The sequence below is a fragment of the Pelodiscus sinensis genome, chromosome 7, assembly GCF_052426305.1.
Source record: "Pelodiscus sinensis isolate ZL-2025 chromosome 7, ASM5242630v1, whole genome shotgun sequence".
In the NCBI taxonomy this organism is placed as follows: domain Eukaryota; kingdom Metazoa; phylum Chordata; order Testudines; family Trionychidae; genus Pelodiscus; species Pelodiscus sinensis.
Genome location: NC_143058.1, coordinates 73604853 through 74181568, shown reverse-complemented (window position 1 = coordinate 74181568; position 576716 = coordinate 73604853). Strand labels below are relative to the sequence as shown.

General features: G+C 43.1%; 2 protein-coding genes and 1 long non-coding RNA gene across 12 annotated transcripts; 1 reads left to right on the top strand and 2 right to left on the bottom strand.

Moving 5' to 3' along the window:
- Window positions 1-168995: 168995 nt before the first annotated feature.
- LOC112544928 (SUN domain-containing protein 3-like) lies at window positions 168996-198282 on the bottom strand. 2 transcript variants are annotated; one of them, XM_025182045.3, is made up of 12 exons: window positions 196783-198282; window positions 195222-195343; window positions 191166-191299; window positions 189952-190068; window positions 189270-189341; window positions 182766-182829; window positions 177258-177390; window positions 174748-174829; window positions 174363-174466; window positions 170633-170800; window positions 170341-170436; window positions 168996-169151 (listed from the first exon to the last, which is right to left on the bottom strand). In XM_025182045.3, the coding sequence occupies exons 2-12, from the start codon at window positions 195296-195298 to the stop codon at window positions 169038-169040; spliced, it is 1161 nt and encodes a 386-aa protein (XP_025037830.3). In that variant the 5' UTR covers window positions 195299-195343; window positions 196783-198282; the 3' UTR covers window positions 168996-169037. The 2 variants fall into 2 exon arrangements, with proteins under 2 accessions (XP_025037830.3, XP_075790383.2); XM_075934268.2 differs by having other exon boundaries at window positions 189270-189338.
- Window positions 198283-217121: 18839 nt separating this feature from the next.
- LOC112544927 (uncharacterized) lies at window positions 217122-227493 on the top strand. Of its 2 annotated transcripts, none has more exons than XR_003088307.3 (4): window positions 217122-217259; window positions 220601-220728; window positions 221262-221361; window positions 227394-227493. It is a non-coding gene; the product is annotated as an uncharacterized LOC112544927 (long non-coding RNA). The 2 variants fall into 2 exon arrangements; XR_003088306.3 differs by lacking the exon at window positions 217122-217259 and adding an exon at window positions 218167-218214.
- Window positions 227494-253020: 25527 nt separating this feature from the next.
- PLCL1 (phospholipase C like 1 (inactive)) lies at window positions 253021-572461 on the bottom strand. 8 transcript variants are annotated; one of them, XM_075934260.2, is made up of 7 exons: window positions 571846-571972; window positions 414433-414666; window positions 322331-324802; window positions 318553-318756; window positions 302403-302478; window positions 293174-293283; window positions 253021-254755 (listed from the first exon to the last, which is right to left on the bottom strand). In XM_075934260.2, the coding sequence occupies exons 2-7, from the start codon at window positions 414445-414447 to the stop codon at window positions 254573-254575; spliced, it is 3060 nt and encodes a 1019-aa protein (XP_075790375.2). In that variant the 5' UTR covers window positions 414448-414666; window positions 571846-571972; the 3' UTR covers window positions 253021-254572. The 8 variants fall into 8 exon arrangements, 6 of the variants coding, with proteins under 6 accessions (XP_075790375.2, XP_025037827.3, XP_006117986.3 ...); XM_025182042.3 differs by lacking the exon at window positions 571846-571972 and adding an exon at window positions 431470-433192; XM_006117924.5 differs by lacking the exon at window positions 414433-414666 and having other exon boundaries at window positions 571846-572458.
- Between the last annotated feature and the right edge of the window lie 4255 nt (window positions 572462-576716).

Here is a 576716-nt window from a genome sequence, read left to right as displayed (position 1 = left end):
TGCCTAAGCACTAAATGTTTGGGCTCCATCAAAGCAATTCCAGTACATGAGCTAACGAAACACAATATAATCTTCATGTGAGGCAGCTATGGATTTCCTGAAAAGATATTATTTGTATTGCAAAATAAGTACAGATGTCAACTGAGGACCAGGATTTTTGACAGTTTGGCATTTTATCGGGAGTGTATGAGGTGTAAGTAAAATGAAACTTAGATCAAAAGGGCCCAAAACAATTGTTAGGGTCCAACTTCACTGTGGATTTTGAAAATAAATGTAAGCATTTATTTCTCCAGTTACTGACTTTAGGGACCTTTAAAATAGACCATCCAATGAGATGAACAGGAGAAACTTCCTCTCTTCCAAATGAGCGACTGTCCCAAAGAGGTGTGGTGTATATTTTTATCATCCATTGCATTTAATTTGTCCTGCTTTATTGCAGATGGCTTGGAATCAGTCCACCACAAAAATGGTGGTAAGCAGAAGTATGTGAGCAAAAGAGGGAATGTGTGAAAGTCTAGGCAGTCCTCCCTTCACCCTCACTCCCAACAGTTCAGCCAGAAAGTTGACCAGCTCTGTAAGGAAACATCTGCAGTCCTGATGCTGGATTAAGACTGTGCTGGGTCCACAATAACTGTTCTTGTCTCCAGTCTTGTGTTAAAATGACCTAAACTGTTCAGGGGAGGAATTCTGTCTCCCTCTATGTTGGTACAGCACACTGAGCCTGATTTGGCCTCTGAGTGCTAGAAATACCTAATAGTAAAAGACAACTGACTCTGGCCTGTCCCCTTTAGAGATAGTCATAGGGCAGAGGATGAGCAAATCAAAGTATACTAGGGGGTATTTTAAAAAAAATGAGCCCACGGCAGTAGTTTCACTTTGCCGCACCATTTAGTTCCTACACATGGGGGCTACCTCTACACTGCAAGCTTCTTGCACAAGAACTTTTTGTGGAAGAGATCTGCAAAAAGTTCTTGAGCAAGAGCACATCTACACTGCCATGTGCTTTTGCGCAAGAGAGCATCCATACTGCCATGGACTCTTTTGTGCAAGAAAGCTCTGATGGCCGTTCACAGAATGGCCATCAGAGCACCTGTGCTTTTTGCGATAGGGGTTTCTTGTGCAAGAAACCCCTGTTGTCCATCCAAACATGCCTTTTTGCGCAAGAGCTCTTGCACAAAAAGGCTTATTCCTCATAGAAAGAGGAATAACTCTTGCGCAAAAAGCCCTGTCTTCTGATGATCTGTCCTTTTTCGTGTGCAAAAACGTGCTTGTAGTGTGGACGCTCCGCGAGTTTTTGCACAAAAGCTCTGCAGTGTAGACATAGCCAAAATGTAAATGAGAGCATGGTACACTAGGAAACCTTGATGCGGTTAAACCTGGTTAGAATGTTGCTCCTTTATGCGTAACAACCATAGAATAATAAAATAATCTCATGCAGCAGATGATGAGATGGCTGCAGACTTCAAATGCTTTATAGAAAAGGCTTTCCATGAGAGAACAGACAGCGTTAGTTGAACATGCACATGAAAATATTTATGTCCTAAATGACTAGAGACCTCCTTAAATCAAGGGATGCCCATGAGATTAGTAAAGTACCAGCTCTTTTGGTCATGGCTGCTCCATGTAAGAATTCACAATGCACCGAGTTTACAAAGGACTGTCCAGCCTCCAGGGAGACCAGCTTCAGAAGCTGGATGAAGCCTGATGGCTCCCTGCTCTTTTGTTCTTCAAACGATCCAGGCAGGACTCTGGAATCCCAAGCACAGTAAAGAAACCAAGATGAGAAACTAGACTGACTGGACACCCACTGACCCACCCACAGAGGATTTTTCGGCAGCAGGAAGTTGGAATGACTTGCTCAGCTCAAGTAAAAATCAAAAGGTGTAAATGAGAGAATCAGCCCTAGAATAACCTGCACGGAACTTGGTAATGTAATGTCTGCTCTTCCCTGAAGTTTGTCTCTTTCTTTCTCTCCCATTCCACCCCCAACACATACTCGATAATTAGACTCCCAGAAATGTTCTCACCCAGGAAGGCAGCAAACTACAGAATCTGGGCATGTTTTGCCTTTTGCCTTGCATCTTTGTAGGCATTCAGAGTAAATATAAGCACAGCTACCCTGATTTAGTAGCATAGTATTCGTACAGTTCATTAAGTGAATTGCAGTGTGACAGAAAATCAGGCCCCTTTCTGCTTATGGCACTGACAGTTTCTGAGTCAAGTTAGACTTAATCTGGCCCAAACTGCAATTCTCTTCCCATTTCCACTTTCTCTGTCCCTGCAGACAATACCACCATTCTTCTGTCTGCTCAAGACCATATGCTGGGGGTGATCTTTGATAACCATCTTGCCTCAGACAAACAGGCTATGTGTGTCTCCATATAATTTCCAAGATCAAGCCTTTTTTCTCTCCAATCTTTCATAGAATCATAGAATAATAGGACTGGAAGAGACCTCAAGAGGTCATCGAGTCCAGCCCCCTGCCCTCAAGGCAGGACCAAGCTCCGTCTACACCATCCCTGACAGATGTCTATCTAACCTGTTCTTAAATATCTCCAGAGAGGGAGATTCCACCACCTCCCTTGGCAATTTATTCCAATATTTGCCCACCCTGACAGTTAGGAATTTTTTCCTAATGTCCAATCTAAACCTCCCCTGCTGCACTTTAAGCCCATTACTCCTTGTCCTGTCCTCAGAAAGCAAGAGGAACAAATTTTCTCCTTCCTCCTTGTGACACCCTTTCATTCAGGTGTTCCAAATCTCAACATTTCTACCAACCGCGTCTTTTTCTTTGGTCCCTGGGATACACGCACTGCCTGCGTCAGTCCATATGAGGGACATCTCCAGAACTCTGGTCTCTTCCAAGGGTCCGAAAGACTCTGTCGACAGAAGGCGTTATGCCTCGTAAAATGAGGTTTACCAGCGTCGACAAAACTGCTGAGTTCTGTCGACGTTATGTCGACAGAACTCAGCGGTAGTGTAGACGCTGGTATAGTTTTGTCAACAAAAGTCCACTTTTGTCGACCAAACTAGGTAGTCTAGACACACCCTAAGACTAAGACTGTAGTAATCTGAGAACACATACTGCAAAAGGAAATCCATTCTCAGGTAACAATAGCTGAAAATGCCAGAAAGCTTCTCTGCTTGTTGCTGCTGCTGCTCCTCACCATTTATCTGCCATTGTATATCTTCAGATGGTGAGTGGCCATAATTGTTACTCACACAGAGAGCTGTTGGTCAGTGCTAGGCTCCTTGTTTGTCTTGTAAAGCTTCAATAGGACGTGATGAGATATAATCAAATGCTAGTATCTCCGTTCACTGGAATTACTGTAAGCATGTCAAAGCTACTGCCTGTCAAAAGCAGGACTGAGGTTTGTGCTAGCCCAGCTTTATATCGGGGGCGGGAGGGGCGAGGGTTGACAAAGTGACTTGCCCAAATGCCACTGAAGAGACATGACTCAAATCCCTAAGGCCAACTCCCAGGCCTATGATTCCTCTCTGAAGCTGTTTATTCCTTCCTCTAGACTGGCACTTTTTGTTGGAAAAAGGTACACAAATTGCGCTCCACTATTTGTGTACCTTTTTCCAATTGTTTTTTCAGAAGAGGCTTTTCCAAAATTTGGCCCGTCTATACTGGGCCAAATTTCATAAAGCCTCCTCTTTAGGAAGAGCCCTTCTTCCTTGCGAAACAAGGAAGAGAGGGGCTTCTGAAAGACCGCGTCTGCTCTTCCTCAAAAAATGTCAGAAGAGCAGATGCGTTCCCTGGACACTGCAGAGTTTTTCCGGGATAGGTATCCCAGAAAAACTCCATAGTCTAGACATAGCCTGAATGTGGTCACGTTAAGATTTTCCAGATTCGAGTATTCTCTACTTTAAAAAAATCCAAAAGCAACAGGGAACTCTGAAAGTCTGAGATAATGCTTATAAAACAAAGGCAATTTGAAATCTGAAAGGAAATAAAAGCTTTTGAAGGTGAAAGTTTAAAGTGAACCCTGCTGATTATCCAGGACTTTATAGATTCGTCAACAAACAAATAAAAATTGTTTACTGGTCAAAAGTGGTATCTAAGCTTTATTGTTATATAGCCCCTTAACAGCTAGGATCAGCCCGGGATGACAACTGCAGATTTAACTGGTTCCTGTCAGTAAGCAGGAGAGAAGCTAGTGGTGGCTTTGTACAGTATCTTCGCTGGTAAAGAATGCTTTGCAGGATTTCATGTAAGACAGGCAAGTTTGACCTTGGAGTTCTTGGCATATCCAAGTTACTGAGTCATCAGTAGATGAAGATTTTATGAATGCTGATTGCTAGGCATGTGCAGAATTTTGATACACATAAAAATGCTACAAGATCTGATCACAGCTGCTGCACTAGCCTTACGAATCAGTCTTGCTTTCATATATAGAAGAATCAGGAAGGGTCAAGTCCCACAAGGGCTCTCCTAAGAGAATTATTATAGGGGCAGGGCTTAGCAGGTGGCCCAGGAAGAAGTGGCAAACAGGGATGTCTGGTCTAGCGATATCAGCTTTCTGCCTGCTTTCATATATAGGAGAAGGATCGGGAAGGGGCAAGTGAGTGTGTAGCCCAGTGTTTCCCAAATGCTGTTCCATGGAACGCTGGGGTTCCGTGGAGTGAAAATAAGGGTTCCACAAGAAAATTCCATTACAATAACATTTTTTGATTTAAAAAATAATTAATGTTTAAGCATTTATGAATTTTATTGCAGACAACTTTCATTTGTGTTCATTTGTGTTTGCACGATAAGTGTCCTTGTGTAATGCCAGCTTAACCAGAGAGCGGGGACGATGATGTCACTACTCAGCGGTGCAGTCAGTGAGTGGTGTGATCGCCTGTTATATACCACCGTAAGTCCCCGTACTCACTCTCAGGGAGTCTTACAAAGTTAGCTATCGCATATCACTCGCCGGAGAAGCGCACGCAATTAGGGAATCACTCATAAAACCATGCACAAAAGATATTGTAAGGTGTATGTTGGATGAGGAGGCTTGTCAAAAAATTGAGGCTGTGCCTCTATCAAACAATAGTGTCATGTGTCTTATTCACGATCTTGCTGCTGACATTGAGAAGGAGCTTATTTTTTGGCAGCATTTATGTGATGCATATCCATTACAATTAAACGAGGCCTCTGATGTTGCAGTTTTGCTTCTATTTATCCGTTATGATTTTGATAAATCTATTGAATACGACTTGCTTTTATGCAAATTTTTGCAAACCAATACTACTGGTGAGAATATATTCAATTAGCACGTGCTTATCATTATCCTTACTTATTTGTGGTGTACTTTTTCAGCTCCATATATAAGACTGTTATTAGGGGTTCAACGAAATTCTTTCGAGTTTAAAAGGGTTCCGTGGCTAAATAAAATTGGGAAACGCTGGGGTAGCACACTGCTGCCTTTTCTTCCCAGCTGTGAGGAAAAGGGGTAGCCTCCAGGAAGCTGAGGTCACCTCCTGAGCTGCCACAGGGGTGGAAGCAAGAGCGAGAAAGCTTAAAAGCACCTGCACGTCCCATAGCAGAATAGGAATGGTCCCACAGTGGGGTCAAAGAGACCAGTAAAGAGGAGGACTAGATTGTGATGTAGCAACTTGCTCTGGGTGAAGCTGAGCTAGCCTAGCCATGGTCCTGGGACCATGATTGTGAGAGACCCTGCTTTCAGCGTCAGTCCAGTGGAGAAGTAATGTGCTATGACTCTACACCCATAACAGATCATTTCTTCCTCGGCACTGGCCCAGCTCTGCGGCAGGTTCATTGTGAGGTGGGAAGTTCAGTCTCTGTCCATCCACCTGCTCATCAGCCTGCACTTGGCCTTCCCCAGAGACAGATAGCTTGCCTTGCGCCTCCTCCCTACCTCCTGGACAGCAGCAGATGGGCCGCTCACAGTCTGGATCTGAAGAAGCACTGCTGTCAAAAAGTTCACTCATCTGATCCCACTTCCAAAAGAAATCCCTTCTGCCTCCTCGTGGCGCTTGTTGGAAGCTGAATAATCCTGCAGCTCTTTTCACGTCCGGAGCCACCTTTGGTCTTCTGGGCAACAGTCCCTTTCTTAGAAAAACTGGTTACAATGTCCAAAGCCGTGTGTGTGGTATCTCGAAGTGCTTCCGTTTGTCTGTTCATTATTACTCTTTTGGGGGTAGTTGTAGTACCAGGAGCTCCAGTCTGGAATCAGAAACCCCTGGTGGTAGGTGCTGCACAAAAAAACACCTCAAGATCAAAAAACTTAAAATAAATAAAATAAATAAATAAAAATGTTTTGAATCAAATTTTGTCCTGTTTCACAGGGAAACTCAGCATTATGGTGAGTCCCAGACTGGCCCAATGAAAGAATATTTGAAATCCTCCTGTGGAAGCGCAGTCATATTTAAACCTATTGGTATTTTCTGTGAACTTTTGCATGACCTTTTTAAAAAGGGGGAAAAAGCCTCCTGTCAAATTGTCTTTATTTTCTGAAAATGTTAAATTATTTTCCTTTCCTATCAGCTGGTATTTGTTATGTCTCACTCGTTGACTTTGGCCACTGGTAAGTTTCTGGCTATTACTTAGGCATAAAGAGCAGAAAGCTGACCTTCCAAATTACATGCTCTTAAATGACTGAGGAAGAAAAAACAAAATAGGAGACTAAAAAGGTCCTAATATGGAGGTTTATTTTCTGCATATCTGGACTATGTCTCTTTCCAGAAATAAACAGGCTCTTAACTCAAAAGTCTCTGTGGACAGAAACATAATAGATGAAGGAGAAATGTTTGTAACCCTTTGCTTAGTCACTCAGCATGTGGAATGATAATTGTGTTATCAATGAGCTAGAATGTTATTACTTTGCTCTAGTTGGCAAATATATACATGTATTAGCACACACATTTGCTATTAGACATATTGCAGCCCATGATCTCAATACAGTAGCTCAGAGTCTTAGCCGCACCTAAAGAGAACTCACGGCAGCTAAGAAACCATCTTTGTGCTGCCTTGATCTCGAGGCCCATCTGCAATGGGCCAACTCCAGCACAAATTAGAGCAGCCTTTAGGTGTCTTTAACTTCTGTTGTCTGCATATGGCCCTAAGGGGGCCACTGTAGCAGACAGAGATCAATGGGGTTAAGAGCACTGCAGCCACTCAGTATTTAGCAAACAGTACGAAGAACGATGAGGTGAATTTAAATGTGGCTGGTTTCTTTGTCATAACATCTTGCTAAATCAAAAGAGCCCTCTCTGAAGAACTATTCTAGCTATATTTGTTGCTGTCTCGGTGCAGGGCTGAGAGCTGGGGCCTTTCTGAGCTTCCTTCTGAGCCTACATTTCTCTGATTCTGTTTTATTAGTTGCTTGTATGTAGGTATGTCATCTAGTTTGATAACTAAACTGCAGATTCAGTGTGGCCCATACAATAAATGGAGTATAAGTTTTAGGTCTCAATACATTAATCTTTACTCTTGAAAAGTAGCTTTCAAGTGGCAGGAGAGAATTCTTATACAACATCTCCTTCTTAATAAAGATAAATGCCGTATGAGACTCAAGCTACCATGTGTTTCATGTACACAATTTCAAATTCCTCTGTACGGCTCTGAGGCATTTTCTTTTTAACCCAATTAATTTTATTTTGAGATGAAGTAAAGGTGCTGATGTGCACCAATTTCTGAGCTGTTGCATTATAAAACCATCATTTTAACTTGTGGGCTGAAATGTTTTGGTCTAAATTTGATTGCTGGGTTTAGTGTGGGTGTGCTGGTTGGTGTTGGTGACCTGTGATCCACAGACGGTCAGACAAGATGATCTTGTGATTTCTGCTGGCCTTAACCTTAGACTTTAACTCATCACTGAGGGCACATCTACACTGTGGGGGTTTTCTGGGATACTGGAGGTATCCTGAAAAAACTCCACTGTGTCCAAGGAACACGTTTGTTCTTCCGCTTTTTTTTGTGGAAGAGCAAAGACACTCTTTCGGGGAGTCCAATATAACTCATTCTATGAGGAATAAGGGTTCCTCCGAAAGAGGAACTTTTCCACCATTTGGCCTGGTCTAGACTTTTTGGCCCAATCTAGCTATTTCTAATTGCTTTTCTAGAAGAGGCTTTTCCACCATTTGGCCCCGTCTAAACAGGGCCAAATGTCGGAAAAGCGTCTTCCAGAAAAGCAATCGGAAAAAGCTAAACAAATTGCAGAGTGCAATTTGCGTAGCTTTTTTTTTTTAAACCCTATAGTGTAGACATAGCCTAAGTTAACATTTCCACAGCCTCTCTTTTTTGGAAAGCCAATTGTTTACCCCAAAAATACTAAGGTTGTTTAAAGGGAAATATCTTAACATGATGTTTTTGTTCAAAATTTCTCATTCAAACTTTTTGTTCATCAAACTGAAAAATATGTGGGTCTCATAATCTGTTTTGATTTAAAAAAATATGAAACAAACTACCTCAGTGCTGGGACAAAAAAAAATTGGCTTTAAAAGAGAAATTGGAAATTGTTACTGAAACAGAACAATTGTCAGGGACTCAGTGTGTGTCCTTGGGATTTGGTTTCCTTTTTATTTTCGGGAGGCAGAGGCGTTGGGAATTAAAGGTTGAGCATTTTTCATTAAAATGTTCACTCTTGTTGAAAACTCACTTTTATTACCTCCTACCGCAAACCAGTTCCAATGTAAAAGATGTCAATCAGCATGAAAAATAGTCCATCCTTTCCTTTGAAGATACTTTGCCATTCTTATGGTATCTTCCCAACTCACTTTGTGCACAGTGATTATATTTATCATGCCAGACCTGCAGGATGCTGTATTGCAGAAGGGATGAATGATGGTCAAGTTGTGAATTCTTTAGCTTGGGTCTTGAGATGCAAGTTCAATTCTCTGCTATGCCATAAACTTTTCCTGTCACCTTGAGCAAATCCACACAGCAAGCCAGACTTCTTACTCTGACTCCTGTAACCCTCATTTTCCAAGGCATAAGGGAAGTCAAAGGAAGAGTGATCTCATTTGAATTCCTGCTGTGTGGACAGTGCCAAAAGCCAAAGTAAGCTACTTCGACTTCAGCTATGTAATTGACGTAGTTGAAGTTGCGTAGCTTACTTCAACTTTCGCCCTACTGTATAGACGTGCCCCTAGAGAATTACTCAGCCATATTACAGCAACAGCCAAAGACACATCGATTGTGCAGTTGACTGTCCTGGCCACCTTAATGAGATGCTAACTTCAAAGCTTACCTGGTGCCATTTAAATTTTTAATGGTATTACAGGAGCAATCTAGGACACTGCTGTGGTAATACTTTCAGCTCTTTAAGGTATGTCATCACCTGAAATGAAGGTGTGGCTGTAGCAGGAAATGGCATTGCCGTGCAAGTTTTAATCTAGCCAGCACATGTAGCAATAGCAGTGCAGTCAGGGTGGAATGGGCTTTTAACCACGCTGACCAATGCTGGCCAATTAGGGTGCTTTGTGGCTGTGGCAAGGTTGGGACCAGGATATACTTGAGGGCAGGGCTGAGGTGGTGCAAATGAAGAGTTGTACGCTAGCAGTTGGTACAAAGTCCAGGACATCCCTTCTTTCCAGGCCCTCTGGTGCTCTTCATGTACTCTCTGAGCCCCTCATTGATCTGACCCCTAAATTGTGGCCCTCACTGGTTCTTGTGTCCTATGACAATGCAATGCCCCACCCACTTGCCCAAAGTTTGTAGCATTGACATGACCTCCAACTTGTTTCTCATTAGACATTTCCTGTGCTGGCCAAGGACCACGGCTTTGACAGATACATAATGTGGGCATCCCGTTTGACCAAAATCCTCAGTAAGTGTCAGCTGACGGTCAGGGCAGTGTGTGTGTGTGTGCGTGTGTTTCCGAGAAAAGGTTTAACGTCCGTGTCTTTACTGCTAGGACCAGGGTCCCATCGCAGAGGGTGGCCAGCAGGCCAACAGACGCCCCTTATTCATAGGAAGAGCTTATTACACTTTAGATTTTAGCTGCTAGGAACAGGGTTCCTTCACAGAGGGCAGCCTAGGAAAGGCTGAAAGGTGCCCCAACGGACCTGCCACCTGGGAGTGACACAGATCCAAACGCCCAAGCTCTTCCTATGCCTGTCCTTTTATAACCGGCTGAAGTTCTTTTAAATTGTGCTTGGTTCTATTACAGCAACTGAAGGAGTCAGGTAAAAGCTTAAACAGTTACAGGTTTATTAAAGAAGCTTATAAATCATATGGTTACAATGGCTATTGCTCTATTTCTTAAATGCTAGCAAATATATATAGGTCTTAAAAATGGTTACAGGAAAAAGGTAAAGATAGAAAATAGAAATAATGGTACCAAGTGACAGCTTAATCTTTAAAGAGCTCTAACACTATGTATATATATACTTAAACAAAGGACCACATCCAGGTACAATTTTTACCCTCTTCTGTGCCTCTCGACTCCAGCGTGTCAGGCCAGGGTCGGTCCCTCAATTCCTTGGAAAGACGAATACGAGGTGGGCGTCCCCTCTGGAACCTTGGGAGGTCAAAAACCAAACCCGACCAGCAGATAGGTGGTAGATCGACACGAAAGCAAGTGTGCTGCTGGACTCATCTTTATACCCCTGGGGGCCCGTATTCTCTTTCTTATCTTAAGAGGCCAAATTGTACTGGTCCGTTTTTGTGGCGCCAGTTCTTACAAGCAAGTTTCAAGTTAATTTACACTTGTAAGAGAGGAAGATAGCTAAATTAGGAGTGCCGGATGTTCTTTGCTGGGCGGGAGATTCCTCCCCCCGCAGACGGCTGTGTGTTCGTATCAATATGGGTTAAGTCAAGGGCACTATGTGCAGCCTCTTGGTCAGCAATTAGTTTGACCACCCTCTTATCTCTGCTTACAGTTGTCCATGGTCACTGAGCCAGCATATCTGTACCTCCTGCTCCAAAGTTTTCAAAGATCATGCTGTTTTTCTGCTCTGTGTGCCCTGCATGCTTTCAAGCAGACAAAAATGGATATTAAAATGGGGGTTCATGTCTGGCTACAGTAAGGTAGTCACGCTTGTGGGGATTCTCGGGTTTGGCGGGTGCAACTGGGCATTATTTCTGACTGGAGACTCTTTCTATCCATGGGGGTGTGTGACGGGGTGGCGAACCCCCTGCCTGCCACCAGGGCTCACAGGTGCCCGCACTTACCAGGGCGGGCCTGAGGCACTCAGTGGCAAGAGGGCCACCCCTGAATGCAGTCCGTGCAGGACCTGCTCTGCCGTGGCGCCCCACACATGTGCAGAGCCCCAGCTGACGGCTGCATTCCCAGCATCCCCGGAGGGGCAGAGGCGGAGGAAGGGCAGGGCCTGGACAGCGCGGGCAATTCAAAGACCTGAGGCTGAACACCGGGGTGGGGCGGGAGGAGAGGGATTGAGCAGCCGGCGTGCTGGAGGTGCTGGAGCAAGAGACACCAGTTGGAGGAAGTAGCCCAGGACTGGGCAGTCAGAGCCCGCGGGTTGGTGAATTAAGGGGTCACGCCCCACCAAACGGACAGGAACAAGGATTCCTGCCCTTAGGGTCCTGGGCTGGGGCCTGGAGTGAGGGTGGGCCCAGGACCACCTCCCATACTGCCGGAAAAGGCGCTATTCGTGGTGACGAGCCGTAGAAGCTGCAGAGTAATTGACTTGAGAGTTGGTCGGGAGCACAAATACTCTGGGTAAGGGCACAGGGATAAGGGGAAAACGGGGTGTCTTAGTAGGGATAAGAGACGTGGGGGATACGGGTCTGAGCCCAATGATGAGCTCTTTTGTTGGCTGAGGGCGCCATCCCCGTACAGGGGGTTGTTTTGTTTTAAATGTATATTTGTTTACATCTGTTCATCAGTGCTGTAGCTGAACTTCTATGTATGTGCACTCAATACATGTGGAAATGAATATATGGCATTGCAGAGTAAATAAGTGGAATCATAGTCAAGAACTTGTGTGTAGAGAGACCTTTTGAATTTTTAAGAGTTCAGTGAAATAAGAACTTTACTGCATAAGTGCAAACAACTAGAAAATTCCATTTTCAACAAGCACCCAATAAAACTGTATTATTACTTCCTGTGAACAGGAAATCCTTAACTCTGGAATACCATCTACTCTTCAGTGAGACTAAGCTAATAAACAAGTAGATAATTAACAAAGGCAAACCAGAATCTCACTACCAGTGACTCCATAATACAAAACCTTCTGGTTTTAATATTTGCCATGTATACATGAAATAATTTATTGCTCTTTCAAAGCAGTTTCAACTGTTAAACATTTATTGGTTTGCTGAAGGAAATAGGAAAAAAAATTCTTTCATGTGAACATTAGTTCTTAATTTTAACATTTCCTTATTTTCTAAAATGGGATTTGATGTGGCAATAAACGTTAGGGACGTTTCTAAGTGGAAAAATATTGTTAACAGGTGAAGTTTTTTTATAAGATTTCTAAACTATCAGCTACAAATGATATTGTAATTAAGCATCTAGATTAATGACACTGTGTTTATGTAACAGAAGATTTGACCTCTCATCTATTTCAGCTAGGGGAAAACTATGTAGATAGGTGTAGTCTAAACGTACCCATGCAGTCACAGGAAAGCGTTGGCTACACTAGGAAAATTACCCATTACCACCAGCGCATCAGGAACAGGCAGTCGAATCAGTGCTATACACAATTTTAACTGCAAATATAGCTGAAGATAAAAGGTTCAGCACCATTTCAGACTCCTTGCTGCTATTTCAGAAACCATTATTTAAAGATACAGTTTATCCTTGGCTACATTTTCAACACGTGTGTTTAGCTCTTGTTTGCATGCACCTGTTGTTAGCTGTAGGTAGTTTTCTGCTGGTAGAAAATGTAGCTGTGCATGCAAATTATGCACATGTATTTTGTGCACACAATTCATGCTTCCAAAATTCTGAAAATATGAGTCTCAGTATCTCTGGGCTATGTTTACTGATTTTGTGGCAAAGACATATTGTATGATACAGAAGGTGGTAAACAGTAACACCATCAAAATACAAACAACCTAGTTTTCTTTTCAGAAAGCCATGGATGAGACCACGTCATAGTGCACCTTTGCTTTATTTCGGAAGAGAAAAGATGTGTAGGGATGACCCATGTTATGTGAAATACAACCACACAAACAAAGCAACCTGCATAACTGTGCCTTACCACTCTCATTTGCACAGTGAGTTTCAGTTACCATAGTCTGTCAGGTTATAGCATGCAAAAATCATATGCCATCTTGTGACATCATTGCTGCTCTTTGCATATATAATACATTGCTCATTGTAACCATAAGGATTACTGTAACCCATAGTTATATAAATCTCCTTTTACAAGGCCAGGTCTGATTTACAAGGCCAGATCTGAAACTCGTAAGGGGATTTCTCTGATGCATAAATGACTCTAAGTATGAGGAATATACACTTTAATTTGTTTTAAAAATATTTATACCTTAGTTTTCAAATGAAGCCCAAGCACAGTTCTAGAACAATATGAAAGAAGCTTCAACCAAGAAAAACTATTTGATTCTGGAATAATTCTTATGCAGCTCTTTCAGTTAGAACTGTGACTAGGACCTTGTCTGTAGAATTGTCAATCTGCACATGCCATTCCAAGTTTTATTCTATGCTAAAGGCTAACACTGTCTAGATCCCAAAACTGCATTGTCTTCACACCACACACTCCCACTCAGATAATATGTACAGCCCATGTTTACTGTCTTTGTTTTGTGTCTTGTGTTGATATGTTCAGAAAGTTTTCATTTAATGGTGCCATAGAAAAGTGAATACATGGTTTTCTTTCCTAACCTTATTTTATTATTAGTGCGGTGGTATCTATGTATAGAGAGAAAGAGACATAGGGCATGTCTGCACTAGAGCTACATCAATTGCGTAGCTTATTTTGAAATAGTTTATTTCAAAATTGGGAGCATCTATACAGCACTTATTTAGAAACAGAGCATGGCTCCCTCAGATGCTGCTGTGTGGCGCAGGGCATACCAAGCTAGCCTCATGGCACAAGCCCTTTTCCTGTAGCCTGGAGTTGTAAGCTCCACAGAAAGGGAGCAGCAGAGATGACAGGTGTGGTCAGAGTAGCCAGAAGTGCAGCTGTGAGAGGCTTCTGGAGGACAATTATTTTGAATTAGCAGCACTGGGTTGTCTACACTAATGCTATTTTGAAATAACGGTTTTGAAATAAGTGTTGTTCCTCAAGGAAAGCAGGAGTTGTTATTTTGAAATAACCAGCCCAGGCTTAGCAGTGTGGATGCTCTGCTTATAATTTGGAAAGAAGAGGGGTTATTTTGAAATAACTCCCTAGTATAGACCAGGCCACAGAGGCTATGTCTAGACTGCAAGCCTCTTTCGAAAGAGAGCGTCTAGACTGCACGCGGAATTTCGAAAAAGCAAGCCGCTTTTTCGAAAGAAAGCACCCAGTGAGTCTGGATGCTCTCTTTCTAAAAAGCCTGTTTGCTTTCAAGAACGCCTTCTTTCGAAAGAGCACTTTCGAAAGAAGGCGTTCTTCCTCATGGAATTAGGTTTACCACCGTCGAAAGAAAAGCCGCATTCTTTCGATTTAATTTTGAAAGAACGCAGCTGCAGTCTAGACGCAGGTGAAGTTTTTTCAAAAAAAAGGCTACTTTTTTCGAGAAAAACCCTGAGTCTGGACACAGCCAGAGAGAGAGAACTCAGAAAAACTGCAGCATGCCTTTTAATAGAAAATCTAGCCATTTCTGTGCAGTGCATTTAATCTCCTGCCTTTTATCTCATCTTGGATTTCACTATTATTAAGTAAAATTAAAAATTAGTGAGACTGAGGTAAGAATTAATGTTTATAATTTGATTGTCTCTCCCAGGGTTAGGATAAGTTTGATGTCAATTTACAATGAAGACTCCTTCTTGCAGCAATTAGCTTTCCATGAAATACGCCGTAATGAGAAACATTTGCTACATTAAAAAGAATATGGCAAACCATGTGAATATCCACAATTTATGGGATCTTTCTTCTCAGCATTGATGCAGCAGAGTTGCTTTTTGTATATAGTTTCTATTTGACACTTGTATTTATTGCCCTAATTTCCCACCACATAGCATGTGAATGACTACTGGATTCACAGGTCAAAGACACAAGTTTTCGTATACAGGGCAGGGCACAGGAATGTATCACAGCATCTCCTAGGGTGTGTCTGGACTACAGGGTTTTTTTGCAAAAAAGTAAATTGAAAGTAAATCGAAAGAACGCGACAGTGTTTTCGACTGTGGAAAACCTCATTTTATGAAGAACGCCTTTTTTTGAAAGTGCTCTTTCGAAAAAAGGCGCTATGTAATGCAAACTGTGCTTTTTCGAAAGAGAGCATCCAGACTGCCTGGGTGCTCTCTTTCGAAAAAGCAGCTTGCTTTTTCAAAAGTACTGGTTATAGTCTAGTGATAGAAATGTAGCCGTGTTAGTCTGGGGTAGTTGAAGCAAAATGCAGGACAATGTAGCACTTTAAAGACTAACAAGATGGTTTATTAGATGATGAGCTTTCGTGGGCCAGACCCACTTCCTCAGATCAAATAGTGGAAGAAAGTAGTCACAACCATATATACCAAAGGATACAATTAAAAAAAAATGAACAAATATGAAAAGGACAAATCACATTGCAGAACAGAAGGGGGATGCGGGGGGGGGGGGGTGGTTATAGTCTAGACGCTCTTTTTCGAAAGAGGCATTTTCAAAAGTATCTTTCAAAAAAGCCTCTTTTGAAAGAGGCTTGTAGTCTAGATGTAGCCCTAGTGGGCTCCCAAATCTATTTTCCCCTATAGTGGAATAAAACTGTGATCAGTGGATATTATTTTGCAAAGAGCCATTTGAATGCCAAAGAGCAGTTTTTGTTTGATAGTGCCTGAATCCTTTGTCTGATTTTTAAATGAAAATTCACATGGATGAGATTTTGTTTGCACAAACATCTGGGGCAAGGCTGTTTTGGACACAAACAAGAACTTGCATTTCATTAGAGTGTGCTTGTTCTTCTGTTTTAACTTTCCCTCACCTACCCAGATGGCAGAAACAATAACATCTGATTTTAAGTTAACCCTCACACAAGAAATCAGCAATATCAAACAGTTTATATTAATACTTTGTAAAATACAATACATGATCAAATTTCACCTCTTGTGCAACAAGTACTTGTAAATACCAACTATATTTTCATAAATCAGGACTCAGCTGCAAATGATTCATGAAAAGAAAAGTGATACGTTGTCAAATAATTTGTGGACAGTAAGGGTACGTCTAGACTACCGCGTTTTGTCGACGGAAGTTTTGTCGACAGATACTGTCGACAAAACTTCCGTCGACAAAGAGCGTCCAGACACATTGAGTTCTGTCGACAAAGCAAGCTGCTTTGTCGACAGAACTCCGTAGTCTGGACGCAATGTTACAGGCAATAACACCTTCTGTCGACAGAGTTCTGTCGACAGAAGGTGTTATGCCTCATAAAATGAGGTTTACCAGCGTCGACAAAACTGCTGAGTTCTCAGCGGTAGTGTAGACGCTGGTATAGTTTTGTCGACAAAAGTCCACTTTTGTTGACAAAACTAGGTAGTCTAGACACACCCTAAATAACTAAGCCATCTGTTGAGGCTGGGATGCTGGGGGGTGAGAGAGGAGCAGAATTTACCTTTAAGTTTTTCAGCAACCTTAACCTTTAAAAATTTAAAAGAAAGTGCTGCATCCAAGAGGCTGTTTAAAAGGATTGTAACTCCTAGATTCTTCTATCCTTCCATTTTTCAAAACGCATCTTGACTTTTAATGTGCCCAGGAATGCTTTAGGAGATAGGCACTAAACATTTAGGCTACATCTATACTACATGCTTCTTGTGCAAGAGTACATCCACACCTCAAAGCACATAGCAAAAGCAATGTGCTTTTGCGCAAGAGAGCGTCCACACTAAACGGATGCTCTTGTGCAAGAAAGCTCTGAGCACTTGTGCTTTTTCCTCTGGAGCATCCACACTTGCCTTTTTGTGCAAGAACTCTTGTACAAAGGGGAGTTATGCTTCATAAAAGGAGGTTTACCTACAGCAGAAAAAGCCCTCTGTTCTGCCATTTCACTCTTGATTTCCTTGTGCAAAAGCGCATTTGAGGTTTGGATGCTCCATGTTATAGACATAGCCTTAGATAAATGGCATTTCATAGGGTGTGTCTAGACTACCTAGTTTTGTCGACAAAAGTGGACTTTTGTTGACAAAACTATACTAGCGTCTACACTACCGCTGAGTTCTGTCAACATAATGTCGACAGAACTCAGCAGTTTTGTCGACGCTGGTATACCTCATTTTATGAGGCATAACACCTTCTGTCGACAGAGTTCTGTCGACAGAAGGTGTTATTACCTGTAGGGTTGCGTCTAGACTACAGGGTTCTGTCGACAAAGCAGCTTGCTTTGTCGACAGAACTCAATGTGTCTGGACGCTCTTTGTCGACGGAAGTTTTGTCGACAGTATCTGTCGACAAAACTTCCACCGACAAAACGCGGTAGTCTAGACGTACTCATAGTCTTAGCAATTCAGGTGTTCACATTCTGTGCACATCACTCTCGTGCAACGAAACCAAGAAAAGTGAGGAATACTTACATGAGTGGATGAAGCTATATAGGATGCAAATCCCAAACTTCACATTTCATTTCAGCACAAACTCAAAGTGAATGACTCGTGCAAAATCTCATTGCTGTTTCTGTCAATTTAAGTAGAATTCTGATATGTCTGTCGTCATTGGAAATGGCTATTTGTTCATACAATATTTCACCAACTGAAATTAATTTGGTCTACAACAACCCAGTAGTCCTCAATCTTGTCAATTAATTAAGCTGATTAACACCTCAAAGTCATGTTCACTATACATAGGTGAGTCTTTTATTTCATCTAGTCTTATTTTCACCAGGTTGCCTTTTTTAGGAAAGTTCTCTGTTGAGAAGGAAGCAACAAATTCTGCAAGGGGATTGATTGAAAGAAATCAGTCGTATATTCCAAACTCTAAATTGTGGAGTCTCAGTCTTTTTTCTGAGCTGCAAACTGAAAAATACATTGGAGCGGTGTATAATTTTTAAATGAAAATGGTGTGCCTCATCAGCTCATCTGTCTTCATTTTGCTAAAGTTGCAAATATATTTGAAAGGCAATACTAATTGGTCATAATAACATAGAATCATAGAATCATAGAATAATAGGACTGGAAGGGACCTCAAGAGGTCATCGAGTCCAGCCCCCCGCCCTCAAGGCAGGACCAAGCTCCACCTACACCATCCCTGACAGATGTCTATCTAACGTGTTCTTAAATATCTCCAGAGAGGGAGATTCCACCACCTCCCTTGGCAATTTATTCCAATATTTGACCACCCTGACAGTTAGGAATTTTTTCCTAATGTCCAATCTAAACCTCCCTTGCTGCACTTTAAGCCCATTACTCCTTGTCCTGTCCTCAGAAACCAAGAGGAACAAATTTTCTCCTTCCTCCTTGTGACACCCTTTTAGATATTTGAATCTAACATAAAACATAATAATTCTTACTAATAATTCTATGCTAAATATACATTTAAAACACTGTGATATCAACTTCATTTTCTGTAAAATATTCAAAAGCATCCTAGCCACTTAGGATCCTACAATTGATTTTGCCTTCTGTGAGACTGAGGTGCTCATGAAAATGTTGCCTCTCAGAACAATGATAATTATAGATCATTAATACAGGCTAAAGTAATGTAATAGAAGGGAGATGAAGTAATACACTAAGGAGAGCAAGAAGCAAAATTTTTAAAAAAAAAAGATGTAGTAATATGTAATAGAGGCACCTAGTACTGCTGGTGATGGTTGGCAATGTACAGTAGCAGATGGCTTATTGGGTCCTCACATCTAAATATCAAATGATCAATGCTTAGCAACTTGAGTGCAGATATTTGAAATTTGCAAAGCCAATTCATGTAAAGCAGAAGGGTTCTATAGCGCTTCTTGTCCTGGGTCACGTCAGTTTCTGGCATGATGAGGACCATTCATTCAGCTATTCTGGCGTATGAATGAAACCACCAGGAGCCTGGGGGAGTGAGATTCTGACTAGACTGTGGCTCGCTCCCAGGAGTGTAAGAGAAGGGCAGGAAGCTGAAATGAGCTTCTCACACTCCATTGTTGCTTCATGTCTGGCCGTGACTCTGTGGGGGTCCTAGCCCTCCCTTAAGAGTGGATAGTTCTCAAGAGCGAAGGGTGGGGCACAGGCTGCATCCAGCTCCAGAATGGTACATCACGAGCTGCCTCTCTGCTCATGGAAGTGCTGTGCTCCAATTACTCCAGCAGGGAGGTTAAGTGAGCATGCAGCAGCCCTTCCTGCCGTATGTTGAGCCGAAGATTTGGGTAGCCCACATGGAGAAGTTAAGCTTCCTGCCCCTTCCTCCCCTGGGGGGATGCGCAGACCAACTTTCAATTGACCCCTCTCTTAACCAAATCATCACTAACGCCACATTTCAAAAGGCAGGTGTTCTGACCATTATTTTCATACTGCATTGGCTAGCTATAGCCTTAAACAATAGATTAGCCTGGACAAGAGACGAGACATAGGTAGGAACTGTCTGCCCTGAGCCTTTAAAACATTAGCTTCATGCAAGGCCTAAGAAAGGAATGGAAGGGCGACATGGTCAGACTGGTAAGAGAGGAAGATGCATTTGGCAACATTTCTGCAGAGCAGAGAAGGACAGTGCAGCAATGTAGGCAGGAGTCTGCCAAGTTCTAGACAAAGGTTCTGACATAGGAAGGGCAAGGAAGAGATAGAAAAAGAGCAACAGGGTTGTTCGACAGGTTGGTGTGCAGCATACGGGACAGAGATGACAGCAGGGTGACCCCATGCTTGCAAGATAGAATTATGCATCAGGTAGGAGGGGGGAACTGGTGAGGCTTTAGTAAGGAAATATGAGAGGTTTGGTTTCATCACTTGCTGTCTGAGCTGGTGGTAGATCAGCCAGGAGAAGTTCCTTGTGCAACGTCTATAGACGTGTCGTTCAACTGGAGACATTATAGGGAAACAGGTAGATGTGGGAGTCAGTCAATACATGGGGGTTTAAACAATGGGAGCAGGTGAGATCACGCAGAAACAAAGGCTATGGAGAGGAAATGAAAGGGTGCTCAGAGAAGCAGAGTCTCAAAAAGCCAGAGAGGGACAGAGTTGAAGAGATTTGTTGAATGTGGGAAACAAATTGGGGAGAACAAAGATGGAGAAGATGCTCTTAGATTTAGCCAGGAAGAGCTTATTGGTGAGTGGTATTTAGTGGAGGAGGTAGCAGCTAGATGGCAGAGAGTCAAGGGGATGGCAGGTGGTGAGAAAGTCAAGACAATTGGAGTGAAGAATGTGCTCAAGTAGCTCTGACGAGACAGGGACAAGGGAGATTAATTTTGAGTGTTATTTCTCACTCTGATTAACACCCTCTTTTCTTCCCCAAGAAAGTATTTGTACAAAGAAGAAACTTCTGCTTTCTCACTGACCATTTTTTTAAGATAGATAATGCCTATTCCTAACTGGTTGGCAGTAGAAGTCACTGCAACTTACAGATCTTGATAACAGAAATGTACTAAGCACATTGGTAGCATCTCAGTGCATGTGACAATGGGAGATAAGCTAAGCAAGGCAATCTAGACTGGATAGCCCAAGGAAAAAGGCAGATAATACAAAATGTGCCAATAAGGAACAGTATAAAATGAACAGAGAAATACCATCTTTAAGCAGATATTTGAAACTTTAAAGATTAAAAACTCACCTATTTTCCAAAATGTACTTTAATAGTGTCTTTTGAAGCTCATCTCGTCCTATCAAAATATCCTCTGCCTGCCAGCACATGATCCAATTCCCACTGAAGTCAATGTGACTTGAGGTCACCAGAGATCTTGCAAGAGGCACTCACTCAGCACCTTGTAAGATTGAGTCCTATATGAAATTTGGGATGAGTGAGGCAAGACTCATATTCCAAACAATCTGTCCTGGTGGGTTTTTCTTTACAGATTAAGTTTTCTGGCTCACCCTTGATCAATATTTTCAAGTATTTAGCTGCACATTTTTTAAAACAACCAATCCTTCCCACTTCAGTAGATGTTTTGATCTTGATCCCATAGCAATGGCACAGCACACCTCAGAATGGGGGTGCAAGAGTGGCCTTTGCATGCTCCCGGTCTGAGTTAGTCTGTGTGCTGCTTCTCAGTGCCCCATGCTAATTTTTGCCAGCTGTCAACAGCCCCAGAAGGAAATGTCATTTCAAGGGTTAGAGGGAAATAGGAAAGTGCAGGTCATATCTAAATTTTCTTTTTAGCAACATCATTTATGCCTCCCCTCCTGCTACTGGCATCCGAGCCTCTATTTACCCTTTGGCTGTGTCTAGACTGATAAGTTTTTCCGCAAAAGCACCTGCTTTTGCGGAAAAACTTGCCAGCTGTCTACACTGGCCGCTTGAATTTCCGCAAGAACACTGACGATCTCATGTAAGAAATCAGTGCTTCTTGCGGAAATACTATGCTGCTCCCGTTCGGCTTTACAATCCACTGGTAATGCAAAGGGGTCAGTCTACACTTCAAAATCTAAGGTCTCATGCATACCTTTACCTGGGCAGTTACTGCTAAACTAAGAAAGGAGAATAAAACTGTGAAGAAAAAAGGAACAAAAAGCTCTTGTGTATGTTCCTAATGAAAGGTGTCCTAACCTGATAGGCATTAGGTATGCCCCTCTTCTCTTCATGGCACTTCTTCTCTATACACCTGTGCAAGAGAGAGAGGAGAAGAAAAAAAAAATCTTGCTTTGACCTCAATTCAATTTGTTTTGTAACTATCCCTTTTCAAAATATTCATCATGTACTGCAATGGGTGGAGTTTTTGCCAAGTAAGATCTTGTTTCTGAGCACTTGCAACTCACTGAAATCAATGCAGGTGCAGGCTGAAGTCTGCTGTGAAACAGTGCATATTTGATAGTGTGCAGTCTTCTCTTTACAGTAAGCTTTCAGTGCATTAAGTAGTTTAATAGATTAATTAGTATGTTTAAGTCTTTAGACTCACAAATTAGCATCAGAAAAGTCATGTGACTGAATAGACCAACTTTGTGACTTAACTAATGAGAGACACAACTCTATCTGGGTTGAATACCTATTTTATTTGAAAGTGTGCCACGAATATATAGGTTGATTCTTCTCTCACTGAGACTCATTTTACACCACTGAAACCCCACTGAGCTCACCAGGTAAGCAAGAACAGAATCAACCTCGTGTGTTTCTTCAGTGTGACTGTTCACAAAGCTGCAAGTACATTTAATAATCATTTTGTAAGAAAGGGCTGTAAAGAGCCAGAGAATAATTACACATGGTAGGTGAGTATCAACAGCCTGAGTGGATATTTTCTACTCATTCCTTTCTATTAAGAGGTATCTCTGCTGAGGTACATTGTATTTATACAAGACTAATCATGTCACACATACAAAAGAACCCAAAGAAAGAAGCACTTTGCTATCAGTAGATGTGATGTGTAGGAATCATAGAATCATAGAATAATAGGACTGGAAGGGACCTCAAGAGGTCATCGAGTCCAGCCCCCCGCCCTCAAGGCAGGACCAAGCTCCGTCTACACCATCATATTATTCTATGATTCTATAATTCTAAGTAAGGGTATGTCTAGACTACATGGCTCCGTCGATGGAGCCATGTAGATTTGTTTGTTCGGCAAAGGGAAATGAAGCCGCGATTTAAATAATCGTGGCTTCATTTAAATTTAAATGGCTGCCCCGCTCTGCCGATCAGCTGTTTGTCGGCAGATCGGGGCAGTCTGGACGCTCCCCTGTCGACCTGAAAGCCCTTTATCAACCTCCCCGGTAAACCTCATCCTACGAGGCATAACGGGGAAGTCGATAAAGGGCTTTCAGGTCGGCGCAGGAGCATCCAGACTAGCGCACTGAGCCAAGAAACAGCTGATCAGCTGTTTCTCGGCTCAGCGCGGTAGCCATTTAAATGAAACCGCGATTATTTAAATCGCGGCTTCATTTCCCTCTGCCGATCAGCCTAATCTACATGGCTCCATCGACGGAGCCATGTAGTTTAGACACACCCTAAGGGAAAAAGTAAGAAAAAAACCACCATGAAAAACAGACTCAAAACTATAGAACATGTGAAAATTAAAGGCCATCTATAATACATCTTACATGAAATACAAATCAAAACGGGGTGCTAACAGTGTGTATGTGACAGATTATTGAATTGTTTTTTAAGTACAAGAATTCTGTGGTACATTATGGCCTTAAGGTAGAAAGGAGTCCAACTACCATGCAGATTCTTATTTCTTTTGCAGAATGCCATGACAGTACCTGTTTTACAACTTTGTAAATACTGAAAGGTCATTCATCTATGTCTAAGCTAAAATGACATTACATATTTTCTTTGATTTATTAGTAAACTACTAAGTAGCAACATTAAGCTTTTAGGGAAAAGATTAACCGTGTTGTGCAGTAGTAACCTGTCATTTTAATTTAAGTAAAAGCTGTTGAAAATGCTCACGCTTTGTAATGGAACATGCAAAATTCTTTGCTTAATGGATGTGGAAATGGCATTAAATCCCTTTTGCATGAGGACATTAAAAACATGTTATTTGGGGGGCTGGTTTTTTGGCTTTGTATTTTTGTTATGAGAACAAAACAGGAAGTTGTTACTGTTCTTTGTGCTTTTTCCTCGTCTTCTTTGCAATAATAGCTAAAAGCGCAATACACTGATCCACAGCCTGAACCCATGTGAACTGTTAGAGCTGCATTGAAGTCAAGCTGTCCACTGGAGTGGATGGAACTGCATTGATTTGTTGAGGTTCTGAAGCTTTGCTTTTACATGAATTACACATATCCTTTGTCAGAGACTGCAAAGTCCATGCATCTTGTGAAAATGAAGGCGGAATCATAAATTTGATAGTGTCTCTTCCAGTGGGCATCATTGACAACGTACATTAAATATAATGATGAGTGTAAAGCCGCAGTCCTACAAGGCAAATTCCTGTGCCCATTCAAAGACACATGAACACAAGTGAAGTCAATGGGGCACCGTAAAGTCACAAAGATGCACCTGGTGGCAGGGTCAGGGCTGAAGCATTCAACTGGTAATGACACAGTATGTATTCTTCTTCCCAGTCTCTAAAGCGGACTCCATAAATATTTGCTTCACTCATCTTTATTATACCATAAAAGCTGTCATATTTGTATGGCTCATTGGCTCTCAACCTTTCCAACTACTGTGTCCCTTTCAGGAATCCAATTTGTCTTGTGGACCACCACCAAGTGTTACCTCACTTAAAAACGACTTGCTTCCAAACCAAACATAAAAATACAAAAAAAGCCCCACGAGTATCACAGCACACTATTCCTGAAAAACTGCTGACCTTCTCGTTTTACTATTGAATTATCAAAGAAGTCAATTGGAATATAAATATTGTATTTACAATTCAGTGTATAGAGCAGTATTAACAAGTCATTGCATGGGATTTCAGTTTGTATTACTTTACTAATGCTCCTTATCTAGTCTGTTGTAAAACTAGGAAAATATCTAGATGGATTGCTATACCTGTGGAAGACTTCTGCTTATCCCCTGGGGTACACATACCCCTGGTTGAGAACCACTGGTCTAGATAGTGTTTATTTTTCCAAACCACAGCTACCTGTTTCCTAGTATTTGCCAAAGCAGACTTTGTTGTACAATATGAACTTAGATCCCTTCAGAAGACAAAATGAATCCAATACAAATGTTAATATAAATATCCAAGGATTTTCTCTGGAACTGTGAAAAATTACATAAAATTCTTGATCACACTTTCTGCACTGAAGTCATAATCACCTCAGGCCCGAAATGAAGGGATAAACTCTTCTGATTTCCCAGCCTGAGAGCATTGTTTTGCCCTGCACCTTTACTCCAGTGCAAAGTGGATGTGAAAGGCTGCCATTCTCACTTGATAACGTTCGTGCCCATATAACGTTCGTGCCCATTTTGCAGGGGGCTAAATGCCTATGCAAAATGCAGGGCAATGGAGAATCAGCCCAATGGAGTATGTAAGAAGGGCTTGATCTGAAAACAAATGCAATCTCAGACTAAAAGGAATGTTTTCGTGTAAAAGTGAGGTGCATGGACTATACTTCTGGAATCAGCAGTCTCACCATGAAAGAAATAACCAGCTCTTGCTAATTCACCCAATCCAGCCCTTAGAAAACCTGATGTACACTTATAGGTTAAGATGTAAAAATAATCATTCTGTGAAGCCAGAACCCACATCCAAAAAGCAGAATTTATAGGTCACACACACATTGCCCAAGAAAAACAAAAGCAAAGGAAGTACATTGTATATAGATTCTAGCAATATTAGATCTTGATTCAACCCACTATAAATCTATGGGAGATTTTGCATTAACTTTAGTGTCACTTAATGTGGTGATGCTATAAAAAGAGATGTCAATACAACATACAGGGCAGATCATATTTTATGTTGCAGATACGAAATTGTAATGCTTCTTCAGACTAACTGAGCAGTGGAACAGCTGGAAAAATTAATTTATTTAGCTAGAATAGCAGATCTATTTATTGAGCCTCCTTCCAAGAATATGCGCATATCAGCACTGGGATTGGTCTCTAAAATGGAGGGGAGGAGGGAAGAAAGAAGATCTGATGAATTCAAATTGATGCACTACTTATTCCATGATAGATATTCAGTTAATGATTTTATAGACCCTGTGTTGTGTTCTCAGTCAAATGGAATATATAATCAAGCAATTAACTTAGTTTGGCAGTACAGAGCAGCAGAGCCACAAACTCAAGAAAATGCATCGCAAAATCCACATTATACTGTCTGCTGGTGAGAGCAGAGTATTTTGACATAAGGGCTACATCTACACTGCAGGCTTTTTGTGCAAGTACAGCCGTTCTTGCGCAAAAACGTGCAGAGCATCTACACTGCATGCGTGTTCTTGCGCAAGTAAATTTACAGTAAAGCATCAGAAAAGAGGGCTTCTTGCACAAGAGTTATTCCTCTCCCCACGAGGAATAAGTTCTCTTGCACAAGAGCTCTTGCGCAAGAAAGCAGTGTGGACGGGCAACAGGGATTTCTTGCGCAAGAAACCTTCTGGCTAAAATGGCCATCAGAGCTTTCTTGTGCAAGAGAGTGTCCACACTGCCATGGACGCTCTTGCACAAAAGCACATCTCTTGCACAAAAGCACATAGCAGTGTGGACACACGCTTGTGCAAGTCCTTTTGTGCAAGAACTCTTTCGCAAAACAGTTCTTGTGAAAGAAGCCTGCAGTATAGACATAGCCTTGGAGTTTTATTTCCAAGACCAATTTCTCATGACAAGGCCATGTTAGTTGGTGATGATTGTTGGTACTAGCTGCTCAATTGCAAATACACTGTATCTATTACATATTTCTACAGAAAAGGATGCAGAATGGTTTCTATTATAATCCCTTCTTCTCACAACTTTATGAAAAATAAGTCTATGGACTGAAACTTCATAAACTCAGACTTTGTCCAGGTAGAAAGTATGGGCAAGATGCTATCAGTAACATTTGAGTTATGTCAGAATAACAAAACACAGTTCCCCATTTTAAAAAATGGTAATAAAAACATATTTTGCATTCAAAACTAGTGCTTGAAGGTTGATGTGGGTATAAATGCAAACACTGAGGCTGTGTCCAGACTCAGGGTTTTTTTTCGAAAAAAGGCTACTTTTTTCGAAAAAACATCACCTGCGTCTAGACTGCAGCCGCGTTCTTTCGAAATTAAATCGAAAGATCGCGGCTTTTCTTTCAACGGTGGTAAACCTCATTGCACAAGGAAGAACGCCTTTTTTCAAAAGTGCTCTTTCGAAAAAAGGTGTTCTTGAATGCCAACAGGGCTTTTTAGAAAGAGAGCATCCAGACTCACTCGCTGCTTTCTTTCGAAAAAGCGGCTTGCTTTTTCAAAAGTACTGCTTGCAGTCTAGATGCTCTTTTTCTAAAGAGGCTTGCAGTCTAGACATAGCCTTAGGGAGAGGCCTTGCTAGACAGTTGAGTAATTCTAAGGATTTTACTAGTATTACTTGTGTTTACACAAGCCTATACTTACATGATTTGCTGGTTCAGAATTCCAGCTGTCCATGAGGATTACTGCTTCAGTGGATAAAAATGGGTTTGAGTTAGCAAAAGTTGGGATCTTTGGAAAACCGTGCACTGAGCAAGTACAGTTGATGCTGTAAAGCCTTTGGGTAGGCACTCTTGCGTGTGAACATATGTTCAACAAGAAAAAGCACAAATATGTTGTTGCTAGAGGAGAGGGAGTAGTTGCCATAGGAGTGGCAGTAACAGAAGGGAAAAGAACTTCTCTTTTCCTCCACGTACCCTGCTCTCCAGGGTTACAGGGTTTTGTTACTTTTGCCAACCTTCTCAGCCATCCCATATGATCCACATTTTATCATGTAATTTTAAAATATTCAGAGTGAAATCCTACTAAAATCACTTGAGCCAGGATTTCTCTTTAATTCAGTCCTGGATTTTGCCATTGCAATTCTTGAGAGTTCTGCCATATCTCAAATGGGAGTTATACTGCGTGAGAACAGAGAATAATTTGGCCCTGAGCAAAGTTTGACTGTAATTCTATCAACCATTTAATCAGCACACGAGGCATTTGAGCATGAGCAATGAGAATCTGGATACTTTTGTGAACTGATGCTCAGTTTTCATGACCACCGTGCCAAACTCTGTTGTGTCACATACAGTATGCCATCAAGAATTCATTTTGTTAAATACACACATTAATTTTGCTATATACACAAAGGCCAAATTCTCATCTGGTGTAAATTGGCTTAGCTCAATTGAAGTCAATGGTCTACACCAACTAACCCTCTCTGAGGAACTAGCACATGTTGGATCTTTGTACATATGAAATATACCTATATACCCATATATGCTATAAAATACAATATCCTAAGACATAAAGAGTTAGTCACTTAGTCCCCGAAGGTACAAGAAAAAGGTGACGTTTCTTTGTATTGAAACATATATCATTAAAATCCTATGTTTAATTTTCAACCATAAGCATGTGAAGGCACCCTAATTAATTCTGACATAAAACACTCCCTGGGTCACACACAGGATAAGGATACAATGGTCAGTAAGATGACAAGTCGAGAATAAATGTGAGATAAATGCCAACAGCCTTGAGGCATTTATCTCACATTTATTCTCGACTTGTCATCTTACTGACCATTGTGTCCTCTGTATGAGTGTTACTCTGAAGATTTCAAATTCTTGTTTTACTGGGATGAATGATGAGAGCTATCCTTGATTTCAAGGACGATGCACATCCAAAGGACTGAATTTTTACATTACTTTCAGCCTTATAGTGTCCACATTGATAACTACCTTATTGCCACACGGCCTGATTCAAAGACCAGTGAAGTCAATATATCAGATTGCTAATGCACAAGTGCACCTTGGAGCTTAACCTATAAGTGTAAAGAAAGGAAAAATGGTGACTTTGCCAATGTACATGGGACATGGTCATATTAGTGATGTTTACTACTGTGACACATTTGATTATTTTCTTTCTGTGCTTATTATCAAGACAGCAATAGTGTTTGCTTTATTTTGTTCACATAAACCAGACCTTCAATGTCAGTGCCTGAAACGAATTACTGTTTATATTAGAAACTTAGTTTAATAAATTAAGTCTCGTCTATGAACTGTCAAAGTTCTTATAGTCTGCAATTCATATATAACAGATGCCTTTTCCATGACTCTTAACTAGAAGTAGCTAACATGATTGCTTCCTCTTTGCCATTACTACATTCTGTAGGTTTAGTTATCTACTGCCTACAGAGAATTAAAAACAATTTAAAAGGGCATCTGGTGTAAAGCACACTAAGGCACAAAAAATTCTTTCCATATACAATAACTTTCTGTTAGGTCAGAGAATTATTCAATAATTGGCACTTGTTTAAATAGACCATTCAGGTTCAGTTTGGTTTGGTTTTCCAACCGAAGATTGAGTTACAGAACTTTTTCTTTTCAAACAAGCAGTTTTTTAAATCCTTATTTCCAACATATTTGTGGCAACTCTGTGATTAAGACGAAACTAATTTTTGTACACGAAATAAACACATTTTTCAAAAGTGCCATTAATAATTTAGTCACTTTCCCCCCAGATTGTTTATAAATTATAAATTTTAGTTTACTCTGTCCTAGTTTATATAATACTGATAAAAAGGAGAGCTAAAGGCAGTGATTTTAAGAGAAAAATCGGAAGCTGATGTTGGGGTGATAAGGATGAATTGATTAGATTAGATATAGATATAGATATAGATATAGATATAGATATGCCAGCTTCTTAGCAGACATTTAAATATCTAAACCCAATAACCTATGGTAATCTAGATTGTTATAAGACTGCTTCCATTGTTTACATTTAGCAAAGCGTACTTCAGGACCAGTTGCCACATGAAAAGTTAATAATGAAGCGCATCTATAAGGGAAAACATAATGCTCTAGAACATTAATATATCAAAAGTTGTAAATTCGGACATATAGAAATGTCTATTTATTAGACACTGTCTTTGCCATGTTATGTTTTGATATTTTTCCATTTTAAAATGTTTAATCAGAGAACCTTTAAATCGTCTGGTAGGGTGTTTTTGTTTTGTTTGGTCTGTTGTTTTATAAGTGGGTGCACCAAACAAACTTCATTGATAAGGAATGACTCGAAAAGCTGCCCAATGGAATTCTTGTTGTACTACCTACTAATACGGTAAGATTTCAAGAAAGGCTAAGCCTATCAAAGTGGGAAGTGAGGTTCTCCTACATTCCAAAGTGTGTCCTATTCTATTAAATGAAATTGCCAACAGAACAGCAGGAGCTGTAGCTGATCCTGCTGCAGGTATGTTCTCATTTTGACAAAGTTCAGTTAATTAAGGATAGGTGAAAAGAATGGTGACTATGGTATACCCTGTGCAAAGCCTGACATTAAAAACACTCACACGGAGACTTCAGAAATACACATTACTACAGTATCTCATGTATAGTCACTCTACAGTCCATTGGCTATGCTGTGGTCTCTAACCAGTATTTTATGGATGGCTCAGCTTGTAAACCAAATTCATTTCCAAGTATAGAAGTTGCTTCTTATCTAAAACACCAGTGAATGTTACTGCTCTACACAGCAGGGCTTAACTTGAAATAAGCTACGTCAATTGCGTATCTTATTTTGAAATAGCTTATTTTAAAATTGGGAGCATCTACACAGTGCTTATTTCGAAATAGAGCACTCTTCCTCTAACTTCCTCGTACAATGAAGGTTACAGCAGCTGGAGTAAGAAGCCCTCCAGCTTGACAGTATTTCGACAGTGTTGCTGTGTAGACATAGCCAAAATGTCCTTTTAAGACAAGATGGCCGGAGAGCACTAGATATGAAGCATCTCTACATCCATGAGAACTCATCCACAAAGCTACAAGCATTCATGAACCTCTGGGTGGGGCGGCAGCAGAAGAGAAACTTTTGCCATTCAAAGGATGCTTCCTCTCTTTGCAGGATAACTATGAAACATAGGAAAACAGGAAATTTGAAACTAGATCAAACCACCTAATAACCACTGTGCTACCTTGGCCAGTACCAGTTGATCCTGAGAAAAGATTGTGATAGGCTTTCCCAGGAGAAGTTCTTTCCCAACTTCTATTAAGTAGTGGCTGTTTTGTGCCCTGAAGTATGAAAAATTTCTGGAAATTAAAAATGTAATGTCATATGAATGTACCTAATATAAATGTGAATATTTTTATTATTTATATAAAAGTCTAATACCTGATTGAGTTTTGGTAAGATCTTGGCCTCACTACTTTGTGGCAGTCAGTTCTCCTGGCTCATTCCACACTATAAGCTCTATAAGGCAGGAACCATAGCTTGTTACTATATATGTGCTTGTGCAGGAGATGCTTGCATGGCACTTTGATCCAAAAATAACTTAAATGTATAAAATATTCCCTTTAGTCCTGTTTACACATATTGGCTTGTAACATCAGTTAGGTGTCTTGGGTTTAATAAGGATGAAAGATGAGATAAATGGGAGCTCCCTACTTACATTCTCTACATGGTAAAGTAGATTAAGCAGATCATGATACAGTCTGACAGAGATTTGATAATAAGAGACTGCATTTATCAACCAGGAATTCTCTTTTGTTAAAGATTCCAAATATTTATCTTGCCGCTGACAAATCATTTTTACCCGTATGTAGAATACAGGGTATGTCTAGACTACAGGCTTACGTCGACATAAGTTTTGTCGACAGAATCTGTCGACAAAACTTATGTCGACATAGAGCGTCTAGACTACATCCAGTTCTGTCGACAAAGCGGCTTGCTTTGTCGACATAACAGTGTGGACGCAAAGGACAGTGTAGATGCAATAATGCCTTCTATCAACAGAACTCTGTCGACAAAAGGTGTTATTCCTCGTAGAATGAGGTTTACATACGTCGCCAAAACTGCTGAGTTTTGTCGACGTTATGTCGACATAAATCAAAGGCAGTGTGGACGCAGGTATAGTTTTGTCAACAAAAGTCCACTTTTGTCGACAAAACCCTGTAGTCTAGACACACCCCAGGTGTGTCTACAAAGTATTGCACAAACTAAGGAAATACAGCCTAGAAAGAACTAGTATAAGGTGGGGGCATAACTGACTGGAAAATTGTTGTGAGAGAGTGGTGATCTTCTGCTCTACTCTGTGCTGTTAAGGCTTCATCTAAAGTACTGTGTGTAGTTCTGGAGATCACATTTCCGGAAAGATGTGGACAAAATAGGAGAAAGTCCAGAAAAGAGTAAACAAACTGAATAAAGGTCTAGAAAACATGACCTGTGAGGGAAGATTGAAAAAAATGGTTTTGTTTAATCTGGAGAAGAGAAGGAGGGGAATCTTGATAGCAGTTTTCAAGAACACAACAGTTTGATTCAAGGAGGAGGGAGAAAAATTGTTCTCTTTAATCGCTAAGGATAGCACAAGCAGCAATGGGCTCACACAGCAGCAAGAGCCATTTAGTTCGGAAAATAGGAAAAACTTTCTAACTCTCATAGTAGCTTGAACATTGGAATAAATTACTTTGGGAGATTGTGGTATCACTACCGTTGGAGATTTTTAAGAGCAGGTTAGACAAACACCTCTCAAGCACAGTCTAAATAATACTTAGTCCAGTCTTGAGTGCAGGTCCCTCTCAGTCCTCTGATTCTACTATGTAGAGCCATGGTGTCCAACCAGTTCTGAAGCAGTTGCCACTGTACTGGCTACTGCTATAGTAAACTAGCCACACTCAACCAGCCAAATAGCCACCTTATTCAAGCCACACTCAACTGGCCAAATAGCCACATGTGGCTAGTGGTTAGCGTGTAGGACACCACAGATCTAGAACATATCACACCCTCTCTCTCTGGCCATGCGTACACTATACGGAAGATCGACACTGCTGCAGTTGATCTTCCGGGGTTTGAATTAGCAGGTCTAGTAAAGACATACTAGTTCGAACAGAGGGTGTTCCCCTTGGCCCCAGTAGTCCTGCTTCTCGTGAAGAGTAAGGGAAGTTGATGGGAGCATTTGCTCCCATCAACCTCCTGCTCTGTGGATGGCCTGAAAACAAGATTGAAGATACATTGACTCCAGCTCGGTAATTAACTGGACTTACATATCTTAAGTCAACTTTCCCCTTTACTGAAGACCAGGTCTCCCTCTCCCCCTTTCACTCTTCCCATCTCTCTCTTTTAGTGGATTTCGTAATACAAAGGGCACAGCATAAAAATTAGGATTATGAAGTCAGAAATTAGAGGTGAAGTCAATACATAGCTCAAAACTATTTCACTTTACATAAAAGTGCGGTACAAATATTGTATTGACTTTATAGACAAGTAAAATAATTCTTCAACTAGTTAGCACAATGAGCAATCTCTCAGAGCAGCATTATAGTTGTCTCCATTGACTGCAGTATTGCTTCCATTGAGGTTATCAGTAAAATCCCATTTAATAATGTAAGATAAGGCATCATCTGGTAACAGATTTTATTCTTCTACTATTTCTAACAATGCATAATACAAGCATAGAGCTGAGGCTAAGAAAGGCATTGATTCAGCTCATAGTCTCACTGAAGTCAGTGGGTCTGTTCATGTGCAGAAAATGGCATGTGCTTAAGTACTTTGCTGAGTGGGGGCCAGATTTACTAACATTGATTATTGTGCTGTTTCTATAATGAAAGGCCTTCCACCCTCACATAAATCGTTGATAATTAATAGGCTGGTTCCTCTCAATGTGCCAGATGTAAAATGAAATGATCGATTTGAAAGGCTGCTTTCAAAAGCAGGCAGTCCCTTCTAAATATTTTCTCTTACTCGTTCAGAAGACTTATCCACCTTGCAACTACATTTCTCTTTATTTTCCAGAGCTCTATATTTTTCTTGGATTTTTATTTATTAGTCTAAATGTTTCATTTTTTCACTTTTTGTTGGTTCCTTTCTCCTATAAACTCTCTGTTTTGTACTCCTTCCTTCCTTCAGATTGTTCTGTTATCTTTTTAACTTTGTATCTGTAATCCTTTTTAATTATTATTTTCTTATCTGGGTTTTTTTTTTTTTTTGGTCTTTTACCCTTTGCTTGACTATCTTCTTCTCTTCACAATGCTTTAATTAACTCTACTATCTACAGCCATTTTGGAAGCCACTAGCCAGGGCAATTTAAATATGCTTGCACTTGCCAAAATATTCGTGAATAGTCACTGCAATAGAATTACACTGTATTGAACCTAAATCCAACTTTCCGATTATAGGGCTGCCTGTTCTGTACAGAAAAAGCAAGCATCCTTAAAGAGACAGGCTTCCTTTTCTCTTCAGAGGCAGCTGTCATTCTCCTACCGTCCTTTATTTTTTTAATTAGTTTAGTGAAATACTGTCTGTTAATTGCAGTCTTGACATTGATCTTTGCACTCAGTTTCTTACGCTTAAATCCCATAGTCCTTTAAAACCTCAAGATACATTGTCTTGGGTTACTTTCTTTGATTTAACCTATTATATACTTATTAAAAATATTCTTTCAGCTAAATGAAAATAGGTCTTTCCATTGACTTCAGTGGGCTTTGGATCATTGCCGATATACAAACATTCTAAACAGCACAAATGTCTTAGCTAAATTCCCAAAGGATTATCTTTTGAACTGTACGTTTATCTTTCCTATGTACCATCATAAAAGAAAACCTTTTTTATGACATCAGAGTATGTTAACCTTGGGTTGCACTATACTGTACCTCAATACTCTTCCTAGTTTCTAGACATTTCTTCGAGGTTGAAATCAAATGTGCAGAATATTCAGATGTAATAAAAAATTCCAGCCAAACACTCAGACGCTCTGACCATGAATGTTTTAGAAAATGTTAATTGTTTTATCATCTCCAACATTCAGTTATTCATTCACTCCCAAACTATTTTCTTGTGTGTATTGCCTAACATAGTTTTGATTTATCGACAAGGGGCAAATCCTGATGTTGTTACTCAGGTAATATATTAAGTTCCTTCCAGAGAGGGCTAGATTGGGATATATATACTTGTGCTGATTATAACTTTACTCTATGTGCAGTCCCGTTGAAAGCAATGTGTAAAGGTATCAGAATCTGATTAAGTAAGATCTGCAGGCCTGATCCTGAAAACACTTACAAGCAGAACTGTGCAGAATTTTTCATGCACACGCCCTTCTCCTCAAAATGCAGTTTGGGATCTACCAAAACAATGTGCAAATTTGGATCAATTTTGGCAAATTGCCTCAATCAAAAAATTCAGAAATGTCCAAACATTCCATTTCAGCAGTTGTGAAATTAAACTTTTTTACTTTCTTTGAGAAAAACATTTCAATTCAGAATTGCTGGCAATTTAAATAAAAAACATTAAAAACCATTTAAACATGCTCAAAATTGAAACAAAACTAGATTGAATGAAATATTTTGGAAGGCCCCATGATTTCTTTTCTTTGTTTTATTGAAAATGTTTAAGACTTATTTTGGGTCAACTCAAAATGATTTTTTTCTCTCTGGTCAGTGGCTGAACCAAAACACCAATTATTTGCACAGAGCTATGCATAGGTCGCTTTACTGAGTAATTCCACTTGCTTCAAGGTGAAATATTTTCTGGTTCAAGCCAACTAGAATTCATATAGCACTATATACATTAAAATAAGCTCTGTTATACAGCATTTGCTCCTACTAAACTTTGTTCAGTTTTTTATCATGTATATCTTGAAAAACTATTTTGAATACTGACAGATTTTTATTGGCCTGTTTGCTCTTTTTTTCTTTACCCCCAGGTCACTTCTTTAATGAAAAAAGCAAATAACCATCCTCATGTCTTTTTTTCTATTTCTTTTACTTCAACTTGCCTAAGTTTAAGCCTCATTATATGCATAAACAAATTCAACATCAAGTTTGTGTCCTCGAGGTTTTCTCGGTTCACAGAGTTTGGCAAGAGGGCTAAATCTCATATAAGCAGTGATTCATTCAAAGGTACCAGCTACCAAACTGTTGTAAATTGTAAATCTATTCCTGGCTAACACATTTCTTTTCCAGTGGAAAGCAAAATAGCTTAGCACTTAACACAGGCTTAATTGCTCCCCTTGAAGTCAGTACTAAAATTCCTGTTGACTTTAGTGGGAACAGAATTAAGGTTATACTGAGCATTCTAGGCCCAATTCAAAGCAATGCTGCTTCTGAGGTGATGAGCAAGAACAATGACAAAGATGGGAGAAACCCTCAGGTCACTTTTTATAATCTTGCCCACGTGGAGGGAATCCCATTGTTCTCGCTGTGTGAAGGTACCTCCCCAAATGGAATTTGTCACCTGAGTAAGTCTCCTGCCCATGTCCATTTTAGGTTTACAGCAGAATTCCTCAGATATTTATTGGCAACACTTAAGGTCCATTTTTAAAGAAGTCCTGCTATCCTCAGTAGCGACCCCATCACAATAAGTGAGCGACACCTGTTTCTGTCTCTCAGAAGCAAACATTTAAAACACAAGCTCAGAGCCAATATTTATAATGTTGCTTACAAAAATCATACAGGTACATAAATAGTATGAACAGATTCAGCAATGTATCAGCTTTCAATAGACACTTTGGTCCACATTGTACCAAATTTGGGGTAAACACGCAACCATGGGTGCAACAGTGATCTGTGTGTTTCTGTTAAAATACAATAATGTTACAGAAAATGTTTGTTGAGAAAAAAAAAATGCTGGCACGTTTTGTTGTGGGCCCTTTAATTTAAAGCACCAGTCCACTCCTCTGCCATTCCCCACATCCCAGCCACGTGTACGTCGAGCACCAAGCCGGGAAAACAAAATGCCAGGTGGCCCGGATCAAAGCACTGCGGCCCCTTCTCCCCAGAAAGACAGACAAGACCCCACAAGTTGTACACCTCTGGTTTAGACAATTTTCTGGGAAAAATATGAAAGCAGTAAGCTAGAAAAGTATATAGGTGAGTCATTTGCTCACCCTGGTATCCTGAATTTGTGTAGTCAACAGCCAATACCTCTGACAGACCTTAGGCCCAGATTCTCTGAGGGTATGTCTACACTACAAAGTTAATTCGAACTAACAGCCGTTAGTTCGAATTAACTTTGATAGGCGCTACACAGGCAAACCGCTAGTTCGAACTTAATTCGAACTAGCGGAGCGCTTAATTAGAACTAGGGAAACCTCATTCTACAAAGACTAACGCCTAGTTCGAATTAAGTACTCGAATTAAGGGCTGTGCAGCCACTTAATTTGAACTAGTGGGAGGCTAGCCCTCCCCAGCTTGCCCTGGTGGCCGCTCTGGGCACCACCAGGGAAACTCGTCTGCCCCCCTCCCGGCCCCGGAGCCCTTAAAGGGGCACGGTCTGGCTACGGTGCCCTTGCCAGGTGCAAGCCTGCCAGCACCCAGCCAGCAGATCCTGCACCTGGCACGGCACGAGCCAGCCACCCGCTGCCACACAGCCCTCCGCCTCTTCCCAGGACCAGGCAGGCGGCTCCCAGGAGCCTGCCCGGGGCCAAAAGAGGCGGGCGCCCGCCTGGTTTAGTGCAGAGATTGTAGACCTCATTGAGGTTTGGGGGGAAGCCTCCAACATCCAGGACTTCCGCATTAGGCACAGGAAAGTGGCCGTCTAGGGCAGGATAGCTGCCAGCCTGGCTACCCAGGAGCAGGTTTGCATGAAAATCAAGGTGGTTGAGTGAGACCCCGACCCTGAGCCCTCAGCCTAGAACATAAAAACATAAGAACAGCCATACTGGGTCAGACCAAAGGTCCATCTAGCCCAGTAGCCTGTCTGCCGACAGCGGCCAACACTAGGTACCCCGGAGAGGATGGACCGAAGACAATGACCAAACCATTTGTCTTGTGCCATCCATCTCCAGCCTTCCACAAACAGAGGCCAGGGACACCATTTCTACCCCCTGGCTAATACCACTCCATGGACCCAACCTCCATGAATTTATCTACCGTATTTTCCGGCGTATAGGGCGACTGGGCGTATAAGACGACCCCCTATTTTTTTAATTAAAAGATAGGGTTTCATCTTATACCCCAGCGCCCCTCTGCCTCCTTTGCTCCCGGTGTCCCTGGTCTGCTGGAGATGGGCCCCAGCAGACTAGAGGCACCGGGAGCAAAGCCGCAACAGCTTTGAAAGCCTCGGGGGAAGCCGGCGGCGGGGCAACCCAGGCGCGCCTGGGATGCCCCGCCGCCGGCTTCCCCCGAGGCTTTCAAAGCCGCGGAGGGGCTCCGGCGGGGGGGCAGCCCAGGCACGCCTGGGATGCCCCGCCGCCGGCTTCCCCTGAGGCTTTCAAAACCGCGGAGGGGCTCCGGCGGCGGGGCATCCCAGGCGCGCCTGGGATGTATACCCGGCGTACAAGACGACCCCCGATTTTTGGGGGATGTTTTTTAACATCAGAGGTCGTCTTGTACGCCAGAATATACGGTAACTTCTCTTTAAACTCTGTTATAGTTCTAGCCTTCACAGCCTCCTGCAGCAAGGAGTTCCACAGGTTGACTATTTGCTTTGTGAAGAAGAACTTTCTGTTATTAGTTTGAAGCCTGCTACCCATTCATTTCATTTGGTGTCCTTTAGTCCTTCTATTATGGGAAATAATGAAGAACTTTTCTTTATGCACCCTCTCCACACCATTCATGCTTTTATAGACCTCTATCATATCCCCCCTCAGTCTCCTCTTTTCTAAGCTGAAAAGTCCCAGTCTCTTTAGCCTCTCTTCATATGGGACCAGTATCAAACCCCTGATCATTTTAGTTGCCCTTTTCTGAACCTTTTCCAAGGCCAACATATCTTTTCTGGGGTGAGGAGATCACATCTGTACACAGATATGGCGTACCATAGTTTATTTCCCCTCCTCCTTCTTCCCCTGGCTTCCCCCTTCCAGCTCACTCCTCCCAGGTTTCCTACTCCCCTCTCCCACCTTCTGGCTGTGTCTACACTGGGCCACTTATTCTGGAAAAGCAGCCGCTTTTCCGGAATAACTTGCCAGCTGTGTACACTGGCCGCTTGCTTTTACGGAAAAGCAATGACTATCTACTGTAAAATTGTCAGTGTTTTTCCGGAAAAACTATGCTGCTCCTGTTCGGGCAAAAGTCCTTTTCCTTAAAAATGTTCCGGAAAAGGGCCAGTGTAGACAGCACAGTAGTCTTTTCCACAAAAAAGCCCCGATCGCAAAAATGACGATCGGGGCTTTTTTCCGGAAAAGCGCATCTACATTGGCCACAGACGCTTTTCCGGAAAAAGTACTTTTCCGGAAAAGCATCCTGCCAATGTAGACATGCTTTTTCTGGAAATACTTATAACGGAAAACTGTTCCGTTTTAAGCATTTCCGGAAAAGGGTGCCAGTGTAGACGTAGCCTCTCTCTTCCCTTCTCCCACCTCCTTTTCCCAGTCTCCCCGAGTTTTGTTCAATAAAGAGAGTTTCTATTTCTGAACACACCTGTCCTTTATTTTGTACATCAGGAAGGGGGGCTAGAGAGGGGTAAGTGGAAGGAGGAGAGGGAGGAATGGGGTACGAGCCCCCAATGGGGAGTACTGGAGTGGCTCTGTGGGCTTCTCGGGATGGAAGATCTCCTGCAGCCCCCCGATTGACCCCTTCCCCCGGATGGCAGCCTGCGGCAAGTGCAGCCGGGCTGATGGCCGAGTGCTGTGATTTGCCAAGTGTGGGCACTCAGGGCAATCCAAGCCAGGACTGCTTTGCTGTCCCTCATCGAGTTAGACACGTGAGCAGGGAACCCCTGAAAACTGTCTGTCCGGGGTGGGGGTTGGGTCCCTTTAAGCACAGCCCTCGGCTAGCCTGAGACAGCAGCTCCACGCTCTAAGTCTTAATCTGATGCTCTGCCGGCACTGCTTCCGGCCATCCTTGGGTCCACTCAATGTGGACATGCTAGTTCGAATTAGCAAAATGTTAATTCGAACTAGTTTTGAGGTCTAGATGCTCTAATTCGAATTAGCTTAGTTCGAATTAACTAATTCGAATTAAGTTAGTTCGAATTAGTGCTGTAGTGTAGACATACCCTACGAGATTTAGGCCCCTAACTTCCATTGATTTTAGAGAATTAGGGTATGTCTACACTACCCTGCTAGTTCGAACTAGGAGGGTAATGTAGGCAAACCGCAATTGCAAATGAAGCCCGGGATTTGAATTTCCCGGGCTTCATTTGCATAAGCGGGGCGCCGCCATTTTTAAATCCCCGCTCGTTCGAACCCCGTGCCACGCAGCTACACGCGGCACGAACTAGGTAGTTCGAACTAGGCTTCCTAGTTCGAACTACCGTTACTCCTCATTCTACGAGGAGTAACGGTAGTTCGAACTAGGAAGCCTAGTTCGAACTACCTAGTTTGTGCCGCATGTAGCCGCATAGTACGGGGTTCGAACGAGCGGGGATTTAAAAATGGTGGCGCCCCACTTATGCAAATGAAGCCCGGGAAATTCAAATCCCGGGCTTCATTTGCAAGTGCGGTATGCCTACATTACCCTCCTATTTCGAAATAGGAGGGTAGTGTAGACATACCCTTAGGCACCATCAGCCTCCTAATGTCTTTCTCTTTTCAATATATGAGCTATTCTTTTCAAAGTGAATTCATTGTGGCAAATTTAGTATGTTTTTTGTAAGTCTTACAAAAGATGCACTCTCCTCACATCCAGAATCTCCTTGCTTCAGTCAGAGACAGAAGCAGGAGCTATGGGAGCCTGTTCTTTGTGTTGCAGAGTTTGCCGTAAGTTTAGTTACTTATACTACTTAGTTACTTCTCCAAATGAAAATTTCATACTGGGGGGAGAGGGGATTTACCTTTCGTTTCCAACTCACTAAATCAGTGGCTCGAGAGCTATATGTTAGAGTATGTCTACTCTAGCCCCCTAGTTCGAACTAGGGAGGCTAATGTAGGCATTCGAAGTTGCAAATGAAGCCCAGGATTTAAATATCCCGGGCTTCATTTGCATGCTCCCGTCCGGTCGCCATTTTGAAATTCCACTAGCCCAAAGTAACTGCCCGCGGCTACACACAGCAGTGAAACGGCAATTCGAACTAAGTCCTTAGTTCGAATTAACTGTTACTCCTCCTGGAATGTTACTCCTCCTGGAACCGCGGGCAGTTACTTCGGGCTAGTGGAATTTCTAAATGGGGACCGGACGGGAGCATGCAAATAAAGCCCGGGATATTGGGTAATACAATACAATATAAAATAGTCTTCCCTACTAAACAGACATTGTTGACCATTGCTGCCTTTTGTTACTGCTTAGTCATCCCACTAGTTACTACTGTGACTGCGCTCTCCTTCTGCCAAGGGTAACAGGACACACCTGACAGCCTTCTCTATTTTTAAACGATTCTTTCACTTTTTAAAATAATATTACTTTGGAGTTGCACAGATCCTCTTATCTGAGCCTGTTCTTTATTAATTATCCTGTCAGATTCCTAACAACTCCACATACCTAGGTTTGATACTTCTCTTCACCTCCTTTTCTTGGTTTGCAATATTATCTGTCTTGTGGACTATACAGCTTCCAATTATTTCCTACCAACTGTGATCTTTTTTTTTTCTCTTCTATCTTTGCAGTGAATAGGAGTTGGGTCTTTTGCAAAAGGATCTGATGTCTACATTCCTCAATCTTGAGTTCCCTCCTATTTGCTTCAAGGTCTTTAGCTTCAGCACAGCTGTGTCATCTGCAAATCTGAGGTGGCTCAGGTGCTTGAGTCCTTTTCTTTATTCCCAGAAACCTTGAAAGTTTTCTCCAGGCAGAAGGTGAAGAGTCTGTTAATTTCACACTTCAAAATGATCTTTGCACTCTATTTCTCATGCTTAAATATTATTGTGCTATCCACATAGATGTTTTAGGGTACTCAGAAACCATGGGGTTTCTTCTCCTTTCTTATCCAAAGCGCCGACAATGCTTTTATTTCAATGGAGTCAAAGCACTTCTCGTAGTCCCCAAAGCCATACAAAATGACTGGTGTGCTGCTGCCACTCTATTTGCTGTAAGAGAATCAAAGAAATATGTACATATTAAATAAATAAATCTTCACAATGTTACATTAAGTAGAGTAGGATTATGGAACACTATTCTATCTTAATGTCATATAGTGACCTGCCTTGACAAAACCTAAAAAATGTATAGTTAAGGCAGAAACTCCATCCTCCTCACTGTGCACGTTTGTATAAAAGGAAAGGCAAGATCACACATCAAAATCAGGTAAGGGGAGTGTGACAGCCTTCCTTCTAATTTCCCTACTCCTTGCTGTAGCCTTTTTGTTCATGATTTTTTGGTTTTCATAAGTTTAATTTAAAAAAAAACATAGAGGAGGGGGGATAGAAAATCTGTATGATTCCATTTAGAAACTATAATGACTCTTTTGAAATTTCTCCTCAGAGTGAAAGGAAAGCTCAAGCCGGGTCTACACTAGGGATGAAAGTCAACCTAAGATACTCAATTCCAACTACACAAATAGTGTGTCTGGAGTTGACATACCATAGGTTGAGTTTCTGTGGCATCCCCACTGTAGGAAGTGAAGAGGAGAAACTCTCTCATTTACTCCCCTTGACCTGGTGGAGTACTGTTGTCGATGAAGGCGCTCTAGAAGTGGTCAGTTTAGCTGATCCTTACTAAATCAAACCTAAATCTCCACAGTATCCACCTCCTGGTCAGTTGTGCATGATTAAGGCCAGATTTAGCTTTTTCTTCTCTTTTTCTTGTCTGAGTGGAAGATGACAATTTTATAAATCTATTTGTTATCAATGTACATACAATATTGAGGTCTGTGGATCAATCCTTAACCTTGCGTAGAGACATCCAGTATATTCTTCACTCTTGTGTGAAGTTTTTGACCCTACAAATATACTTGTGATTAACTTTATGAAGATAAGGGGTGAAATACTAGCTCCATTAGAGTCAATGTTGTGATCACCTCCAATGGGGTTGGGGTTTTATTCAGAGAGCCTTCTCATGGGCCTAAAGGGATACATGTGTATTTCTGCTGGGTCCTTACTAAGATATATTTAAATTCAAATTAAAAATCCCCCATAAATTGTCATTTAAATGAATCAGTTAAAAGGTATATTTGTGGCCTATATCGGGGTGGGCAGTAATTTCTGAGGGGGGGGCATGCCAAGAATTTGGAAAGTGGTCAACGGCCGCACTCCTCCATGATATTAATGAAGGAGGGAGGACAGAGTATTTGAGTATGTGGAGTAGTGGGGCAGGAGTGGGGGGCAGAGTGTTGGGGAAGGCAGGGACTGGGGTGCCAGAAGCAGGCTCTGGCCAGGAGACTTACCAGCCAGTAGCCATTCCTGAATCAGCCACCCTGCCTTCCAGTGTTCCCTCTAAGCTGCATGGCAGCCCAGCTTCACAGCTGATTAATCAGTCCCAACCAGTCAGTCAGCTCCATGCATGGAACCCTGAGTCTCTGAGTGGGTGAGGATGATGAATCACTTGTGAAGCTGTGTTGCCACGCAGCTTAGAGGGAACACTGCTGCCTGCCCCATCCTGTACAGGCTGCAGCCTTGTGCTCTGGAGCCCCTTGTGCTTTGTGGCTGCCTGTTATTGAAACAGGCAGCACCCATTAGCCAATTTCTGGCCAGAAAGCTTTCCCCTCCTTCCCCTCCGAACTCACAGTTTTTAAAAAAAAAACACCATGCAGCTGCATGCATCAGTGGCATGCAAGAGGGGTGAGGCAAGCAGGGAGCCTGCTTGGGGCTCCCCGCACATCCATGGGCCAGATCCAGTGGTTTGGTGGGCCATATGCAGCCCACAGCCATATTTTGCCCAGGTCTGGCCTAAATAGTAATACAACCAAGTAGATTTTACATAAAATTGTTTAGATTATAATCTGTTATTTAGATTACAAACTCTTCAAGGCCTGGCTTCCCTTTGTGTTTGTAACACATCTAGCACAGCGATCCTTGATGGTGCCCATAGGCTCTGCCAGAGCACTAATACTCAACTATATGTTCTTGTCCTGCTTCCATGTGTAATTGAATATGCACATTCACACATGGTCCCAGTTACAAATGTACTTGACTGATTTATTAAACAACTTGAATGCCAAGATTAGGGCCAAAGAGAAGTTTTTGTGACCATGAGCAAAAGCAGCAACAGAGTGCTCCACCCCAGGCCCTTCTAAAAATTACTGCTGAGTGGGGGAGGATTACAAAGAAGCCTGTCTATGTGCCTCAGTGGGTTACAACTGAGGATGCCAAATTCAAGATGAACTGCTGAGGAATAGAGCAAACTCCCTCCAAACTAGTGGTTGTTCTGCCATAAGATACATCAAGCCAGTAACAAAAGTAAACTTCTGTTTCACCACACTGGTTAAGAAGAAATCAGAAATGCAGACCCCATAGGCATTTCAGCACTCACGCCACTATGGAGACACTGGACTTTATGATAAGTGGTTATTTAAAACCACTTTCATCAACCAAAAGTGTTCATCTAATCCCAAGAGATCAGCCACTCACCCAGGTCAATATGTAACTCAGATCTTTCCCAACAATCACACTGTTGCCAGTCCTGTAGTATCAAATATCTAATGCTTTATTTATCAGAGAAAAGGAAGAGAAGCATGTTAAAATGGTTAGGGAAATCAAATACATACATGAATTCTGCAATGATTGGATCAGGCTTGAAGCAGTGTTGGAATAAACTGCTGGTTTGTAAAGTCTCTGGCAACCTCTAAAATAGTGTATGATCCTCAGTTCTTTGAAAGGAATGCTCCCTTTAGTATAAGTCCACAGATCAGAGCAGGAATGGATTTGCTTCAAGGGTCCTTTATACCCTTTCCTATGTGAAGAGAAAGCTCTGTCTCAATTTGTGGAAAAGTACAGGCACAAGATGGAATCCAGGGTTGCATGAGCAAGTCACGCATCCTATGCACACTTGCATGTTTTGATGACACATAGGAGTAGTCATTACCCATATTTTGGCTAAGGTATCCATAGAAAGGCTTACTGAGTAGCATCTGCTTCTTCTATGACCTACTATAAGAGTTAAGTATTCTTTCATTGGTCATCAACTTGCATCATTCAGGCTGGACAGGATGTAAATTACCATGTGAGTGTTGCCACAGGAGCAAACACATTTGGTACAAAGATGATACGTGTGTACATCCAGGATACTCATACTCAGCAAATCGTAACTTTTCCATTGACACCTTCCATGATATGTTTTGTACCAGATTGTCTAACAGTAGAACTATTACTGATTTAAATGGTCATGTTTCAGCCATACAGCATGACAAGGTCACTCCGTGCTCATTCACCAACAGTAGCTTCTGTCCCATGGAGCTACCCTCAGATTCTCAGTGCAGACTTTGCAACGTGGCAGGCAGAGTTGTAAAGGTTTGGCCTCATTGCCCTTTCATTATGATGGAGGCAGGGCCAGGCCCATTTCACTAAGCACCACTGTGGACCTGCACGCCAGGTCACTGTGTCACTCATTTTCAAAACCCTCCAAAGCAGGGCCTAGGGCAAATGTTTGCACCCTCTCCACTCCCTACCCAACCCCCAGCAGCCCTGGGCAGGGTTCTCTGGCAGGAACGTTTCACTAGCAGGCAGACACAGTGCATACAACCATGTCTCCATATCTTCAGGACCAATGGGCTCCCTGGATTTCTCCCACCCCATCACCTTTGGGTGCTGCTGCCTGCCTCAGTGTTTAATTTGTATCAAAAGAGGTGCCAGAGCTCAGCCCTGGCACAAATTAAGCACTGACAGGGTGAGCTGATATCAGTGTGTGCTAGCCAGACACCCAGGTCTGAAGGCAATACTACCTCCAGGAGTAGCATAGAAACAAGGGTAGACTGTCATATGATGTATTGCTTGTGATACCTAGTGCTTGGCATGTGGATCAAAAGAAGCTTTATGCTGTCACAAGCAGGACTGCATCATGCCAGAATCAATGGCCCTTCTGCAGCCTGACTGCTTCTGGCTCGCGGGGGGTGCCATTTCAGATTTCGGTTGGAAGGGGGAAGCAACGATTTAGCAGGAGTACAAGAGAAACTCGAGGGTTTTTTGTTTTGTTTTTTGTTTGTTTGTTTGTTTTGCAGATAACTTGATTTCACCACTGATCGGCAGAGCGGGGCAGCCATTTAAATTTAAATGAAGCCGCGATTATTTTAATCGTGGCTTCATTTCCCTCTGCCGATCTGGCTGAGTTACATGCCTCCGTCAACGGAGGCATGTAGTTTAGACATACCCATGGGCCATGTCCAGACTCAGGGGTTCTTTCGAAAAAAGTAGCCTTTTTTCGAAAGAACTTCCCTTGCGTCCAGACTCAAGCCGCGTTCTTTCGAAATTATTTCGAAAGAACGCGGCTTTTCTTTCGATGGCGGTAAACCTTGTTTCACGAGGAAGAACGCCTTCCTTCGAAAGTTCCTCTTTCGAAGGAAGGCGTTCTTCAATGTAAAGAGGCCGTCTTCGAAAGAGAGCATCCAGACTCGCTGGGTGCTCTCTTTCAAAAAAGCAGATTTCCTCTATTGAAAGATCCACCTGCTGTCTAGACGCGATCTTTCGAAAGAGGCTCTTTCGAAAGATGCTTTCAAAAGAGCCTCTTTCGAAAGAAGCCTGCAGTCTAGACATAGCCATGGTGAATCATAAATGTACCTAATTTATTTTAATGGTTTAAAAAACCTACCCTTTTGTAATATGGAAAAATGTATCCATTTGGAAATTAATGCTCTTTTTTTTTAAGGGCAAGAGAGAAACTTGCTGCTAAAATGTTTGCAACATGAGTCAATTGATTCAAAACCTTTTGTTCCAAGAGAATCCATGTGCTAAATCAGATCTGATTTGAGGATTCCTCATGTCTGTAACAAAAGTTTTTCACTAGCTGGCAGTGAGATTTGTACTATGTTTTTTAAAAAATATTGATACACCAGTAGAGCACAGTTTAGCAAATCCTAATGTAACCGGGTAAAAGCAGACTGCCTTAATTTTTACTAATAAAACCCACACCATATCCTTGTCAGAAAATAATATGCACTATCCTAGTGGCTGATTGCAGCTTCATGAGCTACAGCACAGGAACCCTTTGTTCAAGAGTAGGCTTGGATCTCTTATTTCCTTGTTCAGTGGGGGTTAAGCACACTTCACGGATGATAACAGCTTTCTGAGTGGCTCTCAAAGAATGGCAGCCACAGTTTTAACTGTATGGAATGAAGCAGACTGCAGCTTCAAAGGAAAATTGGAGGCATTGAAAATAGTGAGGTAGGTCATACAGTCATTGCTTAGGGCCGTGGCCCCCAACGCAGTGCCCGTGGGTGCCATGGTGCCCGCCAGGGTATTTAAGTGCTCCCACCAAGTGACCAGAGCCGGCCTGAGACTTTCTTGCACCCCGGGTGCCCGGCGCATGCGAGGACCCCACCCCAGGCGCCCAGCAGCCCCAAAAGGTTGGGGACCACTGGCTTAGGGAATAACTGGTCATACTAATAACAGAGGCTTTGGTTTGGGCCAGGTATGCAAAGGGACCATCCATATTTATTCAGCGCCCCGCTTCCAATACACTAGACTAACTTTTAGGCTATGTATATTATCCAGGAGAGTAACACGATAACAGCACGCCATTGGCCATGGTTTTCCAGAGCATGCTCAGTGCAAGGGCTGCACATATTGGTCCTACTGCCCTCTCCTGGTACCCAGCATGCGTCCACACTTCCCTCTCCGTTCACTTCTATCTCCAGTTTGTGGATGAGGGGGAAGATAGCACACAACCTCCCTGTAATTACCATACCTCTCTCCGGGTATGTCTACACTACCCCGCTAGTTCGAACTAGGAGGGTAATGTAGGCATACCGCACTTGCAAATGAAGCCCGGGATTTGAATTTCCCGGGCTTCATTTGCATAAGCGGGGCGCCGCCATTTTTAAAACCCCGCTGGTTCGAACCCCGTGCAGTACGGCTACACGGGGCACGAACTAGGTAGTTCGAACTAGGCTTCCTAGTTCGAACTACCATTACTCCTCGTGGAATGAGGAGTAATGGAAGTTCGAACTAGGAAGCCTAGTTCGAACTACCTAGTTCGTGCCCCGTGTAGTCGCGCTGCACGGGGTTTGAACCAGCGGGGTTTTAAAAATGGCGGCGCCCCGCTTATGCAAATGAAGCCCGGGAAATTCAAATCCCGGGCTTCATTTGCAAGTGCGGTATGCCTACATTACCCTCCTAGTTCGAACTAGGAGGGTAGTGTAGACATACCCTCCCTTGCTAGGTGGGAACAGGGCAGGTGAATTTCCATTAAACACAAACTAATCAAAACACAGACCTAGAGCAAAACAGTACTGCTGAAAGCATGACTTGAATCTTCTAAACCAGCCCTCTTAGCCTGGTCTGAATATCAATATCAATGTGTGACCTGATCCTGGAAACACTTAGTACAGTGTGTAAGGGGCTTACTAATATAAGCAGGCCACTGAACTCATGAGGTACATCTACACGGCACTTATACACCCACATCTGACTTGGGCTGCCAGACTCTAAAATTGCTGTATAGATATTCAGGCCTGAGCTAGAGCCCAAGTTGTAAGACCCCACAAAAGAACAGGCTTGGAGAATTCAGGCTACAAGCTCAAATGTAGACACAGCAATTAGCCCCACAGCCCAAGCCCTGCAAGTCCAGCTGACCCAGTCTTGCCATGTGGCAGGTGTTTTATCCCAGAGCAGTTGTAACCAGGGAGACAAGTCCCAGTAGCAAGCACTGGGGTCAGTAGTGTTTGCTGGATTGTGCACACTCCAGGGTGGGGACCTGTCTTATTTACAGTAGACTTCTGATAATCCGGAACCTATGGGACCTAGGTGGTGCCGGATTATCAAATATGCCGGACTATAAGGAGGTACAATAAGATGGTTATATATATACTGCATACATTGTATACTGTATATAAAGTGTTCTTAACCCTTTTTATTGTACATACTGTATACAGTATACTGTAATGTTTTAGTTTTTTTAAGCCTTTTTTACCCTTTTTGCTCAGTTCAGCTGCTGCCACTGTTACCTTGTGACTCATTTTTTGCCGAAGCTCACTCACTAGGCTCTTGCCATTTTGATGCCAGACTGTCAGGAGTGCCGGACTATTGGATGCCGGACTATTGGAGTTTTACTGTAGTAGCTATAAGCCACTGAGCAGAACGTCGGTGCTAAATATGTAGTAAGAGCACTCAACAATTCAATAGCCACCCACTGCATACACACATCAATCCCAAAAGTGGAACAAACGTGACATCACTATCACTTTGTTGTGTCTCGTTGACTGTGTCTACACTGCACCCCTTTTCCGGAAAAGGGATGCTAATGAGACACATCGCAATTGCAAATCTGCGGGGGATTTAAATATCCCCCACGGCATTTGCATTTACATGGCTGCCGCTTTTTTCCGGCTTGGGGATAAGCTGGAGAAAAGCGCCAGTCTAGACGCGATTCTCCGGAAAATAAGCCCTTTTCCGGAGGATCTCTTATTCCTACTTGAAAGGGATGCCAATGTAGACACAGCCGTTGTGTTTTATACCCTTCCTCTTGATCTTACGTCCGTCTTAGCTATTAGATTGTAAGATCTCCGGGACAGGGGCTGTTTAATTCCTACACTGCTTTTACAAAGCACAAAGGGGCTCTGTTCTTAGTTCCCCCCCTTGGCACAACTGTTAAAAACATAATTATGAATAGTTGTAATGAGCCACCGTACAAACGGCATTGCTTTTTCTAAGTGTAAGTGAAGTGCTCCTTTTTATTTCTCATTAACAATTACACAAAAATACATTGTTAAATACAGTTATGAATGCCTAACTGCACTGTGTTTCATTTGAATATGAGCCCTGACTGTATTTGATTTAATTTTTATTCAGGAAAATCTTCTCTGATGTTACATAGCAATGTTTGGAAATCTGAAGCCGATCTATTGATCATTTAGCAGTACTTATTAAACGAAAGCCTTGGTGTTTATTCCTCTATTGCAAGGGGGGGTTTAAAAATGTTTTCCAAATATTATTGTGTGCCATAAGGTCTTTTCCCAGTGCCAGTTGCTTTTCTGGTTCTTGGATGAAAATAATGAATTCCCTGGCATGCGGAATATGGAACAACCGTTTCTCTCTTCTGCCACCCAACAACTGTCCTGTGTTATAAAGGAAGTCGCACAGGGCTTATTTGTCATTGTGGCAGTAGCGCCATCAGGCCCGAGGCAAGATGAGAGAGTCATTGTGGGTACCGCATCTAGCACAATAAGAGACACACCCTAACCTAAAGTGTTCAGTTTACAGTGGGATCAAGTTTACTTTCATCCCATGACGAGTGAAGCTTGTGTCATTTTTCTCATAGGCTGTGTCTACACTGGCATGAATTTCCGGAAATGCTTAAAACGGAATGCTATTCCGTTTTCAGTTTTTCCGGAAAAGGAGCGTCTACATTGGCACGCTGCTTTTCCGGAAAAGTCCTTTTTCCGGAAAAGCATCTGTGGCCAATGTAGACGCGCTTTTCCGGAAAAGAGCCCCGATCGCCATTTTCGCGATCAGGGCTTTTTTCCGGAAAAGACTACTGGGCTGTCTACACTGGCCCTTTTCCGGAACAGTGTTCCGGAATAAGGACTTATGCCCGAGCGGGAGCAGAATAGTTTTTCCCAAATAGCGGCTGATTTTGTACAGTAGAGCGTCGTTGCTTTTCCGGAAATTCAAGGGCCACTGTAGACAGCTCGCAGCTTATTCCGGAAAAGCGGCTGATTTTCCGGAATAAGTGGACCAGTGTAGACACAGCCATATCGTTTACAACCACAATGCTGAATTATGAAAAGGCAGTCATAGAAAATAACCTTTATGTTAAAGGAATTTCTTTTACACGTTCACTTTTTTCCTTCTGCCCCCCACTTTCAATCAGTTGTCATCATTCGAGTCTATGTATAAGGAGGACTAGTCTTTATCTCTTTTCCTTTCCCTAATTCTTTTCAACTCCACTCATGTATTTACTTACCTTCCTACCGCTTCTCATGTTTAATACAATCCTTCTCTTGCTAGGCCATCTCCCACAGCCTTCTCGATATTTCCTGGGTTGATATGAATGTGGGCCATATATGTATTCTGTCCAAAAAAATATAAAGCTTTCCCTTAGATGTGATTTATTAATTCAACAATGAACACTCCACTGTGCTGACTGACTCAATTAGAAATGGCATTAATAGATCTTACCTGTTTTTTCAAATACCAGTGTTGGCAGTGCTCCAGTGACAAAGGATGGATGGTCAACCATTAAGGAGATCTGGGATCATTTGCTAGCTCGGTCTCAGACTTTCTAAGTCAGAGGTCAGCAACCTTTCACAAGTGGTGTACCGAGATTTAACTTATTCACTTCTATATATGGGTCTGCATGTCGTTGATATTTTTTAAAGTCAGTAATAGTCCTACTTAGAGCAGCTTCATTAATAAATACATTAAAAAGCAGATCTTACCATTTTAGTAACACGGTATTTAAAAAATACATTAAGATCAGAGTTTTAGATATCTGTGACACACTAAAAAATCTGTTAAAAGAATCTTTTTATCTCTCTTACCTTAAGCCATTAACACCTATGCACACTTTATTTGAAATGTAATCATGCAATTGTCCTCCTAACACATACATATCCCATGCAGCCTGCTTTCCTCCCCCCACTCCAACCCAGCCACACAGAGAGGACTACAATCTAGATTGCAACAAATGAGTCTGACACCCCAAATAAACTGTCCCCTACTTCCACCTCACTGCACAGATGCCAGCATCCATCCACCCACTCTTTCCCCCAACTACTCCTGTGCAATTTGCTCTCCCCAGCCCATGTGGGGGCTGGGATAAAATCCTGCTTCTCAAAGTAGCAGGCACCAGCAGTCTGTCCTGTCCTAACTCCCAGCTAAAGCACAAACAAATTATCCACCCCTCCCCCACCTCACAGTACAATCAAACTCCCTCCCTGCCTCCACCTCCCCCCAATGCCGACCCCTACCCACTTCCTCTTTCCCCCGTGTAGTCAGCCTCTTACCTCCCCCTTACCAGGAGGCTCAAGTGTGCTGAGTTTCTGCCTCTCTCTTCTGTGCACCGTTTAGCACACTGGTCCACAAATGTTTTGGCCTATGGACCACCTGGCTCAATGCAAATCTTTCCATGGAACACCAGTTGCTAATGGAAACTCACCATTAATTACATAATTATGCTTGAGCCATTTTGCTAGTGCTACAGCCAGGGAGAATGGTTTAATTTAAATTATTAAACAGAGTAAGCATTTTAACTTTCTCATATAAGTTTATCAAACTTCATTTTAAATAAAGAAAATATTAATTTATATGCATCACAAAAGGTTCCCATGTTTTCGTTATTTATGGCAGAGGCAAGAAACTTTTTTGGGGTCAGGGGCCGCTGACCCACAGAAAAATCAATTGGGGACCACACAAGTGAGAAGCATTAAAATAACAGGAACCCTCTCTGATGTGGCCCCCAACTGAGACACATCACTCCTCCGATGCTCCAGCCGCATGGGGTGAGGGGAAGGAACAGGGAGGACTGAGGTTCAGGGCTTCCCATAGGCCAGATTTATTTTTCTGGGGTTCCAGGGTTAGTGGATTTTGAGGACCTCCTTAGGCTCTGGGGTGGAGACAAAAATGAGGGGTTCAGTGTGCAGGACATGACTGCCAGTGAGTGAGATAGAGAAGGGGTGCAGGATCTGGGCAGCAGGTGGGATTCAGGGTCTAGAAGGGAATTTGGTGGCAGGGGAGGATGAGGGGTGGATGTACAAGAGGGAGTATGGTAGTGGGAAGGGGTTGGGGGAATAATGCAGAAAAGGTGAAAGGGTGAGAGTTTTCAGCTGCACATGAAAACCCTTGTGATTGGTTGATTATTGTGCTGCTGTGGAAAAGGAACAAACTTTGGTGCCTTTATGGATTATTATGGAGATTTGTGGCTCCTGTGGCAACTATATGGCTCTGGACCTAAGTAAAAGAAGACTATTGATTCACTTTTATATGTAGATGTTGAAGCAGCTATTTATCTTAAAAGTCCTAAGGCAACAAGCATTCAATATCATGGAGGGGAGAGGTCTCCCTCAGCCCAGCTTGTTTTCTGGCAATCTCAATGAGGTGTTGTCAGTAACTGAGGGGTCAGAACAGGTGCTGAGGAGACTGTTCCATGGTAAAGCGCCGAGCTCCAGATAGTCACAGCTCAGAGTGCTGGGTGAAATAATGAATGAGGGTCTGAGCTGCCCGCAGAAATATGCACTGACCTTAAAAGCAGCTATCTGCTGAGGTGAGTCTACATAGCACCATAGCTCGAAATAAAATACGCAGTTTGAGCTCTGCAAATTGCACGTCTTATTTTGATACTATTTCATAATAGCTTATGTCATCAGTTGGCGCTGTCTACACAAATTTTGAAATAAAGCGCTAATCCAAAACATCCCTTACTCCTCATGGAATGATGTTTACAGGGACATCATAATAGGGAGCCCAAAATAACGGGCTTGCTGTGAAGACATGGGATAGCTATGTTGGGATATTCTGGTATCCCGACATTGCATTACAGTGTAGTTGTACCCCTGGAGATCTGGAGGAGAGCAAATGTCCTAGGTCTAATGCCAAGGGAGCTAGAGATTATTGAACAATGTACAGACCTGCCAGTTTACCGGCAGCACCCGCCAATGGCCTGAAATGGTCACTCACACAGAATGATAAGGTGCAAATAGGATCCTGCTATGATGGGGGAAGGAAGGCAAAAGAGTGGGGAGTAAAGGAAAGTGCAGCTTCTGCAAATGGAACTTGTATCCCTCACTCACACCTTCCCTCTGCTCCAGTCTCACTCCTCTCAGCCCCATGATCCCCCCCTGACTGATCCCCCCATAGTGCAACCTCTGCCCCCTCTGATCCTTCCCCTGCATCCTCCTTCACCCCTCCTACCTCCACATCCCTGTTCCTGCAGTGCACAGACTGGCAGGGCAGCAGTGCTGGGATTCACAGTGCCCAGAAGCAGCACCGGGGTGAGGAGTCACAGAGTCACTTCCCTGCACACCCCAGCCCTTTTCCTGGGGCTTGCCCCTCACCTGCAGGCTGCAGCTCCGGGATTGGGTGGGCAGAGCCTGGAGCTATCCAGGGCTGGTTCCAGCCTGGCCAGGCGCAGCAGGGTGCTGGAGAAGAGGCTCCCCACCCCCGCACACACCTCAAAGGGAGCAGTACAGCACACCCCGGGCCCTGGCACCTCACATGTGGCCAGCTACCCAGCCCTGATCAGTAGAGCAGCCTCAGCCCCGCCCTCTTCTACAGGAGACGGGAGAACCTATAGCACAGGAAGGGGATGTTAACCCCCTAGCTCCTGGGAGGTGCACACCCAGGCTGGGCAGGAGCAGCCCCAGGGACGCGGAGCTCTGTGCAGGGTCCTGCCGGGCGACCCCAGCCTCTACACCATGCCGCACGCACGCCTCTTCTGCCCCCCTCCCAGCTGGAAGCCAAGATTGGTGCTCCAGCCTGCAGCTGTGTGGCAATCCTGAGACTTGAGCCACAGCACGGGCCCCCTGCTACATGTGGGGAGTGAGTGAGGAGCAGGGATGAGCTCCCGCCCCACATGCCATAGAAAATCGGTTTGTGCGCCACTTATGGCACGTGTGCCGTAAGTTGCCAACGCTTGTTCTAAGTGATGTTGGGCACATTTTAATCTCTCTGCGAGATCCCAGCCTGAGATTATCACTTTCTCACCAAGGGGAATGGAGAAAAGAGCAGTAAAGATAATTTAATCAAACAAACATGAGGTGCTCAGCTCCAATGCCCATAAAACTCAGTTTCAGAGAGGCAGCCGAGTTAGTCTGTAACTGGAAAAACTTAAAAAACAACAAATAGTCCTGCAGCACCTTAGAGACTAACAAAACTGGGCACAACCCACTTCTTCAGATGAAAGTTATAAAAATCTCTAATCCCTCAGCGCATGAAGCCAAACTCCATCAATGTGCAACACTTCTGATTGGGTACACGTTGCAGACTTTTTGTTGAGTGTTGTTTATGCAGCACATGTTTGTAGTGGTAGGGATTAAGATAATGATTCCTGCCTCCTAACTCCAGATGTGCTCCTGAAGCATTGTGGGATTCTTCCAGGTTTCCAAATATCTTTCTGCATACTTGATAGCGTTCTGCTCACCCAGCCAAAAGCAAAGCCCACTCAGCTGAGGGGAAAGGGCATTGGTGTGAACTAGATTGGGGACCAAATCCCCGTCAAGCACAGTCCAATGATTTTCATCAAATTGTGGAACCATTTATACCAAAAACTCAGAATACTTCCTGTTCAACTCTCTTCCGTGGGTACTATTGGCAGTCCCATTGCCATCATCTTTGTGCTTCCAGTGATCCCTCACTTCTCCTAAAGTTCTTCATTCATTTACCTCTTTACCAGGATGCCCGTTCTCCTGTTGTATCCTCCAAGGGTACGTCTAAACTACATGCCTCTGTCGGCAGAGGCATGAAGGGATTTTTTTTGGCAAAGGCAAATGAAGCCGCTATTTAAATGATCGCGGCTTCATTTACATTTACATGGCTGCTGCGCTGAGCCAACAAACAGCTGATCAGCTGTTTGTCCGCTCAGCGCGCTAGTCTGGACGCTCCCCTGCCGACATCAAAGCCCTTTGTCGGCAGCCCCGGTAAACCTCATCCCACGAGGAATAACAGGGCTGCCGACAAAGGGCTTTGATGTCGGCAGGGGAGCGTCCAGACTAGCACGCGAGCCGACAAACAGCTGATCAGCTGTTTGTCAGCTCAGCGCGGCAGCCATGTAAATGTAAATGAAGCCGCGATCATTTAAATCGTGGCTTCATTTGCCTTTGCCTATGTGTCTAATCTACATGCCTCTGACGACAGAATTGCTGTCAAGACTGAGAGTCGTACTTGCATCCAACCCCTCCATTCTCATCTAGTTTTCAACAGCTGTCGCTTGTCTTTATTAACCTGTCAGAAGCAATGCTCCCTACTTAACCCACTTCTCCTAGTTTATTTTCTTTGGCCTCATCACCGCTCTTGTGGTTGCTGACAAAGTCTCTTTGCAAATAACCAACAGCCTCTCTGTGTTTCCTCTGGGCTGGTCAGCAAGCTGGGCTATCAGTAATGTGTGTTATTCACCAAAGTAAAATTACATGTGTACCAAAAAAGGGACAGCGTGCAGACAAATTACAGCATGCAGCAAATTGCTTACTTGTATAGGAAACCAAATAAGCTTACAATGTTCCTTCCTGTAGGTGTTGAATTCAACATACAGTATTAAGACTAAGAAATCTTACTATAACTAAGTGGAAGGGGGCGCACGTATATTTGCAAAACGTCAGTAATTATTGTTCCAGATCCTGGGATGTCACACAGCCACTTTGTGCAATATTGCTAAGGGTACGTCTACACTTGCTCCCTAGTTCGAACTAGGGATGCAAATGTAGGTGACCGAAATTGCCAATGAAGCAGCGATTTAAATATCCCACGCTTCATTAGCACATTCTTGCGGGCGCATTACTCTGCTCAACAGCTGTTTCGAAAGTGAAAGTGCACTCCAGGATTTGGTTCGAACTAATGCATCCCAGCACGCACTTTCACTTTCGAAACAGCTGTTGAGCTGAGTAACGCGCTGACGAGATCATTCTAATGAAGCATGGGATATTTAATTCCCCACTTCATTAGCCATTTCGGTCACCTACATCTGCATCCCTAGTTCAAACTAGGGAGGAAGTGTAGACGTACTCTATCAGAATTACACCAGGGACTTGGCATGACTGGCCTTGGATCACACCAGCGAAGGAGGAGCCAACAGAGCAAGCAGCTCTTGTGTTTATCAGTATCCGGTGCATAACAATGTGATGTAACCAAGTGTTTACTACATCTCTCCACTCCTTAGTTGTCATAGCACAGAATCATAGAATCATAGAACACTAGAACTGGAAAGAATCTCGAGAGATCATCAAGTCCAGTCCCCTACACTCATGGCAGGACCAAGCACCATCCAGATCATCCCTGACAGGTGTCTATCCAGCCTGCCCTTAAATATCTCCAGTGATGGTGATTCCACAACCTCCCTACGCAGTTTATTCCAGTGTTTAACCTCCATGATAGAAAGTTTTTTCTAATGTCCAACCTAAATTTCCCTTGCTGTAATTTAAGCCCATTGCTTCTTGTCCTATCATCAGAGGCCAAGGAGAACAATTTTTTTCTGCCTCCTCTGTGTAACACCCTTTTAGATATTTGAAAACTGCTATTATGTCCCCTCTCAGTCTTCCCTTTTCTAAACTAAACAAGCCCAATTCTTTCAGTCTTCCCTCAGAGCTCACGTTTTCCAGACCTTTAATCTCTTCTATGGACCCTCTCCAATTTCTCCACCTCTTTCACCTCTTTCTTGAAATGCGGTGCCCAGAACTGGATACAATACTCCAATTGAGGCCTAATCAGTGCAGAGTAGAGTGGAAGAATGACTTCTCGTGTCTTGCCCAGAGCACATTTGTTAATGCATCCCAGAATGATGATTGCATTTTTTGGAACATTGTCACACTGTTGACTCATATGTAGCTTGTGGCACACTATGACCCCTAGATTCCTTTCTGCCGTACTCCTAGACAGTCGCTTCCCATTCTGTATGTGTGAAACGAATTGTTCCTTCCTAAATGGAGTACTTTGCATTTGTTCTTCTTAAACTCATCCTATTTACCACAGACCATTCCTCTAGTTTGTCCAGATCATTTTGAATGATGACCCTATGCTCCAAAGCACTTGCAACCCTTCCCAGCTTGGTATCATCTGCAAACTTAATAAGCGTACTCTCTATGCCATCATCTAAATCACTGATTGAGATATTGAACAAAACCGGTCCCAGAACAGATCCCGGTGGAACCCCACTTGTTCCACAACCATTAATTGCTCTTTGAGAATGGTTACTCAGCCAGTTATGCACTCACCTTATAGTAGCCCCGTCTGGGTTGTATTTCCATAGTGTATTGATAAAAAGGTCATGTGAGAACGTATCATATGATTTACTACAGTCTAAGTATACCATGTCCACCATTTCTTATCCTTCCTTATCCACAAGACTTGTTATCCTATCAAAGAAAGCTATCAGAATGGTTTGACATGATTTGTTCTTTACAAATCCATGCAGGCTGTTACCTATCATCTTATTACCTTCCAGATGTTTGCAGATGAATGCCTTCATTACTTGCTCCATTATCTTTCCTGGCACAGAAGTTAAACTGACTGGTCTGTAGTTTGCTGGTTTGTTATTATTGCCCTTTTTATAGAGGGGCACTATATTTGCCCTTTTCCAGTCTTCTGGAATCTCTTCCGTCTTCCATGACTTTTCAGAGATTATAGTTAAAGGCTCAGATACCTCCTCTGTCTGCTCCTTGAATATTCTAGGATGCATTTCATCAGGACCTGGTAACTTGAAGACATCTAACTTTTCTTTTCTTTTCTTTTCTTTTCTTTTCTTTTCTTTTCTTTTCTTTTCTTTTCTTACTTGTTATTTTTTTACTTTAACTTCTAAACCTACCCCATTTCCACTACCATTCACTATGTTAGGCATCCCATCACCATCAATCTTCTTGGTGAAGTCCGAAACAAAGAAGCCATTAAACATCTCTGCCATTTGCAAGTTTCCTGTTACTGTTTCTCCCTCTTCACTGAGCAATGGGCCTACCCTGTCCTTGGTCTTCCTCTTGCTCCTAATATATTTGTAGAATGTTTTCTTGTTACCCATTATGTCTCTGTCTAGACTGAGCTCATTTGTGGCTTTTCCTTTCTAATCTTGCCCCTGCATACCTATGGGCCGCATCTAGACTGGCAAGTTTTTCCACAAAAGCAGCTGCTTTTGTGGAAAAATTTGCCAGCTGTCTACACTGGCCGCTTGAATTTCCGCAAGAACACTGACGATCTCATCTAAGATCGTCAGTGTTCTTGTGGAAATACTAAGCTGCTCCCGTTCAGGTAAAAGCCCTCTTGCACAAATGCTTTTGCACAAGAGGGCCAGTGTAGACAACGCGGTATTGTTTTGTACAAAAAAGCCCCAATCGCGAAAATGGCGATCGGGGCTTTCTTGCGCAAAACTGCATCTTGATTGGCACGGATGCTTTTCTGCAAAAAGTGCTTTTCTGTTAAAAACATTTGCGGAAAATCATGCCAGTCTAGACGTAGCTGTAATGTTTGTTTAAATTCATCCTTTGTAATTTGTCCTAGTTTCCACTTTTTATATGACTCCTTTTTTATTTTTACATCATGCAAGATCTCCTGATTATGTCAAGGTGGTCTCTTGCTATACTTTCCTATGCAGTGGAATAGTTAATTTTTGGGCCATTAATAATGTTCGTTTGAAAAACTGCCTACTCTCTTCAGATGTTTTTCCTCTTAGTCTTGCTTCCCATGGGACCTTACCTACCAGCTGTCTGAGTTTACTAAAATCTGCCTTCCTGAAATCCATTGTCTTTATTTTGCTGTTTTCTGTTCTACCATTCCTTAGAATCATGAACTTTATGATTTCATGATCACTTTCACCCAAGCTGCCTTCCACTTTCAAATTCTCAACCAGTTCCTCCTTATTTGTTAAAATCTAATCAAGATCAGCCTCCCCCCAGCAACTTTCTCAACCTTCAGAAATAAAAAAATGGCTCCAATGCAGTCCAAGAATTTACTGGATAATCTGTGCCCTGATGTGTTAATTTCCCAATATATGTCCGGATAGTTGAAGTCCCCCATCATCACCAAATCCTGCGCTTTGTATGATTTTGTTAGTAGTTAAAAAAAACAAATAGTTGGGGTGACTGGAAGCCAGTATACTTTAGATCAGCCCTCCAGTTGTGCTAAATATGCCAGGGGATGAGGTTGCCCAGGAACACCGGCAGGATCACAAGCTCCCTGGTAGCTAAAGACTATTCCAGGAATGCTCAGTAATGCAGATTGAAAATCAAGGAGGGGAAGCAGTTGGGTCAGCAGCTAGCTCGGTGCACACTCCCCCTGCTACGGCATCTGCCCCTCTGGCTCAGATCCTCAGGCAAAAACACACAAGGGAGGAGACGTTCCAGGAGCAGGACTGCATGCACTACGTCATGGAAGAGATGTGGGCAGAGTGTCTGGACTTTCTCGTGGTGCACCAGAAGAGACGATCCACCCAGGAGCAGCAGACGAAACAGCACAAGACCGTGTTCACCTCTCTGACTGCTGTAATGGAGAACATAGCATTGTGTCTGGAGAGAGTCTTGTCTTGTTAAAGCAAAGGCCTCACTTAGTTTACGCGGCTAAACAGGCAGCTTTATTGATCAGTAAAGCCAAGTGAGCCAAACGTGGTCCCAACAGAGCCGAGCCCAGTAAGGCTGCTCATACAATCAATCCTAGTATCTTTATACCCTTAACCAAAAAGTCTGACGTTAGGGCAACCAATTACAGAAATTATTAATTAAATTTGGAAAAACAAAGCTTTATTAGCAAGATGGCGGACAGGTACGAAGGAGTACACCTCCTGTCTTAACCAGCCCAATTAACACATACCAATAGCCCATCCTGTAGGCCTCTTCTCACGAGGTGACAGAAAGTTTACTCTGGTCTACATGCTAAAGAGAAAAGTAGAAATGGTTTCTGTTATACAAGATGGCTTCTAGCTACATATGAAATGGTTTCTACAGTCTCCTCCCAGAACCCTGTCTGCCCCTACGACAACTCCAGTCCTTCCTCCCCCAGCCCTGTTGCTTCCACCCACAGAGTTCCCAGGGACTACTGGGGCCCCAGGACATTGTGGTGGTATTCACGGAGAGCAGGACCCTCCAGGCCCTCAGGAGGCAGAAGACAGTCCCACTCCCATTCCTAAGTCCTCCTTCCCCACTCCCAGGTCCCACTTTGCTCCTTTCCCTGCTGTTTCCCCCCAAATAAAAACACGTTCTTTGAACAACTGTCTCTTTATTGGTTGAACTTCAGGGATGGGATGAGGGATTAAAGAAAAACACAGGGAATGCAAGGGAAACTTGTGTAGAATCATGTGCCAGAGTCTCAAAAGAGGCCTTGCATAAAACTATCCTTCAAGGCATCTCTGATCTGTGCTACCCTTGCTGTGTTCTCCTGATTGCGCAAAGTCTCTGCCAAGGTGCTCTTCCTCAGCCCCCACCCTGCCAAATAAGTTTTCCTCTTGCTCTCACACAGATTATGGAGCACACAGCACGCTGCTACCACAAAGGGAATGTTGCGTTCAGTGGGATCCAACTGAGTCAGGAGACTCCAAAACCTGCTCTTTAAATGTCCAAAGGCCACATTCAACTACCATTCTGCACCAGTTCAACTTGTGGTTGAACTTCTCCCTGCTGGGATCCAGGCTGCCCATGCAAGGCTTCACGAGCCACAGGAGCAAGGGTTAGGCTGAGTCGCCAAGGATCACTATTGGCATTTCTACCTCTCTGACTCTGATTTTCCTGTCTGGGAAAAAGGTGCCACTGTGCATCTTTTGGAAGAGGCAGGAGTTCCTAAAGATGTAGGTTCATGCACCTTTCCCGATCATCCCACATTAATGTCAGCGAAACAGCCCTTGGGATCCACCAGCGCCTGCAGCACCATGGAGAAGTGCCCCTTGTGGTTTATGTACTCCTTGGCAAGGAGGTCGGGGGGCCAAGATGGGGATGTGTGTTCCGCCTATCGCAGTTAGGGAACCCCATCATGGCAAAGCTATCTACTATGGTAACCACGATTCCCAGAGTCACAACCCTCAACTGCAGGATGTTATAGATCACCTTGACTAGTTGTATAACAGCAGCCCTCACTGCAGATTTCCCCACTCCAAATTGATTCACTACTGAGCAGTCGCTGTCTGACATTGCAAACTTCCATAGGGCTATTGCCACATGCGTCTGCATTTGGAAGTTCTGCTAGCACTGCTGATCGCCCCACGTCTGCATCACAATGCAGTTCGACCAGTCTGAGCTTGTCTCACAGCATCAAAACAGGCATTCCACTGTGTCCAGAGGATTGACCAGTGGCTGAGCTAGAATCAGTGCCAGACAGGGCCGGCCTTAGGCCGATTTGTCCAATTCCCCTGAATCAAGCCCCGCGCCTAAAGGGGCCTCGTGCCCTGAACCCAGAAGTGTGCCGGGCAGGAGGTATGAGTTGAGTGCAGGGTTTCCTTGTGCTGCGGGGAGGAGAGGGGTGTTAGCTACCTCCAGGGCTTTGCAGGGGAGGTAGCTGGGGATTTTTTGTGTACCATTGTTTTTTGTTTTGTTTTTTTGCTTAACCAAAATTGCTGTGGGGCCCCATCAAAATTGTTCAAATTGGGCCCCGCACTTCTTAAAACCGGCCCTGGTGCCAGACCTTGCATGAGTAGGGCCTCCATGCCATGCTGAACTTTGTCCTCTTCCTCTTCCTGGAGGAGCGACATGAGCACACTCTTGAGGTAGTGTACCATTATGTCTGCCTTGACACACATCCCATTACAACAGACCTCTGCAAAGCGGGCTCCATGCTAGTGCTGCTACAGAATCTGTGTGGGTGACCAGGGTGCCATAAGGCATGAACATACTGCTTCTCCTTTATCTCACACAAGTGGGGAGGGACTAGATGAGTGCCTTATGAGACTGGCAATATGAGCCCCTTTAACGACCCACTGAAGAGTTTTGGACCCAGCGGGCACTGTGAGAATAGTCAGCATGCAAAGTTGCCCACAGCATCTTCCCTGCAGTGAGGACATAGACCTTTGACTTCACAAAATTGGGTGGTAAGAAATCCACCATATTAAATTCGACCTTATCTCATGGTGCAGATGTGCCTTAAGTGAGCAGACTACCTGCAGTGTGTGCTCCTTTGAGGTTTAAAAGGTTTTAGATTTTCTTTTTTAATTTAACATTTGTTTAACAATTATGTATGTGTCAACTAGTATTGCTACAATGTCCTTGGGATCCAAAGCTAGCCGTTCTGAGAGTTTTACAATTTCCTCTGCCAGGGTTTTGCTAACTAAAGGGGATACGACACATCTAGAATAAGAGTGACTCACCAGAAGCACTCTTGTCCAGACCGTAAGTCTTTGTCAGCAAAAGGGGTGAAAGCAGCTGGCCAATCCCATTGCATAAGGCAGGGGTGTCCAAACTTTTTTCAAAGAGGGCCAGATTTGAAGAAGTGAACATGCGTGAGGGCCGTCCCTGCACTCTCAGCCCCAAGGCGGAGGGCCCGCGGGGTCGGAGGCGGGCGGAGAGCGCAGGGCACGCCGGCCTCACGGCGGCCCGGGGGCAGGGCGAACCCGCAGCCGAGCGGGGGAGCGGGGCTGCGGACGTGCCCTACAGGGCAGGCTCTAGGACCGCGGAGGCCATGGGCGGCGGCGGCGCGGCCGGAAGTGGCGCGCTGGGTGCGCCAGTTCAAAAGAGCACCGGGGAGCCAGGAGAGGGGGAGGAAGCGGGGGCCGTATTAAACCGGAACACGGGCCGCAATTGGCCCGCGGGCCGGACTTTGGACATGCCTGGCATAAGGGAATCAATGGCATAAGATAAAGCAATACTAGCTAGCTGGTGCTTTGCCATACCTGCTCAACTTCCCTGCCCATACAGGAGACAAGCTGGAGCAGAATGCATTAAACATTCCTACATTACAGTACATTAAAGCAGCCCCGAGGCTGCTAAGCAAATCCCAAGGAAAAGAGAGTCCCAAATTGATTTTAATCCACCATTGTTCCACACCTGGGATCCTGTTCTGAGAATGATTTGACATGGATCTGCCTCCCTGTTTTAATCATTCAAGTTGCAAAAGACCCTCACAGCCTCTTCATCTATTTGATTTTGCTCTTCACCATTTTATCAATGTAATCTGGCATCTAATTTATAGATGCTCAAGTTGAACCTTCCTTCATTGTTTGTCTAACCATGTATGTATTTATGTTTGGGGCACATGCATTTCAATACAAAGGCCTTCTATTTTCTGCAAGTGGACCAACCTATTGTTTTTATATGTTACTGAGCTGGTTTGTTGATGGCAGAGCAAAAGTGGCTAATCATGGGCCAGAGGGCAATCGCCTCACTTCAATTTAATAGCATCTTATTCTATAGGTAGGTCCAGTGAACTTCTTGGAGCTATCGGTGGAATAAACTGCTATTCATTATTACAGCAGAATGGTCCAGTGTTGAGGAATTAGCTTGGGGTCCAGTTGCTTTCTCTGGCACAGATTTTTAGATGGTTTGAGCACTTTGTGTCTCCATTCCTGCTCCGGGAAATCGCATTAGTCCTATTTTATGACGTCTTCTGATTGTTTAAATACTGTGATAATGGGAGGCATCTTGGGGCCATAGGTAGAACACAGTATAAGGCTTTGGCCATGTCATTGCCTCATAACATTTTAACTTTGTTTATCACAATCAAACACACAGAATCCATCTCCAGAAATAGGGGTTTTATGTTCCTGAAACAATAAAGAACCCAACATTGGCATTTTTTCTCTTCACGGGGGAAAGGGTGTTTATGCTGCTGAGGTACAATAGAAACAAAGCTCTTTTTCTCATGTTGTAGCCAAGATGTATTGCCATTTATAAAGCATCGTGCAAAGAGCAAGGGTTATTCTATAGTGGTTTATATTTATTTTCATTAAAATTATGGATAGACTGAGGCAGTTCAGAAAACCTTGCATAGCTGAACATTGGGGCATTCATATGCATATCTGAGTATAGACCCAGCATTCCACTGATGGGTCAAGTGGAGCACTTGAGCGAAAACAAAAACCTCACGTAGACGTTAGCGGTGCCATTCATTCTGATGGGAAGACAAGAGATAACAGCTCAGATTTCCAGGAATACTCTTGGAGCACTTTACCAAAACTAATTATTATCACCTCACAACACCCTGGGCACTCTGACTCCCAGTTGTCCACTCTGACCATTTGGACCACATTATATACTTAAAGGGAAAAAAGTCTGAACCTAAAATAACCTTAGTTAAATAACTGACAGAAAGGGTCGCTGTCACTTTTATGCTTTCTGTTGACAATGCTCACTTGTTTTATCTGTAGCAGAAACCTAACAGTGAAGCACACACTATGAACAAAATTTGTGCTGAAAGATGTGATCCTGCTTACTTCAGAAAAGAATAAGAGGGTAGGGTGAAACATAGAGTCCAGTCCTCTTCCCCCGACACTTCCTCTTAACCAAAGTTCAGCCCTTTTCAGGATCTTCCAAAAACCTGACAGCTAGAACTAGCTGGTAAACAAATTTCCCATCCAATGAAAAATACTGAGATGTAGGGGAAAAAGGTCTCAAATTTGCGTCAAAAAGCCACACTTTTGAAATAATTCATTAAACTAAATTCTGAAACATCTTTTTGTTCCAGGTCAATTGAAACATTTCATTGAGATGAATTAGAAAGGTTTTATTTCCATTTTGACCCTTTTTATTTTAGCATATGTTTTAGGTACAGGTTGAACTTCTCTAATCTGAAATCTCAGGACCTGACTGGTTCTGTACAGGAGAATTTTCTGGACCAAGGAAGCTCAATAATGTCTAGCGCTATTACCAACACTTCCACTGTTTACTGTGCTGCTAGAGGACATTTAGGGGTAAATTAAAGATAAATAACAGCACAGAACACTGAGAGCCAGGACTGGTAGTTGTAAACAATCTTTATGGGACCACAGGAAACTTGGCTATACCCATGAAAAGTGGACATCCAGTTAACTGAAATCATTCTGGACAACAGATGTTTCTGGACGAGTTCTAGATTAGTGAGGTTCAACCTATAAAATCAATTTCAAAGTAAAGCCTTTTCATTCCATAAGTGCTGGATCAGGATTTCATTTTGATGCTATCAACACGAAAGTTTGTGGAAATGAAGAGAATTCCATTAAGAATTTTGGCTGGAATAGCATTTTCTGAAGAAATTCTCTACCAGATCTGTAGATGAGAAGTTGCTGATTAAGCCCTCATTGCTAATCTACAGGCTGAGTCTTCAAGATATATTGCCCTCACATCTTAGCCTAAGATCTACATGTTTCAGCATTTGTATGTTCTATATATTCTGGAAGGAGGATAAGAGACTGCACGTGGTATCTATCCTACTCTAGAAAATGTATCATCAACAAGTTTATTTACAATATTCCCTGTATCGCTTAAGGATCTTGTCACCATTTTGTATCCTAGCAGTAACAAACACATTCTGTGACCTTTTCTCCATCTGGCTGATTTTTTAAAAAGAATCTCAAAAAAGGTATGGCTTTTTAGTGTCGTGGAATACATTGTATTCACCCATCCGGCGAATAAAATCATCATTCTGGAAACCACCAGTCATCAAGTATGCAAGTTAGTTGCCGAACAGTCTGACCAAGATTGCACTTGCACATTTACTGTAACTGTGGCATGCACATTTCTTACTACCACATCGAATGGTCCAGTTTACTTTCAGTTAAGTACATCGGCACAGGAGTGTTTACTGAATATGCTAACATTCACAAATCTTAAAGCCAGAAAGGACCATCATGATCCTCTATTCTTTTCACTCAGGTCTTGTGCACCACAGGTTACAGTGAGGGAGGTGATGGAAGACACCTCAGACCCACTTACAGAAGAAGATCCCAGTGGGCACACAGGGAGAGCCAAGTCTGCAGAGCCCAATGGCCAGCACTCTGACCAGCCCGGGATCCCTTGGAGCAGTGGCTAACGAGACTGGGTCTCAGACCATGTGTACACCGTTCAGTTCACACTTTCAAGGGTTTTTTTTTTTTTTTCAAAACAAGGGGGGTAGAAAAAATTTTGTTAAAGGAAAGGTGAGATTCTGATCCCATCAGTGTACCACCTTGCATGGAAACTGGAGAGAGGAGCCGGCATTGCTGAAGGGAAGAATTTGAAGGAGGCACCGAGAGGTTACTAAGTGCATGTGGTTCAGAATGTTAAGCAGCAAGAGGAGCAACTCTGTTAATACTTGCTCTAATAAGGAGCCAGTTTTGTTCAATACAAATGGAATGTTCTCCTGTAACCAATCACACGCTTTCATGCTTATGCCCCTGCCTTAATCCAACCCTAGCTTTGGGTATGTCCAAAATTCACTGTGTTGGAGACCAGTTAAGCATAGTTATAGCAAACATATAGCATGAGTAGCATCTCATTGTAGTCCTTCAAACAGGCACAGGTTTGTGGATGGAGCTGAGAATACCACTCTTTGGGTATGTTTACACTGCAGAGTTTTTCCAGAAAAAGTCTGTTTTTCTAGAAAAACTGCACTTACGTCCACTCTGTAATTGTGTTCCTTCAAAAAGTCAGAAGAACACAGGGGTTTTTCCGACATTGGTAAGTTCTCTCTTGCAAAAAGGTGTGTGTGGACAGGAAAGACGGGATTTTTCAAAAGAAGAGGCATCCAGGAAAAAGCTCAGATGTCCTGGTGGCCACTCCATCCACAGCAATCAGAAAATACATGTGAGATAACGTCCAATGAATGTGGACACTATCTTTCAAAAGAGCACATCGCTTTTTCGTAGTGCTTTTGCTGTGTAGGCGCTCTCTTTCAAAAGAAGTTTTTCCAGAAGATCTCTTCCAGAAAAGCTTCTCCAAAAGAGGACTGCAGTCTAGACATAGCCTCAGGGTCCACATTTATTATTACCTCGTCTTATGTCTGATGCTCTTATTAAGCTTGACCACATATTATAATAAATGAATAACTATAAACACAAAATCCTGAAAGATGCTGTTGTCTTTTAAAGATTTTTCCTTTAGCTTCTTAGGCACACAGATTAAACCATGATTTTTCTTATTAGCTATTGGTATAACTTATCAGATATACATTCCTGAGATTGCTTGTTTTATTGTTGTTGTTGTTGTTGTTTTTTAATGCCTATTTAAAACAGCCAGCTGGGTTGTAAAGGGATACTTTCCTCTCTGTAAAATATTAAATGCAACACTTAATATATCTGCTACGTCTTGTATTTCACTTATCCCTTCCTCCTTATATCAAACAGTAAGCATTAAGCACCTATTCACCCATTGCTGAAATAACATAATGGTTCAAGCACCTTCAAGAACACGTTCACCACCAGGAATAAAAGCATAGCTCTTACAAGGGGCTTGCATAACTGTTTGAAAAATAATTATTGGCGTTTCAACATCTTTGGAAGCTATTGATGTGCAACAAGAAGAGACACTCACTGTATCAGCTACAATGGACTGCATGTCCTTCAAATGATAAAGTGAACGTGAGGAAGCCGAAATGTTGTCTTTGATGTGATCGAGCAATAGGTCTCTGCTTCTCACCTTACTGCTTTCCTGAAAAGGAAAAAAAACCAAACAGATGGATGGCAAATTGAATCATATCAAACCCTTGAATCAGTGAATAAGAAAGTTTTATTGCAAACATTAATACATTTATCCTCACAACACAATTGCTTGAGGTGGCAAAGTTTTCATTAGCCTCGGATCTATGCAATACCTATTTTAATGTGCTACTGTGTAAATGGCTTGGTGGTTAAGTGAATTCATTCCATGGGTGAGCTGAATGTAACAAATGTAGCATTGTCTCTGAGTTTTGTTGGCAGTCTGAAAGAGAGGTGTGATCTCCTCTGTCCCCATTACATGCTAACGCTAAAGCCCAGTGATGACACTTGAAATATTAACATTAACTCTTTTGTTGTTGATCGTTTTACTGTAAGCAGGATTTCCTCATCTAATGGCCTTCACTTTTTCCATTAGGTGCCTTTCAACTGTATTCTTTTAATGGTGGGTTGTGCCCATGAAAGCTCATGATAGTATGTATATATAGAGAGAGAGAGAGAGAGAGATAGGTAGATATAGATAGATATAGATATAGATATTTTGTTAGTCTCTAAGGCTGTGTCCAGACTCAGGGGTTTTTTCGGGAAAAGTAGCCTTTTCCCGAAAAAACTTCCCCTGTGTCCAGACTCAAGCCGCGTTCTTTCGAAATTAATTTGAAACAACGCGGCTTTTCTTTTGATGGCAGTAAACCTCAATTTACGAGGAAGAACGCCTTCTTTCGAAAGTTCCTCTTTCGAAAGAAGGCGTTCTTCAATGTAAATAGGGCTTCTTCGAAAGAGAGCATCCAGACTCACTGGATGCTTTCTTTCCAAAAAGCAAGGCGCTTTTTCGAAATTTCTCCGTGCAGTCTAGATGCTCTCTTTCGAAAGAGGCTCTTTCGAAAGATGCTTTCGAAAGAGCCTCTTTCGAAAGAGGCTTGCAGTCTAGACATAGCCTAAGGGTATGTCTACACTACAGCGCTAATTCGAACTAACTTAGTTCGAATGAGTTAATTCGAACTAAGCTAATTCGAATTAGCGCAGCTAGACTTAAAAACTAGTTCGAATTAGCGTTTTGCTAATTCGAACTAGCATGTCCACACAGAGTGGACCCTGAACAGAGGTTAAGGATGGCCGGAAGCAGTGCCGGCAGGGCATCAGATGAGGACTTAGAGCGTGGAGCTGATGTCTCAGGCTAGCCGAGGGCTGTGCTTAAAGGGACCCGACCCCCACCCCGGACAGACAGTTCTCAGGGTTCCCCGCTTGCAAAGCAGTCCTGACTTGGAGTGCCCTGAGTGCCCACACTCGGCACATCACAGCACTCGGCCATCAACCCGGCTGCACTTGCCACAGGCTGCCATCCAGGGGAAGGGAGCAATAGGGGGGCTGCAGGAGAGCTTCCACCCCCAGAAGCCCGCAGAGCCAGCTCAGTCCTCCCCATCAGGGGCTCGTACCCCATTCCTCCTTCACCTCCTTCCACTTACCCTTCCCTAGCCCCCCTTCCTGATGTACAAAATAAAGAAAAGGTGTGTTCAGAAATAGAATCTTTCTTTATTGAACAAAACTGGGAGAGACTGGGAAAAAGAGGTGGGAGAGGGGAAGAGAGAGGGTGGGAGAGGGGAGGGCAACTAAAATGATCAGGGGTTTGGAACAGGTCCCATATGAAGAGAGGCTAAAGAGACTGGGACTTTTCAGCTTAGAGAAGAGGAGACGGAGGGGGGATATGATAGAGGTCTATAAAAGCAAGAGTGGTATGGAGAGGGTGCATACAGAAAAGTTATTCATTAGTTCCCATAATAGAAGGACTAGAGGACACCAGATGAAAGGAATGGGTAGCAGGCTTCAAACTAGTAACAGAAAGTTGTTCTTCACAAAGCAAAGAGTCAACCTGTGGAACTCCTTGCTTCAGGAGGCTGTGAAGGCTAGAACTAGAACAGAGTTTAAAGAGAAGTTAGTTCAAGTCATGGAGGTTGGGTCCATGGAGTGGTATTAGCCAGGGGGTAGAAATGGTGTCCCTGCCCAAAGTTTGTGGAAGGCTGGAGAGGGACTAGATGGACCTTTGGTCTGACCCAGGACGGCCATTGTAAGCTCAGGGCTCAGGGTCAGGGGTCTCAGTGGACCTCCTTGATTTTCACGCACACCTGCTCCTGGGTGGCCAGGCTGGCAGCTCTCCTGCCCTAGACGGCCACTTTCCTGTGCCTAGTGCGGAGTTCATGGACGAGGTCCACGATGTCTGCACTAGACCAGGCGGGTGCCCGCCTCTTGCGGTCCTGGCCAGGCTCCCGAGAGCCGCCAGCCTGGTCCCGGGAAGAGGGGGAGGGCTGGGGGGCATCGGGTGGCTGGCTCATGGCGTGCCAGGTGCAGGGTCTGCTGGCTGGGTGCTGGCAGGCTTGCACCTGGCATGGGCACCGTAGCCAGCCCGTGCCCCTTTAAGGGCTCCAGGGCCGGGAGGGGGGCAGACGAGTTTCCCTGGTGGTGCCCAGAGTGGCCACCAGGGAAAGCTGGGGAGGGCTAGCCTCCCACTAGTTCGAATTAAAGTGCTACACAGCCCTTAATTCGAACTAGGAAGTTCGAACTAGGCTTAGTCCTCGTACAATGAGGTTTACCTAGTTCGAACTAAGCGCTCCGCTAGTTCAAATTAAGTTCTAACTAGCGGAGCGCTAGTGTAGCGCCTATGAAAGTTAATTCGAACTAACGTCCGTTAGTTCGAATTAACTTTGTAGTGTAGACATACCCTAAGGTGCTACAGGACCACTTGTTTTTTAAGTTTTTTTAAAGTTACAGACAAACATGGCTCTGGTACATCTGTAGATTTTATTTCTTTCTACATGCCTCTCCATGAGGTGTAAGTATCTGCCCAGTTCTATTCTTTCAGCTTTTTCTAGTCTGGAATCATTTTATGTCCCTTCTCTTTCGTTCTTCTCTCTTCCTAGTCCCCTCCTTTTATTCTCCTGTGATTCTCTTATCACCTCATGTCCTACCAAATCTCTGGTTCCAGGGACCAGGCATAAGTTTTTTCATGCCCAGTATAAATTGGGGGGTACAAAATATATGTTTTGGGTCAAAATCAACCTGAAGATAACTCTGTGAAGAAAAATTCTGTTTAGGTGCAGCCTAAGGATAACTATTATTTTCAGCCTTTGTTTTAGTCATCTAACCTATGAATTCCATCACTACCTGAAAGTCTGGCCCCCAGTCCTGTACTTAAAAACTGAACCTGCAAATATTTAAAGCATCTCAGTAGCTTTGCCAACCCAAGTTGCGAAGTGTTTGCAGGACTGGCACATTATTGTGGCAAAGGGAATCTCACTATTGATTTCATTGGGCCCCAGGCTTTAAGTAGAAATATATGGGCCTATATTTTCAAAAGTGACTATGCCCTCAATTTGGAGTGTCTAACCTACAGGCATATTAAAAGGGCCTGATTTTCTAAAAATGCTGGAGAACTCCCCGCTCCCGCTTTTCTGCAGTTTTGGAAAATCCAGACGTGTATTCTTTACAGAAATGAATCATTCAGCTGTGTAAGCTACTAATAACAGCCTAAATTGTACATGTTGTTCAAAGAAAAAGTTCTATGCAATTGATAAAGCATTTTTTTCTCAAATACTTGTCAAAAACTCTTTTAAAAGTAAATCATGAAGCTCGCGTGCTCTCTACATAGCAACCCTTTATACATTCACACACTGAATCAGAATGCAACTGCAAGAGTCCCCAGCAAACTGGAAGATGATGGTGGCTCATGAGTGCCCCCTAAAGTTCTTGCCAAATACAATGCCTTTAGGAGGATGGCAGAGCCAGGCTTACAAGGACATAAATTCAGATAATAATGAAAGAATGGCTGGTGGCCAAACACTAAATATGCCTTGACAATGAAAACTGAATGTAAAGTAGCTTAGAAAATGTCACCAAAGAGGTTTTTAAAAGCAAAGATAAGGAAAGGCAAAATTCTGATGATCATTTAAATGTAAACAAATAAAAAATACACTTCCCCTACCACTGAGGTTACAGCAAATAAAACTTCTACATATGTTTTTCTTCCACTCAATGCATGCTTTATGTAAGGATGAAACAGTTGTCAGTAAAGTCTGATTTAGTCCTCTGACATTCACTGAGTCAATTAAAAAACAGCATGAAAGATATCTATATTTACTAAGAAGGAATAGTCTGCTTTGCATAAAGCAGCCAAACACCTGTGTCTCATGCTATTGGGATAAACATTTTCGATAGGCCATAGTTGCAGATGAGCAAGAATCTGAAGTAAGAAGAATGAAACTCATCTGTGGATCAAAAATTATATTCACATAATGTTAAAATTTAGCATACTGACATTTTTCAGGCTGTCACTCATAGGCATGCTTAGTAACATATCTCTGCACTAACCTTAATATAGTGGCATAAACCTACCAAAGCTGAGGAATTCAGAGGCTAAAATTTTGAGTTGATTGGCATCCATTTTCGCCACCAGGTTGTTATGTGCTATAGTGTTAGAATTCCCTTTTAATTTCACAGTTTGTAACACAATATTAATGGTATTTAACCATGAATTTTTTGTCTGCAGATTTCTTCTCTTTTAATGTTTCATTTTTAAACTGTACATCTTAAATAATAGCCATTATAGTACTCATAGTATCCCAGAAACTGAGGAACACTCCTTTGAAGTAATTTCAGTCCCTCAGATGGTCATGTAAAGACAAATCAATTTTATTCAAACTTCAACTATCCAAAATACTCATTCATTAGAAATGAAATGTACACAGAAATAGAAATCTAGACAGCACCAAATTTCAAAATAACGCACTATTTCGAGACATCCCTTAACCCTCAAAGAACAAGGATTACAGGGATGCTGAAATAACACACCTGTTATTTCAAAAAATATTTTGAAATAACAGGTGGTTTGTAAAAACGTGGGATAGCTATTTCAGGATAGCCATGCAGTGTGGATGTACCCTGTGTGTTTTTATATGTAAAATTAAAATTGTGTATTCTGTTCCAAAAAATGTATCATATGCTGTTGTTCATTATTCTCCTTAAAGCCTAATTATTCTGCTTAGCTAATGCTATATTTTATATATTTCTAATTTAAAACTTGTTTGGAATTTATCCTTTTTATGCTAATTAAGTATTTATTTTGTTCACTTACTAGCATACTGCCTATCCAATAGGATATGTCTCTTTTTGGAATTATTAGCGTCACAGAAACACACATATGTTTTACACTTTATAAAGAGATATCTAACCTGATAGCTAGCAATATTAAGATCTGTGAAAGGGCCAATATGGAGTATCATTTCATTTATTCTATTTCACCTAATAATCACATGCTTGTCAAATATAGTTAGATGCTAAACTACTTAAAATATTTATGCTGCAATATGAGTGTATAATAAAGCACCCTAATACATAAAACAAAGGTTTCAGTAAAATAACCTGTCTGATTATGAGAACTTGAATACATAGAGTAATCCAAATTTTGGAGAGCATTACCTCATATTAAAGAACAGTATTGGGGGGGGAACAAAACAGCATTTTGATAAATCAAAACCTCTCAGTTGGACCTTTTTCTTTGTCAGTCTGTTATGTATCTGAAATATGTAAAGGAGCTAGTTGATAAAACACTATGCCTAGACTGAAATCTTCCATGAAAAATTTCTGTCCAGAGCAAGCTATAAAGGCCAGGTAATAAATTCAGGCTGGGGAAGTCATAGCAAAATGTTAATATTTGTGAAGTACTAACCACTGAGCTGCTATTGATGTCAGTTGGAACTGAGAGTGGTTTTCAGGATTAGACATCCAGGGGCAAATTTTGGCCCTGTTGAAATCAACAGCAAATTTCTGACATCATGTGGGACTGGTGTCACATCTTTAATGACCTGTGCAGTAAAAAAGAATACCTTAAAGAAGCAACTATTTCTGGGTGATGTACATTACAGAAAAGAAAATGATTATCTTTTTTTTTTCTGTGTGAAATATTGCTTAGGTTATTTTGAGTATCCAAACATGTTAACGTACTGAAAAAGCTCACACTTCTTTAATATGCCTCTAATTCCAGTGCTACCTTTTTTTTATTCTCTTATAAAGAAAACTGAAACCACCCCATAAATTAGCAGGAACACCATAAATACTTTCTGTGTTAACCGCAAATGGCTCTTTTCACAAAGAAATAGCTCACATATGTCCTAAATATGTTCAGTTTCATTAGGAAGCAAAGGCACTGTGGATTTGATAGTTTAATCAAAAAGAAAACAAGGTGCACATATGCACAGTGTAAGTTTACAAGAATGGAATAACGGAGACATTTGCAAAACATCTCTTGCAAAAGAGAGATACTTGGGCATGCCAATTAAATGTAGTAACTTCATATATAGTTTTCAGAAGAATTAATAATGCCTCGTTATTGTACAGCTCTTTTCTTCCATAAATTGCACAGGGTTTTGCAAAAAAAAAAAATCAGTATCATTAGTCTCATTTTAAAAATGAAGAAACTGAGATACAGAAGGGTGAAGCAATTTTCCCCAAGTCACTCCCTGCGCTACAGTTAGCCAGATTAATGTAAATTTTTATCTTATCATAGGGTACCCAACTTTCATACAAAGGTAACAATTCCTCCCTTGAGCAAAGGACAGACTAGTACATGTTTTTAAAATAGATCTATTGTTACAGCAGCAACTTTCTGTCAAAGAATGAATTAATAAATAAAATGACTTGAGTCAGCAGATTGCTGCAAAGTGAATGTACACTCAGCACCAAACTGCTTGACTCGCTTTTTATCCACTTTCTATCCACTCTGGTCAAAATTCCTTTCTGAGAAGAGGGATAGTACAAAGCTTATACATCACATCCACATAATACAGCATAGGTGACACTTAAGTGATACATAGCTTGAATAGTCTATCTGTGTAAGTAGGAAAGCTTGTCTTACTGCCAGAAGAGGGTCCAAAAAAAGATATTACCTTACCCACCTTGTCTCTTTGGTATCTGCACCAGTGTCAATTTCAGCCTCTATAAACATGGGATTTCTTCACACAAGCATTTAATGACTGGCTGTTCTTTGTACCAAGGCCTTTCTTTGCATGCAAACAAATGTATTCATCTAAACCGGTCAACCATTATGAAATTTCAATTCCCCTCCCAAAATTGGAGCAGGGGGGATTCAATAAATCTTATTCACATTTTCCCCATTTATAGAGGTTTTTACATGTTTCAATGGTTTGAAAATTCATATTTTTGAATCTCGAGAAAATGGTCACAAAATGTTTGCCCTTTCCTTTGTTCACTATTGATTATATGTTGTTCTTTAAAATGTTTCAGTCATACAAGCAAAAACCATCTAATGTAGATGACACGCCAACTCCACCCTTCAGATATTTTTTAAAAATACCTCTCACCACAGTGCAAAAACCATGTCACAGAGTGTGAGGGGAGTGTATGTCTCAAAACAACCTTTTAATCCACATTAAAACCTATTCTGAGCAAGTTTAATTCTGCCTCATTGAAGTAAATGGGAGTTGTGAGATTGACTTCAGTGGAGTCAGGATTTCACCCATATTCTACAGTTATAGGAAAACTTTTTAGTGAACTGAAATACATTTGCTTTATTTCAATTAAATTAATGGTGGAGGTTGCATTGTTGCTCAATTCCTGTCACTTTTCCTGAAAGAGAAGTAGCATTGAGAAAATTCGTACTGTGATAAATGTTTGATTTTTTACCACATATGCACTAAAGATTTCATTTGAAAATACCCATGTAAACTGCATTTCTGAGCTACATACTATTGGGAATTGGACACATCTACAGATAACAACATTTATACTTGTTTGAAAATTCTAACAATTCCAACTTTTACATTTTTCCCGCTTTACATTTTTTCATATATGTAAACATTGTAAACCTTTTACAATTTTTGTATCTTTCTGGTTCCAGAAAAAAAAAAAAGTTAATGTGGCTTTTGGAGGTACATTCCTCAGCAGAACTGGTATTTCTTTGGCAATTTGTGTGTGGCATCAGAGAACCAATCTGGATCCCACTTCTGAAGTGTGAACACTTCTCAACTCTAAATTGTCTTGCAGTTTATTCCAGGACACATTCCATTTTACTGTTTAAGATGCACTCAGTGTAGGTGATATTGTAAGAAAAAACATACAGCCCACAAAGGAAATAAATACCACAGAGACTTTTAAGTGGGGCCCTCACAGGTCAGTATTTTAAAAGAGACATGCTAAATTGGGCATAATGGAATATCAAGCACATGGGGAAAATTTACGTGGCAAAGTGTCATTTCAGCAATGGAATAAACATTTCTGATTACAGGAAGAAATCGCTTTATGAAAACATTCATATGACAGGTTTTTCATATTATCTGCAGCACAAATCTAACCACAAGTTCCTTATAACAGAGAAGGAAATCCATTTGGAAGAATGAATCATAGGGAAATATGCTGTATGGTTAAAATGTAATCAGTAAAATATAGCAAAGAGTCCTAAACCCCCTGTAGATTTTCATACTGTATTATCACTACATTTTAATAGTGGTTGCTGTAGTGTATAAATACACCTGTTAATCTTAGTCAATTACTACGGTGTTCACACAAAAAAAGCAAGATGTACAACTGTGACAGCCATAATCTTGGCCAATACCAGAGAGTGAACAAAAGACTGTGTGAGTTTCAACACCTTGGGCTAAGCAGGCTCTAACAGCGTCCATAATTCTATAATGAATCCAGCCTCTGCAATTCACTGAATCAAATTCATATGACTGAAGCCACCCCTCACGGTCCACAGGAATGTCAATTTTTTTATTGAAGACATTTATGCTATGAGCAAATAAACCACTACAAAACTAAGGCATAAAATCCTGTCAGCAGTGCTTTTACCTACTTTCTTGGTGGAAAACTTGTTCTCGGTTTTTCCTGGGGCTTAAATTTTCTTTTGTATGGATTTGCAAAGGGTATAGGTCTCCTAACTCTAGATTCATCTGAATCTTCCTGCCTTGAAGATTGCACACACATCACTTGCAACTCTCAGTGACACGCAGAAGGATGAGAGCTGGTTGAATGTTTATCTTTCACTGAAAAAAGCAAGGGAGAATTTAAACATTTTGGTAAAATTGAGGAAGGCTCTTAAAATGTGTTTTTTAAAACCCAGCATTTTAAGCTAATTTCTTATTGTTGCTTAAAACAGTTTTTAAGTCAGTTTTCCCCCAGCTTTGTTTATTCATTTTGGGGAGAAAAGTCCTGAATAACATGATTTTTAAACCAGTTCTGATGAGAACAGTTTGTGATTTGATTCTGGCAGGGAGCAACAGACGGGAAATGTGGGGTACTTTATTTTATGGTTTGTTTCACTTTACCTACTGACTTTTAGTCAGGTGTGATAGAGAAATAGACTTACCAGAAACTAGTGCATGCCGTCACTCTGGCTCATCTGTGGTCATGTTGCAGAATCTGAGGAATGATGTTTGTACTGGTTGCATTGCAGGAAGACATATGCAGGGTATTTGTTGTCTGACTGCATAAAGCCAAACAAAACTTTGGGAGGGCAAGTTGCATAGTTATGTAACGGGGGGATGTACCTGTAGCAGAGCACCTACAGAGCTTGATCCGGAACCCACTGAGGTCATTGGAAAGACTCTTTATTCGCTTCAGTGGGCTTTGGATCAGGCCTGAATGGACGACCTGCCTCTAGCATGCCACTGTTTTCTTCCTGTCTCCCACCAGCCTCATGAGTCACAGAAAATTAAGCGTGTGCGGGCAGACGGAGGTGAGACTAGAAGTGCTGCTGTTATTTCAGCTGGCTTGCAAGTGCCCTTTTTCTTCCTTCACCCTTTTTTAAATCCCCGTACTCATAGCTGAAGACTGGACATTGCCCAATCCTACCAGCTCCATGGTGTTTGGGGAGAGGCAGCCACTTCCCTACTCTTGACAAACACTTTCTATGTCTTCACTATAGCCTTTTTCGCAAAAACATATGTAAATAAAGCGAAGCATGGAATTTCGCTGCCCTCATTTGCATAATTAATGAGGCTCGGGTTTTCCACAAGAATGGCTTTTGCACAAGAGGGGGTTTTTGCACAAAAAGGAGCCGTGCAGATGGCTCCTTTGTGCGCAAAAGCTTCTTGCGCAAAAACAGAGCCTAATTAATTATGCAAATGAGGCACTAGGATATTCCACGCTTCACCTCATTTGCATGTGTTTTTGCGCAAGAGAGGGGCAATGTAGACATGTCTCCAGCCTGAAGGAGAGAAGATCCCTAAATGCTTCTTGTTGGGAAGGAACTCAACCTGCAAGGATTTTAGGTAATGTAAGGGGAATCGTTATTAAAACAATAAACTTCTTTAGTAGATCTTGTTCCAGCATTGACAAACTACATGGGGTTCATAGAACTATCTACTCAGATAGACAATATGTGGAGCCATGTGATCCTTTAATTATCAGTATGGTGCTGCTGATTATTAATCCTAGCACCTATGAAATCCGATATGGAAGATCAGGAATCACATGACATGACTTGTTATGAGCCGCATGTAAAGACCTGTGCCCAAGAACCTGATTATGATGCCCTCGAAGAAGTTCCTTGATCCTACAAAACACAGGAACAACACTGCGTGTTCTTGAGCGCCATCTGCTGGCACAATATCTATTAACTGCTTATGCATGCATTTCTTTTCTAGGGCACAGCTGTAATAGATGTCTGACCCACTCAGGCAACTTGCATGATGGAGTAACAACAGTCCTACTGACAGTAACAACGTACTATGTATGTCATATATAATGTTCTGATTTAAAATTAGTATTGATTTTAAACTCTATGGGGCAGAGACTGCCGTTTTATTACCTGTATGAACAGGGCCGAACACAGTAGGAGCCCCGATCTCCAACTGGAGCCTGGGGGTGTTATCCCACGATACAAATACCATGTCTCCTGCAGGAAAGCAGTTACAAAATCCTATCTAAGGCTAAGTCTACACTGCAGGCAAATGTCGGAAAAAATACACAAATTGCAAACTGCAATTTGCGTATCTTTTTCCACTTTTCTTCCGAACAAGGCTTTTCTGACAATTGGACCGTCTGCACAGGGCCAAATGTTGGCAGAAAACCCTCCTTCAGAACATCTCTTCTTCCTCAGTAGAATGAGGTTTACAGAGATGCTGAAAAAACACATCTGCTTTTCAGAATTTTTTTTCAGAAAAGCAGACGTGTATCTTGCAATCCCGGAAAAGCTCCGCAGCATAGACATAGCCTGAGAGTAAAATCTCTTGTTGTGAAATCAGTAGTGTTTGTATATCCCCTAATGATTACTAATATAATTAACGTCCCCCTGAAATTTATTTGATTAAATTGTTTATTTAAAATAAGCACACAGTGTAATTTACAAAAAAAAAAAAAAAAAAAAAATTAAAAAACCCTTATAGTCCTGCAGCACCTTAGAGACTATAAAAATGAAGATTATATCATGAGCTTTAGTGGGTTCCACCCGCTTCTTCAGATGAATGGAGTTTAAGGGGTCCAAGTTCCAAATAAATAGCAGAAAAAGGGAGGAGAATGGGGGGAAGGAAAGGAGAAAAAAATGGGAAAAGAATAGTCAGGCTACAGCTACACTGCTGGTTTTTTGTGGCAGATGATATGCAAATCGCACTTTTTGTGGAAGATGTTTTGCCACTAAAAAGACCTGTGTAGATGCGGCCATCTGTTGGAAAAAAAAAACAAACCGTTTGCACAAGATCCCTTATTCCTCAAAAAATGAGGTTTACAGGATCTTGTGCAAAAGGTTTTTTTTCTGACTAATGGCCCCGTCTCCATGGGACTTTTTAGCGGTAAAACCTCTTCTGCAAAAAGGATCCGCAGAAGATATGCAAATGAGAGCACAATTTGCACATCTGCTGCTGCAAAAAAAGGCAGTGTAGACATAGTCTTAGGTTAGAGTATCCGTGCTAAATGAAGCTGATAGAGAGGGTTTATGTACCCTTTAAGTTCCTGGTGTTTGGGGTTTTTTTTTATGTCATTAGGCTGTGGAATGTAGCGAGTAATCCAGTTAAGGTCTTTGTTTAAACCTCTGTCCTAGTTATCAAACTTGTAAATGAAATTAAGCTGTGCAGCTTCCCTTTCAAGCTGGCTTTTGTAATTAGCTTGCAGTATTATGGTAACTTTGAGTTCCATTAATGAGTACCTGGGCAAGTTAAAATGTTCCCCATAAGGTTTCTGTACAGTAATATTGTGGTGACATTTTTCTCCAGAGTTTCATCCCTTTTTCAGCCGGTAGAGACTCACCACTAAAGCTAATGCTTCTTCAGTCAACACTGGTGTAGGCAAGTTTTCTCTCCAAAGGCAAAACACCTTTAATAAGGGGGAGAAAGTGGCAGGTTAGCAACAGTGAGGGAAAACATAGGAGCCAGGCCGAGATTCCAGACAAGCAGGAGAAGACTGAGAACAGTGCAGATACAGAGCTGGCCCTGGTATCCAGTGTTACCCTCTGGTTACGTCTATACTATGATCCTCTTCCGCAAGAGGAAATGCAAATGGAGTGCTCATTTGTTAGTGCAGCGGTAGCTGGATTTAATGCTGAATTTAATGCTGTTGAACACATAGAAAGTTGGACGAGGACAGTGCTAAAGCAGCCTGTTTCTCACATGACTTTTACCTCAGGGCTTGAAATGCTATGAATACTGTGGTGGAAGTTTCTACAGAAAGCGCCGATATAGATACATCCTTTCCAAGATATTCCCTTTTAAATATGGCTGCAGTCATAGAAAAAAGGATGCATTATGAGTTCTTCATCATAAAAAGTTGGTTTCATAGCATTTATTTATTTTGAAAATCAGCATTTCAGAGAAATTACAACATCCCAGGGGTTAGCATGAATTGCCTCATTTAAAACACTTATATGGAGCACATTCCTTAGAAATAAAGAAAGCACATTCCAAAAACATACCTAGAATGGTTTTCTAGAAGGTTCTGATGAAAGGGTTTATAAGAAATGAATCCGTTATCATTTACTGCAGGGCTACAGACCAGTTACATTTCAGACAGTTGGAACATTTGTGTTTAAACAGCTGATTTGTGGCAGAAAGGCTGCTGTAAAACAGAAAATCAGATGTACTGTGTAAGTATTCCTTTGCAAGAATGACTAAAGATCAATAGCAATCAGAATATAGACAGCAACTCATTTTTTCTAAAAATCAGACATTATATTAATAATGCTTTTAGATGTGCATTGTTTGTTTCATAATTTTTGTGAAATGAGCATTCTTATCACTGGCAAACAGAGTCTTAAGAAAATTCAATGTCTACTAATAAGAATTCAGGAAGCATGGAGTTAAATAAGTTTGCCTTTTTGTATATCTGAACAATTGGAATCAGCAGTTTGCATTATTTTAAAAATGAATGCTGAGAATCAGCAATTTTCTTTTTCGTTTTTTTAAAGATCTTGAGGGTTTTTTTATTTAAAGTGGAAAACTACATTAAGTGCAAGGCACTCAACAAAGAAGCAGTCATAAAGCCTAAGTATTCTTAGAGTTATAAAATATGTCCGTTGTGGCAATTCTACTGCCAACAATGAAGTTTTAAGCATTAATATGCCTTCATTGCAGTTTTAATGCCTTAATATTGACTCTATAGCTCTTTTGGGTAATTTTGCTTTCTCTGGTACTTGAAAGGTGATGATGTCAGCGTTCTTCTTACTGATTCATATGCAGGTTGATGAAGCTGAGTTATTTATTGAGTTCCATTATATTTTCTATAAACATTAGTTCTCAATAAACAGAGACATTTAGCCGAGGGTTTATTTATTAAATAGGTACTGTACAGATGGTTTTGCCACACATGATGTGCTGCCGAGGATATTACTCAGGAATAATCAGCTGTGTTATAGCTTGGCTAAATTAATAAGATGATAATGATGAAATTGATGCTTTTGAGCTAGGCTTGGTAAATGGTTTTTGCATAAACAAACTGATAAATTTGAGAAGCAATTACTTGCTTGTCAAAGATAAAAACACAACAGGGCCCATTTATAGTTAAGTCCTATTTATTTTTAAAGATTGTACCAGATTTTATGTTTAATACGCTGCAATTAAAAAATAATACTTAAATGAAGAATAATAAAAAAACCTAACTTTCCGAGTTCTCCTTCAAAACTGAAGATGCAGCATTGCTCAGTTAGGCAGCAAGTAAACTTTTCACTGCATTGAGAGAGAAAAATAATTGATTTATGAGAAATACTGTCTTGAGTTGTGCTACACAGACCGTAAAAATGTTTTCTTTACCTATATGTGTTCCAAAAGTAGGCTTTTTTTCATACAACCCTCCACCTCTTATTATGTGTTAATGCAAATGTCATTGTATTGATCGCCTGCATACTTTTCAGACCAGGTCCTAGTAAAGTAATTCCAATTAAATGGGCATGCTGTTTATGAATAGGCAGAGAGATCATTTTACATGTCTCCTGCCAAGGAATACATTTACTATAGCTTTATATACTGGACAGAACTAAACTGGTCCCAAATAAACATGTTCATAAAAAAGCAAGTGAACTAATTAAGCACTAGTCCCAGAAGTTCCCCACTGGAGACAGTAGCCCAAAGGTGTGAAAAAGTTGATTTCCGACAGTGGCTAATAACACCTCACAATTACCGTATGCAGTGGCTTCCATCTTGGGATTTATAAAGCACTATGCAAACATGAATTTAACCTCACAAGATCCCTGTGAGTTTGTCCAAATCTTACAGATGTGAGAGGAAATGAGCCAGAGAGAAGCTAAGCAAGTTAGCCAAGGTTACACAATGAGTCAACAGCAGAACCAGGCACGGGCTCTAGGTCAGTCCCATTTTCTAACCGAAGGTGTGTAAATACTGACCTCAGAGGTGTGACCGCAGCTCACGTAGACATTCCACACAAGCTCTAATGTGCTTAGCCTGAGTAAAAGTAGCAATGCAGAAGCAGCAGCATGGACACCCACGTGTGCTGCCCAAGCCCACCGTGAACCCTGGGTGCATGCTCGAGTTGCTAGCCCCTGCAGGGATCTGTGCCACCGTGCCATCACTGTTTTTGAGCTGCCCTAGCCGGGTTAAAGATCACCCAGGGAGGGCCTGTCTGCCCAGCTGCCAATGCCTCCCTCTGGCTACAGTGGAGATTTGGCCTGAGACATCTACTAAGGAAATTTGTAATTGCCTCTCAGCCTGCGTGCGGCTGCAGTAATCTTCATGTCACAGGCAGGTCACTCCCTGCTTATATTAGTGGGCATTACAATTCTGCAGCAAAGCAGAACAGGCCTCGTGTGAGCTGCACACACTCACGAATGTGGACGTACATGTGCTAAGGAGTTTTCATAGAATCATAGAACACTAGAACTGGAAGGAACCTCAAGAGGTCATTGAGTCCAGTCCCCTGCCCTCATGGCAGGACCAAGTACCATCTAGGTCAGCGGGTTTTTTTGCTCAACAAAAAATCCTTGGTGTTCCTCATAAAAAATATTATTATTTTTATATTGTTATTTTATATTATTAAAATATTATTGTTCCTCGGTCTTAAAAAGTTTAAGAAACTCTGATCTAGATCATCCCTGATAGATGGCTCTCTAATCTGCTCTTAAATATCTCCAAAGATGGGGATTCTACAACCTCCCTAGGCAACTTTCTCCAGTGTTTAACCACCATGATAGAAAGTTTTTCCTAATGTCCAACCTCAACTTTCCTTGCTGCCGTTCAAGCCCATTGCTTCTTGTCCTATCATCAAGGTCAAGGAGAACAATTTTTCTCCCTCCTTCTTGTGACACCCTTTTAGATACTTGAAAAACTTCTATCATGTCTCCTCTCAGTCTTCTCTTTCCTAAACTAAACAAGCCATGTTCTTTCAGTATTCCCCCATAGCTCCTGTTCTCTAGCCCTTTAATCATTCTGGCTGCTCTTCTCTGGATCTTCTCCAATTTCTCCAGATCTTTCTTGAAATGTGGTGCCCAGAACTGGACACAATACTCTAATTGAGGCCTGATCAGCACAGAGTAGAGCAGAAGAATGACTTCACGTGTCTTGCTCAACATTCCTGTTAATGATCCATCCCATTTGGCCGCATTAAAAAGAAGGGCCGGCACCTGAAGGCAGAGATTCTTCCCTGAGCTACAGCAGTCCTGTTCTTCCATTCAGCGCACTGAAAGATGCAAGTATTCAGTGCTTCCAAAGGGCCCAATCCTGCTTAAACTGATTACCGGCACCATGCATACTCTTGGAAGTAATCCTGTGGGCCTGACTGCAATAGAACTATTGATGGCTGTAAGCACTACAGGCGCAGGCCAGCAACGTAGTTAGCCACATGTTTACTTGGAAGCATGTGAGTAGGACCCCTGACATAAATGAGTCTACTTGCATGCTGAAGGATGTGCACATACCTAAGTGAGTTGCTTGATCGGAGGCTCTGCCTATTAGCAAGCACTTGCAGACTCCAATTCCTCAAAGACCTATATGCATCTACCCTGATAATGCAAGCTGTCTCCCTTCACTGTGACTGTTCACCTGTATAAACGTAAACACATGTGTATGTCTTTGCAGAATTGAGGAGCGGAGTGGGGGAGTGCACAATTCATGATGAGGGGAAGGCTTGGATAAGTAAGAATAGATTTGATTTCTCTTCAGCATCTGAGGAAGTGAGCTGTAGATCATGAAATCTTATGCTGTGATCTCCGTATAAATTTGTTAGTCTTTAATGTGCCACCAAACTTGTTGTTTTTGCTGAAACAGACTAACATGGTTTCCTCTCTAAGCCCTGGTCTGCACTAGGGGATACATTCAAATTAAGCTTCATAGCTTCAGCTATGTTAATTGTGTAGCTTAAGTCTAAGTATCTTAACTCGAATTTTGGCACCATTCATGCTGCGGGAGGTCAAAGGGAGCACGCTCTCCCTTCGACTTCCCTTACTTCTCATGGAAACAGGACTACCGGCATCAACAGGCACATCCTCTTGGTTTGAATTAGCATGTCTTCACTAGACCCACTAATTCGAACCCCAGAAGATCAACTGCGGCTGTTTCTCTCTTATCTATAGTGTAGACATGGCCTAAAAGAATAGATCCATTGCCATTGAATTTGTAACATATAATTACTATTATCTTTTGGAAAATCTGGTAGTGAAATATTAGCATTATATTACCGTAATTATCTTGGATGAGTCATTTCTCATCTTTCTCATAGCAATCCTAAAAGAATTTAAAATAATAATACAACGGAACCTCAAACTCACATTATGTGTTTGTTAAGGTGACATAGGTAACTCCCAGTACCCTTTAACAGTTAGACTGTTCAGTGATTTTTTTTACAAAAATCAACAACTTCCCCATGGGATAAATTATAGCCACATCCTGACAAAAGGAATAACTAGGTTTTTGGGTGTCCTGCAAAATTAGAATACAAAGTTCCAGATATTGTTTTCATTACATTAATTGTTGCAGTTGAAATTAATGATGTAGTGAGATTTAATAAAACCATTGTTAGCTTTCTACTAACATCACCTGGGAGAACACCACCGGGGGAAGACTAAGATGCCTTTGGTCATCACCATTGACACGTGTGAGTACTTTGCCTGCACCTGGTGAAATAACAAATAGGAAACACTAGAACTGCCATCCTAGCTAAGACCTATAGCCCATCTAGACCAGTGATCCACCTCTGACAGTATCCAGCACCAGGTGCTTCTGAGGAAATTGCAAGCAATCAGATAGTAGGAACATGTTTCTGATGAGTCTGCCCTTCTGTCTGCCAAGCTGGGGCCTTAGTTACCTCACTATCTTCTACAAGCTAACCTTCATTCATGTATACATTTGATTCATGATGTATCTGCTTCTCTGAAAATTACTGAATGAAATGTATAGACAACAATTTCTGTTGTAACAAGATAAAATTATTTGATGATAATTTTGGCAAATAACATGTATTGATGAACAACTTTTCTTATGTGATTGAAAGCCTACATCTCTCGCCCACCAGGTTTGATCCAGTAAAAGACATTACCTCACCCATCGTAGCTTTCTAATATGGCTACCATTCCACCGCCTGAAATTACTCATGTCTGTGCTTGCAGGGTAAGGTTCTCATGATCAGTAAGTGCTGTATTATGTGTATATGAGACTAAACTAAACTGAAAAATCTCATATTCTTTTGCTTTCTATTGCTTCAGTTTCAAACTTTGGCCTCTCTGTAGGTACTTCTAGCAGAGGAGACAATTATGAATATAAATTCTGTCATGCAAAAAGTCCTCCGCTAGACCACAGCCACCAAACTTATTTCACATCAGCCACCGGGCAGCCATTAGATGGTATCAGGTTCTTGTTAGCACTCAGATGGGTCAGATTAGAGCCATTCTCAGATGGCGCTGCTGGTTCAGAATCCTTGTAACAAATGAAATGGTGTCCCTTCTGTTCCCCACAGCACCTCTTTAGAAAATCACACATTGTTTTTCTGTAGCTGTGGTTTCCTTTTCCTCTCTCTCCTTTTTAACTTCTTGCCATTCATCCATGAGTGGAGTGGTTTTATTGCCTACTGGAGTGGAATGCAGAACAACACTAATTTGATGGAAGAAAGTGAAAGTAAACAGATTCCATTTTCTCCTGCATTTTAGGAAAGAAAGCAGAACTCCTGTGTGTATATGTTCCACTCCAGCAGGCAGAAAAAATATTTCAGACATCAAGGGATCAATGAGTGCTACTTGGGTGGCTAAAATGCGGGATCTGTATGATTAATGGGGACTAGATACCTACTATAGTATCTTCCTAGGATAATTCTGCATCTTCACAAAAGGGTTAAGCAGATACTGAGGGTCATTTTTTGTTCATGTGCAAAACAGTGTATGTATCATTTGAAATCTGAAAATAATAATAATAAATAATAATAATAATACTCTAGCATCTAGAGATGCCAACCATGACCAGGATTCCATTGTGCTAGATATCGTACATTGACATCATAAGAGACAGATCCTGCCCCAAAGCGCTTATAGTCTAAATAGACGGGGGGGGGGGGGGGAAATGGAGCATTATTGTGTGTCTTTTGAATTGAAGCACAGAGATATTAAGTCACTTTCCCACAGTCATACAAGAAGTCTTTGGCAGGACCAGGCATTGAACTCATATCTCCTAGTGTAGTTCATTCCTTAACCATCAGACCAGCCTTCTTGAGTCTGTTTAAATATATAGCTTACAGTTAATGGAGAACCTATTTGTTATTCACAAAAATCATTAGCTACATACTTACATTGGCAATGCACATTTAAGAACATTCAAAAATACTTGTGAAACATGTTTGATGGTTTTGATTAGGTTTGAAAATGTGTAAATACATGAAAGTCCATATTATCATAAAATAACACCTATGGAAGTGCACAATAATTTCCCAAATTAGGAAACTTTGAAAGGGGCTAGCTCCCAAGGACACCATTTATGCTAACTCCTGGGTTTCAAACTCATGGGACAGCTACAGCTTGGGTGGGTCTACAAGCTGGTCTGTGTACCATGTAAGTCCCTGCAGCCTGAGGAAGTGTGTCCGTACCCTTCCCCCAAGCCCAGTCCCCGCTCTGCCCTGTCCACCCCATTGCACCCTTTCCTTTGAACCCCATTCCATGAGAGACGCAGCCTCAAGGAGTACCGGATTATCAAGGCGGCAGCAGGGGTCAACTTCCCTTCCCCTTCACCATGGCAGCAGGCGCTGTGGGCAAGCAGAACAACACAGCAGCCTCTGTTCCACTCCACCCCCATCTCCCAGGACAACTGGGTTACTCTGCTTCACCACTCTGTATACACCTGCCCCAGGCCACAGCCAGAAGCTGCTCTAGCCCCGTTGTGTTGCTGGTGGCGGTGGGAGGGTCTGCCAGGGTGGTTTAAATTGCCTGGAAGTGACAGGTAGGGCTGGAGGATATGCAAGGGGGAAGCGTGCAGGCCAGCAGGTAGGGCCAGGAGACACATGGTGGGGAGTGGGAACGTGCAGAGACCCCCACCTCTCCCTGAGCCCTGCCAGAGTGGGGTGCCTACTGGCCCAGAAGGAGGTTTTGAGAACTGGCACTGGCCCTGAGGTAAATTTAGTTTGAGACCCCTGCACTAATTAGAGTGAATTGCAAAGACATTATTTACAAGAATTCTCTTTAGCAGTGAAGCATTCAGCAACTACACTGTGCTTAACCATGTTGAAATTATTTGTCAAAGTCTGAGTTTTGACCTTTTAGGAGAGGCATAATTGAAAAGCCAAATGGGAGCATTATGCTGAAAACAGTTAGGCACTTCGGAAAATCCCGTTTTTTTATACTTGGCACCATTGTTACGACAGTACAGAAGTTTTCTTAAAGAGAGATTAAAGATAGGTTTTTCCAGAAGTGTTCAGCGGTGGCTTAGTCTGCGCCGATCAAAGTTAATGTTACAACTTCTTTTGGCATCATCAGGAGAACTGGTTTTGCAGGTCACCGACAAAAAACCTGCTCAAAATTAAAGTGCACATGTGGAAATCTGAGTTGGTAACTGTGTCATATTTCTACAGGTTGGATCTCCCTGGTCCAGCACCTTGGGACCTGACCAGAGGAGGGATTTTGCAGGAGCAGGGAAGGTCATATCTGGCCACCCTTGCTACTGCCTCCCTCTAAATCTGGAGTGGCTGCTGCCTCCTGGCTGGGTCCTCTACACCCCCATTGACATCCTTGCTGTCCTGCCAATCTCCACCCTCATCCCTGCTATGCTGGTCAGCCAGGGTGCTGTGCTGGGCTCCTGGTCCTGACAGGCAGCTAAGTTGTATCTGTAGCAACAAGTCTGTTCAAAAAGCAGGTCGGGTTATGCAGATTGTCTGTGCTAGGAAATACACAGTGAGGGCATCCTCGAAATTCCCCGGTCAGGAGTGAGGCATGAGTCTTCACCCAGTCTTCACCCATCAGTCTTCACCCAAGAGAGGCAACCTCTGTGGAGTCAGAATAGTGGGTGTCTTTGCTGAACCACTGAGGAGAAATACAGATGCAGTTGCCCTGAACTGACACAGGCCACTACTGTATCACTTTCGCCTGCACTTCAGAGTGCAGCTGAAAGCCCACCAGAAACTAAGAAACATGATAGGGCGAGAAATGTAAATTTCAAAACCAACTAATGTCAGTCACCCTTACTAAGCAATTATAAAGATGTGAGTGATGCAGTTAGACGAACTTCTCCGGTCTTATTCCTAATACACGCCAGATTGCGTCTTCAGAGCATTTAACATGAAACCAGGAGGCCATCTCGATTGCAACACCGACACTACACCCTACTTTTTTTTCTGTCTATAATACTTATATGGAGCCTATTCCTGGGAAAATACTATTAGCTTCCTTTTATGAATGGGTACAAAGGCACAGAGAGAGTAAGTATTTGTTCAGGGTTATGCATAAAGTGTGTGGGGGAGCAGGGAATAAATTGTTTTCTGAGTCCTAGACCAGAGCTCTAACTGGACTGTCCTGCTGCTGTAGAGGGCCATCAGCTCGAGTCCCTAACTTGCCTGTTGAGTGGTAGAAAGTGTTTCCTTGCCCCGAAACTGATTTTGTTAGTTCTTCAGAAAATATCCAGGCCCTACCTGCCTGAAGACCATGCAAAGCACCAGCGCAGGGACTAAAGGGAGGTGTTCTGCAGCTTTGTACCTCTCCAATTCAGAGGTTGCCATGGTTTGGCTCAATCCCTGGGGGCCACTCCAACTACTTTCAACCTTTGCCCAAGGCAAATGAATAACCGGGCTGGGGTTACTTCTTCCCCCTGCGTACTCCATATGATCTCCTATGTCCCTCTGTGCTGAGGCCCCCATACCTGCCTATTAAGCTGAAACAAAAGAGCTATAGCCCAGCAATGATTCAGCAATGACACCAGTTCCTGAAATCAAAAGTGCACCAGCTTCATGACAAAACCCCGGATGCCTTTTGCTTCTCCCTATATGGGAACAGGCAGCGTGTCTTAACAGTAAAGGTGGAAGGGATTTCTTTCCAGCTATCTATGCAGCACTCCCCCTCCCATAACTTAGGTTCTGTGCCTGGTCTTCTCCTTCAGCGGATGGAATACACTTCCTTTCAAAGACAAAACTGCACACCACAGGGGCTGTTGGGTGTAATTTTTGATGCTTATGTACATTGCCTCAAGTGGAACAATTAGTTGCCACATGAGCATCGCTATGTGCTGAAATGCCTTAAAGCTGGGTGTTGAGCAGAACAGTCACTTGACCTTTGAGGACCAGCACATCACATTTAAGTCATGCTAAGTACAATGTTAACCAAGATTCCTGCCTATCTGAGCCCTTCCAATATATTTAAAAACAGCTCTAAAAACAATCTCATACATTTCTTTCCCAGGACGAATAACTCAGTTAAGTTTTGGTGAAGAAACCAATGTGGGAGGGTCACAAAGAAATGAAACCCTGGAAACCAAAATGTGGGGGTAAAAATTAAGGCAATCGTTAATGGATAGTAAAAATTCAAAGGCAAAGAACTTGCCAGAGAAGAGCCGAGGAGAACCTTCCCTCACAGAGAAAATGAGTAAGTGGAGATTAAAGTTCCCTTGCTTTATTTTGAAAGTTATGAACAAAGCAAAACTTTACTTACTAATAAAAATTAGACTTTCCTGAATAGTAAACAGCTCTGAACTATGCTGCCTCTCACTAGGGGGATATATGTGCCCTCTTGGGATGGTTTATTAGATGATGAGCTTTCGTGGGCCAGACCCACTTCCTTTGATCTGAGGAAGTGGGTCTGGCCCACGAAAGCTCATCATCTAATAAACCATCTTGTTAGTCTTTAAAGTGCTACATTGTCCTGCATTTTGCTTCAGCTACCCCAGACTAACACGGCTACATTTCTATCACTCTTGGGATGGGACACTTGGTTTTGAGCGCAAAACCTTAGTAGACCCTATCAACTTACTTACGAGTTGTTGTTGGACAGTCTGCACAGGGGTGAACGTGACCTGCTAGGAAAGCAATGTAGTGGCATGCAACTTTGCTTTACTAGTCAGATTGCTATATTGTTTTGGCCCTTATATGCCTAGGGCATTATCCTGTGTGCTATCCAAGGTAATATCATTTTTGCCTAGCTAAAGATGAGACGGAGGTTAATATTTGGGAAGAGTTTCTGCAGCCAATATTAAAGCTACAGTTTCTTTGGTTCTTATTTATCATTATGAAAGAGTTTTCCTTTATTCAAAAACCCCCAAAACCACAGATGATTTACTCATTGTACATGCAGTAGTACAGCTCTCTGGTGGTTCTGGAAAGTGCTGGAAGCAGAAATCCTCTGACTGCAAACCTAAAATCGATGATCCAGCAGAAGATACTGCATAACACCAGAATTTCAAAAGCACGCCGGACCAGATTTCCAAGTACTCAGCACCCACAGTTACACACAAAAGAGCTCGGTAGCCAATGTCTAACTGACAGTTGAGCCCTTCTAATAATTCCAGCCATCATGTACCTGTCCAGTTTAGGCGCAGCAATTTTGAATTTCTTTGTAAACAAGCAACTGAATAACAAGGAAGCAGCGTGTGGAGTTATTTCTGCAGCTCATGCTCTAATATGTAATCAGAGCTTTTGTTCCATGGCTTGCACATCCAAATTAATTAGAAATTTATATGACCAGAAGTTCAGTTCAGCCTGCATTTAAGGCAGAGGCCATTATTGTTCATGTATTTGCTCGCTTCATCATGGAACAATTATCCGCCCATTTAGAAAATGCAAAATTTGTTTCTATTTTAATAGATGCTTCAAACCATAAAAATATCAAACTGCTTCTTAGTGTCATCTGCTTGAAAAGCTCCTAGAGGAAAACAAAACACTCCATTCCCCATGCACTTGGAGTGACACTGTTGATTGACTTTCCAGAAGGCTATATGGCAAGCATTAGTGAAAAGTAACAGCCTACAGTCAAGAGAGGCAGGCAAAACTAACATGGTTCTGGAAGTAACAGTATATTTACCTGGGATACAAGGGTTTCGTGTGAGACAATCATAAATAGAGGCAGTGATCCAGGGAACAAGCACAAAAGTAAAAATGGGGCTAAAGATGATGTTCTTTCTTTGTTATTATTCATTTATATTAATATTACTTAGCTATCTTTCCAGTTTTATCAGCTTCCTAAATTCAAAGCCACACAAAGACAATCGAACGGCAGTGGTGGTGAGTTTCTTTATTTCCTACCAGCTCCAATGGAAAGCCCAAGACAAGGTTTTTAATTACACAAGGTCATGGCAGACATAGGGCTTATCAGTGACTGCTGCAGAGGGCAAATTATTTCAATCTCTTTTAATAGGATAGGTCATGCAGAATGGAGCTCAGTCCCTTTGTCAGCTTCCCTTGATGTACCCCACTTCCCAAACATCAGGCAATCTAGCTCTGGACCCCAGCAGCCAAAGTTGGGGGCCCGCCTGCTGTCTGGCAAGCCGGTAAGAGCATGTCATCAGAACAAAGCAGAGCCTCACTGCACAAACGTGTCTGGAGTCAGACCACTGTGAGTCCCCCTCCCCCAGTTTTGAATGTTCTTAATGAAAAAAACAGCAAAATTCCTATTGTCACTGTCACGTGATCTTTAAGGACCACACACCATGTGGCGCCTGGTACAATTTCTTGTGGGAGAAATGATCCGACTGGTGCAAATTCTAGGCCACTAGTTGAGAGTAGGCAGAAAGAGAGAGAGAGAGAGAGCATACCTGTGAGTCACAAATGCTGCCTGGCTTCCTTCTTGCTACCAAGGAGGTAGTAATTTGTTACACTAGTCTGTACCAACAGCAAACTACTGCACATGCACCCGGCCAAGGGGATGGGGATGGAAGAAAGCAAGGAGGCAAGAAACCCTACTCATTTACATGTGCCCAGAGCCAAAGATTGACAGGAGAGGTCCATGGAGGATTTGCTCTCTCCCATATTCCCAAGCATATTGTGGTAGCGTCAGGTCTGAGGGATAGAACAGAGTGCTAGGAGGGAAGTATGTTAGCCCTAGATTAAGTAGGTCCCTGTTCCCTAGGTAAACTGGCAGGGGCTGGCCTGGAACCAGCAGGAACTTTCCAGAAGCAATCTCGACAACAAGGTTCCTAATTAGCTGCAGGGCTATGTCTACATTCCACATTATTGTGCAAGAAGATATGCAAATGAGGAGTGGCGATGAATATTGCCGCACCTCATTTGCATACCTAATGAGCCACCATTTTGAAGAGCTGTTCTGCCTGAAAATAAGCATAGACTGCTCCTTGCACAAAATGGCGGCTCATTAGGTATGCAAATGACTGCCGTGCCTCATTTGCATATCTTCTTGCACAAGAATGCACAATGTAGACATAGCCCTGGAGCTAATTAGGAGCCTTCCAGAGCCAAAGGCATTAGGCTAATCAGGCTACCTGTAGCCAATCAAGAACCAGTTGAGACTGGTTTAAAAGGGCTCCTCTTCTGGTAGTTGAGGGATGCACAGGAAGGAAGAAAAGAGCCAAAGTGCTGAGCGGTGTTTGGGTGAGAGCTGGGAGCTGGAAGAATGTGTTGGAGGAGCAGATACCGGGAGGGATTGTTTTGGGAAGTGACCCAGGGAAGTAGTTGCCAGAGGGGGAGTAGAACAAACCTCGTCTGCTGCTTCTTCCTTAGGGTGCCTGGGCTGGAACCCGGTGTAGTGGTGGGCCTGGGTTCCCCCCAACCCTCCCCACACCACTACAGAGTCGGTCCCTGGATAGGGAGACCAGGACTACGGAGGAGTTTTGCCCCCATATTATGGACTAGTGATGAGTAGGACTCAGCAGGCTGTGAACCCTGCCTCAGGCTGTATGGAGGGAGGCTGAACACTATCTGCCAGAAGCGGCAGGGCCGGGCATAGGCAGAGCTTTGCCACAATTTGTACATTTCTCTCACCTGGCCAAGCAACAGTCTCCACTCCTTAAACTTCTCGTCCCAGTTCCCATCACCTGGCCCAGCAAGTCCTAGTCATGCTCCTCTTCTGCTCTCTTTCTTTCTCCCCAGCACTGGCCTCCAGACCCCACTTCCACATTCTCCATCCTCACTAGCTTCCATTCTGGGAATCGCTGACTCTGGGCTCCACACCTAATCTCAGCATTTCCCTGGCTCCTTTTCCCAGTCTCTTTCTTCAGCCTGTCTCCAGTCAGCCCTTGCATCACCACATACCAGATCTGTGACCCACATTGTTTTACCTTCATGGTAGTAACTTTCAGCCCTAATCTCCTTCTCCAGCCGGTCCCAGTCTTTCCCTGGCTCCTCATCCAACCTCCGTCCTTCCCTTCTGCATCGTCTCCTGGCTTCTTATTCCTCCACTTCCCTCTCTGGTTTACAGTCCTGTCTCCTTTCCCAGTTAATCTCAGTGTCTCCCCTCAAATCCCAGTCATGTCTCCCCCCCCCCCTCCGCATAAGACAGGCTTTTGCCTCCTCTGCAGCTGAATCAGACAGCTTCCTCTTCCCCTGGGGGATAGGTGTGAAAGGATGCATATGGCAGGATTCTTGGACCCTCCCAAGCCAGCCTGCAGCCAGTCATATGCTGAAATTGATGGGAGCTTTGCTCAGTCCCTGTCTGGAACATGTCCCATGTGGACATTGGGAATCTAGCTTTAAAAATCAAAGTCCCTGCACAGTAAGTGGAAACTGTCGTTTTTTCAAAGGCTTATAACTTGGACTAATTTTCACAGGGATGGCAAAAGGCACATCTCGAACACAAAGATCACTCTCCTGCCAAATTTTAGGTCCCTGCTCCAGAGCATGGAAGTGTTGGAGCCTTTGAAAGAAGAGATTGCCATAATTTTTAACATAGGCAAAACAACATATTTTCCCCAGCCTTTTTCTTGGAAGTGCCTGAACTGCTTTGGCAGAAAACTAAAAAAAAAAAAAAAAAATGTTCAGCATGAAGCAGGCACCTGGCATGTAACATTTCAGACCAAATGGTTAAAACTTGGCAAAGTGTAAGCAACTTTAAAAAGGGTCTTAAAATGGGAAGTGTCCGACAGTCTTAATAAGTGGCACTGCTGCAGATAACACATATGGGAAGGCAAAGTAAATCTGTATGAGAGGAAAACAAATTCACGGGCAAATTGAGAAGAAAATGGGGCAGTGGATGAATCTGATCACAAGAAGAGGTGTTGGGACATTAATATAATTTGTATCAGGAAGGAGTTCCAGTCTCCACAGCAAGTGTGAGCCCTAGGTGATCATGTTCGCCATAATATGGGGCCATCAGTCTGCCACAGGACACTGAAGTGCCCTCACCATTGTGAAGAAAAAACACCTCTCTGTGCTGCTTCCTTTAGCTCTTTTGGAGGGATCTGTGAGGCCCAGTTTCACCCGACTGGCTCCTACAGGGTTTGTAAGAAGGAGGCTTCCTCTGGCGGACATGGCAGAGCTGCTGTCATCACTCCAGTGTTCCTGAAGGCTTGAAAATCTTGCCTAGCAACACAGGCAAGTGACCCGTCCCACCCGAAGAGAGAGGGCCTCATTGCACTGTCACCACACCATGAGTGCAGAGAAAACCAATTTCACAGCTTTTGCTCTTGTGTTAACCTTCTGTCAGAGCTCCTTCCAGGCAATCCTGGCTGAACCGACTGAGGGAGAAAATCTGGCGGGGTATATATGTGCCAAACTTGTCTCACAGTAGAAATATTGTTTTACATTGCTCATTTTGGGTCTGGTCCCACAACACATTGTGTTGAGCATTATTATAAATGCTCTTCATCGGAGCTTTTGAGTTTCACATAAATATTAATGTATCCTTGCAACACCCACATCTATCGTTCTGAGGTATTTACATGGTCCACAGCACTGTGCTCTTGGACCACTTCATAATCTTTAATGTATTTATCCTCACAACATCTCTGCAAGGTAGGGATGCATTCTTATCCCTTTTGTCCTGATGGATAAAATGAGTCATAGGTAGACTTTCCCAAGATCTCACTGGAAGTCTCTGGCAGAAAATTTTCCCCCAGATCTTCTGAGTCTCAGCCCAATTCCTTTACTCAGTAATGGGGCTACTCATATGTTCAAGGAATAGTTACTAAAGTAAGGGCTGCAGGATCCAGCTGTTTTGTTCAGGATTTCTGCTAGCTATCTTTTGGTTACCATTTGCCTCTTGTATCAAATGCGCAAACCAGTTAAGACCCTGAACCTCAAACAGTACATGTGAGAGTACGTTAAGTTCATTGGGACTATATACATATGTATGTGTTTACTAGATCACGGCATACTTCTCTAAATTAAATATCCCAATATGCTGTAAAGAAACATGCATTTAAAAAATATTTCTCTTTTTCGGGAACTGGGAATTCCCCAAAAAGCCATTAGAAATGACCAATGCCAGTACCTAATGCTGCAGCTCCAGCATTTGCACGCAGCGTCAGGAAATCACCACTTCCAAGATCAAAGAATTAATAAAATAAGAAGCAAATCTACTTTGTATTATTAAACTTAGAAACTTAACAAAAGGAGACGCCAATACACATTTATTAATATGTAAACAGACCAAGTCAGCAATTAGTGTATGTCATAACTGAATAGAACATATTAATTATGTTGCCATTAATTTAAGGTAAATATTTATGTTCATGTTTTCATTTGTCTTTTATGTGGAATGAGAACATCTTCATGCAGGTTCTAGATCAGAGTATCTAGAAAATTTCAGAATACATGGCCCCACCATCATTAATCTAGATTACATTTCAAGTGAATAAGTCATATTTATCCCTTTCTAGCTGACAGATGTATGGGATTGGAACTGGACAAAGAATCTATTTTAACAATGTAAATCCAACAGGCATACTGTATTCCACATGTAGCCTTGTTAAATTCCTCCATGTGTCCTAATTTATTTAATTCATTCTACTGATCTTAAGCACTATGGATATATGTAATACTTTGGTTTTATAGAGTATGCCTTTATATCTCTCTCTTCTCCCTTACTTCCCTAATTCCCTTCCATTTGTTTTCACCATTTTGAGTCATAGAAACCCCCAGCTCACCAGGTGCCTAGACTATAGAGATGGTTCTCATTTGTATTACTCGGCTCCTTTGACTCTCTTGAACTCCACCCGGCTCCCTCATAGAATCTGCAAGAAATGTTACTATCACCATTGTACATATGAGAGGTGTCTAATCTATGATATTTAGAACTCATGGCAGGTGTAAATATTTAAACTGAACACATCAGTGCTAATCAGTCTAATCTTTGTAGCATTCTGCTTGTCATCTACTTCCCTGACTGCTTCCAGTCACAGGGGCACATGTGCTCTCTGGTATCCAAGTCAGCCCTTTATCCTGCCCGTTAGTACCTTGCCCCCCCCCTCCTAATTCACACACCGTGCTTACTGACCATATAGAATAGTCTTTGTTCTTGTTGATGATTACTGTGCAGACAACACACTCATCTGGCTGTGTAGAGAAATTGCGTTCAAAGGAAGCTATGTGCAGATAAGAAAAATACTTTCGAATTGAGCCTTAGGAAATAGAAGAACATTATTTTAAATTATCTAGAACATAAAAACGAAGTGAAGATTTGGCAACCTTGCAGCAAAAACCTCAAAACCAGTTATTTCTTTTAAATAAAAACAAAAATGAGAAACAGTAACTATTAGAAATCCCACCTGGTGCTTTTTCTCTGTTAATGATGCTTCTTAAATTGCATGTGGGTAAATGGTAATTTTGTCTCACACCATTAAAAACTAATGGAACCCTTGATGATAAGAAATGCCATAGCTAGCTTGTTGGAAAACGTTTAATTAATAAAGTAATAAAATTATTGTTAACTAGTGCAGTTTCCCAGTGAATTCAATGGGATATAAAACAGATAAAACATCCTTGAGAGTTGGTACAATAAATAAATGCTACTATATAAAAAGATACCATATAAAATTAAGCTGGTATGTGTCATATTGAATTAAATTAGCTATTGTACTAATAAAACATCCACAGAATTTTTCCCATTAAAAATCTTGGGAAAATGAATCCAGGAGCATATTTCTATTACGAAAAGAAAAGTAACTTTTGATAGAAGGGAAGTTTGATATTAGTAAGTTTACATGAATTAACATACAGTAAACATACCCCAAAAGATTTATGATTATTATTATTTTATTCAGAGGGACTTTTCCACTCACCTCCAGGAGTTTTCCACTCATCTCCAGGAGTGTTGGCTATCCACAAAGGATATTAATCAAAGCCTCCCAACTGTGGAATGTGGCATTACCTTCCATAACAGAAAAGAATCAGACAAATAAGTGCTGATGTATCTAATACAGGCCATTCCTCCAGCTCTGTTTGCTACAGTAGGTTGTTCTTTATTGCATCCAGTTTAGTTCTAAATTACACTAGGGATGGCCTGGCTTGTATCACAGTCCTCACTATCGCTGCTATTATTACTTAACATTTGTATTGTGGTATTGCCTAGAGGCTCCAATCAGGGAGAGAATCAAATACATAAGGTAGTGTACAAACAGCTAAAAAAGGGGTAGAACCTGCCCCAAAGAGATTATTAATCCAAAATCTAATAGCATTCATTGGGAAGAAATGCGACCTGATAATGCCCTTACATTTTCCACAGTTCCTAACACATCTTCTTATGACCATCCTTGATAGGTCTTCTCCCTTTTCAGGCAGCACACCATTCACATTACCTGTAAACTTGACTTTCAATCACACATTCCATATGTAGTTCCCTTTAGCTCCTTTAAATATAATGAATAAATGTCATTAATCTCGCCAAATGCACACACTTTCCCCTTCTCTTTAATTTGTTGATACCTGGAAAGTATTGATGCACCTTGCACGGAAGACACTAATTTAGATTTGGTCTCATTAGTGCTATATCCAGAGGGCTTATCACTCCCAGGGAGCCAGAGGATTACATTGTGAGTTCTTCGGCCATCATTTTGAATTGTAAACTCATATCTAATTTGCCTCCATTATGGCTCTTTGTTCACTTTCCCAGTATCTCCCTCCCTTTGTTTCAGAGTCTTTTACTCCAGATACATGTTAAATCTATTGTTTCCTACTCCTTACCGCTTTTCCCCTTATCTTATTTCTCAGTCCTCATGCTACCGCCAAAGATATGAGTGTAACTAGCATGCTGCTTACTGCTCTTCTAGATCACTTCTACCCTGTTGATTAAGAACAGGCCTAACAGCGATCTTTGAGGCATTTCCCTTTCCAGTTTCCATTTTTTATTATCCCTTCATTTTTTTAACAAGTGTCCTTAGCTAGATGTCAATCTATGCAACAGTCCTCATACCCCAGACTATTTTAATTTATTTTCCAAGTCAAAAGTCACACAACCTTATGCTTTACAAATGACCACACCCCCACCATTAGCAAGGGAGGAGATGGATGGGGACTGAGAGGTGGCAGAGACATTGTCTGGTCTTGCTGGAGGAAGGGGACCCATTTTTTACAGGGAAAGGGATGGAAAATTAAGGGGGGAAACTGACAGAAGTATCAAGTAATCAATGAACAAACAGGGAGTTGCTGGCACTGTCCACATTTTTCTGCCAGGTAATCCCAGATATTGAATAATAATGTCGAGATTTGATTAAAGCCATATCGAGTCTCCCCTATCCTTCTTTTAGAAAAGCTAGATAATGACTAGCTCCATTTCAGCTCCCCCTCTGTAATTTACTCAAAAATAATCATTTGTTTTCTTGCACGCATGTGTGTGTGTGTATACACACACAAACCCATTATAGTCATATGTTTACATAGATTCATAGAAGTTAAGGCCAGAAAGGATCCTTAGCTCATCTAGAGTGAATCTATTCAACACAAGACCGTGGCATTTCACAAAGCTTCCCCTGCACTGAGCCCCATAATGTGTGTTTAACTAAAGCATATCTTCCTGAACAAACATTTAACAAGTCTGTATTGGAAAGAGATCAGTGTGTTGCTGAATAAAATGTGTGGCAGGAAAAAGGACAGAGAAATTAGCAAAAAAAACCAAAAACCAATACAGATTTCCAGCCATCTAGAAATGGTACCACACAACATTAAGGCAAAAGCCGAATTCATCCATACAGTGACTCCAGTGACTTACAAACTGAAATGAAATGATTCATATGGTAATTGTATTACACATCAATACATCATCTGCATAGCTGGAGCATTAGCATTGTCTCAGATTCCTCATTCCATAACATCATTTATATTGATATGAAGTATATACTGGCCCAAAGTTGTCCATGATGCATATCCACAGAAGTCAATATCCCCTACAATGTGTTTAATGACAATGAGTTCAATGGAATTATTATACTCCATCACTTGATTGGCCCAGTGTGTTCAAAATGCAGATAAAACTAGGACTTTTTTGGAAATAACCCTCCCATGATCAAATTTATAAGTGGAGCATCCACACTATCAAGCCTGTTATTTTAAAACAATGGGCCTCAGAATTTGAACTTTGTACTCCTATTTATCAACAGGAGTAACGCTAATTCTGAAATGGTCATTTCAAAATAACGGTAGTGTGGATACTCCAGTGCCACTATTTTGAAATAATAGGCCTCCGGAGGCCTCTTGCAGCTGCAGCTCTGACCACACCTTCTCCTCTGTGTTCCTCCTCCCACGGAGCTCTGAAAGTCCCAGGAACAGGAGACGGGCTTGTCGCAAGCCCTGTGTGAGAAAGCAGCACAAGTAGACATGAGCAACCCCAACATCCCCTCAGACCCTCCAACAGCTGCCAGCACGTCTGCTGCTCCTACAGCTTCCACTGCCTGGGGACACAGGAGAGTTCTGGCCTGGACTGATGCAGAGATCCTGGACCTCATCAAAGTGTGAGGGGAGGAGTCCAACCTCCTGGATGTCCACACCAAGAAAAGGAACTCCAACATATACAGCTAGATAGCCTCCACTGGCCAAGAAAGACACACCAGGACCTTCAATCAATGTCGAATGAAAATCAAAGAGCTGCAGCAGGCCTACCACAAGGCCAGGGAGCAAAGTGGACACTCTGGGTAGCACTGCACGCCCGCCACAAATACAAGCAGCTCGATGCCATCCTGGAAGAGGCCCAGAGACAGCCTGCAGAAGAGAGGGGTGGCAGAGGAAAACGACGAGGAGAAGGAAAAGGAGTTCACCTTGGAGCTGGTTCCCCCTCCCAGGTCAGCTCCCAAGCTTCTGAGGAACCTAAGGAGGGTATTTAAGATGAGTCCTCTACTTTTCTCTATCTAAAAGAAGGGGCAGGTGACAGGCTGTGGGGCTGTGCGCTCCTCTGTCAGCCTACTCAGCCTGGGGAGTTCTACTACAGCTTGTTCACATGGGGACACATGGAGCACCAGTCTGGAGCTCTCATCTCCATGACACTCGCACACAGAAACCTCTCAGTCCTTCCCTCAAGGTTCCTGGAGTGGTCTGCCTTATTCCAGTGTCCGTGGTGAGCCACCTTCCCATGACAAGCCACTACTAAGGAGGCTGGAGTCATGGAACCACACGTTCTGTGTGGACGTGCTATTTTGGACTAATTCAAACTAATTTCGAGGCTACCCTGTTGTGAGGACGCGCTAGTTTGAATTTGTTAAATTGGAGTAATTAAATCAAATTGAGTAATTTAGAAATCATTTCCTAGTGTAGACATGGCCATAAAGAAGTCTTCTACTTTATCCCTATATCTAATCTACCAAATTTTAGGTCCAATACAATGGGGAGAAGGCAAAATCGGGTTTATAATGAAAATTCAGATGCACTCTTTAAGATGGAGAGACTACCAAGTTCCCGAAATAGTATAAGTAATCCCTAGCAATTATACTATTGCACGAATAGAGGAAATATTATATTCTGCATGTAGAATTGTCGGATTATTTCTGTTCAGATATGATTCTTGGAATTAACGGATGAGCTGTTGACTAAAGGATCAACCAACCAGAGAGAAATAAAAGTAGGACATTAATAAACCATGTGGAATGATACATCAAGTGTTCATTTCAAAGGTTGTATCACTATTGAAAGTTGTTACTTGAATCAGGTGCAAACAAAGGGCTTCATCTCAAGAATGTACTTTTGTGTCTGTCAAAGTTATTTTATAAAAAAATGACATTTTCATTTGGCATATGGGAGCAAGTCTTGGAGAACAAATTTCTAGAGGCAGACAAATTGGCTGCTTGGAAATATGTGGGGGGGGGGGGGAGAGACAGAGACAGAGACAGAGAGAGAGAGAGAGAGAGCTAGTAGAGAGTCAAATGAGACTACAGTACAGCCAGTACCTTTCCTAAAAAGCATTCTCTCCAACCTAGCGTTCAGCCTTCACGGACTGTATAGCTCCTTAGCCTGTGTCTACTGGGTAAGAGCCAAACAACAATTCTGACCTAAGATTAATTTTAGAAATTGTTTTGTCTCCACCTCATGAAATTTCCTTGGTTTTTCCAGCCATGGGATTTTACCAAGGTGGATGCCTTTTCCACTCTCCTCCTGACTGCCAAAAATTCACTTGCCTGTAAATAGAAATGATAATTACACTGTAGCCTCCAATTGATCACATTCTTAATGCTCTTTACAAAGATGGGCAAATATAATTATCCCTCGTGTTGCAGATGGGAAAACAGAAGTGCAGAGCTCTTAAGCGATTTGCCCAGGTCACAGAGTGAAACAAGAATAGCCCACAGATCTCACCTCTGAAGCAATGCCCTATCCCATAGGTGGGCAATAATGTATAAAAGAAATGTCTGAAGTGGCCCTGGGCCACTCTGGAAGGGGCGGGGCCTCAGGAAGAAGGGGCAGGGCCAGGAGACTTCTTGTGCTTCCTCCACACCCTGATTGGCCTGGGGTGGGGGAGCACAAAAAGTCTTCCCCTTCCTTCCTCACCCCACCCCGCCCCACCCCCTAGAGAGAAACACCAGCTGTTTTAAAACAGCTTGCAGTCCCTCTAGGTGCCTAGCAGAAGGAGAGGTCGTGCACTCTTCCTGCCCCCAGGCCAATCAGGGTCTGCAGGCAGGGGAGCGCACAAAGTCTCCTTGCCCCCGCAAGAGTATGCGGCAGCTAGAGAGACACGACAGCAGTTTTAAAACAGCCAGCATGTCTCTCTAGCCCAGGGATGGGCAAAGGGCCCTCTCTGGCCCCGCCTGCAGCCGCCCTGCCACTCCCCCATTCCCAGGCCAATCAGGGCCTGGGGGCGGGGAGCATGTGAAGTCTCTTGCATCCTGTCCCCGCCCTGCTAGTGGCGCGCAGTGGCTAGAGAGACTGTTTTAAAACTGCTGGTGTGTCTCTCTAGCCGCCGCGCACTCTTGAGGGGTGAGGAGACTTCACGTGATCCCCCCACCCCCAGGCCCTGATTGGCCTGGGGGTAGGGAAGTGGCAGAGTGGCCAAGGGTGCAATCCACTGGTTTGGAGGACTGGATCCGGCCCACAGAGGGCCATTTGCCCACCCCTGGCCTGTCCACTGGACAATGCTGCCTGTCTATAGACCTCCCATTATTCCTGATCTGGAGAATAAAGAAAATGCTAGATTCCAATCCCATGTGTACAACAGCCATTTTGAGATTCTAGCTCTGTCAACTCACCTCCAACCCTTAGCAAACAAGGGTAGGCATGGGACAAACTAACAGCGCACAATGGAGCAGGTAGGGCAGCTACTGCCACACTGGAAGGTAAGTGTAAACAGGTGACACATTTTCCTTGTATTGCTAAAATTCAGCAAAAAATCAAATTCAGTGAACATGGTTTGATATGTGACATATTCCAGACGGTGCCAGCAAAATTTCACTTCAGAGATCGTGCCCCATTACCTTCATGACTGAAACAGTCAGTCCGGGGTAAAAAGCAACAAACCAGCTACAGTAGACTTCTAATAATCCGGAACCTTTGGGACCTAGGTGGTGCCGGATTATCGGATATGCCAGACTATCAGCAGGTACTATAAGATGGTTTTATATATATATATATATATAAATATATATATACTGTATACATTATATACTGTATATAAAGTGTTCTTAACCCTTTTTATTGTACATACTGTATACTGTGATATTTTAGTTTTTTTAACCCTTTTTTACCCTTTTCGCTCGGTTCAGCTGCTGCTGCTGTTACCTCGTGACTCGTTTTTTGCTGAAACTCACTCACTAGGCTCTTGCCATTTTGATGCCAGACTATCAGGAGTGCCGTGCAATTGGATGCCGGACTATTGGAGTTTTACTGTAGTTGGTTCCATTTGTGCCATGCCTCACTTCAGGTTGTAATTTCAGAAGAAGAGCTGTGAAGCAACAACAGACAAAGCAATTTCATAGAATCATAGCACGGAAGGAACCTCAAGATGTCATCAAGTCCAGTCCCCTGACCTCACGCTAAGGCCAAGCAATCGCCATCTACATCATCCCTGACAGATGTTTATCTAATCTGCTCTTTAAAAAGTCTTCATCTTCCCTGAACTTGTACAAGGATTCCTGTTATAGGCTGTGTGCCACATTTTAAGACACCAAAGTGGTTTATAGCAACTTACAGAGATACAGAATTAAAATCCTCCTGATACAGCAGTTCTGTATAAATGAGGTGTCTATCTGTATGCATAAATATATAAACTGCCAGGAGATAGTGCAGCATTATTACTGGGTTTTATAGGAGCAGACTTCTTATACACTGGAAATGTCTTCATCTTTATTTGCAGGTCTTAACACCTTCCTTGATAGTCAAAAGGAAAGTGTTGGACACAAAAAATCATTATCTTTTTAGCTTTGGGGGCACCTCTTTGAAATTTTATTTGAGAATTTTTTTCCATATTCCTTTGCATAAAAGAGCTTTAATTGAAAATATATTTTTTTAATCCCTAGAAAATGAAATATAAGTGTTGGAAAATATTCTTCGAAACTGTAAATATGTCTAAGCACACAAATCTTGATTCATGCATGAGTTTGATGCGATGTTTGCCTTAATGGAAAATGGTAACTGGCAGTATTCCAACGCAAACCTCTCAGAATGGAGCAATGAGACAGGAAAAATGCTAGGTTGGCATTTAAAGAGTGACGCGACAAAAGGAGAAGTGCCACCTGGGATAAGAAAGATTAACATAACCTGTCTTACATATTTAAAAAGTTGTGTCATGTTTTAGCTATGCCACTTCCATACATATCATGACTCGCATAGCTAAAACCTCATGTAGTCAGCCTGTCAAAATATACCCTCTCAAACCCTGCAGCAACTATGTGTGTGCACTGTTTTACCTGAGTGAGGCTACGTCTACACCGCATCCCTCGTGCACAAAAACCGATGCAAATGAAGTGCAGATTAGCAGATTGCTGTGCTTCATTTGAATAATTACTTAGGGGCCGGTTTTGCAAAAGAGGCTTCTGCGCAAAAAGGAGCCATCTACACAGCACCTTTCTGCACAAAACATCCTCTTGCACAAGAGTTGTTCTTCCTGAAAAAATGAGGTAGAACGGCTCTTGCGCAAGAGGGTGTTTTTGCACAAAAAGGAGCTGTGTAGACATGTAGAGATGTCTCTTAGAAGAGATTCTCTAGGTTTTAGTCAGGAGGAGAGGATGGAAGAGGATAAAGCATGGGCCAGAGCAGACAAAAAACATTCACATAAAAAAGAATATGACACATCAGAAAAGAGCAGACAAATACACAGTGACAAGTTTTTAAAGTTCTTGTACACAAATTCTAGAAGTCTAAAAAATAAGATGGGTGAACTAGAGTGCCTCGTGTTCAAGGAGGATACTGATATAATAGGCATCACAGAAACCTCGTGGAGTGAGGACAATCAATGGGACACAATCATTCCGGGGTACAGAATATATCAGAAGGATAGAAAAGATCATGCGGGTAGGAGAGTGGCACTATATTTAAAAGAAAATTTAAAATCAAATGAAGTAAAAAAATCTTAAATGAATCAACATGTTCCATAGAATCTCTATGGATAGTAATTCCCTGCTCTAATAAGAATATAACAGTAGGGATCTATTATTGACCACCTGATCAGGACAGTAATAGTGACTATGAAATGCCAAGGGAGATTAGAGAGGCTATCAAAATAAAGAATTCAATAATAGTGGGGGATTTCGACTACCCCATATTGACTGGGTACATGTCACCTCAGGACAAGATGCAGAGACAAAATTTCTTTATACCTTAAACAGCTGCTTCTTGGAGCAGCTGGTACAGGAACCCACAAGGGGAGAGGCAATTCTCATTTTAGTCGTGAGTGGCGTGCAAGATCTGGTCCAAGAAGTAACTATAACAGGACCGCTTGGAAATAGTGACCATAATATAATAACATTTAACATTCCTGTGGTAGGAAGAACACCTCAGGAGACCAACACTGTGGCATTTAATTTCAAAAAGGTGAACTATGCAAAAATGAGGAGGGTAGTTAAACAGAAATTAAAAGGTACAGTGACTAAAGTAAAATCCCTGCAAGCTGCATGGACACATTTCAAAGACACCATAATAGAGGCCCAACTTAAATGTATACTCCAAATTAAAAAACATAGTAGTAGAACTAAAAAAGAGCCACTGTGGCTTAACAACCATGTAAAAGAAGCAGTGAGAGATAAAAAGACATCTTTTCAAAAGTGGAAGTCAGATCCTAGTGAAGTAAATAGAAAGGAGCATAAACACTGCCAAATTATGTGTAAAAATGTAATAAGAAAAGTCAAAAAGGAGTTTGAAGAACAGCTAGCCAAAAAACTCAAAAGGTAATAACAAAATGTTTTTTAAGTACATCAGAAGCAGGAAGCCGCTAAACAACCAGTGAGGCCCCTGGACGATCGAGATACAAAAGTAGCACTTAAAGATGATAAAGTCATTGCGGAGAAACTAAATGAATTCTTTTCTTCAGTCTTCATGGCTGAGGATGTTAGGGAGATTCCCAAACCTGACCCATCTTTTCTAGGTAACAAATCTGAGGACTTGTCACAGATTGAAGTGTCATTAAAGGAGGTTTTGGAATTAATAGATAAACTTAACAGTAACAAGCCACCGGGACCAGATGGCATTCACCCAAGAGTTCTGAAAGAACTCAAATGTGAAATTGCAGAACTATTAACTATGGTTTGTAACCTATCCTTCAAATCAGCTTCTGTACCCAATGACTGGAAGATAGCTAATTTAATACCAATATTTAAAAAGGACTCTAGAGGCGAGCCCAGCAATTACAGACCAGTAAGTCTAACATCAGTACTGGGCAAATTAGTTGAAACAATAGTAAAGAATAAAATTGTCAGACACAGAAGAACATAATTTGTTGTGCAAAGTCAACATGATTTCTGTAAAGGGAAACCATGTTTTACTAATCTGTTAGAGTTCTTTGAAGGGGTCAACAAACATGTGGGCAAGTGGGATCCGGTAGATAAAGTATTTCCAGAAAGCTGTTGAGAAGGTCCCTCACCAAAGGCTCTTAGGTAAATTAAGTTGTCATGGGATAAGAGGAAAGATCCTTTCAAGGACTGAGACCTGTTAAAAGACAGGAAACAAAGGGTAGGAATAAATGATAAATTTTCAGAATGGAGAGGGGTAACTAGCAGTGTTTCCCAAGGGTCAGTCCTAGGACCAATCCTATTCAACTTATTCATAAATGATCTGGAGAAAGGGGTAAACAGTGAGGTGGCAAAGTTTGCAGACGATACTAAACTGCTCGAGGTAGTTAAGACCAAAGCTGACTGTGAAGAACTTCAAAAAGATCTCACAAATCTAAGTGATTGGACAACAAAATGGCAAATGAAATGTAATGTGGATAAATGTAAAGTAATGCACATTGGAAAAAATAATCCCAACTATACATATAATATGATGGGGACTAATTTAGCTACAACTAATCAGGAAAGAGATCTTGGAGTCATCATGGATAGTTCTCTGAAGATGTCCACGCAGTGTGCAGCGGCAGTCAAAAAAGCAAACAGGATGTTAGAAATAATTTAAAAAGGGATAGAGAATAAGATGGACAGTCTCTTATTGCCCTTGTATAAATCCATGGTACGCCCACATCTTGAATACTGCATATAGATGTGGTCTCCTCATCTCAAAAAAGATATACCGGCATTAGAAAAAGTTTAGAGAAGGGCAACTAAAATGATTAGGGGTTTGGAACGGGTCCCATATGAGGAGAGATTAAAGAGACTGGGACTTTTCAGCTTGGAAAAGAGGAGACTAAGGGGGATATGATAGAGGTCTGTAAAATCATGAGTGGTGTGGAGAAAGTGAATAAGGAAAAGTTATTTATTTGTTCCCATAGTATAAGAACTAGGGGCCACTAAATGAAACTAATGGGCAGCAGGTTTAAAATAAATAAAAGGAAGTTCTTCTTCACACAGGGCATAGTCAATCTGTGGAACTCCTTGCCTGAGGAAGTTGTGAAAGTTAGGACAATAACAGGCTTTAAAAGAGAATTAGCTAAATTCATGGAGGTTACGTCCATAAATGGTTATTAGCCAGTATGTGTAAGGAACGGTGTCCCCAGCCTCTGTTTGTCAGAGGGTGGAGATGGATGGCAGGAGAGAGATCGCTTGATCATTACCTCTTCGATTCACTCCCTCTGGGACACCTGGCATTGGCCATTGTCGGCAGACAGGGTAGTGGGCTAGATATACCTTTGGTCTGACCCAGTATGGCCATTCTTATGTTTCTTATGTTCTTAATTATGCAAATGAAGCACAGCAATATGCTAATCTGTGCTTCATTTGCATAGGCTTTTGCACAAGAAGGATGCAGCCTTATATAGACGTAGCCTTATAAGTGTAAAGTCCGTTCCCATGCTGCCAAAGTGTGTTGGAAAAGCAGGTGGACACTGGCTGGTACTCCCCACAGATAACCATGAAAGGCTTCCTTCCTGAAACTTGATGGCCTCAAACAGGCAAGGTCTGCTTTTGGTAAGTGCATTTTGAGCACTCAGACACATATTTCTCCTGCAGTTGGCAGCAAGTGCTAGAGAGTGCTCACCTGTCTGTGCTACACAGTTTTGACGTACCGTCCTTTTTTCTGCTGCTATTGTTGTTTTTCTTTGTAATCTGTCAGGAAAGTGAGTTACACCTCAGACCCCTGAGACACCCCCCCCCCCCCGACCCTGCTTTGCTCCTCTCCACCCCCGTGTGACACACAAAACAAAAAGCACAAAGGCAGATCCTCTATCTGCTCCCAGTTACACCTTAGAACTGAAAGGTGCACCATCACAGTGTTGGATTGCTCTAATTTGTCAGCTGGTAGGAAGAATGAAAAGGAAAATCTGGCATGATGAATAGGCAAAGGGCTTGATCCTACACTCACTGAGGTCAGTGGCAAAACTCCCATGATTGTGCTGGTGCAGGATCAAGCCTGAAAGAGTTGGTGCTCCTTTTTCCCAAAACAAAATGAAAGGAAAGTTCTCGCAGTTCTTCAAGGACTGGTTTTCAGTGGGGCTGAGTGCCAACCACTGCAGTTGAAATCAGTAGGACAGGGTGTTCCCACTACAAATTGCCCCAGTATACATCCATTCCGCATTAAAGTTGTTGACACTTGTAGGAACTGACATGATATAAGTCCTCCCCTTCTCCACTCGTAAGTTGCACACCTCTACCCCCCAGTTTGCACAAATGGAAGTCAGTCATGGGAAAAAAAATTCCCTGCTTTAAGTTGTTTCACTATAAGTCTTAGTTTTTTGGAATGTATTTTAGACTTATAGCGAGGATGGCCTGTAGGTGCAGGTGATAGCCACCTCTGTAGATTAGGCCTACTGAATCTGAGAAATCACCCAGAGGGTGTGAGGGGGTGTGTATCACGGTCTAAGAATCTTGTGACAAACTTTTGGTAAAACTGGCTGTAAAAATAGGTGATGGATGATTAATATTCCTTTTTTACTTAACAAGCAATCTCCTTCCTATACCCAAAATGCTTTACCTTCTCCGATTATGTGTACATTGCTCAACTGTTGTTTCCATAAAATCGCATGGGAATCTTGCACATAGCTAGCCCAAAGAGTCTTACGTTGGCCCTAAGAATCAATTTATTTTGAGATTTTCTCTCACCTTGGGCCTTCAGTGTAAGCCTATAGGAGGGCAGGATTCTAACCATACCACAAATTGTTATAAAGAGATTTTCAAGATACACAGAGTACTTTGTACACAGGAAATACAAGTTATTTGATGACAATATAATTTATTAATCCCCCCTCCCCCCCCCAAAAAAAAGTAAATACCTAATTTTCCTTGTACGGATGGGCTTGTAGATCTGCAGGACCTTGTAATGATGCTACACCCCAAATGAAATTATGGCATTTCTGATCTTCATAAGCCAAGAAATTCAGAATACACTGCCCTCAACTCGTCTTGAGAGTCTACCTATTGCAAGCTATAGAGAGTTACTCTTCTATATTATGGAATTTCACTTTGCTAATGCTGCAATCTACAGATACAGTGATATCAGTTAAGTGGAAAGTAAGACTTCCATTCACTTTTCAAGGTTTAGTAGAAGAATAGTTGCACTTTTATGTCAGATCCTTAATATGATTTGAGTTCTTTTCCCATGTCACTTGACAAACCACATAATACATTCTAGTGAGTGTGTAACATCTGGTGCATCTACTCAGACTGTTTGGCTTTGTCCACTCTTATTCATTTCTGAAAAATGATATCACAAAATCATAGAAGGGAACTCAAGAACTCAGCTAGTCCATCCTCTTGCACAGAAGAATGACTAATTATATATAGACTATCATGCATCAGTGCACTGGATTCTAATTTCCTTTTGAGCCATTTATTTTAGGGCTGTCAAGCAATTAAAAAAATTAATCGCGATTAATCGCGCAATTAAAAAATTTAATTGCGGTAGCTGTCCGGTGTGGTGAGCGTCTATAGGGTGATGACAATGTGCTTCTGTACAAGGAGTGCCCAACTGATCCCCAGCTCCACGTTACAAAACCCCTTTGAAGAGCTGCTTTGCAACAGCGGAGCCGGGGAACAGCTGGGCACTCCGGAGTGGCACTGCAAAGGCGCAGCGCAGCATTAACGCCTGCAATTAATGCGTTAAAAGGATTAACTCGTTAATCCTGTCCTGTGTTAATTGCATGTGTTAACGCAGGTCAATTGACAGCCCTAGTTTATTTCTAGGACATCATCGATATAGCCCTCTGATGAATCTTTATGAAGAACTCCGCAGGGATTTAAAAAACTTCCTCTCCACCATCAACCTTAGCCTGGACCAGTCCACACAATAGATCCACTTCCTTGACACAACAGTACAAGTAAGTGATGGCTTCATTAACACCACCTTATACTGGAAACTTGCCGACCATTGTTCTTACCTACATGCCTCTAGCTTCCATCCAGAACACATCACACTGTCGATTATGAAGAGTAACATTAGCTCAAAGAATGAGGAGTAACGTTAGCTCAAACCAAGGGGTTTGATTCGAACTAACACGTCCCAGAGCACACTTCCTGGTTTGAATCAGCTGGCGAGAGGAATAACGCGCGGGCGAGATTATGCTAATGAAGCGCGGGATATTTAAATACCTGCTTCCTTAGCAATTTCAGTCGGCTACATTTGCATCCCTAGCTCGAACTAGAGAGCAAGTGTATACGTACCCTAAAACCAATCCTGGGAATGATCTCTCACTCTCATTGCCTTGGGAGACAGGCCAATCCTCATTTAGAGATGACCCCCTAACCTGAAGCAAATTCTTTCCAGCAACCACACATTACACCTCAGACTTATTCATCCAGGAACCCACCTCTGCAATAAACCCCATTGCCATCTCTGTCCACACATCTATAAAAATGACATATTCACAAGACCTAACATCAGAGGCTCATACAAATGGCACATCCTTTAATGTGATCTATGCCATCAAGTGCCAGCAATGCCTCTCTGCCATGTATATTGGCCAAACTGGACAGTCTCTATGACAAACAATAAATGGACACAAGTCAGATATCAGAAATGGTAACACACAGAAACCTGTAGAAGCACATTTTATCCTACCTAGGTACTCATTAATTTATCTGATAGTAGCCATTCTTTCACAAAGGAATTTCAAAACCAACTACAGAAAGAAACTGAGGACCTGGCTATCACATGGAAATTTGACACTATCTCACAGGGCCTGAACAAAGACATGAAGAGGATGGACCATTATCTTCAACACCCGATTGACATCAAAAGCTAAGTATGGGGACATTTCTGGCCTACTCAGTTAGCCTCATTAGTACTAGTACTGCAACTGAAATTTTTTTTATCATTCTCCTTGCCCGGCTTTTTCTATTAGGGTATGTCTACACTACAGCATTATTTTGAAATATCTAATTTCGAAATAATTATTTTTGCAATATTTAATTTCAAAATAACACATCTACACACAAAATGCATTTCAAAATAGCTTTTTGCTATTTCGAAATAGTGCATCCACACTGTTCGGACGCTGAATCGCATTTAAAGCCAATCGGAACTGGTTCCGGCAGGGCATCAGGTCAGAAGTTACCTTGTGGCCAGGCAGCCATCAGGGCACCCTGGGAAAGGTTGGAGGCCCCCTATTTTGAAATAAGCGTCTACACAGCGCTTATTTCGAAATAGCAATTTCGAAATTGGTGCTGTTCCTCGTGGAATGAGGTTTACCAATTTCGAAATAAGCCCTCCGCTATTTCGAATTAATTTTGAAATAACAGTTGGCTTGTGTAGAAGCTAGGAAAGTTATTTCGAAATAACGATGCTGTGTAGACATACTCTTAGGGTGTGTCTAGACTACCTAGTTTTGTCGACAAAAGTGGACTTTTGTCGACAAAACTATACCAGCGTCTACACTACCGCTGAGTTCTGTCGACTTAACGTCGACAGAACTCAGCAGTTTTGTCGAAGCTGGTATACCTCATTTTACGAGGCATAACACCTTCTGTCGACAGAACTCTGTCGACAGAAGGTGTTATTGCCTGTAACATTGCGTTCAGACTACGGAGTTCTGTCGACAAAGCAGCTTGCTTTGTCGACAAAACTCAATGTGTCTGGACGCTCTTTGTCGACGGAAGTTTTGTCGACACTATCTGTCGACAAAACTTCCGTCGACAAAACGCGGTAGTCTAGACGTACCCTTATATATTGGAAAGGTCCTGCATTTTTTCTCCATTCTGCTCATCTGAGAAAGTGGGTTTTACCCATGACAGCTCATGATAAAATACATATTTTTGTTAGTCTCTAAGGGTGCATCTACACAGCAGGGCTTACCTCAAAAAAATCTTCACAAACTGAGTTACGTCAATTGCATAGCTTATTTTGAAATAGCTAATTGGAAAGCTATTGTTTATAAAGCCTTTTTAGAAACACACATATGAAAGAATTATGCAGAGGTGCTTGTTAGTACTATATAAATTATTTTGAGAGCTATAAAACACAAGAAACTGAGTTAATTGTTTAAATTTATTTTTATTATGTTGTGCTTTTATTTTGAAGTTCTAAATTTAAGACAAATAGACAGATACTTACAATTTTGTGCATGATAAAATAATTAAATTCTAGTTTTTAGACTGATGAGCAAAGGAGAGAGAGAGAGTTAGGTTATAATAGTACATTTGCTGTAGTTATTTCCTGGTAGGTCAGAGAAGCCTTTTGTTAATTTCCTCATACATGTTTTGAAAATAACAATGAACACTTTTTTAAAAAACATCTGGCATTGAAATAGCTGTACATCTAACCCAACCATTGTACTCTCTATGGAATTCAATACGATACTACTTCAGGTGCAAAGTACAGTCAGCATGGATCCCAGGCTGCCATTAACCTTCAATCCTGGGAACAGTAGATGATGACATCTATCATGTCAGTGCATTCTTGGTGATAGTTATCCATGAATCAGTGACACAATAAAATGCAAGGCTCTTGGAACCATAACATCTCCTTTTCTATTTCTCATACAGGGGCTGAAAGGAATAGAAATTCAGTCCAAAGCTGCTGGTGTGAGAGCGATGGAATTTGGAAACACGAAATAGGAAGCTTATAGAACCAGGGCACAATTGATCTGTGCTGTATCAACCAATGATTATCCACAGAGATTATATTTATAATATTACTAGAGTCACCAGGAATAACACTACAGATAGCCTTAGGCAATTAGATCCTTGAGAAATTCTGGCTGTGAGCTGTGGTGCTATTCTTTTAAGCAGATTTATTTATCAGATTTTTCTCTCTCCTGACTGCTACCAGGCTTCCAAGGGGGTCACCTTTTAGGATATACCTTCACAAAGCAAACAAAAACACTTTGTTGTGTCAGACATATTTTTGAAGTGAATGATAACTGTGAGGATTAACTGAGGCTTTGTCTTCATGGCTAGGAGGAAAGTATGCTTTTTGTCATGGGATAACTAGCATGTATTACCTTCCTTGCTATAAAATCCTACTGGAGACAAGACATAGTTTTGATCATGAGGTAAATTAGGCAAGATCCACCACAAGTGGAGGACATATTGTTGATCTCTCATAGCTATCTTCAGGTAAAAGCTACCGGACATTGAGAGAACTAAAGAATCGAGACTATCATGCAGAATAACTTGTCTTCCAATAATGCACCAATATCCACATGATTTTACATGCATTAAAAGAATCAAGCCTTGTGCCCAATTTGTAGGTGACCGAAGCCCATCCCCTGAGTTGCATGATGTAACAAAAACTCTGCAGTCTCTTGTATTATTTCGAAATAACTTAATCCACATCTATACAGCAGGAAGTTATTTCAAAATGATATTGAAATACTGACAAGCTGGAGGACTTCTTACTCCAACTCCTGTAACCCTCATTGTATGAGGAGTAAGGGAAGTTGGAGGAAGAGTGTTCTATTTCAAAATAAGTGCTGTGTAAATGCTCCCAATTTCAAAATAAGCTATTTCAAAATAAGACACACGATTTACGTAGCTCAATTTGCGTAGCTTATTTGGATTTAAGCCCTGCAGTGTAGATGCACCCTGATAGTTCCACCTCAGTTGAACTGCACATTTCACTATGGCAATGTAAAACCTAAAACGGGAATCTTAACCCAACTGTTATTGACCCAAGAGACTGACACCGCTCTTTAGTTTTAAGTCAATGAAACTTTAAATCATATATTTAGAAGGCATTGTGATGTAACTTTGTTCATTAGCACATAGGGAGACATTAATCACTTATACAGACTAATAAAATGTAACAATTCCTTTGATACCTTCTTATTATCCAGGCCTTTACCACTCAGTTTGACAAGATAAATTGCAAAGCTCTAAAGGAGCTGTTATAGTTTATGGAGTAAGTGCTCATTTGCAAATTAGTAATTCTCAAACTACCAATCAACATGCTAAACCAGAAAGGTGTCTATCTAGTATGATAACATAGATATTTAATTTTAAATACAAAGTTGTACTTCCACATTAGACCAATCAATCTTGTTAATGAGAACTTATTTTTTTAAAATATTTACTATTATATCTGTAATGCACTGAGCATACTCTGCAACCACATGAATTATGAATCCTTATGAAAAAATAGCAACTGCAAGTACAAGTCAGATATGGTGCATTTGACATCTTTTTTCTGTCCTTTTCAACTTGTCTTAAACATTTTTAAAAATATACACAAAGGGACACTGCTCCACAATATTATCAACTAACAGCCTGCAAAAGTGTTAAAACCATCTAAAATCAAAGCTGTTAAATACCAGCACTGTTCCCATGATATCCTAACATTAAAAAGCCTTAAGTATAATTATATTAAATATTATATAGTTGGGAAAAAAAAGAACAATTCCAGTGTAAGTCCTTTCATGCCAAGTACCAGACCAGATCAATTTCTAAGATGATTTTAAAAATAAGGATACTTTAATTATTGTAAAGTAAAAGTCCAGATCTTTGAAACATACCCTGAGCAGAGGTAAATTTATATTTCGATTACATGCACCTAAAATTGTAACATCATAAAAGGCCAGGGGGAAAGAAAACCAGGAATTCTTGTCTACTAGAAAATGCAGTTACCTTCACATTTAAATCAAATAAAATCCCTGTTCCAGTTAGGTTTACTGATGATTTATAAATTCTTATTTGCTTTACTAATCACAGTTTGAAAGCATATTAGAAAATATTATTCTTCATATGATTATATAGAGTATCTCAAATACCCTTAAATCTTATCATTTTTATTAATTTTTTCTTTGTTATATTTTTGACAGAAATTTTCAATATCTTGCTTCCTGACTGTTATTGTATGACTCACTTTAACCTACAATGGGGGCTTATGTTTGGAGGACACTATTTCTACTAGTCTCACCATTGATCAGGATAGTGCACTAGCCCCATGGAATCATCAAAATTATCCCCTGGGGAGCAGTCGTTGTTCCGTTGCTTCAGATTGTGGGAGATACTTAGAGTAGTTTCCTAATTTGATTTTCTTGTACAGTTGAATGATCAATTCCCAATGAATAAGTTGATTAAGTTGCGACTTGTCCACAAACTGATCACCCCACTCTTGAATCAATGTGATGTCTGAAAATATTCTCAAACTTCCAAAGTAAATCATACTTGGCCTACAGATGTTTCATGAAAAGTTAGTTGCAAACATACACAATTCAAAACTCATGTTGTGCTGGTTAGTGATATAAAAAATCCAGTCAGGAAATGAACAAAGCAACATGACTTGTACAATGTAATGCCAATGATAAAGACTTTTTGTAAAAAACAACGAAAGGGATCATTTAGAATAGCTGCTGAATTCAAATGTGCTTCTCGTGAGTATTTCCAGTACGGGAGCTCAAATTGTTAAAGGTGCAGATTGCTCCAGTTTCTTCATTGAATATGGACAGCAAGGTCTGCAGAACAGACACAGCATAACAGAGCTGGTCAAAAAAGTATTGAATGACTAAGCTGGTCAGAAAATCTATTGAACGAAATATAGGAAAAATCATATAATTACTATGATCAATAGTATTTCACCAGCTCTAATTACTATTACAGATGATGCTATCCATCACTTAGTATTGCCTAGTGAAACATTTCCATGTGGACAACATACTAGCTGCATCTACACTTTTTCCTCCAACTTTCCCACCGTTGCACCCACCAAATCAGCTGTGCTGGCAACTCTTACGAGCTAATGAACACAAGATTCTTGCAGCTTTGAGTATTTTTATCAAAAGGGCTACTAGCCCTTTTCAGAGCAGAACTAGGCAACAGGAGAAGCAAAACAACAGCAGCTCCCACTGGTAATATTGTAGCAACACTTGAAAATTTGAGGTAAAGAGTAGCTCACATAAGATCAGAGCCTGTCAAATCCAGCTCCCATTCAAGTTTTACCATTGATGTTAACAGGTTTGGCACAGAGGAAGGTTAAAAAAGACATAGAAGAGCAAAATGCTAGGGTAGAGATTGAATCTCTTAGTGACTGACCATTCCTTACTCTCCACCCATTCTACAGATGACCCACCCACCTTTAGAATCAGCTCTATCAGGACATAAATCCACAGAGTGAGTGTATGTGTGTGTGTATTTGTGTTCCTACGCATACAACAGAATACACACTACACTAGCCCTGTGTTACTACCTAAGAAGTTGGGAGAAAAGTGTAAGTTTCTTTTTTTCACACAATTACAGATGAAAATCCAAATGTATGAACAAAATTTAAATGCATTGAGAAATTAATCCGTACAAAGGTTCGAAAGCTCTATAACAAGTAGCGTATGTTTCTTTTAGAAAAATGTTCTTTATCTCAGAGTGAAGTGAGTGGCATTCAGATGGTAAGTTTTTTACACACCTTCATGAAATACTAAAGAGGAGGGGGGGGGGGAAGCCCATGTCACTTTTCAGTTAGTTTGGTTATGGCTGCTTATGAGCTACCATAACATATGCACTTTCCCTTTTGAAAATGTACCAACGTTGTTATTTTGGAGGTGGTATAAACTCTTATTCATGCATATCTTATGTTTTAAAGCCAAGAATGCCTGAGATTCGACGCTGGATCTGCACTTCAGATGCATAAGTGATTAGTGACAAGTGACACAGAAACAGAAAATGTTCTGTGTTATGATGAATAATAAACACACACAATTTATGCAGAAAGAATCTGGAGATGGTATCATGCACTTTTCCCATCTAAATAAGGTGAATCTGTTAGAAACAGCTCCAGGTTGAAAGGAGAGTTCTTTCAGTAAGTAGGTGTTGCCAGTTATTGGTTGGGGTTATATTATTGATAAAACAACAAAGCAAAGCTGTGATCTAATGAGTTCTTTCTAAACACTCTATCCACTATTTGGGTGTCTCAGTTTTTGTTAGAAAAATAATTGTTATTTTTGCCCCTTTAGATTACATTACAGCCAGCAGAAAATAACAATGACCAGATAGGCTCAGAAATTGTTTCTGACAAAAAGGGCTCTATTTTCAAAATGAAAATATTGCTGAAAATGTTCATTTCTTTCTAAATTTGGGGGTGGGGATGACAAGAAAAACATTTTTAAAAACTATATTTGTTGTGGGGTTTTTTTCTTTAAAAACTGAAAAATATCAAAACAAACTTTTTTTTAAATTAAAACATGTGTTTCAAACTTTTCAAGAAAATACTTACTATTTTCCAACCAGCTCTACTAATAAGATGACAGAATTTGTGCACCAGTGTCCTGTGAGCAACCTCTTACATTTGTAGCCCCTTTGGAAATGGTGCTCCTGGAATAAAAAAAATTGAGGATCTAGGTAATTCAGCCCTGGATTACAGAAGCAATGGCTAGAAAGGTTCAGAATGTGAATTCCCAGAATGCCTAGGGCCATGGTGGAGTCAGAACTGGCTAGCAATACTACCAGGACCAGTCATAGCCAGAACTCTGAGACAAAGGGTAAGATTTTACTTTCAGGTTTGGCAGGGAGCGAATTGCCAAGGAAGACTCTTCTATCCTCCACATTCCTGCCCAAGAGAAGATTTTGAGTTTCAGGATCTCTGAGACATGGAATAGTCTCATCTTAGCAGAGACCAGAAACCCAGGAGTCTGAGGAAAGTTATAGGCTACTGAGAGCCAGCACAACTACACATTGGAATTCAGACTAGAATGCCACAAGGATGAACCTGTCATCCTTGGCGTGGACACTTTCTAAGAACACTCAATTTTTTTATTTTGCTATTTTGTTTTAAGCCACCAACTTCCGCATTACACCAGTCATCAAAGATGGAGCCTAAATCCACTATTTGCCTGGGCAAGCACTGGGTGGGAGCACAGGGTAGCTTTTACTGGACATGAACAGTGAATGGGGAACAATCTCTTTCCAGTGTTATTGTTCTATGGAGTTTTATTGTCTGAAGGAATTTTTCCGGCCCACACAATCTTCTCTAATTTCCCAAATCTGAAGAGAACATTTTTCTGTGGTATCTTCTTGTTATTTGATGTGGGAAATAAATCAATATTTTCACAAATTCAGAGCTAATGGAGCCTACTGAGGGTCCCCAGATCTAGAACCACAGCTAGTCATAGTGCTTCCAAATTTCATCTAGAAGTAAATGGCATTAAAAGCAAAGAGATAGCAACTAGTGGAGCCAATCAGGATCATAATTACATGGAGAAAAGCCTGAGGAAAAACTGAGAAAGTAGCGCAGAATTATGCTCTATAAAATATAATCTATATAACTAGGGTTTTTTGGTATATTAATTTTCCATAAATAATCCATTCTATTCAATGTGACAAGTGTACCCTGAAAAGAAAACATGATATAAATTCCGTAATCTTCCCCACCAACCCATGTCTCCTGATTCTAAGCAGTTTTCTCCCCTCCCCCATTTCTTACAGTACTTAGACTGTACACCATTCAAAGAGAGCATTTCAAGAAACCAATACACACGGATAAAAGTTGAACTAAAAGAAAAATGCATATGCTATCAAAAGTTCATAAAGTGTCTTAAAGATGGAGGTACAAACTTACTAAAACTCCTGCTCTAAGCTATATAAATTGTACTGCGGCAATTACTGAGATCCACAAGATTAATAAACAATTACCATAGTAACGGTACTGTCATATGAAAACTGTGCTCATACATTTTTAAAGGATAAATGGAAATACAAGACAATTGAAAAAGTCTCCTACTTACTTTATTCCTAGAAGACAAGAGAGAGAGATCCATTAAAGAATCCCTTGAAGTAATTTTTTCCTCCACTGGTTTCCACAACCATACTTAGTACATAATATATGCAAGTTGTCCAAGCTAGTAAGGTCCATTATTTAAAGAGTGATTCTACTCCAGAAAACATCTATGCAGAAATTGCACCTTTTTACCCACCACCTTTGTTTCCTATGTGCATTCTGAGTCATGTCACTTTATTATTGTGATAATTTTTCAACTCCTTTTTTTGTTTCAGCAAGCATTGCAGAGTCAATGAGTGAGACGCTATATCTCCCCATGCATCCTCAACAGACCTCTTCTAATTAATTATTCAGTGAAAGAGCTTTGAAGACATTGTTGAGGGGAGAGGTGCAGAATTTGGCTGGTAGACCCTTTTTATTGGCCACAAGGTGTGAGAAAAAAACATCTAGGGTGCATCTGTATAACTATCAGTCTGGGAATTGGGAGAAATCTTATTTGTGTTCTGGATACATTTGAAAGCAGAACTGGAACCCTACCATGCTCTTTTACTTGCCACAGGATTATTTTCTGATACTATTTTGAGCATTTTTATTTCTAAACGTACAGTAGATTCCTGTACTGCTTACAACTATTTCAGTGACTACTGCAACACATTTTCCATTAACATTGACTTGACTTTATCAATGAATTTCTTTCAGTTATCTTCAGATTCCTTTTCCTTTCCACTTTCCATCAACATTAACGTGACTCACCTGTAGTTACACTAATGACCTACATTTTCAACAGTCAGGAGTAATTTTGGGGTAACTATTTATAGGAGCCTAACCCAACACACCTTAACAGGGCCTGATTATCTGAAAGTGCAGAGTGCCAGCCCTCTGAAAATCAGGTCCCTTTAAGGTGGATCTACATGGGCACCAAAAACATTATTCATTTCTGCAAATCAGATTGTAAAGCAAATGTTAATTTCTAGCATGCTTGAGTATTCCAACTAGCCATGATGAATGAGTTGAGAAGTTGACTTAACCCAGGAGAGGGCCCCTTTGGACCCTGACACTGCAGTACTTAATGAGACAGACAAGGATCTGGCTACCTTTTTAAAGCCAGGCTCACACATGCCAAAGCAGTTACCATGAGTCAACAGATGTAGTGATGGCAAAAAATTAGTAAACAACTGATGCAGTTCATATATTCATCAATTATAAATGCAGAAGGGAGTAGTGTAATTATCTAGTCTGACTTCCTGCATTAGACTTCCCTGAATTAATTCCTCTTTGGAGTAGAGTATATCTTGATTTGAGAATTTACCACCATACTTGGTAAGTTGTTTGAAAGATCAATTATTCTCACTGCTAAAAATTTCACCTTATTTTGAGTTGTAATTTGTTTAGCTTCTGCTTCCCTCAATTATGTCTTCTTATACCTTTGTCTGTTAAATTGAAGAGTCCTCTATTATTAAATTTTTGTTGCCGGTGTAGATAGATAGTTTGAGCAAGTATTCCCATCATCTTCTCTTTGTTAAGCCATTGGGTTCCTTGAATCTCTCACTAGAAGGCCCTTAATCATTCTTTTTTTCTTCTCTGAACCCTTTCCAGTTATTCAACAAACTTCATGAATTGTGAACACAAGAACTGGACACAATATTCCAATTGCAGTTACAATGCATTTGGTGGTGCATACATGCTTAATTCAGTTTGAAGTTGCCAATTTCTTACGCTGACCACCTATGGCTTTGTCAGAAAAAAAATGTTTTTCCTTAGTTGTTCCCACTGAAGTGTAAAGTGAACATAATCTTGGATCAATATTTCTATTCTGCATACCAAACTTATCTGTGCATGCAGTGCACACTAAAGCATGCCTTTACTTGTTCTCAAAAGACATCATCCATTGCATGTAATGTATAGAGATATACACTAAACTCATCAAGCAAGAGATAGAGAAATTGTGCACTTCCCACCAGTCTCCATCAGCTCACATTTTTTTCTCACAGGTGAAGATCTGGCTTGAAAGCCTTAATTTTAAGCCTTCATGTAGATCACAACTGCATTAATCAAGTCTTGCAAGTATTCCTAACTTAAAATGAAATCAAAATTCTAAACAACAGTATTACTTATCCACCTGTTGATAATTTTGACAAGAAAACTACTGAAAAGAGGCACTAAGTTAAAAAATAAAGAAATATCTAACATTTGGGGCAATGTTTTAAAATATTAGGGGAGCCCTCTAAGTTAAAGTTTGATCCATTACCTTTTAATAATTTTCATAAACATGAAATAATATTCCCGCTTACACTGAAGCATTCCTAAAAGCACTCTAATACTCAGGAAAGCCATTAAATTCTTGTAGATTGAAGTTAGAAAAATAAATTGTTTGTATTTTAGACCTTGAATGATCTTCCTATGCCAATTTTAGAAAAAAACCTATGAAGAATTCTGCAATTTTAATCTCCTCAGTAGCTTCCTATTACTAAACAAGCAGAACGCCACAGTACAAATGTAGATGTTACATGTCATCTTGATCTGCTGCTTTTTTCTTTCATTAAAGCTTTAATGCAGCAATTATGGCTACGTTGCCCTATAAAAAAAAGGAAGAGGCAGTTTACTTTAAAAAGTGAAATTGCATAGCCTACTATTTAATTATACACAAATGTAAATGGCCTATTTTTCCATAACTGGTTATTACAGCACTGTTTTACTTTCTGAGTTTTCACAATCTCTAAAACCTACAACGCTTCCTGCTATATAATTGTTTTGCTACATTATTGTTTTCATCTTATTTTTTCTTTTAATGCGAGTTCAGCGGGATAAATCTTGGTTTTAAGCCAGCCAGTACTTCATCTACTTAAGCTTTTATAGATGAAGATTGCTGTAATTATCAGAATACCCGCTTATTTCTGAAGTATTATCTTGGCAACCTGCTGGCATTTACAACCAATTAACAAGCTTTGCCCATTAGTTGCATAAGGGGTATCACAGAGTAAACCCATTGTGTGCTAATTTTCTATTTTAGATAATCAGTTTGGCCATCCAAAATGGAAAAGGGAAGAAAAGAAAGGTTGACACTCAGTGGCAGACATGTAGAAATTATTACGTGCCTCCTAGAGACAAAGGTATCCAGCAACTCCATGATTGCTTCACTGTCGTCACCACTGAGCCTTAAGTATTTATTCCCTTTGTCTCTTTGGGAAGATAAAATAGAAAGTACAGCTTCAGCAAAGTAATCATGTCTTCTTTTTATTTTTTAAACAGACCGGCTTTTCCTCTTGTGCCTGTAATTTTGCCAAATTGTACAAGTGTTACACATGATTAAAAAAAAGAACACTGGCCGCTAGTAGAAAAGGTAGCTTTTAATGTCCTCCTTTTGTAATTAAAGAGAATTAATGGGCTGAGCCTCCTCAAAATGTAGCCCCTCTAAGTTATCCTAACCATGCTGCGTTTGGTTAAAGGAATATGTTTTGTGGAGTTTTATTCTTCACTTCAGTATTTTAACCAGTCTATGAAATCCATATGTAGGCATTCTGATTCAATTCTATTCTATGCGTGCTCTTAGGCTGTGCCCATCACCATGGTATCCTGTTACTTCCCAGAAGTGTCTTCAAAAATACAGCTAGCATCTTTCACATGTGTTGCTTTCCTTTCTCCGATCCTCATCCCGGGGGGGGGAAATGTGTGTGACACTTTTTTCTATTTTTATTTGTTGTATTTTATCTTATGGTTCAGAGTTTTGCATTATTTTCCAATGGTAAATATACTTTTTGCAAAATACCAGTTTTTATATGAAAATTTCAACTTCCTGTTGTAAAATTATTCCTAGTTCCACCACTCCTCAGCACTTGCCAGTGTTCTCAGGGCTCTGTGAGTCTTATTGTTGTTATTATTATTATTATTATTAATAATAATCCTCTTTGCTCCTGATGGAGCATAAGACGCCAAAGAATCTTCTCCAGCCTTCACAGTCCTGAGAAAGCCGGCTGACTTCTTCCCAGGTTGTGCCCTTCCTTTTCATGTCCTCCTCCACAGTCCTCCTCCAGGTGCCCAACAGCCTCCCTTTTATACGCTTTCCAGGTGGAATCCATCTGAGTGCCATATGAGGGAGTCTTGTTTCGCTCATCCAAAGGACATGCCCCAGCCATCTCAAGTGTCCTGCTTGATCTCGTTCACAACATTGTTGATGCCAGTGCGTTGGCTTATCTCCTTGTTGGTAACATGCTGTTCCCAACGGACTCTGAGGATATGACGAAGGCACCATCCTTCAAAGCCTCTGAGTCTGCTCTCAATCTTCTTGTTAGTCCTCCAAGTCTCTATGGCATACAGCAGGACTGAGTGCACATTCGACCTATAGATCTTCAGTTTAGTCCTGGTCTGCAACAGTGAAGATTTCCAAATGTTGTTAAGCTTTTGGAAGGCTTGCGCTGCCAGGGCAATTCTAGCGGAGATCTCTTTGTCGATGTTGCTGTCCGCCGAGAAGTAACTGCCGAGATACCTGAAGTCATTTACTTCCTCTAACTCTTCACACATGACTATGGTTTTATCGGTGTTAGTTGTCCTCAGTTTCATCACTTTGGACTTGCCAGGGTGAATTCTGAGCCCAGCGCTTCTGGCTGTCCGGTCAACAATGTCGGTCTTTTCTTGGATGTCCTGCTGATCATGCGCGAGAAGCGCCAGGTCATCTGCAAAGTTGCAGTTCTTAAGCCGAGCAGTCGATCCCCATAGCACTCCCCTTGATCTGCCCTCAGTGGCTCTGCGCATCACCCAGTCGATGACCACAAGGAAGATAATAGGTGAGATTACACAGCCCTGTCTGACCCCTGTCTTCACGTGAAATCAGTCACTCTGCTGTCCTTCATGTCGCACACAGCATTGATTCTCAGCGTACAGGTCCTTCAGGATGTTAATGACCTTCTCAGGGAACCCGTATGCTTGTAGAATCCTCTACGAGTCTTGCCAGCTCATAATTCCTCATATCTAGGCTGCCTAGCTCTCAGCAGCCCAGAAAACCTGATTCCTAGGCTACCTTAGATGCCTGGCTCCTCACCTGGTAGGGGAGCCTGTAGATGTTTTGAAAATAATTTGATGGTAAAGATAAGGTGCATGGTAAAGCAGAGAGCTCCACAGAAGTTAGCAGTGCACCCCAGGTTCTGACTTGTATGGGGTGGAATGGTTCTCTTTGTTCTTGAAATGAGTCCTGAGGGAGAGGAGTGGATGTGAGGACAGCACTAGGGAGGAGTGGTTTGTGGTTTTCTAGTGGGACTCATGGGAGCTCCATGCCCTGGAACTACAGGTGATGACAGCTTATGACAGGTGTAGTCCAGCTGTACTGCACATATTGAGAATGAGGCTATGTTTAGACTGCAGGGTTAACTCAGAAAAAGATACACAAATTGAAAACCGCAATTTGCGTATCTTTTTCCTCTTTTTTTTTTTTTCCAGCAGAGGCTTTTCTGAAATTTGGCCCATCTACACAGGGCCAAATTTTGGTAAAACCTCCTCTTTCAGAACATCCCTTCTTCCTCATACAATGAGGAACACAAGGATGCCAAAAGAACGCGTCTGCTTTTTTGGAAACTGTTCTGAAAAAGCAGACCCATTCCTTTGATGCTGCAGAGCTTTTCCAGGATACTTCCAGTATCCCAGAAAAAATCTGTAGTGTAAACCTAGGCTGAGTCCTCAGGATTAGGACGTTGCTCAAACTTTTAGTAGCTTTAGCCAACTATTGATTCAACAGGCAGGTTCCACCTGACATCTACACGAACTGGTCTGGCTCCCAGGAACTGCTGCTCTAAAATAACCCTTTTTAGTTAACTAAATTTCTATTCCCTTTAATTGAGAGTGGAGGAAGAAAACGGCCATATTTTAGTCTCCGTCCACAATTAAGAAGGAAATATCTCACTGTGATATTACATGAAATGTTTCTGTTCCTTCTTTTGCTACCTGGAAATATTCCCTTGAGCCAGATTTTCCAGCATTGTCTACAAGACTCTTTTCGCAGAGCAGGACAAGGGTTTGTGACAACGCATGTGCAAAATATACTCAGCTCCTGAACATTTGGATTTATCAATTTCATACCCAATCCTTCCCACTGTCCTACCTCAAACATGTCCTTGGTGGCATGCCCCCTGCATCACCCCAACTGATCACTCAGCACAGGGGCGGAATCCCTTCTTCAATCTCCTTCCACCTCATCATCCACCTTCCTCAAATGAGAGGGCATCAGAGATCCATTCCTCTCCCTTTCTCAAACATACCCTTCCACAGCTCCATCAGTGTGGCCAAGTAGATAGGGCACTGCACAAGGAGTCAAGCCCTACTCCAACAATCTCCTGAATGACCCTGGGTGAGACACCTTGCCTCTCTTTTCACCTTTGTCTAATTAGACTGAACACTCTCTGTTACAGATTGTATCGTATGTGTGTGCATTAGCGCACCAGATTATGCCAGAGAGAGTGGGGCTTGCAAATTTACATGTAAATAGCATTAGATATTAGACCTGGCTACTCACTCCGCTGTTTTGTAATCTGGATAGAACCTATTCACAGTTTAAAGGCTTCAGCACAATTCTTAAAGTCTGGTTAGATCCCATCTACTTTGCAGATTGGAATGGATGAATGGTTCCACTGTAAAATGATAGCAAATGTATTTTATACAATGTAGTGAATTGTACAATGACGTGTTTTATTTTCCTCCTGTGGCTAAGATTCATACTTTGCCTTAGCATAAGTTAAACAAAATTAAGCCTATGATTATTCTTAGAGGATGCAGCCATTAAAGGAAAAGACAGAAAATACTGAACTCAAAGTCATAAAGAATTATCAGCTGTGCAATTAGTAAAGATAGAGCATGCACACTGAAGTCTATTAAGTCATAAATGAAGGAGAAAAATGTTGGGGTTGGCAATCTGATGTGTGTATTTGATTTAATTATTTTATATTAATTGCTGTTGGCTACAATCATTAGAAAATGAAAGATTTAAGGTATGGCAATAAACCCACTCCTATAAAACAAATCTGGTTATATTTTTAAACCGTTTAATTATGTAGAGTAACTACGACAAAGGAAGCAGTAATAAGGGTTGCCTAGCAGAACAGTTCAGGAGTGTGAAGACCGATCCAGCCATACCGTGGCTCTCTTCATTCAGAATTAGTGCTAGACCACTCCAATGCGCTGCAAGGAACATTAGTCATATCAGAACATTTGTTAGTGCCGACAGGAAAACACTGCCAGGCTTAGAGGGCGCAAACTTTCTTTCAATAAATCAGTGCAGTGCTGGGTACTTTAACTCCCATTGACTGCCAGGTATCACTTCTCCTTTCTTTCCTCATTTCAAACTATACCAGTGGATCACTGTGTTATGGCATCAGATTTTATAGTACTTTGTCAAGAGCAAAGCAAAATATATCCAGTGAAGATCCATCCATACAAGGCCATTGGTTCCTTCCTTCATTATGGGTAAGAGAAAATTATTGTTGAAATGAGAAGACTCATTATGAGAGTCCTCACTTCCTCATGCCTCCTGTACAGCATATGCACCCCTTGGGAAACTGTGTTTTATCAAAGGGAGAACATTGTTTATGAGAGTCCTTTCTAAAATATTGGCAGCTCACCAGTGCTTCTGTTCACCTACGTGCTGGCCAGAGAGTTCTGTGCACGGAATGGCAGAAGAAACCTGAGAAACCCTTGCCCGCATTGATATTGTAGATATTTTCAGGCCCTCCGTTATGCTTTCTTCCTGTTTGGCTGACCTCTGGAATGAAGCTGCCCACTGCAGAAGATCAACATCAGGTTACATTAGAACATCCTTCTGCACAGACAGTGCGGTGCTTCCCAATGTCGATACCAAAAACCTGATCAATGGTAAGTGGAGTGGGGGAACAAAAAGTCTTTAATGTCATGGGGGAAAAGCTGGGCAGGGGGCCCCATTACACATTCTGCAGCTACTGGAGAGGAGACACTTGAAATAACTCTGTGGCTATTTATTAATCATTATTATTAGGTATTTACCTAACACCATAATTGTATATGGCACTTTAAGAGGATAAAAGACACAGAACCTGCACCAAAAAAGCCTACAACCAACATCACCCCAACAAAGTAATGGAAGATATCAGACAAAAGAAAAGTTCAAGGCTTAAAACAGCCATGTAATGCTAATGACTCTTAAGCCCTGATAGTATTGAAAATTAAGCATTAAGTATGGCGAAAGCAGAAGGTGGTAGTGAAATTCATTTCTGAAAGATCAGGCCTTCAATTGGCTGTGACGGCATATTAGCCCTTCACAATCAGAATATTCATTTGTGAAAGCTTCCCGTTAGCTTTAATCTGAAACAAATGAAATAGCAAAATAGTGGCTATTCCTTTTTTAAAGAGAGAGAAAAAGACTTGTTTAAAGAATCAACTTCTGTTGGTTACTGCACCTTTCTATACTGGACAGATCTGAGAAAGACATCCTAATGCACCAAAAGGATGCAGGTAGAAGCAGAAGCATTGCTATATCTTTCAATGTGGACTAGTGTCAATTTGCTCAATTGCTTAGTTTTATTTACCATTTTCAGAGTACTCTAGATTTTCTCATCAAAAATACACGTCATCAAGGTTTGTTCTGCCTTCAAATTTGCTTTGGATATTGGCCTTTCTGGCTGATACCTGATGGCACAGAAGCAGATAGAGAAGACAGGGGAAATGAAAGCAGCCAACATAAACAAGTCTCAAGTCAACAGAGGAGTGTGTCACTCTCTCAAACAGCCAGAATCGATCAAAAAATTGAGGAACACATTATAGCATCCCACAATTAGCATCAGCCTGCCTGGCTGGATCTTTCTGCAGCAAAACTTACTTGTGGTGTTTTGGCAGCTTTTGTGGAGGTGGGCATGTGTCCCTAAGCACGGTTGGTCAATACATGTCAGTAGATTAACAATTTAGTAATTCTTTCAAAGTTCTTTAATTGTGCTCAATCCTGCAAATAGCTAATGACATGCTTAACTTTCCTCAGACACTTATATGTTCATAAACATGTAAACATTCACTTTTGGCAAACTAGCTGGTTCCTCCTAATGGATTGGGAGAAAGCTAACAGCTGCTATGGTGTGAAGGAAAGAAGGCTTCTTGCTACACTTTATGGAAAAACCTCTATCGAATTTAATATGACTGAAAACAATAAAAATTACTCAAAAACTGGATATAATTCCACAGAGAATGAGAATGATACCCTGTCTGTGGAATTTTGAAACCAATTGAATGTTTAATATAGAACTATGTCCCTGCTATAAGATTCCATAGGCTGGCATTATAACTCTTCAGAAACAAAGTTCCCACTCTCTAGACTCTTCTAGAGGACTTTTCCCCTAAGGAAGTGAGAGGGACATCCAGTTTAGGAGATTGTCAGAGACTCCATTGGCCTTGCCTTTTCCTTTCTGGGATGGCCTCCTCTTTCCTACCTGCCTTCATATACTGCCAGTTCCTGAGCTCTGCCTCAGGTGGCGGGGGAACTTGCAGGCAAGGAGGTGCACGATGCTAGGGAATTCTGAGGTAGGATTGATTTTCGAAGGATTCCTGGCTGTGGGACTAAGGGCAGTTGGCAGAATGAGGGACACGTTCCTTTCAATGATAAGGTATTCTGGGGATTGGCGGATGAGCTAAGCTGGTGGGAGTATCACTATCATCATCACAGGTGCTTAAAAGTTAAAGGCTCTGGGTTGGTCTGCTGGTTCCATCACAAACACAGAGAGGGTGAAGAATGTTAATCATCGAATCATAGAGCTGGAAGAGGATGTCATCAAGTCCAGCCCCCTGCCCAAGGCAGGACCAATCCCAACTAAATCAACCCACCCAGGGCTTTGTCAAGCTGAGACTTAAAAACCTCTAGGGATGGAGATTCCACCACCTCCCTAGGTAACTCATTCCAGTACTTCACCACCCTCCTAGGGAAATAGTTTTTCCTAATATCCAACCTAGACCTCTCCCACTGTAACTTGAGACCTTTGCTCCTTGTTCTGCCATCCATCACTACTGTGAACAGCCTCTCTCCATCTTCTTTGGAACTTCCCTTCAGGAAGTTGAAGATTGCAATCGAATCCCCCCTCACTCTTCTCTTCTGCAGACTAAACAAACCCAAATCCCCCAGTCTTTCCTCATAGGTCATGCACTCCAGCCCCCTAATAATTTTGGTCACACTCCGCTGGACCTTCTCCAATGCGTCCACATCCTTTCTATAGTGGAGGGGCCAGAACTGGACACAATATTTCAGAAGTGGCCTCACCAGAGCCAAACAAAGGGGAATAATCACTTATCTGGATCTGCTGGCAATGCTCCTCCTATTGCACCCTAATATGCCATTAGCCTTCTTGGCTACAAGGGCACACTGTTGACTCATATCCAGCTTCTCATCCACTGTAACCCCCAGGTCCTTTTCTGCAGAACTGCTATTTAGCCAGTCAGTCCCCAGCCTGTAACAATGCTTGGGATTCTTCCATCCCAAGTGCAGGACTCTGCACTTGTCCTTGTTGAACCTCATCAGATTTCTTTTGGCCCAATCCTCTAATCTGTCCAAGTCACTCTGGACCCTATCCCTGCCCTACCCATTGGGCACGACAGTCTAGCCAGCTTTCTATCCATCTTACAATCCACTTATCCCATCCATATTCCCTTAACTTGGTGGAAAGAATATTGTGGGAGACCGTATGAAAAGCTTTGCTAAAATCAAGGTCTACCACATCCACCGACTTTCCCATATCCACAGAGCCAATTACCTCATCATAGAAGCTAATCAGATTGGTCGGGCATGACTTGCCGTTCATGAATCCATGCTGACTATTCCTGATCACTTTCCCCTCTTCCAAGTGCTTCAAAATGGATTCCTTGAGGATCCCCTCCATGATTTTTCCTGGGACTGAGGTAAGGCTGACTGGTCTGTACTTCCCTGGATTGTCCTTCTTATTTTTTGTGGTTCTTTTAAAACTAATCTTTAAAATGTGGAATTATCTTGAACCCTTGCAGCAAACAACAATTTGCCCAGGCCCACACAATAATACCTTTATATACAAAACTCTAAAAGATTATGGTGACACAAACAATGAATCATGCATGATTTGTACAGCTCTCCTATGAATGCAGCATATGTGGTGAAGAGAAGGCAATATATTTCTTATACATATGGGAATTCAGTTACATTAATTTATACAAGATAGCCATTTATTTTATTGTAGACCGTGTGTAGAACTTATGTATAAGGTTCAGGTTAAGCATTCTGTATTAGATACACGCTTATCTCAAAAATGAGTGTTGTAAGACTTAATTAATGTTCGGAAAGTCCTGTCAGATCTACAGAAAAAAGGTGTTATAGAAGCACCAAGTATAGTATACAAAAGAGGAGGTGAAAAGAAATGTTTCCTCCTTACACAAGAAACCACTAACCCCAACACCTGCATTAAAATAAATGTTAAGAAAGAAAAGAATTCTGACCATGAAACTACTTCAGTCTTCATTTGTGCTTTTTCCTCTGATTTCTGGTTGAGTGAAATAATAAACTATTGCATTGCTGTAAACTCTTTGTAAGTAGATTTGACTAAGACAACTGAGTTGAGTGCCAGCAGCTACTCCAATCATTCTTTAAAATGGAAATTTACCGTCTGCTGCTTCACATGGAAAATATACAGAACTATTTTTCACAGCTTGTTCACTGAACAGATTATCACAGGGAAGAAAAAATATAAAGGCTTCATTTTCTACAGATCCCAAACTTTCAGTGAAGAAAATCTTGGCAATTTTCTTTTGAAGTGAGACAGATTTTAGTTTCACATTGATATAGGTCATTTAGCAATTGTATCATCTTCCAAACTAAGGGCCCAATTCTGCAAACAGTTCTGCAGATAAATAGTTTAACTCACATTGGTTCATTTGATTCAAGGAACCTATCGATGGGAGTAAAGCTTAAGCGTTTATAGGCTCTAATCCTAGTATAGAAAACACTTCCTGTTTCATTTAATACAATTTTGAAAGCCACTCATCCATTTAAGTTATATTTCTCCCAAAAGCTACAGATAAAAAGCTCATGATCCTGAACCCATATAAATAATGTTTTTACCAACTATGCCTTTTTGCTAAATGTTACTTTGACATAACTTATATACGGATTTTAGCACAAAACTCCTACATCCTTTCATATCTACCAGATGCCTATAAAATATCCAGGCAACATAGCCTGTGAACAATATTAAACAAGATAGAAAGAAACAATGTATTGAACAAGCCATGTCTCCTCCATACCTCCCTTCAGACAGTTCCTCCTCCTTGACCTTGCATCAGTCCTCAAGTAGAGACGCTTCTTAGCTCTCCTAAAATACAAGAAGCATCACATCTCTCATCCCAACAAAATCTTAATCCAAGCACTCTCAGAGAAGAGAGAGGGAAAATTCAAAGTTCAGGATCCTGCAAATGTTTTGAGCCCAAAAGAAAGTTTAAAAAAAAAAAAGGAAGAAAATGGTTGTGTTCTCCAGCTAAGTTATCTAGGGCTAGGATAGTGCAAAGAAGCACAGTTCTGTGCTGGAGGTATTGCCGAGCTTACTACCTACATAGCCAACCAGGTCCACAGGCTGATAGAAGGGAACAGATCTATGGTCCCACCTCTGCCTCTCCCTTGAGAAAGCAACTAAGGGGATTAGAGAAGTACACCAGACTGCCTGTTTTGAAGGCCCAAGATTGTAGGTCCCATGTGTGGGACAGGTGAGGACTCTGCTCTCACACAACATCAGAGTCCTGACATAAGCAGGTCCTTGCACAGAAACCCTGAATGAATAATGAAGGGAGTTTCCTAGCGAGCACCCTCAAGGTGCTGATTTTAACCACAGTGCCAGAAAGAAATGACAGCATTGGGAAAAAAATCACCGCAGGGTGCAGAAGTAATGACAATAACTGAAGTAGAAAGTCTTATAAAGGAAGCATAGTACGTAATGGCATGATGTATGAGGGAACAAAATTATGCAAAGTATTTTTCCTGAATATCCTTTACAGAACCCCCAGAAGAATGGAATTTAACAAAATAATATGCTGACTTTCAGAAGAGTCATTATAAAAATCTTTTCAAAGTTGGTCTTGACTAGGAAAAGTAGTGGGATTTAGGTCAGACTTAATCAACCGGTGCCAGAAAAGCCCAACTTAAACTCATCTTTTCTCTTAATCTAGATCCAGGGTCATAACTTCAAGTCAATTTTAGCTGGTAGCGTAAGATAGTGTTTTAGCTTACGGTAAAAAATATATATCATGGCACACAAAGGAAAAAGCTGTGGAGTCCAAAAAAAGAACAGGACAACCACAGTAGGCACTGCTGAAGCTTTGCTGTCCTCTGGAGAGGTAGGCAAGCACTCAGCAGAAACAGAGAAGCGGCTGTCCAGGGGGGTCCCTTTAAGCGCATGTCTCTGCAGAGCTCCGGCAACAGCACTCGAAAGCAACTGTTGCCTTAAAGCCCAGCTTGGACTGGTTCCAGGTTGCCTTTTATGCAAGAGAGCATCCAATCAATCTGGACGCTCTCTTTTTGCAAAAGTGCTTCACCTTTTCAATGTGCTTTTGTGTGTGGACGCGCTCTTGCACAAGACGTTTTTTCAGAAGATCTCTTCCGATAAAAGCGTCTTGCGCAAGAAGCCTGCAGTCTAGACATAGCCTCATTGTTGATCTGGGAAACACCACGGAGGAAGAAAGCGCACATTGGTGTTATATAAAGCAAACCCAGTATTTAAAAAATAAAATTCAGGACGCAAAAACAGTCTTCTGATGAAGCTGAGAGGGTTCTTCAAACAGAACATTTAGTTGGTATCACATTTAAACAGAAATCAACATGGGTATGTCTAGACTACAGGGTTTTGTCGACAGAAGTTTTGTCAACAGCTAGGCCGTGTCCACACTCAGGGGTTCTTTCGAAAAAAGTACCCTTTTTTCGAAAGAACTTCCCCTGCGTCCAGACTCAAGCCGCGTTCTTTCGAAATTATTTCGAAAGAACGCGGCTTTTCTTTCGATGGCGGTAAACCTCGTTTCACAAGGAAGAACGCCTTCTTTCGAAAGTTCCTCTTTCGAAAGAAGGCGTTCTACAATGTAAAGAGGCCGTCTTCGAAAGAGAGCATCCAGACTCGCTGGGTGCTCTCTTTCAAAAAAGCGGATTTCCTCTATCGAAAGATCCGCCTGCAGTCTAGACGCGATCTTTCGAAAGAGGCTCTTTAGAAAGATGCTTTCGAAAGAGGCTCTTTCGAAAGAAGCCTGCAGTCTAGACACAGCCCTACTGTCGACAAAGCTTCTGTCGACAAAGAGCATCTAGACTACAGCCAGTTCTGTCGACAAAGCAAGCCGCTTTGTCGACATAACAGTGTGGACGCAAAGGACGGTGTAGATGCACTAATGCTTTCTATCGACAGAACTCTGCTGACAAAAGGCGTTATTCCTCGTAGAATGAGGTTTACATATGTCGACAAAACTGCTGAGTTTTGTCGACGTTATGGCGACATAACTCAAAGGCAGTGTGGACGCAGGTATAGTTTTGTCGACAAAAGTCCACTTTTGTCAACAAAACCCTGTAGTCTAGACACACCCCATGATTTGGAAGGTTAATGAGGAGCATCTAAAGAATCAGCTTGTGTCTTCAGCAAAAGATGGACTAATCTCAGACAAGAAAGATTTTTTTCAGAAGCCGACTTTCCCAACAGTCTTTGGGATTTTTTTTTAGCCCAGAGCAACATCTCGTACACATGACTCTGAGTCTTGGATTCTCTCCAGCAGATAATTACTTTCCAAATTCTATTGCCACCACTACAAGTGAGCTCAGTTTTAGTGACACCATCCCTGCCAACTGAACAAGGATGAAAGGAAAGGCTTCTGTCATTATTTGTCAGAATATTCCTGGGGTAGATTTTCACTTTCCAAGAGATGACTGACAATCTATATATCTATATGTTAGAGTGTGTCTGTCTGCAAGTCAATTTGTTCAAGAACTCCTGCTAAATGATAAGAGCTAGGGCAGGGGTGTCCAAACTTTTTTCAGAGGGGGCCAGATTTGATGAAGTGAACATGCGTGAGGGCCAACCATTTTGCCTGACATTCTTTGAACCATTAAAATTAAACGCAAATTAACTATTTTATGCAAAGTTTATTGCAAACGGCATACTTTTCATTTCGTCACATGGATGACAAATCTAAACAGGTGTTAAATCACTCTGCCTTTCATATCTGAAGGCCAGATGAAAAAAAAATCCAGGAAGCTGAAATATATGTCAAGAACATTACATATTATTGGTAAGAAAGGTTGTCTGTCAACTTTTAAGTTCAAAAAAATGAACAGGAACATAACACCAAGTATACATGTTGTGTCCAAATATATTTATAACTGAGTTAGACCAACTGACATTAACTGAGATTTTACAATGTATTCATCTCAATACATATGGATTCGTTGGGGGCCATAAAAGATAGATATTGCCAAATTACCTGGGGGGTCGTATTAAACCAGAACACGGGCCGCAATTGGCCCGTGGGCCGGACTTTGGACATGCCTGAGCTAGGGCCACCAAATTTGGTCTGCATCTTCCTCTTCTCCTAACTGAAAGCAAGGTTGGGGTTTGGTTGTGCCTAGGACAATCGAAAGCCCGGGGAAAAGGACTGTTTGCCATAGCATGCAAAGGGAGGGGCTGCTGTTTGGAGGGACGTGATACTGAGTGTGGCCATGCCTGAAGGGGAGAGCTATCCTGCAGCGTGTCCCCTGGGGGCAGATGCACCAGCAAGGAAGTGTCGACAGGGCTGTGACGCCACCATCTCATCTGCCAGCACACTAAGCCCTGGTTTACACTAGGGAGTTATTTCAAAATAACCCTCCTTATTTCGACATATTAAGTGGAGCATCCACACTACCAAGCCCATTTCGAAATAACGGGATGTTATTTCAAAATCTATACTCCTGCTTTCCTCGGGGAATAACACTTATTTCAAAATTCTTATTTTGGAATAGTGTTAGTGTGGGTGCTCTGGCCTACAAGAGCCTGTGTACATCTGGGCACGTAAAGCGCCAGTCTGGAGCACTCGGCCCCATGATGCTCTCACTCAGGAACCACTCTCACAAGGTTCCTGGAGAGGCCTGGCTTACTCCGGCCTCCGTGGTGGGATGCCTTCCCACAACAAGCCACTGCTAAGGCGTCTGGGGCCACGGAACCGCACAGCAATGCCACACGTGGCACGGGGTCATGCCTGCACTGGGGCAGCATTCGGTCCCAATCAAGCAGGGTCATGCAGAGGAGAATGATCCCATGCACGGGAGCCAGGGAGTCAGAAGAGGAGGGGAACCCTCCAGGGCCACTGCTAACAGACACTGTTTGGCGGCGGCAGCCCCTGCCCTCTGGAGCCCCTGGGAGCAGATTCTGCTGTGGGAGCAGCCCTGCCTCAGCCCAGCCCTTTAAAGCTGGCTCCCTCCAGCACCAGTGCCTGTTCCCCTCCCCACCTTGTTGTCTCTCATAGAGGCAGCGGGAGGAGTGTAAGTAGTCGATACTCCACCTGACTAAGCTTATGCTTACCAGATAGTCAACTAGTCAGCTACTTGCTACCATCCCTACCGTGGAGTGGGCCACCAGCCACTTCATCCCCATGGCTTTCCCTCCTAGCCCCCTCAGGGCCTGCTGGGCCCAGAACATGAGGCAGTGAGACCTCTTGGGCAACTGAAGCCTCCCAAACAACCAGAGGCAGGCACCAGTTCCAGTCCCCTCCCTCAGCCCGCTCCCCCCTCCTCCTCCCTTCCAGGGTCTTTCTCCAGTCCCTCCCCTGTTGTCTATTTCCTCCCAATAAACAGTCCTGTGTTGCCACAAAAAGGATTTTTTATTTTTGCTCTGCAGAGGTGGGAAGGTGGGAGGAGAGGGGAGGGGCAGAAAGGGTGGGGGAGGAAAGGCCCACAGAAGGTATGCTGCGGCCCTTTGCGGAGAGGCACAGGGCAGAGTCTCACAGTTGATCCTTGGACAAAACTCTTCCTCTGAGATCTCCCTGGTGATCACAGACTCTTAATCTTCTCTCCATATGGCACTGGTGTCCAGCTCCTCATAAGCCATCCGATATTGCTGTTGGTGAAGCATCCCTTGTGATGCACAGTGCTATGGAGAAGTACCCCTTCCTGTTTATGACACGGTGGTCATGGGCTATGATGGGGTTGTATTGTCGTCTAAGGCCCCCCCCACACACAGTTGGAGAAGTCCATGGCAGCAAAACCATACACAATGGTGTCCACATTTCCCAGAGTGACAACCCTCTGTAGCAGCACCTGGCTGATGGCCTTGGCGAACTGCAGGACCTGTAGGGATAACATATTACTGTATTGAAAATTATTCCCCCAAATGGAAGTGACTCCCCATACTTTGTTCCCCACAACTTAAAGTGTTTAGATTTATTATTAATTCTTCTTGTTATTATTATTATTATTTGTTAAGATTGTTAAATGTTTAGATTTATTATTATTATTGCCCCTTTAGAATATAATGTATTAGGTCATGTAACTTAGAACTGTTAAGAATATAATCCTATGTACCCAGAAACAGCCCCCCCCCCCCCTCTGTGCCCCAGGGCATGCTCAAGCTTGTGCAAGGGGCTGCTTGAAATTGACATTGCAGCGATACATTGCAACAATGCATTGTCAAGCCACTAACTCTGCTATGGAAGCCAAGCCCTGTAATTGACTAAGGGCGTTGTTACATAATTAACGCCCGTTCTCTTCAAAGCATTGTAACTTAACTCAGCACTCAGAGAATGTTTTAAGCAATACCACCCAGAAACTTTTGTAACTACAACTTTTTTTATTATACAAAAATATTGTATGGGAAACATTAATTAAGGAATGTATGTAAGAGAGAGAGAGAGTGCTTGGATGATGAGTGAATGGTTCTGAGAGGTGCCAGCCTGAGAATACAGCAACAAAGGGCTGAAGAAGGCGTCAGGTGCCAGTGCAACTAAAAGGTGTCAAGTGGAGAAAACCAAGTACCAGAGATCCACCCGATGAGATCACTGACCAGCACCTGACAGCCACCCTGGACATCAGCATGATGCAGCAATTCCCCTAGACTGCCATAGGAAGAAATTCCTATAAGAACTGAACTAAAAACCTATGGAATCAGAGTCCAAGGTTCTTTTGCCAGCCCACCAGGAGCTTCAGATGCACATCTGATCAGGACTTCGCTCCCCACTCCCATCACTTGTGTACAGAATACCTGGCCAGTATTCTGTCACAAGCAACTTCCAGGCTGGTAACTATACACAGAACTTGAATGAATGGATGTATGAATGAATGTTTATATATATATAAGTGTATAAGGGTTAAGTAGTGATAGGAATAAGTAGTTAAACAACGCTGTTTGCTTCTATCTTTTCTTTATTTTTTTATTATTATCTTTACAATAAATGTGGCTTTTTGCCTTATCCCCCTCATAAGATCTTGCTTGCTTTTATCTGGTATAACAGACCATGGCCCTGACTTTGGATTTCCCCTCTCCCACCTGGTTCCCGATGGAGCAGTAGCTGTCCAGCGTGGCGAGCTTGCAGAGGGTCATGGTGACGTGCTTCTGCATGGGGATGGCAGGTCTCAGTCATGTGTCTTGTCATCTGCAAGCCACTCACAGAGCTCCAGGAAGGTGGCCTTCCATATACAGAAGTTCTGCAGCCACTGCTGATTGTCCCATGGCTATATGACAATGTGGTCCCAACATTTCAAACTGGTCTCCTGCCACCAGAAGCCGTGTTCCACAGTGTGCAGGGGATTGAGGGGCATGTGCAGCAGCAGGAGCACCAGAACCTGAGTGATGAGAGCCTGTGGTCTGGGCTGGTCCTCATTCTGCTGGCGCAGCATGTGGGCAGTGTGGAATTACTGCACCATGAGGTACAGCCCGAGGCCAGGAAGTCTGGCACTGCGTTGCAGCATCTCTGGCTCCATGGTGTGAGTGCTGTGGCGTCCGCAAGGGCAACCAGAGCACCATGCATCCCTTTTGCGTCCCACGAGGGGGAGGCAGTGGAGGAGCGGTGTGTGAGATGCAACCGTAGAGAGCAGCCCCTGAAAGCACGCATCACAGCTTGCCTAACTACGCAGCTGCAGGAAGTGTCCACCCTTCTGGTACCCTCCCCAGAGTGCTTTCAGTGGTTCTAAGTCCAAGGCAGGCTCCAATCAGCGTGGAGGCGCTACTTGGAAATAGTTCTGACTCATTTCAATGCTTCCCCATAGTGCGGACCTGCTATTTCAATTTTGTTAAATCCAGAGTTATTATTTCAAATGCAGTTATTTTGAAATAATTTCCTAGTGTAGACATGCCCGGAGTAAGTAGCTCCCCTGCCCCAAACCTTTTCCCCCAGCCCATGACTGCAGCTCGGGGAGGGAGGGAGGAGAAAGCCCCCTGGTGGCCAAGGGGGCTGAGGGAGAAAAAAGACCCTGGTGGCTGGAAGGTTCTGGAAAGTGAAAAAAAGACCCCTGGTGGCCAGGAATGGGGCTGAGGGAGCAAGGGACAAAAAATGCCCCCGGTGGCTAAGAAGGATGTTGGGCAGGAAGAGAAAAGGCCTGTGCCTGTTCTTCACCCTGAGCCTCTCCTCATTCCCTAACCCTCACTCTCGCACCCTCCTGCCCCCTGCCTCCTGCATCCCCCCCACACACACCACACATCACACATCCCCAAAGCTCTGCCCTGAGTTCTGCACCCCCACACCACCAGCCCCCTGCTCTGAAGAACCCAGGCAACGTCATGCAAGTGTGCTAGTCACGCTGTAAGTATGTCTCAAGGTTTGATTTGGCTCCTTCAGAAACACAGCAAGTCAACAAGTTTAAAGGACCATCAAGATCTCTTCCGAACTCTAAGGTTTAACCTGTTCTGCCATGCATTGGAATTTTGCTAAATGAAAAAGATAACGCTAGTTAGGAGGTTATCCCACCAGTGGTGATGTTTATTGCATGGTCAAAGTGATGTTCTTAAGAGAGCATTTAATTTTTCTTCCTATTTGGTTAGAACATGTGCAGTAAGGAGAAATGAGATGGGGCTACCCTCACAGACTTGTGACTATACATTTGAATATTGCTTTTAAACTGACTTTGCCTATCAAATATTGCATTGCTCCACATCTGGGAATTATTGCATTCAGTAGTTTATCAGCTTCTGTTTCCACAGTTGTCTTGCTTCTTAATGAAATATAATGGTGTGGGAGGGGCGAAATCCATGTTTTAGTCATCCAACACAAAACGGAAATGATTTATATCACCCAAATCAAACAAAGGGGTTTTTTTTCATCCAAAATGTATCAGGGAAAATATTATATAACTATTGAATAGAGTTACATAGGAAAACAGATATTGCACCATCCTCGCAGCAGGATATGTTTGCCTAACTTTTGAAGCATAAGGTTTCAAGAATGTATACATGGAAGCTCTATTTTCTACCAAATACACAGGCAAGGCTACAATCTCAACAATCTATGGGTATGTCTACACTACCCTCCTATTTCGAAATAGGAGGGTAATGTAGGCATACCGCAATTGCAAATGAAGCCCGGGATTTGAATTTTCCGGGCTTCATTTGCATAAGCAGGGCGCCGCCATTTTTAAATCCCCGCTCGTTCGAACCCCGTGCCGCGCGGCTACACGCGGCACGAACTAAGCAGTTCGAACTAGGCTTCCTAGTTCAAACTACCGTTACTCCTCGTGGAATGTGGGATGTGTTAGTCCAAGAGCCTTTTCATGACAAGGTCTGGGAGAAGGTCTAGTCAAAACAACGGCCCTGCCAAAGCATAAGGCCTTACATTGAAGCAGCTGCTGTATGACACCACAATCTTCTGAGCCTCTCCAAAAACACAGACATGAGGGGAACCAGGCTGTTCTGAAAACCAGGCACTTTTGTAAAAATACTTTTGCTTTAGTTAAGGATCTTGGGGCAATTTTTGGATTTCATAGTGTTTGCGTCAGAGTCAGCAGCAGATTCTGAAATCAATGGAGTTACATAGGATTTAATTTGGTAATCTGTAATTGGTCATCTTGGGCAAATTTTGCTGATCACTTTCATTTTCCCAAGTTCCCTTCACCCCCTTAAAATACGATAGCCAGAAATGAATTTATATTATACAAAGGATGCATACCTTATATATGTATTTATTATGATTGTTGCTAATGTCTTCATACGTTGTGGATCTATATATTCTTTCAAGTGGGTCAGAAAACACAGAAACTGGGCTCCTTAGACCTGTGTGTATTTAATCATATGCGTGTACTTTGGTCGCTAGTTGTCTACACACTGATTTTGAAATTCTCATTCATGAAGTGCATATAATGCCTTTGATAGCTTTACATTATCTTATATGTTTGTGCTTCTCAAGAAGCATTCTCTAGCCAATTTTACATTTGTGCATAGTTCCTGAGCACAGATATCAATTGGTCTCTGATCAGGCCTTTTCACATGTTGCTGCTTTTAGCTGGAATGCTGTTTTACATGCTTTCAGGGAAATGCTTTCTTGGTATTTTTAAGAATGTAGGTTTTTTTTCCCATTGAAGATGGCACTTGAGCTCTGCTTTTCTTTAAATGTATTGCTTTTATTATAAGATCTTAGCTAGTAATTTGCCTTATAAATGCTAATGTGCTGGGGGAAAAAAATCCTGATTTGCCCCTTTGTCCTTGGATACTGTATAAGACACAGCAGGGTCCTCCAAGACAGATTGAGTTTCTCTTTATTGTCCACAATAAAAAGTTTCTTGAAAGGGGAAGAAAGAGGTGCAAAAAGAAGTCATGCATGCTTAATGCTGGAGAAAAGCCTGCTTGCACTTGATACACTGGAGACATTTTTCAAGCACACTTCATCCTCATGTAGCCAGTGCCTACACTTCTGCCAAGGTTAGGGAGACCTTGGGTTAGCTGCTCTCTGAATAATCTCTATTAGTATCAGTTTTAACATGGTTTGAGCTGACTGCTTATAAATTATTATTATTATTATTACTATTATTATTATTTTCGGTTGTGAATATGATCCATCTTACTGATTTGGGGCCTGCTTCTAGAGCTGCTCTGTAAATAGATCTCCCGTGTCACACATATCACAGAATACTTGGAGAATTGGGCCTTTTGATGATACCCCATTCCCCAGTCTTTCTTTTTGAGTTATTAATTTACTAGCATGCACCCAAACATTAGATTCTTTACAGAACACAGAGCAATAGAAGGGTTCCTGCCCAAAGAGAACTGACATCTAAGCTAAAATGTGATTTCCAGAGAATGGTGATTGCAGATACAGTCCAGTTGTCCAACCTGACTCACTTTGCATACTCCCTTAAGTTATGTTGACTGCAGTAGGGCTCCTTGGCTGTGTCTAGATTGGCAAGTTTTTCCGCAAAAGCAGCTGCCTACACTGGCCGCTTGAATTTCCGCAAGAACACTGACAATCTCATGTAAGAAACCAGTGCTTCTTGCGGAAATACTGTGCTGCTCCCGTTCGGGCAAAAGTCCTTTTGCACAAAAGCTTTTAAGCAAAAGGGCCAGTGTAGACAGTTCAGATTTGTTTTGCGCAAAAAAGCCCCAATCGCGAAAATGGCAATTGGGGCTTTTTTGCGCAAAAGCGCGTCTAGATTGGCACGGACGCTTTTGCGGAAAAGCTTTTGCGGAAAAGCGTCCGTGCCAATCTAGACGCTCTTTTCCGCAAATGTTTTTAACAGAAAACTTTTCCGTTAAAATCATTCGTGGAAAATCATGCCTGTCTAGACGTAGCCCTTGTGATTTAAGATATTAGTACGAGCAATGAGAGCAAAATATGGCCTTTTTTGTATTCAATGTCTGATGAGATCCAGAAGCCAAGGTAGCTTGTAAGAGAGATGTGCAAGCTATATCATGTTATTTTTAGAAGGAAAAAGTAGGATAAATCTAGAATGCATGGTTTAAAAAAATGCATTTGGCCAGATCCTCAGATGGAGTAAACTAGTGTTGGGGAGCAGTTTACAACAGTGTATAATTGCTGAGGAAGCAATGCCAGTCTGGAACTTGCTAAATATATTTTACTAAGAAAGCCAACACTGAAGACATCACTCTTTCATAGCAGGGTGGAGTCTATCAAATGTGAATGTGGACCAAAAAAAATCTGATTGGGTTCAACAAGCACAAGGGCAGAGTCCTGGGAGTTTGTCCAGGACTTTGTAGGCTGAGCTTCCAAACCTAACACAATCCCATGCAAAATCCAAGAGCTGGCAAGTGATGGTGGTGGCTGAAATTGCTATTGACCCTTTGCGGTCTCACAAGTCTGAAACACAAGGACAAAGTCTGTGAACCAGCCTCCTCTTCATTAGTTGCGTCCTCTTTATTAGTTGCCAATTCCTGTGACTCTTCCTAGTGTGTGTTTTTTAAAGCTTCCTATACTGTAATCAAAAGATTACAAGAAAATGCCATCATTCAGCTGAAAAAAAAAGAGAAAAATAGCAAATTGCTGTCCTCCATGATTACGGAGAAAAGCTGCAGAACATGAAGTATGACGAAAGGCTCAGAAAACAGAAGGCAAATAGAAAGTCGTGATTTTTAAACCAATCTCATGATTTTTTTTATTCCTTGAGATTAGCAATACCGTTAAGGATTTAAAAATGGTTGTGGTTTCTTACAATGAGTTTTTCCTGATGCCTTCCTTAGGGGAGGAGAATTTGAGGGTTTTAGAGGGTGCAGACAGTGTATTGCCCACACCAAAACCAAATGAGCTAACATGGACTTCAGTTCCCATTCCCAGTGTTCTTTTCTTGCAGCCTAAAGGCCCTGTCTCCAATAAAACGATTGCTCCAGAACCACGTCTGCTCCAGCAAATGCCATTGACAGTAGGGCTTGCAATAGGAGCTAATGCTGAATGGAATACTGGAATTCATGGCTTTGTCCGGTAACAGCACATTAGCTTGATGTGAGGAAGTGCGGTTCCCAGACATAATTGTTCCCACCTCTGACACAGCAATGTAGCCCCACATATGGAGCAGAGGAACCTAGCTGGGGTCAAGGAGGGTAACATGGGGCCAAGGCCAATATTTCCAACCAAGAGGCCTAAAGATGGGCATTTAATTCTGTATCGTATTGTATTGCTAATCTACAAAGCAGCACCCAAGAGCTATGAAAACGTGAGATTTGTATAGCTTTCCCTTCTGCTAAATGAAAAGTTACAACTGCAATACCAATCAGTTCTTTCACTATCATATCTACCTCCATACTATATTCATTCCCTTCAGGAAAGGTCCACTTTTAATTTAAGGAATATTTTAATATTGCTTATTTTTCTGTAGATTCCTAACTTTGTTAAGCTTTACCATAAATACATGGCAGTAACTGCTGAACAGGCATTCCAATAACTTTATAGTTTTTAAAAATTCTTTTAGAAAAAGATTTCCCCCCTTCCTATATTTCCTGTTTGAGAGCACCTAATCTAAGTGTTTGATCCAGAACCTATTTATAGCAATAGAAAGATTCATATTGACTTCAGTGGACTTTGGATCAGGTCCTAAAGGAATAGTTAGCATTATCATATTAAACATATGCTAGTTATTTTTAAGACCTCTCTATTTTAAATTTTGTCCTACCTAAATGTTTTTGTTTAGAGAAAAAAGTGCAGAGAAATGGAAACAATTGTATCATAAGAAAGCTTATACAGCAACCAACAATATAACAAGTATGAAAAATACACCTAACTTTTTCACATTTTAGCAAACTTTTCAATTATGATTTCTTCCTGGCTATTTAAATATGTTTAAAGTAATGGTTTCTATAATTTGTACTTTTCCTTTGGAAACATACTATGCTATTGTCAGCTTTAAAAAAGAAGCAATTTTCTGACTTTTGAGATTGAGCAGGTCAGGGGAAAAATTACTACTGTGGGAACCCTATAATTAAATAGAAAAATGCAGCTGCACTTATGAGAAACTAAAATTAAGTTTATTCTATTAATACTTGATTCTGGAATGGTATTTGGATTTTCAGGCAGAGGTTTCATTTAAAGCCCCACCTCACCTGCAACATGTTACCAGCTGCATAACTATTTTCCAAACCAACAATGTGTATGCATGATATAATGCATAAAAAATATTGTTAATTACTTCTGTCCAAGAAAACAAGATTCACTACGACAGGATATTTGTTTACATATATGCTTCTTTTATGTCCGTCCTTATTGATATTGTCACTTCTTTTTTGTTCATTTTAAAGAAAAGAACTTGAACAAGAATAAGATTGAAAAAGAAATACATGTGATGCTAGCAATATTTATAAGTGAACTAGAATACAGTATTTTAACTTTTGGGGAAAAAAAACACTGTATCTGAATCAGATGAAGATTGTTTTCCAGCTTTCAAGAAAACTTGACATGTTGACAAAATTTTATATCATATTACAACCCAAAAATGCTCAGGATGGGTATAAAACAATCATCTAAATCTGTTTTCATGTTTACAGATTAACAGAAACAGATTTTGAACAAAATCCCATTAGAAATATCTAACGAATATTTTCCTGTTCCCCAAATTAGATTAAATTTAAAAATCTAAAATATTTAGAAAGAATGAAACTAGCATAAACAGAAGGGATCGCTTTGAATAATTTGTGAAGCCATTTTATTGACTAGACATCTTAATGAAATACTTTCCAAAACTGGAGATGTCTCCTAGAAAACACATGCCTAAAAATTTAAATAAGATTAATGTACAATTATAAAGAATTGAAAGGTGTCAAAACATTTTAAAAATGCAATATTTATCTTATTTTAATAATTCACTGACTTATTTTTAAAATTGCAGTTGGATAATTAGAATTAAAAATAGTTCTTTAAGTTATTCTCAATTTTGCAGAGGAAATAATGCAATGTACTACAACTTTTCCTACTGCATGATACCACAGAAATTATTTAATACAAATAAACCTTAATGTGCTGTACAGTTATTTGCACATTTATATTTTCCCTAAAGTGTCACAAATTCCTGAATTAGCTTTAAAAAAAATAGGAACTAGATTTTTTGATCCTCTATTAGTGGTCCATTTTAATTTCCCATCTATTACAGAGAAAGTGAGTAAACACACACATTATATCAGACATTAAATAAACATGCATGTATATTATGTGTTATTCATAAAGAAACTATGCTTTAAATGCATACTCAACTCAACCTTAATTAATTGTTTCTGTGGGAATGTGTGTGTATAGATATATTTATTTGTGGATATGTATTTAATTTATCCACATACATTACGAAGAGATTCAAGCAGAAACATCACATAAAATTTGGGAGAGACATTTTTCTTTCGGAAATGAATTGTGAGCTGCGATACAGTGTGGAGAAAGAGACCACTGAAAATGTAGCATCATGTACAGATAAGATACATGCAAGTGAGCTAAAAACTTAGTATAATTATTTTGAATTCACATATACATCTTGTTTCTCGTCTGCTTGTTTGAGCAGTGGGATGCTTTTTTTTTTTTCTGTATGCCGTGGTGCTAGAATTTTATTTTCCAGCTACATTTATGACACAGAGAAAAGGAAAACTGATCCATGAAGTTCCTATTAACATAAAATGCTGGAACATCTGTCACAAGCTTCTTGTTGGGGGAGTTAGGCATCAGGAGATCTTGCAGTCGATCATCTGCTCTTAATAATATTAGATTCTGCTACTGTCAATAGGAACCTATAGAGATTGCCTGGGGAGGCCCAGGGATACATGTGCTCAAAGAAGGAATATTTACTATTGTTATTTGAAATGGGAGATTACTTACCTTGCACTGCCATTCACAAAAAGGTCAGACTGTCCCTGGATCAGCAAATGCACTATTCTGTCCAATATCACTTTCTTTGTACATATGGTTCTTATAAAAGGAATAATGATCAGCCCTCCAGTACATAGCACCTTTTGTTAAACTTCCATTAATGAATAATCTGCCACACTAGAGCTAAGAAACATGTCCCTGCATTGCTAGATCAAATTTTTGTTTCAATTATGGATCGAAGAAAAACAGTAAGAATGGTTTATCTGTGTTTAGAATTGGGAAAACTTTTGTTTTGTTTATATGTATATTACACATGTCTGTACTCATCAGTATCAGGTAGAGCAGCCAATCATTTATACAGAGCGAATATAAACTCAGTGAAATGTAACTTCAAAACCAGAATATTTTAAAACCAGAATTACTAGGTTAGCTCAAGTAAGTGCCATTTTCGGAACCACTAAGTAATACACAAGATTCATATTTCAGTATGATACTTTGCTCCTTTTTATATACCACTTTTATAATGATCTAACTTTGTCTAATTTTAAAAACGTAGAGCATGGGCTACATTCTTTTGTTCTTATTTGGACTAGTGTAAATTAGAAGTAGTTCCTCAGAAATCAAGCCAATCTATCAAGGAAAAGTGTGTGTTTCTTACAAGGCTTTCGTATAATCTATACTATATCGTGAAATTATATGAGTATGACCAGTATACATGAAAGGATAATCTGGATCTATATGTTTACTTATCTAAATATGTCACAAGTATCTTTGAGATGATCTGGTTAGCTCGACCACCAGCATTTACCAGAATTCAGGCTTACTAACAATAACAATATCTATTTATTATTGTCCTGAAATGTACACTGTGCTGACAGCTAACTTGTGGAGACATGCATGCCTATCTGTTACTTTCCCCATCCCTTCTCCGCTCCCTCCATTTGTTGGTTTTGCACACTCAGTGTGTCTGCCGTAATTCCGGGAATGTCTTCCTGTGTGTTTGTGCAGCATCTCAATGAGACCCCAATCCAATTAGGACCTCTGGGTGGTACTGTGACACAAATACAAAACACCAAGAACAACAGAGGTTCTCAAGAAAGTAAAGTTTCTCTGGCGCTGGTTCATCGGCAAGCAGTAATCAGCTAAGATACTACTTTGTAATTTTTTTGTTTCATAAATAATATAGGAGTTTACTAACAGGAAGTTTGTGGGAAGCAACAGTAAACAGTCTAGTGATCCATCTGTTATTATGGAATTCAAGAAAGCTGAATCAGGATCTTTCCAAGTGGACTATTTTAGCTGTTTATGAAATCAAAGATGTTTGGGAAATGAATATTTAAATCATTATTAACACACACAAAAATAAAAGAGGCCTCTATTTCCTTGACTCACTCGTACCATTGTCTGAGATTTTTCTCAGCAGTCTGCATGTTTCAGGGCCTGCAAGAGGGCTTGTAATTAAGCCAAACACAAAAGGCAGTGCCGTTTTAGCACATATTAAATCTTCAAATGAGGATCAGAAAAAGACTCTTCCTTATGAACACTGTAAAGAACTGCTCCTAAATTTAAAAAATCCCTTACCTGTTAGCATATTTCTCAGAGATTCAATGTTTATCAGGGAGTTGAAGGTGGGGATTTTTTGAAAGGAAAAGCATGATGGGGAGAAGATATACTGACAGTGCTTCTGTACCAAAAATAGAATAGTGCCAGGGGAGGTTAAAAAGAAATATCTTTTCCAGGGACAGACCGTTGTTCTGGCATTCTTCTGAAATGCCTTTCTTTCTTCCTTGATATGTTGCTTTGAACAAGAGGCTAGAACAAGAATGGAGACGTGTGTATTCACCATTATTATAAAAGCAAGATTTCTTTTGGGGAGGGATAAAAATTTGATTTCCCACCAAAGATTACTTATCTGTAGAAGTAAAGGTGCATATGGGGAGTAGAAACTTGTTCAAACAAGTTAACTTTTCAAAAGCCAAATATATGGCTGTACCCTTTGTAGAAGAGAAAGCATTGCATTTTTAACACTTTCATAAGAAAATGCAGTTTTTTTATTTTTCAGCCTCTTCTAGCCATTATTAAAATGTACACAGCACTTAGTTTGTGAAAACTTTATGAATGCATTGAAAAATAGCCTCTCATTAAGAAAAATGATTTTAACAGGATATAACTGTAGTACAGTGAATAGAATTGTAGCCTGTAAAGGACTCATTCTATAACAAATAACTAATAGATCTGATCCTATTTTTCTTTTTATTTCACAGTCCTAATTTACCAAGTATTCACCCTGATGCAATTTGAATAAATTTTGAAGAGCAGAATACTCAGGTGGGGACTGATACCAAGACACTTATATACACGAGTAACTTCGGCTTTATTGAGTCTGCTCCTGTGTGTAAGGTGACTCCATTTGCATCTACAGGATAGGGCTCACAGCAGGTAGTTATAATGTTATTGCTGTTCAACCTTCTTCCCAATCTTTGTGCAGTAACTTTGAATTCTTGTTCCCTAGCCCTTACAAGAGTGCCATCTTCTGGGTGTCCATATTAATAACATCCCTGAATTTAACTGAAATCTTGGTTTTACAAGGGTAAAACCGAAAAACAGTAAATCAAAATTTGCTCGTGCTGAAAAAAATCAATTAAAAAATTCAGTAATAGACCAGTAGACCCTGAATCAGGAAAACAACCCAATTCAAGACAGTACTTAAGTGCACGTTTGAGTGCTTTCCTGAACCAGGACCCTCAATTGAATTGTTGCAAGGTTTTTTCTGCAGCCATTGGACTTTGATGCAATGTCTTGACTGTTGTTATGAAAATGCTCAGGGGGTATAAAATTATTCAGCCTCCACTCACTCCAAGACTGCAAAAATTACTGTGGAAAACAACAGTTCTCTTTTTCGTGCAGCGTCCTGTGAGACAATGAGTAAAAAATGGGTTTGCGCCGTCCCAGAACGTTACTTTTAATAGGACTGGCAATGAGGTCCTGTATTTAAACTTTAAAAGCATGAAGCTTAAAGTAATGTAAGAGCACCATCTCAGGGTTCACTTTTCCATTTCTGCCAACTGTTTTCACTAGAAAGGAAGCACATCTTAATGCCATGGAAAGCTGTATGCAGAATGCAATAAACGCAAGTGACAGGACGGTGGCAAATTAAATAATCTTTAAAGTCATATCCAGATGGTGTCCTGATTATCTTTCTATTCCTGATATCCCATTGTGGAGACCAGTGAAGATCTTCCAGCTAGTATGTCCTGGTTTAGCTGGGTGGCTGGCATGGCATGTATCAATCAGGGACCCTCCTATGTAGTACTTTTCCTCCTCCTAAGTCCTGAAAAGCTAGTCTGTTGATCTTTCTGGCACACTGAAAAGCCTATCTGGTAATAAAAGGGAAAATGGTCATGAACATGAGGGAAGATTCATAAAGCCTGCCTTGTAGATGGAGTGAAAAAGCCAGGTTTGTAATTGGTTTCTATTTTGCTGTGTTTGGTTTTTAATGTACATGCACCCGGGGCAAAAGACGTTGTGCCTGTTTTAAAAATGGAAACACGCTGCAGAAATCAACAGTCTTGGTGGATTTAATCAAAACCAGGGCATATGCCAAAACAGGAATCCTACCAACGGACTCTCACATATCCCCATCTGCATGTTCCTCCCTACAGCCTGCTGCTGTGCCACCAATCTTGCTAGCAAAATTTGGCTATCGAGATTGACGATACCAGAGTGATGATTTCCCTTCTTAGCAAGAAGGCTGGGCAGTTGCATGATGGGTCACACGCAAGAATTCCCGAAAGGAAATGTGGCCATTTCTGCTACAGTCCATTTTTAAATGCTAAACAAGTTTGCAACAGGACATATCCTTAAAATAAACCCAAAGTACTTTGCAAAGAGAGCTGGTGCTCTCTGGTGGCTATCTGCAGATATTACCAATCTTTGTTGGGATTTATACCACAATGTATCTCTTACAAAAAATACCACCAAACAGAAAAAGCCACTGAGAAACAGATAAATCCATATGCTTGAACTGCCTCCACCTGTTTTTTTTTTTAAATGATCAGAAAATACACATATTTTAAATGCATCCCTGGGGTTTTGAATGATCCATATAGCATTTCATACCCCAGCTTTGTCTTCTTTTTAAAGTAACCTAGGACACTAGAAGACCCTTGCCCTTAAGTTTCTATGTTTGGGAGAGACTTATTTGGAAAGCATTATACAACCCAAAGGACAAAATGTATTTGTATTGTAATAGCCTATGATAATTAGTCAATTTTTTTATACTACCACTGAGAGATAAAAAGACACAGATACTAAAAGATCGGCCACAAAAATGACAATAAGGTTATGTCTACACTACTGAGTTTTTTTGGGGATACCAGAGGTATCCTGGAAAAACTCCACCATGTCCAAGGAATGCTTCTGCTCTTCCGGAATTTTTTTTGGAAGAGCAGACACACGCTTTCAGAAGCCCAGTATTCCTCGTTTTATGAAGAATAAGGGCTCTTCTGAAAGAGGAGGTTTTGCCAACAGTTGGCCCAGTATAGAAGGGCCAAATGTTAGAAAAACCTCTTCCAAAAAGAATCGGAAAAGGTACACAAATTGCGGTTCGCAATTTGCATACCTTTTTCCGAAAAAAACCCAGCAGTGCAGACATAGCCTAAGACCTAACATATGAGCTTTTGCGGTTTTTCCTAATTTCTTGATAAATGACATAAAGACTGTCTCTGACTATTGTTAAGAATGCACCATAGTAAGACAGTATAATATTGCATTAGTCAAGTACCTCCAAAATTATACATTTTATAGGACAATAGTTCATTAGTGACCAAATGCTTATAAGATGTAGCCATATTATTTCTTCAAGAAATATAGAGGCAGTTTAGAAAAACCTATGAAATACTTTTAACAGCTCAGAGTCTTCCATATAAATGATACATACACAAAGGGGATTTGACTAAGCCATCTTCTAATAATCTGCACTCATTGTTTAGGAGAAAATACTGGAAACATATTTCTGAAACATTTGTGTGTGCTAATCATCTGAATATATAATGTCAACTACTCCTGAGAACCAACTCTCCCCACATACAGTAGAAAAACTGTGTTAAATGACATATGTGCTGGGATTGTAATGTTTACACAAATAGTCTACAAAATGGTCAATGTGGTTAGATATTTTCCCCTATCTGCATTCATAGCCCCACTGAGTGCACTGAGTGATGACTCCACTAGAAAAATTGATCCCTTCCTTTACTTTATTTTGATAGCTGAGAGACCTGGGATTGCTGCCAAAAGTGTAATTTTGTGAATATGTGGTTCAAAGAAGTATGGGGCAACCTTAAAGTGGAGAAAAGAGTTAAAATACTCACTTCATTTTAGTCCCCAAATAGCATTTATTGCCTTTGCCAAGTCTCTAAACCAGAAGACTTTGATCCAGATTCATGTGTGATGTTTTTTTATTTATGTGGGTATTGTTGTTGGCCATTATTTTTGTGTTTTCGGGATGGGGGGCATCTATTTCAATTTCCCATTTACTTGTGTAGCACTATGTATTTATTATAGTACTCAAATGGGTTTACTACCTCCTAAAAAAAACAGTTTATAGTCTCATCTAATTTCATTTTTGTGACGGGGTGGTCCAGGAGGCTTCTGGCCTTGCCACACCCTGTCCCAGAAGAGAAGCCATAGAGAGGTCCTCCAAGGTGGCTAGAATGGCCGCAGAGGAAGCATCCAATCAGGGGCCAGGAAAGCCTATAAAAGGAACTGGGAAAGAGAGCTTAGTAAAATGTCGTGGTGTCCAACATACTAGCCACTAGCCACATGGGGCTATTTGGCTGGTTGAGTGTGGCTAGTTCACTATGGCTGTGTCCAGACTCAGGGTTTTTTTCGAAAAAAGTAGGCTTTTTTCGAAAAAACTTCCCCTGCGTCTAGACTGCAGCCGCGTTCTTTCGAAATTAAATCAAAAGAACGCGGCTTTTCTTTCGACGGCGGTAAACCTCATTGCACGAGGAAGAACGCCTTCTTTCGAAAGTGCCTCTTTCGAAAGAAGGCGTTCTTGAATGTAAATAGGGCTTCTTCGAAAGAGAGCATCCAGACTCACTGGGTGCTTTCTTTCGAAAAAGCAAGCCGCTTTTTTGAAAGTTCCGCGTGCAGTCTAGACGCTCTCTTTTGAAAGAGGCTCTTTCGAAAGCATCTTTCGAAAGAGCCTCTTTCGAAAGAGGCTTGCAGTCTAGACATAGCCTATGGCAGTAGCCACTATAGTGACTACTGCTTCAGAACTGGCTGGACACCATGGCTCTTATGGCATCCAAAGCAGTGAAATGACTGAGAAGCAGAAAGGCCACTGAAAATCATCCCAGCTGAAGTGTGTGTGTGGTGGGATCTCTTGGGAAACATCAGTGTGTTTGAAAACCTCACTCTTACTTCACTCCCTGGAAAAGCCCTTTCTGAATTCAACACGCACCAGAAAACCTGCACGTAGCAGAAATTTGCACTTGATCTGAAATGTAATAAACTCCCTTTCTGTGTAAGGTTGTATTGCAGAGATGTATCACATCCCAAACGGAGCTAGTGCACCCCCAAGTCAGACGCAAATGTCACTCTCTTTTTTCTACCTCAAAATGAATAGCATGTGCTTCTGAACTTATCACTCCAACCACAAGCTAGTAGAGTTCCTCACAAGAACATAAAAATGGCCATATTGGGTCAGACCAAAGGTCCATCTAGCCCAGTATCCTGTCTGCCAACAGTGGCCAATACCAGATGCCCCTGAGGGAGGGATCACAACAGGTAATCCTCACATGATCCCTCTCTTGTCACCCACCTCCAGAGAAACAGAGGCTAGGGAAACCATTATTAAGCCACTGATGGACCTAACCTCCATGAATCTATTTAGCTCTTTTTTGAACCCTGTTAAAGTTCTAGCCTTCACAACATCCTCTGGCAAGAAGTTCCACAGGTTGACTGTGTGCTGCATGAAGAAAAAATTCCTTTTGTTTGTTTTAAACCTCTGCCTGTTAATTTAATTTGGTGATCCCTAGTTCTTTTATTGTGGGAATAAATAAATAACTTTTCCTTATTCACTTTTTCCATACCAGTCCTGATTGTATAGACTTCTATTATATCCCTTCTTAGTCTCCTCTTTTCTAAGCTGAAAAGTCCAAGTCTTTTTAATCTCTCTTCATATGGGACCCGTTCCAAACCCCTCGTCATTTTTGTTGCCCTTTTCTTAATCTTTTCCAATGACAATATATCTTTTTTGTGATGTGGCAACCACATCTGTATGCAGTATTCAAGATGTGGGCGTACCATGGTTTATATAGAGGCAATAAGATATTTTCTGTCTTATTCTCGATTCCTTTTTTAATGACTCCTAACGTTCTATTTGCTTTTTTGACTGCCGCTGCACACTGATTGGATGTTTTCAGAGAGCAATCCACAATAATTCCAAGATCTCTCTCTTGAGTAGTTGTAGCCAAATTAGTCCCCATCATATTGTGTATATATAGTTGGGATTCTTTTTTCCATTACTTTACATTTATCAACATTAAATTTCATTTGCTATTTTGTTACCCAATCACTTAGTTTGGTGAGATCTTTTTTAAGCTCTTCACAGTCTGCTTTGATCTTAACAATCTTGAACAGTTTAGTATCATCTGCAAATTTTGCCACTTCACTATTTACCCCTTTCTCTAGATCACTTATAAATAAGTTGAACAGGACAGACCCTTGGGGGACCCCACTAGTTACCGCTCTCCACTCGGAAAACTTGCCATTTATTCCTACCCTTTGTTTCCTGTCTTTTAACCATTAACAATCCAGGAAAGGACTTTCCCTCTTATCCCATGACAAGTTGCTTTATTTAAGAGCCTTTGGTGAGGGACCTTGTCAAAGGCTTTCTGGAAATCTAAGTATACTATATCCACTGGATCCCTCTTGTCCACATGCTTGTTGACTCCCCTCAGAAAACTTTAGCAGATTAGTAAAGCATTATTTCCCTTTACAGAAACCATGTTGACTTTCCCCCAACAAATTATATTCAGCCATGTGTCTGACAATTTTATTCTTTACTATAGTTTCAACTAATTTGCCTGGTACTGACATTAGACTTACTAGTCTGTAATTGCCAGGGTCACCTCTAGACCCCTTTTTAAATATTGGTGTCACATTAGCTATCTTCCAGTCACTAGGTACGGAAGCTGATTTAAAGGATAGGTTACAAACCACAGTTAATAGTTCCGCAATTTCCTATTTGAGATCCTTCAGAACTCTTGGGTGAATGCCATCTGGTCCTGGTGACGTGTTACTGTTAAGTTTATCAATTTGTTCCAAAACCTCCTCTAAATGACATCTCAATCTGGGACAGTTCCTCAGATTTGTCACCTTAAAAGAATGGCTCAGGTTTGGGAATCTCACCAATATCCTCAGCTGTGAAAACTGAAGCAAAGAATTCATTTAGATTGTCCGCTATGACTTTATCATCTTTGAGTGCTCCTTTAGCATCTCGATCGTCCAAGGGCCCCAGTGGTTGTTTAGCCGGCCTCCTGAATCTGATGTTCTTAAAAAACATTTTACCATTACTTTTTGAAGTTTTGGCTAGCTGTTCTTCAAACTTCTTTTTGGCTTTTCTTATTATATTTTTACATTTAATTTGACAAAGGTTATGATCCTTTCTAGTTTCCTCACTAGGATTTGACTTCCACTTTTTAAAAGATGCCTTTTTATCTCTCACAGCTTCTTTTACCTGGTTGTTAAGCCATGGTGGCACTTTTTTGGTTCTCTTACTGTGTTTTTTAATTTGGGGTATACATTTAAGTTGCGCCTCTATTATAGTGTCTTTGAAAAGTTTCCATGCAGCTTGCAGAGATTTTACATTTGTCACTGTACCTTTTAATTTCTGTTTAACTAACTTCTTCATTTTTCTGTAGCTTCCCTTTCTGAAATTAAATGCCACAGTCTTGGGCTGCTGAGGTGTTTTTCCCACCACAGGGATGTTAAATTGTGTTATATTATGGTCATATTTCCAAGCAGTCCTGTTATATTTACCTCTTGAACCAGATCCTGTGCTCCACTTAGGACTAAATCAAGAATAGCCTCTCCCCTTGTAGGTTCCGGAACCAGCTGTTTCAGGAAGCACTCATTTAAGGTATCCAGAAATTTTCTCTCTCCATCCCATCCTGAGGTGATGTGTACCCAGTCAATATGGGCATGGTTGAAATCCCCCACTATCATCAAGTTTTTAAATTTGATAGACTCTCTAATCTCCCTTAGCATTTCATAGTCACAATCACTGTCCTGATCAGGTGGTCGATAATATATCCCTACTCCTATATTCTTATTATTGGAGCATGGAATTACTATCCATATTCCATGGAACATTTTGGCTCATTTAGGATTTTTACTTCATTTGATTCTATATTTTCTTTCACGTATAGTGCCACTCCCCCACCAGCATGTCCTGTTCTGTCCTTCCAATATATTTTGTACCCTGGTATGACTGTGTCCCGTTGATTGTCCTCATTCCACCAAGTTTCCGTGATGCTTATTATATCAATATCCTCCTTTAAAACTAGGCACTCTAGTTCACCCATTTTACTATTTAGACTTCTATTTAGCACTTTAATAATTTGTCATTATTTATCTGTCTCCCATTTCTTGATGTGTTAGATTCTTTTTCATTAGATTGTGTCTCATCTGATCTGACCCATACTTCCATCCTCTCCTCCTGACTAGACCATAGAGCATCTCTATTAATAGAACCTGTTGTAATAGCTGTCTCTGTCCGATCCATGTGCTCCTCTGCATCCGTCTGCTTTCCCCCAGCCCTTAGTTTAAAAACTGCTCTACAAGCTTTTTAATGTTAAGTGCCAGCAGTCTGGTTCCATTTTGGTTTAGGTGGAACCCATCCTTCCTGTATAAGCTCCCCCTATCCCAAAAGATTCCCCAGTTCCTAATAAATCAAAACCCCTCCTCTCTACGCCATCATCTCATTCACACAATGAATGTGATTCACATTTCTGAAGTTCTGCCTGCCTACCTGGCCCTGCGTGTGGAACTGGAAGCATTTCAAAGAATGCTACCATAGAGGTCCTGGATTTCAATCTCTTTCCTAGCAGCCTAAATTTGGCCTCCTACCCTTTGCTATGTCATTGGTACCTACATGTATCATGACCACCGGCTCCTCCCCAGCACTACACATAAGTTTATCTAGATGTCTCGAGAGATCTGCAATCTTTGAAACCAGGCAGGCAAGTCACCATATGGTTCTTCCGGTCATCACAAACCCAGCTATATATGTTTCTAATGATCGAATCCTCCATTACTAACACCTGCCTTTTCCTAATGACTGGAGTTGCCTCCCCCAGAGATGTACCCTCAGTGCGAGAGAATATCACAACATCTTCTGGAAGGAGGGTTCCAGCTATGAGATCATTTCCCTCTGCTCCAGTTGAATGAATCCTTCCCTGATCCTTTCATCCTCCTTAATAGCACAGGGGCTGTCTGACAGGAGTTGTGACAGTTCTACAGTGTCCCAGAAAGCCTCATCTAGGTACCTGTTGGCCTTCCTTAGCTCCTCCAATTCAGCCACACTGCCCTCCAAAACTCATCCGCGGTCTCTGATGGCATATTCCAAGATCCCACCAGTCCATGACCCTGAAGCATGGTTCCCCTCTGAGACGTCTAGCGTTACAGTGTTGGGAGTGCTGTCCGTAGTGTCTCCGAAACCAATATCTGCAAGAACAAAAATATCCATGACACCAGGCAATGCCCCCCACGATCTCTGCAGGGCACTATGCTCTCAGGCTATGCTAAATATTAGAATCCCTGCTACCATCTTTGAGGATGTGAGAATCAACAAAGTCCCATGTTGTGTAGATAGAATTCTCAGATTTATAACAAAGCAGCATAACAACCTAACCACATTATAGAGGCTGGGCAAGCTGATTAGAGCAAAGCAAGAGGAGGCAGAGCTGTTGCACAAAGACGTCTTCAGAGGCTGAATAAAAGCTTTTAGTTGCCTGGCAGCTTTAGAATGCCAGGGCAGATGGGGATAAATAAGGGTATGTCTACACTACAAAGTTAATTCGAACTAACGGGTGGAACCTCTCCTTCAGGCCCCCAATTGCCCTCTCTCCCCAGATGGCAGCCTGCGGCAAGTGCAGCCGGGCTGATGGCCAAGTGCTGTGATGTGCCCAGTGTGGGTACTCTGGGCAATCGAAGCCAGGACTGCTTTGCAAGCAGGGCACCCCTGAGAACTGTCTGTCCGCGGTGGGGGTCGGGTCCCTTTAAGCACAGTCCTCGGCTAGCCTGAGACAGCAGCTCCACGCTCTAAGTCCTCATCTGATGCCCTGCCGGCACTGCTTCCAGCCATCCTTAACCCCGGTTCAGGGTCCACTTAATGTGGACATGCTAGTTCGAATTAGCAAAATGCTAATTCGAACTAGACATGCTAGTTCGAATTAGCAAAATGCTAATTCGAACTAGTTTTTTAGTCTGGATCCGTTAGTTCGAATTAGCGCTGTAGTGTAGACATACCCTAATCTACTTAGTATGGTGCATTTCAGCCACCTGTCTGATCACTTTTATTCCAGCCCTTCTAAAGATTCTCCAAGAAAACCACAATAATGCATTTGCAATGCACCAAATAGCATTTTCCAAAATGGTTCCCAAAGTGGAGAAGATACACCTTAGGAGACAGGTGCTGCTCTTTGGAGAATCCCTGGTATTTGTAGCCAGACATGCCCATCTGTCCGTCTCCCCCCCCCCCCCTCCGTTGCCCTTTTGCCCTGTCAGCTGCTGTCTAAACAGTTTCCTTTCCCTAGTTTTGTGTCATCTGCGAACTTCCTGATGGTGCAATCCATCCCCACATCCAGGTTATTAATAAAGATGATGAAGGAATCCAGCCCTAGCACCAGTCCTTGGTGTACTCTGCTTGATACTGACCACCAACCAGACATCAAGCTGTTGATCACTGCCCGTTGAGCCCAACAATCTAGCCAGTTTTCTCTCCACCTTACAATCCATTTATCTAATCCATACTTCCTTAACTTGCTGGCAAGAATATTGTGGGAGACCATATCAAAAGCTTTGCTAAAGTCAAGGTATATCACATCCACTGACTTCCCCGTGTCCACAGAGCCAGTTACCTCAGCATAGAAGCTAATCAGGTTGGTCAGGCATGACTTGCCCTTGGTGAATCTATGTTGGCTATTCCTGATCACTTTCCCCTCTTCCAAGTGCTTCAAAATGGATTCCTTGAGGATCCCCTCCATGATTTTTCCAGGGACTGAGGTAAGGCTGACCAGTCTGCAGTTCCCTGGATTGTCCTTCTTCATTTTTTTAAAGATGGGCACTACATTGCCTTTTTCCATCATCCGGGACCTCCCCCTCTTCCTCAAGTCTTAGTGTGAAATGTCTCAGGGATCATGCATTGGCTCTGAAGATGCCCTTGTGCATCACTTTTGTCTCCTCTTGCTTATACCTTACCAGCCTACACAACCTTGGTAATGCAGTAGAGTGTTTATGTTGCCTTGTCACAGATTGTGAGATTCCAGTTAAATGCCCCGGAAACACATCTGAAAAATGTCCAATTTCTGAGTAGGCAACAAGGTGACCTATGTGAATAGTCAGGCCCCTTCTTTTAGAGGCCAAAGGTGGTTGTCTTTACAAATCTGCCTGTACCCAGCTGCAGGCTGGATAATCTGAGGTCCCTGAAAACACAGTGAAATGGAACAGGGGAAAGATGGAGGACTGCAAGGGGTCATGCAAGAGCCTGGCCTCAGATAGAAAGATGTTGCTGAAACCAAGGGTACGTCTAGACTACCGCGTTTTGTCGACGGAAGTTTTGTCGACAGATACTGTCGATAAAACTTCCGTCGACAAAGAGCGTCCAGACACATTGAGTTCTGTCGACAAAGCAAGCTGCTTTGTCGACAGAACTCCGTAGTCTGGATGCAATGTTACAGGCAATAACACCTTCTGTCGACAGAGTTCTGTCGACAGAAGGTGTTATGCCTCGTAAAATGAGGTTTACCAGCTTCGACAAAACTGCTGAGTTCTGTCGACGTTATGTCGACAGAACTCAGCGGTAGTGTAGACGCTGGTATAGTTTTGTCGACAAAAGTCCACTTTTGTCGACAAAACTAGGTAGTCTAGACACACCCTAATACGGGATCAGCTCAAGGTCCCTCTCTCAAATGGGATGTTCTCTTTTAGTTTGCTCCCTCACTACTCCCAGGACTCCTGCTTCCCTCCAGCAATCCCCCCGGGCAGAAAGGGCTTTTCAGCAGAAGCAGGGTCAGGTTGTGCAGCTTACACAGAGGAAAAGTCTGTGGCTCTGTCAATGCCTCTCTGAATTGAACATTGCCCATGGCTCACAGATGGACATCTTGTCTAATAAATAATATCTAAAGACACCCACAAGCCACTTTATAGACATTCACACAAGCCTGTGAATGGCAAATCCTATTTGCATGCATCCGTAAATCTCCCTTTGAAAGGAATGGCGATTATGGGAGCAGAACAACAGCCCTATTCTGGTATTGTGGTACAGTCACCAATGGTATGACGGTAGGTAGATGATACAATATATTGCCTTCAACTCACAACTGGGCCAGTCTAGTTTTACATGGTGCCGATATAACATCCCCATCATGACACAGGAAGCACCAGCCCACATGCTCCAGGGGTCACAGCCTCAGAGGAAACCCAACTCTGAAGGGACGCTTGTCCCTTGACAAAGCAAATTCCCTCCCAGGGGTTTGTTTCCATCAGAACTTGTGGATATAGAGCAATCCAAAGGGGCAGGCCCCCAGGAATCATATCTGAGCTCTTGTAGTCGTATTTCTACCTCCTTATCATAGTTATAGTCCCTTTCCTGACAGTTCATGTCTCCGTGACACTCTGCATCTGGAAGAAGGGAAATAGCTTCCTACCAGGCTCTGACACCAGGCTGCAAACACCACACATGATCAGATTCAGTGTTACAATCAAGAGGAGTACATTCTTGCCAGCCTTTCTCTACATCAAGGTTGGGGAATCTCAGGCCTGAGTGCTGAATGTGGCTATATGAGGAGAATATGAGGCCACATCAGTGAGGGTTTTTTGGGGGGGGGTTTGCTTCTCACTTGTGTACGGCCCCTGACTGATTTTATTGTGGGTCAGTGGCCCCTGACCCAAAAAAGGTTCCCCATCCCCGCTGTACGTTGTGCAACCAGCAAAGCCCAGAGAAATGCATTCAAGCAGGGGCAGGCTCACTTGCAGGCCTTGTCTATACTGGCGTGTTTTGTGGAGAAGAATTGTCTTTGGATGACAAAAACCTACGAACATCCACATTACAGCATGATAAATGTCACAATATATGTCCATATGGAAATGCCAGGCTGGGTCCTTCAGCTTCTGCTGCACTCACCCAATGTCAAACATGCATCCTCTTTTATTAGTCAGTTCTGAGACAGTTGGAAGCTCTAGACAGGAACATTGGCCCTATCTAATACTTCTTTAATGTCTGGAAATGGTGTTTCCCAGGTAGCAATTTTGTACATCGCAACCTTGGATTCATTTCCCATTCACCTTTCTATGAGCTCCTCATCCAGTGCTCTGACTCTTTCATAGTTTTCAGAACTACCCTTTTTCTCAGAAGCCTGTATTCCACCAGGAACATCTAAAAGAGGGGTCAAGCAGGGGTAGGGAAGCTAGTAGTCCAAAAGCTGAGTGTCTGCTTTGTAATGGCCACTCTAGAATTAAGTCACCAGGAAAACAGACCTTTCTAAACCAACCTTTCCCCAGGACAGCAGAGAAGCAGAAGTGTCATTGCTGCAGGGAAATGCTCTGTGATCTGCAAGAGACAGAGTTAGCGATTAAGGGCTTAGGCTAGGTCTATACTTACCCTGAGTAAGCACCCACTAAGTCTACTGCTCATAGCACCCCATCAACTCCAGTACTCCACAGGGTTGTGAGGAGTAAGGAAAGTGGACGAGAGAGATTTGACCTAAGGTACATGACGTCTTCTCATAGCTGGAGCCGCGTATCTTAGGTCGACTTTCCTCACATAGTATAGACTTGGCCTAAGGCCATGGCAGCAAACTGGGGAAAAGAAACCATAGGTATGTCCAGACAATGCTGCAGTTCTTGTCACCTACCCTGTTGCTCAGACTCCTAGCCTCACCTTGGGGACGCTGTTCCAGAGCTGGTTCCATATTGTGTAGGAGTTTCTCTGCTCTTTTCAGGCTCTGGTTTTGTTTTGTTTTAATTCTTCTCACATGGAAGCATCTCCACTCTCAAGGTACAGTAGGAAGGGAAAACTGACTGCCAGCATTTCCTCGTTAGACAGATCTGGGTTGATTTTTCCAATTAGAATGATAGATGAAGTAGTTCTCTCATTCTATATGATTTCATTGGAACACGGTTGACATCCCCAAGTAAGCCTGGGACTCAATTCTAATTCGTCTCAGTGCAGCAGTTCCACCTCTAGAGGGCAGGAGTGTGATAAACTTTCCTAACAAAGACATTTCTGATGCCGACTTCCAAAACAAAGTGAAACTGTATGTTAAAGGTGAAAGGAATAAATTGAAGACAAATAACCAGCCTATTGACACAAAGGTAGACTGATATATTTATTTTAAGGCCCAGGCTCAAATCCTGCACAGATTTATGTGTGAGCATAACTTTGAACTCAAATGGACTATTTAAAGCTAGGTATGTAAGGAACACTTTGCAGGATCGTGACCTAAATTTGACAAAGCAATTTCTCCTTTAATTTCAGGCCAAAAGAATACAGCTGGGATTCCCTCTTTCCCCCTCCTCTCCTTCCCCCGTTATAGTTGATTATATGAGAATAAAACAGAGTGAGAGAAAGAGAGAGAGAGAGAGAGAGAGAGAGAGAGAGCAGCTCTCACACTGAAGGAGCAGAACTGAGAACAGTTTGTACTTTATCATCATAATATTTAAACACTGGATTAACCAATGAAATTGCTAGTATTGACCCAAGTAATACCCAAGTAACTGATTGGAAGAAGGATGGGGTTTGGATTTGGTGTGGTCGTTTGTTTTGTTTTTGTTCTCCAGCTCTCTATCCCTTCCCCCAAAAGATCATTTGTGAACAGGAAAACATAGGAAATTATGAATGCATAAAAAATGAATAAGATACTCCAAAGAAGAGAAACTGTACAGAATATATGAATTGCCTCATTGCCACAGAATCTTTAATCCTGCTGTTTAAGCGGGCACTCAAGTGCCAGAGAATTCCAAAGGGTCCATTTATAAGAATGGTTGGTTATCCTTTCATAGGAAGTAAAAGAAGAAATTCCCAATGAATCTTCACTGCTAAAAGTGAACATCAGCTCTGCTGAGATTGGAAATAGAGAACCTTTTGCCTGAACTGCTTTAATACAGGCCCTACAAGGAGTCAATATAGCACCCCGGCAGGACTATTGAGAATTCTGATGCTTGCTGGCTCGAATTTTCAAAAACGACTTATGATTTTGGATACTCTATCTTCAGAGGATGAGTGCTTACCCTGGGCCCTTTAAGATGTCTCACGCTGAACACCTAAAATTGAAGCCTCCAAAATAACTCTGTCAGAGAGGTAGCCGTATTAGTCTGTTTCAGCAAAAACAACAGAGAGTCCAGTGGCACTTTAAAGATTAATAAATTTATAACCACATCTTTCAAGAAATATGTCAGTTTAGACAAATTTTAGTTCCTATAAATAAATGTATTCCAGTTATAAAGGGTGATGCTAAATAAGCCTCCAGGCCTCTTAAATATAAATGTATACAGTAAAACTCCAATAGTCCGGCATCCAATAGTCCGGCACTCCTGATAGTCCGGCATCAAAATGGCAAGAGCCTAGTGAGTGAGCTTCGGCAAAAAATGAGTAACAAGGTAACAGCAGCAGCAGCTGAACTGAGCAAAAAGGATAAAAAAGGCTTAAAAAAACCTAAAACATTACAGTATACTGTATACAGTATGTACAATAAAAAGGGCTAGGAACACTTTATATACAGTATATAATGTATACGGTGTATATATAACCAGCTTATAGTACCTCCTGATAGTCCGGCATATCTGATAATCCGGCACCACCTAGGTCCCATAGGTTCCGGATTATCGGAAGTCTACTGTATTATATACTGTGAAAATGGACAGCAAAATATATTTTGTAGCATATGAAGTTTATTCGGGTAACGATTTGCCTTGTCTACACACACCAACTCTCCAAAGAGACCAAAGAATTCTTAACAAAAAGCTGTGCTGATCACTGTCTAAGCAATATATCAAATACATCTAATTAGTCCCATTTATCACAAGATACTCAAGAACTTTTAGCCCATTATAAAATGCCACTTTTCAATACTTAAGATCTTTGCCATGGCAACCATCATTAGTGAGCAGTACACTAGTGTGTAATATTAGAAATAATTTCTGGGAGTCTACGACACACCAAACCATTTGAATCAGAAATTCTGTTGCTTTTTATGTTTTTCTCATACATGCATTTCTGGTGTAATCGCTCGGTTTTTCAATGGAATAATAATGACGTACATTTTCTTGATAGGCTATGTAGAGTCAGGCTTTCCTAGTTTATGTTTCAACAAAAGCAACTTTTTTTGTTCTTATGCACGACAGGTTTCAAGGAGTCCACATAAAATTGTGTCTCTTGACAATAAGATCATTTAAAATGGAGACATCCAGAATGATTATATCCGGACCAATACATCTGTGGCACAATCAAGGGAAAACAGTTGCTGGAGTTAGTCATGCAGCAAAACAATCAGGGAAGCAGACCTAGGAACCTGGACATGGGCAGACCTAGACCTCCAGTGACCTAAGAGTAGAGTTTTAAACAGGGTAGCATAGGTCAGCTTCTTAGTCTTGGAAGTTTCACACACATTGAAAGGCCAACAGGGGACATTATGGCTGTCAGATCTGAGCTCGTCCTACATGCTACAGAATTCCAAACAGTGATTCGTGCAGGGGCGGGGGTTATTCGCTCCACTCCATAAGAGAGAGCCTACAGGCCAGTTACAACTGTCCATTATAATCCCGGTGTCTGTAGCTTCGGGGAGGAGTCAGGTTGTATAGCGAATGAGGCTGTTGTCTGTAGGGGCTCTGTATTATTATGTAAGCAGGGGTTGAACTACTGTGGCAGAAGGGTTACAATTAGTTACCAAAGCTGGAAGATGTGTAGGGAATGAGGCAGGTAATAGCAGGAAGCCAGGCATGGCTTCACTGAAAGACATGGTGTAGGAGTGGGTCCTACTCCGGCCTCTGCACAGAGAGCCTATGGCAAATGTGATGCTAAAACCAGGTGGTCTCATTGTACTTTCCTTGGTTTTCAGGTGCACAGCTTTAAACGTGGAGTGGGTCTGATGTGCAGTAGTGCTGAGCACTCCCAGACACACCTGATGGCAGGAGCCTGACATCTGCTCTGAACATATGAAGGGGAACAATGCAAAGTACTCTAAAAATCCAGACCCTAAGTGCCTCCAATTGAGCACTCAAAATTAGAGGACACTAGCGGGACTCAAGGTGGGCCCTGTCATAGCTCTTGGCTGAGCACCAGAATTCAGCCAAGCCCTCGCTTCCTCTTCCAGTTTCTATCTTGTGTCAGTCTAGGGGACCCTTTATGGGTGGACCTATCCCTAATGAGAGAGGCTTATGGAGAGCTTATGGCAAATCCCACCAGCCACCAAACTGCTATCAAGTACCAAAGGATTAAAATGGGTGGCTACTGGGAACTGTCATAACTCTGCCTGCTGAGCATCTACCAGGGCTAGTTGGATACTGAATGGATGACTAATTGCCACACTCACACAGCCCACTGCATACTTACTGCACACAACATACGAGGGGTGCCATCACTCAGACAAGCTTTAAGGTGCTTCACCTGCTCCCAGTCAGCTCTCTTCCAACTGCCTTGAATGAGAGACTTTTTCCAGGGCCCCCAGACACCTCGTCTCACCAGCACAAAATAGGAGCAGGGAGAGGAGCGAGGGTGTGATTGCAACAGTCCAGGAAAGGAGGGGATGAATGAATCTTTCTGACCAGATAAACAAAAAAAAAAAAGCAACTTTGGAGTGAGGATGGGGGAGGAAGAGCAGGAGTGTCTATCTAAGCCTTTAAGTCACACCTCTCCCTAGATGCTCCTAGATGCAAATATGGACCAAGAGAAGAGGTGGATGAGAGGCCCTGTTTGGAATTCCTTTCTATCATGATTGAGTTGCATGGTCCACCACACGCAGGCCTTGCAGTAGTAGACTTTTCCCCCACTATGTGAATCTGTGACTCGAGGGGCACTTTTTAGGACCACCTACAAAGCACAGCTTTCACAAGATGCTAATTCGACGAATTCCTCAAAAAAGCAAACTTCAGACCCATGAGTGTTCAAGCATATTCCAGTCCTTTCTGAGTCTAAGAACAACAGCTTATCCCAGAATGGTAGCAAGTCTTATACAGGTAAAATCTCCTCTGTGAAATCTCAAGCCCCATTTATAGTATGGAGCTGAAATGTAAGTAAGTCTTCCCATTGCTCCAGCCCCCTCTCCTCCCAAATAAAAACACTCAACATTTTTTCTGATTGCTGAGTTACATTTTATTCATCCCAGCTCTTGAAAATGCAGCATCGAGCTCAAATCACTAGCAGTGATTGAATGCATTGTGCTTACAGTGCCTTTAATTAAATCCCAAAGCCTTTCATTTTAAAAGGGCAGCATTTACTTTTGGGTTCCTCACAGCCAGGGGTGGCATTAATGTAGATTCATGGATTCAGCTGCACCCACAAAAATCATAAAACCGAGAATGCTGAACCAGAGTGGCACAGTAGAGCCCATGTACCAGGTCACAATGCCTGTACTGGGCAGCAGGGCCCCGTCCTGAGGACAGGAGCATCATTGTGGGGTGAGTGCAGGGTGAGCTCACTGTCCTATCCCTCCACCTTAGGCTGGGAGCAGGGTTGCAGTGCCAGGGCAGAGGAGGCTGCTGGTGGTCCATGCTCCCCTTGTCTACATCTCAAAATCACGTCCAAAACGAGTGAAGTAGCGTGCACCCACAGAAACAGGTGGCTACATTTGCTTCTGCTTCCCGTGTGCCATGCAATACAGATGAGAAGTGCCTCTCGTATAGCACCATGGGAAAGCACCCAAAAATGAGACGAAAATAGCAGACACCAAGCTGAAAGCAGACCCCAGGCTGAAAGCTGAAAAACTCCATTCTCTCAGAGAGCCTCAGTTAAGCTTAAATCAGTGGTGAGCAAATCTATGAAGGGGGCGAGGGGTAAGAGGAGACGTCCTACAGAGCTTAAACAAATTGATGCTTGGAGGAATACTTACATTATCACAGTATATTAAAATAATCACAAATATCTATCATGATCATTTTCTTTGGGCTTTTCCTTCCATGGATCATAATCACTGGCATTTTGTCATTGACATTAAATGACTAATATTTATTTAGAAAATATATTCTAAATTAGTGAGGTATCACTATAGCCTATATACTGTAATTGACAGGCTGTCTTGCTTATTTGCAGTAACTATGCTATCACCCACAGTGGGAGGGATGTAGTTGTACTAATAAAAGCAGCAAACAATTATTTTCTGAAGAAAATAGTCTTCAGTTTTTTGAAAAAAGAACAGGTATAGCAGGAAGATGTTTAAATCCCTAAAATACAGCAGATTTAACTATGTCCATTTTGATCATTTCAGGACTGTATGAACATTTCTTACCTGTCGAAATGGTAAATCAAAACTGAAATCAGATGCAGTTACAAACATTTTCCCAACTGGCATGATTAGAACAGTTCAAACTCACTTGAAGATGAAAACACCTACATCCTATTAGAGTTTCAAAACACAGAGAATTTTGGCAGCTGTATGGTAACAGTAATTGATATGTGCCATGTTCAATGAAAATATATTAGTTTCCCCTTCAAACATTGAGATTTGCGTTGTACTTTATTTTTTCCAGTAGGGGACCACAGACATCAGGATATGGCAAGAACTGGCAAAGGGCCTATTATAAAATACAGTCGTATGAGATAGTGAGAAGTCCTCCATTACAAAGAGTTACACAGACACTGTTAGGCCACTAACAAATTGTCTCAGCAAGAGTTTAAAGGAACACAATCAAGTTAAACTTGTACCAATAAAAATAAATTTAGAAAACCATAAAACCGATGGGTATGTTTTCACATTTAAAAAAAACCCCACAGTGAAGACACTAGTTGTTAAATCCACATCCGTCTGCAGTGTTTGAAACCCAAACACTGTAGCACTGGAAAGCTAAAAGCAATCCTGACTATAAACATGTCAAAACTTGTATTTGCATTTATCCTCTGCTTTGACACTAAAAAAATAGTAAAGAGTGGATTTCTGAAATTCTTGCGCTTGTTACAATCTAATGCACTATTAGTAACGAGGTATTTTCAATATGTGAGGCTAGATCCTCAGTTGGTGCAAAGGGATGCTGATTTTTACACCTAGGATCTGTCCTACGATTTGTTAATGGGCCCCTTTAAGTCTTGTTTAGATTGTAAATTGTTCAGGGTGGGGAACTTGGATGAAATTCTGGCTCCACTGAAGACAATAATAAAATGCCTATTGACTTCAGTGGAGCCAGAATTTCACCCCTTTGCTTCCTGTCTGGAAAATGACTAGCACACTTGGGGTTGCACTGCATTCATGACATTTAATGAGATGACTGTTCCTTCCAAGCATGCAGAAGTGCGTTTTAATAGCAGATGACTGAGGCTATGTCTAGACTGCAGGCTTCTTTTGGAAGAAGCTTTTCCAGAAGAGCTCTTTCAGAAAAAAGCTTCTTCCTTGTAGAATGAGGATTACCACTGTCAGAAAAACCCCTTTGTTCTTTTTATTTTCTTTCAGACGAACGCAATTGCAGTGTGGGTGTAATTGAATTTTTTTTTTCGGAAAAACGGCCATTTTTCCGAAAAAAACTCGGTAGTGTAGACATATCCAGAATGTTTTTCTTAAGAAGTAGAATCTCTTTTGGGTAGCCAGGACCTGACTGCCTCAGCCCAGCATAGGTGTTTTCTGACTTTGAAAGACACCAGGGTCACAAATGTCTCTAATTCTTTAGGAACAGAGTTTAAAATGTGGTTCTGCTCTGAAAAGTGACCCTACAAATGGTACTCTTGTTGTGGTGCTCTTTTCCCAGATTAAAATTGCAAGGAGAATTATATTTCTACACTAACAGCCAGCCCACTGGAATTTGAAAGTCCAGCTTGGTTCTTTCTGACTACAATGCGTCAGCAACAGTAATGTCCATTCTACAAACAAAGCCTTGTTAACAAGTCAGTGGATGGTATTCAAGCTGGGACAGACTCGGGTTCAGTCTTTCCTAAAAGTATTGGCTCATCAGGACTAATAGGACTTGTTAAAATATATTTTGGCCCATTAAATCTGCAAATTGGATTCAGAATATACTCTGGGAGCAGATCAGTGATGTAAGATGGTGCCATTTTTACAGTGTTGTTTTCTGCCCATGGCCACAATTTAGATTTTAAGAATCAGGTTACATTTCCTTAAACATCTTCCCCAGTCGGGAGTGAGGCAAAAGTAATATAGAGAAACAAGGCAGTTTCTATTGTCTGTTACTAGCCAGACCAACACTATCAAAATGAAAGCATTACCCAGGTGTAATTATTTATTTCATGTGGATTCTTGCTGGTTCATCAGAGCGCTGGGTTCCCATGCACACGAAGCCCATAGATGCACGTATAGTTTTGATGGCCCCAATTGCTCAAGACTCTCAGCTGTAGATATCTGAATTGATCTGCATTTGCATCCTGAGGGAGAGAAGGAAAGAACCAGACCGGTGAAAGATCAATTGTTTGTTCTGTAAGGAGATAGAATCATAGAATCACAGGACAGGAAAGGACCATAAGAAGTCATCTAGTCCAGTCCTCTGCACTCCTGGCAGGACTAAGTATTATCTAGACTATCCCTAACAAGTGTTTATCTAACCTGCTCTCCAAAATCTCCAATGATGGAGATTTCACAATTGCCCTAGGCAATTTATGTTCCACTGCATCCAGTCTCTCCCCCATGAACTCATGTAAATGAGCACAGGATGTAAATGGGTCTGGCTGGAGGAGGGATTGAACACATATCACCCCTCTGCTGCTTTCTCCCTTTGCCCCATCAAACTGCCTCCAACCCCACTCTACCACACAGGTGAAGACAACATAGTGATGAATTCGGAGCTGTCTTGTAATCACACATTGGTACTGTAGTTGGCTTGGTTACTGAGATAGCTTTTGAATGACTATCTTGAGTTGACTCATCAAGGCAGGAAGGAGAAGAATGGCTCCACATCCGTCTCACCAAACACTTATGAGTTGTTAAGGGACAAAGCCAGAACACTCAACTTGGAAGATTCTAGCTCTGGTTCCCACCAGCCTATGAAATAGTCTGATTTAGAAATGACCACGGTGCAAAAATACAAAAGAACAAAAAAGTAGCAGGGTTTAAAAAGGCCCAATCTGGGCAGGGGAACCAGCCCCAATCCCTGAGGCCCACTGAGGTGGAGAGGTCTGGAAAAATGAGGCCTAAGTTGCCATCATTCCATGGTAGTTCTCGAGGGAAGATAGATGTGTGTAGGCTTCGTTTATTAATCCTTTTTTTTTCTAAAGCTTTATTCCTACAGCTAAACAAATACATTTGTTTTAGCAAGGTTGGTCACTATGTACCTCTGGCCATTCCTTCCCAAAGGCCAGAACTGCAGGACCCCAGATTTAGTCATCCCATCCGGGTAATAACAGTTGATCTAAGGTAAAATGTACAGTGTGATAATTGCAAATTCTCACTCAAAGATAGACAAAGGCACAAGGCCTGACACTGGAGTGGGCGCATTCAGAAACCTGTGAGAGGACAGAGGGGTTGCTAGGCCAGTCACCATGACAGATATTTTTCAGCATCATGGTTGGATCAAATGAAGCGATGCAGCCTTCTTCTAGTTGGAACCCCATAGCATACCTCCAGCTTGAATGTTTGGACAGGGAACCCATCCTGATCATAGACAAACTCCCCTAAGAAAGCAGCTCCCTTCTCTCCAAAACCTTCTTTCAGCCCCTAAAAGAGGAAACAGGAAGGAGATGGAATTTCTCATTCCAGGTTCGGAGACACACAACATGCTCACCAAAGGCTACTGCAGTGTGCCACTAATCCCACTGCGTGATCGGCCCACGGTACCAATCAGCTCCGCCGTGTGAGCTAGCAGCAAGCATGCAGCGCTCAGTCTCATTGCAAAGGTGAGAAAGTTACTCACATAAATGGCAAAGTTTTGGGGGGCACTGGAAATCTCTTCTGTCTGAGAATCTTTCTTGGCAATATGATCCAGCGTGACAGCCAGCGGTTGGATAACTCTGGCTAATTTAACCACGACAAAGCCGCGAGATCCACGCAGAGCCCAGCAGTTCCCTGGGGCGTTATCCCGCTGGAACCCAAAAGCAATATAAAATAGTGAACTGCATTTCAGATATGTCTAGATGGACTGCTGGTCCCTTCCAACATTGCACTTTGTGACTCTATGGCTGTAAGACCCCATTAAAGAGCACCATACTCTGGTGCCATAGACATTCCAGGATGACAATGTTCCTAGCAAAATGGGAAACAGAAGCTTTTTTTGATGGAAGGTCACAAATCAGAGTAGATGGGTTGCTGGCATTTCATCGGGTTGATTAGAGTTTTTCTGGGAGCGCAATGTGATTGGATGGTTAAAATGCCAAATCCCCTGCACACTAAAGCTGCCCTCACGGCTAATGCTATTGGATCTGAGTATATGTACACCCCTGAACAACAATGTAAAAAACACATACACAAATGAAGCAAGACACACAGGTAGGCTGTCAATCAAAAAGTGTAATGACCATGAACTGGTTAGCTCAAAACATGGTCAGAGTCCAAACAGCAGATATTTATCAGCAAGCCCTGAATAGCTGCACACACCTAATGGGGTGCACACATACAGAGCCTTAAACAGGAACCGGACCACTGAGTTCAGGAAGAAGGATTCAGGAATAGGAATAAGGAGCAGACTGCAGGAAAGTGAAAGGCACACCAGTTATCACCATTCCCTTCCCTTCTCCACCGAAGTTCAGCAGTCCCTGGGTGATGCCTCTGATTCGCTTCTCCAACCGGCCACACATCATCATCAAACACAGACAATCCTCCCAATCTGTTCCCCTTTCAGGAGGAAGTATGTCTTAGGGTATGTCTGCACTGCCCGGCTATTTTGAAATAAGCTATTCCGGAATAGTTATTCTGAAATAGCTTATTTTGAAATAGCACGTCTACACTGCAGGGAAGCCTCAAAATTAATCTGAGGAAGGCTTCCCTAATGTAGATGTGCTATCTCGATTTAGAGCCTCTGGAGGCACTGGGGAGGAATAACTTAGAATGGCCCTGGTGAGAGGCTATTTCGAAATAGCAGCAGTGGAACATCTACACACACCTTATTTCAAAATAGCTATTTCAGAGTAAGCATTATTCCTCGTAGAATGAGGTTTACCAATTTCGGAATAAGCCGTCCATTATTTCAAAATTATTTTGAAATAATGGAATGGCTGTGTAGACGCTCTCCTTGCTATTTTAGAATATCACTAGCTATCTCGAAATAACGGTACAATGTAAATACACCCTTTGTGATTAACACCCATGGAAAAAGCACTCATTGCCCTTTGTAGCCTGCAGCCAACATCTTGAGTGTCAAAAACGCTTCCTAACCCTCACCTAACTGAGCCTGCCTGTCCAGGACAGAAAGCCTGCAATCTTGCTTAGCTATTCTTGTTTAAAACTTGCAGGTTTGCTCAGCTCAAAAGTCAACTTCAAGGATGGTGAAAAGATGGGATGTACCTTTTCCATCAGCGTAGACAACTTGGTCCTCAGAGGCTGGCTGAAAAGCCGTAGAATGGGGTTTCTCCAACATTTTTATGAGATATATTCCAAATATCATACAAAGCATGTGTTAATGCAGTACCCAGTCAAACATGGCCAGAAAAGAGGCTAGGCAAGAAAGGAGTCTTTTGAGGCCTTGTGAAACTATGACTATGAAGGTGTAACATGAATAAAATTCTATGAGAGACAACAGGGTGAAGCCATACAGTGCAATTGAAGGGTGAGACCCGTCCACTGCAATTCTCCGCTATGGTCTGTCTATGACTACCGGTTCCAAAGGAGCTGAAGGAACAGTTGTACTGGGCTGGTCATTTGCCTAATTCTGGGTGCATCTGGGCATAACAACCGGGACCATTATTACCAATCTTGGGAATTTGTAAAGCAATTTCCTTAGTTCAGACAGAGCCTAAAGCAGTAAATCCATGTCTCCTCACCCATCAGAGACTATCATACAAATTGCCTGAGATGCTCTGTACTGAGATAAGTCCACTATAACATGGAATAATAGTAAGAGTAAGTATTATTGGCCACATTCTTAGAGGGATTAATCAAAGTGGAGTGACATTTAGTGATTTGGCAGGGCAATTTAAGACCCGAGTTCCACTCTTAGATCTGATACTTAATTTTCTATGATTGTCACTGTTTTTTGTTTATTTGGTTGGTTGGTTGTTGCTTTTTTGTTTTGTTTTTAATCCAGCCTCCATAGGAAAGGTAGGCTGTGGTACCTCTATCTTTGTGGATAACTAAACTATTATACTGAATCTGCATCTCTTGCGTAATGTGAATTGATTGGGACAGATCGCTGCAAGAGCCATTATTAGCTTAACCTCAGTCACTCACTATTTTAATTGAATAATACGGATGCCCACTCATCCACTTACCTAAAAAAAGTCTCATTTAATTGTACAAAACAGAACATGAAATATTTATTTTAAAAAGGGATACCCAGCTTCATTCCCAAATCAAAAGACTTCATTTACAAAAACCCATTAAGGTTGCTAAGTAACAACAATGTAGTTTCCTTCCCTTGGCAAAAGTCAAGCATCTAAAAAGCCAGGAAATGCATGACATTGCTGCCCACATAACATTCACATTCGCACCAAACATAAAGAAACATATACTTCATCACAACAACCTTAATTCATACCCATAATAATGGAAGTGTGCCTAGATGATTTCATAATAAGTCAATCTTAAAAACTTTTCTTGTTATGCTACATCTATTAAGTTATTCTACACAAAGACCATGCATTTCTTTGTTCTTGAATCGAATGTGTTACGTGTTTTCTCAGCAAGAGATTTATGATTCTCTGACCTAGAAATCTGCTTGTTTCTCAGCAATTAAATTTTGTTATTGACACAATTGGCAACCATGTTATCACTTTAGCAACCTTAATATATTTTAATGCAGGATTTGTGTTTGCTTGTTTGTTTTGGAATACAGTGAAATAGTCTTCTCAATTATTCTGGCTGTGTTTGGATTTAGCCATGAGCTAGGGTTTAAATTTTGGAATTATGTTAACTTGCTTTTGATCTTTTGAAAGCAAAATATTTGAAGAAAGCCTCGACTGTTCTTCCCTACCCTCCTTCTGCCTTTGCCTTGCTGCCAAGACCCAAGTTTGTGGATTCTGTATTTCCTTGGCAGCTATGAATGGCACTGAACACCCAGCAGTGATATTCGAGGAGAGGAGACTGCTCCGTGACAAAAGCCTCTCTCCTCCTAGAACATCTGGGAATCGGTTTGGAAGGAGAACTCATGCCTTGCCAAGAGGTAATTTCTGTCCCAATCTCGACACAGCTGTGAACCTGAGATTTTGAGAACTTTTTGCTTTTTAGCTTAGTATCCTTTTCTGAAACATCAGCCTTTAGCTTTGCATTCTGCACTGTGATAGCTTATGACCCATTTAGATCTCACAGCAGTCCCTGCTTCATTGACATTGCTGTTGCTAATGAAGACAGCTGATCTTATCTACAGGGGTCAATTCTCTCTGCTGGAGACTCTGCCTTCCCTATATCATCCCAGCTCTGGTGGAGATGGGGGTGGAGAGAGGATTCAAGCCACCAGAAGAGAAGAAACAGAGGTAGTTTTATGGGATTCTTACCTGTAGAATCACATCTGGAGACCGTGAATATTCCCAGCAGAGCCAAAACATACAAATCTGTGCACCTGTCTTGTAGCTTTCACTGTGTTTCACAACAGAGGCACCTGCAGACATTATAGAATGTGTGAGAAAATTTTGCCAGAAGACACAGCAAACACCTGCAGAGTAAGTTACATCTATAACACATGTGCACCAGACAGATATGCAACACAGGGAACAGATTTTGAAATTCAGTCTTGTGATATTACTGTTGGGTATGCTAATGGGATCTAGGCGTGGGCACTTTTCTTCCAGTGTGATATGCAGTTAGCTTCCCCATTTACCCCCCAATTAAGAGCATCCCTCACTGTGGAAGGAGAGCCCATTTTCCTTGAGTTCGGCTTACCCATTGACTTCAGAGCAAAGTCCTCCCTCTGGATGTGGTCACTGTTGCCGTCTATCCAATTGTCCATTGACCCTACTGGATGCTGTGAAGGAAATACCAAGTGAGGGAATGCTGTACAGAAATACCTAGGGCAACGTTTCCCAATTTTATTTGGCCACTAAACCCTTTTAAACTCGGAAGAATTTCGAGGAACCCTTACAGCCGGAGGGGGGGGGGGAGGGGAAGAAATTTGTCAAGAAAAAAAAACCCACCACGGGAACTGGACTAGGGAGACCTCGTGGGGGCCAAAATGTGGTCACGCATGTCCCGAGCGGGCTTTGGAAACGCAGAGTGGCAGCAGGGGAGGTGTCTGAAAGCCGGCGGAAAACCAGAGAAGGAGCTAGCTCCTTTCTGTCTCTTTAAGGGGGGGAGTGATCAAGTTCTCGCGGAGCCCTTACTTTCACTTCACAAAACCGCAGGGTTCTGCGGAGCATGATTTGGGAAACACTGGCCTAGAGGAACCTGGATGGACACATCCCATCTGGGCTGCCTTAGACAGTTATTTTCCGAGGTCTTTGCTCATAAGTCAGCAATGGTGCCTACAAGCCACACACTGCAGCACTGTGCACAAATGTGGGATCCATCAGCCATCCCATTAAAAGGATTCTTTGCCTTAGTCCCAGTGGAGATGTCTCCTAGACACCATAACTACCAGCATAGCCTCCTTGTGAAGAGTTGGAGCTTGGACCTGACTTTCTCTATCCTGTGCTGATTGGATGTTTGTTCCAACCTTCTCCTTCCCCTTCCCTCAATCTCCTCACCTTTGCTTCACTCCACACCTATCCCCCTTAAAACCAGCTCTGCTCCCCTCTTAGCCCTTTCCTTCAATGTCCCTGTACTTGGTTTGCCATTTAACTTATCTGCTCCTAACTAAACTCAGCTCCCCAAAATAAAATACAGTGTGGTGGCAACAGTCACATTATTCACTCTGATTGTGTTTTCTTCCCCTGCCCCTACACTGTGGCCATTTCCTCTCTCTAGACCATAAACTCTTCAGGGAAGGTTCTTCCTGGTACTACTCTCTACAGAACCTGGCACCATGGGACCTATTCTTGAGTGGCCTTAGGGCACCACTGTAATGAACATGATCACTAATTAATAACAACAAAGAGGTACAGGAGTGAATGCGTCATAGGAACTGGACTCCTCTGTCTAAAACAGAGGTGTTCCCCAGCAGAAGGGTGAGTAGGAAGGGCACGGGAGGGGAGGAGGTTGTAGATAGCACTGCCATTGACCAGGCTATAACTCTTCTGTAGAGAAATAAGACTTTAGCCTCCAGGACCTGCCCTCATGCAAAGGCCTTCCAGGAGGCAACCAAGTGAAATCAACATGGTTCTATAGAAGTTTTTCTAAAAACCTGTAACAGTTCGTAAGAAGTTATGCCCTTTCTATTGTTTTGTTTGAGCCACCCTATAGAACTGAATAGCAGGCCTATAATTTACTATTCAATTCTGTAATATGTCTCAAGGCAGTCCTAGCAATCTTAGGCTACGTCTAGACCGGCATGATTTTCCGCAAATGCTTTTAATGGAAAAGTTGTTCCGTTAAAAGCATTTGCGGAAAAGAGCGTCTAGATTGGCACGGACACTTTTCCACAAAAGCACTTTTTGCGGAAAAGCGTCCATGCCAATCTAGACACAGTTTTGCGCAAGAAAGCCCCGATCGCCATTTTCGCGATCGGAGCTTTTTTGCACAAAACAATACCGCGTTGTCTACACTGACCCTCTTGTGCAAAAGCATTTGCGCAGGAGGGCTTTTGCCGAGCGGGAACAGCATAGTATTTCCACAAGAACACTGACAATCTTACATGAGATCGTCAGTGTTCTTGTGGAAATTCAAGCTGCCGGTGTAGACAGCTGGCAAGTTTTTCCACAAAAGCAGCTGCTTTTGCGGAAAAACTTGCCAGTCTAGACGCAGCCTCTGTGTTTTCTAGAAGAATTATATGTAGAGGGGGGTTTGGTACCTTCACTTTTAAAGTAAATGTAACTTAGATGAAAGCCATCATGCAGCAGTAGGTGAAGGAATGACACTAAAACAAAGAAGCTCAAAGCAGTGACGTTTTGGCTGACAAGGATGGGATGGGCTATCACGTCCTCAGACAGTTTCCATATGCCTCAAAGGCATCCTGCCCTCAAAGCCTGTGTAAATGTAATACAAGGCGTCCCAGCCATAAGTCGCCCCAGTATACATCTGTTCTGCACTAAAGTCGTTGACGCTTGTAGGAACTGGTGCATTATAAGTCCTCCCTTTCCCTGCTCTTAAGTCGCACAAAACAATAAGACTTTATGCAAATGGAAGTCAGCCACGGGGGGGGGGGGGGAATCCCCACTTTACGTTGTTTCGCTATTAGTCCAAGTTTTTTGGAACGTATCTTTTTTAGACTTATAGCGAGGACGGCCTCTGGCCACCTGGACTTGGGCCTATCTCCTAAGACTAAAGTAAAAAGCAACTGCACATGGTCTGATCCTCACTTTCTTTGTCTTCCAATGTTGCTGTCCATGCGTCTTCACTAGAGTCGCTACTTGGATCTGCAGCTCAGTGACCTGCTTTTGGAAGTCGTCAATTTCCTGCTGAAGATGTTGCTGAAGAATCACATTCTGGTGTCTTTATAAACAACAACAAGCAGACATCAGGAAATGCCATTTCAAATGAAGCTGTAGCACAGGGAGGCTACGTCTACACTAGGGCTGATTTTACGCCAAAACAATGCAGCAGGACCACACCTCAAGCGTGTTTTTGTGGAAGACAATGTACAGTAGAATGGCAGCACAGAGGGCTTTGTGCGGTGTAGGTCTCCCTCTTTCTATGAAGAATAACTCCTTTTTGTGAAAGAGTTCTTGCGCAAAAAGGCGTGTGTGGACGCTCAACAGGGCTTTCTTGCACAAAAGGAGTCTCGCAGAAAAAGCACAGGTGCTCTGATGATCATTCTGTGAATGGCCATCAGAGCTTTCTTGCTCAAGAGTGTCCATGTAGCCAAAGCCAGAGTTTGTGAGCTCACCCCTCCAGCAACACAGGGAGGGGGCAGGAAGCCGATGCTTTAGCACGTGGGTGGAGGCAGAGAGAAAGGCACGTTTCAAAGGACAGGGTTTCAGGACTGAGCTTTCTTCTTTTATTTTCAATTTATTCCAAGGCATGTGAGCTGGAGTATCCTCTCTGGGCTGTCCATCATGACAGCAGGGATCATAGGCCCAGGGACCCATTCAAAAGAGGGCAGGACAATGGAAAGTCCTCCTTTGCCTCCCAAACCCATCAGGACCACCTTGTGGAAAGAGATGCCCCCGTGAGGGCACTAGGGCAAAGTCCTCAGTCTGTCTCATGGCAGGCAGCACAATGGGCTTGAGTCTCCCTTCTCCATCTGCATGTTAGTACATCCCTTTCCCCCACCTATGGAGCATGCCCTGCATATTGGCACAGCCAGGCCTTGAAGTAGGAAGCCCATGGTCTCTCAGGACAGCAAGGGCAGGTCTACACAGCAGTGTTATTTCGAAATAACAAAGTGAGCGTTGACACAGAAAGCCTGTTCGTTTGAAATCATTTCAAAATACAGGCAGTCCCCGGGTTACATGGATCCGACTTACATCGGATCCCTACTTACAAACGGGGTGAGGTAACCCCGCACTAGCTGCTTCCCCCCAGCAGACCAGGGAGACGCGAAGCTAGCACCCCCCCCCCCCCCCCGAGCAGACCAGGGAGACGTGGAGCGGCTTTTCTCAGCAGACACCTCAGCTTGAGAATAAAGGACTCAAGGAAGTGAGGTGTGGGAGAATAAAACTGAGCTCTGGAGAAATGTTTAGCTAGAGTTTCCCCTACAATATGTACCAGTTCCGACTTACGTACAAATTCAACTTAAGAACAAACCTACAGTCCCTATCTTGTACGTAACCCGGGGACTGCCTGTAACAGGCTTCCGATTCCACATTCTGTAACCCTCCTTTGCTGAGGAAGAACGCCCATTTCAAAAGAGCTATTTCAAAATAGGGGGTGTGTAGGCAGCACAGCTGGAGTTTTTTTCAAAATAAGTGGCCTCCAGGGCTTCCCATGGGAGCCCTGGTCGCCACTCTGTCCACACGCATCATAACTCCATGGTTCCCCTTCCCCTGCAGTCCTTAAAGCTACAGCCCCAGGGGAAAGAGCTTGTAGCACAAAGCAGGCCCAGCTCGCACTGTGCCACATAGCAGAGCCCTGACTGCTATCGCTGCTGCCACAGATCCCCGTGCTGCCGCCGAGCCCCACCCCACCCCACCGCTGCAAAGGAGCAGGCAGCCACCTTCCAAGCCCCAGCCCTGGAGAGAAAGAGGAAGGCGCTCTCATGAACGGACATGGAGATCCTGGATGTCATTGAGATCTGAAGGAACGCTCTACCATCCAAGATCTCCGCACCGAATGGCACAATGCAGCTATATACGACCAGCCTGGTCCAGAGAGAGCACAGCCGCACTCTGCACCAAGTCAGAATGAAGGTGAAGAAGTTCCACCGGACCTATGCCAAGGCCAGAAAAAAAAGTTCCCCATCGGAAGTAGCACCCCAGACCTGCCGCTTCTTCACCCAGCTGGATGGCATCCTGGAAGGGTGGTAGGTCACCTCCCCTCCCTTGTCATCAACTCCTGCCTGTACACACCTCTCATGAGCCTCCCAGAGGGCTATGGAGGAGGAGGAGGAGGTGGCCAGCACAGACAACACGCCCACTAGCCAGGACCTCACCCTGTTGCTGGAACCAGTACCCCTTCCCAGGATGTCACCCAGGACTCGGACAAGGCCGAGGAAGGCTCATCAGGTGAGTGGCATTATTATCCCCGGACATACACGGTGGGAGGCAGAGGGTGGTGAGGGGCTGCACACTCCTTGCCATGCCTTTCAGCCTGGGGATCGCACAGCAGCCTGTGCATGCAGGTGCATAGAGAGCACCAGTCCAGAGCAGACAGCTGCAATGAGGCAGCCACTCAGGAACCTTGAGCTCCTGCTCACAGGGTTTCTGGAGAGGCCTGCCTTATTCCCCACCTCATGGTAGGACACCACCACCAGCCACCACTAGGCATGATGGACACACACACAGCAGTGTCGCACATGGCATACGGGCGTGCCCGCACTCCCAGGGCAGAATGCGCCCCCAGGCCACAGTGTTGAGGGAGAAGACGCAATGAAGGGCAATGGGAAGGAAGTGGAGAGGACGCCAGCAGTGCTCTCTGGCAAGTGGCATTTACTGCCCACACACACGCATCCCCCAACACCTTCTCCCCCTCTCCTCCAGCGGGCAGGGATACAAGCCGTCTCCCTGTGGGACGGTGCCGCTGCCAGACCTACATGTGAATGGCATAGAGGGAAGCCAAGCTGCCCGGTCACCCTCCTCCCGCCCACAGGAGGGCAACTTCCCATACCTGCTTGTCTCTGGAGCAAAGGGGTAGCGAGTTTCCCCCTGGGACATCTCCGTCCCGGCAGAAAAGGGCTCATCGTCTAAGCCACAGATGGCCTTGCTTGAAGCCCATCACCTTCCTCTGACCCGAGACCTTTCGGTGTGGGCTCAGAGAGGAGGGCTAGGCTTCATACACAGTGTCTCCAGGGATGACTGCCCTTCTCACTTCCCTTCACAGCGGGGCCAGCTGCCAGTGGGGCATGAACCACACCTCCCAGACCAGCCTCTCAACCCCACGTGACCCACAGGTGAAGGCAAACTCATGAAGCAGCAGGAGCATATCACCTGCCTGTGTGCTCTGCAGCAGTCTCTGGACCAGCAGGACTGCAGAATGGAGGCGGACCTGGAGCTGCACCGCAACACCTGGCAGGAGCTATTGCATCAGGCCTGGACCATATGTGCAGCTTACACTGCCACCACTGCCCGCCTGTTGACTGCTGCTGCTGCCACTCCCGCTGCAGCTCCCGCCCCTCCAGCTTCTCCCCCAACCCCCTGTGGGCCCCGAGATCCCCACACAAGAGGCGGTGGAATTACTCGAGGCAGGTGCCAATCCCAGCCCCATCCCTCAGACTCTCCTCCCCCTTCCACCTCCCTACCCCCTTCCAGATTCTTTCCCCAGTCCCTCCTCAGCTACATTTACCGCAACCAAACAAAAAATAGTTTATTGGTTCAAAACAAAAGGTCTGGTTCATTTTATCAACAGAGGAAGGGGAGGGAGAAGGGGAGAGAGGAAAAGAGGGCAGGGGAAGGGAAGGGTGGGGGAGAAAAGGAACAGAAGAGCATTGCACAGGCCTCTTGTGGGGAGGCCCAGGGGAGAGTGTCACTGGGGTCCTTGTCTGAAACTCTCCCTCAGGGCCTCCTGAATGCGCACAGGCTCTGCTGAGCCTGGCATTAAAATGTTCCTTGGTAGGGTCCAGGTGTCCAGTGTAGGGCTTCATGAGCCAGGGAAGCAAAGGAAAGGCAGTGTCCTCTCACAGTGCACATGGGCATGTCCACTTCCCCGCCCCTAACGGTGCGGTTGGGGAAAAAAATGCCAGCAAACAGCTTCGGGAAGAGGCTGGAGTTCCTGAAGATGTGGGTATCATGCACCTTCCTCGGTGGTCCACGGCCATAGAAAAGTACCCCTTGTTGTTGATATAACCAGAGGTCTGGTGGTCAGGGGCCCGGAAGGGGATGTGGGTGCTATTAATGCTCCCTCTCTGCACCGCCCCGCCCCCCCGCAGTGAGGGAAGCTCATGGTGGCAAAGCTGGTGACAGTGCGGTTGATGTCACCAAGGAGGAAGAACCTGTGCAGCAGGATGGTGCTGATGCCCTCACCACCTGCAGAAGTAGACAAACAGGGAATCACAGTACTGCCAGGGCCCTCGGGAGTTCCCTGAGCCCACCCCCCTCTCCACATGCCAGGACCAAGCCCCAACTTGCCCCATCCAATGTCAGGACTTTCTTAAGGAGGGACTAAAATACATTCCAGGGAGACTGCTTCCACCACTCCCTCCTCCTTCCCTAGGGATCCCCATTCCAGCAGTTCACTACCCTCCTGGGATGATAGCAAGAGAGAGCCATACCTGCATGAGCTGACGGTTGATTCCCCCCTCCAAGCCAGTTCTCCATGGAGCAATAGCTGTCCAGTGTGGTGAGCTTCCACAGGGCGATGGCGACCCTCTTCTGGAGGGGGATGGCAGGTCTCATGTGGGTGTTCCATCACCAGAAGGCAGGGGTTTGCCACTTGCAGAGCTCCAGGAAGGTGTCCTTCTGCATGTGGAAGTTCTAGAGCCACTGTTTGTCGTCCCACCTCTCCAGGATGATCCAGTCCCACCAGTTGGCACTGGTGTCCCGTTGCCAGAAGTGGTGGTGCACAATGCACAGAGGTGATTAGGAGGGTTGTGCTGCATGAGCCATGAGTGGAGAGAGGAGAGGAGGTGCCCCGCAATGAGCTGGGGGTCCTGTTCCTGCAGGGCCACGAGGGCAGTCTGCAGTAACTACAGCAGGAGGTGTGGCATGGGGTCTAAGAGCCGTCGACTGCTTGGAGGCAGGTGCAGCTCCATGGCTGGAGTGCTGAGGTGTCCACCAGGGCAACCAGAGCACACAGTAAGAAGGCTTTGCTGTCCCTCAGGGAGGTAGGCAAGACAGAAGAGCCTGAGACACGGCTATACAGGAGGTCACTTGAAGCACGAGCCTCAGCCAGCAGCTCCAGGAAGTGACTGCAGTCCTGGTGCCCTGCCCGGAGTGCTTCTGGGGGGCTTTAAGTGCATTTCAGGCTCCAATGAGTGTGGACGCTCTATTTCGAAATTGCTCAGTGCTACTTCGATGGGCGATTGTAGTGTGGATGTGCTATTTTGAAATAAGCTATTTCAAAGTTTTTATTCCAACATAGCTTTTTTTCGAAATAAGCGCATCGTGTAGACATAGCCTAACTGCCTCACACGAGATAAAGAGAGACGTGCCCTGGGTCAAGCAACACAGCAGACGAGAAGAGAGCTGGTCTCAGGGAGAGACCAGTGCTTTACCTCTTTCCACAGAGTCCCAGGCTACGGTGACAAATGCTCACTTCAGAGAATCCTTTTTTACCTGAGCTTCAGCTGCATCTGCCGCTTGCAGATCTTGGCGGGCAAGTGAAAGCCATGCACAAATGCTAGAGAGGAAAGAGCTAAGTTAAGTTTTCTGTGTGCATCAGCAGCTGCGTATACAGGATAGGGTTATATAACTGTACTATAGCACTGTTCATGCTCTAGACAATTTATAAACATTGTAACAACACGAAGAACATACTTCTTTTGTTTTAGATTTATAAAAAGTGCTCTGAAAAGTCTGAATGCACGCAAATTTTGGTGGACAGTATTTTTGCTTTCTTGGGAAAGAAGAGAGGCTAATAACATCAACTTCTAGAATTAATATATTTATTTCTTTAAGCAGAAGTAAAGGATTTGAAGTCAGGAGTAAATGCCAGAGCTGCCCAGAGCAGGTACTTTGGGGACGGTATTGACTAGAAATGGAGCATTCATAGTTTAAGGCCAGAAGGAACAATTCTGAGCATCCACTCCTACATAACATAGGCCATACAATTTCATCTAGTTGTCAAGCTCTTATTTTGTGGCTCAGCAACTGCTAGAAAGGCATCCAGCCTTGATTTAAAGACCTCTAGTGATGGAAATGCCAAAACACACCTTGATAAGTTCTTCTAATGATGAATTACCCTCACTGCTGAAAATCTGTGCCTTATTTCTTGCTTGACTTTATCTGGCTTCAGCTCCCAGCCACTGGATCTTGTTATGCCTTTGTCTGCTAAATTGAAGAGCCTGCTACTCTCAGAAATCTTTTCCCTAGGGCTATGTCTGCACTGGGAAATTATTCTTTGAAAATAACTCCCCAAATAGCTATTTTGAAATAGGCACAAGGCACCATTGAAATAGTGCAGAATTACCATATTTTCCGGCGTATAAGGCTACTGGGCGTATAAGACGACCCCCTAATTTTTTAGTTAAAAGATAGGTTTTCGTCTTATACCCCAGCGCCCCTCTGCCTCCCCGGCTTTGCTCCCGGTGCCTCTGGTCTGCTAGGGACCGTCTCCAGCAGACCAGGGACACCGGGAGCAAAGCCTCTGAGGACGCCCCGGCAGCGGGACAGCCCCGGCGCGCCAGGGCTGCCCCGCCGCCGGAGCCCCTCCGCGGCTTTGCAAAGCCTCAGGGGAAGCCGGCGGCGGGGCATCCCAGGCGTATAAGACGACCCCTGATTTTGGGGGGATGTTTTTTAGCATCAAAAGTCGTCTTATACGCCGGAAAATACGGTATATCAAAATAGCGCGTCCACACTGTTTAGACTCTGAATTGCATTTAAAGTCCCCCAGAAGCACTCCGGGCAGGGCATCAGGAGAACAGTCCCTTCCCATAGCTGCTTCCTGAGGCTGGCTAAGACTCGCGCTTCAAGGGGCTCGCCTCTACAGACACGTCTCACATGCCACTTCTCCACTGATTACCCTAAACTCATGCCCCGGTTGTACTTGCGGATGCTACAGCACTTCCAACATGGAGCAGAGCTGCTGCAAAGCAGCTCCAGGTTCAGGGGCCTCCTGCTGCGCCTCATGGCCCCGTTCATGCAGACTGCCCACGTGGTGCTGCAGGAGGATGATGACCAGCCCAGACTGGGAGACCTCTTGAGCCAGGCCCCGGTGCTCCCCATGCACCAAATTCTGCTTCATCATCCCTGGCCCACCATGCAATGCCACTTCTGGCAGAGGAAGACAAACTCTGACTGGTGGGACCACCTTGTCATGCAGCAGTGGGGCGACCAGCAGTGGCTCCAGAGCTTCCGCATGCGGAAGGCCCCCTTCCTGGAGCTCTGCAAATGGCTAACCCCTGCCCTCAGGTGACAGACCACCCAGATAAGATCTGCCATCCCCCTGCAGAAGAGCGTCGCCATGGCCCTATGGAAACTTGCCACGTTGGACACCTTCTATTCCATCGGGAACCAGTTAGGCATGGGGAAATCCATGGCCAAGGCCATGCTCCTGCAGATTTGACTATTTCATTAGGAGGCTGGTGAAGCACTGGGATGGGTTCCCTAGGGAGGTGGCGGAATCTCCATCCCCAGAGGTTTTTCAGTCCCAGCTTGGCAAAGCCGTGGCTAGGATGGTTTAGTTGGGGTCGGTCCTGCTTTGGGAAGGGGGTTGGATTCAGTTACCTCCTGAGGACTCTTGCAACCCTGTGATTCTATGTTTCTATGATTCTATAGTTGGTCAAGGCCATCAACGCCATCCTGCTCTGAGGGTCATCACTGTGAGCACCATGGACCCCACCGTCACTGGCTTTGCCACCATGAGCTTCAACACATATGGGGGGCCATTGACGGCACCATTCCCATCCTGATCCCCGACCACCGTGCCTCTGACCACATAAATAGAAAGGAGCACTTTTCAATGGTGCTGTAGGCCCTCGTGGACCATGGGGGCCAGTTCACAGACATTTACATTGGGTGGTCAGGGAAGGAGCGCGAGACCCACATCTTCTGGAACTCGAGACTCTTCTGCAGGATGCACACCGGCACTTTTTCTCCAACTGCACCATCAGGATGGGGGGGGGGGGGCATCAACATGCCCATGTGCATCCTGTGTGATGCAGCCTACCCCTTGCCCCCCTGGCTGATAAAGCCCTACACAGGCAGCCTGGACCCCACCAAAGAACTCTTTAACACTAGGCTTAGCAGGTGCCTCATGGTGGTGGAGGGTACCTTCAGACACCTCAAGTGGAGGTTCTGGAGTATCCTCATGTGCCTGGACCTCAGAAACCGGAACATCCCCCAGATGGTGGCAGCCTGCTGTGTGCTTCACAACATATGTGAAAGCAAGGGAGAGACTTTTCTTCCAGGGTTAGGGGCAGAGGCTGAGTGGCTGGCCAAGGCTTTTGAGCAGCCAGGCACTGCTGCCATTCGGCAAGCACATCATGGGAGGCCTTGAGAGAGAGTGTCAGCCAAGGCTACCTGTGAGACTCTCCCCCGGACCTCCCCATAAGGGGCTGCTGTATTGCCCCTGTGTGCTTTTCTTTCCCCATCCCTCCCTTCCCATCTTCCCCCTCCCCAGCAGACCAAATAAAGAAGCCTTTTTTGCTTGTAAAAGTGACGCTGATATTTTCATTTGGGGAATATACAACAGGGGAGAGACTGGATAAAGAATCTGGGAGGGGAAAAGGGGGGGCAAGGAGGGATAGAGGGGCTCAGGGATGGAGCTGGGACTGGGACTGTTGCTTGCCTTGGGTACCTCGTGAGGCTTTGGCTGCCTGGGAGGTCCCACTGCCACATGTTTGTGGGCTCCAGTGGCCCCCTATGCGGCCTAGAAGATGAAGCCAGGAGGGTGGGGGCAGGAGCGGGTGCTGAAAGTTGGGCAGGAAATTGTGGGGGGCAGGGTGGTGGCTGGTGGCCCACTCCATACATGTGACCATGTGCTCCATGACTGACGTTACTGAGGAGCACATGGCCTCATGCTGGTGAAACAGCTGCTCCCACATCATCATCCTCAGCTTCTGGTCAGTCTGCTGCTCCTGTCGCTCCTCCTCAATGTTCCAGCTGTGGGAACAGGGGCAGTCAAGGTGCTCCTGCACCAGGTCCTCACAGGGTCACCTTTGCCTGCTGCTCTTACTGGGTCAGAAAGATGGCGAAGGAGATGGTGGATGCCCCCACACTCGCAGCTGGCCCCACTGTGAAGAAAAGTGACAGGGGCAGCCACCCCCGGACACACTGTGTGTGAAGCCGAGCCCTATTTCTGAGCCTGACACCGAAGGTCTCAGTTTAGACAATGGTGATGTGCTTCACGCAAGGCCATCTGTTGCCTAGACAGTGGGCACTTTTCTGCAGGGGCATGGACATCCCAGGGGAGCATCACTACCCCCTCATCCTGAAGAGCAGCAGGCATGGTAAGGTGCCAGCCAGGCCAGGAGCCTGCAGGCGAGAGGTGGGGACAGGGCCGCTCAGCTTCCTTCCATGTCCCATACATGCTGGGTCCAGTGCTGGTGGCATCCAGCAGACAGAGAACTTCTATCCCTGCCCACTGGAGGAAGGGGGGAGGGTGTTGGGGGAGGTGTGCGTGAGTGGTAAATGCCGCTTTCTGGAGAGAGAGCTACTGAGTTCCCCTCTTCTTCCTCTCCCTGGCAGGTTCCCATGCAGGGGATTGGTATCCTCCGCATCACCACTCTTCACCGGGACTGGATGCTACCCAGTAGTGTGGGCATGAGGCTGGGTGGTGTGTGTGGCACTACTTTGTGTTTCCATGACCCCAGCCTCCTTAGCAGTGGCTTGTCATGGGGAGGTGTCCTACCATGGAGGCCAGAGCAAGGCAGGACTGTATAGGAACCTAGTGAGAAGGCATGAGGGGTTCCTGTGTGAGAACATCATGGAGCTGAGTGCTCCAGACTGGTACCATCGGCTGTTGTGTGAGCCCCAGGCTGAGAAGACCAATCAAGCTGCAAGCAGCCCCTCACCACCCACTGCCTGCCCCCACATGTGTATAGGGAAAGTAATAGAACTCACCTGAAGAGACTTTGCCAGGTTCATCTGAGCCGTGGGAGACATCCTGGGACGGGGAGACTGGCTTCATGCACATGATGATCTCCTGGCTGGTGCGCATGGCTGGCCTGCTCCTCCTCGTCCTCATTGACCTCATTCTCTTCCCCAACCCCATCCATGTAGAGGCTGATGACAGGCATGTCCTGGCCAGAGTCAACAACGACAGGGAGGGAGGTAACCGCCCCACCCTTCCCAGGATAGCATCCAGCTGCTTGTAGTAGTGGCAGGTCTGTGGGGCTACCCCCGAGAGAGTGGGAACTTTTCTCCCTGGCCTTTGTGCAGGACTGCAGGAACTCCTTAATTTTCATCTGCACCGAGTCCAGAGTGCCCCTTCTGGGACAGGCAAGTGGCCATCCAGCTGTGGTCCTCAGCATTTCACCTCCTGGTGCAGAGATCCTGGAGGTTTGTCTCCTTGCCCCAGACCCCGATGAGATCCAGGACCTCTGCACCAGTCCAGGCTGGTGCCCTCTTTCAATGCTGGCCAGGAACTTCCGAGGTGGTTGCAGATGTGCTGGCAGCTGTGGGGGGTGCAGAGGAACTGCTGGGGTCAGACATGTCTCCTCTGATGGCTGCTGTGTGGCACAGAGCTGGCAGAGCTGGTGTGATGCCACAAGCCCTTTCCCTTCTGCCTGCACCTTTAACGCCTACAGGAGAAGGGGAGCATTGGAGTTGTCTGGTGTATGACCAGAGTGGCCACCAGGGCAGCTATTAGTGGTTTCCGGAGGCCAATTATTTTGACGTAACAGCAGCTGAGCATCCACACTAACACCATTTCAAAATAGCAAATTCTAAATAAGTGTTATTCCTGTTCACAAGCAGGAGTTACTGCGAAATAACAAGCCAGTTATTGTGAAATAATTTTGAAACAATGGGCTTGTGTGGACACTCATCTTATTTCAAAATAAGGGGAGTTATTTTGAAATAACTCCCCAGTGTAGACATGCCGTGGGTTGGTACGTACAGGCTGTGAGCAAGTCATGTCCTAACCCTTCACTTTTGATAAGATAAATAGATTGAGATTCCCAAATTCCTCACTGGAAGGCAGGTTTTCTAAACCTTGAATCATGCTTGTAGCTCCTTTCTGCACACCTTCCCACATCCTTTCTGAAGAGTGGACATCAGAACAAGGCAACACTACCATAGTAATGGTCTTGTTAGTGCTGTATATAGTGATAGTGCCATATTCTCTATATATAGCCCACTGTGACCTTCATAAGTCAGATACAAGATTTACAGAAAAAGGAAAGAGAACAGGATTGGTGGAGGGATTATGAGAGTCTTTCATTACTAGTTTGCTCATTTACCTCTAGGTTTGCTCTAGCAATGATCCAAAATGTCTGTCAGCTACTTGGTGGAAGGCCAGCTTCCACATTGACATCACAAATAGCCCTCTCAGCAAGCACTGAACTGGGCTAGGAGACTGAAGTACCCTTGCCCTTACAGGGTACGTCTAGACTTCAGGCTTTTGTCAACAGAAGTTTTGTCGACAGAAGCTTTGTCGACATGACAGTGTAGACGCAAAGGACAGTGTGGATGCAATAACGTCTTCTGTCGACAGAACTCTGTCAACAAAAGGCATTATTCCTCATTATTACCGCCATCAACAAAACTTCTGAGTTCTGTCAACGTTATGTCGACAGAACTCAGCGACAGTGTAGACGCAGATATAGTTTTGTCGACAAAAGTTCACTTCTATCACCAAAACCATGTAGTCTAGACACACCCACAGAGGCAATTCCTTTTGGGTAGAGGAAGAGACATTTTGGAAGGGCAATCTACATTTCAGTGGCTGACTCTACTTATAGGTTAAATGAAAGGATAGATGTTCTCTTCTTTGGAAGAGAACATTTTCCAGGTCTTCCAAATACCGTATAACAAAAATGTTTTGAAAGGTGAGAACCCAAAGGACTCCTGTTTTAAATGGCTTTAGGCCGGTGCTAGATTTTGGCTTTGACTGATAAGAGGAAATCTGAATACAATAAAAAAGTTTAACCCTGAACTCAAACTTTTTCAAATACTCACCAGACAAGATGCCCAAGAGAAATATTATTGCCAGAAAAGCCATCATCTTCATCACTCGCCTGGACTGCTCTGCTGGGAGAGGAAAATAGTCCCACATGGAAACTGGGGCGATGTGTTTTTAGTCATGTTTGCCATTCAAACCAGAAATCTTAAATATCATGGCTGCTGGGCCAATAGAAGAGGGTGATCAGAGTGATCATGCAGGACTCAATGCGGCTTGCTTTGGGGCAGGAGGTCCATCCCTGAGGTTTGTGAGGAACCTGGGGATTCTTTTGGCTTTAGTCTGGCATCTGGGGCAAGGAGAATGGATTTCACAGTTTCTAATGGTGGCACGGTATCATCTGACCGGAGAGTGCGGAAGAGAATCTCGTTCCCTAGTTGCTTTAGTGGCTGCAGAACAGTGTTGTCATGCTGGTGATGCAGCAGATGCAGCCAGACACAAAGGGTAGCTATTATTCCTTGCTTTATAAGGAAAGGACAGCATGCGGGTTTTAGGGCAAGGCTCTGAAGAGGGAAGGGAGAAATACAGCTGTGAAAAGAAGCCAGTAGGTTTAATTGTTAAGCTTTACTGCTCCAACTGGTTCACTCTGAAATTAGGAATAGTCAGTGATTTTGTGAAGGTCCCCTTGAAACAAGAAATATGATACTGGAACTGACCTATGCTCCATCTACACCCACATACCTAGAAGGATCTGCTCTTGGTTGGGGAACGTAGGGCAATCGGTGGTGGTGTCTACCACTGTGCTGGTTTCAGGAAGACATTTGCTAACCCAGCTGCTTCCTTCATGCAACTTTGTACCTGTCAATTAGAGAAAAGTCACTTCAGCATCACTAACACAGGAACTGAGATTGCAAACACCTTTGGGGCAGGGTCCTTGTGCTATCATTCTGCACTCTGAAATACCCAGGGGTATGTCTACACTAGCCCTCTAGTTCGAACTAGGGAGGTTAATGTAGGCATTCGAAGTTGCAAATGAAGCCCAGGATTTAAATATCCCGGGCTTTATTTGCATGTTCCCGTCCGGTCACCATTTTGAAATTCCACTAGCCCGAAGTAACTGTCCGCGGCTAGACGCAGCAGTGAAACGGCAATTCGAACTAAGTCCTTAGTTCAAATTAACTGTTACTCCTCCTGGAATGAGGTGTAACAGTTAATTCAAACTAAGGACTTAGTTCGAATTGCCGTTTCACTGCCTTGTGTAGCCGCGGGCAGTTACTTCGGGCTAGTGGAATTTCAAAATGGCGACCGGATGGGAACATGCAAATACAGCCTGGGATATTTAAATCCCGGGCTTCGTTTGCAACTTTGAATGCCTACATTAGGCTCCCTAGTTCGAACTAGAGGGCTAGTGTAGACATACCGCAGGAGACTTGCAGTGCTACCAAATAAGTAACAGCACTAAAAATAATTAATAACTGGAAAATATAGAATGAGGAAATGTTAAGATGCCTGGGGCTGTTCTGTGCTAGACACAAAACCCTAGAGGCCATGTGAAGAGTTAGAAATGCTAAACCCACTCTACAACTCAAGGATCCATATAGAGCTAGCTAGAACCAGATTTCCAAAGAAGGGCATGGTCCCCTTGAAAGGGCTTTTGCTTGCATCCAACCGCGTCTGAGTTCCAATTCAGGTTGCTCATTAGGGATGTAAAATCTCATTTAAAATGTTAACTGATTAAACTAGATGTTTAACCAGTTAGCTGGCCCACAGCATGACCAGTTGGCTGCCTTGGGTGGGCTGAGCATCAGTTAGCCATTATCCCAGTAAGCATGCTGGTAAGGCAGTGCTTACTGGGTAACCAGTTATCCCTTTACATCCGTATTATGCGTGCTTTTCAGGTGCGCAACACCCTTTGCTCTGGTCCACAAGAGAAACAGAGAGATGTACAAACTAACTACAGGTAGGCTGCTGCCTTGAGTCTTCTGCATCATTCTCACTGTGCGGACAATCATCCTGTTCAGGACTGCAGTCTTGTTTCAATCGGGTAGTACTAGCAGAGTGCTTACTCCTGCACGGTCTTCTGAAAACCCTACGGAAGAGAGGAGACCATGATGACCGGGATCCTTTCCAAGGAAGGTGCAGACTGTGTGGGATCCAGTGAAAAAGTTTGACCTTCTTCTCATTTGGCTCTTTATTCTCTTAGCTGTGGTCTACACTAGGATCTTCTTTTGAAATAATGCTCCCCCCCAAAAAATCAAATTTATAATCAGTGCTTCCACACTACCAAGCCCATTATTTCGATATAACAGGCCACAGAATTCGAACCCTGAACTCCTGCCTTTCATCAAGAGTAACGCTAATTCTGAAATAGTTATTAACGGTATTGTGAACGCTCTGATGCTGCTAATTTGAACAAATTACTCGCTAAAGTAAATTGAACTAATTATTCCACTGTGCCTCTACATTGAGGTAGCATGTCCACATTAATGGAGCCACCTTAGACTAATTTTGAGGCTTCCCCGTAGTGTGGACACACTAGTTCAAATTTGTTAAATTGGGAGTTGAGTTGAATTTAGTAATTTTGAAATAGTTTCCTAGTCTAGATATGGCCTTAAGGAAGACATGGAGCGGAGATCCCATTTAGACAGCTGGCTGTTGCTGAATATTCCTGAGAGTCCGTTTACCTTGATACAGGACTTCTGGATCTATCTCAGCTTATACATCATAACTTTATTGCCTTGAATTTCAGGGGTAGGCTACTTTTCCATTGATCACAATGAGATGTCAATGTACAGTACTAGTCTGTCACATTGGTCTGGCTCATAGGTTGTTTTTGTGCTACCAAATCAAAAGCCTTCAAACCAACATACAGTGAAAACCATTGGCAGGAGTATCTGAGAGGCTACAGTGAACTCCTCATTTAAGCACAAAAACCAGTTGTATCTCTGGTACCACTCAATAGTAACTGTCCTTAGTCAGGCATTCCCAGTGGGTTCTGAAAGGTCTTTTACTGTGTCAATTATGATAAACTTTCAGCTTTGTGTGTGTGTGTGCGCACTCCCCTGTCTACTGCGTTAACCATGCACAATTAGTCGAGACGACAGTCTCTAAGAGAGCCCCTAGAGACCACAAATCAGATAAGGATCGAAAACACCCAGCCAAGTTTATTGCTAAGTGAAGTACAGTAATAGTGACAGACTCACCATTGTGCCACTGTGACTATGTACACTGTGACAATGGACTAACTTATTCAATACTATGGATCCAGCATTGCCCTAGGTCAGCCAATGACCACTCTTCGGGGTACACTTTTATATGCAGATACAAACAGATTTCACATCACTCTTCACGTAACAGGTTGCCATCCTCTGTTGCCTAGTTACAATCCCTTACCTCACACAAGAGGGGTTCAATTATTATCCATCATGCCAGTCCTGAACGTGGGCTGGTATGTATGTTATCTGCAGGATGTGCGCTAGTACCACAACGTTTCTTAACGAGGTGTTCTGTTACAACCCATCTGGAATGTGCTAGTCCCCAGGCCTCATACCGGGCCTGTGATACATGGACTTATGTTTCAGACCCTCATCTTACTACAGTAACCCAGTGAATGTTCACTTTTTACTAACAACCTCTGTAAAATAAATGTAAAATCCTTTCAAATGGTGTAGGGACATTATCAGACTCCTCTTTGCCACATTCAAAAATGGCTTGCACACCAGGGAAAGGGGATAGAGCCCTTGCTAAGAGGAGATTTGTACGCAGTGCTCACACTTAAAACCCATGCTATTTGCCTTAGCTTCACAGCCCTATCAGCAATGTTCCTTAAGGAATCTAGGGAATGCAGTAAACACTAGGTAACATTATCTAAAAGCAAAACAAGATACTATTTTAAGCATAGACCCTTTGGCAGTTGTGAGCAGTAGAATTAAATTAAATTAAATTAATGGAGATTGTCTATCTCCTAGAACTGGAAGGGACCTTGAAAGGTCATCGAGTCCAGTCCCCTGCCTTCCCAGCAGGACCAAGTACCATCCCTGACAAATATTTGCCCCAAATTCCCAGATGGCCTCCGCAATTCTACTAATGATTTTCAGAACAATTCGAAAAACCTGTATATGAGCAAAAACAAGGATAATGCATTGAAGTGTATTTATGGTAGAATCCATTAGAAAGTTAACATTTGAAAACTACTGCTCTTTGGTACAAGGAGAAAATCAGTGGTTAGCTCAGCTAGCGTTCTTCACTCACTGTTGACAACAGCTATCTTCCTGTAATTCAAATTATTTTATGTTTCTAAATTGAGTAGTTTTATTTAGGATTATTCACGATATACTTGTAAATGTGGCTTATTTTGTAAGTACAGTAAAACTCCATTAGTCCGGCATCCAATGCTCTGGGACTCCTGATGGTCCGGCACCATCAGGAACCCGGAAGTGCTGGGGCAGCCGGACAGGCTTCCCCCATTCAGCTGCTGATGAAACTGACCAGCAGCCGAATCGGGGAAGCCGGGAGCAGAGCAGCTGGGGTGCCCCTCGGGGCTGCGGGATCAACCCGGCAGGACCCCAGCTGCTCTGCCCCAGGGGTCCCCGATTCAGCCGCTGCTGAAACAGATCAGTGGCTGATTCCAGGAAGCCCGGGGCAGAGCTGCTCTGCCCCGGGCTTCCTGGAATCAGCCGCTGATCTGTTTCAGCAGCGGCTGAATCGGGGACCCCTGGGGCAGAGCAGCTGGGGTCCTGCCGGGTTGGTCCCGCAGCGCCATCCTTCGGCGCTGTGGGACCAACCCGGCAGCACTCCAGCTGCTCTGCCCCAGGCGTCCCCAAGAGCAGCCGGAGTGCTGCTGGGTTGGTGCCATAGCGCCACCCCTTGGCGCTGCGGGACCAACCCTGCAGCACCCCATCTGCTTTATTGCAGGCATCCCCGATTCAGCTGCTGCTGAAACTGACCAGCAGCGGCTGAATCAGGGACTTCTGGGGCAGAGCCTGACTATCGTAAGGGGGGGCTATGAGGGATCTGGGGTGGCATCCCCTCCCACCACACTCCAGACCCTTCATAGCCCCCTCTTCTGATAATCTGGCATATCTGATAATCCGGCACCCCCTGGGTCCTAAAGGTGCCGGATTATCGGAAGTTTACTGTATAATGGAGTCCTAATTACATGAGACCTCATTATATATTTCTGTTTTTCAGTGGGTGATAGTGCTCTAGCATTTTGTGTGTAGTATATAAAGTACCACATCCAAGGTTAGCTGGCTTAATGATTTAGTGCTTCGCCCTTGACATACTAAGTCAAAGATTATAGGTTCCAGAATATAAGAATGGCCATACTGGATCAACCAAAGGTCCATCTAGCCCAACATCCTGCCTTCTGACACTGGGCAATGCCAGATACCCCAAAGGGAATGAACAGAACAGGGAATCGTCACATGATCCATCCCCTGTTACCTATTCTGACAAACAGAGGCTAGGGACATCATCCCTACTCATCGTGGCTAATAGCCATTGATGGACCTATGCTCCAAGAATTTAACTAGTTCTTTTTTGAACCCTGTTACAGTCTTGGACTTCACAACATCCTCTGGCAAGGAGTTCCACAGGTTGACTCTGCCAAAAGAGAATAATCATTTCACCTCTTCCCCCCCACACACACCTTAATGTACCCCCAGGCTGTCTTTAAAATGTTAGGGTCATGACACTAGAATAGGTGACAATAGGATAGAGAAGAAAATTCTCTTTCATGAATGGGCAAGCGAAGGAAATTTGAATTGTTTCAAATCCTGTGAAAAACCAGGGTCCCAAGAAGTTGACCCCAGTGACTCTCCTTGCACTCTCTGGCTGGCAGGGACTGTCTTCCTAGATGTGTGTGTACTGTGCTGTACACATTTGGTGTGCCTCTGCACTATAAATCAGACATGTGTAGCCTATAGAGAGGTATTGTACAGTGTGTGCAATACCACTGGCATGGACTGAAATACAGTGTGGATATGCTGAACCACAAGGCCCCCTCATACCTCCTCACCCCTGTTTCTCGGTATATACTAGGTTTCTGCTGCTGAAGGCTGGCCAGTCTTCCACTGCGCCTTTCCATTGTGTTTCCTTCACAGAAACTGCTGCCAGGAACTGCTCTGCTCAACTTGGGAGAAAAAGATCAGGACATTTTAATTTGTTCCATTTTCAAAATGATCAATATTAACCAGTTTGGATCAATGAGGCCTGGGGGCGGGGGCCGAGGGAATGTAGGATGACATGAAACATTGTTACATACAATCCAAAAGCCACCGGGCAGGGGATAACAACAGGCCAATTTCAAGTTACAGAATGAATGATAACGCTTCATCTTTACCTAATACATTACAAGGCCCAGGTTAATTGTCGTACTTGTGGGCTGAGGACAGAATCATTAACAGGTAGTGTCGGTAACAGAGTACAGTGCAGCAATGGATACTAACATACCTTTATTTGTAATTCAACGGCTGCACCCTCATCATTGTCTAGATTGTGATCCTACTGAAACTAAGTGAGGGTGACATACTCCATAACTGGTTCCTTTGATTTCATTGGGATTATTCATGTAGGAAAAAGGACATCATAATTTGGCCTTTTGGGGCTAAAATATAATTAAGCAACAGCTATTTTGCCTTTGCAGTGATCTCCAGAGAGTATGTCTACACCAGGACATTCAGGAAAATGAAGCCCAATTAACTAATGACAAACTGCATGAGTTAAAGTGCATTAAGGTCTGTGTGTAAAAGCTCTCATTCAGAAGTAAAGTTACCTTACTTTGCTTTGTCTTAATTCAGTGAACACCCCTGTGTAGACATGCCCAAAGCTTTAAAGATGTTAAGGTATGTCTACATTGCCACCCTAGTTCGAACTAGGGTGGCTAATGTAGGCATTCGAACTTGCAAATGAAGCCCGGGATTTAAATATCCCGGGCTTTATTTGCATGTTCCTGGGCGCCGCCATTTTTAAATGCCCCATGCGGCACGGACTAGGTAGTTCGAATTAAAGCTCCTAATTCGAACTACCGTTACTCCTCATTGCAGGTAGGTAGGAAGACTGAAAGAAACCCTCCGGCTGGGATTTCCAACTGAGACTACGTAAACAGACTGACTGGATATTGTCCTATTGCATCACTCTCCTCAGGATCCTCATGGGGCAGCTTATTTTAACAGCTCCCTGGCAGCAGCTTTGAATGGTGTCTGAAACCTCCTTTTTCCTGCTATCTGCAGGAGAGCTGAAAATCAGGCCTTTTTTATTTAGATGCTTGACTAAGGATTGAACTCTCTCAATTTAGGCCCATGTTCCAAAAGTGTAGGTAGGATGATCAGGAGAGATGCAAGCCCACTGCAGGTTCCCCTTTGGCTTTCATTCCTTGTAACTGTACCCCAGACACTTCACTACCCTCCTTTTCCAAACGGAAGCCGGAGTTTGAGAAATAGTGCTGTTCTTTCACTTCTCCTTCCTGTACTCTCTCACCTCCTCTTTCTTGGTCTTTAGCCCGCTCCTTCCAGTTGTGCATAATTCAGAAAATTAAATAGCTATTTTACATTACAAAAGCTGTAACATTACCTCAGAAGAAGCCTAACTCTGTCCCACCAACAACAGTAGTTAAACTTCCATTGAGTTCAGAGGGACAGGGTCAAGCCCTCAGCCCGTCACAGTTCCCTGAGGGAAATGGCTGCACATACTGCGTGCTGCTGCAGCACACCCTGGTATGTGTCTCTAATTAAATGACTCAACTATGAGAAAAATGAAATGCTTTGTATGATCTGTGACCTCACAAAGACTTACTAGTGTCATGTTAAGCCAGGCATGAGGTCACACAGCAGCTGAGCAAATTCTTGCCCAAAGCACAATAGAAATGAGACTCGGCTAAGAGAAATGACTTAGTGGCTGTGTCTAGACTGGCCAGTTTTTCCGGAAAATCAGCCGCTTTTCTGGAAAAACTTGCCAGCTGTCTACACTGGCCGCTTGAATTTCCGCAAAAGCACTGTCTTCCTACTGTAAGAAATCAGTGCTTTTTGCGGAAATACTATGCTGCTCCCGTTTGGGCAAAAGTCCCTTTTGCGCAAAACTTTTGCGCAAAAGGGCCAGTGTAGAAAGCTGAGATTTGTTTTGCGCAAAAAAGACCCTTTCGCGAAAATGGCGATCAGGGCTTTTCTGCAGAAAAGCATCCGTGGCCAATCTAGATGCTCTTTTCTGAAAATGCTTTTAACGGAAAACTTTTCCGTTAAAAGCATTTCCGGAAAATCATGCCAGTCTAGACATAGCCTATTTGTTTAAAGAGTTTGTTCTGCTTCTGACAACGATATCCTCCTTCCCCACCAAGTCTGTAGCTTATCAAAGGAGACATGTGAATGTGATACGCGTCCATGTCACAAGCTGTGCATATATGTCCTACCTTCTTTCCAACACAATGTCATTAGCACCTTCCACCTTGGATAACCCTCCTGTGATGTTACTGGATTTGAATGTGAGTAGGCAGATCATTGTCGCACTCACTGTTGTGTATTTGCCCCAAATTCTGTGCAAAGTGGGTTATGTGAGGTGTCTAATGAGAGCTTATGCTATGCAGATTCTGTTTGTGTGGCTCATATATATGTATGGGTCCTATAAGTAAAGTTATAAATAGGGACTTTATACTTGTATTTTAAATGTTTTCTGTCTGGGAGGCAGCAGCAGGCATCAACCACCCATTCTGAGGGGCGATTACTCCGTGAATAGTTATGCTGAATGGACAATGTTGCCAATAAACACCTGAGGAATTCTGCTGCAATACCTGCAAACCAGCCGGTACATCATGGCCTCTTGCCTAAAAAGGACATGGTGATCCTATGATCAGCTCCATTTTGGGAGGTACCATTGCTCGGGAGAACAATCGATTTTGCTCCTCATGGACAAGTTTATAAAAGGATTCTGGGGATGCCTCCATGTTGGTCTTTACTCCTGCCCTCCGCTCCAGAGCTTTGAGGAGCAGTGGGTGCTGTCCAGGGTTCTCTGCTTAGTGACCCCGTCCAGTTCCCTTGTTTTAAACCTGTGACCCCGCACCTTGATCCCTTTTGTCCCCAGAAATGAACTGGACCCTGGGTCTAGTCGTCCCCCCCCCCGAAGGGCTGGGGGAAGGACTTTGAAAAGTGGGTGGGTGCAGCCTGCCCACCCCTCCCGTGGTTTCCAAATAGTACCCTCCACTCCAGAAGCACTTTTGCTAACGACAGAGAGCACACAGGGGGGATTTGATAGCAGTGTGATGGGGCAGTCGCACCCCACACTCGCAGAGCGCCTCCCAGAGGAGGAGGGGAGCAGGAGCGACTGTAGAAGGCCACTGGCGGGCCTCCTGGCTCAGCCACAGCGGACAAGCTCTGTGCACCTCACCGGACCACAAAGAACAGACGCCAGCACAGGCGCAGGGCCCAGGCCACTCAGGGCCAGCCGGGACTCTGCTGCCAGGATACCAGATGCTGCACCGAAGGGTGAGGGCGTGCCGGCCAGGGGAGGGAGGTGAGGGATTGGCTGGTGAAGGCAAGCATGGGCCCAAAAGGGGGCACACCAGGGCCAGGGGGCAGGAAGGGAGAGGAGATGCAGAGGATGGCAGAGGAGACGCTGAGGAAGGAAAGAGGAGAGACCCTGATGGAGGAGCCCGGTGAATGAATCCGGGAAGCAGGGATGACCTGGACAGGAGCTCCGACAGTGAGTGAGCTCTGCCAGAGGGGAAGGAAGTGACCCAGGGCAGGGCTAGGGAAGTAAGCCCGCGGACTGGTGAGTTAAGGATAATGCCCCGCCAGGCAGGTCAAGGGGGAGGAGAGACATTTTATGCAGTTATGAATGAATGGGAAGACAGAGATGCCCTTGGCACACGGCTGTAATCTCTTATCCTGCAGAGAGATTTTTTTATTGGCAATGAGACAAGTTGGTTCTCAAGAAATCTGAGTCAAAATACCATCAAATGTTCACTAATTCTCATTAATGACTGGGAAACAGAATGCTGTGACCAAGCAAGTGAAAACAACCGTTGAAATGGTTGACAATACTTTATCATACATTCTGTGCAGTATATTTTATAAAAGCTTTTATAAAAGATTCCTTCCTCAGCTGCAGAGCGTGGCCCTTGCCATTACTACCACCCAAAAAATCCCTTCATCATCACGTTGATGCTCTCAGAGTGTTTTGTAAGCAGTGAAATAACCCAAACAGTTAAGCATGGCAAGCAAAGACTTTTTAGCATTATCTTCAACCCACCCCTCAGAAAAGGCAGCCCAAAACAGCTGTTTAACTGCTCATAGTTGAGTTTCCCAACAGTTCAGAGCAAAATAGAAAGGATAATAATATATGCAATAGAAATCCCAGGAGAGGTTTATTTAGACAAAATGCAAAGCTACACAAGTTGGCTGAGAGAGCTCAGTCAAGGCACCAGGGCTAAATCTCTGGAGAAGAGCCATAGGCTCCTCAGGGATCATAACTTATATTCCATCATAACTGAAAGAATGCTCATATCATGGGAGACAGGAGAGATGCCAGGAGACTGGAAAAGGGCAAATATAGTGCCCATTTATAAAAAGGGAAATAAGAACAACCCAGAAAACTACAAGTAATTAAGGAAATCATCTGTAAACACTTGGAAGGTGGCAAGGTGATAGGGAACAGCCAGCATGGATTTGTAAAGAACAAATCATGTCAAACCAATCTGATAGCTTTCTTTGATAGGAAAACAAGTCTTGTGGATAAGGATGAAGCGGTGGATGTAGTATACCTAGACTTTACTAAGGCATTTGATACGGTCTCGCATGATATTCTTATCAATAAACTAGGCAAATACAACTTAGATGGGGCTACGATAAGGTGGGTGCATAACTGGCTGGATAACCGTTCTGAGAGAGCAGTTATTAATGGTTCACAATCCTGCTGGAAAGGTATAACTAGTGGGGTTCCGCAGGGGTCTGTTTTGGGACCGGCTCTGTTCAATATCTTCATCAACGATTTAGATATGGCATAGAAAGTACGTTTATTAAGTTTGCAGATGATACCAAGCTGAGAGGGGTTGCGACTGCTTTGGAGGATAGAGTCATAATTCAAAATGATCTGGACAAATTGGAGAAATGGTCTGAGGTAAACAGGATGAAGTTTAATAAAGACAAATGCCAAGTGCTCCACTTAGGAAGGAACAATCAGTTTCACCCATACAGAATGGGAAGCGACTGTCTAGGAAGGAGTACGGAAGAAAGGGATCTAGGGGTTATAGTGGACCACAAGCTGAATATGAGTCAGCAGTGTGATGCTGCTGCAAAAAAAGCAAACATGATTCTGGGATACATTAACAGGTGTGTTGTGAGCAAGACACGAGAAGTCATTCTTCCGCTCTACTCTGCGCTGGTTAGGCTTCAGTTGGAGTATTGTGTCCAGTTCTGGGCACCGCATTTCAAGAAAGATGTGGAGAAATTGGAGAAAGTCCAGAGAAGAGCAACAAGAATGATTAAAGGTCTCGAGAACATGACCGATGAAGGAAGGCTGAAAGAATTGGGTTTGTTTAGTTTAAAAAAGAGAAGACTGAGGAGGGACATGATAGCCGTTTTCAGGTATCTAAAAGGGTGTCAGAAGGAGGAGGGAGAAAACTTGTTCATCTTGGCCTCTGAGGATAGAACAAGAAGCAATGGGCTTAAACAGCAGCAAGGGAGGTTTAGGTTGGACATTAGGAAAAAGTTCCTAACTGTCAGGGTAGTCAAACACTGGAATAAGTTGCCCCGGGAGGTTGTGGAATCCCCATCTCTGGAGATATTTAAGAGTAGGTTAGATAAATGTCTATCAGAGATGGTCTAGACAGTAGTTGGTCCTGCCATGAGGACAGGGGACTGGATTCGATGACCTCTCAAGGTCCCTTCCAGTCCTAGTATTCTATGATTCTATGATCAATTATGGCTTTGGGTTTTCAACAAGTTTCCTATCTTTCTTTCAAATGAAATGAACAGGTCAGTTTTGGATGACTGACAGCTGGGAAGGTCAAACACAACCAAGTCAGAAGAAGGCGTCAGAAGCTGCTTTCATGAGCTGACAGGCTAGATCAGAAAGGGAGACTAGTTTGTAGCAAGTTGCCATTTTTCAAGATTTTTCAATCAGAATTTCCCACCTGCTGCATTATAGATCTTCCCACTGGCACCACTAGTCATTTCACTGCTTCAGTGTGTATTTCTACAGCTCCAGGTGCCAACAGAACCCATCATTACTCCACCTGCTGTTATCCAAGTTTCTAAATTGACATGGCAGCTGCTTTCCAGCCATGTGGGTTATGTGTACCATCGATGGCTACTTTTAATGTGCTGCATTTTGTGTTCCACATTGCTCGCACTGAATCAGCGCAAGGAGGACTGTTTGGAGAACTCTAATGCTCTACATAATGAAAGAGCCGTATTTCTCAGATCCCCACACAGCAAGAGCGGAGGATCTCATCCAATGATGCCGTTCTGGATTGAAATAAAGCAAAGGGCATTGTTAAGGGCTGAACACCACTGTATAAGTCTGACCAGGCATCATGCTATTGAGTCTTCCCAGTACTGCCTCTTTTATATCATATTTCTTTGAACCTTCCATGTAATTCTCTAGCTAAAAACAAAAGTGCAGCAATGTTTGAATACAGCCCGGCAAATACTTTAAATTAGATCATTTCAACTACATTTGACCTTATTGCAAAGTAAAGCACAGAACCCTTAAACCCTCCTATGCCTGATTTACACCAATTTATTTGATAGTGGAATCAGGATCAAGCTTACAGATCTGAGTGCTTTTCCAAGCTAAACAAGGAAGTCCAGTGACTTCCTTGATTGTTCATAGCTGATTCTGATTTTGCAATCAAGTGTAGAGCCATGTATGCTCTTAACAGTTGGGAACAACTCCTCCCACCACTGAGCAAAAGTTTTTGACTACTTCACTTTTTGTTAAAATTCATTTCAATGGGTTTATGATCGATAGGAGGAGTGCTGGCCAGCACTCAGTGACTAAGGGGTTAAATTCAGGTAGCTAGCAAGGGTGTTGGCAGGGGGGGCAGAAGAACCAATGGGATACAGTGTTAGAATCTGAATTGCAAAATATATCTTGCCTGCTTTCTTTATGGGAGGAAGTTAAGCCAGGAGTTGAGAGACAGAGAATGATTTAAACCCAGGCAGGACTACCGTGCCTCGAAGGAATTCGGGACTTGGAAGTAGACTGAACCAGGAAGGATTGTGAGTAAATAAAGAGAAAATGTGTATTTAGTCATGATCAGGGCATTTTTCTTTGTTTTGTTTGCTTGGTTAAACTTCTCTGTGTGAATCTATGCCTTCCCTCCCCCATTCACTATCTAAGAAAGTACCCAGAGATGTTCTCTGTGTTGTAATATGTTTTACTTGGTTGCTAGGTGTTACCAAGTACGTTTTATCAAGTATATATTTTTGTTTTGTTAATAAAATCACCATTTTTAAGGCAACATCATCGTACTGGGAAGAACTGAGGAAGGGAAACTTTCCTGTTCTTGTGTCCTGGAAAGAAACGGGTGGTTTCTGTGTGTGTCTGCCTAGTGTGAGAGGTCAGCTATTAGAGATACAGTTTGTTTTCTTTTGTTTCTTTTTTCAGGCTCTCCTATGGCAGAGGAGCATGGGGTACCCCTGAGGAAGAAGTCCAAGTGCTTTCTTCCTGGGTTCAAGAAGAAAGGGGTTTGTTTCACCTGATGGTGGCAGCTACCCCCCAAAGTCAGTAAATCTGTGACTCTGGGGAGTTTTTGTAACTAGAGCCTATACAAGTAGGTTATTTAAGATCTCTTGCAGGACTCCATCTTCTGCACTCCGAGTGCCAGAGTGGGCAACAGCCCTGACCGGGCTCCGTAATGGCTCTGCTCAAAACACCTCACACCTTCTCCTGACTCACAATCTTTTTTTGTCATTTTTCTTTTTCAAGTAAAGCAACAATAAGTTTTTTTACTTGGAAATGTTAGATACCAACTACTCATTCCAGATGGGGAAAAAAATCTACCAAAATAAACACTGCTGATTGAAACCCCAGGTAATCCAATGAGGAGTCATAATAACGTACTGCCAAATTTAAAGCAATCATCTCTTACTGGTATATATGTACAAGTTATGCAGTATTATCCTTTCACGTGTATTACATGAGATCTAAGCAAGGAGTACCTGTAGTTCGAATTAGAGATCCTAATTCGAACTATCTACTCCGTGCCGCGTGTAGCCGTGGGCACAGAGTTCGGACTAAGGGACATTTAAAAATGGCAGCACCCGGGAAGATGCAAATGAAGCCCTGGATATTTAAATCCCGGGCTTCATTTGCAACTTTGAATGCCTACATTAGTTTGAACTAGGGGGCTAGTGTAGACATACTCCAACTTACCTACCATTCTGTAATACAATCTATAATGCGTTCCATTAGTATGTGCGTGCGGGGTCTACATGTAGAAGCTGACAGCATACAAAAAGGAAGAACCGAGGAAGGGAATCTTTGGTAATAAATGGAAGTGGAAAATAATAAATCAGCTGATCTGCTGTACCATCCCCCACCAAGCTACATTTTGAGGTTTTTCTTGATTCCCTCATTCAGTCCTGTCAAGACAGTGGTCCATGTCACCCTTACCAATGGGTAAGGCAGAGCTTACAGTGATCATTAAGCAATTTTGTCTGAAATTTGACAAGGCATTTTGCACCACTTTGACAAGGCATTTGCAAAACACCCTGCGCACACCAAGCAGTTCAAGACTATTCTTGAAGGGCCGCGCTTGTATGTCATGTGACTGATCTCTGGGGAGATACACACTTCCGTCAGAATCTCTTGACACCAGTAGCTTCCGACTTGAATGCAAGCATGATACCTGTCATTTTTAACCTGTTTCTGGCCCCTCAGCCCATTTGTCAAAACTCTGACCAGCCTGGAGAGGTGCCCAGTCTTCTCAAAACTGAGGTGCATGCTTTTGGTGGGAAACGTCAAGCCAGAGGTCACATGGGAGTTCTCCTTAGGTGACTTTATGCCAGTGCTATCGGAGTTGTCAGAGACAGCTGTGTAATTGCCTGCCACTCACGAGAATACACCCAGATTTAAAAGTGCTGTAATGTAATGAGAATGAAAGACATTTCACTCCCCAGGCAGGGAACAGGGAGGCCTTATGCTTCCATTTTGTATTTGGCAGGCAGAGGGCACATTCAGCCTAAGCCTAAAGATAGCACTTCAGTCTGCCTGCATATTATTTATTCTGTCTTATGACACTGGCACACAGAGACTGCATGTAAGCAGTCTGGCAGATGCTGCCTTCCTACAAAAATATACAATCCGTTCCTGAGAAAGTGGCGGTATGTCTAGTGAACCGGCTGTGGGCTTAGGGCTGTAACAGTGCTGTTATCCACTTCCAAACAAGGCAGTTTAGGTATCCCCCCCCAAAAATCACCAACTACACCAACATCATCCTACTGGGAGTTGACATCACTGAGCAGGGAGAGACATCTACAGACCAAATGGTCCAACTTGGTTGCTATCTTGCTAAAGAGAGTTGTCAGTACTGATTCAGATGATGATACCGTGACACCTGGTGACAGTGATCAAAAAGGGAGATATATTTACAAGAGCTTTTTGTTTGCTATGCAAGACCTCCGATGTAGAACCTGGGAGATTGTAGATTGCACACCTATTCTCAGATACTGCTTTCGCTAATTTGCAACCAAAACTCAGCTCTTCCATTCACTGCACTTGCCAACAACTGAATGGTAAAAGAGACAGTGCATATAAAGGACATAGTCTGTCCAACATCACTAAGGGTGCATCTACACATCAGGGCTTAACTCGAAATAAGCTATCCACATGGAGCTACGTCAACTGCAAAGCTATTTCAAAATAGATTATTTCGAAATTGGGAGCATCTATACAGCACTTATTTCGAAACAGAGCATTCTTCCTCCAACTTCCCTTATACCTCATACCATGGAGGTTACAGCAGTCAGAGTAAGAAGTCCTCTGGCTTGACAGTATTTTGACATTATTTGGAAATAACTGCCTGCTGTGTAGACACAGACTAAGTTATTTCAAAATAATATTGCTATGTAGATGTACCCTAAGAGAGGACATTAACAACTCTGCAGCCATTCATTATTTCATCTTCTTTGCACATTACGTGATAAAACTGCTGATCTTCACGGCTACGTCTACACTGGCATGATTTTCCGGAAATGCTTTTAACGGAAAAGTTTTCCATTAAAAGCATTTTCAGAAAAGCGCGTCTAGATTGGTAGAACGCTTTTCTGCAAAAGCACTTTTTGCGAAAAAGCGTCCATAGCCAATCTAGACGCGGTTTTCCGCAAAAAAGCCCTGATCGCCATTTTCGCGATCAGGGCTTTTTTGCGGAAAACAGTACTGTGCTATTAACACTGGCCCTCTTGCACAAATGATTTGCGCAAGAGGGCTTTTGCCCGAACGGGAGCAGCATAGTATTTCTGCAAGAACACTGATGATCTTACATGAGATCGTCAGTGTTCTTGCGGAAATTCAAGTGGCCAGTGTAGACAGCTGGCAAGTTTTTCCGCAAAAGCAGATGATTTAGCAGAAAAACATGCCAGTCTAGACACAGCCCACATGTGTAATTCTGTATAGCAAGATATGGGACATTTTGATGAAAAACAGTTATTTTCTATTTAGAGCCTCTTCTTTGAATAGAATATCTTAGCCTTACTCTCATCTCATGGATTCATCAAAGGAATTTCTTTATACGTTAAATAGGACAATACATGTCTCATTTGATAATTATTTATCAGACAGAATTATAGATCTTGGATTGATTATATTTAACCATTTAATACACAAGTTCTGAGGCCTATTTCTGGTACAAACTTGTATTGGCTACAGTGAAGTTAATATTAGTAAGCATTGTGCATAGCATACTTAAACATGATTGGACGCTGAAGTTGGTATCCAATCAAACTCTTTCTTTCTCTTCCATATGAAATTTTTATTTTAAAAAAATCCACATTATAAAATAAGCTTTTTTTCAATCAAATATATTGATGGAAATTTTCAACCAGCCTTACTTCCATGTAAGACCCCAAAATATTTCTTCAGTGGCAAATAAGTGTTGTACAGGAATGCTGACATAAGCACCCCCCTTTCAATTTTATGATGTTCACTGGTATTCCTGACAGTCAGGGGAATGAAACATCCATTTCACTTGCTGTCTCATGACAGGGCCATAACAAATCCAGATCAGAAGCTATTGCTGGTATGAGTTCTACTGTTCTTTAATATTTTATGTCTGGCACAAACAGTGCATGCAGATTTCCTGATATACTGGTCTAACATAAACTGAGCTATCAGAGAATTTGCTCCATAAATAGCAAACTTTGTCTTTGTGGGCTATTTGACTCCCTGTCTCCTTAGTCCTCAATTGTTGTCATATGTCTGTTTCCTCCTTATGAGCACTTTGAGATTTACCAATCGATATATAAATGAGACTCTCTGGTTTCAGACTGCACAAATCACTCCACTAATGCCTCACTGTTTATTGTGTTGCTGCTAACTGCTCCCTTATGTTTCCTCTGATTGTTGTGACAACCTCCTTTATATGCACAAGATACGCCTGTGGCTTTGAAACATATAGCAATAACATAAACAACAGGCCACTCTGGGTTCATCGAAGGCTCGAGGGATGGCCTTGTGGATAAAGCACACAACTAAGAGCCAGGAGAAAGAGAGTGCAGAGCTCTTTTGCCAAGATTTCCAAAAGCCAAATCTTGGGGACCTCCGGTTTTCGGTGCCCAGCCCGAGGTGCCTTACAATGGGCTGAGTTTTCCTTAAGTGCCCAGCACCTGTTCTCCAAATGTCTTGCCATTTTAAGGGGTCTCAAACTGCACCCCCACAATGGAGCCACCCACCTGTAAGAGTTGCTTTTGGAAATTTTGGCAAGAAAAAAAAAAAAGAATAAAGCACTAAATTGATTCCCAGATCCAAGCTCTGTGGTACCTTGCACATGCCAGGGATGGGCTCAGCTCCAGATTCAGGTTTATAGCAGCCTCAGGACCAGTCTGAACTGCCTGATTGCCAACAGCTACAGTGGGACAACGGTGAGTCAGGCCCTAGCTACGTGACTGCTAAACATGATTAAGAAATATTTTCTTTTTGGTCTAAATGAGGAATAAAATGTGTTTAAAAGCTGCCAGCTCCCTCTTCATTCATGCTCTTCACAATATTAAAAAGCCTTCAGCTTCTCCCCGAAAAGCTCATTGAGAAATCAGGAATACATATGTGGAATTAGTGGCATTAGGAGTATGGACAACTCAGCATTAAACACACAGAACCAAACATCCACACCATAGACCATTAGTCAGCTAGCACCTGAAACCTGCAACTTGTGGGATGAAGCCTTAGCCCCACTTTAACCTGCAGGAGTTTGTCATTGACAGCGGGGGAGGCAGGGGAGGAAAGGGGCAGGATTTCATCCATGCGAGCAGGATGATCAATTTTGATCATTTCCAGAACTATGCCATCAACCACCATTGTACAGGGAAAGAGAGAGAGAATAACTGCTGTAAATGCTGTATAGATTTGACCCTTTACAGAGAAAAATGCAAGAAGTGACTTCTTCATAGAGCTTTTAAGGCTAAAAACTTGACCTTCATTTCCAGGCACATAGCCGTGAACATAATTTTTCTGCAGTTCTTAAATCATAATTCCTAATGTGCTTGCCATTCATGCAAGAAAAATGTGTGTCCAGGTTTGAAAATAAATGGACCATGCAAAGGAGATCATTTGGATAGGGAGTTAAACAGGGACTATTAATCCAGTATATGAAAGAAAAACCTCAGCTAAAAGCACGGGAATATCAATGAGCCAATGGTAAAAACCAATTGTTGTTTGCTCAAGCAAGTTCTCAGTTCTGAATCCATATTTGGAGATGACATGTTATTCCACATGCAATAACTCCATAGGCGCTTGCAAACCATGGTCAGACAGGCGCTTCTGTGTTTGTGTGTGCAATGGAAGAGTCCAGCAGAACAGAAAAAAAAAACCAGGATTTTATAGGCACAAGTGGATGCTTAATAAGATGAACAACTCCATGCTTCAAGGCTCTATTCAGCCCAAATTGACATTCACCATTGCTAGCTTCTTGAGTCTCAGGAGCCTTCCTTGACTGGCATTTGTCAGCCAGCAACTACATTTCAAGGGGTCAAATAGTCTCCGTGCCATTCAGTTCTTAAAGAGAGCTTAGCAAGGGTGTGAAGATTAATCCTAAAACCTGAGTTACCTCTTTGTTCCACAGGCACTAAAAGATGAGGATTCTCTCCTATTGTCCTGTAAACAATGCTCACCAATAGCATCACCCATCAGACTGGTACTACAGAGGCCATGTGAAAGTTCTCCATTCTGCATGGAGAAGGAACTCCTGACTTTGGCCCTCCACCATCCTGAAACCATGAAAGCCTCATCCGGCAGATTCCCAAATGCTGCATATGACAGGGAGGCCTGGGAATGGGGATTTGTGAACATATCAGTGAGGGGTAAAATCAGAGTGTCACTCTTTAAAGGATTATATCCAAAGGAAAGGTGGGGATGGAAGGATGTGCTCTAGATTTCCCTTGTTCATCATGTACAAAGGAGCCCTGAAAGCTTTAGCGATTAGTTTATAATGGTTTCTGTACTTTGGAAGCTCCATGAATATTAGATCTTGCAGTTTCCAGAGTTCTGTTTAGAGCAGACATAGGAGTGAATTGGAAAATAGAATAATAGAATCATAGTCTCCTAGGGATGGAAGAGACCTCAGAAGGTCATCAAGTCCAGCCCTCTGCCCAAAGCAGAACCAACCCCAGCTAAATCATCCCAGCCAGGGCTTTGTCAAGGCGAGACTTAAAAACCTCTAGGGATGGAGATTCCACAAAATTCTCAAGCCTTATTTGAAATATGTGGCTGTTAAATCTTTAACTGAGAGCTGGTTCCCTTTAACACTAATGACAATTACAATCCATCAAGTTTCACTTTCCTTGGTATTTTTGACACAATGATCTGACTATAGCTCCATTCGACCATCACCTTCCAGAAAACATAGAAAAAGGAAACAGGATGTGTAAGAGCCGGTTTTATAGTGCAGCACACAACAGTTGAAAAATAGTCAATTTTCTCTATCTCAATATATATATTTAAAAAAAAAAAAACACGTTTCCTGACGGACAGCACTGATGTCGTCACGTCGTTCCGCATCCCGCCTGTTTCCTCCATCTTTCTCCCTCCTCCCCGACTCGAGCCAGACCTCTCTGCTTCCCCTCGCCACTTGGAATTGCTATTTTAAACCAAACCCCTATTCTCCTTCCTTCACCCCTACCCCACAGCGCTTTCAACCCCAAGAAACATGGCACAGTTGCTGGCAGACCCCCACATCACAGCCGTGACAACCCGGGGTGGGGGGGAGCACTGCTCAGGACAGCAGCCCAGGGACAGGCACTAGGAGCAGGACTCCCAACTGGGCCTATATGCCAGCAGCGGGCTCTTGGGGGCTCCCCCACTGCCAGGTTCTTGGGGAGACGGAGCATGATGCCTGACCACCCAGAGTCAGGCTGCCCTGCAGAGACTCACCCCCTCCCCAGTGGCTGCATTTATCACAGCTGCCAGAGCACCCAGGGAGCCGCTGCACCCACCTGTCTGCTCCTTCCTTTCCAATCCCAGGGGGCAGACAGGCGGCACTGGGCTCCGAGAGCAGGGCTGGGGCTGTGAGCGGCGCAGGAGGGACCCCATGGGGGAAAGGACAGGACAGCACCCTCCACGCTGCTGCTTTCCCCACCTCAGGAGGCTGCAGTGTCAGGAGTGCTGAGTGCACACGGCAATATCTGCACCTCACTGCATGCCACGTGGGGCGGGCAGGCACCTCAGTGCCTCCCCAGCTGCCAGGGTTAGAGCCAGGCCTGGGAGGGGGTAGGTTAGGAGTCGGGGGGGGGGGAGAGAGAAAGGGCCTGAGCTGGCAGGGATAGAGGGAGATGGGACCCAGGCTCATTGTGGAGGGGAGAGAAGAGGCCTAGGCTGGCACAGCAGAAGAGGGAGAAGGGGCCTGGGCTGGTAGTGGGGGAGGGAGAAAGGGCCCAGGATGGCCGGGCAGGGGAGAGCCAGGGTTGCCTACCCCCTGCAAGAGGAGGGTTGGCAAGAGTGGTGAGTAGGGGGCATAGCCCCCTAGTTTTAGTTATTTTGTTAAAAGACACAGAAATTTAAACCTACTAATACAGGATGAAGTTTAATAAAGAGAAATGCAAAGTGCTCCACTTAGGAAGGAACAATCAGTTCCATACATACAAGATGGGAAGCGACTGTCTAGGAAGGAGCATGGCGGAAAGGGATCTAGGGGTCATAGTGGACCACAAGTTGAATATGAGTCAACAGTGTGATGCTGTTGCAAAAAAAGCAAATATGATTCTAGGTTGTATCAACAGGTGTGTTGTAAGCAAAACTCGTGAAGTCATTCTGCCGCTCTACTCTGCACTAGTTAGGCCTCAGCTGGAGTACTGTGTCCAGTTGTGGGCGCCACATTTCAAGAAAGATGTGGAGAAATTGGAAAGGGTACAGAGAAGAGCGACAAGAATGATGAAAGGTTTAGAGAACATGACCTATGAAGCCAGGCTTCATGAACTGGGCTTGTTTAGTTTGGAAAAAAGAAGATTAAGGGGGGACATGATAGCGGTTTTCAAATATCTAAAAGGGTGTCACAAGGAGGAAGGAGAAAATTTGTTCCTCTTGGTTTCTGAGGACAGGACAAGGAGTAATGGGCTTAAAGTGCTGCAGGGGAGGTTTAGATTGGACATTAGGAAAAAATTCCTAACTGTCAGGGTGGTCAAATATTGGAATAAATTGCCAAGGGAGGTGGTGGAATCTCCCTCTCTGGAGATATTTAAGAACAGGTTAGACAGACATCTGTCAGGGATGGTGTAGACGGAGCTTGGTCCTGCCTTGAGGGCGGGGGGCTGGACTCGATGACCTCTTGAGGTCCCTTCCAGTCCTATTATTCTATGATTCTATGATTCTAAGTAACGAAAACCACCCACTTGCCTAGCATGCCTCTTCTCTCTCCTGTCTGCTCAGCCCCAGTCTACATCTGGAGCACAAATGAGAATTTGTTTGAGGAAGGCAAGTCAATACGCCTTGTTTCTTTATGCTGGAGCAAGCACAGGCTGTACCAAGCAGCTCACCTTCCTTGTGGGAAAAAAAAGACAAGGTCTAGGGGGGAAAAAACAAAGGCATAGTCTGTTTCAGCAGTTAAATGTGGCAGGAGCAGAGATATAGCATTCACCCACAGCTTCTAAACATACCAAGGCAATATAAGCCTGTCGACATTTTGACTTGTAATACAATTAGCCTCACATTACTGCAAATGCAAAATGCATTTAAAAAAAACAAAGGCTTTAGAATTAAAAAGATAAAGAAAGGACTCGCTACAGTGTGCTCCCAGTAGCTGGCAATCACAGAAAATGAAGAGGCTAGAAGGTCTGCATGTTGTGAAAGAGTCTGCCACTCTCAGATGTTTCGGTACATAACCGATCATTATGACGCAGTGCTAACGAGAGAACATGTCTTTCGGTTTTGTGGCTCGAGCGGCCCTCAAAATATGGGCGCTCAAACTATTTTTTGATGAAAAAAATATTATTCCAAACACAACTGCCACGTTAGTTTTGTAAATGACGATCATCTCTCTTCTTTTCCAGAGGTGCCACATTCCAACAAAGAAACGGAGGTTTCTGGATCTGGGAAAAAAACTATGCAAAAAGAGAAATGCTTGTGGTTCCCACTGTAAGATGCATAACCTCTCTCAGTAAGCTTGATTAAGTCTAAAGTCTCTCTGAGAACATATCATTTACATAGTAGGCCTGGAACAAAATTAATATTCCTCCCCAAAGCAAAAGGAACCCTGGACACTATTTCAACCATTTGTGCTATTTAATGGTTCAAGGCCTAAGGAACCCAGCACAGTTGTCATAATTGGAGAGCATCAGTGTTTCTTAAACTGTGTTCTGAGAGGCAGTCAGAGGTGTGCTGTGGAGAACAGAGTTCAAAATGGCCGCTTTAAAGGGGCAGGCGACTTTTTTTTTTCTCAACAGCTTCCCCAACCTTTTTTTTTTTTTTTTTTCCCCTCCACAAAAAAGCCTTGGTGTTCCCATTAAAAAAAATTGTTTGGCGTTCCTCAGTCCATATGCTGAGAAGGGGGGACCATCCCATCTCAATTTAACCTATAAACTAGCGAAATTACGTCTGACTGCAAGTGATGAGAAAAGAGGCGCTAATTACACCTTACATAGCAGCAGCCTGGCCTGTCATTTTGTCAGACTGGATTATGAGGTAAAAGATAAGACATCCTCATTCTGTTGTGAAACCCAACAGACTTGCATGACTGACAACAAGGAATACATTTCCTAGTCTATGAGCTGGCAAGCTGTGAATTAATTGGCAGTGTTTTAGTGAGCTAATTGACTTTACAGCACTGCATAACTGGACAGGTTTTTATTTTCTTCTAGGGGAAAAAAACAGCTACAGGGGAGATTTTTCCAAAGGCACAAATGAGAGTTAGAAACCTATTACCCAGTGTGCGTTGTGTGCCTATATCGAAGGTAGCAGGTTTGTTTTTGAGTTTCAACCCACCCATCCATGGCAGTATTTCTATTCATGTAAGAATGCTCCCCTAACTTGAAAGTTCCTATACGCCCATAACTAATAACAGGCCACATCAGATTAACCATGGAGAGAGTCACTGAAATCTATTACTCATTTTAGATATGTAATACTCTATCTCAGCTACTGCTGAGGTAGCCAACCATGTGCGACAGAATCAATCGGTTGAGCTGACCCAGCTCTTCAGTGGTTCTCACAAGCAAACTTGTTTCATGTCAGCTCATGTTTCTGGTCTCCTGTTCCAGGATAAATCATTTCCTAGGTCTGTGTGAATTACCATTTACAAAAAGTTGCTCTTATTTGTGATCGTCTTAATAAGGAGAATGTGGACAATGTGTTATGTGTGGCTCAGTGAAATGCACTGTGATTAGCCTATCCTAAATATATCAGGAAAGAGTTATACAGAATAGCAAGGCAGGGTGTGTGGGAAGATTTCGGCTAGTATCATTCAAAGGACATAGGTGACTTGAAGGTATGATTATCATCTTACTAGTATTAGTTATTACAGTAATGTCTAGAAGCCCTTGTCCAGACCAGGGCCCCATAGTGCTAGACATCACATACACACAGAACTAAAAGCTAGGCACCTAATCCATATTTCAGCCCCTAACATTTTTCCTGATTGTTACCTCTGATCTAGGAGAATACTTAAGCATGTGTTTAAATCGGGGTTGGGCAATAAGGGGCCTACAGGCCAGCTGCGGCTCGCGAAGGTTACAACTTGCCCAAACCATCAGCAAGCTCACATCTCCTGAGGGCCTGTCCTGTGCCCCACCCACTAAGCCATTTCCAGCACTCACAGGCTGTGTCTAGACTGGCATGATTTTCCGGAAATGCTTTTAACAGAAAAGTTTTCCGTTAAAAGCATTTTCGGAAAAGCGCGTCTAGATTGGCACGGACGCTTTTCCGCAAAAGCACTTTTTGTGGAAAAGCATCTGTGCCAATCTAGACGTGCTTTTCTGCAAAAAAGCCCCGATTGCCATTTTCGCGATTGGGGCTTTTTTGCGGAAAACAAATCTGAGCTGTCTACACTGGCCCTTTTGCGCAAAAGGACTTTTGGCCGAACGGGAGCAGCATAGTATTTGCGCAAGAAGCACTGATTTCAGACACTAGGAAGTCAATGCTTTTGCGGATATTCATGCGGCCAGTGTAGACAGCTGGCAAGTTTTTCCGGAAAAGCGGCTGATTTTCTGGAAAAACTGGCCAGTCTAGACACAGCCACAATGTTTCCATGAAATCTTTAAAGGAATAACTCCCATGAGACAGATACCATCACCTGAGCCTCACCGGCAGCCTTCAACACTGCTGCATTTGGCAGTTCAGAGACACCAGGGGTGCGTCTAGACTACATGCCTCTGTCGGCAGAGGCATGTAGATTAGACAGATCAGCAGAGGGAAATGAAGCCGCGATTTAAATAATCGCGGCTTCATTTAAATTTAAATGGCTGCCCCGCTCTGCCAATCAGCTGTTTGTCGGCAGAGCGGGGCAGTCTAGACGTTCCCCTGTCGACAGAAAACCCTTTTGTCGACCGCCCCGGTAAACCTCATCCCACGAGGCATAACGGGGCGGACGACAAAAGGGTTTTCTGTCGACAGGGGAATGTCTAGACTGCCCCGCTCTGCCGACAAACAGCTGATCGGCAGAGCAGGGCAGCCATTTAAATTTAAATGAAGCCGCGATTATTTAAATCGCGGCTTCATTTCCCTCTGCCGATCTGTCTAATCTACATGCCTCTGCCGACAGAGGCATGTAGTCTAGACACAGCCCAGGACATGAAACTGACCAGAAACAGTGAATGACACTGACTAATCCACTCTCACCCTCCAGGATGGGATAAATGCAATGAGCAAACACACAACACCAGCAGGAAACAGTTTTTAAACATCACCAATTTTGAAAAATATCTGGTGTGGTAGAAAGGCGGTGAATGTATTATACATGTTTGGGGACAGATTTAGCAGCAGGCTCTGCCAGTACAAAGCAGCTGCAGACCCAGATTAGCTGGCTGATTGAACTGGGTTTCTGGTACATCTTTCAGTGTAAGAGACAGGAGGGGAGGCGCTGGGCAGTGTACCCAAACCCTGGCTCCCAGATCTGCCATGGCCAGGCAGCCAGTAGGTTCAAGGCATGCCACCAGTCCACAGACCAGTGGTTGGAAACTGCTGATATCGATAATTACCAAGCCCAAGTTCTGGTGCTCCAGGATCTCTGTCCTCCTGCTCCAAATGTCAGTGCTGCTCAAGTCATCCTTGTCCTCTTAAAAGAGCTGAGAGCTCTGGCACAGACAAGTGACTCACAGGTACTCACAGAGGAGGAAGTTGACCAGTGGCTTCCCCCAAAATCTGCACTGGGCAGGACCGTCCCAGCCCCTACATACCGCTAGGGACGAAGTCCCTCTCTACCCCACACTACCTCTGCTCTGCCCTTGGCATAGTCCATGCTACCCTTCTCCAAGCCCCACCTTTGCTCCACCCCACTCTGTCTTTTCCCACACCTTCTCCACCCTCTCCCACCCCCATAGCTTCCGTTTCCAAAAGTCTTGCCCCCGGATTGGCACAACTCAGGGAATAAGTGGGGGGCCTGGCACAGGGGGTCCAGCCCCTGCACTCACCTTGGTGGTAGGAGCCACAGGAACCAGCAGCCTGCTGTGCACTGCTTCCCTGAGCCAGACCATTGACAGAGCGGAGCCAGCCGGGACCGGGTCGCTCTGCTACCCAGCACCACAGTGAAGGGGGACAGCCCCACTGGGAGAAGGCAGTGGAGTGAAGCAGGCTTCTGCATATGTCCCTCCACTTCCCATGGCTCATGCCACTGTGGGGAGTACACAGGGGCCTGACCCCTGCTGCTGGCCCCAGGTAATCCCCCATCTGATCCCCCAGGTCACCCTTGCCCCTGAACACTACCCCCCATATGGGGGACCTTCCCATCCATAGGACAATTGGGGTGGCTGCTGTGGGCCCTCCACCTCTCCAAAGCACAGGCCCTGGAACGGCCATCCTGAACCATCCTATGGCTGGGGCAGCTCTGGTACAGACATGCGCTCTTCAGCGTATTCACTTATAATCTAGAAAATGAGGTGAGTAGGGAGGTGGCGCGGTTTGCAGGGGATATAAAGATATGCACACGTGTTAAGTCCAAAGTAGACTGCAAAGAGCTACAAAGCGATCTCACAAAGCTGGGTGGCTGGGCAAGAAAATGGCAAATGAAATTCAACGTTGAGAAATGTGAATTAATGCTCGGTGGAAAAGATAATCCCAGTTATACCTATACAACAATGGGTTCTAAATTAGCTGCTACCACACCACAAGGATCATGGGCAATTCCCCGAAAGCTTCTACTCCTTGTGCAGCAGCAAGCACAAAGGTGATTGGCGTGTGGGATTATTAGGAAAGAGAGAGGAAATAAAGCAGAAAATCCCATTGTGCCGCTATATACGTCCACAGAATATTCTGTCCAGTCTTGGGTGACACATTTCAAAAAGCAGACTGTAGAACTGGAAAAGATTCACAGAAGGGCAGATGCCTGGTACTAGGGGTCTAAAGAGGCTCTCAGGAACTAGCTGTTTAAATAATTATCATTGATCTGGAAGAAAATATGAAATCGCTGCTGGTGAAATTTGTGGGTGACAAAATATGAGCAGAGTGGTAAATAAGGCTGAGGCCAGGGCAGTGACATTGAGCAATCTGGATCCCTCGGGAAGCTGGACCAGTGTGAACAAAACAGATTTTCACAGAGCCAAATGCAATGCCCTACCCTCACCCCAAAGCATGCAGGCCCTGCCCCCGGGATGAGGAACTGTACCCAGGCAAGCAGTGTCTCGGAGATGGATTTAGGGGTCATGCTGGGCAACAGGAACTCCCAGCCGTGATGCTGGGGTGAATATGGCTAAAGCCATATAAGCAGAGGAATGAGTAGGGCAAGGAGGCTCCTGTGAGACTGAGATTGGATATTGCAGCCTGTTTTAGGGGCCACGTTTTTTAAAAGATGTTGAAAAATTGAAAATGGAGCAGCAAAGAGCCCAATGAGGGCTAAAGAAAGTGGAATGAGTCAGGGGAAACCGCTCAGACATCCAAAGAGGCTAGCCCAGGGTCAGGACCCAGCCTTAAAAGGGAGTGGGTGTGGCAGTGACATCACAAAGGCCTGTTGCAGGATCTCAGCCTATTGGGGGACAGTGGTGGGAAGGCGGTGACCTCATACAGAGATTCTGACATCAGCCAGGCAGGAAAGAGCTGCCAGGCAGGGGCAAACTCAGAGACTCCTGTGGCTTTGCAGCAGCAAGGCTCCTTCTGAAGGTCTCTCTCCTTGAGGACGGAGAACGAGGATTAATGTACGTGAGCACAAGGACGAACCGTGTCAAAGTTTTCTCTTTGCTCGCTACTGATTTGTAGTCCCTGCTTAGAAGGTAAGAATCTCAGAAAGGTTTGGAACCTGTTCAGTCTGAGCCACCTGGTACCAGCTGAATTCTAGGCATAGAAATCAGTACATCAAGGTGATTTGATTTCCTACCAAGGACTTTGTCCCTTAGAATCACTGGGGGCACCAGAGGTTTGTCCTGTTAGGCTTCCCTTTTCCCCCTTCCCTCCCTCTTTCTCTTCTCCTGCTTCTTTTCTCCCTTTTCCTTTCCTCCCAGCCTCCCCCAAGAAGGGGGGTTGCTGTCATAAAGAAGTGGGGCTGGAATAGTGATCGGAGACTGATCTCCTCCAGTGGTGAACGTTCTGCTGAGTCCCCATCCACCTCCCAGCTCCCAAAGTCCCAATGCTGATTGGCCAAGCAGGAGGCTATTGACAGGGAAGACCACACAAGTCACAAGCAATCATCTATTAGATTGTTTGTGCTGCTTCTCTGCAATTATCGTCTCTCGTAGTTCCTGCTTCTCTCTAATATGCCCATTCTTCTCAAATGCTTGCTGAGTCATGCCTATGAACAATTGTCCGTCTGTAGCTCATTTGAGTCACTTTATCCTGATAAATCAATGAGTCCCAAGGAGCTGCTAGGGGCAGGGCATCAGCTTTGCAAGGGAGAGGTAAGTGCAGCAGTGACATCACAAAGGCTTATTGGAGAAAGGTGGTGGGAAGCTGGTGACCTCACAGAGGGACCCTGACATCAGGAGGACAGAGGTGCAATGTCAGAGACACCCCTCATCCTTATGGCTTTGTGGAAGGCCATCTCACAGAGGTGGGGCTGGAATAGTGCTCTGAGACTGATCCTTTCTTGTGATGACCTGGGGCATCTGCTGAGATCTCTCAGCCTCCCATTTCTCAGAGTCTTGAGGCTGATTGGTTGAGCAGGGGGCTATTGACAAGGAGGAGTTGCTGGCAAAGTCTCCAGCCATAAAGAGGCTCTAGTATATCTTGGAGGTGAGTGTGGTCAGGAAGGGCAGGGGGCAGTTTTACTTTAGCACTTGGGAGAACTAGAAAGGAGAGACTGGAAATCCATTTCCCAGCCTGTTCTCCTAGACTGAACCCCAGTGGGCCACCCTTGGTCAGGGCATTTGGGGCAGTGCTATGTTGGGTCCTTCCTCCTTTAGACACGGGGGAAGGAGCTAGAACATCAGTTCAGGGCCCTGGCTGGCTTTGGCAGTGAGAGCCTGAAATCCCCCGCCCCATGCCCAACAGAAGAGTCATAGACTCCTTCCTAGAGAACTAGGCGGCCCAAAGGGAATCAGCTCTTCTCTCTTTCTGGCATGCAGATTCCATGTCCTCACAGTCATTCCCTTCCTCTGACCCAGGGCTTTCAAGCCAACAACAGGCAAGGGGGAGTCTGTCTGCGTCCCGATGAGCTGTTGGTGAATCAGGAGTTCAGAAAGGATGGAACCAGCCCAGACAGTGAACATTGTCCCAGTCCAGAGAGACAAAGACAATCGATGACAATCCCTTTCTCAAGCCCCATGATCAATGAATCAGATCCACCTTAAGCACAATGTCTCAGTCCCAGGGAGGGGCGCAGGCTCATTTCTACAGCATGCACACTGCTCTATTTTTCCTGTCCTGCCGCTTTCCCCAGTTTTTGTCAACGTCTGCATCAGGTCCAGGTGTGCCAGGCTTAGCTACAACTGTCCATCAGGGACCCAGTCAAGGACTGACTGGCTGGCCAGGGAGCGATTTACCAGGTCTACAAAACTGCTGCTATGCCAGAGTGAGAAAATGGGACCCAGTAGAAAAGCCACACTGCAGAAGTCAGGCAACGGGACCCCTGAAGAAACGATCCACCTTCCCTCTGAGACTGTCTGCCATGGGCACCCTCTTGAAACTTTCCAAATACGCTGAGATTGGCCCCAGTTGGAGGACGAGTCTGTTTCTCTCCTCCCCCTCTACACCATTTAGAATCAAGCCCCTTCCCCAGGCACCGAGGATACTTTACCCATTGTAAGGAGCTCTGCTATTCTGTGGGGTCAGAGATGCAACCCAATGGGGATGGAAGAACCCAGCCTCCCAAAACAGACAGAGAAATCTGACAATGAGAAGCTGCTAAGGAACAGCTGTCAGAGGCAAATGAAGGAAATGGAGGCAGGAGCGCCTCCGACATGGGGTGGGGAGTCTGATACTGGTGGTCCCGAGAGGAAGACAAGTCTGTCCCAGGGTGTCCTGGGGGAATCCACGTCTCTGACACACCCTTGTTCCCTTGAGACAGGAGGACAGCAGCGTCCTGCTGATGCACCATCTCCACTTTCCATCTGCCTCCTTTCCTTGCGTGCTACCACCGGCAGTGGCCTTGCCTTCTATGGGGTGTTGTCGGGAATTGGTGGCAGCTAGTCAGGTACTTGGCTTCGGTGGCAACCCCGCCTCCAGCAGCAACGCAGGGGGCATGCAGCATGGTCTGCTACTGACACCCCTCCTTCTGCAGCGCTGCTGGGGGCAGTGCTGCTTTCCACATGGAGGGGCTGGAGAGTGGCTGTTACTGGGAGAAGAGCCAGCTCGGAAGTCAACGCCACTGCCAGCAGCAGCACAGAAGGAAGGGTGGTGTAGTATGGTATCGCCTCTCTTCCAGCTGCACTGCTGCTGGTGGCGGCCTACAGGGACACGAGCCAGTGAGCTGGATCTCACAGGAAGAGGGACCCCTATTTCAGTGAAGTAATTCTTCTGCCCGGCAGCCCTGACTTTTGAATCCCTCAATACTGCCCACCACTGCAGAGAGAAATCTGCCACCATAACAGCTACAGACAGTGTAAAGGCTGCTGCTGTAAAACTCAGCTATTTGGGCTGGAGATATTTTTTTTTCCACTGGCAGCATCTTACTTCCTTAGATGCTCCAAAGGCATGAGAGCTTGTAGGTCATAAATCATCCATTCAGGTTTACTACAGGCTTGTGTGACTGTGGGCTTGGCTTATTCATCAGAATGCCAATTTAACTGCACTCACTAATGCCTTAGTATTTACTGGGCTGAGAACCAATTCCTGGGCAAATTCCTCAGCAGATGCATAGACCCTTTTATAGTGATTGAAACAAATAGTGTCTCATGATTAATCTTGGAAATATTTAAATAGGTTGAGGTTGGCTTGCCTCAAGCCTTGCTCCCTCCATGATCATAATGCATTGTCATAACCACAGCTTGAATTCATCTCCTACCTTGTGAGTTTTAATGATGGATTCAATAGTAATCAAATGGCAGCTGGTGTACCATGAAAATTACACTGCACAAAAACCAAGTGCGGTTTAACCTTCAAAGGGCAATGCAGGACCTACCTACGTGGTGTTAATCTTCAGCTCACGATTAAAGACTTTGCCCGGTAACTTTAATTACAGCGCTTCTCTTGGAAGTGAGGCATTGGACAGCAGCGGTGGCGCAGAGAAGTCTGGTGCTGAAGTGCTACATCACTGTTGATAGAATAAGAACAAAAGCCCTGTTTATGAAAACCACATTACAGTGCAAGGTGAAAATGCAGCTGGGCTCATTCTAGTTTTCTAAAACTAGATGTATCGTGTTTATTACAAGTCCATTAAGAATCATTTGAGAATGCTCAGTACAAAGGCCAGTCCCAGCTCTCAAGTGCAAAGGGGACTCAGCAGGAACCTCAGTTAGCCCTCTGCATCCTCCATAGCACATAGGGGACAGGTGATGGGGAAAACATATCTTTGGGACAGGGACAGGGACAGGGACAGGGACAGGCGATTTCCCTGAGAAAACAAGGAGGATTTAAGCTTGAGGGGGGGCAGGATTTATTGGATCCCTCTACTTGTCACAAGTTGATTAGAGAGGTGGATTCTTTAGAAGGGTGGGGGAGTAGCTCATGGTAGATCATGAGCTCAGAGACTGGTGTGATCTTAGCTCCATCTTGAGAAGAGGCTGGTGACAAGGTCTGGTCTCCCCTGAAGAGCAGGATTTTATGTAACACCAATTAGCACAGGTAGTACAGACCAATACAAGTCCTGCTGCAAGGTGATTGGTCTCCTTCTGGTCCTGCAGGAAACGGAGTCTCTGCCACTAGCTTTGAAACCAGAAGACACCGTACTCGGGACAGCTGCACTTTTCGATGCGCCTCACTGACAACTACGAGGAATTAAAGGTAAACAATGTTTTTTCTGTTAGGACATGAAAAGGGTCATTTCCACATGACAGGACGCAGCAAGTGGGGCTATATCGGTGTAGGGAAAGGATGCATTTTATTATAGAGGATATTAAGAAACTCGTAATAAAGATCAATACAAAGTCTATATAGCACAGGCATGGTGGCAAGCACCTGTGATTCCCACCTACTTGGGAGGCTGAGGCTGGCAGATTGCTCATGGGTTCTGGGCTGCAGTGTGCCGTGTTGATTGAGTGTCGGGTGCCAGAACTGCACGAAGGATGCACTTTGATTGGCACACTCTCTGTGAGGGCTGAGGGACCGATTGGTCTACGTGACAAAGCCTGCACAGACCCAATGTTCCTGCAGGGTTTTGACCTTCTGAAGCTGCAGAGGCTCTCAGGGGATGGGAATCTCTATTACCAGACGAGCAAGCTCTACTGCAGCAGCCTATGCTATGGGTACAGCTCCCAATGGCAGTCTTTCCACTGATGTCAATAGCAGATGCAGTTGACCATATATGCATTGCCAAACTGAGAGAAATTACCAAAAGGAAACAAGAAACATGAGCTGCAAAGAGGAGAATGGGGTTATTTAAATCTTTCCATTTCAAGAATTAGACATGTTAGTATCACAGGGAGAGAAACTATCAGGGTTTTAACATTTTGAAATCAGAACAAAAACCACTCCAGTCTGCCTGTAACCCTTTCCCACGTCATAGAATCATAGAATCCTAGGGATGGAAGAGACCTCAGAAGGTCATCGAGTCCAACCCCCTGCTCTAGGCAGGACCAACCCCAACTAAATCACCCCAGCCAGGGTTTGTCAAGCCAGGACTTAAAAACTTCTAGGGATGGAAATTCCACCACGTCCCTAGGGAACCCATTCCAGTGCTTCACCACCCTTCTGGTGAAATAGTTTTTCCTAATATCCAACCTGGACCTCTCCCACCACAACTTGAGACCATTGCTCCTTGTTCTGCCATCCATCACTACTGAGAACAGTCTTTCTCCATCCTCTTTGGAACCTCCCTTCAGGAAGTTAAAGGCTGCTATCAAATCCCCCCTCCCTCTTCTCTTCTGCAGACTAAACAAGCCCAAATCCTTCACCCACTCATTATAGGTCATGTGCTCCAACCCCCTCATCATTTTTGTTTCCCTTCACTGGACCCTCTCCAATGCATCCATCCACATCCTTTATGTACTGGGGGCCACAGAATTGGATGCAATACTTCAGATGTGGCCTCATCAGTGCCAAATAAAGGGGAATAATCACTTCTCTAGGGCTGTGTCTAGACTGCAGGGTTTTTTTCGAAAAAAGTAGCCTTTTTTCGAAAAAACTTCACCTGCGTCCAGACTACAGTTGCGTTCTTTCGAAATTAAATCGAAAGAACGCGGCTTTTCTTTCGACGGCGGAAAACCTCATTTCACGAGGAAGAACGCCTTTTTTCAAAAGTGCTCTTTCGAAAAAAGGCGTTCTTGAATGCAAACAGGGCTTTTTCAAAAGAGAGCATCCAGACTGCCTGGGTGCTCTCTTTCGAAAAAGCGGCTTGCTTTTTCGAAAGTACTGCTTGCAGTCTAGACACTCTTTTTCGAAAGAAGCTTTTTCGAAAGTATCTTTCGAAAAAGCCTCTTTCGAAAGAGGCTTGCAGTCTAGACATAGCCTAGTTCTCCTAGCAATGTTCATCCTAATTCACCCTAATAATCTATTAGTTTTCTTGGCTACAAGGGCACATTGTTGACTCATATCCAGCATCTCATCCACTGTAATCCCCAAGTCCTTTTCTGCTGAACTGCTACTTAGCCAGTCGGTCCCCAGCCTATAACAATGCTAAGGATCCTTCCATCCCAAGTGCAGGACTCTGTACTTGTCCTTGCTGAATCTTATCAGATTTCTTTTGGCCCAATCCTCCAATTTGTCTAGGTCATTCTGGACCCTATCCCTACCCTACAACATATCTACCTCTCCTTCTACATTAGTCATCCTTGAATTTTCTGAAGGTGCAATCCATCCCTCATCCAGGTCATTCATGAAGATGCTGAACAAAACCAGCCTTAGAACTGATCCTTGGGGCACTCTACTTAATACCAACTACCAATCAGACTCTCAGCCGTTGATCACTACCCGTTGGGCCCGACAATCTAGTCAGCTTTCTACCCACTTTACAGTCCATTCATCCAAGCCATACTTCCTAAACTTAAGGAAAGAATACTGTGGGAGACCATCTCAAAAGCTTTGCTAAAGTCAAGGTTTATCATGTCCACCACCTTCCCCATCTTTGCTCTTGATGAATCCATTTGACTATTCCTGATTACTTTTCTCTCTTCCAACTGCTTCAGGGTGGATTCCTTGAGAATTTCCTCCATGATTTTTCTGGGGACTGAGGTAAGGCTGACTGGTCTGTAGTTCCCTGGATTGTCGTTCTTCCCTTTCATAAAGATGGGCACTACATTTGCCTTTTTCCAATCATCCAGGACCTCCCCCTCTTCCTCAAGTCTTAGTGTGATATTTCCCAGGGATCATGCATTGGCTCTGAAGATGCCCCTGTGCATCACTTTTTCCAGGGACTGAGGTGAGGCTGACTGGTCTACCCTTTTTAAAAAATGCCTTTGCTTGCATTCACTCTCCACACTGTTTTATTAAACCTAACTTTACATGTGTATTTCCTGAAAGTCTAGCCACTTTTGTTCCATTAGCCCTGTGAAGTGGTGGGTTCTGATCTCCCTTTGTCAGTTACACAATTCTCTCTCTCCCCTTCCCTCTCCTGAGCATTTGGGACCCCAGGCAGACTGCCTCTGACACTCTACATGAAAGTGGCTGCTAAATTCCCATTGGAAAGGTGAAAACTCCATTCTGCCAGACGACAGCAGATGCACACAGTCCACTTCTTCCCAATTTCTGCGCTGAGTGCGTAGCTGACACATGGAGCCCTTTTATTTCATAACAGCGTGTATTAATTCTCAAATAATTCGTTTAACAAAAGAACATATTTGCTTTACCACCTAATACCTGTCACCGTCTGCTGATTTATGAGTTGGCTTTCATATGGACAAATGTCTCCACTTGGAGAAATCACATAAGTAAAAACTGTACGTATTAAAAGCCAGGCTCTACAGCCCCAGCCCTGCAAGGGCTACTGTTGAAAGCAGAAGGGGAAAGCATTCAGCACTTTGCAGGACATAGTCCAAACTGAGATGGAGGAGAAGCCAGGAGGAAAAGCGATGCCATTGGCTGGCTGGAGACAGGTTGGCGCATACCCTCCCTTTCAAGGCTTGTACTTTGACAATGCTTGTGTGCAGTGAGGCCAGTTATGGTGTCTATAAGCAGGAAGTTTACTTGGCTGAAGTATCTTGAGAGCAGACAGAAACAGCCTTGGCAGGGATGTTTTGCAACATCCCTCAAGAGAGAGAAGAAGGCCGGGGCTGGCAACTTCAAACCCTGCTGCTTCGCACTAGAGCGCTGAGGAACAAAACGGCAAATGGAGATGAAAGCGAAAGGGTTTCCAGTCACTAAGGATGAAAAGCGCTTGCACTCTGCTTGAGTTCAGCTGAGAACGTAGGCTCAGGCTAGTCTCCTCGGTTCAGTTTAAGTTTGTACACCTGGCAGTGCCCCCCTTTTAGCAAGTCAAGTCTCTGTTACAGGAGCCGCTTGCCACTAAATCACCTTTTCCTGGCAGCTCTGGGGATTAGCTCCTTCCAAGTGCCGCACCCTCCTCTGGTAGTCTCTCAAGCAATCATCCGGGAGCTACAGCTTCCCATTTGGAACTTGGTGGCCAGATTACTCTGGGCCTCTTCTTCAAGGTCAAACTGTCCCAGGCAATCTATTCTCTGCTGCTTGGTCAATGCAGCACCCTAGTTGTTGGTAGAGGAACCCAGGCCCATCCTCTACTCCAGGTTCCAGTTCAGGTACCCTCTCTTCGGCAGCCAAGACTGCACTATCCCATGCTTTGCTGGTTTTCCCCACAGCCTTTCCCTACCATTCCAGCTCTCCCCTGACACTCTGGCTTTGCCAGCCCCAGATCCCTGCTCCCAGCAGGTAACTGGCGGCTATTCACTGCTCTAAACCCAGATACATCTCCCAGGAAGTGAGAGTAAACTACTACCCTGCCCTGCTGGTTCTAGCTGCTCTCAGCTTCATACAGGACCCTCCTGTTCTTGTGCATCTGAGTGCTTGTCTCCACTATAGGTGGATCGACACTGCAGCTTTCGATCCACCGGCCATCCATTCAGCGAGTCTAGTTAAGACCCACTAAATTGACCGCCGATCACTCTCTTGTCAACTCCGGTACTCCAGCAGAACGAGGAGATTAAGGGGAGTCACTGGGAGAGTTTTTTCTGTCAACCCCCACCACACACACACACACACACACGGTGCAGACCCTGTGGTAAGTAGATCTTAGCTACATCTATTTGAGTTATGCTACCAACGTTACTCAAATTTGGTAGATCATATCAACCTGTCTTTGTAGTGTTGACCTGCACTGAGCTCCTCTGATTAATCTCTGCTTCTTGGATCCTCCTCCAGGTGTAGCCTGGGTAGTAAAATTGGTCACCCTAGACACCTTATCCCCTTCCAGTCTTGTGTGGGGTGGACTCCCCATCCAGCTTCCCATATGGGCCAATGCTAGAGCTGGGGAAATTCTGCCAGAAATTATTTCCCAATATTTCATTTATATTCTTATACATTGATAAGGTTGTGTAGCCTGTGAGTTGAGTGAAATTCATGCTCTTGCAGAGGCATCAATTAAGATCTCAACTTTTTACCTGCTATCTGAGTGATTCATTGTAAGGTTTTTGCTGGCAATGTTCACTGGAACAATGACTATCGAGTAAATGTCGCCGCTGTATGGCTGTACACAACCTTTAAATTTATAGCCACAAGTGTTCACACTCTCAACCAGATTGTAAGAGAGACGTTTGTCAAAGAGAAACACCAAATGTCCTCTGCATCCGGACAGAGCAGTTTGACTTTAAAATTGACTATTCAAAGCAACATGCACAGCTAACCAAAGACGAGCACAGTTTGGCATAAAACATTTTAATCGTTTTAAATAGAAATTGAGATCCATTCACAAATTGTAACCAAGACTAGTAGTTCAGAATACATGGTTCAGTATGGATGTGCAAAGCATCAAGCAGCCCATGCAATCATGGCTGTGGGATAAGAGATCAACCCAGGACATGTTTAATGGATGTCCTCTTAACAAAAACAGAAGTAGTTTTAAATCACGAGTCTAGGAGGCCACGGAAGCAACTTCACCTAAGCTGTCCATTTGTGTGCTCCAAGCAGCACAGAATTTTACTCCAGATTTTCAACGGTTCTCAGCTGCCAGCAACTCCACTGATGATACTTATGCTCAGATTTTTAAAAGACGCTTATGTCCAACCTACACAGATCTTCTAAAATCCTGGCCACTGTGCTGGTATCGGACAAGGAGCAGAATTCTTTTTACAATCTCAGACAGATACACTTCTATTAAAATTTCTTGTCAAATATTTTTACAGAAGACGACAGTTCCTGCCTGCTTTCCCTGGAATGAACTGGTAGCAGTAAGTGAACAAAGAACGTGTTGAAAGTTAAGGGCAAACACTTGCTCTCCTCAAGCATTTTACTCACATGAGTAGCGCACCACAAATCTGCAGATGTGGATGTAGGCAGGCCATTTTTGTGGATACGGATGCGGATTTTGTATCTAGAACCCAGCAAATTTTTAGATATCTGCTTTATATCCATGGGTATCCGTATCTGCAGATGTGGATGCTGATATCCGTGGCTCATTTTTGCAGCTACAGAAGCAGATACAAACATTGTATCCGCTCAGGGCTCTAAACACGGGTAATCTCATTGAACTGAATGGGACTCCGGAAGCCACATTCTTTGCGGGATCAGGCCCTAAATAATTTGATTTACTCTGCATCCAGGTTAAAATTTGGCCCATTTTCTCTCATTTTGCCACCCTTCTTTTAAAACCTTTGAGTGAGGTAAAAGCATTATATAAAAGACTAACTGCAAAGAACTCTCTTTCCTTACAGTTTCAAGATGTGAAATGAGAGACTGAGATCTGGCAGCAAGTTCAGAAGAAGCGAAGCATCCACGTTCTTTTCCGGTTTATCTGAACAACGTGACCAGCAACATGCTTTGCTTGTGTTCATTTTCATTTGGCAGGCAAGACAAAAGGGTGCCTGCGTTTTCATCCAAAGCTGTAATGCAGAAATAGCCAGAAAATCAGTGTAAGGAGAAGAAGGGGCAAGCGCCTACTGCCCCCAGGCAAGTCCCAGTTGATGCTTGAAACACGACCATTTCATTTTGCAAAGGATAACTTGGCCAGAGGAAAGCAAGGGAGGAAGCAACACATTTTGCTCTGCTTAAGAGCGTCCCAATGTGCATGCCATGAGGCTTTCTTTTATTTTGTTGTTGTTGTCTTCATTAAGCTGTGGACATCTGTCTGCTTTTTTGCTTTCTGAAACATTTTTAATTCAAACCAGTTGCACGCACACTTGCACGATCCATGAGAGACTACTGGAGAAAATGGAGTTGAACCCTATCAATAAAGACAGCAGGGAGAGAGCAATTAGGGCTCGGAAGCAATTAGTGCCCTGATGTTCTTCAGCAGCAGTAGCACAGAGGTGCTCGGCACAAGTGCATGTCCCTCGTGAAGCTAGCACTCCTTGTTCCCTCATGTCACCTCTCCTGAAGGGACAATTAACAATGCTGTGGTGCCCAGTCAATGCAGGGGCACCCATGGAGAGGCAGGAAATTCAATGCCGACAACAAAATACAAAGACTCATACGTTTATGAGACAAGTTTTCCCCTTAGAATTGGAGAAACGTCTCCGTCCCTTGCTATTGGCCTGTCGTTTTCTTTTAAGTAAGCAAAGCAGCTCTAGCATCGCAAAACAGGCCTGGGAGAACAAGCAGAGGGAAAGTCTTTGGAAACTACTAAAAGGCCAGTGAAGGCGAAAGAACCAAGCCAAGCCAATATGATTTCTGTCTGCAGCTAGTGTAGCTTTATGTTCAGCTCCAGCCACATCCTTCAGCAAAGAAGTGACCGTATTCAATCTGGTATGCCTAGCTCCAGAGCTGCCCCATAGCTACACCCAGGGCCATCTTCAGGACGTATGGGGCCCTACATAATACTATTAAATTGGTGCCCCAATGGCAGCCCAGGAGGGGTGATGAACTTTGAGAGATGTGATTTTATAGTTGTCAGCAACACGCTAATGAAATCGTTTTAAAGCAAATTTCAAACTCAGGTCCTGCAAATTACCACAGTCAATTCAGAGACTGACAGTGTGTGCCTGAGGTTGGCAAATGCCTGTTAAATGGCTTTATTACCACTTGAATGGCCCTTTCCCAGAATCAATGTTCTGCTAAAAGTGAAAAAACCTGCCAGACCTATTAAGTGTACTAGATCCTCTACAGAGGAAGCAGAGCCACAGAACAGGGATAGGAAAAGGTGGATGGATGGACATTAAGACCCAGTGATGTCCCAAATTTTCAGGTGCCCTACCCAACTGCATATTCTGCATATGGGTAAAGACCACTAGAGAGAATACTAGAGAAATCATGTACAAACAGCTGTTTATAGAATACAGGCAGTCTCCGGGTTACGTACAAGATAGGGACTGTAGGTTTGTTCTTAAGTTGAATTTGTATGTAAGTCGGAACTGGTACATATTGTAGGGGAAACTCTAGCCAAACATTTCTCCAGAGCTCAGTTTTATTCTCCCACACCTCACTTCCCCCAGTCCTTTATTCTCAAGCTGAGGTGTCTGCTGAGAAAAGCCGCTCCGCGTCTCCCTGGTCTGCTGGGGGCGGCTCTAGCTTCGTATCTCCCTGGTCTGCTGGGGGGAAGCAGCTAGTGCGGGGTTGCCTCACCCCGTTTGTAAGTAGGGATCCGATGTAAGTCGGATCCATGTAACCCGGGGACTGCCTGTACTAGGGAGAACATGTATAATAGCTCTTTTCTCCATAAACATAGGCAAGCCTTCCATAGCAAGGGGAAACATCTCCTCTCCCCCATCTTTGTTATGTCTGAGAGAGTTTGGTGGCTGCTCAGTTTCATGAGGAAATACGAGAAGACTAACTAGGTTTTTCCATTTTGATGCCTTGCTGCCACTGGGCCAGCAGCACAGCTGGGACAGAAGAGGCCAGGTTCAGGAAGACATCTGTTGGACTTGACTCACACACTAGCTCTTCACACAGATGCAGGACAAGGAGCAAGACAATCTTTAAAACTGTAAAGGCCAGACCAACAGTTACAGTAAATCAGCTTAAGAAGGTGAGACTTAGGTGCTATAACGAGCTTTCAGCTTTGGGAACAAGGAGCATTTGAATCAAACTCCAAGCTGTTACGGCTTATTGCTCATTCAAATGGTCCATAAAGCCAACTGTGATCCAGACTTCTCTTTCCTGTTTCTGTCTTACATTTGCAAAGTCTCTCATCCATTTGACTCCCTGCAGCATACAGTTCAGCATCCCCCTGCAATCCTACTTTTAGCTGAATTCATTGTCCTAATTTGGAGGTGACCGCTGTATTTTTTTTTTTAACATCTGAACTACTGACTCAGTCTGCACACTAAGTGTGTGTCTAGCCTACATCCCTTTTTCAAGAAAGGGATGTAAATTAGGCACGTCGATATTGCAAATGAAGCCGGGATTTGAATTTCCCATGCTTCATTTGCATACTGGCGGCCACCACTTTTTTTTGAAACAGGGCTTTTTCGAAACCCCCCCCTCCCCACACACACACACAGTTTAGACGGGGATCTTTCAAAAATAAAATGCTTTTCTGAAAGATCCTGTAAACCTCATTGTTTGAAAAACCTTTCGGAAAAGGGTTTTATTTTCGAAAGATCCCCATCTAAACTGCTGGGCTTTTTTTTTTCTTTTTCGAAAAGGCCCCGTTTCGAAAAAAGCGGCAGCTGCCATTATGCAAATGAAGTGCAGGAAATTCAAATCCCGGCTTCATTTGCAATATCGACGTGCCTAACTTACATCCCTTTCTCGAAAAAGAGATGTAATCTAGACACATCCTAAGTTCCGTGTCATTTCACCTTCCTTTTCACCTTTAGCCTCGTTCAGCAGAAAACCAGAGAGATTAACTCTGAAATCCCTGTCAGATTCCTTTGTCTCATGCTCATTTCTTGATGCTTTAAAATGTTCTCCCCCCTTTTTTGTTATATGAATGGACAAACCTTTCAGAAGGTTTGTCATGGGCAGAAACTGGGTGTTATTCAAATACTTCTGCCTGGCTCATCTACTACTACTTCTCAGATGTGGTCTAAAAACCAGGCTCTGTGGTGCTGTTATTTCCACAGCATTTCAAAAGAAGGAGGCATCCCTATGCTCAGAAAATCATTTTAACAGATGTGCAGAACAAATTATTGTTTTGCATAGCACATTTTCAGCAGACAAGTCTTTGAGCAGTAAAAAAAATTAGGGGATTCATAATAGCTCAGATTACTCCTACTAATAATTCATTAAAAAGATGTGACAGAGACTTCTGGAAGGCATATTGATCACTTTGAATCAGTAGCCTATCATCCAAGATAATAACCCTGGAACAGCTTGGCTGAAGCTGCTAAGAAAAAGTAATTCTTTCAAATAATCACATTCACAGGGTCAGAGAAGGGTATTTTAGCCTTCACATTTCTGTTGTTTTCCATGTGATTGCTTCCCTCTTGTGAATGCAAATAAGTTTAGATGGGAATAACTATCCTCTCTCCCCAAACAATAGTTAACAGTGCTTCAGATATCACCAATCTCCAAGCACCTACCTAGGTAGTGGTAAATTAACACGAGAGCCAAGGCTGCGTGAGATAATGCTGAAAACAACTTTAAAAAAATGTAGCTCTATACACTACCCCTCTCCAACCAACTGACCCTTTTACTTTGCAGATATCCTGCAATGTCCATCAGACATTCTAAGCAGTTCTTCCAGTCCTCACTAAGTTAGCTGTGACATCCAGATTTCATGCACCACAGGATGCAAAGCTTGTAGTCTTATGTTCAAGGAAGCCCTAGAGCAAGCACGATTTGAAGGCAGAAGGTAGATCAGGGCTTCGGTTCTTTCTTTCATTGCATTAAGATAAGCTGGGCAAAACATTTCCAGCGAGTGGAAAATTTGCCCCAAAAATGCATTTTTCAGAACACTGAAATGATTTGTGACATCAGGTCAAGTTCAGTGAATCATTTCAACGGAAAAAAGAATCCAAGTCAGACCAGTCTGAACAATGTTGATATTTCATTTCAAATCCACATTATCAAAATGAAATATTGCAAAATGACATTTGAAATGTTTCCTGTGGTCCAAATCAATTGTTTGTGTTTCGGTTTCTTGTTCTGTTTTTTTGGGGGTGGTGGCGGGGGGCAGTATCTTTGTCTTGCTGGACCCTCTGTAGATTTGGGTAGGTTTCAGACAGCTCTTTAATGGTTATATTAATTCCTTCCAAACAATAAGATGTCACTCTCTCTGTCTGTCTCTCTGTGGCTATGTCTCCACTACACTTCTTTTTCAGAAAAAGGTCCACAACTTGCTTTTTCCAATTGTTTTTTCAGAAGAGGCTTTTCTGAAATTTGACCCGTCTACACTGGGTCAAATTTTGGAAAAACCTCCTCTTTCGGAAGAGCGCTTCTTCCCTGTGAAATGAGGTTTACAGGGCTTCTGATAGAGCACATCTGCTCTCCTGCAAAAAATGTCAGAAGAGGAGACATGATCCCTAGATGCAGTGGAATTTTTCCGGAAAAACTCCATAGTGTAGATATAGCCACAGGCTATATCTCTTTTGTCTCCTTTGCTCTCCCAGGAAAGGTGGAAACTCCATATGCAATGCCACATACAGAGGGAGAACTGAGTCATGCCTGGGATTTACAAAAATACTGCAGGATATTCCCATTTCATCACACACAGCAACCAGATAATGGATGAGGGAAAATAGAAGAAGAACTCAGGAGCCGTCTATCACAAAAGCAGGAGTTCCACCCACAACCAGCTTTGGAATGACTATGTTAGTCGAAACAGTCAGTAGTTACACAGAGTTGGAGGATGTAGTGGGGTGGTCGTCCCACTCCAGGCATAAAAAGGGTTAAAACAGCCCTGGGAGAGGGCTGTAGCTTGGGGCAATCATGAGAGGACCTGTGGCAGCTAGTCAGAACTCAGGAGAGCTGTAGAAAAGAAGGCTGGCCAGGCTGAGCTCACTCTCGCTCCAGCCCTGGAGGGAGAAGGGTCGAGCTGCCTGCTAGCCAGGGTACCACAGGCAAGGTGAGTCAGGGAGCTCCAGACTGAGCAGTCCCAGGCTAACGCCCAGCGACAGGGGCACTAGGGCTGCAGGGAAGCAGGTCCACACCCCTTGCCTATGATGAGTGAAACTGCAGTTTGCCCTTGAGGCAGGGCCGGCTCAAGCCATTCATGCGCCCCGGGCAGTGGGCACGCAATGCATACGCAGCCCCGCCCCCGCCCCATGCGCGGCACCTGATTGCAGCTCTAAGGGGCGCCGTACGGCTGGGTGCACTGCGCCCCATACAGCTGCCATCAGGTGTCCCCCATAGATTGGCGCCCCAGGCAGCTGCCTGGCTAGCCCCCCCCTTAATCCGGCACTGCCTTGAGAGAAGGGGCTAGATGACGACTGGCAATAGAGTCACTGAGGCAAGGTGGGTATAGGTGGTTGAGAGGGGTTCACTGAGGGGGTGGACCCCAGAGTCTTGGAGCACTGCCGTGGGGCAGTACCCAGAGGGAAGGGTGCTGCGGTCTAGGAGGAATGCGGATCCTAATGTAAGGCAGTGGAGCCGTTAATAGAAAGCAAGTATCAGCAGGTGAGACACGAGCTGGAAGACGGCATTCCAGCATTGAGCAGAGCTAATTCCCAGAGTGAGCAGCAGGAGGCGCCGCAGTGGAGCGTTGCACAGTGTCGGCAGGTTGAAGGAGGATTTCTGTTGTTCTGAACGATACAAAAATTTCCTCATTGTTTTGTAGAAGAGACAGAAAATGAAAAAGGACAGACTATCTTCAGAAAGGGCTGTGTCAGATAGTCTCTGCGACGCAGACGGACCAGAAGGGGAACATTATTCACATTCTGAAATATTCATTTTCTTCAGACTTCAGATGAATTATAAACTGAAATGAGATCCTTGAAATGGGCATGAACAAATGATGAGTTAACTCAACTAATGTAATTCATAATGTAAAAGATGACCCATTATCATGAGGAGATATGCAGAGTCAGTGCATTTTGAAATAGAACCCCAGGAGATAGCAGAAGTTGTACAATTATTTATTCATCTTTGCATCAGAGCACAAGAAAAATGCTTTGATTGAAGGCTGCCTTATTAACTGCGCTTTCTAGCACCCAGAAAAGTTCCACTCTAGAAGATGCTAGGGGCTGAGGTGAAGAATCATCTGTGCTTCCTGGAGAGAAACTGAATACAATTGTAGACATTCTGGCTGGCTACATCTACACTGGCATGATTTTCCGGAAATGCTTTTAACGGAAAAGTTTTCCGTTAAAAGCATTTTCAGAAAAGCGCGTCTAGATTGGCAGGGACGCTTTTCCACAAAAAAGCCCTGATCGCCATTTTCGCGATCGGGGCTTTTTTGCGGAAAATAAATCTCTGCTGTCTACACTGGCCCTCTTGCGCAAAAGTTTTTCGGAAAAAGACTTTTGCCCAAACGGGAGCAGCATAGTATTTCCACAAAAGCAGTGACAATCTTACATGAGATCGTCAATGCTTTTGCGGAAATTCAAGTGGCCAGTGTAGACAGCTGGCAAGTTTTTCCGGAAAAGTGGCTGCTTTTCAGAAAAGGCTTTATTTTCCAAAAGATCCGCGCCTAGGCTGGCGCTTTTTTCTGGCAAAGCTCTGAGGCGGAAAAAAGCGGCAGCCATTTTTATGCTAATGAAGCGGGGGAGATTTAAATCCCCGCTTCATTTGCAATTGCGATATGTCTAATTTGCATCCCTTTTACGAAAAAGGGGTGCAGTCTAGACACAGCCTCTGTGTTCCATTTGGCCTGGTCAAACAAGGGTCTCCCACCACCAGCTCTCCAGCCATCTCGCCTTTTGCTTTACTGGTTACAGGCCATCTCTGACCCAAGGAGATCGGAGGGAGCCAAGCCTGGGGCATGGTATTTAGGGACTTTATTAATATAAAATGTCAAAAATTCATTATAAAATTCAGAATGCCAGTCTTCTAGCCTTTAGAGCAACCTCCACTGGGAAACCAGTTAGCCCAGGACTTAGGGGAATGCAAAGGAGACTTAAAGCTACCTCTGCACCATGCTGCACTGTTCATGCCTCAGCTGCCTCAAAGAATCTGGCCCATAGTGTTTCCTTGTCCTTAGCTGAGGATAGAGCCAGCCGCGAGCCCCAGAGAGCGAAGGAGTTGAATACTGCATTCCCTGAACACATCATTTATTTTTGGCAAGACGATGAAGCCATGAAAGCACCTTGAACATAGGGGAATAATTATGAGATAATTGGTTATAGCTCACATTACCATTCAATTTATTAACACACGAGCTGATTTATGAGCGAAAGAGCGGATGCCTCAGAGTGAGCCCCAGAGTGAATTGTTCAGCAATCATCACTGCTGTATTCCTCCACGCAACACAGCCAAGTCAGTAACAAGCCATAGATGCAAGTTCATTTTTCCAACAGGTTTCTGTTGTTGTGTTTAAAAGAGTGCGTTGTTTGGTCATACTCCGACTTGCTTCCAGAAGGGCCAGGCCTGGCGCAGCCAGCCCTGTGTGTCTCCCAGGCTATGTCTACACTGGCAACTTCCCCCTTTGCCCTCCCTCCCCCAGCAGTGGGCCTGCACAATATACTTTGATTTCTTTAAGGCAGCACTTCTGAAATTTCATTGCCCTTCCCCCGCCTCCTCCGCCCCCACTTTCTGGCAATAAAAATGATCCTGTGGGCCTGAGCCTGAGCACACCCTAGTTTAGACATCCTGGGTAGGGGAGGGAAGGAGGCAAAGCTGAAGCCCAAGGAATTCTGCCCTGGCCAGGAGGAGGCATGTTACCTTACTCCTCTTTCCAGGGCCTTAAAGACCTTAGGCTTTGGCCCTAGGGTTGCCAGATGGTTTAATCAAAAATACCGAACCCCCCCAAAAAAAACACCGGGGGGGGGGCGCAAAGGACCCCGACAGCAGTTATTAAGCAAAAAAATAAAAAATAAATAGAAAATAAAAATCAGCATGGCCCCTTTAAGAAGAGGCTTTTTTGCCGGTGGCCATTTTGTTTTTCTGTTCCAGCCACAAGGCAAGCCCCTGTGGAACCAGGTAAATGGGGGCCTGGTGGGGGATCCGGGGGGTCTGGCGGGGGGCAGGGGCTGGGGCTGGGCCCGGTTGCTGAGTGTGTCGTACGGTTGCCAGGTGTCCGGTATTTTCCGAATACATTTTAGGACATTTTAGGTATCCGGTATTTTCCGAATTTTTTTTACCGGACAGGAGGCGAAAATACCGAACTGTCCGGGTCAATACCGGACACCTGGCAACCCTATCGCCCTGGGCTGTGGGGCTCAGACTTTGGCTTCAGCCTCAGCTCTAGGCCCCTGCAAGTCTAGCACCAGCCTTGTAGACCCCATTAAAACGGGGTTCCACTCTGGGGTTTCAATCCACAGTTGGAGAACGCTGCTATAAGGCATTAGAACCCCCCGTGCAATGATTTAAATGAAGAAGAACAAAAATTAATTAAGCGAAGAGCCAGAGTAATGCTGGGCCAATCTTCTAGGTATCAATAGGTAAGTGTTTAATTACATACCTTGAGAATGAGGGAACTGTCTTCAAGTAGGTATTTCCAGTGGAGTCCTTCCAGGATCAATTCTTGGCCCTATGCTATTTAACATTTTGATCAATGACCCAGAAGAAAATATAAAATCACTGGTCAAGTTTGCTGATGAGACAAAAAAGGGGGGGGACAAGTCCACGAGGAAAAGGACAGAGCTAGGGCTGGATTAAGAAGGGGGCTAAAGAGACTGTAGCCCAGGGCTTCAGGCTAAGGGGGGCCCTAGAAGTACAGATCTTTTTGCCAGGCCCCTTTACCCCAAAGCCCTGGTCTGCAGCCACAAAAGCCCCTACATTCTTTATTTGCCTGCCAGACTCCTGCCCAGACCCTGCACCCTGCACCCCAGCTCCAGCCTGAGCCCCCAGCCACTTCCCTCCTGACTCTGCATCCTGACCCATCTGCTGTTCTGTGTTCCCTTCCACACCCTAGCTCCCTCCCAGACCCTTCACCCCCACACCCAGTTCCTGTTCTGGGCCCCGTCCCTTACCCAAGGCCTTGCCTCAACCCACAGTCCTCTCCTATACTCTGATATTCTCATTTTGGACCCACCCAGGAGTCTGGGGTGGCCCACAAAATCTAATAGTTCTGGGCCCCCAGAAGAGGTAATCTGGCTTGCTCAGAGGAATCTGGATCGCTTCGTGTCTAGGCTGAAGCAAACAACATTTCTATCTTTACATTAAGCTGCACTAAAAGACATCTAGGAGCAAAGTATATGGACCATACTTACAGAATGGGCAGCTCTATCCTGGAAGTAATAACGCTGTTTTGGTGTTTGTGGTAGATAAGCAGCAGAACACGAGTTCTCAGAATGATGCTGTAGCCACAAGAGCTAATGGGATCCTGGGGTGCATAAGCAGGGGTGTTTTCTGTAGGAGCAGAGAGATTATTTTATCTCTGTGTTGGGCACTTGAGTGACCATTGCTGGAATAAAATGTCCAGTTCAGGCGCCCACAATCCAAGAAGGATGCTGATAAATCAGAGGGGGTTCAAAGACGATCTAGGAGAATGATTAAATGAATAGAAGACCTGCCTTTTCATGAAGGCTGAGAGTTTATCATGAAAGCCATGGAGTCCATTGACTTTCCAGGACCTCCAGGATTTCTGCAGTGGCTTGCGCAATCTCAGGCCCTCACATCCTCCCCCAGCAGCAGCAGGCGTTTGAGTGTGGAAGGGAGTTAAGGGGTGGGAGATGGTGAGGCCTCTGGGCGGCACTTACATTGGGGGATTCCCTGTAAGTGGCAACAAGTCTGTCCCTCAGCTCCTAGCTCCTCATGCTGCCTTCACCCGCAGGTACCACTCCCACAGCTCCCATTGACCTTGGCTTCTGGCCAATGGGAGCTGTGGAGCCAACACTGGGGCCAGAGGCAGCACACGGAGCTCATTTAGGAGTTGAGAGAGGGATGTGTTGCTGCTTCCAAAGAGCTGGGTAGGGAGCCTGCCAGCCCCACCAACCCTCCCCCCATCCAGCACCAGTGGGGGTCCCACATGAGCTGCCCCCGGACCCTTCCCCAAGATTTAGTCAGGGGCATATAGTACAAGTCATGGACAGGTGACAGACCATGAATTTTTCTTTACTGCCTGTCATCTGGCCATGACTTTTACTAAAAGTACCAATGACTAAAATGTAGCCTTACTGATAGTGTTTGAGTCTATTAAGCTTAATAAAGAGAAGATTAAGGGGTGACTTGATTGCAGCCTATAAAGCATCTGCACAGGGAACATCTATTTCATAACAGGCTCTGTAATCTAGCAGAGAAAGATCTAACACGCTCCAGTGGTTGAAAGTTGAAGCTAGACAAATTCACACTGGAACTAAGGCATCCATTTTCAACAGGGAGAATATATAACTATTGGAACAATTTACTAAGCATCCCCGGGTGGATTCTCCATCACTGAAAATTGGTAAATCAAAATTGGCTGTTTTCCTACCAGAGCTGCTCTGGGATTATTGTGGGGAATCCGGGCTGTGGCCTTTACTAGGATGCAGGAGGATGGTCCCAGTCATCCCTGCTGGCCTTGGAATCTCTGACTCCCGTCACGTTACAATAATGCCCACTGGCTTTTTGAATGTCAGGTGTAATTAGTCTTCCCCCAGCCACACTTGAAAAGGGTTTTGAATTAAATACAAGGATTTTTTATTTTTTTCCATGTACATGATTTGAAGGATAGGCAGTGGGTTCTCCCCTCTGGCTTCCCCAAACTGTGCAGCCTCAGCAAACAGAGGCCTTTTGCATCAAATGGCAAAACAGAAACCACAAAGCTCTTTAGCTCTGGAGGCATCAATGGTTTTATAAACCAATTTGTTGTGCTTCTTTGCTTCAGCTACTAGGGTCCTTTTGTCCTTGCATAGTCTGATTTGAGAGCTAATGACTAAACGATGAAACGCATAATAATTTATACTTAAAGTTAATGCTTTCAGGGGATTGGCTGAAGCAACCTCTGAAGCAGCCTGACGCTGCTATCTGAATGTGTCTCCTTTGTTATTTCAGCCTGCTTTATTTTGCACAGACTTTGCTAAAGCAACAGGGAACTTTTCCAAGTATTCTATAATGAGTAAGCACAGCAAGCAGCCTTCTTCCACAGCCGGAGCCAGATCCTGCGGTAAAGAATTAGACAGCAATTGGACAGTGATTAGCATGCAAATACTGGGGACGTTCTCTGCACTGTGCAAATAAGGCAACACAGTATGCCAGCGGTGCACCAGCACCTAATAGTTTTTATACTTGTCATTTAATGCAACCACCTTTCTGGTGTCTGGAGGAAATGGGGTGTAAAAACGTGGAAATATATTGCAAAATATTTTACTTTTCTTTACATTTAAGTAGCATTTCCTCTCACCCCTGCTGTTTGATCTAGCTCCAGAGCCTTTAGCTATGCTATCCATACAAATCAGTTCATACATGGCGCCAGTATAGGCCAAACAGCGCAAGATCGACAAAGGAGGAAGGGGTCTCAGCCATATTAGTTTTTTATCAGGAAAAACAACAAGGAGTCCTGTGGCACCTTAGAGTCTAACCGATTTATTAGGGCATAAGCTTTCATGGGTAAAACCCACTTTATCAGGTGACTTGGAGTAGAGTTGAGAGGCAGGAGTATATATGAGGACAACAAAAGAAGAGGGTACTTATGTAAATAAGGCTAATCAAGTCAGGGTGGAAATGGCTCATTCACAGCAGTTGATGTGCAAATCAAAAGAGGGGAAATTGCCTTTGTAGTGTGTTAACCAGCTAAGATTCTTATTCAGTCCTAAGTTGATTGTACTGAACTTAGAAATGAACTCCAGTTCAACTATCTCCCTTTGTAATTGGGTTTTGAAATTCTGTTGTAGAAGGTTGTCTACTTTTAAATCAGGGGTGGGGAACCTCAGGCCCATGGCCCTGGATCCAGCCCCAGAGGCTCCGGGCTCTCCCTGTCCCTCAGGACTGGAGCAAAAAAATCTCCTTGCCTGGGCCTCCCAGGCTCTGGTGTGCGAAGGGAATGTGAGGAATGCCTTTCTACTTCTCAGTCAGGGGCCACATAGGTTGTTTTTTTGGTTTGGTTTTTGGTTTTTTGGTGGGTTTTTTTTTTTTGCTTCTCCCTTGTGTGCAGCCCCTATCTAATTTTCCTGTGGGTCAGCAGACCCTTACTCAAAAAAGGTTCCCCACCCCTATTTTAAATCTAAATGTCTGTTAGCGAGAGAGAAGTTTTCAAGCTTACACTGAGTTTTCCTTTGGGTTTAGAGTTCTTTGTAAGCTCCAAAGCTTGTCTCTGTCATTCACACAAACTGGTATATTGAAGCTATTCCCTCCCCCACTTTATGCCTCTACTCTCATGGGACCAACACAGCTATAACAACACTGCATAGAGTGCAAGATGTATTCTGACACTGCTCTTGTTCTTGGAGCTAAACCGAACGCTTCCATATTTAATTTACTAAATCACCTCTTGGGATATAAAAGCAACTGTGCAAAGTCAGGAATTCTGGCCCACAGAAGTGCTTATGCTAATCAGTGTTTTACGTGGCAAGCCAAAGACACAGAATGTGCATGGATACTCATCACCAATGGGATGGAGAATTTGGTCAAAATTAAGCTGAAGTCCATCCCAGCCAAAGTAGTGAGAGATTTGGGCAGACAGAGAACCATGGTGGAATATTAATGTCATTCACATAAATGTGCTTCCCATCCTGAGAGGCCTCCCTGTTAGTATCCCCCCTTTTATTTTAGGAAATGGAATGAAATTTTGAAAATATTTCCTGAGGCCCAGAGGGCAACCAAGGCTGGCTTTATTTAAACTGCAACTCTCAATCCCGTCTGTCGGTTGCCATTTCCCCGACTTGCAGCTCTATCACACAGTCATTGTTCTTCGCTTGGCCCTCCCAGGGCCCAGAACATCACCGAGGAGCAGGGCGCCATTTCAAATTTTCGTGTGGGGTAGGGAGAGACCTGTGCATGACTTGTTGGGGAGGGGGAGAGAGTGAGAGCATGGGGGACTGAGGAAAGAGGCTTCCGCTGTGTTATTAAGCATGCTCAGTACAAGCCAAGCACCAGATGGGGAAGGAGTGGGAAACAAACCCCATCTTCCATCCCCTACACACACATCATCTCTATCCAGGGGCTACCAAGACACTGGAAAACTCTACTTTTTTTTTTTTTTTTTGGACAAACAACTTAGCAGATAGCTGGCAGGAACACTGTATCTAATTCCTATATAAAAGAAAACCTATGTAAATATTAAACCCACTCAGCTCTAACACTAACATATTCTAACATCTTGTGGCAAAATTACAGTACTTAAAGGACATTGGTTAGCCTTCAAATTTTAATGTATAATTACTTTGTTACTAACTGCTACTGACCCGGTCAGGACTCTTGGGCTCTATCTCAGCTCTGGAGAGGGAGTGGGTTCTAGTGGGTTACAGCAGGGAGCAGATACTTTTCAGCTCTATATAAGAACATCAGACTGGCCATACTGGGGCAGACCAAAGGTTCTTCTAGCCCTGTAGCCTGTCTTCCAACAGTGGCCAATGCCAGGTACTTCAGAAGGAACAGAAGAGGCAGCATCACGATCCATCCCCTGTGGCTCATTCCCAGCTTCTGGCAAACAGAGGCGAGGGCCACCATCTCTGCCCATTCTGGCTAGCAGCCACTGATGGACCTATTCTCCTGGAACTTACGTTGTTCTTATTGGAACCCTGTTGCAGTTTCAGCCTTTCCACTATCTCCTGGCAGAGTTCCACGAGAGGACTGTGAATAATTTGTTTTAAATCTGCTGCCTATAAATTTCATTGGGTGAGCTTCTTGTTTTATGTTAGTGAAGGAGCAGCAAAGGGAAGCCACAAAAACAGTCCTGTCACCGTCCCCAGCAGTGTGTTCTGGCACCCCAGGCAGCCGCAGAGAAGTAAATCAGTGTGTGGCAGAAGGCATGACTGAGAAAGACCCAGCTGGTGGCTCCTACTATGTGCTGGGCTCAGCAGCTAGTCATGGTTGGACTGGGGAGGAAGAGCCTTTCCCTTTCCCTGCCTAGCTTCTGGGGATGAGATAGACCCAATCCTACATTTCTCCCTCAGGTGCAGGAAGTTTGGCAAACTCTCCACTCTCCTTCCTGCACCCTTCACTCCTCAGCTTCAGGGAGAGGGATCCATGGAAAGGGAGCTGTTCCCTCTTCTACCTAACCCCCATGTATCCAGACCCCCTCACACCCAGACACTCCACTGAGCCTCACCTCCCACTCAGAGCCTGAACCCCATGAACCCCACTCCTCCTGCACCTGGACTACCCCAATAAACCACCCACAATTGCATCCCCACCCCACTGTGCCCCAACCATCTTCACACTGGCCCCCCTGCAGAGTCCTATTATCAATGCACCCAGAACCCTCAACAAGCTTCTGTGCACCCATTCCCCCCCCCCCCACACGTAGAGCCCCCACTGAGCTGCCTGCACCCCAATTGCCCTGCACACATGCCTCTCAACCCACACCTGGATCCCTCCCTCTAAGCCCTTCTACATTTGAATCCTGCCTTGCTGAGCCCACCTGGCCAACCCTGGCATGGAAGGGCAGGACTTTGGGGTGTTTCTGGGGTCGGGCCAGTCCTCGCACTGTGTGGAGGGTTGGGACATGCTGGGTGCATCTTGACTGGCAAAATTTTGCACAAAAGCTTGCGCTTTTGAACAAAAACTTGCCGGCTGTCTACACTGGCCGCTTGAATTTGCGCAAGAGCACATGTACTTTGTAATGTACAAAATCAGTGCTGCTTGCTTAAATACTTTCACGCTCCCGCTTGGGAAAAAGTCCTCTTGTACAAGAATACTTGCACAAGAGGGCCCGTGTAGACAGGGAAGAACTGTTTTGTGCAAAAAAGCCTCGCTGGCTAAAATGGCGATCGGGGCTTTCTTGTGCAAAATCGCATCTATACTGGCCACGGATGCTTTTGTGCAAAAGCATCCGTGCCAATCTAGACACGCTTTTGGGGAAATACTTTTAACGGAAAAACGTTTCCGTTAAAAGTACTTCCGCTAAATCATGCCAGGCTAGACGCAGCCGCTGAGTCCCTGACTTGAGGGGGGAGTTGCGCAATGATCTCCCACCTCTGTGGAGTCAGTGGCCTGAGCTTCCCACTGCCATGCTGGAGCCTCCACATTTACTCGCTGTGACGGCCTTGCTCCCTTTCCTGCCCTGGAGGAAGGGGGATGGGAAGCTGCGAGTCTGTCACGACCTGACCTGCCCACGTCGTGCCCGTCCTGGGACGTCAGGTCTTCTATAAGCGAGGTTCTCTAGTCCCTCACCGTTGGGTACTCCTCATCTGGCACGTTCCCCCCCACGCGGAAGGGGGGGAAAAGGGGACCCGGGCCCGCCCTCACTCACGGGCCCCAGCCCAGTCTGGGTCCGGCTGACGGGGGGTGTGCCCCTAAACGCATCAGCCCACGGGATTCCTCACCGCCCTGCCCTGGGCCACTTCCTTTTCCCCCTTCCGTGGTCCTTACCCCAGTGGCGTCGGGTCTCAGCAGGGCAACGGCTTGGGGTATGTCAATGTCCTTCCTGGTGGGTCCAGTCTCTCCATCCAACTCTCTGCTCAGCTGAGCGGCGGCGTCCCTGCTGAGCCGCGGCTTGGGAACAGCCGGCGCATGGCCGGTATCTGCTCCGCGGCTTCTCTGCCAGGGCGCAGAGCCCCTGGCTCTCAGTGCGGGGTCTTGATGCCCCGTCACACTCGCCAAATAATATTTGCAGAATCTTAAAATATTGTGGCCAGAATGTTTACTTTTTTGGAGCAGAATGCCCTCCAGTGTATTATGCAGAGATGTTCCAGCTGGTGGCATTCAGCTTGGACCGCATATCACCACTTCAGATCCCACTGTTAGTGCCAGGGGGCCAGCTTGCTGCACAACAGGAAGCTCCCTTTGCTGCAGAAGGCTCTGATTCGAGCCCCAAAGCAGTGGGCAGATAGCACGAAAGCCTAGAAGTGCATGCTGCTGAGTCGGGCCCAGTTCAGAAAGGTACTCAAGTGTAGGCTTAACTTTTAAAACATGAGCCGCGCCCTGGAAGTCAAGGAGATCATTCAATCCTTATACACTTTGCCCAGACACAGCACGAGAGGGCTTCACATAGAAAAGCTTCCAAAAGAATTGCCCCAAAGCACACAGCACACTGCAAGGACCAGCCGAGTGAGTGCAGCTGTAACATGTTCCCGTCCATATTCCCACTTCATCCGCACGAAGGCGAGGTTCCCAGCACTGTCATAGAGACGAGGCTATTGTAGCAGATCTTGGACCACTCAAATGTTAGGAGCATTTTGTCTTTGGAAAGAGTGTTACACGCCTTCCAGGAGCCAGGTGAAATGCCAACAATTATCTCATGGAGACTAAACTTTGCTTTACTCTACAAGATTCATGAATTTGAAACAGGCACTTTAACTCAGAAGACACACAAAGATCGAGTTGCATCAGCTTCCCTCTCTGAGGAGTTCTGGTGTTAAGCAAGAACACTTTTATATCTTGTTTAAATTCCACAGTCCAGAAATTGTTTTTCAATACGTTACATAAGTTTCATTAGAAAGAAAACATAACAGTCATTAATCAACTTAAGCTTCACATGGCTCTCTTTAGTCTGTTTCCTTTTAAAGGAAAGTGTGAGGTGTGTTTACACCCCATATCAAAACCACCCACTAGAAGTCTAGCTCTAGCTTAGCATTACATTAAAGACTGGGTTTGAAAACTGTACCAAGTTGAGCTGCTTAGGCTGTGGGGGAAGGGTGCTACAGTGGTTCAGGGGTTAACAGGAGTTTTAGGAGACCCAGGGTCAATTTCATGTTCTGTCACAGATTTCCTATATGACCTGGGACAAGTCATTTAATTTCTCTGTCCCTAAGTTCCTCATCTGTAAAATGGGGACAGTAGGACTTCCCTTCTTAAGAATGTTGAGGACAAATTACATTAGCAGATGATGAGGTGCTCAGATACATTTGAACCTTTTTAATCTGGCAACCTTGGGAAATAGGCTATGCTGGATTATAGAATTTTTTTCAGACCACGAGTGTTCCCCTGAGCTGTTTGATTGCCAGATGGGTACCACTTGTTAGCAGGATACCTCAGAATCCTCCCTGCAGTTCAGATGGAAATTTATCACCATATTTAGTACACATGCTCTCCTGGCCCCTGGCATTGCAACATCTGCATTAACTGTGAATCTTACCCTAACCTGGGAAATACAAGGAGTCTGTGGGAAAGAGAACTGCAACCACCACATGTAATGAACGTAGTAGAACTATTTTGGTATGTTTGTTCAATTCACCCAAGCAGGTCACCGGATTAAAGGTGTTAATTTCACAGCGAAGCAGAGTTTCATTATAAAATAATCTCATTTTTAGTTCTGCATGTTCCCATCTTGAGAATCAGAGCAATTTTCACTGTACTACTTAAAAGGGAGCATCGGGGGAGTTCTTGGAAATCGACTAATTATGTTTAGCCTCTCTGGTACACTCCGCATCCCCAGTCAAGGTGACAGCTGCCAGAGCAAGGTGAAAAGTTTGAGTCCTCTGTGTGGTGCATACATACACATGCATCTTACATATATATTCTTCCCACCAGATCAGCGCATTGGAGCCACCTGTGCTATTAAGCAATCCTCTAACTGGCTGAAAATCCAAGAAACCTTGCCATGAGAGAGTCTAAGGAGCACAGCAGATGAACCTTTGATCGCACAAGATCCAGGGGATGTGGCAGGTGCAGCAGCCATAGCACCCCAGTATTGGGGCCAGAGCTGGGGATGTGGCAGCACGGCATCCAGGGAGGGGAGGTAGCTGGAGCTGGCAGTGGGAAGGCCAGTGGTAGGGGACCTCTCCTGGTCTAGCCAATTCCCTTGTTTGGGGCTGATCAGGTTCCAAGGGTGCTGGACCAGAGGTCCAACCTGTATCGGGGCGAGGGAATAACACATCATCACAAGCAGAAGTGGACTTACCTCTGCCTCTCTTGCCTCACTGCACCCCGGCTGTCTCTCCTGGGGAATCAGCTGTATTGCAAGTTCGGGGCTCCAGCCTCTGGTCAGTCCACACCCACAGTCACTAAGTCCACGGACTCGGGCCTATGGTCAGGCTGAGCAAACAGTTAATTATGCCGAGCCTTCACTGTGGACTGGCCACAACAATCCAGCGGATCAGTTATATGATTGGGCCAAGCCAACATTTGCTAGGTCCAGGCCCCGCTCAGGGCAAGGTCACAAACCAAGGGTATGTCTACACTACAGCGCTAATTCGAACTAATGGATCCAGACTAAAAAACTAGTTCGAATTAGCGTTTTGCTAATTCGAACTAGCATGTCCACACAGAGTGGACCCTGAACCGGGGTTAAGGATGGCTGGAAGCAGTGCCGGCAGGGCATCAGATGAGGACTTAGAGCGTGGAGCTGCTGTCTCAGGCTAGCCGTGGGCTGTGCTTAAATGGACCCGACCCCCACCCCGGACAGACAGTTCTCAGGGGTGCCCTGCTTGCAAAGCAGTCCTGGCTTGGATTGCCCGGACTACCCACACTGGGCACATCACAGCACTCGGCCATCAGACCGGCTGCACTTGCCGCAGGCTGCCATCTGGGGAGAGGGGGCAATTGGGGGGCTGCAGGAGAGCTTCCACCCCCAGAAGCCCGCAGAGCCAGCCCAGTCCTCCCCATCAGGGGCGCGTACCCCATTCCTCCCTCACCTCCTTCCACTTACCCTTCCCTAGCCCCCCTTCCTGATGTACAAAATAAAGGACAATTGTGTTCAAAAATAGAATCTCTCTTTATTGAACAAAACTGGGGGAGACTGGGAAAAGGAGGTGGCAGAGGGGAAGAGAGAGGGTGGGAGAGGGGAGGGCAACTACAATGATGAGGGGTTTGGAACAGGTCCCATATGAAGAGAGGCTAAACAGACTGGGACTTTTCAGCTTAGAAAAGAGGAGATGGAGGAGGGATATGATAGAGGTCTATAAAAGCATGAGTGGGGTGGAGAGGGTGCATCAAGAAAAGTTCTTCATTAGTTCCCATAATAGAAGGACTAGAGGACACCAAAGGAAAGGAATGGGTAGCAGGCTTCAAACTAGTAACAGAAAGTTGTTCTTCACAAAGCAAAGAGTCAACCTGTGGAACTCCTTGCTGCAGGAGGCTGTGAAGGCTAGAACTAGAACAGAGTTTAAAGAGAAGTGAGATAAAGTGATGGAGGTTGGGTCCATGGAGCGGTATTAGCCAGGGGGTAGGAGTGGTGTCCCTGCCCAAAGTTTGTGGAAGGCTGGAGAGGGATGGCACGAGACAAATGGCTTGGTCACTGTCTTCGGTCCATCCCCTCCAGGGTCGTTAGGGTTGGCCGCTGTCGGCAGACAGGCTACTGGGCTAGATGGACCTTTGGTCTGACCCAGGACGGCCATTGTAAGCTCAGGGCTCAGGGTCGGGAGTCTCAGTGGACCACCTTGATTTTCATGCAAACCTGCTCCTGGGTGGCCAGGCTGGCAGCTCTCCTGCCCGAGACGGCCACTTTCCTGTGCCTAGTGCGGAGGTCGTGGACAAGGTTAGTTCGAATTAACTTTGTAGTGTAGACACACCCCAACAGAGTTCAGGGGTTAACAGTTGTCCAGCCCAGGCCCTGGTTCAGGGTTGGTTGGCAAACAGAGTTCAGGGATTACCAGACAGTAGGCCCAGGCTCTGGTTCACAGCAGGGCTGCAAACACACGAACAGAGAGGTCTCTCAGCATGGGCAGAGAGCCGTCAAACACAGGCAGTTGGCCTACAGCTACGGAGGGAGGGACTGCCACCCCCGGATTGGATGGCAAGGGGGACACAGGCCCACCCTCTCCACTGCATCCCATCCCAGGGCCCTAGCAGCAGCAGCAGCTCAGTCTTCTCCTGGGTCAGCGGGGATCCTGACTGCAACAGGCTCACAGGCTCTGGTTCGGCCAGACTAAGGTTGGCTGTTCTTCGCCTACTTCAACGCTCCCGCTCTGGGCATACCTAGCTCCAATGCAAGTCCTCTGGTCGTTGGGGGGCTAGAACCTCTGGCAGGGCGGGCTGCTCCTCCGGATCATAGTCTATCGGTGGGCCCAGTGAACTGGGCCAGTCCCCAGCCTCTTTAGGTCCACCTCCACCTTCCAGCTTGGGAGTGTGGGTCAGGCATCTGGCTCCTCAGGCAACTGGGGACTGACTCACCTCTTGGGCTGACCTTTCATAGCTCCTGACTTCTGGTCAAGTGATGTGCTGGGGCCGCCAGGGCTCTGGGATGGGCTCATGCCCCTCTGGGTCAGTGAGCGGCCACTCCGCCTCACTACAGACCTCCGTACAAACAGGAATAATATTTTTTCTCTAATCGCATCCAAATGCTATATATCAAGGACCTTATTTAGCTATATCTTCAGCTGCCATCTGAAAATAATTCTTGATCTGGTATATTCAATGTTCTAAAATCTTGATTACACTCAATTAGGGAAGTAACCCCAGATGATCTGTCAGGGTGAATCCGAGGATTAATGTAAAAATGAGCGGCAGCTCAGTCTTAGAAAGATCATATCTAGATGCACTGTAAGAGTACGTCTAGACTACATGGCTCCGTCGACGGAGCCATGTAGATTTGTTGTTTTGGCAAAGGCAAATGAAGCCGCGATTTAAATGATCGCGGCTTCATTTACATTTACATGGCTGCGGCGCTGAGCCGACAAACAGCTGATCAGCTGTTTGTCGGCTCGCGCGCTAGTCTGGACGTTCCCCCTGTCGACATCAAAGCCCTGATCAGCTGTTTGTCGGCTCGCGCGCTAGTCTGGACGTTCCCCCTGCCGACATCAAAGCCCTGATCAGCTGTTTGTCGGCTCAGCGCGGCAGCCATGTAAATGTAAATGAAGCTGCGATCATTTAAATCCCAGCTTCATTTGCCTTTGCCTATGTGTCTAATCGACATGCCTCTGCCGACAGAGGCATGTAGTCTAGACACAGCCTAAGTGTCTGTAATACGCTGAAGGACTTATTACATTCATTAACTAAGAGCAATTTGTGGACTACAAACGCCAGACTTGAAGTACATGATTAGGTAATGATAGAAATGTAGCCGTGTTAGTCTGGGGTAGTTGAAGCAAAATGCAGGACAATGTAGCACTTTAAAGACTAACAAGATGGTTTATTAGATGATGAGCTTTCGTGGGCCAGACCCACTTTGTGTCTCAACACTGGTCTGCTTTTATTGCCAGACAATCTCACAACGGCCGTCACACCACTGCGGAACACATGGTGGTGCTGTCACATCACTGGGGAAGGAGGAGATGGCTCTATCACAGGAAGGACAAGGGCAACAGGTTATTTCTAGCAGCAGTAAGTGCTCCACCGCTCCTCCCAATCCTCCTGCTGTGGTTCTGGAGAATTGTTATGCTGCCCTGGCTATGAGAGGTGAGGAATCACCCCTCAGGGTGGAGGAAGAGAAGCCATGTACCTCTCGAGCTGAGAGGTCTGCAGCCACCACACCCAGAGGAAACATAGGTTAATAGTGGTTGGACACTTCTGAGGGGGACAGAGTGCCATGAGGACACTATGATACTCTGCAAGGTCTGACTCTCAGCAGATCAGAAGGGACTCCAGGCCTGTGGGAATGTGGGTGAAGGAATTTGGAGTGCAGATGGTGTTCTTATCATACCCCTGCTCTCTCCCCTCGACAGCCATGTTGTTTTGAGTCAGTGTTCTTTGCTGGTCCAGCCAGGGAAAAAACCTTCTGATAACTCTCACCATGGTTAACAGAATACAGAATTGTTCTGGCTCTTCAGAAGAATGACACAGGGAGAGCAGAAGAGGATTCAGCTCACACAACCCTGACCATGGTACCTGTCAAGCTCCTCCTAAACAGAGAAATCAGACTAGCTGTAGATTGATTTGGAGATATAAGCACAGTCCCTCCATTAGAAATGTTTTTCCCCTATCACGTTTTTCTCATTCCTCCTAAGAAATGAAAAGACCTCTAGATGTGAAAGTCCAGTGCCTGAAGTGATTATTCAACCTTTTATCCTCATCCTTTGCTATTGTTCTTTCCCCCTCTATATCTAATTTTAACAAGAAAAAGGCTCAGATATAGTAGTGACACGTTAATTACAATTGTAACATCTTGTGGTGCATCTCTTGTAGAAGTCTGTAGGAGTAACATACGGTACCATCATACATCAATCCTGAAATAAGTACCAGTGAAGAAGGAGCTCTCCTCCCTGACCTCTGCCTTCTGCTTCTTTTATACAACATTTTAGCTTTCAGCATCTTGTGTGATGACATTGTCTATTGCTCTGGGAATGAGATGGATTCCAAGGGAGCTATGACCTAATGTTTTAGTCTGAAGAGATAGACTGAAGAGATGGGTTATTATTCAGGCAAACTCTCTCTGATGACTGCAGTTATCTGATGACTATATTTAGAGAAATGAGACTAAAAAAGGAGGGATATACAGGGATCTGACATTTGCACTGAGATGCATTTGTATTTAGAAGCTGTAAGATTATTTAAAATCGTATAAACACATGAGCAAATAGCAACGAAAAAAGTAACAGCCATGTGACGCTTTCATTAATGTTAACTTGGCCCCATGTGATGAGAGTGCATATTAATTTCCATTGGCTGAGCTCAGGAGTAGGGCTACAGGCATATGACATTTTGTAAAAAAAACATTATTACAAAAGAGAGAGAGAGAGAGAAAGAGAGAGAGAGATGGGCAAGATCAGCACCGGAATGTACTAGCAGATGTGCATCCACTAACAGTTTTGGACAAACTATAATTGGTTTTACACAACAGCCAGAATTAATTGCACATATTGATACATGTTGCACATCACTCTCCTTGGTGTATTAGAGAGACAAGCTGGGTGAGGTCATATCTTTTATTGGGCTTACTTCTGATGGCGAAAGAGACAAGCTTTTTATTATGCTCTGTAGCATGTAAGTTTTTATTATGCTCTGTAGCATGTAAGTTTTTAAGAGGCTGCATTAGTGAGCAGAGGCAAATGAGAGAAGGGCCTGGGCAGGCCTGAAGATGAATCTCTGCTCTGTAGGTCCTATCCCCATGGTAGAGAGACGCATGGATGCTTCACCAGCCATGTGAGGCAGCTTCCCAACTGTTCTCCAGCCTGAAGAGAATTTCTCTGTCCCAGTCCCCTCTGCCTAACACCCAGTCTACTTGAGCTGAATTGAAGATTTGTCCTTTAATTTGCAATTTGATTTATGAACAGTAAAACTGTTATAAAAAGTGGATTAGAGGACTTTCCACTAATCTTCTGTCCCTGCTCCACATGGAGAGAGGGAGTCAAACATTGTTGAATGGTACCTGCTATTGCCAGCTTTAACCTGTTAACCAATCCCTTGTCTGTATTTTGCCACCCATGAAAGTTATAAAACCAGACGATGAGGAAAAACTTCAGCTTTTCAAGAAGTTTCCAATTGAGTTTTTCAAAAGTGAAAATTGATGGTTTTTTCATTTTCAAAGAAAGGGAAGAAGTTCTCTTCCGAAGAAGCACTTCTCTTTACATAGATCATTCCTAAAAGAAGTTGTCTTCATACCTGGAATAAAGTTAGCTTAACAAGTTTTGTTCTAGTTGATACACTAACCACTGAGCTCCAAGTTCTATTTGCCATATACAGGAGTCTTGTTAAAATTGTTAGAACAGAATCTGAGGGAAGAATTAGTCCATGCATGCTATTAACATTAATTTGGGCAGGGTTTTTTATTCCTTGACTAGCACCTATAATGAACCCCTACCTGAAGTCATAGAATCATTGTGTTGGAAGAGACCTCAGGAGGTCATCAAGTCAATTCCCAGCTAAAAGCAAGACCAACCCTAACTAAACCATCCCAGCTAGGGCTTTGTCAAACTGGGATGTAAAACCCCCTAGGGATGGAGACGCCAACACATTCCTAGGTAACCCATTCCAGTGCTTCACCACCCTCCTAGTGAAATAGTTTTTTTTCTAATATCCAATTTAGATCTTTCCCAGTGCAACTAGAGCCCATTGCTCCTTGTTCTATCATCTGTCACCACTGAAAACAGCCTCTCCATGCTCTTTGAAACCCCCCTTCAAGTTTTGATGAGTGCTATCAAATCTCTCCTCATTCTTCTCTTCTGTAGACTAAATAAGCTCAAATCCCTCAGCTGCTCCTAGTAAGTCAAGTGTTCCAGCCCCCTAATAATTTGTGTTGCCTTCCACTTCACCTTCTCCTGTGCAGCCACCCAAATATGACATTAGCCTTCTTGGTTACAAGGGCACACTGTTGACTCATATCCAGCTTTCCAGACACTGTAATCCCCAGGTCGTTTTCTGAAGAACTGCAGCTTAGCCATTCGGGTCTCATCTTGGGATTCTTCCATTCCAAATGCAGGACTCTGCAATTGTTCTTGTTGAACCTCATCAGATTTCTTTTGGCCCAGTCCTCCGATTTGTCTAGGTCACTCTGGTCCCTTATCCCTACCCTCCAACATATCTACCTCTCCCCCTAGCTTAGTATCATCAGCGAATTTGATGAGGGTGCAATCTATCCCCACATGCAAGTCATTAATAAAGATGTTGAACAAAACTGGCCATTTGATCACTACCTGTTGAGCCCAACGAGGTAGCCAGCTTTCTATCCACCGCCTTTCCCATATCCTCGGAACCAGTTACCTCATGATAGAAGACTATCAGGTTGGTCAGCCATGACTTGCCTTTGGTGAGTCCATGTTGACTATTCCTGTTCACTTTCCCCTCTTTCAAGTGCTTCAAAATAGATTTCTTGAGGATCCCCTCCATGATTTTTTAATGGACTGAGGTGAGGCTGACTGGTCTGTTGTTCCCCAGCTTCTCCGTCTCTTTTTTTAAAGATGGGCACTAAATTACCTTTTTCCAATCATCCAGGACCTCCCCCGATCACCACAAGTTTTCAGAGATAATGGCCAATAGCTCTGCAATCACATCAGCCAACTTTCTCACTATCCTCAGATCTATTAAATCTGGCCTTATGGACTTGTGCATGCCCAGCTTTTCTAAATAGTTCTTAACCTGTTCTTTCTCCACTGAGGGGTGCCCACCTCCTTCCCATAATGTGCTGAAAACTGACTTTGTCTGTGAAGATGGAGGGAAAAAAAGCATTGAGTACTTCAGCTTGTCCCACGTTATCTGTCACTAGGTACCCTCCCTCATTCAGTCACACAGGGAAACTATAATACACATATACAGAAATCAAAGACCTAAATGACTAGTTAACAGAGTTGGGGTGGGGCGGGGAAGGATACCTGTTCTTACTATGTATAATCAAGTTTCAGGCATACTTAGTTATAACCCTTTAAATAATGGGATTCAAAACAGAAGAGAACATTATTATGTACAACTCACCCAAATTCTCACAGTTTTTAGTATTTGCCTTCTACGTAAAATCACTTAAAACATGGGCTAAAGTTGTTTCATAGCTTTACTCTCTCAGTAATGTGCAACAAGAACATAATAGTGTTATTAAGAAGTCAAAAATAACTTAACACAGTAACTATATACGATTTTCAGATGGTCAACCTTTCAACATTTAACTGAGTTCAGAAAATGAGCACATTTGTTAATAAAATTAATTTAAAAAATAGCTTTTCAAAATAAAAGCAATCCTTCAAATAAATATAGTCTTTTATATCCAGAGAACACTGAATTTTTGCTAGAGATAACGCAAATAACTACACTTAAGCACAGTAATGAAAAGACCGAAATGAACACCATGAGAATATATGAGCGGAATCTTATTAAGGATGACAGGATGAGGATTCGCTGGTTGTCCATCTCCTCTGCCTACCTTAAATGACAGCACAACAGAGTTAATTCTCAACACTACCATAAGAATTTCTTGCGTAATGACATTTATAATGGCTGCACAAGAATGCTGGCACCCTGTTTTTTTCAGCCATTTCTCTATACTGTATATTTAGCAATTCCGCAGTCTGACTTCAAGTCTCTAGCACAGCATGTTTCTTAAAACTACAGTCAAATCCTGCTTACCTTGTGCAACTGCCCTAAATGGGATCACTGGTATGAATAAGGCAAGAAGAAATTGACCCATTCTCTAAATTTCATATAAGGCTCACAATTTATGAAGTCTATAATCTTCATTCAAATATTGACATTAATAAATATTTCAGAATTACTGAAGATCACTGTCATTTTATTTTATCCTGGATGAATACTCACTATTCTCACTTCATAAGATGGTAGAAGTGGTGTTTATTATTACAGAAATTAAATGAATTTCTGCAAAGATCATAATTGTTCTGTAGAGCAAAAATGTAGTACTGACTTTCTTGAATGAAAGAAGTTAACAATTTCTTACATTACTATGTACTATCTGAATGTATATGTAGAGTGACTAACTAAAATTCAATGAAATGTCCATCTGAAATCTAATAAGGATCTATCTAGAAATTCTGTTCAATATTTCATTTACTTATTTTTAATTGATCATTAAAATGATGTTGAGGATTTATAGCAATCCATTAATTTCACCCTTGCAACAAATGAGTATTTGTTAGTGAAATCTATTTTGTTTAATTTAAACAGAATATATTAAAAGTTGTAAATTAAATGACAAAGGCAGGAAAGTCAAATGGAGCACAAATCTGATACAATAAGTATTCTATTTGTTTTGATCAGAATTAACATGTCTGTTCAAAGAGGACAAAAGAATAAATTAGTAAATGGATAAAGCAACTCTTAAATGGGCTATTCTGGATTCCATACACACATTCTCTCTCTCTCTCTCTCTCTTTCATACTCTCCACCCATTCCTTGAATTTATTAGAAATTTCACTATTAAAGATTTTAACTTAGATAAATTAACTGCATTAAAATACTGACATTGTGAGGGTTTTAATACTTCCAACGCCCGGCGAGAAGGCATTCCCATGTGAATTTTGAAATGCTTTAAAAATATAGCTATTGAAATATATGACAGATATGACAACTCTGCTTTCTCTCACAGTCTGCCATTCTCATCCCCAGTATCCTTCTCCTGTATTGCCTCCAGACATCGTTTTGACTTTGCATCAGTGTTTCCACTTCCAGTTTTGCTCAGTCCACATGACAAGCAGGCCAGCTGGATCTGCTTCATATTCTCTATGGCTTCATTCTTGGCATTCTTCAACAGGTCTCCTTGGCCCTAGGAGTATATACAAACACATTAAGAAGAAAAAAAAAGCACAAATAATATAGAGAGTTAAGAACTTAAAGTGAAGCTGCTGTTCTAATGTCCTTGTTAAAATTATTTTTTATGATGGATCGCAGTTTAAATTCATCCAGCTCTGCTTCGATCCCCCTGTGGGGCCTACTATTAATTTCAGCACAGACAGAAGGGAATGAAATAATCTGGCAGCTTTTTAAATGCACCATACCTTTAGCCAACATAAAAGGCAGCTGGGCCGGGCCAGCAGATTCAAATCTTATAAACTATGAATTAGAGAGACAGGGTGGGTGAAGTAACATGACACTACCTTCTGTTGGGGAGAGAGACTAGCTGTTGAGCTTTCACAGAGCTCTTGCTTCAGGTCTGGCAACAGAGGGTGGTCCCATGAAAGGTATTACATCAGTCATCTTGTCTCCCTAATTTCATGGGTTCAACATGGCTACAACAACAATAAAAAATATTTATTGTCACGAGCGGGATTGTACGGTCACTTATGCCTTTTTCGAACTAGTACACTGTTCTGTGGACAATGTTCCTAACTGGCTGAAGGGTCAATGTATTTAGGTGAACCCTTGGGGAGTGCAGAACCCAAGGGCCCCATCAAACCACAACAGCAGTTTGATAAACTGATCTCAAGGGAGCAGCAGCAAAGGAAAAAGCCTTGTCTTTATTAAGAAAAAAAATTTAATTTGATTTAACAACAACTAGCTAGGAGTTCTTTCACATAGACGGCAAATCAATACATTTTAGTAGTCCTGCCTGTTTACACCCAGGCCAGTGAGAACTTAATTGAATCAACAGAAGGTTGTTCTCTTCAGTTTTGTCACCAATATATGTACTGGAACAGTGATTCTGCAAAACCAGGTCAACCACACTGGCCCTGCAAGTGACTCCACTACTCCAGCCTTTGAAACGTTAGATCTTAAATTAAAAAGTTTAATCATCCCAAATCGTATGGGTGGGATAAACTGGAAAAAGGATTTCATTAGAATTTTAGTACTAATGAAATCCTTCCCACATAGCCCATTAATACTCCTTAGTCATGGCTGGCTAATCCAGTTCTAAGCCTCTCATCAACAAAGGTGTATTGACGAGATTTGCAAAACACATTTCTGTGCACCATGCTGGATATAGTTAACCCGTTTCATGTCTCACTTTCCGGCAGACTACCAGGAACCCAGGATTTGATGCACAAAAAGCTTCTTTTATCCATTTCAAAACACTTTAAAAGTGAAGTCAGATTTTAAACTTCAGAGAAAATGCCAATCTTCAAACAATCAATTGGGTATCTCATTGTTAGTCACAGACACAATTATGAACAATTAAAATTTTTGAAGATTACACACAAAAATAACAACAAAAAGAGGCCACTGAGAAATGATAATTAGAGAAGTTACAACGTAAATTAAGTTTACTCTTTGATCTATACAAGATCATCTGAACATGTAAACTGTGATTTTAAATAAAAATATGAAGCATTATTTAAAAAAAAAAACCAACAATCTTGCTACCAGAATTACACCTTTTGACTGCTTAGTGAACATAATGTGGTCTTCCCTATGAACATTAAAAACTAGTCATCTACCAGGAAGAACACCTGTGCATCTGTATTTCTTTTTTAGTTTTCTTACTACAAATGCATAATGTTGATGCCTATAACATTTGGAAACCATTTAACCCCATCTGAAAGTTTATAAATACAAAATCACAACTTGATAGAGAACAAGGAGAAATACAATTTTAAAAAAAATGATGTTTCAGGAAATAGTGGGAGCATTGAAAGATTCAGTGTTGCTATTTCCGGACACTTCCGTTATCCCAAAATAGTGCTACAGTCTAGACGTACCCTCAGTGTCACACAGTGTAGAACACACACACTTATAATATCCTTGTTTCCTTCAAAATCTGTCCAAAAGGGAGTGGAAAGTTCCAAACATTCTGAAATTAATATTGATATTTTAAATTTTGTGAAGTGACAAGAATGTGAAACTGGCGCTGCAAAAATAAATAAATAAATAAATAAATAAATGCAGGAGATTCTGCTAGATATTAAAATGAAGTGCTGTCACAAGCTTGAGTCGATCTCTTTAATGTCAACATCAAACCAAGTGCAGCTTTAGATACATCATTCCATAGAGCTGTTTATATTTGCATTCAAAGTGAAAAGATTTCCACTTGCTTTTCTTGTAAAACCATTTTATTAGTTACAGTTTCCAAAAATCATTAAGCAGTTATGCCAAATTATAAATGGAAGTTCCTTTAAAATGTAAGTGAACACTGAAAGTGGTAGGATAACATTTATGAGCATGCCCTAGATTGGGACATAATGGTGCTTCAAGCTTCCAATTTTCTAAGTCATCACCCACATAAAGGGCCATATTTTCCACTGTAATTCTGGCATCCTGAAACAGGTGACATTCTGCAGCTCCTGCAGATAGAGGTCTGGATGATTTCTCTGGGGTGAGGGTTAAAGATTGTGGTCCAGGGTCACACTGAAGCTGAGAGGTTTTTGCCGTTGATTTCAATGGGATCAGGATATCACCTCATGAGTTTCAGTGTTCATGCACCTTGAACCAGATCCATCCAGTCATATACAGATTTTCAAATGCAGATTATTACTATTAGGAGTAATTGGCATGGGGAGTAGTCTGGGTCACATGGGAATCGGAATACACTGATGCTGCTTTTTCTGCATTACTGTGTGCCCATGACAAGCTAGTTATGCCATTTTGTAAGCCAAGAATTTAGCCCATTGTACATTACATAATGAACAGCAGGAACAAGAATTGGATGACAAGTTTAAAAGCTGAACAAACTCACCAGGGAATCCTGCCCAGTAAAAAGGAAGCTATACATTTATAAGTGAGCCCTAAACAACGTGCTTTTTCAGCTCCACAGCTCCAATACCATGCACATACCACAGACGCTAGGGGCAGGAGATATTCTAATGAAGATTTAGGGGCACATTTTTAAAGGTGGTTAGAGAACAAATATGCAGATAGGGTTCTACTGGGCTTTTCAAAAGCTCCTAACTCTCTTTGAAATAAGTAGGATTTAGATTTCTAGGCACCTTTGAAAACCTCACTAGTGGACTAGCTGAACCTAAAGTGCCTAAACACCTTTTTTAAATCTGTCCCTAACAGACTCTACATACCATCCCTACACCTACGCAAGCCAATATTTGTATGCCATCTGTATTTTGTGAGTTCTTACAGGACAAATCATATGTAAAATGGCAGTAAACCCTGACCAGAACCCTTCATATGTTCAAAGGGTGACGACCCCAGCACCTCTGTTTGGTATTCAAAAGCACTAGCTAGATATGGGTGACCAACAGGCTGCCAGGCGAGTGAGATATCACAATACTGCAAAGAACTCCACAGCTAACATTGCTCTGCCTGTCCCCTTCTGCAGCACTGTAACAGGCAGGATTTAGCCCACAGTGGTCACCAAGAGCTATCTTTCCTTTCAATGCAGCATGGTACATAACTTTGCACACTGTATTGTTTCAACCCTCGTAAACAAAAGCAAATAAACAATGGTAGCTGGCAGGGTTCAGCGCTGGTAAACAACATTTGGGAAACAATGGCAATTGGAAATGTCATTTTAGGCTAGTGCACGAGGGATTGATTGTCTCATTTCCTGATGACATGGACTTGTCCTGCTTGACAATGCAGGTCACTAAACAGATGTTAAGAATCAGATTTAATAAAAACCCCACAAAATATAGGGACTAAGGAGCTGTGTACTGTGCCTTACGAGGCACTGAGCTACAGAGTAAGAAAGCTCAATCCGACAGTTCTGGGAATATACTGCTGGATAAATTTACAAGATGGGAAGCTGGTGAGCAGCTAAGGTTTAAAGAAGTCAGCAAATAAAGTCTGCACCACAAACGTTTCCAAGAAGTGTGATCACACTTGTATAGGATGAAGACTGATCTTGTGATTAAAGGCACTAGGATTGGGATTCTAGATATCAGGGTTAAGTCCATGACCATGACCCAGACACTCTGCAGAACTGGGGAAAAGTTACTTCATCTGCCTGTGCCTTAGTTACCCCGGCTATGTAAGGGAGTGTGTGGGGCTAAAGTCAGTATTATTAACCGAGCAGAAGGTAAATGCAGTGACTAAACCACATACTGGTAAGTGCCTAAAGAGAAAGAACAGTGGCATCAACTGAGACACAATTTACCGATTTCTGGGTACCTAATAACTATACTAAGGTTCATGTCAGAACATGAACCTAATCTGAGTTTGTTCAGAGTAGCATGAAACATCTGGATACTGTAATTGTTCATGCTACAATGCAGCCCATCTAATGTCTGATACTTGGCTTTATCAGTAATCTGTTACCAATTCGGCCATAATGGTGTCAGTCTGCCTCATCTCACTGCTACATGCCAACACTACAGTTCCCCATGTAACCCTTTTAAATATGTATTGGTGCTTCAACCTTAGCATTTTTATGGTATTTGCATTTGACTATTACAATTTGCCAGTAAGCCCAACCTCAGTTTTAAACAGTGTTTTGAAGGTTATGATTTGATTTATATCTAACGTAATTATGTGGGTATGCACACATACAAAAATATAAACTTGTGTCCAAAATTAATTTAGAGATTTGATTTTTACCACCTTTAAGCTATACTTTTATTCAACATCTGACCTGAGGCTGCTTTTTTTTGAGAGAGAGAGCGAGAGAGAGAGAGAGAGAGAAAAGGGGGGCATCCCAAACTGCTAATTGTTTAGGACCATGTTTTTTTTTTTTTAATAAAATAATTTCCACTCAGTAAGTGAAGTATGTGCTGTTGGCAGCCATCGATGGCAGTAAGAGTTTTGCCACTGACTTGAGTGAGTTCAGGTCCTGTGTCCATGGAAGACTCATAAGCAAATATCCCTAACACAGCAAGTTTTCCATAATGCTTTTCAACATATGAAAAGCCTTTCCTTCACCAGGATTATACTTTGAACTTGCAAAAAATAAATCTGTTTTTATTTCCTAATACATGCTATGGTGAAATTACATGGGCCCTTAGGTCTCACATCTGTTTAAATGACACACATGTAGGTCAACCTTTCCCAAAGGCTTGTCTGGCTGGGAAAAGTGGCATGCCCCTAGAAAGACGTTAGGACCAGGAATCCCCTAATTCAAATCCTGCAATTTCCCAGCCTGCCTTTTGAGTTCAGACTCAGTTCTAATCATCACTGTGGCTCTCCTGTCCGAACAGCTTGCACACTATTGTGCACACAAATATGACAAACAAATATGTAGCTAGCTTGAAATGAGATTGTTCTACAGCACATGGAATCTAAATGATGAGTAAATGTCAACATTAATTTGCAAGATTATTAAAGAATAAAATAACATTCTTGTTTGGGTAGGGAGCTAGGCCCAACCTTAACTGAAAAGAAAATCCTTTAGTTATGAGAGGGAAGATCTCTTACATGCAGTGGTGCCGCAGGGCAGCTTGGGAATGCTGTCCAAGAGATGAACTATCATCCTCTTGCTATCCATTCCAAGATGAAGGGAATTTTCAGCCTGACTGGTGTTATCAGCCCACTAAACCGGTTTACACCTAAAATGCCCAGCCCACTTTTATACAATGTCCCTTGCTGTACCAGTCTTCTGCCCCTTCCCAAGTTATTGCCTGGAGGTCTGAACTGAGTTGGCATCTTTCCCATAAGCTTGACTACCATGGTGATCAAGTTAGGTGGGGTTCAGGCTCCACCTGGGTATTGGTGTTACTTTGTTCCATCTGCGTAAGACTGGAGGTTTTGCAATTCTATGGCCTGTGTAAGGCAGGAGGTCAGACTATGTCGTCATCATAATCCTTTTGGCTTTAAAATGCATGAGTCTAAAACTGGTGTTATGTTAAGCCCATACAAGAATGGAAAACACCATATAGAATAAAGGATAGCCCTGAAGCTGGGGCTGTGTCTTCACATGGGTTTGTTCAGGACCTAGCACAATGAAGCCCCACTCCTGACTGGCCTCTGGGTGTTACCAAAATATAAATGTGAAATAACTATTGTAATTAATAATGGCATGATGCCTGAGTCCTTCTAGCCTGTGCGTTCGTGGAGACAATTTTAGCTGTTTAGTCTTCTGAACCCATATTGAACACAGTTCTGTGTGGGCAGTTACAACAGTTTCCACATGCTGTGAGTGGGGGTGAATCTCTCACATTGAACAGGAGCAGCACAGGACAGATTAAATTCAATAGCTATTAAAAACAAAGCTTAAACTGATAGCCTGTGCTGTCTTTTGGTGTCTTCCTTTTCTTCCCACAGCAAAAGGTGCACATGGACATTTTTCTCACATCTCCCTGTTAATCAGGCCTAGGTTCAAGTCTTCTCTGAAAGGTCCACTCAAGGTATTCTGCTTGGCACTCAATGTATCTATCTTGGAAGGATGGCAGGAGGAGTGAAGCCTGTAGCTGTGGCCCTCTAGGAAGGCCAGATGATAGTTCATGAATTATTAATTATTATTATTATCTATTGCATCATTAAATAATCAGACTGTTACTATTGTTTATGCTTTACAAGTTTATCTTCGGGCAATGCTTCAAAATTTCTTTTGAATCCAAGAGCTAAAATATAATTCCATAAACTGTTTTTGAGATGCTGGAGAGAATCTAATTTTACATTTCTTCTAGAAATGAAATGTACCTACCAAAACTGAGCATATACTGCATTCATGTGTTTACCGATTGATCTATGTCTGAGTTTCCTTGGAATGTTTTTTTTTTTTAATAGCTGGTTAATTTGAGCAAGCCGAAGAAGCAAAAATGATTTTGAATCATCTGTCACAAGAAAATTAATGACAAACTTATCCCTTGTGACAGTGCTGTCATAATTCTAAAGATATCATAAAATATTGCTGTGGGGATTCTCTGTTTGAGAAGCCATCTGTCTGCTTTGAAAAACTGATTGTGAGCATAATCCATTTTTTGAAAAATGTCAGCAAAATTGTGTCAACACCTTAAACTAACTACTAGAAAGAATCTGGAGTAATTTTTAAAATATAATTAAACTGACATGACCTTTACAAATCAAAGTCATTGTCATATGCTCAGTGAACAGTACAGTCCTCTCTACTCTCACAAAAAGAGGAATCATTCTCTCAGGACAAAGAGAAATTGTGTTTGTCCATTTTTGGCATCTATCTCTCTTCATTCAGTTACTGATATCAGCAGTGTCTCTGAAAATAAATATAATAAGTGGGAAAAGGTTAAATTCAACATTTGGGAGGATCCTAAGTAAAGCTAAAAGTGATTAATCAAACCATTTTAGTTGGAAATTTAATCAAGCTTTCTATTTTTTTTCTTCTAGGAATAAAAGTGACAGAATATTAAATATGATGTTTCATATGCCAAACTACAACTATGGAATTCAAATATGGATTAATAATACTGCACAAACAGTACAGTATGTCAAGTTAATAGCTTGAGCCTTTGCTTTGATGGACAAATACTATTTAAAACACAGAAAGATCGTTTTACATAACTTTAAATGTTATTCAGTTTCAATGCCATTGTACAAAAGGCTTCAAGCAGTGTATTAACATGACTAGAAACACCTTCGTAATAACTAGAGATAGGCAAAATTGTGGGTTTCCATTTTTTTAAAACTTTGGCATTCTATAAAGTCAAACTAAATCAGCTGAGGTTCAGATTCTTCAGAATCTGAAGGTATAGTAGGAGGAAGATGTCAAGGTAAATGGTTTCAGTTTGATCAGTTTCTAATAAACACTTGAGTTCCTATTAAATGAATTAACCTTTGACATTTATATAATTGTGCCTTACCATCCTTTAAGCAGCCACTATTACTGACAATTCAGACTCCCACTAACAGATTACAGACCCCCCTGCCGCCCCAGAAACACACATTGTATTGTCAACAAAGAATGATACAATATTCAAGTGGCTTTCTACAATAACCATAAGCAGACTACAAAACAGTCTTTACAGCCCATACATTAATGTATTAAATACTGCACTGAGATTTGAAAGGCAAAGAGATCTTAAGGATGAATTTATTACCATTAAAATGTAAAGTCTTCGACAGCTGCATATTGAGTATTAGGATCTCTATGCCGTACAAAACTGACACTGTTACACAGTAAGCAGGCTAAGCAGCTGGCTGCTAGGGCCATTTTGTGGTCTGTTTATTGTTACAGCAGACGTTCTCCTATATACTGGTGAACGCATTCCTCAACAATGTATTAGGGGGGCTTTATATAATCCATTTCTAAGGGCCTGAGTAAACAAACAATAAGTGATTTGATTTTCCCTCCACTGTCCATCTCGCAGCAAGTTCATACCATAACTTTCACTTTTGCACAATAAGGAGGAAACTAACTACATATTGCTATTTAATCAGACAGTAAAACAGAGGTGGGCAATAATTTTTTGCTGGGGGCCACTTCAGAAATGTTTGAAGAGGTCCCAGGCTGCTCTGGAAGGGGTGGGGTCAAGTTACTTTCAGGCTTCCCCACCCACAGACCATGATTGGTCTGGGGGTGGGGAAGCGCCTTTGCCCCCTCCAGGGTCCCCCTAGGCACCCATGCCCTGGGCGGCGGGAGGAGACTTCACTTGCTCCCCTGCCCCCAGGCCAATCAGGATCTGGGGGCGGGGGAGCATGGGAAGTCTCCTTCCACCCTGCCCGCATGCTCCTCTCAGGGTGAGGGTAGGGTGGAGGAAACTTTGAGCACTCCCCCCCCTCGCTCCAAGGCCAATCAGGGCTTGGGGGCGGAGGAATGCGCAAAATCTCCTCCCACCCTGCCAGGAGCCTGCGGCACACCTAAGTGCTGGGTGCTCCTGGCAGAGTGGAGAAAACTTTGTGCACTTCCCCTCGCACCCAGACTCTAATTGGCCTGGGGGGGTGGGGAAGTGGCAGGGCCTCCACAGACTGGATCAACCCACTTGGCGGGCCGGATCTGGCCCACGGAGGCCCTTTTGCCCACCCCTGCAGTAAAATCATCATCAAAGAACCCAAGATTTTGGCTGAAGAAGCTTCACTGTAAAAGCCCAAGCATGAAAAGACAAATTATCAATAAAGTATTATGTCATTTTAAATTGCCCGATGTACACGGAGAAAGAGTAACACATTTAAAATAATGGTACAGCTTAACTATCAATGGTCAGAGAGCGGAAGGCAAAAAGTCCTATAGAAACTCCTGTGATATTTATAGATTCTGTACAGATGCTGAATTTACAGCAATGGTTCCATTTTCAAAGTGTTGTTCTGAGGATTTAACTGTGTTTAATTAATACTAGGGATGCATAGTTCAATCACCAAACAAGGTTTTGAAAATTTACTCCTAAACAGAAATCACAATTTTCAATGGCTACCAAAAGCCGATATTATTCCACTGCTTTTTTTCACAATCAAAATATGGAAAGCTATTGGTATGAATTTGATTTTAATGAATTCTAATTTTAAAACAGAACATTTCATTTTTTCAAAACTTCTGTGGAGCATTCATAGGTTTGTGTAGATATTCTATTATTATTTTAAACACTTTATTAAGACATTTATTTCTCTCTCTTTGATACAGATTGTGCTGTACTTGTTAAAACACAACAAAAAATCTGGAAGAAGAAAGAACATGTTTGTCTTACAAAGATGTGATGTCTAGAAAAAGGTGGAACATGGATTATTCCTAGGAATAAGGGCTGCAGGATCATAGCCTAGCTGTTTATTTTGTGGTATGTAAGCGTGACTAGGTTCTTGCACAAAATAAAAAGGCAAAAATAAAACGGGGGCAGGCTTGGACAATCACATTGGCTTGTGTACTATTCCGCATGCTAAACTAAGCAGCACTAACTTGCTACATTAGGTTCAGTATGGTATGAAAGGCATAGACCTGTGTCTCAGTATCACAAAGAAGGCCTTTTCAAATATTTGCAAAAATAAAGCTTTGTGATATTAATGACTGGAAGGAGTTTGCAATTTTTTCCAACTATTGCTTGCCTATTTCCTTTCCAATCTTTAAGAGTTGTATAAAATAAGCCATCAGAAGATGGATGTGTACAGCATTGACCAAACCGATTAAAACAAAAATTAAAATCTGAAACAATGCCATATGTATATTTATATAATAATGTGCTCTAATGGTAATCCCCATGCATGGATGGGCTTAATCCATTGAGATAATTACATAAATCAGACAATGTATAGTATAGTCCCACAAAAGAATGAGCCTGTAAAGTTTGTGATAGAGAAAATACAACCAATGAAGGGCAGTTACCATTGTATGAAATGTTATATCTCTGTAAACAAAAGTTGAAAGAGAAACTACACATGGACTATATATGTTTTCCCTGAGGCTGCGTCTAGACTGGCATGTTTGCGCAAAATCTTACCGCCTGTCTACACTGGCCGCAAGTATTTGCGTAAGAACACTGACTTTGTAATGTACAAAATCAGTGGTTCTTGCGCAAATACTCTGATGCTCCCGCTCAGGGATAAGCCCCCTTGGGCAAGTATTCTTGCGCAAAAGGGCCAGTGTAGACAGCAATGTTAATTTCTTGTGCAAGAAAGCCCGATGGTTAAAATGGCCATCAGAGCTTTCTTGCGCAAGAGAGCGTCTACACTGGCACGGATGCTTTTGCACAAAAGCAAATCTTTTGCGCAAAGGCACATGCCAGTATAGATGCTCTCTTGCGCAAATACTTTTAATGGAAAAACTTTTCCATTAAAAGTATTTGCGCAAAATCATGCCAGTCTAGACGCAGCCTGAGGGTTTTGATTGCAGACACCTTGTGAAAGTATGGTCAGCACAAAGGTTTTTAGCACAAATTCACAGAAGGAGTGCCAAGTTATAACCAGAGAACTGAATGGTATAGCAAGCGTGCAAGATGCTATTCCTGGGCATTTTTAAAATGCAACAGTAGTTTCCAGCTCTGTCCTCTGAAAAGATGTAAGAGAAAAGACTGGCATATGAAAAGCATGATTATAACATGGGAGAATTCATATATCACACTTGCACAGGTGATATGCATTAAAAAAAGATAAACTTTGTTTTTAAATACATGGTAGATTGTAGGCAGTGAGATAAATTATGCTACATGCTTCAAAAGGTGGATTTGGGAGTTTTTCAAAAAGTATCAGCATTGCTAATTAGTAAGAGTAGACTACAGAAGGCATGTGAGATGGAAAGTGAGTTAACAATAAGTTTATAATTTCACAAGATGATTATAGGTACAAACTGAAACATTTACATTCTATTTTAATTACATATGGAAATAAATACAACCCAAGTCTCTATTGATGTATATTTCATTCGTTGTCTGATTTCTTAAAGGTACCTCAACAGAGATGAATCTGAAGGAAGCCTAGCAAGAGATCTCTGATTTGATAAGATACAGGCTTTAAGAATGATAATATCCAGATGTGAATTTATTATTTTTTTATTCGGACCTTTTCTCGTTTGTTTGCAGACATGCCACCCGAGAGTGGCGTATTAAGGTACCTGAGAACAACAGTGAGCTACAGGGACTCCTTTCACTTCGCCCCTTTCCCTGATAAACACTGCTCTGCACACCCAGCATGACCAGACCCCGTAACCTCCCCTCCTGCCCACAGGATCATGGCTTGGAAGGCCCCTTCCCATGCATGCTTCTGAACCAACAGTGTGAGTCCAGATGCTCCTGACATCTCTGTGCACCTGCTGTACAGTGGCCACTGTAAAGCATATCTTTGGCCTTGCAGAGAACACATCTCCATTGTCTTTACAGAGACCTTCACTGTATGTTAACAGATTAGGATTAGGTTTTAACACAATGTATCTCCTGTAATGAGTGCCTTTGTAACTTTTCATTACAGGGAGAACAGCAGGCAGCTTGTACCTCTCCTGCTCCAGCAGCTGTCCATCTCACCGATTCGCAGGTGAAAATGGACAAGAGAAGACACGTTTAAGGAGAAAACATGATATGGAGGAATACGTTCCTGGAGGAGACACAGGTGGAGAGGATGGTGGAGATGGAGGAGAGAATGGCAGAGAGGCAGGACAGAATAGCAGAGCAACAGGACAGGAAAGCGTGTAGGGAGCTGTAAGCAAGGCAACAGGACGGCAGTGATGGAGTGCCTGGAGGTTAGCCTGGAGAACAGCCCCCGGCCAGGACTCCCTCCACACAGGCAAAATAACTTTCCCAGTTCCATAGCCTCCACCCCCACATACTCAACCTGCAAGGTGTTGGGAGGCAAAAGGCTGTCCTCACATTTCTGAGCCCTATCCCCCTTCTTGGTTTCCCATCATGGACTTCTTTTCTTTCTCTGCTATCTTCTCGAAATAAAAACACATGATCTCTGAACAACAATTTCTTCTTTGCTTCTACCACAGTGCTGGTGTGGGGGATTCCAAGCAAACACAGCAAATACTGGGCCCCTCATTGAGAGCAACGTGCATGACTTTCAAAACTGATCATTTATAAAACTTTCTTTCAAAGCCTCTCTGATTTGCACTGCCCTGCGCTGTGCTCTCCTTGTCACCCCGGTGTCTGGCTGCTCAAAATCTCTGACTAGGCACTCTGCCTCAACCTCTCTGCCCTGCCAGATAACGTTCCCCTTTGCTCACACAAAAGTTACGGAGCACACAACAGGCTGCCACCACAAAGGGAATGTTACTTTCAGTGTGGTACAACCTAGTCAGCAGAGTCCTGAATTTTCCCTTTAAGGCCCAAAAGCACATTCAACCACCATTCTGCACTTGCTCAGCCTGTAGTTCAACTGTTCCTTACTGCAGTCCAGGCTGCCTGTGTACAGCTTCATGAGCCATGGGAGCAAAGGGTAGGCTGGGTCGCCAAGGATCACTATTGGCATTTCCACATCTCTGATTTTGATTTTTTTTAAAATTCCCATTGGGGAAAACAATTCCAGTGTGCATCTTTCTGAAGAGGCAGGAGTTTCTAAAGATGTGTGTGTCATGCACATTTCTCAGCCATCCAGGAATTACAGACTGGCCAGCCTCACCTCAGTCCCTGGAAAAATCATGGAGGGGATCCTCAAGGAATCCATTTTGAAGCACTTGGAAGAGGGGAAAGTGATCAGGAATAGCCAACATAGATTCACCAAGGGCAAGTAGTGCCTGACCAACCTGATTAGCTTCTATGATGAGGTAACTGGCTCTGTGGACATGGGAAGGCAGAGGATGTGATATACCTTGACAACTGCAAAGCTTTTTATATGGTCTTCCTTAACTTGCTAGTATTCTTGCTAGCAAGTTAAGGAAGTATGGATTGGCTAAATGGACTGTAAGGTGGAGAGAAAACTGGCTAGATGGTCGAGCTCAGTGGATAGTGATCAACGGCTCATTGTCTGGTTGGCGGTTGGTATCAAGGGGAATGCCCGCAGGGTCAGTTCTGGGGCTGGTTTTGTTCAGGTCATTAATAAAGATGTTGAACAAGGGGATGGATTGCATCCTCTGGAATAGCTACTCACAGTGCATCACTCTCAAGGTCGATGGCAGTCTCCCTAATGGAGACACACTACTTGGAACTACGTTGAATTCTTCCCTGCAGGTGGGACACTGACCTTCAACTTTGCAAAATCAGGTAACCAGAAATCGACCTTAATAGATTTAACCTTATATAGTAGTCTAGATGTGGCTTAAGAAAGATATCTTACCGCAGCTCTATTACCTGACATGGTTTTGGGTGGTGGATGCCCACAATATGCATGGAATCTGCATGTATCCAGTAATATGCATGAGAATTCCATGTTCAAAGGTATAAAATGACTTTCAATGCCCAACTACAGTTTAAATGAAACTGAGGAATTTTTGTTAAAATCAAGCCAACCACTTCCACTCAGCCTTTGATTTGCCTAGTATAACCTCCTATTTACTAACTCCTTAATTCACCCAAATTAATTTCTTAGAACAAGGCTGTACAAGGTAGGTTACAACTCTCCGCTCACTGTGTAGTGGGCCCAGCTGGGCTAGAGCAGTCCCCACCCGTGGTACCATAGGCGGGTAGCCGCTCTGACTGGGCTGGGTGCCAGTTAACCAGTTACCCTGGTAAGCATACTGATAAAGCAATGCTTACCAGTAACCAGTTAACTGGTTATCTCTTTGTATTCCTAATAGCTGGATATTCCTCTTATTCATATAAAGGTCTAATATTTCTCAGAGTTCACCAAAGGGAGGGGTGAGCAATAAGTTTTGATCGGGGGCCACTCCAAGATTTTGGTAAGTGGTCAAGGCCACACTTTTCTATGAAGGGGATGCGGGGTCTGGGATGGAGGTTGGGTACAGAAGGGAGCTCTGGGTAGGAGACTGGGGTATAGGAGAGAGAGTGAGGTCTGAGAGGGAGTTTAGGTGAGGGAGGGGATTGTGACCTGGGACAGGGAATGGAGTGCAGGGTCCGGGATAGGGTATGGGTGCAGGAGAGGATTCTGGCCTGGGGGAGAGGTGTAGAAGGTGGTGCAGAGACTGGAAGGGAGTTGTGACCTGGGGGAAGGGAAGTGCAGAGGGTGATAACCTGGGGCAGAGTGCACGAGGGGGTGAGATGCCAGGTGCAGGCTCTGGCCCAGAGGTACTTACCTAGGTGGCCCCCAGCCAGCAGCCCTGCAGGATCCTGCTCCAGCTCCAGACCACTCAAAGCAGCTGGCTCCTCCACATGCCTCTCTGCATCATGTGCAAGAAAGGGTGACTTCCTGCTTTGATCCTGCTCCCAGCACAATCTTTGGAGCGCCCATTGGCCAGTTGTTTCCAATGCTGGATGCAGGGGCAGTGCACAAAGTCCAGTGCAGAGAGGTACCTGGAGCCACCAGCTATTTTGAACAGCCTAGGGTTGCTGCAGGCCTGAGGATCCCAGAGGGCAGGCTATGGGCTGAATCCAAAGACTGGATCTTGCCCACCCCGACTTAAGCTTTGGACCACAAATATATCTTGTGACAATGGTTCCACAGCCTAATCTTTCACTATGTGAAAAAGGAGTTACTTTTATCAGTTTTCAACTTGCCACCTTACAATTTCATTGAATGCTTCCTTATTCTTGTATTATGAGAAAAGTAAAACAAACATATCCCTGCTCCCTTTCTCTATTCACTATTTTGTATGCTTTTATCATGAACAAGCAAGGAAATTCTTGTTTATTTCATGGACTCAAAAGAACTAAAACATTTTATATTTCTTACCATTCAGACTCTTCAGAACTTTAAATAATTAAAACACATTTCAAAATTAAGATTTTTCAAAATATTTAGGTATTGTGGGCAGAATTTTAATAGAGATTCTCCGAAGAGCCAGCTGCCTTCGTACTCATGATCATAAATTTCCCTATTGCATCTACAGCAATTGCCTACTTGGAAAAATAACATTAAGAAAGTCAGTCTGTATTTTTAGCATCTTTTAATGTAATTTATCAAGAAGGAGAAGCAGCTCCCTGTAACCAGCAAGCTGTCTGTGGAGCGCCCAGGAAGGACTTTGCTGACCACAAGTGGTCTTAGACCACAATCTGAGAAATACTTAATTAGTGCAAAATTGTTTCCAGAATGACTTAAAAGGTAAAAATAAATAAAAAATATCTCCTGCTGTAGTACTGCACCACTGATTTTAAAGCCAAACTCTACTGAAATCAGTGGAGAGTTCTTATAAATCAACAGCACTACAAGGCTCCAGATCTGCTCTCTCTCTCTCTCTCTCTCAAGCAGTTTTGTTTTAGGGTTTTTTAAAGATATAATAAAAGTTGGCTTTTTAAAAAATGTCTTTTTTCCTTGTTGGTGTTTAAATTAAATTACCTCATATCAGACTGTCATGAGCAATGAATGTAAACATCTACCATCTGTAAGTGCTATGGCAGGAACTTTCTTTCTGAAATAACAGCATTAATTTGATGTTTTCAATATGCTGTGAAGTTCAGGGGAAGGGGGTTTTGAGAAAGAGAGAGAGAGAGAGAGAGAGAGAGCGAGCGCGGGAGGGAGAGAGAGAGAGAAAGAGGCTATGTCTAGACTGCATTCCTCTCTCAAAAGAGGAATGCAAATGAAGTCGATCAAAAATTCAAATGAAGCGCGGATTTACAAATGTCGCGTTTCATTTGTATAATCACGTTGGAGTACAGCTAGTTCAGATTAGAAGCCTAGTCCGAACTAGCTACTCCGTGCGGCATGGGGTTCGAACTAACCGGGATTTAAAAATGGCGGTGCCCGGCTTATGCAAATGAAGCCCGGGAAATTCAAATCCCGGGCTTCATTTGCAAGTGTGGTATGCCTACATTACCCTCCTACTTCGAAATAGGAGGTTAGTGTAGACATACCCATCTACACCAGTGCAAATTGGGAATAACTCCAAGTCAGTGGGGTTACACCAATGTAAAACCATAGCAAAAGGAAAATCTGGCAGAAAGGGTGGAATTTTCAATATGCTTGCACCTGTCTCTCTGAGCAAGACTACCAATGCAGAAAAGGCAAATATGCATTTGATTGTATTGTAGCTTAAAAAAAAATCCCTGAAAAAATAGCTGACTTTGTAGTCTTTAAAGGTCCCTAGACTTAGCACTTTGGCTTTTTGTTTATTGACTGCACAATTCAGGACTGTAACTCATAAATGAATGTTATTTTGGTAGTATCTTGCTCCCACTGATCTGAATATATCCCTAATATGGAGCAGAAACACCTGCTAAGGAAAACACACAGTGGAGTTTAAAGCTAGTAACTGGATCGGCTTAACTTTAATTGCACAAAACTATGCATATTCTTACTCAGTGTTAGCTGTATGGAAAAGACTATGCAAAGTTACAGCCACCAAACAAAGACTTAATTCCTACTTAGAGTAATGCTTAATTTCATGTGTGTGTGTGTGTGTGAATGTGTGTAGCTGTGCTTACATTTTAGTGAAATAACCTAATTATACTGAAATACAATTACGTCAGCCCGAGTGCTGGTCAAGTAATGAAGCATACTCACACAGTACTTATTCACATGTAAAGTTATGTATATGCTGATTGGGTCTTGGTATCTGGTTTGCATAATTACTGCCGTTATTACTGAATAGCCATACAGTTTGCAAATTGTTGTATTCTGATTGGCTGACAGCCACCATCAACTAATTACAGTGCAAACATTTGCAGAACTACTATTTATAGTGTGAAAGAGTTTTCAGTGACTATGTACTGGCTGTGCAAATCTCCCTTCTCTGGCACACAATCCCTCTGATGTATCTGCTCCCAAGCTCAATTTTCAAAGTATTTCTAATAAGAAACGTATGCTCTTTAGCTGAAGAAAAAAACATCAACATTTACATGAAGGGGAAAAGAAAGAAAAGCCGTTAAACTGCTGGAAAGGCAAATGTTTTAAATAGAGCTGAGAATAAATGACTGAATCATTTCCTTCCTTCACATCAAATCCTATTCCTACTGACTTCAATGGGAGTTTTGCTAATGACCTCAATAGAAGCATCACTGAGCCCTTTTCTCTGGTCACTTTACTTCCTCAGAGTCAGATTACAGTCACTCCCCGAGTTGCGAACTGTCAAGTTACGACTGTTCGCACTTACGACCAAAGCTCCAATGCAGCGGACGTATAGGCGGTCCCCGAGTTACGAACAGCGCAGTCGCATGTAACTCAATGGGGTCCGAGTTACAAACAGATCGAGTTACAGCCAAGTGTTTGGTTTATAACTCGTTCGTAACTCAGAGAGAAGCTGTATTCATAGAAGAGGCTTGTGACCATTAGAGAGGGAGCAATTGAAAGGAAACAGTGAGGGAAGAAGGAAAATGAGAAGGGTCAGAAGTAGACATGGCAGAAGATGAAAACTGAAAATATGGGGATGAAGTAACTAAGGGCACATCTATACAGCAGGGCGAAAGCCGAAATCAGCTATGCCACTTGAGCTACGTCAATTGTGTACCTGAAGTTGAAATAGCTTATTTCGGCTTTTGGCGCTGTCTACACAGCAGGAAGTCCGAGGTAGAGCACTGTTCCTCCGACTTCCCTTACTCCTTGTAAAATGAGGGTTACAAGAGTAGGAGTAAGAAGTCCTCCAGCTTGACATTATTTCAACATTATGTCGAAATAACTGCATGCTGTCTAGATGCGGACTATGTTATTTCAGAATAACATCAGTTATTCCAAAATAACACTGCTGTGTAGACATAGTCTAGTCTAACTGAATGTAGCACACACAAACAACCTGACTCAGGGAGCTCCTATGTTGATTGCATTACCTGTTTCATATTTATTATAATAAAACATAAATTGCTTCGTATAAACTAAGTCAAATTTCTAATCTGCCAGACTGCCACACAAAAAAGGGGGCTTGGCAGTAGTCGCTCAATGTTAATTCAGAATACAAAGGACCTTGTTAATAAACGTTCAAAGTAATTTGTGGGTAGCAGGAATCTTATGTGAACTCCTGAGCTCAATCGTGCTGTACTCATATATGTCAGCTCTGAAATGTGATCAATGCCTTTTCTTATAAGGGACAGAATTATGTGACCTAGTATGCACTAAAAGTATAGTGCCATGCATGTGAAACACTCCTCTTTTGAGAAACTAATGGTGGATGAAAAAGGATCTTCCCTTGCCTTGCATTCTGTAAGAAGAATTTTAAAAGGAAGACTTTATTATCTACTTCTTTGTGAGGTCCATGGAGTTTTTCTGGATTTGTACTCCTGTAACTAAAATATGAATTGGAAATTGGATTATAAATACTTGAAAGTCTCCAAAAAGGAGACAGCAATTGCCTGCCTGAGTATATCTATTTTTCTGATTCTGTAAGGAATAGGTTTCTTTCTTATGTGCTAGTACAATAAAATAATGATGCACAACACCATATCCCATGTCCAAAATATAGAATATAAGACAATATGAAGTGAGAATATTCAGGAAAGTTAAATACAGTTTTCTTCTGTCAATTTGGAGGAAATCACATCAGTTCTGCCTGTCATAGTGGGACTTCTACCCACTTTGGGAAAATATAATTGAAAACTCAGGAAGAGAACAGACTATTGATCCTTACTGCTTGTGCCTTTTAGTTCTGCTCTCACTTGACTCTTTCACACACAGCATATCTGACGTAATCAGTATCACTTTTTTTTTGTGGTCTAAAAATAAACGGCTGCTGCAGGGACAATAGTGCCTCTTTATATAGACTTCTTTTCCACCAAAATACTCACACTGAAAAATGACTTATTAACAAAAGAAATAATTGAGGGGCTCAAGTATGTTCACTCTCATGAACCTTTTTTCACTTGACCTAGTTTAAGGAAAACAGTAGTTGTCAAGGATACAAGTGGAGTTTCCTGCCACTGCTTGTTTTTTTCTGTAAAACACACTTCAAACAGAGAACTGAAATCTTTTGATCAAGTTAGCTACTCTGACACCTCTTGTACAAATTTTCCTAAACAACTCCCATCTTTAAGGCTTAAGAAGCTGTTCTTGTAAAGAGTGGCTCAGGGACAGCAAACGTAAAATAAAAACTTGCTTACTCTGGAACATTCAGAACTTTTTGAAAGCAGAATGTAGATCCCTCTTTCACACAGTAAACTAGTTCTCTTCCTATTTCTACCTGGGGAAACGATCATGCTGCCAGTCATGTGTGGCATGAGTAAGATTTTACTGTTGAGCCACAATCACTGGTCACTCATTATTATTAAATATATGAAGAGTACTATTCTGTTAAGTACCATTATTTAATCCACAGAAGTCAAAGCACGTTACAAATGTGGGTGTGCAGTACCCTACTTTACAAACCAGGTACATGGAACAGGTGAAGTAAAGCAAAATGGACAATGTCAAAGCAAATCATAGAATCACTGGCTCTGATGCAAAATCCAAGGCTCCCAATACTCAGACCAGTACAGAAATAATCCATGAAAAAGGTTTGCTTTGTGAGACTAGGTCTATACTGCAGGGCTGTGTCTACACTGGCCACTTATTCCGGAAAATCAGCCACTTTTCCGGAATAACTTGCCAGCTGTCTACACTGGCCCCTTGAATTTCCGGAAAAGCAATGACGATCTACTGTAAAATCATCAGTGCTTTTCCGGAAAAACTATGCTGCTCCCATTCGGGCAAAAGTCCTTTTCCGGAAAACTGTTCTGGAAAAGGGCCAGTGTAGACAGCACAGATTTCTTTTCTGCAAAAAAGCCCCGATCGCAAAAATGACTTTTCCGGAAAAGCATCCTGCCAATGTAGATGTGTTTTTTCCGGAAATACTTATAACTGTTCCATTTTAAGCATTTCCGGAAAATCATGCCAGTGTAGATGTAGCCCCAGGTGTTTTGCAGAAGAGGAAATGCAAATGGAGTGCTCATTTGCATATCTTCTTCCGATCCTTTTTGCGGAAGAGGTTTTTGCAATAAAAATCCCTGTGCAGACGGGGCCATTTGTTGGATACAAACCCTTTTGAGCAAGAGCCCGTAAACCTCATTTTTTGAGGAATAAGGGATCCTGCGCAAAAGGGTTTTTTTTTTCGACAAATGGCCCTGTCTACACAGGGCTTTTTATTGCAAAAACGTCTTCCAAAAAAAGGATCGGAAGAAGATATGCAAATAAGAGAACGAGATATGCAAATGAACACTCCATTTGCATTTCCTCTTCCGCAAAACACCCGCAGTGTAGACGTAGCCTGAAGCACTAGGCCTTTCCTCTGTCTCTTGATGTCTCCTCTCTAGCCTAGAAGTTTGTCTGTTCTTTTAGTAGCAATTCTATCACCCACTTCTCTGTAAAACTGGAGGTAATTTTTTTTTTGCAATTTTTGCCATTTTGTGTATTGTCCTGCTCTTCAGCTTTTACTTTAATAAAATTCAAAGGAAAAGATTTCTCCCCCCAACAAAAAAAAGGCAAAAATTCACATTCTTCAACTTCTAATTTGGAAGCCACCTTTTTCTCTGAATCAGCCCTTTTGGAGTGAAAAATTTAAAATTTATTAATCCATGTTCAAGTTTGAAATATGAAAAAAATCTTAAATTATGCTGGAAATATCTCCATTAAGCACTTTAGTGATAGTGTTCAGGCATGCATTGATTTCCAGAAATGGACTTTCATCCAGGAGAGGTGAGAATGATTTTGTGCATACAACATTAGATGGGGACTCAGGAGAGTTGGATTTACCGGTAACTCCTAGCTCTACCACAGACTTCCTGTGTGACCTTGGCCAAATCACTTACATTTTCATTAAAGTCAGTACATTTTAACTCTTTGTCCCTTAACTAGAGATAATAAAATGGGGATGATAATATCCCTGACCATGTCTATCTTTAAGGTAGGAACTGCCTATTAAGGTGTGTTTGGTATACCAGCTACCACAATGATGCCCTAGTCTTCATTGGGACCCAAAGGTGATCCTGCAGTATGAATTAGCACAAAATTAAAACGTAGATTCCTACTACAGTATCAATAAATAAAATTGTAATACTTTCAGAAAATAAAAAGGTAACAACAACTACTTGAAAACTTGTGGTGAATTTTAGGCACTTGTTCTGACATGTTCAAAGTGAAATGTGGAAACACTCAGATGATGAGCACGTTATAAACACAAAGTTAGTTAGATGCACATTAATCCTATTCTTTTTAACTGGAGCTGCGCGTGATGCTTTGGAAACAGGTTTGGATGTTATCAAAGACTCTCATGCAATGAGAAATCAAATATGATTTATTTTAGGCAACAACTAATGCTGAAAAAATCCTACAGCTCACAGGTGAGAAACTTGTGAGCTTTCCATTGAGTGACTTCAGTTTTTGTTGTTTTGTTGAGCTGAAGGACTTGTTCCTTCATGGAAGTGAATCCAGTTAGTGATTACTTGTTTCCTACCCTCAGGGACAACTTTATTTTTTAGGCATTGACAGCGTACCTGCATAACAAAGGAGTGGCAGTTAGCCTTGCATAATTTAGAAGAGCTTTTAACTGTACATTAAAATGTACAGAGAAGTTGTGGAATCTCCATTACTGGAGACTTTTAAGAGCAGGGTAGACAGACACCTGTCAGGGTTGATCTAGACAATACTTAGTCCTGCCATGAATGCAGGGGACTGGACTAGCTGATCTTTAGAGGTCCTACAGTTGATTTTATGATTATCTGCTGAAAATGGGAGTGCTTGTAATTAGCATAAAATGTGCAAAAAAAATAAGTTTTCAGAGAATAAACTTTCTGATGGACAGCAGAGCTTCCATTCAGACACCAATGAAGACTGTACTCCAGCAATTCCCTGATAGTATAATTTAAAACATTTGCTGGTATAGTAATGCTACTTGGGTGTGATTTTGTACTGACAAAAGATCTAGTGTAGACAATCTAAAGCAAAGAATATGTCACTCCCTCAATGCCATAAAAGTCTTTTAGCTGGTATTGTATAAACTGTGTTTACACCAGAAAGGTCTGTCAGTGTAGCTACACTGTACCAGTGTATACCTTAGAGAACTCCAGCAGTGCCCCTAACTTATTCTGAGAGTAAATTGAAGCCATTTTTGTCCTAACCTGCATCTCGCACATTGGGCAGAGCTTAGTCATACCTAAACTGGGAGACCTAGAATATTAATTCTACACTGTTAAACTCTTCAGCTCTTCAACAAAGGAGGAGTCAAAAATTCTTCACAGGCTTGTTAATTTCATTTCCATTCAAACCCAAGGAAAGAAACATATGGTAGCTGGGGAAAAACAAAATCAGTAAAGTAAAATATATTTTAGACTAGAAGTGTGTCTAAACTACACCCCTCTTCCAACAGAGGGATATAGATGAGGCACATCATTATTTCAAATGAAGTGGGAATTTAAATATCCCGCACTTCATTAGAATAGAAATGGCCGCTGCTTTTTGCCGATGCAGCACTCTGCCGGCAAAAAGCAGCAGTCTAGATGGGGATCAGTCGACAAGGAAAGCCTTTTCTGACCGATTCTGTAAACCTCGTTGCATGAGGCATAAGGGATTGGTCGGAAAAGGGTTTCCTTGTCAACCAATCCCCATCTAGACTGTCGCTTTTTGCCAACAAAGTGCTGTGTCGGCAAAAAGAGGAGGCCATTTCTATTCAAATGAAGCGCGGGATATTTAAATCTCTGCTTCATTTGCAATAGCAATGTGCCTAATCTACATCCCTCTGTTGGCAGAGGGGTGTAGTTTAGGCACACCCTAAGTGAATATTCTTAATAATGAAGGTTAAAATACATATTAACTCATTTTGAAAATATAATGTATGTTTTCAATAATTAATAACCTTGTGATTAAATATTGCTCTTCATTGAATTTATCAGACAACAAGAATCTTCCAAGTGGTATAAAGGACAATAGGAATTTGATAAGCAATAATCAGTGCCTGGATAGATAATCTGTAAAGGTAAAGCTACATCATAAGTGGTCCTAGAGAAACCACTCTGGATATTGTACTTCAATAACTGCAGAATTTAAAACTGTCACGCATCTTTACTAACACCCACGAAACAAAATCAATCATTGACGGACAAAATTAAAGAAAAAACTGGGACATGGGGGAAGGGAGGCATACCATTTTAAGAAAAGCAACAAGATAGCTTAGAGAAAAAAAGTTCTCTCGTAGTTCCTTGTAGTCTTCTGATGGGCACATGAGCTGCTATACTTCTTTAAGAGGTGCATAAAATACCACCATCAGGCCTCACAATGCCTGGTCAGTTTTGCTGGCCAATGTACAGGAAATTCAGAGCAATGGTTCTAACTACTCTCCACTTCCTTTCTGGTAACTTACTCACAGTAGTTTGTGGGGGGGGACAAGGTGCACTCCTCCTTCACCACTCCATGGTTAGCACCATGAAAGGCTCTGTGGGTAATATACAGAAGGGCTTTCCCTGATACTCACTCCAAAGAATAGCTGTAGACCATTATCATGTAACAGTGTTTGAATCCATTTATATATATTGTAAGTTAATTAGACTCAACTCCCCAGCAGACTGGCACCCCAGACTGCTTTAATATGCAATAGGCTTAAGGGATGTGGCTGGTAATTTGCGGTAGGCCTTTTCTTGGAAGCAGTCCTTCACTGATTTCCCACATTTATAACAATAGCCTAATGATAGTCTTTGTGGGTATGTGACTATTCCTTATGGGAGGGGCTATTCCCCACCACAGTAAAGGTGATGGAACTGTGCCACCTCCAGGTCATGTCCTGGCAACGCACCTCTGCCAAAATGAAGATGGAGAGAATCACTGCTGCTTTGGAAGGAACTGAACAAATTGAAAGGATCATTCATAAGGGCTCCCTGTGTGCAGGATAGCAGACTTGTGGGCTAGTGGAGCTGCTATGCATTTCTATCATCCATTCTCACCCACATGGCAAGGAAAGTGCAAGCAGCATCAAGAGTCTTCTCAACTTAGGCTGGAGAAGGGGCTGTGCTATAACACTTCTGCCACTCCACAGGCTGGGTGGGAAGACAGAGCGGATGATTCCTTCCTCTCGAGAACGTGCCCTGGTTGAAATAGGGCCAGGATTTTAGCTCATTGAAGTTTGTGGTGATATCTTTATGAATCCATACAGAAGGCTGCTCTTTTTCCTTTTCTATATGTTAATACACTTATTAACAGAAAAAAACAAGACCTTGCTGCATCTCATATCATCATTACAACCCTTTAATCTCATTTGGATGAGGTAGTTGATGCCAGATTGGCACAAATATAATTTCTGACTCCCACACTTCCAATCTTCCTTTAATTAATATACTGCAGGTGTACTAGTGCCTTTGATGTCCAAATCCCAGATGAAAATGACACTATTTTAAGAGAGAGTGGTGTGGCAGAAGCTGCTGACATTCTCCTGACACATACAGCTAGTATATTCATAACCTCCTCCGTATGAAAGATGGAAATGACCTAGTTTTTATACTCAAGAAATTTTTTATCACATTATTCCATTCTCTCCTCATTTTCTCTTCCTACTGCTACCAAATTTAAAGTGCAGTTCTCCTCTGTCAACCATGCTCCTTTTTACTCAATAGCTCTGCTCCCTCCATATAGCCAGAACATAGCCAATGATTTTTCAGAAAAAAAATCTTAGTATTTAGTACTAAGAGAGATCCTAGTCCTTAATAGACATGTTACTGCTAGAGTCCACACAGCACTGGGAGAATGAGCTGGGTGCCTCAATACCCTTCCTCACCCTGGCAAAGATGTGCAAGCTGAGTCATCAGCATAACCACCCATCCACAGCTACAACCTAGAACTGAGGGATAGTCTGGGACATATGAAGAAAATGTCCTGGAGAAGTAGGAAGAAAATCTGGGAAGCAACATGGAACTATGGATTGTGGTCTGGTGAATACAATGCACAGAAGAGGGATACAGGAGGACATAGTTTGGGTGTTTCTTTGAGGAAAGGGAAAGAGAAGGTATGATAAAGGGTTCCAGAACCCTTATCTCTGATATGAGAAGACTAATGGCATATTAGGGTGCATTAGGAGGAGCACTGCCAGCAGATCTAGGGTTATTCCCCTTTATTCAGCACTGACGAGGCCACATGAGTACTGCATCCAATTCTGGGCCCTCCATTATAGAAAGGATGTGGACGCACTGAAGAAAGTGCAGCGGAGGGCAATAGAAATGATTAGGAGGCTGGAGCACATGACTTATAATGGTAGGCTGAGGGATTTGGGCTTGTTTAGTCTAAAGAGAAGAGAGGAGTGAGAGGGGATTTGATTTCACCTTTTAACTACCTGAGGGGAGGTTCCAAAGAGGATGGAGAGAGTTTTTTCTCAGTGGCGACAGATGGTTGGATATTAGGAAAAACTATCTTACCAGGAGCATGGTGACTCGATGAGTCCTGAGCTCTTTTCCAGCCCTAGGATTCTATGATTCTGTGATTCTAGAGGTGCATTTTCTATCTGAATTCACTTCCAGCTAGCCATTGAAATGCACTCCAGTTTCAGACAAATCTGTGAACAACTGATTAATAGAGGATAAAGTCTCCCCTTTTTTCTCAAGCTATGCTATATTTTGGTGACCTCAGCCCTCAGCCACATAAGTCATATGTGACCTAACATATCCTTTCGGAATATTAAGATATCATGTGGCAATAGCTTTGAATGTGTGCACCTGTTGCCTGCACAGCAAACATAAATTGTTCCTGTTTTCAACACTCTCTACATGCAGATACCTGAAGTTTTTCATACATATTTTAAATACACGTGAAAATTTAATTTACTCTAAATCTAATTCATGTCTCAAACATTTCCTTGGCTAAAAGAGTAGAAACGTTGCATAAAGCACCACTTGGCTTTAAGACCTCACATTAGGACGATACGTAGATTGACATTCTCCTGCTTGTTAGAAAATGCTGACTACAAGCTCCCTCGAGCAAGGCTCCTGTAAAATGGCTGTTGGCCAGGAGATATAGGACATTTCAGTTGATTACCTGGTACCTTGGAGAGACTGGAACTACAATCATTTTGCCCTCAAATACATTGTTAATGTAACTTTAGAACTTTCCATTGTTAGATACAATTGACTCTAAACCCATTGAGAAAAATATTTTTTAAGTTAATAGACTCCTGCAGAAGTGCTTTCCTATTTTTATTTTTGTAAACTGCAACATTAACGTAGCCAACAACAGAAATGGAGAGCTTATGGAGGCATTTACAAACCTAATCAACAGAAAGCAGTGTACTTTAGAGAATACACTAAGATTCTATTAAGTGAGTAACATTTGTTTTTTGTGATGGTTCTGCATATTCACATATTTATGGGTACAGCACTATTCTGTGTTGTTTCACAGTAGGGGTAGAGCCTTCTCCCAGAAATATTCCTTATAGTGTTCTTGCACCTCCAGACCCTCTTTCAATATCTCCACATGTCCTGATAGCAAGGCTAAATAAGGGACTAACTACCCATTAGTTCTTTCCACCACAATGCTCAAGAACAATAAGGGTGCATCTAGACTACAGGGTTTTGTCGACAAAAGTGGACTTTTGTCGACAAAACTATACCTGCATCCACACTACCGCTGAGTTCTGTCGACATAACGTCGATAGAACTCAGCAGTTTTGTCAACGCTGGTAAACCTCATTTTACGAGGCACAACGCCTTCTGTCGACAGAGTTTCTGTCGACAGAAGATGTTATTGCATGTAAACTGTCCTTTGCGTCCACACTACCATGTCGACAGAACTCAATGTAGTCTAGACGCTCTTTGTCGACAGAAGTTTTGTCGACAGTATCTGTCGACAAAACTTCTGTCGACAGAAGCCTGTAGTCTAGACGTACCCTAAGTGACCAAGACGGACAAACAGGAGAAGATGGGTGAAGAGTATGAAATATGCACAGGCATCTTGAAGAACTCCACTTGTAACTTAAGTAATTTTCATTTCCTCAAGTAGCTCTTCAATCTTACAGGACAGATTGAAAAGCAGTGGTGAAAATAATGTGCCGGAAGGGACAGAATCCTAACTCAACAGAGATTGCAGAACTGTCATACCACATTTCAGCATCTGTTGGAAGGCCAAATCCAAAGCATTGTTAGTGAAAGTGTGGACAGACTTCCAGGTAGCAATTCTGCAAATGTCCAGAGGAATGGTATTTTTAAGGAAAGCAAAAGACTCTAATGGAATGTGGATGTATTGTCCCAGGGACATCGCTTAACCTTAGAAATGGCCTAGGATAAATCGCTTCTTATGCTAAAAAATACACAGGATATACAATCTGGATGATTTATGAAATTTCTGAGTTCAGACTAAATAATGAAGAAAGATCCTCCTTGCATTCAAAGTATGTAAAGCTGGTTCAGGCTTATTAGAATATGGTTTTGGCAGTAGGATAGGGAGAAGAGCAAATTAATTGATCAATTGACATGAAAATCAGAAACCACCTTTGGCAAAAAACCCTGGTCTGGTCGAAGAACCACTTTTTCTTTATGTAATACAAGCAAATTTACCTGAAATTGCCCAATAGTGCCCAAGCAGAGCAGTAGTCCAAATTTCTCCATTTTATCTCTTTTCTTTAAGGTTTATTGAGAAACAATCCTAGTCCAGATTCATCCTAGTTTGCTAGCTCATCTTGTTTTAGTCTCTTTTAACATTCACTAGGTATGTCAATTTTGAGGATTGTACTTGCTTTAGTGATTCTCCCTCTTTTATGATTGGTTTTATGAGAAGCAATGCCATTCCAAGCACATCATGTTTTCTTGCACAACCAAACCCTTGTTTTTAAATTCTGATCAGAGGAAGCTATAGCAGTCCTTGATCAAACAGAAAGACAAACAGATAATCTCTCTAAATATATCGCAGATAGGGAATGGTAGATCAGCTATAATGGTATTTAGCTCAATTGCCCTTCTGGCAGATATTATCGCACCAATAATATCTCGGTTTATTAGATAATGTAAAGAACACTCATGAAAAGGTTCAAAGAGTGATTTCATCTGCGTGGCTAGAACCAAACTGGGACACCAAAGAGGAGTATTGTGGAAAGGGATTTAGGGGCCATAGTGCTGCACAAGATAAATATAATTCTGTGATGTATTAACAGGAATGTTGTAAGCAAGAAATTCTTCTGCTCTACTCTGCTTATTAGATCTCAACTGGAATATTCTGCCCAGTTCTGGAGGCCACATTTCAAAAACGATGTGGACAAATTGAAGAAGGTTGAAATAAGAGCAACAAAAATTATTTAAGTTCTATAAAACATGACCTATAGGGAAGACTGAAATGATTGGGTTTGTTTAGTCTGAAAGTGTGCATCTACACTTCACCCATACCTCAAAATAAACCATGCAATTTGAGCTACACAAATTGTGTAGCTTATTTAGAGTCTATATCAAAATAGCTTATTTTGAAATCTGGTGCTGCACTTATTTTGAAATAAATCACTCATGGAATGAGATTTACAGGGACGTCGGAATAGCGAGTTCATTACATTTCAAAATAACAAGCGCACTCAAAAGATGTGGAATAGCTATTTTGGGATACCTTCAATATCCCAAAATAGTGACGCAGGGTAGACGTAGCCTAAAAGAGAAGACAGAGAGAGCACATGATAAAGAGGAAAGACTTGAAAAAAATCAAATATTCTAGAACACGGTATAGATCGTGAAGCAGGAGAACTGCCCTTCATAGTCATCCAAGTAACAAATCTGGTCCTTTTGGACTTGCAACATTTCTGTGGGTCTGAATGAAGAATCCCCCCATCCTCAGTTCCATCATAATCCAGAACCTACCAAACAAAACAAAACACCCAGCACTAACCAACAAGGAACACGGCATGAGAAAAGACTCCAGATTCAAACACACTGAAGTGTTTCATCTCTGTCCAAGGTTGAGTTTACGTAGTGTAAACCCAGGCACACAGTAGGAAGGAATTGAGGTGGTAGAGGACACTCTGTCCTTTATATAGCATCACTCTCAGGATGTTTGGAGATAGGGCCAAGGAAGCTCTAGCAGGAACTTCTGGGAGAAGGTTCTATCATAAGGCTCCACAAGGCAGTGCAGTACCCATAAGTATTAATACACAAAGCCACTTGAACACATAATTACATGATGAACATAAACCCTGTATCACTTAAAGCAGTTTCCAGACTAGAATACAGGCAGTCCCCGGGTTACGTACAAGATAGGGACTGTAGGTTTGTTCTTAAGTTGAATCTGTATGTAAGTCGGAACTGGTACATATTGTAGGGGAAACTCTAGCCAAACATTTCTCCAGAGCTCAGTTTTATTCTCCCACACCTCACTTCCCTCAGTCCTTTATTCTCAAGCTGAAGTGTCTGCTGAGAAAAGCCGCTCTGCGTCTCCCTGGTCTGCTGGGGGGAAGCAGCTAGTGCGGGGTTGCCTCACCCCGTTTGTAAGTAGGGATCCGATGTAAATCGGATCCATGTAACCCGGGGACTGCCTGTACCTTTTTCAGGAGTCTGACTTGTCTTGCATACCTGCAAATTTCACTTCACTTAAAAACTATTTGCTTACAAAATCAGGCATAACATTTCAAGTACACGACTACTGATTTTTCTTATTTTCTCATTTGTACCATATAATTATAAAATAAATGTATTGCAATATAAATATGTTAGTTACTTTTCAATGTGATATTTGAGCCTGTTTTTCACTTGTCAGCCTTGTCTGAAGCCCGAGCTCCACCAAACAGGGTTCAATCATATAACTTAGCTTCATGTGACATGGGGGTGTGGTGCCCTATGCAATTACCCTTCTGCCACCCCAGACAGACAGTCATGCAGTTGTGACTCCCTCTGAACCCATTGCAATCCCCAGATTGAGAATACGGATCAAGATGAATTGAGTGCCCCCTGGAAGACTTCTGCACATTCCCCCCCCCCCCCCCGGATATGTGTACTCCTGTTTGAGAACCATTGAGTTAAAGCACTCCAAGTCCCTAACCCCAGAAGGAAAAGGAAAGCCTTGAAAAGCACCTCCTAGGCAAAAGCCTGTATGAACAGATGAGCCTTGCATCATGCCCTGAAAGTTGGCAAACAGATTATTAGATTAGACAGCATGAATTCCTGAGTCACAGGTCCTCCAGTGAAAATTAGAGTCCCAAAACTGCACATCTTGGAAAGAATGTGAGAAAAATGAGTCCTTCTGCTCTTCTTCCAAACGCAACACACACAAACGCAGTCATGCACACTGATCAAAACAGACAGACGATCTAAAAACGCACCCCCTTCCTGATGTTTTCCTTAGAATAAAATAGCCAAGTTCAAATAGGTTGGTATTTACAAAAATAGATGGTTTTTGCTTTGCTAGATTTCCTAACTACTATTCTAGCCCTCGCTTCCTACCTGAACTGGTTACAAGGATGAGTCATTCTGACATCCAGTCACAGAGCTGTTAGCTCAAGAACCTTAGCTGATTTCAACTGTCAGTATAGGCCCCAGGGGATGCATCTACACAGCAAAGTTATTTCGGAATAACGGCCCTTATTCAGAAATAACTATGCAAGCGTCTACACAGCACTAGCATTATTTCGAAATAATTTCAAAATAATGGGAGGCCTATTCCGACTTCTGTAAATCTCATTCTATGAAGAATAATACCTATTCTGAAATAGTTATTTTGGAATAGGGGCTGGGTAGACACTCCAGTTCTGCTATTTTGAAATAGCCCCTCACCAAGGCTATTATTTCTCCCCAGTGCCTCCTGGGGCTCTAAATTGAAATAGCACATCCACATTAGGGAAGCCTGCCTCAGACTAATTTTGAGAATTCCTTGCAGTGTAGATGTGCTATTTTGAAATAAGCTATTTCAGAATAACTATTCTGGAACTGCTCATTCCAAACTAAATGTGCCGTGTAGATGTAGCCAAGAAGATTCTAAAAGCCAGGATCAAAAGCACAGACAACTTTACAGATTAAAACCATAGCTTTGAACTGTAACTGGAAACAATGTGGAAGACAAACCAGACTGTAGATAATAGGTGTCATTGATCTCCCTGAAAGAAATGAGCTTCAAGTGGAGCCACAATCATGACACACTGCAGTTACGCAAGGTGGAAGTGGTAAAAATAGGGATAACTGGTGAAGGTCTCATTAAAACAAAAGGTTGAAATCTCTCTGCCAAACAAAGAGTACTTGGCTACTGCTACTGCTGGATTATCCTCCTATCATTAGAAGATTGATTTGCTGTGTAACAAGTTGGCAATTAAGCCAAAGTAGTTTATTTATTTATTTATTTATTTGAGTGGCTTCCGAGGTTGAATGTCTAGGTATCTGAGTTTAAGGGATACTGTTCTAGTGGAAGACAGGAAAGGGTGGCACAGACGGTGCACAAATACTTTAAGGATGGAGATAAAGGATAAATGAATTAGAGGATAAAGATACACTAATATCATGGGGGAAAGCACCTTTGGTGTTGCCAATCAGATAGCTGGCGTTCTTACTTATATTTTAGATTTTGTAAAATATAACCTACATACCTTGGCATCAAAGAGGCGATAAGGGGTAAATCAGGCCTCAATATACTAAAGGTTGCCCTGGCAATATGTTCTGCTTCTTTCCATTGGCCACTCAGCAGCATGCCAAGCAGCACAGCCATGTATGTGTCTTGCCAATCAGTGAAAATCAGATGTGAGGTGGAAATACCAAAAGAAAATCATGCTAGAATCATGGCCAACATATTGATATTTTTTCTACATTTGATAAATCCTAGAGAATTGCTGTAAAATAAATCTTCATTCAGATCAAGATGGTTTTACTACAGTGCAAAATGTCCATTAAAATGCCCACTCTGCATATTATAGGACTCGGAATATGGCTATGAATGGACCTGATTGCTTCACAGGGATCAGTGGGGACTCCCGGTCTGCGGGATGCAGCTATTCATTAGGATACTGCTGCGTCTGAATTATTCAGTAACCCATTGTCAGATATGCCTCTTGTTTCTGAAAGGAAAGTTATACCTCAGAGAGATGCTAAATTTAGTTTAGTTTGAATGCAGGGAGAGGAAGGGCATGGCTGTCTGTGGTGCCAGATTCATTTCAAAATCCTAGCTTTTATCTCTGCAAGTAGCCTGGGACTGCACAGCTGGGTTCTGCCACCAAAGGCAGAAAGCTGGACGCTGCTGTCCTCGCAAGCAATAGAAGGCTGATTACTCAGGGCTCCACTGTCACAGATGATGGAGTATAATTAAGAGAAAGATAATTCATGGGTAACTTTCTTTACACTATCATTTGAGCACTGTTTAATTAAATTAAAAATACTTCACCCAGAAGCTGACATTAATTATTCCCCATAATAAAAGCTTTCCCCCTTCTCCAATACTCACATCACAAAAACATGAACCAGGTACCAACTGAGCAGATTTCTGAGACACAATGGGAAGGCTGCAGATAAGATGCATGCATGTGTGTGTCGGACGAGATGACATCCTGGATTCCTCTCTCGCTGAGAATGAACTTCGTTTGCAATTTAATAATTCTACACCCTCTGTCTTCAATGGTCTCTGTTTAATATGTCTACTCATTTAAATACAGGCTAATTAGTAGATTCACTGTTTAAATGATCCCTAAAAATCTAACCACTCAACGTACCAGCTCCTACTTTGAGAAATACATAAACCAGGAGCACAGGGCAGAGATGTACAAGTTAGTATTGGAAATGTGAATAGGACAGCATAATCTTTTGGCAGCAGCCGTAACATATTAAGGTGGGTGGCTGCATGTGTCTATGAAAATTGAACCATTTTAATGCACAGCTTCTTTTCAAATCATTTGGTTTTTCTTCTGAAAACAAGAGGCAAATGCCACTTTATCTTCATACTGAGAATGCATCATTTACCATATTTGGGTATTTTAAAAAATTGTCTAATTAGCCATCAATAAGCAAGTATTTGATATTTCTGTTATTAGGCTTCATATCAGGAATGGAAACTCTAATAAAGTATGATAAGTAGAGGGAGACAAATACATCCTGGGGATAATTGTTGACTTCGACAGAGATACACTAGGAATGAATGTGGACCAGCAAAAGCAACTTTGAGCTTTGCTATATGACTTAACAACCCCTGTGACCAGCAGCCCTCATCCTGCAGCTCTTATGTGGGTAAAAATCTCACTCAAATTTCTGCTATTTTTGCCTAACTAAGGAGCACAGATTCAGGGGCACAGTTTGCATCAGGCTGCATTAAAAAGGCAATCATACTTTTCTAGAACACACATTACAGGCCTCCTTTTTAAAACATTCTCAAAATTCACAGGTGTGACAACTTAACTATTAATTCTGAGATGCACTCAATCAGCATCAATGAAGCCCCACAGTATTCCCTGGAGAACTACTGGACCAGTACATCAGAGGATACAGTGACAGCAAAAGGAGAGGGCTACTTCAACAGCAACCAAGAGGCCCATAGACAGACAGCAGCTGAATGTATTGATGAAGGCAAGGGGAAGCAATAAAAAGGAGAAACAGAAAATGGCATGGACCAGACTGAAGAAGCAGAGGGACTAAAAGAGCATGTGGTGTGTAAGAACGTTGTGCAGCAATGCCAGTGTGGGAAAATAAAAGGGGAGAATGTCTAGCACCGTGGGAGAACAGCAGCAACACTGGAGGAAGTCTGAAAAGAGAGAAAGAAGCATGAGCACTTTGCGGAAGGAAGCACAAAGCCATATGAAAAATTCCATTAAGAGAATATTACGGGTGAGCAGGGAAGTGCTCAAACATCAGAAAAAATACTGAATAAAAAAGAGAGGTTAGATTAAGAACCTAAGAACAGCTATACTGGGTGAGACCAAAGATCCTCTCCAGTCATCCATGTCCAGACAAAGAGAGACTAGGGACACCATTCCTACCCATCCTGACTAATAACCATTGATGGACTTAACCGGCATGAATTTTTTGAACCCTGTTAAAGTCCTAGTCTTCACAACATCATCTAGCAAGGAGTTCCACAGATTCAAAGGCTGCCTTTGTTATTGGTTACTTTTGTCACCCCGCCCTGAGGTCCGAGTACGGAACCCCGGACTGGTTATTTGATATGTTAATTTCCCCCCCGAGACTGATCCGGATGTAGTGGGTTGAAGTGGCCACCCACTAATCCCGAAGGGGAAGCGCCCCTCCCAGAGCTGACCAGCTTACAGGCTCTCTCTCTCCACTTACTAGGCTGCCACTGGGTTCAATAATCTATTTCTACAAACAATTGTATGTTATAGCAATTAGTTTGTCCTCCCTCAGGGTATTATTAATTTGTAATTAGGCTTGCATAAAGTAAGAAAGAAAATAGTGTTATTATTTTGGTTCATTCTGATTAAATGCCTCCTAGAATTACCCCAGGGATTTTTAAATAAGAAGTATGCCCACAATGGTGATTTTTATAAAATACACTTTCATCTTAAACGCTAACTATTCCATGATTTTGCTAAAGGTGATTTTCTTAATGCATCCCTTTTTCCCTCTTCACATTCAAAGCATACCTATTTCAATAAGAATGTAAATAAATACATTAATTCAATATGTCTTTACCTTACTAGTTTAGGAAAAGGCTGTTAATCATCTGACTTGCACAAAAATTGAACAGTACCAGCTACTGCTCATGGACAACCCATGAAAACACCAGGGAGAGCTGACTATTGCTGAGTATCTATAATGGTTAGACAGATCCTAAGAAGGATCCTTATATTGATGTTTAAACGTACACTGACTAGATCAGCTCATACAATTGAAAGACATTCTGATTTTTTGTTAGATACTGTATAGTATTTTTAAATGACAGACCATCAGGGATGGTCTAGATAGTGCTTGGTCCTGCCGTGAGGGCAGGAGACTGGACTCGATAACCTCTTGAGGTCCCTTCCAGTTCTAGTGTTCTCTGATTCTATGATTATTCATATCTAATCAAATATTGTTTTATGGAATGCAATATTAAGAATAGACAGATGGGATGAGGCTTCTGACTTGGGTGGGGGAGCATTTCTGGTCTCTTCATAAAGGGACCCTTAATGATGCTTTCATGGAGGCATGAAGAAATGAGTCAGTACTGAACAAAAGATGACAGCAGGAAGGAAGGAATAGATTATTTGCAGGGTCACTGATTTCCAGTGCTCAGCAGAAAAAAAATCAAAATAACAATTAAGTGCCTGAAATTTGAAATCTGGTACAGAGCAAAAAATAGCCAAGTCTCCAGGAAATGAATTCATTGCCGAACCTGCCCTATCTCAGAATGAAAAAGGTGTCTCCCACTCATTAGCACCACTGGATATCAGGGTGAATAAAAATCATTAATTTTTTAAAATAAAATAAAACGACGTTTTTTTATTTAAATTTTTTATTTGGATTATTTTTATCTTTAAAATGATCAATCTCATTTAAAAATAACAGTTAAAATTAAATCTTATCAAGAACATGCTACACCTACACTTTCATAACAATGTTCTACTCTGTTCAGCCTAACAACCAGATCTTGCTTCTTGAAAGTTTTGGGCTTTCAATTTCTGATTGTGAGCAGACTAAAGTCACATGTTCAGACAGACACACGCTGGATAGGATTGTTTTTGTTCTGTGCTTATGTGGGCCAAGCAAGGCAGAGGAGTTAGTTAAAACATTGTCTGAAGACAGAGGCAATATATAGAAAAGGTTAGAGACAGCACAGAAAGGAACAGTGGAGTGGACTGGAAAGAAAAAGGGAAGACATTATTCAGCATGCATAGGCTAAGTCTACACTGCCAGAAGAGATGCAAATCACACTCTCATTTTCATATCTTCTTCCGATCCTTTTTGTGAAAGAGGTTTTGACGATTGTTGGAAAAAAAACCTTTTTCGCAAGATCCTGTAAACCTCATTTTTTGAGGAATAAAGGATCTTGTGAAAGACTTTTTTTTCCCCCAACAAATGGCCCCGTCTACACGGGGCTTTTTATTGGCAAAACCTCTTCTGCAAAAAGGATCGGCAGAAGATATGCAAATGAGAGCACAATTTGCATATCTTCTGCCAAAAAAACCCGGAAGCGTAGACATAGTCACAACTTCCTATGTTCCCCTACACTTTTGCCACAGAAAAAATGTCATGGCTTCTGGATGTGAAAGACGATATGGGAATATTTTGAATAAATGTATTCTCTGGGTAGTCAAGGAAAACCTGTCAAGTGTAATCAGTGCAAGAAGAGGATATAGGGCCTAGCAGCAAAAATGAAATATTGTAAGGAGAACTGCTTTTTAGGAAAAAATGATATGGATGAAGATGTGGATATGTCTGAAGAACATTGTGGGTCAACTTTGCAATGTGTCATTCTTCAAGATTCTCTTTATGCTTTTTCATAGAATCATAGAATACTAGGACTGGAGGGGACCTCGAGAGGTCATCAAGTCCAGTCCCCTGCCCTCTTGGCAGGACTTTTTAGCATAAGTGTGATTTAATTAAGTAAATACCCAAGCAGTTTGCTATGTTGGATGCTGCTAGAATAAAAGTTTGGCTTAGTTGCTAGAAAAAAAGTTTAGCTTAGCTATTTCTTATGGCTTGTTAACTAGGTTTAGAATCTATCACCCAAGTATACAGTACCAAAAGTTGCAGTAAGAGAAATCTAAAGTTGCCAGTTGCCACTGAATGTCATTTTTTTTTAAATTACATAATACATGCCCCTTATTTTGGAACATCAGGGTCACAGACCATAAAGCTGATGCCATTAGTCTAGTCCCTATTTTACTTTAGCATAATTCAGCTTTCCCAAAGGAACCCCTATACTTGTTTTCAATGGGTCTTATTTCAAAATTAAATGCACTCTAAACATAGTCAGTCTTCGATCTTTTGGTAACTTGGAATCAAATCTGCATCAAAATGACAGTGGGAGTGCGGAAGGTGAGAGTTAGCTGTAGAAGTTTTAAGGAGACCCTACATTTAGTGTTCTGAGGACTTGCCTGTTAGAGTTAATAAAATATGAACATTTTAAAAAAAGGATTAAGGACAATCAGCAGCTGGATGTTCAAGTAAATAAAACATCTGGGAGCCCACTGAGGGCTAACTCTAAGGAACCGCATCTGTCTTGTGGACCACTTATTGCTCACCCATGATTTAAATACAAGCCCAGAACTAAACCTTAGATCCAAGTACCCTCAAGCTTTGGGTAAATCCATAACTAGATCCAAATTTTGTGTCTTGGATTCATCTCTAGATTTTACATTTGTTTATTTTGTTTTTCAGGCTGGTCAAATCCATTGTTCTTGTTGCTTTATCTGCCTCTTTAGTCCTATACTGTATTGAGAAAGTCAATCCTACTGTAGTAGTCATTACTAGAGCTATGTGACATTTTTCTGATGAATAATTTGTTCAGTGAAAATTTAGTTTTGGTTGACTCAAAACTATTTGTGGATAGAATAGAAAGATTTCAGCCATTTACAATATGGCTGGAGGAGAAGGAGGTAATGGTACTGTTGCCACCCTTTTAAAACCATTAGCCCAATAGTTAGGTCACTCACATGGCAGATGGGAAATTGAAATTCAATCCCCTGATCTGAAACACACCCACAGTAGATAAGACAGTCATCCGCCATCCTGTCTTAAATGACATTCTACCCCCCCTTCTCCCCTCCCCAGTTTTTTGGAACAGCAAATAAGCTGGAAAAATTAGTTATTTGCCCACCTCTCAATGCTACACATTTAATTCCCAAACTCATTTCCTAGATTTAACTTGTGCATTATGCTAAAGAGAACATCTCACCTGTGGTCTCTAAACAACCAAAATGTTTCTTCAAAATATGTTCCCAACATTCCTTTTAACCAGTTAATATGAGAATAGTGAAGGAAACAAATCATTGTTACTGTATCCTGAGATTTTGACTAATCCTACACATCTCTGATGTAACAGAACTGCTGATATTAGTAAAAGTATTATCTAAGCAAGGAATTTGTCCTAATCCACAGTTAAGAATCGGGTCCTTAATCACTTGATATAATTCATTCCTTATTCTCATTCTGATTTAGCATCTTTTAGCATGCCCCTACCATTAACTTTCCAGCTAATTTAAGTACAGGTAAATAACGCCCCTTTAAATCCAATCTTTAATGCTTACCTTCAATACAGTGATATTCCATGCAAAACTTTCAATGGCTTTGCTTAGCTTTCTTCCTTTCAGACCTTCCTTTGACCCAAGGTTATGAAGTTCTTCATGGAATTCCATGCCTAAAACATGGATAGGTACAAGATTCAGTGTGTGATTCAGTTACATTGTGGCTTAATTTTTATTCAAACTATTCACTAAGAATTCCCAGACCTCTCCATTCTGAATTTCTCCTGCTACTTTCTGAATTTTCATTTTATTTCCTCCTAATCCCTGTCTCTTGCGGACCTGATGCCCAGCTTTCAACTGCAGAGGACTATGTACCAAAAAAAAAGTTTTAAAGACCAGTTGAGAAGAATCCTGTTTATTGTTTAATCTTTTCCACCTTTAGGGCTACATGATTGCTTCTTTATTCTTCTATGTTCTGTCATAATCATTGGTAGAGACTAAGAAAGTTATGAACACAAATTTTTCCAGTGACTCTGCCTTTATTCTGCATTACTGGGAAATTAGAGATGGTGCTACCTCTAGGCCAGTGGTTCCCAAGGATGTTCATATTGTGTGATGGTTCCATAGTGCAAGCAAAAGTTAAGGGACAAAATGAAAACAAAACCACCTTAATATATGAGTCTAGCTGCTTTGTTAAAGCCCCTTAATATATACTTGTGGTGCTAATTTCCTCTTAGGACATTTTACATTAATTAGTATAAAATCACCACACAATGCCTGCAGCTCTTACTCTAGTCAATCAAGTTCAATGTGTAGATGTTTGATTAGAGTTCCTGGCCTGCTTTACACTAGGACCCCAGTCCCCTACAGTCGAAATTCTAAGGGATGTGTCCAGCGTTCCCTCTAATTTTTTCCATCCATGTGTGGAATACTTTTTGTTATGTGTACCAAGGCATGTGCAGATATGCACTGCCAATAGAAACATATACTACTGGCTTTGGGCAGCTGTGGGTGATCTGTTAATCAGCTGAGTGGCACCTTATTCTTTCCTGGATGGCCGCCCAAGTGCTAAATTTACAGGGAACACTGGATGTGTCCACACTACCAAGCCTGTTGCACCACCCTTGGGTGCCACAAAAGTCAATTCCTGTACTCCTGCTTTTCACCAGGAATAGTGCTATTCCCAACCATGCCTGGTTGAGTTTACGATATTGTAAACACAGCCTTGCCAAAAATGTGACGCTATTGGCCTATGGAAAGCCCCCACAGCTGTCTGCCCTGACTTCTCTGGCCACAATTTACACTTTGATTGCTCTCTCACTTAGCTCATAAAGCTACGGGAACAGCAGAAAGGCCTGTCCCACATGGCACTGCCAGCGAGAAGAACACCATGGCAAACGGCGACATGAGTTCCAATGTGCCTTTGGACACTCCCAACGGCTGCCACTACTTTTGCTTCCACAGCCTCCACTTCCCAGGGGTGCAGAAGAGCATCAGTCTGGAGTGCACAGGAGATCCGGGATCTCATTGACGTGCGGGGAGATGAGTCCATCCTCCATGAGCTCCAGACCAGTAAGCGGAATGCCGAGATCTATGGCAGTATGTCAACCAGCCTCAGGGCTAACGGATATGCCAGGAATACCCAGCAGTGCAAAGTCAAAATTAGAGAGCACAGGCAGTCTTATCACAAAGCTAAGGAGCAGAGCGAATGCTCTGGAGTGGCACCTCACAACTGCCGATACTATGAGTAGCTGTATGCCATTCGAGGGTGGGAGTGGGGGAGGCTGGAGAGCTCCCCCGCCATGGTTGTGGGAGTCAGAACAAGATACACCTGGCATCAGCCTGCAGGAGAGCAGGGTGGTGGAGGGGCACGGGGAGGAGACTAGTTAGATAACAATGCCCTAAAGCCAGGAGCTAATCATGACTCTGAACTGGACCCATCCTCCCAGGATGTTCCCCAGGCTATCGATGACCCCAGGGAGGGCACTTGTGGGAGTGCACAAACTTTGTCTAACTACAAGTGGGTTCAGGCAATGAGCTATGAGCTGCGGCGCACTCTTTCTTGCCTACACAGTGCGGGGGGGGGGTGCTGAACAGCTTGTTCTTGTGTCTGCAGATGGAATGCAAGTCTTGTCACAATGGGCATCTCTACCTCTCTGATGCTGATGCTCTGGATTGAGGAAAGAGCCGGTGTACATCTTTCAGAAGAGGCGGGAATTCCTAAAGATGTGTGCGTCATGCACCTTTCCCAACCATCCCAGGCTGAAATGGCTCTTGTGATCCCCAGTGTCTGCAGCACCATGGAGAAGTACCTTTTCTAGTAGATGAGTACTCCAAGGCACGGTGCTCGGGGGCCAAGATGGGGATGTGTGTTCTAAATGAGGGGACGTTCTAGACAGGTGTCCACATTGCCCAGTCACCACCCTCCATAGCAGGATGTTGTTGATGGCCTTGGCTATTTGTATGACAGCAGCCCTGACTGTTGATTTCTCCACCCCAACCTGGTTCCCGACTGAGCAGTAGCTGCCTGGCATGGCAAGCTTCCAAAGGGCAATTGCCATGCACCTCTGCATGGTCAGAGCGGATCTCATATAGGTATCCTGTCCCCTCAGGGCAGGGGCAAGCCATCTACAGAGTTCCAGGAATGCAGCCTTCCATATTTAGAAATTCTGCAGCCACTGCAGCTCATCCCATCCCTGCATCACAATGCAGTCCCACTAGTCTGAGCCAGAACTAGTATTGCACGGTGTCCAGGGGACTGGCTAGTGGCTGAGCTAGCATGAATGACATTGCTTGCCTGAGCAGGAGCTCCATGCCACACCGAGCTTCGACTTCGTCCTCTTCCTGGTGGACAAATGTGTGTAGGTTCTCAAAGTACAGTGCCATGAGGCGAACCACGACACCCATGAGGAGGACGATACATTCCAGCACAGCAGGCCCCATGCTCTGTGTTGTTGCATCATGAGTACACTGTGTTACACAACAGTGCGAGTACACTGTGCCCCTTTATCTCACGTGTGGCGGGAGCGACTAGAGGACTGCCTTATGGGATGCTGCCAGCATGAGCCCCTCTTACCACCCACGGCCGAGTTTTGGACCCAGTGGACACCAGAAGCATCAGCCAGACTGCCACACTACCTACGGTGCCTCCTCGCTTTCTGAGCCAACAGCAGACTCCATAATGTGGACACACTACTTCAGAATACATTCAGTTCTTGACCGTAGTGAGGACACAGACTTTTGCCTTCTTAACATCGGGTGCCCAGAAATCAACCAGGCAAGATTCAACCTTATCTCATAGTATAGACGTACCCCCGTGTGTTGCCTATATCTCCAATTTTGGTGTTATTCAACAATTTGAGCTCTGCTGAATTTAAATCAAAGAAACATCCATCAAGAAATGCATAACTTTGCAAGAATGCAAAGAGGGGTCAATTTATTATTTTTAGCAATGAAAAAAAACCAACCCTTTTGAAATCCTGAGAGTCCTGGAATGGGCTTAAGGTAACAGGAAGTATCATTGACAAAAGACTGAAAAATGTTTCCCCCTGTGACTAAAGTGAGTCTGCAGAGCACTAAGAAGGGTTATAGATGATAGTTTTAGAGACTGGTTCTGGGTGGGCAAGGAGACTGGGAGCCACAAGGAAAAGGAAGGAGTACAAGTTGGAGCTAGGAGATCACATTTGGGAGGAATGGACAGAAAAGTCTGTATCCACTAGAGAATGTTCCCCTCCAGAGCCTGGAGAGGAAACCACGATCTCACCATTCCTCTGCTGTAGTACATGTCTGTGAAACCCACTGGCAAAGTGTCTCATTCCCTAGTAGGGATGGTCCACATAGAGCATCACAGCTGCTCTCAGTTAGTCTGTTAGGGTATGTCTACACTACCCCGCTAGTTCGAACTAGCGGGGTAATGTATGCATACCGCACTTGCTAATGAAGCCCGGGATTTGAATTTCCCGGGCTTCATTAGCATAAGCGGGGAGCCGCCATTTTTAAATCCCCGCTGCTTCGAACCCCGTGTAGCGCGGCTACACGGGGCTCGGACCAGGTAGTTCGGACTAGGGTGCCTATTCCGAACTACCGTTACTCCTCGTAGTAATGGTAGTTCGGAATAGGACCCTAGTCCGAACTACCTGGTTCGAGCCCCGTGTAGCCGCGCTACACGGGGTTCGAAGCAGCGGGGATTTAAAAATGGCGGCTCCCCGCTTATGCTAATGAAGCCCGGGAAATTCAAATCCCGGGCTTCATTAGCAAGTGCGGTATGCATACATTACCCCGCTAGTTCGAACTAGCGGGGTAGTGTAGACATACCCTAAGCTGTCTGAGGTGTTGGTAGTAGATCTAAAAGTTCTATTCCAGGTGTGACCAATGTGTTAACATCATGCCAAATGATGCAATTTCTTTTACACAACAAAAAACCCTTGAATAAAATAACATGATTAAGGTCACAAAGTCAAGCATGCAGAAGTTAGGAAGTGCCTATGCAACCTTAATTTGGTCCTCTTCTGTGCATTATGATAGTCTTTACTTATATTTATCATACAGTATTTTCCCTTCTGACTCATTCCGGGCCCAGGATGGACCTACTCTGAGGATGTATTTGGGATTGTGTAGGAGGAGATTTTTCTATAGCACTTATGCTGCAAGGAGTGAAGAATAAGTTGGGGAGCATGTAGTAAAGAAGCAGGCAATTGCAGGAAGACAAAGGATGATCTCATGGTGAAGGCAGTTAAACGATTCCCCACTAATTGGATTTGATACCTACGTGTGCCACAGAGCTTTGTGTCATGCTGGACAAGTCACTGAAACCAAACAAGTCAACAATTGTTGCCCCTAAGAGTGTATTTCTCATTTTCTGGGTGTCTGACTTGAGACCCTGGGGTCTGATTTGCAGAAGTGCTGAGTACTCATAGCTGCTACTGAAATCAATGGGAGCTGTGATTTGAATGTGTATAGTTTATATGTAAACAGGGGCTGAACTACTGCTTGCTATCAGCCAGCTAAAAGGAGAGAGCTGCCCTGGGGGTGGGTATGCTCACTCACATTGTTTAGCTCTGCAAGATAATTAACTGTTAACCACTGATATGTAAATACAGCTCATGCTGGGATGGGGAAGGAATCTGAGGTGTGGTTATGTAAATCCAATTCAGCCAGGGATGATGAAGGATCAGTTGTTAGAATGGAATGTGATGTATTGTAACTAATTTGGGGTGTTGTGGGGGTCACAAATCATGCTGCCCCTAAATGTGGGAACTGAAAATATGACACCAGTGCTTGCAGGAGAGACACCATCATTGTAAGAGGTCTCAGATGAACAAGCCTCCCCCTTCCAGAATTGAGTGGATTCAGTTGAGGAGGGGAGGGGAGTAGGGCTTAAGCCAGCCTACTTCATGCCTGCCAGGTGCGAGCTGTAATACTGGTTCAACCTGCCTCTTTCCCCCTTGTTTTAAGGAGTCTTTTTGCTAGTCCAGGGGGAGCTGGAATCTTTTGCCAGGCTACGTGGTGATTAAAGAGTTGAAATCACTAAAGGCTACATCCACACTGGCACATTCTCACGCAAAAACTCTTTTGCGGAAGAGTCCTTCTGCAAAAACTCTTCCAGAAGAGAGCGTCTACACTGGCATGTGCTTTTGCGCAAGAGATGTGCTTTTGCGCAAGAGCATCTATGCCACTGTAGACACTCTCTTGCACAAGAAAGCTCTGATGGCCATTTTAACCATAGGGCTTTCTTGCGCAAGAAATTCATGTTGCCTGTCTACACTGGCCTCTTCTGGAAGAGCTCTTGTGCAAAAGGGCTTCTTCCTGAGCGGGAGCATCAGAGTTCTCGCGCCAGAAGCCCTGATTTTATACATTAGAACATCAGTATATTTGGGCAAGAATACACGGCCAGTGTAGACAGGCAGCAAGTTTTTGCACAAGAGTGGCCGCTTTTGCGTGAGATCTCACCAGTGTAGACACAGCCTAAGAGCTGAAGTCACTGGTTTGGCCTGGAGCTAGACCCATTGCAGCCAGCGGAGCGGCTGGCGGGAATGACCGGCAGGCGGCCAGTAGGAGCGGCAGCAGAGGGCCAGCAGAGTGGCTGGGGGGAATGACCGGCAAGTGGATGGTAGGAGCAGCGGCAGGTGCCCAGCGGTGCAGCTGGTTGGAGCAACCAGTGGGCTGCAGGGGCAGCACACAGGTGGTATTACATCAGGCTCTATGAGGGAAGTCGTCAGGGTGATGTGTCTGGGTCTGCACTGACTGGACTGAGCTGTAAGTGGGGGTGTTTGAAGCGGGGTTGGACTAAAGACCTCTAGGAAAAAGACTTCACCCTGCAGACCTTGGGGATGGTAGCTTGCTCACAGGTTGTTTGTGTTAGGGGTTTTTCACTCTTTGTGTGGTCTTGTGGGTTGATGCTTGCCTACTGTGATTAAACAGACTTTTCTATGTCTGACTCAGTGCTTGCGAGAGGGGAAGAATTGCCTCTAAAGACACCCAATGGGTAGGTTAGAATTTTCCCAGTTTACTGGGTGGGGGCTAATGCCAGTTTGTCACCTTGTTGAAGGGACCCTCCCCCCCGCAGACATTGAACCTGGCCCTTCTGGTTGCTGACTGGTACCAGCCGAAGGGTTACATATATAATGCTAAGGATTCTGAAAAAACAGATTCAAGGCCTCGGAAACTGGACACCAAATGAGTGGATACTTTTGGCCTTAAAATGCCTAGGCTTCCGTTCCCCAGCAGTGAAACAGGCACAAGATCTGCTCACCTCACAAGGCTTAGAAATGTATGTAATGTTTGTGAATCATTTGGATGAGCACCACAGAAATGCCCATAAGAAAATGAATAATTCCATCTGGAGAGCAAGGTTTGAACGGCGTGCAGTTCATAAAGCCTGGGGCCACACACAGAATGAGAAAAAGTAGCTGCTCATTCAGACTGCACCATACAGTTTGCCTACTGAAAGAGGCAGGAGTCCTGTGGAAAAAACGGCATTGATCATGTAATTAAAGACTGTATAACAATGCATACATGCAGGGGGGAAATCAGAGTTGCGTGGGATGCCCTGGAATAGTGAAAAGGGAACTTAGACTGGGCAGACTTTCAGATCTGTGATACGCAGTAGGAAATAAGGGTCTGACTGAAGTGCAAACAAACACCCGCGGCTGGCTGATTCTAGCTAATGGCGCTCAGGCTAAGGGGTTATTTAATTGCAGTGTATATGTTTTGGCATGGACTGGAGCCCAAGCTCTAGGATCCAAGTTCAAATATATATACTACAATTAAACATCACTTCAGCCCAATCCCGAATCAGTTGACATGGGCCATTTGTACATTTTTAATTGCGATTGGGACATAAGCTAATGGATTAACTCCTCCAGTTTTACACACACAGTTCACAATTATAAACTCATCGCTAACTTCCACATTCTCTCTTTGGTGGGCAAAAATAGCTCCTGCTAACCTCATTTAGTGTAAAACACAGGCACAGAGTGGAAGATGGATCCTAAGGAATAGTAGAGCAGTCAACGCAGAATCATCTCATTAAGCACAACTGATAAATCCAGCAAAAATATTAGCTGTGAGCTATGGAACATTACCTGAAAACAGACCTGCTATGTTCCACTTACTTTTCCACTATTTTTAAAGCTATTTTTTAAGTCTCTGGGCCCCCTTCTGTTTCCAGTTATACTTGTATACAAGTGGAGTAACTTTATAGAAATAGTAAGTAATGGTCTATAGAGTTACTCCAGATCTATATCACTGTGAGAGAGCATCAATTCACACCTGTGACTTTGCTGTTGAGGATTTTATTCTGTGTATATTTCTATGTTACGGAAAATATTCAATCATTATTTTCTTCTGTCTTCTTTATTCTATTTGTCTCTGCTTGAAAGCCCGAGTTAAGTGATTTTGTCTAAAGTATATATTTAAACAAATTTCATGACCATAGGACCGAAGCCACAATTTGTAAAATTCATATCGGGGAGAGGATTTTCTTTATGTTCTATGGAAATAATTAAATGTATATGGTTGCGAAGTTGTTAATGAAAATTAACACTTGTTAGGGACACATTTAAAAAAAGAAGTTTCACTGGTGGGTCTAAATGACTGAAATAGGCTACATGCCGAACATGGCTGGCAACGCTGAGCCTTCTTTCTGGTGACTAACCACAAAAGTACTGAAGAGTGATATGGCGAGGCCTGGAAAGAGTAGTCGGGATTTCATGCAAGGGATAAAAAGCAAAAGCCAATTTCCTCCCTGCTCTGATACTAGGTTTAAAAAAAAAAATCAGTGGAATATTATTGTTAAACCATTCTGTAAACTTTTTCTCTCTTAAAGATGGAGGAATTAAAGGAATGTATTACAGGGAACTAATTGTATTGTTTATTTAAGGAGTGTGTGAAAGACACACATGGCTCCAGCCTCAGTTTACCAATCCACAGGCCTCTTTTTGCAATAATTTACAAAGGATTGTTTACTGCAGTAGTTTCATTTAAGACTATTAATGAAACTCCAACCAAAAGTAAAAACTACATTCTGTAGTCAGTGTTTGTAAGGCTTTATTCATATCAGAAAAGTTGGAATGGTAAACTAAATTCATTTAAAATGTATCTACCTACACCATTGACAAGCTCTAATGTAGACACACATAAGATTTACTTCAATTAGTTTATTTACTTCAATTAGTTTACCATAATACAATAGTGTAACATATTAAGATAAACCAATTTAAGCAAATTTGAATCTGATTTAAGTGTCTACATTAGGAATTTGTACTTATATAACTAGGTAGGTTTTAAACCTATCTAGTTACACTAGCACAACTTTCTAATACAGGCACGCCTAAAAGTTTAGGTGTTGAATCCTCTGGCCTGGATTATGTCCTTAAGTACCTTACTATATTATGACTGTAGTGCTCAGTACCTGTCAGACAGTCTTAATAAAGTTACTGGGTGCAACACTTTGTTAATCCCTTTTAATTAATTTTTCTCATTTCATTTTAGTAACTTTAACTTTAGAGCTACTAAAATAATTGAAGAAAGATTTGTTTTGGGAGCAAATTGAAGAATTTTTTCTAACATAGGGACTCCAACCTATCATTGTCAAAAATATTTTTCAGCATATATAATCTTCCAGTTAAAGACTAATTAAAATGAGCATTTAATCTAAAAGCCAACGATGCTTCTCCCCTTGTGAATGCTGCTCTAAGAAAAATTATGGCACGCTGTTTCCGCCACTTTAAAAATGTGTATGGAGTTACAACAAGGTACAGAGTTACAATGTGTACAGAGAATACAAGGTTACCTGCTTTCTGACACTGAACAATCTTGTCATGAATGGTGTCTGCTGTCTCAATAAGAAACCTGCTCTCCTGTATCATCTGTCAGAAAACAAATGAAAACCAGGTTGCTATTACCAGGCTTTAGTTAAACATCTAGCTCTCAGACAAGTATTAAGAAGGTACAATTTCAAAAGAGCTCTTCTCTGTAAGTAAGACTAAGAAGATTGTATCAGTCATTCATATCAGATCTCCAGTTCTGAGTCAAGGTAAATGACAGTTGCTCAAGAAATGTTTGTCACAGAACAGCTGTTTTACATCAGTTAGACATAATTTAGAGCAACATAAAGGAAACACAAGTAGTGACAACAGAGAACCAAGATAGCAACCACTACCTTAAATCCATGACTGCATTTGAAAATGAAGCCTTTCTGTGTTTATTAGAAACAAAACTCACTTTTTCAGATGAGATGAGCTTGACTGGAGAGGGAAAAAAAGGGAACCCTCACAATAAGAAGGGAGAGGGAGGAAAAAAAGTACCTGTCAATTGTAGTGCGAGGGTTTTTTTTATTTGCATGAAATCAAAGAATTAGAATTATGGCCTTTCAGAATAAATACATAGCAAAAAACATTTCTTTACCCCATAAAAGCCCTGAGTCAGGAAGGAATTCAAACCTATGTATAACTTTAAGACTTGAGTAGTCCACATACACTCACTGTTTGTGTCTTTCTTTGGAGGAATTTTGAGGATAAAGTCCACTGCTCAGGCTCAACCATAGTACTCAAAAACACGGCTACCCCTCTGATACATAGTACTCAAGCGTCAAAAAGATTTAAGAGATAAAAATAATTTACGTCAGTGGACCTACTCATACGTTTAAAGTTATACATGTTTAAGCTCCTTCCTGGATCTGGATGGTAAGAGTTAAATATTTAAACCAACTTCCATCAGTCATGTAGCAAATGCTCTAAGCTTTACTTCTTGCCATCTTCAATGAAACTGCATTTCTTCTTTCATGCTTGCAAACTTTCCAAAAAGTTACAAAAGCCCAGTAAAGCAATAGAGTTGTTTTAAAACTAACTTTTGAAAAATTGTGAGATGTATCTCTGTTACAGGAAGGAAGAACATGTAGAAAGATAAAATACATATGCTTGATTATAATTCTTCTCTTTCTTGTATAAATCAGAAGTAATGCCACTGAAGCCAATGGAGTTAAAACAATATAAAGATGATATAAATGAGATTAGAAACAAGCTGATAATTTCATAGTTTTACTTCCTCCTGTTACATAAATTATGACACGCAAACTAAAAATGCTGCGAATGCTTTTTTTAAAAATTCCTGTGCTCAACTGTGAAATACAAAAGCATGTATGTCCTGACATCAGTTATGTGGACTACTCAAGTCTTAAACTTATACATAGACTTAAATGCCTTCCTGACATCAGTGAGAACCTCTCTCCTGAGGTCAGCAGACAAAGAATCGGGACTTTACAGAGAGAATGAATGACCAAACCTTCCCTGTTCCTCTCATTCTACACTATCCCATGCAGCACAAAATCTCACTTTCACAGTATACATGAAGCATCTGAGCATTCCATGCCTTTTAGAGCTGCACAGACCATTAAGTATACAACCCAGTATATGGGGGTAATTCACAAGTATGATTTAAGGAAGTTGTTTTGTCAAATGAAGCCTGTGGTCAACATGAAACCAAGCACTCTCTAGAGCTGAGAGAATATTACTTGTATATTAAAAATATTTAATTATTTCAAATATGAAAAACAATTGGCCTTACGCTCCTTTAGAATTAATAATATGCTGAATAAGACTAAATATATCATAAAATTTAATATGTATCCCAAAAGCAAGAGACAAAAAGGCTGGGGAAATTGCAGAGTTAAGTTTCTTTTAGAAATAACAAAAAAAAATAATAATAATTCGTACTCCAGTCTCGCCTAAAAGCTTATATCAGGAGGGTGACCAGTTGTGGTAGGCAATGTACAAACACAAAGTATGACAGTCCTTGCCCTGAGCGGTTTATAATCTAATGTAAGAGAAGACACAACGAGTGGGTGTAACCAACAGTAGGAAGCACTTGAGAAAGAGAACACGAGAAACAATAAGAATCCACATTTACATAGGCCAGATACATGCACAGCTAGATTTTGCCAAAAGGGACGCTTGCACCAAATTCATCTTTGACAGTGAGACGATTTTGACCCCAAAGATGTTGAAATACAATATAGCTCATTTCAGCAACAGAAGAATGTTTAAAATTATTTAAAAGATATAAGTAATGTATTATTTGTTAATGTTTCAGTTAGCAGTTGGTCTGAATTAAAATCATGGTGGCCCCAAACTTAACAACTAACTCCTAACTATAATGTGCTGTGCCTAAATCCAGGATGCGCAAGTCCCAATTGTTTGCATTGCGTTGTGATGTATTTGCATAGAGATGTCTAATTCAATATATCTCTGCTTTGACAGACACGAACCAACAAGGAAACAATGCATTACTCCCTGAGGGTATGTCTACACTGCAAAGTTAATTTGAAATAACAGCCGTTATTTGCATTTATACATGCAAACCGCTATTTCAAATTTAATTCGAAATAGTGGAGCGCTTATTTCGAATTTGGTAAACCTCATTCTATGAGGAGTAATGCCAAATTCGAAATAGCTATTTCGAATTAAATGCTGTATAGACACTTAATTCAAAAGGGGGCCTCCAGCCCTTCCCAGGGAGCCCTGGTGGCCACTCTGGGCACAACCAGGAAAACTCTTCTCCTCTCCCCAGGCCTGGAGCCCTTAAAGGGGTAGACTCTGGCCACACACCATATGCCAGAGCCAGGCCTGCCAGCAGCCACAGCCCCTCACCCAGTGGCCGCACAATGCCATCATCCAGTGGCAGCGAGCCATCCCCCGCCCAGTCCCCCAGCACCCAGGGGCCATAGACGGCGCACGCCCTCATGGACTAGTGTGGAGATCGTGGACCTCCTTGAGGTTTGGGAGCAGGCCCCCAATGTCCGTGATCTCTGCACTAGGTGGAGGAACGTGGCTGTCTACGGCCGCATAGCGGCCACCACGGCCAAAAAGGGCCACAGGAGCACCCAAGAGCAGGTGCACCTCAAAGTCAAGGAGCTGCAGAAGGCATGCGACAGGCGTAGGTCAGGGCCACCAGGGGCAGTGCTGCAGCAAGGGCTGACACCTGCCACAACTTCCCCGCCCTTGACTGCATCCTGGGGGGCGGGACAGTCCACACCACCCTGTGGAGCAGCGAGCTAGGACTGGAGGGCCCTGACCTGGGCGTGGCAGAGGGGTCATCGTGGAGGGTGCCAGGCCGGCAGGACCCCCAAGATGTCCCAGCACTGGAGTCAGCAAGGTCGTCCGGAGAAGCCACACCAGGTAAGTGCCATCACCGTCCCTACCCTGAGGGTGCGGTGGGGAGGGAGACCAGGGACTGCGCGCGTGGCCCTTGCCTACCACGTATCACGCAGCAACCTGTGCATGTGCGAGCACGTGCCATGCCACCCTTGGGCAGGTGGCTCCAGCTGTGTGACACCCAGGGCCATAGCCTGATAGGCACACATGTGTGTGAAGAGACCTGACGCACTCTTGACCTCGAGGTGGGACACAGTAGAACGCCCTCCCTTCACACACCCCCTCTACACAGAGGCAGGGGACATCTCCCCCCACCTCAGCCGCACTATACACCGCACAGGGGCATGGGTGCGGTCTCGGGGCACCTCCCACTCCCAAGATTAGCCCAACATTCCAAACATGGCCTCTGTGCCAGCACAACGGCTCTGACGGTGCAGGGCATGGTCATCCTCACCTTGCAGAGGGGGAGCTGGGATTCACCAACTGTGTTCTCTGGGAGAACTGACCACTTCTCTTCTTTCTCCACAGCCGCACCAGCTGCACGTGCAGGCCGCACCACCCCGCCCGGGACATGCTCCCACAGCTGAGGGCTCCACAGGACCACCGCAACACTGCAGGGGTACCATGACCAGCACCTGGCGGCCCTGCAAGCCCAGACCCGCATCATAGAGCAGCAGGCGCAGGAAGAACGGGAGTTCCAGCAGGAGCTGCTTGCCAAGGTCATGCCATCTGTGCCCATCTGCAGACCATGGTGCAGTGTGTGCTGCTCCCATGCCTGCTGCCCCCCCCCCAGCTACTGTTCCTCCTCCCACTCCTTCTCCTGCTCTCACCTCTCCCTCCTCAATTTCCACACACCACACCTCAACCTCCACACCCGCCTCCCCATCCCCCCAGGGACGCCGAGGCCCCCGCACGCACAGTGCTGGAAGACATGTGGCCTGGCAAGACTCCCACCCCTGAACCCTGAGCTTCCCCTCCCCCTTCTTCCCCTTGCTTCCCCCTTCCAGCTCCCTCCTCCCAGTTTTCCCCCTCTCTTCTCCCACCCTCTCTCCTGCCTTCTCCCACCTCCTTTCCCCAGTCTCCCCAGAGGTTCATCCTCCCCCACCCAGTTGTGTTAAATAAAGAATTTATATTTTTGAAAATACGTGTATTTTATTTGACATTAGAAAGGAAGGCTAGCAAGGGGTAAGCGGAAGGACGTGAGGGAGGAATGAGGCACGAGCCCCCAGTGGGGTAAACCGGGGAGACTGTTAGTGCTCTTCGGGGCGGAAGCTCTCCTGCAGGGCCCCCTGGATACTGACAGCCCCCCAATGGACCTCCCGGATGGCAGCCTGCAGAAAGTGCAGCCAGGCTGATGGCAACGCGTCCACAAGACGCACCAGAGTGTCCAGGGGCAGCTCTGTCTCCATGTTGCAGAGTGGTAGAGTGTCCCAAGTGAGGGCAACCAGAACACTCCAAGACACAAATGCTTTGCTGTCCCTCATCAAGGTAGACAAGAAGAGACACCTGAGAACCTGCTGTCCAGGATGGGGGGTAGGGACCCTTTTAAGCATGGACCTCAGATAGCCGCAGGCAGCAGCCCCACACAGGAAGTCCTGACCTGGTGCCCTGCCAGAACTGGTTCCGGCCAGCCTTAACTCCGATTCAGAGTCCACTCAGTGTGGACGTGCTATTTCGAAATAGCAAAATGTTATTTCAAAATGCATTTTCTGTGTATATACGTTAATTCGAATTAACTATTTCAAATTAAGTTAACTCAAATGAACGCTGTAGTGTAGACATACCCATATTCATATAGAAAAAGAAAGCTTCATGAATTCACACTGAGTACAATTATTATTTTTTGATAAAAGATGCCTACTGGATTGAAACTAGATGCAATAGTATCCAATGCCTTTCATTCTATATTACTTGCTTGTTCATGTACTATGTTGATTTTTTTCCCTTCTCTTTTTCTCTTTTCATCTGGGAAAAAAGGATAATTTCTACCAACTCTCTGGCTTTTCCATACCATTGCACACAGTAATCTTGCATTTCTGGGATTCATAGCTGGCAGCAGAATGTGGTTTCAACAATGGAGAGAGCAAAAGTCTTTCAAATAACTTACCACTGGTACAAGATACAAAAGATTTTCAAGTATTTTCATGTATGGCAAAGAAACCTGATAGGAAATCACCAATAATACTCAGCACTTATATAGCCCTCATTCAGGGTGTGTCTAGACTACATGCCTCCTTCGACGGAGGCATGTAGATTAGCCAGATCGGAAGAGGGAAATGAAGCCGCGATTAAAATAATCGCGGCTTCATTTAAATTTAAATGGCTGCCCCGATCTGCCGATCAGCTGTTTGTCGGCAGATCGGGGCAGTCTGGACGCGATGCCCCGACAAAGAAGCCTTTCTTCATCGACACAGGTAAGCCTCGTGAAACCAGGCTTACCTGTGTCGATGAAGAAAGGCTTCTTTGTCGGGGCATCGCGTCCAGACTCCCCCGATCTGCCGACAAACAGCTGATCGGCAGATCGGGGCAGCCATTTAAATTTAAATGAAGCCGCGATTATTTTAATCGCGGCTTCATTTCCCTCTTCCGATCTCGCTAATCTACATGCCTCCGTCGAAGGAGGCATGTAGTCTAGACACACCCTCAGTAAGGTTTAGAGTGCCCTTAGCCCCAACTGATTTCAACACATGAGGTGGAGGATGCTCAGTATCTCACAGGATTGCCAACACGCTGCTTTACAAATGACTGACCTGTCCTCCAACTCTTAGGCTATGTCTACATAGCAGCGTTATTCCGAAATAACATAGTCCGTGTCTACACAACGGGCAATTATTTCGACATAATGTTGAAATATTGTCAAGCTGGAGGACTTCTTACTCTGACTACATAACCCTCATTGTATGAGGAGTAAGGGAAGTCGGAGGAATAGTGCTCTACCTCGGAATTCCTGCTGTGTAGACAGCGCCAAAGGCCAAAATTAGCTATTTCGACTTAAGCTATGCAATTGACGTAGCTCAAATTGTGTTGCTTATTTTGGCTTTAGCCCTGCTGTGTAGATGTGCCCTTACTAACTCTCACCAAAGCCCTATGAGGCAGAATTTAGATTAAGTACTGATATGCCCAATTTAAAATGGGGAAACATCAACATAGAGGCTGAGTGACCCAATCAAGGCAAAAAAAGTCAGTGTCAGAGATAGGCTAAGAAGTCCAGATTTCTTGATGCATGGTTGTGTGCTCTGATCTCTATACTTATTTAGGCCTAACTAGGCCTTCATGTGGCTCAGTATTCTCTACGTGCATACATCTAAGAAGCAAATGAAGCCTCAGAAAATTACATTGATATGAGTGTCCCGCAAACCTTAAATTTCAATATTAAATTATGTAAACTATGAAAATTGATCATCTCCTTTCACAGACTGCACCTCTTCCTAGGAGTTTATAGTAGAGTAAAGCTAAGACTATCCAACATGGATATCAAATAACAATTACTACTGTTTTCACGGGGAAAGCCACAAGGAAAGGTCAACTTTCCTTTCCTGAAATACCACATAGAGCAGTCCCCAGGTGACAGTTGAATCGTGCAGCTATCAACACAAGGATAAAACAATGAAAACAGGATTGCATAGTAGAATCAAGCCTGCTAGCGTTTGCAATCCGGTCTGTAATTTTCATGTAAAATTAAGCAGCCTTTGTCCCAGTGGAACAAACATGACAAGGCAATTTAGATTTAAGTGCTTCCCCAATACACTTGGTAGGAGGCAGTAGTTACTTCCTGGGTTTTGCCCACAAAAACTCATGATATTATGTATAGATACAGATATATAGATATGTGTTAATCTCTATAGTGCTACAGGACTACTCATTTTTTAAAGTTATAGATTAATACGGCTATCTCTCTGAGACTTCTCAAAGCAGTGGTACAGAAGGAATAAACAAATAAATACATAAATTAAATAAAGTGATGTTTCTTTTCAACAGTGATTATATTTTCTGAAAAACAAAGTATAATCCATCAGGATATTTACATGAATGGACCACTTTAAAACGTATTATGTTTGATTTTTTTTAATAAAAAATTTCTTGTGACATACATTACAGACTAACAAGCAACAGTGTCACCGCTGCCCTGTTAACCATTAGTGCCTAACATTTATTCAAATGTGCCTCCTATCTGAGCTGTTCACAAACAGCCTTCCATCATGCAAGAAATCCACAGCATTAGCTTCTGTGCTTGACTGAGGCCTGTCAGTTACATTTGGGCTCTCACCAGCCTTGCTTATACTGGAGGGTAACCCCAGAACAATGCTAGTCTTAGATTTTCACCCAGAAACATATGTCCTGTACGTCTGGCCCTCTCCGACGCACTACAGCTCTCTTGAGTCTGTTATTCCTGTAAGGGACTAATATACACGATGGGTACGTCTAGACTACAGGGTTTTGTCGACAGAAGTTTTGTCGACAGATACTGTCGACAAAGCTTCCGTCGACAAAGAGCGTCTAGACTACATCCAGTTCTGTCGACAAAGCAAGCCGCTTTGTCGACATAACAGTGTGGACGCAAAGGACAGTGTAGATGCAATAATGCCTTCTATCAACAGAACTCTGTCGACAAAAGGCGTTATTCCTCGTAGAATGAGGTTTACATACGTCGACAAAACTGCTGAGTTTTGTCGACGTTATGTCGACCTAACTCAAAGGCAGTGTGGACGCAGGTATAGTTTTGTCGACAAAAGTCCACTTTTGTCGACAAAGCCCTGTAGTCTAGACACACCCATAATGTGGCACCACAAAAGGACTTGCTTGGACACTTGCATCTGAACACAATGACTTAGATAAAACCGTAAAACAAGTTTGTTAACTATAAAGAGACAGTTTTAAGTGAGTACAAGTAATGAAGGATAAAAGTCAGAAAAGATTACAAGGAAAATAAAGAGAAGCTGCTTAGTAACACCTAACTTATCAAACTATATCAGATTCAAGCAGTTTCTCACCACATGCTTTCAGCAGTTTTGCTGACCAAACCCAGGAACTCATGACCACCCCTCTGAAGTCCAGTGCTTTCTCCTCTGTTGCTTTAGGTGCAGTGAATGTGATGGGTAGGCAGCGAAGGAAGCAGGTGTCTTGGAGCGTTGGCCCCTTCTTTTTACAACCCTCCTCCTCCCACCCCTTTCAAAAGCATTTCCAGTTGGGAGCAAAGTAACAAGCAATCTGCATGGAAGGGAACATCCAGTTGCAATGACGGAAAAAGAAAGGCATTTTTTGCAGACATTTAAGACAAGAAACAGCTAGGTAAATAACTGGCAGGGCTAGCTGAGCGATATTTGCTATGTACAATACCCATACTATTACAATGTACAGCACATTCAGTTGTCTATATGTTGCAAATACACACAACACTCTTTGGTATTAAGAATGCCTATCAAGAACGCTGACAGCATTTAGGAGAACGCGATGGACAGGAGTGCTGGCCAGTACCCGGTGACTAAGAGTTTGTCTAGACTACATGGCTCAGTCGCCAGAGCCATGTAGATTAGTTTACTAGACATACCCAAATGAAGCGGCGATTTAAATAATCGCTGCTTCATTTAAATTAAAATGGCTGCCGCGCTGTGCCGATCAGCTGTTTGGTGGCACAGCGCTGTAGTTTGGGTGCTCCACGGTTGACATCAAAGGCATTTGTCGACTTCCCTGGTAAACCTCATCCCACGAGGCATTGTAGACATACCCTGAGTTAAGAGATGGGGGGCGCAGATGCAGTACTCAGAATTGCCATGCCTATGAGAAATATTGGACTTGGGAGTGAACTGGGCCTTGAAGTACAGATCAGCACGGATTAAGGATGTTAAATATCGACTAGTTTACTAATCGAGTAAACAGGTAACAGAATAGTTGAGTAAATGAAAGAATTCTTATCAGGTACTCGACTATTCTACAGTCCCCAGGGGCGGGGGCCAGCAACCAGTGCACTCCAGCCCCATTCCCAGGGAGCCCTTTGCCACCCTGCACTGCTGTCTATCAGAGGCAGCAGCATATGGTGCCAGGTAGGAGCTGGTCTGCAGGGGGAACCAGTTTAAAAACAAGCTTCCTGCGCAGACCAGCTGCCTGCCACCCCGCACTGCTGCCTCTCATATAGACAGCACCGCAGGGTGGCAGCAGACCCTGTCTATGGGGGGTCCGAGCTTCCTGAAAACAAAGGCTGCTCCACATCACTACTGCAAGCCTGATACAGAGGCAGCAAGGGGAGAGGGGGGAAATGTGACTAGCCAACAAGATTAACTGATAAGCCAAGGGTTATTGGTTTATTGTCTAAACTTGGGGGAATTCACAAAGAGAATAGGAACAATTCACTAAGACAACGTCTACACTGCAGAGTATTTCGGGATACTGGAAGTATCTCAAAATAGCTATTCCACATCTTTTGAGCAAGCCTGTTATTTTGAAATATAGCAAGCTTGCTCTTCTGATGGCCCTGTAAACCTTGTTTCATGAGGAGTAAGGGACGTTTCAGAATAGCGCTCTACTTCAAAATTAACTCAAAATAAGCTACACAATTTTCATAGCTCAAATTGCATAGCTTATTTCAAGCTCCACGTGCAGTGTAGATGCACCCTTAGAAGGCAAGTGGCTACATCTAAACCCCACGCCTCCATGCCAAGCATGCTGCAATAGTGAGAGGGAGTCTCACTGTCTCTTTCTCTTTCACACACACACACACACACACACACACACACACACACACACACACACACACACACACACACAGCACAGCCCCAGTGATTTACATCTCCAATACCTCCTCCAGGCACTTGAATCAACCTGCTCAGGATGGGTGCGTCACCGCCCTTGCAGCTTTCTTTTGCGTCTTGTAACAAGAGCCTTGTGGATAAGGGAGAAGCGGTGGATGCCATATACCTAGACTTTAGTAAGGCATTTGATACGGTCTCGCATGATATTCTTATTGATAAACTAGGCAAATATAACTTAGATAGGGCCACGATAAGGTGGGTGCATAATTGGCTGGATAACCGTAGTCAGAGAGTTGTTGTTAACGGTGCTAAATCCTGCTGGAAAGGGATAACAAGTGGAGTTCCGCAAGGGTCTGTTTTGGGACCCGTACTGTTCAATATCTTCATCATCCCCTGCCCTCAGGTGACAGGACACCCACATGCAATCTGCCATCCCCCTCCAGTAGTGGGTTGCCATCACTATTTGGAAGCTCACCAGTATGGGCAGCTAACTGCTCTGTGGGGCACCAGTTCACATAGGAAGATCAACCATTGGGGCCTGCTCATGCAGGTTTGACTCTCTCAGTATTGTCCTAAGAGGATGGTGAACTCCTGGAATAAATTCCCTGGGGAAATGGGGGGTAGACTCTCCCTCCCTGGAGATTTTCCAGTCCTGCCTTCACAAAGTGCTGCCAGGGATGGGGTAAGTTGGGGGCTGCTCCTGGTGTGGGAAGGGGGTTGGGCTCAGGGAACTCCCAAGGGCTCTGGCAACCCTGTGATTCTCTGTTTGTATCCTTCTACAGGTGGTAAAGCCCATCAACACCTGCTATGCATGGTCATCATCCTGGGCGCCGTGAACCCCCATCGTATCTGGCTTTGCCACCATGGGCTTCCCCATCAGTAGGGGGAGAGGAGCATTGATGGCACCCACATCCCCATCTGGGCCCCCAACCAACATGCCTCTGATTACATCAACCAGAAGGGGTACTTTTCAATGGTGCAGAGGCTGAGCGGTTCGCCAGGGCCTTTGAGCAGCCGCACACCACTGCCATCCGTCAGGCTATCAGGGGGCTGTGCACATCCGGAGACCTTGAGAAAGAGTTTCAGACAAGCCAGCTGTAACACTCTCCCTTGAGCCTCTCCACAAGGGGCCCAGCGCCTCTCCGCCTTTCCTCCTTCACCCCTCTTTTACCCTCCTCTCCCCTCCCCTGCAGACCAAATAAACCAGACTTTTTGGTTTGAAACAATTAACTCTTTGTTATTTGTATTTGGGGAATATATAATTGGGGAAGGACTGATGAACGATCCTGGGAGGAGGGGGAGGTGGAACTCAGGGATGGGTCTGGTACCTACCTTGGGTGTGTTGAGAGGCCTTGGCTGCTTGAGAAGTTCCACAGCCTCGTGTGCATGGCTCTCAGCAGCCCCATGGAGGTGGGCTGGGGGAGAAGCCAGAGGGGCAGGGGCAGGTACAAGGGGGACTTGGGAAGGAGCGGGGGGTGGGGAGCTGCTGGCACTCGACAGTGGCAGGAGCGCGCATATGCTCTCGTGCCGCTAGGATAACTGCTGCCAGATGGCAGGCAGCAGCTCCCAGTCAGCATAGCACTCCTCCAAGTCTGCGTCTCACCCCTGCTGCTTCCACTCAAGACACCACTGGAGGGTATGCAGGCACTCAATGTGTTTCCACTCCAGGTCCTCAGAGGTTCATCTGTGCTGGCAGCTCTCATGGAGTTGGGAGGATGACGTGAGAGGTGTTGGACATGCCCCACTCGCAACTGACCCAGCTGTGAACAAAAGTGCAAAGGGCAGTCATCCCAGGAGACAGTGTGCATGAAGCCTGGCCCTCTACTCTGAGCCGACACCGAAAGGTCTCGGTTCAGATGACAGCAAAGTGCTTAGACAGCAAGCACTGTCCTGCAGGGGCACTGACGTCCTAGGGGAACCCTGATACCCCCATGTCCCGAGGACAAGCAGGCATAAGAAGGTGCAGCCCAGGCCAGGAGCCTGCGGGCAGAAGGGAAGAGGGGGACAGGGCAGCTCGCTTTTCCTCTGTGCCATGTACACGTTGGATCTGGCACTGGTGGCATCCTGCAGAGAGAGCTTCTATACCCGCCCGCTGGGAGAGATGGGGATAGGGTGTCGGAGGAGGTGTGTGTGAGTGGCAGATGCTGCTTGCTGGAGACAATGTTACTGGGGGCTCTCCACTTCCTTCCTCTGGGTATGTTCCCATGCAGGGGCTCAGTGTCCTCTGCCTTGCCGTGTTTGACCAGGAGTGGATGCTGCCCCGACAGTGTGTGCCTCCTTCGTGGTAGTTTGTGGTGAGAAGGTCTCCCATCACAGTCTGCAGTCAAGCAGGCCTCTCCAGCAACCTTGCGAGAAAAAGTGACAGGTTCCTGAGTGGCAGCCTCATGGGGCTGTTTGCTGTAGACTGGTGGTCCATGTGCACACGTGTGCACCGGCTGTTGTGCAAGCCCCAGGCCGAGAAGGCCAAGTGAGGGGAGTGCAGCCCCTTGCATCCTGCCACCTCCCCCCACATGTAGATGGGGAAAGGTAGAGGACTCACCTGATGTGCCTTCTCCAGCTTCATCCGAACCCTGGGAGACATCCTCGAAGGCAGGTACCAGGCTCCACGGAGATTATGGCCTCCTGGCTGGCAGGCATCATGTCCTGGCTGGCCTCCTCCCTGTCGTCATCCTCCTCCTTCACAGCCCATACCCCCTGAAGGCTGATGATGAGCATTTCTAGGCCAGAGTCGATGATGAGGGAGGGAAGGGAACAGGATAGGATCTACCTGTTCTTAATAGCAGCAGGTCTGGGGTGCCACTCGGAAGCAGGAACTTCATTCACTGGCCTTGGTATAGGCCTGCCTCAGTTCTTTAATTTTCATGTGCACCTGCGGCCCTTCTGGGCCAGGCTTGAGGCCATCTGGCCATACACTTCAGTGTTCCTGCACCTGGTGTAGAGATGCTGGAGGTTAGCCTCCTCTCCCCAGACCTCTATGAGATCCAGGATCCACGAAGGTGTCCTCTTCAGCTCCCTTGCCAGAGGCTTCAGAGATGGCTGTCAGCCATCATGCTTGCAGCCATGGGGAACTCAGTAGGAGCGCTGGGGTGATTCACTGCAGCAGGGAAGAGCAGTGCGGGGTCCTGCTGTGTGGCACAATGTGATCAGGGCCTGTGTTGTGCCACAAGCACTTTCCCCTCTGCCTACATCTTTAAGGGCTGCAGGGGAAAAGAAACTATAGTTTTGAGGGATGTGGACAGAGTGGCTACCAGGGCAGTTTTGAAAAGCTCTGGAAGCCAGTTATTTCAAAATAGGCACAGCTGCATCATCCACTCTCACCTCATCCACAAGGAGTAACGGTAGTTCGGAATAGGAAGCCTAATCCGAACTACCTAGTCCGTGCCGCATGTAGCCGCAGGCACGGAGTCCGAACTAGCGGGGTTTTAAAAATGGCGGCGCCCGGCAAGATGCAAATGAAGCCCGGGAAATTCAAATCCCGGGCTTCATTTGCAACTTCGGTTGCCTACATTAACCACCCTAGTTCGAACTAGGGTGGTAGTGTAGACATACCCTACGAGATTATTTTCACTCTCTTTATCCCCATCTATGCCGATGATGACATAAGCTAAATAAGACAATGGCTTGCCCCTGAAATAAAGGGGTTAGACTGAGAGACACTGAGGTAAGCAATTAGACAAAGAGTTGCTATTTTTCCCAGACAGGAAGAGATCATTTTCAACCTACCCATACCCAGAAGCGCAGGATCCACTGCGTGAAATCAGGAGCTTGATAACAATGATAACAACAGATTGGGCCAAACTGGAAATAACCAAATCTATGAGTGGACTGGGAAAATTATGCCCCATAATTTTCATATATTTTCAAAATTGATTATCTTTTCTTTTAACATTGAACCTAAATTTCTTGCTTTTCAGTCGATTCCATTCCATTTTCTACTTTGTAGCTCTCTTACACACCATGATTCTTCAGAGGATTCCTTTTCTTCATAAAATGTAGAATTAAAGGGAAGGTTGACAACTAAAACTACTTCAGCGAAGACCACATTTTTAAAATGAAACAAACAATGAAATTCTTCCAGGGGACATAATTTGAAACATCTCATGTGCTTTGTTTCTAGAACTATAACTATTTTTCAAGGCTCTATAATCATTTTAAAAAATATTAATTGTCGAGGAAAAAGCAAACAAACCTCACAAAATGATCTTGATCTAGCATGTCTATTGACAAAAGAACAATCCAGTATAACAGACAGCTAATTGTTTTCAAGATCATTGCTACAGGTCTCAAAGCATCTGCATCTCCATTCCTGTGGAACAGTTGAGCTATCTATGCCCTGTTAAACACACTGACAGAGTTTACCATTTCCATGAAAAAAATATATATATGTTCAGATGGCAGGTTTCCCCACAGAAAAAAATACAACACTTGTAACACTTTTTAAATCAGAAATTCATTTTCATAGTACCTTTTTTTAAATTTCAAATTCATGATGTCTTAAGGGAAAAAATGGTCTCGCTCTCTCTCTGGCTATGTCTACACTGTGGGGTTTTTCCAGGATAAAAACTCTGCCGCATCACGGGAACACGTCTACTCTTCTGCTTTTTTTCCTGTGTGGAAGAGCAGATGCGCTCTTTCGGAAGCCCTGTCTTCCTCCTCCCACGAGAATGAGGGGCTCTTCCTAAGGGGAGGCTTTTCCAGAATTTGGCCCCAGTGTAGACGGGCGAAATTTCGGAAAAGCCTCTTCCTAAAAAACTATGGAAAAAAGATATGCAAATTGTTAGGTATCTGATCATTTTACTTTAGATTTTGAAGTGGGTGCAATTATACATATGTCAATTCTCAGATTTCAAGGCTCTCTATATGTGTCAATATATATTTAAAGCTGAACTTTGACAGTTCTACCATTAAAGCAATAAGAAATACACATCAAACACAAGAGATGTGCAACATGAAGGTATTTAATAGATAACTCAGTGTTAATATGAACCTATTTTTTGTGTATAGCATACAAGGCACCAGCTGAATAAAGACTAGAGTAGTCCTTCGAGGTTAATAGACTACTCAGGTGAGTAAATGAATAGAGCAAGTGTCTCCAGAATCAGTTCCTAAGATTTGAAGTCTTCTCCATTAAAAACTTATAAAGGCAGATGTTTAGCATATCTTTTATTAAAAACATGCACAAAATATTTTACATGGTGTTCTGAGAAAGCCTCCCTTTCTTTTCAGTTTTATATAAATATCAGCCCTTTCGTTTGAGAAGTGTTGGACAACAACAAAGATTGTCCCTGTCTTCTCTATTAATCTCCTTATCTTTTAATCTATCCTCACATGTTCGTTCCATAACTTAGTTAAATCAGAGTTCAGTAAAGCTTTCTAGTTTGGGTTTGCTTTTACTGGCATAAACATACACTGGCTTTAGGGAAATATGTGGATTCAATAACCAATATCCTTTTTTTTATTGATTTCATTCTATCTTTATTGTATGCTTTTAGTTAGTTTTTTTTAGTTGAAGAATTTCTAGACAAAATTTGAATGGTTAATTCTGGTGTTATTTGAAACATACTTTAAAACAAAAAGCACAAGAACAAAATTATTGTCTCGGGGTAGTGGTGTTAGGCTGTAACTTTAAAAACAATGAGTAGTCCTGTAGCACCTTAAAGTCTAAATACATATACATATATAGAATCATAAGCTTTCGTGGGCAAAACCCCAAATCTAAGCTTTCACTAAAAATAATGCGAGTTGTATTAGTCCTTTCCATTGCTAAAGTATTGCTCCTTATAGGCCAGTATCTTGATACCCTCTAGCTTAAGCTTTGCCGAATTTTCTCTCCAGCCATATAATTCACTATGATCAACTGCAGGTAAGTGAATGAAGATAAATCTATTGCAGGATCAAGGGCCAAATCTTGCTTATTTTATGCATATGAATAGCCCCACTAACCTCAAAGGAATGTTTCACAAGAATAACAAAAGCATTAATTGGACCACCATATTTCAAAATTATTTCAACATAGTAATAACAATATAATTTTAAAAGCTCATACCAGATCATATGCAGCCATAAGCTTTTTCTGCACATCAGGCATGGTCCCCAGAGGCTCCAGGTAAGGGAATGCGTCTTTCATATAGATAGTTGCAGAAGGGGTATTGTCACTGTTTATGAGCCGTGAGGACAAAGTCAAGATGCACTGCTTCAGACTGGCAATTGGCGGGAGTCCACAGAGCTCTTTAACGGACACGATTGCATTCTGTGGGGGAAAAATGGCTACATGTTTACTGTAGCTCACCATCGTATTCTGGTTTATAAAAATAGTCAGCTAACGTCTCTTTTAGACATACACCAACCAACTCATATGTCCTTCGCTCTGGTAGGCCAGCTACAGTGTAGCCAGGATTTGGCTCAAAGAATTTTAAATAGTCTGACTAAAAACCTCTTCCCCTCTCAAGTGCTCAGATTTCAATCTCTTACATCACTAGTGCTCTAATTGTCCATTGTTCTACAGCAAACATAATTTGGAAAACACTATTTTTTTATAGGAAAAGCAAGCAAGAGACAAATCATTGTCTTTCAGGCCTGCACTGTGCAACAGAAAAAATAAAAAAGGGCACAAACATTTTTTCTCTTTCATGACTCACCTGTCAGAAAACCAGGTGACCCAGTTGAAAACTAATTAAAACTCCAGAATGTATGCAAAAGTCAGCTATGTGGCTGCCTTGCTCTTGTAATTTACCTTCTTCCAAGTCATATCATTGTTGCCAAAACCCACAAAAGTCCCAGTAAGAGAACACTATAGCAATCAACAGAACACAATTGCTACCGTAACACATTTTAGACCCCTCTGTAAATACAAACATTTGGATCCATATCTAATCTGCTTCAATAATAATGAACATGTGATCCACTCTCCACTTTATATATACATTCACATTCACACCCTGCCTCTCAGATAAAGCCCTCTAAGGATACAAAAATGTGGATCTACAACTGATCTGCAAAGATAGGAATTCATACACCTGCATCAACTGGTGCAGATATCTATGGGTTCAATGTGTACCCGGATTTGCAGGGTTCTACACCTTTTCCTATCAGGTCAGATAGATGTTTAACTACAGTTTGAACCTCTCTAGTCCAGCACCCTCGGGACCTGACTGGTTCCAAATGACAGAATTTTCTGGAACAAGGGAGGTCAATTTTATCTAGCAGCGTTACCAACACTTCCACTGCTTACGGGGCTGTTAGAGGACATTTAGGGGTAAATTAGAGCTAAATAACAGGACAGAACACTGAGAGCCAGGACTCATGGCTGTAAACAAACTTGATGAAAATGTGGGAAACTTGGCCACATCCATGAAAAGTGGACATCTGGCTAATTAAATCATTCCAGACAATGGAAGTTTCTGGACGAGAAGCTTCTGGATTAGAGAGGTTCAACCTGTAATTAACAGAGGATCTTCTGTGATCCAAATGACAGAAAATCATATCTGCATTAGAAAATTAAATCTGTTGTCTGGTTTTCATACAAAGCATCTTAGAGAACAAAATTTAGTTTTTGAGCACATACTAATACTATTTTGGGGTCAGGTTTATAAATTATTTTCTTGTTATACTATTTGGTATATACAGCTGTAATCTTGTATTTATTGTTGCAGAATAAAGGAATGTAAGGGAACAGAAGATGGAGTCAGAGGTTCAAACTAGCTATTTTCAAGGCTTGCAAGGAAGAAAAGCCTGGGAAGAGTTTCCCATTCTTAAAAAATAGGCTTAAGATATTTCTCTGAAAGTGATTTATAACTTATGTCATTTTGTAAACCTTTCCAGCTGTCTGAACTAAATTTACTTTAGACTCTGTCCAGAACTGCAGGGTCAGTGAAGTAATATAAAATGTGTTTTTTTCCTGTTTTCCAGGGACAGACTTTTTTTCTTTGCTTTACCAAGTAAATAGCTATTGTACATTCTTCTACATAAATACAATTCTTATTGTTTAGTCTTATTCAGTTTTGTTTCTCTTTGGCAGTATCTACATCAGAGATCTGATTTTCTCCTAACTGAACCAGTAAGAATGCGTAGAATCAAGCACAAGCAGTGCAAAACAGCCTTGCTGTCTCACATTCTGAACTAGTGTAGTTCCTCCCATTCATTACATGTTTTCAATTGTAAAGCATGGATGATTAGCACACTGTCCCTGACACATCTAGAAGCATTGGATTCTGGCACTGTGGTGCAGTAGCAGGTCTACCATTTCGGCCCAAACAACCCACACTGCATTGAATCAGTTCAGATTAAAACAGCATTTAGCTAAATGCAAAATGTAACCCAAATGGTATTTGGTTGACATGTTAAATGTCTAGAGCAAGGGGGAGGGGAGGAAAAATGTGTTTTAGGCAGGATCACAAAGTTCTTTGAGAACACTTCTCTAATGTAGACAAGCCTTTACTGACTTCTGGGCGTTTTTGTGCATGTGCGCACACACATACACACACACGCTACTAGTTAGCGAGATAAAGATAAACTGACATTCTTAAAATAGGAGACAGGATAGGATGTCTCTCTAGTCCTTTGGCCTTGAGATACAAACTAGACCTCAACTTAAATCTTCCAATTGGCTAAAATCAGTAGAGTGGGTTTTGATTTTAAAATAGTTTTCAGAAATTAAAAAGTTGCTTAGCCTGACACATATATGTTAATTAATTCAAAGTTTTTGCAATTCAATGCTTTCTGTATTTAAATTATAAGTGCTAGATCAGCAGTGGGCAATTATTTTTAATGGGGAGGGGTACTCCAAGATTTTGGTAAGTGACCAAGGGCTGCACTTCTGTTGAGGAGGCGCAGGGTCTGGGACAGCGGGTGGAGTGTAGAAGGGAGCTTGGGATAGAGGATTGGGGTGCAGAAGGGAGTGTGGGGTCTGAGAGGGAGTGTGTGTGAAGGAAGGAGTTATAATCTGGGACAGGCGCTTGGGGTTCAGGGTCTAGGAAGGGTTATGGGTGCAGGAGAGGATTTTGGCTTGGGGGAGTGATGTAGGAGGGGGTGCAGGGTCTGGGAGGGATTTGTGAACTGGGAGAAGGGGGCAAAGGGGATGTAGAGGGTTTGGGTGGTGATGTGGGGCAGGGGAATGGGGTGCAGGGTCAGGGAGGGAATATGGGTGCAGGAAAGGATTCTGGCCTGGAGCAGGGATGCAGGAGGGGGTGCAAGTTCTGGGAGGGAGCTGTGACCTTGAGGAAGTGGGGAGAGGGGATACAAAGGGTTTGGGTGGTGGTCTGGGGTAGGTAGTTGGGTGGAGTGGGGTGCCAGAGGTAGGCTTTGGTTGGGAGGCATTTACCTAGGTGGCTCCCAGACAGTAGCTCTGCAGACTCCCTGCCTGTGTGATGGGTGGACTGCTCCACATGGCTATGCTCCAGCACAGAGAGGGAGGGAGGGAGGAGGCTTCATTCATTGTGCCTGCCTTCAGCAAAATTTCTCTGCTCCTATTGGTCAGAAACTCGCCAATGGGAGCTGGGGAATTTGGTTGGGGACAGAGACAGAGTGTGAAACTTTCTCCTCCCTGACCAGATTACATAGCCATTAGCTGTATAAAGCAGCTGCCCCTGCTCTGTAATAAGGATGCCAAGCAAGGAGGCCGTGGGCCGGATCCAGCAGCTTGGCGGGCCAGATCTGGCCTGCAAGCTGCCTCTTGCCCACCTCTGGGCTAGATACTCCTTTTAGTTACACAGGTAGAATTTTGAAGCAAATCCATTGACTTCAGTGGAGTTACACAGCTGTGATTGAGATCAGAATTTTTACCTATGTGTTCAGTACAAAGTAAAATGAAGTAAAAAGTTTCATACCTGCATGTTTTCCCTCATATCGGTGGCCTCGCGTAATGGATGCACAGCTAGTTTAAAGATGTCATCTATAATCTTAAGGCTTGTGTTCCTCAGCATGGTATATTCACTTCCTTTCTTTCCTATTCTCACCGACAGACTGCGCTTTTGTGCTTTTCCTCCTCCACTTCGATTAGTTATTGCAATGTGAACAAAAAGTGTAACATGTTCCAAGATATCTCCAACAAAGGAGCGCAAAGGTATATGTCGATATCCAGGCTGTAAACATTCAAGTGGTATGGTATACTGGCCTATAAACTCATCACCAATATAGTCATCGTCCAAAACAACAAAACGGATCATTGCAAGTTCTGGTAGGTTTATTTGGAACTCAAAGCTTTCATCAAAAATAGGATTGTCACTATTTTGCTGAACAGTTTTAGTTCTTTGTTCTGCACAGTCTGCAGGAATTCCATGAATTTCTATGCAAACATATGGGTCTATGACTTCCCCTTTTGCACAAGCTCCTTTGGGCTTTGGAAAATTCTGACCACTGATAATTTTGACATGTAAAACTTGAGGAGAGACCCCAGGAAGGATACCCTTTGTATTTGCACTAAAATAAGATACTTCATCACGCATAACAGAAGGTCTAAGGACATATCCACATCCCCCATTCTGTAAAAACCAGCCAGTATGTAGATCCATCATTGGTCCTGGAGTCTGATAGTTCATTGCCACTATTTGACAACCACAATTCCAAAAATCTTGGGGATTTAAGTTACTAGAGTCTATCCTCATGGCACTTGGATATATCCTAGACAAAAATTTCTTGTTGTAGTTGACAAAGTCCTCTGGATATTCATTTGCAATTCTACTGGCCTCTGCCTCACTGAAAGAGCAAATTTCCCAATAATTCTGACTTTTCATAGATACCGTAAAATCTTTGTATTGGACAGATTTGCATATAGATACCAAATCAGACAATTCTCTACACAGCCAGATGAGCCTTGATTCATTCACATAATCTTCAGACATCCTTCGAGATATTTCAGCCTCTTCATCTTCATCAGAGACTTCTCCTTCTAATAAATCCTTGTCAGAGGGAAGTTTCTTCCCTTTCACAATAATCTTCTTTTTCAGTTTCTCGGGTGATGGAAGATAGGCTTCTGATAGCAAAGGTGCTTCTGTGCAGAGTTTGTTTCCAAAAATCTTCTTCATGTGTTGAACCATTACTTTTTGTTGTTGTATTGAGCAGTGGTTACCCAAGCAGAGAATGAGAGGATATTCTGTAGTAATGAAGGCTAACTTGTTTATTACCTCGATAACATTTCGAAAGGCAAGTGGTGATGTCATGCTATTACGGTTACAAATAATGGGCTCGTTATCTGGACCATCACAAACATCAAGTTCAATACTCCTACAGTTCATTTTTAAAGCCCTGACATAGCCATTGATATCAGCTGGTCCTCTAAACTGGTCTTCTATTAGATAGGTATTGTGAGATGCATTGATATAGTAATGTGATAAAGGTTGTGTCATATCCTGGACAACTTTTCGGTGTTCAGGGTCAAAAATATCACATTCTGGGGACATCAAATACTGAGTAAATCCATCAATTGTAAGAAATCCCTTCAATCGTCCTTCTTGAGAAAGTTCATACCTGCGGATAATGTCTAGACACATTTCTTCTGTTATATGAGCAACTCCTTGCTCAGCTTCTAAAAAAAGCATAAGATCATTTGCATCTAAATATTCCTTGTTTTTAGATATCTGCACTAGTAAGAAATAAACTTCTGGTCTTGTGCAAAGTTCGCTGAATGCTTCGCAGAATTCCTCCTTAGTTACTCGAGTTGTTAGTTTTTCTTTGCTTTTCTGGATTTCCTTAAATTTTAACCTAATCTTTGATTCCTTTAAGGTAGGATTAAGCTGTTTGATTAATTCTACAGATGTATCTTCTAGCATTATGCCATTACCATCAACATCTGCAGCTTCAAATACAGTTTTTAGCCATACAAACCGTGGAGTATTTTGGCTGTTTTCCATCAAATCCAGAGGTTGTTTGCCTCGAGAAACCAGGTATCGTAAACCGGACACCCAAATGTTGGCCACATCAGCTGAATTGGCAACCAGGTCAAGAGACTCATAATTCTCCCCATGAATTACAGAGAATGCACAGTCTTCACTAATCTGGTCTGCAAGTCCATTGTTCCTAAATGTTTCAGTGTTCTTCCCTAGTCTTATCTCTTTTACAGCAGAAACATCAAGCTTAGCCTTGTCCAGGTCTTTCTTGGAAGGTTCCCAGCGAAGTGCTTGCAAGTCAGGGTCTAGAGTAAAAAAACGATTATAAATGCGGGAATTTGGACGAACTTTCTTCAGTTCACATCCAGCCTGCATAAAGCTGATACAGTCACTAGCACTGCTTATTTTTTTCTCTGATGGCATGCTGCTGAAGGACACAGTTTTCTTCCTTCCACATTTTTGGTTGGAAGGATCCTGTAAAATAATTTAAAATAATTAAGTATATTTTCTTTGGCCCTTTGACAAGTGTACCTATAATACACAAAGCATAGCTCCCTTATATTTGTTTGATCATCAAAACATAAAAGCACTACCTCGTCCCATAATTCAATTCTCTACCCAGCTATAGAACCAAACTGCACAATGTCTTGCTTGGCTGCAACAAAATGACTGTCATATTTCCACAGAAGTCCCCTCAGCAAGAGGCCGCAGGCATGAGGAGAGGTGGAATGTGATGTTAACCTCACTTGAGAAGCATATTGGGAGAACTGGGGGATGATTCACTGAGCAGTGAGAAGTGTCACAGTTATGGAATTAACCTGGAGGGTTGCTATGGGGATTAAAGGAGTGGGGGAGAGCCAGAAAGAGCTAGGGGGGAGGGGGTCGTGGTAAAATGGAAGGCCTGAGCACGTGGGAGATGGCCCTACCTTCATTCTGACCTGCTTCCCCCACACACACCGCCCCACCTTCAATGTTGCCCTTCTCTCGCCATGTCTGATGTTTCCAGAAAGCCCCAGACGCTCATGTCAGGCCACTCTCAGTGGCCATTGACAAGAAGGTACATTCCCAGCCCTGCAGACACCTAGATTGGGAAGAGGAGCCAAGCAGTCCTTGATGGCTCAGAGACCAGACGGGACAGAGGTCAGGCTAACCTCTCACCACCTGAAGCCAGCCTGGACTTTTGCGGGGCTGAGGTGCCTTCTGGGTTGGCAACACGGCATTCTGTCACAGGCCCCAGCACAGGCTCCAACAGGCCTCCATGTTTGTATGTGCTATTTTGTGCCCACAATGCTTGCCAGGAGAGAGCATAAATGAAATACAGGCATAAAACTGTGGATCCAGTTCTTCAATGTTGCAAGACTATGCCATTAAAACCAGTGACCTAGATTGAAAAGCAGGCCCATATTTCTTGCACTATAGCTCTGACCAGAAAACCAAATCCTCAGTAACATCTCTTAAGGATCCCACCATGAATCTGGATGACTTTACCTATTAGATGAAATCCCAACATACACTACTCTGTAAACAGCATAAAAAGTAAATACCAGTGTTTGTATTCTTGGGATAGCTAACGTGAGAAAGTAGGCCATTGTTAATGTTTTCTGTTTTAGAAGTATTCCTCTGTGCTTTATTGTTCATATACAGAACTCTCCACGTTAGCCCATTCAATAATATTTGAAATGTTATCAAAAAAATATAACAACTGTATTTAAAGCCAACTGGCTCTCCTGGGAACAATTACAAAATCTCTAAACTTTATTATTAAAGGTCTATAGCTAATTTGTTAAGGCAATGAATTAAAACTTTTAATGACAGGCAAAATTACTCTAGCCATTTATTGTAGTATTTAGCATGTTAATTAGGATTAAAATAAGAAGAAAGTCAATGAACCCAGCACATTAGGACAGCTATTTTTTTTTTAATTTCACCAGCATATGTTTATGTTTCTCAGTCATCATACTACAATTTAATATATTGCTGGTATGGAAATCTTTAAGCAATAGTTGCTAATGAGTATAAATGAATGCAACCAATTCTATAGTAGTTTATATAAGAACTTTTTTTTTTTTACCACTTTTTTACTTTTAAAGAAAAAGTTATTTAAATGTAAGACAATACGTTTGTGAGTGTTAGCAATATCTACTTGAAATTTCATATCTAGCTTTCAGTAGAAAAGTGCAGATTCCAAAACCTGGAACTTGAACATACTTCCAATGACTTCAATGAAAGTAGGAACAAACTCATACAGTGGTGCCAATTTCTGCAGTTTTACAGTATTGTGGTATTTGCTATCTTTCACCCAAAGATATCAATAGACAATAGGCTTAAAATGAGCAAAAGGAAGTACTTTTTTTACACAGCACACAGTCAACCTGTGAAACTTGTTGCCAGGGGATGACATGAAGGCCAAAACTATAATTAGATTAAAAAACAAATTCGATAAATTTCATGGAGGATTAAATCCATCAGTGACTATTAACCAAGATGATCAGGGATGCAACTCCATACTCTGAACATCCCTAATACTGGAACTGCCAGATTCTGGGACTGCGCAACAGGGGATAGATCACTTGATGATTACCCTGGTCTGTTTATTGAAGGGGTGGGGAACCTAAGGCCCAGGGGCTACTTTGGATCCGGGCTCCGAGGCTCAGGCCCCACCTCCCAGCATTGGGGAACCCGTGCTGGCACTCCAGCTCCCCCAACACTCCACTGCAGGGCTGGAGCACACAAAATCTACCAGGCTGGACCCCCTACGCTCTGGTGTGTGAGGAGAATGTGGGAAGTGTCCTTTTCCTTCTCAGTAGGGGGCCAAGTCAGTGAGGGTTTGGGGGGGGGGGAGGTTCTTCTCACTTTTGTGTAGTCCCCGACTGATTTTTCTGTGGGTCAATGGCCCCCGGCCCAAAAAAGGTTCCCCACCCCTGGTTTATTTTTTATAAAGCATCTGGCATTGGTCACTGTGGGAAGACAGGATATGAGGCTAAATAGACCATTGCTCAGACCCAATACGGACATTCTTACTTAATGTTCTTAAAGCCCCAACTGTTGTAATCAAAAAAGTGCTTGAGAATCTCAACTCTCAATTAAAATTAAAAAGTTCTAGGCCTCATGGTTGTGTGAGGAAATAGTTGAAAAAGTAACAAATGCACCATAAAGGCTCAGAAGGCAAATGAAAAATACCCAAGGGATGTTTGAAGATTTGAAATTAATATGAGCACTATTCTCAAAGGATTCACATTTAAAGTCTTCTGGAATAAATACAGAATACATTTTTTAACTCTGATTTTACAGTAATCTGTACAATGAAGTGGGTCCTCTGGACCAGATCCTCAGCTGGGGTAAATGGGAGTCCCATTGCCTCAGTGGTGCTACACTGATTACCCTCGCTAAACTTCTATCATATTGTCTTTGCCTAAGAGGGCAGCAAGATTTGTTACACAACATGCTCACCAATTGGCTTCTATAGGGGAAAAACACAAGATGTTACTTTTTAGTTGTGAAATGGCTTCGGTTGTTGATGACAATGAAACATGGAATCAAACTAATTTATTTTAGATGACAAAAATATCGGGTCTTCCTGGGAGTGCTATGCTCCTTCTAATTCTCAATCTTTTGAGTTTATTGCAGAGAGGTTTTAGTTGGTGTTTGTGATGGGGCATTTGCCCTGCACTGGCTCTTTGAGGGTTAAAACCCAGCCCTGGAAAAGGGCTGGAGCAGTAGAGCTGTGGAGCCAGCAGTTGTGGCCAGTCTGAGCCAATTAGGGCCCAGCTGAGGGCAGTATAAATAAAGGCTCCTGGAGAGGTGGAGACAGAGACACACTTGCTGTGAAGCAGGAGGGATCTGGCTGCCAGGGAAGCTAGAGGCTTCCTGACTTAATGCAGGACTAGCGAAAGGCACGCAGGGCTGAGGAAGCAAGGTCTGCAACTAGGGTTGCCAGATACTTTCACAAAAAATCCCGAACATGGTGGGGAAAAAAATGGGAGACCAAACTTGTTGAGAAAAAAAAAAACCAAAAATCACTGCGCCTTTAAATTCCCACACTCCCTGCTCAGTGCCCAGTAGGAGGCGCCTGTGGTGGTGAGGCCTCCTGTGTTACAGTGTCATATAGGCTATTTAAAAATTGTAGAAAAATAGTGTTTCTTCTCCACAAACAACTTTTTTCATATCTGCTTATCAATTTAATCAATAAAATCTAATCCTGGAGACTAATTATATAAAACAAACAGAATTCAGATGCTATTGCAACTGATCTGATTATTTTCATTGGCATTAACTACTAATCATTCTAACCTATAATACAAAACATGGAAAAGAAAACTATGCAATTTGCAACTGTGAAATGATCCGAGAATGAATTCATAATAATCCCCTCTTTCCCCATCTTTCGCATTTTGTCATCATGGTATGAGTACTTAGTAATGCTTTTAAAATGCAGCCTGACCAGTCTGTATATAATTTCAATTTAATAAGACAATTGCCATTTCAAAATGTTATAATAAAAACATATTTATTCAAGCTTTACAAACATTAAATGCTTAAAAAGTGTTCCCTTGAACTATAGCTTTATTTAATCTGAGGGAGAGGACATACTTCCTTCTAGGGACATATGTTTACCTAACATTAAGAAAATAATCTAATTTATACTCTTCAGCATAGGCGTGCGCAGCACATTTCATTAGGGTGTGCACCCAGGTAATTTTTTTTAAAGGCGAACATTTATTGAATTACAAAGGACATTATTTTTATTCATCAAACAAACTAAAGAAACTAAAACTTAACTAATTTTTTTTTAAATTAACAACTAAACTTTACTTAAAAGAGAGTATCACGCGATTAAATTAAAACGCAAGTCCACTTTTTTTTGAGACATTAGGGTGTGCCTGGGCACACCCAGCACACCCCTGCACACACGCCTGTGCTCCTCAGCTAATGGTGGAGTGGGTTTCACTAAAAGCATTTTGGTGAACTATCCATTTTGTGGTTCCATAATTTGTTTATTTAAAATAAAAACAGCAACATTTTCTAATAAATCAGTCTGCTTCCTTCTGTAAGTAAGCATCAAACACAAAGATTCTCCTGATAAGAGGTTATGTCACCCAGCTCAATAAAAGCTATTTAAACAACATAAAAAGCCCAGTTTCTTCTCAAAACAAACCAGACCCTGGCCTCCACCCTGGCACCTTTACACTGCTCACGTGGGGCAACTAAGGATTTTATCAATATGATGTAGTCAGCTCCAAGTCCCACTACAACCCAACCCTAGGGGGATGTTTCAAGATGGTACAATTTAGAGAAGACCTTGGACTGCTCTAAGTTATGCAAGTGCTCAATACAGTCCTGCCTATCTTAGATATTGGAAAAAAGAAAGGGGGGCTTAAAGATAACTTTGTCTTTCATCAGGTCCAATGTTGAGTTAGCTCGGCTAGACCCAAGGATCAGGGCCAATGTAACTACAGGCAGTCCCTGACTTACGCGGATCCGACTTATGTCGGATCCGCAGTTACGAACGGGGCTCGCCCCGGAGGACACGGACTGCGGGACCTCGTGGTCCTGCCGCCCGTGTACTCCGGGGCTTTCTCCGCGTCTCCCTGGTCTGCAGACCAGGAAGACGCGGAGCAAAGACGCGGGGGGGCTCGGGCAGCTGGGCAGCCCAGGCGCACCTGGGCTGCCCTGCTGCCCGAGCCCCCCCACGGCTTTGCAAAGCCTCGGGGGAAGCCGGCAGCGGGACAGCCCAGACGCCCCGCAGCTGTCCCGCTGCTGGCGTCCTCAGAGGCTTTGCTCCCCGTCTCCCTGGAGACCAGCAGACCAGGGAGACTGGGAGCAAAGCCGCGGAGGACCCAGGCGGCGGGACCGCGGTGCGTCTCGGTCCGCCGCCCGCGTCTTCCTGGTCTGCTGGGGTGGGGGGGCGCAGCTAGTACGCCCCCTCCAGCAGACTAGGCTTTTCTCCTGACGCCTGTGGCAGAGTAGCTGGGGCGCTGCCGGTTGGTTCCGCAGCGCCGCTCTGGGCGCTACTGGACCAACGCGGCAGCACCCCAGCTGCTCTGCCCCAGGAGTCCTGATTCAGCCGCTGCTGGTCAGTTTCAGCAGCAGCTGAATCAGGACGCCTGGGGCAGAGCAGATGGGGTGCTGCTGGGTTGGTCCAGTAGCACCGAGGAGCGGCGCTACTGGAGCAACCCAGCAGCACCCCAGCTGCTCTGCCCCAGGCGTCCCCAAGTCAGCCGCTGCTGAAACTGACCAGCGCTGACTACAGGAAGCCCGAGGCAGAGTTGCTCTGCCCCGGGCTTCCTGGAATCAGCTGCTCATCAGTTTCAGCAGCAACTGACTTGGGGACGCTTGGGGTTCTTAAGTTGATTCTGTATGTAAGTCGGAACTGGCGGTCAGTTTCAGCAGCGGCTGAATCTGGACGCCAGTTCCGACTTACATACAGATTCAACTTAAGAACAAACCTACAGTCCCTATCTTGTACGTAACCCGGGGACTGCCTGTAGTTACTTTCTTACTTAGGATCTCTAATATACCCAATTCCTGTTTTATTCTTCTAACAAACAACATTAAACTAAAAATACTTTTATGCTGCAATGTCTCTAGTGACTATAATTCCGGATCAGTGTCACATTTCACTCAGAACTAAATGCAGGAATGATTGGAGATACCTAACAATCTAAAAAATGCCAAGAGCTCATGTGAATGAATAGCAAAAACTGCTTTATTGTGCTAAATGCCAAAGGTATTCACACTGCAGACTACCAGGAAACTTTCCATTATGTTCATCTAGAGAAGAACAAACCACCTCTTTTATTAATCCAAAACACTCAGTTTGAAAGCACAATGTGATATTCCATTGAATCACTGAAATTTAATGTGTATCCTTCTCAGAGACCCTAGATAAAGCAAAAAAGACCTTCACAGACAGTAGGAGCAATAGGACTTCTATTTGCCCCTTTCCTGAACCATCTGAACTGCTGACACTAAATTTATTACGACAAAGAAAGAAGGAAAACAAGAAAAGGATTGCTTAGACAGAAATCCACATTGAAATCTAAGACAAACCAACCACCTTTCTGCCATTCAACTTCACTACTTCAGACCTCAGCCTGAAATTCTAATTCTTCAAAATCAACACCTGATGAAGAAATACTTAATTTCAAACAAGTTCTCTGTCATGATTATGAGGGTAGGCCAGCAGCCTGGGGATTAAGGGGTTAACTACACCTAGCCAGGTGGAGTGACCAGTAGGAATGTAGGTGAGACTTTCAAACTGGGACAAAGGAATTTGGGTCTTTTTGTCCTTTCTCCCTTTTGTGTCTCTGAGAGAGTTCTCTGCAGCTACAGAGAGGGACAAGCATGTCTCTCTCTCTCCAAGACACCATTTTTCATTTTCTGTAAGTAGGGTAAAGTTTAGGTAGTTTCGTTAGGTTTTATTGTTTTAAGGATTGGGTATGGGATCTGAGATCTGGCACTGCTTAAAAGATGTTTTGGCATTTCTTTGTACTAAGTTCTAGGCCCATGGAGTTTCTCCATGAGTATATTTTGTTACCTCCCTATCTAGTCATTATGTTTGCAACAGGAATATTGTAACAATAAAAGTTCTTTCTTTTCTTTTTATTAACCTGGCAGTCGTTAATTGTGTGCCTTGATTTTTATCTTAGGGGTGAGATTTTCCAAATGATCTTCCCCCTGATTTCTTTATCAACATTTGGGTGGTGGCAGCGGAAGTTTTATTCCCAAGATCTAGGTTTTTAAGATTTTGGGGGAAGTTTTATACCAAAGCCTGGTAGATAAGGCTTTGGGGTACACTTTCTGGCCCCCACTTCTGCATTTATCATGCCAGAGTGGGGAAGGAGCCATGACATTCTCAATGATTCCTTTGTAGTCCACTCTATTGGTGAGATTTACCCTAATATGCATAAGGCTCTCAGCACCTCTTAAATCCTGTAGTGGGCTGTACACAGCGGATGCTGCTGGAGGATCTGCTGTGCAAGGCACATCTCTCTTCCACTGTGAAGGGCTCCACTGGGAGCAGGTTAGGGGAGCACAGGATACCCAGTGACCCTAACACACAGACCAGTGACATGGAGAGGCTCTGAACCTTTAGGGTTAGAACAACAGCTAGGGAGGGAACACTGTCCCCTGCTTGGAGACAAATTTCATCCCCAAAGCCCTATACATGGCTCACAGTCAAGTTTTATTAATCAAATGAATGGAACACAAGGAGAGCATAGGAACTGCTCATCTTGAATAAATCTACACTATAAAAGCTTTGTAACAATCAGAATAGCAGTGAACTCCTGCAGTTACTTTTATGTACCAGTGTCAGCCTTTTCCTTCAGACAGTTCCCTGAGTCAAGTTTGACCTATTTCCACAAAGGTCGGTGATAATTCTAGCTTTACCATATCCACCATAACAACAGCATAAAAATCCTGTAACACACAGCTCTGCATGACTTCTCAAAAGAAGGTATCTTTTTCCTAACTATAAGCAAACACTTCCTCTACATTTCTCCCATTATAGATGTAGATGCACCCTAGTCCCACACAAACTCAGCATTCTCCCTTTTTTTATAGGAAAGGCATTACAAAGCTGAGGGGAATCAAATCTTATTCATCTAAGTGTAAGCTGACTTCTGCGGTGTTCAACCAAATCTTTTTTTTTCTTCCCTGTGCACGCTGGACTAGGCAGATGTATTTTGAGAGGGGATTTACAATTTCCTCCAAAGGATCGGGTATTGGCTATTGCCAGAGGAAGATTGATGAGTTTGATGCTCCAGAGATCTGATCCAGTATGCAAACTTCTAAAACACCATGCACAAACAATGAATCCTCATTGAGAGTTTATAAATAATATTAGTTATGCTTGAATGAATTAATCCTTCATAGTTTCATGCTTTCTGAGCTGTTTATCTTGCGTCCCTTTTTGAGAATGTTGTTTCCACAATGTAGTCAGGTTTGAATTTGGTCTATACAGCACTGTGTCTCTAGGAAAATATTTAAGCTAATTGTCTGGGAGCTCAATGGGAACTATAAGACCCACATATTTTTGACAATAGAAATTTTGATTACATCCTTACGTAATGTTTTCTGTCCTGATATATTCTGAAATCAATGAGGAGAATACTGCAAAGCTTCTTTCTATTTAAAACATACAGTCCCAAAGAATTTGAACCAAAACACAAACTGTAAAGGAGCATTTTTACATAGTAATAATAAAACGCTCCATAAATAAATTCAGATCAACTGAACTGATTCATCTTACTTTTCACATTTTGTATAAAAAGAAAAAAAATAACATGGTGATTTCCCATCATAAGAGACTTCATGTAACACAGACAATATAGGTATAAGAAATATTATTTAGGAAAGCTCTCTATTTGTAACTAGTGTGTGTACATCTTACTGAGGGTACAAAGAGAGGGATAGCCTATATTCACTATACAAAGTGCCAACATTTTTCAAAGGTATCCACAGATTTGTGTTCCTCAATTTTTGAGCAATCAAGAACTGGTGCAGTGATAATGATCAGACAATAATCCTTCATATGTTGCTTAGGCTAGAAATGAAATCACATCATCTTTATCTAGTATGTTAATAGCAATGAAGCTTTCTTTACGAAATACAAATACGCAAAAGCATCACTAAAGGACAACACTATGGCTATGTCTAAACTGCCCCTTCTTGCTCAAAAAAATATGCAAATGAGGCAAAGTGTGGAATATTGCCACTCATTTGCATAATTAATGAGACTCCGTTTTTGCACAAGAGGTTTTTGTGCAAAAAGGAGCGGTGTACACAGCTCCTTTTTGCACAAAAACCCCCTCTTGCACAAGAGCTGTTCTTTCTGAAAAAAAAAAAAGAGGAAGAACGGCTCTTGCACAAGAAGGGGTTTTTGCGCAAAAGCCTCTTGTGCAAAAACGGAGCCTCGTTAATTATGCAAATATTCCAAGCTTCACCTCATTTGCATATTTTTGGCGCAAGAGGGGGCAGTCTAGACATAGTCCTAAAGTCTTTATAAGTCTATATGGCCTCTGCAGGGGGAAGCTGAAATATATTGCTAAATGCTAAGAGCTGAACTTGGTAAGTACAGTTAAGACTGTAAATCTACTTACCTCTCTCAGAAACCAGTAACATTTTCACTGAATGATATCATTGTTAAAAGAAAAGCCTCAGTCTAATCTCTCCAACTTCCCAGGAATTTAAGATCTAAAATAATTCAAAACAGTCTCCCCTGGACTTTCATTTATATGGTGATAAACTGAGCCCTCTAAGTCATACATAGGTTGTGATTTATTTAATATACATACCATCTGATTTATTTAATCAGCAGCCTGGTTAAATAATGTCCTTCCACAGGAAGCAAATTACGTCTATTGATATATTAAGGCAAACGAGTACCACGGCAGAGGGATGGTCGTTCTGCTTATTGGGGACTCCTGCAGGTGCTTAAGATACGATTCTGTTCTTCATAATGCTAAGAAGCTTAAGTGACTTGGTTTCTCCCCCAAAGAGCCTTGCACACTTCCGTCCCTCCTCCTCACCAGATGTTGATCAAGAATTTTCAAGGAAGAATCTATGGCAATGTATATATCTGCAAAGAATAAAAGTGCTGCTCAACATGATGATTAGAGTCTCTTTGGAGCTTCAGCATGGTAGAACAGCTCACATTGTACACTCTTCTTTTCCCAATACTTCTGAGTGCTGTGAATGCTTGCAGTGATCATATTCCTTCTTGGCACATCAAGATCCAGGGCATTCTCCTCATTCAATATCCTAAGCGAGTCATGTTGGTCATTTTTCTCACAGAGCACAGGTAGACACACCAGAGATACTAACACGAGTACATGGACTAGAGATAGTTCTACTACCCAAATTCCATTCCAGCACTATGCGTTTCAGAGCTAGGACTGCAACATGGAACTCCTAAATGTCAGTCTTGTGCTTTCCCTTACAAGGAGACGGGGGAGGGAGCCAAAACAGACCAATACTAGTATGTTTAACTTTTGACATTCACAGTGGGAACACATGTGGATTAACAGGGAAGGATTCGTAGGCTGAAACAAAACCATTTCAGCAGGGCCAGAAATGATCTAAGGGTGCTGGACCAGAGAGGTCCAACCTGTATTTGGTCCACAGTTCAACATACTAAGTCCCCTTTTGGCCATGGTGTACTGTCCCATCTAGTGGCACTAGCATTACTTCAAAAGAAAATAAGGAGTCTGCTCTACAACCTTAGCTGCTAGGCACTGGCTTCTAAGCTCATACACTAAGCCCAGAGATCCCAGGTTCAATTCACAGATGACCAAGGTCTGTCAGTGTTACAGTGACACTACACAAAGGTCTCTTTTTCAAAATAGTCTGGCACAAAACGGCATTTCTCTAACATACAAAAAAGATGATGAAGAGTATCAGACGAGCAGACATGCAAAAACACTTGGGGCATATTTTCAAAGATATTTATGTGACTAAAGATGCAAATAGCTGCCCTGTCAGATTTTCAGAAGCATCTTGACACTCAGTTCTCACTGATAGTAAAGAGGAATTAGGTCCCTAGGTTCCTTATGAAAACTGCACTAAGCTGCTATATGTAGCTTTATGTGCCTCAATGCCTTTGAGAATTTGTCCTTTAGCTAATTTAATTGGGATCACAGTTCCACCCAGATTCATTCGTACACTCACAATTTGTGAAAGAGCAAGGACCCTAGGCTTACACTATATTATGTCTGAATGAAGGGGAGAGGAAGAGTGCCTTGCATTTACAGTAAGCTTCTCAGCACACCCAGTGACCAGCTAGACACAAAAGGAGGAAATTCATAGAGGAAGAAGTGTCATCAGGAGCTTAATAATGGTTCTGTAGTGAACATTTCATCAAAAGAGGAGGAAATGTCATTCCCCAGAATGACAACCTTGAAGAAATGGCAGGATGCAGACAATGACCTAACAGTTCTAAGATGCTAAATACTCCCCACTGGAGAAATTCAACAGGAGACAAGATTATAATGGCTTGCCTCACTAAAACCCTTTGAATTTCAGAGCACTAGAATTTAGAATGGGGAGAAAAAAAGAAGGGAGAAAATTGCAAGAGCAAAATATTTGACACAATTTGCTGTGTCAACCTCTCCTTCCCCTAACTCTAATGCCAGCGTTGATCAATATGCCCAGTTCTACCTTGAGGGAAGTTAAAAATATTGTTGGATAAATTATAGAGAAGAAAAAAAAGAGCATCACTTTAAACTTCCAACTGGAAAAGCTTTCTAGAAATGAGGTTTCTATCAGACAAACAGTTTGTTTTCTTGGGTAATATAATAGTAAAAATAATCATTTCATTTAGACCCCGTCCTGGGCTCTAGGCAAGCACAAGGGTCCGGAAAGCTTTCATTTCTATATTTCTTTTGTATGGTTAATAAGTTGGAGCTCCTCATAATAATGACACCATTTAGGGTCTCATTCTGCCACCTATATTAGTAGCACTTGATTCTGCAAGAAGTCTCCTTAAATCCATGGAGTCAATGGTGGAAGGTACTGTTTAGGGTGGCTTAAGGGTAACAGAATCTAGCCCTTACTTATCAAGCAATTAAACAAAGCTCTACAGAGACACAATAGATATAGTTGCTCTGTGTATGCATGCACACACACCCCTGTACAGTCTTACCAAGGGGCTTATATGATGAAAAGGACTTTGCATAGCTCCTCAGATTTTCACCCTGGATTTCCTAGCAGCAGAGTTCCTATTACTTTTATTTAAATAGACTTTTCCTGTGGAAAACACAAATGGTGAAATTCACCTCACTCACAAAGCCTAAAAGAGCAGGCTTGACGGAGAACACTGTATCACTGGGTGAATTAAAATCTACTCTATTAATCCAGGAGAGGGGCCAGGTTGCTGCTCTTCCAGGTAACCCTGTGAAGATTACAGAGATCTGGAGACATGTAGTGGGGGTTCAAGTCTCTCGTTGCAAACCTCCCTTCACAGTTTCCTCAAGAACCTAGAACCTTCTCTTGCAGAACCTTGCTCTCTCACTCACCCACTCTGCCTGGTCAGCAGAGTTGTCAAGTGGTGGAGGGAGCTTTCAGTGGCCCTCCTCTTTTGGGTCTATTTCTCCTTAAAAATGCATGGAACAGAAAGTCTCAGAGGACATCAATGCTCTTCTGATAAAAGTCAGCCTCCAGTTCCCTCCTAATGTCCCTCCACTGAGCCCTACTATTCTAAGTGGTCCATTTGATCCCATCTGGAATTCTTAAAAGTCTCCCAACCAGCTTTTTAGGCCATCCTCTTGATGACTGTAGTCCTAGAAAATGGACCAAATAACTGTAACAGAATATAAAATGAAGAGAAGGTCAGGTCAGGTCACTTTTACTTTCTAAGAGCACGTCTATACTTACCACAAGATTAACACTCTGGAGGTTGATCATCTAGCATTCAATTTAGTAGGTCTAGTATACACCTGTAAATCAAACGCTGAGGGCAGCTTCTGCAGGCATCTGGTACTTTTGTGAGGAGTAAGGGAAGCTGACTGGAGCGCTTGCTCCTGTCAGCCTCTTGCAGTGTGGACACTGCCATGGCTCGGCTTAAGGTAAGCCAACTCTAGGTATGCATTTTGCGTAGCTGGAGTTGCATACCATAAGCTGACCTTCTAGGTCCAGTGTAGACCTGGCCTAAGTGTCCAAGAAAAGCAGTAAAGGGCAGCCATGGAAGTCTGAGACATCTCAGCTCTATTGCTTTCAAGGAGTCCATACCAAAGATTAATAAATTCTTATGTCTTCAGATTTAAACTAAAATAAAAAGGCTCCTCAAAGCCTGAGGGGCCCTGACATTGTTTGCAAGAAGAAATAAAGATAATAATTTAGCAGCCACAAAACTCTGCCCCCTACACAACTCCCACCCCTCAACACAGCCCCACACGCTACCAACTTCACCCCTTGTAAAAGTGCAAGCGAGCAGACGTTCCTTACAGCATGTCCTTAAGGTCAGTTTTTGGAAGGGAGGGCAGAGGGCTGGGCTTGTTTTAGAAGCTGAGGGTTGGGCTTGTTTTAGAAGCTGAGGGCTCTTGGAGAATACTATTTCTCACACACACCCTCTTTCAAATGACAAGGCTTCCAGATCAAGCATCTCCATACCGCACAGAGAGAGAGAGCTGGCCTCTCTTCTTAGAAAGGTCCCAAGGTTCTGAAGACTTTATACATCAAAACAAACACTCTAAATTAAATCTGGAAACTAGTAGAAAACCACAGTAGGTCACAGAACTGGGAAGATAAATTTCCCCCAAAGCAGCATTGTTTAACATGCTAGATACTGCATTATCTTCCTAATTAAGTTTCCAGATTGATTTTAGACATACCATCCAGGTAAAGTACACTGCAGTGACCCATGATTGTGTCATCAAAGACCTGATCATGATAGCAAGTTCTGCATGTTAACAAGTTAGTCAGAATCTGCTAACCAAGCACAAATAATAAGAAGTGTTTCTACTACCACTGGCATAAGGTCATTTAGCAACATTAATCCGAAGTTTATTTATGAAATTGGATAAGGGAATGTTCCCTAAAGCTTAGTGGCCTTAATTCTGGTGCTAGGTTTGCAAGCCAGCATCGCTAGAAACACATTTCTTTTATTAAATGTACTAAGTTCACAAATCTAATCCAAATGAACAGCTGGGTTATTCTTCCTCTAGGCATAATAAACCCTGTATGTTTTGAAATGTGTAGCTCTTCTATTTCACCAATATCTATCTGCTTTCAGAACAGGCATTCAGCAGAAGTATTTTGAACATTTAAACCTTAACAAGTATTCTGAACAGTTCACAGATAAAATAAAGAAGATCAGAGATCAGGAACTGAAAAACACAGAAGAATCAAAGTTCCAGAGCCATTCTGATGACTCAGAACACACCCTGGTTGTGAATGTAAAATATTTTCAGAAAATTGTGCTTACTCACGTGGGTATGTCTGTACTTTGAACTGGGGGAGAGACATCTCCAGGCTAGCTCTGATCAGAGCTGGTGGGCTAAAAATAGAGCATAGCTGCCGCCACATGAACAATGGAAGGAGCTAGCTGGCCCAAATATGATGTACCTGTCTGAGATCTTAAGCATGTACCTGGGGCAGCTAGCCCCTCCTGCCACAGGTGCTACATTCTATTTTTAGCCCACTAGCTCAACCAGAGCTCACTGGTAATGTGTCTTCAAGCTGGAAATCACACCTGAAGAATAGACATACTCTTAGAAGCTTTCAATTATGGTGTTCCCCTTGATATAAAATTATTGGGGGGTAGGGTTGCCAGGTGTCCAGTTTTGAACTGGACAGTCCAGTATCTGAGCTTTCTGTTCGGAAAACAAATTGAGAAAATATAAATATACGGTATTTTCTAAATAAGATGTAATGTAGATTGTGATATAATGTCAAGAGTGTCCGGTATTTTTGTTGAAACCATCTGGCAACCCTATTGGGGGGATGGAAAAACGTGCACTTCAATAAATGCACATTTCAATGTAATTTTATTGCTTTTTTCCCCTTGCTAATCAGAGATCTAAAAATAGGCATAGAGTTCACAAAAGAACACCTCTTGTGATGTCTGGAAAAGAGAGAGACTTGGCAATTTCTCATCATTTGTAATAATTCCCACTATTTGCAATTTTCACTATTTGTAATAAGATTTGGAAGCGGTATGCTACATCAACACTGAATATGCCGTAGAAATATGCTGTAGAACCCTATTTGCAAGGAGTAAAGGATAGTAGTGAAAAAAATGTCATTTGTAATCTACAGGGAAATTTACAGAACTGAAGTGTGAGTACTATAGAGTGGGGGCCCTCATCTTTCCTGATATATAAAAAAGTTTTTCCTGCCAGACGACAGTATGACATCATCACACTCTCAAGCTCTCTGGCCATGAAAGCAAAAGTGGCCAAAGAAAGGGGGTAGGCGAGTGAAGCAAGCACAGGGCGCAGCCCGCTAGTATTTTTTTTTATTCTACTTATGTATTGAAATGCACAAGTTTGTGTTACCTTCACTCTTAGGCAAACAACCATATATAAATGGATTAGATTATGTCCACACCTTTCTTTGTAGCTTTTACCCATAACTACCTTGTTCTTTGAAGCAGAATTTACCCTTCCTTTGCACTCTCCATACGTCCCTTAGAAAATGGTACAATCTCAGGCAATCACTCATGCAGATACGGGGATCCAATCAGATTAAACATTTTCTAAAGGCCTGATCCTGCATTCCTTGTTCAGACAAAGCTGCCACTAAAATTAAAGGGGGTTCTGCCTACATATTGTTTGTGAGAATCTGACCCTATGGTATGAGAGAGGGTTTTTTCCTTCTGATGAGGCCTTCATAAGTATTAAACTGTAAGTATATATAAAAAAAGATTGACATGAACAGCAGTGTTTTGCTTAAAAATTCATGGCACAAAATGTCCTAAAGGAGGTAGGCAACCACTAATACATTCATGTCTGACCTGCAATCTGTTCATGTATGAATACATTCTCTCAGATTAAAGATGATTCAGGGTACTTCACAGGGAGACTTTTACTCCTCCTAAACATAGAATTGGAAAGAAGACTACAATGTTGTTTAAAAAAAATGTTTTACTGGGAAAACAAAAGCACCTCTAAGAATCAATGTATAACAAACAGAAATGGGACGTTCGTAAGAAGTAATGCAAATTAGAAGCTAGGAATTAAAAAAATGTGATCAGAGGAAAAAAAGACAAGAAGAAACTAAACATTAGCAGAGTCAGGGTACGTCTAGACTACGAGGATCTACTGGGAAAAGATACACAAAATGTACTCCACGTTTTGTGTATCTTTTTCTGATACTTTTGTCGGAAGAGGCTTTTCTGAAATTTGGCCCATCTAGACTGGGCCAAATTTCAGAAAAAAACCCTCTTTCAAAAGTCCCCTTCTTCCTCGTGGAATGAGGAATACAGGGGCTTCTGAAAGAGCGCGTTTGCGCTTCCGCAAAAAAAAAAAAAAAAAAAAAAGCAGAACTGCAAACGCGTTCCCTGGACACAGTGGAGTTTTTTCAGGATACCTCTGGAATCCAAAAGGAATTCTAATAACGATATTGGTCCATTATTAGATAGAAATGATAGAGTATCAATAATAATGCAGAAAATGCAGAAGTGTTCATTAAATATTTCTGTTTCATATTTGGGAAAAAATGATACATTCATATCATACCATGATGAAATACATTCCATTCCAACAGTAACACAGAAGGATGTTAAATGTCACTTACTACAGCAAAACATTTTTAAATCAGCAGGCCCAGGGACTGTGTCCAAGAGTTTTAAAAGAGCTGGCTAAGAGCAAGTCTACACTGCGAGATAAGGGTGAGTATACTGTGGAATCCACCTGATTTTGGGAAGGTGAAGGTCTATGTCCTCCCTACAGGCAAAAATCGAATGTAGTCCAAAGTAGCGCAACCCCATTACAGGGCCTGCCATCGACTCAGTGAGCCAGCATGAGTAGCTTGGCAGTCCAGTGTGTGCTGGGTCCAACACTCTGCTGGTTAGTGGGGCTCATGTCATCACAAAGGTTTCTTCTGCTCGATAACCTAGGAAACTAGTAAGTAACTCTGCTTTGCACTTTTCAGATGAAACTGTTTAATATGGTTGCACATGGTGCTTTTGTTGTCATGATACTGTTGATTATTATTCAATTGGGCCTGAAATAAGATGGCCTATTTACTTCTCTTGGATTCTTATAACAATTCCCCATGAGTAAAGCATGTTATCCAATAAAGCTCCCAATCTCCATAGCATATTATTTTAAGTCCTTTTTAATCAATTTAGCATACAAGTGACTAATAAATTAATGTGCTGTGTCAGGTCCTCTACAGCCTTTAAATTTATCAATGATTCAACAAAACCCAGTGAAACTATGTAATCAAAATAATTTGGTAATTCTTATGTCACTTATAATTGAAGAGGAACTGTAAATTATTAAACAGGTTGAAAAACACAACATATAACTTAAAATTAAATATCTGTGAAAGCAAACTTGAACTGTTGTAGCAGATGTATAATATATATATATAAAGTGAAATCTTGCTTCCAGAATAGAATATAAAAAAAATCCCAGATTTCCATCAAAAAAAGAAAACCTTAAATACATCTGATTTCAGAAATTTGAGGCATAAATATGCTTTTAAGAAAATATTTATCAATTTAGGAGCATGCTCTTGAGAATTAGGAGTCTTTATAGGTGGGTGATGCAGACCAGCGTGACACACAGCATCTCCCTGGAAACACATGAATACAGATTGCCCTGCATCACTTATCTGAAGGATTAGCTGTTTTTATGTTTAGCGTGGAGAAGAAAGCCATAATGAGTGAGAGTATGGCTATTCATGTGGAGCATCTGTCAGGATTGGGACTTTACATTTTTCAGGATCCCCAAACCTTTGGCCACTATTGATAAGATTCCTGACAGAAATAGGTTTAGGGAAGGGCTGCTGTTTTCAAATAATAAAAATACATCTGAGGTATTTCCTCTGCATATGAGATTTTTCCTTCTACTATGTGTTCAGTGCATTCAATACATTCAGCTCACTTTTATTTTCAATCACTGTGTTTTTAACCTACTTAGGCTGAAGTGTTATGATAAATTACATACACATTTGTGCCCACCACTTATAATCACAGTACAAAGAGCAGTAAAGGAGTAAAGGAAGCAGTTTTGCATGTCAGGCTTTGAAACACACTAGAGTAATATGAAGGGATCAAACACTAAAACCCCAAGCTCAAAATACAAATGATACAGTGACGGCATAATTCAGTTAAATTTCTCCCCCAATAAGTAATACTCTGAATTTCCTTGTAACAGTGAGCTGAGTTCCCAGAAGTCAGTTGTGGGTAGCCCTCACTAAGAACATGTGTACACTAGGAAATTATTTCAAAATAACTTATTTTAACAGTTATTTCAAAATAACTTATTTTAACAGGGAAGCCTTAAAGGGCATATCTTACCCTGGGGAGTTATTTCTTATTTTGAAATAACAAGGCGAGCATCCACACTACCAAGCCTGTTATTTCAAAATAATGCACTTCGGGAGTTGTTATTTCAAAATAACTTATTTTGAAATAGCCTGGTAATTTTGACATAGCCAAAATTAGGCTAAGGGAGGCTCCCTTAATGTGGACGTACTACCTTGACTTAGAACCCCAGGAAGCACTGGGGAGTAATCACTTTGAATGACTCCGGGGAGTAGATATTTCGAAATTGCAGCAGTAGAGCATCTATACAACAGCTATTTTGAAATAATTCTCTAGTTTAGACCAGGACTAAATGTCAATCTAACAGAGAGGCAGGAATACGCAGAGCTCTTACCAGCATGAGCTCGGGGGGGGCTGCTTTATTCATGATGACCAGCAAAACTGTGAGGGAACATCCACACAGCAGGGCAAAAGTCAAATTAAGCTATGCAAGTTCAGCTACGTCAATTGCGTAGCTGAAGTCAAAATAGCTTAATCTGGCTGTTAGTGCTGGCTACCCAGCAGGAAGTTGAAGGAAGTTGAACACTCTTCCTTCAACTTCCCTTACTCCTCATGAAATGAGGGTTACAGGAGTCAGAGTATGAAGTCCTTCAGCTCACCCTTATTTTGAAACTAGCCAATTAGCCTGTCATAAGATGGGATTTTCAGGTCTCTCCTCCACGTCAGTCTTCTCTCCTGAGCCTCCGGTCTCTCGCTCCGTGTCTCTCTCTCTCCTCCTCCTACTGCCTCCCCCCCACTCAGCTCTCCTCCCCCTCCTGCCTCTCACTTGGGGGACCACAGAGTCCCAATGGCCTTTTGGGCTCAACACTCCCCGTGCTGCATGGGGAGCGTGGAACCCAAACGGCCGCTTCCGCCACTTGCTCCCATGCAGCGGCCCGGCTGAGCGGTGCAGAAGTCAGCCAAGCACCACGGCGGGAGGCAAAGGGGGGCAGGGCAGTGACATTCATGGTCGGGGGTGGGGCCTGGAGCCGCTGTCATGCTGCACATCACCGCCCCGCCCCCCTTCCCCTGCCGCCGTGGCGCTCGGCTGACTTCTGCGCCGCTCAGCCAGGCTGCCACGGGGGAGCAAGCGGCTGATTGGGCCCTGCAATCCCCATGCAGCATGGGCCGCCCAGAGGGAACAGCCAGCATTTCGGCGTTACAGACTCTCAGACACTGGGCTACTATATATATGCTAATGGCCTGCAGTGTAGACGCGCGCTTTGTTATTGTGGAATAATGTCTGTTATTCCGAAATAACACTGTTGTGTAGACATACCCTGAGTGAGTTATGCAGGTTACCCCGAAATGAGTGGCAGTAACCCTTCATGACAAACCACACCTTCTATATCCCATTTTTCTTAAAGAAAAATGATTTTGCAAATGTTTTAGGGAGGTGTAAAAAGAAAGATTGTAACATTTATTTGTATCCATACTCCTGTAAAGCCAGGCTCCCACAGAGGCAACGTGGCCTCAGGGTTAGAGCATTGGTCTAGGACGCTTGAGGCACAGATTCCATTTCTGGCCCTATCATTGAGCTGTTGGTTGGCCCTCAGCAAATTACTTCACTACTCCATGCTTCAGTTTCCCCAGCTATAAATATGTGGATGATAATGCTAACCCTACTTTGCAAAGGTCTTTGAACTCAATGGATGAAAAGCCCTGTATCAGTGGTAGATAGTGCTGGCATCCTGAGTTCAACTGTGCAGGTCTCAGGGAAAGAAAAATGTGTTCAATTTTATAAGACATATACAGGCAGTCCCCGACTTACGCGGATCCGACTTATGTCGGATCCGCACTTACGAACGGGGCTTTTCTCGCCCCGGAGCTCAGGGGCGGCGGGTCGCCACCCGTGTCCTCCGGGGTGAGAAAAGCTTCTCCCAGTCTCCCTGGTCTGCTGGTGGGGGTCCAGCAAACCCGTTTGCCCCGGAGCAAAGCCGCCCAGGCAGTGGGACTCCCGCCGCCTGGGTGGCTTTGCCCCTGTCCCCCTGGTCTGCTGGGGGGGGGTCCAGCAAAGCCGTTGGCCTCCCCCCCCAGCAGACCAGGGACGCCCGAGCAAAGCCGCCCAGGCAGCGGGAGTCCCACTGCCTGGGCGGCTTTGCTCGGTTGCCCCGGAGCAAACCCGCCCAGGCAGCGGGACTCCCGCCGCCTGGGCGGCTTTGCTCCTGTCCCCCTGGTCTGCTGGGGGGGTCCAGCGGCTTTGCTGGACCCCCCCCAGCAGACCAGGGGGACAGGAGCAAAGCCTTGGAGCATGCCCGCAGCGGGACAGCCCAGGCATGCTTGGGCTGTCCCACTGCAGGCATGCTCCAAGGGTTTGCTCCTGTTCCCCTGGTCTGCTGGGGGGGGGGGGGGGGTGTGCAGCTAGTGCCCTCCCCCCCCAGCAGATCAGGCTTTTCTTGCCTACCCCTGGAGTAGAGCAGCTGGGGGCTGCCGGGTTGGTCCCGCAGCGCCACTCCGGACCAACCCGGCAGCACTCCAGCTGCTCTGCCCCAGGCGTCCTGATTCAGCCGCTGCTGGTCAGTTTCAGCAGCGGCTGAATCAGGACACCTGGGACAGAGCAGCCGGGGTGCTGCTGGGTTGCTCCAGTAGCACTGAGGAGCCGCGCTACTGGAGCAACCCAGCAGCACCCCAGCTGCTCCGCCCCAGGCGTCCCCGATTCAGCCGCTGCTGAAACTGACCAGCGGCTGACTACAGGAAGCTGACTTGGGGACGCCTGGGTTTCTTAAGTTGAATCTGTATGTAAGTCAGAACTGGCATCCAGATTCAGCAGTGGTTGAAACTGATCAGTTTCAGCAGCGGCTGACGCCAGTTCCGACTTACATACAGATTCAACTTAAGAACAAACCTACAGTCCCTATCTTGTACGTAACCCGGGGACTGCCTGTAGTGACTGATTACATTGTTAATAGATTCTTTTTCAGTTATATGAATTCATGGTATTACAGGTTTTAATAAGCATAAATACTATCTAAAGTGCAATAACAATGTAATTAGTCTATTATCAAATATAAATGTCACATTAAAATCAAACAACTCTAAAAGCAACTTTAAATACATTTTGTACACATAAAAAACTCTCTTGGTATAACATCCAATATCAGGAAACCTTCTTGGCCTAGAAACAAGTGCAGTGTGCCCTATTGGAAAGTTGGGGCTCTTCCATTCCTAAAAGCCTGCTAGATATCAGATCATAAAGCTTTCAACGAATATTACCTGTGCTGAGCTTTGGAGTGCCTGTAACATCAATGGGCCTTAAGCATGTCCTTAAAGCGCAACCTTGGTATTTATGCTTGTGAGGTTCTCTCAACCAGGATCCATGTTAATCTCTCTAAAAGGTATCTATACGGCAAGTTTCATGGCTCATCAAAAAGAAATGAAAATAAGTAAACAAAGGAAGAGCTAGTGCACAATGGAATCCTGTGATAGTGCACATTACATTCTTATATGCTCCCATCAGCTGGGCCCCTGCATTTGAGTAGCTTCCATCCATTATGCTTGTGTTCACAAATAAATGCTTCAAGGCATTGGACTAAACACTATCATCATTACAGAACTACTCCTTTCTCTTTAACATATGTAGCCAAAGTACGCAGATGTTGAACTGATTATATTAGCCAGAAAAAACTGTGTTATGATGATAGTTATCCACTCGCAGCATATTATTTTCTGTATTTTTGCTCTTTTTCTAGAAGAAATTAGCTACAGATACTCATTTATATTCGTGTCTGGCAATCAGTGTTAAAGGACACTAATAAGCTTTGTTGTTTTCTTTCTCCCTTTTAGATCAGATTAAAACCAGTGAACACAAGCCTACTAGCTAAATTATGGGCCTGATTCAGCCCTCTTTGGATTCAATGCAAAGGCTCCTACTGACAACAGTAAGAGCAGCCCCATGCTTTAAGATTGCAATCCTGCAAAACTCTTACGAAGCTGAATTTTACAAGCATATGTAAGCCTAAACCAGCTGTGGTTAAAAACACGGACAAAATGAGTTATAATGAATTATAAATTATGAATTATAAAGCAAAACAAAGGATACACATGCCAAACAAGCATTACCGTGTATAAATTACTAGGCAACAATGATCAGAGAGGCCATTATTTGCAGGCACAACAGTGGTACTGAAGCAAAGGTGTTTATTAAAAATTGCTTTTTAAATATCATAAACCATTTTTCCACATTAAAAAAAAACAATAAAGAACTCTACCTCCATTTATCAGGCCATTTAAAATACTTTATCATTTGCAACAGCTATATAATTTAGTGATTGCTCATTTAGGCCCCAATCTTGCAAACACACATCACAGGTAGTCCCAACGGGGACCGATTTTTTTTTATTATTATTATTTTTAAAATCAGTGCAGTTTCATGGTTTATTAGAACTTTATTAATATCATGAACGGAAACACTGAAAACCGTGGGCATAGTATAGCAGAGGCTCTCAGGCTACTGCCTGCTTGCCACCGGAGGATGACAGCCCTGAGGGTATGTCTACACTACCACCCTAGATCGAACTAGGGTGGTAATGTAGTCAACCGGAGTTGCAAATGAAGCCCGGGATTTGAATTTCCTGGGCTTCATTTGCACGTTGCCGGGCGCCGCCATTTTTAAATGTCCGCTAGTTCGGACTCCATGCCCCGCGGCTACATGCGGCACGAACTAGGTAGTTCGGACTAGGCTTCCTATTCCGAACTACCTGTACTCCTCGTGCCGCGGGTAGCCACGGGGCACGGAGTCCGAACTAGCGGACATTTAAAAATGGTGGCGCCCGACAAGATGCAAATGAAGCCCGGGAAATTCAAATCCCGGGCTTCATTTGCAACTCCGGTTGACTACATTACCACCCTAGTTCGAACTAGGGTGGTAGTGTAGACATACCCTGACCTCCTAAATCCATCCCAAAAGCACCCTTGGGACTGCAAGCCCAAGGTCAAGAAACACTGATCTAGATGAGCTGAGTACACTCTGGATGGCCTCCAAGTACCCCCTGGAGTACATGTACCCCTGGCTGAGACCCATTGTGCTAAATAACTAGTACAGAACAACAATCAATCAAATGAGCTTCACAAGCATACCATATTGACTGCTTTAAGACAATACTATGCTGACAATATTTTAACCAGAGGCCCCCACAGAAGAAAAAGTTCCTCAACTTGGGATAAAATCTATACCATATGGATGCACATATAGCAGTGTGGAGGAGAACGGGCCTCGCAGATCTATTCGCTTATTTTCCCAATTAAACAATAATGCTCTTTCATAACCAAAGAGGGGAAACAAAACTTGACAAATAAGTGCATTTTAAATTCACATCCTGGAAATGTCTATACTTTGTTCTTGGAAAATGTAAGGAGAGAACATTGAAACAATAGCAGTGTCCAAACTGTAATTTGAAAAAAAGAGAGAGCGAGAGAGAGAGAGAGAGAGAGAGTAAAATAGAGAAAATATCAATATACACTCTTGTATGGGACTGGACATTTTTTAAAAGCACTTGACACTTTATGCAGTCTGGTGCATTCCAAAGGCAAAGAGCCCTCTACCCAGGGGTGGGGAACCTACGGCCCACAGGCCAGATCTGGCCCCCGGCTTGCCTGGATAAGGGCACCCGAGGCTCAGGGCTCCCCCCACCCAGCATCAGGGAGCCAGTGCTGGTGCTCCAGCCCTGTGGCCCTTTTCCGCTTAGACCCCACAACCTTCTCCACTCCTGCATCCTACCTCCTGCCCAGCCCTCCCACCCCCAGCCTGCTCCTGCATCCTACCACAATTCCAGACCCACCAACCCACTCCTGCACCCTCCTACCCAGACACCACACCCCCAAGCCTGTGTCCTGGCAGCCTCCTCCCATATACTGAACTCCTCATATTTGGCCCCACCCCAAAGCATGGGGGGGGGCTACAAAATCTACTAACCAGGGTCCCCCAGGCTCTGGTGTGCAAGGAAAATGTGGAGAATGTCTTTCTGCTTCTTAATCAGTGTTTTTTAGTTGGAATTTTTAGCTACTCACTTTTGTGTGGATCCCAGCTGATCTTTCTGTGGTCAGTGGTCCTTGATTCAAAAAAGGTTCCCCATCCCTACACTACACAAATATTTTCATAAGCTCCAGAGAGAAGTAATTTGCAGTAGGGATGACTATGGGGGAGGAAGGGTGAATTCCATCAGTGTTATGGAACTCAGTTCACCATTCCCTTCAATTTGGTGGTGGAATTATAAAAAAAGAAGTGTGCATGAGCCCTATCCAACATGCTGCTTCTGTAAGGATTAATCAGATGCCATTTTTCTTGAAATTGATATGTGCATTTACACTAGTTCAGTTTGCATGTACAATTTCAGTCCCCTTTCATTTTTCACGCCAAATGATGTCAGATTTTAATTAAAATGTTTTAACTGAAAATTAAAATGCCAATAGTGGTGCACAGATGCTGCTGAACAGATTTATCATGTCACTAGCGTAAATAAAAAACAAAAAAGAAAATGGGAAAAAGCCAAAAGAGCAAAAGTGTCATTTGAATATGCTACTCAGTCATTATCAGTGACCCACCAAAACAATAATGGAATGGAATGGGGTTTGGATCAAGCAGCAGGCACACATCCGTTTTGCACATCACCCCTTACTGCTTAAAATGAGCTTGCAGAATCAAACCTATAATTGGCTGGATCATATAACTCAGCCAGGACAAGGAAATGTAAAATGGGAGAGATTCTAATTGTTGCATGTTGCTATAGCTCTGCTAAATGTTTCTGGAAGAGCCACATGTCTGTCCTCCCCGATTAGATAAAAGGTGGCCTCTTAGCAAAACTGAAACCTTGAATTCTGTATGTACTACTCAGCTGGGTTACTACCTAATGAAAAGATGCTCTTGGCACCAATGCTGTCTTCATTAAGCCTCAAAGGGATCCTCTGATGGATGACACATTGTTTTAGTTGGGCCAGACCCTTGGATGGCTGAAATCAAGCATCTGGTGAATTACATTGTGCTAACTTTTAATGGGCAAATATATTTTCCTGTCCCCTTCTCCTTCTGCACATTTGTTTCCAGCTCCATAAAGAATGAAACCAGGGGTAGTTCGAACTAGGGTGGCTAATGTAGGCATTCGAACTTGCAAATGAAGCCCAGGATTTAAATATCCCAGGCTTCATTTGCATGTTCCCGGGCGGGCGCCATTTTTAAATCCCCTTAGTTCGAACTGACTGCCACGGCTACATGCGGCAGTCAGAAGTTAATCTGAACTAAGTCCTTAGTTCGGATTAACTGTTACACTTTGTTCCACGAGGAGTAACAGTTAATTCAAACTAAGGGCTTAGATCAAATTAACGTTTCACTGCTGCGTATAGCTGCGCGGCGGTGAGTTCAGGCTAGTGAAATTTCAAAATGGCGACCGGACGGAAACATGCAAATAAAGCCCAGGATATTTAAATCCCGGGCTTCATTTGCAACTCCGGTCGCCTCATTTGCCTACCTGGCTCGAATTAACGAGCTAGTGTAGACATACCCCAGGATACTTAAGGGAAGTTCACTATGCTTTACTATCAATAAAACAAAACAAAAAACCTGCTCACAAGAGAGCACCAGCTACTAAAAAATTTTCCTGCTTGTATCTGAGTTCACAGGAAACATGTCACACTACGCACAGAGCCGTTGGGTTCCACCAGCACTTCATGTAAGATTTCCAGTTACTAGCGGAATGTTCTTCTGTGGTCCCAGTAACCAGCTCACAAATGACAAGGAGCAAGGTATGACCATGTTAGTGCTATGTCAATGCTCGCGCATTCTGAGCAATGCTAAGAGCTGGAGGGGCGTGCACTGCACTCTGGCAGCACTGAGGGCTGCTTGGGGGCTGGTGTAGTGCACTTCATGCAGCACACAGAGCTGGGATGCCCCAGCCCCACCCATTCTGCCTGAGGCCCTGCATCTTCCAGTAGCAGGAGCCACCCCTCACACACCTTGCCCAAGGCTGCCCCACTGTTGATAGCTCCATTTAACTTCTCCAAACACCAACTACATAAATCAATCTGCAGACCTCTGCTTCATTCACAGCAACGGCAGCCAGTCTGTCCATTCCGGAGAGTTGGCAACCCTAGCTTCAGCATCAGAAGAGAGAAAGGATAAAATACATAGGAGGGTATCTTAATTTTCAGGAGGCATCCTTCTGCCTGGTCTAGCCCAGTGGTTCCCAAACTTCTTGGCATCACACCCCCCTTTTTGATTTTTTAAAAACCCTCACGCTCCCCCCCTCCCCAAAATAGCAGCAAAACTTGTTGAGCAAAAAAAAAAAAAAAAGGAACTGAACAGGGCAGCAAAACTTGATGCAGGGGGAGGCTGGGTCACCTCACACACACACCCCTGGAATTTCTTCAAGCCCCCCGTTTGGGAACCCATGGTCTAGCCTATTCAAGCTGTAAATTGTTCTCAACAGACTCCAAACTCACTTTCTGCAATTTTGAAGCAAATATCCCTAATACTTGATAACTTTCAGGGGTCATTCCCTAAGCTCAGTTCCGGCCTCATTATCCTCTAACTTACATTATTTTAATCCGTAAGTGGACAGACTCCCCATTCTATGTTAAAAGGCTAGAGGTCATCAGCATGAAGTGAAACAGTTAGCTCCTCTCCTTTAAAGCTAATATTTTTGATGCCTTCAAAATTCTTTCAGTGTGGTTATAAAGGAGTCTGCATGAAAGATACCTCCCATAGACCCAATCCTATGTCATTCTGATCTCTTCCTTCAAATATCCTCTGGAGTCAATTTGTGTTGAGGGAGCTCAACACCTCACAGGATCTGGCTGTATTTATGCTGTTGGTGTTTAAGGAGAAATGCCTTTTCTGGATTCACACTTACAGTATGCTTTGTATTGCTTCCTATGTCAACAAGAGGTTTATTGTTACTTAGCTTTCCAGCTGCACGTTAAGTAAAATAGACCATAACAGTGCAGTACTTGTGAAATTCTGCACTGCTCTACCACACAGTGGTAGTCCTGGAGTAGCCAGAAGAAGACATGACCAGCTACTGAAAAAATTAAATTATACACGATAAGTCAGAATAGAGAGTAAAAAGGACATTTAGACATATAAGCCTAAAAATACAAATAAAGAAAAAGTCATTAAAACCTGGACCATCCAAAGATGAACCTAATGTACAGATATTATATTTCAAAAAGGAACAAACTAAATAGCCTTTGGCCTTAGAGATCCATTTTAACTTGCCCCTTCCTCATAGGAAAGAGCACCTAGAAAGGGAAGCTATCATTCTCCAGCATGTACTTTGAAACATTTCTGGTGGATGAAGGAAGGGTGGCTGACTTTGGGATGTCCTCTGACTTGATGCAGAACTACTGTTCAGGAGCTAATGGCTGAAGCACAATGTCTGATAGTCTGTTTCAGTGTTCTCAATTACTAGACTGATCATACGTGCTGGCATTCCTATGCTATTTTAACATTACTGTACCTGTCAGCTGTTGGGAACCAAAATTATTTCTTGGCAACAAAAAAGAACATGAAAAGAAAAAGAACATTAAATCAGCGCTGTGACAATATGGAAACTCCAAGAAGCTGCACTAGAAAACATTTTTACACAGAGTGACTTGCCTGAAGCAGGACGCTATGGGGAGAATCACTTTGCATCCTTAACCCAAGCCTTGCTGCTACAATATAAAATGGACCAACTATATAAAAGGACTCCGAATGGGAGGGAAACAACCTAATCCCTTCTATTATCTCCAGTATGTTGGCATCTGTCCATTTGCCATCCTAGGCTCTGATGACTGACACATTCTATTCAGTCAGCAGAGCCTGGGAAGACAAATGGACAGATGTCAACCTACTGGGCATATAACAAATTCTGTGGAGCATGGGACTTGATCAGCATCCTCACCTCTAGATGAGGACAGATACCAAACAACAACATGGCTCACCCGGGACACAGAATTTTGCTGCGTGGACTCCAATGAGCTCCAGCCACTTCCCTATAGGCCAGCAGAGTTGCTGGCAACCCTTTGAGGCAGACAGCCAGCAGCACCATGAAAAGGAAGACTGAGAGACCCAACGTGCAGCATCTCACTAGTCATGCCAATATCACCAACAATGTTGAGTCCCAAAATTTAAAAAAAAAAGCCCCTAACAAACCAACCATTTTAAATATTTATATTATAATAGGGCCCTCCTTTACCAGTTTGTTATTCACCCAGTACTGATGTAGTGCAGCGGTGCCAAGTATCTATCTATACACATTCAATGCTACTAAGTGCTCCAACTGGATGTCACTAGCATGATAAACGGCTCGTACAACCATTTCAACATTTCTAACCCATTACACACTCCAGTCTAAATGTGACAATTCGTGCCACAGATTTCAGTTGCCAAAACTTTTAATAGAATTGGGAATGACGCTCCAGTGTGTTTTTAACTGCTTAATAAGCCGCTATTAGATTCCTTGCATTGGCACAAGAAGTTCCAAGGGGATTTTGAGATAGAGAACAAATAGCATGATCACAAACTTCTCATTTAAAATAAAAGTTTGTCATCTGCATTTTTTCTTACCATTAGCATGAGACCTCCTCCTGCATACTACTCAGCACTATGCTTTGCAATTGACATAATTTTATCAGCCAGTCAGCAGACTACTGCTGCCCCTATGCTATAAAACCCTAAACAAATGAGAAAATGTTGGTGACTGTAGCCAAAGGAGAATAGATGATCTTGTGACCTGAGTTACATTCCAGGCTCTACAAAGGATATGTAGAGCCTATTTGACAGAATCACAGAGCTCATCACTGCAGGCAGATGCCTACTGAGGACCCTAGAAATCAACCACAAGACAGAGTGGCTGACAAGGAACCAACTTCGGACTCAGGAGATCAGACTATAAATCCAGCCCTGTCACAGACTTCTTTAGAGATGCTGAACAAAGTCCCATGATCTCTCATTGCCTCCATTCCTCACCTGCAAAACAGGAGTGACATTCCTCCACATCTCAAGGGTGCTGTAAGGATAAATTCACTGATACTATGAAGCGATGGGGGTCCCAAGGACAGAGAGACAGGGCGAGGTTTTCAGATATGCAGAGCACTTTAAACTAATGAAAGCCCATGGGAGCTGTTGGTGTTCAGCATTTCTGAAAACTCAGTCCCTCACAACACATCCACACATGCACCTCTTACAGAGAAGTAACCATGAGCCAGATGTGTCATGGGGAGCTTTGCGCCAGCCCTCCGCACCATGGTAGATTTCATGGTACATGGTTATCTGACTTCTGATTTCCACGGGGATCCTTTCTAGACTGCTCCATTTAACTGGGTGAATGGCACAGTAAATATTGGTGGTTGCACATTCAAAATAATATGCTGACTAACAGACTTGGCACACAACAGACTGAAGTTACCATTTCTGCCTGACCCATTAGAATTCAACCAGCTATGATAGATGTTAAGAGCATGCGCAGTTTCAGCTAAGTGTTACTCCTCATGCATTTCAGAAACTTTGCTGGAAACAGATCACAAACATTTGTGTGTAGGGTGGTCTATGATCTGGCTTCTTAACATTCATCTATTCGCCTTCAAATAATATTACTTTAACTCTGCCTTCCACTCGGGCCTTCATTTTAAATAATTCAGTCACCACTGTAGGTGACCATTTATTCCATTCCTGTTGCAACCAAAAACCCTTTTCTCCAGTTAAGTGTTAAACTCTGGGGGAGTTATTTCCTCTTCTGTGCTTTCTTCATTTCAAGGCACAGAGTAAGGTTTAACAAAGAAAAGACGGAAGACAACTGATCTTGCTTAAGAAAAGCTTTTAGGAAAGGTCAGTTATTCAAAGAGGGCCGGGGCCTGATTCTGATCTAACACAAATTCTCTACTAGTTTAATTTCACTCATTTCACCTGTTACTCTAGATTTACCCCAGTCTGGGGGAGAGAGATGAAACTGACCCAGTCTGAAGAGTGGTTGTGCATTGTTCTTAACAGTAGTAACGTATTACTAAACATGAAAATGTGACAACAGTGTTTTCAGATAAACTTGGCAAATCAGGAAAAGCCATTACAGTTTTATTAGAGGAAACATTTTCCAACTACATTAATTAAATTATGACTAGTGATTTGGGCCGACAGACACAAACCTCTAATCTCATAATCTCTAATGGCCTCCTGAAATAGGAGGGAGGAAGTCTTAGGGACAAGAAAAGAAAAGAAAAGAAAAAACCAAAAAACCCCAAAACACATAGAGTACTGAAGCTTTTTTAATTGGCCTAATTGAACAAGGTAAAACCAATCATGGAAACAAAAAGATTGCTTCAAACAAAGGCTCAATGCGCACATTAAATTGCTTAAACCACCATTTGTTTTAATCGTCCCTTAATCACTGAACTTCTGAAATGCCAGTAAACTTTCAGTCAATTATTTTTAAATCAAGGAACATCTTATGTAAAACCATTATCCAACATTCTTCATAGCCACTAGGAAACTTACTGAAAGCTGAAACTATTCAGCTTATAATCTTCATGAATCAAGCAGTTAGCATTTTGGACCTTCCAATTTATAAGCAGCTTATGAAGAGCCCACAAACCGAGTTATTAACAGTATAGCAATGGCAGCCTAGACAGTGTGACAAGTAGCTGTAGCTGGATAGTCCGTTTTATGATGCTGTATTCAGCTCCAAGGTCTAGAGTGATAATCATATGTCTGTGTCTTCTTCCCCACCTCTTTCTCTGAAGAGGGTACTGGCCTCTCTCCAGAGCACTAGCATATGGAAGAGACAGACCTAGGGATGGGCAGAAGGAAAAAAAATTATTTGAGGAAGTACTAGGGTCTGATTTCCCCTCAACATCTGTGCTCCTAATTGGCTGAGAGAGTCTGTCTTCAGCTGAATGGGTCTACTCCATTGCCAGCTGACAACTCTAGTTTCCAAATGCCAGAGGAATGGCCACTGGACCCTTGCTCAGGATACAATAGGGGAGGGAAAAGCCACTTCCACTCAACTTTTCACTATCTGCCACAGAAACGCTATATTGAACTTAAGATTGATGCAACTCTACATATCAATGCTTACAGGTAGGTCAGCTGCTGTGGGGCACCGTCGACATTAGGGACTTCTGACCATTCATGAGAAGTAGGAGGGCAGATTGTTTTGGGCACATGATCAAAACAATGACAGCAGCAGTGTCCCTCCTCGCAGGTGAAAAGTAGGGTGACCAGATTTCCCTAAGCTGAAAACAGCATTGGCCTGAGACTCTTGGTGTCACCCCTCACCCCTCAAACATTCCTTTGTACCCCCAACTGAACCAAGTAGCGGAGATGGGGACAAAGGGGTAAAGAAATGGGAATGAACTCAGATCTGGGCAGCAAAGCAGGGTTTGGGAGTGCATGAGAGTATTTCTGGGCTCAGAGCTAAGAGATGAAGCTACTGGACTATGATCCAGCTAGTGATGCAATGCCACTTTGGGTGCTGGGATAACAGAGTTGGACAGGATAGAGGCTCCAGGTAGCAGGAGGGACCAAGACGACTTTAGATGTCAACTCTGGGGAGGCAGGGGGAGGCCGGGAGGTGGCAGAAACGGGTGACTGATTGGGCTGCAGAATAAGCATGTGACATCTCCCTGATTGGCGAGGCAAAGTATTGCAGAGACATGTAAGCCAGGCTCCCATGCAGCCAGTTGACTGGGGGTGTCATGAGACTTAGACTTCTGCTACAAAAACAGGAATATATTTATTATCAAAGAACTGATTCAAATGACTGCATGTAAGACTATCAGAAACATGGTTATATGCAAGACAAAATCATAGCATGCTTGCTAAAGACAAATCTTAACTCACAAGAGAAGCCCTGGTTTCTACATGTTAGCTTTAGCCCATGTCCTTTCCACAGCATTTTCAACCATTTTGGCTCAGTTTTCTGTTGTTCTTACAGACTGAAGAAATAACTGGGGGTTCATCTGTTTATGTTTTTAACTATAGCTTCCACTATCAATTGATTAGCATTTTGCTCAGACTGCAAAGGGGCATCCATTGTGAACCATGCATTCTGTAATTTGCCCCTGAACTGCCAGAGTGAAATCAACATCTCTCTCTCCCTGTCTGCCAGGAGTCTGTGGATTATCTTACAGTGACTTGCCTCAACTCAAAGACCCAGCTAACATAATTTTTACTATACAGCCAGTCCCCGAGTTGCAAATGGTCGACTTACGACCGTTCGCAGTTACTGTCGTAAATGGCAGACCCCGAGTTACAAACACAATCCGTGCTTACGAACAGCGCGGTCACATGTAACTCAATGGGGTCCGACTTACGAACGAACTAAGTTACAACCAATTGCTTGGTCCATAACCGGTTCGTAAGTTGGAGAGAGGCTGTACATTTAAAACGTCACATATTTCCCATGCCACAATAATAATAATAACCAGTGTGACGGACTTTCATTAGAGAATTCCCATGACATTCTTTGGTGGACTAGTATATCGATACCAGTTACAGGAGATCTGTGTATCCTTCTGTATCCCTATGCCCTCTGTCAGTTGGCATCAAGAGGTCACAATCCCATTGCACTGGGCATTGTCTGCTTTCAGTTTGTACATTTTCTGTCCTGATGGGCTTTCTGTTGACTGTATTAATAAAGATCATACTTAATAAAAGGAAATCTTTAAGGTCACTCACTATATACATTTCTTTATCAGTTATGTTACCATCAGATAGTAACTATCTGTTAAATATAATTTCAGTGCATTACTGGGACATTTTATATATAACCATTTAATTTAAAATTAAGTATTTATGACAACAGCAGTTTTCTTGTACCCTACCACCAGAAGGATAGTTTATTTGTTTTAGACATTTACAGTCTTGGCCAGGGATCATTTTTGAAATTGAACTACAAAAATAGTTTGGAAAAAGGAGAGTAAATGTGATTGCAAAACTGAGTGTATCAAGACATGTATTACTCTGGCTAATCTTATCAAACTCCATTCAGCTGTAATTTTCCTTGGAAGCAAAGCAAAGCAAAGCACAAAAAAATTATTTATTTAAAGCTCTTTTAAATTTTCCACTCCCATGTATTCTAAACAATGGAGATTTTCCTGAGGTGTGTGTCCCCTGCATTTTCCCATGAACCCACTTTCCTTACACAAACTAGCCTGATGATGATGAACTGTGAGAGTGCAATGTCCTGGCTCACTGGTAACTGCTTCTGTAGCTCAATAGGGATGTGCAGCTGAGAGAGTCTCACAGCAAGCAGCTAACGTGAGGGGGAGGAGTATGTTTGACATTACCATTCTCAGCAGTTTCCATGCACGCTGCACTGCGTTCGTGCTAAATTTAACATCTGTAGTAGATCATCCAGAGACATTTGAAATGGACAGAGACGTGCAACCTTTTATTTAATGCACAAGAGAAAAATATTAACTGAACATACATTTGGTCCTTAGTGTCTGATGACATTCCACATTGTCATTTTAACCCTTTCCAGCACCAGGTAAATGTTTCTGTTTAGATTTAGTGATCAAAACAAGCCTGGTGACACCAAAGCAGCTCTCCCAAGAGAGCAGAATGGCCTCTCCCAATAACTCAGACAGTCTTACGATGGTCTGAGACCCACTGGCATCATATATTCACATGCTGTTGTCCCAAGTAAACGGCTGTATTAATAATGTATTGTGAGTACTTTACCAAGAAATTCCCACTCTTCTTTGCCTGCATGTGTAAACAGATGAATGAGGAGCTGCAGAGTTTATTCCTTTCCCCCCTCATTTAGATAAAAATACCTTCTGAAGATCATAACGAAGGAAGGAGACAGTGGCAGTTATGAGAATACAAATCGAGGGTCCCACCATTCTGAATGCCTTTCCCAGACTGACAGCTGCACACTCTGAGCATATTGGCAACATAACACAGAGTCTGAGGCACGCAACTTTACAGAGGACGTGTGGACTTGAGAGGGAGGCGTGAGATCCGCAGCAGGCCAAAGAACAAACATGCAGTCCAGAAAACCTGGATGATGTAAAAGGAGAATATCACTGCACATGTCCCCCCTCCTCCATGATTAAGGTCAGCCCCTCATGTTGCTGCACAACTAAAGGAGGGCATAAAGAGCCCTGTCTGATGCATGTAAAGGCCAGGCAGAATTACAACCACAGAGCTCTGTGAAGTTCCCACCCCATCTACTGGGGGGCGTGCAGTAACTCAAAGGAAGCAAGAGAAAAGCGGGGCCATCTCTTTATAGCCAGCTAGCAAAGCTGCTACCTAAGCTTACCATGGACTGCGACTAGTTGGCATCATCAAGCTACTGGGTGGGGTTGTGCCTATGAGGAGAATTGCAGAGTGGAAGGCAGCTGGTAGGTCTTACGCTTCACGCTGCTGGCAGCCTTTTGTAGATGAGGCACCTCAGAGATGAACTGGATACACATTTAGCCCCATGTCCTAGTCTGACTTTTCTGTTCCCGCCCACCCTCCACCTCCTTGAGGGAATGACGACTTTACAATCTTCCTATTTAAAGTGGCTTTACTGTAACTTCTGTTTACTGTCTTACAGTAGGTGCCTTCCTTTGATTGCATTCCGTTTGCATTTATTGTAAATTTTGAACACAGAATACTTCTGAACCCTGCTTCCTGCAGAGGAAATGCATCTTTTAGATGTAATCTAGCCTCTTAAGACCTGAACATTAAATACAGCATCAGAACTTGGATAACTAAAAGATCCATTACCACGGAAAGAAACAGCCCATAGAAAGAATCTATAATTGTAATTTAAAAACAGACATGCATTTCTTAATGTTTATTTGTTCCATTAAACATATGCTGTTGGGCATCCACCTTGAAACTGACAAACACAATTTGTTAATGAACATTGTTTAGAAGAGTTTATAAAAAGCTGATTGCAAAGAACTGGTACAGGTATGATACAGTGGAATTTGGCTCACTTTCATTTTGGTTTTACAAAACTCCGCAACTCCAAGGGGGCTGTTTTACAATAAAGGCTACCCCTGGTTTTCTTCTCTTATAAATTTACCTTCCTCTTGTGGATTATATATATCCTGAAGGGCCAGATACCTTCTGTGCCATAGCAGTACTGGATATCTGAGGATTCCCCCTGGGCAGGGGGATATTGGGTGATGTATAGTCACTACATATGCTCTGACGGCATACCTCTTCTAGCACCTATTTCACAGAGCACAGGCAAGGAAACAAAGGTCTGGCCATGCTATCCTTTCACTAAGCTGCTCCGCTGCCGCTCAAATGACTCCTATCAACTGTGAATCACTAGTGCAAGAGAGAGGAGTCTCATCCCTGTCGTTGTCAAGCCTGGCCATAGGATCAGTCAAGCCAAGTTCCTCTCCTCCATGCTTGCACTGAGACCTGTCCCAGTGCTTCTAAATATTCATACAAACACAGAGGATCTTTGCATGAATTTCAATGGGAATGGAAACAGGCTTTCACTGAAGGATCATGTTTCCTTAAGGTTTGGAGTGTGCTGATGAAAAGCCACTCCAGTAATCCTCAATGTTTACTTACAAACCTCAAGTCCTTTGCCTAGAATCTCAAAACTACATATTATATTCTTAAACGAGTTGAGTGGCTCCTTTTCAAAAAAGAAAAGCTGTTGGAATAAAGTAACACAACTTTCTTAGTATTGTACAGTAGAAGCAATTAGAAATAGACTGGGAATACACTGTGGCTCAGTTTGATAAAGTTTAATTGGCAATGTTTAATTGATTTACAACTAGCAAAATAAAGAGGTAGCAAAAAATTTAAAAATTAAAACATTTAAAATAATTAAAACATTTACAAATACTTATAAAATATGTATTTGAAATAAATTATTTGAGGTTTGGGGGAGAACTCCTTTTTTCACCTCCTAATCCTTCATGATTCTCAATTCTTATTTTCAAACAAGCAACCTGGATACAAGGCTGCTCACTGTTCAGAAAAGGGCAATAAAAGGATTAGGGGTTATGAATGGGTCCCCTATGAAGAGCGATTAAAAACACTTGGACTTTTCAGCTTAGAAAAGAGGAGACTAAGGGGGGATATGATAGAGGTCTATAAAATCATCACTGGTATGGAAAAAGCGAATAAGGAAAAGTTATTTACTTGTTCCCATAATATAAGAACTAGGGGTCATCAACTGCAATTAATAGGTAGCAGGTTTAAAACAAACAAAAGGAAGTATTTCTTCACTCAGCGCAAATCAACCTGTGGAACTCCTTGCCAGAGGATGTTGTGAAGACTATGACTTTAACAGGGTTCAAAAAAGATCTAGATAAGTTCATGGAGGTTAGGTCCATCAGTGGCTATTCACCAGGATGGGTAGGAATAGTGTCCCTAGCCTCTGTTTGTCTGGAAGTGCATGACAGGAGAGGGATCACGTGATGATTACCTGCTGTGATCACTCCCACTGTGGCATCTGGCATTAGGCACTGTCAGCAGACAGGATACTGGGCTAGATGGACCTTTGGTCTGACCCAGTTTAGCCGTTCTTATGTTCTTATGTCAATGAAATCTCCAGTGAATTTTATTTCTCTTTAGTTGTCCATTATCACTTTTAATGACTTATATTAAGAACAAGAGACATATTTTCATGTTTAAAGAAAAAAGGCAAGGAATAAATATTTTAGCAACTACATGGCCACTTCTTCCTAACCTGATATATCACAAGACTTCTTGGAGATTCAGAAACCTAAAATCCACTCTTTGAACATTTTTCTAATAAATGGTTTCTTGCTGCTCAGAATAGTGGAGTAGCAACAGGAAAATCTTGAAGAATATCAGATCAAAACAGGAAGAGTTTTACCACAAGCTACCTTACTGCACAAGCTGTTCAAAAATAAAAAAGTGATCAGAAGAACTTCATTTACTTAAGAGAAACACTAATTGCCTACATCAGACATCTGAGTAAACTGAACTCCACAGCAATTTTGGTGAAAAGAGGTTTAATATGCACTGTGGCCAGAGAGCAAATCACAGTAACAAAATATTTTGATAAACTGATTTTCAGCAGATTCTTCTGCCCAAAATTACACTAAGTAAGTTATACTAAGGAGTCACAATTACTCCATAGGCAGTCCCATAATAGGACTAGTCATTTGGCCTAAGAATGCATCTCCCTTTACTGACAACTCCAAAACAATAATACAACATAAGCCTAAAATTCATCACACATCTTGAACCTTCCTAAGATTCCCTTCAAGTGGTGCCCTCTAATCTAGCTGTTTAGCCCCCTCTAGCTCAAAAAGGCCTTCCACTAATTTCTATCACAACTGTAGCTAAGGGACACATTTGTGAACACATCTCAGCTGTCATTGCCATGTATTTTAATGTAGAGTTTTAGCACTTGACCAACTCCATGGAAGAACACTGCCCAGTTCTATACAGTCCTACACAGTTCTGAAGACTGACTCCTTGTTCCAATGACCCTATTGTAGTTTAAAGCATAACAATATGATTATTGTTAAGATGACAAATTCTGTAGTTTCTAACTGAACATATCTGTCCAAGCTCCCTTGCATTATACCTCCACCTAGAGAGAGACAGGCATCTTGATACATGCTCTGCCTTTATACCAAGGCTCCTGCTACGACACAATGACCTGCATACACATTTAAAATATGCCCAGTGAGTTCTCTCTACATCCCTCTCTTTTCTCCCCCATTAAGGGTATGTCTACACTACAGAGTTTTTTAGGAAAAACAGCTGTTTTTCTGGAAAAAAAAAACTTCACGTAGGTCCACGCTGCAATTGCGTTTTTCCAAAAGAAAATCGAAAGAACAGGTAGGTTTTTCTGACACTGGTAATCCTCATTCTACAAGAAAGAAGCCTTTTTCCGAAAGGGCTCTTTTGGAAAAAGGCATGTGTGGATGGGGAAGAAGGAGTTCTTTCGAAAGAAGAGGAAAGAAGAAAAAGCACAGGTGCTCTGGTGACCACTCCTTCCATAGTAATCACAGCTGAAATACAAGATAGTGTCCATTCAGTGTGGACGCTATCTTTTGAAAAAGATCGCTTTTTCGATGCACTTTTGCAGTGTGGATGCTCTTGGAAGAAGCTTTTCCAGAAGATCTTTTCCGGAAAAGCTTCTTCCGAAAGAAGCCTGTAGTGTAGACATAGCCTAAGAGACCCTTTTCCATGTGAGAGGCAGCTAGGCAGTGGTCAGGACCCATGGTTATTGACCATACAAACAAGCAAGGGTGTCCAGATATTACACACGTCTGATCATCATAGAAAATTAGGGTTAGAAGAGACCTCTGGGGGCTATCTAGTGCAAACCCTGCTCAAAGCAGGACCAACCCCAAATAAATCATTTCAGCCAGGGCTTTGTCAATCTTAGCCTTAAAAACTTCTAAGGATGGAGATTCCACCACCTCCCTAGGTAACCCATTCTAGTGCTTTACCACCCATCCTCCCAGTGAAACAGTAGTTCCTAATATCCAACCTAGACTGCCCACACCGCAATTTGAAACCACTGCTTTTTGTTCTGTCATCTGCCACCGCTGAGAAGAGCCTTGCTCCATCCTCTTACTTAGGTAATGAAAGGATGCGATAAAATCCTTCCTTATTCTTCTATTCTGCAGACTAATTAAGCCCAGTTCCCTCCGCCTCTCCCCATAAGTCATGCATCCCAGCCCACTGCCCTCTTCTGGACTGCCTCCAATGTGTCTACATCCTTTCTGTAATGCACGACCCAAAACTGGACACAATCCTCCAGATGTGGCCTCCCCAGTGACGAATAAAGGGAATAATCACTTCCCTTGATCTGCTGGCAGTGCTCCTCCCAATACAACCCAATATGCCATTAGACTTCTTGGCCACAAGGGCACACTGCTGACTCATCCACTTTAATCTGCAGGTCCTTTTCTGCAGAGCTGCTGTTTAGCCAGTCTGTCCCCAGCCTGTAGCATGGGCTTCTTCTGTCCAAAATGCAGGATTCTGTGCTTGGTCTTTGTTGAACTTCGTCAGATTTTTTTTGGCCCAATCTTCCAATTTCTCCAGGTCACTTTGAACCCTATCCCTGCCCTACAACATAATTATCTTTCCCTCCATCTTAATGTCATCCACAAACTTCCTGAGGGTGCAATCCTTCTCCTCATCCAGATCATTAAGGAAGATGTTGAACAAAACTGTCACCAGGACTGACCCCTGGAGCACTGCCAACTAGACATCGAGTTGTTGATTTCTACCCATTGAGCCAATCTAGCCAGCTTTCTATCCACCTTACAGTCCATTCATTCAAGCTATACTTCTTTAACTTGGTGGCAAGGATACTGTGAGAGACTGTATCTAAAGCTCTGCTAAAGTTAAAATATATCACATCCACCGCTTTTCCCATATCTACAGAACCAGTTGTCATCATCAGAGGTTGGTCAGGCATGACTTGCCCTTAGTGAATCCCAGTTGACTATTCCTGATCGCCTTCCTCTCTTCCAGATGTTTCAAAATGAATTCCTTGAGGATCTGCTCCATTAATTTTCCATGAGGATAAATGGTCTGTAGTTCCCCAGATTCTCCTTCTTCCATTTTTTAAAGGTGGGCACTACGTTTTCTTTTTTCCAGTCATCCATGATCTCTCTCTGATTGCCACAAGTTTTCAAAGATAATGGCCAATGGCTCTTGAATCACATCAGCCAACTCCCTCAGCTCCCTCAGATCCGGCCCCGTGGACTTATGCATGTTACATTTTTCTAAATAGTCCTTAACCTGTTCTTTCACTTGTGCTGCCTAGAGCAGCAGTCTGGGAGCTGACCTTGTCTGTGAACTCTGAGGCAAAAAGAGCATTGAGTCCTTAGGTTTTTCCACATCCTCTTTTACTAGGCTACCCTCCCGATTCAGTAAGGGTCCCATACCTTCTCTGATCTTCTTCTCGTTGCTAACATACCTGTAGAACCACTTCTTCTTATCCTTCTCATCCCTGATTACATCCCTGCATGCTCAAACAATATTTGTATATTTCTCCCGAGCCATCGGTTCAAGTTTACACTTCTTGTAAGTTTTCTTTTTGCATTTAAGCTCACCAAAGATTTCTCTGTTAAGCCATCTACCATATTTGCTATTTGTATGGTCATCTATTTGCCATTTTTGCTATTCTTTCTGTACATTGGGATGGTGTGTTCCTGCTCCCTCAATAAGGGTAAGTCTACACTACAACCCTAGTTCAAACTAGGGTGGTTAATGTAGGCAACCGGAGTTGCAAATGAAGCCCGGGATTTGAATTTCCCGGGCTTCATTTGCATGTTGCCAGGCGCCGCCATTTTTAAATGTCCGCTAGTTCGGACTCCATACCCCCGCGGCTACACGCGGCACGAACTAGGTAGTTCGGATTAGGCTTCCTATTCCGAACTACCGTTACTCCTCATGGAACAAGGTGTACCGGTAGTTCAGAATAGGAAGCCTAATCCGAACTACCTAGTTCGTGCCGCGTGTAGCCGCGGGGGTACGGAGTCCGAACTAGCGGACATTTAAAAATGGCGGCGCCCGGCAACGTGCAAATGAAGCCCGGGAAATTCAAATCCCGGGCTTCATTTGCAACTCCAGTTGCCTACATTAACCACCCTAGTTCGAACTAGGGTTGTAGTGTAGACATACCCTAAGGCTTTAATATACAGCCAGCTCTCCTGGACTCCTTTCCCCCTAAATTAGCCTCCCAGACCCTGATGTACACAAGAAAACTGTTTCAGAATACCCCCCTTCTTTCAAAATAACAAGCAGAGCGTCCACACTACCGAGCCTGTAATTTCATAATATCGGGCTGGTTATTTTTAAATCTATACTCCTGCTTTCCTTGGGGAATAAGCTTATTTGGAAATAGTTATTTTTGGAGTTATTATTTTGAATTAGTTATTTTGAAATAATTTCCTAGTGTAGACATGCCCTAGGGGTTCCTGTTCATTAATTTACTGAGAGAGTCAAAGTCTACTTTTCTGAAGTCCAGGGTCTGTGTTCTGCTGCCCTCCTTTCCTCCTTTGGTCAGCATCCTGAACTCAACCATATGATGATTACCGCTTCCCAGGTTGCCACCTACTTCTACTTTCCCTACCAATCACCAGGTACTGAAATTTCCTCATCACCCACAGCACTCATTAGTAATGTGGACTCTCCCTGAAGGCTCTATCACCTGCAGGGAAGCATAACACAAAGCTGGATTGTACTGAGCTTCAGTAGATGTTTTTCAAAAAAACAAATCCAAGCAAAGTGGTGCTATAACCAAGTTATTTATAAGAAGTTGTTTTCCTACAGGAAACATTACAAACAGATTTTTCAGACAGTGGAAATGATCAGACAACTGTTTAGCTCATAAATTCTAATTCCAATTCATGTAAATGGGTGCTATATTAATTAGTACTGCAGGCTCTTATTTTATTATGATATCACCTAAAGCAGTGGCTCTCAAACTTTTTTTCTTGGGACCCAGTTGAAGAAAATTATTGATTCCCATGACCCAGCATAATTATATCTTTTGACTAGAGTGAAGGCTCTAGGGTGGGGCTGCGGGGGTGAGGGGTTTAGAGTGCAGGATGAAGGCTTTGCCTGGGGGATCTGGGTTCTGGGGCGGGGCTAGAGAAGAGGGCCTTGGGGTGCAGGCTAAGGGGAGTGGGGCAGAGGGGTTCAGTATGTAGGCATGGACTTTGGGCTGGGGCATGGAGGGTGCAGGCTATGGGATGGGGCTAGAGATGAGATATTATGGGTGCAGGAGGGGTTTCTGGGTTTGGAGGGGCACAGGGCTGGAACAAGGGATTGTGGGGTCACAGGTTACCTGGACAATGATACAATGGGAGGGTGAGACAGGCTACCTGCCTGTCCTGGCACAGTGGGACGCACTGAACCCTGGAAGTGCCCAGCAGCAGGTCCAGCTCCACAGGCTGCCCCAGCCCCAAACTCTGGCTCCACACACCCATTCGCCAGCTCCTGGTTTGTTGCCAGGCACTGCTGAGCAAAAACGGACGGAGCCCATTGATGGTTTGTTTTGAAATGGGATTGGCTTCATTTTTTGGCTTCTTTTGCTTTTTTATCTTGTGAGAGTTGAGTTGATTACGTGCCTCCAGCTAGTGTTTTTTTTATCTTGTGAGAGTTGATTACGTGCCTCCAGCTAGAAGCCAGACCTGCTGCTGAGCGCTTCCAGGGCTCAGCATGCTCCACAATGCCAGGACAGGCAGCAAGCTGGCCTTAGCACCCCCGCTAGTTACCTGGTCACCCTATAGCCAGGCAACCCAGTAACTGACTTTCTGCAACCCAGTACTGGATCACAACCCACACTTTGAAAACCACTGCCCTAAAGGCCTCTCCTAAACATCGAGCACCCCCCGAATAAGAGGTCTTTGCCCCCAAAGAGTTTGCTAATGAACTAGCTAAACTTATGAGTGAAATCACACAAAAAAGCATTCTACAAGTACTCTGTATTGTGCTGCTTTATAACTGGTATAATGCATAAGAAGAGGAGCAATGATGATCCCTAAATCAACTGTGAGTTATTACTGCTATTAAAGGAGTCAGGTAATGTTATCCACCTTAATATGCAGCAGCACAGAATTTATCCCACAGTCTGAGATCCAGAATCTTTAGCTGTTAGAGAGAGCTGAGAGAGAGCATCTTCATTTTACCCCAGAGTCCCTGTTAAGGGTTTGAAGTCAGGAACTGAATTGGTGCATGCATCTCTAAACCACAAATCTCTTGCTAATTTCACAAACAGGAAATGAAATAAGACAATTAAAATAAATTGTGTTAAGCCTCTGGTCAAAGCACTGGACATTTCTTCCCAGAACCTCTGACCTCCATTTAATATCTCAGGAAATCATGTTTAGGGGAGCTCAGTCCCATAACATCCTCAACCTCTGTGTCACAGAAACTTTCTTAGTGGCCAAAAAAGAAGAGATTTCAATTCCCTCCAAAACTCAGCTGATGATTATCACTCTTATTGCTTTCTACAGTGAGTTAGAATCACAGACTCGTGGGGTTGGAGGAGACCTCAGGAGGTCATCAAATCCAAACCCCTGCTAAAAGCAGGATCAGTCCCAACTAAATCACCCTAGCTAGGGCTTTGTTAAGCCAGGACTTAAGAACCTCTTGGGATGGAGAGTCTACCACCTCCCTAGATAACCTATTCCATTGCTTCACAACCCTTTTAGTAAAATAGTTTGGCTGTGTAGACACTCACGTTATTTCAAAGTAAAGCTAGTTATCTCAAAATAATGGTGCACTGTAGATGCAGTCTTAAAAAAGTTGTTACAAATAATCTTTGTCACACTAGTTTTTATTTCAGGTGCCGTCCTTCACAAACCAGAGCCAATTATTTTCTCTGACCTGGACCCAGCAATGCTTCAGACCTCTCATTAGTTTTTTTCCCCGAATTTTCTTACATATCGTCATAGGGTGGGAAGGAAGTTTCAGAAGACCATCATTGTTTGCTCCCTTCCCCCTTAAATAGAATTTTCTCAGGGCAGGAGTTCTTTGTTCCATCCTCTGCCCTCCGCCCTCATGGAAAAATACAAAATTTAAGATGTAACACCAGATGACATGGTCCCATATCCTTGTAAGACCAATCAGTTAGGGCTTACAGGAAAATCAAAACTATTTACAAATCATTATCTTGAGCACCAGGCCATTAAGTTCCATAAGTACCACTAATGGCTTTCACTAGAAGACCAAAGGTGCATCTACACTGCACTATTTTTCAGGACTAATGGCTGTTATTATGGAAAAGCAGTACTAGCGTCCACACAACTGTTTTATTTCGAAAGAAAATTGAAATAACGGAGGGCTTTTTCTGATGTTGGTAAACCTCATTCCATGAGAAATAACACCTCTTTCAAAAAAACTCTTTTGGAAGAGGGGTGTGTGTGGATGCTCCACTGCTACATGTCAAAATATCTCCTCACCGGGGCCATTTTAAAGGTATTCCTCCCCAGTGCCTCCTGGGGCTCTAAATCGAAGGGGAGCCTGCCTCAGACTAATTTTTTAGGCTTACCTGTAGCGTGAACACTATTTCGAAATAAGCTATTCTAGAAGATATCTTCCGGAATAGCTTTTTTCTGAAATACGCTTGCAGTGTAGATGTACCTGTAGATTAACAGCGTCAGGGGATAGCCAAGTTAGTTTGTACAGGATAAACTTAAAAAGCAACAAATGGTCTGGAAGCACTTTATAGACTAACAAAACATGTAAGTGGTATCATGAGCTTTCGTGGGTACAGCCCACTTCTTCAGATGACTGAAGTTTCTAATAAACAGGTTTACCCTTCATATTTCTAACTTCATATACAAAAATGATACATGCACACAAATAGAATATTCACATTCAGTGAATTACATGCTTTTCAATAGAAGTAACATGCCACATTTTGCATAAAACATATCTGTTATGCATATTCATATTCAAAACATATTTCCATAAACAAAATATGGAGATGTGGCATCACAGTTTTGTCTGAAAGTCAGTCTTAAGAGCCATCCAATCTGAAGTAGCAAGGACTGAACAATGTTCAGAAAGAAGACACCACGCTTATGTCCCAAATGTTTCCCAAGCTTACTTCATTTCATATGATTCTGTTTTTGAATATGCTAGGTATTTCATGGCATCAAATGCTAAAAGAAAATAGCATCTTTAAAACCTTTTACAAACATTTTAACAGAGGTGGATTCTGAGGAATAGAGAAGTTAAAAGACATTTGAAAATTTGGTTGGCTAACCGCATACATCCATATTTGATGTTAATGGGAGTTGTGGGTACTCAGCACCTTTTGAAAAGAAGACCATTTATTTATGAGCTCAATTTTGGTCACTTGAGTTTGAAAATGGTATCACATATATCACTTGCCGAAAACTACGCAATGCATCAGTATCTGAACCAGGATTAGAATTTGGCTCCATTCCGATGCTCACACCTCTAGATCTCACAGCTACTTTCAAGATTCATCTGAAACACATTTGCGACTTCAGGGGAAGTTGTAGATATTTGTAAATTGAAATGAATGAATGAATAGGAATATAGTATCTTACACTCTCATGTGTAAGAATGCTTCACTTAGCAGTATCATTGATGCTTGTGTATGTGACTTTATCCAGCCTTAAACCATTTTATTTTAAATATCATTTGAACATATGCAAGAAGCATTGATTTATTCTAGTTGCAACATGAAGCTGACATTTATGAAATGTCAAAGGACTGAGTTCTACTTTGTGGCTAAGTAAAGACTGCCAATATTTCTTTGTTTTTTCCCATCATTCCTAAATTTTGTCTATCATTTTGAAAGAGTGGGAGTTGTTCCACTCCATAGTAACCCCGTATCTCTAATCCAACAACTGATTTCTGTACAGCACTGATTTTCTGCACTCCTACGCAGGGGAACAAAGATGTTTTAAAACTATGAAAAATCTAGATATAGTTGCAAATTTATTTGGGCCCCAAAACAGAACATGAGCCAAACTTTTGTGTGCAGTCAGGAACTAGTCACTCCACTTCAAAAATATTAACTATATTGTTGACCTAGAATACAGAGCCAAACCAATAACTCTCTCATATTACTCCCTCTTTGGACATGCCAGGGCTACACTTGTTTTTATTCATGGAAAGCAACAGTGACACTCAGCTGAATTACATTTCACTATTGGTGATGGAGGACTATAGTCTAGTGATTAAAGCAGAGGATCAGAATCAGGCCTCCTGGATCTAGTCTCAGCTTTTCTGCTGATTGCATGACCTTGAGACAGGGATTTAAAAACTCTGTTCCCCTCTGTATTATAAACATCCCTATTGGCATCTCAGTACTAATAGGAGTATTTTGTGCCTTCATTAATGTATAACTGCAAGAAGGAGCCTTAGGTTTTATTATTGTGGATTTCCTTTACCAGATGTATGCCACGAATCAAAAAAATCATGCCCTGGCAATCCCTCAGTGCTCTCAGTCTCTCTCTCTCTCCCTCTGTGGAATCTTTTCAAATCCCTTTTAATCAGCCCTTGAAACCGTACATCAGCCCAGAGTCTTCCAATCAATGATATTGTGATTTCTGAGTCTCTGATGGTATCACTCTCACAACAGTAACCTGAAAAGCCAGTTTTTCCTTGAATGGCATGAAGAAATTTACCATGTTAACTAGCCAATGATACTGAGCTTCAACCTACTGCTGAAGCTGCTGGTTTAAAAAAAAAATCTAAACAGAAGGAAGAAGCAGTACCAGGAAATCGTTAAAAGAGTCCATTTTTGTAGTGATTTATTCTTTTGCACTGCTAGCTAAACACGGTTGCTCTTAAAATTCATACTGTTTCAAAATTCAATGCCCGATGTACAGTGCATCTAATTATACGTTCATGTCTAAAAAGGACTCTTTTGTTATACAAGACATTTTTCAACAAAATAATAATGACTGAAGCTTTTGAATGTAATGTTGCCTCCACTTACACTGTGCAACCACACCAAAAAGGAGGGTATAACTCTTGAGCATAAATTGAACCCTAACATTTAGTAATATTCATAAAAATTGTGCCATTTCATCAAAAAATCCATTAATATAAAGGTAAACTTCTAGTCCCATTGAAATCAAGGGGAGTTTTGTCATAGACTTCCAGGAACCAGGATACAGCCTTTAAGTATATAGTAAAAGTAGTGATTCCAGTTCTTCTCTCAACATGTTCCTTTGAACACGTGAGCTCATTAGTCATTGTTTCCATCAATAAACATTCTCTGTCAATAGATATCACTGAGCCTTTACCGCTGGCTATAATGAAGGCAATTGTTCTTTACTGAGCCCAAAGAAAACAGAAGAAAAGAGCAAAAAATGACAGTGTTACCTTGATTGGAATGCCCATTATACCATCAGAAGCCAGGCTGAATCTGATCAAATCTTCATAGGGACTCCAAATAGCAAAATGAGAACAGAAGTGGCAGCAACACTGTCATGCTGCTCAAATCCTCTACGTTTCAAAAATACTGTATGGCCCATTTATAAAAGCATTCATTTTACCCCCAAAACGGAGATAAATAAAGCTAACTCAGTATTCCCTAGTGATAGAAATGTAGCCGTGTTAGCTGGGGTAGTTGAAGCAAAATGCAGGACAATGTAGCACTTTAAAGACTAACAAGATCGTTTATTAGATGATGAGCTTTCTGAGGAAGTGGGTCTGGCCCACGAAAGCTCATCATCTACCATCTTGTTACTTTAAAGTGCTACATTGTCCTGCATTTTGCTTCAGTATTCCCTGTATTTCTCTAAACTTATACCTTGAGTTCGCCATGTACTGATGTTACCTAATTACACATAATTAGCTAACGCACTGCTGTAACATGGCCACCCTTTAATATTACTGCTGTTCTGAGAAATACAACAGTCCCAGGAATTCACAGTGAAGTATATGAAATCTGTCTCAAACCAGCCTAATCTTTCAGAAGAAATGTTTTAAACCCAATCACTGTAGGTCAGCAAGTTAATACCATGCAAACTATCAGACTGACCATGGCTTAAGGCAGGATAAATGCTACCTGTAGTCCCAGAAACAGATAATATACCAAGAGACATGCTGTGACAGCGTGTCAGGGTTTCCCCCAATCCTACACCCCTATAGCAGCCAGAACAGACTCCGCCAGCCCGTAGAAGAGAGAGGGTTTATTGCTTCTCCAGGATACAGCACTGCACAGATGTGATGTGGTTACAGGAGTCAGAGCCAAGATGCCTCAGACCCCTTGGGTTAGGGGGTCCATCGCCCCCTCAACCCTCAGCACTCTGCTTAGTCTGTTCCCTTCATGTTTCCCAGCCAGAAACTGATTCTTCTCCCAACACTCACTGCCTTTGTTCAGTCCATGCCCTCAACAGGTAAGAACCAGTTGGGTCATTGTCTACGTGACCTTAGGCTCCTCAGGCAGCACCCCACCCCCTGCCCCTGCTATGCAGTGCTTCCAGATACAGGCCACCCATAGCCCAAACACAGTGTATGGCCTGCCCACTACATCACACATGTTGAGCTACAATTTCAGTTACATCACAAGTGTTCCCTCCAAGCTGCATGGCAGCCCAGCTTCACGGGTGATGAATCAGCCCCTCCCAGTCATTGCCTCAGGGCTCCATGCACAGAACTGACTAACTTGGCGGGGCTGATTCATTACCTGTGAAGATGGACTGCCGCGCAGCTTAGAGGGAACACTGATCATGACCTGAGGGATGTAGTTCATACGGATCTTCAGAAGAATCAAACCAGTCTTCTCCAAGCACAAAAGCCAAGGGACAAAAGTAGAAGTAATGCCATTCCTGAGGTCTTCTCTGGCACAGGTAATTCAAACTCTTTGCATCAGCAATCCAACAAATTTTTGAATAAATGTCACACACAAAAGGAATCAAATTCTGCCGTACTACTCCTTAGTGTGTTTGTATGGAATACGGGGCTCTATCCACTCTAGGAAAGATCGCCAATTCAGCCATCCGATGTCACCACCATGACAGGTGATGGTCTTGGTTTTCACAAGGAGAAACCACGAGTGGAACTGAGTTAGCTAAGTGCGAGTTATGACGGTTCAGTTCACCCCCCACTATACTGTATGACAGTCTTATGGATACAAATATGCATAACTTGAAAGTGCTTTGGACAAAATACCTCATGTAATCTATCAATTTTAATGTCACAATCTGATCTCTTATTTTGGTGCATGTATCATTCTTGTATGTAAAGTTAGAAATATGATAGGAAATGGTTTATGGTTTTAAATGAGCAAATGAAAGCCATCACAGGTGTTTCCAATGCTGGGACACCTCATTGTATGGGTAATCACCTGCAAACAGCCTCTTTTGTCCTTTGAGTCTAAGCAGTGGTTGGTTTTAAGAAGTCATGTGACTTCCCCAACTCATAGGTGGCTGGCCAGTTTATTTTCCATGTAAGGGGAGAATATGAAACAAAGAATTCTCACTTGAAAGGAAGGCTATTTATGATGCAAAGTCTGCAGGCTCTTCATCGTTCGTGGATATGTCACTCCCAAGAAAATGAACCAGGGACCCCAGGGAAAAAAAAGATCTTTTCTGGCTTGGAGGTTTAGCTGAAATAAGAACAGTTTTAAGATAAGTTTGCACTGAGCTTTTAGTGTGCTAGAAGTAGCTATGCGTTCTCTGTTATTTTAAATTTGTAATCTATTTTGCTCTGCCTGTTTTCACTTGCAGCCACTTAAATCCTACTGTCTGCACTTCATAAAATCACTTTTATTAAAATTACTATCAAGCCCAGTATAAATAATTGTTACCTAGGGGATCAATCAGTGTGCAAATCCTCCTTTCACTGTTAAAAGGGGCTTACCCGAATGACTTATTTGGGGGTTTGATCTCATTTGGGGAGTGAGTTTCCTGGAAGCTGGGCCCAAAATCGCATTTTCCTCAGACCTGAAGAGTTTCAGTGTCTGTATTGCTCCTCGGGGAGGCACTGATCTCAGCTCTGTGCCTTGGCTGTGGGAGTCCAGGAGATCTGGCCCAGCAGGACAGGGTGGTGAGAAGCCCCAGAGAGCAAAGAGGTGAGTGTTAGTGGCTTTGTCAGCACTCCGGGAAGCACCCCCAAAGGATCTTCTGTGACCACATCCCATCACATGGGTATCTACTGGTTGAAACAAGGAACTTTTGTGATCAAAAGGGTGCTGAGGCATGCGAGCAACACAACTCTTTGTTTTTATTACAGGTGTTCCTACAACGGCAATTGGAGTCAAATTCTTTGCCATGGAAACACACAGTTCCCAGTTGAGATTTGAAAACAAATGGAGAGATACAGGATGACTACTCCAGATGCAGAAGATGTACAGAAGAAGGCTCTTACCCTAACAGATGGCATGACTGCACGAAGGAACAGATAAAAAAACCAGTGGTAAATGATTTGAGGGACCAGGGTCTATGGAGATTATTAGAATCATATCTAGATAACATTTAAAAACAAAAGAGGCAATTTTGATCCAGATAGTGGAATGAATGGGAAGCCTACGGTGGCGATCACAGCATAATGTACATTGTTCTTTTTCTAAGAGCAAAACTGTAAAACAAAAGAGTGAAACTGCAGCATTCAGAAGAAGAAAAAGTCTGAGTAGGATTAGAAGTATCCAAATGAAATTTGCTAATTAGAGCTGAGTTGCATTAAGCACAAAGGTGATTTAAAAAGATTAAAAGCATGAGCTTTTCAGTCAGGAGATTCAAAATAATTAAACAACTACTTGTATCATCACATGGTACAGCATGCAATTATAAAGATGGAGTTTCCTGTTATTAAAACACATAACTCTCTGAATATGTACTTTCTTACAATAATATCTACTATATATTTGAGAGATTTTGTGCATCTGTCTGCATGTCCATCTGTCCATGAGTCAATTTGTTCAAGAACTCCTCCTAAACAGTAAGAGCAAGGGCCACCAGATTCAGTACGTCACTTCCTCTTATGATAACTTAAAGCAAGATAAGGGCTTGATTGTGGCAGGATGTGGATGGAATGTGCATGGAATTTGATTGTTTCTCATCAAATGGAAAGGGAGGAGTCTGGTAACAAGGACAGTTATACTCCAGAATGACCACAGGGGGGCAGCAAGCAAGTGTGCCCCAACAGCCTCTGAGAGTGGTGGCTGCATAACCCAGCATACTAGGCTGGTCCTGGAGATTAATGCCACCAACCAGGCATCAAGGCCCCCACCGTCCCAGGCCAGCCTCAGGGAGCAGCCATTGGCTTCCCCACCCGCTGCATTGAGCTTCCCCACCTGCTGCATTGAGCTTTCCCACCCTTCCCAGCCCCTTGCCCTCACTGCTGCACCCCACACATCCCAGTCCCCTGTCCTGAAGGACCTGAGCAATGCCTGGTAAATCTTGTAGTACACTATATTAGCGAGTTGCATTCTATTTATATGACACTGAATACACTCCATCCTTTTCTACAAAACATACTAACAGACAATGAATAATATTCTCACTATCAAGCAAATCCAGCTTTAATCCATTTTTCTTGATGGTTTCACTTAATCTGCCAGAGCACATTCAAAGGTGCAATTATTATCTCATTCCTATGTCAAAACACACACAGTACCACAATGATCAGTCAATGCATTGTAAAGCAGAATTCTAAGGAACCTTGTACTAACTCTATGCTAAAACTCAATGCTAAGTAAAAGTGAATCTCATAATCTGTGCCCATTTTAGTGAATTTCTCACAGTGTTAAAGCTAGCATTGGGATATTATGGACCCAACACTAAAGTTAAAAAGGGAAACTCATGCTTCTTGGCCTGTTCAAGGCTAAGATCAAGTGGAGTATATATACCGTGAAGACACTTCAAGATGACTTTATGATGTGATGTACAAATATATTAGAAGATACAGATTCCAACCCAAGGAGATGGTAATCTGAACTTCAAAGCAGAGTGAGCATGGTCGCAGCACATTAGATTCATGTATTTTGATTAAATAAATGTTTGTACTTGTTTATGTATTTGTTTGATTCCTACATTAAAACAAAATCTGAGCAGGGGCCTTGAAGAACACCTGAAGGTGAAGGGGGGGATGGAGGGTTCCTCTGTCACTAACTCTCCACCAGCCTCACTGGACAGGTTGAGTGGGTTAGAGTGTGGGAGGGTGTGAAAGTTTCAGCAGGGGTTGGGGCTCTGGGATGGGACCAGGAATGACAAGGGTGCAGAAGGGAGCTCAGGGCAGGAATAAGAGGCTGTGCTGGGGGGAGGATGCAGGGCCCAGGAGGGAGATTGGTTGCAGAAGGGGACTCCAGGCTGGGGCACAGAGTTGAGGTACAGAGGGGGTGAGGGCTCTGGGGTGGGGATGAAAGGCTTGGGTTGCATGAGGGGGCTCTGAGCAGAGGTTTGGGTACAGGGGTGAGGGCTGCAGCTGGGGAGTGGGCTCTGGGGTGGGGCCAAGAATGAGGGATTTAGAATGCATGATCAGGGTATGGCTGGGGCAGGGTGTTGGAGTATGAGGAGGAGGGCAGGGGAATACCAGCTGCTTGTGGGAGTGGCGGGTATGCAGGGAGTCTGCCTTTGTCCTGCTGCGTGGCCAGTGAGAAGCTGCCCTATGGAAAGGGTTGGCTGGCAGACCGGATGGAGTACCCTTACAGACCCCCAGAGATCTGCAGATCCCAGTTTGAGAAACACCGATGCAGAGGACTCTTCCGATTGGCAGAAAATATATCTCATGAACAGACCTCCCCTGCTGGCCAGGAGAGAGAGCAGCATCTTATTTAACGTATTCTGAAAATACAATCTCAGGCACATTGCTCGCTTGAATCAGTGATGGTAACCTTCAAATCCCATGAGACTGTTTAGCTTTGTAACGTTACTACTCAGGCTTCCAGACTAAAACGCCTACCATGTTTTTTACCTAATGTTTTTTTTACTCCTAATGAATCTAATATGGACATTACAATTCTTACAGCTGTGAACACAGCTCGTAATCAAAAACAAAACCTGCTTGATAAGCCAAGTCCCCTATATTTGAGATTTGTCGGGGGGGATTATTTATCCAGAGAACGCTGGAATGGAGAATGAATTTAAGCCTATTTGAATTCACTGAACACCTAATGAGAAAATTGCAGCCTGGGTAATAAATGGTAACTTGTTATTACAGATGAAGAAAGCTGTGCTTGTTCTTAACTGCTATTTCAGTTGCTTTGGCCCTGATCTAGAGAACTTGCACGCTATTTATTTAGATGGGAAAATGATGGGATTTGAAAACTCTGCAAGAGAGTAAATGACATGCTTATCCCACTTATTAAAATATAGTGCCAGAGAGGGCAGGATCTTTTTCCCACTGAAGTCAGGGGAAGTTTAGTTATTGGTTTTATTGGGAGCAGAACCCATTAAACCCTATTCTCACCAGGCCTCTTTTAGGCAAAAATGGCAAAAACGATAAAGACTGGAATGTCCCACCCGTTTGCTCTAACAACTGTATGTCCTTTCAAAAAGAAGAAGCACGCTGTCTCTATCGTAGCCTGGGACCAAAACAAATACAACTTTGGAACCAAATGCAAAAAAGCCTTTGGGAAGTGTGGCTACTAGTAGGGAACCATAGTAATGATTCCAAAGTTAGGGTTAAACCCAGGTCCCACTGTAAGCCATAGCCCCTTATATAACCTTATGCTATTGAGTATTCGAGCCAACCAGGCCTCAAAAAGACAACATGAAAGTGATCCTGTTTTCTATTGGGTTTGGAAACCAAAAATGTACTTCATGCCACTGCATCACCCTACTTTAGCACAACTGAATACGAAATAAAGTTTCAATCTCAGAAACACATGACAATACAGGACACCATTCATCCACTAAGGTAATGGAGGAAATTTAGTCATATCAAGCTTCCAAGTTAACTTTTATATGGTTTTTTTTGTCTTTATCTTACTCTATAAAGGCTCATCTAGACTACACAGATGATTCGAAAGAGGATATGCAAATTCCATGGGTGGGGCATTCCTGTGGAATTTGCATATCTTCTTCTGATCTCACTTTTCAAAGCGGCACTTTCGAAAGTGAAAGTAGTCTAGATGAGTTTTTTCGGAACTCCCCTTTTTTTGAAAAGCTGCGTAAACCTCATTTTTTGAGGACAATAATTTAAAATTAAAATTGAAATAGAATCTCCCAAAATAACAACATCAAAATAGTGGGTCCCTGTTATTTCGAAGTAGCGTGTCCACACTGACTGGAGCCTGCCTCGGACTTAAAGCCCCCAGAAGCACTCTGGGGAGGGTACCAGGCGGGTGGACACTTCCTATGGCTGCTTGGTCAGTCAAGCTGTGACATGTGCTTTCAGGGGCTCTCTACGGCTCCGTCTCACACACCGCTCCTCCACTGCCTCTCGTCTTACAGGACACAAAAGGGATGCAGTTTATTCCGGTTGCCCTTGTGGATGCCACAGCACTCACACCATGGAGCTGGAGCTGTTGCAAAGCAATGCCAGGCTCACGGGCTTTGGGCTGCAACTCATGGAACAGGACTTCCACACTGCCCACTTGCTGCGCCAGCAGGACGAGGACCAGCCCGGACTGTAGGCCCTCATCACTCAGATCCTGGAGCTCCTGCTGCTGCAGCTGCCCCTCAATCCCCTGCACTCTGTGATATGCCGCTTCTGGCAGCGGGAGACAAGCTCGTACTGGTGGAACTGCATTGTCATGCAGGGATGGGACGATCAGCAGTAGCTGCACAACTTCTGTATGTGCAAGGCCACAACTTCTGCGAGTGGCTCATCCTTGTCCTTAGGCGACAGGACACCCAATTGAGACCCGCCATCCCCCTGCAGAAGCTCATCGCCATCACCCTAGGGAAGTTTGCCATGCCGGACAACTACCGCTCAGTCAGGAACCAGTTCAGCATGGGGAAATCCAGTCAGAGCCGTGTACATACAAGTAGGCAAGGCCATGACCAGGTGCTGCTACAGAGGGTCATCACTCTGGTGAACGTGGACAGCATCACTGATGCCTTTGCCATCATGGGCTTCCCCAACTGCAGGGAGCCATAGATAGTATGCACATCCCCATCCTGGCTCCCGTCCACCATGCCTCGGACTATATAAACAGGAAGGGTACTTCTCCATGGTGCTGCAGGCCCTCGTGGATCACAAGGGATACTTCACTGACATCAACATCAGCCTGGGGAAGGCACACGACATGCGCATCTTCCAGAACATAAGCCTGTTCCGAAAGATGCACTCTGGCAGTTTCTTCCCCAACTGTACCATCAGCATCGGGGCGCTGGACATGCCCATCTGCATCCTGGGTGATGCAGCCTACCTCTTGCTCCTGTGGCTCTTGAATCCCTACACGGGCAGCCTGGACCCCACGAAGGAGCTCTTCAATGCCAAGCTAAGCAGGTGCTGCGTGGTCAAGGGAGGTTCCGGAGTTTCCTCACCCATCTGGACCTCAGCGAGTGCAACATCCCTTTTGTGGTGGCAGCCTGCTATGTGCTCCACAATCCCTGTGAGAGCAAGGAGGAAACTTTTCTGCCAGGATTGGGGGGGGGGGGGGGGCCAGAGGCTGAATGGCTGGCCAGGGCATACAAGCAGCCAGACACCAGTGCCCTTCAGAGAGCAGATCAAGGGACTGCAGGCAGGCCACCTGCTCCCTTATTAGGTCCTCCCAGGTTCTCTTTCTCCTGTGGATCCTGCAGAATCGGATAGATGGCCTGAGAGGTGAGGGGCGTGCCAAGCTTGTAGCTGCCCCAGGTGTAAGGAGGAGTGACAAGGGCTGTCATCCCAGGAATAACTGTGTATGAAGCCTGGCCCTCATCTCTGAGCCCACACCAAAGGTCTTGGTTCAGATGATGGCCATGTGCTTCGACTAAGGCCAGCTGTTGCCTACACAACAGGCACTTACCAGCAGAGGCACAGACGTCCCAGAGGAGCATTGCTACACCCACAGCCCAGGGACAAGCAGGCATGGGAAGGTACCAGCCAGGCCAGGAGCCTGAGGGTAGGAGGAGGGGAGGGGTTGGGTGGTTCAGTTTGTTTCTGTGTCCCACAAATGTCGGGTCTGGCACTGGCGGCATCCCAAAGAGAGAGCTTCTATCCCTACCCACTGGAGGGGGGGCAGTGTTGGGGGAGGTGTGTGTGAGTGGCAGATGCCCCATTCTGGAGAAGGTGCTAATGGGGTTCCCTTCTCTCCCCCACTTCTCCAGCAGGTTCCGCATTGCTACACTTGACCAGGAGTGGATGCTGCCTGAGTGCTTGCATGACCTTGTGCCATGTACAGTACTGCTATGTGGTTCCATGAACCCAGACTCCTTAGTGGTCACTTGTTGTAGGAAGGTGTCCCACCATGGAGGCCGGAGTAAGGCAGGCCTCTCCAGAAACCTTGTGAGAAGAAGCAAGGGGTTCCTGTGTGAGAGCATCATGGGGCTGGGTGCCCTGGACTTGTGCTCCAAGTGCACCCACATGCACAGGCTTGTCCTGCAGCCCCGAGTTTTAAGCTCTGCAGAAGAAGGGGAGATGGCAGGTGTGGTCAGAGCGGTCACAAGTGCAGCTGAGAGAGGCCTCTGGAGACCAATTAGTTTGATTTGGCAACACTGGATTACCTACACTAACGCTACTTCAAAATAACAATTTCAAAGTAAGTGTTATTCCCCAAGGAAAGCAGGAGAACAGATTTCAAAGTAACCAGCCTGTTATTTCAAAATAACGGGCTTGGTAGAGTGAACGCTCTGCTTATTATTTCAAAATAAGGGAGGTTTAGGGATGTAAGCGACTAGTTGACTATCCAATAAGCTTATGCTTGACTAATCGCTTCTTTTCCCCCCCCCCCCCCCCCCCACCTTGCTGACTCTATCAGAGAGAGGCAGCAAGCGGGAAGCAGGAGCCAATACTAGTGGAAACCATTTTTTAAGCCAGATCCCCTACCACTGTCTCTGGGGGTTAGCAGGAGTGCAGCAGGGAAATGGCACAAGCGGGGACTGAAGCAATTCCCACTTGCACTGGCTCCCACTTCAACACTTCAGCCTTTGAAAAGTACAAGAGTCCCCACAGGGCACTTGTATATTTCAAAGGCTGAAGCGCTGCAGTAGAAACACAGGGCCAGCAGGGACTGGGCGCACGGGACCAGTGGGGAGTGCTCGAGTCCCCGCTGGCCCCATGCTCTCTGAGAGGCAGCAAGAGAGGAAACAGGAGCCAGAGCTGGGGGAGCTGTCTTAAAAGCAGATTCCCCTCAGCACTATCTCTGGGGTGCCACTTCTCCCCCCTCCCCCCCGCTCCCTTTATCAGAGGTAGCGGGTGGGGATGGGGGGACTGCTGGACTCAGCGCATGCTGGCACCAAGCAGTCCCCACTCGTGCTGATCGCTGCGCCTCTGCATTTTAAATGTGTCTCTTACTACATTTAAAATGCAGAGCCACAGCGCAGGTAGCTCCCCCCCTGCACAGTCCCAGCTCGAGCCAGTTCCTGGAGCTACTCCCACTAGCTCTGCAGAGCGAGTCTATCAACTAACATATAGTTCAGTATTTCTCAACCAGTGGTACGAGTACCCTGAGGGCTACTCGAGAGAAGTCTGGGGAGTACATCAACACAACTGAAATTTGGAGAAAAATGATTTTTTTAAGTTTTACAGTGCTTTAATATTTTTGTACTTTTTACACCCAAAAATTTCATCACTTGCCTGGCTACGGTTAAGTTGTTTAAACAAATTTGTTGCAATGGTAGAAAAAAAATGGTGTGTCTGAAACTGTAGGTATTGGGGGTACTTATAATTTTTTTTAAAGGGGTACTTTATAAAAACAAAGGTTGAGAAACACTGATATCGTCAATACAAATTGCACTGACGATACAATTAGCAAGATAACCGCATTTTAACATCCTCTGGGGGGTTATTTTGAAAAAGCTCCCTAGTGTAGACCAGGACTTAAACTAACTCCAGCTGGGGACAATAAGTTAGAATCATGATAGAGTCCCAGGGTTTAGTTCCATCCTTTAGCAAGGCATCCTCTGCATCCAAAAGATGTCTTTCTAATTCATAGAAACTGAACTACAGCTGCTAGGCCTGAAAACATCAGTTTCTTTGGCACAGTGTATACACATTTCATTAACAAAACATAAGTACAAGTAGACTTTCATGTTCTGCCCCAGTTGGTGCTGTGGAATGGAATGTCTTTACATAGTATAATTATAGATGGTCTTCATGGTACCAGGTAGATTACAGAGGAATAAAACACTACCAGTCAAAGGGCCCAAGTAGCTAAATGTCATTAATCACTGACATGCATCCTGACTTTAAATGTATCCCACTGAACTTTTCTGAGCCTTTTACTGTTCAGTTTATTGTAAACAGAGCTTGGCTCTGGAATCTAAGGGCTTTTCTGCACGGCACCAGCAGAGTACACCAGGGGGAAGTGTTTTGTAAAGTAAGCTGTGCTCCAACTGCTGTGTGTAGCCAGCTCCTGCTGGTGTTAACATGCACTAGGTTCTTTTTAGAGTGAGAGTGTAACATGGAGCTCTGTACAAATTACTCTCTACTGGTGAACTTGTGGATATTGTGTAAACAAGCCATAAATAATGCCCTGTGCATGGCTGAAGTTTACAAATTGTCATCTTTAGAAGTTACTGACTTATCTGAATATTCTCTCTCTCTCTTTCATACACTCACTCGTACACACTCTCTCTCTCTCTCTCTTTCTCTATCTCTCTCGTGTTTACTGCCCCAGGAGCTTGGGGCCCTACTGATTGCAGCAGAAGTTAGTTGCCTAAATTACCTTTGAGGATGGAGTCTGTGCTGCATGACACGTGAACAAGTGCTGCTAATGTTAATTCTTGTCCAACAGGGGAGCTTAACTGATAAGTTAGATGCCATCCCTGTATTTCCATGTAGCACAATGATGCTGCTTTACAGTTCTAAACTAAAAGAGAAAATTGTGGTTTTTTTAAATTTTTAGCATGCATGTGGCAAAGCTTTTCATAACAATTGGTCAATGGAGAAGACTTTTTGTTCATCAGTCAACATTATCCCTTAGGTGCGAGGAGCTGTATTTTTCAGCCTGCGCCCCTAGCTGCTGGTCCCACTGACTCCAGCTCTGGCTAGGGTTGCGCTCTTCGTGGCCAGCCCCAGCCTGGCCCCACTGCCTCCAGCCCCAGCTAGGGCTGCGCTTTCTGCCATCAGCCCTGGCCAGGGCTATGCTTCCCACTGTGCCAGCTCCCCTGGAGATGTGCTCCTCACCACCAGCCCAGGCTGGGTTTCACTTCAGAACCTGGCCAGCCCGGGCTCTCTGGCCCAGCAATACCCACCGTCCTCTCAGACCATGGATGCTGCCAGACCAGAAAGTCCTGGATTTTAGATGTTCAGCCTGTACCACTTTAAACAATATCCTACTAATAAACTAACCCCTGGTATAAACAAGACAATTTCGCTGAACTCCCATACTGCCCCTCCCCCAAATGTCTTTTTATCACTATCATCACTTTCTACTGCACATGTGTCTGAGAACCCAAACATTACCAAATTTGGGGATTATTCAGATTTAGAGGCAAATCCAAACTGCAGCACAGGTCCATTTCTAACTATTTTAGTGCTGTATGTGTGCAAGCTGCAAAAGGGCCCTTCCAGGAGAAGCTTACTATGTAAATTAGACATAACCTGCCAAATTCTTCCTAGACGTAAGTCCAATGAAGCCAGTGGAGTCATACTACAGATTAATATCATGATAGGATGCTTCTTATCCTTGCCCATCCCTGTAGCTTTTAGGCATCATGATTCTGATAAAGGCTGGAGAAAAGGACTGTATGTATTACAAAGTCATGGGCTTTGGAGTTTGTTTCCTCCTTTTTTCCAAGAATTGTGAGTTACATCATCAGAATAAACATCCCAAGCATGAATGCTTTGCCTCTGGAGTGGAGATGCTACAGTAAATGCAATTTAAATTCAGCGCTGTTGCCTTGATCAGATGGGATTTTCAAAGAAGTCTAAAGGAGGGAATTTCAGAGGGAACTGGGTCCTAACATGTGGAAGCTCCTAAGAAAATCTTAGCCTTGAAATGTAGGAGGTTTTCTGTTTGTTTGTTTCCAGTAATATTTGTTTGAACGCGTATTCTGGGGTGGGAAGAATATAGCACTTCAAATTAGTACTACATAGACTTCATTGTAGCTCAAACTGGATGCTACCAAGTCACGATGAATACATGGCATGCTTTACACATACAGTATTCACACCAAAAAGTTAATATTGCTAAAGTCAAATGAGTCAGAAAAAAAGAACTAATTTGAAATAAAATTCATGATAATAGATGTTGAACAACATGTTTTATTCATATTGTGGTTTTTTAAAAATCTATTGTTTGTATAAAAAACCTTTAGCATCATATGAGAGGCTATTCAAATTAAGTCAATGGCAGAGCAGTGGGATCTTTATCCGCCCCTCCCCCACCTATTTTAGGATTTTGTAATCCCAGAGCACATACCAAGTACATTCAATAGCAATGGAGAAGTCCTCTGCAGCTTTAGACAAATGGATTTGTTTCTTTGTCCCTCGGTTTACCCAGCAGAAAGATGTGTCTGGGAATGTTTACCTTGAATATATGGTTTCACTGGAGGGAGCGGGGCTCTAGTAGGTGCCACTGGAAGACTGGTGCCATCCAATTGCACATGGTTTCTAAGGTTCAAATCCAACAGAGTGCTCACCCCTATGGTTAATATTTCCATTCAGTGGAGCTACCCTGTCTTAAAGGCAGGCACAGCTTAAGTGCTGTGCTAGATGGAGCATTGTACTTCAAAAATGGGGGCATGGCAAAAGCATACAGTGCTGTAGCCCACAGGGTAGCACACGAAGGCTGACATAACTTAGACAGGCCTCTGGGGCTGTCTAAACTACACTTGTCTCTCCAGCAGACCAGAACAGGTTCAACTCAGAAGGATGCAAAGGCAGCTGAAAGCTACTATAGCACCTCCTCATTAGGCTGAGAATTGTGAAGTGCACTTCTTAGATACTACTGGCTATCATGGGAAAAGGCTAACCTGTATTCCTTACACAACACTCCCACAAAATCCCTGGGAGTTCTGCCTGATTAAGAATTGCAAAGCTGGGATCTTCAATTTTCATATAAAGAATTAAAGATCTCGCTTATGGTAAAAAAAAAAAAAAATGGTACTAGGCATGTCTCTGTTACGCTTCAACAAAATGCCAACTGGTAGAGTAAGTGTCTGTAAAGATCAATCTGCCTCTTCAAGATGCAGAATGTTTACTAAGGCTTGAACTTCAATGCCTGTATTAACAGGCTGTGAAAACATGTCAGCAGAATTTATGCTGGAGTTGCTAAGTATAAAAATAGCACAGCAGTTAAGAATTCGCAAATTTTTTTCTTATAATATAGCAGCCCAAGGCAAAGACACCGATATTAGCATGACAAAAATAGGTTTAGAATGACAGGGAGCTTTAAAAATACCATCATTTTGTTGGTTCCTAGCATTTTGTTCTAATAGCCTTTGTTTCTAAGTTAGAAGAGTCAGCAGGAAAGCCCAAGGCATCAGCCTCTGTTTAGGTAATTTAAATTGCTTAATCAAATGAAGTGCATTTGGTCCCCTACTCACCTAGATTGCTTATAAATTCAACTGCCTGAGGAATCACTCAAATTGTCCAGATTAAAAAACAGTGTCTCTTATAACCTAATTGTTTGTGTGTTAAAAACTGAATTTGCAACTGGATGGCACCAGCTTCCCAGTAATACCTCCCAAGGCATGTCTACAAAGAGATTAAAAATCCCATGGCTGGCCAGGGTCAGCTAACTCAGGCGCACAGGTCCAGAAAACTGCTGGATAGTCATTTGGTTTCAGGCTGGCACTCAAGTCCTGGGATCCTACAACAGTGGAGGGTCTTAGAACCCAGGCTCCAGCCCAAGCTTGAATTGCCCAAGCGATTTTTAGCCCAGCAGCCTGCGCCCCATGGGTCCGAAACAGCTGACTCAAGCCTGTTGCAGCTGTGCCCTGGGTCTTGTATCTCCATGTAGATACACCCACCAAGAAACTCTCTTTAAGAAAACAGCATTTCACTTCACTGGGGGTATGTCTACACTACAGAGGTTTTTTGGAAAAACAGCTGTTTTTCCAAAAAAACTTCAATTACATCCACACTGCAATCGCGTTCTTTTGAAAAAAAATTGAAAGAACAGAGGGGTTTTTCAGGCATTTGGTGAACCTCTTTCTATGAGGAAGAAGCCTTTTTCCGAAAGAGCTCTTTTGGAAAAAGGTGTGTGTGGACTGGGAAGATGGAGTTCTGTCGAAAGATGAGGAAAGAGGAAAAAGAACAGATATGAGGCAGAGACTGCGTGGAAAAAATAGTAAGTGATCATGTAATTAAGGACTGTATCATAATGCATACATACCAGAAAATGAATTAAGGTCGCACAGGCAAACGTAATGCAGGCATTTTCTAACTGTAGAGTACTTGATTTTGCAACCTTGGTGTTCTTTTCATTTGATTTGATGTATGGGGCACATCCATATACACATTTACTGTTCAGCAAACTTTTGTGTAAATGCACAAGAATCCAACATGCCATGCAGTAACCCTGCTACTGCACACTGAAAGTTCCCTAGTATTCACTGTTATACTACAATGCACACCAAGGGTATGTCTACACTGCCACCCTAGTTCGAACTAGGGTGGCTAATGTAGGCATTCGAACTTGCAAATGAAGCACGTTCCTTGCAGGAGGAATAACAGTAGTTCGAATTAGGAGCTTTAATTCGAACTACCTAGTCCATGTCGCGTGTAGCTGCGGGCAGGTAGTTCAAACTACGGGGCATTTAAAAATGGCGGAGCCCAGGAACATGCAAATGAATCCCGGGCTTCATTTTCAAGTTCGAATGCCTACATTAGCCACCCTAGTTCGAACTAGGGTGGCAGTGTAGACATACCCCAAGGCTATGACTATGCTGCAATGCTATTTCGGGATACTGGCGTATCCCAAAATAGCTATCCCGCGTCTTAAGCCTGTTATTTCGGGCTCACTATTCTGAAGTCCCTGTAAACCTCATTCCACGAGGAGTAAAGGACATTTTAGAATAGCAGGTTATTTTGAAATTTGTCACTGTGTAAACAGCGCCAAATTACGAAATAAGCTATTCGAAATAAGATACACAATTTGCATTTCCTAAGAAACTCTTCGTGAACACTAAATATTTGAATAGATATGCCCAGAGTGTTCTCATTCAGCTGTTTTACAATAAGCACGTTTTTTCCTCATCCTCATGCTACCTTTATAAAGAGCCAGCCTAGATCTGATGCTTTGTGAATACTGCTGCTAATTCAGGTCATACATAGACACTCTTTTAGCTAAGCTGTACGAAGCCTTCCTAAAACAGATACAGAAAAAAGGCTACGTTTATGACAGAGGTGATAACAAGAGTAGTTTTCAGGAGCAAGACTTGATAAATGACTGTGGAAATCCAAAATTAGAAGCTTGAAATGAAACAACAGGGATGAATCTGACATAACACCAAAAAACTTCTGAGAAATTCTAAATATAAGACTCTTTAAAAAGTAATTTTCCTATTTTTAATGTCTGGCCAATTTCTTCATTGTCACTTCACAAATGCTGAAACATATATTAAACTGGTCTATCTAATGCAGAGATTTCTGTATAGCTCTATTTCTGAGCATTTTAATACTCATTTATTATTGTTATAAAAGATTCTGTGTCATGATATGGCCTTTAACCATGCCCAAAAGGGTTTAGAACAACATTTTGATTCATGAGTCTGGAGCGATTACAGCAGTTACAAGCTGAAAGAGATTTCAAATATTTGGAAATATTTTTAGACACACATTTTTATGGGATCTTTATGCCACAGATGCCTTTTAACCTAATGTTTCTAAAAATGATGCAGTGTGGAATGCTTGTTAAATGTTTTTTTCAATTGCTTTCTTTTTCTCACAGCATAGCAGGCTAAGCAATGTAACAACAACGTAGCTCTTCATGGTCAAAGAATCACAGAATCGTAGGGATGAAAGGGATCTCGAGTCGTCATTTAGTCCAGTCCCCTGCTCTCATGGCTGGACTAAGTATTATCTAGACCAAAGAAGTTAAAATTTACCAAATTAATCTGCACAGCAGCCTCATCAAGCCTCACTGAAGTCCATGGAAGCCTCTTTGCTGACTGTGGACCAGATTAGTCCTAATAGTTGGTAAGAGTCTTCCCACCCAACCTCCCTCCTCCCATCACGGATGCTGAGACAGAGAATTTACGTGACTGTCTCAAGATGATAGAATGAGTCACAGGTAGAACCAAAATTAAAAAGCACACTATCCCTGATTTCCAGACCTTTATTCAAACCACAAGACCCCATCTCACTAACCTTTGATCACGGAATCTAAGTGTTAATTTTTTAAAAAAGAGGGCTGAGTTTTCTAACTGCTTATACATATGCTGACCTTTAGTATGGAGATAATCTAGCCCTGTTAGGGCTTCTCAAATAGTAAAGGTAAGCACATGCGTAAAAGTATATGCAGAATCAGGTCCCGAGTTAATATAAATTGACTCAGGCCTAAATTGACTTAGGCCTCCATTTTCAAAAGTGACTAGCAATTGTAGGTCTCTCAATTTTAAGGTATGCAGACACCCTAGAAGAAGCTAATTGTGAGTAAATGCCAAGCAGCTGTTCTCTGAAAATCCAGCCTAAGACATGCTAAGTTGGCCAGATGGTTATGACTGGTGCAGGGATCTATTTAGGAATTGCCTGTGCTGAGACATGCACAACTTTGTTGGTAACTTTAATACAATTGATAAAAGATTGTGGCCCTTGTTCTTGTGAATGTATGTGTTACCTCTCTCATCTAAACAGAAAACAGGGGCAGAGCTCAGGGGGGAGAATCCTGATTTGATTCAGTTGGGTTTATGAGGGAAATACTGTCTGACAGTGAAAGCCTTGTAGAAATCCAAGGAAGAGATGTTTTCTGTGTCAGTCCCAATATCCATACCACTTTGGATTCAACCTGCAAATATCCTATTTTACCAACAACTCAAGGGACCAGTCAATTACTAATCCCAGGACTTTTGAATAATGCTAGAGGTAAAGACCTCCAGATTCTGTTTGCTGCCAAGGCTCTGAGGTGATTGGTATTGACCTATGACGCTTCCCTTCATTTTCTATTTGTGTTAGGTATAATGATACACTTCAGCAGTGGTTTGGAGCATGTAGAGATCTTCCAGGGGCTACAACAACTCCTCTAGATCCGTGTTTCTCAGCCTGGGGCTCATGACTTCCCAGGGGTTACAGGACAGGTTTGGGGAGGCCACAACTACAGAGGTGGTGTTAAAAGGTGGCAAACAGGGCAACTGCCTAAGGCTCCTTTCCACAGGTACCTCACAAGGCTAAGTTACATGCTTGAGCCCCGGAAGCCATGGCTCGGGTTTCTGACTCCCTGACAGGGACACAGTCTGGAAAAGTTGCACTAATCACTGCACATATATTTCTACTAGTGGTACACATCAACATATGCTTTAGTGCACATACCTTTAATTCCACACCTGGATGGAAAAATAGAACATTGGGTGCAATTCGGTTGCTAGGCAGTAGGTAAGTAACTGGACCTCTCTGAGGCACTGGAACTTATTACAAAATGACTGAAAAGGGATTGATAGACATTATTAATATTTAATGATCATGGTTAATTATGGACACCCAAAGTGCCACAGGTGGAATAGAGGTAGGCACTGAATACACGTGTGACCTTTGCATATATGAGATTTAAGAGCTCTGTTATAGACTGGTGTCAACTGACCCTGTGGCCTTCAGAGATGCTCCCCTTACTAATTCTTCATCTCTGTATTTTTTCCATTTTTTAGGAGTCTGGATGTAAACAGGGTTTGAATCAATGCTTCTGTTACAGCCAGCTGAAAGGGGAAAGAAATCCTGGGTGTGCTTATGTATATAGAGTCCAGGCAGTGCTATAGGCCTGATAGATAGTGAGTTGTTAGAATGGTATTTTGCTTATTGTAACTAATTTGGTTGTGGTGGGGTCACAAACCATGTTAACCCTAAATGTAGGAATTGTAAAATATGACCACCAATGCTTGCAGTTATTGGGAATGCAGAAAAGCAGACTGTGTTTAACTCAGTGAAAGAAGAGACGTCATTATAAAGAATCTCAGATGGACAAGGCTTTCTCTTCCAGACTCTGTGAAGTCAATTGGGGGAAGGGCAGAGATCTGAACCAGAAGGCTACATGCCCTCTATGTGTGAGCTGCAAGACTGGTTCAACCTATTTCTCTCCCCCACCCCATTCTAATGATAGAACTAAAACAGACTCCACAAGGAATCTCTTTATCATTTTAAGAAGTTATTCCAGTGTACGCTGGAATCTTTTGGCTGGCCTGTGCTGTGGGCCAAGAGCTGAAATCACTGAGAAACTGACAGACCTGAAATCACTTGGATTGGCCTAGAGCCCAATCCATCACAGGGCCAGTGAGGCAGCTGGCAGGAGCAGTGGCAAGTGGCCAGTAGGCAGCCAGTGCAAAGCAACTGCAGAGAGCAGTGAGCAGGTGGATGGCAAGTGACCAGCAGAGCAGGTGAGACACCTCCTATCCCTCCCCCCACTCAGGATGGGAGGTGAACTCTGCAGATCACCTCTGAGCACTGGTCTGCCCCGACCAAGGACAGCAGCTGTGAGTGGGGTGCAGAGAAGGGTTAGGCATGTGACTGGGACACTTGCATATCTGGACTTGTGAGCCTGAGAGCCAAAGGCCATTGCCCAACCTACTTGAGCTGGGACATTTACTCATGGTTTGGTTATGAACTCTGTTTGTGGCATTTTCCCAAGTTAATGCCATATTACTCTCCCTCTTTCATTAAAGGTTTCTTTTCCACGCTCAGACTCTGTGCTTGCGAGCGGGGAACATTACCTCCCAGAGGCGCCCAGGGGTGTGTATCAATTTCCCAGGTTACTGGGTGAGGGCTCGAGCCAGTTCTGGGTTGGACGGATGAAAAGGAACCCCTAGATATTGAACCTGGCCCTGGCTGCTGCTGGCAGAAGGGTTATATAATATGAAATACATTTATTATCCTGGCCCCCCTGGGTACACAATCTGCTTATTTGAATATATCTATGGTTAGAGCACTTCCAAATTCAGTCCCCTTTTAGTCAATTACACAGTCATACAATTTATAAAACAGTCAATTTCATGTTTTCAGATGTTTACAGCTTAAACTTTGCAGAGCTGTGGCCATGGGGGCTGCAAGGCTATGACGGGGAGGCTTGTGGGATTGCCACCTTTATGTCTGCACAGCTGCTGGCAGGAGTGCTGCCTTCAGAGCTCAGTAGCCAGAAAGCTGTGGCTGCTGGCTAACCACTATGTTTTAAAGCCAGTGTCATTGCCTGCAGTGGCAGCACTGACCTGAGAGTCACAGAATCTGGAGGGCAAGGCGTTGGGCTACCACAAGTCCAGGTTTTCCCAGGAGCCTCCCACCTGAATCAGTGACTGGCAGCGGGGGCTGCTGTCTCCCCTTACCGACTGGGGCTGAAAGCCACCCTCATTTCTGTGCTGCCTGCAGAGCTAGTCTCCCAGTCAGCAGCTGTGGAGCTTCCTACAACCAGGGGAGGTTCCCAGAGATGTACCTATCCTCGCTTTGGCAGCGATGCCTGCAGGGGAAGAGAAATTTCTGTCTCTCCTCAGCCTGGGCCAGGATTAGAAGCTGGAGGCTGGCCCACTGTAGAAGCCCAGTTGGGAAACTAACCACCACCCCCCCGCCCCCAGCCTTGCCCCCCTCCTAGGATAGCTAGATTCTGTGGGGGCAGATCAAACTTCATGGTCCATGAAGCGTTTTTCATTACCATGTATTTGGTATGGCCCTTTTTATGCTGTTTATTGATTATAGATTGTATAATAATTTGGCTTCTTTGTCAAGTTATACTTAAAACAAGGAACTCTGTTACCGGTCACTTTAATCCCCAAAAGAGAGAGGAGTTTCTAAGGGAAGCTCACGTGTAGCCCATTTTGGGAAAAGAACTTGTCATTGAGTATTTCTAAAAAACATTCTAAGTGTGACAAAAAAAGTTGTGTCATTATTTGCAGTGCCTAAATTGGAAAAAAACAGATGCTGCCATATCTCAAGCTCTGAAGTATCTACGCAACACACAAAACAGACAGTCATAATACAGAGACCGAGAAATAATCTGTGAAAGAAGATCAGAGGGGAATATGTTTGTGTGTGAGCGCCAAAGGAGAAAGTGTAAATGTTATGTTGAATCTTTGAATCTAAATTTATGCAACAGCAACAGAATTGGAAAGCCTAGAGAAGGAATATCAATAGATTTACTACCTAAAATAGTTTGTTTAAAGAAGTTTATTTGCAAATATTTGAAACACTATTTCCAATGTATTTGTTTTTATCGAATGTGATATAAGAAGCTGCACGGTACGTGCTCTCTCTTGAAGCTGCCTGGGAACTGTTAACTCCTACTTTCAGGGATTTACGTACAATATGCCTGTGGTTTGGCTTTGTGTTATGCTTTCTGAAAAGCCCTGAAAAGAGAATTCTGGCCAGCCAAAGGTGGAACTGAGATGCAGGAAGAATCTGAGTGCAATAGAATTACACAGAAATAGCATATTTATATCCTCAAACCCTATTTCAGATTGAGGAGAAAAGACTGGACAATTTTCAGGGGTCGTTAATGAGGAGGACAAAGGAGATGAGTACTTTGGCAAGCAGTTGCAGGTAACCCTGAGGCAACTGCCCCTCCTTGGTTTTCATTGTAAAATTAGGAAAGACCATTTGACCCAGCCAGAACGGAGGTTTGGTGGGACACCCTACCGATAGCAGCAGCTCCTACGGGCCTTGTGTCTGAAGCAGGCAGTGAGAGTTAAGGATATTAACTGTTAACCGTCTCGGTTATATGCAGCCATGCTATCAGAGACACTTGTGGGGGGACGTGGGAGCTGGCTTTCAATGCAGCTTCCTGCACATGCTATTTCCTCTGGAGCCGCCTGCCCTTCCTTCCTCCCACAGCATCAGAAAAGCAGGGGTGAGGGGGACAGGCGGGAGCTGGTACATCCGGGGAGCCAATTGCTCCCCGCCCTTGCACTGCTGCCTCCAACAAAGGCAGCAGTGCAGGCGGGGGTGCGGCGGGGTGAGCAGGCAGGAGGCGGAGCTTAAAAGCCTGCTCCTTTCAAGCACCAGCTCCCATGGAGCACCCTGGCCCCAATGCTGCCTCTGTATCAGAGACTGCAGCAGGGAGAGGGGAAGAGAAGCAGCAGAGGCAGCAGCACAGGGGGGCAGGTGAGAGCTGGTACGCATGGAGCTGCCCCCACCCCCGCTGCTGTCTGCTAGAGAGACAGCAATGTGGGATGGGGTGGGGTGGGCAGGTGGAAGTCAGTATTCAAGGGGAGCTGACGTTTGCCCTCCATGCTGCTGCTCCTGATACAGAGGCAACAGTGGAGGGGGAGAAGAGGATCAGATGCTCGTGGAGAGCTCGATTAAAAGCCTGCTCCCTACGAGTGCTGACTCCCGCTTTCTCCCCTATGTGTAAACATGTAACCATTAAAGAATTCAGCGGTTACACGTTTACACAAATACACACATTTTAATATCTCTGGTGGGAGGGCAAGGTGGCTACAGTTTCACCCTCTAGTTCTGTGGTGGTCAACCCACCACTGAGAACCCATTGGGTTCTATTTATGGCCCAAGAGACATTTTCTTTACTGTTGCCCAGGCACAGAATGGCTACGTCTAGACAGGCGTGATTTTCCAGAAATGCTTTTAACGCAAAAGTTTTCCGTTAAAAACATTTTCGGAAAAGAGCATCTAGATTGGCACTGACGCTTTTCCGCAAAAGCACTTTTTGCGGAAAAGCGTCCGTGGCCAATCTATACGCGCTTTTGCGCAAAAAAGCCCCGATCGCCATTTTCGCGATCGGGGCTTTTTTGCGCAAAACAAATCTGAGCTGTCTACACTGGCCCTTTTGCGCAAAAGTTTTGCGCAAAAGGGACTTTTGCCCGAACAGGAGCAGCATAGTATTTCCTCAAGAAGCACTGGTTTCTTACAGTAGGAAGTCAGTGCTTTTGCGGAAATTCAAGTGGCCAGTGTAGACAGCTGGCAAGTTTTTCTGGAAAAGCGGCTGATTTTCCAGAAAAACTGGCCAGTCCAGACACAGCCAGTTATAAGATTCTGCTGTTTTTTGTTCACATAGTATCTTCCTACTGGTATTACAAAAGTGACACACACTTAAAGCAGGGGCACATGACGTGATATGTGCGCTGCTGGCACACAACATGGTGAGAGACATGCGCTCTCTCAGCACCCAAAGTGCTGCCAAGGTTCAACCGACACATCCTACAAATTCTAGGTGAGCAAGCACAGTTAGCAAAACTAGCCTATCCTGGGAGATCATCTTGCTTACGACAATCTTGCAGCCCACTGAGATGAAGGAGGGCCACTCATGCAGCCCACTCACTAGCCTAGGCCACCCCTCACTGCTCTAGCATGTCAACTTAGTGCTAGTCAGGGCCATGGGATATGGCCCTGGCCTAACACCTCAAATCTGGGGTGTTTAACACTGTTGCCAGTCCTAGTGTCCCTTCGTCCTGACGCAGACAGAGGTTATGTTTGCCTGACTTCTTCTCAGACACACAATGGAAAAAAGGCTTCTATCACTTTTCTTATTTCCCACTTCTCAGCCAGAGGCAACCCGAGTCTGCGGGGAGAAGAGGGTATGGAGGTGCAGGCAGAGTGAGGGCATCTGGTTTGAGCAATTAAAATCGAGGGAAGCATGTGACCCATCTAGGGGAGTACATGCCACCACATGACTCCTCTCCTCCCCCCATGCCTCAGCTATGCCCCCAGCCATCCTTTGCCACTTACATAGAAAGAATTTGTATAGTGGGGATGCTGACAGCCAGCGAACTAAACTGTAAATCCTACCTATGACTGAAATCACTTCAAGCTAGAGGGGTGCACCTGCATCCCCCAACATCCCTAGTTCCAGCATCCCTGTTTTTCTGCAAACCCTCACAGGGCTGGGCACACTAAAATAAATACCATTGTACAGTGTTTGGGATTCTGTTTGATAACTTCCAGATTTCTGTCAAGTTCTTCTTTTTAAATGGCCCTCTAAACAATAACTATGCAAAGTTCTGAAGCCAGCCTAACAGATGTATGGCCTTTGAATGCTTTTGTGAGTGTAACTTTCAAGGATTTTCAAAACAATGCCTTCTGTCAAAATAGCAAATGAATGAAATTCTCTCTCGACCTCCCAAAGGCTATGGTTGATGTGCTACATTCCAGGAAAGACAGCTCACTGATTGTTATCTACATATTGGCAAACCAAGATTTTTTTTTAATCCCTTTTGTTTAAAAAGAAATCACCACTAGCAAACAGTATTGTTTCTCTATTTATAATATATATCTGAAAAGTAAAAACAATATTAGAAAGAGAAGCGTCATGACAATTTGTCCTGTGCCAAACATTCAACTTTGCCTCTCATTTTTCTGCTAAGCTCCTGCAAGTGTCCTTTGTCCTTTTTTGTGTCAACTACAGTTGCCACCACATCTCTGATAATCTTCCTAATTCATATAAAAATACTCTAAAAAAGCAAATTGTGGTTTGTTCTGATTTTTCCCTGTCTGCTTTCATTATCTGTGCAATATCTAATTGTGAGCCCAACCTTTATTCAGAGAATCATCTCCTTGCAGGCCATGAGATCACTCAGAAGAGTAAGGTATATGACCCCCCAATCCTGTAAACGTAAGCACATAGGCAGAAGTCTTATCCTTTACACGTGTGGGCTGCCTTCAAGACAACATGACTAAACTCATTCAACACATGGAGAAATGTTTGTAATATCATGGTCTGTTTGTGTAAGGACCCCACGACTAAAAAATTAAAGGCAAAGACTTCATTCTCCTACATTTGCAAAAGAAAAGTGCACAACAATGGAATTTTAAAACATTTCTTGCAAATGAGCTACTTTTCTTGAGCCCCAAGAAAATACAGTTTCGATAAAGATACTGTTTATTTTTAGATAAAAATTCTGTTTATTGTTTGAGGACATGTATTAGATCTTAATTTTCCATCATTACATCTTATATGGTATATGTTGAGGAGAATACAATACAGGGCTCAGTTCAAGATCCTGTTTAGCTTTCCAGAACCACAGTAAAAAAGGTTTGTGTATCTTTATCAAAATCAAGAAAACTACACCCTCACTAATATCAAATTCCTTTTATTGGCTAATAGGAACTTAAGGTAAGGAGCCCTGAGTTTCAAGGCCAGCAGATGCCTGCAACTGGACCTGAACCAGCAGGTTTAAAGTTCATATCAGTTGCTAATACAAGTAACTGAATCCTTTCCCTAGAGCAGGGGTAGGCAATAATTTTTGATGAAGGGCCACTCTAAGAATTTGGTACGTGGTCAAGGGCCACAATCTTCCATGATATTAATGGAGGAAGTGAGGGGTGTGAGATAGAGGTTGGGTGCAGAAGGGAGGTTGGGGTAAGGTACTGGAGTGCAGGAGGAAGTGTGGGGTCTGGGAGGGAGTGTGGGTTAAGGAAGCAGTTGTGACTTGGGGAACTGGACTGGAGTGCAGGGGTTTGGGTTGTAACCTAGGACAGGAGATTGGGGTGCTGGATCTGGGAGAGGATATGGGCACAGGAGGGGACAGAGGATTTGGAATGTGGAGTAAGGAGGTAAAAGTTGGAGGGCAGATGGCTGGAGAAGGGAGGAGCTGGGGTGTCAGAAGCAGGCTCTGGCCAGCTGACTTTCCTGGGTGACTCCCGGCCAGCAGCCAACCATGTTTCTCAGTCAGCCGCCCCCGCACAGGCTGCAGGGCCATGTGTGTGTGAATAACTATGAGCCAGAGGGGAGGGAGCATGGTGCTTCGTGGTTGCCTGTTATTCATACAGGCAGCTCCCATTGGCCAGTTTCTAGCCAGAAACCGGCCAATGGGATTGTATTGGGGGCAGGGGACGTGCCTGAAGCCTTCCTGGCCCTCATGCTCACAGTGGAGTAAGAGAAACAGACTGGCAGCCACTTTTCTGAGCATTGTGTGGGTGGGGCAAGGCAAGTAGGGACCCTACCTGGGGAGCCCCTCTGTGTCTGTGGGCTGGATCTGGTGACTTGGCAGGCCAGATCCAGCCTGTAGACCATATTTTGCTCAGGCCTCCCCTAGACAGTCTTTGGCTCATAAGTGGTTATTGGATTAATTTGTCACCTATCAGAGAATGCAACCAGAATGCCTCTCAGTTTGGCACATTTGAAAGGACAGCATTCAATTAATGGCCAAGCCGCCCCCTAAAATAAAGAGATGACAACTTGTTTCACATCCTCAGAGCCTCCCTCAGCAAATACATTATGTCAAGTGTTGCAAGTCTGAGTTGGCAGATCAGAAGCTGACTGCGTCTTACCATCACCAGAGGGGCAAATGGACATGGTATGAAACTCCACTTACATTAATGGAGTTACTCCAGGATTGAATTTGGCTGTTCTGTTCAATGATCTTTATAGTAGTATTGACTAACTCTTGGTTCCTGGGCAGCATATGAAATCACAGCAACAAATCAACCAATACTTCTGTGGACAATTGAACTGTCACTCCGGGTACATCTACACTAGCCCCCTAGATCTATCTAGGGAGGCTAATGAGGGCGACCGAAATTGCAAATCAAGTCCGGGATTTAAATATCCCATGCTTGATTTGCATGTTTCCGGCCAGTCACCATTTTAGAAATTGACTAGCCCGAAGTAACTGCCCGCATCTACACGCGGCAGTGAAACGGGATTCCGATTTAAAGCCATAACTCGAATTAGCTGGTATTCCTCCTGCAATGAGATTCAGCACTATACTTTGAAAGATTTCACTCACCAGCACTATACTTTGCATTAGCTTCCTGCTACACTGTAACTGCATTCATTGCTTCTGTGCTCAACAGGCCTGATTCTCCACTCTGTGCTCTGCTAGGCAAACTCCACAGACACCCATAGTATTACACGATACAAAAGCAGCATGATAGAGTGGTAAATCAGACCTAATGGATTCTTACATCCTCACTAGTTTGTTCACACTCCATGGTGCGGACATATGCTCTTTATTGTCTCACTACACCAACGGCTTTGGAAGTAAAAAAGAATTTTGTGGCAGGTTTGCTCCAGCATACCAATCTAGCATTTCACATCATGAGAAACATTTCTTACCATGTATAAACTAATGCAGTTGGGGTGGAGGATTAAGATATATAATGAAAACTGTCACAAAAGATGTCACCTTTCATGGTCATGGGTAGAAGGAAACTCCAGAATAAACTATTTCACCATAAAACTTTATTTTCAAACATTTTTCCCTTCCACAGACTGTACATGGAGAGAAGTACCATGTAAGCCCAGGTTTCGGCTTTAAGTAAAAAAACACATTGAGACCTTTGTTAAAGTTGTTCACGACGCAATAACTGTCTCATCACTATGTCTTTAAAGCAAAAGTAGAAGGATAAAACAATGTTTACCTAGTCAGCCACTACAGCACTTCCTATTGACACAATGAGTTTTCCTGTAAACTGCGCTGATCCTTACATTGCAATAGCTCATCTGAGGCACATTCAGTCCTCTACACACACACAATTAGGCCTCCTCTGCTAATAGTGGCTGTCATGCCCCCCGTGCTTTATGAACATTGGCTTATGAATATGAATAGTCATAACCTGAAGAAGCAATAGCAAAATGCATCACATGACATATTTTTAAAGTTACAATCTGCTGAATATGTATATTCTATTTCTGTGCATGTATTATTTGAGTATGTGAAGTTAGAATTATGAAGTGTGGATCTGTTTATAATTCTAAATGTGCCAATGAGGGCTATCACTGATAAACTGGAAACTTAATGGCTCAGTCCTCAAGGTAACAATCTATGAATGGGTTTGTTTTTCCTGTAAGCCCAAACTGTGCTTGGTCATGTCAGCACATGTGGCCAGCCCACCTGATGTTGGAACCCATTTTGGATTTAGTACTTTTTCACTCAGGCTGTGTCTACATTGGCACCCCTTTCCGGAAAAGGGATGCTAATGTAGACTTCAGAATTGCAAATTCCACGGGGGATTTAAATATCCCCTGCGGCATTTGCATTTACATGGCTGCCACTTTTTTCCGGCTTGGGGATAAGCCAGAGAAAAGCGCTAGTCTAGACGTGATTCTCCGGAAAATAAGCCCTTTTCCGGAGGATCTCTTATTCTTATTAAGAGATCCTCTGGAAAAGGGCTTATTTTCTGGAGAATCACGTCTAGACTGGCGCTTTTCTCTGGCTTCTCCCCAAGCAGGAAAAAAGCGGCTGCCATGTAAATGCAAATGCCGCGGGGGATATTTAAATCCCCCGCAGATTTGCAATTGCAACTCGTCACATTAGCATCCCTTTTCCGGAAAGGTATGCTAATGTAGACGTAGCCTCAAGGTGAGAAAAATGTGAACTGTGCACAAAGAATTCCTGCCTTAGGCAAAAGGTACATCAAGGGGGAAAACCAAACAATAGAGGAGTGGCCAGATACCAGGAGTCTCCCCCATACTGACTAACCAAGATGCTTGATGGAAAAATCTAAGACTGAACACTGGGAAGGAGTGGGCTCAAGCTAGGATGCTGCCTAGCTTTTGAAAGAGAGAATCACAACAACTGTTAGGCTAAGAATTTGCATGTAACAAAATTCATATTAGATTAGCTGGTGTGTTTTGTTTATTTCAGCTTAGTAACTTACATTGGTCTCTCTGTTTTCCTTACAATCACTGAAGTTTTATATAAAGTCTTTTGTTTATCATCAAGCCCACTGTAAATAATTGATTCACGAGGTGGTGGGGAGGAGCAACCACTGTGCACACCTTTCACTGAAAAAGAGGGTAAAATGTTATGCTTTCTCTGTGTAAAACTTGTATACAGAGTAAGACAGATTTATCTGGGGGTTTGGTCCTCTGTGGAGGTGTGCTCCTAGGTGCTGTCAATGGTCTTACAGCTGAGCCCTTCCAGAGCTGAGCTGGTACAGTGTCTGTGTTCCTCTGCTGAAGGCCTGTACCCCCAACTCTGTGCCTTGCCTGAGGGAGACCAGGGTAGTAGGGTGCTCTGAAAGCAGGTAGGCAGGCTCAGTGACATGACCAGCACACCAGGTGATAACACCAAGAGGACCCCCCTGTGATCCAATCTGTCACAGTGGTTTTGATGGTTATGCACAGTTCTTATATTTCAGTATTATTAATATTTACCAGAAAATACACACACGCTTATACGTACACATAAATATAGTAAAAGTTATACATTGTGTAAACAGTTTTTACAACTACATGTTACAGTACGTTAGATTTTTTTCTTTAATTTTTTTAAAATGTATTGTGGTAAAAACTGTTGACATGATTTCTAGACTGTACTGTGTGTGTGTGTGTGTGTGTGTGTGTGTGTGTGTGTGTGTATTTTCTGGTAAACATTAATAAATAAACACTGTGTACAACAAAGAGGTTTGTATCCCAAACAATTCAAAATTGTTCCATTGTGTTTCAGGTAATTTTTGAACAGTCAGAAAACCATTCTGGGCAATCTGAAATGAAACAGGAGAAACCAGAAGTACAAACACAAATGCAAAGAAAAAGATGCTGATGTAGAACAGAACCTATCTTAGAAGTATACTGGAACATCAGACTGTTAGTAACTACCAAAGCCACTGTGACAGGTTGAATCAGAGGCGTCCCCTTGGGGCTGTCAGCTGGTGTGTTGATCATGGTCACCTAAGTTCCTCCTGAAATTACCTTTGAGAAATGTAATTTTCCCTACTTAACTTGACACAGAGTGTGGGATTGTTGAGCACCGTGTTGTCTTTTCAGAGTCAAATAAAGAAATTGTCATGACAAAGAATTACATTTGAAGTGTTGTTGAATGAAAGATGTCTGAAATTCAGACCATCATCATCATCATCATCCCGTGAGTTAAGAGAGTGACCAGAAATGGGATACTATGCCCAGAGTTGTGTGGTGCTCTATAATCGATGCCCTTGGAGGAATGCTACAGAAAAAAAAATTTTAAATCTCTGTGCATGTCCATTTTCCAGCACTCCCAGGGCCGAAGAGCTGAAACCCTACCCGCATGCTGGTGAGTGCCTATGCCTCGCATTAGCTGTTACCTTTTCAAGCCACCAGTTCCACTCTCCCAATCGGATGAATATTACTCTGTGGGCAGATGCATATGGGCGGAGCTGGCTGTCTTCAGCTGGGAGAGATCTGGTCAGCAATGTCCAAGTGCAGTCAACATGCAGGCACAGAGCTCAGGGGACAGAAGAGAGAAAGTTGTAGGAAGCAGGGGACTATAAAAGAAGGAAAGCTACGGGGGGTGAAGAAGATGCAACATTTTTAAGCAATGGCATCCAGGTGGGAAGTGGCCCTATGTGCCTTCTCACAAAATTGGGGGAGGGCGGAAGCATTCAGAAAAACAACATAAAAGCCATCCCAGGTGTACCCAGAACCATCCATTCAGTGGCTCCCAGACCCCTGGCTTATTTGGAGAAGTATCCTTTGCAAAATTGTTCATACGGGCAACAATATTGAATGGACTATGTTCAGATGGAGGAAATCCAGACTAAAAGCCAAAAGCACATGTGATGTAAGGGGAGCCACTGAAGAAGAGACGGAGAGATTTAACAGGGCCTGCTGTGCCTTATCTTTGCAAAACTCAAGGGTGGGGAAGAGAGATTAGTGGATCCACTGCTGTTAGCCTGACAACATTAACACTGTCAGATGCTGGATCAGTGAAACATAAGAAGAGGGATTTGCTTCTCAGCATTGCTTGATCCATATCTCTGAGGCAGAAATAACATAATGAGCTAAATGGTGTCCTGAGTTACCCTCCATATAACTCCATGGCTATGGCTATATTGGCAAGATTTTGCGCAAATTCTCTTTAACGCAAGAGTTTTTGCGTTAGAGTATTTGAGTAAGAGAGCGTCTACACTGGCATGTGCCTTTGCGCAAAAGATGTGCTTTTGTGCAAGAGCATTCGTGCCAGTGTAGATGCTCTCTTGCGCAAGAAAGCTCCGGTGGCCATTTTAAACATCGGGCTTTCTTGCGCAAGAAATTGATGTTGCCTGTCTACACTGGCCTCTTGCGCAAGAACAGTTGTGCAAAAGGGCTTATCCCTGAGTGGAAGCGTCAGAACATTTGCACAAGAAGCACTGATTTTATACATTAGAACGCCAGTGTTCTTGCGCAAGTACTCGTGGCCAGTGTAGACAGGTGGCAAGACTTGCTAATGTAGACGTAGCCATCATGAGTTTAATATCATTGCACAAGGTGTAAGAGAGCCACATTTGGCCCATTCTATCCACTTTGTGCACGCTCGCAGTACATATTGCTCCAGGACTCTCAAAAAGCCCATCCATGGGCCTACTCTGTTGGGGTATGTCTACACTACCCCGCTAGTTCGAACTAGGAGGGTAATGTAGGCATACCGCACTTGCAAATGAAGCCCGGGATTTGAATTTCCCGGGCTTCATTTGCATAAGCCGGCCGGCGCCATTTTTAAATGCCGGCTTGTTCGAACCCCGTGCCGCGCGGCTACACGCGGCACGGGCTAGATAGTTCGAACTAGCAAGCCATTCCGAACTATCTGTACACCTCATTCCACGAGGCATACAGATAGTTCGAACTAGCAAGCCATTCCGAACTATCTAGCCCGTGCCACGTGTAGCCGCGCGGCACGGGGTTCGAACAAGCCGGCATTTAAAAATGGCGCCGGCCGGCTTATGCAAATGAAGCCCGGGAAATTCAAATCCCAGTCTTCATTTGCAAGTGCGGTATGCCTACATTACCACCCTAGTTCGAACTAGGGTGGGAGTGTAGACATACCCTTGCTGACTTGAATTTAGCACAGGAATGCAAAGGGTAACAGAGATGGCTTTTCTTTCCTATTATGTCAGTGCTGCTGAGTGGTGATCAAATAGTATTATAGTAGCTCAATCCTACTAATGTATTAGTGCCATGACATAGGCAAAGTTAATGTAGCATGTGTGGTTGGTACATTGATGCCCACAGGCACTCAGGCAAAATGTTTATACATTCCAATTCATGCACACACATGCGTACACACAATACATATATAAAACACATAATATATACACCACAGTATGTAAATATGCACTGTCATACGTGAATGTAATTATAAATATATGAGAGAAATTGTGTACTCTTTAGGAAAGGGACTATTTATTTAATACCCAATAGAACGCAGACAGCATGACGACTGGGTCACTAGATGCTATCATTATTTAATAAATAACAGTGATAGTAGTGCTATAGGGAATTATAATATGCAGGGCAAAAAAGCAGAGGGCTCATCAGTGTTCTAACTGAATGATTTGGCCTTTGATTTTTCTAAATGGTGACATTTAAATTAACAATTTCCATGCATCACTTCCTTAAGTCACGGCACCAGCAAGCTGTTTTCTGCATGAGATGGCTTTAACCTGCGAGTCACATATTTATGTCCTACAAAATCATTTGCACACATTAGTCCGCTAACTTTATAGAGTATTTTGAGATACTCAACACTATTTCTGAATAGCTATTACCAAATACTGAATAGCTATGCACTTGCCAAGTCTTAGTTCCATCTGCGTATTATTTTTAACTTAATAATGCATGATTCCTAGCAGAGTAATCCAGACAGGAAACGTTATTTAAATAATATGGAGATACAATAGGGAGTGAGCAATGGCTGGGGCGGTTATAAAATGATACAGCTGTTTACCACCACCTCCCCCCAAAAAAACAAAGAAGTTTCTTTCTAGAGTATCTAACATCTTGGAATTACTAGCTTCAAACACAGAACTGAGTTATACTCCAAAGGCACGTCTAGACTACATGGCTCGGTCGACATTGCCATGTAGATTAGGGTTGTAGGCAAAGGGAAATGAAGCAGCAATTTAAATAATCACTGCTTCATTTAAATTAAAATGGCTGCCGCGCTGTGCGGATCAGCTGTTTGGCGGCACAGCACTGTAGTCTGGATGCTCCGCGGTTGACATCAAAGGCATTTGTTGACCTCCCTATTATGTCTCGTGGGATGAGGTTTACCAGGGAGGTTGATAAATGCCGTTGATGTTGACCGCAGAGTGTCCAGACTACAGCGCTGTGCCGCCAGACAGCTGATCGGCACAGCGTGGCAGCAATTTTAATTTAAATGAAGTGGCGATTATTTAAATCGCCGCTTCAGTTCCCTTTGTCGAGTAAACAAATCTACATGGCTCCGTCGACGCTGTGCAATTTATCAAGGGACAAAATTCATATGTCCTAAATACATTCCAGGTCCCATAAGAGGAACTGGGAAAACAAGATCTGCCCTCCTAAGCTCTCCCATCCCAACTGCTACTTCAAAGCACAGAGTGGGCATTAAGGCCAGTGGGACTGCACCAGTGTTCCCTACAAGCTGAGCGCTTGTGCATGCACCCAAGAGAGATTCAAATGCTGCCCAGCTGATTAGCAGAGCGCCCACAGTGCCCAGAGCCAGCAGCATGTGTTTCTAGTGGTGGTGCACACCTGCACATGTGTTGGTGCACATAACAAAATGTATTCTGCACATGGATAGAAAATCTTAAAGGGAACATTGCTGGGCACCATCACCAATCCTACAGCCTATTCTCCAGAGGTATCCTTTGCACCTATCCAGTATAAATCCTCTCTTCAGGACAAATGCCGGAGCGTGGAGACCCACCATCACCTTGCAGCTACTCATCTGCTAGTTGACACCACAAAGCTTACAGGAGGGCCTTAGGAACTCTGCATAGAACTTGTCCATTTGAACTTGCATCATGCTCACGCAGCTGAAGCATTCCAAATGCTAGCATGGGACTGACCTGCTTGAGAGACAATCCCCTTCCTCCCGCTATGCCATACTTACTGCAACTAATAATTAGCAGGGGCGCTCAACTTGCCACCCCCCCAACCTGAAAGAGAATTGGTGGCAAAACCATTCAGCAGCAGGCTCTCTTTGGAACAAAATCCAAAACAATTCACCATTTGTTGCTCTTCAAGACACCTAGCCCTTTATTTATAACGGAGATTGCCTATCTCCTATAACTGGAGGGGACCTTGAAAGGTCATTGAGTCCAGTCCCCTACCTTCACAGCAGGACCAAGTATCATCCCTGATGAATTTTTGCCCCAAATCAGCTCCATAAGGACTGAACTCACAACTGTGGGTTTAGCAGGCTAATGCTCAAACAGCTGAACTATGCCTCCCCCACTTCTGGGAAGGAGGATTGTCATTCAGGCAATATGATAGGGGAAGGCATATCCCTCCCCCCCTTTCCTCTGCATGCCCCATTCACCCCCCAATTATAAGGCTGGACTAGCAATTGCTATATATGGTTGAGAATGTTGCTGGCCGTTGCCTTTATTGTAATTTATTGTTTTAAATATTTGTTTTAAGGCGCCTGGAGGGTACCATAGTAGCCTTTGTGTAATTTTTCTAGATCTGCAGAAATAAATAAAGTGTCAGACCCATCTTTTGCAGCATGTAAGCAGCAAGACTCCCTCTTGCTCCAGGAAAACTTCTTCTCTCATTCCTACACTATAAGAACAGTGGAGAATATCTAGTTAACTTAAATTGGCAGAATGCAAACCTTGTTCGTTCTTCTCAGCCTTCAACTCACCTACATGATTCAGAATGTTTGTATCTCTCTCACTGACACGCATTTTACAAGCAAGCAGCTATTGGTATTATTAATGTACTTTGTTCCTTCTAACACTTACTGGCTTTTATCCTCACCCGTCCTCTTTATTTTTCTAATGCTTGCTGTCAGGATCCCACTCAAACCCAGGGATGTACAGTAATAAAAATGAACAGCATTTTTTAGTTAATAGGCTAAAATTATGCTCACTTTACTCACATAAACTGTCCCACTGAAGCCAATGGGGACTACTCACATGTCGAAGATAGAGCAGGGTTTAACATACAAACCAATAACACTTATCTATACTCCCAGCAGTCAACAGCTCTTAGACCCCATGCCACACCTCCTGCTGCAGTTACTGCAGGATGCCCTCATGGCTCTGCAGAGACAGGACCTGAAGCCCATTGCAGGGCACATCCTCTCCTCTCTCCATGCGCTACTCAGGGAGGCCTCAGATGGTGTGCTGGAGTCTGCCATGGCAGAGGGTTGGCAGAACAAGGCACTGCTGTGTGGCACAGGAATAACAGAGCCTGCCTTGTGCCACAAGCCCTTTCCCCTGTGGCTGCAGCTTTAAGAGCGACAGGGGAAGAGGAACAATAGAGTTTGAATGAGTATGGACAGAGTAGCCAACAGGGCACCTGTGGGAAGCCCTGGATGCCACTTATTTCAAAATAACTCCAGCTGCACTGCCTTCACACGCCCTATTCCGAAATAACTATTTTGAAACAGGCGTCATTCCTCATAAAATGAGGGTTACAAAAGTCAGAACAAGAAGCCCGTTATTTCTCTATTATTTAAAAATAACACACTTGCTGTGTAAACGCTCACTTTGTTATTTCGAAATAACGCTAGTAACTCTGAAATAACTCTGCTGTGTAGACATGCCCTCAGATGGCTTTTAGTTTATAAGAACTGAAAACATGAAAAATATTTCTAAAAAAAAAATCTACTTTCCAGCTATTGGGTCAGAATTTTAACATATAGGTAATGGAATAATTTTCTCACTACTTCCATTTCATTTATATAACTTCTATGAGATAAATCTAGTGCTTACAAACATAAGAGATTAACAGCACAGTACTGAATGCTAAACTCCTCTATTTAGCTCTAAGCCACAAAAGTTCTACATTTATAACTTTGTTACAATAGTGCATCCCATATGACTTGGAGGCTCTCTTCCTATGTATACTTCAGTCTGGGCCTCTGGCTGTGCTCATGATACCATCTACATGTTTTGTTAGTCTTTAAAGTGCTACCATACTATTTGTTGTTTTTTAAGTTTAAACAATGGAAAGTTGCCCAAATTTGGACAGCTGGATACAGCAAAATATGCCAGACCACTAAAACACTATTCTCATGTGGCCAATTCATTCTGATTATTTTTAATGAACTAAATGTTTCCCTGTCTTAGCTAGATCAGGTTAATTCCTCAAGAAGTGACAGAGCAGTCCACTGGACTGCCCTGATGTCCCTGCTCTGTCTTTCTTGAAAGTAAAATAAGAGGTAAATTTGCTATTAATCTTTTTAACACAGTGCATGTTGTGTTAGTTTAGTCATGACCAGTGCCAGTACACTGTAGAATGAAAAAAACTTTCAAAATAGGAGTTGCTTCATTGTATAATTGATGACACAATTAACACAATTTTTTAACACACTAAACTATTGTTTAAAATGTTTTGACATTTTAAGTAGTTTGTGGTTTTATTTTTTAACTGCGAAATTCAACATTTATTTTAGAGCTTTATTTTTTTCTGCTAACCAGAGATATGTCATATACTTTTCTTAATACAATCATGCTGTCAAATATGGTAATTTAGGTTACATATTTTTATCTTAGAAATTTCCTATTCTTTTAAATTAATATTCTTGTAGCATATTTAAAGCTCTAAATATTGCAGCACAGATTTAATCAGATGTGACTATTTACAGTAATTTATGTAGGAGGTATACAGTAGTTTTACATTTGTAAAAATGACACCTTTCGCTCAAAACCTCCATGAGCTAAACAATTTCAGGCCAGACTGGAGGGGAGGGAGGCCTGCAAAGAGAACACAGCTTACAAGACACAAACACACTGGGAAGTGCTCTCCTGCATTCACCGCACCCTTGCATTCAGAAGCTGCGGTTTATTCCCTGGCAGCTGGGGATTTAGACTGCTAGGTGACCTCTCTCTGCTAGGTTTCTGGGAAGGAGGCAGTGGCATATGGAGGGGAATCTGAGAAAGGACGGCAGATAAATGAAGAAACAAAAGGGCTGAGGAAGAGAAAGGGGCATGGTCTGAAAGTAAAGATACTAGAGACCAGAGCTGAAAAAGATGAGAGGGGAGGTTAATTTGAGCAGGAATTACATGCAGATATTCAAGTTCACATTGAACAATTTGCTTAACATGGAGCTGCATGAAACATAGCAACTATGCTCAGGGTTATCTACTAGTGAAATCAGAAAATACTTTTGACTTAGTTTATCTGAAATAACCGAAAAACAAAACACTGACTAATTAACGTAACATTACCAAGTACCTGATATGAGCAATTTCCTTATACACCAGCAGAGAATTAACAAGACAAGTATCTTCACGAGGTTGATGGATTTCCACTCCATACAGCTAAATGCAGTGCCTTGTATGGTGTCAAGTATCAGAGGGGTAGCCATGTTAGTCTGAATCTGCAAAAGCAACGAGGAGTCCTGTGGCACCTTATAGACTTTAGACTATAAATCCTTATAGATTTATTTGAGCATAAGCTTTCATGGGCAAAGACCTACTTCGTCAGATGCATGTCGATAAGGTGCCGCAGGACTCCTCGTCGCTTTTGCAGATTCAGACTAACACGGCTACCTCTCAAGTATGAGACTCCAAAGGTACATCTACAGAGCAGCATTATTTTGGAATAACTGATGTTATTTCAAAATAAAGTGTGTCTACACAGCAAGCCATTATTTTGAAATGGAGGACTTCTTACTCTGACTCCTGTAATCCTCATTTCATGAGGAGTAAGGGAAGCCAAAGGAAGAGTGTTCTTCCTTCGACTTCCTGCTGCGTAGACAGCGCCAAAAAGCCGAATTAAGCTATTTTGATTTCAGCTACGCAATTAACGTAGCTGAAGTTACGTATCTTAATTCGACTTTTGCCGTGCTGTGTAGACATGCCCTTAAGGAGCTGTCATCCTTTACATTTAGAAAACTATCTGCTCTCATATTTTTTCCCTTCTTCTCTCATTTTCTTTGTTTTGCTGTTGCTGCAAGAAGAAAACAGTCTTGATTACTTAGAATTTTATTTGTTCCTACTGTTTATTTCCCACATGAAGTTATATTCTTTATGTCAACCATTGCCATAGCTATTAAATTTGATGTCATAGTGGTAAATAAATGCTAAAGAAATAGAAGAGCTTGTATTCATGCAAATCTTCCAAATTAAAAAATAAACATGGGAGATGAGCAATACAGAAAATACCAGCAAAAATAAAAAGTTTTGAAAGTGTACCCAGAGGTGTTGATTGGTCTTTTAAAAAACACTGAAGACCAGAATTGTTCCAATCATTTTACATATCCATATAGGACAAAGAAAGATAAACTATTATCTAATATACAAATCACATTATTTAAATCTCAGTTTTTTTAAATTTTAAATTAAAGTAATTAATTCTAGTTTAATTTTAAATGACACATTTACAAGCAGCTACCAAAATCATTTAAATTATTATTTTTTAAATTGTATCAAGTAGTACTTTTGCAGCCAAAGTTTTAAAGAAAGTCAAACCTACGAACTGATGGAAGTAACAGGCTAAGCATGTGGAACCAGATTTTGGTGATGTGCTAAATCAGCTTGTAGCTTTTTCCACTTCTTTAAAGAGACTAATTCTTTTATATTGGTTTATTCAGCAAGTTCAGCTCAATGATTAAATCACTCACAGTTGAGAAACTCATTGGGAGGTTTTTTTTAAAAAAAGCAGGAAAGCATGTGTGTTTTTCTTCAAATCTATCAATAGAAACTAGGTGTGAGAAGATGAGATCTACCACTTCTATAAAATCTGAAGGACAGTAATCAGTTCAATTCACTAATTAGAGATAATACGTCTTTTGTTTAATAAATCACTTAGCACTAATGAAAAACGTGTTTTCAAATTAATTAAAAATTAACTAAACAAAATTTATAATTTTTGTGCATTTTAAACTGAATTGCAATTTCCATCCAAATTCAGAACCCAATAGTAAATAAAAGTATCATCTATCATTTTCTAACATAATAAAGCTATTTAATTGCTCAAATAAAATAAGCACAGATAGGGTACGTCTAGACTACATGGCTCCGTCGACGGAGCCATGTAGATTTGTTTGTTCAGCAAAGGGAAATGAAGCCATGATTTAAATAATCGCGGCTTCATTTACATTTAAATGGCTGCTCCGCTCTGCCGATCAGCTGTTTGTTGGCAGATCGGGGCAGTCTGGACACTCTCCTGTCGACAAGAAAGCCCTTTATCGACATCCCTGGTAAACCTCATCCTACGAGGTATAACGGGGAGGTCGATAAAGGGCTTTCAGGTCGGCGCGGGAGCATCCAGACTAGCATGCTGAGCCGACAAACAGCTGATCAGCTGTTTGTCAGCTCAGCGCAGCAGCCATTTAAATTTAAATGAAGCCACGATTATTTAAATCGCAGCTTCATTTCCCTCGGCCGATCAACCTGATCTACATGGCTCCGTCAATGGAGCCATGTAGTTTAGACACACCCATATAGTATATCTTTGTGGGTAGCAAAAAGAAGCACCAAATTAAACCAAAAATCTGAGTCAGCCTTTCTTTTGTAAAACAATTAAAGTAGCGCATGGAAGGCTAACATTTGGTGGATTTTTACCCCTACTTATCCTGCACTCGTTGATCATATAAAAGCTGCCCAATACACCATTAATATGTTTCATACAATATATGTTTCATTGACTTGAATTAATGCAGCTTTCTCTAAAATCAGTGGATTCTGATGGGTTATAAATTCTATGTATATCAGCTAAGAAAGTTTTCTCTTATCAAAAAATCCTATACTAGAGGAAATAGTTACCCATGCTGAGATTTTTTTTTTTTTAAATCAATGTTCACTAATTCTCTCCACCTGGGAAAAAGTAATTACTGCTTTATATAAAATAAAGCACCCAAAATAACCCAGTTAATACAAAAGTAAAAATAATTACTATTAATCTTATTTTTCTCTCTGACTCAGCTAAAAGATAACCACTTTAATTCAGGTTTGCCAAGCAAGGCACAAAGCAGATATATAGTTTTCTATTGAGCAGTTTATCATTTCTACCATCAGATATCCCTAATCTGACTTTAGTCTAAAGCAGAAACGCAGAATCTGGGACTTTTGTTCAGAACAGGGTCCAAGCTCAAACCACAAGAAGCTAGAATATCTACTTCTTTTCCTCTCAACAGAATAGCAAGAGAATGAAAATGGTCAATTCAGATAAAAATGTGGTTTGCACTTTTTACCATAGTCAGATAACATTTAAATAGGCAGTATTTTCTTCTTAAAGTGTTCTGAATTCACTCAGAAAAAGAAAAGAGACGGGACAAAGCTACTTACAAAACACTCCTTTTCCCCCCACTACATTATATGCACAAAACTTCTTTCAATGCTAAGATAAAAGTACATCTCTTCTCCAACGAGGTAAAAGTGTAGGTGTTCAGATTTTCTCCCAATTATTTTCCATATTTATAGTTATTGTGCTCAGAAAAGTTATCCATTCCATTATCTAACTCTTACAGAAATTTCTTACACTAGATGGCACTGGGTAAGTCATCATCTTATTTACCTCTTTGCTAATACTACTTTCATTGTTTAACAGTTTCCTAATCTGTATAATGGTAATGAAGATACCAGTTTCTTTGATAAAGCTCTTTGAGATCTACTAATAAAAGCACTATATATAAGATCTAGCTGTTGTTATTTCTGTCTATACAGTTATTCAGTGACCTTCCCATAACTGCCTATGCTTTTCCAGCATAATCTTCTTACAAGTCATGTATATGGTTCTCTTCCTCCTTTGCTTTAACTCCTTCCTCATCCAAAACCAGGCACACATTAGCAGTCAATCTCCCACATCCACTAACATTAAAGAGAATATCAACCAATCCATAATCACAGGGTCCAGTTTTTACCTCAACTGGCAATACTGCCAATACTCCTACCATTCACCTCATCAGACCTGTCAAAACACTAAGGCTTTGCCTACACTGCAGGATTTTTGCACAAGGAGCTTTTTGCGGAAGAGATCTTCCACAAATCTTCTTGCACAAAAGTGCATCCATACTTCAAAAGCACATTGCAAAAGTGATATGTTTTTGCACAAGAGAGCATGCATATGTTAATGCTCTTGTGCAAGAAAGCTTTGATTGCCATTAGCAGAATGGCCATCAGAGCACCTGTGCTTTTTCTGATAGGTTCTTTTAGCACAAGAACCTCCTCCGGAGCATTCCCATGTGCCTTTTTGTGCAAGAGCTGTAGCGCAAAAAGGAGTTATTCCTTGTGGGGAGAGGAATAACTCTACCAGCAAAAGCTCTCTGTCCTGTCAATTAACTGTATGCTTAACTCCGCTTGATAACGACCCCCAACCAGACTTCAAGCCGAGACCACTACCATTGAGCCCAGCTCTCTATCTACCTTACAGTCCATTTATCTAATCCATACTTCTTTAACTTACTGGCAAGGATACTGTGGGAGACTGTATCAAAAGCTTTGCTAAAGTCAAGGTATATAACATCCACCACCTCCCCCATACCCACAAAGCCAGTTACCTTGTCATAAAGGCAATCAGGTTGGTCGGGCATGAATTTGCCCTTGGCAAATCCATGTTGACTTTTCCTGATCACTTCCCTCTCCAAATGCTTCAAAAACATTTATTTATTATGTCTCAAAAACACCTCTCTGAGCTAGATATGTATCATCCTGGCTTTTGCGGGCAATTAATCACCCAGAGCTGGCCTGTGGCAGCCAACAGGGCTGGTTCAGGGCCAGTTTAATAGCAATGTAGACATTTCGATTTGGTCTGGAGCCTGGGCTCCAGGCCCCTGTAATGGGAGGGGGTGTGTTTCAGTCCCTTAGCCCAAGACCTGCGGCCCGATATAGGCTGGCATGGCCCAGACACGAGTTTTTAATTGCAGCATAGATATAACCAGTGAGATTAAATAACTTGTCTAACATAACACAGGAAAATGTGTAGCAGCCCCAAGAACAGAACCCAGGTGTTCTGACTCCCCGTCCTATGCTCCCATTTATAGGGGGAGGGACAGCTCAGTGGTTTGAGCATTGGCCTACTAAACCCAGGGTTGTGAGCTCAATCCTTGAGGAAGCTTTTTGGGGCAAAAATCTGTCAGGGATGGTACTTGGTCCTGCTGCAAAGGCAGGGGACTGGACTCAATGACCTTTCAAGGTCCCTTCCAGTTCGAAGAGATAGGCAATCTCCATTAATTTCATGGAGGTTAGGTCCATAAAAGGCCATTAGCCAGGGGATAGAAAGGGTGTCCCTGACCTCTGGTTGTCAGAGGCTGGAGAAGGATGGCAGGAGACAAATTGCTTGATCATTGTCTTTGGTCCATCCTCCACCCCCTCCCGGGGCACCTGGTGCTGGCCACTGTCAGGAGACAGGCTCCTGGGCTAGATGAACCTTTGGTTTGACCCAGTCCGGCCATTCTTATGTTCATTCAGCCTCTAAAGGAAGTAGTGAACTGATTCACATGCTTATGTTCTTCCTGCATAGAGAAGCTTTCCTAAGTTAGGACAAAAGCACAACAGCGTGGGAGTAACCCATTCTGTAAACATCCACAAATAAGTCATTTCATCAGCACCCATATTAACTGGACATATTTTATGGAGATCTATCCTGTGCATATAACAGTACAAAGGAGTTCTAGCCTTCCAGAGAGCTTTTGTCTACACAATAATCTGTTAGCTAAATTCAGCCAGAGAATGCTACCTGTTTCAATAGTCAAATTCAGATTTACATTGACACTAGATTTATCCCATGGATGCCAACAGGAGGCCCAAATCTACCATTCACACACAAAGGGGAAGATTTTTAGGTTTCTAAGATCTTATTGAACTTACCATGACATCGATCATTCCTATATATGATATTTTATTATGCTCTGTCTTTTAAATTATGATGGGTATTTTATGGGCTTCTTGAATACTTCTCTTGAGAAAACTAGATGTTCCATCTGCATCTTCCTTTCCTCCACTAAATTAAAATTTTTGTAGCACAAATTTCAGCATGCACAATCCTCGTCAACAAGGTACATGGTGCAAATGTTTCTGAAAAAAGGCACAGATGGTGGAAGTCTGCAGGAGAGAGAAAGAGATGGTATATGGAAAATTTTACAAAGGCCAACCAACTAGTGATCAAAGAAATTATTTGCTAAAACACTGGATAACATAAAATACACTTAAATAGACAAGTCATGATTATGTGACTGACCTATAGACAAAAGTGTCCACATGTCAACTCAGTACCAAACCCAAGAATGGTCCCAATACAGGGCCAACATGACAACAGAAGCTACTGCTTTCTTATATCAATGAGTGCCACTGAAAGACTTCTCAGACAGGTTTCCAAAAATGATATCACAGTATGAAGATAAAAATCTCTAAATAGCTTGCACTGGTTTTTATGACTCTTTGCCAATAGGGAAAAAAAGCAGCCCGTTTGAAATGTTGAATGACTGACCAGAATACAAGACCTTATTGACGCCTCAATTCTATTAAGAAGCATAGAACTGTGAAGTGGTATTACACAACATTGTAACACAATGAAATCCAGCAACATATTAGAAGATTCAGTTTGAGTCAATTGCTCTGATCAGTCATAAGATGCAACCAAGGAATTCTGGCCAAACCAACATTGAAAAGGATGTATGCTCAAGAGAGAAAGTCAGATTGCTCCCTTACAGGCAGACATAAAAGTTATCTGACAGCTCTGTGGTAAAGACCTAATTCACATTTTTTTAAAGCTTATCTGAAACCTGAACTGAAAATAAGGGAACAGCTAGCAGATGTCTGGTTGTGTATGTGTATTTCCACGAACACAATACTGTTAATGTCTGTATTATGCATCAATATACAGACTCTCACTTTCATAGTTTCACAGATATACTATAATCAGAAAACTCGAAGACTCTGCACACCTTGTGAAGATTTTAAATCGCTAGTGTTTTCCTCTAGCAGGTTAACCAGCCATTGATTATTCCTAACAAAGATATCAAATATGGGCATGATCCAAAGCCAATGGAAAGACTGCCATTTCTTCAATGAGCTTTGGGGTAAGCCCCAGACCAGCATACTTGTTACAATGTAAAGTAGTGGGCCTTTACATTGTGGTATAAACTAAAATCTCACTCTCCCTTTAAGATTAAGATAAACTGTATGCCATGCCATGAGGGAGACAATACCTTTTGCTGATGACCTCACAGCGTGATTTAGAAGGCACCAGACTGCAGATTTATGAATAAAAGTTTAAACATTTAGGAGACCTGTGTATCCAGATCTCACTGTACTTGAAATCCAATTTTATTTCTGATCATTAGTGAATGTTAAAAAAAAAAAAAAATTCAGAGAGCATCATGGGACAGTGTGTGTATTTCAGAGGTATTTTACTTCAGGGGGGAAAATATCATCCCTAAAGAGCAGCAGAGTAATTGCAGCTTAGAAATGAGGTGCATTGGTAAAGATAAGAGTTTGCAAAGCACTTGTCAAAATATTATTTGGTTCTAACCTGTACTTTTAGGTTAAGCAACAGCCCAGCACAAATGTGCATAATGGGACTGATGAAAGCCATTGATCCAAACTATAAACCCCAGTGAGCATGGGGGTGCTGACCTCATTACCATGCGTGCCAGCACCCCTAATGAAAGAGCCTATTACAAAAGAGAATCACAGACAGAGAAGAAGGTGGAGAAAGGTGTCTACCTTTTCATCTATTGAAACTCAACCGTGAGAGAGGGAGCTTGGTTTTCTGATTAATAATCTTTCAAATCTAGAAGAATATAAATATAAAAGCTAACTGTTGTTGACACTATGCCTGCAGGAAGTTTCGTGTTCTACACATGTAATTCAAAGCAGAGATAATGAGGTGGTAAAGCAGATGAATCTGTTATACAGTTGGATGCAACAGAAACTTCTATAGTTGAGGTAGAAGTGGCTTCCTTCAATTTACTTAAAGGCATTATCTATTAAGTGCTTTTTAAATTTACTTTAAAGCTTTCATACAAGCAAAAGTAAATAATACTGCAACAAAAATGTAATCAATTCTTTCTAACAACAACTTAAAAGCCTTGCAAAACATGAACATAAGCGGGAGTGAGGGTGGAAACTATGAAAAAACATCAGGCACCCTATTACACGCCATTAAATTGTTAAGTATGGCAAGTGCTCTGCATTAAAGCTCTTTAAATCAACACGGTGGGATAAATGTTAGTATATTTGTTTTTATGAGACAGTTTAAGATTTATTCCTGAATTACTAGTAATCTTGTTTAATAAAACCTATGGTTAGAAAAGCTTTAATTTAAAGCATAACATTTTTGTGGATTTGAAGCAAGCAGTTTGAGGAAGGTGTTTGTCCATGTGTGCTGTGACAGGGTCAGAACAGAAGGCTATAAAAAAGTAGCGGCTAGGGGATCTCTAAGCCTCTGACTGAGATCTCTGTTTGCAGAGTAACAGGGAGGGGCTGGTTTAGAACCAGCTGAGGCAATCAGGGGCAGTGGAACATCTGGGGCTAATTGACCAGGCCTGCAGAGTCAGGCCAGCCTAAGCTAATTAGGAAGGGGAGGGGGGGCCTTCACAGTTGAATATGAATAAAGCTTGTGATTTGGATCTCTCATTTTCATTACCGACATACTCAATCGATTAAAAAAATTAAATCTGTGTTAAAATTGCTAATGTTTTGTAATACATTAACGTAACACAATCAGAATATTTAATTTTGCACATGATTGAGAAACCTTGTGCATTAGGTGGCATTAGGTAGACCATGATGTTTTAAAATACAGAGTCCTGTAGTTAGTCCTTTGACTTCACCGAAACATCTTGGCACCAGTGCTACATTCTTAGTTCACCTACAACTCACAGGCTGTGTCTACATTGGCATGATCTTGCGCAAATACCCTTTCACACAAAAGTTCTTGCGTTAAAGTATTTGCACAAGAGAGCATCTACACTGGCATGTGCCTTTGCGCAAGAGATGTGCTTTTGCGCAAGAGCATCTGTGCCAGTGTAGACGCTCTCTTGCGCAAGAAAGCTCTGATGGCCATTTTAGCCATCGGACTTTCTTGCGCAATAAATTCATGTTGCCTGCCTACACTGGCCTCTTGTGCAAGAACAGTTGCACAAGAGGGCTTATTCCTGAGCGGGAACATCATAGTTCTTGCGCAAGAAGCCCTGATTTCACACATTAGAACGTCAATGTTCTTGCGCAAGAACTCCCCGCCAGTGGAGACAGGCAGCATGTTTTTGCCGCTTTGGTGCAAGATCATGCCAATGTAGACACAGCCACAGTGATTACAGAGAGAGATTTAGGTATGCAGGGAATCCTCAGCTTCTTTATAAACCTTGGAAAATATTATTGATGTTTAAGCAATCGGCTTGATCCTGCATCACTCAAGTTAACGGGAAGTTCTCCATTGAACAGATCAGACAGAAGTAGGATCAAACCCAAGATGCGTTGGCTAGTGAAAGGCAAGTACTTGCACTGATGCACAAAAGGCCAAATTGTTCAATGGAACTACCAACACACGTTTTGGTCAAGCATGTGTCCCAGTCTCCCCAACCAGAGAAGGGCTGTGGAAAGTGTGTGGGGGGGAGATCAATGTTAGAATAATTTGTTATCCACTATCACTTCAAGGGGCTTGGCCACGTAGCAAGTTAGTGAATAGCCAGCCAGGGTGTGAATCTACACTGCACCAGCTTGTGCCACGGTGGCACTGCTGCCATGAAAGTCCCAGATTGCAGCTTAGCATAAAGAACAAAAAGACTGTCATAGCCTATTATGTTAACTGCTGTGAAGCTCAGGCATCTCTATTTCTCCACTTCAGTTTTCACATGCTCCTAGAACTTAAGCAGCATGATAATCAATAGCGTGCTGTAACAGCTCACTGTGTGTGTCTGAGGCTATGTCTAGACTGCACTCTAAAATTTAAAAATATATATGCAAATTGCGTATTTTTTTAATTTAATTTCAAAAGAGGCTATTTTGAAATTTGGCGTGTCTACACAGCACCAAATTTCGAAATAAAGTGCTCTTTCGAGCCATCCCTTATTCCTCGTAGAATGAGGTTTACAGGGATGGTGAAAGAGAGCGTCCATTATTTTGAAAAAAATTCAAAATATGCGGCATTGCTATTTTGAGATACTTCCGGTATCCCAAAATAGTAATGCAGTCTAGACATACCCTGAGAGACAGATTGATCATTGTGGACAAATCTCTTGTAGTTACTGTTAAGCTCAAAAAGCCTGTTTCTTGAAAAGTTATAAACTGTTTTTTTTAAATCTATAGGTGAAGTTAGTCTATGACCTTGACACTAAGAATAACTAACAGTAATAGCAATTTTATCAAAGTGCCCCACTGAATCACTGGCAATGTCATAAGTAAAGAAGTGTAATACAGGGGGAGGAGGGATTAATCATTAAATAGATCGTAAATCTTTTATATCACTTACTCTCTGAAACTAAAATAAACTGTAGTACAGTTCTGCACAGTCAGAAATGGAATAAAAGATATCCCATTGTCAATTTGCATCTCGAGTATTTCTTTCTGACCCTTGAAAGGATTGTGATTATGTTAAATTCCTAGCAGCATCTTAAGTAACACCAGCAAGATAGTAATGCTGTATTCATTATGTTTGACCCAATCTTGGCTCAGTACTTCAGATGTCTTCCATACTCAAAAATCATTAGGAAACTCAATTAGTATGCCTAATTAGTAGTTCTGGCCTCACTCCACACATTTTAGAAGGAGCAGACCACACAGAGCTTTGCATTTGTATTTTCTCAAACTCTGAACATGCTCTGTACATCTAAGTTCTTGAGAGGGAGCTATAAGCAGGTTCGGACTGTTGCCATTTCTGGGTGCATGACAGACAAATAACAGTTTGTATATTTACCCTTCTATGTACACATCATCCCTTTTTCCTGAAGAAGTGAAATGTTAATTTTGATGCCTGAAATTGTTCTCCATGTGAAAAATTCTCTTTTCTACAGTACCTGAAATTCACTCTGGAACGAGCTCTCTGGCTTTAGTTATGTAACTGTTGAAAGTCAAAATGGAAGATCCTCTGACCTTGAAAGACAATAGCTCAGCAAAGTTATATCCTACAAACTTGGTGATGTATTACTACAGCAATGCAGCTTCGTGCTTATTCATGACTGTTTTCAAGATTTCTTACAAATGGATAGCAATAGGCGCTCGTAATGTCCAAGCCCAAATAGGAAGAGCCACTGTCATTGTGCAGTATAAAGAGAGTTGCTCCCAGATGTTACAGAGAATAAACACCTCTTCTCCCCATAGCTTCCTCCCATCTGCCATGACTTTAACAACCTCCCTTCAGAGGTGCAACAGAGGTGTATCTTTCCAACTGGGAAATGAGATAAAAAGAAAAGGCAATTTAATCTCTACAGTGGAGTCAGATGTCACTATTAACATCCAATATGAAAGGATTTCTGGTTGATATGGCATGGCTTTGGCCTCATGAAGGTGGAGAGGCACACTTCTGTCAATAGCGAGAAATATTGTTATTTGATGATAATGTGACAAAATATTAGGAAAGAACACAGAATGACAATTGTATTTTGTATGGATCAGCTGAGATGTGCTGACAATTCTTCAGCAGTACTTGGGTTGGAATTTTGTTTTAAAAGGAACATGCCACTCAGATGCAGTCCAATGTTACAGGTGAAGCTTTTCCATAGCAAAATAGTTTTGGCAGGTCAAACTCAGAATGAATCCTAGTCTTTAAATATTACTGAGCCATCAGGCTAGTTTCCTTTCAGCTGATTTGGTAATTGATTACATCCTCCCCAAATGGTACATACTTATACACATCAATCCATATCTACCTGAACACTTGCTGAGACCAGATCTGCTTTCTGCTCTCTGTCATGGGCAAGTGCTGAACAGGAAGCCCCATGCTAACAGATTATTTATTTTTAATTATTATTCATATGTTAGATAAACCCAACCCTTTAGCTCCTTTCATTATTGTTTATTTTGATATTTTAACAGTCTCTTGACTTGCTGTACCAATACCGAGTTAGTAAAGAGAGCTGACATTTTAGTACTTATGCTATACTAGGCTCTGTTCCAAAAATAATCTCCCTGTGATTAAACCAAGAAAAGAGGGAGAAAGAGTGTTGCAAACAACTGTTTTATTTTCTCAATACAGGCAGTCCCCGGGTTACGTACAAGATAGGGACTGTAGGTTTGTTCTCAAGTTGAATCTGTATGTAAGTCGGAACTGGCGTCCAGATTCAGCCACTGCTGAAACTGATCAGTTTCAACAGCGGCTGAATCTGGACGCCAGTTCCGACTTACATACAGATTCAACTTAAGAACCCCAGGCATCCCCAAGTCAGCTGCTGCTGAAACTGATCAGCGGGTGATTCCAGGAAGCCCGGGGCAGGGGCTTCCTGTAGTCAGCCGCTGGTCAGTTTCAGCAGCGGCTGACTTGAGGACGCCTGGGGCAGAGCAGCTGGGGTGCTGCTGGGTTGGTCCAGTAGCGCGGCTGCTCCTCGGTGCTACTGGACCAACCCAGCAGCACCCCAGCTGCTCTGCCCCAGGTGTCCTGATTCAGCCGCTGCTGAAACTGATCAGCAGAGGCTGAATCAGGACTCCTAGGGCAGAGCAGCTGGGGTGCTGCCGGGTTGGTCCAGTAGCGCCAAGGAGCGGTGCTGCGGGACCAACCGGCAGCGCCCCACCTGCTCTACCACAGGCCTGGGGCTTTGCTCCACGTCTCCCTAGTCTGCTGGGGGGGCACTAGCTGCATCCCCCCCCCCCAGCAGACCAGGGAGACGCTGAGCAGCTTTTCTCGCCCCGGAGGACGGGGGCGGCGGGACCGGGCGTCTGCCGCTCCCGTCGTCCGGGGCGAGAAAATCCCCGTTCGTATCTGCGGATCCGACGTAAGTCAGATCCGCGTAACTCAGGGACTGCCTGTACATGAAAGCCACACACTATATATATATATATATATATATATATATATATATAAATAATTGAGCGCCCTGAAGTGTACAGAGTGCTGTAGGGAGGGTGACTGTAAATCCTGGCCTTAAAGGTGTGATCAGGCACAGTGCAACAGAAAACATATGCAGAATAGTCTGCAGCCACAAAGGAGAAATATTTCATGGAACAGGAGAGTTTTCAGGATTTTTTTAAGCACGAGGAAGAAGCAGTTTGAGAGATAGTAAATGAAAGACTATCCTCATTCACCTGATGTCCTGACCAACCCCTTCCAAGCCATATTGACATATGCTTAGAACAGACGCAGAGGTGGATTTAAGCAGCAGACTAATTTGGCACTGTGGAAGTTCTGTTTGCTCCCATCTCCCCATTGCAACTATTTAAATGGGTCCCTGATGGAGGCTAAAGGGCTGCTATCCTATAACCCATAACTTGGGGTAGATTCTCTTCTGCCTTCTCTTAGTATTCATCTTGACTGGCCGTTTCCTCTCATCTTCCTCATGATGAGTTCGAACAGAGATCTCAGTGACAGTCTAAGACTTCAGGTCTCCTCATTTCCCATAGGCCCCCAAATCCTCTCTCTCAATTCCAGGTGCTAGCCTGTTGGGCCTTGCCTTCACACTGGACACAAGTCAGGAAGAACTGAACATTCACAAGCTTCAGGGGGTAGCCAAGTTAGTCTGTACAGAATAGTCTTAAAAAACAACGAATAGTCTGGTAGCATTTTAAAGACTAACAAAACATGTAGATGGTATGTGCCCACGAAAGCTCATGATACCACCTACATGTTTTGCTAGTCTTTAAAGTGCTACCAGACTATTTGTTGAATATTCACAGAAATTGGGATATTAATAAGTTTAAGTCCCATGTAACCTAACCATGCCTCCATGATACTGCGAGGAAGGTGAAAAAAAAAATCTATGAAGCCTCTGCCAATTTGACCTTGATAGGAAACAATTCCTTCCTTGACTGCTAAACTGACAATTGATGAGACCCACAGCATCTTAAAGAACACAGCACAACTCTACCACAAAACAGAAAGGGAGGGTGAGGCAGCTAAAACAAAGCTGAAGACTCCAAAGGGCCTGGGCAAGAATTTAAATTAAAGCAGAAGGGAGCAGAGTGAGTTGTCAATCCATTCTAATCTCTCTCTCTGGTTAGTCAATAGTAGGCTGAGAGCTCATGGAAGAGGGGCTATACATCTCTAAGGCATGCCACATTTCATTCCCCTCTCCCTACTATGCAGGTCAGTAACATTTCCTACCTACTTACTCGGTCCGGTGGAGAGGCAGTGTAATTATCAATAGCTAACTGTGGCATTAATATGGAGAATCCTGTTATTTATACTACTACTCTAGCTTCTTGTACTGCACCCATCAACAGAGTATGAACATTAAGAGCGTTGTATGTAGCATCTTATGCACGAATAAGACAGTCCCATCCCGAAGACGTTTACAATAGGTTAAATAAATATCACAGAATAGGAAGAGATGTCAAAATGTAAGGAAATGGAACAAGAGAGCTTACACAGTGTATGGCCATGAGGTTACTTTTTTCATAGGATATTCTGAGTATTATGCTATTTCCTATCTTTAATAGGTTGGCAATAGATTGAGGAACACTCCCATCCTGTTATCTTTACTTATTAGTATGGGGAACACAGTTCCCATTTGAATTTATTTCCTTTTTAACCAGTTTTACAAAAGCTATTTTTAATAAAATATCTTGCTTATTAGTTATTGGAAATCAGAATGAAGAGTTAATCGAACAACAGAGACTTTGTTCATGGCTTTTAACATCTTTTCTCTTTCCAAAATCACTATAGTTTCTAGGACCAGGGAAGAAGAAAAAAGCTGGCACATAGCCATATTACCAACCTACTTGACTTGCTGCATAACTACAAGCTAATTTTATAAATGCTTATATTAACCAAGGGCTCAACTCCTCAACTGTTATCTCACTACCATGATAACTTTATTACAAAAAAAAGTAGTTTATTTACAAGCAGCACAGAGTGGCATTACCATTGTGCAGCACTTTATGATTAACAATCATAAAGCAAATCTAAGAAGGATCTAGCTGATGTAAACGTCACATATAAAATATTAATAATCTTTAAAATATGCAGCATTTAAAGTCTAGTAAGCCTTTCTCAGGGAAAGGGCCGCATTCAGACTTACTATGTAACCCCATCCACTTAAGTTGACTTATGCCAAGGACAAATTTGCTTTATTGTATTTCTACAAAATACTCCCCTGTCCCCTTTTCATTGTCATGGGCATCCACCTTGACCCCAATAGTCAGTCAATGAAAGCCTCTAACATTTAGACTGTGTTAGCCTTTTGGAGCAGGAACCATCATTTCGTTGTGTGTTTGTACAGCACCTGGCACAAGGGACCCTCAATCTGAAAGAGACATCCCTAGATGTTATATAGAGTTATCAACAATTTCAACCTGGATGTATGTGTGTAAAAATATATATGAGTATCCCTCCCATTGACTAACTATTTCCAGGAAATCCATAGGTAAATTAATGTGCCAAGACTACAAAGCCTTTACAAATTATGCCTTCTAGAGAAATTGCCATCGTGCACTGCAAATGCTACCCATCTCTTTGATAAATCTTAACACCTAACTAATAGAAGCTATTTATATGAGGCTACTGGAACAATACAGAGTGTGCCAAAATATGAAATTTCATTATACACATAGGAGTTCAACTACTTTTCCAAGATTTTTCATACAAATAATTCACATCAAGTGTTTCAAAGAAGTTTTCTGCTCAGTTCATAGTTACAGTAGCAAACATGAACTGAACACTGCATTGTTTGGTGCATGCTTTGCAGAGGAGTTAAAGGTGTTGATTTCACCCTATAAAGCTCCAAACAGTTTGGAATCTGTGGAGATGAATGAAAGATAAATGACAAATGAAAATATAGCAGCTTTTGTGTAAGTGTGACCAAGTTCACAAATTTTCTTCACCACCAGTCCATTCTTGTCAGTGCTTAGCAGGCAGTGTATATGTCTCTGTGATCTAAAAAGCCAATCTGTTTTATACCCCACAAATCAACCCACACACAGGAAATTAAGAATGAAGGTCAAAACAGCATCTGTAATTCAGCCAGTGGTGCACATGCAATCCAGCATGGGTCCAGAAGAGAACGTTTCTGAATTTACACAAACATTGCATGTGTAAGAGATAAGGAACAATGATGTTAACTAAAGACTGATGAGTAATGAGCTCCACATATGCAAACGTCCAGTCCTTTTTATGGGATCACAAGATACATGAAGCTGAATACTACTACACCAGCCTAATTAGTACTTACATCAGTCATGGCCTGCATACAAATGTGTGCCCTAGGACTCATCCGCTCCACGGAGCAAGTTATGGATCCTGATTTTCTTCATCCTTATGCTGGGTCATGGAAGTTAACACAACCCCACTGCACAAGGCCACAGGCAATGCCAAAAAGATGAAGGTTGGGTTCTTCACATTAAAGTAAAATTATGAAAATCTTGGAGGGGGAGGGAGAGAACCGGAGCTTGCTGGGAGACATTCCCTCCTACAATGGGATAGGCTCCAAGAATGCAAGAGAAGCATGCTAAGGGAGAAGCACCTCTATTATTGTTTTGATTATAATCTCTACTGTACAGCCCACATGATTATATCTCTACTTCTGCACTCATGGCTCACTCACAGTATCATATTTCTATACAAGGTTACAGCTTGGCCCTATACTTACATGTTGAAACAGGTGCCTCAGTAATCTGAGAACCAGTGAAGTTAATTAAGTTTTCCCTGCTCCTTACATTCTGAACAGGAGAACCAAAAACTCTCTCTACATTGTTTTTAAGTTTTTCTTTAAGGCTTTGATTTAGCAAAGCATTTATGCACCATGCTCAGGTTTCTTTTAAGTGTGAGCATAAATTCATCCCTATTCAGCAAACCACCTAAGAACATGGGATTTAAACAACTACTTAAATGTTCAGTAGAATCAGGGACTACATGCTCATGATTCAGAAAGTTCTAGGGGTCTGCATACCAAAACTATTATATTTCAGTGGGTTACTTAAGCACCACTGACATGCGCTAGAGACACACTCAAACTCAGCGCTATTGCTATTATGGATTGGGGTTATGCACAGCTCTTCTAGATTTTGAAGGATGTATTTGTTCCGAGTAATGGGAAGGTGGAATTTTACAAGCATTCAGTATTGGCTCTCATTGACAGAAGAGGACTTGGCACTCAATGAAGTGGGTCACAAGGTGCAATACATATTTCTAGTTCAAGTTCAAAGACAATAAAAAGCTTTTATGCGTAGCTGTGCCACTCCCTTTGTGTATCTTTTCTGTGCTCTCTAAATTGCAGTAAGTTTTTTTCATGAACTTACAGGCACTGTTCATTTATTACCCATTCTCTTATCTATGAGGCTATGTCTATATTGCAGGCTTCTTTCGGAAGAAGCTTTTTTCGGAAGAGATCTTCTGGAAAAACTTCTTCCGAAAGAGAGCGTCCACACTGCAAAAGTGCATGGAAAGAGCGATCTGCTTTTTCGAAAGAGAGCATCCAGACTGAATGGATGCTCTCTCCCATGTAAGCTGTGATTGCTATGAATGGAATGGCCACCAGGGCACCTGTGCTTTTTCCTCTTTCCATGAAAGAACTCCCTCTTTCCTGTGCACACACGCCTTTTTGTGAAAAAGCTCCTTCGCAAAAAGGCTTCTTCCTCGTAGAATGAGGATTATCAATGCTGGAAAATCCCCTTTGTTCTTTCAATTTTCTTGTGGAAGAATGCAATTGCAGTGTGGACGGTCCTCAAGTTTTGCCGGAAAAACAGCCATTTTTCCAACAAAACTCTGTAGTGTAGACCTACCCCGAGAGAATTCATTCCTGCGAGTGTCCAGATTCATCATCTAAATCCCATGTTAACAGTTTCCAGCTACAGGTCCTAGTAACCCAGTCATTTTACATAACAGTACAATGTCGGATAGAAATGTGTTCACTAACATTTCTACAAAATAAAGAGTTTTTTACTGTAGAAGATTCATCTGAAACTACACTTTTAACCAGACATTTATCCCTCTGACACTCATTTGATTGTGGCTTGGAACACTGTAGTGAGCAGGGTTGGCCACTCATTGACCCCGAGGAGGAAGAACCCCTCCCTGAGCCTAGGTGGGCTGAGATGGAGCCAGCCCCTTTAAGTCCACAGAGACCTAGGGGAGGGGCAGAAAGTATAAAAGCTGAGCCCAGAAGCTTAGTAGGGGGCCAGCTGTCAGAGGGAGCAGAGGCTTATCCTGAAGATGCTGAAGTGGACAACTGGCCCCGGGCCACCATGCCCAGGCCTTGAGGAGGAGACCCTTTTCTCCCTATGCCTAAACTTGGGACTATACAGACCCTGTGAACCAGGTACAAACTGAGAGGGAGTCTGGAAGTGGCCCAGGGGAAGCAGGAGATGGTCAGGTGGACCTGATCACCCTTTAAGGTGTGTTAGCAGGCTTCGGAGCGGATTCCCTGCTGACCCCAGTGGATGCCAAGGCTGCCACCACTAGGGCCCTGGGACAGTATACAGTGCAGTAAGGGGGGCCCGTGTCCCCCCTGCCACCCACATACTGAGTGGCAGTCTCCCCCTTCCCAGTTGTGCTGTGAAAACTGTTTGCTTGCCCCGCCCTGAACCAGGGCTTGGGCCACCATTTGACTTTGAGAGCTGTTTGTTTGCTGACCCACCCTCTGGCCCCTGGTCTTAAAGGGGCTGCCGGGCTAGGAAGTACAGGCCCAAGCACTGAGCAGAGGCTCAGGACTGAGTGAGAACTTTTACAAACACCAATCCCTTTTTAGTATCTGAATTAACTGTCTTGGGGTATGTCTACACTACAACGTTAATTCGAACTAACTTAGTTCGAATTAAGCGACGAGGAGTCCTGTGGCACCTTATAGACTAACTGAAGTGTAGGAGCATAAGCTTTCGTGGGCAAAGACCCACTTCGTCAGATGCATGTCATGCATCTGACGAAGTGGGTCTTTGCCCACGAAAGCTTATGCTCCTACACTTCAGTTAGTCTATAAGGGTATGTCTACACTACCCCGCTAGTTCGAACTAGCGGGGTAATGTATGCATACCGCACTTGCTAATGAAGCCCGGGATTTGAATTTCCCGGGCTTCATTAGCATAAGCGGGGAGCCGCCATTTTTAAATCCCCGCTGCTTCGAACCCCGTGTAGCGCGGCTACACGGGGCTCGAACTAGGTAGTTCGGACTAGGGTCCTATTCCGAACTACCGTTACTCCTCGTGAAACGAGGTGTACCGGTAGTTCGGAATAGGCACCCTAGTCCGAACTACCTAGTTCGAGCCCCGTGTAGCCGCGCTACACGGGGTTCGAAGCAGCGGGGATTTAAAAATGGCGGCTCCCCGCTTATGCTAATGAAGCCCGGGAAATTCAAATCCCGGGCTTCATTAGCAAGTGCGGTATGCATACATTACCCTCCTAGTTCGAACTAGGAGGGTAGTGTAGACATACCCTAAGGTGCCACAGGACTCCTCGTCGCTTTTGCAGATTCAGACTAACACGGCTACCCCTCTGATACTTAGTTCGAATTAGTTAATTCGAACTAAGCTAATTCGAATTAACGGATCCAGACTAAAAAACTAGTTCGAATTAGCGTTTTGCTAATTCGAACTAGCATTCGGGCTTAAGGCTGGCCGGAAGCAGTGCCGGCAGGGCATCAGAGGAGAACTTAAGAGCGTGGATATGCTGTCTCGGGCTAGCCGAGGGCTGTGCTTAAAGGGTCCAGATCCCCACCCCGGACAGTCAGTTCTCAGGGGTGCCCCGCTTGCAAAGCAGTCCTGGCTTGGATTGCCCGGACTACCCACACTGGGCACATCACACCACTCAGCCATCAGCCCGGCTGCACTTGCCGCAGGCTGCCATCTGGGGAGAGAGGGCAATTGGGGGGCTGCAGGAGAGCTTCCACCCCCAGAAGCCCGCAGAGCCAGCCCAGTCCTCCCCATCGGGGGCTCGTGCCCCATTCCTCCCTCACCTCCTTCCACTTACCCTTCCCTAGCCCCTCTTCTTGATGTACAAAATAAAGATAACGTGTCTTCCAAAATGGAATCTGTCTTTATTGAACAAAACTGGGGGAGACTGCGAAAAGTAGGTGGGAGAGGGGAAGAGAGAGGCTGGGAGAGGGGAGGGCAACTAAAATGATCAGGGGTTGGGAACAGGTCCCATATGAAGAGAGGCTAAAGAGACTGGGACTTTTCAGCTTAGAAAAGAGGAGACGGAGGGGGGACAGGATAGAGGTCTCTAAAAGCAGGAGTTGGGTGGAGAGGGTGCATACAGAAAAGTTCTTCATTAGTTCCCATAAAGAAGGACTAGAGGACACCAAAGGAAAGGAATGGGTAGCAGGCTTCAAACTAGTAACAGAAAGTTGTTCTTCACAAAGCAAAGAGTCAATCTGTGGAACTCCTTGCTGCAGGAGGCTGTGAAGGCTAGAACTAGAACAGAGTTTAAAGGGAAGTGAGATCAAGTCATGGAGGCTGGGTCCATGGAGTGGTATTAGCCAGGGGGTAGGAGTGGTGTCCCTGCCCAAGGTTTGTGGAAGGCTGGAGAGGGATGGCACGAGACAAATGGCTTGGTCACTGTCTTCGGTCCATCCCCTCCAGGGTCCCTAGGGTTGGCCGCTGTCGGCAGACAGGCTACTGGGCTAGATGGACTTTTGGTCTGACCCAGGACGGCCATTGTAAGCTCAGGGTCGGGGGTCTCAGTGGACCCCCTTGATTCTCTTGCACACCTGCTCCTGGGTGGCCAGGCTGGCAGCTCTCCTGCCCTAGACGGCCACTTTCCTGTGCCTAGTGCGGAGATCGTGGACAAGGTCCACGATGTCTGCACTAGCCCAGGCAGGTGCCCGCCTCTTGCGGTCCCGGGCAAGCTCCTGGGAGCCGCCAGCCTGGTCCCGGGAAGAGGGGGAGGGCTGGGGGGCATCGGGTGGCTGGCTCGATCCGTGCCAGGTGCAGGGTCTGCTGGCTGGTGCTAGCAGGCTTGCACCTGACATGGGCACCGTAGCCAGCCCGTGCCCCTTTAAGGGGTCCGGGGCCGGGAGGGGGGCAGACGAGTTTCCCTGGTGTTGGCCAGAGTGGCCAGCAGGGAAAGCTGGGGAGGGCTAGCCTCCCACTAGTTCGAATTAAGGGGCTACACACCCCTTAATTCGAACTAGCTAGTTCGAACTAGGCTTAATCCTCGTAAAATGAGGTTTTCCTAGTTCGAACTAAGCGCTCCGCTAATTCGATTTAAATTCCAACTAGCGGGGCGCTAGTGTAGCGCCTATTAAAGTTAATTCGAACTATCGTCCGTTAGTTCGAATTACCTTTGTAGTGTAGACATACCCTTGGGGACTGTATGAAAGCAGAAATAAATACAGCAAATCATCATCATTTACAAGTGTCCCTTCTGAGAGACACTGGAAGGAAATGCAGAATATGTATTGCTTACCATTTTCACTATCGTCAGAAGTTACCTTTTGCAGAACAGAACATTCCTATGCCCCGTGGTGCCTTCCCCTTTCTTCTGCTGCCCTGCCCCCCTCCACTCAGCTCAGCACAAGCTCCTTCCTTTCCTCACCCCCACCTCCTCCTTAGTTCTCCCCCTGCCCCTTCCCTCACCTTCTGACACCTGCACCTGCCGGGTGGGGAAGCATGGCAGACAGCTGCCCTGTGTGCCAGGGCTGGAGCCAGGACTGCAGTGCTATTTTTAGGCTCCAGCTCTGGCAGCTCCAACTCCGGCAGCCGCCATTCAGGCTGTATGGTGACTGCCCGGCTGTTCCTGGGGTGGGCAGTCACCCACCACACGGCTGTGGCCCCCAGCCCACGGAGCAGCTGGAGCTGCAGCTGCATGGCTCTGCTGAGGAGTGGGAGGAATGAAATTCTTGGTGCACGCTCGCAGAGGCAGGCCCCTTACAGGGAACCCTGATCACAAATCTTTCATTCTTCAAAGCTGGTGTAACTCAACTCTGTGGAAAGACTGAGGAATTAAATCCTTCTGCATATTTTATTCATTTATTTTTATTTCCGCACTTAAGCGGTGTCTGAATAACATGGGTGGACAGCAAGCTTCAGCGCTGTAGCACCAAGTTAGCACAGAGTCACTCTCAGATCTGGATTGCTCTCTCTTATGGGTGCTTCCTGCCTGATACTCTGAACAGGAGCCAAGCAGCTGGAGTTACCTGGGGGGTAGGGTTGCCAGATGGTTTCAACAAAAATACCGGACACACTTGACATTACACCTTATTTAGAAAATACCGGACATTTATATTTTCTCAATTTGTTTCCTGAACAGAAAGCTGAAATACTGGACTATGCAGTTCAAAACCGGACACCTGGCAACCCTAGGCTATGTCTAGACTGCAAACCTCTTTCGAAAGAGAGCGTCTAGACTGCACGTTGAACTTTCGAAAAAGCGGCTTGCTTTTTCGAAAGAAAGCATCCAGTGAGTCTGGATGCTCTCTTTCGAAGAAGCCCTATTTACATTGAAGAACGCCTTCTTTCGAAAGAGGAACTTTCGAAAGAAGGCGTTCTTCCTCGTGAAATGAGGTTTACCGCCATCGAAAGAAAAGCCGCGTTCTTTCGATTTAATTTCGAAAGAACGCGGCTTGAGTCTGGACGCAGGGGAAGTTTTTTCGGAAAAAGGCTACTTTTCCCGAAAAAAACCCTGAGTCTGGACACAGCCCTACTGGGGGGAAAGGGAAGGGGACAGAGGAGCCTTATTTTAAAGCAGCCCAACAAAACATGTGGCTGCTGCCAGCAAGAGGGGAGGGGAGAGGACAGGGGACACAGAGCTGCCTGGCCAGCTGCCGAGGCTTTTTTTTTTTTTTTTTTTAAAATAGCTTCCACTCTCCCCCACCAAGCCCACCCACTTACCTTTTTCCACTTCCAGATACAGCTTCAGGAGCACTATGGAAGAACTACCTCATTAGTGCCGGGCTGCAGGCATGCTGCTAACGAGGTGGGCGGGTCTTAAATTCTTCCTGCGTGGCCGTGCAAGCGCTCAGCCTACCGGGAACTATGGAGGCCACACAGAACATGGGGCTCTTACAGGGGTAGCCCAGGCCATAATCTGGCCCTTACTAAAGTTATTTCAAAGAGCTACTATTTCCCCCATGCAAACGCGCCGAGTAGGAAACACAACGGTGTGTGACGGAGTCAGATCCAAAGGTTACATGCAGCAGAGGGGAGGGATGTGAGCTCAGACTGAGGAGATCTGTTTCCATGGTAACAGGGAGGGTCTGGTCTAGAACCCGCACAGGTAATCAGGGGCAGTGGAACACCTGGAGCCAGGCCTAGAGTCAGGCCAGCCTGGGCTGATTAGGACCCCCGGGGTTAATTAGGGAAACCAGTTGAGACCCCTATGAACGGAGGTTGCCTGCAGTTGGTGGAGGATGCAGCTGAGAGGATGAAGGGAAGTGCTGCTGGGAGAAGGAGGAAAACAGGCAGCAAGTGGACACTAGGGGGATGAAGTGAAGAGAAGGAAGGCGCTGGGAAAGGTGTGAGGAAGTAGCCCAGGGGCCTTGGAGCTGTCTTATAGCAGATGTTGGGGACTCACATAGGCTGGAACTCATTTCCAGGGCCCTGGGCTGGAACGCAGGGTAGAGGGTGGGCCCGGGTCCCCCCCAACACCTACCTTCCCATTTCCACTTGGGGCAGAGTCTGTGGAGTTTATTCTCCCCATATATCATATTCTGGCCAGTGATGAAAAGAGCTCAACAATCAGCAAACTAAAGCCCTAAGTGTGATGCCTAAAACTGAGGGGCTGCTGTGAGCCTCTGAGACAAGCAAATCTGCTTGAAAGCAGGACCCACCGAGTTAAAATAGGAACTTTGTGACAACTGAAATAACTGTTTCTAAAGGATGAGCGCTGGCTGTCAACGTTATCGGGCAACATGATGAAGAAACTTGTTTGGAAAAGACTGCACAGACAATCCTCCTCTGTTTTGAAAGCAAGAGATCAGTTTTCTTCAAGTACCAAGATCTACAGCGTATCATAATATTGGACTGGAATGGGGATTTCCATTCACAGGGAGAAAAAAAAGGCACAATGTTTCTCATAGGCCCATTACAGAAGGGCAGCTGGATTAAATCTACAAAGATGCTAACTCTTTGATATACAATTTGAGTAAAATATTTCAACACCCTGCAAGTGAAACTTAGATGCAGCATAAATCATAAAGATAAGAAACTTGAATCAGTCCATTGGGATTTTCTAATCCCAAGTAACAGCATCCTCTAAAAGTGCAATTCCCGACACAGGCTTCAGTCCAGCAAACTAAACACACATCAGACTGTAAATCTGTAATCCCATGTGTTTAAAATGCACATGCTTAAGTACTTGCTGAAACTGGGTTATAACTAGGGCAAATGTCACAGACCATTGAGTTCTCTACTTTTTCAGTACACCCCAACCTCAGAGTTACAAACACCTTTGTAATGGAGATTGTTTGTAACTCTGAAATGTCCGTTTCTCAGAACAAAATGTTATGGTTGTGCTTTCATATTTACAGCTGACTTACCAGAGCTTTAAAACTTTACTATGTAGAAGAAAAGTACTATTTTTAACCATCTTAACCATTTCCTTACCTTATCAAATTTTTATTTAGGAATATCAAACAATTTAAAAATTCAATCACAACTAATTACACTGTTAACAACAGAATACCTTTTTATATAAATATTTTTGGATGTTTTCCACATTTTCATGTATATTGATTTCAGTTACAATTTACAAGTACTATAGTTCAATCTCTTTATCATGAAAGTTGAACTTACAAATATAGAATTAGGTACAAAAATAATTGAATTAAAAAATAAAATAATATAAAACTTGAGAGCCTACAAGTCCCCTTAGTCCTACTTCTTGTTCAGCCAGTCAATCAGACAACAGGTTTGTTCACATTTGCAGGAGATAATACTGCCTGCTTTTTATTTACAACATCACCTGAAACTGAGAACAGGAGATTGCATGGCATTGTTATAGAGTTGCAAGATATTCAGAGTCATAGGTCTACTTGTGCTTCAACCACCATTCCAGAGAACATGCATCCATGCTGATGATTGAGTTGTTTGATCGCTACGTAAAGCAGAGAAGACCCACGCATGTTCATTTTTGGTCAGATGCCACCAGCAAATGGTTGATTTATTTTTTTTTTGGCAGTTCAGGTGTTCCTTTTTTTAAAAGATGTCTGAAAGCATACTCCTCACCCCATCCTGTCTCAGATTTAGAAGGCACTTCAGATTTATAAACCTTGGGTTGAGTGCTATAGCGATCTTTAAAAATTTCACATTGGTACCTTTTTTGTGTTTTGTCAAATCGGCAGTGATAATTTTCTTAAAATAAACAACATGATATGTCATCATCCAAGACTGCTATAACATGAAATAGATGGAAGAATACAGATTAAAATACAGAGCAGAAGACATACAATTCTCCCCCAACGACTTCAGTCACAAATGTAATTAACACATTTTTTAAAATGAGTGTCACCTCATCAACATGGAAGCATGTCCACTGGAATGGTGGCCAAAACATGAAGGGGCATATGACTGTTTAGGCTGACACATAAAGACCTTGTAAAAGCCGCTGGCCCCCTCCACCCCCCCACCCCAGCAGACCAGGGACACCAGAGCAAAGCTGCCGCCTGGGCGGCTTTGCTCGTTTGCCCGGGAGCAAAGCCGCCCAAGCAGCGGCTTTGCTCGGGTGTCCCTGGTCAGCTGGGGGGGTCCAGTGGCTTTGCTAGACCCCCCCCCCCAGCAGATCAGGGGGACAGGAGCAAAGCCGCCCAGGCGGGGGGAGTCCCGCCGCCTGGGCGGCTTTGCTCGGGTGTCCCTGGTCTGCTGGGGGGGTCCAGCAGCTTTATCTGACACAAAGACCTTGTAATGCAGGTTACAAAAGTGCCATTAAAATGTTTAGTGTCATTTTCAGGTGACATTGTAAATAAGAAGCAGACAGCATTATCTCCCCTAAATGTAAACACATTTCTTTCCTTAGCAATTGGCTACACAAGAAGTAAGGTTGAGTGGACTTCTAGGCTCTAAAATTTTACACCGTTTTCTGTTTTGAGCGCAGTTATGTAACTACAAAAAAAATCTACATTTGTAAGTTGTGCTCTCACTATAAAAAGAGAGCATTATGGTACTTCTGAGGGGAACTGAAAAATACTGTTGATTTTGCTTATCATTTTTACAGTGCAAATATTTGTAATAAAATCATGTAAGTGAGCACTGTTCACTTTGAATTCTGTGCTGTGCCTGAACTCAATATATTTGGAAATATAGAAAATTGAGAAGTTTTCACTTACTTCATTTACATGATTGAGGATAAAGAACAGAGCCAAACCCTATCTGCCATTTGCAGGCATAACTCCCACTGACCTCATTTCCATGGAACGATCAGATACTGTTTCTCAGAAACTGACCAGATGACATCCATGCTCTATGGCAATCCCGCATTCAAATCCTATGCTGAAATGTGTCCAGAAAAGTAATTGCTTGATAATGACCAGGTCGAATGGTTAACTGGGGATGAGCTACACATCTTTAAACATTGTATTACAAACAGAATCACAGAAATTACTTTCCCAGTCCACTGACCTGTCAACCTTTAGGCCAGTGATCACCAACCAGTAGATCAGTATCTACCAGTAGATCTTGGATCCTCTGATTGGTGATCCTGATCGGTTTGGCCGGGAAGTATCAAGTGCTGGCACTTCAGTTGCCTCTCAACCTACTGTCATGCTGCTCCTGCCCTCTGCCTTGGAGCTGCCCTTTGGGAGCCTCCTGCTTGCTGTGCAAGGTGTGGGAGGGAGAAGGCGGGGGGGGGGGGAACGCTGATGCCTCCTCCCCCCCACTTCTGTACCCTATCTCCACACGGAGAGAAGAGGATGAAGGTAGCTTGGCAATGCAAATCTCTCTCACTCTCACTCTCATATATCTCCTGACCCAACACGTACATGATGGGTTGTTACTACTTTTATTGCTTGCAAGTTGCTTATTTTGAGTGTTTGACTGGCCTGTGTATGGCCAGGGGCATCAGAAAGTGTTGCGGGAGTGCTGGAAGCCGGTCGGGCGGGGGGGGGGGGGGCAGAGGGAGTGCTCGGGTCAGCCATGGCTTCAACAAAGGGTGCTGTATGGCATGGGGCTAGCAGGACAGTCCTGGTGCCACAAGCCCTTTCCCTTCTGCTACAGCTTTGCAGGAGAAGGAGAACATTGGAGTTCTCAGGTGTGTGACCAGAGCAGCCACAAGTGCAACTGTGAGAGGCCTCCGGAGGCCAATTATTTTGAAATAGCAGCAGCAGCTGAGCATCCATACGAAAGCTATTTCATAATAACAATTTCAAAATAAGCGTTATTCCGCATGATAAATAGGAATTATTATTTCAAAATAACAGGCTTGGTGGTGTGGACACTCCGCTTGTTATTTTGAAATAATCCCCTAGTATAGACCAGATCTTAGAGACTACCAGATTTATTAGGGCATAAAACTTTTTGTGTGTAAAACTCATTTCATTACATGCCTCTCCAGTTCATCAGATGAAGTGGGTTTTACCCACAAAAGCTTATGTCCTAATAAATCCGGTAGCCCCTAAGGTGCCACAGGACTCTAAGCCCTGGTCTACACGAGAGATTTATTTTGAAATTACCCCCACTTAGGTTGAATTCATAAGCAGAGCGTCCACACTACCAAGCCCATTATTTCGAAATAAGGGGCAACTTATTTTGAAATCTGCTGTCCTGCTTTTCTCAGGAAATGTCGCTAATTTCGAAAGTTATTTCAAAATTGAGTTAGTGTGACACTCCAATGATGCTATTGTGAAATAATTACTCCCCGGAGTATTTTGAGCAAATTACTCTCCAGTGCTTCTTGGGGCTCTAAGTCAAAGTAGCACGTCCACACTAACTAATAATTTCCAGGTTTCCCCATAATGGGGACATGCTATTTTGATTTTGTAAAATCGGGAGTTAAGTTGAATTTAGCTATTTTGAAATAATTTCCTAGCATAGACATGGCCTAACATGGCTATCCCTCTGAAACCTGTCTCTAATTAATGTACAGGCAGTCCCCGGGTTACGTACAAGATAGGGACTGTAGGTTTGTTCTTAAGTTGAATCTGTATGTAAGTCGGAACTGGCGTCAGCCGCTGCTGAAACTGATCAGTTTCAACCGCGGCTGAATCTGGATGCCAATTCTGACTTACATACAGATTCAACTTAAGAAACCCAGGCGTCCCCAAGTCAGCTGCTGCTGAAACTGATCAGCGGCTGATTCCAGGAAGCCTGGGGCAGAGCAACTCTGCCTGGGGCTTCCTGTAGTCAGCGCTGGTCAGTTTCAGCAGCAGCTGACTAGGGGACGCCTGGGGCAGAGCAGCTGGGGTGCTGCCGGGTTGGTCCAGAGCGGCGTTGCGGGACCAACCCGGCAGCCCCCAGCTGCTCTACCCCAGGGGTAGGCAAGAAAAGCCTGGTCTGCTGGGGGGGGGCACTAGCTGCACCCCCCCCCCAGCAGACCAGGGGGACAGGAGCAAAGCCGCAGAGCACGCCCGCAGCGGGACAGCCCAAGCGCGCCCAGGCTGTCCCACTGCGGGCGTGCTCCGCGGCTTTGCTCCTGTCCCCCTGGTCTTTTGGGAGGGTCCAGAAAAGCCGCTGGACCCCCCCAGCAGACCAGGGACACCAGAGCAAAGCCGCCGCCTGGGCGGCTTTGCTCGTTTGCCCGGGAGCAAAGCCGCCCAGGCGGCGGCTTTGCTCGGGTGTCCCTGGTCTGCTGGGGGGGTCTAGTGGCTTTGCTGGACCCCCCCCAGCAGACCAGGAGGACAGGAGCAAAGCCACCCAGGCGGGGGGAGTCCCGCTGCCTGGGCGGCTTTGCTCCGGGGCAAACGAGCAAAGCCGCCCAGGCAGCGGGACTCCCGCCGCCTGGGTGGCTTTGCTCGGGTGTCCCTGGTCTGCTGGGGGGGTCCAGCAGGTTTTCTGGACCCCCCCAGCAGACCAGGGAGACCCGGAGAAGCTTTTCTCGCCCCGGGAGGACAAGCTCAGACAGTCCTCCACTCCATGTCTCCAGGCTCTATGCCATTTTCCCAGTAGCTGCAAGGGGAACCCAGACCTTGGGTTCCAATGAGGGTCCCTATACCCAGCAATCAAGAAGAGTACAGTTCTGCTTCTGTTTCCCTCAACTTCTTCCTACCCAAACTCTCTCAGACTTTCCATCCCATAACTTCTCCAGGTTTACTTTGATTTCCAGGGCTAGAATCCCTGGGTTTATTCTCCCCATCAGGTTTTCTCCACATCACCTCTCAGTTCCTAGGGAGAGACTGCAGGCTTCCACCCTACACTCCCCTTCCTGCTCTTACTTCCAGGCTCTAAGCCTAGCCCACCTCCTTGTCCAGTTGGGCTTCATCTGCCATTAGGCCTTTAACAACCCTGGTTCCCCTCCAAGTGCAACAGGTTAGCTGGCCCCTTCTGGCCCTCATTAGCCTTCCCAGGACTCATGGGGGGGATGCACTGCATCATACCATCCTATTGCAGACATTATAATGCAGTGGTGGGCAACCTCTTGCCCATCGGGGTTCTGCGTGCATCCCATGAGACATTTTGCTTATAGCTGTCCATGTGCATGGCTGTCAGATTCCTCTGGTTTCTGTTCAAATAGGGTTTTTCCTCCAGTATTATTAAAGTGATACACACCTAAAGGAAAGGCACATGACGTGACTGTAGAGCCATGTGCTCCCTCTGTGTCCCATCAAAGTGCTGCTCTGGTTCAACTGGCATGCCCGCAAATTCTAGGCATGCAAGCACAGTCAGCAAAACTACCTTATTCTGGGAGTGGTTACAACAATCTCGTGGCCCACTAAATTGATGAAAGGACACTGTTGTGAACGATTCGTTAGCCTGGGGTGCCCATCGTTGCTATTATGTGTAATACGTTAGTATGGTAAACACTGACTTTCTAATGGCAATCACTGTATTAGTTTATCCAAATTCATCACACTACCACTGCTGGATTGCTCCCTACAGCACCACTCTCCAGTATTTATTTAGTTCTAAATGACCCAAGTGATTGATCTGTGACTACTTCCCTACTTAGAGAATTCCAAAATCTAATTGTTCTCAGTGACTAAAAGAAAAGTAAGCTCCATTTCCCCACCCCACCCCCTCAAAAAATGGAACTTGATTTTCCCTTTTAATTTCATCCATTGGTCTTCGTCACAGCCCCATGCAAGCATAAACTGATTATAATCAACACTTTCATGATAAAGACTTTAATCTGTTAGTAAGTAATCTGTGACTATCACATTCAGTTTATTTATGACTAGTCAAGACATCTGATCAGAATTATTCTCGGCTGCTTTTGTTAAAGTCAGACTTGACCCATAGTCTGAAAAGGTCCAATAAATAATACAGCCTCTAGGATTTGGAGGGGTTTTAGGTCTGACCCAATTTACAGTGAATTCCAGCAAGATGATGGGATAGGTGCAGACTAAAATATACTTGAAGACTCATTGACTTCCAGAAAATATTGATGAATTTGAAATGGACCACCTTATTTTAAATTCTCATGTGCTTTCAGAAAACTCCACTGAAACAGGATACTAATCACTCAGATAATCTACCTCTATGAAATATTATCTAAGAAAGTAATATACAGTACATTGTACTTTCTCTAGACCACTACCTCTTCCCAGACTATCAGAGTAATTCTGAAAAGTCCTGAACATAAATGAACAAATTTTGCATTCAGTTACACCCATATAACTCATGACTTTTGTAAGGTTTCACAGATGAAACTGAGGTCAGAATTTGGCCCAATGTATTATTTTGTTACCAGAGCTCCCCCTGCCAGAAGGCAAATTCTGAAATACAATAATGAACTGAGTTCTGTTTTATTTTGGGGTTTTTTTGTTTTGTTTTCTTACAGCACATTTCTTTGGAAACCAACTATGGGAACATAGTACCAGATAAAAGGCCTCATGAAAACTGTAGCCAGGGGAGTTATGATACATTGTGCTGCACGGTGTGACTTACTACAGTCACATGTATCAATTAATAATAAAGTTCACACAATGACTAAAAACATTACAGAGCAATAGAACACGCAAAACAAGCTGCTTTTTCTGTAACTGATGACCAGGGATCAGTTATTACAAGCCAAAGGTTAATTCCCTTTCCATTTAACAATTCTCTAATGAGGGAGTGTGTTAACATTGAATATATATGTAGTAATATACAATTTGTCTCTGCTATTAACTAGAAATGGGCAAAAACTAGAAACAAATTTGAATCATTGCAGATTTCAAAAGTGAAAGATTTGGATTTAATTGCCAGAATCCAAAACCACCCTTGCTCTTCAGATTCCAGTTTGAATTCACTCAGAAAAGAGCTTAGTTTCCCTGTTCAGGTCCAAATGAGCCAAAATCTTGCTTAGAACATTCAGTTGTGCACGATTTCTGTTCTCTCTAAAAGGGCGTCAACACAACCAAAACTGAATCCTAGATCCAGCCTTACCCATTAATTTTAATTAAAACCTCATGCAAATCCAATCTCTTCACCCCATTTCAGTTTATATTGAACCATTTGGGGAATGCAGATTATATGTATAAACATTTATTAGTATGTTATACCAGTTCCTATTCATTCAATCAGTCTGGCTTTTTTATACTGTCCTTGTGGGCTATATTAAAAAAAGCATTTAGAAAGACATATTCCAAACATCAAAGGAGAGTTAGGCACAAAAACTTCCCCCAAAGTCTCATTTCTCTAACCCTTAACCCCTCACCCTGACACACATACACACTGTAAGTGCTATCTAAAGTTGAAAATGACAGAAGACATATGCTACATATGAGATTCACGACTCCCCAGACACAGACCAAGAATACATATGCTGCGTCTCTGGCTTTTATGTGGAAAGGATAACTTAATAAAAGAGATTTCCATGGGTTTAAAAAACAACACCCTTCTGGATCTTTGTTTAATTGTTTTCACAAACATAACAGAACTTCACATAAGGATGGGCAAAGTCTGTTCAAATAACCTTCACTAGATAGAAGCAAATCACAATGGGAGCAGGAAAATGTTAAAAGGAAGCATGCGAAGTTCCCACGTAGTCCAAGGGGTTTGAATTACCTAGAGCTAAGCAGTGGCTTTCCTAGTGGCCTTGTGCAGGCTGTACTACTAATGGCAGATTGCTTCTGCCATCCTCTGATTCCTCCAGACAGTGGGGATTACGGGCACAACTCAGCAGCAAGTCTTCTCCAGCGCAGGCACAGCCTATTTCCCCTGTTGTGCCAGTAAAGCTATTCTAGCTGGTGCACTGGAGGGGACAAAGCCAGCCATTGTTTTTTTTCCCCATCCACACACATAGGCTGGAGAACGCAATGAATAGCTCAGCAGAGTAGAGCCCTGCAAATCCGTGGTTATCTGCTTTATATCTGTGTGTATCCGCATTTGCGGAGGTGGATGTGGATAGCTGCAGCTCATTTTTGCAGATATGGATGCAGATACAAATTTTGTATCTAGAATCCTACAAATCTTCAGATATCCATTTATATATCCACAACCATCCACATAAGCTGACCATTTATTCCTACCCTTTGTTTCCTGTCTTTTAACCGGTTATCAATCCATGAGAGGACTTTCCCTCTCATCCCATGACAACTTAATTTACTTAAGAGCCTTTGGTGAGGGACCTTGTCAAAGGCTTTCTGGAAATCTAAGTATACAATATCCACTAGATCCTCTTTCTCCCCCTTGTTTGTTGACCCCCTCAAAGAACTCTAGTACATTAATAAGGCATGATATCCCTTTACAGAAACCATGCTGACTTTTCCCCAACAAATTATGCTCATCTATGGATGCACTGGAGAAAGTCTAGTGGAGGGCAATGAAAATAATTAGGGGTCTGAAGCACATGACTTAGCAGGAAAGGCTGAGGGATTTGGGCTTATTTAGTCTACAGAACAGAAGAGTGAAGAAGGACTTGATAGCAGCCTTCAAATACCTGAAGAGAGGTTCCAAAGAGGATGGAGAGAGGCTGTTCTCAGTAGTGACAGATGATAGAATGAGGAGCAATGGTCTCAAGTTGCAGTGGGGGAGGTCTAGGTTGCATATTAGGAAAAACTATTTCCCTAGGAGGGTGGTGAAGCACTGGGATGGGTTCCCTAGGGAGGTGGTGGAATCTCCATCCCTAGAGGTTTCTAAGTCCCATCTTGACAAAGCCCTGGCTGGGATGATTTAGTTGGGGTTGGTCCTGCTTTGGACAGGGGGTTGGACTCAATGACCTTCTGAGGTCTCTTCCAACCCTAGGATTCTATGTAAGGAGAGCCTTTGTATCGATTCTTGTCTGCAATCTGAGCCCAGACTTGTATAAGCCACTGCAGGGTCTCACACTAATCCCTTAGGCACGTCACTGGGCATCCCCCAGTTCTACAGATTGCTATCTATCTTTTTTCTCTTTCCTTGAATGATTACTCAGCCCGCTTTTAATCCCTCATCATAGTGCTTATGCTCCAAGCAACTGTGCATTAGTTACTCCAACAGGATTCTGTAAGGTGATCAAACATTTTATTGAAGACCAGTTATGTTGCATCCTAAAGCACACCCTTGAACCTCCAATTTTGCAATTAGATCCAAAAAAAGACAGATCACGTCTGCCTGTCACCATTTATTCTTTACCAACTCAGGCTGTGTATTTCTTCTTGATCTCCTGCAGACCTCATCTCTTGTATGAAGGGCAAAATGCCAAAAAATTGCCTTTCTACAGCACTGTAAGGGTGCATCTACACAGCACCCTTAACTCAAAATAAGCTATACAATTTGCACTATGCAACTTGTGTACCTTATTTCAATGCTAGTTCACAAGAGCTTGTTTTGTAAATTGGCACTGTCTACACAGCGCCAAATTTCAAAATAACTTCCTATTCCGAAATTCCTCTTAACCCTGTGGAACGAGGGTTATCAAGATGTCAGAATAAGCCTCCTGAACGAGGGTTATCAAGATGTCGGAATAAGCCTCCTGTCATTTCAAAATCTATTTCGAAATAACAGGCTGCTTCAATAGACACAGAATAGCTATCCAGTATCCCGAGATAGTTCCACAGTGTAGACATACCTTGTTGATTTAACAAGCCCTTTCAATCTGACCATCTTTTTCTCTCTTTTATTGTTTTGAGGATGGGAGTGTGGAGGGGCTCTTTGACATGTTCAGTACATAAACCATTTCTGTTTCACCTTTTATTTTAAAATGGTGGGCTTTATACATGATTGATACTTGCTCCTCAGAAACAGCTGAATACAGAGATACTTGGTTGTGATTAAAAGATAAAGTGAAAAATCTTCTTCCTATCCTGGTGTCCTATTATATTGAGCATCCTTAGTAGGCACCTTTATAGTGAGTCTCAAGCTCTTTTACATTTTTCAATGAGGCATTAATCATTAATGGCAAAATTGTCCCTTATCCCACATACTTGGGCAGAGGAGTAAGTGGGCATAGACTGCCCCCCAAATTGCCTGGTGTGGGTTAGTTTGCTGTAAGAGCACTGTCTATAGAGACATCAGAATGCAACTCATACAGGTGGGCAGAAACCTTGCCTCTGACCCCCATAGCACACTGGACAGCGAAGCTGGGCTGATGCACAGAACAGTAGCAAATTACTTCCCTGCTGGAACAAATGGGGAGGGCCAGAAAGAGAATTCATTGTTCCCTCTTTGGTCTGCTTCTGTTATTCATCGTCCCTCAATTATTCCCTCTTTGGTCTGCTTCTGTTATTCATTAGAGGTCTTAGCTCCAGGACCCAGCATGAGCCGGAACTGAGCCAGGCTGCCTGCCCGCCTAGCTCCTAATACACTTTAAATGCAGAACTGCAGAAGGGACAGATCCAGAACCTAGTATAAACCGGGACTGAGCCAGGCTGCTGGCCAGCCTGCTAAAAAATTTATTGGCAAGGGGTGGGCAGGAAATGCGTGTAGTCTATAGCATTAACCTATAAGCTTTTGTTTATCAGTTAATCGGATAATCGGCTACACTATTACATCCCTGGTATAAACTATACCAGCAAAGCACTCTTTTTAAGCTCTGTCTACACTGGGAGTTTTTGCCAGTATTAGAATACCTGCATAGTCTATACTAGAAAATGCTCAGCAGTATTACTAAGTCCCACTCAACCTCACATTAAAGATTCCTTACATTTTAATCCTAAAATTGGAAAAAGTAACAACCTTTTACTAATTTGGAGGGCAGAGTATTAATGTGTTGGGGGGGGGGGATTTCCTTTAAGCAATCTTTTTCCAAAATATAGTTAAAATTTGGAGCAAGAAAAGGTGTATTCTCCTCTCGCTGTTCACACAACTCTTAATGATATTAAAGAAGAATATCCTTCATGTACTGAAGTGAGAAAGCCTTCTCAGACTGTTAACTGTGCTCTTAAAAAGTAAAGTAATCCATTAGAGAAGTTCAAAGTACTACAAATTACATCCTTGGCAGTAATGTCAGCATGTATGCTCAGCACCTTTAATACTAATTAAGGGCATCCAAGTCTGCAACTTGTTTAGTACATTATTTATGTTGGGTTTTTGCTTTCATGATTAATAGGGTCAGGAAAGACTGTTCAGAGCCAATAATGGCTTGTGTTAACCACGGGGAGCCCACTCAACTCTTTTCGTCGCAGTCATGGCTACACTAAAAAACAAGCACCATTTACAGTGTTTCTGAGTGCAGAGCCCAGGATGGTTCATCTTGCCAAGATTCGTTCAAGCAGTGGAAGTGAGTGATAATGTAATTTAAAAACAAAATGCTTGTTCACATTACGAGGAAGTGGACTATTTTCCATATTAAACTAGCCACACATTTTACAGATCAAAATTAATCCAGAAAATGTGTTTTTCTTACACATGTGCCTGTTCAACTGACTGTACGATTACAAACCAGATTCTCAGCTGATGCAAGTGTGCACATCTCCAGTGAATGGAGCTATGCTGATTTATACCTACAGAAAATCAAGCCGATGGAATTTCTACATGCATTGTATGTTTAAATGTTTAGCTGTAAATCTGTGTGCAGGTTACAATTCTACACAGCACATTTCTCCATGCTAACTGGGGCCAAAAGGAAATACGCTGTTCCCTTTTCTACTTCTAACACGGTCCTATTCATTATACTTTTCTCAGAGCTAAATGGCAACATCTGTTGTGGTCATTTTCTCCAAAAATGTACAAAGACTACTGCAATTGCTGGAACATAGTGTACACTGATGTTGATCACAGGAAACATTATGATCTCCATAGAAATAAAGCCATTTCATCTCTTCCCTTGAAACTGTATTAACATCTCCTCACCCACGCATATCTGAACCATGAGACTTGATCCAATAGAATAGTATGTCCACTCAAAGTAATTCTTTCCTTCTAAGCACAGTTCATCAAATCAAGGCATCAAAATTGCTAAGCCAGAAACAGAAGGCTGGCTCATCCTTTCAGTAACCCAGTAAAGATGCACAAATCTCCTATACACCTATGCAATGTATTGTCATTTTACCCAGAAAGGTAAACTAAACCTTTACTAACTACAGGCTATACTTGTTCTCTTAAGAAAAAGGACCAAACCAGCACTCATTCATTCCCAGTTCATGCACATGGAGGGCCAAATTCAATCAGCAAGGTAAGCAGGTGAAAATCCTGTTGCTTTTAATGCTATTTATACATATTCATGCCAGAACTGAATGTAGTTCCAAACAAGACTTAATAGTCTATATTCAGTGCCCAGATGAAAGTCAGCTTTCCCAGGTTCGTTTAAGATATTATTTGTGTCTGCTCAAAAAATAAAAATATACACAGTAATAGAGCAGTGTAGCAAAAACTCACTCTCTCATAAAATTTGCTTCAGGTGCATAAATATTCTGCCATTCTTTACTACTTACAGTAGTCTCAAAAGTGCACAAAGCCTGTGTTTTTATAATGTTCACCAATTTCCAAATCTCACTTGATTTGAATGTGAATCTCTAAATTCTTCAAGGAAATTATATTCTCTAGCAACACGTTAAGTGGCTCACTTTCACACTGCTTAAGGCTAAGGAAGTTAAAATATATTCTGCCTACTCAAAACCATTCCCATATGAGTGAGGTTTGTTTTTAAGAACTGAGCCAGATTCTCCACTTGTGTAAACTGACTTCAATGGAACTATATCCATTTATACCAGCAGAAGATCTGGACCATCATATTCAATTGTGATTCCTAGTGAGAACCTATTTCTAAAGCATCTAACGGTTCCTAAAGCATCACTTAGCTCAGAATTTTCTTTAAAAATTACCAATAATTGGTTAAGTGATTCAAAGCCTTTCTAATTTTCCTAAGAAGGAAAAAAAAAACAGTGTTTCTCTCTCCAAGAATTAGTCACAATAGGCACACTGCTAATTTTGGCACATTTTCTGGTTATTTTACAACACGGTCTCAACTGCATTATGCAATCATTTCATTGGTTTCAACTGTTTCACTTGGCAGTCAGATATATTATGAAATGATGTAATCTCTTGGTAAAAACTGGAACTAGAACAAGGTTAGATTTTCAGTGGATATCTAATCCTAAAATCAGTAGCAATGTGAAAATAGAAATCTTCATTCTGGAAATCTATTCCCTCTACTTCTCACTCACATACCCCTTCATGAGCACTGTGCTATCAAACTTGAGCACACTTTCTACAAGAAAAAATGCCTCAAGGGCAAGAGCTGAATTTTATTTAAAATGGTGAAGTATGTTAGCATCCAAATTACTCTGTGTCCAGCACAAGATGTCAACGCATGACACACAATAAATACCTCTGTTCCTAAAGGAATAGTCAGGTGGCAAATAGCATGCAGTAATGACAATCATTCTTTGTTACCATGGCCATGTCTACACTAGGAAACTATTTCAAAATTACGAAATTCGACTTAATAACAACTGATTTGACAAATTTGAACTAGTGTGTTCTCACTATGGGGAAGCATCAAAATTAGTCCGAGGCAGGCTCCGCTACCTTGACTTAGAGCCCCAGGAACCACTGGGGAGCAGTGCTTTTTTTGTGATGGTTCTGCCCAATATGCAGTACCGGCGCCTCCAGTCACATCTCAACAACTTTTCCCCTGGAGTACCGGCACCTTTTTTTTTTTTCTTTTATACAAAAAATGCACTGCTGGGGAGTAATTAGTTTGATGTGAGGGATATGAACGACTAGTCGACTATCCAATAAGAAAATGCTTATCGGGTAGTCAACACATTAGTCGACTAGTCGCCCCCCCCGCCCCCCCCCCCTTGCTGTCTCTATCAGAAAAAGGCAGCAAAGTGGGGGAGAAGAGGTGGGAGTGCTTCAAAGCGGCAGCGCTGCGTGGAGCCCAGGGCCAGACCCTGGGCTCCATGTGGCACTGCCGTTTTGAAACACCACGTACAGCCCGGGGCCAGCTGGGGAGTCCCTAGGCTGCACATGGCCTTTCAAAGTGGCAGCACAGTGTGAAACATGGGATAAGCTAGAGATTCCTGCTGATCCTGGGCTCCATGCAGCATTGCCACTTTGAAATGCCTCATGGAGCTGACCCAGGGCTCCCCACAGCATTTCAAAGCATCAGTACTGCACAGAGCCCAGGTCAGCAGAGGAATCCCCAGCAGACCCCAGCCTCCACACGACGCTGCCACTTTGAAACACGACTGGAAGCATGGGGCCACTCACTCCATGCTCCCCACAGTGCTTTCGCCTTTGAAGTGTAACAACAGTCCTGGGGCTGTTTCTACACTTCAGAGGTGGAGGCACCCTTATTGACTAATCAGTAATCATTAAAAACACAAATGATCAACATTGCACTTCAAAATATACAAAGGAAATATCCTTAAATCAACCTCTAATAAGTTCCCAACCAGCATTTTTCTTACTTTGCCTATCTGTACAGTTTTGTAATCACCCATGGTAAGATTTTTCCCCATCAATGTATCTGTTTACTTGAAATCAAATTTATTGCTAAAACCCTAATCTTTCCAAGCCTATTTATATGTAATATGGCATGAACATAAAAACATAAGAACGGCCGTACTGGGTCAGACCAAAGGTCCATCTAGCCCAGTATCCTGTCTGCCGACAGTGGCCAGCACCAGGTGCCCCTGAGAGGGTGGACCGAAGACAATGATCAAGCGATTTGTCTCCTGCCATCCCTCTCCAGCCTCTGACAAACAGAGGCCAGGGACACCCTTTCTATCCCCTGGCTAATAGCCTTTTATGGACCTAACCTCCATGAAATTATCTAGCTTCTCTTTCATGGAGGTTAGGTCCCTGATAATAGATCAGTGGAGGTTTTTCCTAAATGGAGCATTAATTTAGCTAGTATTGCCTTAGTTAAAGTGCCCGAAGTCAGGCCTGCCAACAGGGGGGTGCGAGGAACGAGAAGGGCAACTACCCGAGGGCCCTGCAATTCAAGGAGGCCTGGGGCTCTCAGCCACTGCAGGCCCGAGCCTTTAAATCACCACCAGAGCATCCCATGGCACATGCCAAGCAGCTCTAAGGGCTGGAGGATGTGCTTACGCTATGGGCGGTACAGAGAGCTGGCTGCCCTGGCCCCGCCCCTTCTGGGAGCACAGAGACGCACCCCCCTCACCTTGCCTAAGGGCCTGTGGAGGCTGTTGGCTCCCCTGCCTGAAGTCAAATCTGTGTTCCCATTACCTGAACTTAGCCCAGTGGTTCTTGGACACCCAGACAATTCTCATTAGGTAAACTACTCTAAGAGCCCACAAATAGCTCATCTTTGCAGGATGCACAGAAGTTGTTTATCTCAGCTGAGAGTGCTGCTCCGTCTCTATCATCCCCTCAATATTCCATGCCTAGCATTTCCAGGTGTCCAGTATTCAACTGGACAGTCCGGTTTTGGGGCCCTCTGTCCTGTAAAAAAATGCAGATAATACCAGACATGTGCAATGTCCGGTATTTTCTGGTTTTCCGGCTGGGAGCCTGACGGAAGCCTGGCGGGGTGGGGGGAGAGGTTGGGAGGCGTGACTCGATCGGCACTGGGAGCCTCTGGTTGCGTCTGACGTAGGAGTGATGCCGTGGGGAGAATGAGAAGTCCTGGCTGTGCTCCTGAGCGCTGTTCAAGCGCGTTGTGGAGCCGTAGCCGGACTCGCTAGTGCTTCGCCAGGACCATGCACAGGACAGGCAGCACCCTGGGATCTGCATGTGCCTGGGTCAGTCCCACTCCCCACCAGCCAATTCTCTCCCCTCCTCTTCACCCCCAGCCAGCCCCACTCCCCCCGACCCCTCCCAACCAGCCCTGCTTCCCGCCGGCCGGTCCCCCCGATTTCCCCCGGCCAGCCCCACTGTCCCCAACACACACACCCCTCCCCGGGCCAGCTCCACTCCCCTCCTGGCCGGTCCCCTCCCCCCCCCCCCCCCACAATCAAGTGTGTCCAGTATTTTTTCTGAAGCTACCTCGTAACCCTATCCATGCCTGGCACGTCCCTGGGTTAGGGACCTAGGATATTACGCTGTTTTGAAGAAAAGGCAAACCTTTCAAATGAACAGGGATATTTGGAGATTACATTTTCCTGTGTGCTCTAAGCTTCTCAGCAGGTCTCCTTTATGAGAGCAGCATAATCAAAATTATTAGAGAGCACAGAAATGGGAATGAAGACATCTGGCATTCAGTCCTGGTTCTGCCCCGGATTTCTGTATGATTTTTGCATTACTTACTTCTTCTTTGCTGTAAACTGAGGTTAATATCTACACTTGTAAAATACTCTGAGCTCTTCAGATGAAAAACATTATGTTTGTATAAAATGCTATCTATTAATAAAGGCAACATATGATAGATTGGACGTAATATCTAGAAACAGTTTACACAGTTTACACTAACTACATGAATAACTCATAGTGAGCCTCTGCTAATTCTTGGATAGTCTTCACTTACACTATTTCCCTCTCTTCTTCTATAGATAAAGGACAAATTTTCAGTTTGTACACCATTTGGCCTCTTATCTTTGGAGTACCTGAAAATCTGAAAGCTCTCCAACTCAATCTGCACATGTATATTATCAAAAACTGAAGGCCCCTAATTGATGTGTGTGCCCAGCTGCATTGGGAATATACAAATAAAGTTGCAGGGAGGGCATGCAATTTGCGTGCCCAGAATTAGCATATTTTTAGAAAGCTGTGAATTTCACCCATATGTCTTCCTGCCTCTCTTAGCAGCAGCTGCAAAAGTGACAGTTTGTACATAATCCTTCTTATCTCTGGACACACTTTAAATGATAGAGTAACAAAAGAGACTCTGCCTAGTATATAGATCTCTACTATATAGATCAAATATTACTGTTCTTTTAGCAAAATGGATGACTTTAAATAAACATGAATATTCTAGTCTCCACAGCCGCTGGCACCCATAGGTTTTATAGTCTAATGATTACATAAACTAATGGCTCTTAGCAGCCTCTTATAACTTGAAGGTGCTACTAGACTATTTGTTGTTTTTTAAGTCTTCCCTGTTACAGACTAACTCCACTATCCCTCTGAAGGTTATCTACTCGCTGTCTCTTTTTTCTTCCTCCCCTCCATTTTTTTTCCTTCCCCTTGTCCCCCTTCCCTTTATTCTTGGATCTGGACTTCCAACACTCCAGTCATCTGAAGAAATGGGCTGTGCCCACAAAAGCTCATGATACCATCTACATGTTTTGTTAGTCTTTAAGGTGCTACTAGACTATTTCTTGTTTTTAAGTTTTTCCTGTTACAGAGTAACTCGGCTACCCCCTGAAGCTTTTGTACATAAACTCTGTTAGCTGAAGGGCTTGTTCATCAACTTCTGACACACCAAAGAGGAGAGGGTAGACTCAGAAGACAGAAGTGGAATAGCTATCTAGTTGGGTGGGAGAAAACCTTAACCGCTTTTTTCTCCTTAGTCCAACCTCATCTTCTGCATCTCCCATGTTCATGTCTGGAAGTGTAAGATAAAAGCCCACTGATAGCTAAGTATTCCCACTACCCTCCCCCCGCAACTAACACAATAATGAGTGCCTTTTCATTCAACAGAGTATGCCATTTTTGGAGTAAAGTGCAATTAGAAACAGCTCTTAACAACATACACTACAGCGAAGAACGTCAGACAATGGCTATTCTACCTATTTATGGTCATATTTGTCTCTATTGCCAAATACCTAGGGAAATGTTTGTAAGTTTCATTTGACAGCATGAAGCATGCTCTAAATAGTAGCAAACTCAGTCTTTAAAACAATGTAGTTTAGGTAGATAAAAAAGGGGGAGAACTTAACACACAGCCCTAAGGAGCTGAAGAAGACTGCAGATCAAATCTAGAGATTAACAGCAAAGCAATCCAAATTACTGGAACTAAAGGAAACTATTGTTCTCTTTTCAATGGCTGACTTCCATTTTCAGCATGTTCATTTTTTAAAAGAAATGCTCCAGAAGGGCTCTTAAAAATAAATCTGAGACTGTGCCTCAAGACTCCAACCCTACAAACACTTACAGATATTCCTCAGTGTATTCTCACACAGGCTCATTGAAATCAAAGGGAATATGAATACTGTACAAGGAAAATTAAACATACCTTAGCATGTTTGTAGAATCAGGTCAACATTTCAAGGTCTGGTTCATTCTTAAAAGACTGCCTCTCAAATGCTCTAAATATATATGTAAATTACATTTATTTAAATAAAAAATACATTTTAAAAAAGAAAATTAGATCTTAGAACAAAAGTTACCTGGCAGATTTGTTTAAACAAAAATACTGCGCTTCGTAAGGGATCTGCTGTGCTATAATGGACATTTTAACAACATTGATTTAAAAAGTATGGCTCGACTGACATACAGGTCACAAACTGTTTTGAAGTATGTTCATTTTCACCAGCTGAGTCAGATGACACCAGCAGAAAGTTGGTTTTCTTTTCTGGTGGTTCTGTTTCTGTAGTTTCCACAGCAGAGTGCTGCTCTTTTAAGACTTCTGAAAGAATGTGCCCCACCTCATCCCTTGCAGATACTGAATGCCATTTCAGAGTCATAAACCTTGGGTTCAGTGCTGTAGCTATTCTAGATATCTCTGTGTATTGTCAAATCTGCTATGAAAGTGTTCTTAAAATGTGGTACGTCATCATTCAATACCACTATAACATGAAATATATGGCAGAATAGAGGTAAAACAGAACAGGAGGCATAATTCTCCCCAGAGGAGTTTAGTAACACATTTTTAACAAGCATCATCGGCATTGAAGTTTGTCCTCTGGAATGGTGGCCAAAGTATGAAGGGCTATATGAATGTTTTGCATACCTAGCGTGAAAATACTTTGCACCCACAAAAAGTGCCATACAAATGCCTGTTCTCACTTTCAGGTGATATTGTAAATAAGATGCAGGCAGCATTATCTCCTGTAAATGTAAATAAACTTATTTGTCCTAATGACTGGCTGAACAAGAAGTACAAGTGAGTAGACTTATTGACTCTAACGTTTAACATGGTTTTGTTTAAGAGTACAGTTATGTAAACAAAAGAACCTATATAAAAAAAATCAACGTTACACTTTCACGCAAAAAGGGATTGCACTACAGTACTTTTCTGAGATTAATTGAAATGTGCTATTTCTTGTGAGTTTTTTACAGTGCAAATGTTTTTAATAAAATAATACAGAGTGAGCACAGCATTCTTTGTATTCTGTATTGTAACTGAAATCAATACATTAGGAAATGTAGAAAAACATCAAAAAATATTTCATAAATTTCATAAACCGGTATTCTATTGTTGAACAGTGCAATTAATTGTGATTAATTTTTTAAAATTTCAGGTTAATTGCATAAGTTAACTATGATTAAATTGACAGCCCTATACATACTAGCAAAAGGTGCAATATCTTAATCCTTTTATAAATAGCCCATATTTTGTAACTGTCTGGGTAGAACTGTTCGGTGACATATTGCTGAAGATACTTTTAAATACATTCCTCACTCACTACAATATGCATGTACCTGGGGATGAACGTATGAAGGAAAAAAAATCCAAGCCCAAAGATGGGTGTTAACTTTTTCCTTCCCATTTAAACATACTTAGAGTTGTTAGAAGTTAAGACAAGGTATTTACACCAGACATATTATTGAATCTGTGTGCCCATGGGATGAAGCGATATCCAAAAACTTTACATATTTCTTGACTTTCAGGAGTTCACACCCATGATACGTGTCCTATTAAAAGAAGGCTGAAAAGCTTAAAATTAGACACAACAGCTTTGTACTGTAGGCATGTGTGAGCAGTGCACAAATGCACCACTTCACCCACTCTGCCTGACTGCCCTGTTCCTGTGAACAGGCAAGGTACTGGCCTGGTAAAAATCTAGCATCACAGATGTTAGAAGAGTATTCATAGCTCTTCCAATATCTGAAAGAGAAGATTAGTATCTTATGTTATATTTTTTGCCTATCACCTAACATCCTCTAGAGGAAAAAGGAGGCTCTCCAGAATGGCCCACTGCTGTTGTTACAAGGTTAACTGCATCGCTGGTCCCTCTTCAGGCTCTCGTGTGCACTCCTACCAAGTGACAGGCCCTGCATCCTTTGATTCCCCTCAGCTCCACCTTTCCTCACACTCACAAGGTGCCCACCCCCGTTCAGTGCCTCGCAGCCAGTTCTATGTGCAGCTGTGCAGGGTGGTCGCCCTCAGCACCAAGTCTTGGGAGGACACTGGACCACAGTGCCACTCAGCCGGAGATTTTCATTAATTTTTCAGCTAGTCTGATTGGTCAGTTGTTTTTGCTTCTCTGGTTGGGCAGGTTGTTTTTTTCCTTTTGCTCACATATTTGATCGTCAGTGGGTCATTTTATCATATTTTATTTTGGCTAAGGCACTGGAGGGCAGGGGAAATGGAAAAGGGAGAGAATGTTCTGCGCCATCCCTTGGCTGGGACTGTTCTGCACTATCTGTGATTCCTCAGCATGTCCGACTGTACTTAGCACATGCAAGAGACTTCCCTTGTGGAAATATGACCAGTAGGTAAATGCAATGAATTAGTACAGCTTCTTCAAAACGAAATATTATTTATTTATCCATATCAGCCAACATTCAGGGAAAAGGGCTAAAACAATAAATAAAACAATTATACACAGCCTGTTTTGTGTTAATGACTGTCTACTCTGGTTTCTCTTCAGACAGTGGAAAGTTTTCACTCAAGGCTCAGGCAGGCCCTGCTTTCCCTGAGTTACCCCACTTCCTGAAAAAATGAGCAAGAACGGCTCTTGTGCAAGACGGGGGTTTTGCGCAAAAAGGAGCTGTCTACACAGCTCCACTTTGCGCAAAAGCCTCTTGTGCAAAAACGGCCCCTAATTAATTATGCAAATGAAGTGGGGCGATATTCTACTCCGTGTTTCATGTTCATAAGCTTTTGTGGAAGGATGCAGTATAGATATAGCCTCAGCCTCTCCTCATAGCTCATGTGCTCCAGCCCCCCTAATCATTCCGCTGGACTCTCTCCATTGCGTCCACATCCTTTCTGTAGTGGGGAGCCCAGAACTGGACGCAATACTCCAGATGTGGCCACACCAAAGCCAAATAAAAGGAAACAATCACTTCTCTGGATCTGCTGGCAATGCTCCTCCTAATGCACCCTAATATTCCATTCACCTTCTTAGCTACAAGGGCACACCGTTGACTCATATCCAGCTTCTCATCCACTGTAACCCCCAGGTCCTTTTCTGCCAAACTGCTACTTAGCCATTCGGTCCCCAGCCTGTAACAATGCTTGGGATTTTTCCATCCCAAGTGCAGGACTTTGCACTTGTCCTTGTTGAACCTCATCAGATTTCTTTTGGTCCAATCCTCTAATCTGTCTAAGTCATTCTGGGCCCTATCCCTGCCCTCCAAACTTGCTGAGGGTGCAATCAATCCCCGCATCCAGGTCATTAATAAAGATGTTGAATAAAACCAGCCTAGAACCAATCCTTGGGGCACTCCGCTAGAAACCGACCACCAACCAGACACTGAGCCATTGATCACTACCCGTTGGGCCTGACAGCTTAGCCAACTTTCTATCCATCATACAGCTTCCACCTGGCCCCCCATAGATACTGTACTTCTGTTCTTCCAAGGTTTCTCTTTTTCTTTTTTCTTTTTTTAAATTCCTTTCCAAGTTCCTGTGTCTGCCCCTGGCCTCCTGAACCTGATTAAACTTGTTTATGCTCTCCATGAGGGCAGGGAAGGGAATCAGTGACAGGTTTCAAAGCAGTTGTTCTCTCTGCATTGTCTGTTAACACAGCAGCGTTATTTCGGAAAAACTGACATTATTCCAAAACAACAAAATGCGCATCCACACTACAAACCTTTATGCCAAAATAATGTTGAGGTGGAGGAATTCTTACTCTGACTCATGGTAACCCTCATTTCATGAGGAGTAAAGGAAGTCGAAGGGAGAGTGTTCTTCCTTTGAGTTCCTGCTGTGTTGACAGCACCAAAAGCTGAGTTGAGCTATTTCAACTTCAGCTACGCAATTGACATGCTTCATTTAATTTGACTTTAGCCCTGCTGTGTAGACGTACTCTTAGGTACCAGTGATTGGCTCATCTGAAGTTATTGTCTGGTTCCTGCAGAGGTGAGATGAGCTCCTGCAGGTATTAACATTTTGAACCCATGCAGCACCAGCATAACCACCACCAAATAAACAGAGGTCCAAATAGTATTTCCAAAAATCATACAGACATCCCTCCTATCCTTCACACCCTCCCTTCTCCTCATTATCATCCCCTCCACCCTTACCTAGGAAGAGCTTCCTCAATAACCCCTCAGCACTGCTTCAAGCAGAAGATATCTACTCAAGAATAACAAAATATATATAAAAAAACTTTTAAAAAAAAGACAATCTTTCTAAAAGCGCACCAAAAGACTAAAAATAAAGTTTTCAGCTAGCAATTGAAAAGAAAGATTGGATGGCTAACAGTTAGCAACTACCTTGAATTGTACTTACCCATCCAATCTTCCTTCTAAATTGCTAATTGAAAACTTTATTTTTAGTCTTTTGGTGTGCTTTTAGAAAAATTGTCTTTTTTAAAAGGTGGGGGTTTTTGTGGGTTTTTTTTTTCTTTTTGGTCTTAAATGTAGTGTGTTTCCACTACTAAAAACTGCAAGGTTGTTGCCCACCTGGCACTCGGGGGGCAGTGGGAAAGAGCCGGCCATCCCACCTCAGGGGCAGCTCTGCTTCCACCCCGGGTGCTCTGGGGGCTCAGCCCCCTCCATCTCCTCTCCCCGTGCTCTGATGGTTCAGTCCCCTCCTTTCCATTTCCCTCCCCTCTCCCTGTGCTCTGCGGGCTCAGCTCCCAGTGTCCCTACTCCTGTCTCTCTGCAGCACTGCACTGAGGCAGGCCACGTTGGCGCGTGCACAGGAGCGGTAAGTTGAAATCCCATGACAGACAGACACGCACGGTGGCTGCTTAATAGAAAGACTGTCTAATAATAGTAAGTGTTGTTCTTTGTAGTACTCAAAGCACCAGCTCTGGAGTGAGCTACTAAGCCCTGCCAGCTTAGTGCACTCAAAGTTTGAACTCAAGTATCTTGTATGGCAGCACTCTGCATTGCTAAAACCCAGTGCTAAGCTATCTCAGTAACAGCCCAGTTATTCTTTTACCAGGGGTGAACTTCACCCAGCATATTACATCAAACACTTCATTAAACAAACTTGATTCTTCCATTGGTTGTTGGACTTTAATTATTTTATTTAAGAGGATCTTAATGTCTGTATCTGTACAGGACTAAATTCTGCTCTCAGTTATACAATCTAGTGTAAACTCTGAGTAACTTTGATCCTCAGCTGGGCTAGTGAACACAGCTCCAATTAAGTCATTGGAACAGTGCCAATTTAAACCAGTGGAAGATCTGTTCCATTGTCTTCAACAATAACATTTTAAAATGACGAGGTCCCCAACTTTAACTGAGCAGAATTTGGTCTTTGTGTTTTAATTTGGTACAAATGAAAAAAAAAAAAAAAGAGTAAATACATTCTTTCAAAAGCTACCATGGGATCCTTTAAATTATTTCCTTTGCACGTTAGTGGCACAACTTAAGGTCAGTATCTGTAGAGCCATGCACAGATACACAATTTGTATCTGCATCTATAGCCGCAAAAATGAGTCACGGATATCCACGTCCATATCCGCTGATGCAGATACCCATAGCTATAAAGCAGATACCTGTGAATTTGCAGGGCTCTAAGTATCTGATACGTGATATCTTAAAGACTGAGCTAAAAAGGAAATAACTTTATTTTCTTAATCTGTTTCATGATGTGTTGTGCAATACTGAAGAAAAAGGTAATCACAGCAAGTTGGTACAGTGGTTTAACAAGTCAAGGGAATTAATTATAGATCCTGCTGCAAACAGGCCACAAAAATAGCTCCCCACTGCTGTTAGTAAAGATTCTAAAAAAAAAAAAAAGAAAACCACAGTCAGGCTATTAAACAGGTCTTGACATTCCTAGAAAGTGCCCAGATTCACCAAAACAGTATTCCTATGGAAAGGCAGGTGATTTCTAAACCATCTATCTATATCCCTCCCATTGAAATGGAAAGATTGTGTGAAACAAAATTATCTCTGTTACACATTCCACCTTCCAGAGAAGCACCTTCGTGTGCCTGTTGGCAGGAGACAGGGGCCTACAAATCTTTTATTACAAAGACCCAGCTGACCCTGGGGTCCATTGCCACACAGAGCCCAGGATCAGCTGGGAGTCCCCAGCTGACCCAAGGTTTCATGGCAGCTTCGCCCTTGAAACACCAGAGGCAGCATTTTAAAAGGGCAGCTGCCGTGGGCCCGGGGTGAGTTAGGGACTCCCAGCTGACCCCGGGCACCCCACAGCATTTCCCCAGAATCCAGGATCAGCTGGGGAGTCCCCAGCTAATCCCGGGCTCCACTGCCCCTTGAAATGCCACCTCCATGTGTTTCAAAGGGGTAGTGGAGCTAGGCACTTCCCCAGAACCCAGGGCTGGTTCTGGGGAAGTGCCACATGGAGCCCGGGGTCAGTTGGGGAGTCCCCTGCTGTTCCCAGGCTCCATGGCTTTGAAATGCACAAGAGTGCATTTCAAAGCAGGTACCCGCATGCAGACCGGAGTCAGCGGGATGTCCCGCTGGCCGCAGGCTGTACGTGGAGTTCCACATTCCTCCTTTGAAATGAACAAGAGCCCTAGCGGGGGATGCAGCCCCCGGCTTCCCTGGATCCGGCCCCCAAGGCTCAGGGCTTCCCCCCCGCAGCACTGGGGAGCCCATGCAGATGCTTCAGCCCCCCCATTCTGCCCCACTGAGGGGCTGGAGCACAAAAAATTTACTAACTTGGCCCCCCCAGGCTCTGGTGTGTGCAGGGAATGTGGGGACCATGTTAAGTCGGGGGCCATGTTAATGAGGGTTTGTTTGGGTTTTGCTTCTCACTTGTGTGAGGCCCCCGACCAATTTTTCTGTGGGTTAGTGGCCCCCAACCCAAAAAAAGGTTCCCCACTCCAACTGACACCCGCTGCATCTGCTGAAGTGGTGTTGATTTCCCTGGCAGTGAAGAAAAATCCTAAATCTTCTAGTGTACTGTTGTAAGGCCAGGCACTGTGTGTGTTATAGTCTCTTGCCTTTCCTATTTGGTCTTGCCACAGACAGATACATCTGTTTTGACACCAGTGTTCATCTTATACCATTTTCTCATCTGCATTTACTTGCACCTGGGTATAAAACATTTGACGTTAATGACTTTTACTGGCATATGACATCAAGATGGTCCAGAGTGAATCGTAATGGAAGTTGTAAATGTGACCTTAAAAATCTATAAAGCTTCTAATATGTGATTTTTGCCATTATGCTTAACATGATATTAAAGACTCTCTCAGTCTCAAATGTAATGCCATGCTAGCTGTTCCAGTCACATAAGTCATCTTTCTTTGATAGCTATTCCAGTCACAAAAATCATCTTTCCAATTGTTTGGGAGGGAGGCTTTCACTTGGCTTTCACCTGCAGCTTTCCCAGGTTTTAAGTGTTCGTTGCTTATTGATGATCTGTCTTTTGCAATATTGATGTACAAACATGACTTTAATAAATGAGGCTCTCTGGAGTTGAGTGTTAGGAAGAGATGCTTCCCATGAAATCCAGAGTAAGGTAGAGTTGTGTGTATTATTTATATTGCGGTAACTAAAGAATGGGGTTCCATTGAGTTGGGTGCTGTATAAACATGCACGTAAAATTCAGCCCCACTCCTGAGGAGCCCCCTTCCACTTCGCGCTGCTGCCTCTGATACAGAGCCAGTTTAAAAACCAGCTCCCCTCGCAGACCAGCTGCCTGTCGCCCTGTGTTGTTGCCTATGATACAGAGGCAGCAATGTGGGGCGGCAGCAGCCCCTATCAAGAGGGGATCTGAGCTGCTTGACTTGACACGAGCCAGAACTGAGCCAAGCTACCTGTCCGCCTGGATCCTAATTCACTTTAAATGCAGAGCCACAGCGGGGGTAGGTCCTGGACCCAGAGCAAGCCAGGACTGAGCTGGACTGCTGGCCAGCCTCCTAAAAATGTACTGGCAAGAGGGGGAGAGGGGGGAAATGTGTATAGTACATAGCATTAACCGATAACCTTTTGCTTATTGGTAACTCGACTATGCTATTACATCCCTACTAGTTAATTTTTTTAAAATAGCCATGGTTCTGTAATAGGAATTTTTCTAATGACTATGTCATTAACTAGAAAGTGAAATATTTCACGAATAGAGGACTTCACTTATCGATGGCTGTAAAAATGGAATACTCATAGCATTTCTTTGATTAAACAGGTGTTTGCCTACTGAACTAGCATTCAGAGGGCTTTTCAGAATTCAAGTTATTCCTGAATACATTGCAACAGAAGAGGTAAAAGTTCCAAAATTGTTTTCCTGGGATTGAGCCATATGCTACTATATACAATTATAATGTAACGTTTTAACTTTGATAGCATGTGGCCAGATTCTACAGGCCTCATCCAGACAAGACTCCCTCTGATGTTTTACCTGAGTAGACACCCTTTCTACCCCTTCCTTTTGACTATATTGGATGCTATTTTCAAGCAGAGCACTGAACACCTTTGTAACAGGGCATTGAGAGTCTGGTGACAAAAAGTCACATGATCACCCACAGGTACAGTGATCATATTTGCCAAACCAAAAAAAGGGACACATGATATAAGGGTGCTACCATCAATCGTTAGCCACACCCCCTGGCCCCTTAGGCAGGGTTCCAGACCACTGTGCCTCTTACATTCCTAGTGTGGGGTCTCGGTGGAGGTGGTGAGTGAGCAGGCCGGGGGTACAGGGCTGGGCATGAAGGGCAGAGGGGCCACTTACTTGCTTTCACGCAGCTCTAACCACCAAGCCCCAGGCACTGCCTCCTGCTGCTCCTATTGGATGGATTCCAGAGCAGCAGGAAAAGCCTTCAGGAAGCATCCTTGTGCTCCTGTTCCCCCAGCTGGGAGAGGGGGAACAGCACGTGCACAGTCACTTCTAGCTGCGCTTCCTCTCTGCAAGCCAGATCCAGTGGGGAGCCTCGGGGCTTTTCCCCCGCCGCCAAACTATTTGAATTTCTGTGATATTTCAGTGTTTTATGAGGATAATGGAACAGAAGATTTAAAATCGGGACTGTCCCAGAAAATCCGCAACATACTGCTGGCATACTCATAGGTAGCCACTTCATCAGAGTGAGGCCTATGGTCAGAAGGAAGGACACAGGAGCAGCCTTCCATCCAGGTGAGTGATTTGGTAAGAGATTACTGCAAGGAGCAGGGGCAGAAGGAAAATCCAGGTGACAAGAACTGGGTTTTATGAAGAGACTACAAAGAGTATCAAGGATTCATTTTAAGTTGTACTGTCATTGAACTTGTTAATGAAATAAAATCCCCAAGAAAAGGATAAACTTCTGTCACTTTGCTACGAGCTTTAGCTGACATACTGGCTGGTACATTGGGCCACCAGCTTATAACCCTCAGTCACAAGAGATCATAAGGAACGTGGATTTAAATTTTATGCAGCTACAATAATGTTGGAAGACAGGAGACATGATTCACACACCTGAAAACAAAAGAAGAAAAAACTATCGAAATGTAATTGATGTAAGAAATACAAAACCAAAAGTGTTTGCCAATTACAAACTGAGAGACAGGGTTGTTTTTCTTCCTCTGAGCTCACACAATAGTTTTCCAAGTTTGTAAGCCACAGTAAAATAAACAATTACACTGTCCATATTTCAATTTGACAATTTTTTTAAAAGTTTCATAAACAACTTGCAGTATGAACTACCTTGTCACATTTCAAACTTACACACAGACTGCCTCAGAACCTATGGAATAGTCTTTGCTCAACACAGAGAGTAAATACGACATTTCTCTATAAACTATCAAGTAACATAACTTGCTTGAAATGAACTAGCTGGACTGCAGGTTTTCTTAAATGAGTCATTACTAGTAATGAATGACTGGAATTTCATTACATTTTCCAACAGTGAGTAACTAAAAAGCAATAGAGTTAACTCACTTAGGCTATGTCCACACAGCAGCATTATTTCAGAATAACATAGTCCATCTCTATACTGCAAGCAGTTATTTCAACATAATGTTGAAATAATGTACAGTTGGAGGACTTCTTACTCGGATTCCTGTAACCCTCATTTTATGAGGAGTAAGGGAAGTCAGAGAAAGAGTACTCTAACTCTGACTTCCTGCTGTGTAGACAGCGCCAAAAGCTGAAATTGACACAACTCAGGTTGCATAGCTTATTTCAGCTTTAGCCATGCTGTGTAGACATATCCTAAATGTTCACCTAGAAAGTAACAATTATACTTAATAAAATATCACTATTAATTTCCTGGGTAACTGCTAACTACAGGTGGAATATTACCAAATATGCTATCTGCCCAAAATGCCAGAGCTACCTATAGTGTATGAGCCCTCTGACTTTTTTTAAATGGATATGTAAAGGCAATCTAGTTAAGTTCCTGCAACACAGAGAAAAAAAAACTATTTCTGGAAAAAATTACCAATTAAATTGAATCACTGTCATTTTTATTCCAGTTTTTCAAATGACAAGACACCTGTGAAGTAACTGTTGCTGCTGCCAGACATCCAGAGTCCCACTGCAGCCTCTACATCACAGTTGTGTTGAACACAAATCTGCATTGTTGAGGATTTTCCACCACACAATCTCAGTACAATCACCTGAGAAATGTCACATTCATTTCGGCTAAGAAGATCCCCCGTGTAACATAGTGGTGTACTTTCCAATGTGTGACTTTTTATGCCAAAAGCACAAGTTAGGATGGGGAGGGATTCTGTGGCAGTAGCAAGACTTGGAGGCATTCTTCCATGCTGAGACAGCTCAAATGCCCCCAAGGAGCACACACCTGACTGGCCAGAGACATGCATCGCTTGCATCATTATGCTGGCTTGGATCCAGCTGCTGGAGCTGAAGACTCATATCTTTTTAGGAATCTTGTCCCTCAGACTTCCCCACCCCTACCCTTTCTTCTTCTTTTTTAAACACTCCAGAACATGAGGCTTAAGGGCTTCCCCCAACAGATGAAAGAGAATGGAAATACCTCGGGGTCTTCATTACTGTCTCATCCTCATCCGAGCTTTGGCCATCCACAAGGATCTAACTACAGTCTGACTAAAAGGTCCCAATTCAGCATACCACTTAAGCACGTGACTATCTTTAAAGCTAATCCCCACAGTCCTTTGAAGTTATTCACATGCTTAGTGATTTTCTGGATCAGTCCCAAATATCTATGTCCTCCTCCCCTTTAGGGATGTTAACATTTTAAATGATAATTAACTGGTTAAATGCTAGGTTTAACCCCTTAACCTTGTAGCAGCTGCCTCCCACTCCCCACCCCCCAACCTGTGGCTCAGCAGGCCCTGATGGCGCTGAAGCAGCGCCCATTCACCTTCCCATAGGAGGTGAGGGGCTGCTCCAGCCCAGACAGGCAGCGGGTTAACCAGTTACCAATTAGCATCAATCTCTCAATATTGGTGATGCTTAGCCAGCAACTGAGTAACCCTTTACATCACTACTTCCCTTCCCCCATAAAAAATACACAGTTGGTAAACTTTTAGTGAGGCTGTCTCTACACTGCAAAGTTCTATCGGAAAAAGATACGCAAATTGTGAACTGCAATTTATGTATTTTTTTTCCGCTTTTCTTCCAAAAGAGGCTTTTCCGACAAACTGGCCTGTCTACAATGTCAGGGGAAAAGCCTCTTTCAGAACAGCCCTTCTTCCTCGTAGAATAAGGTTTACATGGATGCCAAAAAAAAAAAAACCAACCCCGTTTGCTTTTCCAATTTTTTTTGGGGGGGAGGGGGGAGGGTTTGGGTTTTTTTGAAAGCAGATGCATTCCTTGTATGCGGCAGAGCTTTTCCAGGATACCTCTGGTATCCCAGAAAAACTCTGCACTCTAGATGTACCTGAGAAGTGTTTTTGGCAAAAAGTCTAATCCTTTATAGCTGACTTCCTCTCTCCCTCCCCACCCCTCTCCCCTCCCCCCCCCACACTATGTAATAACAATGGAATGTGATTTAAAGTAGTAGGCTATGTCTAGACTGGCATGATTTTCCAGAAATGCTTTTAATGGAAAAGTTCTCTGTTAAAAGCATTTGCGGAAAAGAGCGTCTAGATTGGCACGGATGCTTTTCCGCAAAAGCACTTTTTGTGGAAAAGCGTGCATGGCTAATCTAGATGCACTTTTGCGCAAAAAAGCCCCGACTGCCATTTTCACGATCGGGGCTTTTTTGCGCAAAACAAATCTCAGCTGTCTACACTGGCCCTTTTGCGCAAAAGTTTTGCGCAAAAATGACTTTTGCTTGAACGGGAGCAGCATAATATTTCCGCAAAAAGCACTGATTTCTTACAGTAGGAAGTCAGTGCTTTTGTGGAAATTCAAGCGGCCAGTGTAGACAGTTGGCAAGTTGGCAAGTTTTTCCGGAAAAACGGCTGATTTTTCGGAAAAACTGGCCAGTCTAGACACAGCCGTACTGAATGAACCAACTGGACCAGCCACACTAGCTATTTTTTAATTCCTCTTCTCAGCTACTATGCACATCCCGATGTAGGCTGAGCATAATCTGGACCTCACTGTGCAGGAGTTGGGGAGTGGTCGGGTTTTGTGCAAACTTTTATTTATGCAATCAATACAGATTTAGTACAATTCCGATATGATCTAATCCTGCTCACATCAGGTCTCTGGCAACATATTCGTCTGATATTTCATTTCCACAGAAGAAAGTGTTTAAATAGAGGAACGTACTGTTTGGCTATAGACTTCTAACCTTTCAGGAAAAAAAACAACACTGCAGGATCAAGGCTCAAATCCCCATCATTTATTATTTCTCCTTTATAATGTGCAGCATAACAAGCTGAACTAAGCTAAACTGAACATGACTAACAACACTATTAAACATTTTCAGAGTCCCTAGAGAATTAGTTGTCAGTAATTTCATTAATTTGAATGTTTTATATCTATTGAACAGTTTGAGTTGCCAGAACGGTGACAGTCATTTAGAAGTACTGTACTAGCAAATGTTTTTGGCATGGAAATCCATAGCTGTATGTAACAGTTTCATTTTGTTCATCATATTTTTTTCTTCATCGTCTTTAAAAAAAAAAGAAAAGCATCTCTACCTCCTCTCTCAGTCCTTCCTGTATTTTCAAATGACACTCTGGAAGCAAACAAAGCTCTGTCATCCCTGTCCACCCTGGGCTCATGTCCCATATTTTTTCCCAAAGTACTATTTGATGGAGAGATTATTTTGGTCAGCACTTTCACAATTTCAGGATAACTGCATCTGTATTGCCTTTTCATAGTCCCTCAAAGGAACACACCTTGGGTTTCTGGCTCCCAGACATCACCTGTCTGGGGCTAAAACTTGTGTGTTTTTCCTTCCTAAACAGGGTTTTAAGGATGCACAGCTTTATGCATTACACTTACTAGGGAATATCACAATCAAACTAACTACAGGTCTGTTCTTTGCTTTTTCTGTGAAGGCTATGGACAGTGTTTGCCAGCAGTTACAAATTGTCACATAGCTCCTTCTAATTAAGCGCATGTATTCTTAAGGCAAGAGCATTACAGATAAATCTTCCCCTCTCTATATATTTTAGAAATGTGCACCCATCCGTCCATCTGTGAGTTCATTTGTTCAAGAACTCCTTCTAAACAGTAAAAGTTAGAACCACCAAATTTGGGATGCAGCTTCCTCTTATCATAACTTAAAGCAAGGTCAGGGTTTGGTTGTGCTAGGAAAATGGGATGTGCCTGGAATTCGACTGTTTTCATAAAATGGAAAGGGAGGGGTCTCGTAAGAGAGACAGTTATACTGAAGAATGACCAGAGGAGGAGGAGGAGGAGGAGGAGAAGGGCCAGAGGTGGTGACTGAGACAGCTGTAACTCCACTGGGCCAGTTGGGGGCAGGGATGGAGAAAGGCACAGCCTTCAGTTACATATTTCAGAGAGTTTTCCTGTTTGTGAGCCTGTCTTTCCCCCAGCTGGGGGACAGGCACTGCTCCCCTAGTTGTGCTTGCTGCAGCTGCAGCAGCCATGGACAAGCACTTCTTATCTAGCCCCAAACTGCTGCGGTGAGAGAGGACTGGGGTGGTCCTCTCTCCCCAGGGCAGCCTACACACTGAACCCTCTCATCTCCAGCCCCACCCCAGAACAATGATTTAAATTAAGAAAAACAACACTTATTTGAGTTAAGGACCCAAGCAACCATAGGTAAAACCTCTAGTATATTTATAAAAACAACTTATTTAAACCCAACCTAAATACACTAGGAGTCACCCATTAGTCTTCTGAGGTCCTAGTAGCTCTAAGCCTTTCAGACAGTTCTTCAAGGGCTAGCTGTTTCCCTGGAAAGATGGATCTGTCCATTTGCTAGATGAGAAAGAAAGGTGTGTATCACTTCAAAATTATCTGTTTATACCGAAAGCTCTTTCTTTGGCTGTTAGTCTCTCGAAAACCGAGCTTAAAACATATGCCAGCCATGCCAGAGGTAGTACCTCTCTAAGGTGAATCACTGAGACTGAACAACTCTAATCACCCCATACCGTTTGTGGCAGCCTCCCCTATGAAGTAGAAGCGAATCATACATAAGCCATTCTGAAATTTAATACAATATGGTCCTCAAAGATATTGTATAGACTTGCAATCTGTCTCGCAAGCTCTATGCATATTCCTCCATCTGTCCAACAGCACCTCTGTCACGGCAGATGCTCTGGTTTCATTCTTAACCAATGTCCCAAATATTGCCATTGTTTCTGGATGACTAGAGAATATGGGGTTGCTAAATTCAGATGAATCTTGACATTTTGAATAGATTCATTCTATTTAATACCTAGCAGTTTTCTAAGACATTTGCTTCCAAAGACATTGAAATGTTAAGAGAAATGGGACATACATGCTTATTATCTATGGCATACAGCAGTGGTCTAACACATGCTAGGGCGGAAACAATATTTGTTGTACCTCCTATTTATATAAAACAGAGCACAGAATGACTAAATGTGGAAAAAATCAGTGGAAAATATAGGATGAGGCAAAGGTAACTAGCAATTTTAGACACTTTTAACCCCAACAATTACCATATATAGTAATTTTAGAAATCCCCTTTGGCCAACACTTTATATACATAAGGGTTCAGAAAGTACAACACTGATTGATGTAGCAAAATATATGAGAGGTGCAAGGAAGTGCTAGCTCCAAAGATTAGATATTTTTAATTTTATTTTATATTTCTGAATATACAGTGGCATATAAATTACAACATAAAGGTCAAATGAAAAGTCCAATAAACCTTGTAGGATGGATGAATTCTCATCTGTTGTAGTCAATAAATCCAACTGATTTATATCCAGGTGAGGACCTGATCTGGTTTAGAATTACTTGGTAAATCACAAGATTATCGTAGACAGTAGTGTCTCTTCTCAACAAAGTGCAATGCTTTCCTCAAAATGTATTTGAGGATTGTAAAGTCACTTCCATGAGCCCTCAAGCAGTCCTCCTAGGCACTCTTTTTTTCTTTCGCCTTACTCTATCCATCACCCACAGCTTTTCTTGAAGAGGTTTTCCCAGCAAACAAATGAGAAGATCAATCAAGTTATCTTGAGGTGGTGTTCAGTAGACTGCTCTGCTAGCTGGATCTTTGACACAGTTGGATAGTTTGGGATATTTTAAGCAATGTAAGAGTCAGCATGGTTCACCTTTTGATTTTTCATGGTAGACTTGTCTGCTATGATGGATATGCTAGGATGGGTTTTTTCTTGTTTTTCTTTAGTGGGCCTAAAGGAGTCTGATCGTGCCTCACTTCTAAGACACTGGTTCAAATTATATTCAGGTTAAGAATGACAAAGTAGTTACTATTTGATGTCTGTTCAGTAGTAACAGTAGTTTTGCTCTGATAAGACAGTTGCCTACAACACAAGAACAAATATAACTGGCATCTTGGTAACCTCAGGAGAAGAGTCAATGTCTGCATATGCATAGCAAATGAGTTCCTTTCTTCCCCCAGGCAGTGGCAATGGTAAGGAGCTGTGCATTCGAACAGTATGAGCAACGGGTCATTTTTATTTCTCTTTTCACTCTGATAATGGATACAGACTGGCTGTGATACACTTGTGTGCACAAACAGCAGGCAATTGCCTACTGCGTGTAGTTTTCTCTTTTCTGGATAAAAGCTGTGGCTGCCTACAGCCCAAAACCACTGCTTTAAAAGGGAGGACTCATGTGGCTTTAAACCAGATGAATGAAAAGTAGTCTTCCTTCAGGCAGTCCCCAGTGAATGCTAGCTGTTGACTGGGACTGGACCAATGGGCAAGAATGAGCAGAATCCTGCACAATTTCCCCAAAACAGAACAGGAAACCACTGATGTGTAAGAGAATGTACAGTCTCTATAGTGCACCTCACTTGGGTGAAAAGCTTGTTTGTCCTACGGTTTGATTTTTTCTGGTGCTTGTTTTGTTGTGAAACAAGTAGAAAACACTTAGTAGCCCATACTCCATGGGTTACAATTTACAATATCTATTGATTCCTTACCTCCCATCACCATTATAGAATCTGAGCACCTTCCCTAGAGAGTAAATACGAAGTGGGTGTCAATGGGTCTCTGTTGCTTCTCCCTTTTTGAAGTAAAAACTCTGCCTGGAGTAGGGTTGTGTTGTGTTTGTTTGTTTTGGGGAGCTTTGAGGGGGACTGAGTTCTTCTCTTTAAAAAAAATGGTATTGATTTCTTTTTGTTTTTCAGGAAAGGCTTATGGGCAGCAGGGGCAGTGTGGTCTCAAGGGCAAAAAATGATTCATTCTCAAATGCTAAGCATGTTTTCCTTGTGTAAAGAGAAAATAATAATCAAAAAAGACAAAGGAGAAAAATAGGAAGTGAAACCACACCACCGCAGCTTGATAGGACCTATTGTGTACTTCAGACTCTTGCATTTGCCTGCTTTGTCACAAGTAATTCTTCTGCCAACACTTGATTGCATATTATGATACAATGGGGATTTTACAATAGAAGACAAACTGTTGTTATAACATAGTAAAAATGGAATGGAATCATTCTAGCTTACCCTTCTTTCAATACAAAAATTCGTGTAACAAAAAACCATCCGACAGGAAGATGAAGAAGCTACACAAACAAGTAGTAAAATATACTAGCCACTTCTGAAGAAAGGAACCATGATTCCACTCTTTATTGCACGCTTTTTTTTTTAACCTGCTGAGAACCTATAGACTGTCCACAACTGTCAGAACACATAATACTCACCTGCAGAAAATGTCATTCCAGGAATAAAAAAAAATTGAGGATGAAGGCCACAATTTTCAAAGACATCACAAATTTCAAGGCCAGAAATGATTATCATGATGGGCCATAAAACTTCCCCAAGTAATTCCTAGAGCATATATTTTAGAAAAGCATCCAATCTTAATTTAAAAGTGGTCTGTGGTGGAGAATCCACTATGACCCCTGGTAACTTGTTGTAGTGACTAATTATTTCCACCATTAAAAATGTAAATGGTTTTCCGGTCTGAATTTATCTTTCTTCAACTTCTAGCCATTGGATTGTGTTATACCTTTCTCTGCTAGATTTAAGAGTCCATTTAATTATTAAATATTTGTTCCCCATGTAGGTACTTATAAACTGTTATCAAGACACTTGTTAGCCCTCTCTTTGTTACGCTCAACAAAGAGCTCCATCACCATAAGGCATGTTTTCTAATCCTTTATAATCATACCTGAGGATATTCTCTGAACCCCCTCCAGTTTATCAATATCCTTCTTGAATTGCGGGCACCAAAACTGGACACAATATTCCAGTAGCATTTGTACCAGTACCAAATACAGAGGTCAAATAACCTCTCTGCTCCTATTAAAGAGACCTTTTCTTACCCATCCAATAATGACATTAGCTCTTTTTGACACGTCACATAGAAAGCTCACATTCCACTAATTGTCCATCGCAAATCACAACTTTTACAGAATCACTGTAGTCCATGATATAACCTACAAACTTTATTAGTAATGTTTTTATGTTTTCATTCCAGGTAATTGATTAAATGGCATAAGGACAAGAATCAGGGCCTCCCTGAAACCACATTTACTCAATCATGATTCCCCATTTACAATTACATCTTAAGACATATCAGTTAACTAGTTTTTAATCTATTTAATGTGTGCCATGTTAGCTTTATACCATTCTCCTTACCATTGTTTTCTTATATCAATTTGAACATCTTGCAGAAGTATATAATGTGAACACTGTTACCTTTCTCAACCATACTTGTAATCTCATCAAACCAAGTTGTCAAATTAATTTGATAGGATCAATTTTGCATAAAAACCATGTTGATTTGCTTTAATTACACTATCTTCCTTTAATTCTTCATTGATAAAGTCCATCATCTTGCACAGGATTAATGTCATGAAGACACCTTAATTATGCAAGTTGTCCCGTTTACCCTTTTAAATACTGGTACTGGACATTAACTTTCTTGTAGTCATCTGGAACTTCCCCAGTAATTCAAGTGTTATTGAAAACCAACTTTACCAGTTCAGTGAGTGCTTCAACTAGAGCCTTTAAAATCTTTCGGATGCAACTTACCTGATATAAAAATGTTTAGATTTAGCAGTTTCAGTTTAACATCCCTGATGTAACGGTCCCGGCCCCTACCTCGGGGAGAGGGGTCGTTATCTTTCACTGATTTGTCTCTCGGGTGGTTCCCCGGTACCCGACCGGGGCGGAGGGGGACCTGGGCCCGCCCCCTCTCCAGGTCCCAGCCCAGGACCCTAAGGGAGTGCGTCTGAGATGCACTGCCCGACCGGGGGGGCTACGGCCGCAACGCACCGGTCCCCGGGGTTTCCCACCCCGTCCTGCTTCCTCCGCCCTCTCAGGTCTGCATATCCTAGTCTGGTTCAGCGGGGTCTCGGGGGTGACTCACCCACTCCGGTCCCAGGACACTCGGTTGTCTATCTTGGGTCCGTGCAATGGTCCTGCCGCCCCGCTGCCGTCCGGCGTGAGTCTCCACGCCCCAGCTCACCGGGACTCCGTCTTTTCCTCCCCCCTGCGTCCTGGCCGTCCGGCTTTTAAACCCGACGCCCCTGTTCAGGGACGCCAGCGCATACGCCCTGGGGGAGGGGCTGGACGCATGTGTGGGCGGCCCATCCGGGCGAAGATTCCTGCACCTGCGCCAGCCGCCGTCCCTGGGCCGGTGCGTTAGAGTCGCTCGGGCGTCCCAGCGGCAATTTCCCGAGGCGCCCCTGTCGCGGGGCGTAGGGTTGGGGCTTGCGATCCCCGCCGCCCCGTGACACCTGACAAATACTAGTGGAATGGTAACAGTTACCACCATATGATCTGACTAAATCATCTGTTCTTCCCAAAATACAGTCTAAAATGTATTATACGTGTCTGCCTTTGTTGCATTATTGATAATGCTACCATTTTCATATAGTAATATCATTATCAGGATTCCTTTTGTTCCTAATATATTTAAAAGACATCTTCTTATTCTCCTTAACTCTAATAGCCATATATTTTTTCTTGTGATCTTTAGCCTCTCTTATCAATTTTCTACAGCTCCTAATTTCTGATTTCTATTTAATACTGTCAACTTCCCCTTTCTTTCACATAGTCTATTTTTATAGCTGCCTTTTCTTCCCTTCTAAACCAAATTGTTTCCTTGCTTTTTAAACCAGAATGGCCTCTTTTCTTCATTGTGGCTTTTTGGCTATCTAATGTGGAATTCTTAAGATAACTTCCAACTTTTCTAATTAAATTCTTGGTGCCAGCAGCTTAGCTTCATAATTGTTTTCAGCATTGTGAAATTGGTCCCATTAAAAAACCATATGCGTCTGCCTGTGTGTGTGTGAGAATGTACTTTTGTACATGCACAGACACAGACACACACAACTTTATTCTGTTTGCACATTATTAATGTGATTAAGTCATGACCACTTGTACCCAAGCTATCATTAATTTTTAGTTCTGTAATCAGTTTTTTTATCTCTTGTAGGTTAATAACGAAATCAGCTGTGTTGACTGCAATTATTTTGAATTAAGAAACTGTCACCTATAATAACGTTTACAAATTCTGAGGACTTGCAACAGGAGACCTCCAGCATACATCACTCAACTGAAGTCCCCATCATCATGCAGCTTTTTTTTCCTACACATTGTAGATAGAGGTTTAAGGAGGAAGTCACTCTCTTCCCTAATGTGATTTATGGCAGACATCAACTAGTATCGAGTCTAGTATTGTGTTTGTTAGGACATCAATCTATAAGCATTCAAGACCATTTTCTTCTGAATTATCAGTGACTCTGAAACAAGAAATGCCATTTTGCCAGAGTGCTACTCCTTTTCCCCTTTTGCCCACTCAATCCTTTCTAAATAGGTTATAACCTTTTATTTTAACATTCCAATAGGGCAAATCATATCACCAGATTTCAATAATACCAACTGCATCAAATGTGCCCTCCATACAGCTCTGTGCGCCCTTGGACCTGCTGGATCTTGAGCAACAGACTCCAGCATTTTGACATTGAGAACCTTAAGTCTATTTGAAGGCTACGTCTAGACTGCATTGCTTTTTCGGGATACCAGAAGTATCCCGAAAAAGCAACGTGGCGTCCAAGGAACGCATCTGCTTTTTCAAAAAAAAAAAATTGGAAAGAATGGACACACTCTTTCACCATCCCTGTAAAGAGCACTTTTTTCCTAAATTTGGCACCATGTAGACGTGCCAAATTTCAAAAAAGCCTCTTTCAAAATTAAATCAAAAATCAAAAAAGATATGCAATTTGCATACTGCAAATTGTACATCTTTTACCGATTTAAGAGGACAGTCTAGACGTAGCCTTACTGTGTGAAATTCCTCCTGCTTTTTTTTTCTCTCTAGTGGTTATAGGCAGCCTGCCTATCCTCACTGGTCTCCAGCCCTGTAGAATGCTGTCATGATCTTTTGCCTGAAGTTAAGAGCCTAACTCCTAATTTAAGATCTCAAATAAATGTGAGCAGGTTTGGTGGTAAGCACCAAATTGTCTCATTTGATTTCAGTGGGTCTATTCAGGAAGTCAGATGCTAGTATGAATCTGACCCTTAGCAAACTGTGGTAGAGCTTTGGAACTGACCATGCATTCATTTCAGTGGGACTACTCATGTGAGTAAGTGCAGAATAGGATGTATGAGGTGTTCCAAAAATCTCGCCCTTAAAAAATGAAATATAGAAAAACTAGAATCTCAGGGTGAAAATAAATCAGACAGTAGCTTTCTTCCTTCTGCTTATCTTGTATAGCATTTGAACAACTCAGGAAAGCAAATGCACTGCCAATAACCACAACCACAACTAAAAGCCTGTCTTTTTTTAGACTGTGGCACTGGTTAATTTACCATTCACAATATATTTGAACACCCTTGTCAAACATAAAATTAACAAACATGGAGGCAAATTCTAAATGGTAGCGATCATGTTACTGTGAGTGTACTCCATAGGCATGGAACAGTGGGAGGAGAGAAAGAATGTTATTAAAAAGAAAAAATGCTGAGTCAGATTAAGGTCTCTTTCATTTCAATGAAACAAAACTTGATTACAGCTTGGCATCTATCATGGTTAGCCCCTCAGCAAAGCAAAGAGATTTTATCCAAATGCCAAGAAGCAAGGAGTATGCAGAAATAATATACACGCTGCCTCCCTCAAACCACCATGTCTAATTAAAGTGCTAGAGAACTTTCTGGATATAAATAAAAGTTACCAGTGAAAAACTACTATATACACAGAAGTGAAAGCTTCTGCCTAGCAGCAATTCAGAGCCACAGTAGCAAGAGGTCCACAGAAATTGCTAATCATCAACTTTATTCTGTCTATCTTAATCAGTTTGGGAATGTGATGGGGTATATCCAATGGTTCTTTGTGCTACAGTGATGCTGAGTTGCTCTATGGTTCTTTCCCAGTCAATGGTGGGAAAATGTGTCCATCCTTCTCAAAGGACTAAGGGAGCTGTGAATAGGCCCTGGATGACTATCAGCACACAAGTAATTTAGCCTGTGTCCTTATGGGAAAGTGGAAACATTACTAAACCAAGTGGAAGCAGAATCTGGGTTCTAACCCACATCTCCCAGACAGCCTCAACTGAAAGTACCTGTCATAGTGGCAGAGCAAGTTGTGCCATAAGCCACTTCTCCATCCCTCTCCAGTGCACCCCTTTAGTAACAGATTTTGCTACCTTCCCCCTCTCTGGGTAGAACCATGTAGTCCTAACACGCATAGACTGGTTCTGAGTTGCAGGCCTCCTGTGATATTATGACAAGCCCAATTGTATTTAGCATCCATAATAAGCCCTCCAAGAACATATGGCTGCTCAGAGTGACTCAGAAACAGATTATTTATTCATGCCGTGTACCACACAGCATATGGAGTCAAGGGGACACAACAACAAGAGGCTCATTCACCTGGGTCTCACCTAAACTTTATTTTTTTTCTTTCAAGAGGCCAGAAAATTGCTCTAAACCAACTACCAGTTCTTACCACAGCACCTGTCCAGCCTGCTTTCACCTCTGTTGCAGACATACTTTTTGAGTAGCAGCATACTCAAAGTAAATCAGCAATATCACTGTGGCAATCTGCCGGGGTTTGCCACACTGAGTTACTGTGTTATCCCCTTCAGTATTAGCAAGTGAGTTTTCTAACTGCATTAAGTGCTGTGGCAGTTCACTGAGGTATCAGTTTGCCTGCCTTGCCAGCAAACTTTTGAGGACTTTGCCAGTCTAAGTCTTTCCTTGAAGGTAACAAAATTGTGAAACTCAACTCCCACGTTCCCTAGACTCATCTCTGTGCATTGTCCAACCTCTGACAACACTCACAGAAGTTAGGTTTGTTACTTTTTAATATACCGTAGCCTGTTAGCCTAGTGAGCGTTAATACACACTTCCTCTTTATCAGTGCAGAGAACTGGTTTATAGTAAACATAAAACAAGCTTAATAAACAAATGTCGACCATTTAAGTGACAGCAGGTATGAGCAGCTAAGACAGAAATCACTACAAGCAAACAAAAGCAAAATAAAAAAAAAATGTGTCTATGAGTAAACCTCAATTTCAACAAGTTACAGTCCTTGCCTAAGCAGGCCTCTCACCTATACTCAGTTCCAGGGACAACTGGTGAGGAGGGACACGGGGGGGGGGGGGACACTGTCTACCTAACCAGCCCCCCCCGCTGGACTTTTCCCTGGGCCACCCTTAGCCTGGGTGAGGGACTGGATTCCTCCCCTCCACATCAGATCCTGTCTCTCCACAAGCCTGGCCCACCCTTCTTCCATCCCTGCCCTGCCCCTTCTTCCAGCCCCCCCCCCCCCCAAGCAACACTGCTCAGAGGACTAGCAGGGGTCTGGCACTCCCAGCAGGTGCCCCCGGGGTCAACCCCCTCTGCCTGCACTCACCAGCAGTGGAGAGGGAGCAGAGTAACTCAGTCGCTGCCTGCTCGGCTTCCCCAACTGCCAACCGCATTGCTAACTTCCCACCAGTAAGTGCCTGGAGTAATCCTTCCCCCAAGCAATATGGCAGCAGCTGGGGGAACGGGCTAGGGCAGCATTGCTTCACTTTTCCTTCTCGTCCCCGCTCCTTCCCCCTCCCGCCCCCGCCACTGCCAGTGAGTGCAGGAATCGACCCTTGGGCCCCACTGCAGGTACCAGGCCCCCTGTTAGTTTCCGAGGGCACCTAGAGGCTCTGGCCCCTTGCCTCTCCCAACCATGGTGTTTGGTGCATGTGTTCTCTCTACCATCCTCCCCCCCCCCCACACACACACACCCCTCCCTTGCTCAGTTCTTTCTGTTCTGCGTATCTCTCCCAAGTTAATTGAACTTACAACAGGGGGCAGAAAGTCTTTCAGCTGTTCTTTCCTTTCTGTGTCATATGTAAATGGAGCTTCCATTGCTTTTAATTCTATAATGCTTAATGTACATTGGAGACAATAGTCAGGAAATTCCTTCCTGCCTGCCTGGAAGTTTCTCTCTGATTTTGGTCACGGATGTTAAAACATAATATATGTGAGTATCTGTAATTCCACACAGAGTGTTAAATGCGTACATTTCACAGTGATATCCATTCACCACTGTCACCAGCTTTCATAAAAGACCTTACTCTATACGCTTTTATAATACAGTAATACGGCATACAGTAACATGAGCCAGTTACTTATTATCTGAGGTTAAGACACACCTTTTTAGCCCAGTAAACCTTTGAAATCTATTCTTTGAAAAGTAAACCCAGATCATATTTCTCACTCACTGGGATGCGGACACCATGTTGTCTTCCCAAACTTTACTGATCCTTACTCAAGAGGCAGGAAGGGAGAGGGGGAGGCGTATCTATTCTCCGCCCACCTCTGCAGAAATCCTGAAGTATTGGTCTTTCCCAGATAGTTCTCCTGATGGTTTTGTTTACCTCGCATGTAAATGTACTCTTCTTTATCTCTGGTCACACCTTGCCTAATTTACACTAGACACACATTCACAAAGGTTCAATCACAATCCTTTGTCTAGAATGGTGTACCTCAAGTCCACCCGCCTCCCCTTCCCCTCTCCTATTTATTTCAAGTTTTCATATCCCCAACTCATAACTCCGGTCATCTGAAGAAGTGGGCTGTGCCCACGAAAGCTCATGATACCATCTACATGTTTCATTAGTCTATAAAGTGCTACCAAACCATATGTTGGTTTTTTTATTTCAGCCCATGTTATTCATTTTATATATGTTACCCCCAATAATACTAACAATCAGTGAGTTGCGATTTTTAACTTTGATTAAATCATCTCAACACACACACACACACACAATCCCATTCCTTTAAACAGGAACTCCATAGTTAAATGTTCCTGAACACAGGACCATTGCAGCAGAATTAAAGACAGAAAAACAAGCTGGGCCCAGTTTTAATCTTACATGGAGATCTAATGCACAGGAGAAAAAAAATGCATTGCCAGTTAAAGCTCTGTGACAAGTTTAAAAAGAAGATTTTTTAAAACCAATTTCCACCTGTGTTTAATGCCTCTCTCGTTCACATTGGTGTGGCAGTTAGCAGGCTGTAGCAAACAGCTTGCATAGGGGTTGGGATTTATTTTTCCGGTAGAAAATAGAGAATTACTTATTTTACACATTGTGGCTCCCCTTTGGAGTGGTAGCATCCCACTGTGCAAGGCAAATACTAATAACAATAACCTTCCCTCATTAGGAAAAAGAGGGTATAGCTGGCTGCCCCCAGCGTATTATATAAGAGACTGATTGTTTCAATTTTATTAGAGATTTTTTTTCTAGGATAGCTTTGTATGATTGCTTATCCACTAATCTGGCAAATCTTTCATTTCATTTCATATAACATCCACTTTGCATCACAACTATTGGTGGATAAAGGGGGAGAAAGAAACAAGGAAAATAACCCTAAAGAGCAATTCACCGTATAATACAGTATAGACATATTTGCAAAGTTTCTTTTCTTGTGAAATTCTAAATAGTATTTATTATACAGTGAAGGTCAGAGAAAGCCTAAATCATGCAAGCTCTCAGGTCGCAGCAAAAAAAATGCATTTTTGAAAGAAGAGCAGTTGAGTTTTCCTCAGGTCCAAAGCCTATTAAATCAACAGGAGTCTTTCCAGAGTATGGCTATGTCTACATGACGGAAAAACTCTGCCACGTCCAGGGAACACGTCTGCTCTTCTGCTTTTTTTATTGTGGGAGAGCAGACGCACTCTTTCGGAAGCAATGTCTTCCTCCTCCCATAAGGAAGAAGGGCTCTTCCGAAAGAGGAGGCTTTTTCAAAATGTGGTCCAGTGTAGATGGGCCATATTTCAAAAAAGCCTCTTCTAAAAAACTATTGGAAAAAGGTACACAAATTGCAAAGCGCAATTTGTGTACCTTTTTCCAATAGATCAGTGTGGTCTTAGACATAGCCTGTGGATCAGAACCTGACGATTCTTTTTTCCCTTTCTGCAGCGTGGGGGGGGGGGGGGGGAATGAGGATACATGCTACATCAGCACTGTCCATAAAAAGGCCTGCCTTTTCCTTCAGTCCCTGCTTCATGGCTACTCTTCTCATGAAAGAGAAGATGAGCCCTTTGGAGCCTGCATGGCACTGCAAAACTCAAGGCACCCTTTGTTTCAGGCCAATTCCACAAGCCAAATATACAGAGAACGGTTGGAACTTAACTTCATTCACAAGTTTAATACTTATGCAAATGGTATGAACCCAGATATCAGCTGGGTCGCACACTATCTTCCACATCCTCATGACTTAACCAACCAACCTAACAATGGAAGTGCGAATTGTTCTTATCAGCCTCTTGTAACTATTTGAACGATCTACTCACTAACTTCAGGGGCTGGCTGAGTTAGTCTGTACAGGAAAAAACAACAAATGGTCTGGTAGCACTTTATCGATTAACAAAACATGTAGATGGTATCATGAGCTTTCTTGGGCACAGCCCACTTCTTCAGATGACTGGAGTCAAAACTCATTTTTCTAGCTAATTGCTTGGATCATCTCACACTTCTCTTTTGAAACCTTTCACTGGTCACTACTTCTATTTACATCAAACAAACTATTTGTCTTCACTTTCAAAGCCCTCCCCAGCCAATCTTCGCCCTTCTGGTTCTCTCTTATTCGGTATCAAAATGTTAATTCCTGCTTCTGAGTGGACCATCATGCCCGCTTCCATTAATCACGTGTTTAAAATTTCTAACAAGCACCATTGTATTTTCTCCTGTGCTGCCCCTCATACAAGGGAAGAGTTCCCTGTAAACAGCTGCAAAGCTACTTCATTCTCCTTACAACTCTCCTCTCTCATGATACCTACAAGAAACTTGACAGTGGTTGGCCCTCTGATGTACTGAAACTACTGCCTATTGTGTTGCCCAATCATGTTTCATTGTTTTCTGGTACTCCCCTATTAGTCCGAGAGACTATCACAGTGGGGTCCAATAATTAGAGCCCTGCACGGATGCAAAATTAGTATCCGCATCCACATCTGCAAAAATGAGCCACGGATATCTGCAGCTATAAAGCAGATATTTGCAAATTTGTAATCGGTATCTGCATTTGCATAAACGAGCAAGAGATATCTGTGGATTTGTAGGGCTCTACAAATAATAAATTAAATATTTTGCATTAGTATGAGGGCAACTGGAAATTTCTGTTTTCCAAAGAAAATAAAGAACTTGTCATAATGTTCATGATTCTCTTTTTGAACTTATTTCATGGGTCTGGTATAAGCCAAATTTCTCATCGTTCTTACCTTATATATTTGCAGTAAGAGAGGCTCTAAATAAGGATCAGCTTTGCAGACTTCAGTAAACCAGACAACCAAACCAAAAACTAAATTCTTATTCAGCTGAAACATAGGATAGGCCTATTGGCTGCATCTGAGAACTCGGAATAGGATGCAATCCTTGCTTGCCACATAATTCCCTGCAAGCATGGTGTTGGTGTCAGTGGGACCTGATCCTCCCCTACCCTCCCCAAAGAAGTGCATTTCAGCATTACTAGATGAATAGGCCCCTTAACACCCCTCAGAACTGTTGTCATACAAACTCATAGACACTGCTAGGGTTGCCAGATGGTTTCAACAAAAATACCAGACACACTTGACATTATATCACAATCTACATTACATCTTATTTAGAAAATACCAGACATTTATATTTTCTCAATTTGTTTCCCAAACAGAAAGCTCAAATACTGGACTGTCCAGTTCAAAACCGGACACCTGGCAACCCTAGACACTGCTGCACCAGTTACTCCTGTCACATTTTCAAGATTGGTATTGCCACATTGTGAGGCCTAGAAGAGGAGCTTACTCACTTCCTGTAACGGACGTTCTTCGAGATGAGTGTCCCTGGGGGTGCTCCACATCAGGCGTAGAGCATCCCAGCACCTCTGGATGGAGTTTCTTCAGCAGTGCCTCAGCGGGGGCTGTGTATGTGTGACACGCAAAGCGAGCGGGCTCCCTCGCTAGCTATGCGCAGGTGCAGCCCCCGGCTCCCTTCAGTTCCTTCTCTATCCTGAACCCGGTGAAGAAGCGTGATTGACAGGTTTGATTTTATGTTGGGTTTTTTTATTTTTATTTTTTTTTCAGGTTTCCAAAGTAGAGGGGAAGAAGGGAGGGTAGTGGAGCACCCCCAGCGATGCTCATCTCGAAGAACATCAGTTACAGGAGGTGAGTAACCTCCTCTTCTCCCTTGAGAGACATCCCTGGGGGTGCTCCACATCCGGTGACTACAAGCAGACTATCTTATGGAGGTAGGGATTTCGGATCGTGTAAGTATGCTGTCTGTCGCTAATTTAGTGTGGCGTAAGGGACCCGAGGCAAGAGAGTAGTGTTTTGTGAAAGTGTGATCCACGGACCACGTTGCTGCTGCACAAATGCCCTCCAGTGGAACTTTTCTGAGGTATGCAACTGAGATTGCAACTGCCCTCGTAGAGTGTGCTCGGATTGGAGCAGGTGGAGGTAAGTCATTAAGTGAGTAGCAGGTATTTATCCCATTGGATATCAGAGTGCATTGTCTTTGAGATGAGATTTTCTCCTCCATATTGCGATGGAAACAAACAAGTGTGGAGAGGACCTGAATTATTTTGTTCTGTCAATATAGAAAGAGAGAGCTCTTTTGACGTCGAGAGTGTGCATTTGTGCTTCAAAGGCATTGGACTGGGGCTTTGGGAAGAACACAGGTAGGTGTATTGTTTGATTGATGTGAAAGGCTGTACGGACCTTAGGAAAAAATTTGGGGTGTGGCCGCATGGAGACACTGTCCTTAAGAAAAATAGTGACTGGTGGACCGGACATGAGAGCGGCCAGTTCGCTTAGTCTGCGTGCTGAGGTAACAGCCACTAGGAACACTGTTTTAAGCGATAAGTGGAGTAAGGAGCATGTGGCCATAGGGTCAAAGGGCGGTTTTGTTAATGTTGTCAGAGCCAGGTGGAGGTCCCATGGTTCTTGTGGGGGTGACATGTCAGGGTATAGCGCTTGCAGACCCCTCAAAAAGAATCAAGGCAGGTGTTTGACAAAGTTTTTGCAGGTTGAAGAATGGCTGGGCTGATAGGAAGAGTGAACTGGACTGTAAGATGTTCGTGAGCTCGTGGGGAGCATCTTGTACCTCCTCCACAGGGATGTTTAGGTCTTGCGCTATGCATTCGAATAAATCTTGAAAAGAGGAGATGTCCTCTGAAGTATTACCAGATGGAGTTAGCATTGCTTCCCCCATTTCTGCTAGTGATGATGTGTGAGCCAAAAAACCCGTGGCTGACCTGGGGGAGTATTGGCTGTCATTATCACTCCTTGTGTCTCTGTGAGGAGATTCAGTGGAGCGTGAGAGAGGCTTCTCTATGTGTTTAGTCTTGCATGATCTCTTTCTGTGCTGATATGGAGGATGGTTCCACATTTGCCACTGTGAGGGGTAAGCCAGCAGTGGGACCATCCACAGATAGGGAACCTATGGGGCCATTTGTGATCTGAGAAGGTCTGGTTGCATGTAACTGTGTGTCTCCAGTGCCCCTTGTGATTGAGGGGACAGCTGTGGTGAGAACACTTCAAATTCGTCCCCCTCTTTGTGTGAGAGGGAGGATTGCAGATCTGAGTTGTCAGAGAATAGCGACTTAATATATCTATCTTCACTCAATATAGGGGAGTGAAGAGTTGAGTCAATGCGCAAGTCTTTATTCTCCCTATAAGTGACCAGGGGAGTTTGTGACGTGGAGGGCTGTGCTAACTGAGAGGTGCCCATATTTACCTCAGAGGTGAGAGGGAGAGCTGTAGCCCCTAATTGTTCAGAGGAGGTGGCAGTGTTCAAAGAATGCTCTATCCCTTGTCTGGGTGCCATTGTGAGAGGCTGCGGTAGCGGTGTAGCGGTCATTGTGGTCAGCATTACCAGGTTTGCTGAGGCTGGCACGGAATGGCACTTTGCCTCTGCAAGTGCAGCGTTTGAAGTGCTTTCAGGCTTACTATGCTGTTCGCCCGAAGTACCTGGGTGGTACTTCAAAAGTGCTCAGACGGTTCTTGTCTGAATGGTCTCACTTTTTTCCCTCAGAATGTCTCTTGGTGGGTTGCTGAGGTAATGAACTTGCTCTTCTTTTGGCGAGCTTAGAGTTATCCTTGTTAGATATTGACCCCTGCCCAAAGCCTGGGTCAGAGGCATGTCTTTTGCAATTGTCATGGTGGAGCGTTTTCAGTTTAAGCTCCTTCTCTCTCTGAGACCTGGGTCTCATTTTGACACAGTGGGAGCAATCTCTGCCAGAATCAGAGCTCCCCAAACACTTCAGGCAGGAGTCATGCCCATCGGGGGCAGACATCACACCGTTGCAGTGTGCAGCGTTTGAAGCCGGGAGAGCTCATACCGACTTTTAGGTTCAAACCCCATGCCACTTTTTTTTTTTAAAGTACTACTAATCTAATCTAGCTAACAGAAATAGTGAAACACTTAACAAGAACTACTAACTGTGATTAAAACTACTTTAACGAACTAGGTATGCTGAGGAGAGAAGAGCACTGCCGCGTTCCGTCTGCAGCCAGGGACGGTAGAAAATACCTGAAGGGAGGCAGGGGGATGCACCTGCACATTGCTAGCAAGGGAGCCTGCGTGCTTCGCACGTCGTGCATACACAGCCCCCACTGAGGCACTGCTGAAAAAAACTCCATCCAGAGGCGCTGGGGCGCTCTACACCTGATGTGGAGCACCCCAAGGAAGGCCTCTTGAAGGAGAAACATAACTTTTTCAAAAAGTGAAAGTTGGGATTTTGAAGTCATTGCTGACATGATTTCAGAAATTGGGGCCTTAGACATAGGCCTGCAGTTCTGTGCCTTGATTGGGGTCTTGTCTAGTCAGTATACTCAGTGTAAAATTCCTTTGAAGTGGTGAATGAAAATATTTGCTGTTTGAGTGTCCTTAAAATAAATTACATTATTGAAAATATTTTTATTATTTAAGTACTGAGCTAGAACAGGTATGGAACAATACTTGAAGAGGACTGTAAATATTATTGACTTCTCAGTGACAAGAAGTTGTTAAAGAGAGCAGCTGTTTGTTCAGAAATGTAACCCAGACTGAAAAACATGATTGCAGTGTGTGTGTGAATAGGAGCAAGATAAGATTAATTCCATGCGACTGTGCTAAAAAGACATCTGTGAAAATAACATCTTCATACTGCCACTTGAGTTAGCCTGTCCTTGAAGACATACAACTCTTTCTCCTGGAACTATTTTATCTTTCTTCACAGGTGGTGTATGGGGAAAAACAAAAAGCTCAGTGATAATATTCAGTTGTGTGTGTATCAGAAAGAAGCCGTTTGTTACAGTATCCCACACTATTTGTAAAATCGGGTGATTTTTACGCTTTGATGTATTTGTTGGCACTAGGGTAGAAAACTTGTGCAGAAAGAAGTATCTGTTTCAGTCCTGCCCACCCCCCAGACAGTGCACCTATTCACCCCTCATATTTCACCACAGCTGTACTTCCTTGAGATGCCATTTAGCCCATAGGTTGAGAAAATATCACAACAACAAAGTAAATCTCAGTGTAGCCTTTCTGTAAATCAAGTATTTAATTAATTGCATTTTGGACCTCCTTAAATGAAACTAAATAACTCAGGATAGATTCTGCTTCAGTAAGTTATGACTCAGACCTTTAAGTAGTTAGACCTGGTAGCTGGAATATTGTTTGCCAAGACTTCGGAGTCCTACAGATCTTTAGTTTTTAGAAAGATTCAAGATAATGAAATAACTCTCAAGTGTGAAGAACTACACTTCCTCTCTTCATCCCCTCATTTCAAAGCGTGGTCCTCACAAAGCTGAGAAATTTCTTTTATTAGTTAGATATTAACTTCAGCTTGCACCTCCATAAACTGGGACTATCTGGTCTAGCAACATTTGTGGTCCGGGACCACAAACGTTCCTGAGCCAGAGAGCCCCAGTGGCCAGGAATCAGGCAGCACAAGAGCCAGCATCTAGGAGTCCTGCCTGGCAGTGCTGGCAACGGTCCAGCAGGAGAGCTGGAGCTGGGGCTGCATGGCAGCCCAGCAGGTAGCCAAGCTGGGGCCAGACGCAGGACTGGGCAGGACTGGAAGGCTATGTCTACACTACAAGGTTTTGCTGGAAGAGGCAATGCAAATGAAGTGCTGATTAGCATTTTGTCAAGCTTCATTTGCATAATCTATTCCGAGCCATTTTTGCATAAAAAACCCTTGCACAAAACCGGCTCAGAATAGATTATGCAAACAAAGCATGACAAAATGCTAATCAGTGCTTCATTTGCATTGCCTCTTCCGGCAAAAGTCATAGTGTAGACTAGTGTTTCTCAACCTTTTTTTGCTCATGGCCCCCTTCTGAGCCTTGTTTACCTCTGTGGCCCCCCTCATAGCCATTGTTAGTTGGAAAAAAAGGTACATAATTTACCTAATGTTCCGTTTTTTCCATGTGGCCCCCTAGAGGTAGGGCGTGGCCCCTGGGAAGCCATATGGCCCACGGTTGAGAACCACTGGTGTAGACAAAGACAAAGCGTAGCCGGTGGCAGACTAGAGGGCTGGTGGCAGAAGAGCTACTTTGGTTCAGCATATCCCCTCATTTGGGACCGGTTGGGTCCTGAGGGTGTTAGAGCAGGGAGATCCAACCTGTGGTTAGCTTCTGTGAAAAAGTGCACATTGCGCTAAATTTTGCACTCCTACATAGAACTGAATTAACTTAATCAGAACAGAATTTGTTCTCTTGAATAGAACCTGTCGTCGTAATCTGAACATGGGTTAGGCAGTAAGAAAAAGACCCCAAAGCAATCAAGTTACAGTTTTCTGAAGCGCGTTTTAAGGTAAGGATAGTAACAAAGAAGTTGTGCTTTGTCTGCATGTCCTTATGGTCTTACACCTTCCACATATTTTATGGAGCCCAAATCACAAATTAAATGATCAAAGAAACACGTAAGTGGACATTGTGGAACATTTTGTCTTCAGCTGTAGAGTTTCAGATATTCAACATCACTGGTTCCTAAAAACTTTCATGCCACAACCTTCTTTTGGGTTCACCTCGGTTAAAGCAACTTTCATGGCTCTGAAAAGTAGTGATTTTTAAAATTTAAAGATGAAAAAACAGGTGCTGGAGGGTTGGGTGTGGCCAGCCCTCCTCATTAAGGGTATGTCTATATTGCATTCCTCCTCCTTTGAGAAAGAAATGCAAATGCAGACAAACGAAATTGCAAATGTAGTGTGGATTTTAATTTCCCACGCTTCATTTGCATAATGGCAGTAGGCCGCTTTTCCGAAATAGCGTATTTCAAAAAGAAACCCTTCCTTCGAAATAACTCTTAAACCTCAAGGAATAAAGGTTATATTGGAGGAAGGGTTTCTTTTCGAAATAACCCCATTTTTTTTCCTCGAAATACGCTATTTCGGAAAAGCGGCCTGCTGCCATTATGCAAATGAAGCACGGGAAATTCAAATCCGTGCTTCATTTGCAATCTCATTTATCTGCATTTGCATTCCTCTCTCGAAGGAGGAATGCAATGTAGACATACCCTAAGTTAGCTTTACATCAGAGCTAACAGTATTCAATTCTTAAGAGTATAGCCCTGAAATGGAAGCAGGATTTTAGCTGAGTAACTTCTTTCTATAAATGGTACCCAGGGGATTATAGTTCCTGACAAAATGCTTTGAAGCTCATCATTTAATTGTCTGAGCCACTTTATTGTTCCAGAATCAACCGATGCATCAGTGCACTTTCACTGTTAATTACAATCAAAACGGTTCCTCACCCACCACAACTAAAATTGTACACACATATATTATAATACCAATTAATTGTTGCATACATAAGAACAAAAATAACTTTTACACTTAGAGATCAAAAAATAAAGCCACAGCACTGTAATTTCAAAGTGTTTTTACTGCAGAATTTTTGTCAAAGGACATTTCCTCTCACATCTATTTCCTAATTAAACGTGTGCCAGTTTAATAGAAACTCCAACATCAAACAATGAAAAATAATTTTCTTTATGCCTCTGCTTGCACGTGGGTATTCATGGGTAAGTATACATATTAAGGTTTCTCAAAGTTTCTCAAGCTCCATCTTGCTCTCTTCCAGGGCCACTGAGCCACCAAGATCTACATTAGAAACTTTTACAGAAAATATCATCATCAGTTAGGGGTGTGATTTTTTTAATGACATTTTTATATTCTCAAAAGTCCTAGTAGAGATGCCTGAAATCCACTTCCTGGTATAACATTTAATTCAGGGAAACTGTATAAGCTATACTAGAACACACACTCATTTTTAAGTATAAGCTAACATTTCAGAGTACTTATCAATCCCTCCCTACCCGCGATACTTGGTTAGTATCCCAAAGTAACTGAAGACAGTCCTCAGTGTCTCAGATACAAGGTATTAGTGAGTATAAATAAACCCTCTGGTGATACTCCAGCTATGTCTAGACACCTCCAAGGAATGAGTGTGCTTTTCCGAAAAAAAATTCGGAAAAGCAGATGTGGTTTTTCGGCATCCTTGTAATCCTCGTTTTATGAGGAAGAAAGGGTGTTCTGAAAAAGGGTTTTTTTCCCCCGACATTTGACCCCGTGTAGATGGACCAAATGTCAGAAAAGCCTTTCTGATTCTTTTTTCAGAAGATACGCAAATTGCGAACCTATAGAACTGTAGTCTAGACACAGCCTCCACTGCTGTTCTCTTTACACAGTCCCAAACCACAATGCCTCCCCACATTTGCCAGCCCCCATCACCAACCATCTCCAAACACCAGCGATAATCCTCTCACGAGACCAGCCCCACGTCAAATTAGCCTCAAACACACCCCAGCCCTCAGCCTAATGCTTTCTCTGAAACATTCTTCCTTCCCCCTTTCCAATCTCACCCTACCCTTCTCCTCCCTGGAGGACCCCAGACAAGCCAGCACCCAGTCACCACCGCTGCAGTTGTGGTCAGAGAACCCTAGGCCCTTTTAAATTGCCCAGGCCCCTGGGTAATTGCCCCCTTTTCACCCCTCAGTCAGCAGGCCTGCCTGAACCTCATTCTCTTAGCAGCTGGACAACTTTGTGAGGCAAGGTTACTTCGGCAAAAAGCCTTCAACTCTGTAGTACCTCAAGGCTTTTATTTGGCAGGCATTTTGACCCCTGTACCTATGTTTTGTATTAGGTCTATGTTTTGACCCCTATAGCCTATGTTTTGTATTAGGTCTTCACAGTGTGCATAAACAGTTTCAGATACGGTAATAACTGCAGAAAAGAGGAACAGATTAGCTAGCTCTTTACACACACACAGAAGACAAGAGTCATAACAATTTGTTCTTTCTGTCAATCTGACTTAAATCAAGGAAGAGACATTTCAAAGTCAACAAAACAAACCTTTTCACTCCGTATTACAAGCTGGGCACATACTTTCTCCCTCCCCGCCCATTCTGCATTTGCCTGCTCTCTTCTCTGCACCCACAGCAGTGAAATAATTCTCCATGATCTCAGTTGTCAAATTCTTATATTTATTTGGTGTCTCCACATATGAATGCAGGCAGCACACACCACGGTGGAAAGTACTTTGCATGATTATGCATATACCTTTAAGGTTCTTTACAGTCCAGGCCTATAGCTTATCATTTTGAGTTTTAAGGTGGACACAGATCAAAAGATTTTTAATATGTATTCTTGATGTTTTGATCTAAATTCCCACCAGAGATTTGGTGGGTTCTCCTTGCCACATAAACTCTTCTAGAATAGCTGATATTACACAACACACACTGTGATGCGACCACATTATTTTAAATGAGTATCAAGTCCCCGATGTTCATGACTGACAAAAAACCCAAACAATGCAACTGATCTCATTCAGTTTACAGCACAGCAAAGCATCTGTTCATTAGCATCTCAGCATCATTTTCACTATAAAGCTTTGTTGCAGGGGAGCTGTATTTGCAACACAAATAATTGTTTCCATTGCAAATTTATTGCCAACATTTTTGACAGCTCTCCTAGAAGAATGACCAGAAATTAAAATCTAATATCAGGTGAATCACACGCAGTTCTAACACGGTATTTTCCTGATGAAGAGTGCTCAAGATTTGGTAAAGCTGCACTTTGTATTATTAGAAGTTACATCTGGCCATATTCTGAATAAAAATAAGTTTCCTTTAACTGAATGAAAGTAAGTGGCAATTACAGTTATTTTAATTATTTGCCAAAAAAATTGAACATTGACATCAGTCTCTCTCTACCCCTTGAATGCACAAAAAAAAAAAAATATAAACTGGTTGATATACAAACTGATTTTCTCTCAAACTTTTAAAATCTTATTTTGGAAAAAGACAAAATATTGGATTTGGGATACAGCACTAATGTCATTTATCCAAAAAGGAATTCTCCCTTCTTATAAAAATGTCCTTTAAAATTAAGATGCCAAAGAAAGTACAGTTGGAAAGTTTGGAAACAAAATACTGGATGTAAAAGCATCTCCAGTTACAATAAATCCCTCCATTTAAGACTTTCAGATCAATCAAAAAAGGGAACCAGATGATCATTTAAATTCTCAGACATCATAAATCGGGGAACTGACACCCACTGGGAACAGAGTGTGAGTTCCTTTATATCCTAGTTCAACATCCTCCAGCCTTGTTCAGAAGAGGAAATCACTAACAGGAAAATGGGGAACTCCTATTTCCATGCCCATTCAATCATTTGGCTTTCCCTGATACTTACTGAGTGGGAACTTTGCTAGCTGTCTCCATGGTAGAGATGGCCTGGCATATACATCATTTGTCCCTTAGAAATTGGATTGTAACCAGCAATTAACTCATCGTAAACTAATAATCAACCTTCGGAATGGCGGGAAAACTGAACTTTCAGCCTAGAGATAAAAGGCCCATCTATGAGCCATGGAGTCCCCAGGGTTCTCCCATTTGGAATCAATCGAGCATGTTCATGCTAAACTGTTCTTGAAAAGGACAATACAAACAACTGTGATTTAGTAGCAAATTGAAACAGCAGAGCTTACAGCGGAGGGTGTTTTTATACCTTACTAGAGAGCTTAGAAAAGCAATCACCCACTTCTACTGTAACCTCCTATCTATAATCAGCCCCTATGAAAGGAAGCTACCAATTACATTTGTTCTGTTCAAAAAACCTGACAGGGATACGAATACACTTTCCCTCACCCTCTCGATTAATGATAGCAGATTAACATGTGAACGTCTGTGTTATGAAAGGAACCAATTTACAGTTGATGGCTCCAACACCTTCAGGAGCATACAACCACACACTCACTGTGATGGTACCTTTCCCCCGCCCATAATTTATTAAATGGACTTATGGAGACAAATATGCATAACTCAAAGATGCTTGGGACAAATTGCCTCGTGTAACCGATCACTCGTAATGTCATAATCCGCTGGGTCTGTTTATTTGATTTTGGTGCATGTATCATTCTTTTGTGTAACGTTAGATATATGGAGCATGGAATGGTTTATGGTTTAAAAAATGCAAAGTCAAGCTATCAAGGGTGTTTCCCTCAAGGTCTGGTCAACAGCAAACAGTCTCTTATCTTTTAAGTCAGTGGTTCCCAAACTTTTCAGCATCATGCCCCCTTTTTGATTTTTGAAAAATCCTTCCCTCCCTCTCCCCAATAGCAGCAAAACTTGTTGAGGAAAAAAAGGAGCTGACCGAGGCAGCAAAACTTGATGGGGGGGCTGGGTCGCCTCGTGCTCCCCCTGGAATTTCTTCACGCCCCCCCAGGGGGGCACATTCCCCAGTTTGGGAACCCATGCTTTAAGTCTTAGCAGTGGTTGGTCCTAGGAAGTCATGAGACCCCCCTCTCCTCCCCAACTGGTAGGGTTTCCCACGTAAGGGTGGAATGTAGAAACAGAATTCCCACCTGAAGGTGGAGTCTATAAAACAATGTGAAGCTAGCAGTTTCTGTGTCTTTGGCTGCTATGGCACACCCAAGAGGATGAGCCAAAGACCCCAGGAAGAAGGATTTTCCCTGCCTTGGAGGATTAGCTGAAATGAGAACAGTTTTAGGGTAATTTTGTACTGAATCTCTAGTATTAGAATTAGCTAAGCATTTTTAGTTATTTTGAATTTGCAATCTAATTTGCTCTGCCTGTTTTAACTCACAACATCTCAAATCCTACTGCTTGTACTTCATAAAATCACTTTTATTTACTATCAAGCCCAGTGTAAATAACTGTTTCCTGAGGGAGCAATCCGTGTGTGCATCCTCCCTTTCATTGTTAATGGGGGCTTACCCAAATAATTCATTTGGGGTTCTGATCCCATTTGGGGAGTGGTATCCCAGGAAGCTGGACCTAAAACTGCATTTTCCTCAGACCTGAAGAGTGTCAGCATCTGTACTACTCCTCGGGGGTGGGAGTAGTAGCGGTGATCTCAGCTCTGTGCCTAGTAGGGCTGACAGATGATTTAACAAAAAATACCAAACACCCCACCCCCAAAAAAAACACCAGGGAAAAAACCTGTTGAGAAAAAAAAAGGGGGGGAGGGACCAAAGTTGTTGAGCAAAAAAAGAAAAAGGCCAGCGCCCCTGCCAAACGCAGCAGGGGAAAATTGTTCCCACCGGGCTTCCGTCTGGTATTTTGGGATTTATTTTTTTTAACCGGACAGAGGACCCAAATAACGGACAGTCCAGGTGAAAACTGGACACCTGGCAAACCTAGTGCCTATGCTAGAAGCAGACCAGGTGGACTGGCCCAGCAGGACAGAGCAGTGAGAAGCCCCAGAGAGCAAGGAGGCAGGTGTCAATGGTTTTGTCAGTGCGCTGAGGAGCACCCCCGAAGGGGCTTCTGTGCGCACGCCCATCAGCCTTACCACTCCCTTTCTCTGCATTTATCTCCAAGCAGTCTTACTGTCACTATTCTGCTCATCCCACCCTCAGTGGAAGAAGTTATACAGGTCTAAGTGTCTGAATTAAGACTTGAAAAAAAATCACACACTACTACACCAGAACACATATGGACTAAACATGCAGTCAAGCGTAAGAATATAGTGGTAGGTAAATAGAGGAAATAAATATGCTAAACCACAGCTTGTTTAAATTAAGATAAAGCTTTTCTTGTGTCAAATAATCTCTTATTAAACATGCTCCAAACCAGAAATCACTGATCCTACAGTAAGTGGTGCCCTGCATGCATTGAAATGTCAGAAGTTATTAGCACACAACAGTGAGGTAAAAAGCACAGTGCTCAACCAACTGCAGTTGCAAGATGATTCATGGAAAAAGGAAACTGTGTGTAACTGTGGCTCTTTGGAAAAGTGCTGTCTGGGACAGAGGACAGATGACAGACTGACCCAGGGTCCAAAGAGAGCCAGAGTCATCTGCCCAGTGAACCAGAACTGCTGGCATTCGGTAGGGCATGCTCCAGTGGCAGAGGAATTTTGCAGCTGGCTGCTTGCCTGGACTGACACACACAAACTGCCCAGTGCTGCCTCCACTTCAGCTGCAGACCTTCAAGTGCGCCCATGCAAGCAAGTGAATTCACAGGAGTGCACACTCTGGGGCAGGATAAATGGTGGCAGTGTAAATGCCAGATAGATAAGTTTCCTTTCTTTCTGTGTTCTTTGCTAATTGATTTTATTCACTTTTAGTCTGTTAAGCCCTGTTTCTTTAGATTGTTAAGTAAAGATGTGTTAATTATAATTTAATCAATTAGATGTATTTTATTTATAATTGTTGTTTCAGAGCTGGATCCAGATTATTACTGGAATAAGTTTATTCCTGGAGGCTCCCAAGGCACGCCAGTACGTGTGTACAGAGCCAGCCAGGTGGAGGCACCGACATTGTATATTCCTTCAGGAACAAGGGACTGCAGCAAGGGGAAGAATAGGGAATTCCCAACTAAACAACATCACCACTGAGGTACTCAGAATCTCCTTTTAAAAACATCAGGCGCCCAGGCACACAGGTGAGTGTGCCCTGCTCCCAAGTAACCCAGGAAGGAAGGGAGGGGGGCAGGTTACACTACTATAAAGGTAGGTGGCTGGCATAAATTGGTTGGAAAACCATTCTCAGAGACTAATTATCAGTGGTTCACGGCCAAGGTAAAAGGGCATATCCAATGGGATCTCACAGGGATCAGTTCTAGGTCTGTTTCTGTTCAATATCTTCCTCAACTATTTAGCTGTCAGAGAGAATACACTAATAAAGTTTGCAGATGACACCAATGTGGGAGGATTCAAATTCAAAATGATCTGGACAAACTGGAAAAAAATCATCCAAAATAAATAGAATGAAATTCAGTAAGGACAAACGAAAAGCACCCTGCCTAGGAAGGAACAAACAGTTGGACACATACACAATTGGAAGTGATTGAAGAAATGGATCTAGGGGTTGTACAAGTTGCACTTCCCTAAACCAGGACTCTCTGGTCCTGCCGGATCCCAGACGTTGCTGGACCTCTGATGTAGCTGGACCACAGAGCCCTGGGGCTGGGAGCCCAGTGTCAGGAGGCACAGCAGCTGGGCCCAGTAGTAGTAGCAGGGTCTGGAGCCAGGGCAGTGCAGCCATCAGGCAGCGGGGCCAGGGCTGGGGCATGGCAGCAGAGCCACAGAACCTTGGAAGCAGGGCTGGGGCAGCGGGACACGGGGAAGCTGGAGTTCGAAGCAGAGCCGGTGGCAAAGAGGGGGGGTGGGCTGCGGGGACAGTGGGAGGGGACCTTCCCTGGTCCGGCAAATTCCCTCGTTTGGAGCTGGTCAGGTACCAAGCGTGCCAGACCGGGATGTCCAACCTGGAGTGGATCACAAGTTAAATATGAGCCAACAGTGTAACACCATTGAAAGAAAGGCCCCCACATTATGCTGGGATGTATTATGTGGAGTGCTGTAAATAGATACAAGAATTCTTCCGCTCTACTCTGTGCTAATAAGGGCCTTAACTAGAGCACTGTGTCCAGTTCCGGACAAATAGAAGTCCAAAGAAAAGCAACAAAAACTACTAAAAGTCAAGAAAACATTTATGGGGGAAGATTGATAAAATTGGGTTTGATTAGTATGAAGAAGCCTGAGGGGGACATGAGAACAGTTTTCAAGTAAAAAGTGGTTGCAAGGAGAAGGGATTAAAATTGTTCTTGTTAACTTCTGAGGATAGGACAAAAAGCAACGGGCTTACATTGCAGCAAAGGAGGTTTAGACTGCACAATACAAAAAGCTTCCTGACTGCTCAGGTGATGAAGCTCTGGAACAAGTTGACTAGGGAGGCTGTGAAATCTCTGTCATTAGAGGTTTGTAAGAACAGATTTCTCAACCAGTGGTACACGTTCCCTTAGGGGTACACAAGAGAAATCTGCGGGGTATGTCAACACTAGTGAAATTTGGCAAAAAATGTCTGGGATTTTGCCCTACAAAGGAGATAGGGGATGGGGCAGTGGCAAGTGCCTGTCAAATTGAACGTTCGGAGCCATGCGCCTGGACATTAACAGCCACTCTGCGCACAAGCCCCAGTGCCTGGCGGGAAAAGCATGTGGCTGCGGCAGCTCAATTGAGACCCAGAGCAGTTCCAAGTTGGGGATGGGTTTGGGCGGGGAGAAAAAAAAAACCCTTCCACGGCCCCCTCTCCTAGTTCGTTTCCTCTCTAGCATCCTCCCCGGGATGCTCCAGCAGGGAGGGTGGCTGAACCTGGAGACGCGCATTTCCCCCACCCGCGCCAGCAGCTCAGTACAACCATCCCCATTGCCTCTTCCCCGTGTCACTGCAGAGAGGAGCTAAAAGGCGGTGAAGTGGCACAATAAGCTTTGCTCCAAAGGACCCCCCCCTCCCACATCAGGGGCGTAGCAAGGTGAGGTGGGGGGGCAGTTGCCTCTGGGCGCCATGCTAGGGAGGGCGCCATGCTATGGGTGGGGACACACAGCCCCATGCAGTGAGCCTTGTGCTGGTGGGCCACTTGCTCCCTGCAGACAAGCTGCTGAGGCAGAGCCAGGTGGCAGGAGCGGGCACTTCAAAAGTATGGTTACCATACATCAGTGCCTTGGCTCTGGGGGAGGAGAGGGGCACTGGGTTTGAGCGGCAGGGCTGGAGGTGCTTGGCTCTGGGGGTATTTATAATTTTTGTTTGAAAAATGTGTACTTTACAAAAAACACTAGGTTAGGAAACACCTGTGTGGAATGGTTTATACTTAGTTCTTTGTTCAGGAGACTGGAGTAGATGAGCTCAAGGTCCTTTCCAGTTCTCCACTTGCATGATGAGCTGTCCCGCTATGAAAACACAGCAGGAACAAGGCACTTCCATTATGCTGTGAGTTAAACTAAAGCATGGTCAACTTCCTCCACGCTTGTTCGCTTGCTACAGAAACTACTAATCAATCAAAAACACACTTTAAGCAGTCAAGACAATGCTGTTATACTTCAGTGGCCAAAAGGCATATACTGTCGGTTGACGAGATGACAGTTCTCACCTTGCTTCACAGGAGAAAAACATCTCCAAAATGCGTTACACATCACTTACATCTGGAGATCCAAAGAAGGAAAAAAGTGACAAACTACCTTCCAACCACCACCTGTGCGTGCGCACACACACATACACACACCCTCGAGAACAGTTCTGATCTGATCAACAATGACTAGGACCACTCAAGTTACTGATAAAGCAGTATATAGATGTGCATACTATGCATCAGTTAGTGGCCCCATTTTAGTGGCTTGAATGTTGTGTGAGCTACATAAAAATAACTGGTGCCAGAAGATTCTCACTGAAATTTGTATGTCATCAAAGGTTGTAAGAGGATGGGAACTGTAAGAAAAGCAGCTCCTTCTGCACAAATCAGAAGATATCTGACGCAGACTGAAAAAATTATTTTGCAGCATAGCTGAAGTCCCTTCTGGCATCTCTACATTCACACAGCCAGCAGTATTTCCGCAGCAGAGATATGAATCTTATATGAAGATGATCTATTGTATAGTGGTAACAGTTAATGTTTTCTGTGACCTTTTAACATAAGGCATTATCAGATCAAGAAGTATTTATTCCTGTACATACCGGATGGCATCAGTTGCACCCTCTGAAGTTCAAGCATTTGGGCTCAGTGTGGCTGGATACAAAGTAGCTGGAGAATTGAAATCCATGCCCATGAAGGATAGGTGCAGGGTGCTACGCTGCCCCACCCGAGACTGTTACTGAAGACTGAACTGAAACATCAGCTGCACCCTCCGTGCACTAGACCCTTAGGGAAATGAGTCCACAAGATATTGTGTACAAGTAGTGCTGCTGCCCTTCTCTTCGGTCACTCCCATTGTGGCTCTCTGAAAGGAGCTGGCATACAGACCGTGGTATAGGCACCTCTCTGCAGTCACTACACAACCCTCAAGCCCCTCTTCAGAGTTTAAGTGCTGCAGAGAACCTGGAGGTGGCTCTCCCCATCACATCAAGTATATGTGTGGTCCACTTAAACCTTTAAACCCTTACCTAACAGTAAACTGCACCCACTGGTTGGGGACCTCAATCAATACAACTGAACAAGCACCCCACTTTCTGTCAATCTAAGCAATTTTGGGTCTATTTTTGAAGAAACATGGTCTGTGCACGGGGAAAAGTTCACTCTGAACTTCGATTCCAGTTTTCCAATGTGCTTTTCTGAGCATCTCAGCTATTGCGAGCAGATAACAAGACTCCAGTGCAAGAGACCCTCCTTCAGAACTTTCTGCTAAGAGCTGGAAAGGGCTACTGTGTTCCTCTAGTCTGGTCTGATCTCCTGGATAACACACACCATGGAATTTGATCTACATAATTCCTGTTTTACAAAACCATCCCATTTTGATTTTAAAAATCACTGGTCATGGAGAATTCCCTACAGCCTTTGGTAAATGTATCCGTTTATTGATTACACCCGCTGTTAAGAAATAAAGCCTTATTGCCAGTCTGAATTTGTTCAGCTTCCACCCATTGGATCTTGTTAAAGCAAACAAATAAACATTGAAAGGAAAGTAATTGAAAACAACCCCCAAATACGGAAGTTACATTTAAGCCACATTCACCTTTGTCATAACCCTTCATTTAGATGGTATTTTCCCCTTCAGTTCCTAGCTGTTCTTCTAGTTATAAAAAAAATAGTATATTTGCCAAATTCTCTATGTGCAGTTTAATACAAAAACCACAATTTTGTACTGCTAAGGTCATTGCCCATTTTGTCTACTTGTCTATCTTTACATATCTCTGTCTAAAATAGGACATACTGGGCAAAATTCATCCACTTCAGATTAATTGGACCCTCTATGCTTGTAAAGGTGCATCTACACAGCACCATAAACTGGAAATAAGATATGCAATTTGTGCTATGCAAATTTCATATATTATTTCGAAACTATTTCAAAATAGCTTATTTTGAAGTTTGGCACATCTACACAGCACCAAATTTCAAAATAATGTGCTATTTCGAGCCATCCTTTAACCCTCATGCAATGAGGTTTACCGGGATGGTGAAACAGCATGCCTGTTATTTTGAAAAATATTTTGAAATAATGGGTGGCCTGTGTAGATGCAGGGTAGCTATTTTGGGATACCTCTGGTATCCTGAAATAGCAATGCTGTGTATATGTACCTTAACTGTCAAATAATTTAAAACAGTTCTCTCATTATAGAGAATGTATGGTGTTCAAACTATCATCGTGCTCCAAAAGATACTTGCACTGAAGCTAAATACATAGCACACTGATAAATTTTCTGATCATAATATTAAATGCAAGTAGTCAGAAAAATAGGCAAAATAAAATTACATGTAGGTACAGTACTAACAGCAAATGCAATACATAAAAAGCGGTTCACTAATGTGTGGATAAAATGTATGACATCATTATCAGTTCCCATTTTTATATCTGACTCTCTTGGCAGGGCAGATTGAAAGATTATTAATTCCCAAAGAGCCTGATCCTGCAATGCAATACTTACAATAAGTGAAATGTATGCAAAACCATAGCATTTACTTCAGTTGCATTAGTCAACGTGAATAAGCCTAGACATAATAGCAGGTCAATACTAAGTCATTAGTATTTATTTATTTGTATCACCACTGGAGATCAGAAGTCTATTATGTATAAACACATAGTAAAAAGCAGTTCCTGTTCTGAACTGATAAAATCTTAATACACAAGAGAGGCAAAAGGTTGAAGGAGAAACAGGTACAGAAAGGTGATATGTCTTGCTCAAAGTCACATAGCATACAAGCCAAAATGGAAATATAATCCAGGTCCTCTGGCTCTCATTCCAGCATCGTATCTGCCAAAGCATATTGCTTCTCACTCAACTGTGTCTTCTCGAAAAAGGGACGTAAATTAGATACTTCGAAATTGCAAATGAAGCCGGGATTTAAATTTTCCAGGTTTCATTTACATAATGGTTGCCGCAGTCTTTTTTGAAACGGGGCTTTTCAATAGAAAAATGGCAGTTTAGATGGGGATCTTTCCGGGGGGGGAAAAAAACCTCTCTCAAAAGATCCTGTAAACCTGATTAATGTTCATAGAGAGTTTTGAACATGGAACCCACAGGAAGAATGTGAAGCACTCTTATTATTTCTGCCCTCCTTTTTCTTTTGATCTCTTTCTCTGGATCTCCTATGGCTCTCATGTTTGCAGAATTCACATGAATGGATTGTTTTGCACAGAAGATTAATTAAAAACACAAAAGTAGCTCAGATGAACCTTGACAAAATTCTTTTAGAATTTCTTTCCGTAACGCAGTAAGTGTTAGTGACCATTTGTTCTGCCCTCCAGCTGACAGCAAAGTAATATCACTTACTGAAGTAACAACTCGTTTTGGATAGAAGAACTGCAATAGCAGCATGAAATGACTAACTGTTTTGACTGCATGCTGTGATATTAACATAATCCAAAAGCAATAGGCTAGAGAGTAACTTCCTTTTACAGCAGTCAAGAATTGAAAAGGCTGCCTCTGAATCATGCTGTTCCTTCAAGCTGCATTAAAACATTCATAATAAGATGTGACTTTCAACCAAAACAAACTGTACTCTACCACCATCTCAGATCTCAGTGTCAATGTACTTCCATAACAGTCAAATACATTCAAGCCAGAATACCCAAAGTACTTATATGGCAGATTTGCAGGACAACGGTGCTCTGCCAGCAAAAAGCGGTGTGAAGATGTTTCAACAAGAAAGTACACAAAATAAAAACAAAAAATAAAGGTGACACTCAGTTCAGTCACACCAGTGCAGCCCATTTAAGTCAATATAAAAGAGACTTTGGTTCCACTTGCTTATTATGCACAACTCACTGAATGTTCTAGCCCCTCCTAGATTCTGTAGCAGTAAAGTGCCATAAGACTTTCTAATTTAGCTAATATAGGATGAGATAGCTGAGGGGATCACACAGGTTATACCTGTGCTGAACTGTGGGTAGCCAGACCCAGATTCAGGAGCACACTCTCTCAGGACAGATGCACATAAGCATGTGCTTAACTTCAACTTGCTCATGTGCTTTTCTGAAGAGCAAAGGTCTGCCAAGGCAAGGCTTAAAGGATGTGGGATTGTGTGCATGCACATGGCAACTGGGTATATGCACACACAAAAATACAAATCCAAAAATCAAGCTATAACTGGCATTAAATTTACCTCATCTGATAGTTGGTCTCTCTCAGTGCCTCACCCTGTTTGTCACCAAACACCATGCACTTCCTCCTGATCAACAGTACTTATTAAATTTCTAAAATAGCACTGAGTTTGAATTCAGAAATCTGTAGATTTTATTACTATTTCACTATCGTCACAATAATACAATTCCAGTTAAGTCGCTATTATTCTAGCAGTTTTACCTAATCTGTTTAATACATCCACACATATGAAGTGAAAATGTGTAGACGGAATAGATAGTACCATGAAGATTCATGCTGACATGTTATTTTAAATTGACAAATTATGCATTAAGTGCACTTGATTTAAAGAATACCTATGCATTTAGCAAATAAGCAATTTACGACTTAACCTGACTAGAACACAAAGTCGGGGCGTTTTTTGATAAAAGGAAAATGGCATGAGCCCAGTTACATTAAGAAGTTTAGCAGCTAAAATGAAAAAGGAAATGGGAAAAATTACACTAATTTCATATCTGCATCAAGGAAGACCGGTCATTTTCTTGTGTTATGGTAGTGCCTCCAAGTCAGCAGAAATTATCATTCCCTTATTTTCTATGATGCCCAGTCAAGCAACACTTTAAACAGTAGCATCGAACATCAGAACAGGTACAGTGGTGAGTACCCATATGGAAAACCGATGCTGCTAAAATAATAGATCAGGCCTGTAATGATGTGGAATAAGCCACAATAGCCAGCTAGGTGCCTTACACAGTTTTGAAAGCATAATATGACTTAGTCCGTTTACCCAAGACAGCCTCCCACATGCAGTCTCAAATCATGCCTTAGAGATCAATAAATCTTTCTTAAACCCTTAAAAAGAACAAAATGTGACACTCTCATTTCCAGACAGCTTTTAAAATAAATCATGTCCTTCTTAGCCAAGCCAGAGATGCCTGGGGACACCAACATGACTATATTATAAATAGTGATAGAACCATACAAAAAAATCTTCACGACAATCTCTTTTTTGCACAGTGTTTTGTTTAAACAAACCCCCCAAGTTATCATACCCAGTTATCCTACCCAGTGTCACAATTTTATTTTGACTGTTAAAAAGACAGCTTTGGAAATCTGATACACAACACTTCAACTTCTCTAATTCTATATTGCACAAACTCAGGGAATGGAAGGGACTTTTAGAACACAGGACTTTGTGTCATGCAGATAAAATCATAGAACAGAACCACTTATAAAGCTGGTCCTGGAGTTACGAACGCATTGACTTACGACCGTTCGTATTTACGACCAACCTCCTATAAAGCCGGAACCCGAGTTACGAACGAAATCCACACTTACGAACAGCGCGGCCATACGTAAGTGAATGTAATCCGACTTACGAACAGATTGAGTTACGACCTAGTGTTTGGTATGCAACTCATTCATAAGTCAGGGACTGGATGTATTTCTGCTACTTCTAAGTTATATGAACAAAAATAAAATTTCTGTAGCATTTTGACAAAGAGATGAAGAGCAGAAAAGTCTACATGTTTTAAGATAAAACACTACAGTTTGAACCAGAAAGTTTGTCTTTCATTAAAGATTAGTAAAACACATATGAGCTCTTGATTTCTAAATGCCATGAATTCAAATACAACTTTTTAACTCTAACTTTCATTCAAATGCAATGTGAATGAGAAAACATTACAATTGAACCAAATTATTCAGTTTTGAAAATTAGGGTTATGGAGAGAAATTATAGCTTTTCTTTTAGCTCCATTCACTCTGCTTTAATCTTGTCAAGTGTGTTATTGGCAACTTCTCAAATTTTATGTTGGTTTTACAAGTAAAATTAAACTCTCTTAGATAGGTAGAAATACAGTGTTGATTCATGCAATATCAACTGATATTTAACAGGAAGCAACCAATTTTTTCACCACCACTAAACTGTCTCAAACCCATTAACTTTTTTCATAAGTATGCACAGAGGTTGCTATTAAGCAAACAATCACTAATGACATTAATTGCCAATTTGTCAAAGCATTAGCATTCACTTAAGTGAACAAAAGCCTCATTTGTTGTAGTTTGCAGGCACTGATTCCACTCTTCTCACACTTCTCATTTGAGTCTTTCCTTCATTTTGGGGAAGACAGGGGAGCACTACCAGAATTCTGTTTTCCTTGCCTCAAGAGGACAAGCATCATACTGACCCTCTATCCATAAGAAAGCTCCCTCCCTACATTGCCCATCAAAACTCTCCTTAATTCACATAAGCAAGGTAGCTAGTGTGACATACACGATGCAGCACTCTACTGACACCCCTCCAACTCTAGCAAGGAACTGCAGTCGCTCTGGCCCTGCAGCACTTCTTATACTAGCCTGTTGAGTCCTGACTGGCTGCTTCCCACATAGCTACTCTAGGAGCTCGGAGGACCTCTCTACTGTCCTTTTGTGGGTTGTGGTGTTGCAAGACCACAAGACCTCAGCAGAGGGCCTCAGGACCTGGTCCATCCCATCATACAGACCCTGTGGGATTTTTGTGATCTTGCACCAAAATGTATATTTTAATTGATATTCTATAATCAATAACTTGATTGAGACGTAACAAAGAAGTGGTGAAGAAAAATGCAGTACAATTGTTCAAGTAAGATTTGTACACTAATCAAAGTTTGAATGACCACATGCAATAATTGCTTAAGTATCTGGAGAAACTTTAGACCTTCACAATGATGACTGATCATTTCAGATCACCTAACTGGAAAACAGGTGGAACAATGACTGGGTCTATTTTTCTCAAACGAATCACTAGAGATAACAAGGTCTATTACACCCAAGAGGTTCTTACAAATAATGACTACCAGAAGAGTAGTCAGGCACTCTGGTATGTAAATGATACATTTCAAGAAATGGAAGGTGAAGGAAAGAAACCATCAGTTACACTCTTCTAAATCCATTTAAAAAAAATAGAGCTGGTATAAGGACAAATAATTTTTCCTACTGGAAATAAAGAGGAGAGCACAATTCCCAATCTAATTTACATGCAGCTGTCAGACAGCCAAATTGTACATCTGGTTTACATGCTTCCTGGTTATCTCTGGAGTGCTTTCAAAATCAAGCTTGGGTCACAAATGGAAAGTAAGGGTTGCTATGTAATTCATAGTGGACAGCAGTCTATATTCCAAAGCCACTGCTCAAGCTGCCAAAATTAACTAATTATTTGAATGAATGTAGTTCCCAGAGGCCCCAGATGGAATTGGAGCTCCATTGTGTCAGGTGCAGTGCACACACATATACAGTGTAAGTGATGGTACCTACACCAATGAGTTTACAACCTAAACAGACAAGACAGACAAAAGAGGTTTGGGGGACAGAGGCCCTGAGAGAGGGGGTGACTTGGACATCACATGGCAGGCAAGTGACACACTAGGACTAAAACCCATGTCTCATGGCTCCTAGTGCAGTGTCCTATCTAGGGATGTAATCGTGTACTCAATTAACCAATTAACCAATAAGCAAAAGCTTATAGGTTAATGCTACAGACTACATGCATTCTCCCCGCTACTTGCCAGGACATTTTTTAGCTGGCTGGCCAGCAGTCCGGCTCAGTCCTGGCTTGAAATGGGTCCGGGACCTACCCCTGCGGCTCTGCATTTAAAGTGTATTAGGAGCCAGGTGCACAGGCAGCCCAGCTCAGTTGTGGCTCGCACCGGGTCCAGGAGCTCAGACCCACCCTAGAAAGGCACTGCTGTAATCCCTCACTGCTGCCTCTTTATTAGAAGCAGCAGCACAGGGTGACAGGCAACCGATCTGTGAGGGGAACTGGTTTTTAAACTGGCTCCCCTCATGGACCAGCTCCCTCCTAGCACCCTGCATAGCTGCCTCTGATACAGAGGCATCAATGTGGAATGGCAGGGGGCTCCTCAGGACTGAGGCCAGAGCGCACTGGCTGCTGGCCCCACCCTGGGGACTATAGAATAGTCAACTAACCGATAAGAATTCTTGAGGTTACTCGACTATTCGATTAACCAGTATTTAACATCCCTAGTCCCATTCATGTCTAGTGCCTCTCACCCGTAAATTCAGGTCTCCGCCCCAGTAAGGTTCATTTCCTGAGCATAAGGGGATGTTCAGGACCAGAGTAAAGAATGCTCATGCAGCTATCTGTATTTTGATTGATTTTTGTAGCCCCTGCCCAAGGTTGGTTCTAACCACTAATGTCAGTCACATATTTTTTTACAAACAGCAAAATTAAAACTAAATTTATATATAGAAATGTGAAGAGGTCAAGCCTATCATTGCCCTAAACATTTTTTCCATATTAATACTCTGTAAGGCCCCTGTTCAGGAAAGCAATGACATTCAGCATAACTTCCATAAGATTAAGTAACTGTTCAATTACTGACCTGAATAAAAATGTCTTTAAGCCAGGCATAAATACTTCGCTGAACTGGGATCCTGGTAGCATTGTAATCTTTAAGTTTCTGTCTGTGCAATACTTTGGAGAGCTCATTTTGCAACTTTTGTGACCCTATTCACTTTCATTTCATTGTATCGCTCCCCAGCAGGAAAAAAAGCTAGTTAGTCACTGAATAAGTGTAGTGCGGTGTCACATGGACAATCTCTTTGTAGGAAGCTGAGGAAACATGCATTGACCACAGATGTGTGTGTATGTGTAGATATGTAAATAAAACAAAACACTTTTCTTTTAAGGTCCCAAACTTGACATATACACGCTGCAGAATATATTAATAAACCATCTTGTTATTCTTTAAAGTGCTGCATAGTCCTGTCTTTTGTTTCAGCTCAGGGGAATGAGGGAAAGACTGTAGCTCTATGCCAACCATTGCTCCCACTTTGCTGAATGCAAAGGAGAGGGCCAAATTACCTGAGGCAAACGTGCTTCTGTTTTGAGTACTGTACTGTGAATATAACAACTCAGTGTCAACTAAACAATCACAACAAAAATACATTCACCTTTATAAACTGAATTGTGATACGTTTGTTTTCCACAAACCAGGGCAAATAAAGCTCTTGGCCTCTTGCCTGCCTACACAATACCTGGTGGCTTGGTACCATGTTAACAGATAAGATTATATGTCAATAGTATTATGCTTCGGCACCCCACCTGATCTTGGGCTGACTTGGGAGCCTGAGATTGGAACCCACTCTCATAGCTTCTTTTGCTGTCTGCTACATGAAAGCCCCAAGGATCTTTTTATTGATTATGCCCTAAGACTGGCTCTTTGGTCCTTAGTGTTTTTCTTTCTCCTCTAGTCAAACTGTTGGAGAAGGAAGGGGGCATAACTAAATTAATTCATAGTGTAAAAAGAGTATCTAATGAATACTGTAATGAACATTCAATTGACACTATTTTCCCTGTTAGAAAAACTATTTTAATTAGTCTGTTTGAAGATCATTTAAAAATCTCCTTAGGGGAACAGAACACCCACCAGATTCCAGTGTTAGATTGTAATTAGATTAATAAATTAATCTACAATTCATCTTGAATGTGTACAGTAAATACACGACAGCTGTCATCAGTGGCCGTGTGGCTTTGCAACAAAGGAGATAATAGGATTTAATTCTATTTCATATGCACTTTCTATACTGTGACTTAGATTATGCCTCTGGGCACAGCCTTGAGCAATGGTCAAATGTGCAAAACCTCAATAGAAGGTAGACTGTGCATATTTAATACTACTCTCTTGCACTGAGGTGGATTCAAGGGTGGGTATGGAGGCTGTAAAATACATCTTTTAACAGCCTGGCAGGTCCAGCTTCCTCAGTGTTCATGGACCACAGCCCTTGCTAACAGACTCATACTCTTGTTCTCCCATAGAGTGGATGGGCCATAATGGAGCTAAGCTCTGTGCAACTCAGAGGCAATGGAATCCACTTGCATGATCTCTTCCTGACTCCTTGGCAGCAGAATTCTTCTCTGTTTTGGCCCTTCTGCAGAATATAAAATGAGACACAAGCTTGGCCACAGCTCTATTCATATTATGTAGTATGATCTGATGTGTTTTAGATTTGGTCCCTATACTTTATAGGACTGTACTCAGCTAAAAAAGATAAAAGGAGATCTATAGACACTGGTATATCATAAGACCTGTCTTACGAGCTGCAACATGTTTTCTCTTCTCAAAGTTCATTTAGTCGTGGCAGGGGAGGGAACTTTATTTTTTTAATAGCAGTAACTGACTTCAACATTGTCGCTTTCCACCAACACTAGCCCTATTGTCTTAGGCTACGTCTCGACTACGGGGTTTTATCGGAAAAAGGTATGCAAGATTCAGAGTCCAATTTTCTGATAGTTTTGTTGGAAAAATCTCCTCTTTCGGAAGAGCCCTTCTTCCTCGTGGAAGATGGAAGACGGGGCTTCCAAAAGAGTGCGTCTGCTCTGCTGCAGAAAAAAGCAGAAGAGCAGATGCGTTCCCTGGATGCGGAGGAGTTTTTCCATATCTGGGAAAAACCCCATCGTCTAGAAATAGCCCTAGACATTTCTTTAGCCAGTAGGAACTTCAGTTATATAGATGAGACAATGCTGGCGTGCCCAGAGCTGGATGACAAGAGGAGTAAAACATGAGAATCCATGAGCATATAACTTGTGCAATTGACTGTGCCTATCATTCTTTTCAAAGATGATAAAAATCGGAATTTTTTTCAGAGTAACTTCTTATATATCAACTACCTACCACAAAGGGATAGGAATATGAAAACGACCAATGAATTACTGAAAATGCAACCAATAAAGAAAAAGAAAAGATCAAATGTGTACAAGTTGGTATGCTATTATTCTTGGTATGCTATTATTCAGCCAAAGGAAACGAATAGAACTCAGACTGAACAAGCAAAACATTCATCTTTAGCATGGGGGTTTAGTTTTGTTTGGTTGGTTTTTTTAATCCTTCAAGAAGCAGCCTTCCCTTCCTCACTCAGCACAGAAAAGTAAGTTTGCACAGATCACACTACAAAACCCAGTGATTTATTGTGGTGTTTTAGATGCTGCTTGTAATTATTAGAACTGGGAGCATTGGCTGTTGGGAATCTAGAAGAACGGGAAACAGGAAGAAGTGGGGAGAAGACTGGCAGGGGCTGAGTGAGAGCTACTGAGGGGATGCAGCAGCTTTGTAAAGAGGCTCCGCTTTTGGTAAATAAAGTCCTGTTGAAGTTTGTTAGTACCTTGCTTGCATGATACAACATTTATTGCATGGCTGGTGTCTAATTTATTAATTACTAAAACAATGTCATTGCTTGATGGACTTAATCTCTCAATTTACCTGTTAGGGCAAATGTTAATGTAACCCAGACATGCACACTAGTTTTCACAAGTTGAATCAATGAGGAAACGGATTTATCCTCATGTGCATTGCACAGCAGCTTGAACTATGATCAGGAACAAAAGGCATGTATATAAACTAGAGAGCTACATCACAGTGACATTTACATTATGATTCCCATTTACATTATGATCTTTCCACAACTCTGGTGATGAAAAGCAGCCTTAAAGTGTACATAAATATAAGCAAGCCTATTAACACTAGGTCACATCCACATGGAAAATTCCATTTTCACAGTGTCAGAATCAGATGGCTAGAAGATTGGAGAGAGAGCTGTCAAACCTAATACATTCAAAGGTATTTTTTATTATTATTTTCCTCTAGTTCCCAGAAGAACAGTGCAGCCAAATTCAAAGCCAGACTGATAAAACAGGAAAGTCAACATGTGAGCAAGTAGGGGTTACATTCTACCTGTTGAACAGCGTCCTTTTTCAGCATGGTTTGGAGAAGCACCACACTATGAGGACATTTAGCTTTTGTGAGGCACAATGCCTCCTGGAGCTCTCGGGCTGAGCTGGAGGTAAAGATCTCTTCCTCATCTTTAGCAGAAGTTAAAAGGTGAGTGTTGTGAATGAGGCAAAGAATTGCAGGAAGCGAAAGACTGATTTCATGGTGAAAGCAATTGAATGCTGTCCTGCAATGTTCCCTCTAATCTTTTCCATCCATGTGCAGATGTTTTCCATCCATGGGCAGAATAAATTTTGTTACGTGCACCACGGCATGTGTGAATGTGCACTTTCACTCAAAATAAAAACCCTAGCTAATAAGCTGTTGCATTTGAATCTCTTATGATCAGCAGAGCAAGTGCACAGCTTATAGGAAACACTACTGCTCTGGAGAATTGGATTCTATACCTGACCTGTCTTTGTTATTGAATGCTTACAGGTGGACACTAATTGCATGTTCCTCCTTTTCACTGTTTCTAACTTGGTCTGCAGAAGGGCTGAGCACTCACAGTTGCAAATGATGTTAATAGGAGCTGTGCTAAGTGCCAAATACTGCTAGCGGCTCTTAAAACCCAGGTTGAATATGTCCCTAATTGTGTACCCAAAATGAATGGAAACTTTTTACTTTAATTTCTCTGTGCCTCCCTTCCCCAATACATCCTCATCTCACAGTGATGTTGTGAAAATAAATCCATTAATGTTTGTGAAACACCCAGGTGCTACAGAGAAAAGCCAGGAAGACATTAATAATTTTGCTTTCAGATCAGGGTTTGAATAATGTGCAGTAAATAAGGAGTGAGGCCACACATTGAGCATGGAGGATAAATCAAAATATTGACTAGCTGCTCACACTGAAGGTATGTCCACACTGGCAAATTATTTTGAAATAACAACTCCCCAAAATAATTATTTTGAAATAGCATGTCCACTCTCAGTGGAGCCTGAATCTCATTTAAAGCCCCCAGAAGCACTCCAGGCAAGGCATCAGGAGAGTAGTCACTTCCTATAGCTGCTTCCTGAGACTAGCTGAGACTCATACTTAAAGGGGCTCTCCTCTGCAGCCGCATCTCACATGCCACTTCTCTACTGACTATCCCTCGAAGGACAGCAAACTCAGACTGCGTGCTCTGATTGCTCTTGTGGATGCCACAGCACTTCCAACATGGAGCCGGAGCTGCTGCAAAGCACTGCCAGGCTCTTGGGCCTCTTGCTGTGCCTCATGGCACAGTTTATCCACAGGACCATGACGACCAGCCTGAACTGGGGGACCCTTTCACCCCGGCCCTGGCCCTCCTGATGCACGAAATTCCCTTCCATCCTCTGCACACCGTGCAACGCCACTTCTGGAGAAGGAAAACCAACTTTGACTGCTGGGACCATGTTGTCATGCAGCAACGACCAACAATGGCTCCAGAACTTCCACATGGGGAAGGCTACCTTCTGGAAGCTCCGCAAATGGCTCAACCTTGCCCTCAAGCAACAGGACACCTGACTGAAACCCACGACCCCCCAGCAGAAGTGTGTTGCCATGGCACTCTGGAAGCTCACCATACCAGACAGCTACCACTCCGTCGGGAACCAGTTCAGCATGGGGAGATCTATGGTCAGGGCCATGTTCATGAGATTTTGACTATTTTACTATTTTATTAGAAGGGTGGTGAAGCACTGGAATGGGTTACCTAGGGTATGTCTACACTACCCTCCTAGTTCGAACGAGGAGGGTAATGTAGGCATACCGCACTTGCAAATGAAGCCCGGGATTTGAATTTCCCGGGCTTCATTTGCATAAGCCGGGCGCCGCCATTTTTAAATCCCAGCTCGTTCAAACCCCGTGCCGCGCGGCTACACGCGGCACGGACTAGGTAGTTCGGACTAGGCTTCCTAGTCTGAACTACCGTTACGCCTCATTCCACGAGGAGTAACGGTAGTTCGGACTAGGAAGCCTAGTTCGAACTACGTAGTCCGTGCTGCGTGTAGCCGCGGGGCACGGGGTTCGAACGAGCCGGGATATAAAATTGGCAGCGCCCGGCTTATGCAAATGAAGCCTGGGAAATTCAAATCCCGGGCTTCATTTGCAAGTGCGGTATGCCTACATTACCCTCCTAGTTCGAACTAGGAGGGTAGTGTAGACATACCCCTAGAGAGGTGGTAGAATCTCCATCCCTAGAAGTTTTTCAGTCCTGGTTTGACATAGCCCTGGCTGAGATTGTTTAGCTGGGGCTGGGCCTGCTGTGGGAAGGGGGTTGGATTCGGTGACATCCCGAAGTCTCCACCAACCCTATGATTCTATGTTTCCATGATTCTATAGGTGGTCAAGACCATCAACACCATCCTGCTCTGGAGAGTCATCACCCTGGGCAACATGGACCCCATCAGCGCTGGTTTTGCCACCATAGGTTTCCCCAACTGTGGGAGGTGCCATTGATGGAACCCACACCCCCATCCTGGCCCCCGACCATCATGCCTCCGACTACATCAGCAGAAAGGGCTATTTTTCAATGGTCCTGCAGGCCCTCATGGACCACAAGGGATAGTTTACAGACATTTACATCGGGTGGTCGGGGAAAGAGCGCAATGCCCGTGTATTCCGGAACTTGAGCCTCTTCCACAGGATGCACACTGGCACTTTTTTCCTCTGACCACACCCTCAGAGTTGGGGATTTCGACATACCCATGTGCAACCTGAGCAATGCAGCCTACCTCTTGCTCCCATGGCTGATGAAGCCCTGCATGGGCAGCCTGCACCCCACCAAAGAACACTTCAGCACCAAGCTCAGCAGGTGCTGCAAGGTGGTGGAAGGTGCCTTCAGCCATCTGGACTTCGGTGACTGGAACATTCAACAGGTGGTGGTGGCTTGCTGTGTGCTCCACAATATCTGTGAGAGCAAGAGGGAGACTTTTCTGCAAGGGAGGGGGAGCAGAGGCTGATCAGCTGGCCAAGACTTATAAACAGCCGGGCACCCCTGCCATTCAGTGAGCACATCAGGGGGCTGAGCTCATCCGAGAGAGGCACTAAGGGAGAGTTTCAGACAAGGCCAGCTGTAAGACTCTCCCCCCGGCCTCCTCACTAGGGCCCTCTGCATTGACCCTCTGTGTGCTTTGCCTCTGCCATCCCTTCCCACCTTCACCCCCGCCCTCAGCAGACCAATGCTGAGTCACAAATAATTCAGTGCCATGATGGAAATATTATACTATGTCAGGTGATTCTATTCAATGGCAAAAATCTCAACAGGCTTGAGGGCCTCGGCTCTAAAATATACTTACTATATGCTTCACAAATTGCATATCTTATTTTGAATAGATTTCAAAATAGCTCATTTTGAAATTTGGCGCATCTACACAGTTTGGCACATCTACACACTATTTCGAGCTGTCCTTTATTCCTCGTGCAACAAGGTTTACCGGGATGATGAAATAGTGCACCCATTATTTCGAAAAATATTTCTAAATAACAGGTGGCTTGTGTAGACACGGGGCAGCTATTTCAGGATACCTCCAGTGTCCCAAAATAGCTGTGCAGTGCAGACGTATCCTTGATCTGTATAGCATACTGCATAATCAATCAACACAAAATTTTTACTACAGTAGCCTTTGATTTCTGAAGACAAGCAAAATATAATCTCAGGCTGGATGTGAAATTAATTTGGTGAAGCACTGATAATCTTGCTTATGCAAAAACAAACCATACATAGCCATGTCAACCTTTTTCTTTTTTTTTAACTTCTCCCAGGATTTTCTCTTTCCGAATTTTAGATAAAACTTGTTTAAAAAAGCCTGGCTATCAAAATAAGAATCCATACTTTTGAAAGACTCTTGCAGTTAATTTATCCCTTCACTTACACAAGTGTGATACCTTTCACCATAGCTTTTATTAATCAGTGTTCAGCTATAACCCTATTGTTCACTTCTCCTAATTGGTATTGAAAATACTTCACCAAACACGCTTGTGAAAAATCTGTGGCACACATTTTCAATACAAGTTTAAACCAAAACCATTAAAAGAAATTCATTAAAATGACTGATCCAGAGTCCCTTGAAGTCAATGAGATTCCTTTCATGCAATTTGGATACAGTTTTAGTGTGCTCTAAAAAAAAAATCAAGTGAACCTGAAATACTTTGTACTTTTCAATCAATTTTGTTCTAAGTTTCAGTAAAAAGCATTTAGGTGCATGGTTCAACTCCAGGGCAGTTTTGCCACTCACACTTAATTTTACAGTTGAGCTTGCCAACAATCGATATTCTTCCAGCTAAAACACAATTTTAAACCAAACTCTTGGGACAAATTACATGTTTTAAATCTCAGCATAAAACAAAACCCATTAGGCAGTGTGTATTAATCAAACAGTCATACAAATTTCAAGATTCAAGTAAAGTGCTTTTACTCTGTTCAGGCTCCTCAACACTAGAGATGTCAGACATTGCTGACTGCTTTCTGCTGTAATTTATAAAGCAATACAAGCTGAATTTTTACCCTTTGTTACCTGTGTGTGACCACCACCAGGCGCATTTGAACCTAGGACCTCTGAAGCGGAGTGTAGAAGCCTCTACCCTCGGAGCTAAAAGCCAGTTGGCTCCCAGCCCCTGCTGTAGAGGTCTCTTGATCTCAACTGTTGCTGTGGTCTAGGTACCACTTTCATTGCTCAGTAACCACACTAGATGTGTGGATTACATGTGCATTCTCAATGATGTCACCCCATATAATCTCCCTTTATGATCAGTGGTATTTAATGGTACAGAAATGTTTACAGACCCATTTCCTTTACCCAAAAAAGAAAACAAACAAAGCTGTTTTTCTTTCTGCTCCATCAAATGCAAGATGGTGAAGAGAAGATGGGGGAGAGACAGCCTTTGATAAGATGCACACCATCACTCATCTAGTCCTGAATCATCGAGTAAGGGTGTTTCAATTACAGAATCTTCTTTGAATTAGGTGTTATCCCAAGAGGCTTTTTCGGCAAAATATTCTTGGTAACTGAACCACCCACCCCCATGTTTGTATGAAATGCATAGCAGCACCACAATGAAAACTCTTCCTCCTAAATTGTCCACTGATATACCAGAATGCCTTTTGTTGCCTCCATGAATAGCATGGAAATAGAGTAACAGTTCAAATGTTACTTTCATGTTATTCTTTTCATCACTCCCTTATGCAACCCCATTGGGGGACAGACTGAATGATGAAGCACCAAAAACTAAAATTCAGAGGATCCAATGAATCTTTACTTTCCCCAGCTATCATGGCTCAAATGTGCTACAAACTATAACAATCCATGACGGCTTGTTGCCCCATGATCCAAATAAGAGCAGTGGAAGCAACCTCAGGAAAGGTTATTCACACACTCTACTGATCAGAACATTAAGGGTTAGATTTACAACTCTCTAGACAGGAGATAAAGTTGTAATTCAAGATGACTAAACAGATTCCCAGAAAGAGAAAGACTCCTGTGAATCTTTGTTTGGGCTCGCCTACTGTCTCAAGTTGGGCTCCCCCAAAAAACGGATTTCAGATCAGGTCCTAAAACAACCTGGCCTCAATCCTCATACATTCTCCATCAGGCAGCTAACCTTTTTCAATAAATTCATTGAGACAACTTCAGCACATGAAAATCTGAGACCACAGCAGTCTTCTCTCCTCCTCCACAGACATAACCACATCCCATCTATAACCTGACCTTCCAGCCTCTTCATCGGACACTCTCTCTCACACACAGTCAATATATATGTGCCTTCGCCTAAGTACGGCTTGTGGATCAGAGTTAAACCTATTAATTGCAGTGTGTAAGGTGAATTTTCACTTGTCAATATTGTCATTAGCAGAATGTATGAGCTGCAAGGGTAACAGAATATTTATGGAAATTACTCATGTTATATCCAGCCTTTTAATGCTTAGGGGTTTATCTGGGGTTGTTGTTTTTTTTTAAGTTAATGGTGTAGTAATGCATTTTGTTACATTAAATTACCTCAATATCCGTAGCACCAAGTTAATTAATTCCTGGCAAGGTAATTTTCTTTGTTTCCAAAATACTTAGGAGCTCTGAAAGTATAACTCAGCATCAGAATCCTAATATTTTGCATAGGAAACTTTATGCACTCGTTATAATCTTTTTTCTGCCATGCATGGTTCTCCCTCCCTGTGCATCTTCTAATGCACACAGCGGACAAGAGATCAGTTAAGTTCCTCTACTGACACCTACTTAGGGGTGCTCCTCGCCTGCAGACGCCTTTCTCTCCAGCTCAAGGAATAAGTCACTTGCCGGAACCATTCAGGTACATATTATCTAATCGATTCCTAGTCACTAAAGAGACCTCCGCCATTGGAGCACCTCAGACCATCCTATCCTCTGACACATAATAGCCGAGTCACTTCTGGGTCTGTAATACTTTGGTCTAATTTCAGTTGTCAGGTTTAGTGTGTAGGTGCTGATAGCCTGCGGTGTTGGACTGAATGATCTGGTGGTCCCTTCTGACCTTAAAAACGAGATCTGCATGAGAACATCCCTACTGGCACAGAACTCCTTTGGTACACTAAAGAGTGCACTGCTCTGTGGAGCTTTGAAGAACAAGTGGGCTAAGTGGATAACAACGTAGATAACAAGACTACAATTAATTGAAGTTTTCCTATTTGTGGATATAAATAATGACTAACATTGGTAATTTAAATCTCTTTCATTTAAATTAATCCACTCTGGCAGCAGGACCAAAGACCCTGCTTCTGAAGAATGTCAGGGTGTACTAACAAGGCACCTTCTCTCCTCTCAAGGCAGCAGACATGTAAAAGCTTTTGCGCCAAACATGTAAAATTTAGATCTCTGCTTTCCACCTTCTATGAACTGCTCACCACACATGAAACAACTATTCCGTGTTTATATTAAAGTGGGCACAAGTAAGAAGTAAAACCAAAATGCTTTCCCTTAAAACTTTCTCTGACACTATGGTAAGATTATTTTATTATTATTACTACTACTACTACTACATGCTGCAGTACATACTGCTCCATTCTTAATCTTAACACCTTCCAGCAATTCAGAATAACTATGAAATTAAAAGAAAATACAGAAAAAGATGGTTAAGGAAGTAATTAGTAGGATACTTTAGCAAGACATTATATTCCCACATTAAAAACAGACAATGCTATAGCTAGAAGGAAACTATAATTGTAACACTCATATTGCTAGCTGAAAAGTTTACCACCATCTATTCCCACAAATAACACCTAAAATTACTGTCACAGGAAGTGATTAGGGATTTTTGGTCTATTTTTCAGTTTGCTTGCTTTGTGAATTTGACAGTGATCATCCTGTACCTTTAAGCTGATATTTAGGGGTATTTAGCTTGTTTGGGCAAATGAAGGGAACAGTGATTTATGGCTGTGGGAGAAGTGAAAACCACTGCAAAAGGGCAAAGTGTTGCTCACTTGTCACCTGGGAATGCAAGGTTTGAAAGAGGAGCAACACAGATCTGGGAGTCTATATTTTACACAGACCAAGGCTGAGGCAAGAGACACCTTTCCTCCCTTGAAGTGGTAAAATATCAGGTTTGGTCAACCCTTGCTGCTGGCATACCACTAGCTGCCCCTTTGGGCAGGGAGTGGAAGTTACTAGATTTGCTGAAGCAGCAGGGACAAAAAAAAGAAGGGGAGCAGTAGGAAGCCCTTTACCCTGAGTATGGTACGGTCTCGGCAGTGGATTTGCTGGAGAGACAGGAATGGAAAAAGAGGGGGAGTTTGTAAAAGCTTTCCAGGTAATTATGCAATAAACATGGGGTTGCCTGCACTGTACACATATCTGCATACCTGTTAGCTATCCAGGTAGTCTGGGGTATCTAATAATAAAGTAGCAGCCTGATTAAACCTATGTCAAATGTCTCCTTCTTTCAGTACAGCCAGACAACACTGTGTAGTCAGTATCTTTCTTGTCCAGGGTGGGCAATAAGCAGCCCATGGGCCAAATGAAGTTCACCAGGATTAGCCCCTAGAGGTCTACCAAATGCTTTCTTTACCTTCATCTCAGCAGGTACGACTGCTTGCAGTTCCCATTAGCCACCCATCGCGGTTCTTGGCCAATGGGAACTGCGGAAAATGGTGTTCTGGTCTGCTCCGCTTCCTGCTGCTCCCACTGGCCAGTCGAATTAAATTATACTGTAATTGTGATACATTTCAGAACACTTTTGAAAATATGTTAGGGACTAACTATTGCAAACCATGTCTGGCCTGCAGGTTGCGTATTGCCCACCCCTACTCTGGCCTCTATGGAGTATTAGTCAATTTCTCTCTTTGTTTTGTGTGGGTCTTTCACACAGCTACAAGAAAGGGAAACCATTTTAAAATTGGATAATGTGATTACATAAACACAAAAATTGATAGGATGACTAAGATGTGGGTATATCAACTAAAATAATTGAATTCTATCTTTTATTCTTCTCTTAGAAAGCCTCTAGAAAAACACCAATTTCTATTTGCTAATTTTCTTTACAAAGTACCTTTAAAAGATAAAATCTCAATAATGAAGGCTAAGAATAATGAAGCATGATTAGGATCCTCACTGTTCTTTTTACATTGAGTGTAGGAGTTGTTATATCATTTTTCATCTCAGACGTTTGGGAAAATTAAGATCAAAATGTCTTTCTTAGAAAGCAGAGATTTTTACCATGAGTGTACAGTACACATGCCTTTGCAGCATGAATGTTTCAAAGAGACTGGCTTTCTGCCACTTCAGCTCTTAATCCACCATAATAATTTCCTAATTAAATTATACTGTAATTGTGATACATTTCAGAACACTCTTGAAAATAGGTTATAGAACATTCAATATCTGCTCCAAAATAGTCATATTTCCCCCTAAACAAATCAAAAATTGTAATTCAAAATAATTACCCCCAAAATGTAAATGTCTAATTTTTCTCCTTTCTCCACATTACTGCTCTTTGCTCCTTCTTTTGGCAGACCTACTGAAGGAACATTTAGGAAACAACAGTTCTCTGCCACTGGAAATTTATTCTTCATGGCTTGAAACGCAAGAAACACCCACCTACAACTGATGGAACCCATTGCCTGAACACCACTGAAGCTCATCTAGTCATTATCCATGAAGCAACCTCATGGTACTAAAAACAAACTGGTTTTTAATGACAGAGTTCCCACCCTTTTCATAATGGTAAGAAAACTGTTGGGACTTTACCAACACAGGTCAACAAGCAAGACACTTTGTTGAGAGTCTGAGCCTGTAGAAAAAGGCTGTCATGTAGGCAAAGGCAGTTTCTGTTTTCTCTCTCATTCCCACAAAGGCAAAATCACTGGAGCAGTGTTTATAGAAGAGCAGTGTTAATATTCACTGTGAAATATCTACCATCCAGAATTAGTTTTAGGAAGATTGCTTTCTTTTATTACAAAAGCATGCATATTATTTTGCAGAAATACATTGTCTTGCACATATGCATTTAGATTAGGATTCAATATCTGAATATAGCTCCATGCATTAAAAGTGCTTAATTCATTTTCATTCTCACAGTTTCATTTCTCTCATTCATTTTCCGCAGTACCAGAACAAGTCAAAAAGCTTTGAGCATTAGTTAGGGTTTTGGTCAGGGCAATCTTGCCCCTTGTATTTCTACATGTTTTTAACTATCCCAAAATCTGTCTCTTAGAAGAGGACAAAAAAGTAACCCTTGCATTTTAGTTCATGGTCTCCATTTTCCTTTTTTCTCTCACCACTGTTCCTAATTTTCTAAAAACCCAAATTTTATGAACTCCCATTAACATGATGCATTTAAGCCTGTTGCATGAATGAGGTACTCACTAATACATGTTGTTCCAGAATATCTCCAAATGTCAGAAGCTCCATTTTACTGAGTTGACAAGAACAAAGCAGACATCTCAACTGAAAAGGATTTTGTAGTAGTATCGTATAAGGAAGGAGTAATTCACTGGAATGTTTTAGTTGTTTTATGGGTATGGAATGGAGGCATTTTCCTGCCTTGTTACAGAATTTATCCATAAGTCAATTTTAGAATACATTAACATGGTTATAACTTGCACGTGGCTCTCAAAATACTCAGGTTTTGGATCATTGCTTTAAGAAGTCCACGTATCTCTGGCACCTATATGGCTTCCATTACCATAGTACCTGAGCACTAATGTATTTACTCTTACAAACAGGATAGAGAATTGCCACCAGGCTCATTTTTACAGATGAGGAACTAAGGCGCAGACTTTCCCAAGCTCAAAGAGGAGGTGAATGGAAGAGCAAGGAATTGAACTTTTTCTGAGTCTCAAGCTAGTTGTTTGACCACTGGACCAATCTTTTTCTTTTAGCAGGGTTCAGCTCTGCAGGTGTTGTTACTTTACAAAGGTTTAGAATTATACCTTGTAAGGCCGTGGTGGATAAGCTGAGGCCCACGTGCTGCATGCAACCCACTGGGATGCCACCTGTGGTCCGCGGACCTCTGGCTTCCTCCTGCCCCCACACACTTCTCATGAACTAGAGACCCGCACTTCCTGCTCTTCCCCCTCCCTCCCAGAACTTTCGGAGTAGCCATGAATTGCCTGATTTGTGCTTTGTGCCTGCTCCTCAGTCTCCCTCCCAAAGCTGAAATGCTGCAAACGGCATTTTCATGGGCTCCAAAAATGCTGGGAAGGAGGAGGAAGAGCAGGTAAGCGCTGGTCTCCAGAGCATCAGTGTGCAAGAGGCAGATGGGAGAAGTGGGGGAAAGCAGGGTGCCATGGAGTCATAGGTGGAATCCCAGTGGGCCACGGGCTTCTGCAGCCCACTGAGGTGAAAAAGGGCCACTCATGCGGCCCCACTACCATTCCTAGTTGCCCATCCCTGCTGCAAGATGCTTCATTTCCTGCCTACTCTAGCCCGAGCCCAGCATGTGAGGGAGCCCCACCTTATAGCCTCTTGTAATTGGTTAAATGTAGGGTTGCCAGATGTCCAGTATTGACCCTGACAGTCACCTCCCGTCCGGTAAAAAATTCAGAAGATACTGGACACCTGAAATGTCCGGTATTTTCTAGTTTTTTTTCCCCTGCCAGGAGATGGAAACACTAGACACGTGGCAACCCTACACACACTCAGCAACTGGGTCCAGCCTCTGGACTCCCCCCGCGTCCCTTCCCCTGGGCCTCCTGCTTACCTGGTTCCGCAGGGAAGTTCCCTTCCGGCTTGACCAAGAAAACAAGATGGCCATCGGCAAAAAGATCTGAGCAAGGGGCAGCAATGACTTCCCTGTCTTAGTGCTCACCCTGTCCTCTTCCCATCCCTATTCTGACTCTGCACACACTTAAAGGGGTCATGCTGTTTTATTTTATTTAATTTATTTATTTAATTGTTTAATAACTTTTGGGGTCCTTTCCCCCCCCCCCAACAACTTTGGTCTCCCCCCTTTTTTTCCCCCCCAACGGAATTTTTTTCCTGGTTTTTTTGGGGGCAGGAGTGTTTCAGTATTTTTGGATATACTGTCTGGCAACCCTAGTTAAACAGTTAATCATAGTGTTCAGTATTACATTAACCACTTAACCAATTAAACAGGATTTTACATCCCTATTCTAAACCAATATTGTAAAACCAAGCTGATTCTGTCTTCTATATTAGTTGTCTAATTATCTAAATGGATTCATTAAATCAAAAAGAGCAAGCACATCTATTAGTGAACAACATATAAAAATAGAATGCTGTATACCCTAGACTCCTTAATCACTTTTACTTAATTAAAGAATAAGTAAGTAGTACTCAAATATGTTAATTTGGAAAGTAAACCATTCACTTTAAGTTTCCCCAGTCTTTTACTAACATGCAGTTTTCATTTCAAAAGATGCCACTGATTAAACTTGAGCATTGGCTGTTAGATTTTTTTAAAATGCATTTCACCATGTAATTATGCATAGATATTTGACCAAAACACTATCAGAATCATGATTAACATCAGACTTTCTGCATTCTTTACTATGGTAGGCTATTTCTGTTCTCATTTAAAAACAGCATGTAACACAGGGATAGAAAATCAACTACTGATGACTTTGTCCCTGAAAGTGCAACTTACAAAATTCAACATCTTCTGCCTGATAATACGAACGGAAATATTGATCGCTTGTTACCTGATCATAACTGAACATTAAGAAAAAAAGATGGAGGAGATTTGTAAATAAAAATCTGTTTTGATTCAGTTTTCATTAATATTGCTTAAGTGCCTGCAATGGATATATTGAGGAGATTTGGTCTCTTTATGATGAATGCACCTAGGTAAATTCAGAGGGTTTCAAGAATCTAAAGTGTTTTAAGAAGTGAATCTTAATTCGCATTTTTAAACAATGTATACACAGGAAAGGGCCAATAGCCTGGCCCAGGTACTGTGTGCTGCTAAGTAGGATGCTTCATGTTTGGAAACACCCTACCTAGGTGTTATTTTAGCTTCCCAGGTATTATAGAAGATGCACCGTAGCCCTATGATAGATAGGGTGAAGAAACAGCTCTGCTCTTAGGATAAAATTCTCCTGTGAGCAGAGGCCCAATCTAAAGCCTATTACTTATATTTTATTTAAGACCTCAAAATAAGGCCACCACAGCAACCCTGCTTGATGATCATGGTTCATTCGCTGCTCCAGGACAAATGACCAGAGACAAGCACCATATGTCAAAGTAGAACTATAACCAAGGGAAGCTTGCATCCTATGCATTCTGCACATTGAAAAAGCGATCATGTCTCGATCCTGCTGCCTATGGAGCTGGAATGTAACAGAAAAACAGGCTGATTTATGTGAGCCATGTTCCTGCACTTCATAGTTCCCTATCTCCTCGTGTAGATGTTTTCAAGGATGATTGAACATGCACAGAGTGATGAGAGCATGGAGTCAGTGGTCTTTTCAGCTGGCTTTAGGGACATTTTACTTTATTCCTTTGTCACCATTTTTTATGCTTTTACACATTAAACAAATACATTACTCATGAAAGTGAAGGACTGTGGGCACCAGTTTGATCCAGGCAGATTGTGAGCAAGCAGAAATGGAGAACAGACACGGCCTTCTGTCAAATTTGTCATTGAGATTTCTTAAAACTGATTAGGACTCTAAAGAAATGGTGACTAACTATACATTTGTTGAGGACATGTTATTTGCTGTTAGAAGTGTATTTTCTGAAATCGTGCTTAGCATAGGAGTGGTTGGCCTATTATCAAGGTTATTTGGCACTTCCCATTATAAGATCCCCTCTATTTTCAGTTGCTTATAAATTTAGCCAAACTTTAACCATTTAGGCTGAAATTTTCATACTGGGCATCTGCCTGAGTTTGGATTGTTTAGGAGACTTTCAGGCAGAATAGTTCACAAGGGAACTTTAATTCTGGAATTTCCTAACTTTGTTTTACTACGCAAACTGAACAATGTTCTTCTTCTGTTGGTGTGTGTGTGAGAGAGAGATGGAAAACAAACACACATCTAACAATCTATTAGGACTCATCTAACCTCATAGATTCGGAGCTGACAGATCTATCCTGCTACTCTTGTAAGTTGCCCTCACTCATAAGGCTATCTATCCAGGGGTATAATCATTGGAAGATGGCTTGCAGAATCAAGCCCCAAGGCCTCTGTAGTCTATATTAGGATTTTCTTTTTAAATTTATGGACCTGTTTTATGCCACTTCAGAAATGGGGGGAGGGAGACCAAGAAAGAGGCTGTTTGTCTATGAAAGCCACGAAGTTTAAGAGTCACCTGGTTCCACAAAACACTTCACCAGGCTCATTCTCCACTGCCTTGCCCTGAGTAAAATGGCCACAGAAGGGACCAAACAGTGCAGACTCAAAATCTATTGTCTTTATACTGCAGAGCACATAGAAGAAGCTGGTTCTGGCAAGAAACAGAATTAGTAAGCAACAGGTGGGTGGATCAACATGCTCATTTTCCTCCACTATTTCCATTTCAAGTGTCAGCTTCCTGAAATGTATTTAATTTGTACTATACATTTAGATTCCAAAACTGCTGCCATACTGCTCAACAAAACAGTTCACATATACATGTTATAGAGGAAATATTGCACAAAACCCTGCTGGAAAGCAGGAGCCCTGAATAAAATCTGTTGCATCTACATTGGCTTCAGGATCTGAAATAAAGTGGTAAATATGTATCCATCTGGATCCAATTACTTATGTTTGTACAGCATCTGCAACAGTGGTGGGCAACCTGCAGCCCCCTGGGGTGCTATGTGTGGCCCAGGAAACATTTTGTTTACCAATACTAGGGGTCTGTGCCCCCTGCTCACTGAGCTCACCAACCCCGAGCTCCTAATCCCTCCTCCCCTGCCATGCCAGCGCACGCCCCTCCTTTTCCTTCTCTCCCCCCCCACGCCAGCCCAGACCCCTTCTCCCTCCCCCCGCAGCCAGCCATGGTCCTTTTTCTCCCCCCACAACCCTAATCCCGCACTCCCCCCAGCCATGGCGCATGCCAGGTCCAGCATGGGATGGAGTGAGGCACAGGTGGTGCCATGTGCACGAGGCGTTCCAGGGCACTGCAGCCTGCTGAGGTGGGGAAAGGAGCTGTGCGGGGGGGCATTGTCTGTAGAGCCCAGGGCCACCTGTCCGCCCAGCAGGAGTGGAAGGGAAGGAGCAGACATGTCGGTGCAGCAGCTCCCCGGGCGGCTCAGGGGTGCTCTGGCAGCCGTGGTAAATGCAGCTGCTGGGGAGGGGGTGAGTCTCCGTGGGGGCGGCCAGACTCTGGGAGGTCGGACATTGTACTCCAGCTTCCCGAGAACCTGGCGGTGGGGGAGCCCCTATGAGCCCGCCGCTGGCACATAAGCCCAGCAGGGAGCCCTGCTCCAAGCATCTCTCCCCGGACTACACCCTCCCCTCCCAACTCCTGGGTTGTCACGGCTGCGATGTGGGGGTCTGCCGGCTCCTGTGCCATGTTTCTTGGCGTTGAAAGCGCTGTGGGGTGGGGGGGGCTGAAGGGGAGTTTAAAATAGCAATTCCAAGTGGCGAGGGGGAGCAGTGAGATCAGGCTCGAGCTGGTGGGAAGCAAAGGGGAGAGATAGGGAGGAGGCAGGCGGGACACAGAATGACATGATGATGTTACTCTGCAGGAAAAAATATTTGTAATATATATAGAGAGGTTCAATCTCTCTCTCTCTAGTCCTATACTCTCTGGTCCAGCAACATCTGTGTCCGGCCTGATTCTAGTTAGCCGGATGTCCACTTATCATGGGTAGGGATGTAAAATTTCAATTTTGGCTAATTGAATAGTGGATGGAACTTGCATCCACTATTCAATTAGTCGATAAGGGCTGTTGCTACACTTCAAAAGCAGTCCCCCGCCGGTCCCATGCTCCCCACGACATCTCAAAGTGGCAGTGCCCCAAGGAGCCCAAAGTCAGTGGGGGAGTCCCCAACTGACCCCAGGCTCCACGCAGCACTGCCACTTTGAAGCCTCCCCTCCTCATCCCCCTCCTTGTTGCCTCTATGATAGAGGCAGCAAGTGGGGAGGGAGCGACTAGTCGACTGGCCTGTAAACTCTCTGATAAGCATTTGCTTATCGGATATTCGACTAGTCGTTCACATGGTTTGGCCAAGTTTCCTGCAGTCCCATAAAGTTTGTTTACAGCCACCAGTCCAGACTCCCAGTGCTCTGTGCTGTTGGCAATGCTGCTAGACAATATTGACCTTCCGTGGCTCAGCGAAGGTTAGGTCTCAACCGTACTGGACTAGAAAGGTTCAACCTGTAGCATGATTGCCAAATTCTGCTGGTTTCTGTCCAAGTACATTTTTTTCCTTACTAGTATTACTAAAGTGACACTCACGTAAAACAAGGGCACCTGACGTAAAGTGTGTGTTCATTGCACACAACACTGACCAGGAGAGCTGTGAGTTCCTTCTGCATTCAAAGCGCTGCCATGGTTTCATTGGCATGCCCCATAAATTCTAGGTACAGAAGCACAGTCAGCAAAACTACCCTATCCCAGCAGAGCATCTACCCTAGAACAATGGGGTCTCCAGGCACCGCCATAATACAGACAATAAATCATAAGAACTGTAGATTTGCAATGGCCTTTATCTATTGCAAAAAAAATTTATAATTCTTATGAATATTTATCATCTGTACTATGGCAGCACCTACAGGCCCATTGTTCTTTGCACTCTACAGGCTAAAAGACCCTCCTCCCCATACACAACTGGAGACCTTACTGTCTAAATTGAGAAGACAAAGGACTGATGGGAAGGGACACAGTGACCAATAGATCCAATTCAGTTGTCCATGGCAGACAAAGATTTTCCTTAACTTCAGATTCCAAGAATGGAAAATCCACATTTCTTTATGATCAGGGTCCTTAGTTTTGTTGACTTTTCCTTTTTAGCATGTTACAAATCAAGCTGGAGGAAGACAGAAAGAAAATCTACAGATTTTCCTCATAAGAATATGACACACTGTTCTCCTTTGTCAGAAAAGGAGGCTCGTTTCGCTCCAGCAGATAATGCAGAAATCTAGCCTAAGGGACAGAACTATTAAAATTAACGAGATGTTCAATAATTAAGGAGTTTCATAGGCCTGCCTTTTAAGCTTTGTAACATGCCAGCCATTCATAAAAACTTTAACACTCCCCTGAACTAGTGGACGTTCCTATTAGCATTATAGATCACCTTCTCCCATTATGCAGTAATAATAAGTGTAATACTGAATTATAGTAGAATTCCTGCATAAGTCCCAATTACTTTAATAATAACTTTACAAATCCTAGTATGTATCAGTACTTTCACTTTGACTCTATTAGGCCCAGGCCACATCATTATCCTTGAAATTAACATCTGATGAATATTAATTTATGTTATGCAAGTATACACAAAGCTGTATCTATTTAAGACTAATGATTGCTTAAGGTTGACCCTTTGACTGGCAAGGACAGACCTTGCAAAGTTTGAAGATCAGGTTTCAATTCAGGTGTGCACTCAAAAATCTTCTTGCTTAGCTTAACCATCTTAAAGAGAGACTGAAAAATGTTACGAATGGCTCATAAGAACATAATCAGTCGTGGAACATTCTTCTTCCTGTCAGGCTGGAAAATAGCTTGGTAACAGACATTCTTATAGCATTCTGAAACATGGGCCAGGCTCCATAATAAACACTATCTGTAGGGGTAGGACAAATACTTTAAAACCTTCACAAATATTTGGGATTCATGGTATAATTTGATAGACATTCAGTGGGATACTTACTCTTTTCAAACCAGTTTACTTCTTTCTAGTTAAGATTTGTTATTCCTTCACAAAGCTAGGTTGTGGCTTAAGTAACCATAACCTTTTCTTGGCCTGTGGAAGGGATCTGTGACAGCTAAAAGAGAATGCCTCACTCACTTTCTCACAAAAAATGAAGACAATATTTGTAGCCAAGACTGACCTTGCCATTTCCAGTACAATATTGCATAGTCAGTGTAAGAGTTCTCTTACAGCTGCAAAATGGCCAGTGAAGCAGGTTACATTACATTTTGGGGGTGGGGGAAAAGAAGACAGCAAAATATCAACTTGGAAACAATAACTGAACATTATCAGCCTTCATTCCCCTTTCAAATGCAGCCACCTTTCCAAAGCTTACAAGGACCAAAATGTCATGGAAAGCAGCTAAGTGTAACAATGATCGAGAAGTGTTAAAAAAAATTAAAATGTCAAGTACTTTGATAATGTTTCTTACTGCTTATAACAACTTCTAGAACATTTGAGAAAAAAACTCTCTTTTCAAAAAGTCCCATACTGTATTGTATTGAGCACTTTCTACATCCATTCCATTTAATATACAAGTGTGGGACTGCACTCTCAGGAGCCAGTCCTAAATATTTTATCCTTCATCATGTGCTCCTATACTCACTTGTTTTTGTGGAACTACATATCAGTTTTATGCTCTTGGCATTAATTTGCTTGTAAACAGCACACTGAAGCATCTATTCTGGGATTGTGAAGAAACCCAAATATATCAGTTATATGTGGACATTTCAAACTTACAAATGGGGGAAGTAGGTAAAATTCGAAGTCCACCCAATCTTGCCAATACTCTTATATATTCAGAAATATTAAGAGAAAATTTAAATGAACATTAATACCCAGAAATCTCACTTAACCACTATTATAGAGACTTGGGGCAAAAATTCTGGCCCCAATGACATTAATGGGACTTCTCCTATTGAGAATGGGGCCAGGAATTCACGTATAGACTATACTAGATAACGCTTTTATTCTCTATTAAATAAGTTGTTTTGTTTAGCTATTCTCTAATAGCTGCATGTAATGCAGCTGGTAACAATTAGTTCTAGGCACACTCATTTTAAAATCTCTTTATTTTCTCCAGATTTTCTTTTATTCCTGCCTCATTTGCGGTACTGTTCAGTTAGTAATCCACACAAGTACACCTGTGGAAATTTAACTCTACAAAAAATGCATTATATGTGCAGAGATAATGATTTAATGAGTACTGATTAATTCAAATGAAAACCAATTTTTAACTAAAAAATCCAGGGCACTTTTCACCTCCATAAGAACAAATTCATTGCCAAATTTCAGGTTTCTAACTTTATCTATTTTGGCACTGCATCTGTTGGGGGCAGGGGCTGGTTTTGGAGGGAAGGAAAGCATTAAAGTCACAAAATTAATTATATAGAAGGTGGGTTTTTTTTAAATAATGGCTTATTCCCTCTCTCCTGTAGGCCAACTCTTTTTATACTCAAATACTAATTAAACTTATTTTTTGGTTCAGATTTAAAAAAAAAAAAAAACCTCACATTTCTGGGCATAGACCAAGCAAGGAAAACGTCCGTCCAAAATGTTCAGGAAAGATGTGGAGAAACTGGAGAAAGTCCAGAGAAGAGCAACACAAATGATTAAAGGTCTAGAGAACATGACCTATGAGGAAAGACTGAAGAAACTGAGTTTGTTTAGTTTGGAAAAGAGAAGATTGAGAGGAGAAAGCTGCTATCATGTCATGTACCTAAAAGAGTGTTAACAAAGAGAAGGGGGAAAAATTATTTTCTTTAACCTCTGCTGAAAGGAGAAGAAGCAATGGGCTTAAACTGCAGCAAGGGAGGTTTAGGTTGGACATGAGGAAAAACTTAACAGAGTGATTAAACACTGGAATAAATTGCCTACGCAGATTGTGGAATCTCTATTATTGGAGATGTTTAAGAGCAGGTCGGACAGGGATGTTCTAGCTAGTGTTTGGTTCTACTGTGAGGGCAGGGGACTGGACTTGACCTCTCAAAGTCCCTTCCAGTTCTAGTGTTCTAAGATTCTATATAAGCAGATCAGGATTACAATGGAAACATTTATGCACCACATCTAAAATGATAATTGCCTTTAAAACTAAAACTAGCATGAAAACATCAGTGCCCATCTCTCTATTGCCATGTTCTGAGGAAGGGGCATACAACACGTGTGGTTTGATTTGACTTCACGTGCATATACATGTAGACTTTGCTTTGCAGTGAATCTATACGTAGTTTGGTGGGCGGACACTGCATATAAAATTCACCAACACACAAGGGTATACTGAGTTCGTACTGTGTTTATTGCTGGTTGCCTAAGGGTGTGTCTAGACTACCTAGTTTTGTCGACAAAAGTGGACTTTTGTCGACAAAACTATACCAGCGTCTACACTACCGCTGAGTTCTGTCGACATAACGTCGACAGAACTCAGCAGTTTTGTCGACGCTGGTATACCTCATTTTACGAGGCATAACACCTTCTGTCGACAGAACTCTGTCGACAGAAGGTGTTATTGCCTGTAACGTTGCGTCCAGACTACGGAGTTCTGTCGACAAAGCAGCTTGCTTTGTCAACAGAACTCAATGTGTCTGGACGCTCTTTGTCGACGGAAGTTTTGTCGACAGTATCTGTCGACAAAACTTCCGTCGACAAAACGCGGTAGTCTAGACGTACCCTAAGTGAAAGCTCAGTTCACTAGAATAGTGGGAATAGAAAGCTATGCAAGAGGTTTTATAGATGTAACTTTAGTGCCCTTATGATCAAAGAGCCTGCTCTGCAGATAGCTCCATCCAAGAGGAGGAAGTTTTAGGAACACAGAAGGGACAGTCACGTCCAGTCTAGGGACATCTCTTCCAAGCCTCCTGGAATGAAGAAACACACACATACCAATGCATATAGGAATAGCAAATATTTATTCACAGAGGGATTAAATGGAGAAAAAAACAGGAAGATGGGGGAGTAGTAAAACTGGGTGATACTCCACACAAGGCTCTCTTGGGGGGACAGTGATGCCACAATGTGAAAGGACAGGCAATGAGCAATGCATCTACATTCAGAGTTCAGGAATCCCAGGCACAAGTCCAATCTGGCAGTAAGTCTTGGGTGCTTCTGACAGTCTTTGGTACCGGTAAACTTTCCCCAGTCAATCCCGCAGGTATCCTCTTCTGCTATTCTCTGCAAACCCCACCAGTAGGGAAGCCCAGCAGAACTGGGCAGGAGGGGTGCAGCTCTGCACTCCCAGAAGTGGCAGGGCCTTTGGTGGAAGGGGCAAGGCTGGAACAGACAGCCCTCAGCACCACCCGGCCCACAGTACATACCCCTCAGCCAGCCCTTAGCGTTGCCTGGACGGTGCTGCCCAGGATTCCAGCAGCAATTTCAAGGGCCCAGGGCTGTGGCAGCCAGGTGCCCCGGCCCTTTGAATTGCCGGCCCTGGGCCAATCGTCCAATTTGTCTTCCTCCCCCCCCCCGTAATTATTGACATTATGCTGTTGAATGTTCTCGTTAGCACAGTGTCTTCTGTGGTCACTGTGAGGTCAGGGAATGCTATAGTTCTGCAAAATAGCCATTTTGTTTGCTGCTTGAATATTTACTGACCATCATTACTCATTTATGCTTTGATACTTAAAAAATCCCCCCCCCCCCCCCCCCGCAGTCATAGCTGTTTTGTGACAACTGCATTGGGAATTCACGATCTTGCGGAGGACACTTTAAAAGAAGGTTAACCAGAGTGGCCATCAGACTTCACCAGGCCCTGGATGGGGTGGGAGGGAGTCAGTTCTGGGTCCCTGGAAGGGGTGGGGCCTCAGGAGGAAGGGGCAGGGCTGGGGCTTGTCTTCCCCAGCCATCCTTCTATACCACCCAGCACATGCTGCCCAGGGCTCCAGCCACAGCTGTTGCCATTGTACCAGTGAGGGTAGCCAGGAGTCCAGGGCTCTTTTCAATTGGTTGGGCCGCCGCACAACATTTTGGCACCTGAGGCGGGGAGCTCAAATGACATCCCAATGCCTCCTTTTCTCCTGCCTGCCTGTTACGTCTCGTGCCCTCCTTCCTCCAGCACAGCACCCCACCATCTCTGTGCATCTAGAGCAGAGAGAATACATATGCACCAGCAGCAGACACAATTTTCTACACTCTGGGTCCTAGTGGCAGCGGCCTCAGTTCGCCTCATGGTAAGGCCATCCCTGGGCCCTGGGGCCAGCTGACTGCTTTCCCTCCCCCATCAGCGGGCCTGAGTTTAAACCTATCAAACATACGCTGTTTTGAGTGACAGATTCAGTCTAATTTGGCCCTACAAATACCTTTACTTTGCTTATAAGCGGTCACCGACGTAACCTAGCTGCATGTTTGTTTAAATATCAACTCAACTAACAAGAGTCCACTTCAAAACTGATTTACACTGTTTTATTTCCTGCCTACATTAAATTTCTGTTAAGGTGTCCCAGACTAACACTATGCCCACTCTATTGTACCCAGTTTCTTTCCCCGGCTCCAAGAAAGTAAAGAAACTAACCTACTTTGGGTATAATCACTTTTTTCTAAACAACAACACTCCCTACAATTAATCAGGTTTCATAGTATCTCATATCAAATGCACATAAATTCCCTAATCATCTATAGACCATGCCAGGAAAAATAAGGGAGTGAGACCCACATTTCTAGCATAAAAACAAGTGGGAGGAAGACGAGGAGGAGGAGACGGCACTCAAAAACAAAAGTTTCAGGCTCTCTTTGCACAACATCAAGAACCAAGACAGGACACAAGCTTAATTTTAAATTTCCTCTGACAGTCTGTCCATGAAGCAGTTCTACTTAAAATAATTTTCCTGATTACAGGTATCTCGGAATTCTACTCATGCTGACACTTTCCCTACTAAAAGCATCCCAGTTATCTTTTTGGCCTGCTGTTCTAGCCAAGGTTTTGGAGACAAGAACTGTAAAAAGGAAAATGAAGCAATTACAGAAATTAGAAATATAAAATCCTCTGTTAGCCATCTTATCCAGTCCCTGAGGGCCTGTGGAGGTTATTTCCTTTACTAGAATTTTATTCCATTTCCCAAACAATAGGGTTTTTACCCTTTCCCTTGGGAGATTCTCTCACAATGCAATACATCTAAATGTCAGGAAGTTTCTACTGATGGTCAGCCTACATTTTCAAACTCTCGGATATATCCCAGAATTGTGTTGTGTTTAATGATTTAGTAAACATTGACAGGAGTTGGAAAATGCCCAGCAGCTCACTATCAAAACTACATGACAGGTGAGGGCCCAATCCTGCAACGAGCTCTGCACAAGTGGATAAAAAAATGTTCTCAGTATCAGCAGATTTGTTTTTAAAAACACGTCTTTAATGATCTACACTGGAATCACGTTTGACACAAGGTTTCATGTGGTTTTCAATATCCAATTTTTTCATTATATCTGATGTTCTTATTAATGCCCCAAATCCTAGGATCAAGTAATTATGTGAGAATACGTCTTAAAAAGAAAGCTTCTTGTCCTGATGGTTGTGGATAAAAGTATGAAAACAAAATCAGAGAATAAAAGTCCAAATCCAGAAGGCAAATGAAAGAACCTCACATTTACTGTTAAAAGTCTCATGATTTTAACCCAATCATAATTTTTTGTAGCCTGACTAGTGATATTTGAGTACTCAATATTGAACACAAGAACAACCATACTGGGTCAGACCAAAGGACCATCTAGTCCAGTATCCTCTCTGCTAACAGTGGCCAATGCCAGATATCCCAGAGGAAGTTAACAGAACAGGTAATCATCACATGATCAAGTAATCCTGCCATCCATTTCCAGAGAAAGAGAAGCTAGGGACACCATTCCTACCCATCCTGGCTAATAGCCATTGATGGACCTAACCTCCATGAATCTATCTAGCTCTTTTTTGAACCCTGTTAAAGTCCTAGTCTTCACAACATCCTCTGGCAAGGAGTTCCACAGGCTGACTGTGTGAAGAAAAACATCCTTTGGTTTGTTTTAAACCTGCTACCTGTTAATTTCATTTGGTGACCCCTAGTTCTTATACTGTGGGAATGAGTAAATAACTTTTTCCACACTAGTCATGATTTGACAGACTTCTATTACATCCCCAGTCTCCTCTTTTCTAAGCTGAAAACTCCTAGCTAGTCTTTCTAATCTCTCTTCATATGGGACCCGTTCCAGATCCCTAATCATTTTTGTTGCCCTTTTTTGAACCTTTTCCAATGCAAATATATCTTTTTTGAGGTGAGACGACCACATCTGTACACAGTATTCAAGATGTGGGCGTACCATGGATTTATATAGAGGCAATAAGATATTCTCCGTCTTATTCTCTATCCCTTTTTTAATGATTCCTAACATTCTATTTGCTTTTTTGACTGTCGCTGCACACGGAGTGGATGTTTTCAGAGAACTGTCCACAATGACTCCAACACCTCTCTCTTGACAAGTTGTAGCTAAATTGGTCCCCATCACATTGTATGTATATTGGCAGTATATGTTTTGCTTTGGTCTGCATTGACCAGCCTCATGTCCACTAACCCAACACTTCACCATTGTATCTGAACACACTATGATGTAGGCAAGCTCTAAGATGGCACTCTGCCTTCCCGTCTCTTGCTATCACCAAGGGCTCCAGCATGTGATGTAAAGGAGCAAAAGTCTTTTCCTCAAACCAGAAAGTGGAAGCAGGATCTGGTAGCCAGGGGGTAAAAGTCTAAAAGTTAATTAAATCATTTAAATGCAGTGATTTATAAAACCCAACTTGGGATTTTAAAAATAGAAAAAGTTTTACATTTTTAACTCTGGCTGTATTCTTTAAAAAAAATTATGGTGCTGGATCTTCAGGTGGTGTAAATCGATTTACTTCACTGACTCACAGAGCTTTGAACAGGACTAACTTCTGCAGGAGGCTCCCATCTGATGTAATGGTGCTAATTCAACAGGACATGAGGGCCAGTAACCAAGCAAAGCCTGAGGGTCAGTGGCCGAATCTCAGGAGAATGTAGAAGCACAAAGGACTTTTTCTTCCAGTTTTTATTGCTGATGGCTGTCTCCCGCGGTAGCTGGAGAATGAAGTAATTCTCATTAATAGTCATCTCAGGTTTCATATGGGTTTGCCCCACTCACTCAAGGGGAAATTTCATCTGAATCCCAAAATTCAGCTGTGTAGAGAAACTCCCTGACCCAGAGTCCCCAAAATATTTATGACAAGTATGACAAGCTGCTGCTACTGGCCCCTCCGTACCACAAATTGCTCGGCCACAGAAAGAGAGTTGAAGCTGCTCAGAAGAAATTTTAATTCACAATGCAAAATGCATCATAACTTGCAGGGGAGTATGCCACACAGAGCAGCTCTCTCCAATTCAAACTTCTCCACACCCACTACTTACCACACCCCTACCACATGTAATTAGAGGAAGCTAAACAGTGGGGAAGATGTCACGGCTCAATGATTTTCCCTACGTGCCTACACTCTCCATTTCCACAATATACCCATATACTTATGCTCCCTTCCACATCAGTAGCAGAAGAGGCCTGAATTTGTAATGTAAACCACCACAAGATTAGACTCAGTCTCCAACCACAATCTGCCCTCAGATACACTTGCACAGTCCCAGACTGCATGGGAGTAACTGAGGGCAGAATTCAGCTAAGTGAATCTAGCCGTGTGGTGATTTAAATTCCCAATGCAATGGGGATTGTGGGGCTATAACCAATGACAGAAAATGACCCTGGATACACAGCAGCAACGTCCCTAGAAATCTATTACCATGATTAGACTGTCTAATCCAAGAGCAAAGCATTCCATTTTTCGAAGCATTCTAGTGCATATCATGTCATTGTGGAGCAGGATATACTAAGCTCCTGTTTACATTACATAAATTGTTTGGCTGGGAACAAAAAACAGTGCAAAAATGTTCCCAAGAGTTATTTTTGTTCAGTATTTGCAGATTAGCACCATTCTACATCAATGACAATACTGTTCTCCCTTCACATTACTGCTGCATAAAAACAACAATCTCTGGATCTCCAGAGCTAGTAAGTATTTTGCAGAGAATCATCGATAGGGGGTGGAAGAGAAGAGAAGTGAGACGTGCTTCTTTTATGGAGTAAGTGGCTTCCAAATAAAGTCCAGATGAGCTCAAATTTAACCCCTAGATTTTGACTTTAATAGCATTTCACATAATCATATATATAGTAGCCCAATGTCTGACACTCTTTAATACTGAAACACTGGCTGTTCCCTCTGGGCGGCGCTGTTGCCTCCCGCCATGGTGCTCAGCTGACTTCTGCGCCGCTCAGCCGGGCCGTCGCGTGGGAGCAAAAAGCCGTTTGGAGTCCACGCTCACCATGCATCACGGGAGTGCAGCATAGGGAGCGCGGTGCCCAAACAGCCCCTTGCACTGCTTGCTCCCACACAGCGGCCTGGCTGAGCAGCGCAGAAGTTAGCCAAGTGCCAAGGTGGGAGGTGAAGGGAGGCAGGGCGATGACATACATGCCCAGGGGGCGGGGCCTGGACGAGCGTACATCCCCGATGGAGACAGAGGAGAGCGGAGAGAGAGTGAGAGGCAGGAGGGGGAGAAGAGAAAGAGAGAGACGGAGAGAGAGATTGGGTGTATGATGGGCTCAGGGCACAGGTTTGCCGTGTGTGGATGGTGCTGGAGTGGTGTGGCAGAAGACTGGGAATGTGGGGGTGCAGGAGTTTGGGGAGGTGGGAGGCTCAGGGCGTATGATGGGCTCAGGGTTGGGGGTCTGCAGGAGGTGTAGGAGTGTTATGATTCTGCAGCCAAAGAGGGCTTGTTGGCCAGCCTTCATTTTTAAATAAACTACTATGTCCAACACAAAACGTTTCAGCATTGTCTTTATTTATGGGAGGGGCGGGGAACCTGTTTTGGGTCAGGGGCCACTGATCCACAGAAAAATCAGCTTGGGACCACACAAGTGAGATGCAAAAACAAAAAAAAACAAAAAACAAAAAACAAAACAAAAAAAAAAAACCACACCTCTCCAACCGCTAACCCTCACTGATGTGGCCCCAAAGAGACACCTCCCTCCCCGGCACTCCAGCCCCATGGCATGGGGAAAGGGAGGTAGGATTGAGATTCAAGACCTCCGGCTAGATTCTCTTCTGGGGTTCCAGGGTTAGTGGATTTTGTGGGCCCCTCTACACTCTGAATTGGGGCCAGAAATGAGGGATCCAGTGTGCGGAACAGGACTGCCAGTGAATGGGATAGGAATGACGGTGCAGGATCTGGGTGGAAAGTAGGGTACAGGAGCAAGCTGGGGGTAGGTCTGGCCAGGAGGGAAATGACAGTAGCAGGATGCTGGTGGGTGTCTGGCCAGGAGACAAGGTGCTGGATGGTGTCTGGCCAGGATGCAGGGGCAGGGTGCTCGTGTGTGTCTGGGCAGGGTGCTGGATGGTGTCTGGCCAGGGGACAGGGTGCTCATGGGGGGGTCTGGTCAGGAGACAAGGGCAGGGTGCTGGATGGTGTCTGTGTAGGAGGCAAGGGCAGGTTGGTGGTGGGGATTTAGCCGGGGCAAGCTGCTGGTGGGAGTTTGGGCAGGGACAGGGTGCGGGGACAGGGACAGCTCAGCCGGTACCTAGGGGTCTCCAGAGATGAGGATCTCTGGGTAACGCTGCTCTGGATCCATCTTAACCCCTCCTTCCTAACCTCCTTGGAGCACAGGGAAGGAAGGGAAGACAAGAAAGTGCGCACACTGTTGTGGCTAGGGGAGGCGCACGCATTTTCTTGTCTTCCCTTCCTTCCCCGTGCTGCCTGCCTGCCTTCCTTCCTGCAGCATATGGGGGAAGATAAGAAAGCATGCGCGCTTCCTTTCCCATACTGCTTGCCTTCCTTCCTGCGGTGTGTGGGGGGGGGAAGGAAGTCTTGTGGCTGCATGCCAGAGCTGGCATCTCAGGATGTGTGCCCACTGCTGTGGGAAGGGTAGGAACAACACGTGCTTCGTAAGACACCAGATTTGGCATGCATCCATAGGACTGCTCTCCCCACCACAAGAAGCCAGCATTAGCTCCATTTTCGCAGGGGACTGTAGTGCCTGTGTGGGTTCCTCATTGAGGCTGGAGGGGAGCAAGGAGGGCTGGGAACACCTCACGATCAACTGGCCGTGCCCCTGCAATCAACCAGTCAATCACAATCGACTGGTTGGTGACCACAGATTTAAACCCAATCTGTGACTGAATTATGCAAAAATATTTTCAAAGCACTCTTAAGATACACTGTAACATCAACAGACCATCTTTTTTTTTTTCTATATTAATAGACCAAATAGAAGCTTTTGTTAACTTTGAGTGTGTTAATACAAACAGTATCAAAGTCTGAATGCCTGAAGGATTGCATTGTTTATGTCAGACTTGCAAAGTTTCTCCACTTTCCACAGATGCTGGAACTGTAATTACAAGATAAAGGGAAAGAGGAGAAAATATTGAAACAGGGACATTGAAACAGGGACTGACTGTGCCCAGAACTCTTACAGTAGGTAGTAAACACTGGGCCTATTAGAAGAGCATGGTTCAACTTGCTGTGAATAAAGATGGCATATTTTATTGAATAAAATGAACTAGAAAGATGTTTCGTTCATTGCTGATTTGATCAGTAGTTACAAGATGAGGATTCATTAGAACTAAGTGCCAAAAAAATTTTTTTACCAACTTAGACAAATTAGTTAAAACTTGCAGATAAACATCTAGAGCCAAATTCATCTCTAGTGTAATTCCATAGGTGGCAATGGAATGCAGGTTGAATTTAGCCAATTAATTTCACCTGGACAACGCAGGTATGTCAGGGCTGTTCCCCACTCTGGCACTCCAAGTTCAGAAGGTGGGAGCCCACACGAGAGCTTCAAAACCTTGCCTCTGCAGGCACCGACATTTCCCAGAATCACAAATTCCCTGGCTCCGAGAAAACAAACAAAACAAACAAACAAACAAACAAAGCTGCCACCATCAAGTGATTTTTTTATCCCTAAAAACCAGGAGTGAACACTTGAACCCACCCCTAGCGGTACCCCAAGCTCTTTTGCCCGAAAAGAGCTTGAAAAGAGAAAAACAAGCTGCAGTCTCTGGTAGCTGACCCCTCAGTGTGAGGCATGCAGATACATACAGACAGACCTTCCAAGACACAAGAAGGAAATCATCAGCTTAAAAAAATTATTTTTATTACAAAACAAAAGATAAATTTGATAAAGCATAACTGGTTGCTAGATGTTACAGAGCAACTAAAGAAAGCAAATTAAAACACAGAGAAAAGTCCCTGGAAACAATGCTTAGATCAGGGTTTCCCAAACTATGGTTGGGACCCAAATATGGGTCGCCATTATATTTCAAAAGGGTCACCAGGTGTCTCTCCAGGTGGCTCTTAAGGAGCCATTCACACATTTTTTGAGTTGCCCTGGGTCACCAAGTCTTCCTGAATTGTCAAAATGGGTCCCCATCTGGAAAAGATTAGGAACCGCTGGCTTAGATGGTAAAAGCGGAGGGGAGGCATAGATTCACACAGGGAAGTTCAACCCAAACCACAAAATAAAGAGAAAATACCTTGAATGCACTAGATCCACTTTTTTCCCCTTTTACTTACTTCTAATTTCCCTCTTTGTTCAGTCCACGCCCATGCTCCAAATTCCTTGGAGGCATAGTAGTCCTGCCTGGGTTTAAATCATTCTGTGTCTCTCAACTCCTGGCTTTTCTCTCCCACCCAAAGAAAGCAGACAAGGAATTTATATCCAATTCAAATTTCACCCCTCTATCTCGATTGGTTCTACTGGCTTCCTGGCCAACACCTTTGCTGAGTTTAACGCCTTAGCCACCAGTTGCTGGTCAGCACTCCTCCTGTCCATTACAAGATGCCATCAGTAAGCAAGCTCAGGTGAGAGTGTTGATTCTAATAAATTCCCATCAGTTTAATGAACATTTTAATCAAAGCACAGATGACTCAGAATAGGAAGTGGACCATTGAGGGACTTTTGCCTGATGGCCAAAAGGAGGTAGGTGCCATCAGTCCCTCTTCTAGGTGCCTGAGACCAGTTTTGGAATCACTGAAATGCACAAAATCCACACTGAACCATGTAGGCACCTAAACTCACTCCCTACCTAAGTTCTCAGAGTAAAAATGCCAAGTTGCCTAGGTTTCTGCCTTTGGGCCTGCCTCCCTCTATGCATCAGAGCAATTCACAGCTAAATCATGTACCAGTCCAGCAAGAAACCCAGAATCCAGTCCCCCTGTTCCAATGAATCTTTTCTTACTTACCCAGAGTGCAACAACTTCAACAGGAAAGACTAAGGGATACTCACAGTAAAATATGCCATAGCTCAAGGGTTAAGACCATGCTCTCTTGAGAGATGGCCCAGCCCTGTTCAAATCTTTCCTCCACCCATCCCCGGCACCCCAGACTGCACTGCAACCTGGGGTGCCCAACCTTGCAAGAGAATAGCCTAATCACGAAGCTAAAATTATGGGGGAAGTCCGCCTCACCTGCCTGCATCTTGCTAACAGTGTAGGTGCCCAGCACCAAGACAAGGTTTGCAGCTGAGACTCCCAGACAAGATAGGTGCTTCTCTGCAACCTGGGCTTAGAAACAGGGATTAGGAATAGTGTTCTGAATTTCTACACTAGAGTTAGGCATTCAACAAAGATCTCTCCACCCCACCCAGAGATTATACCACAAAGTTTAAAAATGACTGAGGAAACCAATTTCTCTTATAAAGAATGCACATGAACCACAGACATCTCTAAGTCTGAAGCGTGGGATCAGTCCCAACATTGCACGGGGAGGACCTGCAAGTCCTTCCCTCACACCTGGGTGCATGTGTAACCCAAACACCAGCTGTATGTGGTGTACCATCCCATCTAATGGTACCAAGATTAAAGAAAGACTAATGAGTAGGGATGCAAATGGTTAACCGGTTAACCTTAATGGGCGAGGCTTACCAGTTCTGGTTAACCGGTAGGGGCTGAGGCAGCTCCCTCCATTCCCGCTCTGGGCAAGGGGTGCTCCAGCCCCGCAGGCCCATCACAGGCAGGGGTGATGCACCACAGGTATGGACTGCTCTGGCCAGCCAGCCAGAGCAGACCCAATCAATGGTAGACCCAGCCCGTGCCGCCTGCCGCAGGTTATATGCAGCAGCTGCAGCAAAGCCTCCCTAGGAGCAGAGCCAGCAGCCCCTGCTCGCTCCCGAGGAGCTGGCTTCACCGCAGGCTCTGCAATATAAAGCTTATATATATATATATATATATATATATATATATATACACACATACATATACACACACACATACACAGCTTTACACTGCAGAGCTCGCCAGCGCATGTAACCGGTAGGATTTTTTGCCTTTTCACAGTTGCATCTTTAAACAACTTTTTACATCCTTAATAATGAGTCTGCACTACAGCCTTAGCTAATAGCCAGATGGTGTTAGGCTCATGCGGTAGAGATTCATGCACTAAGCTCCAGAGGTCCCAGGTTCAATTCTGGCTGTTGGCATTACACATGCTTGCAGAGAGGAACAAAGACGCGCTAGAGGATTTATTTATTGTCCCATTTGAAGAAAACAGCTACGCTTGCTGGAAGTATTTATGTCGTCAGCTTCACCACCACTGCCAGAAAGATGTGCATGCATTTCATGACCCCCATAACCTTCCAGTCCACCACAAACCTCCCTACCTCAACAAGTAACAGTCTTCCTGCAGAGAGGGGGAAGAGGCCCAGAGGCCTTCTCCTGGTCCTTCAAAGTGCTCAGGAGGTGACCAGTAGGTCTGTTTGCAGTTTTGCATCTAATCTCCACAAAACTTTCAGGGGACGGCAGCAGGCCCATTCCTCCCTTCAGGCAAACATCTCTTCCCATTTTTTCCCCTCTAAATGGGTTGCCTCAATCCTTGACTTGCTCCCATTTTCCCTCCCAACACGGTCTTCACTAACCCCAGGCAGCAAATGTATGATTTTCTTTACCAAGATCCTAGGGTTGCGAACTTTCTGAGTGCAGACAATCAAATATCCTTCCCCCACCCGCTTCCCAAGGCCCTGCCACTTCTGAGGCCTTGCTCTAACTTACTCCATTACCCTTCCGTCCATTGCTTGCCCTCCCCCACCTTTGCTCACTTTCACCTGAGCAGAGGGAGGGGGTGCAGGAGGAGAGAAAGGTGTAGGATCTGGGCTGGGGCCAAAAACGAGGAGGGCAGAGTGTGGGAGGAGGCTGAGGTGCCAGGGGGTGCAGGCTCCCACTGGGGATGTGGGCTCTGGGGTGGGGCTGGAGATGAGAGGTGTGGGGTGTGGGCTCCAGGCTGAGATTGAGGGGTTCAAAGTGTGGGAGGGGTTGCAAGCTCTGGGAGAGAGTTTGGGAGCAGGGGTCCCTCTGGCCTGGGGCGAAGAGTGCAGACTCCAGGCAGCTGCTGGGAGCTGTGGGTGTTTCCCTCTGGTTCCTAGGTGTTGGTGGAGCCAGGGAACTCTGCTCCCATTTGCAGGAGCTGCCCCCACAGCTCATGCTAGCTGTAAACAGTGGCCACTGGGATCTACAGAGCCAGTGCTTCGGGCAGAGGTAGCGCACAAAGCCCAATGGCTTCGCCTCTGTCCGCCAAAGATTTGGAGGGAAATGCTGGCTGCTTCAGGGTCGGGAGCCAGGGAAGCTAGAGAGCTTGCTGAAGCCTCGGCTGCACCACTGGCCAGACTTTTAACAGCCCCATCAGCAGTTTTGATTAGAGCCACCAGAATCCCTTTTCAACTGAGTGTTCCAGTCCAAAACTGGACACTTGACACAAATAGAACCCTGAAAGTCTGCGGATATTCGCTTTGCATCCGCAGGTACCCACATATACAGATGTGGGTGCAGATATCCGCAGCTCAATTTCTGTGGATACAGATGCAGATACAAATTTTGTATCCAGGCAGGACTCTACCTACAAGATCCTGAGACTCGAGTGTAGGGAAGAGACGAAAGGCCCTCATCACTATCTCTGTAATAGTTGCAGGGATCACTTTAGAGACTGTCATATAGTGGAATGCTAGCAGTGGTGTGGAGAGGGTGGATAAAGAAAAGTTATGTATTAGTTCCCAGAAGAACTAGAGGACACCAAATGAAATTAATGGGTAGCAGGTTTAAAAATAATAAAAAAAAGTTCTTCTTCACACAGCGTGTAGTCAACCTGTGGAACTCCTTGCCAGAGGAGGCCGTGAAGGCTAGGACTACAATAGAGTTTAAAGAGAAGCTAGATAATTTCATGGAGGTTAGGTCCATAAAAGGCTATTAGCCAGGGAATAGAAATGGTGTCCCTGGCCTCTGTTTGTCAGAGGCTGGAGAGGGATGGCAGGAGACAAATCGCTTGATCATTGTCTTCGGTCCACCCTCTCTGGGGCACCTGGTGTTGGCCACTGTCGGCAGACAGGATACTGGGCTAGATGGACCTTTGGTCTGACCCAGTACGGCCGTTATGTTAGCTGCCTAATTGCGGTCTCAGAATTCTTCCTCATAGCTAGCTCTGTCTGTAGGGCAGTGGCTCCGTTTCATGACACTTTTTTATGTTTGCTTTCACTACAAAAAAATATCAGAAGTTTTCCCAAAATAGAATTGTGTCCAAAAACATCAGGTTTCCTCTCTCTCTCGCATGACAGTGTTCCAGACATCAGTAAGTTTCCAATCAAAAACTCTGTCAAGATCAATACCCCTCTGAAAAATATCTGTTTCAATGAAACAGCTTCATTTTATAAAAATACATTCAGTCAAAAGTGTTCCAACAACCTCTTCTCAGACTCTTGTCTGCCCAGTACTGTGGTCTTCAGCCCTGGAAGGCTAATTTTTAAACTCTCAGCAGCAGTCCCCAACATCTTCATCTGGACATTAAAACACATACAAAAAACAGTCTATTTCAGGCTACATTGGGACTGATGGCATGTCTGGGTCAATATTCTGCTGTACCAAGTCTTGAGTTTGTGAAATTAATTTCAAGACTATAGATACTAAAACAGATTTTAAAAGACATGTGTTTTTAGACAAACAAGAAGTTAGGAAACAAAAATCAAAATCAAGGACACATTTGATTTGATTCTCTGAAGTGAATGCTTCTGAGAAGCCAGGAAATGAAGATTCTAGTTGGGGATTTGCAAGATTCCCTTTATGACACAGCTGCATAATCCCTCTGCACAATAATAAATAAATCCGGAGTGGGAGAAAAAAAGAGCCCAAAACCCAGCAAGAACAAACAGAGCTGACTGAATCATGGGATGGAATCATTTTAGGTTATTTCTATTAATTGACTTCACTGGAACTATACAAAACAATGAAGTTTGAAAAGGTCATCCCACTGAAAATGGAGGAATGAGCTGAAAATATTTAAAAATCCCAAATTTTAGTACACAATTCACTGAGATATGGCTGCAATTATTGAATAGTGATCAGAAACAGTATCCAATCCTTCTTCCCTTTTTTATAATAAATCAAGGTGGAGGGTGGGGAACCCCATACAAAACAAAAAAGTAGCACTCAGACACACACCAAGATCCACACACGCAAAATTTTGAAACCACTTGTTGCCATTGCACTCGGTAACAAGGGTATATTTATCACGCTTATAATTAGCATGTGAACACCCAGTAATTTCATTGAATGGAAACTCACACGTGTGGATTTGCAGATGAGATTTTCATGCCATGCTGTAAAATATACACTATGTAGCTGCATATATTGAGCTAGATGGGGGAGGGGGAGGCAAAACAACAAAACAGAGAAAATGAATCAAACACCCAGTGGATGTTCCACTATAGGTGACTATAGAGCAGTGTCTATAAGGAAGGCAGGCTTTGGACTCACAGTTGCAAAGCAGAGGACAAGACGGCCAGTGCTACCTTTGTGCATGGCAAAGGACCCAGTACAATAGCGTAACGTCTCACGAAGGTGTGATCGGATGACCAGGTAGCAGCATGGCAGATGGAACATTGCAGAGAAAAGTTGTGGAGGTTGCCACAGCTTGAGTGGAGTGAGCCCTCGGGTGTGCTGGGATGGACTTCACTTGGAGACTATAGCACTTGGATGTAGATACGAATAGGTGTTGTGACCTGCAGGAGATTTTTGGTTCTGTCTAGGTAAAAAGACATCTAAGGTGTGAAGAGTGGCCTCATGATGAGTAGGATGAAATGTTGGCAAGTTGATTGGTTCATGGATGTGAAAAGCTGTGCACATTTTTGGTAAGAAGGCAAGGTACGTGTGCATTGTGAAGACAGTGTAGGGTGATTCTTCCATTACTGTGCCAATTTCACTCTGCTGGTGGAAGTGACTGGAAATAAGAAAGCCATCTTCATGGAGAGGTGTCAAAGGAAACAGGCGGCCATAGGTTCAAAGGATGGACAAGCAAGAGTGATCAAAACTAGATTAAAGACCCCCACATTGGGGTTGGGTGTCTGTGGGGTAGATGTATGTTCTGAAGGACCCTGAGAAAGCATCTTGTGGTAGAATGGGTGAAGACAGAACCCATGAATAGGACAATGAAAGGCAGAAAGGTGGACTTTGATGCTATGTCTACGCTACAAGTTTTTTTGGCAGAAAATATGCTAACGAGAGACTCGTTTGCAGGAGTCGTGACTTCATTAGCATATTTTCTGCCATTTCTTTTTGAGCAAAGGGTTTTTGCACAAAAAGAAGTAGTGTGGATGCCTCCTTTTTGCGCAAAAACCCTGTTTTGTGCAACATCCTTATGCCTCTCCAGGACAGGCATAATTTTTTTTTTTTTTGCGCTTAACAAAAAATTTTCCCAGCCCTGCGGGTCGCAAGTTAAAAAAGATTGAGCACCACTGGTGTAGACATAGCCTGAGGGAGGAAAGAGCCAGGCCCACAAGCTTGAGGTCCAGAATGTAGTCCAAAATGGAGGGGAGAAGGGAAAGGTGGTGGAGGGTAGACCCATGAGTGGCCATACAAGGATGGGGCCTGTGACAAATGCTAGATCTTGTCCTAGTGCCAGGACAGACGTGGGTGAACTGGCGAGGAGTGCAGAGAGGAAAATCTATTATTCTGGTCACTGGCATCACGGTCACTGCAAACCTTGAGCGTTGGAGACCTCAGAGGGTGGACCAAAGCACGCCCCAGCAACTGGTTGGTGCCAAAAAGCAGGGACTGTGGTGGTGGTGAAACTTGTGCATCCCCAGTACCAGAGTGCTGGGACAGTTCCAATTTGGATGGTGCCGGGACGGTTCTGCAATCAGATCTCTTCGGTGCCAGAGGGCCCACAGTGCCTGATTTATCAGCCAGTGTCATGCAATGTGGAGCCAGTGATGGTGACATTGAGACAGATGCCAGTGCCAGGAGAGTCAGTGCTGAAAACTGTGCACGTTGCCATGGCTTGGGATCAGTGCCAGTGGAAGCACGGTGCAGTGCCAGAACTGCACGGGTTATCTCCTTTGCTTACCCTAGCTGAGAGCAGCGAAGGCAGGGATCTTGCCGGGGAAACTCTTTTTTGGCAGAGTCCCTGACAGAAGGAGAAGTGGCCCATTTTTTAGAGGCTTTGGAAACCTGGGCCTTGTCTACAGAACACTGTGCAGGCTCCTGCAGCACTGTCTTCCCTGTCCCACTTGTCCCTTACATTAAGGCTGCAGCAAAGTAGAATCTCCCAAGCAGTGGATCCAGTCTAAGTATACATCAGACGCAGGCATAGGGTCATGACAAGTGTCGCACTTCTTAAACCCCAGGGAGCCGGGCATTATGGTGGGAGAATGTGTTGATCACTCTATTCTTTCTTTTTTTTTTTTTCGGTCTTTTCTCTCTCTCCCTCACTCCTTAACTATACACAGCAAACTATCTAATTGAGGAGAAGTGGAAAGAAGGGCGAGGGGCAAACTTGGTTTGTTTTGGAGGGGGGTAAGAGGGAAAAGGGGGGGAATGAAGGGTAAGCTAATCAACTACACTCAGGAAGCTATTAACTTCTAATTTTTAACTATCTAGGCTGAGGAGATTGAAGAGCTCCATCTGCAACTCAGGACAGAAAAGAAGGAAGTGAGGGGGGGTCAGGCCATGCACGAGGCATTAGGGCATGAACGCCACGAGAAGCCTACAGTGCATGCATGGCCCAACCAACTACTGCTACAAAAACATCACTGGAAGAAGAACTGCCCTATAGCCCATACCTCAGAGACCCAGTAAATTACTTAAAGCTCTGGTGCCCAACCAGTTCTGAAGTAGTAGCCACTCTTAGCTACTGCTACAGCAAACTAGCCACACTCAACTGGCCAATTAGTCACATGAGGCTAATGGCTAGGGTGTTGGACACCACTTAGAGTAAAATCCTGGCCCAATGAAGTCAATGAGAGTTTTGCCATTAGCTTCATTGAAACCAGGATTTGAGCTAACCATATGAGGCATAAGTCAGTGTGCGTTCACAATACATTTAAGACATATTTCTCTTTGCAAAATAATTAAGATCTTCACAATTAATTACTGACCCCTGTAATTTCAACAAAGATGAATGTTCTATTTCTATATCAAGATATTAAAGATTTTTAAAAAAGACAAGACTAGGAGTATTTGTAAAATGAGATAAAAGCAGCTATTTAAAGAACTACTGACACAGTCTGACAAAGGTTAGAAATATTTAATCAACGGCCCATTAAGGCACAATGCAAGTTCTCTCCAATTATTCCTGACACTAGAATATCTGGTGCACAGACAGAAGGTTTTTGCCTGCATAGCCAACATAGACATTGTGGCAGGTTCATTTGGTGATATCACCTCCTCAATTTGTGACATGACCACCGGATGGGGTCTTCACTAAAAAGACAAGATGGGAGAAGAGGAGGAGATTGATTGAACTGCATATATATATATATATATATATATTTGGGCATAAATCATTCCTTAGCAAAGTCCCAAGTTGAAACTTAATTTCTTAATATAACATTCCCATCAAGAAAGATGACGTCATAATTAGGGATGTAAGCAAGTAGTCAACTACTTGACTACCCGATAAGCATGAGTTTATCAGGTAGTCGAGTGCGGTACTCGACTACTCGCTTCTCCCTCCCCCCCTTTAGCCTCTGTTTGAGAGGCAGCGGGAGAGCAGGAAACAGGAGCCAGTGCTGGGGGGAGCCAGCTTAAAAGCCAGTTACACCACCCCTCACCCCCCGCACCATCTCCATGGTACCACCTGCCTCCTCCCTGCTGCCTCTGCCCGCAGCAGGCCGCAGCAGGCCGCAGCAGCCCTGGCCACCACAAACAGGGGCTGCTGGCCTCGGCATGAGCCAGGACCAAGCAGTCCAGGCTCGTGCCAATCCAGGACCAGCACACCTCTGCATTTTAAATGGCTCTTAGTACATTTAAAATGCAGAGGTGCAGCGGTCCTTCAGCCAGCTCAAGCTGGGACCGAGCAGTCCTGGCTCGCACTGGCCCTGGGCGCCACCCGCACTACAGCTCAGCATTTCAAATGTAGTAAGAACCCAGCGGCTCTTACTAAATTTAAAATGCAGAGCCGCAGCAGTCTGGAGCCAGTGCGAGCTACCCTCATTGAGGCTCTGTAGAGCGACCCCCTTATTGGCTAATCGTGTAGACAATACAAATTGTATCAACTACACAGTTAGCCAAATAACCAGTCTTTAACATCCTTAGTAATAATCTTCTAAATTCAAAGATGGCCCAAGATCCACATGGCTCAGGGCATCTACCAAGCACTCTGCTCTATCATCCTGGTCCTCTGTTCTTCACGATAAAACACACACCTGAGGAGCCACAGGCCTCTGCTTTACTTATTACTACCCTTGTGCAGATGTGACAACAAATAATAATAATGGTATTATCCGCTGCAGAAGTTTTACAAGGCTGATGGGCCTCTCTGGCCAAATAGACTCCCTTCCCACCACTGCAGCCTGTGAAGTCACTGGCTGGCTGGCAACCAACTGGAGCTTACGTGACTTTGATGTAGGAACAATGCCACGGGATCCTCTCTATCACTTCCTTAATGCTTGCTAGCCATATTTGTCTGACCATTCCTGCTTCTTCCTCCCCTCCACATCTCACAGCAGAGGATGTGATGCAGACAACCTTGTCTACACTTACCGGGAGATCAGCCCTGCATGGCTCAATCTCTTGGGGGTCGATTTAGCAGGTCTAGTAAAGACCCACTAAATCAACCACAGATTGAGCTCCAATCAACTCCGGTACCCCAATGGATCAAGAACAGTAAGGGTACTCGACGGAACAGTTTCTCCCGTCAATCCCCTGTCATGGCTGTGCCGCAGTAACTTGAATTAAGGTATGTCAACTCCAGCTACACTATTCATGTAGCAGCTTGTAGCTGGAATGCCAGACCTTAGGTCGACATTGCCCCCTAGTGTAGACCTGGCCTAAGGAAGGCACCCAGGCAGAACAACAATGTTCTTGTTGGGCAAGATACAAATCCCTCATCATATCTAGTCATATAATAAAGCAGTGAGACATGGGAGGAAGTAACTTTTGGGTGCAAACTTCTGTTCATTTTACAGCACAGATAAGACTACAAGAGAAAGTAATACAGAGAAAACAACAAAGAAGAAAACATCAATCACTATCATCATAAAACACACTATGAAGCTTATCTTTACAACTAAACAACCACTTGAGAAGGGAAGTAATTGTCTACTAATGCAGTGACTGGATTATTTTATTGCTACTGATCACTAAGTCATTGCTTAATTTAAAAGGAGGGGGAGAGAATCCTTCAACAAATCACTCCTTATTACTGGCATGTGTGACATCATTACCAGCCAGTTTAAAAAGCTCTATAATGTGCCCAACCATTTAAAGTCATTCCACAAGGATATTTAACACATTGAACAGACTCCAAATAGCAGAAATGTTGATTAAAGGTCTGTTCTAGCCTTCTAAAAGAGATTTAAGTAGATACTTACTGTTGAGGCAAAATATTGAAAAATATTTTAAAACTATCTTTCGCACATAAAAATTGATATTACCTCACCCACCCTGTGTCCCACATAAAAACAGACTATTGTCTCTGTCTCACTGCAACTATAAATCTAACCTTGGGTGATTCACATTTTGAATGTTACCATGATATGAATTCCCTAAACAAGGCATTAAAACCTTAGTTAGCAGCCAACATACTATGGCAAAACACCAAAGGTAGTGCTGTTAAAATACATTTGGGAGGGAGAGGAAGTGACCACATCTACAACAGTTGTTAACCAAGTAAAATCTGGTCTATAGGCTAAGCAAAGAGGCAATAATTCCTAACTATATGAAAAACAGCCAGCAGTATCAAGACCCAGGAGCTGCATAGCACATGGAAGTCTATTCTCCAGTTTTATCCTCTTTCATATCATCCCTCCTCCAGATTCACATTCATCCATTAAATTACTCTACTGAAGCATAATAATCACACAGAGGTACGCTAAATTAGTGCCAACCCACAATTTATAGCCTCAGTTAACAAAGCCTATAATGGGGATAAAAAGCAATTTTCTGTAAATGAAGTGTACTACAAATTACCTCCATAAGAATGTTTTAAGGTATATAATTGCAAAACAATGCATTAATTCAACGGTGCATCTGAGATTTTTACAAAACACACAAAATCAGGATTTTAAAGCTGAGGTTCTACAGACATTGTATGCACTGATACGTTTGTGGTATTTTCTATAGATCAAATCCTGAAGTTCTTATATCCAGTCTAGAGAGTTGCTGATCAATTCCACCACTCATAGAAGACTGGTAATTGCAGGTATAGAAAACCTCTCAGGATGTGACCCTTATTTAAAGCAACTGGAATCTTGCCAAAAGTAAAGACCTGAAGGATTCTGAATAATACTTCTGTCTTAATATAGTAAGAGTCAAATCCTACTCTGATGCAACAAGACAAGGAAGTGAAGATAAAGGGTGTGTCTAGACTAGCTAGTTTTGTCGACAAAAGTGGACTTTTGTCGACCAAACTATACCAGCGTCTACACTACCGCTGAGTTCTGTCGACATAACGTCGACAGAACTCAGCAGTTTTGTCGACGCTGGTACACCTCATTTTACGAGGCATAACACCTTCTGTCGACAGAACTCTGTCGACAGAAGGTGTTATTGCCTGTAACGTTGCGTCCAGACTACGGAGTTCTGTCGACAAAGCAGCTTGCTTTGTCGACAGAACTCAATGTGTCTGGACGCTCTTTGTCGACAGAAGTTTTGTCGACAGTATCTGTCGACAAAACTTCCGTCGACAAAACACGGTAGTCTAGACGTACCCAAAGAGAGATGCTAGCCTGTGAGTCTTCTCTGCAAGGAAACATATTAGCATAAGACAAGATCCTGCACTGTGGGTTACCAGAACCGTATAGGGTGGACTTTTTTGCTCCCTTGAGCAGGAGTGAAGTGCATGCCGACCTGCTGGTGGATAGAACTTGTTGCTGCTGTTCAAACTAGGGATGTAAAAGGTTAACCGGTAAGCCTCACACTTAGTGAGGCCCGCCAAAGCAGAAGGCTGCTCCAGCCCCACAAGATACGCCAGAGCAGCCCCTGTCGGTGGCCCAGCTGGTCCCCGCAGTTCGCCCCGCAGGTTACACGTTGGCTCCTCAGTGGTGGGGCCAGAAGGGGATGCCAGCCCCACTCTCAGGAAGCGGGCTGCAGAACCCACAGCAAAGCCTCCCTGGGAGCAGGGCTTGCAGCCGCGCTTGCCAGCAGCATCCCATGCTCCCAGGGAGCCTTCACTGTGGGCTCTGCAGTATAAAGCATATTTACGCTTCATACTGCAGAGCCCACAGCACGCGTGATCTTCTAACTGCTATGATGTTTAGCGGTTACATGGTTACATTTTTAACCACATTTTTACATCCCTAGTTTAAACCTGACTGGGGGTACAGGCACACCCCTTTTCCAGCAGGCCACGCTCCTTGGGATGTAGTGCGGGCTCCTGTGTGTTATCGGAACATGCTTCCGGATATACTTAGGGTTGCCAGATGGTTGAAACAAAAATACTGAACCCTCTCACCCCCCCCCCCCCCAAAAAAAACAAAAAACAAAAACAGGAAAAAATTGTGTTGAAGGGGGGAAAAAAGTGAAGACCACCAAAGTTGTTGAGGGAAAAAAAGGACTCCAAGGACTTAAGCCAAAAAAATAAAATTTAAATAAAACAGCATTAAAACAGCATGTCCCCTTTAAAAGTGAGTGCAGGGATAGCGGTTGAGCACTAAGACACAGGGGAAAGCATTGCTTCCCCTAGGTCTTTTGGCTAGCAGCCATTTTTTGCTGGCAGCCTTAGGGAACCAAGTAAGCATGGGGACTGGGGTCGGGGGGGTTGGGAGCCAAGGGGGAAACTCGGGGGTGGGGGGAGGCCAGGTGCTGAGTGTTTGTAGGGTTGCCAGGTGCCCAGCATTTTCACCTCCTGGCCGGGGAAAAAAATTCAGAAAATACTGGACATTTTAGGTGACCGGTACTGTATTCTCTGAATTTTTTTTTACCGGACAGGAGCTGAAAATACCGGACTGTCCGGGTGAATACCACACACCTAGCAACCCTAGATATACTGTTTTGCAAAAAGAGATACTTCTCCATGGCTTCTTGTGCAAAGAGAAGGAGGCCTCTGTTCTTTCTTTCCTCCTTTTAGTGGCTGTCTACACATAAACTGGTTTAGTTAAAATGGTGCAAACATCTTTGTGAGCACACTTAAATTGGCTTAAAACTGTTTATGTCCATTTAGCTCGCTACTGTCAAAAAAACCCAAGTTTAATCATCAAATAAAAATTATCCAAAATACAGAATTCTACATGGATTTATCTAAAATCAGTTTATAATCACACCCTTACTTAAACCATTGCAACTTTGTGTTTAAAAATGTGCTTACACAGGATTACAGTAAAGAGAAGTTAACTTTATAAATTACATGCAACGTTAGCAAGTTACTTTGCAGTGAAAACCCTACGCTTGAATTTCAACCGTAATTTTACAATGAACTATGGAAATTTGTTTCATTTTTTGGTGTCTGGGTTTTTTTTAAGAATAAATAAATAAAAACAAAGTTTTACTCTGAAATAAAACATTCAGAGTTACCAAATTTAGCTTAATTACCCTTAAATAAGTTGAATTAATCATACTCCACATTTACAACAATGTCATACAGCAGTATTTGGCTTATGAGGTCCATTAAATGTAAAATGTGATGTGAATTTCAATGTACAGTATATGTATCATATATAAAAATACGTGTTATGATTTTTTTAAATAAATTCAGATTTGTTAGTTGCAACATATGGCTATTCAGATACACTGTACATATACTGTTACCCTTGCATCTACCTCAACAACTGTACATTTGTGCTGAACAGCATGAATATGCCAAATTTAAAAACACAGTAAGAGAAGGGTGTGTCTACACAGCACAGTTATTTCAAAACAACAATGAGCAAGTCTCCACAGCGATTCTGTTATTTCAAAATTATTTTGAAATAATGGACGTCTTATTTCAAAATCTGTAAACCTCATTCCACAAAGAATAACACTTACTGCTATTCCTAAATGGCTATTTCGGAACAGCAGTAGTGTGGACACTCTACCGCTGCTATTTTGAAATAGCTCCTATCCAGAGCCAATCAAAATAATTACTCCCCAGTACCTCCTGGGCTCTAAATGGAGGTAGCACATCCACATTAGATAAGTATATCTCTGACTAATTTTGACACTTCCCTGTGGTGTCGACATGCTATTTCAAAATAAGCCATTTCAGAAAAAAAAAAATCAGAAATAACTTATTTTGAAATAAACATACTATGTAGATGTACCCTAAGAGTGTACCCAGAGATGTTCTCTGGGTTTTTAATTTGTTTTATTCAGTTGATCTGTAACACCTAACCACCAAGTATATATTATCAAGTATATCTTTTGTTTTAATAAAAATCACCTTTATTAAAGCAATTATTTATTTTCTTTTGTTTATTTTTTCAAGCTGTCCTGTGGCAGAAGAACTTGGGGTACCCCTGGGAAAGGAAGTCCAGGTGCTTTCTTCCTGTATTCAAGAAGAAAGGGATTTTCTTTTGTTCCACTTGGTGGTGGCAGCTACCTCCCAAAGTCAGTGAATCTGTGACTCTGGGGAATTTTTGTAAGCAGAGCCTATAGAGGCAAGGTATTTAAGGTCTCTTGCGGGCCCCCATCTTCTGCACTCAGAGTGCCAGAGTGGGGAACAGCCCTGACAGAACTAAAAAGGCATTGTTTAAAAAGTAGAAGTCAAATCCTAGTGAGGAAAATAGAAAGGAGCATAAACTCTGTCCCATTAAGTGTAAAAATATAACAAGGAAAGCCAAAAAGGAGTTTGAAGAACAGCTAGGAAAAAACTCAAAGTAATATCAAAATGTTTTTAAGTACATCAGAAGAAGGAAGCCTCCTAAACAATCAGTGTGACCACTGGATGATCGAGATGTGAAAGAAGCATTCGAAGACAATAAGGTCATTGGGGAGAAACTAAATTAATTCTTTCCTTCAGTCTTCATGGCTGAGGATGTTAGGGAGATTCCCAAACCTGAGCCATTCTTTTTAAGTGACAAATCTGAGGCATTGTCCCAGACTGAGGTGTCATTAAAGGAGGTTTTGGAACAAATTGATAAACTTAACAGTAATAAGTCACCAGGACCAGATGGCATTCACCCAAGAGTTCTGAAAGAACTCAAATGTGAAATTGAGGAACAATTACGTGTTGTTTGTAACCTATTCTTTAAATCAACTTCTGTATCTGACGACTGGAAGACAGCTAATGTGATGCCAATATTTAAAAAGGGCTCTAGCGGTGATCCTGGCAATTACAGACTGGTAAGTCTAACATCAGTACCGGGCAAATTAGTTGAAACTATAGAACAGAATTGTCAGACACACAGATGAACATAATTTGTTGGAGAAAAGTCAATGTGGATTCTGTAAAGGAAAATTATGCCTTTCTAGTAAACTACAGTTCTTTGGAGGGGTCAACAAGCATGTGGACAAGGGGGATCCAGTGGATATAATGTACTTAGATTTCCAGAAAGCCTTTGACAAGATCCTTTACCAAAGGCTTTTAAGTAAAATAAGTTGTCATGGGATAAGAGGGAAGGTCCTCTCATGGATGATAAGTCGTCCATGGATGAAACAAAGAGTAGGAATAAATGGTAAGTTTTCACAATGGAGAGAGGTAACTAGTGGTATCCCCCAAGGGTCCATACTGGGACCTATCCTACTTAACCTATTTATAAATGATCTAGAAAATGGAATAAACAGTGAGGTGGAAAAATTTGCAGATGATTCTAAACTGCTCAAGATACCTAAGAACAAAGCAGATTCTGAAGAGCTTCAAAAGGATCTCACAAAACTGATTAGGCAACAAAATGGCAAATGAATTGTACTGTTGATAAATTCAAAGTGATGCACACTGGAAAAAATAATCCCAACTTTAAAGGGGGACTAATTTAGCTACAACTACTACTAAAGCAGACTAGGAGGCAGCTGCAAGTTATGACAGCCTCTCTTGAACTGCCTATAGATTGCAACACAAGCCAGAATGTCCATAACATTGTGAGTAATGGACCCTGGCTCTTCCCCCTTGCAAGGGGATGAGCACAGGTTTGCTTATAGTAGCCCAAAATACAAGGCCTGCACTGAGGGAATTCTCCCCTGCCCTCTTGTGGGCTTCTTTATACAGTGATGCCAGAGTGAGACACAAAATCCCTCACAGCCTCTTGCAGACTGAAGAGCTTCAAAAAAGATTTCACCAAACTAAGTAATTGGGCAACAAAATGGCAAATGAAATTTAACGTTGATAAATGTAAAGAAATGCACATTGGAAAAAATCATCCAAACTATACATACAATATGATGGGGACTAATTAAGCTACAACTATTCAAGAGAAAGATCTTGGAGTCAAAGTGGATAGTTCTCTGAAAACATCCACTCAGTGTGCAGGGACAGTCGAAAAAGCAAATAGAATGCTAGGAGTCGTTAAAAAAGGGATAGAGAATAAAATAGAGAATATCTTATTGCCTCTATATAAATCCATGGTATACCTACATCTTGAATATTGCATATAGACGTGGTCCCCTCATCTAAAAATATATCGGCATTGGAAAAAGGCTCAGAAGAGGGCAACAAAAATGATTAGGGGTCCGGAACAGGTCTCAGATGAAAAGAAGAGAGAAAAAAGACTGAGACTTTTCAGCTTAGAAAAGATTAAACTAAGGGGGATATGATAAAGGTCTATAAAATCATGACAGGTATGGAGAAAGTGAATAAGGAAAAGTTATTTTACTTGTTCCCATAAGATAAGAACTAGGGCTCACTGAGGGCATGTCTAGACTACATGGCTCCATCGACGGAGCCATGTAAACTAGTTTACCTGGCATAGTCAAAGAAGCAGGATTTAAATAATCCCCGCTTCATTAAAATAAATATGGCCGCCGTGCTGTGCCGACGATAAGCTGATCCGGCACAGCACAGCAGTCTAAACATGGATCTGTCGTCTGGGGAAGCCTTTGCCGACCGATCCTGTAAACCTCATTTCACAAGGCATAAGGGATCGGTCGATAAAGGCTTCCCCAGTCTAGACTGCCACGCTTTACTAGATCAGCTGATCGTTGGCACAGTGCGGCGGCCATGTTTATTTTAATGAAGTGGAGATTATTTAAATCCCCGCTTCATTGACTATGCCAGGTAAACTAATTTACATTGCTCCATCGCCGGAGCCATGTAGTCTAGACATACCCTAAATGAAATTGATAGCTATCAGATTTAAAACAAGCAAAAGGAAGTTTTTTCTTCATGTAGTGCACAGTCAACCTGTGAAACTGCTTGCTAGGGGATGTTTTGAAGTCCAGGACTTTAACAGGATTAAAAAAAGAACTAGATACATTCACAGAGGTTAGGTCCATCAATGGCTATTAGTGATGGGTAAGAATGCTGTCCCTACCCTCTTTTGTCAGTGGCTGGAAAAGGATGACAGGAGAGGGATCACTTGATGATTACCTGTTCTGTTTACTCTCTCTGGGCATCTGGCATTGGCCACTGGTGGAAGACAGGATAATGGGCTAGATGGACCATTGGTCTGACCCAGTATGGCCATTCTTATGTAAAAATTAAAGACATGTTACAGTTTTAGAAGCTGTTCTGGAAAACTTTAAGACAAAATTAAGAAGTTCAAAGATAACGTATTTATGTTGCAAAACAATAACCAAATTCTGCACTCACTGTCATAAGTGGAAAGTTTGGCTTTGTTCAATAGATGCAGAATTTGACCTTTTGTGAGACTGGTGAAAATTTCCATTTGCTTTAGAAAGTGATTGCAACTGTGAATTACAGTGCTGTGGTACAGATTTCACATCCTGGTTGTATACAAGACTGACATTTTCTAACAAATTTTCAAAGTACAAGCAACTTTTAATAACATTCAAAATGGGACGTTTTCCAGGATGGAGGTGTACAAATTTCCTGCAACAAATGTATATTTACGACAGTGACATTATGATTCAGATGTTGGCTATAGCATAAGGTCCCAATTCTATAAATTCTCCAGAGACAAAAACTTCTATAGTAATTAACAAGGTTTCCATGCACCATCCATGATTGGGACCCCACTATCACAAATACTTTTCATACATTTATTTCTACAGTCAATGCACATGTAATTTTGATAAAAATATAGCCAATTTACATTGAATAATCTGCGAAAGTCTCATGCTCTTATGCAATATATTTTTTTTAAATGGTACTAGTTAAATTAATTTAATAAGGCTTCTATATAATTAGATTTGGAGAAAGAAGAGAGCTCTTACACAGTAATTCTTTTATAGATCTCTCTCTTGATCACCCAAGCTAAAAGAAATCAGCCATCAATTTAGCTGAATAAAATGTAATTTTTAATCAAGTATCTATGAAGATCACTGTACAATTTAAATAAGATCCATAAAGACCAAAGCAACTGGTCCTCCAATTCCCCCTCCATAGCTTTTTAAAATAGAATTCAGTGCTATAATTGAATCCATTTACCTTTTGAAATAGGGTTATCTGTATTCCATTTTACAAGTTGTTGGGGGGTGGAATGAATAGCCAATGCTAAATATAGTACAACGATTAAATTGCATATTGCTATACGGAAAACAATTTAGACTGGAAAGCTGCAAGAGTCCACCTAGTAAATTCTCTGTGCCTCTCAGGCACAGATTCTAATTTCTTGCTCTGTACAAATATCCTGGTGATATTATTCCACAATGGTGAAATTCACCCAGAGGCCCAGCAGCCACAGAAAGCTCCCAGTGGACAGATGGAAGCATGGCGTTGGAGCAAGTACAAAGCAGAGGGAATTCATCCAGTACTACTGCAGAGCCTAGACAGAGGCAGAAGAGCAGTGGAGAAGGAGGGTGCTAGGTATGACCTAACCTGTGCTGAGAACTATTTACAGGCTCCCCAAATTTACCACACACGCCTTCTGCACACTTCCAGAGTCCCACTAAGCCTTCTAATAGTAGGGAACCACTTCCTTCCTCTCTCCTCTAGTCTACAGCAATGGTACAGGGGCTGAATATTTCATTAGACAAAATGCCTCTCTGTAAAACAACACACACCTGTTGCGGCATTTGAATAACCCTGCCAGTCTGACATTTTCGCTACATCACCTGAGGCTGGCTACCCATATATCAATGACCATGTTACTGCATTAATCTGCAATCCTCAAAAGTCAAACAATCTATGGGCTAAATTAATATTAAAAACAGTCGTGTTTTGTAAACAGATGCGCACTTTCCTACAGAGTATAGAATTGGAACACCTTATTCTCTATTCACAAAGAAAAGCTGTCAGGAATACTTAGCACTGGATTCTCAGAGTGATGTTCACAGCTACCTGACTATGTTTGATTACTCTGTGCTCAGCAAGAGGTTCCATACTCTTCTTTCTCAATAGAGATTATTTGCTGATTGAACCAGATACCTGGAGGTTTGAGAATAAAGCCTTCATGATTTAAAAACTCTTGTTGACATTTTTTTAAATTTAATATAATCCCCCCATTGTTCTTCAAAAAGACATCACTACTTTTTAGGTTTCTATAGTGTAAGCTACAACAGATACAGAGTTAATGAATTTGGTCCAAGTGCTTTAAATCAGAAATTCACCTGTTCTCATTTTGTGAAATAGCAAGTCTTCCTTGAGAACATTCATTAACCTCAAAAGGAGTACATGAAGTATATTTCAGCTGCGGGGGTAGGAAAGGAAGACAGCAGTACTCTGAAGACGCTGTATACAAAAACTGATTATAGTGCTGTCTCTGTCCTTGCCCATATGAAATCAGAATGGTCAGTGTACACACAAAATTCTGCCCAAGAAGAAACAGATCAGTCTTCTGTCCACCATGCCAATTTTGTCCAATTGAGCTACTGGAAACAACATGAATTTCAAGCACAATTATATTTGTATGACAAGATTAGATTCCCAATGGATAATCTAATGCATTAGCTCATGCGAGCTCATCATCACAAACACACACCAAAAATCTAAGTCCAAAGCCACAGTAAGACAGATACTATAGAACTGTCAACTCATTCTGTTTCTCACCAAAATATTAGACAGGAAAAAAATGTTGAAAAGCGGTTATATTTGATGGCATGTAGCATGCATATCAGTACAAAGAAAGGCATGCCAGAACAGGAAATGAATAACATGTCTCAGCCAATTGTTCTTCACTGCGCGGCCTGTTAATGCCACAAAATGCTGTAGCCCACCTTCTCATTTTGTATAAGCAATTTCCTTTCTTTTGCGTTTTCTCACAATCTGGAAGTGTTAAATAAAATGAAGACATCTGGTAACTTGTTTTGGATAATAAGTTATAATGTATTGGAATGGATTAATTAATTGTCCATCATGTAACTGCCAAACATACTTTTAAAAAAAAATACTAATAGGGATACTGTTAATTTGTGAGTTACAGATACAGAGGAGAGAAAAGATCACAGATCTGTGAACCTTGATATCTGATGACCATTTGAAGCACTCATTTGAGATGGCTATCCATCCAATACTTAGATGCCATATCGCCCATGCAACCCAGGAAAAAGACTCTTTGGTCCTGATTCTTCTTTACCCATGCAAACAAACTCAGCCCGGAAGCATTTAAAATGACAAAACATATAGGGCTATGACAAACCAGGCATCTAGTGACTCTGGTCCCCTGAACCCATTGGAGAGGATAGTGAAAGGGCAGTACATAGGCAGGGCTGACAGCCAGAGGCCGAGTCCAGAGGAAGAGCTCATAGCTACAGCGGTCAAACAGGTAAAGACAGCTCCAACAGGATGATGAGTTCCCTGGTTAGCTGGGAAACTGACCTCTCAATGGAAAGAGACCTCTCAAAATGTATTTTTAAAAAATACTATTTGCAGACAGTGGGGATATGACAGTTCACGTGATAGCTCAGAGATCTTCTCCTTTTCTTCTGTCACAATTCAAAAGGGGGTACTACAGCATTGGGGTAAAATAATCTTATGGTTTCTGGATAGAGGAGAACATTGTTGGATGTGAACAGCTATTTCAGGAGCAGAGATTTTTATCTGCTTTTCCCTTGCGTGGCTACATACAACCTGCATGAGGAGCTATTCCATGCCACTCAATCACCAGGCCCAGCCTGCTGAGAGTCAGCTGGCCCACTGTGGAGCAGGCCTAGATGGAATCAGATGTCCTTACAGGGCAATGGGTGATATAGAATCATGAGTCAGGATTTGGCCCCAACGTTGATCTATTTTTTGGACCTTCTATAATCTGATCAACTGGTAAACTTTTACAATTAAAAAATAAAGGCTCTTGTAAGATTTTGCACCAATGTACAAACTGGCTTCACTAGAGCTCCTACTGACTGATGTGACTCAGGAGAAACCCAAGCCCAGAGAGTAAACATTTATAACCAGACTGTTTAAAAGTCTCAGTATAACCACTAGCATCAGGTAGCTTCCAAAATTTTGACCCACATTATCTAACACATAATGGCCAAATTCACCCCCACTCTAACAACGATCTAAGGGCACGTCTTAGGGATTTGAACAATTAGCCAACTAGTCACTCCACCCCTCATTCCCACCCCGCTAATTGCCTCTATCAGAAAGCAGCAGCAAGGGCAGGGGAAGAGGATGGGGTATCCCAAAGCAGCAGCACCACATGGAACCTGGCACCAGACCCTGTGCTCCACGCAGCACTGTCGTTTTGAAATGCTGCATACAGCCCAGGGTGTGCTGCTTTGAAATGTTGTGTGCAGCCCAGGACCAAATGCACAGGGCTCAACAAATCCACTCGCCTGTGGCGAGTAGATTTTGGCAGCTGGCGAGCTGTGACTAGGTGGAGCCGCCCTGTGGTGGCGAGGGCGACCCGCCCCGCACTTCAACGGTGCCGACCCCCATGTTGCACAGGCAGCGCGACGTTCTGACAGCGGTCTGTGCCGCTTGATCCCGTGCAGCCACCCAGCTGAGTGGCGTGCAGGGGGGCCGAGTCCTGGGACGGGAGCCAGAAGCAGGGGCGGGGCCACACGCGGGCAAAAGGCGGGGCTAGAGTATGCGTGCATCCCTGACGTCAGGGGGAGAGGCACCGGCGCAAGAGAGCGCCACATTCAAAAGGAGAGCAGCAGAGGAAGGCAGAGGGGAGAGGAGACGGAGAAGAGTAACAGAGGGAGAGGGGAGAACAGAAGAGTGAGCTAGAAGACAGCAGTGGGCGGAGGAGTGAAGGGTGAGAGTGGAGCGGGACAGGAGATGGAGGAGGTCAGAGAAGGCAGGAGGTAGACGGGGAATGAGCTTAGAGCAGAGCGTGTGGGCAGAGGACGTGAATGGAGAAGCGGAGGTAAGAAGCAGCCCAGAGTGGAGACACTAAGCGGACGCTAAGGCTGTTGTTGCACTTCAAAGACGGAGGCGCCCTTCTCAACTAACCAAATAGTGGATGCAAATTACATCGACTATTCAATTAGCCAGTTAATCTAAATTTAACATCCCTAGCACATCTACACAGCAGGGCTAAAGCTGAAATAGCCTATACAACTTGAGCTACATCAATTGTGTAACTTAAGTCGAAATAGCTTATTTTGGCTTTTGGTGCAGTCTACACAGCAGGAAGTCCGAGGAAGAACACTCTTCCTCCGACTTCCCTTACTCCTTGTAAAATGAGGATTACAGGAGTCAGAGTAAGAAGTCTTTCAGCTCAGCATTATTTTGAGATGGTCGAAATAACTGCTTGTAGTGTAGATATGGACTATGTTATGTTATGTTGGTATAACATCAGTTACTGACATTATTCCAAAATAACACTGTTGTGTAGACATACCCTAAATGTCATTACAGCAGGGATAAATTTACCTTATTTACCTACAATCATTTAAGTAAGAACCTGTTAAAAGCTTTGAGAATCATAGCAATTACCCTTTTACCTTCATAAATTTACAAGCTAATCGAGAAATCAGAACAAATGGAATAATTGTGACAGTCTTCATCGTTGTGATATACATGGGGGAAATTACAAGGTTAGTATGATTAGCAGTAATTTTCAATTTCTGAAATTAAAAAGATCTAAAGAAACTAAATTGTTAGCCCTAGAATGTACTATTCCTGAAAAACAGTGTTCCACATTATTAGATATCCAGAGCTCAATGTTATTAATACCAACAAGTTCTCCCATAGCATTTTTCCCAGAGAGTGAGATCAGTATTATTATCCACATTCCACACCTGGAGAAACAAGGATAGAGAGAGGGGGGTGCGATAAGTTGACTTGCATAACGTCACGCAGCAGGCAGAACCACAGACTGACTCCAGATCTGTCAAGTCCCACTCCAATGCCTTATCCACTAGGGCATACAGCCTAACAAAATATTTACTAGACTAAAACTGATTCTAAACACCAATTCTTATAGTAGCAATAAATGGAGAGTAGATCTTTTTAAATGTTTCTTACTTTAGAAAACTTAGTCTTTTCAATAAGTTATCGGAACCTTTTGACCCAACTGGGAGTAGTTCCCAAAATTATTTTTATTCCATGTAAAAAATGTATATTTCTTTGCAGAGGGTGTTAAGGTGTTATCCAAAACTAAGCCTAACAGGTGCACACAGAAAAATAAATATATTATGCCAATCTGGTATTGCAAACGCAAACTTGATGAACAAGATGGAATAGAAAAAATCATGGAGGGGATCCTCAAGGAATCCATTTTGAAGCACTTGGAAGAGGGGAAGTGATCAGGAATAGTCAACATGGATTCATGAAGGGCAAGTCATGCCTGACCAATCTTATTAACTTCTATGATGAGATAACTGGCTCTGTGGATATGGGAAAGTCAGTGAATGTGATATACCGTGACTTTAGCAAAGCTTTTGATATGGTTTCCCACAATATTCTTCCAGTAAGTTAAGGGAATATGGATTGGATGAATGGACTGTAAGATGGACAGAAAGCTGGCTAGACTGTCAGGCCCAACGGGTAGTGATCAACAGCTCCATGTCAGGTTGGCGGTCGGTTTCTAGCAGAGTGCCCCAAGGATCTGTTCTAGGACCCATTTTGTTCAACATCTTTATTAATGACCTGGGTGAGGGGATGGATTGCACCCTCAACAAGTTTGCAAATAAGCTAGGGGGAGAAGGCAGGTATAGGGCCCAGAGTGACCTAGACAGATTAGAGGATTGGGCCAAAAGAAATCTGATGAGGTTCAACAACGACAAGTGCAGAGTCCTGCACTTGGGATGGAAGAATCCCAAGTATTGGTACAGGCTGGGGACCGACTGGCTAAGTAGCAATTCTGCAGAAAAGGACCCGGGGGTTACAGTGGATGAGAAGCTGGATATGAGTCAACAGGGCGCCCTTGTAGCCAAGAAGGCTAATGGCATATTAGGGTGCCTTAGAAGGACCATTGCCAGCAGATCTAGAGAAGTGATTATTTCCCTTTATTTGGCTCTGCTGAGGCCACATCTGGAGTATCGTGTCCAGTTCTGGACCCCGCACTATAGAAAGGATGTGGACACATTGGAGAGGGTCCAGCGGAGGGCAACCAAAATGATGAGGGGGCTAGAACACATGACCTGTGAGGAGAGGCTGAGGGATTTGGGTTTGTTTAGTCTGCAGAAGAGAAGAGCGAGGGGGGATTTGATAGCAGCCTTCCAACTTCCTGAAGGGAGGTTCCAAAGAGGATGGAGAGAGGCTGTTCACAGTAGTGACGGATGGCAGAACAAGGAGCAATGGTCTCAAGTTACAGTGGGGGAGATCTAGGTTGGATATTAGGAACAACTATTTCACTAGGAGGGTGGTGAAGCACTGGAATGGGTTACCTAGGGAAGTGGTGGAATCTACATCCTTAGAGGTTTTTAAGTCTCGGCTTGACAAAGCCTTGGGTGGGTTGATTTAGTTTGGGATTGGTCCTGCCTGGGGCAGGGAGCTGGACTTGATGACCTCCTGAGGTCTCTTCCAGCTCTATGATTCTAAGATGTTTCAACATAAAGGATGCATTACAGCAGGCGTGGGGAACCTCAAGTCCGGGGGCCAGATGTGGCCCCCACCTTGCCTGGATCTGGTCCCTGAGACTCAGGGCCCTTCCCACACTACTGGGAAGCCTACACTGGTGCTTCAGCCCTTCCTGCTGCCCCACTGCGGGACTGGAGCACACAAAATCTACTAGCTTGGGCCCCTCTAGGCTCTGGTGTGTGTGAGAATGTGGGGAGTGTCTTTCTCCTCAGTCGTAGGCCATGTCACTTAGGGTGGTTTTGTTTTGTTTTTGGTTGGGATGTTGTTGTTTTTTTGGCTTCTCACTTGTGTGCAGCCCCTGACTGATTTTTCTGTGAGTCAGCAGCCCGCAACCCAAAAAAGGTTCCACACCCCTGCATTACAGGCTCCATGGTAATTGCCTGCAGTTTCATGTTTTCAACAGAGAATAACAAAAATTTCCATTAACTCAAATTAAATATTTCTTTTGCAGATGGACTTAATCTCATTGGAGCCACAAAATGCATAAAACATTGTTGTAGGAACTACTCTGCAGTGCCGCTCAGATGTAAACAATTACAGCTTTATTAACTGCTGCTTAACATATTCAGTAAGCAGAATCAAGCATGCCTCTGCTAATGCCCTATCCAGCAGTGCCAACATAACAATAGAACATTATGGACTAAGCACTTATTACAGTGATCTTTAAGATTACAAACTTGAAAAAAATCAGTCAACTATTAATTACCACATTGATTTTATTATTCGCAGAAATAACAGCCATGTCTTACCAAGAAAAACTATCAAATGAAAAATCCTACACAAAGTCCACCCAAGATGAAACAAGTGCTTGGTTAAAAAGATGCAAATTCTGGTTCTAGCAGAACACTGGATAGACTGAGTTCTTGTACTCAGGTCGCTACACAGAGGTCATCCCGTTCTCAAGAGGTCAAAGATAGGGATGGTTAATGGGACAGGTTCAGCTGATCTCATGATGCTGTATAGATCAGGAACACTCAACCTTTTTTCATTCGCAACCCCCGGAACCAGGAAAAAAAAAAGCACCGGGAACATTTTATTGCGGCTCCTTTGATTTAAAACGCCGGTATGCACCCCTGCCGCTCCCCCCGCCCCTGCCGTGTGTACATCGGGCACCGAGCCAGGAAAACAAAATGCTGGCCAGCCCAGATCAAAGCACTGCAACCCCCAGATTGCGCATCACTGGTATGGATAATCACTTCAATGAACAATGCTATGACCATTTCAACACAAAAGCTAAAATGGAAACCATGAGCAAAAGCGTTCCTATTCACAATCAATTATCATTACAAATACTTAACTAATGCAATAAAACCAAAATTTATTTAAAACTCTTACATAAGTAGTGTGCCATCCAAACAACTCCTCTGAATCCTGACAGCTCATTGAAGTTAGTGGAAAGACGCCCATTGATTTTGGTCAAGTGCCACATTTTCTGAGATGCCACACAGAAGGAAGAATTTAGGATTATCATATATACTCAATCATAAATCAAATTTCTTTGGTAAAAAATGATGTAGTAAATAGCAGTGGTTGGCTTATGAACAGGTCATTGTGTTTTACCAGTTTTTTTTTTTTTTAACTGGGGAGGGGGGTCAGCAAATTTCAGTTGCCAACCCAGCAGGGCAAACTGCTGGCACACTGGTACATTTTATGTACCTGGTGTGTCGGCAGGCATGGAGCCCATCAGCTTCTATTGGTTGCTATTTGTTGTTCCCAGCCAATGGGAGCTGCGGGAAGTGGCATGGGCCGAGGGACGTGCTGGTTGCCACTTCTCGCCACTCCCATTGGCCATAAACAGTGAATCACAGAGACTGGGAGCTGCAGGACTCCATGCCTGCAGGTGCTCAAGGTAAACAAAACACTCCGACATGCCAGTGGCTTATGTGGACGAGCTGAATAAGTCACTGCGATTTTTCCAATATTTTTTACAATTTTTTTTAACTTGGGGGGGTTGACTTATGAACGAGTGGACTTATGATCAAATATATACAGTATGTCACTACAGGCAGTCCCCGGGTTACGTACAAGATAGGGACTATAGGTTTGTTCTTAAGTTGAATTTGTATGTAAGTCAGAACTGGCTCCAGATTCAGCTGCTGCCACTGAAACTGACCAGGGGCTGACTACAGGAAGCTGGAGGCAGAGTTGCTCTGCCCCCAGCTTCCTGGAATCAGCCTGATCAGTTTCAACAGCTGCTGAATCTGGAGCCTGGGACAGAACAGCTGGGGCGCTGCCCAGTAGGTTCCCACAGGACCAACCCGGCAGCACCCCAGCTGCTCTACCCGAGGCGTCCCGCAACAAAAGCCTGGTCTGATTGGGGGGGGGGGCGCACTAGCTGCGCCCAGGCGGCGGCTTTGCTCGGGTGTCCCTGGTCTGCTGGGGGGGTCCAGCGGCTTTGCTGGAGCGCTAATGAGCGCTTCATTAGCATACTCTCTGCTGGCAAAAGCCAGCAGTGTAGACATAGTTTTACTGTTAAGGAGGAGTTCTTGAGGAAGTTCAGACAAGCTCTCTAAATTATATAGTAGATTAAAACTGAATATTAAAAGTATATTTTACTACAACTAAAAATCAAATAAATCAAAACAAGTTTAACATGTTTCATTTTGTCTTTATCAAAATGTCTCAACATCGCATTGAAAATGTAATCAAATTAACACATTACAGGGACCTATTTTGATTTTTATGCATCTTCATTTTCTGACAAAATTGTTCCGTCTAAAAATATTTTGACCAGCTCTTATTTCAGCAAGTGTTTTGCCTCAGTAAGGGCTGCAGGATTTGGTCCTTAGTATAGGTGTTCTGATATGATCCTAGATAAGCCAAATACTGGACATAAGTGGTGAGATGAATCCTATACAAATGTGACAAGGAGTCCTGTGGCACCTTATAGACTAACAGATGTATTGGAGCATAAGCTTTCGTGGGCAAAGACCCGCTTTGTCAGATGCATGTAGTGGGAAAATACATCTGTTAGTCTATAAGGTGCCACAGGACTCCTTGTCGCTTTTGCAGATCCAGACTAAAACGACTACACCTCCGATCCTATACAAATGCTTACTGCAATAGGATATGAGGCCCAAATTTTCCAAATGTATGCCAGTGCATAACTTCCGTCGAAATCAATAGGTGTTAGATCCCCATGAATGCCTTAACACACACACACACACACACACACACACACACTGCAATTAAGTTCCAAAATACTCTCAAACCAAAAATACTGCTCCCTGCAAACAATGTTATTACCACAAATACGCAGAAAATGCAGCATTGATCTACATAAACTTGATATTTCCTAAAACCAAGGCTATCATAATCTGGAATTACCAGGCAAAAAAGCCTACTGATTTTTAGAGGCTTTACTTTCTACTTATACATCAGAAAGTTACCTGCCAAAAACAAATTATGAGCCAAGATGGGTCCCACAAACAGACAAGACATCAAACACAAAACTAGTGTACAGAGGTGCTAAACCACTCACTTAAATAATGTTGCACTGTTTATACAAATTCTGAATTTGGCCTAGCTACTTGGCAACTCAAGCTCATCAATTCAGGTTAATCCATATGTCCCAACAACAATATAACATCTCAGATATTGTGAACAAAGTATATTCACAGACCTTAGCAACAGAAAAGATGTGAAGTCCTTTTACTTTTATTTTAACTTTTAAAAAATTCTTGTTATTATTAAGCATTTAAAAAAAATCAAAACAAATACATTAAATAGAGCACAAATGGCACAAGAGTCAGACATGCACTAATTCTCCAGAGTCTAATAGAACAAACTCTATAAACATCCTTCCTTACTTTTCAATGAGAATATTTAATTAACTGACCATGCGGGAAGACTTTTCAGAATTTTTTTTTTTTAAACTGTTCACTTGTTTATTGTTCAGACCAATGGCAGAAAGTTATGGTACAAATCACTTTGGTGTGTCTAAACTACATGGCTCTGTCAACAGAGCCATGTAAAGTAGTTTATTCGACATTGTCAATGAAGCAGGGATTTAAATAATTCCCACTTCATTAAAATAAAAATGGCCGCTCTGTGCCGACAATCGGCTGATCCGGCACAGCTCGGCAGTCTAGACGCGGATTGGTCGACAAGGGAAGCCTTTGTCAACCGCTCCTGTAAACAAGCCTCGGGTTTACAAGAGCAGTCGACAAAGGCTTCCCTTGTCAATCAATCCGCGTCTAGACTGCCGCGCTGTGCCGGATCAGCCGATTGTCGGCACAGCGTGGTGGCCATTTTTATTTTAATGAAGCGGGGATTATTCAAATCCCCGCTTCACTGACTATGTCAAGTAAACTACTTTACATGGCTGCGTCAACGGAACCATATAGTCTAGACACCCCCTATATAGCTATCAAAATTTACTTCTAATAAGCTTTTTCCTATTTAGACTAACAAAAGGCATCTAAATCTAAAACTTACTGTACAAGCAGCAAAATACACTACTAAATAATTCCAGTGACACAAACAATCCTGAGAAATGTAACTTTCCTATTTAGTAAAAGCTTTTCCCTCATATCTTCAGTAGCAAAGAAAGATGTGGGAAATATGTTTCCTCGCCATACTAACTTCAGAGCAAACACTGACAAAAGATTAAAACCTTACATTATTTTATTAGAGGTTTATAAGAGCTAGAAATATGTTTTGGACAAATTTAGCTTCTTGAAGTAAAATAGCCACAATCATGTTAGCCAGCCACTTGAATAATTTTACTAGATTTGAAAACTGCCTGTAAACTACTGAAGGCAGAATAGGAAAGAGAGCAATCCAGTATGATACCTGTGCAAGGACTATCAGACTGAGCTTTAAACTCTGTAAATATGCAACAGTTCAAAGCAATGTTTGAAAGTATTACATTGAAATTAGGAGTGATCTTATTGTACCATAATGACAAAGGAAGTGATAATGTTGTTCCTTCCCCTGCCCCACTCCAACTCTACTTTATATGCAAAGTCCATTGTTATCAATAAAACAATGACCTATGTCTTAGGATATCATTGGACAAAGATGTTCTTCTGTTATGGGGAGGGAGAAGAAGAACCGTTTCAAAAGTATACAAGTAGAGCAGGGATACTGAGATGCCTCTGAGGAATGTCTTGGCAAAAAAGTTGCATAACAGTTCAGTAAAAGATATACAAGGGGATTATATTGGTGGACATCTTCCTATCAATTTATTGAACTATATATACACACACACTTCCAGTTTCCAGAAAGAAAATAACAGCTGACTTCACTGAGAGTTCCATGCTGACAAGCCTTACAGGTTGGAGTACTAACTATTAAGAAGGGACCTTTCCCACTTTAAGCTCCATCTTCTTGCCTCCTTGCTGAGAAAAGGTAAGAAAATTGCAATTATACTTTCAGTTTGCAAACAACTGATTTTGATTTTGTCTTGGATAATTCACCAGAAAGGATAAGAATTATTGAAAAGTATTTAAAAGTAATTTAACCCATGTGACCATAGACAAGTTCCTACATCTCTGTGCCTCTTTCCCCTTCATACTTCCTTTATACCATGTTGTGTCTTCTGTAAGCCCTTCAGGACAGAGACTTTCTTTTATTGTAGGTTTGTACAACACCCAGTGGAGGGGAGACATTCTCAGTGGAGGCCCCTTGGTATAAGTAAAAAACAACTACATTTTAACCAGTAGTGAAATTAGTAAAAAGTGTTTTTCTCTTGTTTTCTAAATAATGCCTCATTTATCACTTGTGTACACATACTAAATCATAAAATTACTGATTTTTAAACAAATAACCTCTTGTTTTACTTCTAATCATGGCTATTTTAAAGCTTCTCAAGAAGTCAGAGTTAAGATGGGATTTGAAATGCCACACACACACACACACACACACTAAAAAAAGAAAAAACAATGAGAGTTATCTGCTTGCAGACTCTGCCTTTTAATGTATGACATAATATTTCACACTTTTCTTTTGCCAAAAATTATATAAAAGCACTATAGAAAAATAGGTCCTTACTACTCTACTTGCTTTACACATTTTGGGCAGCAGAGGAGGGAAGAGAAGAAATGCTTGGGAATTCCTCCATGCTTCATTTCAGCTTTTTCTTTTCTTGTTGAATTTCAGGAAAGCAAACTCGCTAGTTATGGACCTGGTCACATCATGATTATAGTTCTTATTAAAGTTAATTGTGCACAAGAGCAGTTGAATACAGATAAGCCTCTTTAAGTAATGCCTCTGAACCTGCCTACAAAGTTTGGACTTGCATAAAATTCTCCCAAATAAGCTTTGACAGTGATTTATGACCTCAATAAGTGAAATCCCCAATATAAAAGATTATTTTCTCTTTTCTTTTCAAACGATAACTCAGAACTGAGTTAAATTAAAGGACTCCTGAAAAGGACGATGGGGATGTTCAAAAGTACAAAGTCAATTATGTCTATTACCTGCTTATGCCTTTTTAAAATTCCTCCATTAACTACAGGGTTGTGAATAAGAAGTTATCAAGTTAAAATGTAAATTAATAAAAAGCTATTTTCCTCTAAATGAGAGAGCGAGAGCACATGTCCAAGGACAAATATACAGAGCTTAGACACACTGGACATTATCCAAATTCATATTTTACTTATGCTGTAAGTCAAATTTAATTTGCTATAGAGAATTAAAAAAAATAAGACTGTACTCAGTCCTTTCAAGCAAATATCCTCTGGAGGTCAAACACACCACTGCTGCAAGCAACTCCACTAGTTTTCATGGAGATGCAACCTGTAATGCTACCTCTGAATTTGATACAGAGATCCAAAAAGTGGCTACTAAAATTAATTTTAAAAGAGTGTACTTTAACTAAAATAAAGCTGCAGGACTTGAACACTCCTAAGTCAGCTGGACTAATCATATGCTTAATGTTAAACAGGCCCGTAAATGCTTTGGTGGACTGGGGCCAAAGTATGCAGTTCCTGAACAATCAAGTCCAAAGAAAGTATTGGGATTCTTTTACAATTAGTTGCCACCACTACACTAAGGTTACGTCTAGACTACATCCCTCTGTTGACAGAGGGATGTAAATGAAGTACTTCGAAAGTGCAAATGAAGCCGGGATTTAAATATCCCGTGCTTCATTTGCATAATCACGTAATGGCACTTTCGAAAAAGCGCTATTTCGAAATTGAAACCACAGTCTAGATGTGGTTCTTTTGAAAATGGGGCACTTTTTCGAAAGATCCTGTAAACCGGAGGTTTCGATTTCAAAACAGCGCTATTACGTGATTATGCAAATGAAGCACGGGATATTTAAATCCTGGCTTCATTTGCACTTTCGAAGTGCTTCATTTACAGCCTCTGCTGACAGAGGGCTGCAGTCTAGATATAACCCAAAGGCTCACACACCTGAAATTTATTGGAACTTTGCCACTGATGTCAATAAACTCAGAATAAGGTCATTACCTTACATAATACCTGCAATTCATTTCACATTCATGCCTGTTTTGTTGATTGCGACTAAAAACCTTGATTCTCAGACATCTGAGCTGGTTTTAAACTGGTGACCAAGTACTGAATCCAATTATGAATCCTTTTTGTCATCTAGTCCTGCGGCCTCTACAGACACCTTGCTGCAGCCCGGGGTGAAACTAATATAAGTTTATTACGGGTACTGTTATGTCGCACTCTCCTGGGGGGCTCAGGGCAGAGGGATGGCAGGGTGTGATACAACAATACCTGTAAGAAATGTAAGTGTTGGGCTGAAGAGGGGCCAGGTAGGGGTGGGATGTGTGAGGATCATAGCAGAAGTCAGGGCAGAAGCTTGGGTGTGAGAAGAAGCTCAGGGTAAGGGGCTGCAGGATTCAGGGCTGGGGACTTTGGGGGGTGTAGGAGTCATGGTTAGGGCATATGAGGGGTTCAGGGCAAGAAGGTATGAGGGGGGCTCAGGGTAGAGTATTGGATTGTGGGAAGTTTTTACTTTTTGTTTTCAAACAAGTCGAGGCTGGGAGTGTGGAGGGCTCAGGGCAGGGGGCTGGATGTGTGTAAGGGTGAGTGTGGGAGGGTGGAATGCAAGGACAACATTTTCTGTAGGAGAAGAGGCTGCAGCTTCACATAAAGGGTTCCTGTTGCTTTTTCCTCTTCCTGCGACTAGGGAGGAAGAGAAAGTGCAGAGCTTGCTGCATTCCTCCTCTGCCCCTCCCCTGGGTAGTCTGGAGCAAGTGGAAGGCAGAGTACTCGGAGCTTCATTCTTAGTCACAGCAAGCAGGAAAAGCAACAAGGACCTGGTATGTATGGCTGTAGTATCATCATCCCCCGAAATAGTAGCAGCGGTGTGGGGAAGCACCCCCAGCCAGCCCCTCTAACCTGCCTCGCTATCTGCTCCTGAGCACAGCATCCTGCAGGAAGCCAGAAACCAAGCTGGGATGGGATGAGTGCTCCAGGCAGCCGTCTTGTTCCCGGACGGTGGCACCGAGGCACACTGGCTTAATTTCACCTCTACTACAGCTTCATGGTGTGTATACACAGCAAAGTTATTTCCAAAATTATTGACTTATTCTGAAATAACTATGCGAGCATCTACACAGCAATTCTGTTATTTTGAAATAATTTTGAAATAACGGACAGCTTATTCTGACGTCTGTAAACCTCATTCTATGAAGAATAACATCTATTCGGAAACAGCTATTTCAAAATAAGGTGTGTGTAGATGCTCCACTTCTGCTATTTTTAAATAGCCCCTCACCAGGGCCATTCTAAGTTATTCCTCCTGGGCCTCTAAATCAAGATAGCACGTCTACATTAGGGAAGCCTGCCTCGGACTAATTTTGAGTCTTCTCTGCAGTGTAAACATGCTATTCGAAATAAGCTATTTTGGAATAACTATTCCAGAATAGCTTATTCCGAAATAACTGTGCAGTGTAGATGTAGCCTCAGAAACCTGCACAAAGTCATTCAATTGTTTTCTCAAGTCAACCCACTTTTCAGCGCATAAAAATAATGAATTTAAAGACTGAAATGGGCAAAATGTGTGTGGGGGGGGGGGCTTTTTCAGAACATCCCTTCTTCCTCGTAAAACGAGGTTTACAGGGATGCTGAAAAAATGCATCAGCTCTTCCAAAAAAAATTTCAGAAAAGCAGACACGTTCCTTGGATGTGGCACGGTTTTTCAAAAAACTCGGCAATCTAGACATACCCTTAGAGTCACACACTGGGATTGAAACCCACTTTTTTTTGGTACTAACTACTTTTCTGTGAACACTAAAGAAGGTAATCCTGTGGGCAGGGGAGTTAATTCTTCATAACTAGCCCCAATAGTCAAAACAGAGGATTACTCTAATATCAGTTTTCCACAATTTTGCATGTCATCAACGTGAAGTGAAAATGACATGAAATTAATCAGAATATAATATGTAATAATTATTTTGAAACCTTATGGAACATGGAGATTCATATCAAAATATCAAAGTTGCAAAATCAATTACGTTCTCTTTACCTTAGGTCAAGATCTCGTTATCTAGGGGAGGTTTTGTAAAGACTTCAGGAGAAAAATTAAATTGTACATTTTAGAGTCTTAGAATATATGCTCAAGGAACCATAATCCAAGTCCCATGTGTATAATTTTAATAACCTGAATAATCCCACTGAATTCAACTTTTAACTAATGCTTATAGAAGGTTACATACATGCTCAGATGCTTTCATGCTCAGATGCTTTCCTAGATTTGGACCAATTTGATTCACATTAGCAGTTTACACTGGAATATTTCAAAGGAAATTTAACTCCCTTAAAATGTCTTTGGAAATCACAGCCTTAAAATCCAACTCTGAATGTTTCAGTTATGATAAAGAATAGACATATGAAGAATCTAGAGCAAAGCATGACTGTTTGTTACTGTTCTGCCTTTGGCCAATTTTTATCCAGCTTTTATTTAATTTCACAAGAATGAAGGGTGGAAGGCTCTTTCTGCTGCAGAGGTGTCAACCATAATTGAAGTCTTTTTTCTCACCCAGGTGCAAGGTCTACTTTTCACTCCTGTCCCCACAAGTCCAAACCAGGGCACAAGAACCAAGGCGATGGATATGTGTCAATGATATCATCCATGAAACCGCCATTAACGTGCATTTTCAACTCTCTCATCCTAACCTTGGCAGGATCATCCTCCAGGATTCATTGTGTAACTTACATCTTTACAACGCAGGACCACTTAGTTCAGTACATTTAAAAAAAAAATAGCAACACTTTGCTTGACTTCTTTCTTAAAAGCTAAACTGAATATTTTAATAAAACCTGGGAGACTTCCCTAATAGGTTCAATTTTGCTCTAAAATCCTTGACTATTAATTTAACTGTAACCATGAGGATGTGAAGCAGACAGTATTGCCTAGCAATCTGGAATGCATTCAGCTTTTAAACATAATTTAATTTATTTGTGTCACTGCATATTTTTCTATACAAAAGAGTGAGAGAATTATCAAGGTTGAAGCTATTTATTCTGCCTTCAAATTCTTCACAAATGCTAAATAAAAACAAAGGTGAATTACTAAACAAAAAATTTGATTGCTATTTCAAAACTTGCCAATTTGAAATAAGCAAACATTACTAAGAACTATACCAAAAATGCAGTTTCATATAAAGTTTGAATCTTAAGCCTAATTACTACAATGTTAGCATTCGACTGAATGGATACATTTATATTTAAATCAATGTCAACATTTCCATTATTTTCTGTAGATGCAGGTCTGGGCCCTTCATCCCATGAAAGTAGATATCCCAGGTATTTTTCAAACAAGATGTTTACATTATTTGGTGGTAACTGCTGTGGGTCATGTTAGTGACCTTCTGCTTCACTCCTGCATTAATTACCGCTTTTTAACAGCACTTCTACCTTTGGGGCCCAATCCTGCCACCCACAATTCAGCTTCATTGGAACACATACTTTTGACTTCAGTTGGACTGCTCACTTGAATAAGAGCAGCATACGTCCATATATTCAAAATAGCATCTTGAAGATGTCCTCTTTCATGTGATTATCATCAAAATTAGCATGAACCAATTTAATCACCTTAAATGTGTGCCCACAGCCCGCTCTATAAAGTCTTTCTTATCAGATAAAACTATTGCATCTCTGTTGTTTCTAACCCAAGGTTTTTTCTGATACTTTTGCAACAACAATTGAGGTATTTTCTTCTTTTCATGGAGGTTCACATCCAAAAAAAAAAAAAAAAAAAAAAAGCTAGTACAGTACAAGGTATTTGTAGGCCAGATATACCACCCAGTGTTCTTCAGCACAGCATATGACTCTCTAGCCTGCACCTTTAGCATTTAGAAGGTTTGGAAAACAAACAAGTATGTGTGTCTATTTACACAAGATATTACATGATCAGTTCCATTTCACACAAGTGCTGCAGAAGCCAGTTTGGAGCGCACAAAAAACTGCATGTGTGTGTATAATTGGCTGCTGTATGTATCTTAGAAATAGACTGTGAGTATATAGTCTGTATTATTTGTGCCCAAAGCTGTCATATGTGAATGGTTTGTGCAGTACCTTCCTTCCCTCACTCCTACTTGCTAAAGGAGAAGGAAAAGCTGTTGCTACTGCTAAATATCCTTCCCAGCCAGTTCAGCTGCTACCTTGACCCATCCCCCATTTATTCCCTGACTCCCCAGATTCTTTCCTATTCAACCACCCACCTCAAGAGCAACAGATCAGCATCTGACAATGACAAAAGGCAGCATCAACTGAGCCTTGCTGCACAAACTAAGAGCTTAAATCGTTTCCTGCTCATCACTCTGTTCCTTCCCTTCCCGTTGGATAAAGTGTTGGGTGGGTGGTTGAGGGGGAAAACAAAGTGTTGTCTAGGTTAAAAAGGCTAAAAGCTGGAGGGACAGGTGTCCTCCTCAGCATTCCTCCCTTCATAGTTATATTATGCTAATTTTAATAAGTATCATTTCTGAGTCTATATAGTTTTCATTCTTACCTGAAATCCATGCAGTTCTGGATTGCTCCTAATTCTTCAAACTAATGTACCCTAACAGTTACAAATACCTTCGAGAAATGAGAAATTGAAAATTTACATATAGGCTATGGGCTCTCAAGCTTTTTCATGGCACAGACCACATTTTAATACAGAGGGTATATCTTAGGGGCTTTCTCTTTCCATTTCATATTGGGAGGGACCACTTCTCATCCTAGGCACACTCTCCTCTAACCATTCACACACCAATGGCATCTACCACGGGGAGAGCTTGAGAGGGTCCTATTACAAAAGTTTGGTCAAGGTAGTAATGCTAGGCAGCTGCAAAATAAAAACGAAGAAGAAGAGCCAATAAGTGGGTCTGGCCCACGAAAGCTCATCATCTAATAAACCATCTTGTTAGTCTTTAAAGTGCTACGTTGTCCTGCATTTTGCTTCAGCCAGTATTATGTGACTAGGCATCAGTGCTTCACAGGCCACCACCAAGTGATCTTGCAAACCATCGGCGCGGTACCCATACCACGACGGAGAAAAGGAGCAATAAAAAGCTGCATCTTCCCCGCAGTTTCCTCCAGCTCCACCTTCATATAGCGATGATCCCTGGCCAGGGTCTCGTTACGAACTGGGCAAACATATGCCTAGCCCATTAGCTGGGGGAAAGGGGAAGTGGCTGCAGCGGGATACTTGCTGTGCTCCACACGAGCGAGGCAGCCTCTGCGGGCACCAGCCTTTCCAAGGAGGGACATGCACTTGAGAAGAGAACGCTCCCTTGTGCCCCTAAGCGCCCTACCCCAAGGAGCCCACGCGCGACCCGGGCCCACGCGTGTCGCGGAGGCTGGGGCGCCCTACCTTGATAATGCTGCTCCTGCGGGGGGTCGCCTTGGCAGCTTCCAAGAGACAGGCTTCGGGGTCCGCTGCTGCCCCGGCCGCGGTCCCCAGGCTGCCGGGAAAGCGCTCGGCGGCTCCTGCCATAGCCAGTCCGCTCCTGCGCTCCAGCCTCCTGCCCGGAGCCACCGCAGGGATTTCCAAGGTGACGGGCTCTGGCCCCATCTCCGCTTCCTCCTCGCCCTTGCGAGGAGCCTCGGGAAGGGCGCGCCCCGCCGGCGGCGGCTCCTTGCTGCCCGCGCGTCCTGCCATCGCCCTCCCGACGCGGCGCGGCTCCTGCGCTCGCTGCACCGGCACCAGGGTGGGGAGCGCGGCGCGCTCGCTACTGCGCGGCGGCGGCAACTTTCTGCGGAGGAGTCATTGTCAGCCCGGCGGAGCAGCCGCCGCCGCACGGGGCGAGCCGCCTTGCAGCAGGAGGGGGCTTCCCAGCGGCAGGGAGAGGCCGGGCGTGCGCCCCTCGGGGCAGGCAGAGAGCCAGGGGCGCGGGCCGGGCAGGAGCAGAGGGCTCGGAGCAAGCGAGCGAGAGGAAGCGCCTCTGTTCTGCTCTCTTGTGGGAGAGCCGGGCTTGTTTTGACAGGCCGGCCTGACAGACAGGGAGCCGGCCCACTTAGCGCCGGAGCAGCTTTTCCGAGGGGGCTGGGGGCGCCCAATAGTAAAGGCAGGGGGTGTGGCCACGGGGCTGGCTAGGATGTGGGCTCGGGGGGGAGTCGAACGGGACGGGCCCCTCTATTAGCCCTTCCCACCCGCCCCGCGGGAAGTTTTCACGTGTGACCAGGGACGGGTAAAAGGTGCGACTGAAGCAGGGGAGGAAGAAGAGGGCGAGTGGGCTCTGCCCCCCAGAAGCCCACTGAGCGCAGCCTTGCTTTTAAGGATAGAAATGTAGCCGTGCTAGGCTGGGGGAGCTGAAGCAAAACGCAGGACAATGTCTTTAAAGGGCTACGTTGTCCTGCATTTTGCTTTTAAGGCAGAGCGCGCATTTGTGCTGTACCAGTCACCCCAAGCACCCGAGGGAAGTGTTGGAGTGTAGCTACGTCAAATGAAAGAGGAAAGAGAAGAGAGAGGGGATCAGTTCGTGCCCCTGCCAACCGTATAAGCACATCCTTTCTGGCAACGCGGCACTTAACTTGTATTAGAATCGGCCTTCAACGTGTAAATGCTTAAATATATAACTTCTGCTTCTGGGATGCTTTGAAATGTGGCCATGGGAAGCTGAAGATATGCTGCTATGGGAAAATGCAAAGAAACAGGAGACATGAGAAAAGGTTCCAAGCATGCAGCTAGCAATCTCAGCACCGCGCACATCCAGATGAGTTTGTGGGGGGTGTTCTGTTCACTGGGGAGGGGGAGGATCAGGGTAGGTGAAAGGTAGGAAACAAACAGGGAGGCAGTTCATTACTTTAAAACTATCACACACTGAGTACGAAAAAGGATGCAGATACTACTGGACCGACTTTCCCCCAGGCTAATGTGGTACCCCGCTGTCAGGTTGAAGACTGAAAGGGGAGGTCTGAGTCAGTTGTGTTTCCCCCTGCCACTGTAAACAATCGCATATAGCAGTTCTCCTTTGTACGAGGCAAAGGAAGGGGGATGCTCATACTCTTTCGTGATATTGATGTGCATGTCCCTGTTTTCAAACAATTCACCTGGATCACAGATCGAGGCAATAATGCACATGGTGCAATTCAATCCATGCTGCCCAAGTCATTCATAAGAATCACAGAAGGGTTGCACAGAGTGGGCTCCTGGTGCCAATCTAATTCATTTATGCGAATAGTGCTTTGAGTCCAAACCAAGCCAGTGAGAGTTTTTTCACCTTACACTCGGTGGAAGAACTTAAACAAATAGTCCTGCAGCACTTTAGAGACCAACAAAACCATGTAGCTGGAATCATGAGCTTTCCTAGGCACAACCCACTTCTCCAGATGAAGTGGAAGAAATTACTGTGGGAGCCTCGGTCTCTGCCTTGTCCTTCTAGGCTACATTTGAAACTAATCAAGTGCAGCTGCCTTTCCTGGTCTGTCCTGATAAGAGATCATAGCCGGGCACGGGGGCATTTATGACCTAGGTGAAGGAGAGTAGCCGTCCTGCTTTGGTCCAGCCAGTTAGAAAAGGAGCTGCACAGCTGTGATGTGTTTCAGCAACAACCGCTCCCTCTAGCGGCCCATCGGCAAGACATTCTGGCAGTGGACAGATTCTTGCATTAAACTAGCCAACTTAGCCTGGTCTATACAAGGGAGTTATTTCAAAATAACCCACACTCTCCTTATTTCAACAAAGTAAGTGGAGCATCCACACTACCAAGCCTGTTTATTTCAAAATAATGGGCTCCTTACTTTGTAATCGGTAATCCTGCTTTCCTCAGGGAATAACACTTATTTCAAAATTGGGTTTTTTTAAATAGCATGTGGTACTGCTAATTTGAAATTATTGACCTCCACGTCTCTCTAAGATGCACCTGTGGCTGCTCTGGCCACACCTGCTACTTCTCCCCATTTGCCACAGAGCTTAAAACTCCAGGATGCAGGAGACCAATTCAGCAATCCCTGTACCACACAGCAGCATTGGAGGGAACCATGGGAGACCCCAATAGCCCCTCAGAGCCTCCCATAGCTGTCACCACTCCTGTACCACCGTTGGCTACCACTGGCCAGAGATACAGTATTGCTTGGGCCTGGACTGGTGTGGAGATCCTGGACCTCATTGAGATCTGGGGAGAGGAGACCAACCTTCAGGATCTCCTCACCAGAAAGCAGATTGTCTATGGCTGGATGGCTGTCAGTCTGGCTGACAAAAGCCACACCCAGACCTTTGATCAGGTCCAGATGAAAGTTAAAGAGCTCCAGCAGGCCTCCAATGAGGCCAGGGAGCTGAGTGGATGCTTTAGGCACCTGTGCCTCTACTACCAAGAACAGCAGGATGCCATCCTGGAAGGGGAGCCAATTATCTTCCCCTTCCCATCATCACTGAGTCCAACCAAGACATGCCAGGCATAAGCCTCCAGGAGGGTAGACTTGTGGACAAGGAGCAGAAGGAGAAGGAGGAGACCAGTGAGGTGACCATGCCCACCATCTAGGATCTGTTCCTCACCCTGGAGCCAGTCCCCTTCTCCCAGGCTGTGTCCCAGGCCTCGGATGATACCAGGGAAGGCATTTTAGTTGAGTTCTAAAACTTTCCCTATACACACATGGGGGCAGGTGGCGGGCAGTGAGGGGCTTCATGCTCCTTGCTTGGCCTATGTAGCTTGGGGGTTGCACAACAGCCTGTGCTTAGGGGGGCCCATGAAGTGTCAGTCCAGCGCACTCAGCTCCATGACACTCTCACACAGTAACCCATTGGTTCTTCTTACAAGGTTTCTGGAGAGGCCTGCCTTACTCTGGCCTCTGTGGTGGAACACCTTCCCCTGACAAGCCACCATTAAAGAGTGTCTGGGATCATGGAAGTGCACAGCAGGGCCACACATGGCACAGGGTCGTGCCCACATTCAGGTAACATATGCTCCTGGACAAGCACAGACTGATCCTGTGCATGGGAACCTGCCAGAGGGAAGAAAAGGAGGGGAACCCAGTAGCACTCTCTCCAGTAAGTGGCATCTGCCGCTCACACATGCCTCTCACCACATACACACCCCTTCCAGTGGGCAGAAATAGAAGTTCTCTCTCTATGGAACACTGCCACTGCTGGACCTGATGTGTGTAGGATACAGAAGGAAGGTGAGCTGCCCATCTCCCGCCCCTCCCTGCCCCTTGTCCCACAGGTTCCTGGCCTGGCCTTCACCTTCCTGTGCCTACTTGTCCCCAGGCTGGGGGTTGTGCCTCTGCAGGAAATTGCACACTGTCTAGGCAACATATGGCCTTGATCAAAGCGCATCACCATCATCCGAATGACATCTTTGGTGTGGGCTCAGAGAGTAGGGCTAAGCTTCGTACACTGTGTCTCCTGAGATGACTGCCCTTTTAATTTTTCTTCACAGCTGGGATAACTGTGACCTTGCTGCGTCCACCACCTCCTACGCCATCTACCCTACTCCATGGGATCCAGAGGAGGAAGAGAACCTGGCAGGACTTAATGAGGGAGCAGATGGCCTGCATGCAGGCCTTCATCTGGAGGCTGAAAGAGGAGTGCCAGGAACAGTCTGCTGACCAGGAGCAGTGGAAGGTCACCTGGGACCAGCTGGTATACCTGCATGAGGCCATGTGCTCCTCCCTCACCTCGGTAATGGAGGATATGGCCTCATGAATGGAGTGAGCCACCAGCCACCTCCTCACCCACCCTCTTGGCTTCCCCTCTTAGCCCCCCTAGTGGCCACCAGGGCCCCAGAATATGTAGCAGTGGGGCCTCTCTGGCAGCTGAAGCCTCCCGAGTAACCCGAGGCAGACACCAGTCCCAGCTCCGTCCCTGAGTCCTCCTCCCCCGTTCCAGGTTCTTTCCCTAGTCCCTCCCCTATTGTGTATCTCCCCCCCCATAAGCAGTCTTGGTGTGTTTTTTTCCAACAAAGAAGGCTTCTTTATTTGCTCTTCTGGGGAGGAAGAAAGGGAAAGCAAGAGAAGGGTGGAGTAGGGTTGAAAAGGCTCTGTGTGCAGGGGCCCCTCGTGGAGAGGCACGGGGGAGAGTCTCTCAGCTGACTGTGTATGAAACTCTCCCTCAAGGTCTTTTTGATAAGCACAGCCCCTTTATGTGCTCTCTGTATGGCACTGGTGTCTGGCTGCTCAAATGCCCTGGCCAGCCATTCAGCCTCTGACCCCCAACCTGGCAGGAAAGTCAGGCTTGTTATTTTGGGCCTTGTTTTGATTTTAGTTATTTCAAAGTTTCCTAGTGTAGACATGCCTTTATTTATC

What these genes read in the sequence shown, in the direction of transcription:
- LOC112544928 (XM_025182045.3), bottom strand. Translation starts at nt 195,298, where the DNA reads ATGGAAAGGCGCAGTGGAAGACTGGCCAGCCTTCAGCAGCAGAAACCT. An exon ending in CTCCAGATGTGATTCTACAG is followed by an intron (nt 170,801 to 174,362) that starts GTAAGAATCCCA and finishes TTTGGGTTCCAG; the next exon opens with CGGGATAACGCCCCAGGGAA. An exon ending in TCCAAACATTCAAGCTGGAG is followed by an intron (nt 169,152 to 170,340) that starts GTATGCTATGGG and finishes TCTCTCCCTCAG; the next exon opens with GATGCAAATGCAGATCAATT.
- PLCL1 (XM_006117924.5), bottom strand. Translation starts at nt 572,133, where the DNA reads ATGGCAGGACGCGCGGGCAGCAAGGAGCCGCCGCCGGCGGGGCGCGCC. An exon ending in GCAGGAGCAGCATTATCAAG is followed by an intron (nt 324,803 to 571,845) that starts GTAGGGCGCCCC and finishes ATTATTTTACAG; the next exon opens with GATCCTTCCAACCAAAAATG. An exon ending in GGAATATCACTGTATTGAAG is followed by an intron (nt 254,756 to 293,173) that starts GTAAGCATTAAA and finishes ATATACTCCTAG; the next exon opens with GGCCAAGGAGACCTGTTGAA.